The sequence below is a fragment of the Anomaloglossus baeobatrachus genome, chromosome 3 (genome assembly GCF_048569485.1).
Source record: "Anomaloglossus baeobatrachus isolate aAnoBae1 chromosome 3, aAnoBae1.hap1, whole genome shotgun sequence".
Classification (NCBI taxonomy): domain Eukaryota; kingdom Metazoa; phylum Chordata; class Amphibia; order Anura; family Aromobatidae; genus Anomaloglossus; species Anomaloglossus baeobatrachus.
This window is the reverse complement of record NC_134355.1, coordinates 45,067,682-45,644,397: the sequence shown is the minus strand read 5'-3', so window position 1 is coordinate 45,644,397 and position 576,716 is coordinate 45,067,682. Positions and strand designations below refer to the sequence as shown.

The following is a 576,716-nucleotide window of genomic DNA, read 5'->3' as shown; positions in this document are numbered from 1 at the left end:
CCAGGGCTGTGAACTCCTCGGTGGGCGGAGCCAACCGCCTGGCCCGCCCCCTGGTGTGGACATCAGCCCCTGGAGGAAGGCAACAAGGATTTTTGTGTAGCTTTGGTGTACCTATCCGGGGTGTAGGGTGTGGTGGTGTCATGACCTGTGACCCCTGGCTTGCCCAGGGCGTCACATATATCATTGATCCCACCCCAAACATGATCGGTAGTTGGCACAATACACTTGTTTCACTATGTACAGACCAAGAAAGCGTCTCATCATTCATTTTACAATCTACCCAGTATATTATTATATAGAAGGATAGGTAAATTCGTGAATGTAAGCTCCATCGTACTCCATCTGTAGAGGGATAATTTCCATATATGCCTCCCAATACGGTTGCAATAATCCTGGAGAGGGATTCATTTGCAGTGTATGAAGCACTCCATCAGAAAATTTTGACTACAACCTTGCCTCTTTTTCTGTATCCGTGTCCTTCCAAACTTCTGGGAAGTTTCAAGCCTGTTCGGAGCAGGTCGGGAAATTTACAGACTCTCCACAGGAATCCATGTGACTGCTCCTTTATCTGGGAGCTTCTCAGTTGTTTCAGAATTGTTGGCAAATATTTTGAAAGATAATGCCCAGATGCCTTCATAGTAAGAAGCCATATTGTCTCCATGCACTTTATACAGGCTCCTTGCCCATGAGCATGAATCCTTACTGAGTTCATTAAACAATTCTAAGTATTTGTCCTATATAATTACACATGCCTATAGGCGCTGCAGACTTGGGCAGGATTAGGTTCAGTAAGGACATTTTTTGTTTCTCCTGAGGCCACCGGGTATCTCCATAGTAACAAGCCATATTGTCTCCATGCACTTTATACACGCTCCTTACCCAAGCACATGAATCCTTACTGAGTTCATTAAACAATTTTCCTAAGCATTTATCCTATGTAATGACACCTGACTATTTGCTCTGCAGATTTGGACAGGATTAGGTTTCAGTAGGGTCATTTTTTGTTTCTCCTGAGGCCACCGGGTGCCTACATAGTAAGAAGCCATATTGTCTACATGCATGTTATACAGTCTCCTTGCCCATGCGCATGAATCCTTACTGAATTAATTAAACAATTTTCCTAAGCATTTGTCCTATGTAATCACACCTGACTATTTGCTTGGCAGACATGGACAGTGTTAGGTTTCAGTAGGGACATTTTTTGTTTCTTCTGAGGCCACTGGGTGTCTCCATAGTAAGAAGCCATATTGTCTCCATGCACTTTGTACAAGCCCCTTGCCCATGCGCATGAATCCTTACTGAATTAATTTAACAATTCTCCGAAGCATTTGTCCTATGTAACCACACATGCCTATTTGCTCGGCAGACTTGGGCAGAATTAGGTTTCAGTAGAGACATTTGGATCTCCCGTCTAAACACAATGAGCTGGGCCTAACTGTTCCCGTTTAGAGAGTGCACAGATTTTCTGATACTGACAGCAAGCCGTGAAGACACTCCGAATATACCTTATCAAATGTATTTGAATTCAAAAGATTAATTGCAATCATTAATCCTCTTTTGTAATTTTTCACTCCATTTAACTGATCTGCAGTACATTAAATAAGCATTAACAAAGCAATTAGGCATTCTGCAATCTGGAAAAAAAAACTACCAGCCAGAATTATTTTCTTCTGTATTTTTTTTTCTTTCCTTTTCTTTTTTTTTTTTTTTTTTTGCTCAGCAGGTGCTTAATTTAAAAGGGTTTCTTTTTCAATTATTCATCCAAAAGTGATTCAGATATAATTTAAATAGAAATCAGAACACTATGAGAGATTTGGAACAAAAGCTAGAACAAATTGATTTAGAAAAGTCATGTTGGGCTAGAAAGCTACCATGGTAGGAGAACTGAAATAAACAATCCAGATGACTGTGCAGTCACCCAAACACAATATGTTTCCCATGGATCTGTTCCTTGTCATTAAAGGGAGTCTGTCAAAATGACTGTTCATGCCAAGGTTAGGCGCTCAGTGTACCCTTGGTGTAGCCAAGAAGCTATGACTATTCCTGCCAAGGTTAGGAGTTCAATGCACTCTTGGTGTAGGCAAGCAGCTATGACTGTTCTTATCAAGGTTAGGCGCTCGGTACACCCTTGGTGTAGCCAAGCAGCTATGACTGTTCTTGCCAAGGTTAGGCGCTCGGTGCACCCTTGGTGTAGCCAACTAGCTATGACTGTTAATGGCAAGAGTAGGAGCTCGGTGCACCCTTGGTGTAGCCAAACAGCTATGACTGTTCTTACCAAGGTTAAGAGCTTGGTGCACCCTTGGTGTAGCCAAGCAGCTATGACTGTTCTTGCCATGGTTAGACGCTCGATGCACCCTTAGTGTAGCCAAACAGTTATGACTGTTCTTATCAAGGTTAGGAGCTCGGTGCAACCTTGGTGCAGCCAAGCAGCTATGACTGTTCTTGCCATGGTTAGGCGCTCGGTGCACCCAAGCAGGTATGACTGTTCTTGCCAAGGCTAGGCGCTCGATGCACCATTGGTGTAACAAGCAGCCGCTGGCCCGTGGGATCTCTCTGCCTGTGCGGTGACTTTCTATCCCCCTCGTTGAGCTGTTGTCTTCAGTCAGGACTTTGGGTGGGAAAGGACCTATAGTCCAGACCGCAATCAGTTAATTAACTTGGTCCAGTGGCTTCTGGACCTGGTTTCAGGGTCTGAGTACCCCCCTTTGTGCTCCGGTTTCTGAGTCGGTTCCCCGGGTCGGTACCGGCGGGCCACTACCCTGTCCCGGTCTACCACGGTTCCACCGAGCCGTCTTCCCGGCTCCTGCAGGCTGAGGCCACCGCTTGCCTCCTAGTCAAAGGTGCCCGGGCTCCAACCCTGGCACCTGTCAGATTTCTGCAGACCTGGCCACAGGCCTGCTTCTACTCACCTTCACTCCTGTCAACTCCTCTGCCACTAGAAAACTTTCCGACTACTTTTCCCACCTCAGGCTCTCTGGACTCCTCGGTGGGCATGGCCAACCACCTGGCTCCGCCCCCTGGTGTGAACATCAAGCCCTGAGAGGGGTGACTAGGTTTCACTGATTGGCTGGTGACACCTTATTAGGGGACAGGTGTTGTGCGGGGCGCTATCTGTGACTACCTGGCTAGTCCAGGGCGTCACATATTCGTCGTAAATAAAATTTGGGGGTAAAACAAGAGGTAGACAGGAGAGTGGCGAGGGACACCTGCAGACGTTCAAAGGAAGGTAAGTATTTTAACTCTACTATGGACCCAATTGAGTGGACATCTCTTAATGGACTTTTTTTTCTGTCTTTTTTTTCCTTGTAGCCCAATTTCCCACCAGAATTGTTAATTTATGGATTTTCCGTCACGTTAATGCCTTCACAATTTGACCTTTTTAAGAAAAACGTTCAGTGACCAGTATAATATTCCCAATGCTTAAACTCAACATCCTGAGCCTGGTTGCTGTACAAGAACCTTAGGTAAGAGTATTTGTGCTGTTTTTGTGTTTGTTCCGGCTCTTAACAATCCCTTTTGATTCTCGGAGCCTCTATTAAACAGCTTATTATAAAACACAATGACTTTCCATGATGATAGGACATTGCAGACACCGGAGCACATTGAAACATTGTGCGAAGAGATGTTTTGACCTGCATTTTGTCTGTAACCACTGAGGTCACATATTTCCTTTCTTTTTCTCCCCCGAAATTTCTTTCAAATGTGCTCCCAGTGGAAAACACACGTCCACCGTACAACAAGTACAATACCATACAATAAACCTTCTATAAAACCCCAGCTGAACTCCTGAGCATTGACTTAGGTGAATTATTCTTACAAAGGAATACCAATCTATTATATTTTTTTTTCCTGGACTTGTTAAGATCTGCAATAGAAACTATTGGGATTGCACAGAATGAAACCATATCTACAGGTTGTTTGTGGTTTTTAATGCTTCATATCAAAAGATCCGAGCTGTCATACCAGACACAATCCATGGACAAGGACGGTGATGTTTTTTGTAAGAAAAAAAAGTAGCCATGTTTTTTTCGTAGTGGAGAAGCCTTTTGGTAGGACTTACTGTAATTGTGACATTGCCAAAGGAAGGTGTAGGCGCCAGGCCACACTTCTTCGCTAAGGAGACTTTGGGTGGTTCATAGGACTTGGGGTTGTCACAATTCCTCTGTGCAGAGTATCTTGCACACTAGGAGATGCTCTGCTGTTTTTCCTGAACTACTGGCTGGCAGGTTGATGACAGTGCAGGCTTTCATGCTGGTTATTGGAGGTGCTGATTGCTCAGGTGTTCCCTCTTCTGGGTAATTGCTCTGCTTGTTCGTTGAGCATGCTCTCCCAAAACCTTGCCAGTCGTACATTCTGGTTCTGTTGTTTTGCTGTTGGCCTGTGTTCCTGCCTGTGCTCTGATCTTTGTTTCCTGACCCCGGACTGTTTGACTCCTCTCTGCCCGCTCCCTGTTCCTGTCGTGACATCCTGGCTTTTGACCTTGGACCGTTACCTGATCACGTCTCAGTTTTCTCCCTGAATCCATTACGTACCTTCCCGGAATTCTGACCCTCAGATTGTGACCTGACTACGCCTTTGTGTACTCCCTGTGTCAATACGTATCCTCCTGTTACCAGACCCTGGCTTTTCTGACTACTCTACCATTTGTACTACCCGTAAGTAGAGACTAGCATCACAGGGGTGGGGTGCACAACACTTACAGGTTTCTTCAGGCCGGTATCCATCAGCCCGCTGGCGGTCCTCCTCATAGACAGTCAGTAACACACTTGACACTAGAGCTCTCTTAGCCAACCGGAAAGTTTACTTTATTCTTCACACTGTTATTACATATATAGCCTTCATTTCGCTTCCTTCCTCTCAGGGTGGGCTACCGCCTCTCAACCCGTCCCCCTCCGCTATCTTGGATCTCGTCCTAAAGCTCCAGGGTCTGTGTCTCACCCTGACTCTTTTCACCTTCATCCGATTCTGGGCCTTGATGGGTCTCTAGTCAGACGACTCTCTAAACCTGCCAGGATGAGCCGTAGGCTCCAGACCTCTCAAGGTTACTTCAGGGTTTCCTGACTGGCACTAGCACTGAGGCCACGTCTTCTCACACTTGAACCTTATTCTGGACTAGCTCCTCCCAAGACCTCCCATTCAACATCTTTTCCACATCTGTCACAACCCGTTTAACACTTTCTCTTCCACCCTGCTGCTAGGTGGTGCCTATGGTAATAGTCCCGCTCTACTGTATCTGGAACCTGCGCCCAGCTAGCAGCATAACATATCAACATACATATTTAGTAATAGGCATAACACGTTGCAAGATACATAACCATATACTTTACATTGCAGGGCTCGACCACTTCCTACATTGTAAATGACTGGGCATTAATGGATAAGGCAAACAGTGCAAAATATGAATTAGCTGATTGCTGATGGTTACATAAACGAATCACTATTCAATCAGTTGGTAGAACCTGCGGCAAATGTCCAGAGCTACTGCAGCGCCATCACAGGAGGAATAAAGTATTACAAAATGTTTCATGACATTTATGGGTCATCTGTGTAATGCACCGATACGTTGGATCATCCAAACACATAGAGAGGCTCATCAGAGCAATTCTTTACAATGGCTGATTGATGGACAGTCCGTTAATCAAGAACACCCTATTTTGATATTAGAAACCATAACCTGCCAATCCCCATCTGTACAGAACTGCAAATTGTGCTACATAAAAAGATTTCACAAAAAAGGACAAAAATTTGAAAACCATCATAGAAAAAAGGGCAGCCTTATTTACAGACATTAGATCACAATAAGAAAGCACTACAAGATGCCCTCACCTTTACCATGGGGGCTGCAGGCGGGGATCCACACGCATGTCAGCTGATCTATACAGCTAACATGTGTGCCTCGCAGGTACGAGTGAAATCGTTATCCACCCATACCTGTTAACCACTTAAATGGTGCTGTCAAGATGTGAGAGCCCCATATTAATGGCACTCGCGGTAGACGTTTACTCACCGCCCGATACCGGAAGTCACGCGATGTGATCACGTGGATCCGGTGGTTGTCATGGTAGCACAGGGTCATGTGATGAGTCTTATAGCTCATGACTGTAAGAAACAGCCGAGTACTGCAGCTTCCAAGAGATGATCATTTCTCCCGGTCTGAGCTGTGCTGCTCTGATCGGGAGAAGTGCGGCCAGACAGCTGATCCTTATAGTCCCCTAGGTGGACTAGTAAAATAAAAAAATAAAAAAAAAAGTTTTGAAAATTTAAAAAAAAATAAAAAAACCTAAAAGTTAAAATCAATTAATCTAATTGGTAAATGGCATAGCAGCAAAAAAATTACAAACGGCAAAATTACTTTTTTTGGTCGCCGCAGTTTTTGCGCAAAATGCAATAACAGGCGATCAAAACAAAGCATCGGCGGAAAAATTGTACTATTAAAAATGTCAGCCTGAGGTGCAAAAAATAAGCCATCACTGAGCCAAAGATCCTGAAAAATGAGAATGCTACGGGTCACGGAAAATAGCGCCAAACGTACTCCACTTTTTTTGGACAAACTTCTGATTTTTTTCTACGAACTCGCACCAACCTGAGGCATCAGACCAATACATCAGTTTTACCATATAGTGAACACAGTGAATAAAATATCTCAAAAACAATAGTGCAATCGCACTTTTATTTTGCAATTTTTCCGCATTTTTTTCTGTTTTTCAGGACACTATATGGCAAAACTCAGGGTTTCATTTAAAAGTACAGCTTGTTCCACAAACAACGAGCCCTCACATGACCAGATTGACTGAAAAATAAAAAAGTTACGTCTCTTGGAAGAAGAATGGCGAAAAAAACAGAAAGCGCAAAATCGGACAGTCACAAAGAGGTTAATCTAATAGCCAACCATTCTCCTGGCACCTGCGTTCCATTAGGCCCCTCATTCTCCCGTGTGAAGTCTTGCTAGGACGAACTGATTTAAATAGTCTTTTTAGTCTTTTTAGGCCAGGACCAATACCTACCATACTCCTGAGGGCACAACAGACCTTCGATCTCACAGGAGATTTCATTGTGTTTTCAATCCAGGAGAAACTGGATGCCTCCCCGAACGACCGGACTATATGATCCTCTACATGCAGGATCCCGCATGTCCGCAATCATAGGGGTGACCCTTAGGGTCGATAATTAAGGTATCTGGTTTTGGGCTTCTTCTCTGTAGTTCCTACTGGGATCGCTCCTACCCTTCCTCCCTCATACTGTCCTTTTTATATGCTACCCTCCTCCTCTTATTTAACTCCCAAACTGCCTACCCAGGTGCCTAAGCCAAATGGCGGCCATTTAAACAATGCACATTTACATTAGAATATATTAAATATAACCCTTCAGTGTGCTGGCTACTTCTGCAGGGGTGGGTGTAGCCCTGACCCCCCTACACAGGTAAAATATGATAACCACGATTAACCTGCATTCTGCACATTGAAGATGTGATGAGACAATGACTGACCCCTCTCATTTTTTACATCATATGACCTCTTATTTTTGGGAATCTGGAAGTAAAGTTGGCTGAACGTACCATTCTCAGCCTAAAACAATACCATCTGTTATCTGGTGATATTAGATTTTATAATATTGGTCAGACTCCAAGGTGAAATACATCAAGTGATGAATATATAGCTGTATCCTGTTTGCTTTTCAGCACATTTTTTGGGTCATTAGGATCATGGTTGGTATGCCAAATAATATATAATGGACCATCCATGCCACTGAAAAGCCCATTAACAGGACATTGTTCTATAACCTTCAGGCAAAGTAATGAAATACCGTTAAATTGTACATAACATCAACTCTGGTCTAAACATTTCTTTTCCTTTAGGACTGAACGGAGCCACAATAAAGAACTCTCAGACTTTGATGTGACGTTACTGTATTTCCATATAACTCCGATATTTCATGGAGTTTTTTTTAGCTGTTGGATTCCATATAGATTCAACAGAAAAAAAGCCTATAATTGCTCCATCAGATTTTTCCAGGTTAAAATATCCCCATACTACTACACCAGATAGAGCGTCCCCTAGAGGCATGCACTAGTGCATGTCTGTGGCTCCATGGAGCAGAACTGGAAGGACTTCATGTACATCCATACTACTTCCTTCATAAAGCTCTTCCATCTTTAGAAGGCCCAATACAGACGCTACTTGCTGCCACCACCAATCATTTAAACAAGCAGATTGGACACCTGTTACAGGTAGCGAATGGCTCAAGGGATGCGGATTATAGAGCAAGAGGGACAAAGCTATTCAAATTTATAGATTTAATCCAAAAAGTAGGCAGTGTATATAAATATATACAAAAAATGTTACAAAGGAGACAAAAAATACAGTGTATACAGTTACATAAAAATGGATAACAAAAGAAAAGTAATAGACCCGATGCCATGGAAATGGCGGAGATCTATGGAGGGAAGAACTCCAATGAAATATGGAACAGTTCTACAAAGACATGTATCTCCCTGCATTAAACAAGGCGTCAACTCCCACTTCTGTATTTATTAAAAAGCAGTCAGTCCATAATACCTCTATTTACTGACCGCAGATGGGCCTGGTTATGGGATGAGGCTGCAATGCCTAGAAAATTATGTCATCCCCAATGGAGGTCCCACATGGAAGATATCGTGGTCACGTATCCTATCAGAATTTTACCTTTCTATAGATAGGAAATATGATGGTTATATAGAAAAAAGACCTAGCTCCATCAACTGCAAGTCATTCAGCCCTTTTTTAAAAGCTGTTATAGTGTCTACCATTACTACCTCTTGTGGTCGGCATTCCACAGTCTGACTGCTCTAACTGTAAAGAACCCTTTCCTAATTAGCTGCTGGAATCCCCTTTCTTCCACTCACAATGAGGGCCCCCTGATCCTTAGTATTGTCTTTTGAAGGAATAACTCATGTGCCAGTTCTTTCTTATTGACCACACATGTATTTATATACATAAATATATATCTACTAGAAGGTGGCCCGATTCTACGCATCGGGTATTCTAGAATTTACGTATTGTGTAGTTAATGTATGATTTGTGTTATATATATATAGATGTTGTTGTGTGTAGTTGCCAGTATTTGTGTAGGGCGCTGTACATGTTCTGGGTGTTGTCTGGGTGTGGGGGGTGTGAGAGCGGTGTTGTATGTGTGTTGCGTTGTTTGAGGAGCGCTGTGTGTCTGCAGCGTTCTGTGTGTGGTGCTGTGTGTGTTGCGCGGTTTGTGTGGGTGTGGAGTGCGTATGTGTGTTTTGGGGGAGGTATGTTTTGTGCAGTGTGTGTTGCGCGCTATGTGCGTATATTTATGTATGCCGCGGTATTTGTGTGTTGGGTGTTGTGTGTGTGTGCGGCGTTGTCTGTGTGTGTGGGTGTCTGTGTAGAGCGGTGTTTGTGGTTCCCAGTGTGTGGTGTGTTGTGCGGTGCGTGTGTGGCGGTGTGTGTGTGTGTTTTGGGGGGAGGTGTGCAGCCCCATCGTGCTCCATCCCCCATGCTGCGCACCCCCCATCGTACACCTTCCCCCATGCTGCGCACCCCTCATCAGCCTACCTCTCCCAGCCTCCCTCCTCCCAGCCTCCCTCAGCATCAGCCTCCCTCTCCCAGCCTCCCCAAGCATCAGCCTCCACCAGCATCAGCCTCTCTCCTTCCAGCCTCCCCCAGCATCAGCCTCCGCCAGCATCAGCCTCTCTCCTTCCAGCCTCCTCCAGCATCAGCCTCCGTCTCCCAGCCTTCCCCAGGATCAGCCTCTCTCCTCCCAGCCTCCGTCCTCCCAGCCTTCCCCAGCATCAGCTTTCCCCTCCCAGCCTCCCTCAGCATCAGCCTTCCCCAGCATCAGCCTCTCTCCTCCCAGCCTCAGCCTCTCTCCTTCCAGCCTCCCCCAGCATCAGCCTCTCTCCTTCCAGCCTCCCTCAGCATCAGCCTCCCCTTCCCAGCCTTCCCCAGGATCAGCCTCTCTCCTCCCAGCCTCCTTCCTCCCAGCCTCCCCCTCCCAGCCTCCCTCAGCATCAGCCTTCCGCTCCCAGTCTCCCCCAGCATCAGCCTCCCCAAGCATCAGCCTCCACCAGCATCAGCCTCTCTCCTTCCAGCCTCCCCCAGCATCAGCCTCTCTCCTTCCAGCCTCCCTCAGCATCAGCCTCCCGTTCCCAGCCTTCCCCAGGATCAGCCTCTCTCCTCCCAGCCTCCTTCCTCCCAGCCTCCCCCTCCCAGCCTCCCTCAGCATCAGCCTTCCCCTCCCAGTCTCCCCCAGCATCAGCCTCCCCAAGCATCAGCCTCCACCAGCATCAGCCTCTCTCCTTCCAGCCTCCCCCAGCATCAGCCTCCCCAAGCATCAGCCTCCACCAGCATCAGCCTCCCTCGTCCCAGCCTCCCCCAGCATCAGCCTCCCCCTCCCAGCCTCCCCCAGCATCAGCCTCTCTCCTCCCAGCATCAGCCTCTCTCATCCCAGCATCAGCCTCTCTCCTCCCAGCATCAGCCTCTCTCCTCCCAGCATCAGCCTCTCCTCTCTGTCCCCAGCATCAGCCTCTCTCCTCCCAGCCTTCCCCAGCATCAGCCTCTCTCCTCCCAGCCTCCCCCAGCATCAGCCTCCCTCTCCCAGCCTTCCCCAGGATCAGCCTCTCTCCTCCCAGCCTCCGTCCTCCCAGCCTTCCCCAGCATCAGCTTTCCCCTCCCAGCCTCCCTCAGCATCAGCCTTCCCCAGCATCAGCCTCTCTCCTCCCAGCCTCAGCCTCTCTCCTTTCAGCCTCCCCCAGCATCAGCCTCTCTCCTTCCAGCCTCCCTCAGCATCAGCCTCCCCTTCCCAGCCTTCCCCAGGATCAGCCTCTCTCCTCCCAGCCTCCTTCCTCCCAGCCTCCCCCTCCCAGCCTCCTTCAGCATCAGCCTTCCCCTCCTAGTCTCCCCCAGCATCAGCCTCCCCCTCCCAGCCTTCCCCATGATCAGCCTCTCTGCTCCCAGCCTCCTCCAGCACGCCGTGCTCCTCTGCCGACACTCACACACCCGATCGCATCCACTCACACACACCCGATCGCATCCACTCACACACACCCGATCGCATCCACTCACACACACCCGATCGCATCCACTCACACACACCCGATCGCATCCACTCACACACACCCGATCGCATACACTCACACACACCCGATCGCATACACTCACACACACAGACACTGACGATATCGCACATACGCGCTCACACTCACAACATCCGGAGATACCACATGCCTCTGGCCATGTGATCCTCCGTCAGGTCCTGGAAGGTCACAACAGCACAGTATCGAGGCCGAGAAGCAAGCGATATCGCCGGATGCTGTGAGTGTGTGGATGCGATGTGAGGTGTGTGTGAGGTGTGTGTGAGAGTGATCTGATGTGTGTGTATGTTTGTGTGTGTGCTGTTATGTGTGTGCGTGTGGATCTTCCGCAGGACCTTGATGCGCTTGTAACCATGCGAGCATGGTTACCAACGTATCCACACCACTCCCGTGCGAGCGGGTGCCGGGTGGGGGGGCGGGGGGGGATGGGGGTGGAGTACAGTACTCACCTCCGTGACAGCCGTGTCAGTTCGGGGAATGCACGGGGGAGGGAGGGGGCGGGGCTAGAGCTAGCGTGCATTGCGTGAGGGGGGCGGGGCGTGGCGTGGCCGAATTGCCAATGCCTGTAGGGTGCCGGGGCGAGAGGCCAATCTGTGGGGGGGGCGGAGCCTGGGCGAGCGGCTGGCCAATCCGTGTGGGGGCGCAGCCTGGGCGAGCGGCCAATCCGTGTGGGGGGGGCGGGGCCATGGCGAGCCCAGCGGCCAATCAGCTTTGTGTCACCGTAAGGACACAATTTTGGAGCATGACAGACAGACAGATAGACAGACAGACAGACAGACAGACAGACAGACAGAATAAGGCAATTATATATATATAGATATAAATGAGATCTCCTCTAAGAAGTCTTTTTTTCTAAGCAAAACAAATCCAACTTTTCCAACTTCTCATCATGTGGGAGGCCTTCCATCCCTTGTAGTAATCTAGTTGCCACTTTTGATCTTACTGTAATTTCTGAATATCCTGTTTAAAATGTGGAACCCCAAATTGGATCCCATATTCCAGATTTGGCCTTACAAGTGATTTATAGAGGGGAAACAATACATTGGGATCACGTGATTTAATCTCTCTTTTTATACACCCTAAAATCTTTTTTTTTGCAGCTGCTTGACATAAAGTGCTGCTGCTCAGCTTACTTGTAACCAAAATACCCTAGTCTTTCTCCTGTTCTGCAGTCCCACGGATAATTCCATTTAATGTATACGCAGCAAGAGGATTACTCCGTCCTAGGTGCATTACTCTACATTTATCATCATTAAATCTCTTTGCCAAGTGTCTGCCCATTCATATATTTTATCCAGATCATTTTGTAATATTGTACTATCAAGGTCAGTTTTTAATATCCTACATAGTTTGGTGTCATCAGCAAAGTCTAACAGAATACTCTCAATCCGATCCACAAAGTTATTATATGATGGTATGTGTATTGTGCGCCATCTACCCGATATTAATTTGGAGCTCACGCTCAGGTCACACAATTAAACAACATGCATTGTATTCCCCTTGGCATCACAATACCTAAAATATGTTTACCATAACTGTAGGATCTACGCTTTCCACAAAAAAAAAAAAAACATTCATAGCTAAAAAACTGATGCCTGTCAGTCTACTGCATTTCTTTGAAGAGGGAAAAGAGCTCTCCACCAAGGGGTGAATTTTCTCACCTAACGGCCTTATCCACAGACTTTGCTTTGGCTTACCAGCAGATAACCAGTTCAATTACCTGTTCACACCAGGTGTCCTAGCTCAATGAAGGCTGAGCAGGGCTCAGATGTTAGTTTGCAAACTCTTGTTTTACTTCCAAATTATGATGAAGCCATTTTTTAATAAACCGATCCTCTCCTACCATTAAATCATGACAATGGGTATAACCAGAAAGCTGTCTAAGACCTTTGCAACCTTATTGTTGCAAAACATACTGATGCCATTGGTTACAGATGAATTTCTAAACAACTGAAAGTTCCAGAGAGCAGTATTGGTGCCATAATCCAGAAGTGAAAAGAACATAATTTCACCATAAACCAGCCATGACCAGGTGGTCCCAGGAAAATTTCAGACAGTGGAGGGAAAATAATTATCAGAAGAGCCAAGGACCATAGCTACAGAAAGACCTGAAATCATCAGATAGAAATGTTTAATACACTTAACCTACATGGCCTTCAAGCACACTCACAACACAAAACTTTTTTGCTGAACAAAAAGCAGGTTCAAGTGAGTTTAAAAAATGCTCAACAACAGTTAGACAAGCCTGTGAAATATTTAGAGAATATATTCTGGTCAGATGAGACCAAAATTGAACTCTTTAGATGCCATAACACACTGTTTGGAGGCCAAATGGCAAATCACCCCAAAACACCAACAACAGTGAAGTTTGAATATGAGAACATCATGGTGTGGGGCTGTTTTTCAGCATAGGGCACTGGCAATCCTCATGTGATTTAAAGGAAGGATGAATGGACAAATGTACTGAGACATTCTTGATAAAAAAATATACCATCATCTACCAGGATGATGAGGATGATACGAGGGGGGACATTTAAGCAAGACAATGATCCCAAACACACAGCCAAGGGAACTGCCAAGTGGTTTCAGAGTGTCTCGGGTGTCTTTTGTGAACCCAGGGAAGCCTATTCTGGCCCTAAGGCTAGGGCCTCTGTGCTCACCCTAAGGCTATGTGCACACTAGAAAAAGGATTTTTCTTGAGAAATTTCTTAAGAAAATGTCTTGAGAGTGAAGGATTAGCGCACCTGCGTTAAAAAACGCACCAAAAACGCACCTGCGTTTTTACCGCGATTTGGTGCGTTTTTGGTGCTTTTTCGGTGCGTTTTTGGTGCGTTTTTACCGATGGTTGCTCCCTGCGTTATTGTGCCATTATCTATGGTAACTAACGCAGTTAGCTGCAGAAAAGAAGGGACATGCTCATTCTTTTTCTTAAGAAAATCTACAGAAAGAATTTTCTTAAGAAAAAAACGCAGTGTGCGCACAGCTAATTTTTTTTCCCATAGGTTTTGCTGGGGAATGTCTGCAGAAAGGTTACAAGAATTTCTCAAGAAACTTCTGCAGCAAAAACGCACCAAAAACACAGGTAAAAAACGCAGTGTGTGAACACAGCCTAACACCCGGAGGTACCCTTAATGGTAAGGAGGTCCAAGCCTCAACCTGGGCCCTATCTCCTGTCCTTGTCCCTGATGTTATGACCCCCTCCACAACCCAGCATCTGGGGGGAATGATCACAAACAGGAGACTACCTCTACCAACAAAAACAGACAAACAGGGGTAACAACTACTACAATAACTCGTACACACGGCACTCATACACAATTGAGCCACTAAAAGTGCACGAGGGAAAAACAACATAAAAGGGGAAAAAAACAGCCTAAAGGGTTACTTCCAAACCAAAACAAACACACCTGAAAATGCTGCAGCAAAACCCAATGCTGCAACCAAAAGCACAACTGAGGGAGAGTAACAACAGCTCCTTCCACCTCCTGGCTCAAGTTCCAAATGATCGGAAATAACCGGTACACTCTGGTGGAAGATGAGGGTATTTATAGGACCTGGGAATGGTCCAAATGGAAACATCTGATCAGGAGTCAGGAGCTGTTGGAAGGAAACCTGTTATTAACGCTCTCTTCCCCAAAGGAAAGGGAATCCATTTAACCTCCAATACCAAAACCTGCAACAAAGGAAAGTCTGTGACACAGAGAAAGAAAATAAAGCTGCCCAGCAGGTCACCTGGCCTGAACCCAATAGAAAATTTATTGAAGGAACTAAAGCTCAGAGTTCAAAGAATAAGCCCACAAGTCTTCAGGATTTGAAGAGTGTTTATCTGGAAGAATTGGCCAAAATCACACCTGAGCAATTCATGTGTACCGCCCCCATGCCAGCAGCCGGCGCTGCTCGAATCCGGATCCGCAATGTGGCTCGAGGGATTCTACCGGGCCCGGGGGTCGCGCGGATACTTCAACTAAAAGGGGACGTATTTGTACGGGATTTGTTGTAAACTGTCTGTGACACCACCCACGGTGTGTGGTGAAGTGTGGCACCACCGCTGCTGCTGTGGGTCTCCCAAAGGGTGATGGGATGGCAGCTGGATATTAACCCCTCTGTGGGTAGGGATGGATGTCCCGGGGACCAGTGTCTCTGTGCTGGGGATGGTGACTGCAGGGGCCGGCGCGTCCGTTCGGACTGGGGGAGGTCAGGTTACTCACGGTTGAAGAAATCACACAAGTCAAGTGGTAAACTAAGAGGATGGTGGCCAGCCGCCGCGGTCGGGTGTATCTGGTCCCATACCCGGGCTGATGATCCGTATCACTTCCCTCTGCACTCAGTGTGTAGTGTGTTGGACCTCCGGCGTAAAACACGAGAGTCCGCTCCCTGTTCTTTCTGTTGGGAGCCTTGCCCACTGACGCTGACCCTACGGGATTTACCGGGCCCTGGTGGATGCCTTATCCCTTTTAGTGGGTGGTTGTCTGCTTTTGCGACTTTGGTTGGGACAGGACCTATAATTCTGCCCACAATTGGCTAATTAGCCAGGCCGTTGGTTCCAGTCCTGGCTTCAGGGTCCAAGTACTCCCGCTGTGCACAGTTTGCGGGTTGGTTCTCGGGTGTCGGTACCGGCGGGCTCCAACCCTGTCCCGGTCCAACTTGGATCTCCGACAGCTGTCTTCCTGTCTTCTGCAGACACGGATCACCGTCTGCCACCTAGCCAAGAACTCCGGGGCTCCGACCCCGACGCCTTTCCTTTTTCAATCGGCACTTTCCTGGAGCTATTCTGCTCCCCTCCTGAACTTCACTCCTCCACTCTCTCCCAACTCCTCTCAACTCAACTCCACTCAACTAACAACTGACTGCTTTTCCTCCCGCCAGTTCTCTAGACCCCTAGGTGGGCGTTTCTCATCTGCCTGGTCCGGCCCACTGGTGTGTCTGTCCTACTCTAGGGGGGGTGACTAGGGTTTCAGGTCGGCTATGTGTAACCCTGTGTGGGAAGGTGTCTGACACCTGGTTTTGCCAGGGCGTCACACATGCAACTGTTATGCCTGAGCCCTACTACTTACACATGGATGAACAAACCAGCCTGAACATGGAGATTGGCACCCTAAGATTAAAAACTAATATTCACACTCAATTTCAACTGACTCTGAGTACCCTTAACTGCACCCTCAACTATAAACAAAGTGTTACACTAAACAATAATTAACATAAAAGAAGTGCACACATACAGAGGGGGAGACACAGGGCTAAAAACGTATCCAGGAATATAGCCAGCAGTGAATACATGTGTATAGTGATAGGGAAACAAACAAAGAAGTGAACATATGTGACGCCCTGGGCAAGCCAGGGGTCACAGGTAATGACATCACCACACCCTACACCCCCGATAGGTACACCAAAGCTAAACCTTAAATCCTTGTTGCCTTCCTCCAGGGCCTGATGTCCACACCAGGGGGTGGGCCAGGCGGTTGGCTCCGCCCACCGAGGAGTTCACAGTCCTGGAGGCGGGAAACGAGGCAGATGAAGTTTGGAGTTCAAAGTGAGAGGAGAGGAAAGGAGTACAGGGAGAGTAGTGACAGTTGGAAAGCCTGAAGTTGGTCCGGGTGTGTGCCCCGGACTGAGACAGCAAGGTTAGCAGACGGCGGTGACCGTCTGCAGTGGAGGCTGATCAGAGTTGCCGAAAGGACTGCGGACGGGTAGTGGCCCGGCGGTACCGGACCGGTACACAAGGAGAAGCCAGCACCAGTGGCAGGGGCCTTTCGGATCCCGGCAAGGCTAGGAGTCGCCGTGAATTTGCCAAATCCGTCAGTGAAGGGGACCTCCTGGGTCTCCAAACAACTAAGTCCCGATTGAAGGCAACAGTCCAACCGTATGCGAGAGACACCGCCACCGCCAAGGCACCAGTTTCTCAGGGCCATCGCCTGCGGGTAAAGAGGGGCTCCTCCGGCCCATATCCAAGTCGGGGAGCGGGTAACCGGTGGTAATCCATCGCTACCAACAGTGAACTTAGGTGCAGGAAAAGTGACAGTCACCGTTAACTACCGGGGAAAAGCAACAGCAGCCGTCCGTGGGAACCGTCTTTCCAGCCGTGTGTTTTACCGAGAACTGTGTCATCGTCTCAGGCTGAGTGAGTTCCACCGTGCCGTGAGGCACAGCGCTGCCCCCACGTCCCTGCACCTCACCAAGCTCTGCACCGGCCCTGCCATCCCTCATCCTACACCTCATCACTGGGCCCCGGGACAACCAACCCCTACCCACGGAGGGGAGAAATAACAACAAAGCTGCTCCCTGTCACCGCTCCCGGGATCCCCATACAGAACAGCGGTGGTGTCCACACAATCACCACAACCGTGGGTGGCGTCACAGACAATAAACAATCCCAAAAACCAATCCCCTTTCACTCACGGGCGAGGAGCGCCACTCGAGTCCCCGGGCTCCGGCCCATCGCTCGAGCCACCGAGCAGCAGCAGGCCGCTGCGGCAGCGGCGGCCGGACCCGAGCAGAAGGGAGAGCGCTGCGTCCCCTCCTCCGCCCGCGACACACACCTGCATAGAAATAAAAAGAAAAGGAAAGACAATAGGACCATCAGCAATAGGATAGAGTCAAAACAGGCTGTGGTCCACCCGAGGTCACTGGATTGAGCCATGGAATTAAGCCATGACAGCGACTAGATTCTCCATACAGGAGGTGTCTTGAAGCTGTCATCACCAGCAAAGACTTTTGTACAAAGTATTAAATTAATTTTAGTAAACGTGTTCAATAGTTTTTTATGAACATCTGTGGTTTGATTGCTTGTGCAGATTGAATAGGAACTTGTTACCAATATTTGGTGAGAAATTCATGTCAACAACACCTTTAAAAATATATTTACTTGAATAAGGCAAGAAAGGGAATAAAACAGGAAAGGGAGATGGTCAATTGCCTAAAGGCCGCTTCACACGCTACGACATCGCTAAAGCGATGTCGTTGGGGTCACGGAATTTGTGACCCCACATCCGGCCGCGTTAGCGATGGCATTGTGTGTGACACCTATGAACGATATTGAATAGTTGCAAAAACGTTCAAAATCGCTAATGACTGAGGTTACCCGCGGCCACCGCTGCATCCACCGCTGGATCCAGTGAAAGCGGGTAACCTCAGTGACAGATCAGCTGATCGCGCGGCTGTCTTCATTAGCTGTGTGGAGGTGACCGGAGCGGCTGTGTCTGCTGCAGCTCCAGTCACCTCCATGCAGCAGCGCTGGAAGCGACGCTGGAGCATCCTGGCTTCCGCCGGACATGGAGGGCTTTTTGGGGCTGATTAAAGTGGTTAACCAGGGTATATGTTTGTGTTTTTTATTCCTAATAAATGATTTTTTCGGGTGTGTGTGTTTATTTACTGTAATTTACAGATTAATCATGGAAGGTGTCTCATAGACGCTTAACATGATTAATCTAGGAATTATTGGCAGCTATGGGCTGCCAATAACTCCTTATTACCCCGATTTGCCAACGCACCAGGGCAAATCGGGAAGAGCCGGGTACAGTCCCAGAACTGTCGCATCTAATGCATGCGGCAATTCTGGGCGGCTGTTGGCTGATAATGTTAGGCTGGGGGGCTCCCCATAACGTGGAGCTCCCCATCCTGAGAATACCAGCCTTCAGCCGTATGGCTTTATGTGGCTGGTTTTAAAATTGGGGGGGACCGCACGCCGTTTTTTTTAATTATTTAATTATTTATTTCACTACACAGTATAGACACGCCCACCGGCTGCTGTGATTGGGTGCAGTGTGACACCTGTCACTCAGCGTGGGGGGCGTGTCTCACTGTAACCAATCATAGGCGCCGGTGGGCGGGGTAAGCAGGGAATACGAGATTGTTTAATGGGCGGCCGGCTTTTTCAAAACAGTAAAATCTGCCGGAGCAGTGTGAATGCCGTGCAGCGCCGGAGATCGGGGATCGGTGAGTATATGAGAGAGGGCTGCTCAATTCAGTTACTCAGGAGTTTAGCGGTCACCGGTGAGTCCTTCACAGGTGACCGCTAATCAGGACGCGACACAGACAGAGCCGCAGCATGACCATGAAGTCGGGTGAGGTTCACCCGAGTTCATTCTGATCGTGCGGCTCTTTCTGTGTCTGCTGTCATCTGCCATTCAGCTCTGCTACATGGCTGTCTATGTCTGCTGTCAGCGGCCATGTAGCAGAGCTGAATGGCAATGACATAGTAAAAACGCATCCCTACACATTACACACGCTTGGCAAGTCAATAAAAAAAAAAAAAAAAAGGTGCCCAATGCATACGTCACAGAACACATGATCTAAAGGATCGCACACAAAATTGATCAATTTAACATAGACTACTAACGCTCGTGTGTCAGCAAATGAACGACCTACGTGCAATCTCATTAGATCGCATATGCGACCTGGGCGTGTCACATCGCATACGAGATCGCATACCTAATTGTAAGGTGTAAAGCTGGCTTAAGGTAATCTTTTCTGATGAGTCTAATTTTCAGCTTTGCCCAACACCTGGTCGTCTAATGGTTAGACGGAGACTAAAGGGGGCTTTACACGGTAGCGATATCACTAGCAATTTGTAGCGATAGCAAGCGTGTAAGTACCCGCCCCCGTCGCGCATGCGATTGTTTGTGATCGCTGCCGTAGCGAACATTATCGCTACAGCAGCGTCACACATACTTACCTGGTCGTCGTCGTCGCTGTGACTGCCGAACAATCCCTCCTTCAAGGGGGAGGGACGTCCGGCATCACAGCGACGTCACCGCAACGTCACTAAGCGGCCGGCCAATCAAAGCGGAGGGGCGGAGATGAGCAGGACGTAACATCCCGCCCACCTCCTTCCTTCCGCATTGTGGCCGGCGGCAGGTAAGGAGACGTTCCCCGCTCATGCGGTGTCACACATAGCAATGTGTGCTGCCGCATGAGCGATGAACCACCTGGATAAACAACCCTTACCGATTTTTGCGTTTGGGACAACCTTTCCATGGTGAACGATTTTCACCATTTTTGAGGTCGCTTAAGGTCGCTGGTCAGTGTCACACGCTGCGATATCGTTAATGACGCCGGATGTGCGTCACTAACAACTTGACCCCGACGACAAAACATTAACGATATCGTAGCGTGTAAAGCCCCCTTTAGAGAGTTGTTCTTGCACCCACAGTGAAATTTGGTGGAGGATCGGTGATGATCTGGGGATGCTTCAGCAAGGCAGGAATTGGGCAGATTAAACTTTGCGAAGGCCGTATGAATCAAGCCGCATACAAGGATATCCTGGAAAAAACAGTTGCTACCTTCTGCTCAGGCAATGTTCCCCAACTATGAGGACTGTTTTTTCCAGCAGGACAGGGGAATCAATGTGTGGATGAAGGACCACCACATCAAAACCCTGCCATGGCCAGCCCAATCTCAAGATCTGAATCCCATTGAAAACCTCTGGAATATAATCAAGAGGAAGATGGATAGTCACAAGCCATCAGACTGAGAGTCCATTGTTTTGGGATAGTGATATATCCAAACCTAAATATTTGTAGTTAGTTCCATTTTGGGGGGCTCATTTTATGCATGAGCATGTGCTGATGCTTTATCCGCGCATGCGCAGTAGCACAAAAAACTTGAAACAATTTATGACATGTTGGTATACTATAAATTCTGGATCCCCAGGAAAGAGCAATATATCACATATTCTGGGATTTTATTGAGAGCCATGAAGGAAAATCTCCCTCACTTGGAAAGAAGGGTGCACAAAGTGGGGACATCTACTGCCTGTATCCATTCTGTATCATGATCAAACGCAAGGTGGGCAAAACTCCAGTTTCATACTGACTTAAGAAGTTTAAATGCTCATGAAATTTACACACAAAGGGTTGTTTTTTTTCGTTTTCTAGTGCAAATCGGTTTAGGAAGTTTTGGTGGAGTTTTTTCTTTTCTTAAAAGGTTTTGCAGATTTTTATTTTACAAGAGTTTCTTTTCTGAAGATTTTTTTGCAATCTTTTCATAAAGGGGGCTTTACACGCTACGACATCGCTAATGCGAACTCGTTGGGGTCACGGAATTGGTGACGCACATCCGGCCGCATTAGCGATGCCGTTGCGTGTGACACCGATGAGCGATTTTGCATCGTTGCAAAAACGTGCAAAATTGCTCATCGGTGACATGGGGGTCCATTCTCAAAAATCGTTACTGCAACAGTAACGAGGTTGTTCCTCATTCCTGCGGCAGCACACATCACTCCGTGTGACACCGCAGGAACGAGGAAGCTCTCCTTACCTGCCTCCCGGCCGCTATGCGGAAGGAAGGAGGTGGGCGGGATGTTACGTCCCGCTCATCTCCACCCCTCCGCTGCTATTGGGCGGCCGCTCAGTGACGTCGCTGTGACGCCGCACGGACCGCCCCCTTAGAAAGGAGGCGGTTCGCCGGTCACAGCGACGTCACCAGGCAGGTAAGTATGTGTGACGGGCCTGGGCGATGTTGTGCGGCACGAGCAGCGATTTGCCCGTGTCGCGCAACAGATGGGGGCGGGGACCCACGCTAGCGATATCGGGACCGATATCGCAGTGTGTAAAACCCGCTTTATACACAACCTAGTTTGGAGCGGATTTCTTCAGTAGACAAATCAAAGTAGTGACATGCACTTTTATTTCTCCAATCAGGCGTTTCTGAAAACTTAATGCAGAAGAGAAAGACTGAACATATGTCCAGAAAGTCATATTATAAAAGAAATGAAAAAGAAGTTTTTAACCACTTTTTGATTAAATTTTTAGGTGGACCCACACCGAAAGGCTCATAAAAAACCCCCTCAGCATACACATTTCCAGCGGACACAGGTAGAAGAAGGCCCTGTGCAAGAAGCTCATATGGTCCCTTTGCAGACCAATACATCATCATAAGGCAAAATTTTACTGCCACGAATGTGACGGGGCAATATGGCACACAACACAACACAAGACAAGTGGTAAACCGGGGACACTTTAACAATGGTGGGCCCTAGCGCTAGTGAGGGGGAAGATGGACACCTCCTCCACTTATCCATTTACCTGCTACTGTAAACTTCACTCCTAGGCAGTCCCTATACAGGTTCCTCACCTGTCGCCGAGCAGGAACCTGAAGTCGTGACTGACCCTACAATAGTCCTGGCTAGTGAGTGGACAGGTAAGAGATGCAAGACCCACCGCTGCACTAAAACAACACACAAGTGAAAGATAAATAGGGGGAAACACACCAACAGACTGCTGCAGTCACCTCCAATACTACAGCCTACACAGCAACTTCAAGAGAGGGTTCCAACAGATCCTTACACCTCCAGGCCAAGCATCCAAATGAGTGTGAAAAGCTGACACCCTCTACTGGGAGCAGAAGGTATATCTAGGGACTGCAAGTGGTCCCTATATATATGGTAATGAGAATTATTGCTGGCAAGGGATACTGACATTAACCCTCACCTCCCCAAAGGAGAGGGAATACATTTAATTAGAGGGGTGAGCATAGCAATGGCTTTCAAGCTCTGAATCTGTCACAAGTCCCAAATGCAAAGATACAGCCGCGACATTCACCTGATTTGAGATAGAAATGTACCCCCTTATTTCTTGGGCCCATGGTGCACCAATGATATATCCACCCCTCTCTTATTTTATTACCATTACACAACAAAGTCCCTTCCTGATGATCGGTGTAAAAAAAGTTGCATTTGAGCCACTTCGATGGTTGAATGAATGGATGGAATGCCTTTCCCACATAGAGCACAAGGGTGTATTCTGTAGACAGTACATCTAGTGTCAATTATAAACCTATTAGTAGTTCAGACTATACCCAGGCATGCGGCCAACGATCACATTTATGCTACATTTCTGATTGATTTTACACAGAGAGGTCTTCAGATTTATCGTCTTAGCTTGCGCGATTTTACAATCAACTCCTAAAACCCACTTGACCACTTCCTCTAGTGAAAGGCCCATAGCATTACCTCAACCATAAACATGCCCGTACCGAGTAGGACACAGTCTGGCTTTGTAACGGGGTGTCTTTGAGACATGTTATGCCTCATTGACAGTTTTAAAACTGCTTTCATGGGCTGTTTGTTGAATCTGGCTTATGCAACGGAAGACTTACCCTGATGACAGAAGTCCGCAACATGAAAGCCGGTTTCACCGGTGAAGCCGAATTGTTAATTCAACTGCAGTTGGTGAGGACAAGTAATAAGGACCAATGTGTTCACTACTATCAAACAGGGTCTGTACATTCAGATAGGGGATTGTCCACACATAGCTTTATTGATCTCCTTAGGGGCTACTGTGTACATTTTATTTTTTCCTTTTATTTATGTAATTGTATGTTTTTTAATCTTTTTTTCTCACATTCTGAAACCCCTTCACTCCATGGCCGTTTTCCATTTTTTCCTTTTCGTTTTTTCCTCCCCTTATTCCAAGAGTCATAACTTTTATTATTTTTCCGTCAATATAGACATATGAGGGCTTATTTTTTGAAGGACGAGTTGTACTTTTGAATGACACCATTCATTTTACCAAAATGGGAAGAAAATTCAAGTGCAGTAAAATTGCAAAAAAAGTTCAATTACACAATTGTTTTTTGAGGTTTTTTTACTTACCATATTTACTATATAGTAAAAGTGACCTGGCATTATAATTTTCCAGGTCAGTACAAGTTTGTAGATACCAAACAAGTATAGTTTTTTTTATTTAAGAGGTGAAAAAAAATCAGAAATTTATAAGATTTTTTTCTTTTGTCACCATGTTCTGTGACCTATAACATTTTTATTTTCTGGGGCTGTATGATGGCTTATTTTTTTGTGCACCGAGCTGATATTGTTATTAAAACAATTTGGGGGTAGATATTCTATTTTGAGCTGATGATGTCTTATTGCAATATTGTGGTGGCCCTCAAAAATAATAACTTTGGATTTTAGATTTTTTTTCATTTCGCTGTTTATAAATTGGATTAATTTATTATATACAGTGTGTCCACCGCCATTAACTTGAGAATGGCGTCAGCTATAGGCATAGAAGTGGTGTCTAGGTATAGTAAAGTAGCCATGCGCTACGCAATGAAACCACCTCTAGCGCCACTTGGAAGGTCTCCATGAGGTATCGCTTCACGTCCCCAGCTTTGTGAGTTTTACACGTTCTAATCATAGCAGTTCTGTATGCAAGGTGTCGATTCGTATTGAATTGATGATGCCCTACAACTTTGTAATTCCCTTTTTTTCTCTATCTAGTTCCGTTTTTGAGATAAAAATGCTAACTCCGTTGTTTTCCACCAGGTGGTGCAATAAGTGGTTTCATTGTGTAACGCATGGCTACTTTACTATACCTAGACAGTGACACCACTTCTATGCCTATACCTGCCGCCATTCTCAAGTTAATGGCGGTAGACAGGATATGGGTGGACACACTGTATATTTTGATAGGTTTTAATACCAATTTTTTTTATTTGTTTCTTTTGTTTTCAATGGGGTGATTTCAACTTGTGTTTTTTTTATTTTTTCATATTTTTAATTTTTTTAAAAATTTTTTTCTTGTATTTAATATCCCCTTAGGGAACTTGAAGCTGCGATTGTCCGATCACTTTTGCTAGAGCATGGCAGAAATAATTTCCTATAAATGGTGGTTCGCAGCTGATGTTGACAGGAGGATCACGATCTTAGACACAGGGGTCATCAGCAGACTCCCAGCTGTCATGACAGGCCATTGGCGCTACGCTATCATGTCATGGGTGCGCCGATAGGAGCTTGGAATGGCACACTCCCTGGCGGTGCATGTTACAGCCTGCTGTCAGAGATTGATAGCGGGATCTGACTGGTTAACACCCTTGGGCAGATCTCCGATCTACCTGCGGCTGTTAGAGGCGCATGATGGCTGATTAGCTGCTTAAATCAACTATCATGTGCAGGGAATGATGAAGGCTTGGCGTGCGAGCCCGCATCAAAGCAAATAACATAACATAGGATGTACCAGCGGGATCTGACTGGTTAACATACTTGAGCAGATCTCCGATCTACCTGCGGCTGTTAGAGGCGCATGATGGCTGATTAGCTGCTTAAATCAACTATCATGTGCAGGGAATGATGTAGGCTCGGCGTGCGAGCCCGCATCAAAGCAAATGACACAACGTATGATCATATGTCATAACGGCGTTTAAGGAGTTATCCAGGTAATAACAATATTTTTTTTAAAAAAAGTCTTAATTACCGTAGATATATATCAATATACAGTGCTCAGCATAAATTAGTACACCCCCTTTGAAAAGTAAGATTTTATTCAATATCTCACTGAATACAAGAACAATTTCCAAAATTGTGACGAGACTAAAGGGGGCTTTACATGCTACGATATCGTTAATGTTTTGTCGTCGGGGTCAAGTTGTTAGTGACGCACATCCGGCGTCATTAACGATATCGCAGCGTGTAATACTTACCAGCGACCTTAGGCGACCTCAAAAATGGTGAAAATCGTTCACCATGGAGAGGTCGTCCCAAACTCAAAAATCGGTAAGGGTTGTTTAGCGTTGTGGTTCATCGCTCATGCGGCAGCACACATCGCTATGTGTGACACCGCATGAGCGAGGACCGTCTCCTTACCTGCCGCCGGCCGCAATGCAGAAGGAAGAGGTGGGCAGGATGTTTACATCATGCTCAGCTCCGCCCCTCCGCTTTCATTGGCCGGCCGCTTAGTGACGTTGCGGTGACGTCGCTGTGATGCCGAACGTCCCTCCCCCTTGAAGGAGGGATTGTTCGGCAGTCACAGCGACGCCGTCGACAAGGTAAGTATGTGTGATGCTGCGTAGCGATCATGTTCGCTACAGCAGCGATCACAAACAATTGCATGCGCGACGGGGGCAGGTACTTACACGCTCGCTATCGCTAGAAATTGCTAGCGATATCGCTAATGTGTAAAGCCCCCTTAAGTTTCATAGAACATTTTATTAACCCACAACATAAAAGTAGGGTTAGTAATATAGCTTTCAAAACAAAATCTTAAGTTTTACTGAAATTAGTTGATCCAAACATGAATACACCCCACATCAAAAACTGCTATATCTAGAATTTTGTATGATCTCCATGATTTTTTAGGACACCACCAAATCTCCTAGACCTGGAATGAACAAGTTGGTGACATATGGCAACATCCAAATTTTTCAATTCTTTGAGAATGACCTCTTTTAGAGCCTGGATGCTGGATAAACAGTGAGGCCAGCTCGTCTCTTCGGAATCTCCCATAGGTGTTCAGTTGGGTTCAGAGCAGGAGACACTTGGTGACTGAATAACTTTCACCCTGTTCTTCAGAAGTGCAACAGTGGAATTAGATGTGTGATTTGGATAATTGCCATGTTGGAAAAGTGCAAGGGCTCAAGATAAGGGACATTATACCAAGAAGGGTCCCAGGATGGAGGACATTATGCCAGGAAAGAGACATTATACCAGGAAGGGGCCCAGTATGGAGGAATTATACCAGGAAAGGGAAACATTATACTCATAAGGGGCCCAGGATGGAGGACATTATACCTGGAAAGGGAGACATTTTACCAGGAAGGGACCCAGGATGGAGACAGTGCACCAAGAAAAGGCCCATGATGCAGGATATTATACGTGGAAGGAGACAAAAGTGGGGGATATTATTACAGGAAGTGGCAAGGATGGAGGACAGTATTATAGGTAAGGACCCAGTATGGAGGAAATTATACCAGGAAAGGGATACATTATACCAGAAACGGGCCCAGGATGGATGACATTAAACCAAGAAAAGACCGAGAAAATATGCAGGATGGTTGACATTATCCCTGGATTGGGCACAGGATGGAAGACATTATACCTGGAAGGGGACAACGATGGAAGACATTATTTCAGGAAGGGACCAGGATAAAGGACAGTATTACAGGTAAGGACCCAGTATGGATTAAATTATATCAGGAAAGGGAGACATTATACAAGGAATGGGCCTAGGCTGGATAATATTATGCCAGGAAGTGACCCAGAAAATGCCCAGGATGGAGGACATTAAACCTGGAAAGGGCCTAGGACGGAGGACAGTATTACAGGAAGAGGCCAGGATGAGAACATTATTACAGGAAAGAGGCACAGGATGGGTTACATTATTTCTGGAAGCTGCAAGGATTGGGAACATTATTACAGGATTGGGGACACTGTTACATGAGAGGGCAAACATATACAGTTAGGTCCAGAAATATTTGGACAGTGACACAATTTTCGTGAGTTGGGCTCTGCATGCCACCACATTGGATTTGAAATGAAACCTCTACAACAGAATTCAAGTGCAGATTGTAACGTTTAATTTGAAGGTTTGAACAAAAATATCTGATAGAAATTGTAGGAATTGTACACATTTCTTTACAAACACTCCACATTTTAGGAGGTCAAAAGTAATTGGACAAATAAACCAAACCCAAACAAAATATTTTTATTTTCAATATTTTGTTGCGAATCCTTTGGAGGCAATCACTGCCTTAAGTCTGGAACCCATGGACATCACCAAACGCTGGGTTTCCTCCTTCTTAATGCTTTGCCAGGCCTTTACAGCCGCAGCCTTCAGGTCTTGCTTGTTTGTGGGTCTTTCCGTCTTAAGTCTGGATTTGAGCAAGTGAAATGCATGCTCAATTGGATTAAGATCTGGTGATTGACTTGGCCATTGCAGAATGTTCCACTTTTATGCACTCATGAACTCCTGGGTAGCTTTGGCTGTATGCTTGGGGTCATTGTCCATCTGTACTATGAAGCGCCGTCCGATCAACTTTGCGGCATTTGGCTGAATCTGGGCTGAAAGTATATCCCGGTACACTTCAGAATTCATCCGGCTACTCTTGTCTGCTGTTATGTCATCAATAAACACAAGTGACCCAGTGCCATTGAAAGCCATGCATGCCCATGCCATCACGTTGCCTCCACCATGTTTTACAGAGGATGTGGTGTGCCTTGGATCATGTGCCGTTCCCTTTCTTCTCCAAACTTTTTTCTTCCCATCATTCTGGTACAGGTTGATCTTTGTCTCATCTGTCCATAGAATACTTTTCCAGAACTGAGCTGGCTTCATGAGGTGTTTTTCAGCAAATTTAACTCTGGCCTGTCTATTTTTGGAATTGATGAATGGTTTGCATCTAGATGTGAACCCTTTGTATTTACTTTCATGGAGTCTTCTCTTTACTGTTGACTTAGAGACAGATACACCTACTTCACTGAGAGTGTTCTGGACTTCAGTTGATGTTGTGAACGGGTTCTTCTTCACCAAAGAAAGTATGCGGCGATCATCCACCACTGTTGTCATCCGTGGACGCCCAGGCCTTTTTGAGTTCCCAAGCTCACCAGTCAATTCCTTTTTTCTCAGAATGTACCCGACTGTTGATTTTGCTACTCCAAGCATGTCTGCTATCTCTCTGATGGATTTTTTCTTTTTTTTCAGCCTCAGGATGTTCTGCTTCACCTCAATTGAGAGTTCCTTAGACCGCATGTTGTCTGGTCTCAGCAACAGCTTCCAAATGCAAAACCACACACCTGTAATCAACCCCAGACCTTTTAACTACTTCATTGATTACAGGTTAACGAGGGAGACGCCTTCAGAGTTAATTGCAGCCCTTAAGAGTCCCTTGTCCAATTACTTTTGGTCCCTTGAAAAAGAGGAGGCTATGCATTACAGAGCTATGATTCCTAAACCCTTTCTCCGATTTGGATGTGAAAACTCTCATATTGCAGCTGGGAGTGTGCACTTTCAGCCCATATTATATATCTAATTGTATTTCTGAACATGTTTTTGTAAACAGCTAAAATAACAAAACTTGTGTCACTGTTCAAATATTTCTGGACCTAACTGTATGTCTTCACAGGATCTGGAATGCTACCAGTGCCCATACATCTTACAAACATGGAGGTGGAGGCTCAGGTCCAAATTTGCACAAGGGCCATCTAGTTATGCCAGTGACCATAGCTATTACATCTGGATAGTGTTAAAGACAAAGGCACCTAAAGCAAAGCAAAATTCTGGAGTAGGGCCCCCTCTTAACATTTATTATATTAATGTTTAGTAAACCCGGGTGCTGTTGCTATCTCTGCACCCTTTCTTATAACTACACTCCTGGAAATGAGGATCTGGTACAACATAAACAAATTAAAGAATAACCGCTGTATTAATTTTAAAGGGAACCTGTCATCTTTTTTTTGAACTTTAAGCTGCGGCCACCACCACCGGGCTCTTATATACAGAATTCTAACATGCTGTATATAAGAGCCCAGGCCGCTGTGACAACATAAAAATCACTTTATAATACTTACCTAACGGTTGCTCTGCGGTGAAATAGGGCCTAATGGGCGTTTCCGTTGTCCGATACGGGCGCCTCCCCTTTCGGCCATCTTCGTCCTCTTTCTGAAGCCTGTGTGCATGACGCGCCCTACATCATACACACTCGCCGGTCCTGCGCAGGCGCACTACAATACTTTTATCTGCCCTGCTCAGGGCAGATCAAAGTGCGCCTGCTCAGGACCTGCATGCCGGCGAATGTGGATGACGTCGGACCTGTCATGCACCGCGGCTAGAGAAGAAGGAGAACAAAGATGGCCGAAAAAGGCGGCTCCGGCACCGGACAACGGAGACACCCATTAGGCCCTAATCCACCGCAGCACGACCGTTAGTTGAGGATTATAAGGTGTTTTTTATGTTGTCACAGCGGCCTGGGCTCTTATATACAACATGTTAGAATGCTGTATATAAGACCCAGATACGTTCTGTAGGTGGCGTCTGTGTATATATGCGTGTATATGGCGTCTGTGTGAGTATATGTGTGTATATGGCTGTACGCTGTTTGTAGGTGGCGTCTGTGTATATGTGTGTGTATTCTCTCTCAGTCTCTCTTCCCCTTCCCCCGGAGAAAATGTGTCTTTATTCACCTCTCTCCAGCGATGCTGTCTCCGGCTCTGCTGTCACCCGCTCCTGACTGACGCTCATTATACTAACTGAATATCCAGTCCACAGAGGAGCTGGAAGATGGAGCAGCGCTGGGGACTTTAGTGTCGGGGACCGCATCACTGGGGACAGGTGAGTATCCAGTGTGTGTGTGCGCGCGTGTGTATGCCCTCAATGTATCGTGCCCGGAAGCTACGGCAACGTGTATGTCACTGCTATTGGTGGGGTGGGGGTTGGAGGCATACAGATCTGGTGGTGGGGGGGACTGGGGGCATACAGATCTGGTGGGGGGCCATACAGATCTGGTGGGGTGGGGGCTGGGGCATACAGATCTGGTGAGAGGGGCTGGGGGCATACAGATCTGGTGGGGGGGCATCCAGATCTGATGGGGGGGCATACTGATCTGGTGGAGGGGCATACAGATCTGGTGGTAGGGGGGCTGGGGCATACAGATGTGGTGGGGGGCTGGGGGCATACAGATCGGGTGGGGGGCATACAGCTCTGGGTACGGGCGGGCCCACGTACAGCGCTAGACCCTTGATACTGCGGCTCCTCTCCCTCCAGTCTCTTCATCTGTGGGATAGGAGCTCAGCATGTAACACGATAGCTCCGCCCACAGATGAACTTCCGTACAGAAGCAGCTGAGTGGTCAGCAGTGCACGCTGGGCTGCAGGTGCCGGGTTTAAAGCGCAGGCAGCCAGGGAAGTGCGGCTGCCGCCGACCCATACGTTAGCAGCAGTACAGAGTCAGAGCCGTTTGAAGTAGCGCACTCGGCTCTGCTCTGCTCACGTGGATAGGAGGAAGAGGTTGAGAAAGCGAGATGGGAAGATTGACTCACTGCCATGACAACGGAACACAGACTGCAGCTTCCGCTACTTGCGCACAGGCAGTTCATGCCCCGATATGCGGTAAAGTGTATGTTCGAATTGCGCCTGCGTAACTGAGTGCCGGGGTGCATGATGGAATAGGAGAACAGACAAAACTGGTGATTATGTATGTAGATATGGAGAAGGGAGGCGGAGGGAAGAAGAGGGAGGAGCTAGAGATAGAGAATTATTCCGCGGCCGGTTCTCCTCAAATGACAGTTACAGTTTAAATTTGAATCAAAGTTTCAAATTCTGAAATGATAAATCAGTAACTGTCGCTGTGCGTCAGATTATTGTGTTACTATGGAAACACATCCTTCTACTTGTCACAAGACCACATGACATGAGACAATGCGAACACAGAATATTTTTTTTTAATGCATCATTCATTGTCATTCATCCATCCATGAACTCTCATTTGTATTGACTAATGGCCCTGGCAATACCATACAAATAAGAATAAATAGGTTATATATAAAAACAACTAGTGAAAACAAAAGCAACTAAAGAATCATTACCTTTTATAATGCTAAATAGAATTCTAATTATAAAACAGAAACCGGAATTTATTTGTTATTATTATTAAAATTGTAGAAATATTTCCATTTTCTTGATTTTTGACATGTTGGACAATCACTTTTTGTTAGAAGGGTCCTGATACGATCCGCTGATCATTGGATCCGTTTGAATCTGTAGTAAGAGTTAAATTTCCCTGCTGCACCACTACAGGCGAAATAAGGCATTACATGAGGTCCAGTAAAAACATTGCGCAGTCTCTGTTTAGCAGGATACAGCAGGTTTTCCGGTGAGACATGCTCTTTGTAGGGGCTCTTTACTCTAAAATGTGAAGGTCCTAAATTTGGGACTACTAATTTATCCGAATTCACAACAAATAATATACCGTAGTATATATCAGACAATCTCTTTAAATCCAACCTTGCTCTTCACTCATGGGCAAAAGTGTTGGCACCCTTGAAATTGATCTTTCTTCCAACAGCAATTTTAAGATTTCTCCACATGTGATCAATGGGATTTAGATCCGGACTCATTGCTGCTGTGGCGCCCCAGCGGTCTGGTTGCCACATTAGTGTTCTCCCACAAAGGTCAATACTAAGCCTGGAAGCAAGAGGGAGTCCCTTGGCCAGTAATTACCTACAAACAATGCAGTTCCTACTCAGGTCAGCAGGGGGAGCTCTGACATGGTGGAGGAGTAGTGAGGTAGTGAGGAGAACTGGTTAGAACCAGCCAGGTCTGGTCTGAGTGAGTTTTCTAGTCAGAGAGTGACAGTTGACAGGAGTTCAGTCCAGTCAGGAGTTGAGAGCAGATTGCTGAGATGAGAGGAGCTTGAGTGAGGAACTGGAGTAGTGCAGATATGTGACCTGGGGTCTGGGGCTAAGATAGCTCAGCCCAGAAAAGCAAGATCTGCAGAGAGGCACAGGAGGAATATTCTGGGGAGAGCGGAGCTGAACTGGCTCACCTCACAAGAAAACGCTAAAAACCGGACATCGGAGTCCGTAGTTGCCAGGGTGCTTAAGTCCCGGTAACCGAATCTGAAGGGCAGGAGGACTGCAGGTCTCCTGGCCCCAAAACAACCAGAAGGTACAGCCGCACTTTAGGGGCCCGGTGTTGTCTCCAGCATAGTGGCATCAGTGAAGGCCCGAGGAGCCTACCATACGGGAACGGGAAGTACCACAAGTCCCAGCAGAGAGGACCTTCATCGAACTAATGCAGCGGGGTCCTGTAGAAGAGAAGAAAGCGTACGGAGAAGGCCTTAATACTCACCTGGCCAGGGAGATACTCCCAACTATTTCCAGGCCAACCGGACCCATACCACCATCTGTACCGGTCTCACGGGACTTCACCAGTTGTTGCAGAGTAAAAGGAAGGAGGTAAAGAAACTGCTGTGTTGGTCTGTTATTATCCATATCCCGGCCCCGCACCCTGAAGTCCACCAGGCTTCCAAAATAGACTTTGTAACCATGCCCCGGGGTATTGCTCCACCTGTGGGGAGCTCGATCACATCACCTGCACCATCACCAACTGCCCCAGGGAACCCGCAGCGCAGCAGCGGCCCACATAGCTGCAAAAACCACAGGTGGCGTCATGAATTTTACCTAATATTGACTATAACGCCCATCATCATCATCTCCCCTTATTAAAAGACACCGCCAGGGTCACGAAGTCGGGCCCCGCCATCGCTAACTACCCCGGACTAGTCCGGCCTGACACCAAATCCCAATCACACCTCACATCATGACCTGTCAGACACACCAGTGGGTTGGATAAGTGGAATAAGGCCACCCACCTAGGGGTCAGGCAGACTGGTGGGAGGGAGGAAGCGAGGAGTTGAGTGAGAGCCCTCAAAGAGTGAGGAGCTGGAGTAGTAGCTCCTGGGGAGCTAGACCAAGGTTGGTTCGCAGATGGTGGTCCGGGACCAGAGGAGTCGGGGACCAGTGGCAGTGACATTGGAAGGGTGCGACGGACATAGTCTAGGAGGACTGTCGGCATCCGAAACACAAAAGAACTGACCAGTACCGAACACGACGGGGTATAGGACCCTAGGTCAGGAGTAGGTTCATCCGTCCTGATAATTAACCTGGGAGGGAGAGTCTCTTTATGAACTTCCCTAGGAGCTCAGAGATTGAAGGCAACAGCTTTCCAGCAACGCGGCCCACTAAAATCCCAAGTGCCAGCCATCAAGAGCACAGCTACATTACAAATATAGTTAGCGGGGCCCCAACAGCTTCACGCCAAGAGGCCACAACAGAGAACTAACTTGTGCACGGAGTCGGCTCCGGATTACCCAGAGACACCGGTGGGAGCGGATACCTGGACGGGCTCCCCTGTAGAGACTGATGCATAGAGTCTTTGGTTTATCTTCAGTGTGAGTGTCTGCTTTATAATCCTCATCCTGCACCACGACTACCCGCAGTGAGTACCCTGGTTCCCCTGCACCCTGCGCTCCCAAACCTCTCACCAAATACCCCAGAGGCCAGGGCCTTCCCTACATGTGGAGGGACTGACACCTTGAGCTCCACACCATCTGCCCCGGTACTCCTTCCAGCAGCAGCAGTACTCTCATTACCGCAACCCGCAGGTGGCGTCACGAACTTCTCCCCTGTAAATAATCCCCCTTTCAAGGATCGGAGTGAGTGCCGAGCCCGGGTCTGGACCCCTCGAGCCATGAGCATCCCGAGTCCGAGCACCCCGGTCTGCGCCGGGGCGGCACACTTCGATGTCACGTCTGTACCGAGGAGAAAGCAAGCCAAAGTCAAAGAAGAAAGCCAATGTTAGATACCGGGAAACCATGTAAGCACAGGGGAGGGAGTGGAGGACATGGAACAGGACCGAAGTCCAGAGGACAGGGACGACCGGAGGTAAAGTCGGGAAGGAGAAACAGAGGTCAGGACAGGCAGGAGGGACGGAAGTCAGGACAGGTCGGGGAAACGGAGGTCAGATTAGGTCGGGCAGGAGAGACGGAGGTCAGGACAAACAGTTCCCGGTAGCAGAACTTCTCTCAGAAACCGTGCACGCAGTAGAGCCGGAAATATTACCGGCGGCATCTCGGAAGTAGCCACACCAAGATATGATAGAGCGATCCCTGGACTACTATATTGCTGGGCCCCGATATATGGATGAACAGTTCTGTATTATATTCTGTGATGCTACATTTCTGCTCTACCAGTGCCTCACTTCAGCCTTTAACTTTCTAATATACTCATCTCTGTCGCAATGTTATGCCCCCTCTGCTATTCCACTTTCCCATCTCTGTTCAATCACACCCCATGATTCCTGTTTGCTCCTGTCGCCTTACATTGTTCTAGCTGGATCATCCTGCTGCACCATCGTTAACTGTCCGTGCTGCACAAAAACTCCTCATCCGGAGTAAGTGCTATGAGGATCCACATCACCATGTGAAATATTACAAGCTGCAGGTGAAGCTTTGCTGTTCATGTCATGAAATGGCTTTAGTCAGGGGCTGTTAATAACAGAAGGGATTTTGGTAATGCCTCATTCACAGGAACTGCATGATCCACTTTGGCCTTCTGTGTGTATGTATGTGTCATGCATGGGTCATCCATGTGCAATCCGTGTTTTTCCGGTACGGTTAAAGGAGAAATTAAATTACAAAAGTTCTCTCATATTTTTCACCACCCACATATCACAAGGATGTCATCCATGTGCTGTATGTGTTTTTCACGGACCCTTTAGCTTGTAGGGGTCCGTGTGTCCGAGCTACCGGTTAAAAGCAGACATTTCTCACATGGACACTCGGTGGTTCACACAGACTCTCGGTCCATGCACAAACACAAAAGTGTGAAGATCACCATTGATTTTCATTACTATGCATGTGTAAGTCTCTCCGGTACATGTGAAAATAACTGTCACACATACCAGAAACAGAGACATCTGAAGAAGGCCTTTTTTACAGAAACACTTCAATTTAAGGTATCGGTGGTTAGCCTAGCTGCTTGCACTTCAATCCAGTGGCGTAGAGCCTATGGCGGAAGACCACAATGCCGTTATGGGGTCCATGAGTTAGGGGGACCTGGTACCAGCCCTAACACTGGGCCCACCCCCCGCATTATAGTAAATGGAGGACTGTGTGTGGGTCACATTTATTGCCAAGGTAGTTGAAGGTATTTAACTCAAAAATATTTCCCGGATTCGTACATTCCTTTCCCAAGAAGATGTAAAAACCCTAGTACATGCCCTTATTATTTCCCGCCTGGATTATTGCAACCTCTTGCTTTCTGGCCTCCCTTCTAACAGTCTCACACCCCTGCAATCTATTCTAAACTATGCTGCCCGGCTAATCCACCTGTCCCCCCACTACTCCCCGACCTCTCCTCTCTGCCAAACCCTTCACTGGCTTCCCATTGCCCAAAGACTCCAGTTCAAAACACTAACCATGACATAAAAAGCCATCCACAACCTGTCTCCTCCCTACATACGTGACCTAGTCTCCCTGTACGTAACCTTCGATCCTCACAAGATCTCCTTCTCTACTCCCCTCTCATCTCCTCTTCCCACAATCGCATCCAAGATTTCTCCCGTGCCTTCCCCATACTCTGGAATGTTCTGCCACAACATATCAGACTCTCACCTACCTTGACAAGCTTCAAAAGGAACCTGAAGACCCACTTCTTCCGACAAGCCTACAACCTGCAGTAACCCTCAGTCTGATATAGCGCTGCACGACCAGTTCTACCCCATCTACTGTATCCTCACCTATCCCTTGTAAACTGTGAGCTCTCGCGGGCAGGGACCTCTATCCTTCTGTACCTGTCTGTGCCTTGTATTGTCTATGATTATTGTACTTGTCCCTATTATGTATACCCTTTCACATGTAAAGCGCCATGGAATAGATGGCGCTATAATAATAAATTATAATATTTACTGTGGGGTATCATACAGTGTTTGTGGGGCACTTTTGTTGTCATCTTACTTTATGGCTGTAATGAAAGCGGAATCCAAGGGCTTCAATAGGGGGTAAATTACTTTGTAAGGGCTGCAAAGTTGTGAAGTTATCACACCATCAGCGCTCACATCCCGGGAGTGCCGACATCACCTCCCGCTTGCTGCTGCAGTCCCTATGCCTCCTTCCCGGCCCCACAATTTCCAAGTATCCACTGCACTCCTGTTGGCACCGCTGCGGTCCCCCGCGCTGAAGAGCTGATGGCCTGTTTCATCCTCCTCCTCCGTGCTTCCTGCTCTGGCATCTGGATCCCGAGGTCCACGCATGTGCACTAGGGCGTGGCCGAACTCCCCCCCTTTTTCTTAAAGTGCCAGCTTGCAGGTACTTGGTACTTAAGGCATCTTCCCCCACTGGGAGGTGCCTGTTCAAGGTGTCCCCGTAGCCTAGTCTCCCATGCTAGTTGTCAGGTCCACCATGTTATCCCGCACTACGTATTTGTTGTGACTTGGTCTCTGCTGCCGTCCTGTAGTGCCGTCTTCCCACTCGTGTTTGTCTGTCTACCTCCCGTTCCTGCAAACACCTACTGCCTGCCTGTTACCACTAGTGCAAGCCATTCCCGGATCACACCAGACTCTGCCTCATCTGTCCCAGGGTTCCAGGTCTTCGTCCTGTAGAGCAAGCTGCTAAGTTAGCGGAAACCCCCAGGGCTGCCTCCGGGGGGACACTTACCAGGGTGTGTACCTGCTGTCATCTTTGGTGGTAGTAGTGAAGATTCGGTGGCCGCCCAGGTCCGCTCCTCCAGGTCAGTGAACGGTACCTTGCTCCAGTGGACCCACTTCCACCAAGGGCGTGACAGAAATATGCTCTTCTGTGACCCAGCCGGATATTTTTTTGGGGGGGAGGGGGCACTTAGAGATTCTGCTACGGGCCTCATGATTTCTAAGTACGCTTCTGCTTCAATTGTTATAAAAAAAAAAAGTCAAGAGATGGTTAACAATTTTTAAAAAGTTTTTCCTTTTACTATCGTAGGTAGGAGGTTCTGCTAAACAGTTTAACGTTGATTGCCAGGACATGTGTTGAGAGGACAGGAAAATAAGTTACGGTACATGGTAGAAGTGGATTTTAAGTGCGGTGTTCCAAAAAGACATTTACTCAGAAAACCCTAAGTGTTCCAGTTAATAGATCCCACGCCTGTACGTGTCGCAGCTGACCCATCCCTATCAAGTGGACACCAAATACGGTGCAAAAATACCCCAAACAATCCCAGCAGGCGGCCGGTCGGCACCAACGTAGACTATAACTGTCCAAACACAATTCCTAATTTGCCTTCTTGATTATGGCGCACATCTTACAGCCTCCCGAGAGGTAAAAGACTCCTCGGACCATGCAGAGAGTTGAACATAAGTTCTATCCAGGCTCATAAAACGTAATCATAGGCTGCTCCGGCTTACACCATTGACCTACATAATTGCAAACAACTTCTATAAATGGAAAAGCTGTTAGTTAAAGTATCTAGACAGGAACGTTTTTTTTTTTCCTCTTCATAACATCTGCGTCCAGAGGGAAAGAAAAGCTATGTTTGGCCTGGCCTTTTTCCATTTTGCAAAAAAAAAAAAATCTGTCTAAGGCGAAGCGAGTTACAAGTTACATAAACATTTTTTCTCTTTTCATAAATTGGCTGCAGTCTCCGAACAATAAGGTTACTGTGGAGGGAAAACCGCAGACACGTCCCACATCTGCTGGACAAGAAGCAAATCTCAACTGTGGAATCATTCTTTGAAAATGCCAGAAAGGAAGTCCAGGGTCTTAAGGCGAGACCTTTCTGTGTTATAGTTGGAGGAGTTCCCCGCTTCGCTTTCTGTGTAGCTGGTTATAATATTAGCAACCTTTATGGAGCAGAATATCCCCGGGATGCTGATGCAAGAGAAGGAGACTTCTCAATGCTTCCTTATCTGGAAATTTTCTGTACTGGAAATTCCATGGATTTTATAGTAACTTTTTTTGTTTTATATTTTTGCATATGTTAGTTTTAGAGTTTAGACTTTATTCTGTGGCCGTCGGACGGTGGACCTGAGAACCATCTCCTATCTCTCGGCATCATTTTTATCCTTTTTAGCGTGACTTCATTGTTGCATCTAAGGGGAAAACTTATTCACCTTAGAGCCCACTACAGCTTCTCATACTGCCAGATCAGATCCCATACTTTGCACTGACGAGGGGCAATCATCCCGAAACACCGTGTCTACAAATTGGGGTTCTGATCTGGTATAAATCTTTAGTCATATGAAAAGGCTTGTTAAAGGGCCACTATTGACTCTTAAGATTGCTACTTCCAATAGGTGGCACTAGAGTTCATCTCTTTCCTCTCTGGAGAAACAATTTCATTGTTGCATGTGACGTCGTGCTAAGCCAGCAAATCAATAGAGGATGCCATCATTTAAGAGGTGGTTCCAGGGTTCAGCGGCCTCAGGTTACTCACTTGGTCGATGTACCTGGTCAGTGTCGTAACTAGAGTTTGATGGGCCCTGGTGAAAAATTTGGACCTGGGCCCCCCCCCTTATGTTGGTCAGATGTATGTATATGTATGTATACATTTAGCATTCTAAATCCTATAAAGACATATGAGTTGCCCCCCACTATGTAGTAATGTCCCCCATCCTGGCCTCCTTCCTAGTAAATATGTCCCCCATCCTGGTAAGTATGTCCCCAATCCTGGCATATATGTCCCCCATCCTAGTATATATGTTCCCCATTCTAGCCCACATCCTGGTGTGTATATATGTCCCCATTCTGGTATATATGTCCCCATCCTGGGCCCCTCCTGTTATATACTGTCCACCTCCTGGTGCCCTCCTGGTATATACTGTCCCCCTCTTAGTATCTATGTCCCCCTCTTAGTATCTATTGGCCCTCTCCTAGGGCCCTCCTGGTGTATACTGTCCCCATGCTAGGCCCCTCCTGGTATATACTGTCCCCATCCTGGTATATACATTATGCCCCCATCCTGGTAAATATGTCTGTGTTGTGTCTAATACAAAAAACAACAGCATTGTCCAGATCGTCTCTGGCTCCCACAGCACACAGCATCCTCTTGTGTAGCCAGCACACAGTTGCCGGCAGCTTTCATCGGTGTCGATGCTATTGCAACACATTACATTATTGCCATGCACTGCCCCCAGTCACTGGGACACACATGAAAGCTGCCGGCTTCTGTTTGGCCAGCAGCGTGTATTGCACTAGAGGTACCGACGGGTCTCTGCATCGCAATGCATTTTAGCTTGACGTGCAGTCTTGTACACACATCCAGCTGAAGTAGGGGCTGGGGCCAGTGGGCGGTCGTTCCGCTCCTGGACCTGGTCCTACCAAGCAATTTGCACCAACTCTAATTAATTTAAAGAGTTCATCTTTTCCCTTATCCGTTGGATAGAGGATAACTTGCTGATCACTGGGGGTCTGACCTTAAGGATCTCCAGTGATCCAGAAATCAGGATTGCCCTGTCTTGAGTGGAGTGACTGTAGACGCGCATGCTCAGCCTCTGCTCCATTTATTGTCTATGGGGCTGACGTAAAAAGCCAAGCACAGCACTCAGCAGCCCTCTAGACAATGAATGGAGTGGAGGCCAAGCATGCGCACCTTTGCTCCATTCATGCAGTGAGGCCTCCAATAGGTTGATTCATGGGCCAACATATGTTTGGTGCAACCAGGGGCCCAAGAGGTAAGGGCCCCCATTTCTACTTCCAAAACAGGTGGAATTGGATATTATGATGAGATATTGGACTGCAAAGAGCCCGTATACTGTTCTTATACAGGGGTCCTCTTGTGTCTGTGTCCATCAATGGGTTGACTAGATAAGGGGATAACTTGATTTATGTGGGGAACAACCCTTTAAAGTCTGATGTTCTGTAAAACTTCATATAGACATGTCAAAACGTTTGATATGTGAATGAAGGAGTTGAATGGCTTGGCTGAACACTGCTCTACTTCTAGGCAAAGATGGTCTCCGTAGACTTTCTATTCAGCGTATCTTCAGTTTAGTGCAACAAATGGGTGGAAGCTAGTGCTCCTTTGTTTTATCAATCAGTGGGGGTCACCGTACAGGAACCGCTGTCAGATGGCGCTCCATCCTTTATTGAGAGAAGTCACATCTACCATGGTGCCACTATCACCATCCTCACCATACTGCCTCTCCTTTGTGTCTCTGATATGAACGTCTGAGAAAGTGGTTGTAAATGTAAATGTTTTTGTTGCTTTGGGTTGATTGAACATAAAGAATACATTAATTTGACCATTCAGAGTGCCAAGATCTATCTTTATTAATAAGGTTAGGATAGGTCATCAACATGGGAGACTGACGATCGGCTGTTTACTGAGGACACAAAAGTCGTTGAACGTTACGACCTCTTCATTGATTGAATTAGTCCTTACGAAAATACTTAATAGTATTTGCCCAAAATGTTATAACTTTTCAGCTTTCATTCATTGATTGGAACAAAGCGGCAATAGCAATTAGAACGGGTACAAAATATTTCCCGCAATATAGACTATAAAAAGGCTGGAGCGCTTTAAACAGCTGGTTGGAGGGATTGTCGAGCGTTGGACTCACAATGATCTAATACTAAGCAAAGGTCAACATTTTTATTGAATGGGAACACCCCTTTAACCAGGTCTTGAAGGTCTTGAGACTTGGTGCAAATATTATGCCTTGGTCCCTTCTTTAAGACTTTACATTCACCGTACAGTGAGGTACATCTATGATATAGTTATATAACAGTGAGCCATGTTAACACACAATTATGCTGATGGCACACTATCCTGCCGGTAGCACACTATCCTGCCGGGAGCACACAATCCTGCCGGTAGCACACTATCCTGCCAGTAGCACACTATCCTGCCGGGAGCACACTATCCTGCCGGGAGCACACTATCCTGCCGGAAGCACACAATCCTGCCTGTAGTACACAATCCTGCAAATAGTAGTACACAATCCTGCTAATAGCACACAATCCTGCTGGTAGCACACAATCCTGCCTGTAGTACACAATCCTGCCAATAGCACATAATCCTTCCGGGGGAACACAATCCTGCTGTGAGTACACAATCCTGCCAATAGCACACAATCCTGCCAGTAGCACACAATCCTGCCTATAGAAGTACACAATCCTGCCAATAGCATACAATCCTGCCGCTAGCACACAATCCTGTCGGTAGCACACAATCCTGTCAGTAGCACACAATACTGCCAGTAGCACACAATACTGCCGGTAGCACCCAATCCTGCCTGTAATATACCATCCTGCCTGTAGCACACAATCCTGCCGGTAGCACACAATCCTGCTGGGGTACCACACAATCCTGCCAGTAGCACACAATCCTGCCGGTAGCACACAATTTTACCGGTAGCACACAATCCTGCCGGTAGCACACAATCCTGCTGGTAGCACACAATCCTGCCAGTAGCACACTTTGTCAGCACAACTCTACTCGCCAACATACTTACCTATAATGCCACTTTGTGTCAGCCTAACTAATGGACCTCAGGGTCTGATCTATCTCTCGCTATGCCAGGTAGCTTGATGCATTTTCATAATTTTTCCTTTCTCCCACACGCTCTTGTAGGTGATTATTTGCAGAGGAGAATTCTGCAGTCATTATGTCATGAGGTAACATAGGGACTGTGATGGATTTACACATGGTTTCACTTACTTGGAACAAAAATTTGCAAACCCAGGATGCATACAACGCATACAAGTATAGATATATAATATATTACTGTGCAACCTGAGATGTCGTGCCTTCTGATATCACAATGGTTTATATAATCGGACACGTGTATGAAACTGCTGCAAAATGGTAATGTGAAGAGGCAAAAGTGAAGGTTGGTAGGGGCATTTACCCAACATCTGGAACCTCAGCCTCACTAAGTTCCCTATTGCAGCCTTGATACTTTATTCAGAGGCACGATTGAACTTTGAGGGAAGTGTGACCTGAGTATAGACTTTTTATCACTCAAATGCCATCGAAAGGTGCTCACAAGGATGCAGTCTTCCAGAAGACTTCTCCAAGAAGAATAGGAATCGCAACCTTTTTCCAAGTTTCTAAGCCAAAAAGTCATGCAAGTCAAGGAGCAGCGGTCTCCTTTCACCTATCTATGCATTTACACAAATCATTCTGAAGTTCTGTGTCTTGGTTTGGCTTCTCTAGAAGAAGGAACCAGGTTTCAAGGAAGTCAAGACCCTGAGGGTCATTCACATCCCTGCCTAAACCCTCAATAAGAACCCCCTATGAAGACAATGAACTCTGAAATGTTTTTGTGACAAATAGCCAAGTATACACACAAGGTGAATAGTAATGTCATGTGGTGTTCTGCTCTGCACTCGCTAGGTGTCATGGCAGCGTCAAACTCTATTCACACTGATATTTCTTAGCTGTTCGGCTGGAGTCGGCTGTTTCAAGTTCACTGCTCATCAGTCCAGCAGGAGTTAATCTCTGTTGGCTTGTGAACTTCTGCTAGGAGCTCAGGTTGCTAATGATCACTCACAACCGCCTCCACCGTTTATAAGGTGCTGGATTCAGTTCCTCATTGCCGGTTATAGCTTCAGCATTGCTCCAGCGATTCCAGTCTTGTGCATGTGATCCAGTTTCTAGTGATCTGTTGTTTGATCCTGTGTGGTTGGAAATATCACTGTTGTCAGTTTATTTCCTCCCTGTATCTTATTTCTTCCTGTGCACGTATTGTCTCTCCCCTGTGTCTAATTGCAGTGTGTATGTGTTTTAGTTCTCCCCTGTCTGCATAATTTGTGGGGTTTGTCACTTCGGTCCTCCCAAGGATGGAGGAGAGAGGTTGTTAGACCGGGGTTCAAACAGGAGTTAGGGTCATGCTGGTGGTCCAGACTTTGCTACCATTGAGCGTACCTCTGGGATAAGGGACAGCACAGGGTCCCCAGTCTGAGGGCCTGTCTAGGTGCTCCTGCTTCAGTTATCCCTTCATTCCTGTGACAAATATTTAGTAAGCAGGCAAGTAATATCATAAGAGACGATGTAAGAAGAGGTAAGTGCAATCAAAGAGTGAAAGTGAAGTGAGTGCAAAATGTCCTCAATGGGATCCCATCCACAGTGGCTCCAGGCACACCAAGGTCAATATTTCTGAGACATTTTTGCACCTCTTTCTGGTTTCTGGGTTCAATTGAGCACTGATAAGAACACACATTTTACTTTATCTTAGCCAAAAGGGTACGGAGCTCCACCTCAGGAGCAAGAATAAGAAATCTTGGCACAAGATATTAGAAGATTCTGATTCTTCTTGTGGTGATCCAATCGGGTAGAGCGTCTTTAGGGCAATGCTACCGAGGAAAAAAGTGTGCGAATTAGCTCTCCTCCAGAAGGAAGTAAGCTGTCGAGTGCCAGTTGGCCAATCTGTAAGTAAAAGTCTGACTTTCGAAATATGACAAGGGTTCAGAGGATCCCCCATCATATCATATCTTATTCCCTAATCCATAAGAAAAAAAACAAACAATAAATCAGAAATTTGGACTCTCAGAAAGAAGGAACACTTTGTCCAGACCATTGGGTTACATCCAATAGAAAAAAAAATAAAGCTAACCGATCCTTTAAGTATCTGCAAAGGTTAAATTAGGTTTCAATCATTTTTGCTGCCAGATTTCATGCCTGCCCACTCTTTAGTCCAACTTTCCGACCTCTGAGTCACTGTCTGAAATCAAAACAAGCAGCTGGACCTCATAGAAGTTAGCGCTGTGAGAAAGTACGGCTCAAAATGGCTCCCATTGTTCAGGCGTAATTTTATACTGCGTGCTTAATATCCTCAACAATTCACCGAATTCTCAGAATTGTGCTGCTCTGTCAACCCTGGGAAACACAAAACCCAATGTACATTGGAAGAGAAAGTGTTACAAAGGAAAACATGAATTAGCCATTGTCTACCCTCAGCCACCAAATGGGGCGGATAGCAGACGTATATTTATAGTATACAATGGTTCAATAAACCTCAAGGTGACCCGACACGTGATGTCCATTCTTCACTGAAGAGAATACTGCTCTTACTATCTACAAATCAGCTAAGCCACTGGCGGACACAGACAGAAAGGGGCCCCTGGGCAAGAACAGTATATGGGACCTTCGCAGCCCCAGAGCTCATAAAAATGCAAAATTTCACCTGTTTTGGAGGTAGAAATGAGCCTCTTACCTTTGGGCCTCTGTACGGCCACACAGGTTGGATCAACGATACATATGTCTACCACTAAGCTAAGCCCAAGGGACAGACAAGGGTGACACAGAATAGGCAACTGCCTAGGGCACCTCGGAGAATAGCGGCACATTTTTTGGATTAAAAAGAGTTCTGAAAAAAAAGTTTTTGATCTTGTTTCTGGGTTTTTCTTTAGTCATGCTTGTTGGATATTTTGTCCCAAAAGTTTTTGATTTTTTTTCTGGGTCTTGGGTCATGCTTGTTGGATATTTTGTCCCAAAAGTTTTTGATTTTTTTTCTGGGTTTTTCTTGGGTCATGCTTGTTGGATATTTTGTCCCAAAAGTTTTTGATCTTTTTTCTGGGTTTTTCTTTGGTCATGCTTGTTGGATATTTTGGCCCAAAAGTTTTTGATTTTTTTTCTGGGTTTTTCTTGGGTCATGCTTTTTGGATATTTTGTTCCAAAAGTTTTTGATTTTTCTGGGTTTTTCTTTGGTCATGCTTATTAGATATTTTGTCCCAAAAGCTTTTGATTTTTTTTTTCTGGGTTTTTCTTGGGTCATGCTTGTTGGATATTTTGTCCCAAAAGTTTTTGATTTTTTATGGGTTTTTCTGGGTCATACTTGCTGGATATTTTGTCCCAAAAGTTTTTGATTTTTTTTCTGAGTTTTTCTTGGGTCATACTTGCTGGATATTTTGTCCCAAAAGTTTTTGATTTTTTTATGGGTTTTTCTTGGGTCATACTTGTTGGATATTCTGTCCCGAGTAAAAATAAAGGGGGCCAAAGGTGCCCAAATGGTCACTTACCTTCCTTAGTGATTGGTCATGTAGAAAAGGGAGGTGAGGGATAGAGCTAAAAAAAAAAAAAGCTGTAGGTGAATTCTACTACAGAAATGCAGGAGAGTGGAAACCTGGAAATATGAAAAGAGATACGTCTGGTGCAAAATTTAAATAAAAGGTTTGTGTAATCAGAATATAACCTATTGTTTAAATCCCGTTTTTGTTTATTTTTTCTAAATGTTTTTGTTTTTTTCTATATCATAAACTGGAATAAAAAACAACCCAAAACGATAAAATACAGTTAGGTCCAGAAATATTTGGACAGTGACACAATTTTCGCGAGTTGGACTCTGCATGCCACCACATTGGATTTGAAATGAAACCTCTACAACAGAATTCAAGCGCAGATTGTAACGTTTAATTTGAAGGTTTGAACAAAAATATCTGATAGAAATTGTAGGAATTGTACACATTTCTTTACAAACACTCCACATTTTAGGAGGTCAAAAGTAATTGGACAAATAAACCAAACCCAAACAAAATATTTTTATTTTCAATATTTTGTTGCGAATCCTTTGGAGGCAATCACTGCCTTAAGTCTGGAACCCATGGACATCACCAAACGCTGGGTTTCCTCCTTCTTAATGCTTTGCCAGGCCTTTACAGCCGCAGCCTTCAGGTCTTGCTTGTTTGTGGGTCTTTCCGTCTTAAGTCTGGATTTGAGCAAGTGAAATGCATGCTCAATTGGGTTAAGATCTGGTGATTGACTTGGCCATTGCAGAATGTTCCACTTTTTTGCACTCATGAACTCCTGGGTAGCTTTGGCTGTATGCTTGGGGTCATTGTCCATCTGTACTATGAAGCGCCGTCCGATCAACTTTGCGGCATTTGGCTGAATCTGAGCTGAAAGTATATCCCGGTACACTTCAGAATTCATCCGGCTACTCTTGTCTGCTGTTATGTCATCAATAAACACAAGTGACCCAGTGCCATTGAAAGCCATGCATGCCCATGCCATCACGTTGCCTCCACCATGTTTTACAGAGGATGTGGTGTGCCTTGGATCATGTGCCGTTCCCTTTCTTCTCCAAACTTTTTTCTTCCCATCATTCTGGTACAGGTTGATCTTTGTCTCATCTGTCCATACAATACTTTTCCAGAACTGAGCTGGCTTCATGAGGTGTTTTTCAGCAAATTTAACTCTGGCCTGTCTATTTTTGGAATTGATGAATGGTTTGCATCTAGATGTGAACCCTTTGTATTTACTTTCATGGAGTCTTCTCTTTACTGTTGACTTAGAGACAGATACACCTACTTCACTGAGAGTGTTCTGGACTTCAGTTGATGTTGTGAACGGGTTCTTCTTCACCAAAGAAAGTATGCGGCGATCATTCACCACTGTTGTCAGCCGTGGACGCCCAGGCCTTTTTGAGTTCCCAAGCTCACCAGTCAATTCCTTTTTTCTCAGAATGTACCCGACTGTTGATTTTGCTACTTCAAGCATGTCTGCTATCTCTCTGATGGATTTTTTCTTTTTTTTCAGCCTCAGGATGTTCTGCTTCACCTCAATTGAGAGTTCCTTAGACCGCATGTTGTCTGGTCACAGCAACAGCTTCCAAATGCAAAACCACACACCTGTAATCAACCCCAGACCTTTTAACTACTTCATTGATTACAGGTTAACGAGGGAGACGCCTTCAGCGTTAATTGTAGCCCTTAGAGTCCCTTGTCCAATTACTTTTGGTCCCTTGAAAAAGAGGAGGCTATGCATTGCAGAGCTATGATTCCTAAACCCTTTCTCCGATTTGGATGTGAAAACTCTCATATTGCAGCTGGGAGTGTGCACTTTCAGCCCATATTATATATATAATTGTATTTCTGAACATGTTTTTGTAAACAGCTAAAATAACAAAACTTGTGTCACTGTCCAAATATTTCTGGACCTAACTGTATAGCAATCATGCAATTCTCACATTGGCCACTAGGGCTTTTTAGACTCATAATTACTGTTGTTTCATCAAACTCACATGCCCATTAGCTGCAATTGTAGCACCTACGGGGCAAGATGTTAAGTTACTCGTCACCGGGCCGGTGATGTCGGGTCTGGGATGTCACGGGTGGCCCTGCCCAACTTCGTGGTCCCGAGGCGTACAATAAGAGGAGGATGAATGAATGGGATGTTTGTCTCGTGACCCCACCTTTTGGTACGCGGCCAGGGATTAGCCGCCACTGCGGGTGACATCTTCTAGGGCTGATGGTGTTGCAGCCAAGATGGTTCTGCTCCCCACAGGTGGCGCGGGCCCTGGGGAGGATGATGAGGAGGTCTAACGGCCGCTGCCGCCGAAGTGCCGGCAATAAGAGGCAGAGTCAGCTGCTGAGGTTCCAGGTCTTTTTACTCACTGTCCTTTGGTTACCCAAGGGTACCGGTCTCTGCCATGATGGGCTTCAGCCGATCCCGAATAAGTTAGAGGTAGCCACCAGTATTTAAAAGTGTCCTCTCCCAAGGGATGTCCCTCCAGAAGTGAGGAACCCGGGCTGAGCTTAACGCTCCAAGCCTCAGGCTCCGTGAAGAAAAGAAGAAAAAGAGTGGTGTCGTTCTGACAGACTGAAGAAATAAAAAGCCAAAATAAAAAGAATTGCAATAAATTTTGAGTGCCGGAGTTTTTTACTTTATTATTATCAGATTTTTCTCCTGAGCACCCTAAAGCTTTGCTCACCGTAAGTTGCTCCTACTTCTACCCCAAGTGGTGCCTGCCCCCAGGTAGTTGTCTTAAAGATTAGGAAAGTCCCATGCATTCTGATGGCCACCCCCCAGCCGGAGGGAGGGTACCTAAGCTGTATGTAAGGTGAAATTTGGAAACACCGGTGATTAACCCCCTCCTTACCCGAGATGAATATTACATAGTTACTTAGGTTGAAAAAAAGACCTAGGTCCATCTAGTTCAACCTTCCTTAAGTGAGGTGCAGTACCCTGTAGCGACTGAAGCCTCAGGGGCGCCACACAATGAACAGACTCTGACTTCATATTTTGTATTGAGGCATCTAATGAGTGTGTGCAAAGGTCATTGTGAAGGGAGGGGGAGGAGGTCAGCTGTGACATTGACCATTGTGATTGTAATCCTGCCTCTGATGACACAGAAACGGCTGTAAAATCTTTCATAAAGCTCTAAAATAGTCCTAGTGGCCATTGTGAATATTGCAAAATTACTTATTTACATTGATGATTTATTTTCTTTAAATACATGTAAAACAAAAACTTATTTTCTGAAGATGTCACATTCCCTTTAAATCAATCAATGACCATCTGACAACTAGCTTGCCTAACTTCAGGGACCAAGGGTGATGCGGCATATTCCGACATTTATTCAGTGAGCTTAGTGGAAGCAGATGGTCACCCAAATGAATTACAGGGTCCCATTTTAGCAATTTACTATTAGTACTGTTCTGTTACCAGTTAGGAGACTAGTGTCTATGGCTCACAGGAAAACTAGACCTAGGGCAATAACTACTTTACGTTTTCATGCACAAACTCACACGTTTTAGCAGGAATGATTGTCCCAACTCTCCACTTTCTGGATAGAAGTATTGGGCATATTTAATTTCAATATGCCTGTTCCTTTGCTCTCTCGTGAAATAAGCCATGTCTAGAGGTGTCTGCCAGCTATTTACTCCTCTCTCCCCATTGATAACAAACCTGCGCAACCTAATTGAGCATAAATATATAAGAGAGGAGGGAATCTTTGATTGATTTATCTATCTAAGGCCCCTTTACACATGGGCATAAAAAGTGTACGGGAAAAAACGGTATTAGTGTCATCAGTGCTTTCCATCAGTGTGTCATCTGTGTGTAATCAGTGTATTATCAGTGTGCCATCAGTGTGTCATCCACATGTCAGTGTGCCATCAGTGTCAACCGTGTGTTATCAGTGTGCCATCAGTGTTTTACATCAGTGTGCCATCAGTCTGTCATCCGTGTGCGATCAATGTGTCATAAGTGTGTTATCAGTGTCTCCTCCATGAGTCAGTGTGCCATCAGTGTCAATCGGGTGTTAGTAGTGTGCAATTGTATCGCGCCGTACTCGGCAGCCGAGCCGCTCGGATCCGGACCTTCAGTGGGTGGCTCGAGGGTCTCCGGACTCGGGGGTCTCGCGGTCACTTCAACTAAAAGGGGGGTTTGTGGTTTGGGGACGTAAGTATACGGCCGGAGCCGTGTTAAGTTCGTGACGCCACCCACGGGGTGTGGTGAAGGTGGACACCACCGCTGCAGTGACGGGGCACCTGGGGGAGATGTTTGGCAGCAAGTTGTTAACCCCTCCGTGGGCAGGGATGGTGGCCCCAGGCCCGTTGGGGGAGTGCTTGGCGGTGCAGGGAGATGGGCGGCCGGAGAGCACTGATGTACTCACTATTAGTATACACACGAGTCTCTGATAAACCAAGGTGATGGTGGTCGGTGCTCGCAGCCGGCTGCAGTCTGGTCCCCCACCCGGCTGGTGGTCTCTGTCTTTCTCCCGCACCTGTTTGGGATGGTGGACTACCTGCACTTGCAACTTCAGGAGTCCGCTCCCGGCTTGTGGTTGCCTTAGGAGCCCTTTGCCCGCAGACGCTGGCCCGTGGAATCTCTGAGCCGTGGCGGTGGCTTTCTATCCCCCTCATTGGGCTGTTGCCTTTAGTCGGGACTTTGGGTGGGACAGGACCTCTAGTTCTGGCCGCAATCAGTTAATTAGTTAGCCCCCAGTAGCTTCTGGACCTAGCTTCAGGGTCTGAGCACCCCCGTTTGTGCTCCGGTTTTTGTGTCGGTTCCCCGGGTCGGTACCGGCGGGCCACTACCCTGTCCCGGTCCACCTCGGTTCCACCGAGCCGTCTTCCCGGCTCCTGCAGACAGAGGCCTCCATGCCTGAGGTACCAGGGCTCCTACCCTGGCACCTGCTTAAATTGGGTTTTCTCTCCTCTGCTGGAGCTGCACACAGCTCCAGCCCACACACCTCTCCAACTTGAACTCTAGACTGAACTGCTACTTTCCCGCCCCAGGCTGTCTGAACTCCTCGATGGGCGTCTTCCAACCACCTGGTTCCGCCCCCTGGTGTGTCCATCCAGCCCTGAGGGGGGTGACAAGGGTTTATATGTTTGGCTGTATGTTACCTATGAGGGACAGGTGTAATACGGGGCCCTTATCTGTGACTACCTGGCTGGCCAGGGCGTCACACAATCAGTGTGTCAATGTGTGTTATCTGTGTGTCATCAGTGTGTCATGCGTATGTCAGTGTGTCATCATCAGTCTCAATCGTGTATTATCACTGTGTCATCATCAGTGTCAATTGTGTGTTATCACTGTGTCATCAGTCTATGTTATGTGTGTTATCAGTGTGTCAATCATCAGTGTCAACCAAGTGTTATCAGTGTCAATAGTGTGTTATCAGTATGCCATCAGTGTGTCATCCATGTTATCTGTGTTATCAATGTGCCATCAGTGTGTCATCCATGTGTTATCAGTGTACTATCTATGTGTCATCCGTGTATTATCCATGTTATCAATGTGCCATCTGTGTGTTATCAGTGTGCCATTTGATTGTCATCCGTGTGTTATCAGTGTATCATTCATGTGTTATCCGTGTTATCAGTGTGCCATCCGTGTGCCATTCGTCTGCCATCAGTCCTATTCCATTTACGATAAAGAAAGAATTACCATAAATTACAAAGCTTCTGCTATGTTAAACACGTACAAGACATGGACTTTACGTGTGCTGTACATGTTTTTCACAGACACATAGACTCGTATTAGCCCTTGTTATCCGTGCTGCTGGAAAAATACTGACATGTCTCCATGTGGTTCACACAGACACACAGTCCATGTAAAAAAACACATACAAGTGAGCAGCACTATAGATTATAATGGGTACACATGGTATCTGTGGAAAAAATGGATGCCACACGTACCGGAAACATGTACACAGGGCCGGATTATAGGCGGGGCAGGCGGGGCTTCAGCCCCGGGGCCCCCACCAAAAGAGCTTCTAAGGGGGCCCCCACCACCAGGGCCATACTTGCCACCCGTCAGCAATTTTTTTTCTTTTTTTCACACCCGCTCCCCCTCCGTAAAGACAGTCTAAATCAGCTGTGTTTTCGGGGGGGGGGGGGGAGCACCTACATTTATTTGTATCTGCGTCTCTAAGGCTAAGTTCACACATCCTGTGTTTTCAATCCGTCAGGTCCGTCAGCAACGGATCAGTCATTTTCAAGATGTCAACTGATGCAACTAATGTGTTTTTCACAGGATTCCTTTCACAGGAATCCTGTGAAAAAACGGATCAGTTGCGTCCGTTACATCCGCTGTGCGTCCGTTTTTTGACGGATCAGTCATGATCCGTCTGTGTTTGGGACAGCCCAGTGGGCGTGCCAAGCATGCTGGGCATGCTCAGTAGAGCATGACGGAATCCTGCGCTGGATTCCGTTGTAAGACGGATTACGACGGAATCCAGCACCATAGACATGCATTACAAGCTTGACGGATGGCGACGGATTCCTGCGCGGCGCGTTAATTTTGACGGCCCGAAAAACGTTACATTCTGCGTTGCTCCCCGCTCGGCGGTCAGTCAAAAACGACGGACCGCGACGCAGCGGATGCAACGCAGGGTCATCAGTCGCAATCCGTCACTAATAGAAGTCTATGGGGAAATACAGGATTCCTGCAAAATATTTTGCAGGATTCCGTAATTCCTCAAGGCTACGGATTGTGACTGATGCAAAACACAGGATGTGTGAACTTAGCCTAAGACGCAAAAACAGACTGCGGGCGCAGGACGCTGATTGACCTCGGAAGTACCATCGCCTGTACTTCCGGGGTCAGAGGTGTGCCTGCTCCCTGCTCTGCTGCGGCGTCCAGTGCTGCGGACGTCACAGCAGGACGCCGCGGACGTCACAGCAGGACGCCGCGGAGGAGAAGACCCACGCTCGCGGCCGCGGAGGAGAAGACCCACGCTCGCGGCCGCGGAGGAGAAGACCCACGCTCGCGGCCGCGGAGGAGAAGACCCACGCTCGCGGCCGCGGAGGAGAAGACCCACGCGCGCGGCCGTGGAGGAGAAGACCCACGCGCGCGGCCGCGGAGGAGAAGACCCACGCGCGCGGCCGCGGAGGAGAAGACCCACGCGCGCGGCCGCGGAGGAAAAGACCCACGCGCGCTGCCGCGGAGGAGAAGACCCACGCCACGGCCAGGAGAGGAGACTAACCGGAGCAGGAGGATGGCCGCGGCACCGGAACAGCAGCAGGAGGATGGCGGCCTATACCGGAGCAGCAGGAGGATGGCATCAGAGCAGGTAGGGGCAGAGCTGAAGAAAGATCTGTGGTGTGATGCAGAGCTGTGTGGGTGAAGCAGAGCTGTGTGGGTGAAGCAGAGCTGAAGAAAGATGTGTGGTGTGAAGCAGAGCTGTGTTTGTGTGTGTGAAGCAGAGCTGTGTGTGTGTGTATGTGAGTGCGTGTGAAGCAGAGCTGTGAGTGCGTGTGAAGCAGAGCTGTGTGTGTGTGTGAAGCAGAGCTGAAGAAAGATGCGTGGTGTGAAGCAGAGCTGTGTGTGTGTGTGAAGCAGAGCTGTGTGTGTGAAGCAGAGCTGTGTGTGTGTGAAGCAGAGCTGTGTGTGTGTTTGAAGCAGAGCCGTGTGTGTGTGTGTGTGTGTGTGTGAAGCAGAGCTGTGTGTGTGTGTGTGTGTGTGAAGCAGAGCCGTGTGTGTGTGTGTGTGAAGCAGAGCCGTGTGTGTGTGTGTGTGTGTGTGGGAAGCAGAGCTGTGTGTGTGTGTGTGAAGCAGAGCCGTGTGTGTGTGTGTGTGTGTGAGTGCGTGTGAAGCAGAGCTGTGTGTGTGTGTGTGAAGCAGAGCTGTGTGTGTGTGAAGCAGAGCTGAAGAAAGATGCGTGGTGTGAAGCAGAGCTGTGTGTGTGTGTGTGCGTGTGTGAAGCAGAGCTGTGTGTGTGTGCGTGTGTGAAGCAGAGCTGTGTGTGTGTGCGTGTGTGAAGCAGAGCTGTGTGTGTGTGTGTGCGTGTGTGAAGCAGAGCTGTGTGTGTGTGTGTGTGTGTGTGAAGCAGAGCTGTGTGTGTGTGTGTGTGAAGCAGAGCTGTGTGTGTGTGTGTGAAGCAGAGCTGTGTGTGTGAAGCAGAGCTGAAGAAAGATGTGTGGTGTGAAGCAGAGCTGTGTGTGTGTGTGTGAAGCAGAGCTGTGTGTGTGTGTGTGTGTGTGTGTGAAGCAGAGCTGAAGAGAGATGTGTGGTGTGAAGCAGAGCTGTGTGTGTGTGTGAAGCAGAGCTGTGTGTGTGTGTGTGAAGCAGAGCTGTGTGTGTGTGTGTGTGTGTGTGTGTGAAGCAGAGCTGAAGAAAGATGTGTGGTGTGAAGCAGAGCTGTGTGTGTGAGAAGCAGAGCTGTGTGTGTGAAGCAGAGCTGAAGAAAGATGTGTGGTGTGAAGCAGAGGTGTGTGTGTGTGAGTGTGTGTGAAGCAGAGATGTGTGTGTGTGTGAAGCAGAGCTGTGTGTGTGTGAAGCAGAGCTGAAGAAAGATGTGTGGTGTGAAGCAGAGCTGTGTGTGTGTGTGTGTGAAGCAGAGCTGTGTGTGTGTGTGTGTGTGTGTGTGTGTGTGTGTGTGTGTGTGTGTGTGTGTGAAGCAGAGCTGTGTGTGTGTATGAAGCAGAGCTGTGTGTGTGTATATATGAATCAGAGCAGTCTATGCGGCACCCCAGAACTATATGGGTCCCCCAGAGCGCTAAGCCACCCATCCCAGTAATGTGTACGCCACCAGAGCTGTTTGCCTCTCCAGTAACGTCTATGCCCCCCCCCCAGTAATGTCTATGCCCCCTGCCCCTCCTGTAATGTATATATTGTAGGCCCCAGCCCCTCCTGTGATGTATATACAGCAGTGCTGTGTCAGTGTGCATGGTGTGTAGTCATGTCAGTTAGTGATGGCCATCATGCAACACAGCCATATGTCCTGGAGGAGCTGGAAACAAGCGGGAGAGGTGAGTGAGGCTGCTTGTGACTTCTCCATATTAACACCTGTAATGCGTCTGTGTCTGCATGTGTGTCAGTGTATATGACTGTGCATATATTTGTCTGTTTAAATGTATTTTTGTGAATTTGTCTTCAAATATGTATATGTACGTATATGCCTGTATGTGTATGTGCGTGTCTGTGTGTGGATGGGGCCCCCTGAGACTCAACCGGGGACCACAAAAACCTGGAGCCGTCCCTGGCTGCCTTAACATTGGGATCAATTAAAAATATGTGAGTAACTCTACTTTCTGTGTATAAGTGACGGCTGTGAGTGATCCTGGACTGTGTCTGTATTGTACTGTGTATAAGTGACGGCTGTGAGTGATCCTGGACTGTATCTGTATTGTACTGTGTGTATATGTGACGGCTGTGAGTGATCCTGGACTGTATCTGTATTGTACTGTGTGTATAAGTGACGGCTGTGAGTGATCCTGGACTGTATCTGTATTGTACTGTGTGTATATGTGACGGCTGTGAGTGATCCTGGACTGTATCTGTATTGTACTGTGTGTATAAGTGACGGCTGTGAGTGATCCTGGACTGTGTCTGTATTGTACTGTGTATAAGTGACGGCTGTGAGTGATCCTGGACTGTGTCTGTATTGTACTGTGTGTATAAGTGACGGCTGTGAGTGATCCTGGACTGTATCTGTATTGTACTGTGTGTATAAGGCCCGTTTCACACGTCAGTGAAAAACACTGAAGTTTTTCACTGGCGTGTAAAACACGCACATGTCCCTGCGTGTGCCGAAAATCACGGCACACGTGGGCTGTCTAAGTGCAATCCGTCTCCGTTCTCCGTGGCCCGTGATTGCACTTAGAGATTCACTCACCTGTGCCCGCTCCCGCTGTCCATGGTGCTGATCGCTCCCGCGGTGCAGCATCCGGTCGGCGGTGACCCCTGCAGGAGCTGCTTCCGGGTCGGCTGTGTCGCGCATAATGAATATGCGCGACAGTAATCAGCCGGCACAGAAGGAGCAGGGAGAACAGGCTGCAGAGGACATCGCTGGACGCCGGGTGAGTTAAAATGTTTATTATTTTAAAAGCACGTTTTTTTCTGGCACGTGTTTCACGGACCACACCACTGCGTGGTCCGTGGGACATCAGTGATGCCAGAAAAAAATGGACATGTCTCCGTGCAGCAATCACGCACACGCGGGTACGCCGCACGGAGACACGTGCAGTGACAAATCACTGACGTGTGAGCAGACCCATTCAGTATAATGGGTCTGCGTATGTCAGTGATTCTGGTACGTTTAAAAAAAAGCACAAACGTACCAGAATCACTGACGTGTGAAAGGGGCCTAAGTGACGGCTGTGAGTGATCCTGGACTGTATCTGTATTGTAGTACTGTAAATCTGAATATGGCAGAACAGGGTAAGATACATGTTCATTGGATTTATATCTAAATGCTACAGTTTGTGCTCTACTGTTATGGCTAAAAATGTTAACGTTTATGGGGCCCCCACCAGATTCTCTGCCCAGGGGCCCCCACCAACCTTAATCCGGCCCTGCATGTACATGTGAAGGAGGCCTAGGTGTATGGCTACCTTTATGATTGTCCCCTGATGAAGCAATGGTGAAACGCGCGTCAAGTGTTTGGTGGTGAGCATTTCATACGAAGTGACTATGTTTGATTGATTATGTATTGTGAGTCACGCAGTCTTTTACTACTGACTATTCATATATACGGACTGTCTCATTCGCCGTGGCTATGTGTTCCATCCTTCTTATGCAATACTTTTTGTTGTCTTAAAAGGGAACCTGTCACCTCTTTTTCGGCCTATAAACTGCGGCCACCACCACCGGGCTCTTATATACAGCATTCTAACATGCTGTATATAAGAGCCCAGGCCGGGGGTATAACATAAAAAACACTTTATAATACTTACCTAATGGTCGCGCGGTGAGCCTTATGGGTGTCTCCGTTGTCCGGTGCCGGTGCCTCCTCTTTTGGCCATATTTGTTCTCCTTCTCTAGCCGCGGTGCATGACGGGTCCGACGTCAACCACACTCGCCGACATTCAGGTCCTGAGAAGGGCAGATCAAAGTATTGTAGTGCGCCTACGCAGGACCGGTGAGTGTGTATGACGTAGCCGCGTCATGCACACAGGCTTCAGAAAGAGGACGAAGATGGCCAAAAGGGGAGGCGCCCACACTGGACAACGGAGACGCCCATAAGGCCCACCGCGCAACCGTTAGGTAAGTATTATAAAGTGTTTTTTATGTTATACCCCCGGCCTGGGCTCTTATACACAGCATGTTAGAATGCTTTATATAAGAGCCTGGTGGTGAGGCCAAAAAAGTGGTGACAGGTTCCCTTTAAGGGTACCTTTACCTGCGCACCCACAACTTGCTTTCCCATGCCTGTTCTACTGTAATTTATTATATTTAAATCAATGTTAGATATTGTTCTCAATAAAGTGTAATAGTTTTACTGATCATTTGTCTTCCTTATTTTCCCTGGCATATGTGTTTTGTTGGTTATACTTTACATGACTGTCCCAAAATGTAAAGCTATGCCGTACCGATGAGTGGCTCATTCCTGGATAGAGAAAACCTCCTAAAATTAATGAGACTCTGTTCACACTGGTATTAGGTTGGAGTTTTGGGTTCCAGCTGCCACATGTGATGAATGATCAGACATACGATGAGAGAATCGTGTGGTCATTGGTCCAGTTTTAGCTGCAATATGCTTTGACCTTCTCCCCATCAAGGTGATGGGACCTAAACTATGTGGACCCTAATTCAGTGGGGTCATCGTAATACTTTTCATCCTCAAAGTTAAAAAAAAAAAGGCTATAAATCCATCATAATAAATACGGGATGATTTTAAGTCTGCAGTACTGAAGAGGTTAAGTTCGCTAAATGAAACCAAATCCTATGCTGGACTTGATGCTCTAAGACCCACGATGAGCTTGTTCCATCTGGCCCAGTGCAGCAGGGTGTGGTGGAACATTCCTGTGGTCTATGAGCAAATTATTCTGTCCTCCTGGATTGTGCAAACTTTTTTTTTCTTAGAATTAACCAGTCACTTTATGACATTAAATCAACATTGCAGTTGTGACAGTGAGAGATATCCCCAATATTACGCCGACCATGTAGTTAAGGTAGGCAGGTGCCTGGCTAGCAGTCACGGTCATGGGACTGATGAATTTAGGTGGTGTCCTCTTGGTGAGACACCAGTCATTATTACTTTCGGTGTCCCACTCTTACACCCCCTATCTGTCGATATCCCCCAAGGTTCAGTTCTACGATCCCTGCTGCTCTCCATCTACACCTTCAGCCTGAGACGGCTCATAGAGTCCCACGGCTTTCAGTGTCATCTTTATGCTGAGGATACGCAGATTTACTTCTCTGGCCCCGATATCAGCTGCTTGTTAGCCAAAATCCCACAAGTCTGTCTGCTATTTCATCCTTCTTTTCTGCTTGATTTCTAAAACTAAACATGGAAACAACAGAATTCATCGTCTTTCCCCCACCTCACTCTACCACTCCACCAGACCTATTCATCATAGTCAAGGGCTGCTCTCTCTCCCCAGTCCTGCGTGCTGCCTGCCTGGGGGTAACCTTTGACTCTGTTCTCTCCTTCAAGCCACATGTCCAAGCCCTTTCCACTATCTGCCAACTCAAAAATATATCCCGGACCCGTACATTCCTTAACCAAGAATCTGCAAAACACTAGTGCATGCCCTCATCATCTCCCGCCTGGACTACTGTAACCTCCTGCTCTGTGGTCTCCCTTCTAACACCTTTGCTTCCATCCGACCTGCTCTACCCTCATTTACTGAATCCTCACCCATTCCCTGTAGACTGTGAGCCCTCATGGACAGGGACCTCACTTCTCCTGTACACTGTGAGCCCTTGCAGGCATAGTCCTCTCTCCTCCTGTAGACTGTGAGCCCTCACGGGCAGGGTCCTCTCTTCTCTTGTAGACTGTGAGCCCTCGCTGGCAGGGTCCTCTCTCCTCCTGTAGACTGTGAGCCCTCACGGGCAGGGTCCTCTCTCCTCCTGTAGACTGTGAACCATCACGGTCAGGGTCCTCTCTTCTCCTGTAGACTGTGAGCCCTCACGGGCAGGGTCCTCTCTCCTCCTGTAGACTGTGAGCCCTCACGGGCAGGGTCTTCTCTTTTCCTGTAGACTGTGAGCCCTCACGGGCAGGGTCCTCTCTCCTCCTGTAGACTGTGAGCCCTCACGGGCAGGGTCTTCTCTTTTCCTGTAGACTGTGAGCCCTCGCTGGCAGGGTCCTCTCTCCTCCTGTACCAGTCTGTAGCTTGAAATGTTCACGATTATTGTACTTGTCAATGTATGCCCCTTTTTCACATGTAAAGCGCCATGGAATAAATGGCGCTATAATAATAAATAATAAAAATAACAATAATAATGCCTACAGAGGACAAGAAATATGACCCCCTAGCATATACTAATATAGACAAGCGTGATTTTTTTTCTTGAGGAGTGAGTTGAGTGCTCCTGGATAGTGACCACTGGTGCAATGTAATACTAGGCTAAGATGAGTATGCATTCTGTCATTTTCCAACAGATAACACAACAATAGTAATACTAAATTGTTAAAATGGGACTCTATTCTCTTTGGCCAACCAGCTGCTTCCACCAAGTTTGCATGCTGTGCTTTTTTTTCCATTCTAAAACCTGACACCAAGCGGAAACCAGACACATCCCATAATAATCAATGGCGCCCCTCTGCTTCCATTTTTTTTCTTTGGTTAGTCAAAGGATCTGTTTTAATCATGAATTTCAATTGTTCCTAAAAACAGACGTGAATTTCCGAAATATCCTGGACTCCAGACTGACACATTGTTACAAACTAGTAGAGATGATTTTGTGCAGCTGCTGCTGATGTGTTGAGCATTGTCTGTCTACACTGGATACAATTGTGTCCACTTCTCAGCTGAGAGCTAAAATGTAAAAAAGTGCAAAGAAATATTTGTCCCAACCTGCGTTCTCCAAGTGAATTTGTGGGCTCAGCATTGAACAGTGAAGTAGTTCTGTGACCCTCCAGCTGGAACCATAGTTCCTAGGCTGAAATCTTGTTGAATATCCAAAGTGAAGCAGTTCTATGATCTTCCAGCTGGAACCATAGCTCCTAGGCTGAGGTCATGTAGAATATCCAAAGTGAAGCAGTTCTGTGATCTTCCAGTTGGAACCATAAATCCTTTGCTTAGGTCATGTAGAACATCCAAAGTGAAGCATTTTGTCATCTTCCAGCTGGAACCATAGATTCTAAGCTGAGGTAATGTAGAATATCCAAAGTGAAGCAGTTCTGTGATCTTCAAGCTAGAACCTTATCTCCTAGGCTGAGATTATGTAAAATCTCCAAAGTGAAGCAGTTTTGTGACCCTCCAGCTGTAACCATAGATCCTAAGTTGAAGTCATGTAGAATATCCAAAGTGAAGCAGTCATGTGATCTTCCACCTGAAACCAGCTCTTAGGCTGAGATTATGTAAAATATCTCTCTGGTGAGAGAAGCAAAACCCTTTTTTACCACTCAGTTCTTAATTCAGGGTATTGAGTCTTACAGGAATGGTTGGAGATGGCTGCTCTCTCATTGGTCGCTAATTCAATTGACTTCATCATTTTCCTCTGAATTATCTATTCAAAGGGGCTGAAGCAATACATATTTAACAGACAATCCGCATATAACAGACAGTAGGGCTCCAATTAGTCTGACATGAGACAATGGCTAACTCTTCTTGATGTAACAAAGAAACCATATGTCTGGCCTAATTAAGAACAGTTCACCAACCACACAAATGGCCAGACGCTGAGTCGTCACATAAAACACAAAGCATGTTCTGTCCTGTTCACATCTGCATTGGGCAAATTCGTTCCAAGAAACCCCATTAACTATAATGGGGTCAGTCAGCTTTCCCTTATGGTGTCTAGGGTTTAGTAATATAGACCTCCATGCCAGTGACTGGTAATGCCCTAAAATTGCACTTGGCCTGGATAATCATAGATTTCAGACATGTTTTATAGGCTTATTTTGTGTTAGAAACCATGAAAAATGAATTATGATATTTCTATGCAGCTACTGTGGTCCCATGAACTCGAGAACGAGAAATAGATTCAATAGTTTCAGTAATAGACCTGATGTTTCATTATGTTCGGTCTGTGGGATTAGACTAACAACTGCTTTGCATTCAGGAAAGACAATGGAATAACTGAAAACCATTTATAAATCTGATTATTTTTTGCTTTGCTTTTCCTTCGCTTCCTGCAGCTGCTGGACGGTCACGCTCCGGGATTGACATATCTCACATGTTCATATTCAGTCTGGGCTATTGGCAAAGAATACATTTGCCAAACTGTTCTGCCAACAAGTACTTACATTTAAGGGGACATCAACATGGAAAATCTATATGAGGCTTTATGCACACAACGTCTTTCTCAGGACATTGCTGTGGACATGTGTAGCGCCCCTGAGTACATCAGGGTGCTACAGGGAACTGCATCCTTTTTCCCCAGGGTGCAGGACCTACCCCCTATGGTTCCAAGTTCCCAGAATACGGTGTCACCTCCATCAGCACCACCAACACCTCACACCATGACCTGTCAGACACACCAGTGGGTTGGTCTAGCTGGAACAGGGCCACGCACCTAGGTGTCAGGCAGATGAGTGGGAGGGACCAAGAGAGTCGAGGGACAGCTCTCAAAGTGAGAGGAGCTGGAGTGTTAGCTACCGGAGAGCTAGGTAGACAACAGTTGGGTCACAGACAGTGGTCCAGGAACAGAGGAGTCGGTGACCGGGTTCAGGGACATCGGTCTGGGGTGCGACAGACGCGGTCTAAGAGGGACCAACAGAGCTGACAGGTACTGAGCACGACGGTATACAGGATCCTAGGTCAGGAGCTGATTCAACGTCCTGGCAATTAACCTGCAGAGGAAGGGGGCCTTCAGGGACCTTCCTAAAGCTCAGAGACTGAGGGCATCAGCACAACGAGGGGGACAGGGTTTTCCAAATAAAGCAACCCACTGAGGTCCCAAGTGTCAGCCCTTAGGAGCAAGACTTCACCCAAGACTGAAAAACTGGCCCTTACTGCTTCAAGCTATAGGGACCCACACAGACACAAACAGTGCAAGAAGGCATGTTCTGGACTACTAGTGACACCGGTGATACCGGGGACCTGGACGTGCTCCAGGCAGCGGCAGCTGTGCACAGAGACTTGTTCAAGAACAGTGTGTGTCTCAATTCATCTCACCTATCCAACACCTCAACCACCACAGTGAGTACGCCTGCACGTGCACCCTGCCCTTCCATCTCTCATCATCACTCGAGCTCCGGGGCCTTCCCTACCTGCGGAGGGACTGTCACCTTGCTACAGCCCACCATCTGCCCTGGTCCTCATTGCAGCAGCGGCGGTACTCTCATTACCGCACCCTGCAGGTGGCGTGACAAACACTTCCCCTGTAAATAATACCCTTTTCCAGTTTGAGTGTCCGCCGAGCCCAGGTCCAGACCCCTCGAGCCACAACCACCTCGGATCCAAGCACCCCGGTCATCACCGGGGCGGCACACATGTTCAATCTATGTCACTCATTTTAACCGCTTTGGGGTTCAGAAACCCTGAAGTGATTAAAAGAAGTTAGATGCCGATTCTTCGGGAGGCTGCCCCTTGGAAGCCGCCTGCTCCCCATTATTCCTGACCAATTTTCTAACTCTATTTGTTGAAATACAGCCCCGAAATTACCCCTCCACCTGTCACGCTCCCCGGGTCCTCGGCTCCCCTCCCCGGGTCCTCAGCTCCGCTCCCCGGCTCACCTGCCACGCTCCCCTCGTCCCAGCCTCCGGTGCCCGTCCTCCATAGGTCCTCTGGTCGCCGATCCCGGCGTCCGACATCTTCCCAGGCCCTGGCCGGCTCTCCTGCGTCCTCCTCGCAGCCTCCTTCCCTGGCTTCTGGCACCCGGGCCGCGCGCATGCGCATTAGGGCACGCGCGCGGTCACTGACCCTTTCTTAAAGGGCCAGTGTCCGGTAACAGGAAATGAGGTTAGTCAGGTTCAGGGTATAAAGGGGGTTCTTGTCCAAGGGGGCGGGGCCTGATCTTCGTGTTCCCTGAGCTAGGAGTCAGGTCTCCTGGTGTTTATGTGCCTGTACTCACCTATCTCTCTTTGTAGAGCCGTACCTGCCTCGCCATCCAGTCTGCCGTATCCCGAACCCCGCACGCTGTCCGTCTGCCATCCGACAGCACCTGCCATCTCGGATCCCTGCGGTGACCCGTCATCTTGCTCCAGAGGTTCCGGACTCCGCCTGATATCATCTCGGCCTCCGAACCTGAGCTACGTCACCAAGACTACCTTCTGTGACTCCGTGGTCCCAGGGACTCCTCCGCTGTCTTCACTTGCACGGACTATCCTGCTGCCCTTCAGTGCTTCAGCTGCCGGACTCCCTACCTCCATCTTAGAGTTCGGTCCAGTGGATCCACCTCCTGGGTCTGCCCGACCGCCCGGCCGTGACAGTAAGATCAGGCCATGGATCCCGCTGCTGCACTAATGGCCCTGCAAGAGGAACTCCAACGCCAGCGTGAAGTCCAGACCCGCATGCTGCAATTCATGACCTCCGTGGACACCCGCCTGTACACATTACAAGCATCAATGACGCCTGCGGCACCCAGGTCCCCCGCCAGGCAAGCCATGGCTCCCGTACCAGTGGCAGCCTCTTCAGATGCTTCCCGACTCCGTTTGGCGTCACCTCCTCGGTATGCTGGAGATCCCAAGACCTGCAGGGGCTTCATAAACCAATGTTCCCTTCACTTCACGCAGCTGCCACATCTGTTCGCCTCCGACCAAGCCAAGGTCGCCTTTATAATGTCCCACCTAGAGGGCGAGGCGCTGGCGTGGATGAACCCCTTGTGGGAGAAGGAGGACCCCATGACCAAGGATCTTCAACAGTTCCTACAGGCCTTCCGCAGTACCTTTGACGAGCCAGGACGCGCCTCTGCCTCTGCTTCATCACTCCTCCGCCTACGTCAAGGGACACTGACGGTGGGTCAATACGCCATCCGTTTCCGCACTTTGGCTTCAGAACTCGGGTGGAATAATGAGGCCCTAACAGCCGCCTTCTGGGAAGGACTCTCGAGTCGCATCAAGGATGAGTTGGCGGGTCGGGACGTGCCCTCCACCCTAGATGCACTGATCGCCCTAGCAACTCGTGTGGACATACGTTTTCAGGAGCGCTCCAAAGAGCTATCTCGGGAGAGACGCCCGGTACGGCATTCTCCTCCTCCGCAGAAGTCCTCCGTTCCTCAGTCATCAACAGCTGGGATTCCCGTCCACGAGCCCATGCAGATCGACCGAGTGCGGCAGTCTGAACGACGTCGAGCAGAGCGGCTCGCCCAGGGCCTCTGCTTTTACTGTGGTGAGGACACCCACCTGCTACGCTCCTGTCCAGAGAGGCCGGGAAACTCCAAAGCCTAGGGTTGGTAGGAGAGGCCACCCTAGGTGCTGGGACCCTCTCTGACCCAGTTACATGGACAGTGCAAGTGACCACGGGAGAGACGCGGTTCACGGCTGATGCCTACCTCGATTCCGGGGCAGCAGGCAATTTCATCCAGCAGGCCACGGTGGACAAGTACCGGGTGCCTGTCATGCCACTCGACAAACCCCTAGTGATTGCCTCGGTGGATGGGAGGCCTCTCTCTGATACCATCTCCTTGATCACCAGGCCTGTCGAACTACGCATCGGTGCTCTTCACACCGAGAACATCGCTCTCTACGTTCTCCCACACATGTCCCACCAGATCCTGTTGGGACTCCCATGGTTGCGGACACATGAACCATCGGTTAGCTGGGGTACTGGCGAAGTCACCCGTTGGGGCTCTTCGTGTCATGAGAGGTGCCTAAAGTCCATACCACCCCTCCGACGCCCTCCGGTTCCTGAGACCCTAACGGGGCTGCCTTCGGCCTATTGGTCCTTTGCCGATGTCTTTGACAAAAAGGAATCCGAGGTACTGCCGCCACATCGTCCATACGATTGTGCCATTGACCTGCTTCCAGGGACAACCCCACCTAGAGGACGGATATATCCTTTATCTCCAGCCGAAACCAGGGCCATGTCAGATTACATCTCAGAGAGCCTAGCAAGAGGGTTCATTCGGAGATCCTCCTCTCCTGCTGGAGCAGGTTTCTTCTTTGTCAAGAAGAAAGAGGGAGACTTACGCCCATGTATAGACTACCGGGGTCTCAACCAAATCACCGTGAAAAACAAATACCCCCTGCCGCTCATTCCCGAATTATTTGACCGGCTTAGAGGAGCTCGTGTGTTCACCAAGCTGGATCTTCGGGGTGCTTACAATCTGGTACGCATCCGCTCTGGTGACGAATGGAAAACCGCGTTTAATACGCGCGATGGACATTATGAGTACTGCGTGATGCCCTTCGGTCTGTGTAACGCTCCTGCCGTCTTCCAAGAACTGGTGAACGACGTGTTTCGGGACCTTCTCTACATCTGTGTGGTTGTTTATCTAGATGACATCCTTGTCTTCTCTCCGGACCTCCAAACCCACAGAGAAAACGTACAGCTGGTCTTACAAAGACTGAGAGAGAATCGCCTGTACGCAAAGTATGAGAAGTGTGTCTTTGAGCAGTCTTCCCTCCCCTTTCTGGGGTACATCATCTCTGATACTGGACTGCAGATGGACCCCAAGAAGGTCTCCGCCATCATCAACTGGCCTCCGCCTTCTGGACTGAAGGCAATCCAACGCTTCCTGGGATTCGCCAACTACTACCGCCAGTTTATCCCGCACTTCTCTGCCTTGACCGCTCCTCTCTCCGCTTTGACCAAAAAGGAGGCTAATCCTAAGGACTGGTCACCTGCGGCAGACGCCGCATTTTGTTCTTTGAAGCGAGCATTCGCCTCCGCCCCTGTACTCCACCGACCGGAGTTAAACCGCCAGTTCACCTTGGAGGTGGATGCCTCCTCCTCAGGAGCCGGAGCAGTGCTCATGCAAAAATCCTCCTCCGGGAAGATGGTGACCTGCGGTTTCTTCTCTAAGAGCTTCTCAGCACCCGAACGTAATTACACCATCGGTGACCGAGAACTACTGGCGGTCAAACTGGCTCTGGAGGAGTGGCGCTACCTCCTGGAAGGAGCAGTGTACCCCGTGATTATCTACACGGACCACAAAAACCTGGAATACCTGCGGTCCGCTCAGCGACTGAACCCACGGCAAGCCAGGTGGTCCTTATTCTTTGCCAGGTTTGACTTCCAGCTCCACTTCCGACCAGCGGACAAGAATGTACGCGCTGATGCCTTGTCTAGGTCTCTCATGCCCATGGAACAGGAGGAAGAGACTATCCAGCCTATCATCTCTCCTAGCAAGATTGTTCCGGTGGCTCCTGTCACTCTGGCCCAGATACCACCTGGGAAGACCTATGTCTCGGAGACCGACAGGCTAACGGTCTTACACTGGGGTCATACCTCAAAAACAGCCGGCCATGCAGGCCAGAAGAGAACATGGGGTGCGATTGTACGCCATTACTGGTGGCCATCTCTTCGCACGGACGTCGCCGCCTTTGTCTCTGCCTGCTCCTCTTGTGCCAGAAACAAGACGCCCAAACACCTCCCACATGGCCGCCTTCTGCCTCTGCCGATACCTTCGATTCCGTGGCAACACATAGCAATGGACTTTATTACGGACTTGCCATTGTCATCCGGGCACACAGTCATATGGGTCGTGGTGGACCGGTTCTCAAAAATGGCCCATTTCGTTCCTATGGCTGGACTGCCCTCTGCTCAGGAACTCGCGGACGCTTTTATACAACACATCTTCCGCTTGCATGGCTTTCCATTACACATCGTATCAGACAGAGGAACTCAGTTCACCTCCCGCTTCTGGAGGGCTCTCTGTAACCATCTGGGAGTGACTCTGGACTTTTCATCTGCATACCATCCTCAGTCTAATGGCCAAGTAGAGAGGGTCAATCAAATCTTGACCTCATTTCTACGTCACTATGTTAACGCCCATCACGACGACTGGTCCGCTCTTCTACCTTGGGCTGAATTCTCCCACAACCACCACATCAGTGAGTCGTCCTCCAGCTCTCCCTTCCATGTTGTTTACGGACTTCAGCCTTCCATCCCATTGCCTGTATCCCCCTCTTCGGATGTCCCTGCTGCAGATACAGTAGCCCGTGACTTTGCCACCATTTGGGACTCTGTCAAGGTGTCTCTAGGACGTGCTTCCCTGCGGATGAAGAGACACGCAGACAAGAAACGCCTGGATCCTCCGTGTTTCTCTCCTGGAGACCTCGTCTGGCTTTCTTCCCAGTACGTCCGCCTGAAGATACCTTCATACAAGCTGGGTCCTCGCTACATTGGGCCGTTTAAAGTCCTCACCAGGATCAATGAGGTCTCCTACAAGCTGCAGCTCCCGGCCACGATGAGGATACCCAACTCGTTCCACGTCTCCCTGCTCAAGCCGGTGGTCCTTGGTCCCTTCTCCGCTGCTGCCAGTCCAGCTCCTCCACCTATTGCCGATGATGACATCTATGCGGTAAGGGATATCGTGGCCATGAAGACCGTACGAGGTCGGCAGTTCTTCCTGGTGGACTGGGCAGGGTATGGTCCTGAGGATAGGTCCTGGGAGCCCAGGGAGAACGTAGGCACTCCTCTTATCCGTGCCTTCATGTCCCGGTTGCGGGGAGGGGGGCGTGGGGGGGGGGGTACTGTCACGCTCCCCGGGTCCTCGGCTCCCCTCCCCGGGTCCTCAGCTCCGCTCCCCGGCTCACCTGCCACGCTCCCCTCGTCCCAGCCTCCGGTGCCCGTCCTCCATAGGTCCTCTGGTCGCCGATCCCGGCGTCCGACATCTTCCCAGGCCCTGGCCGGCTCTCCTGCGTCCTCCTCGCAGCCTCCTTCCCTGGCTTCTGGCACCCGGGCCGCGCGCATGCGCATTAGGGCACGCGCGCGGTCACTGACCCTTTCTTAAAGGGCCAGTGTCCGGTAACAGGAAATGAGGTTAGTCAGGTTCAGGGTATAAAGGGGGTTCTTGTCCAAGGGGGCGGGGCCTGATCTTCGTGTTCCCTGAGCTAGGAGTCAGGTCTCCTGGTGTTTATGTGCCTGTACTCACCTATCTCTCTTTGTAGAGCCGTACCTGCCTCGCCATCCAGTCTGCCGTATCCCGAACCCCGCACGCTGTCCGTCTGCCATCCGACAGCACCTGCCATCTCGGATCCCTGCGGTGACCCGTCATCTTGCTCCAGAGGTTCCGGACTCCGCCTGATATCATCTCGGCCTCCGAACCTGAGCTACGTCACCAAGACTACCTTCTGTGACTCCGTGGTCCCAGGGACTCCTCCGCTGTCTTCACTTGCACGGACTATCCTGCTGCCCTTCAGTGCTTCAGCTGCCGGACTCCCTACCTCCATCTTAGAGTTCGGTCCAGTGGATCCACCTCCTGGGTCTGCCCGACCGCCCGGCCGTGACACCACCTTCCTCCACTGTTCCTACATACCCTCATTATTGCGCTCCTCTCCAGCCCTTCAATGAACAAACTTCCTTCTGTTACAGCTAAATATTTCACATTTTCACCATCAGCCCAGAGCACCATCTGCCATTTTTCTGCACCCCAGCTCCTATGTTTTTGTGTGTAGCTGCGCCACTTGGTTTTGTGTCAGACGGAGATTTTTACAAACTTTGTCGACTGTCATGTCTAGAGATGAGCGAGCCTCTAGAGGCTCGAGTTCGGTTCGGTTCGTTGAACGGAGGCCGCGTTCGAGTTCGGTTCGACGAACCGTTCGACGAACCTCTCGAGCCCCATTGAAACCAATGGCAGGCAAGCACAAACACATAAAAACACATTATAAATGTACACATACAGTTAATAAACATTGCCATAACACTTACAGGTCCCCGCAACGCGTCCTGCACTCTGTCTCCCGCCGCTTTTCCTTCCGATAATCGCTGTGTCCTCCTGGTAACCAGCACTGATGATAGGACCTTTCGTGACATCAAAAAAAGCATGTGACCAGTCACGTGTCTATTATCTCATTGGCTACAGACTGGTCACATGGCTAGACGTCATTGCAAGGTCCTGTCAGTGCATCTCTCCGGTACGCGGTGCTTGTTTGTGCATCCCCGTGTACCGGCGAGATGCTCTGGCACATGGTCGGCTCCCCGTTCTGCTTCCCCGTTCCGTTATTCACCCACTGGCACAGCCGGTTAATTACGGAGATCACCGTTGCTATAGCAACGCACCTGTCAGGGGTGACGTCACCGCTTACAACCTCCAGCCTCTACTAGTCACTGAGTGATATAGACTGCACGGGAAGCAGCAGCGTCTTCCTCCCATGCAGCGCTGTCTGATGTAGTAGAGCTGCATGGGTTGAAGGAGAAAGAAGACAGAAGAGCATGGATGGTGGAGGGATGCGAGGGAGTAATGAACATGGAGTCTCTAAGTGTGTCTGTGTATTTATTTCTATTAAAGCATTTTTTCTCTGTGTGGTGTCTTTCTTTTTAACCCTTTATTGGAGATTCTTAATGGCCGGGTCCAACTTGCCTGACATTAAGAATCTCTGACTTAATACTAGCTAGTAAAACAAAGCTAGTATTAACTCATTATTACCCAGAAAGCCACCCGTCACCAGGGCAGCTGAAAGAGTTGGATACAGCGCCAGATGATGGTGCTTCTATGAAAGCGCCATTTTCTGGGGCGGCTGCGGACTGCAATTTGCAGCAGAGGGGCCCACAAAGCTCAGGCCAACCTGTGCTGCGGATTCCAATCCCCAGCTGCCTAGTTGTACCTGGCTGGACACAAAAATGGAGCGAAGCTCATGTCGATTTTTTTGGAATTATTTCATGAAATTCATGAAATAATTAAAAAAAGGGCTTCCCTATTTTTTTTGTTCCCAGACGGGTACAAATAGGCAGCTGGGGCTTGGAGGCAGCCGTACCTGCCTGCTGTACCTGGCTAGCATAGAAAAATATGGCGAAGCCCACGTCATTTTTTTGGTGGGCAAAAATCTCCTGCATACAGTCCTGGATGGAGTATGCTGAGCCTTGTAGTTCTGCAGCTGCTGTCTGCTCTCCTGCATACAGTAGTGAATGGAGCAGGCTGTGCCTTGTCATTCTGCAGCTGCTGTCTGCTCTCTTCCATACAGACAGCAGCTGCAGAACTACAAGGCTCAGCACACTCCATCCAGGACTGCATGCAGGAGTTTTTTGCCCCCCCCCCAAAAAAAATTATGTGGGCTTCATCATATTTTTGTATGCTAGCCAGGTACAGCAGGCAGCTACGGGCTGCCCCCAACACCCAGCTGCCTATTTGTACCTGGCTGGGAACCAAAAATATAGGGAAGCCCTTTTTTATTTAATTATTTCATGAATTTCATGAAATAATTTAAAAAAAAAATTATGTGGGCTTCACCCAATTTTGGTGTCCAGCCAGGTACAACTAGGCAGCTGGGGATTGGAATCCACAGCTCAGGGTGCCCAAGCTTTCTGGGCACCCATGCTGTGTATTGCAGTCCACAGCCGCCCCAGGAAATGGCGCTTTCATAGAAGCGCCATCTTATAGCGCTGTATCCAACTCTTCCAGCTGCCCTGGTGACGGGTGGCTCACTGCGTAATAATGGGGCTAGGGCTAGCTGTATATTATCCACTGGAGCTAAGCCCGAAATTCATGGCGTCACGCCAATATTAGACATGGCCACCATGAATTTCTAGTACAGATTAAAAAAAACACAACACACAGAAACATATTTTTAATAAAAATACAACACAACACAATTAGTGACTCCATCTTTATTGAAATAAAGAACCCTCCTCCGCAGTAATCCTGGGTCAAGGGTCAGGCCGGCCAGGTGGTAAAAAGCCGACCACACCGCTCGACTTATAGTGTCAGCTGATGCCGTCAGGTGACCGCATCAGCTGATCATCGCCAGGTCTGAGAAAGAGAGAGAGGGAAAGAAGAGAGAGAGAAGATAGAGAAAAGAGAGGAGAGAGAGGGAGAGAAGAGAGAGAAGAAAGAGGAGAGAGAAAGAGAGAGAGAGGAGAGAAGAGAGAGAAAAGAGAGAGGGAAAGGAGAGGAGAGAAAGAAGAGAGAGGAGAGAGCGAGAAGAGAGAGGAGAGAGTGAGAAGAGAGAGAAGAGAGAGAGAAGAGAGAGGAGAGAGAGCGAGAGAGAGAGGGAAAAAGAAAAAGAGAGACAGAGAAAAAGAGAGAGAGAGGGAGGGAGAGAGAGGGAGAAGAGAGAGAGGAGAGAAGAGAGAGGAGAGAGAGCGAGAGAGAGGGAAAAAGAGAAAAGGAGAGACTGAGAAAAAGAGAGAGAGAAAAAGACAGAGAGAGGAGAGAGGGAGAGAGAGAAAGAGAAAGACAGAGAAAAAGAGAGAGAGGAGTGAGAGAGGGATAGAGAGAGAGAAAGAGAGAGAGAGGAGAGAGAGGAGAGAGGGAGAGAGAGAGAGAGAAAGAGAAAAAGAGAGAGAAAGAGAGAGAGAAAAAAAGAGAGAGACAGAGGAAGAGAGAGAGAGAGGAGAGAGCAATGCAGCCTCATTCCGTGAACAGCTCCAATTTTAGATGTGTGTCCCGCGGCTCACAGCTGATGTCCGGCTCCTCCCCTCTGTTCATAAATAAATTATAAATATATAATAATTATAATTTAGAATTAAAAATAAAAAAAAAAAAATTCTTTACTGGGACGAGAACTCATGAAGTTATGCTTTTTAGGCAAGTGCGCTATCCACTGAGCTACTGCCTCTAATGATAAAGATGGGCAGATTTGGTAATCTTGAAGTCTGCATTGCTGAAGTGAAGTCTCTGCTGACCGCGCGATTCACTTCATTGCTATGTGGAGCTGATACAGAGCACTCGTGTTCTGTAGCAGAGCTGGACCTGGAGGGGTATTTGGGGATATTAATAAAATGGTGAAACGGTGTTTTTTGTCTTTTATTCCAAATAAAGGATTTTTCGCTGTGTGTATTTCTTTACTTTCACTTTCAGTTTAATCATGGAATGTATCTCGGGGAGATGCCTGGCATGATTAAACTCATTATTACCCCGATTGCCACTGCACCAGGGCAATTCGGGATGAGCTGGGTAGAGTCCCGGGACTGTCGCATCTAATGGATGCGGCAATTCCGGGTGGCTGCTGGGTGATATTTTTAGGGTGGTGGGCTCCCCATAATGTGGCGCTCCCCATCCTGACAATACCAGCCTCCAGCCGTGTGGCTTTATCCTGGCTGGTATCAAATAAGGGGGGAACCGTATTTTTTTTTTTTATTATTTTTTATTTTTTTTTTTTGCTGCACAATTTAGACCCACCCGCCGCTGTGATTGGTTGCAGTGAGACAGCTGTCACTCATCGTGGGGGGCGTGTCTGACTGCAACCAATCATGGGCGCCGGTGTACGGGGAAAGCACGGAATACCTGATTGAATAATGAAGCAGCAGCCATTTTCTAAAGAGGAAAAGACACCGCAGATTTCTGACAGCTGTGCAGCGAGACGCCCATGATCGGTGAGTAGGAAAGAGAGAGGGATTGTGCTGGGGACGCAGGACGCATGCAGATAACAACGTGTACAGGATACAGCCAGGCCCCTTTTTGTTGGGCCTTGCTATCAGAGTCTCTGTCCCTATGTAGCGCGCAGTGGGGATACGGCTTGGCAGCCCGCCTGATCTAATAGTATGGGCGTCACCTAATAGGCTGCGAGTTTGTGACTGTGCGTCTGCTAGTGTGAACAGTGCTCTATGCAAGCCACTAGTGTGCAGTTTTACCATCCAGCAATCCCCTCCTCCATATTTGGAAGTGAGTGTGATTTGCTCCTCCTGCACCTGTGATGACTCCATTTAGTGGGGGTTTAGCTGTATCCTGCTGGAGTAGTAGTAGTCTTTTGGCCTGAGCAATAAACAGCTGCAATTTCATCTTGCTGTAAGTAACTCCCTCCAGAAAACACATCCATTTCTCCAGAGTCTAGTGGTGGGGTGCTTGGACAATGTGACTCAACTTCAGTGCCCAAGAACCCAACACAAGCTCTTTTTTATTCATTGCCCATGATAGAGATTGACCACAAATTTGGGCATCGGACATGGTATGTATTGTGTGGACCTAGGATAGAGTCAAGATCGACATCTGAGGCTCCTGTAAAGGTTTTAGGTTGACCACATTTCTCGATTACTGTAAAGATCCATACACAGCCTCAGATCCATTGAATTTTGATATACACTGACTTCTTAATTAACTTCATTTATGTTGTCCACATACAGTATGTTTAGAGACCTCTGAGAGCTTGTGGAAAATGAGTTTTGTATTACCATTCACCAGGTGTTGGTGCTGTCTGTCGGCCAGTGTGGCTGTGGTTTTGTTCCCATGGGACGATAGGGTCTGGAGTCCTGGGGACTCAGACTTTCAGCTTGGGTGTTGAGAGGCACCAGGTCACCCACCCTGCCGGTGCACTGTCATTGTGAGGGTGGTTGGCACATTGTGCTGCCCATTTAAGGCTATTTGAAGTTAGGGACCCAATGAGAGGTTTGCCGTGACATGGCAGTGGGCTTCATACAGTCTGATAAGAATCTTAAACTAAGAACTTCATATTTTGCTTTATAAATATTGCCTAGTGGCACTAGATCACTGATGATTTTTGGATGTGTGGTCCATGTCTCTTACTATGGTTCTGGCACTCTGACAGTAACTGTTCAATTTGCCTGCAGCACACCCAGAGGACAAATGAAGTATTGCACAATGCACACTCAAATCAATGACATGATAGGTCATTCAGAGGTGGAGGTGCTCTTTGTAACCGCTCTCCACTCCGGCCAAGAGATGGAGATGCCACACATACAGCATAATCACAAAAGTGAGTACACCCCTCCCATTTTGGAAAATATTTTATTATATCTTTTCATGGGACTACACTGAAGTTCTGACCATGTGATACAATGTCAAGTAGTCATTGCGCAGCTTGTGCAACAGTGTAAATTTAGTGAGCCCTTTAAGTAACTAAACACACAGCCATTAATGTCAAAACCGCTGGCAACAAAAGACTACACCCCTAAGTTAAAGTGGCAAAATTATGCCTAGTTAGCCATTTTCCCTCCCCGGTGTCATGTGACTCATTAGTGTTACAAGGTCTCCGGTGTGAATGGGGAGTCGGTGTGTTACATTTGGTGTTATCTCTCACACACTCTCTCATACTGGCTGCTGGAAGTTCAACATGGCTCCTCACGGCAAAGAATTCTCTGAGGATGTAAAAAAAAAAAAAGTATCACTGCTCTAAATAAAGATGGCCGAGGCTATAAGAAGGTTGCCACAGCCTAAAACTGAGATGCAGCACTGTGGCTAAGACCACACAGTGGTTTAACAGGACAGGTCTCACTCAGAACAGACCTTGCCATGATCAATCAATGAAGTTGAGTGCACGTGCTCAGCATCATACCCAGAGGTTGTCTTTTAAAAATAGCCGTATGAGTGCTGCCAGCATTGCTGCAGAGGTTACAGGGATGGGGGTCCGTTTGTCAGTGCTCAGACCATACGCCGCACACTGCATCACATTGATCTACATGGCTGTTGTCCCAAAAGGAAGCCTCTTCTAAAGATGATGCACAAGAAAGCCTGCAAACAGTTTGCTGAAGATGAGCAGACTAAGGACATGGATTACTATAACTATGTCCTGTGGTCTGATGAGACCAAGATAAACTTAGTTCATATGGTGTCAAGCGTTTGTGGCGACAACTAGGTTAGCAATACAAAGACAAGTGTATCCCGCCTACAATCAGGCATGGTGGTGGAAGTGTCATTGTTTAGGTCTGAATGAGTACTGCCGGCTGTGGGGAGCTACAGTTCATTGAGGGTACCCTGAATGCCAACATGTACTGAGACATACTGAAGCACGGCATGATCTCCTCCCTTCATATTTCAACATGATAATGACCACAAACACCTCCAAGATGACCACTGCCTCACTAAAGAAACTGAGGGCAAAGATGCTGGACTGCCCAAGCGTCTCCAGATGTAAACCCTATTGAGCATTTGTGGGGCCTCCTGAAACTAAAGGTGGAGGACTGCAAGATCTCTAACATCCACCAGCTCTGTGATGTTGTTATGGAGGATAGAAGAGGATCCAGCGGCTCCTGTGAAGCTCTAGTGACCTCCATGCCCAAGAGAGTTAAGGCAGTGCTTGAAAATAATGGTGGCCACACAAAATATTGACATTTTGGGCACAATTTATCCATTTTCACTTAGGGGTGTACTCACTTTTGTTGCCAGTGATTTAGACATTAATGGCTGTGTGTTGTTATTGAGAGGGCACCAAATGTACACTGTTATACAAGCTGCACACTGACACTGTACATTGTATCACAGGGTCATATCTCCATTGTTGTCCCATTAAACAATATTTTAAAATATTTTCAAAAATGTGATATACTGTATATATTTTTAACCTATATTTTTAAAGGAATTCATTACCCCCCCCTTTTATAACCCCAATTGAAGAGGTATAATTAGAACCAGATCACCTATAGGAGTCTAACAAGCTACCTTGGAAAGTGGTAATAGAATTAGCTTTTATCCTTTTCCAAGGGCATACATACCGCATTTCCTGTCACCACTCTACACAACTAATACAAAACACGTGTTCGAATGAAGACAGGCTCTAATGCTTCCCAAAATCTTGCATCTGGATTACATTGTGTAATCTGAGGACATAAATGAGAAAAAGATGCAGCAACACGCCTAGAAAACCCTTTCAGGACCAGAGCCGATGTGAACTCTAATGAGCGGCTATGATGGTCCCCAACCTGCGACTCTCCAACTGTTCCAAAAATTACAACTCCCAGCATGTGGCTGTCAGAGATGGCTGCGAGTTATGGTTTTGTAACAGCTGGAGAACCAGAAGTTGGAGACAATAGGTTTAGATACCTTTTTATACGTTCCTGGAGTGGAAAATGTAGCATCTCTGAAGATCTTAACTACTGATAGGCGGACAACCGATAATCGGGATTGGCGAGTCTAACCGGATTAAAAAAATCTTTTAAAGTCTGGCTAGAAATTGAACCCAGATATCTGGCCCGATGATGGTCCCCATAAAAGTCTATGGGGGACAGAATCTTAAAGATGATGGAAGGAGGGATAGGGGGATTGGAGCAAGCGCGCTATACTTACCGAGTCTCTTAAACAGCTGGAACTTACTTTTCTTCCGGGGCCAGGAAGAGCTGGGTAAAGTTCCGGGATTGTTAGATCTAATGGATGTGACAATCCTGGACAGCTGCAGGCTGCTATTTTTAGGCTGGGGGGCCCAATAAACATAGGTCTCCCGAAACTGAAAATACCAGCCCACAGCTGTCGGCTTTATTATGGCTGGGTATCAAAATTGGAGGGGAGACTCGGTAAGTATAGCGCACTTGATTTATTCATATTTTCTTTATTTTTTCTTTGTCTTTTTTTATTTCCCGAGTTGCTGGATCAGGATCATTAGCTGGAGTTCCCTGAGAACTCAGGGCCCAGCACCTGGATACCTTTGAAAACGCATGGCTCCGGCCTTTTATAGTCTAGGTCCGCCCATTACTAGTCTTAACATGATCAAAGGAGGTTTTTTGACTCTTCTTAGTTTTCGACTTACAGTTCAATCTATAATTGAATGGGTTTAAAGGAAGCTGTTATCATAAAAAGACCTGTTGCTAAAATCAGATTTTTGTTGTTTTTTACATACCTCAATCTGTATTAAAAATAAAAAGTTGAAATGTTGCAATTCTCACACTGACCACTGGGCTTATTTTAGACTCTAACTTCCGTTTGTTTCAGGAAACAACATATATACATTAGTCACAATGGTAAGACTTGAGCCTATATTTGGTTTTAGACTACAATCTATGATTAAATGGTTAAAATCAGATTTTTGTTGTTTTTTACATATCTCAATTTGTATTAAAAATAAAAAGTAGAAATCTTGCAATTTTCAAACTGACCACTGGGGCTATATTAGACTCTAACTTCCTGTTGTTTCAGGAAACAACACATGTACATTAGTCACAATGGTAACACCTGACCTTATAGTTTGTTTTAGAGTACAATCTATCCTTGAATGGATTAAAAGGAAGCTTTTAACAGAAAAAGGCCTGTTGTTAAAATAAGATTTTTGTGTTGCATATTTTTTTATTTAATTTTTGGTAATGTTTGTTTTTTTTACATATCACAATCTATATTAAAATTTAAAAAAAGAAAACTTGCAATTCTTCCACTGACCACTCAAGCTATTTTAGACTCTAACTTCCGGTTGTTGCAGGAAACAACACATGTACATTAGTCACAATGGTAAGATCTGACCCTTTTGCATTGAAGCATATGATAAGTGTGTGAACACATCATTGTCAAGGGAGGTGGTGAGCTGTGACTTCACTGTGGGCTACTTTAGACTCTATCTTCACGTTGTTTCAGGAAACAACACATGTACATTAGTCACAATGGTAAGACCTGACCCTATAGTTTGTTTTAGAATACAATCTAATCTTGCAATTCTCACTCTGACCACTGGAGCTATTTTAGACTCTAACTTCCTGTTGCTTCAGGAAACAACACCTGTACATTAGTCACAATGGTAAAACCTGATCCCATATTTTATATTGAAGCATCTGATAATGGGGCACACGTCATTGTGAAGGGAGGAGGTGAGCTGTGACATCACCTATTGTGATTGGTGGATCCTGTGTATAGAGGTTTTACCTGTCAATATAATACTTCCTCTGCTGATAAGGAGCCTGCTGAAAATGCTTTCTAAAAAGATAAGAAGTGTGATTCTAAAAAGGCTGCATTTGCCCTGTGAAAACTGCAAGATTACTATTTTTTTTAATACCGATAATATGAAAAAGTCAACATATACCTGATATCAAGAATAGGTAATTTTCTGATGATGGTTTCTCTTTAAGGAGCATGGATCTGCCTAAAACTTCATTGCCCTGTATATAAATCACCACCCACCAGATGCACATGGAACTTGGTCTTTTATATTTTTCCAATGAAGTTGAACATTATAATATAAGCCAGGAATGACAAGACCCAGAGCAAGGAGCAACGTTTTCTCCGCAGGTCACCTATGAAGTGTTTGTTGAAAAGTTGCACGCCTTTGTTATTTTTTGGATCGGCCTTTACCTTAATTTGCCAAATGGGACTTGATGTCTACTATTCTAACATTGACTTCATTATAGGCAATAACTCAGTTATTATTTGTACGGAAAATTCATTTTTATTTTTTTTAAGCTAAATTGGACCATCATTCTGCACTGAATAAGTTCTTAAAGAAGAAGCAATCAGTAAAAATAGTTGTTCCTCTAAATTCTCTTATATATGTATGTGATTTAATGCAAGTGTCTTAAAATATTTACTTGACCTGAAAGTAGCCTCATCCTCAGAAGTCTATGAAGCATCGTTTTGTTTCCCATAGACTTACATGGGAACAGAAGCATCACCCCACACAATGTGACCCGCCAAGGGTAAAGAGCAGTCACAAGGGACAGAAAAGGACCAGAGCAGCACTGGTGTGAGGCCCGTACTGGAGTCCCAGCTCTGTCCTGTCCCCCTCCTCTGGCGGAGACGCTGCCGGAACTCTCACCTACCCAGCCACCTAGCAGTCACTATTCCATCCTCGGTCCCTGCTGCCGTTCCTTGGCGCCTGTGCACAAGCCTCCCGGGAATGTGTCCACATTTAAAAGGCCAATACGCCCTAACCCGGAAGTGCCTCTCAGCCTATGGCTGAATGGCATCAGGTATTTAAAGCACCCTCCCCTTAAGGGAGGTGCCTGGGCAACGAGTTCTATATACGTTGCTAGTTCTCAGGTCCCTTTGTGCTGCCGCTGCTGTTACTGTGCTCTGTGCTATTGCTGATTCCTGTCTGTGTTTCAGTGCATATCAAGTCTGCTGTTACTGCAACTACCCACACAGGTCACTACTATGATATCTCCTGTTACTACTGGAACTATCCACATCAGCCGCTCCTACGATATATGCTGCTCCTACCGCAACTAATCACACTGGCACAATTATGGTATCCTCTGCTGCAGCTACCTACACCGCATGCTCCTACGATGTTCTCTGCTGCCACAACTATCCACACCGCCTACTCTTATGACATCCTCTGCTGCTGCTGCAACTACCCACACCGGCTGCTCCTACAATATCTGCTGCTGCTGTAACTACTCACACCGGCTGCTCCTACAATATCCGCTGCTGCTGTAACTACCCACACTGGCTGCTCCTACGATGTTCTCTACTGCTGCCGCAACTATCCACACTGCCTTCTCCTACGATTTTCTCTGCTGCTGCCACAACTATCTACACCGCCTGCTCCTATGACATCCTCTGCTGCTGCAACTACCCAAACCGGCTGCTTCAACAATATCCGCTGCTGCTGTAACTACCCACACGGGCTGCTCCTTTGATATCTGATGCTGCTGCAACTTTTCACATTGGCTGCTGCTATGATAGCCGCTACTGCTACCGCAACTACCCACACTGGCTGCTCCCACGATATCCGCTGATGACACAATTATCCGTACCGGTTGCTACTACGAGATCCGCTGCTTCTACAACCAAATACTGTTCATGTCCGTGGCACCCCCTGGAGTGGTTCTCTGTTGAGTATCTACCAGCCTGTGTGTCCTATTGCCACCTTCTGTGGCTGTAGTGAAGTCTTGGCAGCTGTTCTAGTTCTCTCCTCCAGCCCAGTGATCGATACCTTAGATCCAGTGGATTCACTAACCCTTTGCTCACCCCGCGAGCATTATAACAGGAAACCAGTGAAGATGGTGATCTGTAAGTATTTTAAGACACGTTATTAATAATAATAAATATTGAGACTTTAATACATCTAGACATACTGTATAGATAAATTCTAAAATTTTAAGTAATGGAGCTTCCACTAGGGGGAGCTGAGAAGCCAACTGAATATTATACATTGACCTTAAAGGGAACTCATTATGGTGGTTTTAGTATAGAAACTAGTGATAACAGTGTATTATTATTATCATTATTATTATTATTATTATTATTATTATTATTAATATTAATAATAATAATAATAATAATAATTATATACTTTTTTCGAGCAATCCAAATTGCCTGCCCTGAGAAATCGAACTGATGCTAGTTGTAATTACACTGCTGACCTCAACTCTATAACCTATTAGAACCCATTGCCACTCACCAGGACAATCAGAAGAGCCAAAGTGAAACGCCAGAATTGGTGCATCTAATGTGATGCGCTATTTGTGGGGCAGCTGCGGGTTGCTATTTTTAGGCTGAGAAGGCCCCAAAACCATGGGCCTTCCCAGCCTGATAATACCGGCCTTCAGCTGTCTACTTTATCTTTGCTGGTTATCAAAAATAGGGGGACCCCTAGTCATGTTTGTCAATGATTTATTTGGTTAATAGCTGTAAAATCTATCTATCTATTGCCTAACCATCTATCTTTTGTATTTTTATTCTGATTACAATTTCCTTTTCTACTGGAATCTACTTTCCAGACTCCTCTTCTTCCTCCTTTTCTGTTAAATGATTTTTTTTTTATATATATATAAAGCCATTAGTTGGGTGATTTCTAGCCAAGACATTACAGGCCCGGAATGATTTTCCAGATGCCTAATGGTAATTCACTACTTTATGTGTTTTACTGGAAAAACGACCGATCTGCAGTTTACAAACAGAGCGATAAACACCATGTTTGGAAATGATGTGCGAGGAGAAAGTAAGAGACAGTCAATAATGAAAAGCCATTACAGGGTGGAGGGGATTAATGTGATCCGAGAGCAGTTCTCTTGCACAATAATCATGAACTTTTCCGCCATAAAGAGCTGTCACCTCACTTAATAGGAAGGAGAAGGAATTGTTCCGGAGCCCTAAGGACAAAACTCCAAATGGGAAAAAACTGTTAATTAGTCTTTGTTTGCTCTAAAAAGATTTGGGCCCAGGCAATTTTGTTTGGAAACTTCATGTGCCAATACCCCCATGAAGAAGATGATTGTATTTTTGGCTTATACCTATTTCTGAATTCAGGGCCATGTGTAGGAGGGCTCTCCGATGGGAACTGTCAGCACTGGACTACCTCACTCTATGTAATGTATTCTTGATCTGTGGACCACCTGGAAGTATCTGGTGGACTTTACCTTATGTCATGTGGTGCAATATGATTTTATGCCTGTGGAGTTAAACAGCTGTTTAACTCCATTTTATTGTACCTTTAATTTGCAACTTTAGTTTTTTCCATGTACTGTGCCTTTAAGACTATGATAAATGCATATGTCGCGGGCGGGGAGGAGGGTGTCAGCACACTACGCTCACCCCCTTCTGCTCGGGTCCGGCGGCCGCTGCTCAGTGGTGGCTCGAGCTGTAGGCCGGATCCCGGGGGCTTCTCGAGCGGCACTCCTCGCCCGTGAGTGAAAGGGGTTTGTTGGGTGTGGGGATTGTTTATTGTCCGTGACGCCACCCACGGTTGTGGTGATTTCACCACCGCTGCTCAATACGGGGATCCCGGGGATGGTGATGCGGAGCAGCCAGGTGTTGTGTTGCCCCTCCGTGGGTAGGGGTTGGTGATCCCGGGGCCCGGTGATGGCTTGGGGGGTGCAGGGCCTGGTGGGCGCAGGGACGCGGGGGCAGCGCTGTGCCTTGCGGCACTGTGGTACTCACTCAGCCTGAGACGTTGACACAGTTTTTACGGTAAACCAAACGGCTGGTAAGACGGTCCCACGGACGGCTGTACTTGCTCTCCCGGTAGGTGACGGTGATGTCCCTTTTCCTAGCACCTTGGTGTACTTGTTGGTTGCGATGGGTCCCCACCGGTAACCCGCTCCCCGGCTTCAAGCTGGACCGGAGGAGCTCTACTCTTTGCCCGCAGGCGCTGGCCCTAAGAAACTGGTGCCTTGGCGGTGGCGGTGTCTCTCTTACAATGTCTGGGCTGTTGCCTTCAATCGGGACTTGGTTGTTGGGGGATCTACGTCCCCTTCACTGACGGATTCGGCAAATTACGGCGACTCCAAGCCTTGCCGGGGTCCGAGAGGCCCCTGCCCTGGTGCTGACTGTCCTTCGGAACGCTGCTCCAGACCACCGGGCACACAGCCTACGGGGTCCTTCCAGGAACTTCCAAACGGTCCCCCTTCAGACAGTCACCGCCGTTGCTGACCTTGCTGACCTGTCCTGCACACAGCTGGACTACCTCAGGCTTTTGCACACTCCTTCTGTTCTGTCACCACTCTTGCTTTCCTCCTTTACTACTTTTCTTCCTTCACTTTCACTTAGCTGTTTACTTTAGCCCTGTCTGGGCTACTCCTCCACTCCTTCCACTTCCTCCTCCCTGACTAGACTCTGTTCTTTACTCAAGCTCGTCCCTGAGCTGACTGCCTGGTTTCTCCCGCCTCCAGAACTGTGATCTCCTCGGTGGGCGGAGCCAACCGCCTGGCCCACCCCCTGGTGTGAATCATCAGCCTCTGGAGGAAGGCAACAAGGATTTTTGGTTAGCTTAGATGTTCCTACCTGGGATGTAGGGTGTGGTGGTGTGTGATCTGTGTCCCCTGGCTTGCCCAGGGCGACACACATAGTGGGGGAAGGCAGGTTGGCTGGATGAGAGGTCAGATGCTTGGATAAAGGATCTCTGTTCTAGGTAAGGTCTAGTTATACAGTATATGGAGCAGCTTAGTGCATCTCATGGTCAGACCCACAAACAGAGATACAACGAGTGAGTGTATGAGGCAGAGTGGGGCAAAGTCAAGGCATACCTGGCCAGAATTGCTAGTACTCATGAGGATCTGTAGCGCCCCTGAGACCTCAGGGTGCTACAAGGTTCTGCATCCTCACAAGGATGCAGAACCTACTCCCTTAGGGACCCAGAACCCCAGTGCCGGTACCAAAAACCCAGGCAATCCCAGTTATCCCAAACAATCCCACATACAATGGTACTTAGCTAGGGAGGGACCAATGGAGGGCCGCCTAGATATGGGGCCACTCCAGTCCACTAGTTGACCAGGTGGGAGGGGCAGACTGTGGAGAGTAGTCAGTCTAGAGTTGACAGTGGAGGTGTAAGGGTGTGACTGAGCAACATCCTGACTCGGGTTGACGGTGACCTGGTACCCAGGAGAGGTGGTTGCCGGTGGAGTACGGTGGAGTACTCCCGGAACTACGCACCAACGGGGTACAGGACCCTAGGACAGGAAAGAGCTTCAAGCCGACCTGTTAACACCTGCACAGCAAAGGGGACCATCAAGGACCTTGCTGATCCTAAAGAATCAGAAGACTCAGTAGCAAAGGGAGAACCGGGGACAGGACCAGAGACTCCAACCTCACAGGGTTCACGCTACCATCAGGCGGACAGAAGTGGACAAACCACAGAAAGGGGACCCCAGTGTTCTATACCACGGGGACCCACTTACCAGAGACAAGTGCAGGGGAAAAAGGTACCAGAGAACCAGACTGGCACTGAGACAAAGGGGACCTGGAGGTGAAACCAGCTGGGCTTAGGCAAACAGTTAACATCCAAAGTGAGTAAACCAGTGGCACTGAATACCTGTCTGGACTCCTTCTTCTGATACCCACCGCACCATACACCCGCTGGGGCAATACCCTACTTGCGGAGAGACTACCATACTAGCTGCAATACCATCAGCCCCAGAAGAGACATTCTGCAGCGGCGGCTCCCTACACTTAGTCGCAACACCGCAAGTGGCGTCACAAATAAACTTTATTCACCAATTCCCTGTAAATATGCCCATTACAAAAAGGGCCCAGGGCACGGAACCGGGAAACGGCCACCATTGTGACATCCCTAAGACGTACACTGCCTGGAAACTTCATGCAGCATTTGCTTGGACCTGTCCCGCCCACAGCCATGACTCAGTCATGGGTACGGGATTGAAATAGACCAGGTGAGTGCTGCTGAGAGCAGTTCTACTATTCATATGTGAGGCCGTATGGCACATTTTATAAAAATATTTTAGTGTAGGACTGCCTCAAATGAGATTTGCCGTGACGTGGCGAGGTAGCTCAAGACATTGCAATTTTTTGCCAAAATCTCAAAATTTTATAATAAGTACAGTTTGGAATTTTTAGTGCTGGAGTGCACATTTGGTGCTGGCTTTTTGTTTTTTCTTCATTGAATTGGTCGGTGGCTGACCCCCACCATGCTATGCACCCCAATTTGGGATGTATTCCACCTGTCTAGATTTTGGCGGTTGGTGACTGTACATATTCAGTCATCAGGCCTTGTCCACAGGCTTTTTTACTTCATGCAGCATTTGCTTGGACCTGTCCCGCCCACAGCCATGACTCAGTCATGGGTACGGGATTGAAATAGACCAGGTGAGTGCTGCTAAGAGCAGTTCTACTATTCATATGTGAGGCCGTATGGCACATTTTATAAAAATATTTTAGTGTAGGACTGCATCAAATGAGATTTGCTGTGACGTGGCGAGGTAGCTCAAGAAATTGCAATTTTTTGCCAAAAATCAGTACAGTTTGGAATTTTTAGTGCTGGAGTGCACATTTGGTGCTGGCTTTTTGTTTTTTCTTCATTGAATTGGTCGGTGGCTGACCCCCACCATGCTATGCACCCCAATTTGGGATGTATTCCACCTGTCTAGATTTTGGCGGTTGGTGACTGTACACATTCAGTCATCAGGCCTTGTCCACAGGCTTTTTTACTTCATGCAGCATTTGCTTGTGTGGCGCCCTGGACAAGCCAGGGGCCACAGAGCACAACACCCACACACCCCACACTCCCAGCAGGCACACCAAAGCCAGAACACAAAACCCTTGTTGCCTTCCTCCAGGGGCTGATGATCACACCAGGGGGTGGGCCAGGCGGTTGGCCCCGCCCACCGAGGAGTTCACAGTCCTGGAGGCGGGAAAACCAGGCAGCTTAGCTCAGGCAGAGCTTGAGTGCAGAGCAGAGTCTAGTTTTGACAGCAAAAGTGGAAGGAGGAAAAGTGTTGAGAGAGGAGAAAAGTGACAGCTAAGCAGCCTGAAGTTGGTCCGGGTGTGTGGCCCAGACAGATCAGCAAGGTTGGCAGACGGTGGTGACCGTCTGCAGGAGTGGCCAATTGGAGTCTACCGTGAGGACCATGGACGGGCGGTGGCCCGGCGGTACCGGACCGGTACACAAAGAGAAGCCGGCACCATCTGGTAGGGACTTTTCGGACCCCGGCAAGGCTAGGAGTCGCCGTGAATTTGCCGAATCCGTTAGTGAAGGGGACCTCCTGGGTTTCCAAACAGTCATGTCCCGACAGAAGGCAACAGTCCAACCGAGTGAGAGAGACACCGCCACCGCCAAGGCAACCGTTTCTCAGGGCCAGCGCCTGCGGGCAAAAGGGGCTCCACCGGCCAATATCCAAGCCGGGGAGCGGGTTACCGGTGGGAACCCATTGGAACCGTACAGACATCTTAGGTGCAGGGAAAGGCAGTTGCCACCAACCTGCTGGGAGCAACAACACCGCAGCCGTCTGTGGGACCCGTCCATCCAGCCGTGTGTTTTACCGAGAACTGTGTCTTCATCATTGGGCTGAGTGAGTACCACCGTGCCGTGCGGCACAGTGCTGTCCCCGCGACCCTGCACCTCCCCAGGCCCCGTAACCTGCCTGCCATCCATCCCTACCCCATCACCGGGCCCCGGGACAACCAAACCCCCTACCCACGGAGGGGAGAACTAACAACAAAGCTGCTCCCAGTCACCGCTCCCGGGATCCCCGTCTAGAGCAGCGGTGGTGTCACCAAAATCACCACAACCGTGGCTGGCGTCACGGACAATATCCATAATCAAAACCCCCACAACCAATCACCCCCCTTTTCACTCACGAGCGAGGAGCACCGCTCGAGTCCCCGGGATCCGGCACACCGCTCGAGCCACCACCGAGCAGCAGCAGCAGCCGCAGCAGCAGCGGCAGCCGGACCCGAGCAGTGGGAGAGCGCAGCGTCCCCTCCTCCGCCCGCGACAACTTGGCGTCACGAACAGGATCCTACCGTTCTACTGATTGGTGGAAGTGCGCCTTGTTACCGCCGAAGGTGTCCGGCCGAAAATTTGCAGAAGCCGCCATTTTGGGCGCGAAGAGTTCCAGCTCGAGCGTCTCCTCGAGTAGTGGAGGCGGGAAGGCCTAAACCCCGCCCCGATAGAGGAGGAGCCGGAAAGAGGCTAAGGGGGACGGAAACAAGATGTCTGCGCCCGACGCAGACGCAGGAGGAGCGGCGGACGCAGCCGCGGAAGCACCCGTAAATGGAAATGGGCCTGCCCAGGTCCCGGCCGCGGTGGCGGGGGGCGCCGCGGCCCCAGCTCTCGCTCAGGTGATGCCGTTCTCTTTGCCCTATGTCCCCGGAGCTGCCTGGCTACCGCAATACGATGGGAAACCTGATGCCTTGCAGGTTTTCCGGAAAAAACTTAGTCCGCTGCTAGAATTGTACCCCCTGACTGATAAGCAACGTGCAGCGCTAGTGCTGGGGCAGCTAACCGGCGCGGCTGAGCAAGAGGCGGAGACCTGGGCAGAGGGGGACCGGTCCTCTGTAGGCACCATCTTTGAAAAGCTGCAGACTGCATTTGAGACCCGTACCGAGGCAGAGTTGCGGATGCAGTTCTATCAATGCCTACAACGGCCCGCAGATAGCATCCAGGACTATGCTCTGCGCCTGCAAACCGCACTCCGCACACTGAAGCGGGTGGACACCATCGGCAGTGTGGACAGTAACAAGATGTTGAGTGAGCAGTTTGTGAAGGGGATGAGGTCCTCCAAAGACCGTAAGCAGCTTCGGCTGTGGGCCCTAGAACACCCTGACATGGACTTTGCCGTATTAAAGGAACGAGCCATCAAAGCTCTGCAACCCCCCGCATTGGAAGCTCCTGAGTCAACCCTGTGGCCAGTTGAGACTGCTCCTGTTGTGGTGGCTCCTACCATACCGGCACCTCCAGTGCCTGCAGCCCCAAGCGGGGCGATGGAAGAGCTCGCTGCTCGAGTTCGCCGCATGGATGGGGACCTTGCTAAGATTCTCGCTGCACTCCAGCCTCCAACCAGATCCCAGGCACCGGTGGAGATGCAGCTCGCCGACAGCCCGGAGGACGTCCCCTGGATGCAGCGGAGAAGGGCCAATGGCTCACGGAACGGGCCCCCAATCTGTTACAGATGCAGCAAACCTGGTCACTACGCCTGACGGTGTCCGTTAAACGAGCAACCCCTGGGGCCACGTGCCAATCCTCAGGAGTAGAACCCCATGGCCCCCCAGACTGGCTGGACCGGTACATCGGGGCCCGGCCTATCATCCCCGTGGCTGTGGACGGCATACCGGTGATGGCTCTCCTGGACACTGGATCACAGGTAACCACTATACCATACACACTGTATCAACGGTATTGGGGAAAAGACGAGCTGGCTCCCCCAGATGCCAGCATAACACTGATTGCTGCTGATGGACTCCCATTGACTCAAGTGGGGTACAAGCAAGTGGCCATGACCGTGGGACGAGCTGAACTGCAACACCAGGGTATGATTGTGATAATGAATGAACCTAGTGATCATAACCCGAAGATAGTGCTAGGAACAAATGTGATGGAGCACTGTATGAGTGATGTGCTGACCCTATTGCAGCAGCTGGCTGCCTTGGCGGCGGGGAGCCGACAGAGAGCTGTGCAGCATGAGATCCGAGCCTTGATGTACCGCCAGCATGTGAACTCGACGGGAGGAGAGATTGGTGGGGTGAGAGTGATGGATGTTGCCCCGTTGATTGTGCCCCCTAGGAGTGAGATGATGATTTGGTGTAGGCCAGCAGTAGGGCCTCAGGGGCGTGACTACCCTGCCATGATAGAGCCCATGCCCTCCGAGCACTGGCCCACAGTAATGGCCGCCCGAGGGGTGGTAGATGTAAAGAAGGGGAGAGTGCCCATGAGGGTGCTGAACTGTGGGGAGGAAGAAGTCAGGCTTCCCCGGTATGCTACACTTGCCAAGTTGCTCACTCTGGATCCCCACACCATCCGCGAGGCAGTTTCCCCAACCTCACCACTGACTGCCAGCACTCACCCGCCCCAAGGGGAGTCAGATGAGTGGCACCGACAGTTACACGTAGGCACTGACGATACCCCTACACATCACAAAGAATGAAATACCGGGTGGTACGGGAGTATGAGCAAGTTTTTAGCAAACATCCCCTAGACTTTGGACAGATCAAAGGGGTCCAACACCATATCCCCACCGGTGAACACCCCCCTATCAAAGAGAGGTACAGGCCTATTCCCTCTGCACACTACCAATGTGCCAAGGACATGTTGAAGAACATGAGGGAGGCAGGGGTTATCAGGGACAGCTGTAGTCCCTGGGCCGCCCCGTTGGTACTGGTTAAGAAGAAGGACGGCACCATGCGGATGTGTGTGGATTACCGGAAGATTAACCAGATAACGTATAAAGATGCTTACCCACTGCCCCGTATTGAAGAGTCCTTGGCCGCACTGAGAACCGCGAACTACTTCTCTACCCTTGACCTTACCAGCGGGTACTGGCAAGTGGCTGTGGCACCCGAGGACCGGGAGAAAACTGCCTTCACCACCCCAATGGGGCTCTGTGAATTCAATAGTATGCTGTTCGGGCTGTGCAACGCCCCTGGAACCTTCCAACGGCTGATGGAATGCTGTCTGGGGCATCTAAATTTCGAGACCGTCCTGTTATACCTGGATGATGTGATTGTGTACTCCCAGACATATGAAGCCCACCTGGAGCACCTGGCCGAGGTGTTTGCGTCCCTTGCCAATTACGGGATGAAGTTGAAGCCCTCCAACTGTCACCTGCTGAAACCAGAGTGCAGTACTTGGGGCATGTGGTGGGTGCAGAAGGTGTCGCCCCAGACCCCGAGAAGATCACTGCCATCCAAGACTGGCCGAGGCCAACCACAGTGAGGGAAGTAAGGCAGTTTCTGGGTCTGGTGGGGTACTACCGTCGCTTCATCAAGGGGTACACGAAGATGGCTGCCCCCATGCAAGACCTCCTCGTGGGACAGACCAAAGGTGGTAGACCCCTCGGAGCCCCACTGGTGTGGGAAGAGAGGCATGAGGGATCCTTCCGCCAGCTGAAAGCGGCCTTGACCGGAGAGGAGATCCTAGCGTATCCCGATTACAGCCACCCGTTCATCCTCTACACCGATGCCAGCAATGTGGGCTTGGGGGCAGTCTTATCCCAGGTCCAAGACAGGAAAGAAAAAGTGATTGCTTATGCTAGCTGAAAACTCCGACCGACTGAAAGGAATCCTGAGAACTACAGCTCTTTCAAGCTCGAGCTCCTGGCGCTGGTGTGGGCTATCACCGAGCGGTTTCGCCATTACCTGGCCGCAGCAAAGTTCACCGCTTTCACGGATAACAATCCGCTGACCCACCTGGACACGGCCAAGTTGGGCGCGTTGGAACAGCAGTGGGTGGCCAGGCTAGCCAACTACGATTTCACCATCAAATACAGGGCCGGTCGTGCCAACGTTAATGCTGATGCACTCTTTCGGATGCCCCACCTGTCGGAAGAAGGGTGCGAGGATAACGACCTCGAAGAGATCGAGTTGCCTGCATTTCACCAGCCACCAGCTGAGAAGGTGCATGTCTACCAACAACGGGTGAATCTGGACCCGCTGCCCAGTCAGGAGTGGCAGGAAGCTCAAAACCAGGCGCCCGCTGTCCGCCTAGTCAAGATCCTGGTGGAGCAAGGTGCTGCTGGAATAGACCCTGCTGCCCCAGCTGAGGCCCAACACCTGTGGCGAGAACGGACCCGGTTGTATCTACACCAGGGGAAGTTGTACCGTGAGCTGATTAACCCGAAGACTCATGAGAAAATCCGCCAGTTGGTGATTCCCCAAGCTAATGTACCCACTGTTCTACAAGCGTACCATGATGGTGCCGGACACTTTGGATGGAAGAAGCTGGAAATGCTGTTGAGAGAGCGGTTCTATTGGAGCGGGATGCGGGAGTCTGTAGAGGCCTGGTGCCGAGAATGCGGCCCTTGCACGCTGACAAGGAAGGACGAGGCCAGCCAGAAGGCGCCTCTACACCCGATCGTTACACATCAACCGCTGGAGCTGGTCGCCCTGGACCATGTAAAGCTCACCCCCAGCCGAAGTGGGTACACCTACGCTCTAACCATAGTAGACCACTATTCAAGGTTCATGGTGGTTGTCCCAGTCAAAGACCTAACTGGCCGTACCGCCGCTAGAGCGTTCCAGCCTTATTTCTGAGCACCTGAGAAGGTGCTTACTGACCAAGGCCCGGCCTTTGAAGCGGAGGTGTTCCATAAGTTTTGTCAGTTGTACGGCTGCAAGAAGATCCGGACCACGCCTTACCATGCCCAGACCAACGGCATGTGTGAGAAGATGAATCACTCGGTCCTGGGCCTCCTCAAGACGTTGCCGCTAGAAGAGCGGAACCTGTGGCCGGAGAAGCTACCTGACTTGGTCGATATGTATAATAATATTCCTTCCAGCTCGACGAAGTGCACCCCAGCATACCTGATGAGGGCTCGCCCCGGTCGGCTACCGGTGGATCTGGACATGGGATTGGAAGCCCCAGAGCACTCCCTTCAACAGCTGAATGGGAAACTCGATGGAGGGTGCAATACCGACAGATTCAGGAATATGTTGAGAAGAACTTGAGTCGAAGTCGGGAACAGCAGGAGCAGCGCTTCAACCAGAGGGCGACTGCTGCCCCTTTCCAGCCTGGAGATGTAGTGCTGAAGCGGAAAAGGAGGACCCACAAGCTGGATGATCAATGGGAACGAACCCCATACGTCATACAGCCCACAGGCTGGGAAGATGGGAAGGCCTACCAGATCAGTCGTGACCAAGGGGGCACCTTGGCCACGGTTTCCCGGGACCATCTAAAGAAGTGCCCACCAGCATTGAGAGCAGCGGCTGAAGTTCCGGTTCCTCCACCAGCGGAGAAGGCAAAAGAGGTAATCCACACAGTGATGGGTGACTTCCCAGCGGACTGGCCTACACAGAACGACGCGGTGATTCTTCCAGTAATACTGTTCCCACAACCCGTGGATGAAGAAGTGATTGAGGCGGTCAACCGTGAGCCAGTGCCAGTGCCCAGGGATGAACCTGTGCCCAACTCCCCTATGCCTCCGCCTGGCCCTCACGATAGCAGGGAAGAGGGACTGATTGTTCCCTCTGCCCCACTGCCTATCCCCACTGACACTGGACCCCGGAGGTCCACTCGTCCCAACCTAGGTAGACCCCCACTTAGGTACAGGGAAACTACTCTTTAAAGGGGAGAGATTATATGTGTGTGTTTTAAAGTTTGAAAATGATAAGTGAATGAAACAGAAGAAAGTTACCTGATTGTCAACTGTGATTTGGAACCGGTCGTAGCCGGCAGCTGGTCCCCGTTGGGACCCCCTTCACCATTTTTACATAAGAAACTACTTATGAACAGGCCCGAGAACTTGCAGGGCAACCACAAACTAGTGGCATGTAAATAAAAAATGTTAGTTGTGGCTTCTACCGTTACCGCCTCCGGAGAGGCAGATTGGAGGAAGGGCCCGCAGTGGAGTAGGCTGGGGCCCAGCCACCACCGGAACCGGTGGCAATCCTCTGAGAGTTTCAGGGGTTCCCCATGGACGTGGGTCCACTGAAAAGGACAGAACACGCTCGGGCAACTTGTGCAGGACTGGGGTCAAGGGGTGCTGCCTGGTTGCTTAGGGGCAGCATCAGGGCCAGGTTGCTTGGGTGGGAGAGAGCGGAAGCCGTAACCGTTTGCAACTGTTAGTAACGTTTAAGTAAGAGTACCTCCCGATGTGGGAAGATGTTATTATAATTGTATGTCTGTTACCGTTTTCTATCTTTTTCAGTTGGTGAAAATAAAACCGGTGATGGACGGGCAGCCCGCGGACGGTCTGCATTTAACTAAGGGGGAATGTGGCGCCCTGGACAAGCCAGGGGCCACAGAGCACAACACCCACACACCCCACACTCCCAGCAGGCACACCAAAGCCAGAACACAAAACCCTTGTTGCCTTCCTCCAGGGGCTGATGATCACACCAGCGGGTGGGCCAGGCGGTTGGCCCCGCCCACCGAGGAGTTCACAGTCCTGGAGGCGGGAAAACCAGGCAGTTTAGCTCAGGCAGAGCTTGAGTGCAGAGCAGAGTCTAGTTTTGACAGCAAAAGTGGAAGGAGGAAAAGTGTTGAGAGAGGAGAAAAGTGACAGCTAAGCAGCCTGAAGTTGGTCCGGGTGTGTGGCCCGGACAGAGCAGCAAGGTTGGCAGACGGTGGTGAGGTGGTGCAGGAGTGGCTGATTGGAGTCTACCGTGAGGACCGTGGACGGGCGGTGGCCCGGCGGTACCGGACCGGTACACAAAGAGAAGCCGGCACCATCTGGCAGGGGCTTTTCGGACCCCGGCAAGGCTAGGAGTCGCCGTGAATTTGCCGAATCCGTTAGTGAAGGGGACCTCCTGGGTTTCCAAACAGTCAAGTCCCGACAGAAGGCAACAGTCCAACCGAGTGAGAGAGACACCGCCACCGCCAAGGCAACCGTTTCTCAGGGCCAGCGCCTGCGGGCAAAAGGGGCTCCACCGGCCAATATCCAAGCCGGGGAGCGGGTTACCGGTGGGAACCCATTGGAACCGTACAGACATCTTAGGTGCAGGGAAAGGCAGTTGCCACCAACCTGCTGGGAGCAACAACACCGCAGCCGTCTGTGGGACCCGTCCATCCAGCCGTGTGTTTTACCGAAAACTGTGTCTTCATCATTGGGCTGAGTGAGTACCACCGTGCCATGCGGCACAGCGCTGCCCCCGCGACCCTGCACCTCCCCAGGCCCCGTAACTTGCCTGCCATCCATCCCTACCCCATCACCGGGCCCCGGGACAACCAAACCCCCTACCCACGGAGGGGAGAACTAACAACAAAGCTGCTCCCAGTCACCGCTCCCGGGATCCCCGTCTAGAGCAGCGGTGGTGTCACCAAAATCACCACAACCGTGGGTGGCGTCACGGACAATATCCATAATCAAAACCCCCACAACCAATCACCCCCCTTTTCACTCACGGGCGAGGAGCGCCACTCGAGTCCCCGGGATCCGGCCCACCGCTCGAGCCACCACCGAGCAGCAGCAGCGGCTGCAGCAGCAGCGGCAGCCGGACCCGAGCAGTGGGAGAGCGCAGCGTCCCCTCCTCCGCCCGCGACACTTGGACCTGTCCCGCCCACAGCCATGACTCAGTCATGGGTACGGGATTGAAATAGACCAGGTGAGTGCTGCTAAGAGCAGTTCTACTATTCATATGTGAGGCCGTATGGCACATTTTTAAAAATATTTTAGTGTAGGACTGCCTCAAATGAGATTTGCCGTGACGTGGCGAGGTAGCTCAAGAAATTGCAATTTTTTGCCAAAAATCTCAAAATTTTATAATAAGTACAGTTTGGAATTTTTAGTGCTGGAGTGCACATTTGGTGCTGGCTTTTTGTTTTTTCTCCATTACAAAAAGGGCCCAGGGCACGGAACCGGGAAACGGCCACCATTGTGACATCCCCATGACGTACACTGCCTGGAACCGAGTACCCCATATCTCTGGGTGCTACAGATCCACGGTGGAATATGGACCTGGTGAAAGCAGTCGTGGTCCTGAGATTTACTATGGTGCCTGCTACAGTCAGTGCTCTATGAATAGAGGCAGTTCTGAGTGTTTCAAGTGGTTGCTGATCACGTCCAGTCTGTAGACTCTATTGTAGGTAGGTTGAAGCACTTGTTAAGGCAGTGACCAGTCTAGTCTAGACTAGAAGACATCTGGCGAATGACGTAACACAGAGAGAATACCAGGGTAACAATACAATGGAAGGCTCTGGCGTTAGGGAGATGGAAGCGGGGTCACCTCGTACCACTCAACTTAGGCTGATCACTGCACTCCCTAACAACCTCAGATGGGTCCTTCTCCCATACTCCGATCACATGCCTAGGCCCTTGCTGGCCCTGAACTCACCCTGACTAGTGAAGACCAGCGAAAAACTAGTCTCCCCCCTGCAATAAGACAACACAAAGAAGGTAAGACAAACAGGTGGAGAAAGATACAACAGATAAGACTGCAGCAGAAACTTCTCAGCTGCAGATGAAGTGACACCTCAGCTTTCTCCAGAGACTGGCTCCTTCCGAGTGGACAGCATAGGTATGAGCTATAGCCGAAATAAGGAGTAAAGAATATACTTAGAGCATAAGGGAGTGGCTGTAGCTGAGGTTACAACCACATGTTAGATCACTGCAGGATAGAAATGGACCTTAAACTCTTCCTTATCGCTCCAACTCAGAGAAAACGACGAGCGGGAACTAAAGTGGATCTACGATCAACAACACGATGTGAACTTCTAATTAAGCTGTGACACTCTGCTCCTTACAAGAGAGGAGCGCATTCTGGGAACTGTATCCCCATATCAGTTACTCTCCATTGTTAGGATCTCTGCTTGCTGTCACTGAATGGAAACATTTATTGCTTATTTCTAGAGAATCTGTCCTGATGTGCTGATGGACCAAATACCGGGCTCATTATCATAAAACTAAGACAGATTCCTATCCTTTAATTTCAATTTTATTGTTTACATTCTACGACAGCAAGCAGAAATCTTAAATATGGCACGGCAGAGAGTCTATTATAATATGGTGTATGTTTTACAGACTGCTTTATATACACTGCTGCAGTGAAGAGGTTTGTGTCTATGGGATTTGAGTTAGACACATGATAACAATTTGCGACCGATTATGACCTAATCTTGGACAAATATACATAAATATACAAATTAAAAGTGGCACATATATAAGGACGTATATAAAAAAAGTAAATGCCCCCCTAAGGAGAATTAGTGTGAGTGTAAAGCATCCATCAGCCACCCAAGGAGCCGCTGCCTCCAGCTGGGGGCAAATCACAGAAATCAGATCTGGACCGGCATTCTGGGCGCCCGCCAGCGCTGCGCTGCTTCCCTGGTCCCCACAGAGAGAATAAAAGCCAGACCACAGGGATATAATGGGAAAAGGAGTCAGATTCTGCTCGAAAAATGCACTTACATAACCTCCACATCTTGAGAATCTGAAACCGCACCAGGATTTTCCACTTCTCTCATATGTTTACTTTCTTTGCAATTTTTTTTTTTCCTGGACAATTTCTTTTTTTGCCCATTAACCGTCTCGGCTCCTGAAAGACAACACAATGGAACGGACGGCAAAGCGGATTTTGCTTTCTTTCCGTTGCATCGTAAAGGTTTACTGTTCACACGTTGCATTGTTGCTGCATTTTTTTCTGCAGCCAAAACCAGTTCCGTTGGCGGTAAAAAAGCTACCATATTTTCCGTATTGTAAGACACAGTTTCCCCCCCCCCAAAACTGGGGGTAAAAAAAGGGTGTGTTTTACAATGCGAATATGGCTTACCGGGGCGGCGGTGGTGGGGAGGGGTCATAGGAGGCAGGGTCGGCGATACTGAGGGGTCACGGCGTTGGGCGCCTGATCTAACTGCGGGTTCTATTGAATTGCCTGCGGTTGACGCGATGAACTTCAAGAAAATGGTTGCGGAGCTGGCGCGTGTGCAGATTGACGCAATGGACTTTAAGAAAATGGCCGCGGACACCTTTCCGTGCATGCTCCACCTCCACGGCTATTTTCCCGAAGTCCATGGCATCAACCGCGGGCGATTCAATGGAGTCCACAGTCAGATCAAGTGCCCGTGGCCACAGCGATACCCCAACACCCAGTCCTGTGACCCTCCTCTATTGATGCACTGCAGAGACACCCACGCAGCATGCCGGCAGATCAATGGCACCTGCCGCCATGACACCCCTGAGGCCACACTATTGCCGATCCTCTGTCTTCTGACCCTCCTGCGACGAAACACCCCCTCCTCTGAGCCCACAGCATCGCCGACCCTGCCTCCTGTGACCTTCCTGAGCCGCTCCTCCACCACCGCACCCCCTGGTGAGCATTGGGCTTAAGACATACTAGGATTATAAGACGGACGCTCATTTTAACAGTAAAAATTATTTTTTTCCTATTTTCCTCCTCTAAATTTGGGATGAGTCTTATAATCCACAGTGTGCTATAAACCGAGTAATTATGGTACTTACAAAAAGCAGGTATTGCAGATTTTTTGCAGTGTTTTTGTTGTAGATTATGGCAATGTTCACATATTGCATTTTTGCTGCAGCATTTTTTGGCCATGTTCACACAGGGCATTTTTGCTCAGATTTTTTTCCTGAAGCAAAACCTCATGTTTTGCCAGGAAATAACCTGCGGTTTTGACACATTATTTTTGCTGTGATTTTGCACTTCCTCATTGATTTGTATGGGTGAAAAAATGGGGTAAAATCGCTGCAAAAACCAAGGCAAAAACTGTGAAAAGAATTTACATGTTTATTCTTTCAAAAAACGGAGCAAAAACCAAGGTGGTTGACAAAACAATCAGGAAAAAAAAACCGCAGATTTCAGGAATCTTATAGGCTTTGCTGGAATTGTGAAAGCAGAGTTTCATCAGCATGAATTTGTATAAAACAAGGCAAAAACCATGCTAAAAAATGCGCTAAAAAATGCACCAAAAACACCCTGTGTGAACAAAGCCTTAATGAGTTTTATGCAAATTAAAAGTGGCTTTTTACAGTACCAGCAAAAGCTATGAGATTCCAGAAATATAAAAACATACTTGCTTTTTTTCCCGATTGAAATGGAAAACTGCTGCGGTTTTTAAAAAAAGCAGCATAGCAATTGTTTCACTGTTTTTGCAGCATTTTCTGGTGAATAAAACTAACTTTATTAAAGCATACTGAGGACAAATGACACAAAAAAATGTAGAAAACAAAATGCATCAAAAAAAGCCCCAGCAAAAACGCATCAAAAAAGCAGCAAAACTGCTTTTCGGAAGCAACTTTTTTACTGCCAAAAGAGCAGAAAAAAAAGTATTAAAAATGCAACATATGAACATAGTCTATATGTGTCATTCGTCTGTAGTACATGTTTAAATTAGTTCGTTTAATTTACTAAAAAAAAGCAGCAAAAACGCAGCAGTTGGGTTTTTGCACTTTCTCATTGCTTTTTATGGTGAAAAAACTGTTCGAAGAACGCTGAAAAAAATTGCCATGCTGCTTCTTTCATAAAAATGAAAAAACTGTGGACAAAAAGTGCAATAGGGTCTTACCCCAATATATATGGGGTATGAAATGAGCAGTATTACTTACCAAATGAAGTTGTGAAAGTCACAACTCCTATAAACGCATGCAACTCCAGGTCACGGCAGCAGTCCCCAAGGTGGCTGATAACAGAGGGTAGTAGAGATGGGTTTTCACACCGCGCCAATGACCAATGATGAAAGTTTAAGATTAATGTTACTTTTATTTCATGCTCAGGTCAACGCGTTTCAGGAGCCCCAGCTCCCTTCTTCAGGACAGACAGGCAAAAGAACATCAAATCTACTCCAGCATAGACCATACAAGACATATATACCATTGTGTTGACGTCATGACTAGAGTTGAGCGGATCGGCTATAATCCGGTTCCGACGGATCCGGATCGGGTTGCTGCCGAAGTCCGGATCCGATCTGGATCCGCGGCTATGTAAATGAATGGATCCGGAGGGAGATGGAGAGGGAGAGGGAGAGGGAGAGGGAGAGGGAGAGGGAGAGGAAGAGGGAGAGGGAGAGGGAGAGGGAGAGGGAGAGGAAACCAAACGGATCCAGATCGTGCACCCCGGATACTGGTCAGACTGGGATCGGAACCTCGAACCGTGCGGATCCGGAGTTTTCAGATCTGGGTCCGCTCAACACTAGTCATGACCCCACCTCCTTTGCAAAACAATCGGCGGGAATCTATACATTTAAAAATAAACATGACGTAGTACATTGACATTATTGAATTATAGAACATGTCTCCCTTCGGCTGCTTTCACACTACGTTTTTTTAACATCCGTCATGAACATTTTTTTAACGCAAAAACAGATCCAGTGCAAATGCGTTTTCATTTCAATGCATTTGCAATGGACTCGCGTCAACATGCATTCACCTGCGTTTGCGTGCGTTATAGTGAGGATCCAGCGACTTGCAGTTTTTTAACTTTTTTCAAAAACGCTACTTGTAGCGTTTTTGAGCTGCGTCCAAATACTGCAAATCGCTGGATCCTGACTATACTGCATGCAAATGCATGTGAACGATAGACAGGATCCTGCTTGCTCTACTGAGCATGCCCAGAAACCAGCCTCGCGTGATCAGTCTCATTCTCCCCCTCCCTCTCTCTCCTCACTCCCCCGCCTGAGAGAGGAGGACGCTCGTAACCGAGGTAAACATCGGGTAACCGCGGTCTTAATTACCCAATGTTTATCTTGGTTACGTGTGCAGGGAGCAGGCAGCCCTGCTCCTAGCAGCTGCAGATGCTCGTAACCAATGTAAATATCGGGTATCCAAGCAAGTTACCCGATGTTTACCTTGGTTACGTGTGCAGGGAACCGGCTCCTAGCAGCTGCAGACGCTCGTAACCAATGTAAATATTGGGTATCCAAGCAAGTTACCCGATGTTTACCTTGGTTACGAGCCTCCACAGCTGTCAGATGTCGGCTCCCAGTCTTTCACGTTCAGTTCCCCTCACTCCGGATCACATGACTCCAATGCCCGCCCATAAACTTAAAGTGACAGGATCCTGCAAAATAACACATGCGTTTTTCTTTGCAAAAACAGGATCCACTTTTGCAGCAAAAAAACGTTCATGAGGCATGCTAAAAAAACGTAGTGTGAAAGCAGCCTAAGATGTCTTTCCCTAAAACTCAGAAAAAAATAAAAATGTAATAAAATTTGTATTGAGGAAAAAAAATTGTGTGTATTTATTGTGTCAAAAAGCTAAAAAAAATGTGTAAATATAAGTATATACAGAAATGTGTCAGAGTCAGTCTAGAACTCTATTTTTAGTGTCAGTACTAATTACTGTTTAGAATGAGAACCTTGTGTATAGGAAGTGCAGACCACTCCACCATCCATGTGTGCGGGTTTGTATATTGGAAAATTAATGTGAAAAGACATTCTCATCCCTAAAAAGGACAAGAAGGGGAAAGATGGTGAAGATTTATCATAGATCAAAAAGTGAAAAAGGAAGCGGGTGCCAGATCTCGGCTCACAGACGCTAATTCAACGGGTTCATAAGGGGTACTTTGCACACTACGACATCACAAGCCGATGGTAGCGATGCCGAGCGCAATAGTCCCCGCCCCCGTCGCAGCTGCGATATCTTGTGATAGCTGCCGTAGCGAACATTATCGCTACGGCGGCTTCACATGCACTCACCTGCCCTGCGACGTCGCTCTGGCCGGCGACCCGCCTCCTTCCTAAGGGGGCGGGTCGTGCGGCGTCACAGTGACGTCACACGGCAGGCGGCCAATAGAAGCGGAGGGGCGGAGATGAGTGGGACGTAAACATCCCGCCCACCTCCTTCCTTCCTCATTGCAGCAGGGACGCAGGTAAGGAGATGTTCCTCGCTCCTGCGACTTCCCACACAGCGATATGTGCTGCCGCAGGAATGAGGAACAACATCGTACCATCGGTCCTTCCGAAATGATGGAAATGCCCGACACTACACCGATGATACGATTTCGACGCTTTTGCGCTCGTTAAATCATATCAAAAATGATTTACACACTCCGATGTTGACAGCGACGCCGGATGTGCGTCACTTTCGATTTGACCCCACCGACATCGCAGCTGCGATGTCGTAGTGTGCAAAGTACCCCTTAGACCCGCAACACACATCAGTTTTTTTGTACGTGTGTGGTACGTATTTGCACGTACGGGAGACACGTACACACGGAGACCCATGTTATTCAATGGTAGATGGCACACACACGTAAAATCACACGGAACGTGTGTCCGTGTGATAAGTACGTGTGTGCGCTTTTCTACACGGATGACATGTCCGTTTTTGGCCAGCAGCACGCAGGCACGGACCCGCTTTAGTCTATGGGTCCGTGCCTGCACGTACCGCACACGGAGTATGTCCGTGTTCAGCACGTTTCGTGCGTGTGCGTTTTTACACTAGCGATCTTATTTTTATTTTTTTTTAAATTAAATTCAGTATACTTACCATTTTTTCTGCTGTTCTCAGTCATACTTACATTGGTGCTCGGTTTTTTTCTTCCCCCGGCTCATACTGTTCCCCGATCACCAGCGCGGCGAGGAACAGCTGTGCAGAGAATACGCGGCAACAATTACTTCGAATATGGCGGCTGCTCATTAATCAATCTCGTATTCCCTTCTTTCCCCACCCACAGACGCCTGTGATTGCTTGCAGTCAGACACGCCCCCCACGCTGAGTGACAGGTGTCTCACTGCACCCAATCACAGCAGCCGGTGGGCGTGTCTATACTGTGCAGTAAAATAAATAAATAAATAATTAAAAAAAACGGCCAATTTTAATACCAGCCAGATAAACCCATACGGCTGCAGGCTGGTATTCTCAGGATGGGTAGCCCCACGTTATGGGGAGCCCCCCAGCCTAACAATATCAGTCAGCAGCCGCCCACAATTGCCGCATACATTATATGCGACAGTTCTGGGACTGTACCTGGCTCTTCCCGATTTGCCCTGGTGCATTGGCATTCGGGATAATAAGGAGTTTTTGGCAGCCCATAGCTGCCAATAAGTCCTAGATTAATCATGTCAGGCGTCTCCCCGAGATACCTTCTATGATTAATCTGTAAATTACAGTAAATAAACACACACACACCCGAACAATCCTTTATTAGAAAAAAAAACACTAACAAATTGCCTTGTTCACCAATTTTATAAGCGCGAAAAAGCCCTCCTTGTCCGGCGTCATCCAGGATGGTCCAGCGTCGCATCCATCTGTGCTGCATGAAGGTGACCGGAGCTGCAGAAGACACCGCCGCTCCTGTCAGCTCCACGCAGCTAATGAAGAGAATAGCGCGATCAGCTGTATTCAGCGTTGGCCGTGAGTAACCTCAGTGACAGCTCAGCTGATCGCGCTATTCCCTTTATTAGCTGCGTGGAGCTGACAGGAGCGGCGGTGTCTTCTGCAGCTCCGGTCACCTTCATGCAGCAGAGCTGGAAGCGACGCTGGACCATCCTGGATTACGCCGGACATGGAGGGCTTTTTCGGGCTTATAAAATTGGTGAACAAGGCAATTTGTTAGTGGTTTTTTTTCTAATAAAGGATTGTTCGGGTGTGTGTGTTTATTTACTGTAATTTACAGATTAATCATGGAAGGTATCTCGGGGAGACGCCTGACATGATTGATCTAGCACTTATTGGCAGCTATGGGCTGCCAAAAACTCCTTATTACCCCGAATGCCAATGCACCAGGGCAAATCGGGAAGAGCCGGGTACAGTCCCAGAACTGTCGCATATAATGTATGTGTCGCGGGCGGGGAGGAGGGTGTCAGCACACTACGCTCACCCCTTCTGCTCGGGTCCAGCGGCTGCTGCTCAGTGGTGGCTCAAGCGGTGTGCCGGATCCCGGGGGTTTCTCGAGCGGCGCTCCTCGCCCGTGAGTGAAAGGGGGTTGTTGGGTGTGGGGATTGTTTATTGTCCGTGACGCCACCCACGGTTGTGGTGATTTCACCACCGCTGCTCAATACGGGGATCCCGGGGATGGTGATGTGGAGCAGCCAGGTGTTGTGTTGCCCCTCCGTGGGTAGGGGTTGGTGATCCCGGGGCCCGGTGATGGCTTGGGAGGTGCAGGGCCTGGTGGGCGCAGGGACGCGGGGGCAGCGCTGTGCCTTGCAGCACTGTGGTACTCACTCAGCCTGAGACGTTGACACAGTTTTTACGGTAAACCAAACGGCTGGTAAGACGGTCCCACGGACGGCTGCTCTTCCTCTCCCAGTAGGTGACGGTGATGTCCCTTTTCCTTGCACCTTTGTTTACTTGTTGGTTGCGATGGGTCCCCACCGGTAACCCGCTCTCCGGCTTCAAGCTGGACCGGGGGAGCTCTACTCTTTGCCCGCAGGCGCTGGCCCTGAGAAACTGGTGCCTTGGCGGTGGCGGTGCCTCTCTTACACTGGTTGGGCTGTTGCCTTCAATCGGGACTTGGTTGTTGGGGGATCTACGTCCCCTTCACTGACGGATTTGGCAAATTTGGCGACTCCTAGCCTTGCCGGGGTCCGAGAGGCCCCTGCCCTGGTGCTGACTGTCCTTCGGAACACTGCTCCAGACCGCCGGGCACACAGCCTCCGGGGTCCTTCCAGGAACTTCCAAACGGTCCCCCTCCAGACAGTCACCACCGTTGCTGACCTTGCTGACCTGTCCTGCACACAGCTGGACTACTTCAGGCTTTTCTCTCTGTCACCACTCTTGCTTTCCTCCTTTACCACTTTATTTCCTTCTACTTTCACTTCCTTAACTCCTCTTAGCTGTTTACTCAAGCTCTCCCTGAGCTCATCTGCCTGGTTTCTTCCCGCCTCCAGAGCTGTGAACTCCTCGGTGGGCGGAGCCAACCGCCTGGCCCACCCCCTGGTGTGAATCATCAGCCTCTGGAGGAAGGCAACAAGGATTTTTGGTTAGCTTTGGTGTTCCTAACTGGGATGTGGGGTGTGGTGGTGTGTGACCTGTGTCCCCTGGCTTGCCCAGGGCGACACATTCCCCCTTAGCAAAATGCAGACCGTCCGCGGGCTGCCGTCCAACACCGGTTTTATTTTTCTGTAAAAAATAACATGGTAAATCAAACAAAAATACATTTTTAATAACTCTTCCCTTAACGGGAGGCACATTTTACTTTAACGTTGCATAACGGTTTACGGTTACGGTTTCCGCTCTCTCCCACCCAAGTAACCTGGCCCTGATGCTGCCCCTAAAGCCCAGGCAGCACCCCTTGACCCACAGTCCAGCACACGGTACCCGAGCGGGATCTGTCCTTCCCTCCAGAGGGTAGCCACCGGTTCCTTTGGTGGCTGGGCCCTAGCCTGCTCTGCTCAGGGCCCTCCCTCCAACCTGCCTCTCCGGAGGCGGCCTGCGGAAAACGGTAACGGTAAACAACATATTTACAAGCCACTAACGTCTGTGGTTGCCCTGCAAGTTCACGGGCTTGTCCATGGATAGTTCCCATGCAAAACTTTGTAAACGGTCCCCACGGGGACAACGGTGCCGGCTCCAGCCGGTTCAATCACAAAGCAATCAGGTGAAACTTCGGTAATCATTTCTTCTTATCATTCTTTAAACTTTTAAACTTTTCAAACAAACAAGCACTCTTTACATTCCCTGACCCCTTTTACTCACAGAACGGTCTCCCGGTACCTAAGTGGAGGTCTACCTAGGTTGGAACGGGTGGACCTTCGGGGCCCGGTGTCAGTGGTGCTAGACAGTGGGGCAGAGGGAACAATCAGTTCCTCTTCCCGGCTATAGTGTGGCGCAGGCGGAGGCGTAGGGGAGCTGGGTACAGGTTCATCCCTGGGCACTGGCACTGGTTCTGGCTCACGGTTAACCGCTTCCACTACTTCTTCATCCACGGGTTGTGGGAACAGTATCACTGGAAGAATCACCGCGCCGTTCTGTGTAGGCCAGTTTGCTGGGAAGTCACCCATTACAGTGTGGATTACCTCTGCTGCTTTCTCTGCTGGTGAAGGAACCGGTACTTCAGCCTCTGCCTCCAACGCTGGGGGGCATCTTTTTAGATGGTCCAGGGAGACTGTGGCCAGGGTGCCCCCTTGGTCACGACTGATCTGGTAGGCCTTCCCATCTTCCCATTCTGCGGGTTGTATGACGTAAGGGACTTGCTCCCACTGATCATCCAGCTTGTGGGTCTTCCTCTTCCGCTTTAGTACCACATCTCCTGGCTGGAAAGGACCCGCAGACGCCTTCTGGTTGAACCGGTGCTCCTGCTGTTCACGGCTTCGACTGAGGTTTTTCTCCACGTACTCCTGAATTTGCCGGTATTGTGCTCTCCGCCGACTTTCCCACTTCACCGTCGAAGGGAGTGCTTCTGGGGCCTCCAACCCCATCTCCAGATCCACCGGCAGGCGACCAGGCCGAGCCCTCATCAGATACGCTGGGGTGCACTTCGTTGAGCTGGAGGGGATGTTATTGTACATGTCGACCAGGTCGGGTAACTTTTCCGGCCACAGGTTCCGCTCCTCCAGCGGTAACGTCTTGAGGAGTCCCAGGACCAAGTGATTCATCTTTTCACACATGCCGTTAGTCTGGGCATGGTAAGGGGTGGTCCGGATCTTCTTACAGCCGTACAACTGGCAGAACTCGTGGAACACCTCCGCTTCAAAAGCTGGGCCTTGGTCAGTAAGATTTTCTGGATATCCATGTGGTCGGCAGAAATAAGCCTGGAATGCTCGAGCAGCAGTTCGACCAGTTAGGTCCTTGACGGGGACAACCACCATGAATCTTGAATAGTGGTCGACGATGGTCAACGCGTAGGTGTACCCACTTCGGCTGGGGGTGAGCTTGACATGGTCTAGGGCGACCAGTTCCAGCGGCTGATGTGTGATGATTGGATGTAGAGGCGCCCTCTGGCTGGTCTCGTCCTTCCTCCTCAGCGTGAAAGGACCACACTCCCGGCACCAGGCCTCTACCGACTCCCGCATCCCACTCCAGTAGAACCGCTCTCTCAGCATCATCTCCAGCTTCTTCCACCCGAAGTGGCCAGCACCATCATGGTATGCTCGTAGGACAGTAGCGACGTCAGCTTGAGGAATGACCAACTGGCATATTTTCTCATGGGTCTTCGGGTTGACCAGCTCACGGTACAGCCTCCCTTGGTGTAGGTAAAGCCGTTTCCGTTCCTTCCACAAGCGTTGGGCTTCGGCTGGAGCGGCAGGGTCTATTCCCGTAGCACCTTGTTCCACCAGAGTCTTGACAAGGCGAACAGCCGGCGCTTGGTCCTGGGCTTCCTGCCACTCTTGACTGGGCCGTGGATCCAGATCCACTCGTTGCTGATGTACCTGTACCCTCGTAGTAGGCGGCTGGTGAAACGCAGGCAACTCGATCTCCTCGAGGTCGTCGTCCTCGCACCCCTCTTCTGACAAATGGGGCATTCGGGAGAGTGCATCCGCATTGATGTTGACGCGACCGGCCCGGTACTTTATGGTGAAATCATAATTGGCTAGCCGGGCTACCCACCGCTGCTCCAGCGCGCCCAACTTGGCCGTGTTCAGGTGAGTCAGCGGATTGTTGTCCGTAAACGCGGTGAATGTTGCTAACCAAGTAGTGGCGGAACCGCTCTGTGATAGCCCACACCAACGCCAATAGCTCGAGCTTGAAGGAGCTGTAGTTCTCAGGGTTCCTTTCGGTCGGCCGGAGTTTTCGGCTAGCATAGGCGATCACCTTCTCCTTTCCATCCTGGACCTGGGATAGGACCGCTCCTAGCCCCATGTTACTGGCGTCCGTGTGGAGGATGAACGGGCGCCCATAATCAGGGTACGCCAGGACCTCTTCTCCGGTCAAGGCCGCCTTCAGCTGGCAAAAGGACTCCTCATGCTTGTCCTCCCATGACAGTGGGGCTCCAACGGGTCTACCACCTTTGGTCTGTCCCACGAGGAGGTCTTGCATGGGGGCCGCCATCTTCGTGTATCCCTTGATAAAGCGCCGGTAGTACCCCACCAGGCCCAGGAACTGCCTTACTTCCCTCACCGTGGTTGGCCTCGGCCAGCTCTGGATGGCAGTAATCTTCTCAGGGTCAGGGGCAACACCATCTGCACTCACCACGTGCCCCAGGTACTGCACTCTGGGTTTCAGCAGGTGACACTTAGAGGGCTTCAATTTCATCCCATACTTGGCAAGGGACGCGAACACCTCGGCCAGGTGCTCCAGATGGGCTTCGTACGTCTGGGAATAAACAATCACATCATCCAAGTACAACAGGACGGTCTCGAAGTTTAGATGTCCCAGACAGCACTCCATCAGCCGTTGGAAGGTTCCTGGGGCGTTGCACAGCCCGAACGGCATACTATTGAATTCGCAGAGCCCCATCGGGGTGGTGAAGGCGGTTTTCTCCCGATCTTCTGGGGCCACGGCCACTTGCCAGTATCCGCTGGTGAGGTCAAGGGTCGAGAAGTAGTTTGCAGTTCTCAGCGCAGCCAAAGACTCTTCAATCCGAGGTAATGGATAGGCATCTTTATGGGTTATCTGGTTGATCTTCCGGTAGTCCACACACATCCGCATGGTACCATCCTTCTTCTTGACCAGTACCAACGGAGCGGCCCAGGGACTACAGCTGTCCCGAATAACCCCTGCCTCCTTCATATTCCTCAACATATCCTTGGCACACTGGTAATGTGCAGGGGGAATAGGTCTATACCTCTCTTTGATAGGGGGATGTTCACCGGTGGGGATGTGGTGTTGGACCCCCTTAATCTGCCCAAAGTCTAAGGGGTGCTTACTAAAAACCTGTTCATACTCCTGCACCACCCTGTATACCCCTGCCCTGTGATGTGTAGGGGTGTCATCAGTGCCTACATGTAGCTGTTGATGCCACTCCTTTGTCTCCCCCTGGGGTGGGGAAGTGCTGGTGGTAGGTGGGAGTGTGGATGGACTGGCTTCATGGATAGTGTGAGGGTCCAGGGTGAGCAGCTTGGCAATGGTGGCATACCGGGGAAGCCTGACTTCTTCCTCTCCACAGTTCAGCACTCTCACAGGCACTCTCCCTTTCTTCACATCCACCACCCCTCGGGCGGCCATTACAGTGGGCCAGTGCTCGGAAGGCATGGGCTCCATCATCGCAGGGTAGTCACGCCCCTGAGACCCTACTGCTGCCCTACACCAGATCATCATCTCACTCCTAGAGGGCACAGTCAATGGAGCAACATCCATCACTCTCACTCCACCAATCTCCCCTCCTGTTGAGCTTACATGCTGGCGGTACATCAGGGCTCGGATCTCACGCTGCACAGCCCTCTGCCGGCTCCCTGACGCTGTGGCGGCCAGCTGTTGTAATAGGGTTAACACATCATCCATGCAGTGCTCCATCACATTGGTTCCCAGCACTATTTTCGGGTTATGATCACTGGGTTCATTCATGATCACAATCATACCCTGGAGTTGCAGTTCGGCTTGCCCCACTGTCATAGCCACTTGTTTATACCCCACCTGGGTCAATGGAAGTCCATTAGCGGCAATCAACGTTATACTATTGTCTGGGGGCGCCAGCTCGTCTACGGCCCAATACCGCTGGTACAACGTATACGGTATGGTAGTTACCTGTGATCCAGTGTCCAAGAGAGCCATCACTGGTATGCCGTCCACAGCCACGGGGATGATAGGGCGGGCCCCGATATATCGGTCCCGCCAGTCTGGGGGGCCACGATGTTCTACTCCTGAGGATTGGCCCGGGGCCCCAGGGGTTGCTCGTTTAACGGGCACTGTCGGAAGTAATGACCCGGCTTACGGCACTTGTAGCAGATTGGGGGTCTGCTCCGCGGGTTGTTAGCACTTTTCCGCTGCATCCAGGGAACATCCTCGGGACTGTCAGCAAGCTGTATCTGTGCTGGAGGCTGAGGTCTGGTCAGAGGTTGTAGCGCAGCCAGGATTTTGGCAAGGTCTCCGTCCATGCGACGGACCCGGGCTGCCAGTTCTTCCACTGTGCTGCTCGGGGCTGCAGGTGTTGGAGAGGTTGGTTTGGCTGAGGCCGCCACAACGGGAACCGTCTCGACGGGCCACGGGGCGGGTTCCAGAACTTCGGTTGCTGGGGGCTGTAGTGCTTTAATGGCCCGCTCCTTTAACACAGCAAAGTCCACATCAGGGTGTTCCAGGGCCCACAGCCGGAGTTGTTTACGATCCTCAGGGGACCTCATCCCCTGCGCAAATTGCTCCACTAACATCTTGTTGCTATCCGCCTCATTAATAGGGTTCGCCCGCTTCAGCGTGCCGAGGGCGGTCTGCAGACGTAGAGCATAGCCCCGAATGCTATCCCCAGCTCGTTGCCGGCACTGGTAAAACTGCATCCTCAGCTCAGCTTCAGTCTGGGTCTCGAAGGCAGTCTGTAGCTTCTCAAAGATGGTGGCTACAGAGAGCCGGTCCCCCTCGGCCCAGGTCTCCGCTTCCTGCTCCGCCGCACCGGTTAGCTGGCCTAGCACTATCGCTGCTTATCAGTCAGGGGGTACAGCTCTAGCAACGGGTTAAGCTTTTTCCGGAAGGCCTGTAGAGCATCCGGTTTCCCGTCATACTGCGGTAGCCAGGCAGCTCCGGGCGCATAGGGCAAGGAGAACGGCATGACCTGAGCGAGCGCGGGGGCCGCGGCACCTCCCGCCGGTACGGCCGGGACCTGGGCAGGCCCATTCCCATCCGCGGGTGCCGCTGCGGCTGCGACCACCGCTCCTCCAGCGGCTCCGTCGGGCGCAGACATCTTGTTTCCGTCCCCCTTAGCTCTTTCCGGCCCCTCCTCTCTCGGGGCGGGGTTTTGGCCTTCGCGCCTCTACTACTCGAGAAGACGCTCGAGCGGGAACTTTTCGCGCCAAAGATGGCGGCTTCTGAAATTTTCCTGCCGGATACCTCCGGCGGTAACAAGGCGCACCTCTACCTGACGGCAGAGCGGTAGGATCCTGTTCGTGACGCCAAGTTGTCGCGGGCGGGGAGGAGGGTGTCAGCACACTACGCTCACCCCTTCTGCTCGGATCCGGCGGCTGCTGCTCAGTGGTGGCTCGAGCGGTGTGCCGGATCCCGGGGGTTTCTCGAGCGGCGCTCCTCGCCCGTGAGTGAAAGGGGGTTGTTGGGTGTCAGGATTGTTTATTGTCCGTGACGCCACCCACGGTTGTGGTGATTTCACCACCGCTGCTCAATACGGGGATCCCGGGGATGGTGATGCGGAGCAGCCAGGTGTTGTGTTGCCCCTCCGTGGGTAGGGGTTGGTGATCCCGGGGCCCGGTGATGGCTTGGGAGGTGCAGGGCCTGGTGGGCGCAGGGACGCGGGGGCAGCGCTGTGCCTTGCGGCACTGTGGTACTCACTCAGCCTGAGACGTTGACACAGTTTTTACGGTAAACCAAACGGCTGGTAAGACGGTCCCACGGACGGCTGCACTTGCTCTCCCAGTAGGTGACGGTGATGTCCCTTTTCCTTGCACCTTTGTTTACTTGTTGGTTGCGATGGGTCCCCACCGGTAACCCGCTCCCCGGCTTCAAGCTGGACCGGGGGAGCTCTACTCTTTGCCCGCAGGCGCTGGCCCTGAGAAACTGGTGCCTTGGCGGTGGCGGTGCCTCTCTTACACTGGTTGGGCTGTTGCCTTCAATCGGGACTTGGTTGTTGGGGGATCTACGTCCCCTTCACTGACGGATTTGGCAAATTTGGCGACTCCTAGCCTTGCCGGGGTCCGAGAGGCCCCTGCCCTGGTGCTGACTGTCCTTCGGAACACTGCTCCAGACCGCTGGGCACACAGCCTCCGGGGTCCTTCCAGGAACTTCCAAACGGTCCCCCTCCAGACAGTCACCGCCGTTGCTGACCTTGCTGACCTGTCCTGCACACAGCTGGACTACTTAAGGCTTTTCTCTCTGTCACCACTCTTGCTTTCCTCCTTTACCACTTTACTTCCTTCTACTTTCTACTTTCCTCTTAGCTGTTTACACAAGCTCTCCCTGAGCTCATCTGCCTGGTTTCTTCCCGCCTCCAGAGCTGTGAACTCCTCGGTGGGCGGAGCCAACCGCCTGGCCCACCCCCAGGTGTGAATCATCAGCCTCTGGAGGAAGGCAACAAGGATTTTTGGTTAGCTTTGGTGTTCCTAAATGGGATGTGGGGTGTGGTGGTGTGTGACCTGTGTCCCCTGGCTTGCCCAGGGCGACACATATGCGGCAATTGTGGGCGGCTGCTGACTGATATTGATAGGCTGGGGGGCTCCCCATAACGTGGGGCTACCCATCCTGAGAATAACAGCCTTCAGCCGTGTGACCTTACCCTGGCTGGTATTAAAATTGGGGGGGACCGCACGCCGTTTTTTTTAATTATTTATTTATTTATTTTACTGCACAGTATAGACACGCCCACCGGCTGCTGTGATTGGGTGCAGTGAGACACCTGTCACTCAGCGTGGGGGGCGTGTCTGACTGCAACCAATCATAGGCGTCTGTGGGCGGGGAAAGCAGGGAATACGAGATTGATTAATGAGCGGCCGGCATATTCAGAGTAATTGTTGCCGCGTATTCTCTGCACAGCTGTTCCTCGCCGCGCTGGTGATCGGGGAGCGGTAAGTATGAGAGAGGGCTGCTCACTTCAGTCACTCGGGGGATTAGCGGTCACTGGTGAATCCTTCACAGGTGACCGCTAATCAGTACGCGGCACACAGACAGAGCTGCGGCATGACAATGAAGTTGGGTGAAGTTCACCCGAGTTCATTCTCATCGCGCAACTCTGTCTGCTGTCAGCCGACATGTATCACCGACATTGTGCAACACACAAACGGACATTCCACACGGACATTCCACGTACACATACACGGGCATTTTACACACAAACACGGACATTTTACACGTACACACGGCTCGCATACGCCATCACACGGATGCCATACGTACCGGAGAAACGCCCCAAAAAAACGGAACACGGACCCGAAAAACGGACCGTGTCACACGGACGTTTTTTATGCGGAAGTGTGTTTTAGGCCTTAGAGTATATCGCAGGTAAGCAGGAGACGGGGTGAACCAAGTTCATGAGCGGGGGAAAAAAGTATAGTGCGCATGCGATACACTCTTATGAACCTGTTGAATTAGCATCTGTGATCCAAGATCTGGCACCCGCTTCCTTTTTCACTTTTTGATCTATGATAAATCTTCACCATCTTTCCCCTTCTTGTCCTTTTTAGGGATGAGAATGTCTTTTCACATTAATTTTCCAATATACAAACCCACACACATGGATGGTGGAGTGGTCTGCACTTCCTATACACAAGGTTCTCATTCTAAACAGTAATTAGTACTGACACTAAAAATGGAGTTCTAGACTGACTCTGACACATTTCTGTATATACTTATATATGCACATTTTTTTTAGCTTTTTGACACAATAAATACACACAATTATTTTTCCTCAATACAAATTTTATTACATTTTTATTTTTTTTTGTGTTTTAGAGAAAGACATCTAAGGGAGACATGTTCTATAATTCAATAATGTCAATGTACTACGTCATGTTTATTTTTAAATGTATAGATTCCCGCCGATTTTTTTTGCAAAGGAGGTGGGGTCATGACGTCAACACAATGGTATATATGTCTTGTATGGTCTATGTTGCAGTAGATTTGATGTTCTTTTGCCTGTCTGTCCTGAAGAAGGGAGCTGGGGCTCCTAAAAACGCGTTGAACTGAGCATGAAATAAAAGTAATATTAATCTTAAACTTTTATCATTGGTCATTGGCGCGGCGTGAAAACTCATATCTACTACCCTCTGTTATCAGCTTCTTTCATAAAAGCAGCAGTTTTCAATTTCATACAGGAAAAAAAAAGCAAGTGTGTGCATAAGAGTTCTGAAATCCTGAAGGTTTTGCTGCTTCAGTAGAGTACAAGTGACGCGCCCGCGGGGTCTTGGGGGTTACTCGTCACCGGGCGAGCGTGGAGGGGGTGGGGATGTCACAGTCGCCTAGCCCGATTCCGTGACCCCGACGGTGTCAATAAAATTGGGGGATTGGGGATGTGGAGTATGTCTTCGTGACGCCACCTGTGGTGTGCGGCTATGATGGGATCCTCTGCTGCGGGGTGTCTTCTCTCTGGGGCAGCTGATAACGCAGCTCAGATGGTATAGCTCTCCATAGGCAGAGCTCAGGCCCCAGGGAGGATATTGGGAGTAGTAGTCCACTCTAATAAGGGAGCGCGGGGCGCAGGAAGGATTAGACGACACAGCGGTTGCAGTTTAAGTTGTTTACTCAGAGTTGCTTCCGCCTTTGGACTGCCGGTCTCCGCTGTGATGGGCTCCAGCCGATCACGGATAATTTAGAGGTTAGAACCGGTGTTTCTTTCAGTGAGTCCTTCCTCCCTGGGCTGTGTTTTTCGAGTCCCTGTGGCTTTAAGCTACGGGGAGATCCGAGTCCTGGCAATGGTTCTTTTCGCATCCCGTATAGCAGGCAGCGCGAGTCCATTACTGGTGCCGCCCGTGAGTTATGTCTCCTAGTTCTATATGCTGCTTTGCCCCGAGATCTATGTGTGGGTCAGAAGACTTGAAATGCTCTGCCCGGCGGATTCTGCTGGCGGGATTTGAAGTGCCCACCAGCCTAGGGCTCCACACCCTGAGGTGTGTGTGACGCCCTGGCCTATCAGGTCGTCACAGGGTATTGTGCAATCTGCCCTTCTGTGCAATATCCACCTCCTCCTTGGTTACGGGTCCCTAACCATTGGTGTTGCCAAAACCAGCTAATCAAAATCCTAGGAACACTCTGCACCACACCCACCAGACACACCAGTGGACGGCCTGAGTGGAATAGGGTCGCCCACTTGGGGGGTTGGTTAAGGGGAGGTCAGGAGTGTCACGAATCAGTCAGAGAAAGAGAGAGTGTAGTGTTGGAGGTGAAAGTGAGAGGAGGTCAGGAGCTGGGCTCCTTGGAACTACTAGGTAGCAGACGTTGGTCTGGGCCTGGTAGGAGCTGGACCCCCGGTCACAGGGGATCGTGACAAGGGGCACGGCATTGTCGTGGAGGACAGCAGGCCTTGTACCATCACCGGGCTGGGACCAGGGCACGACGGGGTACGTTCTCGCCCAACGAGAACAGAGCTTTCAAGATTCGCTCTCCACCCGCTCCAAAATCGGGGTACTGGCGCAACTAGAGGGATAGGACTTTCCACAAATACGGTCCAAGAAATCCCAAGCGTGAACCCTGAGAGCAAGCTCCCTCAGTTAGCCATACTGGTGAGCTGGACCTGACTAGTTTCAAGCTACAGGGACCAACTAGAAGGAAACAAGGTGCCAAGGGAAAGGTCACAGATCAACAGGCAACACCAGCTGAAACGGGACCCAAACATGCTCCCCCCTCAGCGGCAGCGGTGTCCAAAACTTTGGTTTACTAAAGTTGTCGGTGTCAGCGTTATTGGACTGAGTACGCAAGTGACCCTTACCTCCCCAATGGTACCTCCCTGTCACCATCACCGAGTCCCGGGGCATTCCCCCCTACCCGTGGAGAGGTTAAACACCTGGCTGCCCACTCCATCGCCACCGGGTACTCCAAGCCGCAGCGGTGGTACTCCACCTTACCACACACCACGGGTGGTGTCACGAACTCTCAATATTCCACCCCCCTTTAAATACACCCCTTCATTCGAGTGGCCGCGAGACCCCCGGTTCCGGACACCCCTCGAGCCACCACGGATCCGGATCCGATCAGCTCGGCTGCTGACACGGGGGCGGCATATGTGCACCGGTCCTGAGGGAACTATTAGCTCTCTCCTCAGTGATCATGTTCTCCTACGTCTCACTTGGTTCCCAATGGTTTCTCAACTGTCTGAATGTGGGTGTGTCACCTTGCTCCCCGATCAGTCGCTCCACCCCCCGGGTTCCTTAGCTAGTGGGTGGGAGGCCCCAGACGATGTGGTGACCATTCTAAATGACCCTACCCTAACCCAGTCCCAGTGAGAGGGCAACTAGCTATGTGGGTTGGTGGATTGTGGTTTACCAGCAATGACCTCCTCCTTACCCGGGATGAATACTGCACCTCTGGTGAGGTGCAGTACCCTGTGGCGACTGAAGGCTCAGGGGCACCACACAAGCAAAATGGATGGATTTCTAGAAATTCCCGTGCCCACTGTGCTTGTTGTTTCCATAGCAAACACTGACCTGTGTTGCGTCTTTTCAGACCGCAGCATGTCAGTTGTTTGCTGTGGATTCATATTCGTCCTCCGTAGGGAGAACATAGCGAGAGACCGCAGCGCACCTAACCCTGACCATGGGTACAAGCAGCTGCGATCTCCTGCGGTGGAGACTCGCTTCCCGCAGGTCTGGACCCGCTGCGTCCAAGACGGAGTAAGTCCTGATCGTGGGCACATACCCGTACAGCATGATTTCTACATTGCAGCAATTAGTGGCTGTTGTCTCCATAGCACAGAAAAGATAAAGCCATCAATAGAGTGCCAGTTTAGTTCCTCTCTTATTCTTCCTGGAAATGTATGAATACATTGACTAGTGCTTGTTACCTCATGTACTTGACACGCCTACCGGGGCCTGGGGGCACTCGTTACTATGACGCGATTCTGCTCGTGAGGATCACGGCAGGAGGGCCCGGTTCCGTGACCCTGACGGTGTACTTTTAAGATGTTGAGTGGGGGATTTATTTACATGGGATATGTCCACCTGTAGTACTCGGCCACTTATAGCCGACACTGCAGGATGGGACCACTGGGGCAGATGGTGACGCAGCTGAGTTGGTATCGCTCTCCACAGGTAGAGCTGGGCCCCAGGGTTGTTGGGAGAAATGAAGGAGGGACTAAGGCTCTGTGCGCACTAGAAAAGTGATTTTTCTCAAGAAAATTTCTTGAGAAACTTCTGGGAGTTGAAGATTTCCGCACCTGCGGAAAAATCCGCGGGAAAAACGCATGCGGATTTGCCGCGGATTTACCGCAGGTTGGTCCCTGCGGTTTTGCAATAAATAATATAGATAATCGATAGACAGATAATGGATAGAGTGAAAGATGGATAGATGAATAGATAGATAGATAATAGATGAGAAAGACCTATATAATGTCCCACCTCCCTGCATTTTCTAAGCTGGCACCCTTTAGTGACTTTCATGTGGCACTAAAGGGTGCTTAGCCTTGTATTTAGCCATAAAATAAATAAATAATTAAAAAAAAAATGGTGAGGTCCCCCCATCTTTTGTAGCCAGCTAGGGTAAAGCAGACGGCTGCAGCCTGCAAACCACAGCTGGCAGCTTCACCTTGGCTGGTAATCCAAAATAGAGGGCACCCCACGCTGTTATTTTACATTAAATAAATAATTTAAAACAAAAAACGTGGGGTCCCCCCCAAATTGGATCACCAGCCAATGTAAAGCGGACAGCTGTGGTCTGGTATTCTCTGACTAGGGAGGTCCACTGTTATTGGACACTCTCCAGCCTAAAAATAGCAGGCCGCAGCCGCCCCAGAAGTGGCGCATCCATTAGACGTGCCAATCCTGGCGCTTCGCCCCAACTCATCCCGTTGCCCTCGTGCGTTGGCAAACGAGGTAATATATGGGGTTGATGCCAGATGTGTAATGTCACCTGGCATCAAGCCCTGGGGTTGGTGAGGTCAGGCATCTATCAGATACCCGACATCACCAACCCAGTCAGTAAGAAATAAAAAATAGACAACAAAAAAAGTTTTATTTGAAAAAACACTCCTCAAAACATTCCCTCTTTAACCAATTTATTGAAAAGAACAATCAATTCCACGTCTGGCGTAATCCAATAAGGGGGGGGGGCACGGCGATCCATACCATAGTCGCTGTCCCAGTCAATGAAGAACAGAATGTTCCCCATTGGCTGGGAGAGCAATGCAGTGACCTGAGCTAACATCAATAGCCCAGGTCACTGCAGGGGATGCCGAGCGCTGCCATCAGGAGCATAGATGAGATCATTACCTGCTGTGATGATCTCCTGTACTGCTGACGTCAGCGCTGTCACTGACTTCTATGCCCGCCGCGTTGTCAGAAGTATCGCGAGAGCCCGTGACGTCACCGCTAGTGACAGTCTCGGGCCGCTCGCGAGACGGGCATAGACAGCAGTGACAGCGGTGACGTCAGGAGGCAGGAGATCGTCACAGCAGGTAATGATCTCACCTCCTGACAGCAGCGCTCGGCATCCCCGCGGCTGCCAGCACTGCAGGGTGTCAGTGTCTGCCTGCGCTGCCGCGTGACAGGCTGCTGACACTGCGGGCAGACACTGACACACTGCAGTGCAGTGTCAGTGTCTGCCTGTGTCAGTGTCTGCCTGCGCTGCAGCATGACAAGCTGCCGATACTGCGGGCACACACTGACACTGCAGGGTGACAAGCTGCTGACACTGCGGGCAGACACTGACACACTGCAGTGCAGGCAGCCGCGAGGCTGGAGCGGGACACAGACTGCACGGGCACCTGGAGGTCGCACGGAAGCGCTTCTGTGCGGCGTCCAGGGAGTGTGACGTCTGTGTTTACTCTGCTCCGCTTCCTCTTCCTGGCATAATGACATCACTTTCTGCAAAACCGCAGGCAGCGATGAGCATTACCGCAGGTAAATCGCGGCTATACCGGGGGTATACCGCACATCATTTGCTATCTGCAGTATACCCCCGGAATTTCGCGATTATATTACAGTGAATGGAGTGAAATTCCGGGGGTATTCCGCAGGTACCTGCGGAAATAATGGACATGCTCATTTTCTCAAGAAAGTTTCTCGAGAAAATTTTCTCAAGGAAATTTCTTGAGAAAAATCCGCACAGTGCGCACAGCTATTTTTTTTTTTCTCATAGGATTTGCTGGGAAATGTCTGCACAAAGATTGCAGACATTTCTCAAGAAATTTCCGCAGCAAATCCGCGAGTAAATCCGCGGGCAAAACGGCCTAGTGCGCACAGAGCCTTAATGTTGGGGAGCAGGACCGAGGATACTGGTAATAACTGGACAACACAGGGGCTGTAGTTTCCTTTACCTTTTACTGGGTAGAAAATAATACAGGCCCGGGAGACTGGTCCAGCTGGTAACGGAGGTCCGATCAGCTTGGAAGTAATTGAGGGGATCCACCTAGCCGGGTGGGTTCAGAGGCCTTCCTTCTTGTGCTGTAATGTGTGGGTTCCTGCGGCTTGAAGCTACACTGAGTCTCTCTTCCTTATGTTGGTTCTGGTTCTCATCCGTATGGCAGGCAGCACGAGCCTTTTACTGGTGCCGCTACTCCGGTCACGGCTACTGGCTCTACTATGCTGATGTGCTCTGGGCGCTCTATGGCCCAGAAGACCTGCAGTCTCCTGCCCTCCGGATTCAGCTGATGGGACTTTAATACCCACAAAGCCTAGGACCCCGATGTCCTGTCCTCTGCGCTCTGCTCTGGGGGAGCTCTGTCACAGCTTCGCTCCCCAGGCTCTCTCCCAGAGTCTGTCTCCTCGATCTTGCTCTGTTCCTTTCAGTTTCACTTCTGTGTCTGTTACTAACCCCTCCCCAGGCCAGAATGCATAGGGAAGCTCCCCTTAAACCAGGTTCTTGAGCTCCCCCTTCTGGTCTGGAGTCAGGAAAGTGTTGACTGCTACTGCTACCTATCGTGGTGGACCCCCCTTCTTGCTTCCAGGCATAGCATCATCCACTGTGAGGAGGGCAACGCTACTGTGGCAACCAGACCACTGGGGTGCCACATACTTGCCATTACAATACGGTTTCTACATTGTAGCAGTTATTGACTGCAGTTTCCAAGATGAATTAACATACTTCACTTTCTTTTCGTTCCTCTGTTATTCCTCCTGGAAAACCAAAGGACAACTCAGTGTTACCATTGTCCGTACACTATCTGTATTTGCCAATTACAATATGGTTTCTATATTGTAGCAAGTAGTATTTGTTTTCTCCATCACACAGCCAGGATAAAGTGACAGACATTTTATCCCTTGAGTTCCTTCTATTCCTCCTGGAAATATATGAATACATTCATTATTGTGTGTTCCTGTAATGGCAACCAATGGCAGTTGTCTCCACGATACAGTAACATTTACTGTACAGTATTTCTTTTAGTCACTCTATTATTTATCTCAGAAATTCCTGTTATTCCTCCTGGAAATGACTAACTATATAATTGGATCAGGGGCGGACATATCATTGGTGCAGAAATTTAAATTCCATCAGAAAGACAAACAAAAAAAGTCAATATGGGGGACCCACAATTGGATAGCAGCAGCTCATCAATACATGAACAAGAAAAAGAGGCTTGAGCAAATTGCTGAATTATAATCAATATTTATTTAGAAAGTTCTAAGGTGCATAGTGCAAAATTTAAACACAGTTAAAAACATAAGGTAGTGATGAAGCAGGAAAAAGAGGACACAGTAAGATTAATATCGGGTACAGACAATGGTAATGCCCAACTGGAAGACACTCATATGTAAAGCCTTTCTAGGATTGCATATTAAATGCTAGGTAAATCGTTCGGGATCCCAAAAATAATGCTATTTGGCAGAAGGTTGCCCAGGGATATAAGAGATCATATAGCATACATGTTGCTCATGTGAAGTGATCAGGAAGATGTACCCAAAATAAGAACAAAGATTTCAGGCATGAGTGTAACATAAAGTGCATAGTGCAAGGAGCATTACAAGAGTCCAGTGGTAGAGAAGAGCCCGACGTACGCTTCGCGGCGTTTAGTGAATCGCTAGCCGCTTCATCATGGAGGAACATAGAAGGTAGTCTAGATATCATTGGTGCAGCCTGAGCAGCCGCACAGGGCCTAAGAGGTTGGGGGGCCCATTTCTAACTACAAAGCTGGTGGAATTGTGCATTATGATGAGCTCTTGGGCTGCAAAGGGCCCATATTTTGTTCTTGCACAGGAGCCCTTTTCTGTCTGTGTCCGCCAGTGAATTGGGTGATCCTCTATTTACTGCTACAGTTTGGTTTCTACATTGTAGCACCCAGTGACCGCTGTTTCCTCACAATGTACATACAGATGGCATATACTTTACTTCTTTTGTTTCTTTAATTCTGTTATTCCTCCTGGAAATAAATAAATACATTTTTAACTTGATGTTACTTTTTCCATGTGAAAAGAATGTTTTGTGACAATGGCTGGAACTGTCAGCACTGATTGGACCGAGAAGATACAGTATAAGAAAAAGGAGCCCATAGATCACTATGGAATCTGTGGCATTGCCATGACTCTCACTTATACATTGCTAACAATTATTGGTCCAAATAACTTTTATATTTAACTATGCTAATGTGGGAATAGATCGTGAGGTGATGACAATGCCAGATGATTGCACCTCACTAGTACAAGAACACTGATGGCAGCCGCATATATCTACAATTATCTGCTATTGCTGTAAAGTCTTACAGATGGATTTATAGAAGCCAACAGAGAAAAATACTTGGATATCTTCCAAATTACCAGAATAAATATATACATTGCTCATTTTATTTCTGGGAGGTGGGTGAATGGTGGGGTAAAACAAAACAAAAAAAAAAAGCAGGGAGGATAAAAGAGAACCTTTAAGGAGACTAAACACTTGTGTCACTTACTTTCTTGCAACTGTTTAGGAGCATAAAATTATCTATTAGATGGATTGATGGAAGCCCAAAAAAAAAATACTTGGAAATCTTGCAAATTACCAGAGTAAATACATACATTGCACTTTTATTTCTGGGAGGTGAATGGCGGGGTAAAACAAAAAAAAAAACAAAAAACAAAAAAAGCAGGGAGGATAAAAGAGAACCTGTCAGGAGACTAAACACTTGTGCCCCTTGCTTTCTTGCAACTGTTTTAGAGCAAAAAATGATCTGCTATTACCATAAAATCCTATAGACGGATTGATGGAAACTCAAAAAAAAAATTCTTGCAAATTACCAGAATAAATATAAATATATATATATATATATATATATATATATATATATATATATATATATATATATATACAGTAAATATAAAAGGATTATTCTTGTCATTGCTGACCCTATTGTGCTATCTCTCAACGGCTCCTTCACTTCTGACTGCTTCCACTATCGCAGCTCCCCAGTCTTCGATACTACCATTGCTCCATTCTTGTACGCAGACCTTTGGCCTCATGCATACATTTGGGGATGGCACATGAGGATTGGTCTCTGCACTAGAATGGAAAATTAAAATATAAGAGACAGGAGGGACTGCGTCTGCGGATGCAGAGTAAGAACAGGTGAGGAAAGGTTAGTATAAAGGGCTTGATTAATTATTTCATATGCACCATTTTTTTTACTACTTTTGGTGTTTTTTGACTGTTTATCATTTGCAACTTATTCTTTTAATTGTCGCCTCCTTTAGAAATCAATTTTATGTGTTCGCCTTTTTTGATGTTTGCCATTCTGCTCTGTATTTGGTGGATTTTCCAGATGTTGATTCATCAGTTGCAACTTTTTTGAAAGTTGCACAATTTTGGCACAAATTTTCTCCAGTCCCCCTTGGAATGACTTTACGTGCTCCAGATAGTTTTCTGCAATTCTGTGACATTTTAGGAGAACATGCAGCTTTTTGCACTAACTGGATTCTGCAAAATCTAAATTTTGGGGTAAATTCGTAGCGAATTCGACGAGATATGAATCAATTTGTTCATTTTTACCCCAGATGCAAATCAGTGGCCAAGAGTCCAGTGGGTGTTTATCTACCAGCAAAGTGTCCTAGTGGAAACTAACAAAACCTTTTACCCTCTGTAGACTGACATCGCTTCCAGTTTCCAGCATCACAGGTCAACTCAAAATCTTGTGTGTGTGCTGTGCAGCAGAACGCAACGCCTGCGCAGTGCCTTGGCTTCAATGACGTAATGTGCTTTCATCAGTCTCGTGCAAGGGTTTTGGTGATTGTTTGATCCTTATATATTTGCCACATCACAGAATTATTATGCAAATTCCGGCAGAGAAGGTGGGCAGAGTATAATACGAGTTCTTCCATTACATCTAGAAATAAAAGATGGCACAAGCAGATGATGCAACGTATCTTTATTGTGTGTGAATTATACGTAGATACAAAGGCATATATGAGCTGGGAATGAATAATCCCTTTCACAATATTACAAAGCCAACCCCCTCCCCCTCCTGCCATAGAGATATCATTCGCACATTCACTAAGCGGTGAACCAAGATCTTAGGCTTGACTTGAGTCCATTGAAATTCAAGATGCTGTTGAGTGAATCAATACAATTATGCGCAGAGCCCACAATCAGCGGCGGGAGAACTCACACAAGCTCCTCAGACGACTTTGGCAAATATTCCAAATCAACGAGGATTACAAAAATTGACAACATGAATGTGAAAAGATGAGATCAATGTACAGTATATGGATTTTTTCAAAGGTTTATAGGACAGGAGCAGTCTTTTGTGCTTTGGATGCGTCACGGGCTTTTCTGCAGTTCCAAAAATTGCGGTAGTGTATTTGCAACAATCTTGGAAAATTATGGCATTGACGCACCAAAACTGCAATGTGTTAACAATTAGTACTGTAGTGCCTGGAGATAACCATGAGCTGGACTCGGCTATCTCTGTCAGTCCCGTAAGGACTGGAGTATCCAAGTGCATTCAGTTCTGGGATGCCTGTGGGCCGGAAGGGAGAAAAGTTTGCAAAAATTCAGGCCACAGGTGGTCATAAGTGGGGATGAAATGTCCCTAAATTGCTAACAGCCTTGTCGGTAACTTTTGGAGATAAGCAAATCTCCCAAAATTTATATTGGGCACATTTGCTGAAATTGGTTGGCAGATTCAATTTGTTTAGAAATATAAAAACTTGGTCAGAATCGAATGTGCTCCAAAAAGACATTTGTTATTCTCTAAAGTTTCTGCAGATCTCCAAAGCATGGGTTAAAAAATTTAAAAAAAAAAAGATTATAGTCACCTGATATAGGTGTAGGAATGAGCCGGCCCCGAAGTACATGACACTTACTTGCTGCTTTGGGCCGGTGTTCATCATCACCCCTTCTGCCAGTCGTCAATGCCATCAGGTAGAAAGACACGCAACACCAGAGTTAATTTGGCCAACTAGTCTTGTTTACTTTTCTTCTTCACTCCACTATGACAGATATGGCCTTCCTTTCTCTCTCTGTGGGGTGTTACTCTGTTATCTTGGACCTCGTCCTAAATAATCCAGGGTCTGCACCTCCTTCCCTTCAAACCGCTCTTCTATGTCCACATCTTGGCACCGACGGCTTCTCTAGCTGGAAGACTCTCTAAGTCCGCTGGGGTGAGCCGTAGGCTCCGGACCTAAAGACGTTACCTCAGGGTACCCTGACTGACCCAAGCAGCGGGGCCATGTCCACTCACTTTGAACCCACTTCTTGACTGACCCTCCTCTGGAGCTCCCTTGTGTAGCTGTCCATCCTGCCACCTGTCACTCTTCCCTTTCAATACTTTAAGCCTACCTTATCTAACATCTCTTCTAAAACTCGCTCTACCGCTGGCTAACCGGATGGCAGCATTTGGTAACTCTACTACATCGGGAACCTGCTCCTCTCTAAAAACACCTACACATCAACACATGCATTTATAATATTCAAAAGTAACACATAAGACATAACACATTTACATCATGGGACACTGTCCACCTATTACATAGGCTCACCCTCATCTGCCCTGCCAACGCAACTCCCCACCCTATCCTCTGCTCACTTCAGATTGGTTTTCTCTTTGGTCTTCAGTTTCCCCTCCTATTTCTTAACTCTTTAGCCTTCACCCTTCAGTCTGAATGTTTTGGTGCAGATTAGACCTTACACAGTCGAATGGGGTGTGGTGAACGTCACTGACAACGTGAGGCCTATTCAGCATCGGAAGATCTGGACTGAAGAGAAGAGACCAAAGAGAAGTCTGATCTGAAGCCAACGGAAGATCAGACAGTGAACAGTCGGGGCAGGAAAGTTGGAGGGCAGGCCAGGCGCAGGATAGTAAGTGTAATCCTGGAACTAGAAAGGATCCAGGAAAATGGTGGCTTGGTCGATTCATACAAATGGAATTCTGAAAAATTAATATTTTGATTAATCTGAGTTTTTCAGGAAATTTGTGATTTGTTACAAATACCAACAAGAGACAAAAAAAACATTGCATTAAAAAAGCATGGTAAAAAAACGTACCCAATGCAATAAAATATGCAACATCAAAAACTCAACAAAAGCTCAGCCTGGGATTGTAGCTCAGAAGTTACATTAGGAATGAACCACAGAGACTTTTTGTAGTGTGATTAATTTTAACTGCAGCAGTTAAACAGCTAGTAGCCACATGATTTCTCTCTGTAGAAAAAGTCTTAAGGCCACTTTACACGCAGCGACATCGCTAGCGATGTCGCTATCGATCGCACCCGCCCCTGACGTTTGCGCGTCACGGGCAAATCGCTGCCCGTGGCGCACAATATCGCTATTAGGAGTCACACGGACTTACCTGCGTAACGACGTCGCTGTGGCCGGCGAACCGCCTCTTTTCTAAGGGGGCGGTTCATGCGGCGTCACAGCGACGTCACACGGCAGGCGTCCAATTGAAGCGGAGGGGCGGAGAGCAGCCGCAGGAAAGTCACGCTCACCTCGTTGTCGGAGGATGCAGGTACGCTGTTGTTTGTCGTTCCTGGGGTGTCACACGTAGCGATGTGTGCTGCCTCAGGAACGACGAACAACCTGCATCCAGCACCATCAACGATATTTGGGATTTGAATGACATGTCAACGATCAGCGATTAGGTGAGTATTTTTGATCGTTAGTGGTCGCTAGTACGTGTCACACGCAACGACGTCGCTAATGAGGCCGGATGTGCGTCACGAATTCTGTGACCCCAACGACATCTCGTTAGCGATGTCGTTGCGTGTAAAGCCCCCTTTAGAGTCACCGGTCTCTATCTCTAGCCCTGACTACCCAGCTTCATCTGTAGGACATTACCAATGGTTTTTGCGCCGTCTGAAGCTTTCCCCGTGGAGGCATCGAAGGTAATTGCCACCTTGATTGCAAAGCGTTAATTATTTCCAGTGTGATTGTGTCTAATCATATCTATAGCACGGAAATAAAGGGATTGAAGTAATGCTGCCTACTGAGCGCAAGTGAAAAAGTTCTGGATATAACCGCCAGCATGACACCAAAGATGATAATTACCGATTCGTTTCCAGAGAAAACCTAAAAAAAGGAAAAAAAGATCCTCCAGGTGCTGCTATCACCTGTTTTCATAAGACAATAGGTATCCTGTGCATAAAGTGGCTGAATGAAATTAGATAATAATGCCTGCTTCTTTCCAGGAACAGCGCCACTCCTGTCTATGGGTTGTGTCAGTATTACAGCTTAAAACCATTCAGCGTATTGAAGACTCAATGTTTCTGGGTACTTGCAGGTGTCTATAGATCTGTGGAGGTCGATCACGGTAGACTGTAATGGATGTTATTATCTGTTGCATACATGGTACACATCCAGACACCAACGTCTGATAGCATTCCTGAGGAGTCTTAGTCCATTCCTTATGGGTATGACCTCCAGGTCACTAATATTCTTGGGTTTGCGTCCTGCACCGGCTTCTTTAAATCCCACCAAATATTTTCAATGCAGTTCAAGTCAGGCAACTGACAGCCAGACCTTGAAGGAGCCTAAGGTTTCTTAGTTAATTATCTTGTTAGAAGGTTCAATAACTTCCAAGTTTCAGCTTCCTCACAGAAGATATGACATTTTCTCCTAAGATTTTGCAGTATTTGATGGAAACCACCTTGCCCAGTGCTAGAGGAAGCTAAGCAACCCTAGAGCACTACCGAGCTACCTCCATGCTTCACTATAGACATCACTGAGCCACCACCATGCCTCTCTGTAGGCATCACCGAGCCACCAAAATGCTTTACTATAAGCATCACTGAGCAAATGCCATGCTTCACTGTAGGAATCATCAAATCACTGCCATGCTTCACTGTAGGCATCATCAAACCATCACTATGCTTCACTGTAGCCACCACCTTGTTTCATTGTAGGCAACACTGAGCCACCTCCATGATTCACTATAGACATCACTGAGCAACCACCATGCTTCACTGTAAGCATCACCGAGCCACCAAAATCCTTTACTATAAGCATCACTGAGCAAATTCCATGCTTCACTGCAGGTATCATCAAATCACTGCCATGCTTCACTGTAGACATCATCAAATCATCACTATGCTTCACTGTAACCACCACATTTCATTGAAGGCAACACTGAGCCACCTCCATGATTCACTATAGACATCACTGAGCCACCGCCATGCTTCACCGTAAGCATCACAGAGCCACCAAAATGCTTTACTATAAGCATCACTGAGCAAATGCCATGCTTCACTGTAGGTATCATCAAACCAATGTCATGCTTCACTGTAGGCATCATCAAACCATCACTATGCTTCACTGTAGCCATCACCATGTTTTATTGTAGGCAATTCCAGAGCCACCTCCAAAATTCACTATAGACATCACTGAGCCTCCACCATGCTTCACTGTAGGCATCATTGAGCCATCAAAATGCTTTACTGTAAGCATCACTGAGCAAATGCCATGCTTTACTGTAGGTATCAGAAAACCACTGCCATGCTTCACTGTAGGCATCGCCAAACCATCACTATGCTTCACTGTAGCCACCACTATGTTTCATTATAGGCAACACTGAGCCACCTCCATGCTTCACTGTTGATATCACTGAGCCACCTCCGTGCTTCAATTAGCTATCACCTTGGCCTATGAGAGAATCTATTCAGGACCCTGAAAAATTCTGAGCAGTAATCAGTATAAGTGGCATATGGTTGTGAATGTGGAGAAACCACTTGTTATATTACTTGTGTTCAGTTATTCAAAAATGTCTTGTTTCATGGGTTTATAAAAAACGTAAAGTTTTGCTGATAAAATTCATTTGCAATGAGGGGTGAAGATTTTTGACTGCAACTGTACGTAGATAACAATAATGGAAGATAATGATGAGGTCAATGGTCTCCAGAGAGCTGGTGAATCACCCCCCTCCTGACGTTACGAAGAAGGGAGCTTATGGTCACCGTGCAAAGGATTAGGCTTCAGTTATGCTTCGTCTTGCAGTCCGGCTGGATTTCTGCACCTCCACATTCATATACTGGATACGCAACATGGCCTTAGATACATGAGATTATATAAACCTTATTGTGTCCATTTACATCGGAACACTACAAACCCAGGGATCGATCATGACAAGAGTTACATATGAAGCGTCTCTGCTATCACACCATTTTATCACATTCTAGCTGCTAATTTCCCAGCATTATGGATGGAGAGTAATCATTTCTTCCCAGATTCACATTACCATACAAGGTGGCAATTAGAGATGAGCGCAACTCACAAAATTCCTTTTTGGGCAGATTTGAATTGATCCGAATTAAATTGTTCCAAATTAAAAGCGCCCCGAATGTCGTGAGAAAAAAAAAGTTTAATGCGCTCTGAGGTCTCTCCAAACCCTAAGGTTAAAGGGAACCTGTCACCAGATTTGGTAACTATTACCTGCGGTCACCACCAGTGGGCTCTTATATACAGTATTCTGGAATGATGTATATAAGAGCCCAGGCCGCTGTGTAGAACGTAAAAATCACTTAATACTCACCTAAAGGGTGGTGCGATGCAGACTGGTCGGAAGGGTGTCTCCGCCTCCTCTTTTGGCCATCTTTGTCCTCCTTCTTCTGAAGCCTGGGTGCATGATGCCTCCTATATCATCCACACTAGTCAGCATCGAGGTCCTGAGCAGCGTACTTTGATCTGTCCTGCTCAAGTGTTGTAGTGCACCTGCGCAGGACCTCAATGTCGGCCTGTGAGAATGAAATAGGATGTGTCATGCACGCGGCTTCAGCAGAAGGAGGACAAAGATGGCCGAAAGAGGAGGCGCCGCACCCAGAGAACGGAGACACCCATCCGACCAGCCTGCACCGCACCGCCCTTTATGTGAGTATGAGTATTAGGCTGGTGTCCCACTTGCGATTACCGCGCGTATATCTCGCGCGAGTTTCACGATGCATCACCCGTCACGGACTCACACACTGCGCACAGGAGCGGGTCGGTTGCATGCATCTCTATGCAACCGACCCGCTCCTGTGAGCAACGTGTGAGTCCATGAAGGATGATGCACCGTGAGACTCACGCGAGATATGCGCGCGGCAATCGCAAGTGGGACACCGGCCTTATAAACAGATTTTTACATTCTACACAGCAGCCTGGGCTCTTATATACAGCATGTTAGAATGCTGTATATAGGAGCTCACTGGTGGTGGCCTCAGCTTATAACCACCAAATCTGGTGACAGGTTCCTTTTAAGTTCCCACAAAAAAGCTTTTGGTGTGTTTTTACCTCAGTATCTGTAGTCAAAACCAGGAGTGGAAAAATTAGAGGAAAAGTATAATAGAAACACGGGCACCACTTCTGTATTTTTCACCCACTCCTGGTTTTGGCTACAAATACAGAGGTAAAAAACTCTCCAAATACTGAAGGTGTGCACGTGGCCTTACAGATACTGAGGTAAATAACTCCTCAAATACTCAATGTGTGCACGTGGCCTTTCTCATTGTGGTAACATAGCTTAAAGCACTATATGTGGACTCCGCAGCTCCCTCGTCCTCTCCATGGGTCTTTGGTTCCTCCAGTGCACACAGGGCCGAATTATAGGCGGGGCAGACGGGGCTCCAGCCCAGGGGCCCCCACCAAAAGAGCTTCTAAGGGGGCCCCCACCATACTTGGCACCTGTCAGCATTTTTTTTTCTTCACACCCTCTCCCCCTCCGTAAAAACAGTCTAATAAATCAGCTGTGTTTTCGGGGGGGGGGGGTGGCGCGGGGTGTTGAAGCACCGCTATTTATTTGTATCTGCGTCTTTAAGACGCAAAAACAAACTGCGGGCACAGGACGCTGATTGACACCGGAAGTACCAGCGGCCACTTGTACTTCCGGGGTCAGGTGTGCTAATGCTCCCTGCTATGTGCTGCGGCCGTACCCAGCGAGGGGCGGGCAGCTGCCCCCCCTCCCCTCCCCCTCCCCCTCCCTAGAAGCAGGGGCACGGTGTAGTGCGCCGCTGTATCTGCTGTCCCCGCTGCGCTCCTCTACACTGTGTGCATGCCAGGCACACTAGCAGGAGGCAGCGCGCTGTGCTCTGTCGGCTCTGCTGTGTGCTGTGCTCGGCATGCACCCAGTGTAGAGGAGCGCAGCAGAGCCGATGACCGAAGCTTCCTCTTTCCGTTCCTATTCAAATGTATTTGCATCTTTCAGACGTAAATACATTTGAACAGCGCGCCGGGACCCGGCCCCGCCCCCGACGTGCAGCAACGTGATGAGATCAGCACCTTGCTGACGTCATCACAGTGCTGCAGGCGCCACACAGGGGACAAGAGGAAGCGAGCGCTCCATGAAGGAGCTGAAGAGACAGGTGTAATTAATGGGGATGAGTGAGGAGGGGCTGAGGACACAACGGTGAACATTTGTGAAGGAACACAGCTCTGTGACAGGCAGAGGAGGAGTACTGTATTCCGAGGGAGGGAGGAGTGTGTAGTGATGGGGCAGTGTAATTTGTGTGTGTAGGGGGTGATGAGCGTTGTATTGTGTGTGGGGGGAGGGGTAATGGAGGGTGCATTGTATCGTGTGTGTGGGGAAGGGTAATGGAGGGTGCATTGTATTCTGTGTGGGGAAGGGTAATGAGGGGTGCATTGTATTGTGTGGGGGGGAGGGTTAATGGGGGGGTGCATTGTATTGTATGTGGGGGGAGGGGTAATGGGGGGTGCATTGTATTCTGTGTGTGTGTGTGTTTGTGAGGTGATGTGGGGTGCATTGTGTGTGTGTGTGTGTGTGTGTGTGTGAGGTGATGTGGGGTGCATTGTGTGTGTGAGGTGATGTGGGGTGCATTGTGTGTGTGTGTGTGTGTGAGGTGATGTGGGGTGCATTGTGTGTGTGTGTGTGTGTGTGAGGTGATGTGGGGTGCATTGTGTGTGTGTGTGTGTGTGAGGTGATGTGGGGTGCATTGTGTGTGTGTGTGTGTGTGAGGTGATGTGGGGTGCATTGTGTGTGTGTGTGTGTGTGAGGTGATGTGGGGTGCATTGTGTGTGTGAGGTGATGTGGGGTGCATTGTGTGTGTGTGTGTGTGTGTGAGGTGATGTGGGGTGCATTGTGTGTGTGAGGTGATGTGGGGTGCATTTTGTGTGTGTGTGTGTGTGTGGTGATGTGGGGTGCATTGTGTGTGTGTGTGAGGTGATGTGGGGTGCATTTTGTGTGTGTGTGTGTGAGGTGATGTGGGGTGCATTTTGTGTGTGTGTGTGTGTGAGGTGATGTGGGGTGCATTTTGTGTGTGTGAGGTGATGTGGGGTGCATTTTGTGTGTGTGTGTGTGTGTGTGTGAGGTGATGTGGGGTGCATTTTGTGTGTGTGTGTGAGGTGATGTGGGGTGCATTGTGTGTGTGTAGGAGGTGATGTGGGGTGCAGTGTGTGTGTGTGTGTGGGGGGGATGCATTGTAGTGTGTGGTGATGTGGGGTGCATTGTGTGTGTGTAGGAGGTGATGTGGGGTGCATTGTGTGTGTGTGTGTGTAGGGGGTGCATTGTAGTGTGTGTGTGTGTGTCAGAGCTGTGTGTGTAAGAAGCAGTACTGTGTGTGTATATATGAATTAGAGCAGTCTGTGCGGCCCCCCCCCCAGAACTATATGGGTCCCCCAGAGCGCTATGTCACCCATCGCAGTAATGAGTACACCACCAAAGCTGTTTGCCACTCCAGTAACGTCTATGCCCCCTGCCCCTCCTGTAATGTATATATTGTAGCCCCCAGCCCCTCCTGTGATGTATATACAGCAGTGCTGTCAGTGTGCAGTCATGTCTGTTAGTGTCAGCCATCGTGAAACACAGCCACATGTCCTGAAGGAGCTGGACGGAAACAAGCGGGAGAGGTGAGTGAGGCTGCTGGCGACTTCCCAATATTGATACCTGTAAAGGCTCATGCACACGTAACTGCTGAATATTCTGCAGTGATTTGACAGCACATGTGCGCGTCAAATCGCTGCAGAAACACTGCATAATGGATGCAGTTTTTCTGTACAGAAAATCCGATTTCATGCGCTATGGCTGCTTCCCCCACCATAGACAGAGTGGGAGCTGCATCCATAGCGCACGGAATAATTGACATGCTCATTTTATGAACGCACGGATTTGGGTCAACATTTTAGCACCCAAATCACTGCGTTCATAAAAGCTACGTGCGCACGTATCATGCACAATCTACATAGATTGTATAGGGGACGCAGGACGCATGCATTTACACTGCAGTGCTATACGCAGCGTAAATGCATGTAATTACGCAACGTGCGCACGACCCCTAATGCGTCTGTGTCTGCATATATGTCAGTGTATATGACTGTGCATATATTTGTCTGTTTATATGTATTTTTCTGAATTTGTCTTCAAATATGTATATGTATGCCTGTATGTGTATGTGCGTGTCTGTGTGTGGATGGGGTCCACTGAGACTCTTTCACCCGGAGGCCACAAAAACCTGGAGCCGGCCCTGGCTGCCTTAACATTGGGATCAATAAAAAATGTGAGTAAAGTTTTACACGCTACAATATATATAACGATGTGTCACGTCGTAAGTGACGCACATCCGGCATCGTTAGGGATATTGTAGTGTGTGACAGCTACGTGCGACCCTGATTGTGCGTTAAAACGTTGATCGCTGACACGTCGTTCATTTTCTAAAAATTGAACGTCTGGTTGTTCATCGTTCTTGAGGCAGCACACATCGCTCCGTGTGACACCCCGGGAACGATGAACTGCAGCTTACCTGCATACTGCCGGCAATGCGGAAGGAAGGAGGTGGGCGGGATGTTTACGCCCCGCTCATCTCCGCCCCTCCGCTTCTATTGGCCGGCCGCTGTGTGGCGTTGCTGTGACGCCGAACGTCCCTCCCACTCCAGGAAGTGGATGTTCGCTGCCCACAGCGAGGTCGTTTGGAAGGTACGTGTGATGGGGGTAATCGTTTGTGCGACACGGGCAACAAATTGCCTGTTCCGCACATACGATGGGGGCGTGTGTGATCGCATACGAGATCGAAATGTGTAAAGCAGCCTTAACTCTACTTTCCGTGTATAAGTGACGGCTGTGAGTGATCCTGGACTGTGTCTGTATTGTAGTACTGTAAATCTGAATGTGGCAGAACAGGATAAATGTTCATTGGATTTCTATCTAAATGCTACAGTTCGCGCTCTACTGTTATGGCTAAAAATGTTAACGTTATGGGGCCCCCACCAGATTTTCTGCCCAGGGGCCCCCACCAACCTTAATCCGGCCCTGAGTGCACAGCATTGACATGAACATTGTACATGGCTCCCCCCCCTCCCCGCCAGCGACCACATGGGCCTCAGTGCTGAAGGAACCGAAGACCCACAGAGGACGAAGGAACTGAGATGGCGACTAAAAGGACAGGTGATTATGTTCTTTTTTTATCATTTTAACCCCTTCCGCAGCCATCAAGAGACTACAACAAAATGGCAGAAAACGTGATTCATGCTAAATTGAATTTAAAAAATTTCAGATGTGAAATTTTGGGGGAATTCTTAATGAATTTAATTAGTCACAGATCAATTCGCTCATGTCTAGAGGCGACGGTCCAGAATATTTCATTATAATGACCGTATTTTTTATTTCCTCTATACTGTGACCATAAATGATATTCTGTGTGAGTCAGACCAATTTCAGATCACTATATATTGGCTATTATTATAATGGGGACAACTATAGGGCATCAGCCACAGGGACCCCATAACAGTATCAGTCACAGTGCCCTGTACAGTGTCAGAGTGCGCCGTCAGCCATATTAACCCTTTCATGGCGCCACCTATGACAGCACCAGTCAGAAGGACAGTGTCACAATCAATTTAATGCACACACATACAGTATATAATATATATATATATATATATATATATACATATACATGCAGTATATATATACATGCAGTGTGTATATATATATATATATATATATATATATATATATATACACATATACATATATATATATATATACAGTTAGGTCCAGAAATCTTTGGACAGTGACACAATTTTGGCGAGTTGGGCTCTGCATGCCACCACATTGGATTTGAAATGAAACCTCTACAACAGAATTCAAGTGCAGATTGTAACGTTTAATTTGAAGGTTTGAACAAAAATATCTGATAGAAATTGTAGGAATTGTACACATTTCTTTACAAACACTCCACATTTTAGGAGGTCAAAAGTAATTGGACAAATAAACCAAACCCAAACAAAATATTTTTATTTTCAATATTTTGTTGCGAATCCTTTGGAGGCAATCACTGCCTTAAGTCTGGAACCCATGGACATCACCAAACGCTGGGTTTCCTCCTTCTTAATGCTTTGCCAGGCCTTTACAGCCGCAGGTCTTGCTTGTTTGTGGGTCTTTCCGTCTTAAGTCTGGATTTGAGCAAGTGAAATGCATGCTCAATTGGGTTAAGATCTGGTGATTGACTTGGCCATTGCAGAATGTTCCACTTTTTTGCACTCATGAACTCCTGGGTAGCTTTGGCTGTATGCTTGGGGTCATTGTCCATCTGTACTATGAAGCGCCGTCCGATCAACTTTGCGGCATTTGGCTGAATCTGGGCTGAAAGTATATCCCGGTACACTTCAGAATTCATCCGGCTACTCTTGTCTGCTGTTATGTCATCAATAAACACAAGTGACCCAGTGCCATTGAAAGCCATGCATGCCCATGCCATCACGTTGCCTCCACCATGTTTTACAGTGGATGTGGTGTGCCTTGGATCATGTGCCGTTCCCTTTCTTCTCCAAACTTTTTTCTTCCCATCATTCTGGTACAGGTTGATCTTGGTCTCATCTGTCCATAGAATACTTTTCCAGATCTGAGCTGGCTTCATGAGGTGTTTTTCAGCAAATTTAACTCTGGCCTGTCTATTTTTGAATTGATGAATGGTTTGCATCTAGATGTGAACCCTTTGTATTTACTTTCATGGAGTCTTCTCTTTACTGTTGACTTAGAGACAGATACACCTACTTCACTGAGAGTGTTCTGGACTTAAGTTGATGTTGTGAACGGGTTCTTCTTCACCAAAGAAAGTATGCGGCGATCATCCACCACTGTTGTCATCCGTGGACGCCCAGGCCTTTTTGAGTTCCCAAGCTCTGCAGTCAATTCCTTTTTTCTCAGAATGTACCCGACTGTTGATTTTGCTACTCCAAGCATGTCTGCTATCTCTCTGATGGATTTTTTCTTTTTTTTCAGCCTCAGGATGTTCTGCTTCACCTCAATTGAGAGTTCCTTAGACTGCATGTTGTCTGATCACAGCAACAGCTTCCAAATGCAAAACCACACACCTGTAATCAACCCCAGACCTTTTAACTACTTCATTGATTACAGGTTAACGAGGGAGACGCCTTCAGAGTTAATTGCAGCCCTTAGAGTCCCTTGTCCAATTACTTTTGGTCCCTTTAAAAAGAGGAGGCTATGCATTACAGAGCTATGATTCCTAAACCCTTTCTCCGATTTGGATGTGAAAACTCTCATATTGCAGCTGGGAGTGTGCACTTTCAGCCCATATTATATATATAATTGTATTTCTGAACATGTTTTTGTAAACAGCTAAAATAACAAAACTTGTGTCACTGTCCAAATATTTCTGGACCTAACTGTATATATACACACACACACACACACACACACACACACACACACACACACACACACACACACACATATATATATGTAGTATCTATTTTTCAATGATGGAATATTTTTTCAATATTGGATCATTGTCACAGTCTCTGCTGCCATCTAGTGTATATTTAGTAGAATGCATCTAATGACTGGTAATGTCCAAAACTTTAGGGAACTGAGTGGTATAAGATATCATTTATAGAATTAATTTTTATTATGTGAAGAATAGTAAAAAATTGCAGTAAATAGCATTACACAAACTGCCATACTATAGAGATTAACAAAAATAATACATATTATACAATGAAAACATCCATTACCTATATTATATTGTACTACATCATCTTTACATCACTCATGATATTCTCATTATTCCTAACCTAAGACATATTATACTGTAAAGTGTTCTTTGATTTCCTTCAGACAATAATCAAAGTTCTTGCCACCATCTTGATTAACCCCATTGTGCCTCGACGGTTTTCCATTATTATGATTTTATTTTTTTTGCTTATTTGTTTTATTCCTTACTTCCTTCCCTTGAACCAAACCACAACTTTTTTTTTTCTCGAGCCATAGAAGAGATTATTTTTTTACAGTAACAAATGTATTTTTTAAGGATACCATTAACTAACTTTACAATATAATGGACTGAAAAATAGAAAAAAAATCTAAGTTGGGTCAAATTGTAAAAAAAAAAATAAAAAATGAAATCCGCTATTAGTTTTCAAATTTTCTCATTTTACGGACTAGTACAATTATGTAACAAATTAATATTTTTTTTTTTTACTATTACAGAAGTTAAAAAAATCAAAACATAAAAAAAACCCCACGTTTACATTTTGTTGCCCTTTTTGGGACCCATAACTTTATTTTTCCATCGATAGAGCTGTGTGGAGACTTGTGCTTTTGCACGCCGAGCTGATGTTTTTGATGATACCATTTTGGGGCCATAAACACCTGTTTGATCACTTTCATTGCATTTGTCGCGGGCGGAGGAGGGGACGCCGTGCTCTCCCACTGCTGCTCGGGTCCGGCCGCCGCGGCTGCTGCGGCCTGCTGCTGCTCGGTGGCTCGAGCGGTGGGCCGGATCCCGGGGACTCTAGCGGCGCTCCTCGCCCGTGAGTGAAAGGGGGTTGTTTTTGGGTGTGGGGGTTATTTATTGTCCATGACGCCACCCACGGTTGTGGTGATTTGTAGCACCACCGCTGCTCAATATGGGGATCCCGGGAGTGGTGATGCGGAGCAGCCAGGTGTTGTGTTGCCCCTCCGTGGGTAGGGGTTGGTGATCCCGGGGCCCAGTGATGGTGAGGGAGGTGCAAGGGTGCAGGGCCTGGTGGGCGCAGGGACGCGGGGGCAGCGCTGTGCCTTGCGGCACTGTGGTACTCACTCAGCCTGAGACGTTGACACAGTTTTACGGTAAACCACACGGCTGGAAAGACGGTTCCCACCGACGGCTGCACTTGCTCTCCCAGCAGGTAACGGTGATGTCCCTCTGACCTGCACCTGATGTTTCTAAGTTGGTAGCGATGGGTTCCCACCGGTAACCCGCTCCCCGGCTTGGATATGGGCCGGAGGAGCCCTACTTTGCCCGCAGACACTGGCCCTGAGGAGCTGGTGCCCTGGCGGTGGCGGTGTTCCTCACTAATGGTTGGACGGTTGTCTTCAATCGGGACTTGGTTGTTGGGGGAATCGACGTCCCCTTCACTGACGGATTCGGCAAATTATGGCGACTCCTAGCCTTGCCGGGGTCCGAGAGGCCCCTGCCCTGGTGCTGACTGTCCTTCGTATACTGCTCCAGACCGCCGGGCCACTACTCGACCGCGGTCCTTCCAGCAACCTCCGAGCAGTCCCCCTCCAGACGATCACCGCTGTTGCTGACCTTGCTGACCTGTCCTGCACTTAGCTGGACTCACTTCAGGCCTTTCTACGTACACTTTTGCTCCTTTTCTTCCTTGCTCCACTACCACTTCACTTTCACTTAGCTGTTTACTCCTTCACTTAGCTCCTCACTCAAGCTCCCCCTGAGCTAATCTCTGTACTTTCCACTTCCTCCTCCTTTCTCTATCTGCCTGGTTCTTCCCGCCTCCATGGCTGTGTACTCCTCGGTGGGCGGAGCCAACCGCCTGGCCCACCCCCTGGTGTGATCATCAGCCCCTGGAGGAAGGCAACAAGGATTTTGGTAGCTTTGGTGTTCCTAACTGGGATGTAGGGTGTGGTGGTGTGATGACCTGTGACTCCTGGCTTGCCCAGGGCATCACATTCCCCCTTAGCAAAATGCAGACCGTCCGCGGGCTGCCCGTCCAACACCGGTTTTATTTTCTGTAAATGTATAAAAAGGTAAACATATAAAGCATAACATCTTCCCACAACGGGAGGCACATTTCTTAAACGTTACTAAACGGTTTTACGGGTACGGTTTCCGCTCTCTCCCACCCAAGCAACCTGGCCCTGATGCTGCCCCTAAAGCCCAGGCAGCACCCCTTGACCCACAGTCCAGCACAAGTCACCCGAGCGGGATATGTCCTTCCCCTCCAGAGGGTAGCCACCGGTTCCTGTGGTGGCTGGGCCCCAGCCTGCTCTGCTGAGGGCCCTCCCTCCAACCTGCCTCTCCGGAGGCGGCATTTGCGGAAAACGGTACTGTAAAACAACATATTTACAAGCCACTAACGTTTGTGGTTGCCCTGCAAGTTCACGGGCTTGTCCATGAATAGTTCCCATGCTAACTTTTTTAAACGGTCCCCACGGGGACAACGGTGCCAGCTCCGGCCGGTTCAATCACAAAGATAATCTGGTGAAGTACTCGGTATCATCATTTTTGCAAACTTAAACTTTTTCAACTTTCAAACTCAGTGGTGGTCCCAACGGGGACTGGACAACGGTTCTCCGCTGCCCTACTCTAGGCCTTCAACTTCATCCGAGGGAGGGGGTGCAGGACTCACTCTGCTCTCCTGGCTGCCCCGCAGTTTCACATCTAGGGCAAACCACCCCCTCTCCCCGCAGTGTCGGGTGTACTGAACAATGTCTCCCGGCATTAGGTTGCGGCCGGGATGCTCCTCAGGCAGGTGGGCATTCACATCCCGCCGGGCTACAAACACTTCGGCCTCCAGGCCCGGTTCATAGATAAACCCGTAGCCCCGGCGGACATCAAACCGCCTCACCTGCCCCTCGTACAGCGGACCCCGGACACGGAACGTGGCCTGGTGGAGGTTCTCCTTTTCCCGGATAGCTCGGGCCACCAGCTCGGCCTTCTTCCTCTCCCTCTCTCCGATCTCCAGGCCCAGCGGTACCGGCTCCCTGTCCCAATACGGCACTGCTGCGAGCTCCAGCGCACGGGTCGGGCCCCGCGGGACATCCTGGACGTTGCCCACTGTCAGGAATCTGGGCGGCGTGTCCCGCGGTGTCTTGGCCTTGGGCGCTGCCTTGCAGCAACAACCCGGCGCTACCTCAGCCGAAGTGTGGGGGATGGGCACAGGGGCTTTCCGCGGCTTGGCCTTCGGCTCGGAGCGGGTCATCGGCTCTGACTCGGGGAACTTCTCAGGGGCTGCCTCCGGTGCAGACTTCGGGACCTTCCACGGCAACACCTCCGGCTTGCTACGGGCTCCGGCTACAGGTCGGCCCGCCGGGGCGGGCATGCTGGGTATCGCTACCGGTTGCGGTGGCAGCGGGCCTAGTGGCGGGGTCACGGCCTCCGAGACGGGTGGCGAAGAAGGCAGCGGAGGGAGAGGGCTTGGACCGGGTCCCTCAGCCGCAGCGACCGGTCCCTCGGGGACATAGGGGCGTGGGTCACTCACCCTCCCTTCCTCCACCTCCTCCTCGCGTCTCCGCACGGTGGCTATAACGTCCGCCATGTCGGTCTCCCACTCCTCCAAGAGGAGCTGCATCTTGACCTGCAGCCTTAGGTGGAGCTGTGCGGTCCGGATTTCCACCCACGCTGCGGTTCCTGGCGCGGGGGCCACGGTGTTTCGGGACGGCATCCACATAGCGACTTCTTCTTCCAGGAATGGAGTGACTGCAGAGTCCTGGCGTCCCTGCTTTTATAGCTGCGGTTACATGCAGCCAGCCGCCATCGCGTCCCCCCTTAGCTTCTTTCCGGCCACTCCTCTATTGGGGCAGAGTTTTGGCCTTCGCGCCTCTGCTACTCGAGAAGACGCTCGAGCGGGAACTTTTCGCGCCAAAGATGGCGACTTCTGGAAATTTTCAGCCGGATACCTCCGGCGGTCACAAGGCGCACCTCTACCCAACGGCAGAGCGGTAAGATCTTGTTCGTGACGCCAAGTTGTCGCGGGCGGAGGAGGGGACGCCGCGCTCTCCCACTGCTGCTCGGGTCCGGCCGCCGCGGCCTGCTGCTGCTCGGTGGCTCGAGCGGTGGGCCAGATCCTGGGGACTCTAGCGGCGCTCCTCGCCCGTGAGTGAAAGGGGGTTGTTTTTGGGTGTGGGGGTTGTTTATTGTCCGTGACGCCACCCACGGTTGTGGTGATTTGTAGCACCACCGCTGCTCAATATGGGGATCCCGGGAGTGGTGATGCGGAGCAGCCAGGTGTTGTGTTGCCCCTCCGTGGGTAGGGGTTGGTGATCCCGGGGCCCAGTGATGGTGAGGGAGGTGCAAGGGTGCAGGGCCTGGTGGGCGCAGGGACGCGGGGGCAGCGCTGTGCCTTGCGGCACTGTGGTACTCACTCAGCCTGAGACGTTGACACAGTTTTACGGTAAACCACACGGCTGGAAAGACGGTTCCCACGGACGGCTGCACTTGCTCTCCCAGCAGGTAATGGTGATGTCCCTCTGACCTGCACCTGATGTTTCTAAGTTGGTAGCGATGGGTTCCCACCGGTAACCCGCTCCCCGGCTTGGATATGGGCCGGAGGAGCCCTACTTTGCCCGCAGACGCTGGCCCTGAGGAGCTGGTGCCCTGGCGGTGGCAGTGTTCCTCACTAATGGTTGGACGGTTGTCTTCAATCGGGACTTGGTTGTTGGGGGATCGACGTCCCCTTCACTGACGGATTCGGCAAATTATGGCGACTCCTAGCCTTGCCGGGGTCCGAGAGGCCCCTGCCCTGGTGCTGACTGTCCTTCGTATACTGCTCCAGACCGCCGGGCCACTACTCGTCCGCGGTCCTTCCAGCAACCTCTGAGCAGTCCCCCTCCAGACGATCACTGCTGTTGCTGACCTTGCTGACCTGTCCTGCACTTAGCTGGACTCACTTCAGGCCTTTCTACGTACACTTTTGCTCCTTTTCTTCCTTGCTCCACTACCACTTCACTTTCACTTAGCTGTTTACTCCTTCACTTAGCTCCTCACTCAAGCTCCCCCTGAGCTAATCTCTGTACTTTCCACTTCCTCCTCCTTTCTCTATCTGCCTGGTTCTTCCCGCCTCCAGGGCTGTGTACTCCTCGGTGGGCGGAGCCAACCGCCTGGCCCACCCCCTGGTGTGAACATCAGCCCCTGGAGGAAGGCAACAAGGATTTTGGTAGCTTTGGTGTTCCTAACTGGGATGTAGGGTGTGGTGGTGTGATGACCTGTGACCCCTGGCTTGCCCAGGGCGTCACACATTTTTGTGGGAAAGTGCAACAAATGGGAAACCACAAATCTTCTGTTTCGATTTTCTTTTTGCCTTGTTCCATATTGGTTAAGTTAGTTTATGTTTTGCTAGAAGGGACTATTACAGACACTGCGATACTAAGGGGTATTTTGCACGTTGCGACATCGCTACTGCGATATCGTCGGGGTCAAATCGAAAGTGACGCACATCTGGCGCCGGTAATGACGTCACAACGTGTAAAGCCTAGATGCGCCGATAAACGATCGCAAAAGCGTCACTGCGTCCAATGCGGTTGGACTTACACCGCGCGTGCGCCGTGTAAGTCCAACCGCATTGGACGCAGTGACAATCATGTGATCGTCACTATGGATATAAAAAGGTCCTGCCGACACACCTGAGCACGCCTACCCATGAATAAGCGACCATAATTCATTGCGAAACGTACATTGGGTCCTCCAAGCGGAGCTCCTTCTCCGCCGGCAAGCTGCTGTCACTGGCGCCTTAGGTATATATCCTGTTACACTAACCCTTTCCCCGATACTGTGATACTGATAATTAGCTTATCCAGGGACTATTGTGATATAGGTTGTGCCAGGATAGGGGTGTATATCCAGTCACTTAAGCTTACCCACCCACCGTACTTCCATAATTGTATATTTAACTCTTTACATATCTATTTAAGTCATGTCATGTGCCAATGTTATTTATATGTAATTTTTTAATATTTTGTCATAATAAAATTGTATTTTAATTTTTATACCTTAAAACTCCGTTGTTTCTCCTTGCTTAAATACTTTGATCTTCCCTGAGCAGAGCAGCATAAAGTGCGCCTGCACAGAACCTCAATGCCGGCGAGTGTGGATGATGTAGGACGCATCATGCACCCCGGTTTCAGAAGAAGGAGGACAAAGATGGCCGAAAGAGGAGGCATCGGTACCGCAGAACGCAGACACCCATCCGACCAGTCTGCTCTGCACCGCCCTTTAGGTGAGTATTATAAAGTGATTTTTACATTCTACACAGCGGCCTGGGCTCTTATATACAGCATGTTAGAATGTGTATATTAGAGCCCCCTTGTGGTTGCTGCCATCTGAGCGCAGCTAAAAGGCTTATGCAGACTTCCATTTTTCATTACGTGCTTTGTGTTTTTCATGGCGCTGTTCACATGTCCATGTTTTTTCACAGACTATGTGTCTACAAAAAAAAATTACAAAATTACAGAGACATCCATTTTTGATCCAAGCCATTCATCAAAATTACTCAAAACTATAGGTCTGTGTGCAATCCATGCATTGGCCATGATTAACATTGTTATGAGTAGGAGAAGCATAGCAATTTTTTTTATTTTTTCATATGCCAATATCACTGATGATGGAAACAACTAGCAAACAACTGACCAAAAACTGATGAAACTTGGAACCTTATTTACATATGAGATAAACACTGATGTCTAAATGAGTCCTCAAAGGCAGCAGCAAGAAATGGGGTGTACACACATCTTCCCATTGTGGAGAGGTGAGAAAGAATGTGAGAGAAGGCAGAGAATATAGGCTGAGATGAAAGAACGTGGAGAGGAATTAAGTGCAGTATAGAAGCTGTGCTGATATGATCTAAAGAAGATGGCAGCACCCTGGATCCACACAGATTACTCCAGTCGTAAAGGGATGGTCCACTACTAGGGCAACCCCTTCCGATTCCACACTTTTCCACCAGGTAAAGAAATAAAGCCTATACTCACCTCCCGTACTGGCACTCGTCCAGCAAAGTCAAGGCTCGCGATGCTCGGGCTCATGTGGGGTTGTGACGTCACGCGAGCCCTGCGTCCAATCAGAGCTGGCTTGCTTCTCACAAAAATAGTGCTGGAGATCGCATGTGTACACTCTGACACCATTTTAATGAACACGGAACTACCGTGTCAATGTGCAACAGAAATGGCAGCGCAATATTCAAATAAATAAAAAGGGGCAAGTCATAGAGGACGCTAGAGGAGGACTTTACATCAGGGAACCGACCCACAAAGGCCCGCCCCCGTTGCACCCGTCAGTCAAAGTGCAGTGCATTTCTTCAACCAAGCATCAGACCTTTCTACAACAGGTATGCCTGGATTCACCATCTCAGTGCCAGTATGACACTGCATTTAGTTAATATTGCAAAATCCTGGTGGTTGGTCCTCTTTAACCCCTACAGCACAAAAAGAAATTAAATCCACCCCACTCATGTTCGTCTCTTAAGCAAACTCCAACGAGTGCATGTGTGGCGCCCTGGACAAGCCAGGACGTCACAAGCACTACACCAACACACCCCACACTCCCGGTCAGGCACACCAAAGTCAGACAAAAACCCTTGTTGCCTTCCTCCAGGGGCTGGTGTCCACACCAGGGGGTGGGCCAGGCGGTTGGTCCCGCCCACCGAGGAGTTCACAGTCCTGGAGGCGGGAAAAGCAGACAGTTTAGTTGTGGAGTTTGAAGTGGAAGGAGGGAAGTAGCAGTGGAGAAGCCTGAAGTTGGTCCGGGTGTGTGGCCCTGACGGATCAGCAAGGTTGGCAGACGGTGGTGACCGTCTGCAGGAGTGGCCTATTGGAGCTAGCCGTAAGGACCGTGGACGGGCGGTGGCCCGGTGGTACCAGACCGGTACGCAAAGAGAAGCCAGCACCATCCGGTAGGGGCTTACGGACCCCGACAAGGCTAGGAGTCGCCGTGAATTTGTCAAATCCGTTAGCGAAGGGAACCTCCTGGGTTACCCAGCAGCCAAGTCCCGACACAAGGCAACAGTCCAACCGAGAGAGGGAAACACAGTCACCGCCAAGGCTAAAGTTCCCAGGGCCAGAGCCTGCGGGCAAAAGGGGCTCCTTCAGCATCCATCCAAGCTGGGGAGCGGGTTACCGGTGGGAACCCATTGGAACCGTACACACTACACAGGTGCAGGGAAAGGCAGTCACCATCAACCTGCCAGGAGGAGAAACACCGCAGCCGTCTGTGGGACCCGTCCATCCAGCCGTTTGTTTTACCGGAGACTCTGTGTACATCATTGGCTGAGTGAGTACCACCGTGCCGTGCGGCACAGTGCTGCCCCCGCGACCCTGCACCTCGCCAGGCCCCGTAACCCGCCTGCAATCCATCCCTACTCCATCACCGGGCCCCGGGACAACCAACCCCCTACCCACGGAGGGGAGAACTAACATCCAGGCTGCTCCCTGTCATCGCTCCCGGGATCACCGTCCAGAGCAGCGGTGGTGTCACCAATCTCACCACAACCGTGGGTGGCGTCATGGACAATATCAAATCTCCACAATCAATTCCCCCCTTTTCACTCACGGGCGAGGAATGCCGCTCGAGTCCCTGGGATCCGGCCCACCGCTCGAGCCACCACCGTGCAGCAGCCAGAGCCGCAGCCGGACCCGAGCAGTGGGAGAGCGCAGCGTCCCCTCCTCCGCCCGCGACAACGTGGCGTCACGGACAGGATCTTACTGCTCTGCTGTCTGGTAGAGGTGCGCCTTGTGACCGCCGGAGGTGTCCGGCCGAAAATTTGGAGAAGCCGCCATCTTGGGCGCGAAAATTCCCCGCTCGAGCATCTCCTCGAGCACTGGAGGCGCGAAGGCCAAAACCCCGTCCCTGTAGAGGAGGAGCCGGAAAGAGACTAAGGGGGACGCGGATGGAAGAATGGCAGTGTCCTCGAATTGGAGCGCGGGAGTACCCGCTACCGGAGCGTCTAAGCTCTGGGGGAACTGAGGAGGAGTAGCCTTTGAAGACTGCGGCCCAGGTGAGCTCCCCGCCGGGACCACTGCGTAGCTGGAGCGGGAGCTGGGCCGGTTCTGCTTGAAGGTGAGGGCGCAGAGCCTGCAGCAGCTGCTGGACTGGAAGTCGGAGATGCGCAGGATGGTTGCCGTAGTGGGGGCCCGTGAGAAAGGGGCCGCTGCGGCCGTGCCGCATCACGACCAGTCCACCCAAACCCCAGAACCAGCCCTGATTGCATGGGAGCCGGGGGCCGGCAACGCAGCCGGAGGTCCAGAGAGAACGTCGCTGATGGAGGAGGGGGTTCCGACCACGCTGCCCCCGCCACCGTTCTTAACGACCGTCAGTGGTTCTGGACTGAACTGCCTGTGGAAAGAGAACCAGATGTACCGACCGGTCCCCGAGTGGGCCGACCCCCTGCGGTGGTAGCCGCTCCAAAGTCAGCAGAGCTCCGCTGCAAGTTGTCCCCGTTGGGACCACCACCAAAGTACCGTTGTAAAAGTTTTAAAGAATGATAAGTGAATGATTACCGAAGAAGTTACCTGATTGAAACCTGATTTGAACCGGTCGTTGCCGGCAACTGGTCCCCGTTGGGACCCCTTACAACCACTGCGTAGGAACTACTACGGACAGGCCCGAGAACTGGCAGGGCAACCACGAACTTGTGGTCTGTAAATAAAAATGTTTTTATGGCTAAACCGTTACCGCCTCCGGAGAGGCTGATTTGGAGGATGGGCCTGGAGGGAAGTGATGGCCCAGGCCCGCCACTACCGCAACCGGTGGCGATCCTCCGGGGGTTTCAGGGGTTCCCCATGGACGTGGGTCCCCTGAAAAGGACAGAACCCGCTCGGGTAACTTGTGCTGGACTGGGGTCAAGGGGTGCTGCCCATTTGCTTAGGGGCAGCATCAGGGCCAGGTTACTTGGGTGGGAGAGAGCAGAAGCCGTTACCGTTAGCAACGTTTAAGTAAATATGCCTCCCGATGTGGGAAGAAGTTAATATGCTTGTAATCCGTGTTTACCGTTTATCTTTTCCAGTTGTGAAAATAAAACCGGTGATGGACGGGCAGCCCGCAGACGGTCTGCATTTTACTAAGGGGGAATGTGGCGCCCTGGACAAGCCAGGACGTCACAAGCACTACACCAACCCACCCCACACTCCCGGTCAGGCACACCAAAGTCAGACAAAAACCCTTGTTGCCTTCCTCCAGGGGCTGGTGTCCACACCAGGGGGTGGGTCAGGCGGTTGGTCCTGCCCACCGAGTTCACAGTCCTGGAGGCGGGAAAAGCAGACAGTTTAGTTGTGGAGTTTGAAGTGGAAGGAGGGAAGTAGCAGTGGAGAAGCCTGAAGTTGGTCCGGGTGTGTGGCCCGGACGGATCAGCAAGGTTGGCAGACGGTGGTGACCATCTGCAGGAGTGGCATATTGGAGCTAGCCGTAAGGACCGTGGACGGGCGGTGGCCCGGCGGTACCGGACCGGTACGCAAAGATAAGCCAGCACCATCCAGCAGGTGCTTACGGACCCCGACAAGGCTAGGAGTCGCCGTGAATTTGTCAAATCCGTTAGCGAAGGGAACCTCCTGGGTTTCCCAGCAGCCAAGTCCCGACAGAAGGCAACAGTCCAACCGAGAGAGGGAAACACAGTCACCGCCAAGGCTAAAGTTCCCAGGGCCAGAGCCTGCGGGCAAAAGGGGCTCCTTCAGCACCCATCCAAGCTGGGGAGCGGGTTACCGGTGGGAACCCATTGGAACCGTACACACTACACAGGTGCAGGGAAAGGCAGTCACCATCAACCTGCCGGGAGGAGAAACACCGCAGCCGTCTGTGGGACCCGTCCATCCAGCCGTTTGTTTTACCGGAGACTCTGTGTACATCATTGGCTGAGTGAGTACCATCGTGCCGTGCGGCACAGCGCTGCCCCCGCGACCCTGCACCTCGCCAGGCCCCGTAACCCGCCTGCAATCCATCCCTACTCCATCACCGGGCCCCGGGACAACCAACACCCTACCCACGGAGGGGAGAACTAACATCCAGGCTGCTCCCTGTCATTGCTCCCGGGATCCCCGTCCAGAGCAGCGGTGGTGTCACCAATCTCACCACAACCGTGGGTGGCGTCATGGACAATATCAAATCCCCACAATCAATTCCCCCTTTTCACTCACGGGCGAGGAACGCCGCTCGAGTCCCCGGGATCCGGCCCACCGCTCGAGCCACCACTGAGCAGCAGCCGCAGCCAGACCCGAGTAGTGGGAGAGCGCAGCGTCCCCTCCTCCGCCCGCGACACATGCAATCTACTAATTGCTGTTAATCTTCTGATCCCAAATACCACAAAAGGTCCAAGCCGGATGCAACACACCGAGGACACCATAATTCACTGGGGGGGGATGGTAATACTTTGGTGGTGAGCAGTGTTGGCTTTGCGCCAAACATACAGTTGAAACAAGAAGTTTCCATACATACACAGGTTTTTCTCACTATCTGACATGAAATCAGAATAAACCTTTCTCATTTTAGGTTAATTAGGAACCAAAATAATTTATATTTGCCAAATGCCAGAATAATGAGAGAGAGAATGTTTTAAGGCATTTTTATTACTTTTTGCAAAGTCAAAAGTTTACATACATTTCATTAGTATTTGGTGCCATTGCCCTTACACTGTATGACTTGGATGAAACATTTTGGATCTTCTTCCACAAGCTTCTCACAATAGTTGGTAGAAATTAGGGCCCATTCCTCCTGACAGAACTGGTGTAACTAAGTCATGTTTGTAGGTCGCTGCTCGCACTGACCTTTTCAGCTTTGCCCATAAATTTTCAATAGGATTGAGAGCAGGGATTTGTGATGGCCACTCCAAAACATTGTCTTTGTTCTCCTTAAGCCACTTTGTAACCAGTTTGGCAGTACACTTCGGATCATTGTCCATTTGGAAGACCCGTTTCCGCCCAAGCTTTAAGTTCCTGGCTGGTGTCTTGAGATGCAGCTTCAGTATTGCCACATAATCTTCTTTCCTCAGGATACCTTCTATTTTGTGAAGTGCACCAGTCTCTCCTGAAAAACAACCCCATAACATGATGCTGCCACCCCCGTGTTTCACAGTCGGGATGCTGCTCTTAGGCGTCAAACCTTTTCCCTTTTTCCTCCAACCAGAATGATGGTCATTATGGCCAAACAGTTCAATTTTAGTTTTATCAGACCACAGGACGTCTCCAAAAGTTAAGGTCTTTGTTCCTGTGTGCATTTGCAAACATTAATCTGCCTTTTTTATTTTTCTTTTGATGTAATGGCTTCTTCCTGGCAGAGGGGCCTTTCAGCTCATGTTGATACAGGATTTGTTTCCCTGTGGATAATGACACAATCTTACCAGCTTCCGTCAGCATCTTCACAAGGTCTTTTGCTTTTGTTCTTGGGTTGATATGCACATGTCTGACCAAAGCACGTTCATCTCTGGTACACAGAACCCGTCTCCTTCCTGAGCGGTATGATGACTGGACATTCCCATCTATATTGTACTTGTGTATAATTGTTTCTACAGATGAACGAGGCATCTTCAGGTATCTGGAAATTGCACCCAAGGATGAACCAGACTTGTGAAAGTCCACAATTCTCTTCCTGAGATCTTGGCTGATTTCTTTTGACTTTCCCATAATGCTACTAAAGAAGCAGTGTGTTTCAGATGTGTATTACAATACATCCACAGGTGAGTCTCTAACTCAGATGTTAGAACAAAAAAGCTCTGGGTGCACAGCCAAATGTGTGAATATTTAGACAATGGGATGCTGCGTCCTGCATGAAAAATAAAGACCAACTGGGGAGAGGAAAGGTCATGCATAAAGGACGCGCAAACCGAAAGATACAGCCATATCACAGTGATCCTCAATATAATTAATAATCCATTTTATTAAACAATCAAGATTACACACGAAACATGATTAAAATCATTTAAAATACATATCAAAATGTACAAAAAAACCCACATCTCTCATGATGGAAATGAGGGGTACTACCCTGTGCAAGAATACAATAATGTATGAATAAATCCAATCACTGAGGGACAGATAACCTGCTAACGTAGTTCCTAAATTGCATATGCTAGAGCAAATGAACAGTTTATCAGGATAAATCCTGTGCAAGGAACAGCACCTGTAAGCTGTGCTGGTAACTGAAAATTACAGCTGCAAATGGCCCTGAATGGAGCCAACCAAACCTGCTGGGATAGCAGATAACAAAACGATGACATGCAGAATCACACAGCGCACATAGTACATTAGGCATAAGCCGGTTACCACATCTTGATACACACCACCTATGGTATGTTTAACTATGAAAATATTTGACAATTAACTAAACTGTGATCCTCTATAAATACTTATCTTAATGCAATCTCGGACACACCTTCCCCTGACGAAGCTGTCCGCAGCGATACGCGTCCCTTTTGTGGGTACTACCTCGTGCTTTCAGCTCCCTCCACAGGTTGGGAGCATGATATATGGTACATGTTTTTATTTAGGCACCTGATTGATAGCTATCTGTGGGATTGTTTGACATAGGTTTTTGTTAACCCTTATGCCTAATGTACTATGTGCGCTGTGTGATTCTGCATGTCATCGTTTTGTTATCTGCTATCCCAGCAGGTTTGGTTGGCTCCATTCAGGGCCATTTGCAGCTGTAATTTTCAGTTACCAGCACAGCTTACAGGTGCTGTTCCTTGCACAGGATTTATCCTGATAAACTGTTCATTTGCTCTAGCATATGCAATTTAGGAACTACGTTAGCAGGTTATCTGTCCCTCAGTGATTGGATTTATTCATACATTATTGTATTCTTGCACAGGGTGGTACCCCTCATTTCCATCATGAGAGATGTGGGGGGTTTTTGTACATTTTGTTTTTTTTTAACTTCGGTTAAGGCCCGTTTCACACGTCAGTGAAAAACACTGACGTTTTTCACTGGCGTGTAAAACACGCACATGTCCCTGCGTGTGCCGTGAATCACGGCACACATGGGTTGTCTAAGTGCAATCCGGGCTCCGTTCTCCGTGGCCCGTGATTGCACTTAGTAATCAACTCACCTGTGCGCGCTCCCGCTGTCCTTGGTGCAGATCGCTCCCGCGGTGCAGCATCCGGCCGGCGCTGACCCCTGCAGCAGCTGCTTCCGGGTCGGCTGTGTCGCGCATCATGAATATGCGCGACAATAATGAGCCGGCTCAGAAGCAGCAGGCTGCACGGGCTGAAGAGGACATCGCTGGACGCCGGGTGAGTTAAAATGTTTTTTATTTTAAAAGCACGTTTTTTTCTGGCACGTGTTTCACGGACCACACCACTGCGTGGTCCGTGGGACATCAGTGATGCCAGAAAAAAATGGACATGTCTCCGTGCGGCAATCACGCAAACGCGGCTACGCCGCACGGAGACACGTGCAGTGAAAAATCACAGACGTGTGAGCAGACCCATTCATTATAATGGGTCTGCGTATGTCAGTGATTCTGGTACGTTTAAAAAAAAGCACAAACGTACCAGAATCACTGACGTGTGAAAGGGGCCTTATTAACAATGTCAAACATGGTACAACTGACATTTGCCATATAAAGATAGCTCAGTATATAGATAGTAATATTTAAATATAACAATAAATAGTCATATAAAGTCCATAATATCTTTAGCAGTTAAGATAGAACAATGTTATTATCCATACTTATCGTTTGCATATATATCTAATTTTATATTGAGCATAAGAACAGCTGTAACTATCAGCATGACCATATTTTGAAAACAAGATAGAAAGAGGAATAGAAAAAGGAAGAAAGAAAGAACAACAGCCGCCACATTGCATTATTATATCTCAATATACCATTGGACAGTGTTTCATATCCCAACATCTAGCGGGAACCACCATTATCCGCATAATCTCCCTCAAACCTCCGCAAGTGTGTCTGGAGAAGAATTCCACAAACCCCAGATTTTGTTAAATTTTCCCAGGCACCCCCTATTATAATATACCACCCGCTCATAGACCATGGTTGCATTGACTAGTTTAACCCAGGACCGCACAGTTGGATTCGAATCTCCCATCCACCTCAGACCTATTAATTTCCTACCAGAAACCATGCCTCTCTGAGGAATATTGTCATGTAATGATCCCAGGAATCTTCCAGGCATATCAAAGGGTCACACAAAACAGGAATCGACACAATCGATGTCAGCAGAGATGTCACTCCCCGCCAGTACGAAGATATATTGGGACAGCTCCAAATCATATGTATGAAATTTGCCCCTGAGAGATGACACCTCGGGTTTTTTGTACATTTTGATATGTATTTTAAATGATTTTAATCATGTTTCGTGTGTAATATCGATTGTTTAATAAAATGGATTATTAATTATATTGAGGATCACTGTGATATGGCTTTATCTTTCGGTTTGCGCGTCCTTTATGCATGAGCTTTCCTCTCCCCAGTTGGTCTAACTCAGATGTTGTCAATAAACCTATCAGAAGCTTCTAAAGACATGACATCATCATATGGGCTGTCCCATATTGTTTAAAGGCATAGTACTCTTAGGTATGTGATTTTTTTGACTTTGCAGAAAATAATAAAAATGCCTTAAAGGGAACCTGTCAGCAGAAATTTCGGCCCAAAACCTAAAAGATTCCCCCTCTGCAGCTCCTGGGCTGCATTCTAGAAAGGTCCCTGTTATTATTGTGCCCCATGTGAGACCAAAATAAAGACTTTATAAAGTGGTACCTTTTTGTATTCAGATACTGTAAATGTGACACGGGGGCGGGCTGCCTGATGGCCGTTATTCTGCCCCCTGGTCCTGTATGCCGCCCCTTATCGCTCCTTTCCATATCTGATGCACCGCCCACTGCTCCAGCCATCCCCGCGCATGCCCAGTGCCAGTCTCATGGGACTCAGCAGTGTGACCGCTGGTGACGTGTGCGCAGGCAAGTGATTATGGGCGGGGCTGGGATTGTTATCAGCAAGTACCCGCCCATAATCTCGTGAGCGCGCAAACCTCACCAGCGTCACACTGTGCTCAGGGTACATGCTAGACTGTATGGGCTGCTTCCAGGGATGACGTCCTTTTTGTCACGTGATAGGGGCGTGTTCAAAATACTGTCACGTGACAAAAGGGACGTCATCCCTGGAAGCAGCCCATACAGTCTAGCACCACCCTGAGCACAGTGACCGCTGGTGAGGTTTGCGCGCTCACGAGATTATTGGCGGGTACTTACTGATAACAATCACAGCCCCGCCCATAATCACTTGCCTGCGCACACGTCACCAGCGGTCACACTGCTGAGTCCCGTGAGACTGGCACTGGGCATGCGCGGGGATGGCTGGAGCAGTGAGCGGTGCATCAGCTATGGAAAGGAGCGATAAGGGGCGGCATACAGGACCAGGGGGCAGAATAACGGACGCCAGAAAGCCCGCCCCCGTGTCACATTTACAGTATCTGAATACAAAAAGGTACCACTTTATAAAGTCTTTATTTTGGTCTCACATGGGGCACAATAATAACAGGGACCTTTCTAGAATGCAGCACAGGAGGAGCTGCAGAGGGGGAATCTTTTAGGTTTTGGGCGAAATTTCTGCTGACAGGTTCCCTTTAACACATTCTCTCTTATTATTCTGGCATTTGGCAAATATAAATAATTTTGGTTCCTAGTTGACCTAAAACGGGAGAGGTTTATTCTGATTTCATGTTGGATAGTGAGAAAAACCTGCAGATGGGTCTGTATAGAGAGCAGAGGGAAAAACCTGCAGATGTGTCTGTATAGAGAGCAGAGGGAAAAACCTGCAGATGTGTCTGTATAGAGAGCAGAGGGAAAAACCTGCAGATGTGTCTGTATAGAGAGCAGAGGGAAAAACCTGCAGATGTGTCTGTATAGAGAGCAGAGGGAAAAACCTGCAGATGTGTCTGTATAGAGAGCAGAGGGAAAAATCTGCAGATGTGTCTGTATAGAGATTGGAGGGGAAAAGCTCTGAGACAACTTTTTGTATCCTTCCCCTGAACAACTATGTTGAATAATCTTTGTTTTCAGATCATTTGAGAGTTGTTTTGAGGAGCCCATGATGCCACTCTTCATAGGAGATTCAAATAGGAGTGGCCACCTTAAATACCTTTTCTCATGATTGGATACACCTGCCTATGAAGTTCAAAGCTCAATGAGGTTGCAAAACCAATTTAGTGCTTTAGTAAGTCAGTAAAAAGTAGTTAGGAGTGTTCAAATCAAGAAATTGATAAGGGTGCCCATACTTTTGCATCGGTCAAATAATGTTTAAATGCAGATTGCACATTTTCTGTTAGTACAATAAACCTCATTTCAATCCAGTAAGAGTTTTTGCAAAGTCAACGGTAAGAAATGGACGAATTCTAGAGATGATTTTGAGGTGGAATTGACATGAATGAGCAAGTGAACGAATGTGGGCGAATGTGGGGAGTGAAGGAAAGATCGGAGTCAAATATAACCCCAAGACAGCGGGCATGCTGCTGGGGCGTAATGGTAGAGCCACACACAGAAATGGTAATATTGGGGTTCGGAAGGTTGGAGGAGGAAGGAAACATAAGGAGCTCAGTTTTTGACAGGTTCAGTTTTAGATAAAGGAAGGACATGATGTTGGAGACAGCGGACAAACAATCAGTAGTATTTTGTAATAGTGCAGGGGTGACGTCAGGAGAAGATGTGTACAGTTGGGTGTCATCAGCATAGAGATGGTACTGGAAACCAAATCTGCTGATCATTTATCCGATAGGGGCCGTGTATGGAGAGAAAAGGAGGGGGCCTAGGACTGAACCCTGAGGAACCCCGACTGTAAGGGGAAGAGGAGAGGAAGAGGAGCCGGCAAAGGATACAGTGAATGAGCGGTCAGAGAGGTAAGAGGAGAACCAAGAAAGAACAGTGTCCTTCAGCCCGATAGAGCGGAGCATAGTGAGGAGGAGCTGGTGATCCACAGTATCGAATGCAGCAGAGAGATCCAGGAGGATCAGCAGGGAGTAGTGACCATTAGATTTAGCTGTTAGTAGATCCTTAGAGACTTTAGTAAGAGCAGTTTCAGTAGAATGTAAGCAGCGGAAACCGGATTGTAGAGGGTCAAGGAGAGAATTATCTGACAGATAGCGGATCAAACGGGAGTGGAATAGGCGTTCCAGGAGATTGGAGATGAAGGGGAGATATGAGACTGGTCTGTAGTTAGCAGCACAATTTTGGTCCAGGGATGGGTTTTTAGTAATGGGTATATGCTGGCATGTGTGAAGGAGGAGGGAAAGACACCAGAGCAGAGAGAGAGATTGAATATTTTAGTTAGGTAAGTGGTGACAGCCGGGGTGACAGATTTAAGGAGATGTGAGGGAATAGGGTCACTGGTGCAGGTAATAGGGCGAGTGGATGCAAGGAGCCTAGTATACACACAGCTCTGCTGCCTGCATGTCCCTATATACACAGCTCTGCTGCCTGCATGTCCCATATACACAGCTCTGCTGCCTGCATGTCCCTATATACAAAGCTCTGCTGCCTGCATGTCCCTATATACACAGCTCTGCTGCCTGCATGTCCCTATATACACAGCTCTGCTGCCTGCATGTCCCATATAAACAGCTCTACTGCCTGCATGTCCCATATAAACAGCTCTGCTGCCTTCTTGTCCCATATATACAGCTCTGCTGCCTTCTTGTCCCATATACACAGCTCTGCTGCCTGCATGTCCCATATACACAGCTCTGCTGCCTGCATGTCCCATATACACAGCTCTGCTGCCTCCTTGTCTCATATACACAGCTGTGCTGCCTGCATGTCCCATATACACAGCTCTGCTGCCTGCATGTCCCATATACACAGCTCTGCTGCCTTCTTGTCCCATATACACAGCTGTGCTGCCTTCTTGTCCCATATACACAGCTCTGCCGCCTGCATGTCCCATATACACAGCTCTGCTGCCTGCATGTCCCATATACACAGCTCTGCTGCCTGCATGCCCCATATACACAGCTCTGCTGCCTGCATGCCCCATATACACAGCTCTGCTGCCTGCATGTCCCATATACACAGCTCTGCTGCCTTCTTGTCCCATATACACAGCTCTGCTGCCTGCATGTCCCTATATACAAAGCTCTGCTGCCTGCATGTCCCATATAAACAGCTCTGCTGCCTTCTTGTCCCATATATACAGCTCTGCTGCCTTCTTGTCCCATATACACAGCTCTGCTGCCTGCATGTCCCATATACACAGCTCTGCTGCCTGCATGTCCCATATACACAGCTCTGCTGCCTCCTTGTCTCATATACACAGCTCTGCTGCCTTCTTGTCCCATATACACAGCTGTGCTGCCTGCATGTCCCATATACACAGCTTTGCTGCCTTCTTGTCCCATATACACAGCTCTGCCGCCTGCATGTCCCATATACACAGCTCTGCTGCCTGCATGTCCCATATAAACAGCTCTGCTGCCTGCATGTCCCATATACACAGCTCTGCTGCCTGCATGTCCCATATACACAGCTCTGCTGCCTGCATGTCCCATATACACAGCTCTGCTGCCTGCATGTCCCATATACACAGCTCTGCTGCCTGCATGTCCCATATACACAGCTCTGCTGCCTGCATGTCCCATATACACAGCTCTGCTGCCTTCTTGTCCCATATACACAGCTCTGCTGCCTGCATGTCCCTATATACACAGCTCTGCTGCCTGCATGTCCCTATATACACAGCTCTGCTGCCTGCATGTCCCATATACACAGCTCTGCTGCCTGCATGTCCCTATATACAAAGCTCTGCTGCCTGCATGTCCCTATATACACAGCTCTGCTGCCTGCATGTCCCTATATACACAGCTCTGCTGCCTGCATGTCCCATATAAACAGCTCTACTGCCTGCATGTCCCATATAAACAGCTCTGCTGCCTTCTTGTCCCATATATACAGCTCTGCTGCCTTCTTGTCCCATATACACAGCTCTGCTGCCTGCATGTCCCATATACACAGCTGTGCTGCCTGCATGTCCCATATACACAGCTGTGCTGCCTGCATGTCCCATATACACAGCTCTGCTGCCTGCATGTCCCATATACACAGCTCTGCTGCCTGCATGTCCCATATACACAGCTCTGCTGCCTGCATGTCCCATATACACAGCTCTGCTGCCTCCTTGTCTCATATACACAGCTCTGCTGCCTTCTTGTCCCATATACACAGCTGTGCTGCCTGCATGTCCCATATACACAGCTGTGCTGCCTTCTTGTCCCATATAAACAGCTCTGCTGCCATGTCCCTATATACACAGCTCTGCTGCCTGCATGTCCCATATACACAGCTTTGCTGCCTTCTTGTCCCATATACACAGCTCTGCCGCCTGCATGTCCCATATACACAGCTCTGCTGCCTGCATGTCCCTATATACACAGCTCTGCTGCCTGCATGTCCCATATACACAGCTCTGCTGCCTGCATGTCCCATATACACAGCTCTGCTGCCTGCATGTCCCATATACACAGCTCTGCTGCCTGCATGTCCCATATACACAGCTCTGCTGCCTGCATGTCCCATATACACAGCTCTGCTGCCTCTTTGTCCCATATACACAGCTCTGCTGCCTGCATGTCCCATATACACAGCTCTGCTGCCTGCATGTCCCTATATACACAGCTCTGCTGCCTGCATGTCCCATATACACAGCTCTGCTGCCTTCTTGTCCCATATACACAGCTCTGCTGCCTGCATGTCCCTATATACACAGCTCTGCTGCCTGCATGTCCCTATATACACAGCTCTGCTGCCTTCTTGTCCCATATACACAGCTCTGCTGCCTGCATGTCCCTATATACACAGCTCTGCTGCCTGCATGTCCCTATATACACAGCTCTGCTGCCTTCTTGTCCCATATACACAGCTCTGCTGCCTGCATGTCCCTATATACACAGCTCTGCTGCCTGCATGTCCCTATATACACAGCTCTGCTGCCTGCATGCCCCATATACACAGCTCTGCTGCCTTCTTGTCCCATATACACAGCTCTGCTGCCTGCATGTCCCTATATACACAGCTCTGCTGCCTGCACGTCCCATAAAGCTCCGTATCTTCCACAAAGACTGAGCCCTAGTACGACTAGCCCCGCCCATGTACGTGCTGGCCACATGACCATGACGTCACGGAAGGTCCTATCGCCACCTCCTGGTTTTTTGTAGGAATGTGATTTTTTTTCCCACTAATCTTCGAATGTCGGGAGAAGGGGCGGCTGCAGGTACCGGGGTCGGGGGGATGTCACCGGTGTTAGCTGAGAGCTTGTGCCTGTCAGACTGCAAAAGGGACTACACGTCCCAGCAGGCTTTGCTAAGCTGAGCTCTGCAGTCACGTGACCTGATGTGCTTTTTCAGCCTTTGCTCTGCAGAGTGCGGGCAATTCCTCAAGTAGCAGCTCCGCAAAGTAATGGCGTCACCAGACAGGATGATTCTGGAGGTGCTGATTGTGTTTCTTTCTTGCTTTTCTTACCAGAGGCAAGCCATCACTTTCTTATTTATTTGGATGAGAGCATTTAATGTGTGAGAAGCTGATGATTTTATTGATATCATTATTGGGGATGTGCAACGTTTTGTTCTTGGTTTTATTGCATTTTTTTCTTTAGGAATAGTGACCCCCAAAAAAAAACAACACATTGCTGGCGACTTTATTGTTTCACATTACCGCATTTTTTGATGGGGTCTTCTCAGCCCAAGCCCCCAGCTTACATTAATCCCTCTGTAAACATACATTATCCTCTATTGCTCTGCAGAGTTTAGTATCATCTGCAAATATTGATTTTGTACTCTGTAAGCCCAATATAAGGTCATTAATAAATATGTTAAAAGAAGAGGGCCTAATACTGACCCATGTGATACCCTCACTGTTAACTGTGACCCAATCCGAGTGATTTTGAAGCAGCACCGTACTTCCTACTGGGTTAAAGAGAATCTGTCAGCAGGTTTTTGCCACCTAATCAGAGAGCAGCATAATGTAGGGGTAGAGATCCTGATATATATATATATATATATATATATATATATATATATATATATATTCATTTATATAGTGCTGTTATTTCCACAGCACTTTACATACAGTGGCAACCCTGTCCCCATTGGGGCTCACAATCTAAAGTCCCTATGAGTATGTTTTGGAGTGTGGGTGGGAGGAAACCCATGCAAACACAGGGAGAACATACAAACTCCTTGCAGGTGGTGTCCTTGGTGGGATTTGAACCCAGGACCGCAGCACTGCAAGACTGCAGTGCTAACTACTGAGCCACCGTGCCCTGATTGCAGCAATGTGTCACTTACTAGGCTGCTTGGTGTAGCTTTGATAAAATCACTGTTTAATCAGCAGGATATCATCATTACAGGACTACTTGGCATGCTGCAGGTAGTCCAGCATATTCATGAGCTCTTTATAACTGGTAGATCTGCAGCAGAGAGACATTGATTTTATCAAAATGACAGTAAGCAGCTCAGTAAGTGACACATCACTGGAATCAGGATCTCTGCCTCTACATTATGCTGCTCTCAGATGGGGGAGAAAACACTTGGCGACAGATTCACTTTACCCCGAGCCCATTTTCACCTTCATGACTGGGACATTTTTATATTTCTGACCAGTTTCACTTTGACAGATTGTACTTGGAATGCTTCAACGGATCTCTGTGATTCTGAGACGTTTTTTTCTTGACATATTGGATTTCATGTCAGTGTTAAATTTAGGACGATATTTTTTATGTTTATTTGTGAAAAAAAAACAAATTTGAAACTTTCGGAATTTTTTAACTTTGAATTTTTATGCCCTTGAACCAGAGTTATATTACATAAAATAGTTACAAAATAATGTTTCCCACATGTCTACTTTACATCAGCGCAATTTAAAAAAAAAAAAAAAAAAATGTTAGGAAGTTAGAAGGGTTCAAAGTTTATTTTCAACAAAATTTACAAAATCATTTTTTAGGGACCACATCACATTTGAAGTGACTTTGAGAGGCCTAGGGGAAAGAAAATACCCAAAAAGTAACCCCATTCCAAAAACTGCGCCCCTGAAAGCACTCAAAAACACATTCAAAAAGTTTATTAACCCTTCAGATGCTCCACAGGAACGAAAGCAATAAGGAATGAAAAAAAAAAATGAACATTTTACTTTTTCCAACAAAAATGATACTTTAGCCTCAAATAGTGAATTTTCACAAGGGCAACAGGAGAAAATGTGTTGTGCAATTTATCTCGAGTACATCAATACCCCATATGTGGGAGAAAACCAGTCTTTGGGCACTCGGCAGGGCTTGGAAAGGAAGGATTGCGATTTCCCGTTTTGAACGGAAAATTGGCTGGAATTGTTAGCGACTCCATGTTGCGTTTGGAGAGCCCCTGAGGTGCCTGAACAGTGGAACCCCCCCACAAGTGACCCTATTTTGGAAACTAGACCCCCCCCCCTTCCCAAGGAATCTGTTCACTCCAGATGTGTAGTCAGCACTTTGAACCCCCAGGTGCTCCAAATTTTTTTATTTTTTTCCCACAAAAATGTTGTTTTAGCAACAAACATTTTCATTTTCACAAGGATAGCAGGAGAAATTGGACCCCAATATTTGGCTCCTGCGTATGCTGATATGCCATATGTGGTAGAAAACCACTGTTTGGGTGCACGGCAGAGCTCGGAAGGGAAGGAGCATTGTTTTGGCACACAGATTTTGATGGAATAGTCTGCGGTTGTCATGTCATATTTGGAGAGCCCTTGATGTGCCTAAACAGTAGAAACCCCCCACAAGTGACCCTATATTGGAATTGATGTAGTGTTTTTCTGGTATGTGAATTTTTGATTATGTGGTGTATGTGAGTTTTGTAGATTACATCAGACTGGCATATGTAGGGTTTTTGACAGTTATTAGCCCACATCTTTGGCTGAGGCCACACGGGGATTAGGCTATGTGCGCACGTGTGCGTATTGCATGCAGTTAAGCTGCGTTCTGCACCGCAGCGTAACTGCATGCGTCCTGCGTCCCCAGCACAATATATGAAGATTGTGCATGAGACGTGCGCACGTGGCGTATTAGAACGCAGCGATTCGGCTGCTGCCCGAAGCGTTCATTCTAAGAAGTGACATGTCACTTCTTTCATGCGCTTTGCATGCTGTCTATAGGGAGCGGCAGCATGCAGAGCGCACGAATCTGCCGGCACCAGGCTCTTCAGAACGGAGCTTTTCAGCTGCGCTCTGAAGCGGACCTTTTGTGTGCGGTGCAGAGTGCACACATAGCCTTACTGCGAGTCCTTGCATGACACTCGGCTCATGCTCGCGGCACAGCAGAGCCAAGTGTCACGCGACTGTGGTCCGAACGTGCACTCAGACCACTGCACCTGCGGTACACCGGTGTAACGAGAAAGCAATGTGATGTCTCATTTACCCCCATAGAGCTGAATGGGTGCGAGTGAAACCGGATCGCATTGCACCCGCAGCATGCTGCTACTGTGTTCTTGGTCCGATTAGGGCTGAGAAAATAATCGCTCATGGGTGGTAGCTGGCCCATAGAGTAATATTGGTCCGAGTGGAATGCGATTTTTTTTTTTATCGCATTCCACTCGCTCCATATTATTTGCCGTGTGTGCTGACACTTTCCCTGCAGATAATAGCTGACATATTGAGCCATCATCTGCCTCTAACAGCTGCGGGTGGAGCTGTTAACATGTAAATTGCAGCTGTCGATCTCTGACAGTGGCATTAACGCACAAAGGCAGGGAGTGTGTCATTCAACGTGCCCATTGGTGCGATTGTGGGGCGCCAATGTGTTACGATGACAGCAGGGAGTTTGGTGTTGACACACCATTCCTGTCATTACAGTACTCCTGTGATTGCCAGCCCCTAGCTGGCGTTCATAGGAGATCGTGATTTTCACTATACATAGTAGGGCTGATACACTGCTATGTATTATACCAGCGAGCAGACAAGCGCAACTTCAAGTCACCTTGGCGGACTAACAAATATAGTAACAAGTGAACAAAAAATGTTTTTAAAGATTTTAAAAAATAAAGACAATAAAAGTTAAAATCACCCTCCTTTCCCCCCAAACGTAAAATAAGGCAATTTAAAAAAAAAAAATACACATTTGTTATCACTGCGTCCGTAAAAGTCAGATCTATCAAAAATATTAAATAAATTAATCCAATCGGTTAGCGGCGTGATTTTTGTCCACTGCAACATCGCAATAAAAAGGTGATTAAAATTCCTATCAGTAAAAAAATCAGCTCAGAGACGCAATAAAAAAATCCCTCACAGCCCCAGAGCTTGAAAATGTTAAAGGTTACTGGTCTTGGAAAATGGCGAGACAAGTACAACTTTTTTTTTTTTTTCTACAAATGTCTGAATCTTTTTCATTACCTAATTAAAAAAAATAAAAATAAATAAATGAAAAAAATAAAATAAATACACACACACGTTTGATATCTGCGTAAAGCTGCTTTCACACTACGTCTTTTTAACATGCGTTATGAAAGTTTTTTAAACGCATAAACGGATCCAGTGCAAATGCGTTTTCATTTCAATGCATTTGCAATGGACTCGCGTCTACATGCGTTTGCGTGCGTTATAGTGAGGATCCAGCGACTTGCAGTTTTTTAACTTTTTTCAAAAGCGCTACTTGTAGTGTTTTTGAGCTGCGTCCAAATACTGCAAATTGCTGGATCCTGATTATACTGCATGGAAACGCATGAGAACGCTGGCATGCTGATAGACAGGATCCTGCTTGCTCTACTGAGTATGCCCAGAAACCAGCCTCGCGTGATCAGTCTCTCTCTCCCCCTCCTGAGAGCGGAGGACGCTCGTAACCAAGGTAAATATCGGGTAACTGCGGGCTTAGTTACCCAATGTTTACCTTGGTTACGTGTGCAGGGAGCAGGCAGCCATGCTCCTAGCAGCTGCAGACGCTTGTAACCAAGGTAAATATCGGGCATCCAAGCAAGTTACCCAATATTTACCTTGGTTACGAGCCTCCGCAGCTGTCAGATGTCGGCTCCCAGTCTTTCACCTTCAGTTCCCCTCACTCCCGATCCCATGACTCCAATGCCCGCCCATAAACTTAAAGTGACAGGATCCTGCAAAATAACACATGCGTTTTTCTTTGCAAAAACAGGATCCGCTTTTGCAGCAAAAAAACGTTCATGACGCATGCTAAAAAAACGTAGTGTGAAAGCAGCCTGATTGTACTGACTTGATGACCCTAATTGGGACATATTTTCCGAATTACATTGGTTACACCACATCATGACTCGCACGCTCTTAAATCAATCCCTTCATTATCAAATTTCGTATTAATTGAGTAATAAAAGAGTGACCATATCTTGGATATTTCTGCTATTTCCACAGATTAGCGCACGTGCGGCCACCTCCATTCACAGCAGCCACCAGATGAGGTACGTAACCCTCTAGCAGACATTGTGTCTCCTATAGATTTGGCCATAAATGTATATCATAAGAGAATTCTTTTTAGCTTTTTCTAGTCCAAATTACCATCTCACTGAACAATCAGATTACATTAACCTATTATAGTCTAAAGGGCGGTGCAGAGAAAGAGTGAGAGGCAGATAGAAGGAGCTACTGTTTTCTAGGAAGTGTTATTTCACTACAGAGCTGGATTCGCAGCCACACTGCTCAGTATTTCGGTATAATGTCCTCCATACTGCTCCTTATGAACGTGCTACATGGAGACATGGGACAAGAGAGGGGAGCCAGCACTATCTGAGAGTGGCATGCATCAATTAAAAGTGTAAATTCGCGGATATCTTCCAACTGTACTAAAATAAAAATGAGATTTTTAGCAAACAATTGATCAATTTTTTTGAGCCACCCCAGCCACGTCACGGCAAATCTCAATAGGGGGGTCCTACTCTATATTTTATATTTCATTGTGCCATGCGGCCTCCTAATTACATTAAAAGCAGAACCATATTATAGAAACACATACCTGTGACCTTTAACGGGAACCTGTCACCACTTTTTTGGCCTATAAGCTGCGGCCACCACCACCAGGCTCTTATATACAGCAGTCTAACATGTTGTATATAAGGGGCCGGGAGTATAACATAAAAAAAAAATTCTAATACTTACCTAAAAGTCGCGCGGTGGGCCTGATGGGCGTCTCCGTTCTCCGGTGCGGGCGCGTTTTTTCTTTCGGCCATCTTCGTCCTCTTTCTGAAGCCTGGGTGCATGACGCGGCTACGTCATACACACTCGCCGCTCCCGCGCAGGCGCACTACAATGCTTTGATCTGCATTGCTAAGGACAGATCAAAGTGCGCCTGCTCAGGACCTGAATGCCGGTGAGTGTGGATGATGTCGGACCCATCACGCACCGCGGCTAGAGAAGGAGATCAAAGATGGCCAAAAGATGCGGCGCCGGAAACCGGACAATGGAGACGCCCATTAGGCCGACCGCGCAACCGTTAGATGAGTATTATAAAGTGTTTTTTATGTTATACTCCCGGCCTGAGCTCTTATATACAGCATGTTAGAATGCTGTATATAAGAGCCCGGTGGTGGTGGCCGCAGCTTATAGGCCAAAAAAGTGGTGACAGGTTCCCTTTAATAACCGCTTCCATGTCACAAAAGAGGCAACTGGGGATAGAGGCAGCCCAGGTCCCAGCATGTGGAGCAGACGCCACACACACCGGGACAATGTCAGAAGTGACCTTCACAGTGCCAGACCAGCAACCATAAATGAAGGCGGACCAGACCCATGTATGGTGCTTAATTAACAAAGCTTGTGGACAAGGATGAGGTGGCTGAATGTGAACAGCCACCAACACCAGGCGTGCATGGCATGGTGGGGATCAGCCACCGGACCATTGTGGCATAACTACACATATTTTTGAAACAAGAGAGGGGAACCAGCACTATCTGAGAGTGGCTTGCACCAAATAAGAGTGTAAATTCACGGATATATTCCAACTGTACTAAAATAAAAATAGACACATGGGAGCAGGAACCCTCATGTCTGTGTATGGGAGATCTGATAGCAGCTTTTCTCCATCCACTAGCTCAGAGACAGCTAAAAATGAGAGATGGAGCCTGGCGAGATGTAAAATACAGGAATGTCAACTGATTATATAATTGCATCAGCCCCCTGCAGTGTATGTCATCTAGAAAAAAATTGTAGTCGCAAACAATGAGGAAGCCACCATGATTGTCTTCCCCTAATTCTGTGGGACACAATGCCCTGAAATGGGAGCTGAGGGATATAAAAAGGGGCCTGCTCCTGTCTAGTGATTCTACAGGACTTCAGCCTAGCGACCATGGTTCTAGCTGGTGGATTACAGAACTGCTCCACTACCCAATACTGAAGGGGGCTTTACACAGTAGCGATATCGCTAGCAATTTGTAGCGATAGTGAGCGTGTAAGCACCCGCCCCCGTCGCGCATGCGATTGTTTGTGATCGCTGCCGTAGCGAACATTATCGCTACGGCAGCGTCACACATACTTACCTGGTCGTCGTCGTCGCTGTGACTGCCGAACAATCCCTCCTTCAAGGGGGAGGGACGTTCGGCATCACAGCGACGTCACCGCAACGTCACTAAGCGGCCGGCCAATCAAAGCGGAGGAGCGGAGATGAGCAGGACGTAACATTCCGCCCACCTCCTTCCTTCCGCATTGTGGCCGGCGGCAGGTAAGGAGACGTTCCTCGCTCCTGCGGTGTCACACACAGCGATGTGTGCTGCCGGATGAGCGATGAACCACCTGAATAAACAACCCTTACCGATTTTTGAGTTTGGGACGACCTCTCCATGGTGAACGATTTTCACCATTTTTGAGGTCGCTTAAGGTCGCTGGTCAGTGTCACACGCTGCGATATCGTTAATGACGCCGGATGTGCGTCACTAACAACTTGACTCCGACGACCAAACATTAACAATATCGTAGCGTGTAAAGCCCCCTTGAGTCTACAAATTGGTTTGGAGATCCCAAATTGGGACTCCTGGTATGCCACTGTTACAGGGTTGACGGCTTAGGAGGAGGATGATTTATACAATCCTAAACGCAACCCGGGGTCCACCGTGCTATGGATGGAATATAGCTGCTAAGAGCCCGAGAGCTGGACGGACGACTACAGATTTCAGTATACTGAGGTTCAAATTAATAAGGCGCAAATGGTCAGTGTGAATTCCCACAGACACTATCAAGAACAGTCGTGGGGACGAGGCGACCACATCACGGTTGTAATAGAATCGCCTATAAAAACTCAGGAATAAAGAAGCAGCAGTGGCACCTTTAATTAGCACAGAAATACCAAGCCTCTTGTCCGGTGTCAACGGATGGGGGAAGCCCCCAGTTGTGCCCCGCTACAATCCATGTCAGTAGAAAGATATCCTGCTCCTTGGATTGATTTTAGAATAGAGAGGCTTTTTTTTTTTTTTTTGTGCCCCACCCCTCTCCCCAGGACTACTAAACCATGCACTCTATTTTACATACAATGTTTATCTGGATTTCTTTGTTGCTCCATTGGGAGACCCAGACAATTGGGTGTACAGCTTCTGCCTCCGGAGGCCACACAAAGTATTACACTTTAAAAAGTGTAACCCCTCCCCTCTGCCTATACACCCTCCCGTGCATCACGGGCTCCTCAGTTTTATGCTTTGTGTGGAAGGAGGCACACATCCACTCATGCATTCTCATACATAGTTATGTCGGTTGGAAGAAAAGAGGGCCCCCACGGGGCCCCCGGCATGTTCCCTTCTCACCCCACTACGTCGGCGGTGTTGTTAAGGTTGAGGTACCCATTGCAGGTACAAAGGCCGGAGCCTCATGCCGTCTCCTTCACCATCCCTTAGCGGCTCTGGGAGAAGTGGGATCCTGAGCGGTCATCCATTTACTGGGACCATGCTCCCTCCGCAGCCCCTGTGGGAATCTGCCGGACCGGAGTCTATTCAACCTCCGGGACCGGGCCCTGCAACTCAAAGGTACTCTGTGTCCCCATTGGGGACTGTGCAGGGAGCGCACCTTCTTCCCGGACGCTGCGGCAGCTGCTGAATTGAGAAGGCCGGCGGACTTCCGCGCAGACCGTGCCTGCTTGTCGGGCGCGGTCTCAAATTTAGTCCCCGGCTTCATCGCGGCCTAGTCGCAAAAATCCCGCCCCCGGGCCTGCCTTTCAGGGGTAAGGGCGGGATTGCCGACCTGACGTCGGATGTGAGGGCTGGAGCATCCTGCATGTTTCCTTCCCCCTCACTGATCACTGTGGGGACCCCAGATTCCTGCACTTTCCTGGCGCCGCCCACGGCTCCACTCCTCCCCTGAGAGCTCCGGCAGCCATTTTTTGGCATTCTGCCGGTGGAGGATTCTCAGTGAACAGTTCTGCAGCTCCGGGGGACCTAAGGCAGGGAATCTGGAGGACACACACTCCGCTTGTTAGCGGTCGGTAAGCCGCACCGGTCACCCGGTGCTGGTCCCCCTAGGGTGCCGGAATAGATACGTATTTATATATATATATTTCTGTTCGGTCGGGCTGTATACCCTTTTTTGCCCATATACCCTCAGTGATCATTCTCCTAGGAGACAACAGCATGTCGTCCACAAGGAGCAAAGCTGTTAAGGCACAGGGTTTTTTTGTGGCCTGTACCTCTTGTGGGGCTATGTTACCTGCGGATTCCACCTACCCTCAGTGTGAGCAATGCTCGACCCCTGTTTCGCTTGCTCAGCCGGAGCCTCGGTCACTAGTGGGCCCCTCGGCTCATGTAGACCCCCCTGCTCCCCCTGTCCAGGCGGCAGGGACAGAGTTCGCCTCTTTTGCTGAGAAACTCTGAGTCACTTTCACAATCCATGGCTCAGTCTATGGACAAATGGTCTGCCAAGCTGCTAGAAGCTTTGCAGTCCAGACCGGTCCTTACACAGGCCCCGGCCCCTGTTGGATCGTCGCCTCCAGGCCCCTCTCGGTCCGCGCCGCAGCGCGCTCCCAGGTTGGGCCCTAGGTCTCACGTGGAGGACTCCTGCCCGGACCACAGTCCTAGACAGGCTAAGCGGGCTCGCTGGGAATCTTCCCCGACTTCTTCACGCTGCTCGGGTTCCCAGCTTGAGGACTCTCTGGAGGACGAGGCGGACGTCGCAGCTCAGGGCTCTGACCCTGACGTCGCCCTTAACCTTGATACACCTGAAGGGGACGCCTTAGTGAATGATCTTATCTCGTCCATCAACCAGGTGTTGGATCTCTCTCCTCCGCCTCCTACTGTAGAGGAGTCAGCGTCTCAGCAGGAGAAACACCAGTTTCGGTTCCCCAAACGTACACGTAGTGCGTTTTTCGATCACTCTAACTTCAGAGACGCTGTCCAGAAGTCCAGAGCGGTTCCGGACAAGCGCTTTACTAAGCGCCTCACTGACACGCGTTACCCCTTCCCCTCTGAAGTCGTTAAGGGTTGGGCTCAATGTCCCAAGGTGGATCCTCCAGTCTCTAGATTGGCGGCTAGATCTGTGGTATCGGTTGCAGATGGCTCATCGCTAAAGGATGCCACTGACAGGCAGATAGAGCTCCTGGTGAAGTCCATCTATGAGGCCACGGGCGCGTCTTTTGCCCCGGCCTTTGCAGCCGTGTGGGCACTCCAAGCTATCTCCGCTTGTCTGGCTGAGATTAATGCTGTCACACGTAATTCTGCTCCGCAAGTTGCGTCTTTGACTTCTCAAGCGTCAGCTTTTTCTTCCTACGCCATGAACGCAGTCCTAGACTCTGCTAGCCGTACAGCTGTGGCATCCGCTAACTCTGTGGCAGTCCGCAGGGCCATGTGGCTGCGCGAATGGAAGGCAGACTCGGCCTCCAAGAGGTTCTTAACCGGTTTGCCGTTTTCTGGCGACCGCTTGTTTGGCGAACGATTGGATGAGATTATTAAGGAATCCAAGGGAAAGGACTCCTTACCCCAGTCCAAACCTAAGAGACCTCAGCAACGGAAAATACAATCGAGGTTTCGGTCCTTTCGTCCCTCCGCCAAGCCCCAATCCTCTTCGTCCAGCAGGCCGGAGAAAGGCCAGAGGAACTCCTATGCGTGGCGGTCCAAGTCACGCCCCCAAAAGGCCGCAGGAGGCACTGCCTCCAAGGCGGCCTCCTCATGACTCTCGGCATCCCCGAGCCGCATCCTTGGTCGGTGGCAGGCTCTCCCGCTTTGGCGACGCCTGGTGGCCATATGTTCAAGACCGATGGGTGAGAGACATTCTGTCTCACGGTTACAGGATAGAGTTCAGTTCTTGTCCTGCGGCTCGTTTCTTCAGAACCTCTCCGCCCCCCGCTCAGGCCGACGCACTTTTTCAGACAGTGGACGCTCTGAAGACAGAAGGAGTTGTGATCCCCGTTCCCCTTCAGGAACGTGGTCGCGGCTTTTACTCCAACTTGTTCGTGGTGCCAAAAAAGGACGGATCATTCCGTCCCGTTCTGGACCTCAAGCTACTCAACAGACATGTGAGAACCAGACGGTTTCGGATGGAATCTCTCCGCTCGGTCATCGCCTCGATGTCACAAGGAGACTTCCTAGCATCGATCGACATCACGGATGCTTATATCCACGTGCCGATCGCACCCGAACATCAACGCTTCTTGCGTTTCGCCATCGGGGACGAACACCTTCAGTTCGTGGCATTGCCTTTCGGCCTGACGACAGCCCCACGGGTTTTCACCAAAGTCATGGCATCAGTTGTGGCGGTCCTACACTCTCAGGGCCACTCGGTGATTCCCTACTTAGACGATCTCCTAGTCAGGGCCCCTTCTCGGGTGGCGTGTCAACACAGCCTTACCGTCGCTCTGGCGACTCTCCAGCAGTTCGGGTGGATCATCAACTTCCCGAAATCCAAGTTGACACCGACCCAATCACTGGCTTACCTCGGGATGGAGTTTCATACACAGTCAGCGGTAGTCAAGCTACCGCAGGACAAACAGCTTTCTCTGCAGGCATGGGTGCAATCACTTCTTCGGAGTCAGTCACACCCCTTAAGGCGCCTCATGCACTTCCTGGGGAAGATGGTGGCAGCGATGGAGGCAGTGCCGTTCGCGCAATTCCATCTGCGGCCACTCCAATGGGACATTCTCCGCAAATGGGACAGGAGGTCGGCTTCCCTCGACAGGAACGTCTCTCTTTCCCTTGCAACCAAGACGTCACTTCAGTGGTGGCTCCTTCCCAATTCTCTATCGCAGGGAAAATCCTTCCTACCCCCAACCTGGGCTCTGGTCACCACGGACGCGAGCCTGTCAGGGTGGAGAGCGGTTTTTCTCCACCACAGGGCTCACGGAACCTGGACTCCGATAGAGTCTTCCCTTCAGATCAATGTTCTGGAGATAAGGGCAGTGTATCTAGCCCTATTGGCTTTCCATCGATGGCTGGAGGGCAGGCAGATCCGTATCCAGTCGGACAACGCCACTGCCGTCGCATACATAAACCACCAAGGCGGCACTCGCAGTCGTCAAGCCTTCCAGGAAGTCCGGCGGATTCTGCAGTGGGTGGAAGCCACAGCCTCCACCATCTCCGCAGTTCACATCCCGGGCGTAGAAAACTGGGAAACAGATTTTCTCAGTCGTCAGGGCATGGATGCGGGGGAATGGTCTCTGCACCCAGAAGTGTTTCGAGAGATCTGTCGCCGCTGGGGAACGCCGGACGTCGATCTCATGGCGTCACGGCACAACAACAAAGTCCCGGCATTCATGGCACGGTCTCAAGATCACAGAGCTCTGGCGGCGGACGCATTAGTTCAGGATTGGTCACAGTTTCGACTGCCTTATGTGTTTCCTCCTCTGGCGATGCTGCCCAGAGTGTTACGCAAGATCAGGTCCGACTGCCGTCGCGCCATTCTCGTCGCTCCAGACTGGCCGAGGCGGTCGTGGTACCCGGATCTGTGGCATCTCACGGTGGGTCAACCGTGGGCGCTTCCAGACCGCCCAGACTTGCTGTCACAAGGCCCGTTTTTCCATCTGAATTCTATGGCCCTCAACCTGACTGTGTGGCCATTGAGTCCTGGCTCCTAGCGTCTTCAGGGTTATCTCAGGATGTCATTGCCACCATGAGACAGGCCAGGAAGCCAACGTCCGCCAAGATCTATTACAGGTCTTGGCAAATCTTCTTATCCTGGTGCTCTGATAACGGTTTTCCTCCATGGCCGTTTGCCTTACCCACTTTTCTTTCATTCTTTCAATCCGGAATGGACAAGGGTTTGTCACTCGGCTCTCTCAAGGGCCAAGTATCGGCGCTCTCGGAATTTTTTCAAAAGCGCCTAGCCAGGCTTCCGCAGGTCCGCACGTTCCTGCAGGGAGTTTGCCACATAGTCCCACCTTACAAGCGTCCGCTGGAACCCTGGGATCTTAACAGGGTGCTAACGGCTCTTCAGAAACCACCTTTTGAGCCGCTGCGGGATGTCTCTTTATCACGTCTTTCGCAGAAGGTGGCCTTTCTAGTGGCAGTCACATCACTTCGGAGAGTGTCTGAGCTAGCAGCATTGTCATGCAAATCCCCTTTCCTGGTGTTTCACCAGGATAAGGTGGTTCTGCGTCCGGTCCCGGATTTTCTCCCTAAGGTGGTATCTCCCTTTCATCTCAATCAGGATATCTCCTTGCCTTCATTTTGCCCTAATCCAATTCACCAATGTGAAAAGGATTTGCACTCTTTGGATCTGGTGAGAGCACTCCGACTCTACGTGTCTCGCACGGCGCCCCTGCGTCGTTCAGATGCGCTCTTTGTCCTTGTCGCTGGCCAGCGTAAGGGTTCGCAGGCTTCCAAGTCAACCTTGGCTCGGTGGATCAAGGAACCGATTCTCGAAGCCTACCGTTCTTCTGGGCTTCCGCTTCCTTCAGGGCTGAAAGCCCATTCTACCAGAGCCGTGGGTGCTTCCTGGGCATTGCGGCACCGGGCTACGGCTCAGCAGGTGTGTCACGCAGCTACGTGGTCTAGTCTGCACACTTTCACGAAACACTATCAAGTGCATACCTATGCTTCGGCAGACGCCAGTCTAGGTAGGCGAGTCCTTCAGGCGGCGGTTGCCCACCTGTAAGAGGGGGCCGTTTCGGCTCTTTTTATTGAGGTATTCTTTTACCCACCCAGGGACTGCTCTTGGACGTCCCAATTGTCTGGGTCTTCCAATGGAGCGACAAAGAAGAAGGGAATTTTGTTTACTTACCGTAAATTCCTTTTCTTCTAGCTCCTATTGGGAGACCCAGAACCCGCCCCTGTTCCCTTCGGGCTGGTTGTTCTTTTGTGTACACATGTTGTTCATGTTGAATTGTTCTTTTGGTTCATGGTTTTCAGTTCTCCGAACATCCTTCGGATTGAATTTACCCTAGACCAATTTATAAGTTTTCTCCTTCCTGCTTTTGCACCAAAACTGAGGAGCCCGTGATCCACGGGAGGGTGTATAGGCAGAGGGGAGGGGTTACACTTTTTAAAGTGTAATACTTTGTGTGGCCTCCGGAGGCAGAAGCTATACACCCAATTGTCTGGGTCTCCCAATAGGAGCTAGAAGAAAAGGAATTTACGGTAAGTAAACAAAATTCCCTTCTTTATTATTCGTCTTTTACAAATAAAGCTTCTTTGTTTTAAAATCAATCCAAGGAGCTGGACATCTTTCTACTCTTTTGGATCATCATGCCAAGCTGGGCGGTTTTCTCCGTGCTGATTTCATGGGACTTAAGGCGGCTTTACACGCAACGATATCGCTAACGATATGTCGTCGGGGTCACGGAATGTGTCACGCACATCCGGCAACAGCTTACCTGTGTCCTCCAGCAACGAGGTGGGCGTGTCATTAATGCGGCTGGTCTCCGTCCCTCCGCTTCTATTGGTCGGCCGCTGTGTGACGGCGCTGTGATGGTGCACGAACCTCCCCCTTAACAAAGAGGTTATTCGCCGCCCACAGCGACGTCGCTAGGAAGGTAAGTATGTGTGACGTGTGTTAACAATATTGTGCGCCACGGGCAGCGATTTGCCCATGGCGCACAAACGACGGGGGCGGGTATGCTCGCTAGCGATATCGTAGCGTGTAAACCAGCCTTTAATCAAGTGAGAGCTAGGTTTTTTTTGTGTTTTTCTTCATACAATCCATGCACTTGATAGGTGACTTGTTCCAGAGGGTTGCCATCGATTTAATAATTCCCATACCCATCCCCATCCCCAGCTGAAAAAGGTTCATCCTCATCCTGATCTGGACGACTTTGCCACATGCTGTTATGCACGGAGTAGGAGATGTCTGTATATAATGCGTGACAGACGCAATCAGACCGACGGGCGTCTGACGCACTGCAAAAACACCACAAACAAAATGGGGAACACTTGGGTCAAGATACAACGGAGGTCCCTGCTGCTAGGGAGAGGGGTGAGGAGGGGGAACCTCTCGAACTCGCCTAAAGCTGACCCCTGAGCACCCTAGCGTCCCTATACAGTTTCTTTCAACCTGTCGGCGAGCAAGATACCTGGGTCCCTCAGCTGGCCCTAAATTCACCCTGCCTAGTGAGTAGGCCAACCAGTACACTATATTTGCCACTCAACTAATAAACACGGAGGGAAAGGAGAGACAGACTGGGGCATAAGCAGAAGGATACAAACGCCAAACCTCAAAGCAGAAGACAGGCTGTAAAGTAGCAGATGGCTGGGCACAGAAGAATTCCTCAGCAGTTCCTTCCACCAGGCTGGCCTGAGTAGAAATTAATTAGCGGCAGGGTCTGCTGGTTAAGCTCCAGTATTTAAACCTAAATGGGCGTGGGCTCACAGCAGCTACAGCTGACCTGCACTGCTCAGAGCTGCTGGCAACTAAACTAAAATTAACTCATGAGATGCCAAAGGAAAGGAAACTTTAAGACCCACAACACACATCCATTTTTTTTTTGTACGTGTGCGGTACGTATTTGCACGTACCGGAGACACGGAGACCCATGTTATTCAATGGTAGATGGCACACACACGTAAAATCACACGGAACGTGTGTCCGTGTGGTAAGTACGTGTGTGCGCTTGTCTACACGGACGACATGTCCTTTTTTTGCCGGCAACACGCAGGCACGGACCCGCTTTAGTCTATGGGTCCGTGTCTGCATGGACCGCACACGGAGTATGTCCGTATTCAGCACGTATCGTCCGTGTCCGTTTTTAATCACAAAATCTGAAACACTTGTTACCAATCTATCAGGTCAATTGATGGCAAACAAAAACACCAGGATCTCATGATGAATGATTAACAACGTTAATTGGGTAAGAATGCAGCACACGTACGTATTTTATGTCAATACGGACATTCCACACGCACACACGGCTCGCATACGCCATCACACGGATGCCATACGTACCGGAGAAACGCCCCTAAAAAAACGGAACACGGACCGTGAGACACGTACGTTTTTTTTGCGGAAGTGTGTTTTAGGCCTAAATGAGCAGTCTACATGGAGATGGGAGGCCCCAGTCCTAAGGGTATGTGCGCACGTTGCTTTTTACCTGCTTTTTACCTGCTTTTTTGCTGCTTTTTCTTCTGCGCTGTTTAATGCCAAAATGGATGTGTTCTTCTATTCAAGCAAAGTCTATGGGAATTTGGGTTTCTTGTTCACACTATGTTGCTCAAAATGCTGCCTTTTTGTGGCAGAACTTTGGTCAAAAACTCAGCTTTTCAGTGCAAAACCCAAATGGCAAAAACAATTGACATGTTGCTTCTTTGAAAAGCTGAGTTTTTGACCAAAGTTCTGCCTCAAAAAGGCAGCATTTTGAACAACATAGTGTGAACAAGAAACCCAAATTCCCATAGACTTTGCTTGAATAGAAGAACACATCCATTTTGGCATTAAACAGCGCAGAAGAAAAAGCAGCAAAAAAGCAGGTAAAAAGCAACGTGCGCACATACCCTAAGGCTGTCACTAGTCTCAAAACAGCAGAGAGACGACCGTGACACATGCTACCTGGAGGCCGTTGCCCTGTCATCCATAGATGCAGAGCACATGGTCCATGCTCTTAATGGACATCTTTAGTCGAGTAGGGTTCCCATGGGAGGTGTTGTCCAACCAAGGGCCCTAGTTCCATAGCAAGCTGATTAGGGCCCTCTGGGAGAAACATGGAGTCCGCCCAATGTGCACCACACCCCACCACCCTGAAACTAGCAGGTTGTGTTAGCACACTAACAGAACGCTCAAGCAGCTTATTATCCGGTATGTGAAGTCCGAGGGGAGAGGCTGGAGGGGAACCTGCAGCAGCTCCTCACCTGCTGGGAGGTGTTGCAGGATTCTACCTGGTTTTCCTCCTTTGAATTCTATGGCTGAAAAGTGCAAGGGCTTTTAGAGCTGGTACAAAAAAGTTGGCAGTGCACCTCCCCCACAAAGAGCTTCCCATTCTGGAAAGTTTAGGGAAACGATAAGGCCCCACTCACACTTGCGCTATTTTGACGCAAACGGAATCCGTCAGTAATGTAGTACAGTTCATTTATTTACAGTGGAAGCGCGACACCATGTGGACACAAGCGGGTACTGCATGACACACTCACGCGGCATATTAACGCTCTTCCAATGTAAATAAATGAACTGTACTACATTACTGACGGATTCCGTTTGCGTCAAAATAGCGCAAGTGTGAAACTAGCCTAAGGTATCTCATGGCCTTAGCTCAGGGAAATGTTATCTATATACATTTTGTTCCTTTGAGATGTGTGCGAGAAATATATCGGATGGTGTACAAATGGTCTGTGTGCCGTCTGTTTTTTTTTTTTTTCCTTGCATCCATTGACTTGCATTAGGGCGTCTCGACCAATATATGTTGCCATACGCTGCATGCTGCAATTTCTTGTTCAGCCCAATTAGATGAACTCTGCCCCATTGAATAACATTGATGTGAGCACAACGCAATTTTTTTTTTTCTCACATTGCACTTTCCGGATTTATACGCAGATGTGAGCAAAGCCTTTAGACTCTGTTATATTGTGTGTTGTATTAGTGAACCTTCAAATCCCTACAAAAAAAGAATTCGTAGCTCAGGCTGAAAAAAAGATGAGCTACGTAATGCAAAATGACCACTAGATGGTGCCAGAGAGGTGTGCAGCATGTACGATGGCTAAAAGCGCAGAGCGGAGCGGCTTTAGACGAGTGCAGTATGGGCGCGTTTTATGTCTTATCCCGGCCAGCATTGTACTGTACGTTGTGAGGCGAAGATCTAATTTGATTTCTGATTTAGGGCTCATTCACACTTCAGATTTTCACACAGGAGTGCTATCTGTGTTTATCACAGGTCTGAATGCATCCCTTGAAAGTCTATGGCTCCATTCATTTGTCTGGGATTTTCCGTGGACTGAAAGATCCGCCTAAGGCTATGTGCGCACAGTGCGTTTTTCACGGCGTTTTTGCGCGTTTTTCCGGTGCGTTTTTGGCCTCAAAACTGCATGACTTTGCTTCCCCAGCAAAGTCTATGAGTTTTCATTTTTGCTGTCCACACACAACTGTTTTTTTAGGCTATGTGCGCACGCTGCATTTTTTTGACGCTGCGTTTTTGTGCGTTTTTGTACCAGCGGCCGATAATGTTCGCTACGGCAGCGATCACCACATATTGGCCGTACGATGGGGGCGGGTGCAATCGTGCCCGACATCGCTAGCATCGGCTAGCGATGTCGCAGCGTGTAAAGCCCGCTTAAACCTGGCCTCATCGGCGGTGACAACGGACACAGGTGGGCATGCTAAAAGGATGGACTAGTCAGGGAACTAACGCCCTTGCAACTAGTCCCTTTGCTCATTAGCATTTCATAAAGGATCTTTAGCAATACTTTTTCTAAAGATCCCTTTATCTATGCTACTATATACAGGGTCAGTTAGGCAGAGATTAGTAATATGTACCCTAAAGTGCTCTTGGATCTGTGTGCATAGGGAACTTGACATGTTCCCTTTTAAAGGGTAATAAAACAGTGTGCTTTGGTATTTTCAAAGCACTTTATTTGCCTGCATATTGGTCCCGGTCCTGAAGCCCCCGATGACTGATCATTGCAGGTCTACGGACCTATCTAAAAGCAACTAAAATGCCTGCAAAATCTAGAAAAATCACTGCAATAGTTTAGTTACTCATTAAACTCTCAACACAGTCCCCTCAGTTATAAGCCTGCAGCTGTTGTATACGTGAACAACTTATTTAACACTTATGTCTTCCACTAACACCATGGTTGTGTCGTAAAATGTCCTACTGATCACTTTACACTTTCCTCTACTATACAATGATGGCCAAAACCTAACTATTGATTGCTGCATCTCCTAGTTTTGACTTGTTGCCTAACTTGCCAGTTGGAGCTTTCGGAAAGCTTGTGGACTACCGATAAGATGCCTATTATTTATCTTTAGAGCACTATTGATTTCTTGGTGCTGTTCATGTGTATGTAGGTTTTCATGTAAAATAAGTATATAAATTACAATGAACAAACGAAGGTTGACAGAGGGGACAGGAGTCTACAGAATAATGGGGAAGGTGGAGACGGTAGGTTGGGGGATTGTGGTAGCTCTGGTGGGGGGAGGAGGCAACGGGGTCATTACAGGCTGTAATTTTCTTGAAGAAATGGGTTTTCACGTTCCGTCTGAAAGTTCCGAATGTGACGGATAATAATCGAATGTTTGGGGCAAAGGATGGAAGATACTCGGGAGAAGTCTTAGAGGTGATTGGGTGAGGAACGTACGAGTGTGGAAGAGAAGAAGGTCTTGTGAGGACCAGAGATTACATGTGGGAAGATATCATCCAGCTTTCCTAGAAAACCGGTAAAGAAGCCTTAAACTACACCACCGCCATAATATAAATAGCATCTGGATAATCCCGTGTGTGCACTGAGACTTCTCCCTGCGTAGAATGACACGGCAGGAGATCCGGAGAGATTGTGTCACTTTGCAGAGCCGCCTGGATTATCTCCTTGTCAATAGCGCTGTTTATTCTCAATATCACCTGCTGCATTGTGTTCCCTGCCTGTCCGCCCCCCGCAGCGCCGTCCCACTCACTCTTCCATTCTCTCTCACACCTACACACTTTTCCACTTACCCCCCCTTTCAGCTCCTTCCACCTTTTTTCATTTTTCCATCTTACCGGCTTCATGTAACAATACTCCCATCTCATCGTCCTATTTAACACCTCAGGGTCACAGAGCTGGTGATCACAACCTGGCGTAGATTCAATATAAATTACGACTCGGGGGCCGGCAGACACGTACAAGTATAACCCCATAGGGCTCAATTAGATGCCCCTCAGCTGCACGGTCAGCATGGCGATAAGGAACGTCTATGGTGGATATATGTGCACCATATTTGTGCTACTTTTCTGCTATCACACTTTAAGGCTCTGTGCGCACTAGACCGTTTTACCCGCGTATTTACCCGCGGAAATTTCTTGAGAAAAGTCTGCAATCTTTGTGCAGACATTTCCCAGCAAATTCTATGAAAAAAAAAAATAGCTGTGCGCACTTGTGCGGATTTTTCTCAAGAAATTTCCTTGAGAAGAATTTCTCGAGAAAATTTCTTGAGAAAATGAGCATGTCCATTATTTCCGCAGGTACCCTGCAGATTTCGGCAGTACAGCCTGCAAAATCCGCAGGGAACCACCCGCGGGAAAATCGCGGTAAATCCGCGGCAAATCCGTATGCGGATTTGGTGCGGAATTTTTCCGGAGGTCCGGAAATCTTTCACTCCCAGAAGTTTCTCAAGAAATTTTCTTGAGAAACTTCACATTTAGTGCGCACATAGCCTTAGGTTTTCTTTTTAATAATGTATAAAAACATATCATATGTTCCAAAAGTTTGTTTGGGTGCTCGGTACTCGTAACTAGTGATGAGCGGGCACTACCATCCTCAGGTGCTCAGTACTCGTAACTAGTGATGAGCGGGCACTACCATGCTCGGGTGCTCTGTACTCGTAACTAGTGATGAGCGGGCACTACCATGCTCAGGTGCTCAGTACTCGTAACTAGTGATGAGCGGGCACTACCAAGCTCGGGTGCTCGGTACTCGTACCTAGTGATGAGCGAGCACTACCATCCTCAGGTGCTCAGTACTCATAACTAGTGATGAGCGGGCACTACCAAGCTCGGGTGCTCGGTACTCGTACCTAGTGATGAGCGAGCACTACCATGCTCGGGTGCTCTGTACTCGTAACTAGTGATGAGCGGGCACTACCATGCTCAGGTGCTCAGTACTCGTAACTAGTGATGAGCGGGCACTACCATGCTCGGGTGATCGGTACTTGTAACTAGTGATGAGTGGGCACTACCATGCTCAGGTGATTGGTACTCGTAACTAGTGATGAGCGGGCACTACCATGCTCGGGTACTTGGTACTCGTAACTAGTGATGAGCGGGCACTACCATGCTCGGGTGCTCATTACTCGTAACTAGTGATGAGCGGGCACTGCCATGCTCGGGTGCTCATTACTCGTAACTAGTGATGAGCGGGCACTACCATGCTCGGGTGCTCATTACTCGTAACTAGTGATGAGCGGACACTACCATGCTCGGGTGCTCATTACTCGTAACTAGTGATGAGCAAGCACTACCATGCTCGGGTGCTCAGTACTCGTAACTAGTGATGAGCGGGCACTACCAAGCTCGGGTGCTCGGTACTCGTACCTAGTGATGAGTGGGCACTAGCATGCTCGGGTGCTCTGTACTCATAACTAGTGATGAGCGGGCACTACCATGCTCGGGTGCTCGGTACTCGTACCTAGTGATGAGCGAGCACTACCATCCTCAGGTGCTCAGTACTCATAACTAGTGATGAGCGGGCACTACCAAGCTCGGGTGCTCGGTACTCGTACCTAGTGATGAGCGAGCACTACCATCCTCAGGTGCTCAGTACTCATAACTAGTGATGAGCGGGCACTACCAAGCTCGGGTGCTCGGTACTCGTACCTAGTGATGAGCGAGCACTACCATGCTCGTGTGCTCTGTACTCGTAACTAGTGATGAGCGGGCACTACCATGCTCAGGTGCTCAGTACTCGTAACTAGTGATGAGCGGGCACTACCATGCTCGGGTGATCGGTACTCGTAACTAGTGATGAGTGGGCACTACCATGCTCGGGTACTTGGTACTCGTAACTAGTGATGAGCGGGCACTACCATGCTCGGGTGCTCATTACTCGTAACTAGTGATGAGCGGGCACTACCATGCTCGGGTGCTCGGTACTCGTACCTAGTGATGAGCGAGCACTACCATCCTCAGGTGCTCAGTACTCATAACTAGTGATGAGCGGGCACTACCAAGCTCGGGTGCTCGGTACTCGTACCTAGTGATGAGCGAGCACTACCATGCTCGGGTGCTCTGTACTCGTAACTAGTGATGAGCGGGCACTACCATGCTCAGGTGCTCAGTACTCGTAACTAGTGATGAGCGGGCACTACCATGCTCGGGTGATCGGTACTCGTAACTAGTGATGAGTGGGCACTACCATGCTCAGGTGATTGGTACTCGTAACTAGTGATGAGTGGGCACTACCATGCTCGGGTGATCGGTACTCGTAACTAGTGATGAGCGGGCACTACCATGCTCGGGTGATCGGTACTCGTAACTAGTGATGAGCGGGCACTACCATGCTCGGGTACTTGGTACTCGTAACTAGTGATGAGCGGGCACTACCATGCTCGGGTGCTCATTACTCGTAACTAGTGATGAGCGGGCACTACCATGCTCGGGTACTTGGTACTCGTAACTAGTGATGAGCGGGCACTACCATGCTCGGGTGCTCTGTACTCGTAACTAGTGATGAGCGGGCACTACCATGCTCGGGTGCTCATTACTCGTAACTAGTGATGAGCAAGCACTACCATGCTCGGGTGCTCAGTACTCGTAACTACGGTAGTGATGAGCAGGCACTACCATGCTGGGTGCTTAGTACTCGTAACTAGTGATGAGGAGCACTACCATACTCAGATGCTCAGTACTTGTAGCCAGGTCCACCATCAGGGCATTACAATCATGACTGGTGAGTTTATTGCTATGTTAATTATGAGGAGCTGAGGTCTGCTACACTTTACCATGTGTGAAGAGGTGCTGCACTCTCTGCTGTTAAGGGCTAGGGGCATATTACCCTGTGTATAGTGTGTTGTGCTGTATACTGGGAGCATATTACCTAGTGTACTGTGTGTCGCGCTGTATACTGGGAGCATATTACCCTGTATACTGTGTGTTGCACTGTATACTGGGAAACATATTACCCTGTGTACTGTGTGTTGCGCTGTATACTGGGAGCATATTGCACTGTGTACTGTGTTGCGCTGTATACTGGGAGCATATTACCCTGTAGACTGTGTTGCGCTGTATACTGGGGGACATTTTACCCTATGTACTGTGTGCTGCACTATATACTAGGGACATATTGCCCTGTGTACTGTGTGCTGCTCTGTATAAAGGAGACATATTGCCCTGTGTACTGTGTGTTGCGCTGTATACTGGGGGACATATTACCCTGTGTACTGTGTGTTGCGCTGTATACTGGGGGACATATTACCCTGTGTACTGTGTGCTGCGCTGTATACTGGGGACATATTACCCTGTGTACTGTGTGCTGCGCTGTATACTGGGGACATATTACCCTGTGTACTGTGTGCTGCGCTGTATACTGGGGACATATTACCCTGTGTACTGTGTGCTGCGCTGTATACTGGGGACATATTACCCTGTGTACTGTGTGCTGCTCTGTATAAAGGAGACATATTGCCCTGTGTACTGTGTGTTGCGCTGTATACTGGGGGACATATTACCCTGTGTACTGTGTGTTGCGCTGTATACTGTAGACATATTTCACTGTGTGCTGCGCTGTATACTGTGGACATATTGCCCTGTGTTCTGTGTGCTGTGCTGTATACTGGAGACATATTACCCTGTGTACTGTGTGCTGCGCTGTATACTGGAGACATATTACCCTGTGTACTGTGTGCTGCGCTGTATACATTGGGGTCCATATATAAACACATATGTGTGGTTCACTCTGTTTTGACTGTTTATTTTTATCACCCATTCTTGTGTACATTATTAAAACTGTGTGCTATCAGTGTGCCATCTGTGTATTTTCAGTATGAATATATAGAAAATGAAATTACAGAGTTTCTCCTATACTTTGCAATGTTAAACACGTGCAGCACACGGACTGTACACTGCTGTCATCCATGTGCTGTTTGTGTTTTTCATGGATCCATAAACTTGTATCAGTCTTTGTCATTAGTTCTGCCGGAAAAACACGGACTTGTGGGCAGCACCATTGGTTAAAATAGGTACATGCGGCATCTCTGTAGTAAGCTCGGATCTGATCTCGTATCTCTGTAGTAGTCTCAGTTCTGATCTTGTATCTCTGTAGTAAGCTCGGATCTGATCTTGTATCTCTGTAGTAATCTCGGTTCTGATCTCGTATCTCTGTAGTAATCTCGGTTCTGATCTCGTATCTCCTTAGTAAGGTCAGTACAGAGGAGCAGTGTGTGGGGGGATATAATACAAAGGAGCAGTGTGTGTGGGAGAGATATTATACAGAGGAGCAGCGTGTGTGAGGATATTATGCACAGGGGCATTGAGTGGGGGGATATTATATATGGGGCAGTGTTGGAGAGATATTATGGAGAGGGGCGGTGTTGAGGTTGTATTATGAAGAGGGGCAGTGTAGGGGTGTATTATTAATTTTCTGAGGGAAATACTTCATTTTCTGGAACAAGTTCAAGGATGCTAACAATTTTGACTGTGTGTGTATGTATATGTGTATATATACTGTATATATACACAAACACCCACACATTTTTCCAAGATTGGCGGTGAGGTTGTGGAAGGTTAGCGAGGTGGAGGCGGAGCTGGGGTGGATCCTAGGTGGAGTCTCAAGGGGGCCCTAAATTTTGCCAGTATGGGGCCCTGAAATTTCTACTGGCGGCCCTGTTCATGGACAAAGTGTTACGTCACCGCCGGAGTCTGCTCCAGCGACTTCTGCTCCGATCGCCAGGCGACGCCGTGTTCCTGCCGTGGATGGTGCTGGTGATGGGAGAGACGTCGATGCCAGCGGCACCAGTGGGCGCAGGCTCCAATCATCCACTGGGCTGGGTTAGCTTGGGATCTGCAGTACCGCTGGCTGACTGTGGGTGGCATGTATCTTCCAGCTGAAGTTGCCAGCGTTCAGCTACAACCAATGGGAAGACACCACACCCTTCTTATTTCCCCTCCTGTCACATGATCACTGCCAGATATAGTTCTGATTTTCCTGGCTCCTGTTACGTCCTATTCTGTGGGTGATTCCTGTGTTGACTTCTGCGTGTTTTTGACTACCCTCCTGCCTACTGTTTTTGTACCTTGCTGCCCGACCCGGATCTGACCTCTGCTATGTTTGCTGACTACGTCACTGTCTGCCGATTCTGTCCCTGTTCCGCAATTCCTGGTTTGACCCTGCCTGACTACTACTCTCATCGGACTGCAGCCTTCCACAGGTAGTGATCTCCAGGGTCCTGTGTAATTCCAAATCCCTGTATAGGGGTTAAAGGGTTTCAGGGTTCTGGGGGTCCTACTTGGTGAGTGGCTTCCCTCTAGTCTCCCCTTTACAGCCCATCTGAGTCTGTGGATCCAGGCAGGCATTACACAAACCGTGAGATGACAAATGTGCTTTTATAGTTGTGTGTCTGCCTTTTGGTCTTCTGTGACCAGAAGATTGGCCATTTGATTAACAAAAATACTTTGGTACAAGCCTGTGTGCTAAAGCAACATCACCTACACCATCTGATGAGAGCGCCTGTTCTAAACCAATGACACTGGGCAGGATGCCTCCATACATTCTATGATACACACTAATTACTGACTGGCTCATCAAGATAGGCTAAGTTCACATTTCCGCTAAAATGTATCAGTCACAATCCGCCGCTCTGGTAAACAACGCTATCTGTTTAGCGGATTCCGTTGTGTCCCATAGACTTGCATTAGTGGCGGATTGCGACTGATGACCCTGCGTTGCGTCCGCTGCGTCGCGGTCCATCGTTTTTTGACTGACCGCTGGGCGGGGAGCAACGCAGAATGTAACGTTTTTCTGGCCGTCAAAATTGACGCACCCGCAGGAATCCGCCGCAGTCCGTCACGCTTGTAATGTATGTTTATAGTGCTGGATTCTGTCGTAATCCGTCTTATTCCTTACTCCTGGATTCCATCATGCTCTACTGAGCATGCCCAGCAGGTTTGGCACAACCACTGGGCTGTTCCAAACACAAACGGATCATGACTGATCCGTCAAAAAACGGACGCACAGCGGATGCAACGGATCAGTTTTTTCACAGGATTCCTGTGAGAGGAATCCTGTGAAAGGCTAAGTTCACATTTCCGTTGTTTTGCATCAGTCACATGCGTTGCTTGACACATGTGACTGATGCGTTGTACAACGGATGACAACGGTGACAAAGAAAAGAATTTCTTTGTCGGACTCCGTTGTGTGCGGGGGCGGAGTTCGAGGGGCGGAGCTGAGGATGTCAGTGCCGCGGTCTGCATGGCTGGGGACAGGTGAGTGTGTGTGTGTGTGTGTGTGTGTCTACATGCGTGTGTACATGCGGGGTGCGGGAGGGGGCGGAGCGCGAGGGGGCGGAGCCGAGCGGGGCCGTGGAGCTGAGGACGTCAGTGCCGCGGGGACTGCAGGGCTGGGGACAAGTGAGTGTGAGTGTGTGTCTGAGTGTACACATGTGGAGTGCGGGAGGGGGCGGAGCCGAGTGGTGAAGTGTCGGCGTCCTTGCACACTGTATCCAGGGTAAATATCGGGTATAAGCAAAGCACTTTTTGCTTGGTTACCCGATATTTATCCTGGATACCAGCTTAGCGCGGGCTCCCTGCACCCGTAACCACTGTAAATATCGGGTAACTAACCAAAGCGCATTGCTTGGTTACCCGATGTTTATCCTGGTTACGGGGGCGGGGAGCCAGAGAGCGCATGCGCAGCGAAATCTTACGGATCGCGCTGCTCAAAAAACGTTACATGCTGGGTTGCTCCCGTCTGGCGGTCAGTTAAAAAACAACTGACCGCGACGCAGCGGATGCAACGCAGCATCATCAGTCACAATCTGTCACTAATAGAAGCCTATGGGGAAAAACAGGATTCCTGCAAAATATTTTGCAGGATACCGTAATTCCTCAAGGCTACGGATTGTGACTGATACAAAACAACGGAAGTGTGAACTTAGCCAAAAACACATCCGTTGCATCAGTTGACAACTTAAAAACGACTGATCCGTTGCTGATGGACCTGACGGATTTAAAACAACGGAAGTGTGAACCTAGCCATACTGAGGTTCCTTCAACAAGGTTATAGTATATCTTTACATTGCCGGTCGGCAAAAAAACCACCTGATGGTCTGAAGCAGAACCCTGGTTGCGTAGTGTGTTGGTGACATACTGTACATGCGTGTACGTACGCAGCTTTGTGTAGTCAGTAAAGGATTATGGCAGTGGCCTTGTGGTGACCAAAACTCATGGGGAACGGGTGAAATGGTAAACAAGTGGTTGTTGGATGTTTCCACAGGTATCACATTTATGAAAAGTCCTGCAAAAGGCACAAATCACTCCAGCTCAGCAAAAGATGCATGAAGCAAGTGCACCAGTTACAGCCGCCATTGCTGGGTGAGGACTCATACCCTCCTTCCAGGTTTTGTCCTGGGGTCCCATACCTATTTGTTGTATACCCATGAACAACACCTCTGTAGTGTGCTTTTACTTTCACACCAGACCATTCTGCCTCCGGTATTCTGTGGCTCTGGTTCCCGGTCTTCAGTCTACTTTCAGGTAGTATGTTGTGTAGGACATATACAATGTTAGCCCCCCATAATACCTGTAAGGATGCTTGGGACAGGAGCTGACATTATCACATAACAATCGGTCATGGAGCCCCCTATAATTCCCATTTCTGCAATACTGAAAGTTGTAGTGATAACTCCCATCATTGCTACGGTGTAAGGAGAAATCCAGACATAAAAAACACACATCACAATATATACTGTACAGATCTTTTTTTATTGGCATAGCAATATTACCGGCTCTTTTAGAAATTAAAGAATGGTCATGGTGACTCTCAGGGCCGGTGAAGACCACAGAACTAGCTATGGTCATTTGTGGGCAGCCTGAGGGCCACCGGACCCAAAGATCCAGAGGAAGGCAAACAAACCCCCCGGAGAGTTCTACCTCAGGGGGGGAAAAAATTCCTTCCTGACCCCAGGTTTGGCGATCGGATATTTCCCTGGATCTCGTCTGTCCTGCTGCATATTGCTGTATATCATCTGTACGTAATAATCAGCTCAGGAGAGAGGACCCTGTAAAGAAAAAAATATATATATTAATCTGGTCCTAATATAGAATACTGTATACCCACTGCTGATGAGAGCTTACAATCTAATATACAATATACCCACTGCTGCTGAGAGCTTACAAACTAATATGCACCGTGCTCCTAGGAGCTTACAATCTAATATACAATATACCCACTTCTCCTGAGAGCTTACAGACTAATATACACCCTGCTCCTAGGAGCTTACAATCTAATATACAATATAACCACTGCTCCTGAGAGCTTACAGACTAATATACACCCTGCTCCTAGGAGCTTACAATCTAATGTATATGTATGAACCCTAGGATTACTTACCTGGACTTACTTACCTTACCTCCTCAAACTGTCGGGCTCTAGTGATACAAAATGGTTCCAGATTAGAACTTTGTACATTCCATATCGGTTGTGATATCACGTGTTGTCTGTGATGTCATGTGACCTGTGAAGTCATTTGATGTCTATGCACACTGTGATGTCATCATCACGGCCCCTTCTGTTTTCCGTATCAAGCTTATAACATTGAGTAAGCAAGCTATATACAAGCTATAGATAACTCCCACCATTATTTTTAATTTGTAACAATCATTTAAATGAACCTTTTTATTTTGAAGGGTTTCGCCAAGTTTTACAAGTTGTCAGCTGCCCATAGGATAGGTGATATTTTTCTGAAGGTGAGAGCCTGACTGATGGAGCCTCAACCCATCCTGAGATGAGGGCTCTGCATTTCTCCATCTATATGGAGCTGTGGCAAAACATGGCACATATGCACCCCCGATCCATTAATGTGCTATGGGAGATATACAGCACTGAGTACAGCATTGGGCCAGCCCTCCATTCAGATGTGGTTCTCAGGTCCAACTGCTGAGACCCCATGAATATTCACTAATGCCTAAGACACACGGCATGAAAATCAGAGCGAGTGGAATACGATGAAACATATTACTCTATGTGCCAGCACCCATGAGCGATTATTTTCTCAGCCCTAATCAGACCGAGAAAACAATCGGAGCATGCTGCGAGTGTAATGCGTTCCTTGTTTCTCTTGCACCCATTCAAGTCTATGGGGGGAGAGAAAAATCGCACTGCACATGCAGAACACCGGTGTACCACGAGTGCAGGGCGAGATTGGCAATAGCCGGCAACGGAGAGGAGAGGGAGATGAATCCCTCCCAGCGCCGACCTGCCCCTGCTCAGAGCCGGCCCTGCCCTCCTCAGGGCTGGCTCGCCCCAACTCGTGCCGGCTTACACCTCCTCAGCGCTGGCCTGGCCCTCCTCCGAGCCAGCCCGCCCCCCGCAGCTGTCGTCCGATCTCATGATCGGTCCTCAGTCGCAGTGACACTCGCATGACACTCAGCTCCCGCTGTGCTGCCAGAGCGAGCGAAGTGTCATGTGAAGATCGCAGTAGTCCCCCGTGTGGCCCCCGCCTAACTCGAAAGATTGGAACAACCCGTTAATCCACATGCATTGCTCTATCAACTAAAGGAAAATACTGGGCTCCATACTGCATTCCTGAGTGCAATAAACTGCAAGTAACAAGTCACCGAGTCCTGATCCAACAGGACCCAGCGAACTGACAATAGAGAATTATAGCATTCTATAATGGGATATGTTACAAAAAGGGCATATTTTGTCCAGACTAATGGCAAAACTACTCCGAAATGGAGCCACATGGAGTTGTCCCAACTGAACCATCCCATTAGAGCATATAGATGTCATAGGGGGGCAAACACAGCTGATTGCTGAGGGTTTCGGCTTCCAGATCAGTGATCAGCTGATCGCCAGCAAGTCATCAGTTAAGCAATAGGTTGTCCAGATGTAAGCCTGGGATCACACATGGCACATTGTCGCCCAGATGGGCTAGAAACATGTGAAGGTACCTAAGAAATATCTTTCCATTACAGAACATCATGACTATCACAGCCAGGGCAGCTTTCTGCTGGTAATTTTGAGGTGTTACTGGTACAGTTCTGAATTCCACTACACCCCCCCCCCGCCCCCGATGCATCATGTGGGATGGAGACCCTGTATAATGAGAGCGGTCTACCTGGACTTGTCCTCTTCAAGCTGTCAGACTGTAATGACACAAGATGGCTCAGCTGTAGCACGTTGTACATTCTATACCAGTTGTGATGTCATGTGATACCTGTGATGTCATGTGCTTTGTGATGTCATCATAGCTGCCACTGCTGCTTAATAGATCACATTTACAGGCATAAGAAATAGATGAATTATTATAAAAACGTATATATAAAAATGGGCTTTAATGCAGTCTGGGATTAATTTATACACCGTTATATACAGGGTGGTCCAAAAGTAGGTTGACAGTGTGTGTAATAGGGTTATCAAACATGGTATAAAGTGAAACTGACTCAGTTGCCCTTAGCAACCAATCAGATTCCACCTTTCATTTTCCAGAGTCTGCGAAGAATGAAAAGTGGAATCTGATTGGTTGCTAAGGGCAACTGAGTCAGTTTCACTTTACACCATGTTTGATAACCCTATTACACATACTGTCCACCTACTTTTGGACCACCCTGTGTATTACTGTTTCTAGGCGTTAGTCATGTCATACTCCACCTCCTACCCTGCACATTATATGTATATGATCAGAAGCTTTAACAAACAGTAGTTTATTAGATTAACCCCTTCACAACATTCGCCGTACATTTACGATGCATGTCGGAAGTAGTAGGTGTATAGAGCACGCATCACGGGGTCAAACTCTGACAGCGGGATTTATCATGTGCCAGCATTTGTGCGAGTCATTCAAAGCACGCAAAGCTCCTGTGGTGTGATCGCGGGTCACAGATGGCTTGCTATGACAGCAGGGGGACTACTGAAGACCTCCATACTTGTCATTGCAGAGCTCCTTTGAAACCTGCCTGTGGCCTGAGCTTCAAAGGAGACAGTGATGTCTTCTACAAACTGCAATGGTGGGGCATTACTGTATACAGCACAAGTGATCAGATGATCGCAGGTTATAGCCCCCTAAGGCGACTATTTAAAAAGAGGTGAAAAATAAAAAACAGTTTTAAAAAAGATGAAAAAACCCTTAAAAATTCAAGTCTGCCTCCTTTTGCTCCATACAAAAATACTAATTAAAAAAAAAAATACACATGTGGTATCGATGGGTTCAGAAAGTACGACCTATCAAAATATAAAATGAATTAACTGGATTGGTAAATACTGTAATAAAAAAAAATTAAGAATGCCAAAATTGCGTTTTTTTTACCATTCGTTATGACAGCACCACCGTGAGAGAGAGGTTCCGCCCATCCTGAATAGGAAACCCACTTGAAACTAAAAGGGGGCGGTACCTCTCCCCAGCTCCAGTTTTGGGTTTCCTGTTCAGAAGAGGAGACCTTGAAAATGGAGATCCCCCTGTGTACTGTGTGTTGCGCTGTATACTGGGGGACATATTACCCTGTGTACTGTGTGCTGCGCTGTATACTGGGGACATATTGCCCTGTGTACTGTGTGCTGCGCTGTATACTGGGGACATATTGCCCTGTGTACTGTGTGCTGCGCTGTATACTGGGGACATATTACCCTGTGTACTGTGTGCTGCGCTGTATACTGGGGACATATTACCCTGTGTACTGTGTGCTGCGCTGTATACTGGGGACTTATTGCCCTGTGTACTGTGTGCTGCGCTGTATACATTGGGGTCCATATATAAACACATATGTGTGGTTCACTCTGTTTTGACTGTTTATTTTTATCACCCATTCTTGTGTACATTATTAAAACTGTGTGCTATCAGTGTGCCATCTGTGTTTTTTCGGTATGAATATCTAGAAAATGAAATTACAGAGTTTCTCCTATACTTTGCAATGTTAAACACGTGCAGCACACAGACTGTACACTGCTGTCATCCATGTGCTGTTTGTGTTTTTCATGGATCCATAAACTTGTATCAGCCTTTGTCATTTAGTTCTGCCGGAAAAACACGGACTTGTGGGCAGCACCATTGGTTAAAATAGGTACATGCGGCATCTCTGTAGTAAGCTCGGTTCTGCTCCCGTATCTCTGTAGTAATCTCGGTTCTGATCTCGTATCTCTCTAGCAAGCTCAGTTCTGATGTTGTATCTCTGTAGTAAGCTCAGTTCTGATCTCGTATTTCTGTAGTAATCTCGGTTCTGATCTCGTATCTCTCTAGCAAGCTCAGTTCTGATGTTGTATCTCTGTAGTAAGCTCAGTTCTGATCTCGTATCTCTGTAGTAAGCTCAGTTCTGATCTTGTATCTTTGTATTAATCTCGGTTCTGATCTTGTATCTTCGTGGTAAGCTCAGTACAGATGAGCAGTGTGTAGGGGGATATAATACAAAGGAGCAGTGTGTGTGGGAGAGATATTATACAGAGGAGCAGCGTGTGTGAGGATATTATACACAGGGGCATTGTGTGGGGGGATATTATATATGGGGCAGTGTTGGAGAGATATTATGGAGAGGGGCGGTGTAGCGGTGTGTTATGGAGAGGGGCGGTGTTGAGGGTGTATTATGAAGAGGGGCAGTGTAGGGGTGTATTATTAATTTTCTGAGGGAAATACTTCATTTTCTGGAACAAGTTCTAGGGTGCTAACAATTAACAATTTTGACACTGTGTGTGTGTGTGTGTGTGTGTGTGTGTAATATATATATATATATATATATATATATAAATTATATGTATGTATGTATGAGGCTGTGGAAGGTTTGCGGGGTGGAGGCGGAGCTGGGGTGGATCCTGGGTAGAGTCTCAAGGGGGCCCCAAAATTTTGCCAGTATGGGGCCCTGAAATTCCTAGTGGCGGCCCTATTCATGGATGAAGTGTAAGATGACAAATGTGCTTTTATAGTTGTGTGTCTGTCTTCTGGTCTTCTGTGACCAGAAGATTGGCCATTTGATTAACAAAAATACTTTGGTACAAGCCTGTGTGCTAAAGCAACATCACCTACACCATCTGATGAGAGCGCCTGTTCTAAACCAATGACACTGGGCAGGATGCCTCCATATATTCGATGATACACACTAATTACTGACTGGCACATCAAGATACTGAGGATACTTTAGGTGATCCTGCTAACTATAGTCTTAAGGCCCCCATAACAGTTGACAATGCTTCAGTCAATTGTTCGGCCAACAACCATCAGCCGTCTCTTCCATTCGGCCGAGTGCTCCTGTATTCTCTTAGAAAGCCCTTGATGGACATCTCTACCGGGGGTTTATCATTTGGACATGCCTGATCAACATCTCACCCGACAATAAGTTGGCCGGGGCCCCTAAACACATTAGACTACTATTAATAAACTGAAATAACACTCATGTTTGTTCTAACTTTCACCTATTCACTCATTGCCTATGTTACTTTTTTCCTGTGAATGAAATGAGACACTCAGTGTGTTATACTCACATTTCCTCCCCTTGATATCTCCATCCTGGTGGCTGATGGCTTTATGGTGCCCTCAGGGTATGGGTTATACTACCTGCATTATACAAGGTCAATTCCCTAGATTTCATCTAATATATAAAGCTGAATGTATGTATGTGTGTGTGTGTGTGTGTGTGTGTGTGTGTGTGTGTGTGTGTGTGGGATTGGCATCTGCACCGTCGCAGCTACAGCCACAAAAGTTTGCACACTCACACTTCTGGACCCCGAGAGCGTAATAGGCTATGTTTTGAGGGGAAATTTTAACCCCACGCTTTACAGTTATTCACCAAAAAACCTGCCTCCATTAAAGTGAGTGGAGCTGGGAGGCACAGTGCAGCCAGAACTTCAGAAGAATGCTCAGCCACGCCCTTAAATGGAATGTTGGCGTGTCACAATGCAGCCAGGGAAAGAGACAGACACAGACAGGGAAAGAGGCAGACACAAAGAGACAGAGAAAGAGACAGACCGACAGGGAAAGAGACAGACAGGGAAAGATAGGGAAAGAGAGAGACAGGTTAAGAGACAGACACAGACAGGTAAAGAGACAGACACAGGGAAACAGACAGACAGGGAAAGAGAGCGAAAGAGACAGACAGGGTAAGAGACAGACAAAGACAGGTAAAGAGACAGACAAAGAGACACACAGGGAAAGAGACAGACAGGGAAAGAGAGGGAAAGAGACAGACAAGGAAAGAGACAGACAGGGAAAGTGACAGAGATAGACAGACCTGGAAAGAGAGAGATAGACAGGGAAATAGATTGAGACAGACAGAGAAAGAGACAGAGACAGTCAGAGACAGACAGGGAAAGAGACAGACAGACAGGGAATGAGACAGACAGGGAAAGATAGGGAAAGAGAGAGACAGGTAAAGAGACAGACACAGGGAAACAGACAGACAGGGAAAGAGAGCGAAAGAGACAGACAGGGTAAGAGACAGACAAAGACAGGTAACGAGACAGACAAAGAGACACACAGGGAAAGAGACAGACAGGGAAAGAGAGGGAAAGACAGACAAGGAAAGAGACAGACAGGGAAAGTGACAGAGATAGACAGACCTGGAAAGAGAGAGATAGACAGGGAAATAGATTGAGACAGACAGAGAAAGAGACAGAGACAGTCAGAGACAGACAGGGAAAGAGACAGACAGACAAAGAGAGAGAGAGTCAGAGAGATATATACAGAGGGGTAGACAGACAGAATGCGAGAGAAACAGAGAGACAGTTACTATCCCGGACAGCGCCGGGTGCTACAGCTATCTAATATATAAAGCTGAATGTGTGTATGTATGTGTGATTGTACGTGTGTGTGTGTATGTCTGGGATTGGCATCTGCACCGTCGCATTTACAATCACAAAATTTTGCACACTCACACGTCTGGACCCCGAGAGCATCATAGGCTATGTTGTGAGAGGAAATTTTAACCCGGCACATTCCAATTTACCAATCAATTTTGCCCCTATCTACATAATGGGGAAAAAGTGAAACGAAAAGTGTATCCACACCGTCACATTTACAATCACAAAATTTTGCACAGACACCTCATGTGATCCAGGGAACGTCGTAGACTATGTTTTGACAGGAAAATGTAACCACGCGCTTTACAGTTACTCTCCAAAAAACATGCCTTTATTAAAGTAAATGGAGCCTGGAACTACAGGTTATTAGTAGGAGCTGTGAGTGGTTGCTATAGGAACAAAAGACATTCATAGTATAAGAAGCTTATATGTGAGGTAATAAGATGTCGGTGGGGAGACGGATAGAGAGAGACAGGGAGAGAGACAGACAGAGACAGACGGTGAAAAAGACAGACAGAGACAGACCTGGAAAGAGACAGACCTGGAAAGAGACAGACCTGGAAAGAGACAGACCTGGAAAGAGACAGACCTGGAAAGAGACAGACCTGGAAAGAGACAGATGGGGATAGAGAGAAATAGAGACAGACAAAGACATGCAGACAGGGACAGGCAGACAGGGAAGGAGGAGACAGCCAGAGAGACAGACAAAGATAGATGGGGAAAGACACAGACCTTGATAGAGACAGATGGGGAAAGAGACAGAGAAATAGAGACAGACAAAGACAGGCAGACAGGGAAAGAGACAGACAGGAAAAGACACTGACAAAGAGACAGGGAGACAAACCTGGGAAAGAGACAGAACTGGAAAGAGACAGATGGGGAAAGAAACAGAGAGATAGAGACAGACAAAGAAAAAGACAGAGACAGGCAGACGGGGAAAGAGGCAGACGGGGAAAGAGGCAGACGGGGAAAGAGGCAGACGGGGAAAGAGGCAGACGGGGAAAGAGGCAGACGGGGAAAGAGGCAGACGGGGAAAGAGGCAGACGGGGAAAGAGGCAGACGGGGAAAGAGGCAGACGGGGAAAGAGGCAGACGGGGAAAGAGGCAGACGGGGAAAGAGGCAGACGGGGATAGAGGCAGACGGGGACAGACGGGGATAGAGGCAGACGGGGACAGACGGGGATAGAGGCAGACGGGGATAGAGGCAGACGGGGACAGACGGGGATAGAGGCAGACGGGGACAGACGGGGATAGAGGCAGACGGGGACAGACGGGGATAGAGGCAGACGGGGACAGACGGGGATAGAGGCAGACGGGGACAGACGGGGAAAGAGGCAGACGGGGACAGACGGGGAAAGAGGCAGACGGGGACAGACGGGGAAAGAGGCAGACGGGGACAGACGGGGAAAGAGGCAGACGGGGACAGACGGGGAAAGAGGCAGACGGGGACAGACGGGGAAAGAGGCAGACGGGGACAGACGGGGAAAGAGGCAGACGGGGACAGACGGGGAAAGAGGCAGACGGGGACAGACTGGGAAAGAGGCAGACGGGGACAGACTGGGAAAGAGGCAGACGGGGACAGACTGGGAAAGAGGCAGACGGGGACAGACTGGGAAAGAGGCAGACGGGGACAGACTGGGAAAGAGGCAGACGGGGACAGACGGGGAAAGAGGCAGACGGGGACAGACGGGGAAAGAGGCAGACGGGGACAGACGGGGAAAGAGGCAGACGGGGACAGACTGGGAAAGAGGCAGACGGGGACAGACTGGGAAAGAGGCAGACGGGGACAGACGGGGAAAGAGGCAGACGGGGACAGACGGGGAAAGAGGCAGACGGGGACAGACGGGGAAAGAGGCAGACGGGGAAAGAGGCAGACGGGGACAGACGGGGAAAGAGGCAGACGGGGACAGACGGGGAAAGAGGCAGACGGGGACAGACGGGGAAAGAGGCAGACGGGGACAGACCTGGAAAGAGACAGACGGGGACAGACCTGGAAAGAGACAGACAGAGACAGACAGACAGACGGGGAAAGAGACAGACGGGGAAAGAGACAGATCTGGAAAGAGACAGATCTGGAAAGAGACAGATCTGGAAAGAGACAGATCTGGAAAGAGACAGATCTGGAAAGAGACAGATCTGGAAAGAGACAGATCTGGAAAGAGACAGACGGAGCACATTACTTGGCCAATTTAGTTAAATCTGTGTGGAATATCTGTGGTGTTCAAATATATGTTGTGAAATGCTTCTATTAGCTTAGTTTTTGCCTTTTAATAATTACATTTATATCTATTTGTTTTGTGTTTTTTGTGTGCAGAATACATTTTTGTTAATACATTCTATTTTGTTAACAGCAGTTACTAACCCGGGCGAAGCCGGGTAGCACAGCTAGTTCATTATAAATTCACACATTTAGTTTTACACGTTGTTTTTAACACTTTTAAGAATTAAAAATGTTTTATCGATAAAGTTACACGATTATTTAATTTTAATTTTATTATATTATACAAGATCATATATGTGCCATCAAAATCTCATTTTTTTCTCAATCCTATCATCTCTGAGTCTCTGGTATACACGTTGACAGCAGTGAGGAAACAGTCACAATCTTCCTTCCATCCTAAGGCCAACACCTACAATAGTTCGAGGTCAGCTGAACCCACTGATATTGGCGACATCGGCTGACAGTCTAATGTGTATGTGGAACTTTCGTCCAATGATGGTGTCAGGGGGAGAGGAGGATCCGGCCTGTTGAGTTTCAGCAGTCGATCCTTTTGTTCGTTTAGCCAACAGCTTTTCTCCCTCTCTCCTTCGCAGCCGGCTATTGCCATTCTCGCCCTGCACTCACAGTACACCGGTGTACTGCGAGTGCAGTGCGATTTTTCTCTCGCCCCATAAACTTGAATGGGTGCGAGAGAAACCTGGATCACATTACAGTCGCAGCATGCCCATACATATGCCTCATATGCATGCCCATCCTCCCGCCGATCATCTCTCAGCGCTGAAGTCGGCGCTGACAGGTGTGCGAGATGATGGGCAGGGGGGTGCATGCTTAATAATCAGCCTGCCCGCATGATCACCCCTGGCAACTACAGCCTGGAGTGATCATGTGCGGCTGTATTCACTGCCCCCCACGCATCATCATCAGCGCGGGGGGCAGTGAATAAGTATGGTATACTCACCGGCCACTGATCCCCTTCAGCACCGCGATGTCCTCCTTTCTGTGTCAGCAGCAGCGCCACTGACCTGTATGGAGCCGTTCCCCTGCAGCATCGCGATGTCCTCCTGTCTGCCAGCTCGCTGATGTGTGTAGAGAACGGTCAGCACAGCGATGACGTCATCCCTGTGTGCACTGCTAGTCTCCACACACATCAGTGAGCCGGCAGACAGGATGACATTGCGATGCTGCAGGGGAACGGCTCCACACAGGTCAGTGGCGCTGCTGCTGACACAGACAGGAGGACGAGCGATGCTGCAGGGAGTGAGGAAAGGTGAGTATAAACGTTTATTTTTTTCTGTGCCACAGGATACAGGTGTCTCATAGATGACTGCCATTACTAATCTAGGGCTTAGTAGCAGCTGTGAGCTGTCATTAACCCCTGATGTTACCCTGATTGCCACTGCACCAGGGCAATCGGAATGAGCCAGGTAAAGTGCCTGCATTGTCAGAAGCTGTCAGCTTTATCATGGCTGAGTATCAAAATAGGGGGGACCGCATGACTTTTTTTTTTCTAATTATTTAAATATTTTTTTAAAAAGCCCCATACAGTTCTCTATATTTTGATACACAGCCAAAATAAGCTCAGGGCAGGGGGCTGCAGCCTGTAGCTATATGCTTTATCTGTGCTGGGTATCACAATATGGGGGAACCCTACACCAATTTTTTTAAATGTATTTATTTTTACACTACTATGCATACACAGCGGCTGTGATTTCAAACAGTCAGACACGTCGTCACACAGGGTGGGGGCGCAGTATGACTGCAACCAATCACAGACACCTGGACTGCCAGTGGGCGGGTGCAGCAGTGCATATGCATGAGGTTAATGAGCGACCCTGGAAGTAGCATTACAGCCACGTGGAGACTGGTATGTACAACGCGCCAGCTCTAATCCCCCAATCCCTTTCTATCACCATTTTTTTACAGCTCATGATTCAAGTCCATATTGACTTATATGGGGATCAGCGTCCAGGCAAATATTCAAGCTCAATTCTGGGCCAGAACTGGATTTATTTATTTAAATCCGGTTGGACCTGACAATTCCGGATATCTGCGGGTTTACCCATCACTTGTGGCAAAACAACTTGGAAGTTGCTGTCTACAGAATGGGCAAAAATTTCAGCCTCTGGATGTGCAAAACTGGTAGAGACACCCCCAAGAGACTTACAGCAGTAATTGCAGCAAAAGGTGGTGCTACAAAGTATTGACTCAGGGGGGCTGAATACAAATGAAGTCGCAATTTCATATTTATTTTTTTATAATATTTAGAAAACCAGGTATAATTTCCTTTACACTTCACAAATACTTGCTACTTTGTGTGTGTTGGTAAATCAGATAAAATACCAATAAATTACATTTAGGCTTGTGAGTGCAATATGAAAAAAATGTGGAAAATGCACTGCAAATTTGTGCCGATTTACACTACAGTTCAAAACTTTAGTGTCACTTGTACTTTTCTTTCAAAAATAAAGAAATATCTATTTTTTTTCAATGAAGCTAACATTAAATTAAACAGAAATACACTCTATACATTGTTAATGTGGTAAATGACTATTCTCGCTGCAAACATCTGGTTTGTAATGCCATATGGCCCATTTCCAACAACCACCACTCCAATGTTCTAATGGTACATTGTGTTTGCCGTGTTAGACGGCTAATGGATGTTTATAATTCCCTTGAAATCCCTTGTGCAAGTATGTTAGCACAGCTGAAAACATTTTTCCTGATTAGAGAAGCTATAAAACTGACCTTTCTTGAGCTAGTTAAGAATCTGGAGCATTACATTTGTTGGTTCCATTAAACTCTCAAAATTGCCAGAAAAAGAGAACTTTCATGTGAAACTCGACAGTCTATTCTTGTTCTTAGAAATGAAGGATATTCCATGCGAGAGACTGCTAAGAAGCTGAAGGTTTCCTACAACGTTCTGTACTACTCCCTTCAGAGGAGAACACAAGCAGGCTCTAACCAGAGTAGAAAGAGAAGTGGGAGGCCGCGCTGCACAACTGAGCAACAAGACAAGTACATTAGAGTCTCTAGTTTGAGAAATCGACGCCTCACAGGTCCTCAACTGGCAGCTTCTTTAAATATTACCCGCAAACGCCAGTGTCTGCGTTTACAGTGAAGAGGGGACTCAGGGATGCTGGCCTTCAGGGCAGAGTGGCAAAGAAAAAGCCATATCTGAGACTGGCTAATAAAAGGAAAAGATTAATATGGGCAAAAAAACACAGACATTGGACAAAGGAGGATTGGAAAAAAGTGTTATGGACAGACGAATCGAAGTTTGAGGTGTTTTGGATCACACAGAAGAACATTTGTGAGACGCAGAACAACTGAACAGATGCTGGAAGAGTGCCTAACGCCATCTGTCAAGCATGGTGGAGGTAATGTGATGGTCTGGGGTTGCTTTGGTGCTGGTAAAGGGGGAGATTTGTACAAGGTAAAAGGGATTTTGAATAAGGAAGGCTATCACTCCATTTTGCAACGCCATGCCATACCCTGTGGACAGCGCTTAATTGGAGCCAATTGCATCCTACAACAAGACAATGACCCAAAGCACACCTCCAAATTATGCATGAGCTATTTAGGGAAGAAGCCGGCAGCTGGTATTCTATCTGTAATAGAGTGGCCAGCACAGTCACCAGACCTCAACCCTATAGAGCTGTTGTGGGAGCAGCTTGACCGTATGGTACGTAAAAAGTGCCCAAAATTATTATTTCAAGTAAAATTCATTATTTCTAACCTCGTCAATGTCTGGACTATATTTTCTATTCATTATGCAGCTCATTTGATAATTAAAAGTATGATTTTTCATGGAAAAGGCAAAATTGTCTGGTGACCCCAAACATTTGAACTGTAGTGTACCTATTTCAGAATTTATCATTCATAGAGAATTTTATAATGAATCTCCAAAAACCCTCGTAGGGACACACAGTTCTGGTGGCTTCCTAAATTTACCGCATGCTGGGAAGTTACTTCTGTGCACTTCTGCCACTCTGCTCCTTCTCTTCCCCCTCCATGGTGTTTTACTGACACTGTAGCTGGATTCCCCTACTATCAGTTTTCCATGGACTTTGTTATCGTGGTATCACAGAATTCAGGGAATTCATCAAGAATGCTGTCTTCCACAACTTGATCCAGAATCTGGCCACATTCACCATTTGGCAAAACTGGCATAAAAACACCAAAGGTCTAAAAAAAGGAAATTCTACAAAAATGTGCAACTTTTTAACGCCCAGTTAGGACCGTACAAGGACATGGTCTGATCATATGACATCTCCTGGGCCGTGGGGGAATCAAAAGTGTATACAAACATTAAAGCATGGCATTACAAATATTTTTTTTTTTTTTAGGTAAAATACATATTTATTTAAAGGCAGAGAAAGGTTTTACCTCCCAAAAAGAATCAGCTGTGATCCAGTGCTGTATCGTCTGTATATTCTCTCTTGCTTCTTCCCCAGCCCAAGGAATGCGGTATTATCAGACCATGTCCCTGTATGGTCAAACACGGCCATTACACAGTACATAGCAGGCATAATTATCGGATCGTCTGAGGTAGTGCATTCCAGAAAACTGGTGCAGCGCTAGAGAAGTCCTGGAGACGGAAGTAGGAGGTTTGGATTCTGGAGGAAGTTAGTCTTAGGCTACTTTCACATTTCCGTCTTTTTTCCTCAGTCACAATCCATTTTGTGACTGTTGTGACTGATGCATCGCAGATAGTGATAAAAATGATACGACGGATCGAGTGAGAGAGAGAGAGAGAGAGAGAGAGAGAGAAAAAACGGAAGTGTGAAAGCAGCCTTAGATAACCTGCAGAACAGAGAGGATGGAGGAGATGTGCAGAACTGTGGAAAGCTTTGTGGGTGAGAGGGAGAACTTTATATTTATCTTAAAATGTCCAGAAAAAAAACTTGACCTCCATACTTACAGCTCATGTTCCTCTTTTAGGATCCCTCTTTCAACACCATGAAACATGACCCACTGCCAAAATCCGAATACTACCTGTACCTGGTGCTGTCACTGGGAATTCACCTCTATTCATTTTATGAGGTCTACGTGTCGTCCAAAGGTAAAAAAATATTTAGAGTTTATGAGGCAGAGGTCAACCTGATCAATAAAATTTGAACTAGTGTAAAATGTGTGCAAATATAATGGGGTTTTCCTACTAAAAAGAATTATCACCTGTGACTTACCCATAAGAGAGGTAATAAATGTAGGAATAGCTGAATGCTGCAATGCCAACTGGTCTTGAGAATAGGATTCTGTGTTCACTATGTTACTGAACAGGGGTGTGCATTGGGGATCTCTAAAATATTATGTTACTGGAACAGGGGTGTGCATTGGGGATCTCTACTATATTTATGGTCTCTGGGTGCAGAGTTTAAACTGCTCCATCTACACGGGATAGGAATCCCCTCATTCATTCAGTAATTTTGACACTCAGTGATTATACATTTATTCCCTATGCTGTAGATAGTTATATATTTTTGGCGTGTAACCTCTTTATGTGATCAGAAGCCTTAAGCTTTGTTCACACTGCATTCTAAGCCATCTTGGCAGTTTTCTAGTATTTCACAGCAGCAATAGCAAATCATTTAGTTCTATTCTTGCTGTCAAATCGATGGACACCTCAACCAACCCCAGTGTAAATCGATAGAGTTCACTGGGTGCCATTAGGATGGGTAATATAGCAGATCGGATGTGGTGTTGTGGCTTTTGTTATAAATGCTGCAGTGATGAGCTCTTCACTACACATCTGTATATTGGATAGTTTCACTTTTCTGTGATCCCATTGTTGATATTTACAGCAGTATTTTGATGGACCACTCAATACATATGGAAACACAGAGTCTGTTTCGACTCGCAACCAAAGACTGGTCTTCAGACATTCAGGGGGTCTTACATGATAGATGTATCCATTAGAGATGAGCAAACCCATGAAAGTTTGGATCCGTGGGTGCAGATGAACCGTAGCGCCATGGGTTCGGACTTGGCCCAATGGAAGTCCTTGATTGGCAATTCGGCTCTCCGCCCACATACAGCCATAAGCAGAACACTTCGGGGAGAAGGTGGGCGGACTTTTTCCATTTTTCAGGAGGGGGTTGCAGACTACATCCAAACACACTGTTGTTACCCCTTGTACGAGCCATACAAACACTACAAGTGGCTCGCACTAGGCTGAGCACCAAGCTTACCTGAGTACAGCGATGCTCTAGTGTACCTGAACTACAAACCTGAAATCTGTTTGTTTTTATAAAAAAAAAGTTGGTGTTTGGCCCAAAAACCAAGCACTAAATCTCGGATTCGCTCATCTCTAGTGTCCATTTAAACCACCATGTTAGATGTCAGCTCCTCTACAATACAAATCATCCAAAGAAATAATCTTGCCGTTCTATTTATAGAGTGATTAAAACAGTGATTTAAAATATTTTAAAAGTCCATAGAACAGCATGCTCCATGTATTTTGTCCGACAAAGGGTTTCGCCTTTCTGGTGTTGTCAAGGGCACACCCCTGGACTAAGCCAGAATGGTGAAACCCTGCGTCAGGCAAGATAAATGAGACGTGCTGTTTTATGGTTTTATGGAGTTTTAAATTAACCTAAAGTAGCATTGTAGGATTATTTGTATTGGGGAGGATTTGACACTGATCCATGGGGGTTGAAATGGAGACATCTATCTTATGAGACTCCTGATCATACTATAAGAACACCTGACTCTGGTCGTGAGTTGATACTGAATCTGTATTGCCGGGTGTTTTTAGTTGTCTGACATTAAATTTATTGTGACTTTTCTTCAAGGGCTATTAAGTGTATATAGATTTATCGCCAGTGCACTTACTTTCTTATATTTACAGCAGTTTCTCTGTTGTGCAGATCATGAAGAGATCATCGAGGAAGAAGTTGGACTGGAAAGAAATATTTATTTTGAGGGTTTAAAAAAGGTACCGATCCTTGTCTTATTCTGTTTTAGATTATGATGGCATCCTCTGTGGAGTTTTTCTGTTTCAGAAGCCTTGTAAAACTTTGTATAACACCAAAACATAAGGAATTTTTTTAAAAAAAAAAAAAAAGAGGGGTAGGAAGAAAGGGCAACTTTCCAGACATCGCACTATGAGAAAATGGCGTACACTTGTGGTGGAGGGCACGGGGCAGGCAGTGGTAGTAGTGGTGCATACAGGGAAAACAGCAGGTCACAGCACAGCTTGTCATTAACCCCTCGCCTCCCCAGTGCCGCACCACACACAGGAGGACTCGTAACAGTTTCAGGCGATGCCACATTCACATTCTCAGGAAATAAAGTCCAGTCAAACTTTCTTTTCTCAAAACAAGCCAACTTTATTTTCCGTTATCTTCACATCATCTCGGTCCGCACTTTGCCGGCACCGGTACTCTTCCCATAGGGGTTCCTGACATCTTTTCCTCTCATGCATAATTTAGCAGCAGTCCATATCTCTGGCACCTGGGTACTTTCTGTCACCTCTAGGCCTCTCCTTCCATCACTACACTTCACACTGGCACGAAATGGGTAATGAAGTCCATTGGGTCACTTCACCCCACCCACAGGGGATGCTCGCACATGAGAAGCACCGCTACAGACAGGGCTCTCCCATCCGTGCCCAGGCCATCCAGCCATACCCTTCTACCTGAGGGCGCACTTACCTTTCTGTGAGTGAGGAATTCGCTAAGTATTAACAGCCAGATGAAACGGACGCCAGACCCCCGACCGTTGGATTAAATCCCTCTCCTTGGGGGACGTGGTTGACCAATCCCGACCGGATCCCGCGTGTCACGGCCGCAGGAGTGACCCATAGGATCAGAACCTTCATGGTGGGGTTATTACTCTTACATCTTCCTAGGGACTCCCCTGCTGTCAACTTCCTATATCACCCTTTTATACATGCTGCTCTCCTCCTCTTCCTTAACTCTTTCCCTGCTCACGCAGGTGCCAGGACAGCCGTGCTACAACAATGCCACCTGGAGGCTTTTTATACAATTCACATGAACATTATACATTACACTTACATTTTACACATTATACATAGACCATCAGTGTGCCGGCTATTTCTGCAGGGGTGGGCATAACCCTGACCCACCTACACACTCACTAAAATAGTTGAGCAGAGTATAATTCCATACAGACAATCATAGTCTTTAGAATAAGAGGCCTCATTGAGACATCAGGGTTTTTGGTTTTGGGGTTTGTTTTGTGATCCATTTGTCATCAGTGTCCTGGATGCAGTTTTCATCTCTATTTAGATGCCATTTTTACCGTCCCTGTTGCATTTTGGTTTTCTTGTACGCACAAAAAAAATTGAAGCTTTTCCTACACATTAAACAGTAAAGACAGCACTTGGATGACACATGCTGTTAGTTTTTTTTCATGGACTGATTTCCATGATTTTCGGGGCGGGGCAGGAGGAGGAGAAGGGGGAAGGAGGCTGGGGGGGCGGAGTTAGTGAGGGGGCAGACCAATTGACAGCAAAACAAAAAAAAGGGAGAATTACATTTTTCGATTTGACTGGCAGATCAAACTTGTGGATTCGGTTGGTAGCAAGCTATATTTCCTTTTTGTAACCTTCCAAGAGGCTCCTATATTGGTTCCTATAGGTCAATAATTAGGGAAAAAAAAACCTTTGAAAGATTCATGGACGTGAAGAGAAGAATAAAAGTAATGGCCGATCAGGATTGTAAACTGTACAACATGTTTTGGCCATTGATTGGGGCCTTAATCAGGTATATAAAACATCTCAAACAGCAAATATTTGTTATCCATGTGAGCAAAATCACATTATCACTAGTGATGGGCGGACCCAGACTGGAAAAGTCCAGATCCACGTGGGTTCAAAAGAACACGAAAACTGACCCCGGGCCTAGATTTCTCAGGGAACTTCGGGTAACAATCCACGTCCGGCTTCCTGGGTAATGATAAAAAAAAATCAAAGAAAATGATAATAAAGCAAGTGCTTTATACTTACCAGCGCGGCATTAACTCTACTTCCGGGGCCGCTCATTATCCTTCACACATATTCACTGCTTCTCCCGCCCACGACAGTCCCGGCGTCTCTGATTAGTTACAGTCAGACAGCGCCCAAGGCTGTGTGACGGCGTGTCTGACTGCATCCAATGAAAGGTGCTGTGTCTGCGTATAAATAAATAAAATAAAAATTGGCATTACCTCCCCCCCCCCGTATTATGATATCCAGCACAGATAAAGCATACAGATACAGGCTGCAGCCCCCAGCCATGCGCTTATCTTAGCTGTGTATCAAAATGAAAGGAACCGCATGCGGCTTTTTAAAAAAAGTAAATAAAATAAATAAATTTAAAAAACGGCGTACTGACCCCCCAATTTTGAAACCCAGCCATGATAAGGTCAACAGCAGAGAGCTGGTATTCTCAGGCTGCAGAGGCCTATGGTTATTAGGGCCCCCAGCCTAAAAATAGCAGCCTGCAGCCTCCCAGGATTGTCATGTCAATTCGATGTGACAATCCCAGAACTTTACCTGGTCATCCCGATTGCCCTCGTGTGGTGGCAATCGGGGTAATAAGGGGTTAATTACAGCTCACAGCTGCCACTAAGCCCTAGATTAGTAATAGGAGTCATCTATGAACCCCTCCATTACTAATCTGTAAGTGAAAAAAATAACCACAAACACTGAAAAAATAATTAACCCCCAAAACACCCAGGGCCGACGTAATCCACATGAGGTCCTACAACAACTCCGACTCTGCTACATCTGAAGTGACAGCACACGGCCATTGAACATGACCACCCACTGTCAGCTTCAGGCAGAGACTGAGCCGCACGACGAGCAATGATGTCACAATACACTTAAGGCCCCCTTTACTCACACATTAGTGCCTCCAGTACACTGGTGTCTGTTCACACGCATACTCATTAAAATGTGTTGTTTTTTACATGGACTGTGTGAACCACACTTAGAGACGTCCGGTTTTTAGTGTCAGCACGGATTACAAGGGCTATTAGAAGTCTGTGGGTCTGTGAAAAACACAACAGCACACAGATGACATCCGTGTGCCATCCATGTGACACAGACCAAAATGAAATGCATCCAATAAATTAAAGATATTGTGTTAAAGATGTGCAAAGATCTTCAATACATGTCTTGAGTACTTATTGAATGTTTGCTGGGTGTATGGGATGGGAGTTTTGGGGTTTGGTAATCCCGTATTTGTGTGTTAATTATATTTTGAAATTTTCAATAAAAATATTTTGTTAAAAAAAAAAAGATGTGCAAAGATGAGAGAGAACTTGAAAGATAGATAGGTAATGGATTTTACAGCTGTTAGCCTAATAAATAATTTAAAAAAAACTGAAGTGGGGTCTCCCTATTTTTGATAAGCAGACAAGTGTCAGAATTGGCAAATCCACTTCTTGGGCAGCTGCGGACTGCTATTTTTAGGCTGGGAAGGGCCTAATAACCATGGACATTCCCAGCCTGATAATACCAGCCCTCAGCTGTCTGCATTACCTTTGCTGGTTATCAAAAATAGGGGGAACCCGAAGGCATTTTTTTCAATTTATTTATTTGGTTAATAGCTGTAAAATCTTTATCTATCTATCTTTGCACGTCTTTAACACATACAAAAAACATTTCATTATCGTGTGTTTTATTTTCATGTCACATGGATCTCTCGCGGATGACACATGGATGGTCAAAATGGAACATGCCACACGTGTGTTTTTTGTACGGACATGTGAAGGAGTCCTAAGAGATAATTATTTTTATAATAGAGTGAAAATAAAATGTAACATTTTAATTCCTATTTCTTTTTCCTTTATTCTTCGTTCCCTCGTCACCATATTTTTTTTTGCTTGTCTCTATTCTATTTAAGTGGTGTACTCTGATTTCACGTTTGAAGTTCAATAACACCTCATTGATGATTAATCTCTAAAGGCGCTGTGAGGCTGTGCTCACTGAAAGTCCTGGGGGATACTCACTTGGCTGCTACCGTAGATTAAACAAAACCAATCACCAGGATTTTCGTATATAAGCTAAAGCCAGTCCTATACTGGCACTATCAGGCTGATTCTCTACATACCTGTAGTGGTCAGCTCGGATGTTTAGGTTTTGAAATCCAAGAAAGTAAAGTTTATAAAATCGGCAGCTGCTTGAGTGACAGCAGCTGAGGATCAGATAATATCTGGGGGGTGTCCAGAGTTATCCCCTCCCCCTGTTAGAATTAGCATAAGTATTATACAATCGATGTAAATTTTTACTTTCAGGACCTGTGGTGCGGACAGACCCACGTGACCAAAAGGGGCGGGGCCTCAGATAACAAAGCTGATACCACAAATAAACATTTTCCTATTGGTTGAGGCCCCATTCCTTCTGGTCACATGAGTATGACCTCAGCACAGGTCCTGAAAGTGAAAAGTTACATCGATTGTATAATACTTATGCTAATTCTAACTGGGGGAGGGGATGACTATGAATGCCCCTAGATACTATCTGATCCTCAGCTGCTGTCACTCAAGAAGCTGATGATTTTATAAACTTTTCTTTCTTGGATTTCAAAACCTAAACATCCGAGCTGACCCCTACAGGTATGTATAGAATCAGCCTGATAGTGCTAGTACAGCAGTGGCTTTAGGTTATATACGAAAATCCTGGTGATTGGTTCCCTTTAAGGCACACAGGAATGTTTTTCTATTTAAACAGTTCAGTTGGTTTAGTCACACACATAAACCAGCACTCTAGCAATATAACCAAGGACTTCATGCAGCTTCAAAGCAACAAACACAAGGAACCCATGTGCTCAGACAAACAGTCTCATTATAACACCTGAGACAAAACATGGGTGTAGCTATGTGAATAGCCAGATCCGCCCATACTTCTGGCTGTTCTTAAACCTGGCCCAACACACTAACAACCTTTTGTAGACCTACAAGTCACAGCGTAAACATTCCAGTTTTACATTGCAGAGGACCTTCGCCTTTGTGATACATATCGACCATTCACTATTTAGCCAGTTGCTACATCACAGCGCCTTTACTCCATGGATGACTACCGGCAAAGTGCTCATTCCCTACCATCCCCCCCCCCCCCCCCCCCATTCACATGTATTTTAAATGGGGAACAGTGGAATCAGCCACTGCCAGACAGCTTGGATTGACTCTTATCTCTAGGGAAAATAGTAGTACCAGGTTTTTTAATTTGTAGTACCCAATCATTTTCTTTCACAAGTTAGGCAACCCCCCAAAAATGAGGGGTACTATTGACTTTATTCGATTTTGTTAAATGGGTTGTCCACTAGTTTGACATGATGGTCTATCCTTAGGATAGGTCACCAATGTCTGATCGGCCAGGGTCCTACACCCGGCACCCCACCAATCAGCTGTTCTCGGTTCTTGTGGGAGCAGCAGGAAATGCTCAGTTCCGGCGCTGCTCCGTCCTCTGATAGCGGCCGCATACTGCACACCTGCCTCCAATTCTCATCAATAGGAGGTGTATGTGCTGCGACCACTATCAGAAGAAGAAGCAGCGCCGGAACTGAGCATTTCTGGCCACATGCTGCCGCCGCCGGGACCGTAACCAACTGGTCGGTGGGGGTTATAGCATGTCGGACCCCAGCTGATCAGACATTGATGACCTATCATAATGATAGTCCATCAATGTCAAAATAGTGGACAACCCATATAAAGCATCGTGCGCACAGAGCACAAACCCAGGAGGAATTGCATATGCGCTGCTGATCACACGATGTCGGTACATTATAGATATATTCATCCGCTGAATGCAACCTTCTGAGATGCTAAAGTTTTGCCTTCACCTTGGAGGTGTGCAGAGTTATTTTAGGAGACTCATGCTGCTGTGATAATGCCTCCAGTATGTACAGACTCCGCAAGAGAAGCCTCTGCTATCCTGCTATCCAAACTGACAGATACATTGTGGAGAAACTGAGGCATTGGGTCAAAGTTCCCAGATTCCGAACAGAAGCAGATTTTTTTTTTCTATCCAGCTAGAAAGAAAAAAAAATGATAGGAATGAAATAAATCTGCTCTGCTACCTCCGTGAGTAGCGGGGAAAACTGTCCGGGATGTCATCATAAAGCAGCTCATTAGCCAGTACTCTCCGAATTCGCCTTGTTTTTGTTGCCTTGCCCTCGCCGCTGTTTACCTGGTACTGGCAGCTTTGGTAATCGCTGCCAATGTATTACGTGAAAGTGAAATGAGTGCGGACAGTGTAACCCTCCCGCGCTGCTCTCTGCATATGACTGGATGTCACGCACGACCCGGCCTTTCCCGTGAAGGTGGCAGGTTACTAAGTTTCATTGGTTTAGCTAATGAAATTAAAGTGCCGGAACCGTCTGGAGGAGCTCATTACGCAGGTTAAGTGTCAGCATCGCTGCGCTAAGTAATAAGCTTTCAGGCTGAAAACGGAGGAATCAGCTTTATTCATGGGAGGCTGGAAATCAAAGAAAAGAAAAGCTAAAAAGTTCTGCGCTGCCCAAAGCTGTCAACCCCAAAGCACAGCTTAATACACCCGATGTCAACCCCAAAGCACAGCCAATACGCCCGATGTCAACCCCAAAGCACAGCCAATACGCCCGATGTCAACCCCAAAGCACAGCCAATACGCCCGATGTCAACCCCAAAGCACAGCCAATACGCCCGATGTCAACCCCAAAGCACAGCCAATACGCCCGATGTCAACCCCAAAGCACAGCCAATACGCCCGATGTCAACCCCAAAGCACAGCCAATACGCCCGATGTCAACCCCAAAGCACAGCCAATACACCCGATACCAACTTATTCTACTTTCAGGAAGAATTTGTAGAATTTCTCCATTAACGAGTCCTGATTGACTATATGACAAGTCGTTTAGCACTTGTTTACTGGACTGTTACCATGTTTCCTCAAAAATAAGACAGGGGTCTTATTTTTTGCTCCAAAAGATCCACTAGGGCTTATTTTCAGGGGATGTCTTATATTATCCCATGAACAACCATCCACATTTATTCTTTACCAAAAAAAAAAAAAAACAACATTTATTCATATATAATTTTGGAACATTAGCATTTTGTGTTACTCCTATTACTGGATTAGATGCACATTTTCTTATCTGATCTGCTATTCTCATGGGGCAGAACCCATCCTATAGCGGTGGGTACAGACCATATTTACAAAGGTTTAAATTACCAGCTTAAATGTATTATTCTCTATGTACTACCAAGTTTACCCCCAAAAGAAAGCAGACACCCCCTAAAAGAATCGCACTTACCAGACCCCAAACAATTAAAGTGAGCAAGTGAATGGGCTCTCACATACAAATCTGCATCGCTGTCAGGTCCTGCTACGTTCTATAGCAGTTGGCTCCCCCTGGTGATTGGAAGCAGTATTATTATTATTCATTATTATAGCGCCATTAATTCCATGGCGCTTTGCAAGTGAGAAAGGGTATACATAAAAACTAGTACAACAATCATTAATAGTGCAACACAGACTGGTATAGGAGGAGAGAGGACCCTGCCCACGAGGAGGAGATAGGACCCCGCCCGCAAGGGCTCAGTCTACAAGGAATGGGTGAGGGTACAATAGGTGAGGATAGAGCTGGTTGTACTGGACTGAGGGTTATTGTAGGTTGTAGGCTTGTTGGAAGAGGTGGGTCTTCAGGTTCCTCTTGAAACTTTTCACGGTAGAAGAGAGTCTGATATGCTGGGGTAGAGCATTCCAGAATATGGGGGAGGCACGGGAGCAATTTTTCATGCGATTGTGGGATGAAGAGATGAGAGGAGTAGAGAAGGAGATCTTGTGAGCATCTGAGGTTGCGTGCAGGTAGGTACCGGGAGACTAGGTCACAGATGTATGGAGGAGACAGGTTGTGGATGGCTTTGTAGGTCACAGTTAGTGTTTTCAAATGGAGTCTTTCGGCAATGGGAAGCCAGTTAAGGGATTGGCAGAGTGGTGAGGCTAGGGAATAGCAAGGGGAGAGGTGGATTAAGCGGGCCGAGGAGTGATACTGGTACCTTATCTGTTTGTGAGAGATGCAGTGCAATTGAGCTGGAATGGTGAGGGACCCGACAACGACACAGAAATGTGAGAGTCCATCCACCATTGGCACTTACCAACTGTAAGGGTATGTGCCCTCGATCAGAACTCACTGAATCCTGGACGCAGCGGGTCCTGACATGTGAAGCCGCGATTCTCCTCTGCAGGAGAACGCGGGAGATTGCAGCTGCTCGTACCCACGATCAGGGTTCAGTGTGCTGCAGTCTTTCGCTTGTGTTTTCCCTATGGATGACGCATGCGAATCCGCAACAAACAATTGACATGCTGCGGCTTGGAAAGCCGCACCGCAGGTCAGTGGTTGCTGCAGAAAAAAATAAGCACAGTGAGCACGGGATTTCTAGAAATCCCTCTATTGTGCTTGTACTGTACAATGCAGTGTTTTTGATGCAGCGAAAACACGCTACATCCAAAACACTGCAAACACTGATCATGGGCACGTACCCTTAAGGGGGCTTTACACACTACGACATCGCTAATGCGTTGTCATTGGGGTCACGGAATTTGTGACGCACATCCGGCCGCATTAGCGATGCCGTTGCGTGTGACACCTATGAGCGATTTCGCATCGTCGCAAAAACGTGCAAAATCACTCATCAGTGACATGGGGGTCCATTCTCTAATATCGTTACTGCAGCAGTAACGAAGTTGTTCCTCGTTCCTGCGGCAGCACACATCGCTCCGTGTGACACCGCAGGAACGAGGAACCTCTCCTTACCTGCCTCCCGGCCGCTATGCAGAAGTAAGGAGGTGGGCGGGATGTTACGTCCCGCTCATCTCCGCCCCTCCGCTTCTATTGGGCAGCGGTTCAGTGACGCTGCTGTGACGTCGCTGTGACGCTGAACGAACCGCCCCCTTAGAAAGGAGGCGGTTCGCCGGTCACAGCGACGTCGCTAGGCAGGTAAGTATGTGTGACGGCTCTGGGCGATGTTGTGCGCCACGGGCAGCGATTTTGCCCGTGTCGCACAATAGATGGGGGCGGGTACCCACACTAGCGATATCGGTACCGATATCCCAGTGTGTAAAGCGGCCTTTATTGTTCGGCGTCTGATGATTGCAATTTTTTTTTTTTTAACTTTTTTAAAAACTTTAGTTTTTGTTTTTGGAATGGGTGGTCTTATTTCTTTTGGGGGATGTTGGCTTTCTTTGTTTGCAGAGTCCTGCTGCATTCTTTAACTTTTTAGCGGCTTGGACATTTCCTTATGGAACCGCAAGTAGAGCTTATTTTTGGAGTAGGGCTTATATTTTTTACCAATTAATTTTTTATTAATTTTCATTGAAACATCAGTAATGTATTCAACATACATCTTGAAAACATAGGACTTGTATTTTAAACTTACTTTAAAAAGCCCAAAACATCCTGCTAGGGCTTATTTTAGGGGTAGGTTTTAGGGAAACTATCATCAGCAAAATATGATGCTGAGCGATTATTTTTTTTTTTCTACCAACATAAATGATCCAATCACATGATTTAAAAAAACAAGAAAAAAAAATGTTTTGTTTTTTAGGTGACTTCCAAATAATTGGGAGCGAGAATTCCTAAAAACACTCTGTCGCCTGATTGCCTAATTTACCATTGTCTATTCCTTTTTTACCATGATCATTTGGGTATGTGCAGACCTCGTGTTTTTGCTGCAATAGCCATAGCATTTTTCTGTCTCATACACGTTTCTTAATTTTTCCTCACATTCTGAAGCAAGTGAAATTTTTGTGTTTTTCACCCATTCTAATAACTGGGAAAAAATGCATTCAAAAATGTATTTTCTATGCAGTATTTTTCTTGCCAACAGACACATTTTTGTTGCAGAAATGTCTGTAGAAAATACTTAAAGGGAATCTGTTCAGCAGGTTTTTGCTACCTCATGTGAGAGCAGCATGATGTAGACAAAGAGATCGTGAATCCAATGATGAATCCCTTAGATTACTGGGTGCAGCCGTTCTCACACAATCAGAGGTTTTAAATTTAGTAATGGGGCAGAGCTGGGAGAGCTGCCCCCACCTACACCAGGCTCTTTATGTACAAAGATTAAAGACAGTGTTGCTGCTTATCCAAGGAAGGGGAGTACAGCTAACTTCTAGCTGACCTAGTCTGGCAATGATAATTTGTTAAAGATAAAACAAACATTGCAGGAAAACAGCAGCCCACAGTGTGATAAAGGAGACATCACTGAAATCTGATTTTAACCCGTATAGCATGCTGTCTTCAGATTATATAACAAAAACCTGCTAACATATTCCCTTTGGCAATGATAATCTGTTGAAGATAAAAGAAACATTACAGTTAAACAACAGCACTCAGTGTGATAAGAGAGTCATCACTGAAATCTGTGTGTTAACCTCTACAGCATGCTGTCTTCAGATTATATAGCAAAAACTTGCCAACTGATTCCTTTAAACATGTGCACATACCCTTAATGTTACTAATTGCTGTCTCCACTTTTCCATAAAGGACGTCACGGACTTTGAGTGGAGTTTCTGGATGGAATGGGCTCGATTGAAACTTTTTTGGCTTATTCTGGGACATGCGCTGCTGTCACAATTTGCCAGACTTTTTTTCAGGAAGGTAGGTAATTTAACATTCTATTTATATAGGAGGCACATATGTACAGTGACTTGCAAAAGTATTCATACCCCTTGACCTTTTCCACATTTTATCATGTTACACTCACAAATTTACATGTTCTTCTTTGGGATTTTATGTGATATACAGTGGCATGGAAATGTTTGGGCACCCCTGGTCAAAATTGCTGTTACTGTGAACATTTAAGCAAGTTGAAGATGAAAAGATCTCTAAAAGACATAAAGTTAACCTCTTCATGATCTTGGATGTATATATACATCCTAGAAAGGGAGTAGTTCCCGACCTAGGACGTATATGTGCATCCTGGCGATCAGCTGCTTTGAATCACACATGCTGTCTCCGTTTCTATATTGGTGTAAAAATAAATAGATAAATTTGCATAGGGTCACCCATATTATGATATCGAATACAGATAAATCATACAGCTACAGGCTGCAGCCCGCAGCTGTGTGCTTATCTTGGCTGTGTATAAAAATAAGAGGGACCCCATGTAGCTTTTTTTTTTATTATTATTATTTAAATAAATTAATTAAATTGACGTGCGATCCCTCCCAATTTTGATACCCAGGCATGATAAAGATGACAGCTGGAGGCTCTTGTTCTCAGGCGGGGAGGCCCATGGTTATTGGGCCACTCGAGCCTGAAAATAGCAGTCTGCAGCCACTCAGAATTCAGAATTTTTGCATCCATTAGATGTGACAATCCTGTAACTTTACCCAGCTCATCCCGATTGCCCTGGTGCTGTGGCAATCGGGGTAATAAGGGGTTAATGACAGCTCACAGCTGCCACTAAGCCCTAGATTAGTAATGGTAGATGTCTTTTAGACCCCCAATTACTAATCTGTAAGTGAAAAGAAATAAAATACAAAACACAGACAAAATCCTTTATTTGAAATAAAATATGAAAAAAACCCACCTTCTTTCACCCCTTTATTAACCCCAAACACTCAGGTCCGACATAATCCACATAAGGTCCTACGACAATTCAAGCTCTGCTACATACATACTGACGTCACAGTGCGCGGGCATAGAACATGTCCGCATGCTGTGGGCTTGAGGCAGAAAATGACAGCCACAGAGATGAGCGGTTACATCATTCAGTTTATTTGCAGTCATAGCTGAATAGTCCCGCGGTACCCCACCTGTGACCGCAGGTAACTTGACCTTAGGTGAACTCATTAAACTCAATAACTTGTGAGGTCACTGAGTTCATAGACCTGCATCTCTAAGCAGAAAATGCATTTTTTTGACAAGAGATGCATATTTAGGGCTGAAAGTTATACAGCATACTCCTGCACCTAATATGCGTCTCCTGGCTAAAAAAAAACCCTCAAAACTAAATTATAACGCATTCAGTTTTGATGCAATTTTTTACCGAAGATACATATTTGGTGTAGGAATATGGTTTATAAACGTCAGCACCAAATCTGCATCTCTTGGCAAAAAAAACCACTCAAAAACGGTTTTGACGCTTTTTCAGTGGGGTTTTCTGCCAGGAGCTGCTAATTTCTTGCAGAAATCTAGTGCAGACATCTCAGCACCAAATTTGCTTCTCCTGGCAGAAAACTGTACCAAAACAGCTTCAAAACAGTTTTGTGCATTTTTTGGCCAAGAGATGCAGATTTTGTGCTGACATTTATACACCATATTCATGCACCAAAACTGCATTTCCTGGCAAAATCGCATCACTATTGCATCCGCATCGTGTTTTGAATGTTTGGGTTTTTCACCAGAAGATGCAGATTAGGTGCAGAAATATGGTATATAAATTTCAGCACCAAATCTGAATCTCTTGGCAAAAAAAATATAGTTTTCTGTGAACTCATTGATCTCACCTGAGGTGAGGTCACTAAGTTTAATGGGTCACCTGAGGTCAGTTTACCTGCCTTCAAAGCTGGGATATCGTGGGAACCTCCAGCTGTGACCACAAATAAACTGAAGTTACTGCTCATCGCTGCAGATCAGTCTCTACATGAAGCCACAGAGTGAGGACATGTTCTGTGCCCACGCACTGTGACTTCAGTACGTATGTAGCAGAGCCGGAATCGTCCTGGGATCTTGCGTGGATTACGTTGAACTTTTTGCTTGGGGTTAAAAAGGGGTGTAAGAGGGTTTTTTGAATTTTATTTTAAATGAAAGATTTTTTCGGTGTTTGTGTTGATCTCTTTTCACTTATAGATTAGCAATGTAGAGCTTAGTGGCAGCTGTGAACTGTCATTAATCCTTTCTCATACCGATTGCCACAACACCAGGGCAATTGGGATGAGCCGGGTAAAATTCCGGGATTGTCAAATCTAAAGGATGCAACAATTTTGGCCGGCTGCAAGCTGCTATTTTTAACCATGGGCCTCCCCAGCCTCAGAATACTAGCCTCCAGTTGTCGGCTTTATCATGGCTGGGTATCAAAATTGGGGAGGACTTTACGCTGTTTTTTTAAATAATAAAATAACCGCATGCGGTTCCTCTTATTTTGATACACGGCTAATATAAGTGCACGGCTGGGGGCTGCAGCCTTTAGCCGTATTTTTTTATCTGTGCTGGGTTTCATAATATGGGGGGACCCTATTCCAATTTTTTTACTTATTTATTTTTACACCATGATAGGGACACACACAGAGTGTGCGATTCCAAGCAAACATGCTGTCACACAGCGTGGAGGCGCAGTTTGACTGAAACGAATCATAGACTCTGCGACTGCCGGTGGGCGGGGGAAGCAGTGCATATGCATGAGGTTAATGAGCAGCCCCAGAAGTAGTGTTACAGCCTTGCGGGAGACTGGTAAGTATAATGCGCCTGCTCTAATCCCCCTATCCCTTCTACCACCATTTTAAAGCGCATGATTTGGGTCCTCAAAGACTTATATGGGGACTGGCATCTGGCTAGGTATCCAGGATTAATTGCGGGTACGAACCGCAATTTTTTTTATACTCGGTTGGACCCGGTGATACCGGGTATCTGCGGGTTCAGCCCATCATTGTACATGAAGAGGAGGTGAGCTGTGATGTCTCGTATTATGACATGTGGAATCTGTGTTATCCGTTGTGTATAGTGGTGTTTCATTTCTGTATAGTTCTGTCTGTGATGATAATGAGACTGCTGCTTAGTCTGCTCAAAACATAAATCGTGCATCTAGTATAAAGCCTAGTTACTATTATGATTTTTGTACATTTACACATTTAACATAAAATCTTGATTCAAAGAGTAATTTATTTTTCAGAAATCAATAGTACAAATGAGAATGAGAAACTTTGTTATACACTACAGTTAAAAAGTTTAGGGTCACTTAGATATTTCCTTATTTTAAAAGAAAAGCACTTTTTTTTTTTTTCTTTTTTTTTTTCAATGAAGCTACCATTAAATTAAACAGAAATACGCTCTATACATTGTTAATGTGGTAAATGACTATTCTAACTGCAAATTACTGGTTTTGAATGCAATATCTACATAGGTGTATAGAGGCCCATTTGCAACAACCACCACTCCAGTGGTCTAATGGTACATTGTTAATGAAAGGTTAAAGGGAATAACAAATGGGGTTCCCATCAAGTAAAAACGGCCACTCAGTATGACATAATGAATAAAGAAGAGAAGAAAACTGAGTTTCATGAGGCCTTGCATAATCAAAGACAGATGCGTCAATATTAATCATAAGTTATTTATTAGAAAACACAAAATAAGGGCACTGTCATGTAAAAATACATATAAAATACAGACAATGTTTGGAAAGGGAACGGGAAAATCCCATACTAGGACCTCAACAACATCCTATTGTGTTAGAAAGTATTGGCTCCAGTTTTACTATATAATGGTGTCCCAACCAATCAATATGCAAGAAAGAGCCCAGCAGGGCACACATAGTAAGGGAACCATAAAACCTTATACATTACTAGAGCAGTGCTTACCCATATATATTGTCAATATGGATGTCGTGTCAGTGGTCCAGGTGATGGTGGGGGAAGCCCCGACGCGTTTCGCAGACCAGCTTCCCCCGAGGAAGCTGGTCTGCGAAACGCGTCGGGGCTTCCCCCACCATCACCTGGACCACTGACACGACATCCATATTGACAATATATATGGGTAAGCACTGCTCTAGTAATGTATAAGGTTTTATGGTTCCCTTACTATGTGTGCCCTGCTGGGCTCTTTCTTGCATATTGATTGGTTGGGACACCATTATATAGTAAAACTGGAGCCAATACTTTCTAACACAATAGGATGTTGTTGAGGTCCTAGTATGGGATTTTCCCGTTCCCTTTCCAAACATTGTCTGTATTTTATATGTATTTTTACATGACAGTGCCCTTATTTTGTGTTTTCTAATAAATAACTTATGATTAATATTGACGCATCTGTCTTTGATTATGCAAGGCCTCATGAAACTTAATGGTACATTGTGTTTGCTAACTGTGTTAGAAGGCTAATGGATGTTTAGAAATCCTTTGAAAACCCTTGTGTAAGTATGTTAGCACAGCTGAAAACAGTTTTGCTGATTTAGAGAAGCTATAAAACTGACCTTCCTTTGAGCTAGTTGAGAGTCTGGAGCATTACATTTGTTGGTTCCATTAAACTCTCAAAATGGCCAGAAAAAGTGAACTTTCACATGAAATTCAACAGCCTATTCTTGTTCTTAAAAATGAAGGCTATTCCATGCAAGAAATTGCTAAGAATCTGAAGATTTCCTACAATGGTGTGTACTACTCCCTTCAGAGGAGAGCACAGACAGGCTTTAACCAGAGTAGAAAGAGCAGTGGGAGGCCGCGCTGCACAACTGAGCAACAAGACAAGTACATTAGAGTCTCTAGTGTGAGAAATCTACGCCTCACAGGTCCTCAACTGGCAGCTTCATTAAATAGTACCCGCAAACTGCCAGTGTCAGCTTCTACAGTGAAGAGGCGACTCCGGGATGCCGGCCTTCAGGGCAGAGTGGCAAAGAAGAAGCCATATCTGAGACTGGCTAATAAAAGGAAAAGATTAATATCGGCAAAAAAACACAGACAGAGGAAGATTGGAAAAAAGTGTTATGGACAGACGAATCGAAGTTTGAGGTGTTTGGATCACACAGAAGAACATTTGTGAGACACAGAATCACTGAAAAGATGCTGGAAGAGTGCCTGATGCCATCTGTCAAGCATGGTGGAGGTAATGTGATGGTCTGGGGTTGCTTTGGTGCTGGTAAAGTAGATTTGTATAAGATAAAGGGATTTTGAATAAGGAAGGCTATCACTCCATTTTGCAACGCCATGCCATACCCTGTGGACAGCGCTTGATTGGAGACAATTTCATCCTACAACAGGACAATTACCTGAGCACACCTCCAAATTATGCATGATCTATTTAGGGAAGAAGCCGGCAGCTGGTATTCTATCTGTAATGGAGTGGCCAGCCCAGTCACCAGATCTCAACCCTATTGAGCTCTTGTGGGAGCAGCTTGACCGTATAATGCAAAAAGTGCCCATCAAGCCAATCCAACTTGTGGGGAGGAGGAAGCATGGGGGGTGAAATATCTCCAGATTACCTCCGCAAATTAACAGTGAGAATACCAAAGGCCTGCAAAGCTGGAATTGCTCCAAAGGAGCATTCTGTGCCAAAAGCAAAGTGTGAAGAGAAAATTATTATTTCAAGTAAAATTCATTATTTCTAACCTCGTCACTGTCTGGACTATATTTTCTATTCATTATGCAACTCACCTGATAAATAAAAGTATGATTTTTCATGGAAAAGACAAAATTGTCTGGGTGACCCCAAACTTTTGAACTGTATTGTATGTCTTATGAGATAAATCTGCTTCTTTCTACGACTGTCTTAAAATTCTCAATTTAAGGGTTCTAAAGGGTAAAGTGACAATATTGAGTCATGCAAGTGCACTGGGGGCATCAAGAAAAAGTCCAAGTGTAGTGACACACCCCCACTGCACTTCCAGCCTGATTTGCATATAGCTTCCATGTTATATTTCTCATAACTGGCACATCGGATTTGAACAAAAAAGGTATAATTTTTATTGGGGGACAAGTGTCTAGACAGCCATACCACTACTGCCATGTGTGAAAATGTCTGGAGAGATTCTCTTTAAATACCTCTAATCTGTGACCAACTACCACTAGGTGTCACCAGAAGCACTTAGTGACGGGGAAGTTCAACAAACCAGAGGTCAGAAGCCAGGAAGTCACGTAAGGTACACTGAGGAAAAGTGGAGCCGAGGTCAGGGTATAAGCCGGAGATCAGGAGCCGGGGAACAACGTCAGAGTCAGGGACATTGAAGGAGAAGGAAAACAACAGGTCCGGGGTAGGAGGACAAGATCAAAGCACAAACGGGAGCCAGAGGACTTACTGCATGCAGGAACTACGACTGGCGGCGCTCCGGGTGAAGTTGCTCTCTAATGAAGCAAAGCAATCACCTGGAATGAAGTGCTTGTAAAGAGGCCCCTCCCAACACCAGCGCAGGTACCGAGGATAGGAAACCACCCGTCAACCGGCTCAAAATACAAAACAGGACATCGACTCTGCTAGACAGCAGAGCACCACGGATCAGAACCATGACAAAGCATTGTGTATATATCATACTGATATTATGGAATAATCTGCACTTCACAGTTACTAACTTCTCAGTGTCGTCTTTTCATATACTCTAAGAATTTCCCACTTCTGCATTAAACAGATTTCGGATAAGCGTATAAATAGTCTTATCAATAAAACACCGCATAGTAAAAGCATTTTTACAGCCAGTAGCGTTTTACTGCAGATGAGCACTTATACAATTCCCACTTTCTCGGCTTTTATTCGGTCATATGAGTGTCAGTGACTTCCTTGCAGTATTTTTTATTAAAGTGGAAGCGGATAAGACATTGATCTGGAATTGGCAGTCTGTGCTGAAGGGAAACTTATATCCTAGCATCACTTACCAGGAGCGTCCGACAGTTCTGAATATCTACAGAACAGCACAATTCCAGTTACAATGGTATAGAATAATGGTAATACGAAGGCAGAACAAGACTGAGAAAAAGCAAAAAAATTGTTTACTTCTTACTATGCAAAACTTTCTAACCTACTGAAGCAGACTATGGTGCAGAATTCAGGGGGCAATCTTTGGCTGGACCCCCAAAATCTTTAGCTCCAGACTGGATGAGAGGACACAAACAAAAGGATACAGCAGCACTCTGTTCCCCCTTGACATATGAAATCAGAATGTATGGAATTTAAACTACATTAATGCTACATAGAATATACCTGGAAAAATGAAGGTTCTTTGCGCAAAGATTGGTCAATTCTTGTGTGCCCATCAACCACGGCAAGGTGACCTTTCTTTGATGGGGCCCTATACTAGTGGCATGCCTCTCCTGGGCTAAAAGTCTACAAATATGGGCTCTTTTCCACTTGCAATTTCTATGTGCGAGTGCAATCCGATAAAACATTGGATTGCACTTGCACCACCAGTGTAAGGGGTACTTTGCACGCTGCGACATCGCTAGCCGATTGTAGTGATGCCGAACGCGATATCTTGTGATAGCTGCCGTAGCGAACATTATCGCTACGGCAGCTTCACACGCACTTACCTGCCCTGCGACGTCGCTCTGGTCGGCGACCCACCTCCTTCCTAAGGGGGCGAGTCGTGCGGCGTCACAGCGACGTCACACGGCAGGCGGCCAATAGAAGCGGAGGGATGCAGATGAGCGGGACGTAAACATCCTGCCCACCTCCTTCCTTCCTCATTGCAGGCAGGACGCAGGTAAGGATATGTTCCTCGCTCCTGCGGCTTCATACACAGCGATGTGTGCTGCCGCAGGAACGAGGAACAACATCGTACCTGTCGCTGCAGCGAAATTATGGAAATGACCGACACTACACAGATCACCGATTTAGGACGTTTTTGCGATCGTTTATCGGTGCATCTAGGCTTTACACGTTGCGACGTCGTTACTGGCGCTGGATGTGCGTCACTTTCGATTTGACCCCGACGACATCGCAGTAGCAATGTCGCAACGTGAAAAGTACCCCTTAATCAATAAGGCAGTGTGCTCTTGCTTACTTTTCTTTGTCACGATTCGTGCTCTCGGTGCAATCACAGCATGCTGCGTTTTGCACCGAGACTCAGCTCAGCCACGTCCATACAAACCTATGGGAGCGTGTGAAACATCGCACTGCATTCGCATGTTATACGACTGCAGTGCAATATATGCAGAGACAGTCAGCGTAGGAGATAGGAGAAAGCTCCCTCCCTCTTCTCAGAGTCTGTGATACGATCGCAGCAGAGGCTCACTAGCATATCACTTTTGATACTCTCGCATCTGAAGCGGTACGCAAGTGGAAAAGACCTCTATATTGGCAGGTATTATCTAACACTAATTAAAATAACCCTGTGACTGATGGGTGGAGAGCACAGTCAGACTAAGAGGCAGTCTACAGCTTCAATATATACTGCAAAAACAAAAAACTGCATCTCCAAATAAAACATGGCAAGTGTGAACAGGTGCAAACTGCTATTACTACACGAAGCACACACAAAAGAATACAGCAGCACTCTATAAGCGCCAAGACATATGCAAATATAGAATATATGAAATTTAAACCTCATTAATGTTATATGAAATATACTTAGAAAAATGAAGGTTCTTTGCTCAAAAATTGGAGAATTTCTGTGTGGTTATCAACTGCAGCAAGGTGACCTTTCATTCATATCACCCTATCCTAGTGTCATACTTCACCTGGGCTAGGATCTGAGACTAATTTAAAACCTCCCTGTGGATGATGGGTGGAGTCGTCTACACCTCCAATATATACTGCAGAAACTAAGAAACTGTATCTCCAAATAAAACATGGCAAGTGTGAACAGGTGCAAATTGCTATAACTACACGAAGCACAAACAAAAGAATACAGCAGCACTCTGTAAGCGCCACGATATAAGCAGACATAGAATAAATTAAATTTAAACCTCATTAATATTATATTAATTAGGTTTAAATATACTTAGAAAAATTAAGGTTCTTTGCTCAAAAATTGGCCAATTGCTGTGTGCCCATCAACCACTGTAAGGTGACCTTTCATTGATGAGACCCTATCCTAGTGTCATGCCTCTCCTGGACTAAAAGTCTACAAATATATGGGCAGAGAGGATCTGACACTAATTACAACCACCCTGTGGATGATGGGTGGCGAGCACAGTTAGAGTAGTAGGCTGGCTACACCTCCAATATATACTGCAGAAACCAAAAAACTATCTCCAAATAAAACGCAGCAAGTGTGAACAGGTGCCAACTGTTTTAACTACATGAAATACATACAAAAGAATACAGCAGCACTCTGTAAGCGCCAACACATATGCAAACATAGAATATATGAAATTTAAACTGCATTAATGCTATAAAGAATATACTTACAAAAATGTTTTGTTTTGGAGATGCAGTATATATTGGAGGTGTAGACCGCCTCCTATTCAGACTGTGCTCTCTGTCAATCATCCATAGGGTAGTTTTAATTAGTGCCAGATCCTATCTGGCCATACTGTATATTTGTAGACTTTTAGTCCAGGACATGCATGACACTAGGATAGGATTTCATCAAAGAAAGTCACCTTGTCACGGTTGTTGGTCACACAAGAATTGGCCAATTTTTGAGCAAAGAACCTCTTTTTTTCTAACTAAGTATATTCTATATAACATTAATGCAGTTTAAATTTCATATCTGTTTGCATATTTCTTGGCGCTTACAAAGTGCTGTTGTATTCTTTTTGTTTGTTTTGTGTAGTTATAGCAATTGGCAGCTGTTCACACTAGCTGTGTTTTAATTGGAGATGTAGCTTTTTGGTTTCTGGATGGGAGGACAGAAGACATCACTATATAAGTGACAGGTAAGGCAGTGGAGACCTAACCTATGTGTATAGTCATGCAGGCTGCATGAGAAAGGAACTCAAAGGGGTGGCCTCCACTCTTTTAAGAGGACCTATCACTTGCTCCAAAAATTGAGTTAAATATATTGTAAAAAATCCCTGAGCTCCCCAGTCTCTTACACGGTTTCCGTTTTCTGTTTCTTCATGCTATTGCAGAGATATTGAGATTTGTTACTTTTGGAGCACAATATGTGAAATCTCTGCTTGCAGACCAACAGGGTGTTTCTACAGTTTTCTCTAGGGGTGTGCGTTTTCTTCCCTCCCAGACAAAGCTAATCAAAGCTTGACAGCGTCTTAGACTGTTAGATCAGCTGTCGAGTTGGGATTGGCAGCGTCTGCTAGAGGGGGAAGGGAGCGCACACCCCCATAGAAGACTTTGAAGAAATGCCCAGTTGGACTGCAACCAGATATTCCAAATATTGCGCTCCAGAATCAACAAATGTGAATGTCTTGATGGAGCACAAAATGGAAAACGACAGCAGAATTTTTATATCTTTGGTGATTTTTGCAAGGTATTTAAATGCATTTTTTGGTGCAAATGATAGGTCCTTTTCAAATAGTTAAAATGTATACTCTACCACTTATTCCCTAAGAGACTGTAGAGGTGGTCAGTATATCAGCGGTGAGCAGTCTCCTAGGCAAGGAGCTCACACTTGCTTGCTGTTTGCTATAGAGCTGGCCAGCGCTTTTTTGAAGCTGGGTGGATCACTGAATCCTCTTATCCTCAATGCCCCTACACGTCTTCAATATTTTAAAGGCAAGATTACCTTTTCTAGCCTCATCAGACAGCACATGATTCAGAACAGCAGCGCAACCATGCTGCTGGTCTGACCTGTCAATCTTAGGAGTACTCCCCATCCCAACTACCAGCATCAAGTTAGGAAGGCGAGGAGCAATGCACTGCTGAAGAAAGAAGAGGAGTTAACCCCTTTAAGTAATGAAAGTGTCCAGGGGAGGTCCCTTTAACTACAATGTTTTAAGTTCTTGGTACTGAACTCTGCCCAAGTCCTCTGAGTGACAGCAATAGTGTCCAATTAGGTGAATGCTACATCCTCTAAGTAGGAAAGTTGGAGCGGTTGTGAAGTATTCATTGGAGAGTGCCCTGGACACTGCATCTAGAAGGATCATCTCCTGGACACTGCACCTAGAAGGACCACCTCCGGGACACTGCACCTAGAAGGACCACCTCCTGGACACTGCAGCTAGAAGGACCACCTCCTGGACACTGTACCTAGAAGGATCACCTCCTGGACACTGCACCTAGAAGGACCACCTCTTGGACACTGCACCTAGAGGGACCACCTCCTGGACACTGCACCTAGAAGGATCACCTCCTTGACACTGCACCTAGAAGAACCACCTGCTGGACACTGCACCTAGAAAGACCACGTCCTGGACACTGCACCTAGAAGGACCACCTCTTGGACACTGCACCTAGAAGGACCACCTCTTGGACACTGCACCTAGAAGGACCACCTCCTAGACACTACACCTAGAAGGACCACCTCCTGGACACTTGCAGCATCAAGGGGATTAAAACAGTGATGTAACTAGTATGGGTACACAGGTAGATATTTTTCTGCTCAGCCAGTTACCTATATGAAGGGTAAAAGCTGCTGACACCCTCTCCTGTATGTTGTGTTGATCGCTTGGTTCTCCTCCTTTTTCAGATGGAGCAGCCTAATCTTTGCCATTTCAGATGGATCAGCAGTGAAGAGCGGAGAGGGAAGGGATGATAAAATGCATGGCTCCTGGGATGTATATATTGTAGATTTGTGTTTTCATTTCTCCTCTTTTGGATTTCAAGACACAATCAGAATGAAGAAAACGTCAAAGCATTAATAAGAATTTTGATTTGCTTAATACCCAACAGAAACATGTAGGATTAGATATTGCCCATTTGCATTATGTACTTACGCCCACAACACCACAGACAACCGTCACTCATATTGTGGCATTTTTATGACACAGTATATCCGCCAACACCCACCAAGTACACAGTATACTGGCCAAGGACACCACAAATGGTCAGCCGTGCCCCCTACAGTGCCGACTTTACTTTTTTCATGGTCTGCTTTGTCCTTTGTAAAACAAACCATATAGTACAAGGGTCATGAAACGGTTCACACCACCTATCTTGATCAGCCTCCCAAAGAGCACACTGTTTAGAATACACCACTCAGCGTCTGTCGTGTAGCTGCCCATTGGAGATTTAGGCAGCCATTCAGTTATGGGGAGATTGCGTTCATTAGATAACTTAACATTAGATTTATAAATTCATCTTTCATTGCAGTGTTTCTTTGAATTTGTTCTCTTCGTCTCCTCTCTTGAGTATAGAAATTGTAGTCTTATACTGCCTTGGCACAGATTATCTGGATATTCTGTGTAGGGATGACAGGTTTATGTGTCTACCTGTCGTCATCCAGTGGTTGTGAAGTAAATTGCAACCTATCAAGGTGTTACTCACCAGTTCTGGTTCCAGCTATGGATGCGTCCTCCTCCTGCCTGGACGGGCTCCTTCTGCCTTTTTGTCCATTCTGTTATCATCCTGGCCTCGTAGGCTATCTCCGGTGGTGGAGCAAAGCCTTAGTATTAAGATATTTGATGTCCATGCCACTGTTTTGTTCTTGGATCCCTGGAACTATTTTATCAATCCAGTATCATGGTACAGTGATGTAGGGAAGAGAGGGACGTAGACAAACTGTTCTCAGAATCACGCTTACCCTGAGAGGGACGTGAGCAAGTGCCTACTCAGTCCTCACCAGAACCTTTGATGGTGAGGTTGGACTTGTCTGATGATAGTCACCAGATACCACTCAAGGGCAGCTCCTGATTGTCGCGCTCCATCAAGGGGGCTGGTTTTCACAAAGCGAGACGGGAGAAGGGATACACTGCAAAAGAAAGAAACAGACAATCCCCGATACTTACCCTAAGCAACCCTGAGCTCTCTGACGTCCCTAGACGGGTGCCATGTAGCAATCACATTCCTATTGCTGTCGTACCCTGAACACAGCCCTGTCTAGTGCGATGGGCAGCAGGAACACTAGTCCTGCTCTAGGTTAAAGGCACAGAGGGGATAAGACAGACAGGGGTAAAAGAAACTGTATTCGTATCAGGCACACAAAACTACAGTAAGGAGTAAAAGGAATGGATAAGTTAGGCAAACCGAAATGGGATTATAAGGAATGGAAAATACACAACTTCCAATCAGCAATCTCCGGCTATGGCTACCGAAACTACTATTTAGTTCATGGCTCACAAGTGTACTCCCGAGTGAAGAGGGGGTTAATGCCACGCATCAGCCAAAATGAAGATGTAGCACGTTGATGTTATAAACGTATTCTTTTATTCCATTGGTCTACGCGTTTCGAGCATATACCTCTTCTTCAGGACCAGTGCATCAACATAGTAACTACTATGTTGATGCACTGGTCCTGAAGAAGAGGTATATCCTCGAAACGCGTAGACCGATGGAATAAAAGAATACGTTTATAACATCAACGTGCTACATCTTCATTTTGGCTGATGCGCGGCATTAACCCCCTCTTCACTCTGATTTGTATGCACATCCACGTGGGGCTGCAGCAGACGCCATCATCCTATGCTCTATCAGTGGTTGTGACTATCACAACCTTTTCAGGTGAGTGTATTTTTTCCTGATCTACCTCACTGATCTGTTGGTATTACACTATCAGCGCTCCTTATTTTTCAGTTTATAAGTCTACTCCCGAGGCTTGCAAAGCTATCACTGGAAACTCCCTGAGAGTAGACTATTTATACCAGAGGTGAATGGCAAACTCAGAACAGCCGAGACTCTGCTTTTCATCCTGAATTAGGAGACCAGATGAACTGCTTAACCCTTGCAGCACAGATCAAGGAGAATCTGCAAGGCCAGCAGTTTTAGCATGTGCAACTGTGTGTATAGCTATTTCCTGACACCTGAACTAGAGGGGACCACTCTCCGTCTTGGTACTCTTGTTTCATCCAGCTCTGCTACATTGCTGGTTACTTTGCCACACTGCTGGCCAGATCTACTTTGAGCCTTGTATCAAATCCAGCCTTGCTACATGGTCAGTTCCATCTTGGATTCTGTAACAAACGCCACTCTGCTCTATGACTGAGTCTACTCTACTGTACCATTGTTAACATAGCATTGGGCTCTGTGAAAAGCTCAGCTCTGCTACATTGCAGAATCATACCAAAAGGAGCCAAGACAAATGATATGTGCACACACAGAATGTGGTGAGCCTTCCTCATAAAGATGGCTGCAGCCAAGGTGCAAGATGCTGATGTCACAGCCACTCAACCTCCACACTAAGGGGGAGGGGCAGCTGCTTAGCATAAGACATGCACACTAATAAGGCTTGCACTGGGAGCCCATCATATAATGAGTGAAATGCACAGTGTCTGAACTGTAACCTATAAATGACGCCAGAAACCCAGGTCAGGCGGGCTAAACAGCACTATATAGGTGCATCTCACACGGATACACGAGACGCACAGTGTCTGAATAATGGCCTATAAATGACGCACAACACCAGGTCCAGGCGGGTCAGTTAGCACTATATGAGTACATAACACATGACAGGCTCACCATTTAACCACCTGAATTCAAAAGGTCCACACACATCCTGCAAAAAATGGATAAAATGTGCCATACCTCAAATAGTGAGATATTAGTTTATATTTTGGCCCAAAATATGTAAGCTCGCATCCGTTCGTCAAGGATTCTCACACTTGCGAGTCCCTACACTAAATTAGTTAGAAAAACCACATAGAACTATATAAAAAAACTCACCAAAAGGAGCTAAGACATGTGTTATGTACTCATATAGTGCTAACTGACCCGCCTGGACCTGGTGTTGTGCGTCATTTATAGGCCATTATTCAGACACTGTGCGTCTCGTGTATCCGTGTGAGATGCACCTATATAGTGCTGTTTAGCCCGCCTGACCTGGGTTTCTGGCGTCATTTATAGGTCACAGTTCAGACACTGTGCATTTCACTCATTATATGATGGGCTCCCAGTGCAAGCCTTATTAGTGTGCATGTCTTATGCTAAGCAGCCGCCCCTCCCCTCTAGTGTGGAGGTTGAGTGGCTGTGACATCAGCATCTTGCACCTCGGCTGCAGCCATCTTTATGAGGAAGGCTCACCACATTCTGTGTGTGCACATATCATTTGTCTTGGCTCCTTTTGGTGAGTTTTTTTGATATAGTTCTATGTGGTTTTTCTAACATTGCAGAATCATCCCTGCCATAATGTTGTGCAACTTGGCTTTGGTCCATCGCTGAGACTACTCTGTTTGTTTAGGGATGACAACTCTGTCTTGCCCGTTGCCATTTTCTCAAGTCTGCTGCAACAGATCCAGTGATTCCATTTGCTCCTCTTACTGATGTTAACTTACCACAACTTCCATTGGATAGGTGAGAACTTATTGATTAGTGGAGGTCTTATAGGTTGGATAGGTGAAAACTTATTGATTAGTGGAGGTCTTATAGGTTGGATAGGTGAGAACTTATTGATTAGTGGAGGTCTTATAGGTTGCATAGGTGAAAACTTATTGATTAGTGGAGGTCTTATAAGTTGGATAGGTGAGAACGTATTGATTGGTGGAGGTCTGATAGGTTGGATAGGGGAAAACTTATTGATTGGTGGAGGTCTGATAGGTTGGATAGGTGAGAACTTATTGATTGGTGGAGGTCTGATAGGTTGGATAGGTGAGAACTTATTGATTGGTGGAGGTCTGATAGGTCGGATAAGTGAGAACTTATTGATTAGTGGAGGTCTTATAGGTCGGATAGGTGAGAACTTATTGATTGGTGGAGATCTGATAGGTTTGATAGGTGAGAAGTTCTTGATTGGTGGAGGGCACTTTTATCCCTTCTAGAAAGGAACGGCTGATAAAAGTTCCCTGTTCTTCCGATCGGTGTAGCAGTCGGACCCCCACCGATCAATAAGTTATTACCTATCATGTGCTGCTTTATTTTAACCAGATAACCCCTTTAATCATTTTCCAGCAGTGAAAATATTGCTGACACAGCACAAATTACATACCACAATGCTCCTGATAAATTCACGAGTAGGGTTTACACTTGACAGACCATCACCTGCCAGATCTTGTTGTTCTAGAAATCTTAGAGCTGGGTCCCTACTGATCGCCAGAATGAAAGCGTGTCTCATGTTCTTCCAAGCTTCAATGCCCTTCATCTATTAGATCAGAGATCTTTGGATCTTCAAGCCCAATGTTGACAGTTCTGCCACAGACCCCACCAAGGCAATCTTCTGATTGCTCCTTATGGCGCATCAAAGGATAGATAACTCCGATGGTGACTTTAATGTAAAAAACCCTTAAAACTAAAAAGTTTTGATAAGCGATTTCAGAGGCAAGAATGTAAAGTATCCATTGCGTCCCTGAGGACATGCACAATACCATGATAAGCGTCCTAATGATTGTTATTAGCGTACGTACAAAGGATTGCCATCGCAAATCAAGCTCTCATTTCCATTTTGCTGATTTACCCATGCGTTGACCCAACATCTCGACGTATACAATTCTCGTTAAGAATTTAGGAGGTGATTTCTGTATCATTTATGAAGCCGCGTGTTGAGCCCAACAGCTGAAATTACATAAATGGTAAAACCCAAGCACGGAACGGAAAGTAAAGGTTAATTGAAAATAAGAAAACCAATTTCCAAAGCCGAACAAGTAGAAGACAGAATAATTATTACAGGGGACGTTATTAGGAGCAAAAAGAGAAAACATGTTAGCACGCCCCGGAGTCATCTCCGCGTACATAATTTCTGAACTAATCATCTGTAGGACCGCAACGTTTCAGCACTCGTGGATAAAACAATGGCATTACTACCTGGCGAATGATGGTTCATGAGCTGTGTTATTAAGTCTTTCACTTTCATCCACCATTAGACCAAGACGGGTGCTGGGAGCACCTGATGTTCCTATATCCCCTGGGGAAGTTCTCCTCCGCTGATGATTCTCACCTCTCTTCCTTTTCCCTCCTGAGGAGAAGGACAACCGGGCATCCGTCTTGTGAATTACAACATTGCATAGATTAGGTTTTATGTAGTTCTATTAATGAAGGGCATTATATCTACCGCAGAGCTGCCGGAGGGGACAGCGGCGCCCTCCGATCACAGTAACGTGCTGCCAAGCTTCCAGTCAGCAGATCTTCCCTTGTGAAATCCATTACCGTAGGTTTATGTTACCCATCTGAAGCTTGTGTTTTCCAGAATACCTTTTAGATGTGAAGAAATGCTTCTCCGCTGGTAGCAATTTATCATGGTAGTCACCCTTGGAGAGTAATGATAGGCTCAGGTTCGGAGTCTCTGTTATACCATCTGAGACTATACACATGAAATGTATTTTTTACTTTTGGCATACACAGGGTTAATGTGAGTTTTCCTTGCCAGCAGCAAGCTCATTACCCCCTGCTCAGGTGTTTCCGCTTACAACCAGCCCCAACCTGGAAAAAATCCCTCTTATCCCAACAGAGGGCGCCGGTTATTCAGACTTCATTCTGGAGCATGGTCTGGAGGGGGAAGAAGGTGTTTGCTGCTGTTGTCTTCTGTTGTTTGGTGTGGATGTTACCCTGTTGTTTAGTTACCTCATTTACCTTCTGTGCACCCTCTTATAGCCCCCTTGGTGTTTGTGTTTGGTTTGCTTGAGTTTTGTTGTCCCCCCGTCTGTGTTTGTCAGTGGTATTTTGTGACTACTGTCACAGCCTTAGGTGGTGGGTGTGGAGGGTGTTACATCAGGGCCCTGGACAGGAGATAGGGACACGTTGGTGGCTCAGACCTCACTACCATCAAGTGTATCTTTGGGTTGAGGTTCAGCTCAGGGCGCTACCTAGTCTGAGGGCCAGCTTAAGGGCCCCTCTACAGTCATATCCATCTTGGGATATGTTTCTTAGCATAAGCAACATGGGACATATTTCCTGCGGTGGTGGTGGTGGGTTACCAATAGCCTAATTTTACAGGTTGCTGATATCGAATCTTGAGCTGCACTTATTCACAGCGTGTGGATGAGATTACATAAAAACTCATAATATAATGTATAGTTGACAATTCAGTACATGTATGTCCCATGTGAACATGCCTTTGCTTTGAAAAGGTTAGCCATCGACCTCCAGAGCTGCTCACTTCTGCTTTGGTAGTGAGTGGTTATAATGACCTGAGAAGAAGTGAGTGGTGCCAATGACGTTATGACACATACTTGCCAAGACAAGTTGGTGAATGACAGATATTGTGCCTGTGTCCTAATAATTACCCTCAGCCAAACTCCTCTGGAGATGGATTTATTAACCTTGAGAACCAATAATCAGGCATAGACAAATCGAATATGCCCAGTCCTTTTATTCTGATAGCATCCATTGTTGGAGGCAAGTTGCGTCAAATGAGCTGACAGTTTCACTCTGCAGTAACAGCAGGGGCCGACAAATAGTGAACTGCTGTGATCTTCATTTCAAAAGCAAAGGGTTTATATAATCCAATCACTCACCTGGACAGCTGAAAAGTGTAATTTGCAGAAAAAATGGTGACAGGGCTGTACTGGCCATCTGGCAATTGCCAGATGGACTGGCACCTACCCTTGGCTGCCCTGACACTTCGTATCTCCCAATATCTTCAACAGCACAGGGTGGAGAAGGAAGGGGGAGAGCTAAATTCTGGAAAACAGGCTGCAGCAGTGCATGATGGACTTTGTAGTATTAGCACACAGTAAGCCTGGGGAGGGGCAATAATTGATGTAAACATCAGAGCTGCTGCTGCTGAGAGACACCAAGTGATGGTTTCTGCATGATAAAAAGTTTATATTTCTAAAATAAGAGTTTGGATGCATCTAGTGGCACATAATAGCATGATTGATGAATAAAAAAATGAAATTAGTTAGGGTAGTGGATAACTTCTTTAATGTTCAAGTGTAGAAGATGAATGTATGATAGTGTGCAAAAGTTTTAGGCAGAAGTAAAACAAATGTCAGAAAGCTTCTAAAAATAGAAGTGTTAATCATTCATCTTTAGCAATTAGCATAATGCAAAGGGAATGAGCAAAAAAGAAACCTATATCACATCAATGTTTTATCTGGCCAATCCTTAAGCGGACTTTACATGCAACGACATCGCTAATGAGATGTCGTTGGGGTCACGGAATTCGTGACGCACATCCGGCCTCATTAGCGACGTCATTGTGTGTGAAACGCAGGAACAAACATTAACTATCAAAATTACTTACCAAATCGTTCACCGTTGACCAGTCGTTCCTATCCCGATTATTGTTGCTGTTCCAGAACGCAGGTTGTTCGTCGTTCCTGTGGCAGCACACATCGCTATGTGTGACACCGCAGGATTGAGGAACATCACCGTACCTGCGGCCGCCCGCAATGAGGAAGGGAGGAGGTGGGCTGGATGTTCGGCCCGCTCATCTCCGCCCCTCCGCTTCTTTTGGGCGGCCGCTTAGTGACGCCGCACGAACCGCCCCCTTAGAAAGTCGCTAGGCAGGTAAGTAGGTGTGACTGTTCCTAGCGATGTTGTGCACCACGGGCATCGATTTGCCCGTGACGCACAACCGACTGGAGCGGGTGATTTCACCAGCGACATCGCTATCAATGTCGCTGTGTGTAAAGCCCGCTTTACTTTCAAAACAGCATCAAGTCTCCTAGCTACACTTGCACACAGTTTTTGAAGGAACTCAGCGGAGAGGTCGTCTGTAAATAAGGCTTGTGTCTCTTCATGGAATCCCAGACAGCTTCGGTGATGATCAGGGCTCTGTGGTGTCGGATCATCACTTCCAGGACCCCTTGTTCTTCTTTACTCTGAAAATAGTTAACACGGACATTGGCTGTGTAGTTTGGGACGTTGTCCTGCTGCAGAATAAATTAAGAGCCAATTAGATGCCTCCCCGATGGTATTGCATGATGGATAAGAATCTGTCTGTATTTCTCACCATTAATCTTGACCAAGTCCACAACTCCATTTCCTGAAATGCAGCCCCAAACCTACAAGGACCCTCCACCGTGCTCCACTATTTCTGGAAACACTCATTGATCCCTGTTTCAGCCCTTCAAGGAACAATCTGCTTTCTGTTACAAATGTTTCATATTTTGACTCATCAGATCAAAGCTGCCATTTTGTGCACCGTTGTTACTATTTTTTATGCACTTCTGAGTTGCTTATCCTTGTTTCCGTGTGAAAGATCTGTTTTTTTGCCCATATTTCTTCTATGATGACCATTTCTGGCCAGACTTCTCTGAACAGTAGATGGGAGTAGCTTGGTCCTACTGGTTACTGCTAGTTCTGGGCTGATGACACTGCTGGACATCCTTCAGTTTCACATCACAACTTGATGATGTGTCTTTCATCTGCTTCACTAAGATTTTTCGGCCAACAATTGCATCTACGAACCTCAACGTTGTCCATTTCGTTAAGCTTTTTCATAAGAGTTTGAACAGCACATCTTGACACCTCAGTCTGCTTCGACATCTTTGCCCCAGAAAGATCTTTGCTGATGGAGTATCACTACCTTGTGTCTTGCTGCTGTGATTAGAGTTTTCTTGTTCCTCACCCAGTTTTAAGCCTCCTACACAGCTGTTTATTTTAGTTAATGACTGTGCTTCAACCAACATATGAAAATCCTGATAATTATCATCTGGTTGGTTTTATTGGTTACTCATTGTAACGCCTGCCTGGATCCACAGACTCAGATGGGCTGTAAAGGGGAGGCTAGAGGGAAGCCACTCACCAAGCAGGAGCCCCCAGAACCCTGAAACCCTTTAACCCCTCTACAGGGATTTGGAATTACACAGGGCCCTGGAGATCACTACCTGTGGAAGGCTGCAGTCCGATGAGAGTAGTAGTCAGGCAGAGTCAAACCAAGAATTGCAGAACAGGGACAGAATCGGCAGGCAATGACGTAGTCAGCAGACGTAGCTGAGGTCAAATCCGGATCGGGCAGCGAGGTACAAAAACAGTAGGCAGGAGGGTAGTCAGAAAACACGCAGAAGTCAACACACAGGAATCATCAAACAGAATAGGACGTAACAGGAGCCAGGAAAATCAGAACTATCTCTGGCAGTGGTCATGTGACAGGAGGGGGAATAAGAAGGGTGTGGTGTCTTCCCATTGGCTGTAACTGAATGATGGCAACTTCAGCTGGAAGACACATGCCACCCACAGTCAGCCAGCGGTACTGCAGATCCCAAGCTAACCCAGCCCAGTGGATGATCGTAGCCTGCGCCCACCACTGGCATCGACTCCTCTCCCATCACCAGCACCATCCACGGCAGGAACACGGCGTCGCCTGGCGATCGGAGCAGAAGTCGCTGGAGCAAACTCCGGCGGTGACGTAACACTCATGTACCTGACTCTAATCCTACAAAGACCCTGACTTGGTACAAGTGTACTTAGACAAACTGATGCTGTTTTGAATGCAAAAGGTAGTCACACTAAATAATCATTTAATTTTAAATGTATATACATGGGGTGAAATAAGTATTGAACACATCACCAATTTTTAAAGTAAAGATATTTGTAAAGGTGCTATTGACATACATATCTCACCAGATGTCAGTAAGAACCCATCCAGTCCACACAGGCAAATAAATCAAACCTTAGATGTCCATAGATTAAGTTATGTGTAATTATGAGAAATGACACAGGGAAAAAGTATTGAACACATGAGGAAAGAGAGCTGCAAAAGCCATGAAAAGTCATGACACCAGCTGAAATCTGCCAGTAATTAGAAAGCAATTCTTTCACTTAGTGAAAAATAATATCAGCCTATAAAAAGGTGTCTCATTACCAAAGTGCCACACAACAAACATCAAATGTTGGGTAAAACCAGTGAGCTACCTCAAGACCTCTGCAACCGTATTGTTATAAATCATACTGATGGCCTATAAAAAGGTGTGCAGAGGCTATTGTACAGTAGCAGTGCTTGAACCACAGTATAGAACAATTACACAAGAGATAACTAAGACGGGGCCGGACTTCCTGAATACTCAGACGGTATACTGCCACAGGAGCAAGGCCAAATGGCTCGGAAAGATGACATCACAGGAGTATTTCATGTAGTCCAAAGTATAGACAGACCCGTCCACCAGATGTGGGGTGAATCGGAGCTTGGCACTGGGGACAGGATAGGTGAGTAAATGTATATATGTATTGAGTTTTCTATTGTTTTTCATAGCGCTATGGAACAAAGGATAAAGTTCTTAGTCAGAGGCCTCTATGGGATTCTGGTGTGGGAAGCTAATCTAGTAATTTAGTTGCTGGCCACGCTAGGGAGCCATTCCAGAGTGAGTGGACTTTCTTGTTTCACTAGCAATGTAGGCCACAGAGCCTACAATTTACTGCATTGGACCTCAACAATGTTTAGTCAAAGCAGCAGGTGTCGCTTTTGATGTCCCAATTTTTCAGTGTTGTTAAGCAGGCGGGCCAGCAGGTAGATTGGCAGGTGAATCAGACCACAAGGTGGAGGTAGGCTGTAGGAAGAGAGAGCTGCAAGTAAGGTCATGGAAGGAGTCTCAGACGTCTCTGATAAATCTATTCTGCTCTATGATGATAGTCACAGCTGGTCTAGAAATAGAGATCAACCTGATGTCACCTACCTGGACTCTATTGTGGGAGTGCACACATGCAGAATGGGCGCCACATGCAGCCTGACATGCCATTCTGGAGTGGCATGTCAGACAGAAAAGAAAGACACACTCCTCAGGAGAAGGAATGGGTTTTCTGTAGCCTCCTGGAAAAAGTGTAGACCACACTGAAGAGTCTTCAGATATCATGGGCCTTAATATATGCACCAAAACCTTGTGATGCCATTGATTCTGGAAGTGTTTTTTTGTGCCCACCATCTCTGAAAGTTAGACATCAAGGAATGGAGGGGTAAGGAGTGGGAAAGAATGGACATGGTCTCAAAATAAAGGTCTAGGTTACACCCCGTTTTGTTTTTAATGATTTCCATTATGACGACCATCCAAAGTTGACGTAGACCTAATGGTGAACTGTAAGGGTGTAAGTAGCTGTACCACTGTTCTTCACCCACAGGACCACAAAAATTGTGCTGAACATTCACAGATGACAAATTGCTTGACCCTCTCATATACCCATTAGGTTTTCTGGGCCAACCTTATCTACATTTTTAAGGAGGTTTCCGCCAATGAGACCTAATGTACACTAATGACCTAGTGGCACTGAGCGCACTGTCAACATTCTCCACTGTGTGGAGAGTTCTGCGAGACACAAATGAGGGCACAGCCTTTACTTTTCCTTCTTTTCCCACCAGACGGATGAATTTGTTTTGAATGCCGTCTATGGCCGGGAGGCATGATTATAGAAATACGAATCACTATGGTCATAAACGGTGGGATTTGTGTCCCTGTCTTTGTACTGTGTCTGTGGAGATCGGAATAAATAGAGATCTCCATACAGAGGATCTGTGACTGGACAGAAGGTGAACTCGGGATCTGAGAAATCCTCTGATTATCCTATTTATTGATTTTGCTGAAATTCCATGTGTAAAGGAGATAAAATGTCCGTTGTACAATTGTTACTGTTGAAGTAACTCTTACGCCTATTAAAAGTTTCTAGGATTCATTCTGTAATTATTTCCACAGAATTATAAGAAACAATTTTTCTTTTTTTCAATAGAAGTTGCCTATGTACCATTATATCTTCTCCAATTCTGGCCATCCACAGTTCCATATGCTTTATCCCTGTTTTCCGTGGTACCTGAGCTTTATTCATCCTGAACCTCCTGGTTCATGTGCAAAACCTGAAGTCAAGACTGACACTTAAGGCCCCGTTACTCGCAACGACATCGCTAACGAGATGACGTTGGGGTCACGGAATTCGTGACGCACATCCAGCCTCGTTAGCGACGTCGTTGCGTGTGACACTTATGAGCGACCGCTAACGATGCAAAATACTCACCTTATCATTGATTGTTGACACGTCGTTCATTTCCATAAAATCGTTGCTGGTTCAGGACGCAGGTTGTTCGTCGTTCCTGAGGCAGCACACATCGCTACGTGTGACACCCCTGGAACGACGAACAGCAACGTACCTGCGTGTTGCCGGCAACGAGGTGGGCGTGACTTTCATGCGGCTGCTCTCCGCCCCTCCGCTTCTAATGGACGCCTGCCGTGTTACGTCGCTATGACGCCGCACGAACTGCCCCCTTAGAAAGGAGGCTGTTCGCTGCGCACAGCGACGTCGCTAGGAAGGCAAGTAATGTGACGGGTACTAGCGATATTGTGCAGCACGGGCAGCGATTCGCCCGTGATGCACAAACGTCGGGGGCGGGTGCTTTCACGAGCGACATCGCTAGCAATGTCGCTGCGTGTAAAGCCCCCTTTACACAGCATCTTACTGTGAGAGGGGGAGCAGAGGAGGAATGTAACTTCACATTGTTATGGTCGCCAAAGAGCGGCGAGTGTCCAGGAGTGGACCCACTGGGCCATAGACTGGACTACCCTGGAGGAGCTAACCTCGCTCTAACCCCTATACAGGGACTATCAGGCGCAGCCCGTGGGGGCCTAAATGCAGAGACTGCCAGGACCAGTGGACAGGAGAGTCTCTGAAGTCCAGTACGGATGTGCTGGAATGTAATGGCACAGAGGTGGTAACTCAGACGTGACCGCACGGAAGTGGTAACTTAGACGTTGCGGAGGTGGTAACTCAGATATGACAGCACGGAGGAGGTTACTCAGACATGACAGCACAGAGATGGTGGTAGCAGCAGGCTTTAGGAAGAGACACAGATTAATGGGTACAGGTAATTGGTACTAGGCCACGTGACATAGGAAGTACAAGACCGGAGAACCAGCAGCGCACTATGGATAGGCAACATTGCTCAGGCACCTCCCCTAAGGGGAGAGTGCTTTAAATACCTTCAAGGTGATTGCTGACCTCAAGGGTCACTTCCGGGTAATAGGACGCTGGTGCTTTAATAAAGGGGGCTTAGCAGCGTGCGCACCCTTTGGACACTCCCAGAAGGACTGCGTGTGGCCTGGAAGCAGGAGGGGGCTGAGGCGGGCCCAGGGGCAGGAACGAGGCGCATGGGCCCGCCGGGCAGGTGATGAGAACAGTGCCCCCCCAAGGCATGAGAGTTTTTTGGTTTTATTAAATTGGTGAACGAGGGTGTTTTGTTTGTTTTAATTATTCTAAATAAAGGAGTTTTTGAATGTGTGTGTTTATTTACTTTTAATAACAGGTTAAACATGGAAGTTATCTTGGGGAGACGGCTGCCATGATTAACCTAGGACTTGGTGGCAGCTATGGGCTGCTGCCATTAACTCCTTATAACCCCAATTGCCACCGCACCAGGGCAATTCGGGAAGAGTCGGGTAGAGTCCCGGAACGGTCGCATCTAATGGATGCGGCTTTTCCGGGCGGCTGCTGGCTGATATTGTAAGGGTGGTGGGCTCCTCATAACGTGGAGCTCATCATCCTGAGAATGCCAGCCTTCAGCCGTGTGACTTTACCATGGCTGGTATCAAAAATGGGGGGGAATGTACGCCATTTTTTAAAATGATTTATTTACTTATTTTACTGCACAATATAGACACGCCCACCGGCTGCTGTGATTGGTTGCAGTGAGACAGCTGTCACTCAGTGTGGGGGTGTGTCTGACTGCAACCAATCATAGGCGCCTGTGGGCGGGGGAAGCAGAGAATAGTAGCTTGAATAATGAGCGGCCGGCATTTTCAAAATAGTTAAAGCCGCCGTAGCTTTTGCACAGCAGTTCATCGCCGCACTGGTGATCGGGGATCGGTAAGTATGAGACAGGGGGAGATACTGACTGGCCGACAAAGGGATATTGACTGACAACACAGAAAAAAAGGGAGATTGACTGACAACCACATAAAAAATAGATTGACAGACATCACTCACTAAAAAACGCACACGGACGGTACGTGTAGCACACGGACATGCTACGTGTGCCGTCCATACAGGAACGGACCCATTGACTTTAGCCGGTCCGTGCCTGCGTGATGCCGGCAAAAAACTGACATGTCAAGTGTGTTGGAAAACGCACACACGTACAAACGACACAGACACACGTTCCGTGTGGTTTTACATGTGTGTGCCTGCTACCATAGGGTAGCATTGCTGTACGTGTCTCCGTGCCGCCGGTACGTGCAAAAACGTACCAAATATGTACCGGCGGCACGGATGTGTGTCGGAGGCCTTACACAGCACACACTGATATGGGTGATTATTGCTCTCTATGTATCACTTTTCCAGAGGTGGCAGCAGTATGGAGGACATTTTACAGCAGTACAGAGGGGTGTAGCTGTGAATCCAGCTCTGAGGTCGCAGCTCATTCTGCCTGTTTTTGACTGGTCTCACTGTGCTGAGTGATTTTTCTTCATCCTGGAGTATAACAGGTGTAACCTGATAGTGATGGCCATCTGTCTTACTTTGACCAATACAGATCTGAGCTGTTTTTCCAAAGTGAGTAATGAATTCAGGAAGCAGGAAGGAGAGAAAGAAGTGGCTCATAAGTGGAGAAAAAAAAAATCTGAATTTTGTAATAAGATATATTCCAATTTACAAAATTTATTCTTTTCGCCTGTACTATCAATATACACAAAATTTATTGAATGGACAGTCCCATTTACTTGCTTTGCTATACACGTGGTAACAAAAATCTGCATCTTTATTACTCAGAGACATTTCAATTAATACCAGTTTTCTTTTCCAGTATCACCCCTGGCTCCTGATGGTATATGGCATGCTGGCATGCTGGCTTGTACTGGGGACTAAAGGCTTGGCTGCTATTTTACTGAATACCGCCATATTCTACGTGACGGCGCAATTGAGGATCCCGATTATTACATGGATCAGCTCTGTGTTAATGCTCCTGTTAGTGCACAATGAGTCGGTGCAGGATATCCAGGTAAGAAAGTACACAGAATAGTCCTGGGTATTGCTATAAGAGAATTGTGTATATATAGTAATAAGTATATATATATATATATATATATATATATATATATATATATAATGTATATATGTGTGTGTGTGTATATATACAGTTAGGTCCAGAAATATTTGGACAGTGACACAATTTTCGCGAGTTGGGCTCTGCATGCCACCACATTGGATTTGAAATGAAACCTCTACAACAGAATTCAAGTGCAGATTGTAACGTTTAATTTGAAGGTTTGAACAAAAATATCTGATAGAAATTGTAGGAATTGTCACATTTCTTTACAAACACTCCACATTTTAGGAGGTCAAAAGTAATTGGACAAATAAACCAAACCCAAAAAAAAAATTTTTATTTTCAATATTTTGTTGCGAATCCTTTGGAGGCAATCACTGCCTTAAGTCTGGAACCCATGAACATCACCAAACGCTGGGTTTCCTCCTTCTTAATGCTTTTCCAGGCCTTTACAGCCGCAGCCTTCAGGTCTTGCTTGTTTGTGGGTCTTTCCGTCTTAAGTCTGGATTTGAGCAAGTGAAATGCATGCTCAATTGGGTTAAGATCTAGTGATTGACTTGGCCATTGCAGAATGTTCCACTATTTTGCACTCATGAACTCCTGGGTAGCTTTGGCTGTATGCTTGGGGTCATTGTCCATCTGTACTATGAAGCGCCGTCCGATCAACTTTGCGGCATTTGGCTGAATCTGGGCTGAAAGTATATCCCGGTACACTTCAGAATTCATCCGGCTACTCTTGTCTGCTGTTATGTCATCAATAAACACAAGTGACCCAGTGCCATTGAAAGCCATGCATGCCCATGCCATCACGTTGCCTCCACCATGTTTTACAGAGGATGTGGTGTGCCTTGGATCATGTGCCGTTCCCTTTCTTCTCCAAACTCTTTTCTTCCCATCATTCTGGTACAGGTTGATCTTGGTCTCATCTGTCCATAGAATACTTTTCCAGAACTGAGCTGGCTTCATGAGGTGTTTTTCAGCAAATTTAACTCTGGCCTGTCTATTTTTGGAATTGATGAATGGTTTGCATCTAGATGTGAACCCTTTGTATTTACTTTCATAGAGTCTTCTCTTTATTGTTGACTTAGAGACAGATACACCTACTTCACTGAGAGTGTTCTGGACTTCAGTTGATGTTGTGAACGGGTTCTTCTTCACCACAGAAAGTATGCGGCGATCATCCACCACTGTTGTCATCCGTGGACGCCCAGGCCTTTTTGAGTTCCCAAGCTCACCAGTCAATTCCTTTTTTCTCAGAATGTACCCGACTGTTGATTTTGCTACTCCAAGCATGTCTGCTATCTCTCTGATGAATTTTTTCTTTTTTTTCAGCCTCAGGATGTTCTGCTTCACCTCAATTGAGAGTTCCTTAGACCGCATGTTGTCTGGTCACAGCAACAGCTTCCAAATGCAAAACCACACACCTGTAATCAACCCCAGACCTTTTAACTACTTCATTGATTACAGGTTAATGAGGGAGATGCCTTCAGAGTTAATTGCAGCCCTTAGAGTCCCTTGTCCAATTACTTTTGGTCCCTTGAAAAAGAGGAGGCTATGCATTACAGAGCTATGATTCCTAAACCCTTTCTCCGATTTGGATGTGAAAACTCTCATATTGCAGCTGGGAGTGTGCACTTTCAGCCTATATTATATATATAATTGTATTTCTGAACATGTTTTTGTAAACAGCTAAAATAACAAAACTTGTGTCACTGTCCAAATATTTCTGGACCTAACTGTATATATATATATATATATATATATATATATATATATATATATATATATATATATATATATATATATATATGTATATATATAAAAGTATGTCTATATATATATATATACAGTTTAAATCAGCAACAAAATAGGTGTGATCCAGCACCACCGCATATCACCTTGCAGTAACGCACATGTGCTCATGGAGGGCTGTAAATTACCATATCCTGGGTGGGGGTGCTCGTCCAGAGAAACAAAGTCAAAGTGTCGATGAACTGAAGAAAAGAATGAAGGACCGCACTCCATCCACTGTGCAGGAATAGGATTTATTTAAACGTGCAGGGTAAAAAGCCGGGGACGCACTGTGAGCTGGCTCCCAAGCAACGGACGACGGCCGTTTCGCCTAATCAGGCTTCCACGGGTCCATGTGTGGAGCTACACCACCGTCCCTTATAAAGGAGAGCTCACAGGTGCGTCGCTAGCCACATAAAAACAATCATGGAGAATGTAATACAATTTAAATGCATGGAACATACCATGCAACAGTGTAACATGATAAACATCAACAGTACAAAGTATTTTTATCCAAATCAAAAAATACATACACATATACAAATAAAAATGAAAATGAAACTGAGAGTTTTGGGAGTTAAAACCTTAGAATATCGCATTCAAACCCTGGCTGAGAAGGAGGTGCGACTCTTCTGGACTATTCAGTCATTACAATCTTATGTTGATTGTGACCGTGTTCCACGTGGATTACGGATTATCAAGACACTGTCACACTTCCAGGATGACCCCGCATTTACCCAGCAATGGGAGAATATACAGTTGGAATGCTCGAGAAAGTTATTACATCTTGTCTTGGAAAAAAATAAGGAGGACTATACTGTTCTAAATACAGAACTGGATTCATTAAAACAGGATACACGGTTGAGAATGTCAAATGATGATTGGACTGCATTTTGTTTAAAACTTGATAAAAGGTTGGTGTTTGTTCAGACTGATATTAAAAATAAAAAAAGAGAAAAAATTCTCAGAGATAAAAGGGATTATGAAAGTAAGCAGATTTTCTGTTGGGCTAAGGATAGTACTAAAAATTACAGGCAGAGGCCATATGTTAAGAGGAAGGGCTCTTTTGGTACCAATACGGGGTACTGGACCACTGATTCGGAGTCCAGTGGCTCCGAGGATGTGGTCTCAGGCCCATCTGGTGGTAATGTCGGTGTGGTTAGAGCCACTGCCCCTTTAGAAAACGCACCCGCCGGGGGAGCAGGAAGAGGCATAAGAGGCCGGGTGCGCAAGAGGAAGTCTGTGTCCTGGAGAAATTAAGTAGCCCCTCTGTTTCGCATTCTGGTGTGGATACAATTATCAACCTTTCTTCTCATGTTTTATCTCCTGACATGGTGTCTGCACTCTCTAAGGGGTTAAAGTTTTGTGTCCCAGAACCGTTTAAATTTGCTGAATTCAAGGTTGATCTGTTCAAAGCTATTCGAAAGATTCATTTGTATAAACATTTTCAATCTGCACCTGGTAGTTCGGGTTTTATTCCTGAGGGACATGACCTATGCACCGTGAGTAACGACCGTTTTGATATCACAGGTGCTTTTGACCCTGATGTGGTTCGGGATGCTGAGCTTTTGCTGAGCTTGAACGAACCCCACCAAGGGTCTAGCCCTGTTGGAATCACTACCGATTTACAAACGGGTAGGTTCACTAAGGATGTTAAATCTGATTTTTATCCTCCCACGGTGCCAGGGAATTTGGTTGATTTGTATCCGGACACTGTCTTAACCCCTTAACGACTGCCGATACGCCTTTTAACGGCGACAAATTAAGGTACTTCTTCCGATCTGCCGCTTTTTAACGGCGGTCGGAAAAAAGGGTCTAGCGCCCCCCAGAGTCAGAAAATCTCCGGGGTCTCAGCTGCCGGGGGTAGCTTAGACCCTGGAGATCATGATTCGGGCCGGTTTTTCCGGTCCCCAGTCACGTGATGACCGGTATACACCGTATACCGATCATCAAGTTATAGTAAATGACCGCGCCGGTAAAAAATGATTTATCTCCCATCTGGCATGATCAAACATGCCAGATGGGAGATAAATCTTTTTCCCGGTTCCCTCCGGTCCCCTCGGTATCCCCAAAGTGCCCCCCCCGACCCCCAACCCCCTCCCGAAAATCCAAGATGGCCGCGCGCACCGGCGAGCACAGCAGCGCGCCGGCCGCATTTACACTGTTCCTATGGTTTCTGTCGTATGTGCCATAACACATACGACAGAAACCTGCTTCCCAGGCCCTGCCGGGTCCCCCCCTACCCCCCCTGGTGTTCCCCGGTGTCCCCCGGTGTCATACATACCTGTCAGAGCGCTGATCCCCCGCGGCCCCCTCCTCCGGCTCCTTCTCAACAGACGCCGGTCACACGTGCAGAGCAGCTGACAGCTTCCTGTGTTCAGGACGCTGGCTGCTGCTCGGCACACTGCAGCTGTGACCCAGGGAGGGTGGGTGCAGATTCTTTGCACCCACTCTCCTCAAATGGAGGGTCTGCCCTACTAGAAAATGGGGGATACGTTCCCTGAACGTGTCCCCCATATTCTAGAAGGTCCAGAGTCGACGTGGGACGTCCAAATGGATTATAGTGGATTTTTTTTTTTCTTTTCAATAAATTGGTCAATCAGGGAATGTTTTGGGGAGTGTTTTTTCAAATAATTTTTTTTTTGTTGTCAATTTTTTTTTTATTACTGTCAATTAGTTATGTCGGGTATCTGATAGACGCCGTGACATAACTAATTGCTGGGCTTGATGCCAGGTGACATTACACACCTGGTATCAACCCCATTCATTACCCCGTTAGCCAACGCACCAGGGCGCGGGATGAGCTGGGGCGAAGCGCCAGAATTGGCGCATCTAATGGATGCGCCACTTCTGGGGCGGCTGCGGCCTGCTATTTTTAGGCTGGGAAGAGTCCAATAACCATGGCTCTTCCCATCCTGAGAATACCAGACCCCAGCTGTCAGCTTCACCTTGGCTGGTGATCTAATTTGGGGGGACCCCACGTTTGTTTGTTTTTTTTTAATTATTTATTTATAAATAATTAAAAAAAAAAAACAGCTTGGGGAGCCCTCCAAATTGATCACCAGACAAGATGAAGCTGTCAGCTGTGGTTTGCAGGCTACAGCTGTCTGCTTTACCCTAGCTGGCTATCAAAAATAGGGGGGACCCCACGTCATTTATTTTAATTTTTTTTTTTTTTTGGGCTAAATACAAGGCTAGGCATCCTTTAGTGTCACATGAAAGGCACTAAAGGGCGCCAGCTTAGAATATGAAGGGGGGTGGGACGTTATATATGTTTGACATCTATCCATTCATCCATTGTAGCATTTTACGCTGTGTGCCCACAATCAGGGTTTGCAACGTTTTGGGCGCAGAGTGTTTTCCCTGCGTCCATAACGCTGCGTTGTGCAGTAGAAGCACAGTGGCAGGATTTTTAGAAATCCCGTGCCCACTGTGTTTCTTTTCTCCGCAGCATAAATCGACCTGTGGCGCAGCTTCCCGAGCCTCAGCATGTCAATTTATGCTGCGGAGATGAGTGTTCTTTGCAGGTAGAATAGAACTAAAGTCCACAGCAGCCTGAACCCAAATCGTGGGCATGGGCAGCTGCGTTCTCCCGTGGACAACACTCACATTTCTGCAGGAGGCTGACACTGGGTACTAGACGCCGTGTCGCTGGATCATGGCCACATAGCCTAAAGGCTACTTTACACGCTGCGATATCGGTCCCGATATCGCTAGCGTGGGTACCCGCCCCCATCTGTTGTGCGACACGGGCAAATCGCTGCCCGTGCCGCACAACATCGCGCAGACGCGTCACACATACTTACCTGCCCGGCGACGTCGCTGTGACCGGCGAACCGCCTCCTTTCTAAGGGGGCGGTCCGTGTGGCGTCACAGTGACGTCACTGAGCGGCCGCCCAATAGAAGCGGAGGGGCGGAGATGAGTGGCCGGAACATCCCGCCCACCTCCTTCCTTCCTCATAGCGGCCGGGAGGCAGGTAAGGAGAGGTTCCTCGTTCCTGCGGCGTCACACATAGCGATGTGTGCTGCCGCAGGAGCGACGAACTACATCGTTACTGCTGCAGTAACGATAATCGAGAATGGACCCCCATGTCACCGATGAGCGATTTTGCACGTTTTTGCAACGATGCAAAATCGCTCATCGGTGTCACACGCAACGGCATCGCTAATGCAGCCGGATGTGCGTCACCAATTCCGTGACCCTAACGACTCCGCATTAGCGATGTCGCAGCGTGTAAAGCCCCCTTAACAGTGAGAAATTTGTTGCTACAGCAACATTTTTGTGAAGTACCTGTGGATTCAAAATGCTTACTATACTCCTGAATAAAATCCTTGAGGGGTCCAGTTTCCAAAATGAGGTCACTTGTGGGGGGTTTCTGATGTATAGGTGCCCAAGGGGCCCTGCTAATGTGACATGGTGCGCGCAATTTACTTCAACTTTTCCAAAATTCAAATAGTGCTCCTTCCATTCCAAGCCCTCCCATTTATCCAAACAAAGGTTTTTGGCCACATGTGGGGTATCCCTGCGCTCACAAGAAATTAGATAACAACCTGTGGGGTACACGTTTTGTTGTTGCCTCTTGAAAAAGTGAAAAATGTGTCGCTAAATCAACATTTTTGTGAAAAAAATGAAAATTTCAATATGGCAACCTAAGCTTATCAAATTCTGTGAAGTATTCGTGGATTCAAAATGCTCAATATACACCTAGATTAAAGCCTTGAGGGGTCTTATTTACAGAATGGGGTCACTTGTGGTGGACCTCCACTGCTTAGGCACCTCAGGGGCTCTCCTAATGCAACATGGCGTCCGCTATTGATTCCAGCCAATTTTGCAGTCAAATTGCACTCCTTCTCTTCTGAGCCCTGTAGTGTGCCCAAACAGTTGATTTCTACCACATACAAGATATCAACAAACTCAGGAGAAATTGCGCAATAAATTTCATGGTGATTTTTTTCCTGTTACCCTTGTGAAAAAAAAAGCTACCTGGTTGAAGTAACAATTTTGTGGTAAAATTTTATTTTTTTATTTTCATGGCTCAACGTTATAAACTTCTGTAAAGCACCTGGGGGTTCAGGGTACTCACCAAACATCAAGATAAATTCCTTGAGGGGCCTAGTTTCCAATATGGGGTCACTTGTGGTGTTTTTTGCTGTTTACGTACCTTAGGGGTCCTCCAAATGCGACATGGTGCCCGCAATCTTTTTCAGCCAAATTTCCTTTCCAAAATTCAAATATTGCTCCTTCCGTTCCAAGCCCTCCCATTTCTCCAAACAAAGGTTTCAGACCACAAGTGAGGTATCACCGCGCTCATAAAAAAGTGGGTAACAAACATTGGGGTCAAATTTTTGGAATTACCTCTTGAAAAAGTGAAAAAATTGATGCTAAAGCAACATTTTTGAGAAAAAAATGAAAATTTTCAATGTGACAACGTAACGTTATCAAAATCTGTGAAGTACCTGTGGATCCAAAATGCTCACTATACCCCTAGATAGAAGCCTTAAGGGGTCTAGTTTCCAAAATGGTGTCACTTGTGAGGGGTTTCTGCTTTTTAGGTACCTTAGCGTACATGTAAATGCAACATGGTGCCCGCAATCTATTTCAGCCAAATTTGCTTTCCAAAATTCAAATATTGCTCCTTCTGTTCCGAGCCCTCCCATTTGTCCAAACAAAGGTTTCTGACCACATGTGGGGTATTGGCGCGTTCATAAGAAAGTGGGTAACAAGTTTTGGGGTTTATTTTGTTGTGTTATTTCTTCTAAAAGTGAATAAATTTGGGGTAGAGCAACATTTTAGGTAAAATTTTATTTTTTGCTTTTTTTCATTCCACTTTTTTTTAGTTCCTGTGAAGCACCTGAAGGGTTAATAAACTTCTTGGATGTGGTTTTGAGTACTTTGAGGGGTGCTGTTTTGAGAATGGTGTCACTTTTAGGTATTTTCTGTCACTTAGGCCTCTCAAAGTCACTTCAAATGTGATGTGGTCCCTAAAAAAATGGTTTTGTGAATTTTGTTGAAAAAATGGGAAATTGCAGATGAACTTTGACCCCTTCTAACTTCCTAACCCCAAAACATTTTGTTTCAGAAATTGCGCTAATGTAAAGTAGACATGTGGGAAATGTTATTTATTAACTGTTTTGTGTGACATAACTCTCTGGGTTAAGGGCATAAAAATTAAAAGTTTGAAAATTGCAAAATTTTCAAAATTTTCATCAAATTTCCGATTTTTTCACAAATAAAAGCAAAAAATATCGTTCTAAATTTATAACTATCATGAAGTACAATATGTCACGAAAAAACAATGTCAGAATCACCGGGATCCGTTGAAGCGTTCCAGAGTTATGACCTCATAAAGTGACACTGGTCAGAATTGCAAAAAATGGCCTGGGCATTAAGTACAAAACTGGCTTCGTCCTTAAGGGGTTAAAAGATATTGAGGCTTTGGTTTACGATACCCCCACTCAGAATCTGAGTCAGGGGGAATTGGCTGCTGTTCGTACTATGCAGGGTTGGGAGGACACGGTGTTCCGTGAGGCGGACAATTTGGGCAACGTGGTCCTCCTGACCCGGCAGCAGTACGTGCAGGAGTGCCTTAGCCAGTTGTCTGATAGAGCTACCTATACCCCCTTACCTAGTAATCCTATCCATGATTTCAAGAAATCTTTGGTGCGGCTTTTGGGCAAGTATGTAGGCCTGGGTTTCCTCACACAGGCACAGGTGGAGAAGTTAATTATTCCCCCCTACCCCACGAAGCCGTGCTGGTATTGTATACCCAAGATTCATAAGTGCAGGACTGACCCCCCCGGCCGCCCGATAGTGGCTGGTATTGGCTCCTTAACGGAGCCTTTATCGCACTATCTAGATTGGCTGCTGAGACCTTTGCTCAGTCACATTCCCTCATATGTTCGGGATAGTGGGGATTTCCTTGCGCTATTGAAGGGTATAACGTGGCAGCAGGGCTTTCAATTGACATCAATTGATGTGGAGAGCCTGTATACCCGTATCCCTCAGGACTTGGGTGTCCATGCCGTGAGGGAGATGGTGGCGCAGAGTGGGAAGGATGCCTGTTATTGCAATTTTGTGGAGGAGGCCCTAGATTTTGTTCTTGCTAAGAACGCTTTTACTTTCTTGGACCGATGGTACTTGCAGTGCTGGGGTACCGCCATGGGTACCCCTGTCTCATGTGCCATGGCCAATATATTCTTGGGCTCCTTCGAAAGCAAGTACGTGTTTTCGGACACCAATCCCTTTTTGAGATATATTTGCCACTGTTTGAGGTATGTGGACGACATATTCATTGTGTGGGATGGCACGGAGGATTTATTCTCGGATTTTGTGTCACATCTTAACAACTTCAACACAATGAATATGTCTTTCACTTCCTCTTTTGGTGGCGACAACCTCAATTTTTTGGATTTTGAGGTTTCCATCAGGGATGGTACTATTCACACTCAATTGTTCAGGAAACCTACGGCATCCAACTCACTCTTGCATTTTCAGAGCGCACATCCTCTCCATACCAAAATGGCTTTACCTTATGGTCAATTTTTACGGGTACGTAGGGCTAATAGTTCTGAGGGGACTTTTCTCCGGCAGTCATGTGAGTTAAAGGAGAGGCTGCAGCAGAGGGGGTATCCGAATAAATTGATTGATTCTGCTTTTGAGAAGGTGAGATCTGGTGCTTGTTCCCCTGATCTTGAAAGTCCCTCTGTGAAGAGGGTTAGTGATTTGAACAGGTTTGTCTTCAGTTTTCGTTTTGGACCATTGGAACATGTCATACGGAGAACTTTATGTAGGCATTGGCACATCCTGGAGAGGGATCCTACCTTGTGTGAAATGACCAAAGCTAATCCTTTGGTAACTTTCAGGCGATGTAGCAACCTGCAGGATAAACTGGTAAAGAATAGACTTACTAGCCCTGGGATGTGGCTTGATAGATGTTGCCCCCCGGGCAATTACCGATGTGGTAGTTGCAGGTTTTGTAACGTACACCTCACGGGCCAATCCTTGCAAGTTGGCCCGTATTTTCATTTTGTGCGCCAGTTTATCTCTTGCAAGACTAAATTCATTGTCTATGTGATTCTCTGCCCGTGTGGCAGGTTTTACATAGGCAAGACGATTAGGTGTCTATACATCACCTTCAGCAACTTTTGTTACAGGTAGAGGCTAGGTTTATTATTGATTATGGAGCGCAAGGTCCCATGGGGTTAAATGATCGCGTTGATATGTCAGTGTTTTTGTAGATTTCCCTTTTATTTATACCTCTGTGTCTTTCAGTTTCATTTTCATTTTTATTTGTATATGTGTATGTATTTTTTGATTTGGATAAAAATACTTTGTACTGTTGATGTTTATCATGTTACACTGTTGCATGGTATGTTCCATGCATTTAAATTGTATTACATTCTCCATGATTGTTTTTATGTGGCTAGCGACGCACCTGTGAGCTCTCCTTTATAAGGGACGGTGGTGTAGCTCCACACATGGACCCGTGGAAGCCTAATTAGGCGAAACGGCCGTCGTCCGTTGCTTGGGAGCCAGCTCACAGTGCGTCCCCGGCTTTTTACCCTGCACGTTTAAATAAATCCTATTCCTGCACAGTGGATGGAGTGCGGTCCTTCATTCTTTTCTTCAGTTCATCGATACTGTTTAAATCAATTCCAAACAACATATGCTGGAAACCACTATACCAATATTAAACCAGAGGAAAAAAGTGGTATAACTCCATTATAATAAAAACAGTAAATTTTTATTTCAAAAAATTTTTTTTAAAAACATAAACACAAAAATACATAAATTCACAGCAAAAATTCTCAGTAGTGGGTGAGCTGGTACCATGCCGCAATGTATATATGGTTAAGTTCGTACAATAGCAGGTCAGTAATATTGCCGATTGTGTTTTTTTTATGTTTTTAAAAAAAATATTTTTAAATAAAAATGTACTGTTATTATAATGGAGCTATACCACTTTTTTTCTCTGGTTTAGTATATATACTGTGTGTGTGTGTGTGTATATATATACATATATACATATATATATATATATATAATATGTATGTTATATTATATATATATATATATATATATATATATATATATATATATATATATATATATATATATATATAATATGTATGTTATATTATATATATAGATAGATATATATATATATAGATATATATATATATATAATATGTATGTTATATTATATATAGACACACTTATACTCTTTGTGCTTGAAGTCATATCATTAGCCCTGAAACAGCATCTATGTATGAGTAGAGCATTTTTGATAAGGTTTACTTACCGTAACTCATCCAACAAAATATTTCTCTTTTAACACCATACTGATAATTTTTGGAAAGTACCCATATGGAAGCATAAATTAGAAAATTCTTGTCTGCCTGCATCCAACACTAGAGGGAACTTGGGAGCTCACTGTATACTCATGTATACGGGAAGCTCCCCCTAGTGGACGCTTTAGGCGGCCACAATTATATCATTCATTACAGATGTTTTGGAGAACTGAGCTTCTATGTTTATGCTGAGCTATTAAGAATTTTCAGATATTTTTTTACCTATTTGGAAAAGTTTAGGTTTGTGTAAATGTATCCACTTGAAGGAGCATGCCACATAAAATAAAACACTTTCTCAAGCAGTCAGCCATGCACACATCTAATAAAAAAGACAAAGTAGTGACTTTTGTGTTTTTAAAGCACTACTAACTTATCACGTCTAATGATGAGGACTTGCAGATAACCGGGACTAGCGGGTCCATGTTATCTGGTGTTTAAAATTCAGTTCAGGGCCGGATTCCGGTTCCCATATAAGTCTATGGAGACCAGAATCCGGTGAATAAAAATGTTGGTAGAAGGGATAGTGGGATGGGAGCAAGCGCGCTGTATTTACTGAGGCTCCGGGTCGGCTGTACACTGTTCCTGCAGTGACTCTTTCACTTCTGGAGCTGATAACATAGCTTCATTGCATATGTACTGCTTTCCCTGCCCATCGGCCTCTGTGATTGGTTGCAGTCAGACGCGCCCCCACGCTGAGTGATAGCCTGTCTGACGATTACAATCACAGACCCTGTCTGTGGATCTATATCGCACAGTAAAAATAACTAAATATAATATATGGCGTAGTCGTATTATGACAATGGGGACCCGGCTGGCAGCAGTGACATCACTCAGTTCACCGAAGGTCATACCTGGTGTGACGGGGTATGCGGCAGAGCAGTAAGGGACGCCAGGCCAAGGAACAATCCAAAGGGCTTTATTGGAACCACAAAGATAAAGCACCAAACAAATATAAATCCTTAAAGTCTGCAAGGAGTCCACAACAAAACAAAAGATCCAGGGCACCTCCCGGTATTCCAACGCCAGGGAAAATATGGCAATGGTCCTTATATGCATTCCTTGAGTCCAACAGGGTAAACAACAAAACACAATCCCACGTGGCCACTAATCTGCAGTCTGTGACAGTCCATATACAGGCACTAGGATCCAGCCTCAGCTACAGATCCTAGTCCTTCTCCAGCCGAGATCCAACTAACTGACCTAATATGGGTCTCATTGTTCTTCTCTCCTGGATCAGCCCCTTAGGTGGGCAGAAGAGTCCAACTCCGCCTGGACACTTGATACATGAATGGACTTTAGAAGTCCTGGCTCTTTCTTGTTTACCAAGTTGTGGATTGGAGAAGTCCCATGCTGAGAAGATCAAACAATCCCCCACCAGTAGTACATACAGGACAGTCAAGGAGAGACAGACTATTACACCATGAGCAAAGGCGGGGGAGGGACACACTGTTACGCCTGAGTACCTGAGTACCGCACTCTGGTTTAAAGTGCCCGGCACTTTAAGCCAGAGTGCTTCAGGTCACCAGAGTCATACCAGGGGGAACCCAGGTATGACCTTCAGTGAATTGAGTGACGTCACTGCTGCCAGCCGGGTCCACCTTGTCAGTGTTTCCCGCAGCCTGGAGACATCAAACATGTTTTCGGTTTCTCCCGGTTCAGATATAGCAGAGCCAGGACCGTCGTGGGACGTTGTGTCGATTACGGCGGAACTTCAAGGGTCTTTTTGGGGTTAATAACAACGGGGAAGAGAGTGCTGTATTTTATTTCAAATAAAGGATTTTTCTCTGTGTTTGTGTTTATTTTTACTTATACGATTTTGTGATGGGCTTGATGACAGTTGTGCACTGTCATTAACCCCTATTACCCCAATTGCCACCGTACCAGGGCAATCAGGAAAAGCTGGATAAAGCTCCAGAATTGTCACATCTAATGGATGTGATAATTCCAGGGCGGCTGTATCTTAGCCTCGGGGGTCCCAATAACCAAGGGACTCTCCAGGCTGAGAATACCAGCCCCCAGCTGTTGGGCTTTGTCATGGCTGGGTATCAGAATTGGGGGGGACCGCACGCCAGTTTTTAAAATTTATTTATTTAATTTAAAAAAAAAAAATAAACAGCCGCATGCAGTTCCTCTTATTTTGATACACAGCCAAGATAGGCGCATGCCTAGGGACTGCAGCCTGTAGCCGTATGCTTTAACTGTGCTGGGTATCATAATATGGGGGTTTCTATGCAAAATATTTTATTTATTTTTAAACGGCGATACTGACCCGCAGACAGTGCCTGTGATTACCTGCACTCAGACGTTGTCACACAGGCAGGGGGCGCGTCTGACTGCATCCTATCACAGACGCCAGGATGGCCGGTGGATGGGGAAAGCAGCGCATATGGATGAGCAACAATGAGCGGCCTAGGAAGTGAAGGAGAGGCCGCGGGAGTAGTTACAGCCGCGCCGGAGCCTCGGTAAGTATTTTCTTTCTTTTTCCTTTTATTTTTTATTTTTTTACTTTCCTGAGTGCTGGATCCGGATCAATATCTGGAATCCCGGGTCCGGAATTCGGGTACCTTTTAAAACCGTCCGGATCCAGACTTTTATAGTCCGGGTTCGCCCATCACTAATCACGTCCTCTAATAGCTGATAACAGGGAACAATAAATTACAAATGCAGAATAAATGAGGATAAGACAAATTCTATATTTAGCATCCCTTTAACTGATGGGCTAAAGCTAAAATGAATACAGATTAGTATGTGTCAGGACCACACAGCGTTCCTTGTTCTTACCCAGACGCCGGCTCCTCAGACGTAGATAATGTCTTTGGGTTTTACACACATTTCTTGCTGTGTCTCTTCACAACGTCCAATTTTCATGTTCATGTCACAAAATAGCTGGCAGGCCATAAATATCTAGCGGGGAAAGGCGATGTCTATTGCTCACACTACACTGTGATTTCAGAACATCTACAATTCGGAAGCGAGTTCATCAGTGGATCGTAACCGGCAAGGTGCATGGCTCCCAAGTCCCTGTAGATCAGGACATGCATTTCCCAAGGTGACATAGTGTGTTCCCACTAAGTGGCTCCTTCCAGTGCCCGGTTCCCCCTTTTGTAGGATAGTTTGTATTTTCGTGAATCCAATGTATTATAGCTGTACAGGGACAAAATACTTGAATTCACCAACAACATTTTGGTTCTTCCAGACCTTTGTCTCACTGGTATGTACAAGAGATGAAAAAAATGATAAACCGGTGTGTGCAGGGCTTAGGAGTGTAGACAGGAAAGAGGCAAGCATTATGTCACTGTACATCTATAATAACACATAGTTTGTATTTTCATGAATCCAATGTATTATTATAGTTGTACAATGACATAATACTTGAATTCACCAAAAACATTTTAGTTCTCCCAGACCTTTATCTGATTGGTATGTGCAAGAGATAGAAAAAAAAAAAAGATAAACCGGCATGTCCAGGGCTTAGGAGTGTAGACAGGAAAGAGGAAAGCGTTATGTCATTGTACATCTATAATAACACATACAGTACAGACCAAAGGTTTGGACACACCTTCTCATTCAAAGAGTTTTCTTTATTTTCATGACTCTAAAAATTGTAGATTCACATTGAAGGCATCAAAACTATGAATTAAAACATGTGGAATTAAATACTTAAAGTGTGAAACAACTGAAAATATGTCTTATATTCTAGGTTCGTCAAAGTAGCCACCTTTTGCTTTGATTACTACTTTGCACACTCTTGGCATTCTCTTGATGAGCTTCAAGAGGTAGTGACTGGAAATGGTTTTCCAACAGTCTTGAAGGAGTTCCCAGAGATGCTTAGCACTTGTTGGCCCTTTTGCCTTCACTCTGCGGTCCAGCTCACCCCAAACCATCTCGATTGGGTTCAGGTCTGGTGACTGTGGAGACCAGATCATCTGGCGTAGCACCCCATCACTCTCCTTCTTAGTCAAATAGCCCTTACACAGCCTGGAGGTGTGTTTGGGGTCATTGCCCTGTTGAAAAATAAATGATTGTCCAACTAAACGCAAACCGGATGGAATAGCACGCCGCTGCAAGATGCTGTGGAAGCCATGCTGGTTCTGTATGCCTTCAATTTTGAATAAATCCCCAACAGTGTCACTAGCAAAGCCCCCCCACACCATCACACCTCCTCCTCCATGCTTCATGGTGCGAACCAGGCATGTAGAGTCCATCCGTTCACCTTTTCTACAAAGACACGGTGGTTGGATCCAAAGATCTCAAATTTGGACTCATCAGACCAAAGCACAGATTTCCACTGGTCTAATGTCCATTCCTTGTGTTCTTTAGCCCAAAAAAGTCTCTTCTGCTTGTTGCCTGTCCTTAGCAGTGGTTTCCTTGCAGCTATTTTACCATGAAGGCTGCTGCACAAAGTCTCCTCTTAACAGTTGTTCTAGAGATGAGAAGGTGTGTCCAAACCTTTGGTCTGTACTGTCGTTTGTATTTTCATGAATCCAATGCATTATTTTAGCTGTACAGTGCTAGAATACTTGAATTCACCAACAACACTTTGGTCCTCCTCTGGGACCTTTACCTTTTTTGGTGTGTGCAAGAGGTGAAAAAAAGATAAATTGGAGTGTCCAGGGCTTAGGAGTGTGGACAGGAAAGAGGCAACTGTAGATCTATAATAATACATAAGATTAATGATGAAGCTCAATAGATTGCTTGTATTATCAGTGCCGTGGTTTAGTCAAAAAGCTTGTGAGTTGGGAATTCCTCCCTTTCCCATCTGTACTTGCCTATCATTTGCGTTATGAGCCAACCATAATTTAATAGATATGTCTTATTGATATGCCATCACTTTGAGTTGAGAGTTTGGAAAATCCTCTTAAATCTGCCTGGCTTTTCATTTTCTTATTATACTGATTTCTAATGCACACATCTATATTCTCTTTAAAGAGTACCTGACATGAGGTGAAAAGTGGCCAGTTTTTGCTCATTTTATTCCCGCTGCTCCCCTGAATATTCTCTCCTTTGTTTTTTGTAAATCCGCCTTACGACTACAGAGATACATGCCTTTTCCTTTTATGGTCTTTACTAAGGGGCGTGGCTTTTGGGGCAATAATGCTGAGCAGCCTAAAGACACGCCCCCGAGGATCCTATGAGCCAGATCCCCTCAGTAAAGGCTATAAAAATCAGCACTAAATAAAAAAAGACCATATTTCTAGTACAGTATGGTAGTTTTACAGAAAAACAAAAACCGGAATACTAAGTGGGAATAATTATAATATAGCAAAAATGGGACACTTTTCTCCTAGTGATTAGTCCTTATTAAAATAAATTTTTAATTAAAATGTTGTTAGTGATATCACATATGATATTCCTATCATTGGGGTTCGTCCTCGGAGATGAATACCGATCCTGTGAATGAAAGGTTGCATCACTGATTGCGCTGTAAATCCTTCTCTGTTTTTCATACTCTGTGCGACCATATTTCCAATGAAACGGGGCTCTCCTGAGCCTGTTCTTGGAATCAGTTGGGGCCCAGCAGTGGTCCCGACTATGAATAACCAGCCATCTCTTGTACTCCGTACAAATAGGGTGTGGCCCCCTTCTCAGTGAGCTGGGCATTTCATCTGCAGTGCTTCCCATGGCTTGGAGTCCATATTCAGGACCCAGTCACTCTCTGCCCATATTCAGATCGACGTCTGTTCTGACCCATGGTAAGGTTTTGATATTCAAGAGTATAGGTACCGTTCCAATTTAGGTACACCTTGTTGCAGTGGGATGGCTTTACGCTTTTTTGATCAAAAATAGTGTTTAATAAGTACCCTATGTTAATTTATATGCACTATTGCATTTTACTTATTAACAGCAGGGCCAGGGTATATCTCCATATTATTATTAATTAGAGTTTTGTTTCGTCTTGTCTCTGCATGCTTTCATTTCCAGCTTTTTTATTTATTTTCTATCGTCTTACTTCCTTTTTATTCTTCCTTCCTTCCCTCCTTCTTTCCTTCCTTCCCTTCCTCCTTTCCCTCCCTTTTCTATCGTCTCACTTCCTTTTTATTCTTCCTTTCTTTCTTTCTTTCTTTCTTTCCTTCCTTCCTTCCATCCTTCCTTCCATCCTTCCTTCCCTCCCTTCCTTCCTTCCCTCCCTTCCTTCCTTCCCTCCCTTCCTTCCTTCCCTCCCTTCCTTCCCTCCCTTCCTTCCCTCCCTTCCTTCCTTCTCACCTTCCTTTCCTTCCTTCCTTCCTTCCTTTCCTTCCTTCCTTCCTTTCTTCCTTCCTTCCTTCCTTCCTTTCTTCCTTCCTTTCTTCCTTCCTTCCTTTCCTTCCTTTCCTTCCTTTCCTTCCTTTCCTTCCTTTCCTTCCTTTCCTTTCTTTCCTTTCTTTCCTTCCTTTCCTTCCTTTCCTTCCTTTCCTTCCTTTCCTTCCTTTCCTTCCTTTCCTTCCTTTCCTTCCTTTCCTTCCTTTCCTTCCTTTCCTTCCTTTCCTTCCTTCCTTCCTTCCTTTCCTTCCTTTCCTTCCTTTCCTTCCTTCCTTTCCTCCTTCCTTTCCTCCTTCCTTCCTTTCCTTCCTTTCCTTCCTTCCCCTCCTTCCTTCCCCTCCTTCCTTCCTTCCTTCCTTCCTTACTTCCTTCCCTTTCTTTCCTTTCCTTTTGTTTTCCATTTCATACCTATCCTTTCTCCAGTCCTAGTCTGGTTTATTCCTTCTCTTCTTTTCCCTGTGTTGTGTGCCCCATTAATCTTTTTTGTTCCGTACTTTCTCCCTTCCTTTCTTCCTTTTTTCCCTCCCTCCCTTCCTTCCTTCCTTTCTTCCCTCCCTCCATCTCTTCCTTCCTTTCCTCCCTTCCTTTCCTCCATCCCTTCCTTCCCTTCCTTTCCTTTCCATTTCATACCTTTCCTTTTTCCAGTCCTAGTCTGATTTATTCCTTCTCTTCTTTTCCCTGTATTGTGAGCCCCATTAATCTTTTTTGTTCCGTACTTTCTCCCTTCCTTTCTTCCTTATTTTTTTATTTTTTTTCTCCCTTTCCTTTGCTTTCTTTCTCTCTTTCTTTACATCATTTGTTACTTCCCCTATTTCCTTTCTTTCGTTTTGATTTACTTTTATGTTTCTTCATTTTCTATTGTCTTCCTATCCTAACTTTTTCTTTCTTCCTTCTCCTTCCTCTATTTTATGATCTTTTCCTTTTATTTTTCCTTATTCTTCCATTTTCTTTCCTTTCTATTAACTTTGCTTCACTTCATTCCTCCTCTTTATTTCTTAACTAACTTTAATTTCCTTTCTTCTTTCCTTCTTTTTTCACTTTTTTTCATTTCCTACTCTTTCAGATGGCTCCTCCTGTGGGTTTTTTTTTACGCTAATTACTTCATTTAGTATCTGGAACGGCTTAATGTAATGTTACCTGTTTTATGCATAAATTTGAGAAACAATGAGAACTTAACAAATAGTAATAATATTTCATTTTATTTCATCTTCATTTATTCAGCACTAAATGGAAAAGGCAACAGGTCTATCTCCTTGTGATTTAGCACCATAGAACAAAAGTGGTTCTTCATAATTGAAAAAAAAAAAAAAAATGTGGTTGTCTTCTTCCAAAAACAGAGCCAACTCGTTTTCTTGTTGTATGGGGATATTGCCAGACAAGGCCATTCATTATCTGTCTCCTTGATATTCAGTTTCCAGCCTGATTCATGATTTAGATTTGTTTTTTGTGAGTGTCTCTCCTTGTAATATAGGCTGGATGTGATGTCTGTGTATATCCAGGGTGCAGCTGCGTTCATTAGTTCATATACATCAACATAGCTTCTATCCTGCAATTATTTCCTCTCCTTGTAATATAGGCTGTGTGTGTCTCTCCATGTAATATAGGCTGGATGTGAGGTCTGTGTATATCCAGGGTGCTGCTGCGTTCATTAGTTCATATGCATCAGCACAGTTTCTATCCTGCACTTATTTCCTCTCCCTGTAATATAGGCTATCTGTGTGTCTCTCCCTGTAATATAGGATGGATGTGATGTCTCTGTATATCCATCGTGCAGCTGTGTTCATTAGTTCATATGCATCAACACAGCTTCTATCCTGCACTTATTTCCTCTCCCTGTAATATAGGCTATCTGTGTGTCTCTCCCTGTAATATAGGATGGATGTGATGTCTCTGTATATCCATCGTGCAGCTGTGTTCATTAGTTCATATGCATCAACACAGCTTCTATCCTGCACTTATTTCCTCTCCATGTAATATAGGCTGTGTGTGTCTCTCCCTGTAATATAGGCTGGATGTGATATCTGTGTATATCCAGGGTACTGCTGCGTTTATTAGTTCATATGCATCAGCACAGCTTCTATCCTGCACTTATTTCCTCTCCCTGTACTTTCTTCTTTCTCTATTGGCTCTGCCCTCTTTCAAATCCTTTCTTCCCTCTCCATGCTGTGGATATCTGTATATCACCTTCTCCTCCTGCCTCTATCTCTAACACTGAGAGAAGGGAGGGTAGAGCAGAGAGAACTGTCAGGTATAATGACTCTGGCTTGAATTATTTGGGATGTCACTCAGCTTGATAAAGGACTTCCAGAAACTGTGCAGAAGGAAAATGGTTGAAATGTTTTAATGAAGGCAAGTTGTTAGTTTTTAGGAAGCAAATGAGCAATAAAACCTGTCCATGTGACCGTGTACATTGCCTTTAAACGTGTTTGTGGTCTGATTTCCTCGTCTTCTTCCTTCCAGCGGGCTTGGTATGGCAGTGAGAATGAGTTCTACCTCCTGCAGTTCACACTCACCGTGCGCTCCTTGTTTTATATAAGTTACTGCCTGGAATACAGCAATCTCCAATCAAGTGACAAATCCGCCTTCTCTTTACCCTCATTGCTGCTGTACGTTTTTTATTACCCCCTCTTCCACAACGGTCCCATTATCACCTACGATGACTTCACTAAACAGGTACGTGCCTGAATATAAAAGCCATCACTTTACCATTGTACTAATGAACTCCTTCACTAGGCAACTGGATCAGAACCGGGAATGGGAAAGTGCACCGGATCATTAAATTGGGAAAACCCATATACTTATCCCAGTACTTTACAGTGTAGATGGAACATGTTGGATTTTTTACCTTCCTAATACTTTTTTTTCAGATTTTTTTTTTATTTATGCAAACTTCCCAAACTAATAAATCAGCCATAATATTAATGCTGGGGCTTCATGGTGACTTTAGCAGTTACTCACATCATTCTGGTAGCATAATGTTAATAAATGGGACTGCGCTGCACAATCAGAACTTGTGGATCATAACGCTGCTCCAGTCACTAATGTTATGCTGTGATGTAGTAGCAGCATCACACAATATTTTGGCCTCTCGTTATGTTGCCATCTAGCCCCAGTCTAAAACTACTGACAAGGAAAGCGAATGACATTGATTTCTTGACAATGGCCCCTGAGAAGGAGTGGAACATATAAGGCAACAAGTGACCGGTTAGTTCTTACAGAGGACCTGTCACTTGCTCTAAAAATCTCTGATTCTGCCACTCTTTTCTGGTTTTGTTCTGTGTTGCTCCGTTACACACATATTCACATTTGTTTCTTTTGGAGCCCAGTATGTGAAATCTCTGCTTTGCAGACCAACTGCAAATTTATTCAGTCTTCTCCTTCCGAGTCTTGTCTTTCCGAGTATTCTCTTTCCGAGTATTCTCTTTCCGTGTCTTCTCTTTCCGTGTCTTCTCTTTCCGTGTCTTCTCTTTCCGTGTCTTCTCTTTCCGTGTCTTCTCTTTCCGTGTCTTCTCTTTCCGTGTCTTCTCTTTCCGTGTCTTCTCTTGCCGTGTCTTCTCTTGCCGTCTCTTCTCTTGCCGTGTCTTCTCTTTCCGTGTCTTCTCTTTCCGAGTTTTCTCTTTCCGAGTTTTCTCTTTCCGTGTCTTCTCTTTCCGTGTCTTCTCTTTCCGTGTCTTCTCTTTCCGTGTCTTCTCTTTCCGTGTCTTCTCTTTCCGAGTCTTGTCTTTCCGAGTTTTCTCTTTCCGTGTCTTCTCTTTCCGTGTCTTCTCTTTCCGTGTCTTCTCTTTCCGTGTCTTCTCTTTCCGTGTCTTCTCTTTCCGTGTCTTCTCTTGCCGTGTCTTCTCTTGCCGTGTCTTCTCTTTCCGAGTCTTGTCTTTCCGAGTCTTGTCTTTCCGAGTCTTGTCTTTCCGAGTCTTGTCTTTCCGAGTCTTGTCTTTCCGAGTCTTCTCTTTCCGTGTCTTCTCTTTCCGTGTCTTCTCTTTCCGTGTCTTCTCTTGCCGTGTCTTCTCTTTCCGTGTCTTCTCTTTCCGTGTCTTCTCTTTCCGAGTTTTCTCTTTCCGACTTTTCTCTTTCCGAGCCTTCTCTTTCCGAGCCTTCTCTTTCCGAGCCTTCTCTTTCCGAGCCTTCTCTTTCCGAGCCTTCTCTTTCCGAGCCTTCTCTTTCCGAGCCTTCTCTTTCCGAGCCTTCTCTGCCCGAGCCTTTTCTGTCCGAGCCTTTTCTGTCCGAGCCTTCTCTGTCCGAGCCTTCTCTGTCCGAGCCTTCTCTGTCCGAGCCTTTTCTTTCCGAGCCTTCTCTGTCCGAGCCTTCTCTGTCCGAGCCTTCTCTGTCCGAACCTTCTCTGCCCGAGCCTTCTCTGCCCGAACCTTCTCTGCCCGAGCCTTCTCTGCCCGAGCCTTCTCTGTCCGAGCCTTCTCTGTCCGAGCCTTCTCTGTCCGAGCCTTCTCTGTCCGAGCCTTCTCTGCCCGAGCCTTCTCTGTCCGAGCCTTCTCTTTCTGAGTCTTCTCGTCTGAGTTTTCTTTTTCTGAGTCCTCTTTGAGAGCATGTGTGCTTTCACCCTTCCTTCCCAGATACTGCCAATCACAGTTCAGGATCTGCTTTGGCAAGTCTAGTACTATCAGATGCTGCTGAGCTGTGATTGGCAGCATCTGGGAGAAACAAGCTAAAACAAACGCCCCTAGAGAAGACTTGCTGAAGCTGAGACGCATACACCCGGCTTCTGAGGCACACTGACGCTGTTGAACTGAGCCGCTCGCATGCGCTACATTTACAGGAACTGACGGTGACACCAGCTCGTGGAAATCATGTTAACATGCCCACAGGGGTGTGATAATACGGAAAGAGGGCTGACGACTAGTCTGAAGAAACAAAACCCCATCAACTAGTCAAGGCCCTAATTTGCATACCGAAAACAGATGTAATAAATGTTCTTTTTACACACTGATTTTAGAGAATGATGTTATATACAGCTGGTTAAGTAAATAATTTTGACATGCATATGTAAATGCTGCTGGCTTGGAGGGCATAAGGGACCTCTTTAAAGTTGATGTATTAGAAATAGGAAAAATGGAAAATGGGAATGAAACTCACAAAGGGACAAATAGTGATGACTAGGCGACTATGTCAGGACATCTCCAAAAACAATAGGCCAAAAGTGGTGTAAGGGAGGATGTCACACTAGGTACAGGGAAGTACCAAGTGCATGGTGAAAGGGAAGGGAAACCCTGTGTCTAGGAAAGGGGAAGATGGTGACACCTGAACGATCCTACTGCTGCTCCCTGGGGTCCCTCACCACCCTAGATAGGTTCCTATGTGCCGAGCCGGATACCTCACCCTAGGTTTCCCTAGTGCTGGGCCCTAAATAGGGAACGAGTGGGATTAGCTCTTTGTTAACCACACTAAACACTAGAGAAAACACAAGGAGGACACACTGGGTGAAAAGCATGAGCTACTTCTTTTTAGATGACTCAGGTAGGAGTTAAGCAGAGTTTTCAGCAACGATACGACAGAGGAGTACAAACCAGCTGCTTGCAACCTAGGCTTGAAGAAACTGAAAATATCAACAGCACCAGTCCAAAGCAAGGAAGGGGTATATAAACACTGAGGGAATACTGATGATCAGGAGCTGGGTGGAAGCTGAGCTCCTGCTGGGTCCAAAATAGAGAGAGATGAATCCAGCAGGAAAGCTACCTATTACAATGAATACTGACAGCAGGAACAATGGAAGGTCAGGAAGTATTCTGCGCAGCCAAAAACTGTGACCTTCTGTGGCCAGAAACCACATGACTGTCTGTCACACACTGTGACAGCGGACAGCCGGATCATGGGTGCCAAAGGGCCATTGATGCCCATCTCGTCCCATTCTACAGGAGAGGTACTGTAGCACAGATTGGTGAAAAGATACTTCCGACTCTGATAGAAAAGTGTCTTGGCTTGTTGTGGATGAGTCTTTCTAGCGTCATAGTGCAGAATATTAGGCGGGCTGATCGGTGTATACTAATATAATATAGTCTACACTGTGTGCAGAATTATTAGGCAAATGTGTATTTTGATCACAGGATACTTTTTATACATGTTGTCCTACTCCAAGCTGTATAGGCTGAGATCCAACTATCAATTAAGTAACTCAGGTGATGTGCATCTCTGTAATGAGGAGGGGTGCGGTGTAATGACATCAACACCCTATATAAGGGGTGCTTAATTATTAGGCAACTTCCTTTCCTTTGGCAAAATGGGTCAGAAGAGAAATTTGTCGGGCTCTGAAAAGTCCAAAATTGTGAGATGTCTTGCAGAGGGATGCAGCAGTCTTGAAATTGCCAAACGTTTGAAGCGTGATCACCGAACAATCAAGCGTTTCATGGCAAATAGCCAACAGGGTCGCAAGAAGCGTGTTGGGCAAAAAAGGCACAAAATAACTGCCCATGAGTTGAGGAAAATCAAGCGTGAAGCTGCCAAGATGCCTTTTGCCACCAGTGTGGCCATATTTTAGAGCTGCAACGTTACTGGAGTATCAAAAAGCACAAGGTGTGCCATACTCAGGGACATGGCCAAGGTGAGGAAGGCTGAAAAACCACCACCTCTGAACAAGAAACATAAGAAAAAACGTCAAGACTGGGCCAAGAAATATCTTTAGGCTGATTTTTCCAAGGTTTTATGGACTGATGAAATGAGAGTGACTCTTGATGGGCCAGATGGATGGGCCAGAGGCTGGATCAGTAAAGGGCAGAGAGCTCCACTCCGGCTCAGACGGCAGCAAGGTGGAGGTGGGCACTGGTATGGGCTGGTATCATCAAAGATGAACTTGTGGGACCTTTTTGGGTTGAGGATGGAGTAAAGCTCAACTCCCAGACCTACTGCCAGTTTCTGGAAGACAACTTCTTCAAGCGGTGGTACAGGAAGAACTCGGTATCATTCAAGAAAAACATGATTTTCATGCAGGACAATGCTCCATCACATGCATCCAACTACTCCACAACGTGGCTGGCCTGTAAAGGTCTAAAAGATGAAAAAATAATGACATGGCCCCCTTGTTTACCTGATCTGAACCCCATAGAGAACCTGTGGTCCCTCATAAAATGTGAGAACTACAGGGAGGGAAAACAGTCCACCTCTGGGAACAGTGTCTGGAGGCTGTGGTGGCTGCTGCACGCAATGTTGACCGTAAACAGATCAAGCAACTGACAGAATCTATGGATGGAGGCTGCTGAGTGTCATCATAAAGAAAGGTGGCTATATTGGGCACTAATTTTTTGGGGTTTTGTTTTTGCATGTCAGAAATGTTTATTTCTAAAGTTTGTGCCGTTATATTGGTTTACCTGGTGAAAATAAACAAGTGAGATGGGAATAGATTTGATTTTTTTTATTTAGTTGCCTAATAATTCTGCACAGTAATAGTTACCTGCACAAACAGATATCCTCCTAAGATAGCCAAATCTAAAAATCACCACTCCAACTTCCAAAATATTAAGCTTTGATATTTGAGTCTTTTGGGTTGATTGAGAACATAGTTGTTGATCAATAATAAAAAAAATCCTCTAAAATACAACTTGCCCAATAATTCTGCACACGGTGTATATACATTACACATGATATTTTGGGAACCATGCTGGTACTTACAGGCCCCAATCCGCCCCAATGACTCCATGTAAGAGCGTATATCTTATATCAGTATTCGGTGCCACTGATGCCGGTGGCTCGATCTGCCGCCATGTCACAAGCCTTTCACATTGGCGCCGCTCCCGGCTGCACGTAACTAATACTTTCTGCTCTTTTTCTAGACGTGTTGCTATGGCAAATAATTTCATATACATTTCTAATGTGACACAAGTAAGTGTGGGTGTAAGTAATGTATCCAGCGTGAGAGAACGTTCCGTTGTATCACTTCACATCGTGCAGAATGACATACCGCCGGGGTGCACGCTCCCTCCGCGGGAGCTGCCTGTGTAATGCGGTATAATTACACTCTGCATTTATTAAAGGAAGAAAAAAAGCTTCATGTTATTTTTAAGAAATCCACACTCCAGAGGACGTAGTAACACCTCCGCTGGTGTTATGGCCTCACGTGATAGGTTTTGTGCTCTTACAAGTTGGTCTCAGTTGTATCTTTATGCCCGAGGCTGAGCGCACGAACAGAAGGAAAGTCGCAACGCTGGGGACTTGGCTTCTTGTGGTTGTCAGTTTCACAAATGGCAAAAAAAGGAGCAAAAAGTTAGGGCTATGTTCATAAACAGTTTTTCCACTTAGATTTTTTTTTTTGCTGAAAAAATCCACTTTAAAAAAATCTATCTTTTATTGGAGCGGCGTCTGGTGTTTCTGATGCATATTTTGGATAGAGCATTTTTTTTTGTTGTTTCCATTTATTCAGTACTTAAATTTGGAGCAATTTCTTGTTTTCTTTTTCCAAGAGGAAAAACTTCCAGATTTGATATGTTGCTGCTTATTTCTTATTGAAGCGACTAGGGAATGTTCTGACTTCTGCCTCTGTCGCTATATGGCGCTGCATTTAACATTAGTGTGGCTGGGACTTGTGGTGCCTCCCAGACAGCGGATCCATGTTTTTCTGCAGAGTGCTGATTATTAGTTGGAACCATCTCTCCGCTGTGATACTTGGGTGGATTAAACCCATAGTAGTCTTCTATAAGCTATAATTTGTTGGATTCCTGTTTTGTTTAGCGCTGTATCTTGATTTTCTCTTAGGGGTACTTTGCACGTTGCGACATCACTAGCATCGGCTAGTGATGCCGAGCGCGATAGTCCCCGCCACCGTCGCACATGCGATATCTTGTGATAGCTGCCGTAGTGAATATTATCGCTACGGCAGCTTCACATGCACTTACCTGCCCTGCGACATCGCTCTGTCCGGTGACCCGCCTCCTTCCTAAGGGGGCGGGTCGTGTGGCGTCACAGCGATATCACACGGCAGGCGGCCAATAGAAGCGGAGGGGCGGAGATGAGCGGGATGTAAACATCCCGCCCACTTCCTTCCGCATAGCCGGTGGACGCAGGTAAGGAGATGTTCCTCGCTCCTGCGGCTTCACACACAGCGATGTGTGCTGCCTGCAGGAACGAGGAACAACATCGTATCTCCTATTGGTGCGACATTATGAAAATGACCGACGCTACACAGATCACCGATTTACAATGCTTTTGTGATCGTTTATTGGCGCATCTAGGCTTTACACGTTGCAACGTCGTTACCGGCGCCGGATGTGCGTCACTTTCGATTTGACCCCGACAATATCGCAGTAGCGATGTCGCAGCGTGCAAAGTACCCCTTAGCGTCTGATTTTGGCTTGTATTTTTGACTACCCAACTGTCTCACAATTCTTTTCCTGACCTTCACTTCCTGGTTTTGACTCTGCATCACAACTTTTCTCTGCCAACGTATTCTACTGACCGGCAGCTACTCCATGGACACAACCTCAAGAGGCTCTACTTAAAGGGACTCTGTCAGCAGGTTTCTGCAGTGTAATCTGAAAACAGCATGCTGCAAGAGTTAACACTTAACTCTGCCCTGTGTGTCTTATCTCAGTCTTTTTTTGTTTATCTGCAATGTTAGTTTAAGCTTTTTATCTTTATCATTAGTGGGTCTCAGCAGCATGTGATCTCTAGTCTGACTCTGCCCCCTTCTTTGATTAGCAGCTTCTGTCTATGGAAATATGTACTGAAAGCCTGGTGTGGGTCTCTCTGTGCAGCTCTCCCAGCACTGCTACATACAAAATCTAAAATCTTTATCATTAGTGGGTCTCAGTAGCACATAATTTGTTACTCACCTTGGTCTCCTGCTTTGTTTAGCCTTGTATCTTTATTTTCTCTTAGCGTCTGATTTTGGCTTGTTTTGTTTTGACTACCCAATGTCTCACATTTGTTTCCCTGACTTTCACTTCCTGGATTTGACTCTGCATCACAACATTTCTCTGCCAACTCACTCCACTGGCCAGTAGCTACTCCATGGGCACAACGCAAGGGATGTGTCCATTGCAGTTTTCTGCAATGTAAGCTGAAGACCGCATGCTGCAAAAGTTAAAACAGAGAATTCATCCCTGCATGTCTTATCTCAGTCTTTTTTCGTTTACCCACAATGTTAGTTTAAGCCTCTTATCTTTATCATTAGTGGGTCTCAGCAGCATGTGAGCTCTAGTCTGACTCTACCCCCTTCTTTGATTAGCAGCTTCTATCTATGGAAATATGCATTGAAAGCCTGGTGTGGGCGGGGGCAGCTCTCCCAGCAGTGCTACATACAAAATCTAAAATATTTCATTGTGTCAGAACGGCTGTAAACAATAATCTAAGTGATACATTGTTGAACTCAGGGCCTCTTTGCCTAAATTATGCTGCTCTTAGATGAGGGAGCAAAAACCTGCTGATAGATTCCCTTTAAGAGTACATGCCCACGATCAGGACCCTCTGTATCCTGGATGCGGCCGTTCCTGACCCGCAGGGCCGCGAGTCTCCACCGCAGGAGGCTGCAGCTGCTCGTGCCCACGATCCGGGCTCAGGCTGTTGCGGTCTCTCTCTTCTGTTTTCCCTGCGAAGAACGCTTGTGTCTCCACTGCAAATAATTGACATGCGGCGGCTCAGAAAGCAGCACCGCAGGTCATTGTTTGCTGCAGAAAAACAAGCACAGTGGGCATGGGATTTCTAGAAATCCCATCCATTGTGCTTGTACTGTACAACGCAGCATTTTGGACGCAGCTGAAGCGTGAAAAGTGATCATGGGCACACACCCTAAGTCCTCCCTGTACAAGGGTTAAAGAGCAATGGCCATTATCTTCATTTGTACCTGCTAAGTGAAGTGGTTTGTGCTAAACATGTGCACAGAAGCCCTTTTCAGAGCTGTTAGGCTACTTTCACACATCCGGTTTTAGCAGTGCGGCTCAATCCGGCTGTGAAACCAATGCAACGGATGCGGTGAAAACACCGCAGCCTTTGCATAAGTTTTTACATGCGGCCCGTCCGTTTTTTTCCGGTTGCGGCACGCTACTGAGCATGCACAGTGGAAAAAAACGCATGCGGCGACCGGATGCGTTTTTTTCCACATCGCGCCACATCCGGCGTCCATAGGCATGCATTGAAAAGTGTGCCGCAGCGGCTGGATGCGGCGCGATGCGGGTTTTTTTGCCGGAGCAAAAAACGTTGCAGGGAACGTTCTATCCGGCCGCGGCATCGGCTAAATCTGCCGCATGCGGCAAAAACCGGACCGAACGCAAGCCCCTGCGGCACAATACGGCACTAATGTAAGTCTATGCAAAGAAAACCGCAACCGGCGTAAAAAAAAACGGTTGCGGTTTTTCTGCAGAATACCGTATTGTGCCACAGAGCAAAAACCGGATGTGTGAAAGTAGCCTTAGGGTACATACACACAATTTGGGTTTGCAGTGTTTTGGATGCAGCACCCAGTTTATCTAGCAGAAGATACACAGCACTGTGGCTCCGTCATTCTCGGGGGATAGAATATTCTACACAGATGCCAATGCTTTATCAGACAGAAAATACTTCTTTAACTCTGTTTATTCGGGTGGTTTTGAAGGGTATAAAGGTATATGAAAAGGAACATCAGCGTTCTTCAGCCTCCGTCGTGGGGCACTGCCCCGGCTATTCGAGGTAATAGATTACCTGTCAGTTTATTACTCCTAGGCAGTTTTGCTGTACAGGAGTAAATGGATCATATTGGGAATTTTCCTACTGAGACTTAAATGGTAAAAGTTTAATAAAGAGTATCTGCAGTGTCAGAAGTTTTTTAATATGAAGAAGCGGCCCTGGTCCTGAGACATCCAGTAACAGCTCAAATATAATCACTAAGGTCCGCATGAGAATATGTACAGCGTGGTGTAAGGGTCCATGTTAAAATTATTACAGGACGTAGAATAACTTTATACTGAGCAGTAAACATCATTAACAAAAAAAAAAAACAAACCCCACAAAATCAAATTGTTCCTCACAAACTTAATAAAAGTTGCGCAATAATTTCATGGAAAACTAAAAACCAAAAAGGCAAAAATTCTGCAGCCTTTAGGGTCCTGTTACACGTAGCGACGCACCAGCGATCTGACCAGCACTCCAACCTGGCAGTGATCGCTGGAGCGTCGCTACATGGTCGCTGGTGAGCTGTCAATCAGGCAGATCTCCACAGCGATCAGAGATCAGCCACCAACGACCTGTGTAACGACGGATCCCTGTTTACTCAGAACGGGCACTCGTTGGTCTCCCGACGTCAAACCTGTCGATGCGTGCTGCACAGCGGGAGACCAATGAGTAAAAAATGGTCCTGATCGTTTTGTCACGATCAGCGACCTCGCAGCAGGGGCTCGCTCGCTGCTGCTTTTCATACACAGCGGTATCGCTAGCGAGTTCGCTGATATGTTACAAAACCTGTGTGTGACGGGGGCTTTAACGGCAAAATCGAATCTAAAGGGATTATTATGTTAGCTATTAGGATGAAGTACTGTATTTTACATACTTTTCTGTGGAAACATTGCCTCGTATACTCCCTACTAGAGGTGAGTGGATGTTCGGGTTTGCCAAGTTTGGCTGTACTTTAGTTAAAAGTTAGCTTCGGGATCCAGACTTGACCTGATCTTGTTCCCGGACCCTGAATCCCATAAGTCAATTGGGACCTGAATTAACGGTCTCAACTAGTGTAACGAGTCTAATGGAAGTCAATAATTGAGCAGTTCAGCTCTCCGCCCACATACTGCCAGCCATAAACACAGCATTTCTGGGGGAAGGAGGGCAGGGTTTTGTTATTTTGGACAGACCGCATCCGAAAACATTGTTTTTACTCCAATGAGAGCCATTCAGAGACTGCAAGTGGCCCTCACTGGGCCGAGTACCAATGGTCAATCAAGTAGTTAGCCGACATACTGCACCCAAACTCAGACTCAGACTTTTTTTTCAAAGATAGGGTTCGGTACAAACCCTAACCTTAAGGCTATGTGTCCACGGTAGAATGTACCTGCGGATTTTTCTGCCTGAAAATCCGCGACTTTCGCGGCAAATCCGCACCCGCGGATTTGCCGCGGATTTTGATGCAGATTTTTTTTTTTTTTTTTTTTTTTTCCCCATTCAAAACCAAAAATCCGCACCAAATCTGCACCAAACAATTGACATGCTGCAGATTTTTCTGGATCAAAATCCGCGGCAAATCCGCAGCGGAAAAATCCGCAGCATGGACACAGCATTTCCAAAATGCCATTGAAATGGCTTGGAAGTGCCGCTGCTGCAGATTTTCGGGAAATCCGCGGCAAAATCTGCGCAAAATCCGCAGCGTGGGCACATAGCCCACGCTGCGGATTAGGGTATATGCACACAATCAGGACCCATTGTGTCCTGGACGAGGCAGGTCCTGACCTGTGGGGCCCGAGTCTCCTCCGCAGGAGACTGCAGCTGCTCATGGCCACGATCCAGGTTCAGGGTGCTGTGGTCTCTGTCTGTGTTCTCCTTGTGGAGAACGCTTGCAACTCCGCAGCAAAGTATTCACATGCTTGCAGCTCGGGAAGCCGCACTGCAGCTCACTTTTCGCTGCGGACTGTACATGCACAGTGGGCAGGAGATTTCTATAGATCCCTTCCACTGTGCTTGTACTGTACAACGCAGCGTTTTGGACACATCTGAAACACTCTGTGTCCAAACACTGTGAACTCTGATTGTGTGCACATACCCTTACAGGTCAGGTTCACTCATCTTTACTCCCTAATTTTTTCTGGATCTCCCTTAGAGGTACAATACTTTCTTGGCATGTTAGAGCAGGGGTCTCAAACTCGGCTGGGTATATGGGCGCCGCACAGAGGAAAAAAAATTTGGGGAGCCGCATTCTTTGCAGGACAAAGTGATATTTTTATTGGTACCATATATAATATATATATATATATATATATATATATATATATACACATACATACATACATACATATACATATATATATATATATATATATATATATATATATATATATATATATATATATATATATATATATATGTATGTATGTATGTGTATATATATATATATATATATATATATATATATATATATATATATATATATATATATATATATATATATGTATGTATGTGTATATATATATATATATATATATATATATATATATATATATGTATGTATATGTATATAATATATATATATACAGTTAGGTCCAGAAATACTTGGACAGTGACACAATTTTCGCGAGTTGGCCTCTGCATGCCACCACATTGGATTTGAAATAAAACCTCTACAACAGAATTCAAGTGCAGATTGTAACGTTTAATTTGAAGGTTTGAACAAAAATATCTGATAGAAATTGTAGGAATTGTACACATTTCTTTACAAACACTCCACATTTTAGGAGGTCAAAAGTAATTGGACAAATAAATCAAACCCAAACAAAATATTTTTATTTTCAATATTTTGTTGCGAATCCTTTGGAGGCAATCACTGCCTTAAGTCTGGAACCCATGGACATCACCAAACGCTGGGTTTCCTCCTTCTTAATGCTTTGCCAGGCCTTTACAGCCGCAGCCTTCAGGTCTTGCTTGTTTGTGGGTCTTTCCGTCTTAAGTCTGGATTTGAGCAAGTGAAATGCATGCTCAATTGGGTTAAGATCTGGTGATTGACTTGGCCATTGCGGAATGTTCCACTTTTTTGCACTCATGAACTCCTGGGTAGCTTTGGCTGTATGCTTGGGGTCATTGTCCATCTGTACTATGAAGCGCCGTCCGATCAACTTTGCGGCATTTGGCTGAATCTGGGCTGAAAGTATATCCCGGTACACTTCAGAATTCATCCGGCTACTCTTGTCTGCTGTTATGTCATCAATAAACACAAGTGACCCAGTGCCATTGAAAGCCATGCATGCCCATGCCATCACGTTGCCTCCACCATGTTTTACAGAGGATGTGGTGTGCCTTGGATCATGTGCCGTTCCCTTTCTTCTCCAAACTTTTTTCTTCCCATCATTCTGGTACAGGTTGATCTTGGTCTCATCTGTCCATAGAATACTTTTCCAGAACTGAGCTGGCTTCATGAGGTGTTTTTAAGCAAATTTAACTCTGGCCTGTCTATTTTTGGAATTGATGAATGGTTTGCATCTAGATGTGAACCCTTTGTATTTACTTTCATGGAGTCTTCTCTTTACTGTTGACTTAGAGACAGATACACCTACTTCACTGAGAGTGTTCTGGACTTCAGTTGATGTTGTGAACGGGTTCTTCTTCCCCAAAGAAAGTATGCGGCGATCATCCACCACTGTTGTCATCCGTGGATGCCCAGGCATTTTTGAGTTCCCAAGCTCACCAGTCAATTCCTTTTTTCTCAGAATGTACCCGACTGTGGATTTTGCTACTCCAAGCATGTCTGCTATCTCTCTGATGGATTTTTTCTTTTTTTTCAGCCTCAGGATGTTCTGCTTCACCTCAATTGAGAGTTCCTTAGACCGCATGTTGTCTGGTCACAGCAACAGCTTCCAAATACAAAACCACACACCTGTAGTCAACCCCAGACCTTTTAACTACTTCATTGATTACAGGTTAACGAGGGAGACACCTTCAGAGTTAATTGCAGCCCTTAGAGTCCCTTGTCCAATTACTTTTGGTCCCTTGAAAAAGAGGAGGCTATGCATTACAGAGCTATGATTCCTAAACCCTTTCTCTGATTTGGATGTGAAAACTCTCATATTGCAGCTGGGAGTGTGAACTTTCAGCCCATATTATATATATAATTGTATTTCTGAACATGTTTTTGTAAACAGCTAAAATAACAAAACTTGTGTCACTGTCCAAATATTTCTGGACCTAACTGTATATATATTATTATTTTTTTTTTTTCACAAATAAACGCAAAAAAATATTGTCTTAAATTTACCACTAACATGAAGCCCACTATGTCACGAAGAAACAGTCTCAGAATCACTGGGATCCATTGAAGCGTTCCAGAGTTATAATCTCATAAAGTGCCACTGGTCAGAATCGCAAAAAATGTCCGGGCCATCAAGGTTAAAACAGGCTCAGGGCTGAAGGGGGACCAGTATGGGACATAACTACAAGCAAATGACCAGGAAAGGGCACATTACTACAAGAAGAGGATCTGCATGGGCAGATTAGTCAAAGTGGACAGTGATGGGACACATTACTACAGGATGGGCACATTGGAGGAGCGGCGGTGGATGGGAGGGCGCAGTGGATGGAGGGGCGGCGGATGAGAGAGGGCGCAGCAGATGGAGAATCAGCGGAGAATGGGCAGGAGGGGAGATTGGGGATAGCTACCTTACACGATGGATCTAGGCAGCAGGATCACAGCAGATGGAAGCTCACAGCAGATGGAGGCTCACAGCAGATGGAGGAGGGGAAGGAGGCAGCAGATGAAGAGGATGGGGGAGAGGGGCAGTGGCTGATGGGGGAGAGCGGTGGCGTTAGAGGGGAGGCAGCAGATGGATGTAGTGGCGGTGGATCGGCTGCAGCGGTGGCTGAAAGGGGGCAGTGGCGGCGGATCAGATGCAGTGGCTGCCGCAGCGGCGGCTGAAGGGGGGGGGGTCAGGGGCGCTATAACTTACCGATCACTCTCCTCAGCTTCCACAGACGCTGGAGTGAAGCTGAGGGGAGCGGTCACCAGCCCCAGATCCACAGTGATTGTAGAGATCGGTCACAAGGCCGGTCTCTCCAATTAGAGCTGGGGGCAGGTGAAACAGAGGTCACCCAGCTCCAGCCAATGATCAGTGCTATAGCTGCACTGATCATGGCTGGATTTCAATGTTTCAGCCATTTTTAATGGCTGAAACATTACAGTGGCTGTGATTGGCTGAGCAGCGTTTGTCAGCCAATCACAGCCTCCATAGGTCTGGGGAGGAGACACCACCCCTCCTGAGGTCAGGCAGAGGTCCCCTCCTCCCCGAATCTAAGGTATTTGCAAAGCGATTGCAGCCACCGGGGCCGTGATTTCGCCATGACGTACTGGGTGCGTCATGTGTCCTTAAGTACCAGAGCGCCATGACGTACCCAGTATGTCATAGGTCGTTAAGGGGTTAATGTGCCGTCTTTCATATACACACATAAAAAAAAAAACCCATTCTTCTCACCTGTCCTATGTTCCCTCGGCTGCCTCATCTCTGCTTCTTGCTGTCTGCAGGCCCGTGCCCCCGTTGACTTTCCCGGCTGGTGCAGGGGCAGTAACCACTGGCAGCGCTTTATGTCAGATGATTGTTTTGCCGGCGCTGCGCGTGCAGAGTCAGGCTCTCTGTGCTCAATGTTTCCAACGCAGCCGTAGCCGTCCGCCAATCAGGGGTAAGCAGCTGAGGTCAGGCAGTTTCCATTGGAGGAATAGTTGTGCACAGAGAGCTTGACTTTGAGCGCGCAGCGCCAGCAAAACATTCATCTGACATAAAGCGCAGACAGTGGCTGTGGCCCCTGCACCGACCGCGATAGTCAACATTGGCACGGGCCTGGGGGCCGCACGAAGCAGCCTGAGGGGCTGCATGCAGCCTGCGGGCCGCGTGTTTGAGACCTCTGTTATAGAGCAAGTCAAAAGCATAATATTTAAGAGGTGCCCTCAATGTTTTGTTTTAGTCGTTCAGATATTTTCTTCATAATCTAATGTAATGTATTTGGTGACAGGCCAACTATCCACTGATAGCTGCTATAGGGGAAATGAGCAACTAACCATGTTGGATTTCAGTATTCCTGGTCCTAGAGATAAGCCAGTGTCAAAGGTTTGATGCAGTCTCTTCATTTCTTTCTCCAATAATAATCTTTATGGACCACCATTTGTTGTTCAGTGTCATCAATGGTGCAATTAGCTAACATGAGAGAGTCCTTTAGTTGCTTACAGTTTACCTTGGGTTCCTTAAGCGGGGTTTACACGCTACGATATCGTTAATGAATTATCGTCGGGGTCACGTTGTTTGCGACGCACATCCGGCGTCATTAACGATATCGCAGTGTGTGACACTTATGAGCGACCTTAAACGATCGCAAAAGAGGTCAAAATCATTTGCCGCGGAGAGGTCGTCCTGAAACAAAAAATCGTTTTCTGCTTATTAGCGATGTTGTTCGTCGTTCCTGCGGCAGCACACATCGCTGTGTGTGACACCGCAGGAGCGAAGAACATCTCCTTAACTGCCCCACCGGCATTGAGGAAGGAAGGAGGTGGGCGGGATGTTGCGTCCCGCTCATCTCCGCTCCTCCGCTTCTATTGGACGCCTGCTGATTGACGTCACTGCGACGCCGCACGAACCGCCCCCTTAGAAAGGAGGCGGTTTGCCGGCCAGAGCGACGTCGCAGAGAAGGTATGTGCGTGTGACGCTGCCGTAGCGATGATGTTCGCTACGGCAGCGATCACACAATACCGCACGTACGACGGGGGCGGGTGCTATCGCGCTCGACATCGCTAGCCGATGCTAGCGATGTCGCAGCGTGTAAACCCCACTTTAGTGGTTTAGATGTTACTTTGGGTTCCTTTAGTTGTTTAGAGATTACATTGTGTTCCTTTAGTTGCTTAGAGGTTACCTTGGGTGCCTTTAGTTGCTTAGAGGTTACTTTGGGTTCCTTTAGTTGCTTAGAGGTTTCCTTGGGTTCCTTTGTAAACTCAGTAGATTATTATTTTCCTTGCTCTTGGGCTGATCTGTTTTGTTCAACAACTCCTTGAGGAGTAATAATGGTCTTGAGTTTCCTCCTTTTGTACACAATCTGTCTGTGGGTTGGTAGAGTATACATTTTTCTAGATATAGTTTTGTAACCTTCTCCAACCTGATGAGCATCGACAACTCTTCTTTTGTGCCATGATGCACTTCCTCAAACGTGCTGTCAAGCATTGATAGACCCCCGTTTTTTAAACAAAACAGGTCGCCCACTCACACACGATTTTCATCCCATCGATTGAAAATGCCTTCAAATTATCTTCTCATCCTAAAGGTTCACAAATGTTTGCCACTCAAAGATGTGATATTGGATCATTTTCCCCCCAAAAAAATGATAGTCTAATATTTTTTACTCATTTCTTTGATTTCCTTCTCTTTATCTACTTTTACGACTTGTTTGAAAATATGATATAGTTTTAGTTATTGCAGAAATATGAAAACTTCTGAAGGGTTCACAAACTTTCAAGCATCACTGTATGTACATGGGGATGTTGGAAGAGGTGTATGGGTAGTGTAATATTTAATAGATATTGACTTAATTTATTTTTTTGCTAGATGTTTGCACAGGAGACAAGATGGCCGAATTTTAGTTTTTCTGGATTGTTGGTAGACGTTTGCCGCCTTGCCCTATGGTGGTTTCTGGCAGAGATGATGCTTCACCTCATGTATATGCATGCCATGTACAGCAGCCATGACATCCTGGAACACGTCTCATACTGGACCCTCAGTGAGTATTAAATAATTACAAAATGCATGCCTATTTATTATATTGTTGCTTATTTGACAATTGGGTGTGGCTAGGAATAAAAAAGAGGGCGTCATACGTATAAAACCATTGCTTAAAGTTAGAGCAAAATTAGGTGGTCCAAAATTAGACAAAAATGTCTAAAGATGCGCCAAATATTTTATTTGCACTGTCTCCATGTGTCCACCCTAAATTATTATTATTTATTATTATAGCGCCATTTATTCCATGGCGCTTTACAAGTGAAAGAGGGTATATGTACAACAATCATTAACAGCACAAGACAGACTGGTATAGGAGGAGAGAGGACCCTGCCCGCGAGGGCTCACAGTCTACAGGGAATGGGTGATGGTACAATAGGTGAGGACAGAGCTGGTTGTGCAGTGGTCTACTGGACTGAGGGCTATTGTAGGTTGTAGGCTTGTTGGAAGAGGTGGGTCTTGAGGTTCCTCTTGAAGCTTTCCATGGTAGTGGAGAGTCTGATGTGCTGAGGTAGAGCGTTCCAGAGTATGGGGGATGCGCGGGAGAAATCTTGTACACGATTGTGGGAAGAGGAGATAAGAGAGGAGCAGAGAAGGAGATCTTGTGAGGATCTAAGGTTGCGTGCAGGTAGGTACCGGGAGACTAGGTCACAGATGTAGGGAGGAGACAGGTTGTGCATGGCTTTGTATGTCATGGTTAATGTTTTGAACTGGAGTCGTTGGGCGATGGGAAGCCAGTGAAGGGATTGGCAGAGTGGCAAGGCTGGGGAGTAGCGAGGGGAGAGGTGGATTAAGCAGGCTGCAGAGTTTAGGATAGATTGGAGGGGTGCAAGAGTGTTGGAAGGTAGGCCAGAGAGCAGGAGGTTGCAGTAGTCGAGGCGGGAGATGATGAGGGCATGCACTAATGTTTTTGCAGATTCTTGGTTAAGGAAAGCACGGATCCGGGAGATATTTTTGAGTTGTAATCGGCATGAGTTGAAGAGGGCTTGGATGTGTGGCTTGAAGTATAGAGCAGAGTCGAGGGTCACTCCAAGGCAACGAGCTTGTGAGACTGGGGTGAGTGAGCAACCATCGAGTTTGATGGAAAGGCTTGTTGGAGGAGATGACTGAGGAGGAGGAAAGACAATAAACTCTGTTTTGTCCATGTTAAGTTTTAGGAATCGTGCAGAGAAGAAGGATGAAATAGCAGACAGACATTGTGGTATTACACAGCATATTGCACTGAGAGGTGCAGTTATTACTTCAATTCACATTTGTTAGGTGCATATTGTATACTAAGGTTTTATATTTTTCTGTGTGTATTGATACTTATTTGGATGCGATTTCTAGAAGTGTTGATCACTTGGTAGATAATATATATTTCTTTACATGTTATAGTTCTTATGCACCTGAAGGTCACCAATTAAACAACATTTATTTTTTATATTTATTCCTAAAACTCATCGAATGTCATGGCAGCATTAATCGCTGTTCACAATATAGATTCTGACACGCTCGAGTTTTTCTGAATTACAAAGGCAGGCTCGGGCATCGACCAGTTGTGTGCTCATTAATGGTCAGGCTATCAAGAGTTAACCTCTGCTAGCCTGTTGATTACCTCTGGGATTAAAAGTTGTTGGAAACCTATCACATTTGCTCATCACCTTTTTAAGATGGTGGAATCTGTTTTCCCATGCCAACTATAGTTTATTGCTGTGTTGGTCTGTGTGCTGGTGTGTCCCAGTCCTGCTAGTGATTATATTGCATGTTGCTTGGAGTTATAGTGGAGTTCTCCTGTTGTCCTGTTGTTTCCTTCCTGCTTTTATTTTCTTCCTTACCTCTTATTATCTTATACCTTTGTGTGGGCGTGCTGTGAGATAGAATTTTTGTTTCCCCTGTTTGTCTGTCTCTGTTAGTTTAACCACACTCTTGTCCTGGCCCCCCCTGGGAGTATAAGATCAGAGCTGGTCAGGAGCTGGGCCAGGAAGACTGCTCAGACAGCCTCACCGTCAGAGGTAACTCTGATATGTGGGATAACTAGGGAGACAAGTTTGGGATCTCAGTCTCACATTGCTTTGTAAGACTCTGGGCTTTAAACATATTTGATTTCTTTTGTTGCTGCAAGAGTTAATGACTCTTTCCTTGCTTGTAGTGCCTTGTAAGTTCAATCTCAGATGCAGCCAGTTTGAGATCACTTCCCTTTAAATAGTCACAGGTTCCATCACCTGAGGCCGGCTATAGAATCTCATCATTCTGAACTGATCACCATGTAGGGAGGAAGTCTCCTGAAGTTGCTGAAGCTGAGTTTCTTGCAGCCTTTGTATTTGGCTGCAATAGTTGGTGCATACCCTTTTGTCTATGTCCCCCTCTCTTTCTTCCTTCCCCTCTGTCTTATTACTGTAGTGGTGAAGTCTAGTACACTCACCTGCCTTGGCACCATACAGGGTGAGTAGAAGGACAGCTAGGGACTAGGCTCGTGATGGCGATGAGGGGAAAGACTCGTATACTGATGTTTTGGGAGCTCAGGGTTCAGACACAGATTAGTGTCCGGAGGTGACCTATTCTCTGTTCCCTATCGTTAAGGCCTTTTTCTTCCTTTCCATCCCCTTTGTAACATCTGTGTTGCACTGGGCGTTCCCTTGCCCGAGCGTGACAGCATCTCCGTATATGTTGAGCCAAGAGTAGTGTTGAGCGAACTCGTAGATCCCGGCAATCTGGTTTTTAAAATCTGTTTCCGACCCGGATTCCGGTCCCCATATAAGTATGGAGACCAGAATCTGGTGATTAAAAATGGTGATGGAAGGGATAGGGGGATGGTAGCAAGCACGCTGTCCTTAACGAGTCTCCGGCACAGCTGTACACTGCTCCCGCAGCCTCTCCTTCACTTCCTGGGCCGCTCATTATTGCTCACCCATATTGACTGCTTTCCCCGCCCACAGACCATCCTGGCGTCTGTGATTGGTTGCAGTGAGATGCTTCCCCCAGCCTGTGTGACAGCGTCTGACTGCAACCAATCACAGGCGCGGTCTGTGGATCAGTATTGTTATATAAATAAACTAGCTGTGCTACCCGGCTTCGCCCGGGTTAATAACTGCTGTTAACAAAATAGAATGTATTAACAAAAATGTATTCTGCACACAAAAACCACAAAACAAATAGATATAAATGTAATTATTAAATTGTTGCCTATTTTAACCAATCAGAGCTCAGATTAATTAACTGTACCAAAATAGAAGCGAAGCTGTGATTGGTTGCTATTGGCAACCTGATAAATCTCCAGGCAACAGAAAGCCCTCCCCCCTGACAGTATATATTAGCTCACACATACACATAATAGACAGGTCATGTGACTGACAGCTCCGTATTTCCTATGTGGTACATTTGTTGTTCTTGTAGTTTGGCTGCTTATTAATCAGATTTTTATTTTTGAAGGATAATCCCAGACTTGTGTGTGTTTTAGGGCGATTATGTGGCGAGGTTGGTGTATGTGTGGTGAGATGTGTGCTGAGGGTGGTATATATGTGTTCAAGCACGTGGTAGTGTGTGGTGCATTTTGTGTGTGTTTTCATATCCCCGACTGTGGTGAGTATCCCATGTCGGGGCCCCACCTTAGCAACTGTACGGTATATACTCTTTGGCGCAATCGCTCTCATTCTTTAAGTCCCCCTTTTTTCACATCTGGCAGCTGTCAATTTGCCCCCAACACTTTTCGTTTCACTTTTTCCCCATTATGTAGATAGGGGAAATATTGATTGGTAAATTGGAACGCGCGGGGTTAACATTTCGCCTCACAACATAGCACCCGGCGCTGCCCGGGATAGTAACTCTCTCTGTTTCTCTCCCATTCTCTGTCTGTCTCCACCCCTCTGCATATATCTCTCTGTCTCTCTATCTCTGTGTCTGTCTGTCTCTTTCCCTGTCTGTCTCTGACTGTCTCTTTCTCCGTCTGTCTCAATCTCTTTCCCTGTCTGTCTATCTATCTCTTTCCCTGTCTGTCTATCTATCTCTTTCCCTGTCTGTCTATCTGTCTCTGTCTCTCTCCCTGTCTGTCTCTTTCCCTCACTTTCCCTGTCTGTCTCTTTCCCTGTGTCTGTCTTTTTGTCTGTCTCTTTCCCTGTCTGTCTCTTTCCCTGTCAGTCTGTCTTTGTCTGTGTCTGTCTCTTTGTGTCTGTCTCTTACCCTGTCTATGTCTGTTTCTTACTCTGTCTGTGTCTGCCTCTTTCCCTGTCTGTGTTTGTCTCTTTCCCTGGCTGCATTGTGACACGCCAACATTCCATATAAGGGCGTGGCTGCGCATTCTTCTGAAGTTCTGGCTGCACTGTGGCTTCCAGCTCCATTCGCTTTAACGGAGGCAGGTTTTTTGGTGAATAACTGTTAAGAGCAGGGTTAAAATTGTCCCTCAAAACATAGCCTATGACGCTCTCGGGGTCCAGAAGTGTGAGTGTGCAATATTTTGTGGCTGTAGCTGCGACGGTGCAGATGCCAATCCCAGACATACATACACACATACATACACACACATACACACATTCAGCTTTATATATCAGATATAAATAAAACATTTGGCGTAGGGTCCCCCCATATTATGATACCCAGCACAGATAAAGCATACAGCTACAGGCTACAGCCACCAGCCGTGCATTTATCTTGGCTGTGTATCAAAATATTTTTTTGTGGCTCAGTTTATGCCAAAAACACTTATTATTGTGAATGTGGGAATTTGTGCTGCGATACATTTGTAGATGGTGTTTTCTGTTTTGTTTTTTTTGCCCTTGAAGTTTTATACATATGACAATTAGGGCCTAATGAGATAATTGGATCTTTCCCTATAAGTGTAGAAAAGAGTGTCTCTTGCTCTGGAGGACCACGCTGATTCAATAAAATCAGTGGGTGCCATATAATTCCTCAATCCGCAGGAATAAGTAGCACTCAGCAGGTAGATCCCTCGCCCATCAGAGAACCTCGTATTCGGGGCCCCATTCACACAACCCCTTGAATTACTTTCAAAACATGGCTGACTCTGATAGGTGCAGATTACAAAATCCCACGATTTGAGAATATGATGGGTGCAATTGTTTGCACGGCAAGACTGTTCATTTTCTATGCAAACTCCTCTAAACTTAATAACAAAAAAGCCTCCGATTATTTCATCTTGGGAAAGTAATATGTCTGTACCGATGAGTTACACGAGAACTCAATCAAGAGCCATTGGCTGAAGAGCGAGAAGAACCAGGCTGACATTTCTAGCAAAAATCTGCAGCATTGATTAATGTGGTGAATTACACAAGTAAAACGCTGGCGAGGAGATGAATCGCTGGCATTTCATGTCCCAGTAATTAATGTTTTAGCCTTTCTGGGTGAAATTGGATTAAATTAAGGAATTCCTTAGGGTTTGGCTCTTTAAGAAAGTTGTAAACTCTGTAAAAAAAAAAAAGTTCGAGTTCTCTCTTAATACAGAATGTCAAAATGTGACTGTAGGAAAGCGAGGGACAGGGGCTCCTATGCTGTCCCTCACGCTAGGGGACCCTAGGCTATCACTAACCTCAGGGCTACCCCTAATGGTGGAGATCTCTGAATCCCGTGCCTGGCTATGCTCCTGACCAGAACTAATTTGATTCCCCCCCTACCCACCAGGAAAGGATGGAGCAGGATAAAGACAGACAGGGAAAACCAAGACTCTGACACAAAGGAACAAACAATGAGAGAGAAAAGTAAGAGCAGTAAGGCAGCAACAAAAAGACAGCAAGGGTTAACTCCACAAGCGCACACAGCAACAAGTACTACAACCATCATTAAGTCTAGATCACAGCACCTCACCAGAGAAGCTAAAATAAGCTATAGCTGGCATAGGTGAAAGGATCTAGCCAGCATATATGAGGGGAGCTGATGTGATTGGCTGCCACCCACAACATGTGATCAAAGCAGACTCACAAGCAGACCAGCAGAGATTAACTCTTACTATCCTGCCTGTGAACTATAAATCTGTTAGTCAATGCCTGAGTCAGCCTGCGCTGATTACAGACCTCAGAGCAGTTATCAGCCATAGTGCCAGAATCTATAGTATGAACAGATCCTGTTGCCGCCGAGACAGTCGGCGATGTTTGTAAAAACCTCTGACTCAGAACATCAGTGTTTCCTTGCTATATCATAAAAATAGGAAAATAACGCTTATTCTAGTGCCCCCTATTGGAGGTTGCAATCCTGGAAGTCAATTTTGATTCTTTAAAGAGTTTTGCCATAAAATCAGAACCTTCTCCGAAAGGAAAACAACTTTATATTCAGATGGAAATTCCAAGGTATTGTAGTGCGCATGCGCAGGACCTCAATGCCGGCTAGTGTGGATGACGTAGGACGCGTCATGCACCCTGGCTTCAGAAGAAGGAGGACAAAGATGGCCAAAAGAGGAGGTGCCGGTATCGGAGAACGGAGACACCCATCCGACCAGTCTGCACCGCACCGACCCTTAGGTGAGTATTATGAAGTCATTTTTACGTTCTACACAGCAGCCTGAGCTCTTATATACAGCATGTTAGAATGCCATATATAAGAGCCCACTGGTGGTGGCCGCAGCTTATAGGCCCCAAATCTGCTGACAGGTTCCCTTTAAAATGTAACTGTCACAGGAGAACTTGCAGCAGAATGTGTCTGTCTGCAGCTTCTCCTCCTTTCCCTTCCCTCTCCATAGAATCTGATAGGCGCTAGAGGCCGACACAGATATTCTGCTGCAAATTGTCCTGAAACGATATTTAGGCCCTGTGCGCACACTGCGTTTTTTACCCGCGTTTTTTTGCCTTTTTGCTGCAGAAATTTCCTGAGAAAATGGTTGTACCTTTCTGCAGACATTCCCCAGAAAAACCTATGTAAAAAAAAATAGCTGTGCGCACACTGTTTTTTTACTCAAGAACATTCTTTCTGAAGAATTTCTTGAGAAAAAGAATGTGCATGTCACTTCTTTTCTGCAGGTGCCTGCGTTTTTTGTCATAGATAACGGTAAAAAAATGCAGGGACCAACCTGCGGAAAAAATTCATCAAAAACGCGGTAAAAACACATACGGTTTTTGGTGCGTTATTGGTGCGTTTTTTGACCGCAAGTGCGCTAATCTTTCAGACTCAAGAAATTTCTTGAGAAAAATCCTTTTTCTAATGAGAGCAGAGCCTTAGGGATTCCGTGATGCACATCCGGCATCGTTAGAGATATCGTAGCGTGTGACACCTCCGAACGACTGTGAACGAGCAAAAATACTCACCTTTTTGTTGCTCGTTGACACGTCGTTCATTTTCATAAACTCGTTCCTCCTTCTGCATGCCGGTTGTTCATCGCTCCCGAGGCAGCACACATCGCTACGTGTAACACCTCGGGAACGACGAACTGCAGCTTACCTGCGGCCGCCAGCAATGCGGAAGGAAGTAGGTGGGTGGGATGTTTACGTCCCGCTCATCTCTGCCCCTCCGCTTCTATTGGGCGGCCGCTGTGTGACGTCGCTGTGACGCCGAACGTCCCTGCCCCTTCAGGAAGAGGATGTTCGCCGCCCACAGCGAGGTCGTTCGGGAGGTAAGTGCGTGTGACGGGGGTAAACGACTTTGTGCGCCACAGGCAACAAATTGCCCATGACGCACAAACGACGGGGGCGGGTGCGATTGCTCATACGATCGCACGATATATCGTCCCGTGTGACGCCGGCCTTACAGTTCTTCATAGACGTTTATAAGCACCAACTGTCCTCTCCCATCTCAGTAATGGTGAAATCTGTACTCACGGAAGATATATTTTACCCATGAATTTGGAGTTTTTAGAATGAAAGATCAGTCCAGGAGAAGAAAGAAGCAGATTTCTCGAATAAGATATATTATAAAGTTTCTTATATTCACACGTACTATTGATTTATAAAAAAAAAAACAAAAAAAAAAACTTAAAAAACAATGGTGATTCTGTAACGCGACATTTTGTATACTTTGATATCTTCTGAAGGAAAAGGAAAATAATGGAGATTTTTGTTTTTCCGTTGGAGAATCTATCTCTGCGCTCCGCTTTGCATTTCGCGCTCATCCATGAGGTGGCAGCAGCCGGTTATGTAAACCCCATTGTATAGTTCCGCTTCGGTGGATTTATTGTATTGGTCAGTTCTATATTTCCAGAGCGTAAAGAATGAGCAGCGGATGGAGCCGGGATATTTCTTCTGTGATCCAAGTCTGTGCAAGAAAAGATTTACTTCTTCGTGGCGGCCGCCTGAAAGCCTTCACTTCCAGGGAAAATTAGAAGTGTTGCGTTGTCAGAATGGCTTTTGCTTGTATACAGTAAACGGCGCCTGTGATTGATACTTTTCCTTTTTTTTATTTCAGCCACAAAATCCTGTTTCTTACCATAAATATGTAATTTTTATTACCTTGCATACATGCTGCTGTTTCCCTGAATCCGGTGCTGTTTTTCTTGTGTTTCTGTGCTTCTCCATTCCTGAGAAATGGCTACATCTTACTTATATATAAATCTAGTCTTTTTATCCAAGTGGGTGTAGTCCTCATGGTAACGCCCACTTGGCTAGAAAGACTATAGAGTTCTATAAAAGGAAGTAGAGGCCATATCTCCGGAACGGAAAGTCGTAAAAACAAAAGATAAACAACGCCGGATTCAGGAGAACAGCAGCATTTACACTATGTAAACAGCTACTCATTTATGGTAAGCGACTGATCCACTGTAAAAGGGGTGTCTCATTACAAGCAGCTATTTTAAAGGGGTTGTCCGTAAGCACACAATATATTATATATATTAACATATATAACTTATTAAAATATGTTTTTTGATCAAATGTTCCGTGAATGTGCCAATTTCAATGTCCCTCCCCCGGATTCGGAAGGTTAACTTCAGTGTTATAAAGTAAGAAGGTAGCTGCCTCCATAATACTATCGCGTAGCCTCATCAGACTTGTCACTGGGAACAAGGATCACCAAGCTACGACTTGCCTACTTTGGACACATCATACAATGAGATCAATCACTGGAGAAGGAGATGATGCTTGGAAGAATAGAAGGAACATGAAGAGAGGAAGACAAGCAACCCGATGACTTGATACTATCAAGATAAAGGCGGAGAAGATCCTGGTGGACCTATCTAGGTGGAGAAGACCCTGTTGGACCTATCTAGGCAGAGAAGACCCTGGTAGACCTATCTAGTCAGAAAAACCCCTGGTGGACGTATCTAGGCAGAGAAGACCTTGGTGTACCTATCTAGGTGGAAAAGTCCCTGCTAGACCTTTCTAGGTGGAGAAGACCCTGTTGGACCTATCTAGGCAGAGAAGACCCTGGTGGACCTATCTAGGAAGAGAAGACCCTGTTGGACCTATGTAGGCGGAGAAGACCCTGTTGGACCTATGTAGGCGGAGAAGACCCTGGTGGACCTATGTAGGCGGAGAAGGCCCTGGTGGACCTATCTAGGCAGAGAAGACCCTAGTGGACGTATCTAGGCGGTAAAGACCCTGGTGGACGTATCTAGGCAGATAAGACCCTGGTGGACGTATCTAGGCAGATAAGACCCTGGTGGACCTATCTAGGCGGAAAAGATGCTGATGGACCTATCTAGGGGGAGAAGATCCTGGTAGACCTATCTAGGCGGAGAAAACCCTGGTGGACTTATCTAGTCAGAGAAGACCCTGATAAACCTATCTAGGTAGAGAAGACCCTGGTGGACCTATCTAGGCTTTCCTGAGATCGATCTTCCTACAGAGCATTAATTCATCACGGCGCAATGGCTCGAGATTGAGCTGAAGACAGTTAAAAAAACAAAAAAAAAACAAGACCTCCATCTTCTTATATGGTAAAGGGGCCATTGTGACCTCTCAAACACTAGTGCTCAAATTTGACTGGAGAGTCCGCAATGTCTGCACAGTTTGTGTGTCCAGGTGCGCCCTCCTCTGGTATTTCAGTGTTCACACCTTGATTTTGGCTACATAACAGGTATATAGTAGGATTATTCCCCAACGTGGCCATAGTAACTCATGCACCCACCGTGCCCTTTTGGCACACGCTAGGCCAGAATATGTTGGCATATCATGCTATATAGCAATGCGTCATTTACGACAGTTTCTTATACAAAGGGGCATAGTAAAAAAAAGCATGCTAATGCTATGTATGTACATGGATGTGTATATGTAAAGGATATATTTCCCTTATGCTTTAATATCAGCGGCAGCCTCCTCCGAAATAGTGCCGAAATAGTGAAAATTTTTCCGGTTTCCGTTTTTATCTCCACTGCCAGACAGACCATTAAGCCCCATAAAAATCCAACTTCATACAATGGAAATAGACAACATTAAAATGTAAAATAATAATCCTCGCTGCAGGATGACCTGTGGCCACAACGCTGGAAATAAAATTCTATTAAATTTGCAAATTCCTCTAAACTTGTGTGAGCGCCATGTATTTTATCAGCCGCCTCAAAGAGCAGAACGGTGGTGAAGTGGGAGGACGTTAGGGGAGATTAAGGCGAGTAACAGAAGGGGCAGCAGGTCTGCTCGGTGCTCCGTCTCCGGTGCTCTGTCTGCTCGGTGCTCCGTCTTCAGCTGGTGGATGGCGTAAAGGGTTATTCCCATCTTTTAAGATGAAGTTTTGCAAAGTGCTGGTAAAAACAAGCAACTTTGCAACATGTTATTAATAAAATCTTAATTGGTTCACAAAAATCTTTTAATTTTTTATTTGTATTGTACATTGCCGCTCCTGCTGCAGTTGGGGCAGAGAGGGGAGGCTCCTGCTGCAGTTGGGGCAGAGAGGGGAGGCTCCTGCTGCAGATAGGGCAGAGGGGGGAGGCTCCTGCTGCAGTTGGGGCAGAAAGGGGAGGCTCCTGCTGCAGTTGGGCAGAGAGGGGAGGCTCATGCTGCAGATAGGGCAGAGAGGGGAGGCTCCTGCTGCAGATAGGGCAGAGGGGAGGCTCATGCTTCAGATAGGGCAGAGAGGGGAGGCTCATGCTTTAAATAGGGCAGAGAGGGGAGGCTCATGCTGCAGATAGGGCAAAGAGGGAAGGCTCCTGCTGCAGATAAGGCAGAGAGGGAAGGCTCCTGCTGCAGATAGGTCAGAGAGGGGAGGCTCATGCTGCAGATAGGGCAGAGAGGGGAGGCTCCTGCTGCGGATAGGGCAGAGAGGGGAGGCTCCTGCTGCGGATAGGGCAGAGAGGGGAGGCTCCTGCTGCGGATAGGGCAGAGAGGGGAGGCTCCTGCTGCGGATAGGGCAGAGAGGGGAGGCTCCTGCTGCGGATAGGGCAGAGAGGGGAGGCTCCTGCTGCGGATAGGGCAGAGAGGGGAGGCTCCTGCTGCGGATAGGGCAGAGAGGGGAGGCTCCTGCTGCAGATAGGGCAGAGAGGGGAGGCTCCTGCTGCAGTTGGGGCAGAGAGGGGAGGCTCCTGCTGCAGTTGGGGCAGAGAGGGGAGGCTCCTGCTGCAGATAGGGCAGAGGGGGGAGGCTCCTGCTGCAGTTGGGGCAGAGAGGGGAGGCTCCTGCTGCAGTTGGGCAGAGAGGGGAGGCTCATGCTGCAGATAGGGCAGAGAGGGGAGGCTCCTGCTGCAGATAGGGCAGAGGGGGAGGCTCATGCTTCAGATAGGGCAGAGAGGGGAGGCTCATGCTTTAAATAGGGCAGAGAGGGGAGGCTCTTGCTGCAGATAGGGCAGAGAGGGAAGGCTCCTGCTGCAGATAGGGCAGAGAGGGAAGGCTCCTGCTGCAGATAGGGCAGAGAGGGAAGGCTCCTGCTGCAGATAGGGCAGAGAGGGAAGGCTCCTGCTGCAGATAGGGCAGAGAGGGGAGGTTCCTGCTGCAGATAGGGCAGAGAGGGGAGGCTCCTGCTGCAGATAGGGCAGAGAGGGGAGGCTCATGCTGCAGAGAGGGGAGGCTCATGCTGCAGATAGGGCAGAGAGGGGAGGCTCATGGTGCAGATAGGGCAGAGAGGGGAGGCTCATGCTGCAGATAGGGCAAAGAGGGGAGGCTCATGCTGCAGATAGGGCAGAGAGGGGAGGCTCATGGTGCAGATAGGGCAGAGAGGGAAGGCTCCTGCTGCAGATAGGGCAGAGAGGGAAGGCTCCTGCTGCAGATAGGGCAGAGAGGGAAGGCTCCTGCTGCAGATAGGGCAGAGAGGGAAGGCTCCTGCTGCAGATAGGGCAGAGAGGGAAGGCTCCTGCTGCAGATAGGGCAGAGAGGGGAGGTTCCTGCTGCAGATAGGGCAGAGAGGGGAGGCTCCTGCTGCAGATAGGGCAGAGAGGGGAGGCTCATGCTGCAGAGAGGGGAGGCTCATGCTGCAGATAGGGCAGAGAGGGGAGGCTCATGCTGCAGATAGGGCAAAGAGGGGAGGCTCATGCTGCAGATAGGGCAGAGAGGGGAGGCTCATGCTGCAGATAGGGCAGAGAGGGGAGGCTCATGCTGCAGATAGGGCAGAGAGGGGAGGCTCCTGCTGCAGAGAGGGCAGAGGAGGAGGCTCCTGCTGCAGATAGGGCAGAGAGGGGAGGCTCATGCTGCAGATAGGGCAGAGGGGGAGGCTCATGCTGCAGATAGGGCAGAGGGGGGAGGCTCCTGCTGCAGATAGGGCAGAGAGGGGAGGCTCCTGCTGCAGATAGGGCTGAGGGGGAGGCTCATGCTGTAGCCTATTGTCTTACAATCAAATCCAAGACATTTAAAAAGATGCGGGACATTGCAGGGCTCTTGAGTAATTACTACAATATTTTTACCTGCTGCAATATTTGTAGTTTTGTGAAATTGTGTTTATTACTAGTTTACAAGGAAAGGTAGTAAATAGTTTTTTTTTTAAGTTTTCCAGTAATGTAATATCCTCTTATCCGAACCTCTTATATTGATAATCTATCCTTGGAATACGTCGTCGGTATCAGATCGGTAGTGATCAGAGATCCTGCACCTCAACCGATCTGTTATTTGCTCTGGCAGTGGCCGGATGTATACAGCTCCGTTCAATGAGTAGCAGCCGAGAAGTGCACGTCGGCTCCAATTCTCTTGATGTAATGATGGAAATGGCTGTGCAACTTTGTGCCTTATCCCATGACTTGTATTCATTGGAATTAAGCACCACATTTTTTTTTCACCGCTGGAGTGATGCTTCTAAACTAAGTCCCCAGCCCAAAGTAATAATCATCTTCCATTTTTTTTTGTCATTTTCCAGCATCTCTCCGATCTGTTTCCTGTTATTTGTGACCTACCTCCAGTGTGTCATGCCGGAGATCACAACTCAATACAGGTCTATGAGAGCTTTGTTCTGGCTCTCATAACCTTGGATTGCGAGCATAATTCGTTCCGGGAGGGGGCTCTTAAACCAAGTTACTCTTATATCAAAGCGAATTTTCCCATAGGAAATAATTGAAATGCAGACAATTCGTTCCACAACCCAAAAATATTTACAGTATTTATACAAACTTATTACAGTAATACAAAATAATGTCCTGTATTCATATAAAATTATTAAAGTACACAAATACTAAATACTGTGCAGTAAAAGCATATAAAACAAATTAAACTGCACTTTAGCTTACAATAGAATTGTTGGTATGTGAGAGGTACAGTATAAGCAATATACGGCACTGGTTAGCAGAAAGAAAGTACAGTACTGTATCCACAAATGCAAATTGATAGACATGCAATATAGTATATACTGCACTGTACAATGGTATACTGTATACAGTACATATGTATAGAAAGTTACCTCCAGAGCGGGTCAGAGCGCGGTGAAAGGACGGAACCGGAAGTGTGCACGGTGAGGATTTGCTCTTATTGCAAATCATTGCTCTTAAACCAAGTTACAAATTTGTAGAAAGCTTTGCTTATCTTGCAAAACGCTCTCAAACCAAGTTACTATTCATCCAAGGTTCCACTGTACACGTTGCTGATAGGGGAGGAACATGCCGTTTTTCCCTAATAATCATAATATGCAAAGTTTTGCAGCTAGAAGTATTATGTCCGCATAGTTGCCGAAATTGCTGATGGGAACTACTGTAAGAAGCCATTTTTGCGGTATGAACATGTATCCTGACTATCGATCTAAATGGTAATGACAAACAGTCGTCTATTTGTATTTTTTTTTTTTCTCCCGATCCCGCCTCATTATGATGAGAAAATAATAAAATGTTCGGCACATGATACGCTGCGAGAGGCACAAATCAGCCAACCTAATGGCATTTTACAGGGAGCTCCGCGCAGATCGTGGCTGCCGAAGACAAATATTAGCTGGGAAGGTGGATGATTGCTTCCATAATGCAGCGTTAGCGGCTCGCCCGGCAGTCACAGTCTCGCGGTTTATTATTGGTGTTTGTAAAGTCATGGCTGCTTAGAATGTGAATTCCATCCATTGAAATGAGCCTCATTGTGGCACGTGCATGGATGGGAAAGTGCAATTTCCCTAGAGAAAGAACCATCGACACCTATTGTCATTCTGCATGTGTGGCGACCATGTGGGTTTTATGTACAGTCATATGAAAAAGTTTGGGCACCCCTATTAATGTTAACCTTTTTTCTTTATAACAATTTGGGTTTTTGCTATTTCAGTTTCATATATCTAATAACTGATGGACTGAGTAATATTTCTGGATTGAAATGAGGTTTATTGTACTAACAGAAAATGTGCAATCCGCATTTAAACAAAATTTGACCGGTGCAAAAGTATGAGCACCTCAACATAAAAGTGACATTAATATTTTGTAGATCCTCCTTTTGCAAAAATCACAGCCTCTAGTCGCTTCCTGTAGCTTTTAATGAGTTCCTGGATCCTGGATGAAGGTATATTTGACCATTCCTGTTTACAAAACAATTCCAGTTCAGTTAAGTTTGATGGTCGCCGAGCATGGACAGCACGCTTCAAATCATCCCACAGATGTTCAATGATATTCAGGTCTGGGGACTGGGATGGCCATTCCAGAACATTGTAATTGTTCCTCTCATGAATGCCTGAGTAGATTTGGAGCGGTGTTTTGGATCATTGTCTTGCTGAAATATCCATCCCCTGCGTAACTTCAACTTCGTCACTGATTCTTGCACATTATTGTCAAGAATCTGCTGATACTGAGTTGAATCCATGCGACCCTCAACTTTAACAAGATTCCCGGTGCCGGCATTGGCCACATAGCCCCAAAGCAAATTTTACTGTGGGTAGCAAGTGCTTTTCTTGGAATGCCGTGTTTTTTTGCCTCCATGCATAACGCCTTTTTGTATGACCAAACAACTCAATCTTTGTTTCATCAGTCCACAGGACCTTCTTCCAAAATGTAACTGGCTTGTCCAAATGTGCTTTTGCATACCTCAGGCGACTGTTTGTGGCGTGCTTGCAGAAACGGCTTCTTTCGCATCACTCTCCCATGCAGCTTCTCCTTGTGCAACGTGCGCTGTATTGTTGACCGATGTACATTGACACCATCTGCAGCAAGATGATGTTGCAGGTCTTTGGGGGTGGTCTGTGGATTGTCCTTGACTGTTCTCAGCATTCTTCTTCTCTGCCTTTCTGATATTTTTCTTGGCCTGCCACTTCTGGGCTTAACAAGAACTGTACCTGTATTCTTCCATTTCCTTGCTATGTTCCTCACAGTGGAAACTGACAGTTTAAATCTCTGAGACAACTTTTTGTATCCTTCCCCTGAACAGCTATGTTGAATAATCTTTGTTTTCAGATCATTTGAGAGTTGTTTTGAGGAGCCCATGATGCCACTCTTCATAGGAGATTCAAATAGGAGAACAACTTGCAAGTGGCCACCTTAAATACCTTTTCTCATGATTGGATACACCTGCCTATGAAGTTCAAAGCTCAATGAGGTTACAAAACCAATTTAGTGCTTTAGTAAGTCAGTAAAAAGTAGTTAGGAGCATTCAAATCAAGAAATTGATAAGGGTGCCCATACTTTTGCATCGGTCAAATTTTGTTTAAATGCGGATTGCACATTTTCTGTTAGTACAATAAACCTCATTTCAATCCAGAAATATTACTCAGTCCATCAGTTATTAGATATATGAAACTCAAATAGCTGTTGCAAAAACCCAAATTGTTATAAAGAAAAAGGTTAACATTAATAGGGGTGCCCAAACTTTTTCATAGGACTGTATAAAGTAATCGGAACATAGATCCGTTCCGGTATCCAAGTCAAACTCCTTTCTTCCTTTTTTTTTTTTTTTTTGAACAGTTGTGATCTTAGAATCTTTTGGAATAAATTTAAAGATGTTCTCAACCTGAGCGTCCTTGGGTTTATATACCAGATTGATTAATAAATATATTTGTGGCTCAGTGTGCACGTCTCTTAATAAATGGAGTATTGTGGGCAGTTTCTAATCAGTTCCTTCACCCCCGGCCGATTTTTCCATTTTTCGTTTTTTCCTCCCCTTCTTCCAAGAACCATAACTTTTTTTTATTTTTCCGTCAATATAGCTGTTCGATTTTTTTTGTGTGGGATGAGTTGTACTTTTGAACGACAACATTCATACTGCCCCATATTGTCCTGGAAAACTGGGTGCGGTGAAATTGCAAAAAAAAAAAAAAAAAAAAAAAGCGCAGTTGCACAATTATTTTTTTAATTTTTTTTATTTACCATGTTCACTATATGGTAAAACTGATATGGCAGTATGATTCCCCAGATCAGTACAAGTTCGTAGATACTAAACATGTATAGGTTTACTTTTCTATACTGTAAGTGATGAAAAAAAAAAATCAGAAGTTTGTTTAAAAAAAAAAAAAGTTTGCACTTTTGTCGCTATTTTCTGAGACTCGTAGAGTTCTCATTTTTCAGGATCTGAGCTCGGTGACAGCTTATTTTTTGAGTCTTGAACTGATGTTTTTAATTATATTATTTTGGGTAGATACAATGTTTTGATCACCGTATGTTTCAATGTTGTGACAACCATAAAAAGTCATTTTGGCACTTGTTTTTTTTCTTGCTACGGCATGTACCGATCAGGTTAATTGATGTTATATTTTGTTAGATTAGACATTTCTAAATGTGGCTATACCAAATGTGTATATTTTTTATTGTTTTATTTTCATTCGGACAAATGGGGGGTGATTTTAACTTTTTTAGGCTTTTGTGGTTTTTTTTTTCCATATTTATTAAAAAACTAGCTGTAGTCCCCGGGCATTGCCCGGGATAGTAACTGTCTATCTCTCTCCCAGTCTCTGTCTGTGTGTCTCTTTCCTTGTCTGTCTGTGTCTATGTCTCTGTCTGTCTGTTTCTATCTCTCTGTCTGTATTTGTATGAGTCTATCTGTCTATCACTGTGTCTGTCGCTATGTGTGTGTCTGTCTCTCTTTCCCCGGTCTGTCTCTTTCCCGGTCTGTCTCTTTCCCGGTCTGTCTCTTTCCCGGTCTGCCTCTTTCCTCGTCTGTATTTGTCTGTCTCTCTGTCTGTCTCTTTTCCTGCCTGTCTCTTTCCCTGTCTGCCTGTCTGTGTCTGTCTCTATCTCTGTGTCTCTTTCCAGGTATGTCTCTTTCCAGGTCTGTCTCTTTCCCTGTCTGTCTTTCTCTGTCTTTCTCTTTTCCTTTCTATCTGTCTCTGTCTGTCTCTTTCCCCGACTGTCTCTTTCCCCGACTGTCTCTTTCCCCGACTGTCTCTTTCCCCGACTGTCTCTTTCCCCGACTGTCTCTTTCCCCGACTGTCTCTTTCCCCGACTGTCTCTTTCCCCGACTGTCTCTTTCCCCGACTGTCTCTTTCCCCGACTGTCTCTTTCTCTGTCTGTCTGTTTCCCCGACTGTCTCTTTCCCCATCTGTCTCTGTCTGTTTGTCTGTCTCTGTACCTGTCTCTTTCCCGGTCTGTATCTGTCTGCCTCTGTCTCTTTGTCTGTCTGTCTCTATCCGTCTCCCCACCGATATCATATTACCTCACACATAAGCTTCTTATACTATGAATGTCTTTCGTTCCTCTAGCAACCAATCAGAGCTGCTAATAATAACCTGTGGCTTCCGGCTCCATTGACTCTAATAGAGGCATGATTTTTGGAAAGTAACTGTAAAGCGCAGAGTTAAACTTTCCGGTCAAAACATAGTTCCCTGAGTCACATGAGGCATCTGTGCAAAATTTCGTGATTGTATATGCGACGGTGTGAATTCCTTTTGCGGACATATATATACACACACACTATGTTTATATATATATATATATATATATATATATATATATATATATATATATATATATATATATATATATATAGATAGATCGATCGATATACACGCTTCATATATTGGATTTTTTTTATTGATTTTCCCAGTCCTTTTAGGGGACTTTATGCCTACACAGTCCAATCGTTCCTCCTGATCAGTGCGATGCTTCAGCATCGTACTGATCAGGAGAAATGCAGATTTCCTGTGAGCATCAGGGCTCTGTCAGCATTCACAGGAAACACGTCATGACAGCAGCAGAAGTGATCAGCTGACCCCCTGCTGTCATGATAACCCATTGGCACCCCGTGATAGCTTCACGGGGCCACTGATGGTTGCATGGAACAGTGCGATCCCCGCCACTGCGTTAGATTTCCCTATCAGTCTAAGCAATCTAAGGGGTTAATAGGCTCGGGTGGATCTCAGATCCACCCGCTCCCGTTAGCTGCATGTTTGCTGCTCAGATCAGCAGACATGTGCGGGTATGAATGGAAAGACCGCATTAAAGAAACAGACACGTCCAAGCACGTATATTTACGTCCTTGGTCAAGAAGGGGTTATTTAACTGTCCCCCTGTCCCGTCTCACTTTTTCTATTTTGAGTCAAAATGCAGTGTCTTACAATTTCAGCAAAGTAGATGGGATTTATAGAAATCGCATACTCACTGTACTTTTTTATACTCTTTTCTCCTTTTGGAAATTGCCAAGCCGGCGTAAAAAGACTTAGCACAAAACATAAAGCTTCATATAACGACAAAATATAAAATTCTGAGTGCTCTATTCAGACCAGAATTCTGAGATTGAAAGACTTGAGACCTGCCACATACAACTTTCTATGCCTTTATAATATTTGTGCGTTTTTTTTTCCTTCAAGGTGGTCTCGCCTTGGCACAAGTTCTGTTCTTCTATGTGAAGTATTTGGTCCTGTACGGCTTTCCGGCGCTTATTGTACAGTTGGACGGCTTGAGCGCTCCGGCATTACCGCGCTGTGTCAGCACCATGCACAGCTTCACGGCCATTTGGAGGTCAGTGTCTTTTGTCATTCTCTTTTTCTTCTTCGTTGTAACCGAGTATTATATAATCTTCATACAGGATGGGAAATAATAGCCTCGTCTGCTGAGCCGGCAATCTTATTGTCGCATTGGGGCAATTGGAGCAGGCGCAGCACTTCTTAATATCAGCATCTGCAGAAAGTATTACAAAATCTCAAAAAGTTTTTTTGATTTCTGATCAAATTGTTGGGGAATTTATTACATTGTTTAAGTGAAATTGTGAAAAGTTGAAATTTGCTTCATTGTCATTTCCTTAACTTTAACGTATTTTTCAGACGATAAGATGCACCTAGGTTTTAGAGGCTGTTATGGAGGGATCTGCTGCTGACACTGTTATGGGGGTAATGTCCTCCAATTCTGTACTAATAACCCTTATTCCGGGATACTTAGGGGTCTCCCATCCTGGTATATATGATCCCCATCCTGGGGCCATTCTGGTACATATGATCCCTATCATGGACCCATCCTAGTATATATGTTACCCATCCTGGTATATATGTCCTGCATTCTGGTATATATGACCCCATTCTTGGATATGTGTTCCCCCATCCTGGTATACATGTCCCTAATTCTGGTGTAAATATATATCCCCATCATTGGCCCATCCTGGTGTATATATATGTCCCCCACCCGGTATATGTGTTCCCAATCCTGATATATATGATCCCCAACCTGGTTCTATTCTGGTATATATGTCCCTAATTCTGGTATATATATCCCCATTATAGGGCCATCCTGGTATGTATGATTCCCATCCTGGTATGTATGTCACCATCCTAGGCCTCATCCTTGTATATGTGTTTCCCATTCTGGGCCCATCTTTGTATATATGTTGCCCATCCTGGTCTACACGTCCCCCGTCCTGGTCTATATGTCCCCCGTCTTGGTCTACATGCCCCCCGTCTTGGTCTACATGCCCCCCATCCTGGTCTACATGCCCCTCATCCTGGTCTACATGCCCCTCATCCTGGTCTACATGTCCCCCATCCTGGTCTACATGTCCCCCATCCTGGTCTACATGTCCCCCATCCTGGTCTACATGTCCCCCATCCTGGTCTACATGTCCCCCATCCTGGTCTACATGTCCCCCATCCTGGTCTACATGTCCCCCATCCTGGTCTACATGTCCCCCATCCTGGTCTACATGTCCCCCATCCTGGTCTACATGTCCCCCATCCTGGTCTACATGTCCCCCATCCTAATATACAGTATATGTCACGCATCCTGGTATATATTTCACCCATCTTGGTATATATGTCCATCATCCTGGGCCCATCCTGGTATATATGTTCTCCCTCCTGGGTTCATCCTGGCATATATGTTCCCAATCCTGGTATATACTGTATGTCCCCCATCCAATCAAACTTAATATTTATTGCTCCAGACGTCCGGAATTGTGGGAGTGGGAAGCACTGAATATTCATTTTCTTTAATAGCAGACACACGTGATTGCCCCAGTCGCTGCAGTATGCCGATGGCTGGGGCGATCACTTTTGTTTGCTATTAAAAAAAAAAAAAAAAAAATTCACTGTTCCCCATACTCATAATCCGGCCCACCTCTCTGTACCGGATTCAGTGCCGCGAGATTGGTATGGCCGATTCATTTATCAGATGGGTCTTTTCTTATAATCTTGGCTCAATATATTCCGAGCCAAATGCTTTGAAAAAAATGATCACCATCATCTGTCTGGAAGACATTTATGCTATATGTGTCTCCTTGTGGACAGCCATTAGTTGTAATGTGAAATGCAGTGTTTGTATTGAGGGAAATAGGGTGTTCGTAACCAAATGTAAGGATGGGACCTCTGTAGAACTTTTTAAAAAAAAAATCACTATGATCATGTTCTCCTAATCCCCACATCTTTTATATATTTGGTATCAAAATCCTTTTACTTCTGCAGAAATTAGCAGCATGGCTGTTTAGATTGTAGTACAACAATACCAGTCTTGTGGTAATCCAATTTACCAGCACTGAGAAATCAAGCTTTTAACCCACATGCAAATTAGCCTGGAAGTACATTGGGGGTGTGTCTGTATATTTAGTCTACACAGACACGCCCCCAGTGTAGTTCCAGACTAATTTGCAGGTGGCTACGAGACTTGATTTCTCAGTGCCGCCACATTGGACTACTACAAAACAGGTGTCATTTTTAGGGTGCGCTCACACGAACGTATGACTCGCACAATTATCGGATCGCATCACCCGGCGCGGTCGCACACTCTCCTGACAGGAGTGGGTCGGCTACATGTATTTTTATGCAGCTGACACGCTCCAGTCCAGAGAGTGTGCGGCTGCACCAGGTGATGCGATCTAATAATCGTGCGAGTCATACGTTCGTGTGAGCGCACCCTTAAAGATATACTGGGCGCTATACAGCTATACTGCTAATAACTAGTGATGAGCGGATTCACAGATAACCGGGACCAGTGGGTCCATGTTATCTGGTTCTTAAAATCCGGTTCCAGGCTGGATTCCGGTCCCCATATAAGTTTATTGGGACCACAATCCGGCAATTAAAAATGTTGGTAGAAGGGATAGGAGGATAGGAGCAAGTGTGCTCTGCTTACCGAGGCTCCGGGTCAGCTGTACACTGTTCCCACAGCGGCGAATTCACTTCCGGGGCCGATAACTTACCTTCATTGCATATGCACTGCTTTTACCAACCACCGGTGCCTGTAATTGGTTGCAGTCAGACACACCCCACGCTGAGTGACAGTGTGTCAGCTGACTGCTTCCAATCATAGGCGATGTCTGCGGGTCAGTATCATACAGTAAAAATAAATAAAATAATTTGTGGAGGGTCCCCCCATATTATGATACCAGCACAGATAAAGCCCATGGCTATAGGCCGCAGCCCCCATCTGTGTGCCTGTTTTGGTTGCGCATCAAAAAGAGTAATCACATGCGGCTTTTTAAAAAAAAAATAAAAAAAAAATTAAATACATAATTTAAAAAAGCGGCACGTGGTCCCCCCCAATTTTGATACCCAGCCACGATAAGGCCCAACAGGTGGGGGCTGGTATTCTCAGCCTGGGGAGTCCCATGGTTATTGGGACCCCCCAGTCTAAGAATAGCAGCCTACAGCCGCCATGGAATTGTCTCATTCATTAGATGCGACAATCCCGCCGCTTTATCTGGCTCTTCCGATTGCCCTGGTGCAGTGGCAATCTGGGTAATAGGGGCTAATGATAGTTGTGCACTATCATCAACCCCAGAGTTTGTCGGTATGACCTCTGGTAACCTGAAACACTCTGGCTTAAAGTGCGGAGTCGTGCCCCGCACCCCTGCCATTTCTATCCCGCAATACAGACATTGTTACACAGGCTGGTGGTGTGTCCGACAGCAACCAATCATCGATGCCAGGGTGGGTGGAGAAAGCAGTGCTTATGGATGAGCGGCCCAGGAAGTGAAGGAGAGGCCACGGGAGCCATGCTCAGCCGCGCCGGAGCCTTCGTAAGAATAATGCACTTGCTTCATTCTTATTTTTTTTAACTTTTCCTTTATTTTTTTCAATTTCCTGAGTTTCGGATTCGGATCAATATCTGGAATCCCTGGCCCGGGTCTGGCACCCGGGCACCTTTGAAACCGTGCGGATCCAGACTTTTCCAGTCCGAGTCTGCCCATCACTACTCGTAACATCATCCTGAAAGATCCCTTTAAATGCAATGATCCCAGCAAGCTTACTTTTCCTTTATTTTTTTCAATTTCCTGAGTTTCGGATTCAGATCAATAACTGGAATCCCGGGCCTGGGTCTGGCACCTGGACACCTTTAAAACCGTGCAGATCCGGACTTTTCCAGTCCGAGTCTGCCCATCACTACTGGTAACATCATCCTGAAAGATCCCTTTAAAATGCAATGATCCCAGCAGGCTTACTTTGACCTTTCCTGAGCGTTCTCGGCAGTTCCTTGGACATTATTGATTAAAAATTGTAGCTGACACGTTATTTTGCTCACCATGACCCGGCCCGCCTTTCAGTAGGTTTTGTCTTTCATCCATGGAAATGAAATCCAGAGAGTCCAGAGAGGAAATCCAGGAGCGTGCACGGATGGATGTGACTTCTGATATCTCACCCAGGATATTTACAAGTACATTTGCAATATTAGAATTCAAAGTCACTTTGATTACGAGAACTCATTAGTCTCCAAACTCTCCAGCTGCTTTGTACTAATAGATGGAGACGGTTGCTGCTTCCTGACCTTCATTGACATTGGGTCCTTAAATCACAGGCTTCCAATTAAGTACATGGCGCAACATGGCGTGCTTCCTATGGGGAGACGAGGGGTGATGTTCGGGTGAGAGGGTTGTGCCTTGTTGGTAAAGACATTGACAGATAACATGTTGTGCATGTTCTCAGTCCTTGTTGTCTTTCATGGGATATCACGAGCATGCATAGTAATCCTGTACGCTGCACGATCTGCATACATAATAGCACCGTCATATAGCTGCAACACGGATTGCAAGGCAGTAAAAGAAGCAGTCAGCGCCAGGAGATCTGTATTTGTTTCATCATATGTTGCTTCGATAACTAGCTAGAGACAATTTTCTGATTATTTCTTATCATTTATACAAGACCGGTCCTATTTGTTTCCTGACACAGAGCTCCCAATACCCAGCAGCGACCACCAGGAGGCGCCTACTTCATATTGTGGAACTATGCATAATCAGTATGCAGTAAAGCTCAGTAGCTCCATCTAGTTGTGACCACATTTTAATATTTAAAGGGAATGGCAGAAGATTTTTACTCATTAATCAGAGATCATGATTACAGTAATGTGTCACTTACTGGGCTATGTTTTTGTTTCAATAAAATCAGTGTTTTGTCAGCTAGAGATTATCACTAGATGACTAGGTGTCTTGTACCTCCTGGTCCAACTTTGCCCCAGCACGGATTATGTCACGAGACAGTCATGTGGTGTTTGGCAATAGAAGGTCACAGTGTTTGGCTGAGCAAACTGCTCCCTGACCTTCTATTGCTCCTGCTTAATGTATTTGGAATTCTATGTGTGGAGACATGGGGGTCTGTGAGTGCTCTCGTCCGCCTAACCGACCGCCTTTAGAAAAACAGCGTAGCTCAAGGCTCATCCCAACTGAACGCACAACTTCCTTAACCGTGGTTGGAACACTACTCAGACAACACAGGGTGAGGGAATCACAATATTAAGACTTTATTGGATCCCCAAAATATTAACGGCACATAACACATAACCAGCAAAACACAAATGTAACAGGCAACAGAGTCTCACCCTTCCGCTGGCTCACCAGGGATTAGAATGTCCATGCCTCAGAGCTTCCAGGACTACTTACTCCAATCCAGCAGCACCCCGCTTTTGGCGGGCACCCACCGAGAAAGGAATAGCGCCAGATTTAGGAAGCTGTGTGAGGTCTGCAAAGTCTGTAGCCAGGTGACCAAATTGTCCCAACCTGGGTTTCTTCCTTAAGTAGTCTCTGGTATGATGATATAATCCTGGCAGCCGGAGTCGAAATTCCTAAACTGTGGTTATGGTCTCCAACCGGAATCGGAGTCCCTAGGTTGAAGCCATGTAGCCAAGTGATCCTCTAGTCGGAGCCAAAGTCCCTAGACCGATGTCCACAAGGTATCCTGGTTCTGATCCTCTAGTCAGCTCCTAAGAGCTTAGACTGGATCATGCACATCCATCAACCACCTGGTGACTCCAAGAAGACACCTTTTATAGCTATAGCCTTCCCTTAGTATATACTGTGCCCTTATCGGATTGGTTGTACAAGGTTGCTTCTCTTATTGGATGAATTTCAAGCTGCATGGATAATGTTCATTTAAATGGTGTGGATAGAAAGACTGAGGATATCTGCAAGTCACAGACTAGACAATGGCTACTAAGGTAATTTACATTAGATTAGCAATACACAACTATATTACAATGAATGCTCAGAGGGGCCTGGCAGACACAATAGTTTAGCAAACATGAATTACACACAGAAGAACAATACGTCTGGCTAATGTAAGAAATTTTAACCCACGACACACATTGAAAAAGTCTGTGTCGTCACACTATGTATCTCCTTTGCTTTGTTTCCATCACTTTCCCTTTAGGACCCTGTGGACTTCCTCACCATTTCAGCTGCTTTTCATCAGCACTTCCTTGGTGTCTATATATACCCTCATTTTCCCATACTCAGTGATGGTGATAAGTCCTCTACCCTTATCAAGTCTTCAGTGCAAGCAGTCGGCTCGCATCCTTCTGGTCTAACCTGGTTGTTGTTTGCAGTTCTTCTTCCTGAAGCATTTGGAGAGAAGTTGTTGTTTCTTCCATTGTTTGTTATCCCTGTGTGTACTTTAGCGCTCAGTGGAGTTGATGAAGAGGTCATTCCATCCGCTGCCTACCTAGGGCCCACATACAGGGCCATCCTAGGGTCAGGTATCCTGCTCAGCGCATAGGTACGGAACCTGTCTAGGGTGGTGAAGGAACCCAGGGTTCAGCGGTAGGTTTAGTCAGGAATCACCATCTCCCTCTTCCCTAGACACAGGGTTTCCCTTACCTTTTACCATATGCTGGCTACTTCCCTGTACCTTGCGTGACAGATTAGCAACTTACCGTCAATATACAGTGTACACAGAAAGCTGCAAATCAGCATTGTGGGTGAGCTTATACAAGGGGTCAGCAAGAATCCAAAAAATTCTAAGGCACTAAGAAGCTCCTCTCCGTGTATAAATCTATATTTGCTCCAGCATACAAAATGAAAAAGTGCAAATAAACCCCCAATGTTTCGGCCGATTTAAAGGGCCTTTTTCAAGCCATAAAAATTACATACAAGGGCTTGGCATTCTGAGCTCTGCTCGATCTGCAGCAGATATATCCGTGTGTCTATCACAACAGCTGCACCCAGGAAACTAAGTGACACATCACTGGAATCAGGGTATCTGCCCCTACATCACACATAAACCGCAGGGAAAAGCAAAAGCGATTACTCGGCAAGATTATCTTAAACTGAGGAGCTGTGACTCCAAGCATCCATTTAACTTCAAATATAGTGGGCGCTGAAGGCAAGTGCATTGTGAGTATAAACAGCCCCTCCAAAGATGTGATAGGGCAAACAAAACAAGGCAGTCAACACACCAGAGTAGAAATAAAATAAAGGAAAGACAAGAGAACTAGCAGCAGTTGGACCTTGCTTTGTCCTTCCTTAACTTCCACAGTCATCGTCATTTGTGTACTATCAATGCTGCAATACTTGGCACATCTACAGCTATTTGTTATGATCAGCAGGGATGCCGAGAGTCGCACCCTGTCACGGCTGTCTGTCTGCATTATGAGACTACTGACCGATTAAGGACTTGAGAGTCATTTTCCATTCTTGACTCTCAATATTAATTATATATAATATTAATCGTATTTTCATTTCCTTTGGCAGTAGTAGGGTTAATGTCAGTATTCCTTGCCAGCTAGCAGACTAATTACCAGATCAGGTGTTTCCGGTTTGGGACTACTCCCAGTCCCTTTATATACCCTCTGCTACCAGCATAGGGTACCGGTTATACTCTTTGCCATTTGAATGCTGAGCCTGGAGGTGGAAGGAGCTGTTGAAACCCTTTGTTGAAGTTACAGTCTTGGTGCTGACTGCAGCCGTTTGTTGTGGTGTTTTCCCCCTGTCTGTCTTCCTTCCCCGGTGTGGTATTCTAGTGCAGCGGTGGGGCTAGCGTCCTTCACCTGCCCACTCCCTAGCCAGGGACTATTGTAGGGCCTTTTCAGGGCTTCAGGTTCCTGTTCAGTGACAGGTGAGGAACCGAAATAGGAACTGGCTCGGAGTGCAGGGTACAGTGCCAGGTAAGTGGAGGAGGTCTCCATCTTCTCTCTCACTAATCCTAGGGCCCTCCTTTGTTGAAGTGTCCCCTGTGTACCTCTTGTTTGTCATGGTGTGACCCTTGTTGTTGTGTGTTTTGGCTCACACCGGACCAGTTCTAGTCCCTTTTATATACCCTCTGCTACCAGCAAAGGGTACCGGTTAGTCTCGTGCCATTTGAATGCTGAGCCTGGAGGTGGAAGGAGCTGCTAAAACCCTCTAGTTGCTGTGGTGGCTGCAGTCGTGGTGCTGACTGCAGCAGTATGTTGTAGTATTTTCCCCCTGTCTGTCTTTCTTCCCCTGTGTGTTGTGCTAGCATCCCTCACCTGCCCACTCCCTAGCCAGGAACTATTGTAGGGTCTTTTCAGGGCTTCAGGTTCCTACTCGGTGACAAGTGAGGAACCTAAATAGGAACTGGCTAGGTAAGTGTAGGAGAGGTGTCCATCTTCCCTCTCACTAGTCCTAGGGCCTTCCTTTGTTAAAATATCCTCTGTGTACCTCTTGTTTGTCATGGTGTGACCCTTGCGTGTTTTGGCTCACACCAGACCAGTTCCAGTCCCTTTATATACCCTCTGCTACCAGCAAAGGGTACCGGTTATTCTCTTGCTATTTGAATGCTGAGCCTGGAGGTGGAAAGAGCTGCTGAAACCCTCTAGTTGCTGTGGTGGCTGCAGTCTTAATGCTAACTGCAACAGTCTGTTGTTGTATTTTCCCCCTGTCTGTCTTCCTTCCCCTGTGTGTTGTACTAGCATCCCTCACCCGCCCACTCCCTAGCCAGGGTCTTTTCAGGGCTTCAGGTTCCTGCTCGGCGACAAGTGAGGAACCTAAATAGGAACTGGCTAGGGGTGTTGAGTACAGTGCCAGGTAAGTGGAGGAGGTGTCCATCTTCCCTCTCACTAGTCCTAGGGCCCACCATTGTTAAAGTATCCCCTGTGTACCCCTTGTTTGTCACGGTGTAACCCCTGTTGTGTGTTTTGGCTCATTCCCATGACCATTCCCAATCCGCGCCGTGACAGACCCCCACTGATCAAATATTGATGGCTAAGGCTACTTTCACACATCCGGTTTTTGCTCTGCGGCACAATACGGCGCTCTGCAGAAAAACCGCAACCGTTTTTTTTTGCCGCCGTTGCGGTTTTCTTTGCATAGACTTGCATTAGTGCCGTATTGTGCCGCATGGGCTTGCGTTCGGTCCGGTTTTTGCCGCATGCGGCAGATTTAGCCGATGCTGCGGCCAGATGGAACGTTCCCTGGCACGTTTTTTTCTCCGGGAAAAAAAATGCACCGTGCTGCATCCGGCCGCTGCGGCGCATTTTTCAATGCATGCCTATGGACGCCGGATGCGGCGTGATGCGGAAAAAAACGCATCCGGCCGCGGCATGCGGTTTCTTTCACTGCGCATGCTCAGTAGCGTGCCGCAACCGGAAAAAAACGGACAGGCCGCATGTAAAAACTTATGCAAAGGATGCGGTGTTTCGCCGCATCCGTTGCATAGGTTTCACAGCCGGATTGAGCCGCACGGCTCAAACCGGATGTGTGAAAGTAGCCTAAGTTGTAGTTTTTAAAAAACTTCTGTCTTGAGCACTCTCCGTTACCCCTTAGCTTTATACAATTAGACAGAACGTCTTCTCCTCGGCCTCTCCTTCCTTGGTAGGTTCTAGCCGGGATGTGCTATTCCGCCGGCTTTGGTTCTCTGCCCACACTGCTATGTTATGAATAGGCTTTATGAATGCTTCAGTAAACACGAGGTGAATGCGGCATTTGTTTAGAAGGACTGCACTTTTCGAAAAGCCTCTAAATTGTAAGTGGCTTTCTCCAGCTGTGCTAGATAAGAATCTAAAATTTTCATGGGACTGACTCAACGGAGCATCCGCCCCCACACAAAAAACGGCAGAGAAGCCGAGAATGAAAGCGTGATAATGAATGCGGGAGCTGCTGCGGTATACATTGTGTCTCCGAAGAACTTCAGAAAATATAGAAATGCATATTATTACTCACCAACTGTTCCAAATTAAACGTTTACTACCGTAATAGGTCAGCTCAGGGGAAATGCCTCTTAATTTCTCATGAAATGTGTGCAAAATAAGTTCTCCTCCCGGGACTGATCCTTGTAGCTTTACCACCACCTATTGGAGGTAGAGACTTTTTAAAGAGTCATTCCTGTCATTTATATTTATCACCTATCTAAAACTTAGATGATAACTTATGGGTGGGTGGGATTTGACCACTTGAACCCCTACTAATGTCATGGGTGACAGAAAGTCATGTGGTTTCTGGCAGTAGAAGGTCACAGCGTTTGACTGCCCAAAACACTCCCTGACTTTCTGTTGTTCTTACTGTTACTATTCATTGGTATAGGTAGCTTTCCTGCTTGGTTTTCATCTATTCCCCTTTAGGACCCAGGGGACCTTAACATCTGTTCAGCTGATGATTATCAGTATTCCCCTAGTGGGTAAATACTCCCATCTTCCCTGGACTGGTCCTGGTGATATTATTCAGTTCATATAAGCTCTGGTTGCAAGCAGGTGGCTTGCTCTCATCAATGGTATTGTTGCTGAAGCTTTGCTGAACTGCTGCTTGAGCCATCTGTGGATAAGTAGTTCATGCATTTTCCCGTTTGTCCTCCTTGGGTCTTCTATAGTGTTTAGCGGGGTTGACCAAGAGCTAATCCCACTCGTTCCCTATTTAGGGACCAGCACTAGGGATACCTAGGGTAAGGTATCCGGCTCGGCGCATAGGTGCAGAACCTATCTAGGGTGGTGAGGGACCCCAGGGACCAGCATTAGGATTGATCAGGGGTCACCATCTCCCACTTCTTTAGATGCAGGAGTCCCCTTCCCTTCACTGGAATAGTAGTCAATTGTAAACAGACCTGCACATGTTAACTAGTGAGGTGAGGTGAAATCACCTAAGGCTATGTTCACACTAGAAAAATGATTTTTCTTAAGAAATTTCTTAAGAGTGCACCTGTGTTAAAAAACGCCCCAAAAACGCACCTGCGTTTTTGCCGCGTTTTTGGTGCGTTTTTGGTGCGTTTTCGGTGCGTTTTTGGTGCGTTTTTACCGCTGGTTGCTCCCTGCGTTATTGTGCCAATTATATATGGCAAAAAACGCAGTTAGCTGCAGAAAAGAAGTGACATGCTCATTCTTTTTCTTAAGAAAATCTACTGAAAGAATTTTCTTAAGAAAAAAACGCAGTGTGCGCACAGCTAATTTTTTTTTGCCATAGGTTTTGCTGGGGAATGTCTGCAGAAAGGTTACAAGAATTTCTCAAGAAATTTCTGCAGCAAAAACGGACCAAAAACGCAGGTAAAAAACGCAGTGTGTGAACATAGCCTAAGGCTGCTTTCACACATCCGGTTTTAGCAGTGCGGCTAAATCCGGCTCTAAAACCTATGCAACGGATGCGGCGAAAAAACCCGCATCCTTTGCATAAGTTTTTACATGCGGGCCGTCCGGTTTTTGCCGGTTGCGGCACGCTACTGAGCATGCGCAGTGCAAAAAAACGCATGCGGCGTACGGATGCGTTTTTTGCCGCATCGCGCCGCATCTGGCATCCATAGGCATGCATTGGAAAAAGTGCCGCATTGGCCGGATGGGGCGCGATGCGTTTTTTTTGCCGGACAAAAAAACGTGCCAAGCAACATTCCATCCGGCTGCCGCATGGGCTAAATATGCCGCATCCGGCAAAAAACGGACCAAACGCAAGGCCATGCGGCACAATCCGGCGCTAATGAAAGTCTATGCGGAAAAAATGCAACCGGCGGCAAAAAAAAAAGGGTTGCTTTTTTTCTGCAAAGAGCCGGATTGTGCCGCATTGCAAAAACCGGATGTGTGAAAGCAGCCTAAGCCACAGGTTGTAGTGAAACACACTTTGAACAGCGAGGATCAGGTCATCAGGCAGATAAGAAAAGTAGGAAATGCCAGAAGATATAGAACCAGGAGTGACACGTACAGGAATTAAACATGTACAGGTAGTTTAGGACTTGCAGCAACGTTTTTAGTGTGAAAAAGTCCAGAGAAGAGTTTTTTTATGCTTACAGCAGACAAATGTTTAAACAAGCAATAAAGCAGATTAATAGCTGCTGGTACCAGTGATGGAGCTGGTAAGCTTGTTTGCAGAGAATATACACACTGATGCAGCAGCAACTGTAGTGTTAATAAGTCCAGAGAAGAGTTTTTGCTTACAGCAGACAAATGTTTAATCAAACAATCGAGCAAAGTAATTGCCGCTGGCACCAGTGATAGAGTTTGCAAACTTGTTTGTAGAGAATATACAGTATTTTTCGCTTAATAAGACGCACCGGATTGTAAGACGCACCCCAAATTTAGAGGCGGAAAATAGGAAAAAATAATTTTTAATGTTAAAATGAGGGTCCGTCTTATAGTCCTAGTGTGTCTTATAATATCTCACCGGGGTCAGCGGTGGTGGTGGAGTGGCTCAGGAAGGTCGGAGGAGTCGGTGTCACAGCTCAGAAGGGTCAGTGGATGGAGGGTCAGCAATACTGTAGGCTCGGGGGTGCCGCTATGGCAGGTGCCATTGATCTGCTGGCGGACTGTGGGCTCCATTGAATTGCCCGTGGTTGATGAGATTGACTTCAAGAAAATGGCCGCAGAGGTGTCACGTGCACAGATTGGACTCCACGGCCATTTTCTTAAAGTTCATCCAGTTAACCGCGGGTGATTCAATGAAGCCTGCAGCCTGCTGTCAGATCAATCGCGCCCGCCGCATCGCTGACCTTCCGTCCTGTGACCCTCCTGAGCCGCTCCACTGTAGTGACACCCTCTCCTCCGAGCCCTAAAGGGGGCTTTACACGGTAGCGATATCGCTAGCAATTTGTAGCGATAGCGAGCATGTAAGTACCCGCCCCCGTCGCGCATGCGATTGTTTGTAATCGCTGCCGTAGCGAACATTATCGCTACGGCAGCGTCACACATACTTACCTGGTCAGCGGCGTCGCTGTGACTGCCGAACAATCCCTCCCTCAAGGGGGAGGGATGTTCGGCATCACAGCGACGTCACCACAACGTCACTAAGCAGCCGGCCAATCAAAGCGGAGGGGCGGAGATGAGCAGGACGTAACATCCCGCCCACCTCCTTCCTTCCACATTGGGGCTGGCGGCAGGTAAGGAGACGTTCCTCGCTCCTGCGGTGTCACACATAGCGATGTGTGCTGCCGCATGAGCGATGAACCACAACGCTAAACAACCCTTACCGGTTTTTGAGTTTGGGACGACCTCTCCATGGTGAATGATTTTCACCATTTTTGAGGTCGCTTAAGGTCGCTGGTCAGTGGCACACGCTGCGATATCGTTAATGACGCCGGATGTGCGTCACTAACAACTTGACCCCGACGACAAAACATTAACGATATCGTAGCGTGTAAAGCCCCCTTAAGTATCGCCGACACTGCCTCCTGTGACCCCTCTCCGGTTAGCCATATACAGATTATAAGATGCACCCACATGTTAAAATAGTGTGTCTTATAATCCAGAACATATATGGTACACTCTGATGCAGCAGCATTTGTAGTGTGAATAATTCCAGAGAAGAATTATGCTTACAGCAGATGAAGATTGTGTTGCCGGTCTGAACTTTTAGCTTTAAATAAATTAACAAAAGGGGTGTTAATTACTCTACCACTTCTCCAGCAGCCAAAATCTGCAAGCAAGGTCATCCCAGAACCCAAATTGTGAGATTATGACTAAAACTAATTTGTATACTGTGCATTACCAGTGTATGTAAGGCAAAATATCTTCTATTTTTGCTTCTCTCTCCAGATTTGTGTTCAATTGTTCCAATAGATGAAATGGGTCTCATAGATGTGGCATTGTTTTTCTCGTAAAGATTAATGTTGGTCACCTTTCACCTAATCTACCCAATCAATAAATGGATCAATTCGGCCAGATTGACCGAGAATCAGTCATTTTTCTTTGTCACTGCCCCATGCTTTCATTAATCCTCACCAGACATTGATATTCATTCACATATTCATTCAAGTAGTTAGGCTATTGTAACAATGACACTGCATTGTATTTCACTACCATTATTAAAGTAAATGAACATATATATATATATATATATATATATATATATATATATATATATATATATATATATATATATATATATATATATATATATATATATATATATATATATATATATAAAATCACACACACACATATACGGTGTGTGTGTGTGTGTGTGTGTGTGTGTATGTATGTATGTATATATACACAGTACAGACCAAAAGTTTGGACATACCTCATTCAAAGAGTTTTCTTTATTTTCATGACTGAAAATTGTAGATTCACATTGCAGGCATCAAAACTATGAATTAACACATGTGGAATGAAATACTTAACAAAAGAGTGTGAAACAACTGAAAATATGTCTTTTATTCTAGGTTCTTCAAAGTAACCACCTTTTGCTTTGATTACTGCTTTGCACACTCTTGGCATTCTCTTGATGAGCTTCAAGAGGTAGTCACCGGAAATGGTCTTCCAACAGTCTTGAAGGAGTTCCCGGAGATGCTTAGCACTTGTTGGCCCTTTAGCCTTCACTCTGCGAACCAGCCAACCCCAAACCATCTCGATTGGGTTCAGGTCTGGTGACTGTAGAGGCCAGGTCATCTGGCGTAGCACCCCATCACTCTCCTTCTTAGTCAAATAGCCCTTACACAGCCTGGAGGTGTGTTTGGGGTCATTGTCCTGTTGAAAAATAAATGATGGTCCAACTAAACACAAACCGAATGGAATAGCACGCCGCTGCAAGATGCTGTGGTAGCCATGCTGGTTCTGTATGCCTTCAGTTTTGAATAAATTCCCGACAGTGTCACCAGCAAAGCACCCCCCCACCATCACACCTCCTCCTCCATGCTTCATGGTGGGAACCAGCCATGTAGAGTCCATCCGTTCACCTTTTCTACAAAGACACAGTGGTTGGATCCAAAGATCTCAAATTTGGACTCATCAGACTAAAGCACAGATTTCCACTGGTCTAATGTCCATTCCTTGTGTTCTTTAGCCCAAACAAGTCTCTTCTGCTTGTTGCCTGTCCTTAGTAGTGGTTTCCTAGCAGCTATGTTACCATGAAGGCCTGCTGCATAAAGTCTCCTCTTAATGGTTGTTCTAGAGATAAGAAGGTGTGTCCAAACTTTTGGTCTGTACTGTATATATGTATATATATATATATATATATATATATATATATATATATATATATATATATATTTGTACTGCGTAGAAGTTAATTGCTGCTAATCAATTTCCTTTTATTAAAGGGGTGGTTCACCCATATTTTTTATTGTCTAGTTCGATATTATATTGAGAAACGATGTTTCTCTCAAATACCTTGTGTTGGCAGTAGTGCCTGTGAGAGGCGCTATTGCAGACCGCTGTTCCCTGTCCAGTGACGTCACTGTCAAATGCTGCACACGTCACATCCGTGCAGCCAGCTACATTCCAGACTCTGAGCTGTGAGCGGTGTTTCACTGCTGTCACAGCCCATCTGCTCCCCCCTCCCTCTCTCTCTCCCCCCTCCATCTCTCTCTCCCTCCTCCCCCCTTCCTCTCCCTCCTTCCCCCCTCCCTCTCCCTCCTCCCCCCTCCCTCTCCCTCTCCCTCCTCCCCCCCTCCCTCTCCCTCCTCCTCCCCCCTCCCTCTCCCTCCCCCTCCTCCCCCCTCCCTCTCTCTCCTCCCCCCTCCCTCTCCCTCCTCCCCCCCCTCCCTCTCCCTCCTCCCCCCTCCCTCTCCCTCCTCCCGCCTCTCAGAATACTGCAAGCAAGAGACGTGCTGTGCTGTGAGGGAAGAGGGAGGAGGAGCAGGGAGCAGATGGGCTCAGAATGTAGCCGGCTGCACGGATGTGACGTGTGCAGCACTTGACGGGGACGTCACTGGACTGGGAACAGCGGTCTGCAATAGCGCCTCTCACAGGCAGGTATTTGAGAGAATCATTGTTTCTCAATATACAGTTAGGTCCAGAAATATTTGGACAGTGACACAATTTTGGCGAGTTGGGCTCTGCATGCCACCACATTGGATTTGAAATGAAATCTCTACAACAGAATTCAAGTGCAGATTGTAACGTTTAATTTGAAGGTTTGAACAAAAATATCTGATAGAAATTGTAGGAATTGTACACATTTCTTTACAAACACTCCACATTTTAGGAGGTCAAAAGTAATTGGACAAATAAACCAAACCCAAACAAACTATTTTTATTTTCAATATTTTGTTGCGAATCCTTTGGAGGCAATCACTGCCTTAAGTCTGGAACCCATGGACATCACCAAACGCTGGGTTTCCTCCTTCTTAATGCTTTGCCAGGCCTTTACAGCCGCAGCCTTCAGGTCTTGCTTGTTTGTGGGTCTTTCCGTCTTAAGTCTGGATTTGAGCAAGTGAAATGCATGCTCAATTGGGTTAAGATCTGGTGATTGACTTGGCCATTGCAGAAGGTTCCACTTTTTTGCACTCATGAACTCCTGGTTAGCTTTGGCTGTATGCTTGGGGTCATTGTCCATCTGTACTATGAAGCGCCGTCCGATCAACTTTGCGGCATTTGGCTGAATCTGGGCTGAAAGTATATCCCGGTACACTTCAGAATTCATCCGGCTACTCTTGTCTGCTCTTATGTCATCAATAAACACAAGTGACCCAGTGCCATTGAAAGCCATGCATGCCCATGCCATCACGTTGCCTCCACCATGTTTTACAGAGGATGTGGTGTGCCTTGGATCATGTGCCGTTCCCTTTCTTCTCCAAACTTTTTTCTTCCCATCATTCTGGTACAGGTTGATCTTGGTCTCACCTGTCCATAGAATACTTTTCCAGAACTGAGCTGGCTTCATGAGGTGTTTTTCAGCAAATTTAACTCTGGCCTGTCTATTTTTGGAATTGATGAATGGTTTGCATCTAGATGTGAACCCTTTGTATTTACTTTCATGGAGTCTTCTCTTTACTGTTGACTTAGAGACAGATACACCTACTTCACTGAGAGTGTTCTGGACTTCAGTTGATGTTGTGAACGGGTTCTTCTTCACCAAAGAAAGTATAAAAAAAGAAAAACAAAAAGCCAGCACTAAATGTGCACTCCAGCACTAAACATTCCAAACTGTACTTATTATAAAAAATGTTGAGATTTTTGGCAAAAAATTGCAATTTCTTGAGCTGCTTCGCCACGTCACGGCAAATCTCATTTGAGGCAGTCCTACAGTAAAATATTTTTATAAAATGTGCCATACGGCCTCACATATGAATAGTAGAACTGCTCTTAGCAGCACTCACCTGGTCTATTTCAATCCCGTACCCATGACTGAGTCATGGCTGTGGGCGGGACAGGTCCAAGCAAATGCTGCATGAAGTAAATAGCCTGTGGACAAGGCCTGATAACAATGTGAACAGTCACCAAACGCCAAAATCTAGACAGATGGAATACATCCCAAATTTGGGTGCATAGCAGGTGGAGGTCAGCCACCGACCAATTCAATGAAAAAAAAACAAAAAGCCAGCACTAAATGTGCACTTCAGCACTAAAAATTCCAAACTGTACTTATTATAAAAATTTTTGAGATTTTTGGCAAAAAATTGCAATTTCTTGAGCTGCCTCGCCACGTCACGGCAAAACTGAATGTTTAGTGCTGAAGTGCACATTTGGTGCTGGCTTTTTGTTTTTTCTTCATTGAATTGGTCGGTGGTTGACCTCCACCTTTCTATGCACCCCAATTTGGGATGTATTCCATCTGTCTAGATTTTACCGACACTGCAACCAAAACGCACAAAAGAAGTGACATGTTGCATTTTAGAACGCAGCATTTTGGCAGCAGCCGAAACGCTGCATTCTAAAACGCAACGTGTGGATGGAATTTGCACAATCTTCATAGATTGTGCTAGGGACGCAGGACCCATGCAGCTACGCTGCAGTGCTAAACGCAGTGTAACTGCATGCAAATACGCAACGTGGGCACATAGCCTGAGACTTGTGCGAGTCTCTCGCAAGTGTGGCTCGAGCCAGAGAGTTACAAAACCATTCGAATTCATCCTTCTACAGTTTATTCACAAGTGAAAATCATTTCGGACAATCAACAACTTTCTGTCTCATGTTGTTGTTCATGTCTTGGAGTAGGCTTCAGTTAACATGTGGCTAATTTAGTTTTTACTTCCTCTATGTATAACTGTACATAGCAGCATTTTTTGTACTTCTTAAAGGGAACCTGTCATCAGAAATTTGGCTTTCAACCTAAATGTTTCCCCCTCTGCAGCTCGTGGGCTGCATTCTAGGAAGGTTTCTGTACTTTTTGTGCCCCCTTTTAAACCAAAATAAATACTTTATAAACTTGTACCTTTCTGTTTGAAAATCTTGTAAATCATCCATGGGGGCGGGCAGTGTGGCGTCCGTTGCTGTATCTTACGCCGTCCCCCATGTTCCAAATCATCCCTCATAACGCCGCCCACTGCGCCCGAGGTCCCGTGCACGCCGGGACACATAGTGACGTGGTCGCACGCACGAGAGTATGGGCGGCGCTGTGATAGCATCGCAAGTGCGCGCCCATACTCTCGTGGGCGCGCTCTCCCCTCTGTACGTCGCTCAGATCCTCTGCTTCTCCTGTGCTGTGCTCCTCCCATCTATTTCCTGCTGCAGGGTACGATGGGAAGGAGGTGACGTCGGGCCGGCACAGAACGCTGGAGGCAGTGGGGGAAAGGGCGGGCACGAGAGTATGGGCGGGCACTTGCGATGCAATCACAGCGCCGCCCATACTCTCGTGCCTGCGACCACGTCACTAGGTGTCCCGGCGTGCACGGGACCTCGGGCGCAGTGGGCGGCGTTATGAGGGATGATTTGGAACATGGGGGACAGCGTAAGATACAGCAACGGACGCCACACGGCCCGCCCCCATGGATAATTTACAAGATTTTCAAACAGAAAGGTACAAGTTTATAAAGTATTTATTTTGGTTTAAAAGGGGGCACAAAAAATACAGAAACCTTACTAGAATGCAGCCCAGGAGCTGTAGAGGGGGAAACATTTAGGTTGAAAGCCAAATTCCTGATGACAGGTTCCCTTTAAAGTTCATCTATAACCAAAGTTTAATTGTTGAGTTAAAAGAACTCAGGAAGAGAGAAGTCACAGTTAGACCCTGCCATTAGCCAAGCTCACTGAATGATTCACTGTTAACTCACCTTCATGCAGCAGAGCTGGAAGCGACGCTGGACCATCCTGGATTACGCCGGACATGGAGGGCTTTTTCGGGCTTATAAAATTGGTGAACAAGGCAATTTGTTAGTGTTTTTTTTTCTAATAAAGGATTGTTCGGGTGTGTGTGTTTATTTACTGTAATTTACAGATTAATCATGGAAGGTGTCTCATAGACGCCTGACATGATTAATCTAGGACTTATTGGCAGCTACAGTTAGGTCCAGAAATATTTGGACAGTGACACAAGTTATGTTATTTTAGCTGTTTATAAAAACATGTTCAGAAATACAATTATATATATAATATGGGCTGAAAGTGCACACTCCCAGCTGCAATATGAGAGTTTTCACATCCAAATCGGAGAAAGGGTTTAGGAATCATAGCTCTGTAATGCATAGCGTCCTCTTTTTCAAGGGACCAAAAGTAGTTGGACAAGGGACTCTAAGGGCTGCAATTAACTCTGAAGGCGTCTCCCTCGTTAACCTGTAATCAATGAAGTATATAAAAGGTCTGGGGTTGATTACAGGTGTGTGGTTTTGCATTTGGAAGTTGTTGCTGTGACCAGACAACATGCGGTCTAAGGAACTCTCAATTGAGGTGAAGCAGAACATCCTGAGGCTGAAAAAAAAGAAAAAATCCATCAGAGAGATAGCAGACATGCTTGGAGTAGCAAAATCAACAGTCGGGTACATTCTGAGAAAAAAATTGACTGGTGAGCTTGGGAACTCAAAAAGGCCTGGGCGTCCACGGATGACAACAGTGGTGGATGATCGCCGCATACTTTCTTTGGTGAAGAAGAACCCGTTCACAACATCAACTGAAGTCCAGAACACTCTCAGTGAAGTAGGTGTATCTGTCTCTAAGTCAACAGTAAAGAGAAGACTCCATGAAAGTAAATACAAAGGGTTCACATCTAGATGCAAACCATTCATCAGTTCCAAAAATAGACAGGCCAGAGTTAAATTTGCTGAAAAACCCCTCATGAAGCCAGCTCAGTTCTGGAAAAGTATTCTATGGACAGATGAGACAAAGATCAACCTGTACCAGAATGATGGGAAGAAAAAAGTTTGGAGAAGAAAGGGAACGGCACATGATCCAAGGCACACCACATCCTCTGTAAAACATGGTGGAGGCAACGTGATGGCATGGGCATGCATGGCTTTCAATGGCACTGGGTCACTTGTGTTTATTGATGACATAACAGCAGACAAGAGTAGCCGGATGAATTCTGAAGTGTACCGGGATATACTTTCAGCCCAGATTCAGCCAAATGCCGCAAAGTTGAGCGGACGGCGCTTCATAGTACAGATGGACAATGACCCCAAGCATACAGCCAAAGCTACTCAGGAGTTCATGAGTGCAAAAAAGTGGAACCTTCTGCAATGGCCAAGTCAATCACCAGATCTTAACCCAATTGAGCATGCATTTCACTTGCTCAAATCCAGACTTAAGACGGAAAGACCCACAAACAAGCAAGACCTGAAGGCTTCGGCTGTAAAGGCCTGGCAAAGCATTAAGAAGGAGGAAACCCAGCGTTTGGTGATGTCCATGGGTTCCAGACTTAAGGCAGTGATTGCCTCCAAAGGATTCGCAACAAAATATTGAAAATAAAAATATTTTGTTTGGATTTGGTTTATTTGTCCAATTACTTTTGACCTCCTAAAATGTGGAGTGTTTGTAAAGAAATGTGACAATTCCTACAATTTCTATCAGATATTTTTGTTCAAACCTTCAAATTAAACGTTACAATCTGCACTTGAATTCTGTTGTAGAGATTTCATTTCAAATCCAATGTGGTGGCATGCAGAGCCCAACTCGCGAAAATTGTGTCACTGTCCAAATATTTCTGGACCTAACTGTATGGGCTGCCAATAACTCCTTATTACCCCGATTTGCCAACGCACCAGGGCAAATCGGGAAGAGCCGGGTACAGTCCCAGAACTGTCGCATATAATGTATGCGGCAATTCTGGGCGGCTGCTGACTGATATTGTTAGGCTGGGGGGCTCCCCATAACGTGGGGCTCCCCATCTTGAGAATACCAGCCTTCTGGCTTTATCTGGCTGGTATTAAAATTAACCACAATTATAATTAACCACACGCCGTTTTTTTTAATTATTTATTTATTTATTTTACTGCACAGTATAGACCCGCCCACCGGCTGCTGTGATTGGGTGCAGTGAGACAGCTGTCACTCAGCGTGGGGGGCGTGTCTGACTGTAACCAATCACAGGCGCCTGTGGGTGGGGAAAGCAGGGAATACGAGATTGATTAATGAGCGGCCGGCATATTCAAAGTAGTTGTTGACGCGTATTCTCTGCACAGCTGTTCCTCGCCGCGCTGGTGATCGGGGAGCGGTATGAGCCGGGGGAAGAAAAAAAACGAGCGCCAATATAAGTATGACTGAGAACAGCAGAAAAAAAGGTAAGTATACTGACTTTAATTTAAAAAAAAATAAAAATAAGATCGCTAGGGTAAAAACGCACACGCATGAAACGTGTTGAACACGGACATACTCCGTGTGCGGTACGTGCAGGCACGGACCCATAGACTAAAGCAGGTCCGTGCCTGCGTGATGCCGGCCAAAAACGGACATGTTGTCCGTGTCGAAAAGCGCACACACGTACTTACCACACGGACACACGTTCCGTGTGATTTTACATGTGAGTGCCATCTACCATTGAATAACATGGGTCTCCGTGTGTACGTGTCTCCTGTACGTGCAAATACGTACCGCACACGTACAAACTAAACGGATGTGTGTTGCGGGTCATACATAGAGGCTGTGGAAGAAAAACTGTCCAAGATTATTAATGAAACCCTTCTGCAGCAATGATTTTTTTTTGTTGTTGTTCCTCCCCCCAAAAAAAAAAACAAAACAACAACAACAATTCATCCTGCAGCTGGCTATGAACGATGATGCATAGAGGCTGTGGAAGAAAAATAAAACAGTCCAACATTGTTAATATTTTGCAACAATGATTTTTTTGTTTCCCCTCCCTGCTCCCCGAAAAGAAAACAAAAACCACAACTCCTCCTAGCCAGGCTCGCTGACTGATTGTCTGTTAACTCATCCTGCAGCTAGCTATGGACGATGATACATAGAGGCTGTGGAAGAAAAACAAAACAGTCCAATATTATTAATGAAACCTTTTTGCAACAAAGATTTTTTTTCTTCCACCCCCCCCCCAAAAGAAAACAACTTCTCCTAGCCAGGCTCGCTGACTGACTCACTGTTAGCTCATTCTGCAGATGGCTATGGTCCATGATACATAGAGTCTGTGGAAGAAAAACAAAACAGCCCAATATTATTAATGAAACTGTTTTGCAATAATGATTTTTGTTTTCCCACCCAGAAAAAAACAACAACAACTCCTCCTCCTAGCCAAGCTCGCTGACTGATTCACTGTTAGTCCATACTCAGCTGCAGAATGAGCTATGATATATAGAGGCTGTGGAAGACAAGCAAAACAGTCTGACATTATTACTGAAACCCTTTTGCAACAAATATTTTTTTGTTCCCTCCTTCTCCTAGCCAAGCTCGCTGACTGATTCTCTGTTAACTCATCCTGCAGCTAGCTATGGACGATGATACATAGAGGCTGTGGAAGAAAAACAAAACAGTCCAATATTATTAATGAAACCTTTTGCAACAAAGATTTTTTTTGTTCCAACCCCCCCCCCCCCCCCCCAAAGAAAACAACTTCTCCTCCTAGCCAGGCTCGCTGACTGATTCACTGTTAGTTCATCCTGCAGCTAACTATGTGCTTTGATACATTAAGGCTTTGGATGACTGAGGCTACTTTCACACATCCGGTTTGAGCAGTGCGGCTCAATCCGGCTGTGAAACCTATGCAATGGATGCGGCGAAAACACCGCATCCTTTGCATAAGTTTTTACATGCGGCCAGTCCATTTTTTTCCGGTTGTGGCATGCTACTGAGCATGCGCAGTGGAAGAAACCGCATGCGGCGGCCAGATGCGGTTATTTCCGCATCGCGCCGCATCCGGCGTCCATAGGCATGCATTGAAAAATGCGCCGCAGCGGACGGATGCGGCGCGATGCTGTTTTTTTGCCGGAGCAAAAAACGTTGCAGGGAACGTTCTATCCGGCCGCGGCATCGGCTAAATCTGCCGCATGCGGCAAAAACCGGACCGAACCCAAGCCCATGCGGCACAATACGGCACTAATGTAAGTCTACGCAAAAAAAAACCGCAACCGGCGGCAAAAAAACGGTTGCGGTTTTTTTTGTTCCCCCCCCAAAAAAAAAAACAACAACCCCAGCAACTCATCCTATTAGCAAGGCTTGCTGACTGATTCACTGTTAACTCATTCTGCAACTAACTATGTACTATGATACATAGAGGCTGTGGAATTAAAACAGTCCAGCATTATTAATGTAACCTTTTTGCAATAATTATGTTTTGCCTCCCCCCTTCCACTGAAGTGTACACATCCTGTAAAACATAAAATTCTGACCACCTGCAATCGCCACTAGAGGGCGGTTATGAGCCTGCTGAATACTGCTTATATTTTGACAGTCTGTAGTTATCTCACATGCTCCCTCTAGTGGTGGCTGCAAGAAGCAGAATGTTGTGATTTCGTAGGATTAGGAAATCTTTGTCAAAAAAAATTGAGCTCCTGCCACCCTTTAAAAGCTTGAAAAATAATTAATCAGTAGAAACTTTGGGATTTAAAACGACATTAAGTTACAAGGTGGAAATTCACTTTTTGGTAGGCAACTTTAGCAGTGTAAATTGGGTTATAACTTTTAATGCACTCACGCATTTTGGGATTTAAAGAGAAAAAAAAACCTATTGTAATTACAGCAAAGAAAAATCCACTTTTGGACTCGAATATCTTTCCTTCCGCTTATCGGAGACTACATTTTATACGTGGGTTTAATTTAAAATTGATGCCGCGCGGAGCTTTGACAAGCGTTTTAATAATATACACATGCCTGATAAATGCTCAAAGCTTTGCAAATGTTAAATATTTTAGCAGGCAGCTTGTGCAGTCAGTGAGCGCTCCACTCCTGCCGGCGTCCTGGGCCGACATCGTGCGTCCTATCTGAAAGTAGACAATTGTGAATGACATCGATATCACTTACAAGATTGATTTTTGATCTATGTGATATATTGCAATATTTTCTTTGCTTTAAGAAAACCTAAAATAATGATGAGATAATAGCCAGAGTGCTCAGTGAGGGGAGTGTTGGGGTCTTCCGCTTTCCATTCAAAGCCAAAATCCCCCTTTAAAGGGAACATGTCACCAGATTTGGGGCCTAATCTGTGGCCACCACAGTGGGCTCTTATATACGGCATTCTAACATGCTGTATATAAGAGCCCAGGCCGCTGTGTAGAATGTAAAAATCACTTTATAATACCTAAGGGACTCTGCGGTGCAGACTGGTCAGATGGGTGTCTTTGTTCTCCGATACCAGTGCCTCCTCTTTCGGCCATCTTTGTCCTCTTTCTTCTGAAGCTTGGGTGCATGACCCGTCCTACGTCATCCACAGGCATTGAGGTCCTGCACAGGCGCACTTTGATCTGCCCTGAGCAGGGCAGATCGAAGTATTGTAGTGCGGCTGCACACAACCTCAATGCCGGCTAGTGTGGATGACGTAGGACGGGTCATGCACCCAGGCTTCAGAAGAAGGAGGACAAAGATGGCCGAAAGAGGAGTCACAGGTGTCTCCGTCCTCCGGGTGCGGCGACTCCTCTTTCGGCCATCTTTGTCCTCCTTCTTCTGAAGCCTGGGTGCATGACGCGTCCTACATCATCCACACAGGCTGGCATTGAGGTTATGTGCAGGTGCGTGTGGATGATGTAGGACGGGTCATGCACCCAGGCTTCAGAAGAAGGAGGACAAAGATGGCCGAAAGAGGAGTCACAGGTGTCTCCGTCCTCCGGGTGCGGCGACTCCTCTTTCGGCCATCTTTGTCCTCCTTCTTCTGAAGCCTGGGTGCATGACGCGTCCTACATCATCCACACAGGCTGGCATTGAGGTTATGCGCAGGTGCGTGTGGATGATGTAGGACGGGGTCATGCACCCAGGCTTCAGAAGAAGGAGGACAAAGATGGCCGAAAGAGGAGTCGCCGCACCCGGAGAACGGAGACACCCATCCAACCAGTCTGCTCCGCACCGCCCCTTAGGTGAGTATTATAAAGTGATTTTTACGTTTTACGCAGCGGTCTGAGCTCTTATATACAGCATGTTAGAATGTTGTATATAAGAGCCTAGTGGTGGTGGCCACAGTTTATAGTCGCCAAATCTGGTGACAGGTTCCCTTTAAAAAAAAAATGTAAAATTTAAACCACCCCTCTTTTCCCACATTTAAAAATTAAGAAAAAAAAAATGCGGTACTCACATTTGTTATAAGTCCAATCTATCAAAATATAAAATAATAAGCCTGATCCATAAATGGCGTAACTAGAAAAAAAAATCAAAATGTCAAAAAAATACTTTTTTTTTTTTAAATAAAACAGGGCAACAGGTCCATTCTTTTTATCATCTTGGTGCTTTTTACGGCAATATGCGCTCCCCAAAAAGAGGAGAAAGATGATGGGAATGTACCCTAAGACTGCCCGTACCCGTACTGCTCAGAAAGGAACTTTTAAAAATAAAGAAAAATGCCTATAAATGCAGAGAAAAATAAATAAAAATATTTGTAAGTGTAATATCTTAGAAACTTTGGTTCAAAGTATTGGATGAAAGGACATTTTAAAACATTTTCCGAGATTAGACGTTCCCTTACTTTTCGGTAGAGATGCGGGGGATGGGGTCAGGCCATCTATTCAGGTTGATTGACCCTTGGGTGGCAGACATTGAATCCTGACTACAAGGATCAATGCAGTCATTTGCGGTTTTCTAATGGTAGAATGTACCTAATTTCATTACCATCCAAATGAGCAGCTCGTGAGATAATGTACAGAGTCAGCAGAAATGCGCTGGCGTGTTGTGTGACACCATTCGGCGATCTTCACCCAGTACACCAGACTGTGGACTGGTGAGCTATATGTGTGGCCAAGCTGGATACATATCATAAGTGTTCTCTACACAGGATCAAAAGAAATCTATCATTTCTGTTCCCTGTTCCGTGATACTTGAATGTTCGCTGGCAGAGCATAAGAGGGCGAGGAGGTAATGTAAAGCACCACACCAGTGTTTTGGGTTTTTTTTTTCCCATCGCCGGAGTGGTGCTTTTAATCTAAGGGGCACTTTGCACACTACGACATCGCAGCTGCGATGTCTGTGGGGTCAAATCGAAATCCGGCGTCGCAGTCGATATCGTAGTGTGTAAATCCTTTATGATACGATTTAAGGAGCGCAAAAACGTCCAAATCGTATCATCGGTGCAGCGTCGGTCATTTCCATAATTTCGGAAGGACCGATGTTACGATGTTGTTCCTCGTTCCTGCGGCAGCACACATCGCTGTGTGTGAAGCCGCAGGAGCGAGGAACATCACCTTACCTGCGTCCTGCGGCTCACGCCGGCTATGCGGAAGGACGGAGGTGGGCGGGATGTTTACGTCCCGCTCAGCTCCGCCCCTCCGCTTTTATTGGCCGCCTGCCATGTGATGTCGCTATGACGCCGCATGACCCGCCCCCTTAATAAGGAGGCGGTTCGCCGGCCAGAACGACGTCACAGGGCAGGTAAGTGCATGTGAAGCTACGCCAACTATCACCATGATATTGCAGCTGCGACGGGGGCGGGGACTATCGCGCTCAGCATCGCAAGCATCGGCTTGCAATGTCATAATGTGCAAAGTGTCCCTAAGTCCCCTGGCCCCGGTCTCATACTCACGCTTCCACGTTTTAACCTTTTATCAGCACCACTTTGAACCCGTGGCGCCATCTTATAACTTCTGACTGGCTGGAGCTAGAAGTTATGTGAAAAGGTCTCGAAACAAGTCTATGAGAGCCAGAACGAGGCTGTCATAGAGTTGCACACTTATGTTTTAAGCTATGACTGCAGCAGGGCAAAGCAAAGTGAGCCAGCTCTGTGTCTGCGCAGACGCAATATTTTCCATGTCTATATGGATGATGCAGGAGGCATCATCCATGTCAGACAGAGAAAAAAGACGTCAATCAGCGGCACAGAGGAGGGTTAGATGCTGCAGCAAAAATGCCCATCAGACCGAACCGCCAGGATTTATATCTAGTGCGGTAGAGTATAAAAAGGTTTTTGGTGGACTTACAGGGGGAGTTAGGGGTCAAAAAAAAACTTTATGAAAAGCAGTACAGGCGCTGCTGAAGGTGGTAGTCTTAGTTCACACATTAAAAAATCTTGTTACAGGATCCCTTTAATAACACTTTGTACAAAAGGTTTTGTTGGTGATGAAGCTTCAAGACACCTCCTGTATGGAGAAATTAGTGGCATGCATTGCTCAGGTGGGAATTTGACCCATTTATCCACACACTCTTCACATCCTGAAGGTCTCGTGGTCTCTTTCTATGAACTCTGAGCTTTAGTTCCTTTCAGAAATTTTCTATAGGATTCAGCTCCGGAGATCGGCTCGGCCATTCTAGCAGCTTTATTTTCTTTCTCTGAAACCCATTGAGAGTTTCCTTGGCTGTGTGTTTTGGATTATTTGGGTTTCTAATCTACCAGGATTCATCATCCTGGTAGATGGCAGCAGATTTTTATCAGGAATGACTCATTACATTTGTCCATTTATCTTTCCTTCAATTATATGAAGTTTGATAGTGCCGGATACTGAAAAATAGCCCCACCCCATGATGTTCCCATCTTCAAACTTCACTTTTGGTATGTTTTTTTGAGGGTGATTTGCCTTTTGGTCTCCAAACATGGTGTGTATTATGGCATCCAAAGAATTCAATTTTGGTCTCAGCTCACCCAACCATATTCTTCCAGCCTTGTCTAAATGTTGTTGAGCAAACTTTAAGCTTTAACCTGCTTTTTGTTCAGCATTGCATGGTGAGTGTGCATACAGGAGCGTGCATACAGGACAGGGAGACTGATTTCTTTTAAACAATTGTACCTGCTGATTCTAGGTCTTTCTATAGCTCTCCACAGGTGGTTATTACTTCTTGGACAGTTCTTCCGATAATTGTTTTCACTCCTCTGCCTGAAATCTTGCGGACAGCACCTGGTCATGGACTATTTATGGTGAAATAATGTTCTTTCCACTTGAGGGTTATGGCCTCATCAGTGCTCACTGGAACCTTCAATAGTTTAGAAATTCTTCTGTAACCAATGCTATCAATATGTGTGGCAACAATAATGTTACAAAGGTCATGGGACAGCTCACTGGTTTTACCCATCATGAGATGTTTCTTGTGTGGCACCTTGGTAATCAGAAACTTTTTTTTCATAGGCCATTAGTTGAAGCAGCTGATATTGTTTGTCACCAAGTGGCAGAATTGTTTTCTAATTATCGAAAGATTTCAGCTGCATGACTTTCCATGACTTTTCACACTTCTCTTTCTTCATATGTTCAGTACTTTTATCCCTGTGTGATTTCTCATTATTTCACATAATTTATGGACATCTATAATTTGATTTCTTTGCCTGTGTGGATTGGATGGGTTGTTATTGACATTTTGTGAAAAATCTTGTCAATAGGACCTTTGGAAATATATTTTACTTAGAAAATTGGTGATGTGTTCCATACTTACTTCACCCGAGGACTTGTTACGGTGTGTCAAGATGGAAAGCTCAAACATGGGTTTCCTACACAATACAAAGAAGACAAAGATATTGATTACTGTCAGGTATGACCGGGACACATCTGAAATGGACAGCGATGAACTGAAAGTTGTAAAGGACTTCAACCTGCTTGGATCAAAGATCACTCAAGATGCAGCGATGACACCAGAAATCAATTGGAGAATAGCTATGGGAAAATTAAATATGAAGTCACTGGACATGGTTCTCAAATCAAGGAACATTTTACTGGTGATGAAGACACGGATTGTACATAGTCTGGTCTTTTTTGTACTCACATATAGATGCAAAACCTGGACGATAAAGAAACAAGACAGAGAAGGATCAATGTTTTTGAAATTTGCTGGAGAACAATGTTATCAATATCATGGATGGCAAAAATATAAACAAATCGATTTTGGCACAAATCAAGCCAGACATGTCACTCGAAGCAAGGATCACCAAGCTACGACTTGCCTACTTTGGACAGATTCTATGAAGAGACCAATTACTGGTGAAGGACATCATGGTCAGAAACGTAAAAGGAACAAGGCAAAGAGGAAGGCCAGCAACCAGATATCTTGATTCTATCAAGATAACGATGGAGAAGACCTATCTAGGCTTACACCAGATCGATCTTCCTACATCAAACGTTCATCCATCAAGTCATCATGGCTCGAAATTGAGCAAAAGGCTGTTAAAAGAAAAAGTAGCAGGATCGTTTTCAAGGTGATAATTTTGTATAGTCCAAAAATGATGCTATAAATATCCACATGGCCCTTGGCAGAAAAAAATAAATCTTTACCTCTGTTTTAGCGTAGCCTCTTTGGGTCAAACTATGAATTTGTGTGTTGTGTTTTTGGGTTTTTTTTGTTCTTTTCGCCAAACTAATTCATCTGAGCAGTTTTTCTTATCCTGGAAAATTCACCTATTCTGTGATGGAGTAAAGACAGGAGGGAGCACGAAACTGATAATTTCCACCCACTATTTTCTCTGTGAAGACGGTGGCTCGCCACATATCCGGATGTATCGGTGTAACGAGCTGTGGCTGCTTACAGGAGGTGTTGATGACAGAGGAACCTACCCCGAATTGTGTGTCTGTTGCCGACTCCTTCAGATAGCACCAGCACCTCCCAAGGAGGCAACATCAATCAGAATGAGGAAACGGCTCATAATGTAAATTGCGGGGGCTGACTACTTCAGACAGCACCAGCTCCTCGCAAGGAGGCAACATCAATCAGAATGGGGGACCTGCAATTGAGGGAATGTAATGGTGCACTAAGCCAATAGCTATTCTTTGGGTGCAATGAAGCCCCTGCGTTTGCATATGGAATAAAAGAAATGTTTTTAAAGTGACCACTATAATTAAATATGTAGAGAATGTATATATTTATGAGGCTCAAAGTCCTCTTTCTAACTGTTTAAAGGGAACCTGGCTTCTCCCAGGAGGAATAAGGTTTATTGTCTCCTAGTAGCAATGATTTCATGAATGTGTCCAGACAGCATTGTAACATTATTAATCTGAAGAATAACCCTATATCTGTACTTTAATAGCATTTGGGAACAGGCCAGGTTACCTATAATTAGTTAAATATTCATTTTGGGGGTAATGAGATTTTCCATGACTGAGATATTGATGACCTTTCCTTAGTGAGGGTCCTAACTATCAGATCGGTGGCTAGTGTTGAGCGAGTTGTTGACTATTCGTACTCGCCATGCTGTTAGCGAGTACTGTCCGCTACTCGCATATTTGTTATGAGTATTGGGCGCAATGTAAGTCAATGGGAAATACTCGCTAAGTAGCGAGTAACCTGAAAGCCATACTTTTTGTGTGAGTAGCAAATAGTACGGCTTTCGAGTTTCTCGCTACTTGGCGAGTATTTTCCATTGACTTACATTGCGCCCAATACTCGTAACAAATATGCGAGTAGCAGACAGTACTCGCTAACAGCATAGCGAGTACGAATAGTCAACTACTTGCTCAACACTAATCGGTGGACTTTGAATACCTTGCACCCCCAAAGATCAGCTGATATGTGGTGCCACAACCACCAGACAATGTACAAGTCACAGAGAATCTGGGTGACAGAAGATGGACCTCTAAGCTGACCCTCAAACTAAGGACCCTAAGCTGTCCCTTATCCCAGAGGTAAGCTTGATGGTAGCTAGGTCTGGGCCTCCAGCGTGTCCCTAACTCCTGTTTAAGTACTGATCTTACACCCCCTCTCCCCCTCACCCCAGAAGAGGGCGGCGTGAAACAGAGTTCGACATCACCATGACAGCTAGAGAGTGCAAAGCCGAACACCGCATGACAGTACAGATCCGGAACACCACCGCTCTGTAAGTTTGTAGTGTCTATTCTCAGGTATTGCATATAGTTGTATTTTTTGGAGCGCACCACCAATCACAATAGTAAAAGCGGGTGCACCCTGATGCGGTGTGCAAAGCTAGGAAAATTGGAGAGAGAAAGAACACTGCATATACATCAGGGGCACACCAGACACAATATAAGTCGTAATATACAAAAGCTTTATTCAACACACTGGATAAAAACACTTAAAAAGACATGAAGAACATCACACTCAGAGCTGAGCTAAACCCAGATGTAACCATGGCCATGGTGAACAATGAACAAGACTACAATTATCCTGTTAAACATATATGCTAATACATACATGGAATGAAAACCTGTGTAAAACCACAATATGTAGCTCTAGGTTGCAAAAAATGACCAGAAGGAATGTGTATATTATACAGTAGCTGGTACATACACAAAAATATAACTATACGGTACAATAAGGATGCAACATCAAATGAGGGGCGGCGCTTGCGTGGAGGATACAATGGTATATAAGCAATGGCGTAAATATATTGGTACACCTGGGGTAAAGCAGAAGAGGATTGTATGTATCTATAAATAGATAATAAGTGGTAACCTGCCTACAAGCGACTATGCACTATGACATGCACCATAAAGATGCCCAGGCAGGGTACTAGGCCCCAACAACACAGAGTGTGGTGGTCAGAGGGGGAGAAAAGGGGGGGGGGGGGCACTTGGCAAAAATGGTCAAGGAGCAATACCCGTAGACCTTGGTTGAGAGGTCATAGGGCAAAGATGGTATAATGCCCAAGTAGGCCAGTGACGGCAATGTATGGGGAAAAGAGAGGTATATACAGTATTAGGCCCGTTTCACACGTCAGTGAAAAACAGTGACGTTTTTCACTGGCGTGTAAAACACGCACATGTCCCTGCGTGTGCCGTGATTCACGGCACACGTGGGTTGTCTAAGTGCAATCCGGGCTCCGTTCTCCGTGGCCCGTGATTGCACTTAGAAAACTACACACCTGTGCGCGCTCCCGCTGTCCATGGTGCTGATCGCTCCCGCGGTGCAGCATCCGGCCGGCTGTGACCCCCGCAGCAGCTGCTTCCGGGTCGGCTGTGTCGTGCATCATGAATATGCGCGACAGTAATCAGCCGGCTCAGAAGCAGCCGGCAGAACGGGCTGCAGAGGACATCGCTGGACGCCGGGTGAGTTAAAATGTTTTTTATTTTAAAAGCACATTTTTTTCTGGCACGTGTTTCACGGACCACACCACTGCGTGGTCTGTGGAACATCAGTGATGCCAGAAAAAAATGGACATGTCTCCGTGCAGCAATCACGGACACGCGGGTACGCTGCACGGAGACACGTGCAGTGAAAAATCACTGACGTGTGAGCAGACCCATTCATTATAATGGGTCTGCGTATGTCAGTGATTCTGGTACGTTTAAAAAAAAGCACAAACGTCCCAGAATCACTGACGTGTGAAAGGGGCCTTACACAAAGAGAGACTAGCAAGTCCCTGGCGCAGAGTGATCGTTACACCCTCATGTATGCCGTGACGAGTTCCCAGACAAGAACCCCTATGAATGGAAGGGGCACAGAGCCAGATTGCAGATTAACAAGTGCCCATAACACCCTCAAAAACATAGATACCAGAAATTGTCCACCCGGATAGCCATAGCAAGAACCAGCCCTAGAGCATGAGCGGGTGTAAGTAGAAAGAGCACAGGGTCCAGAAAGCACCATGGGCCAGGTGGGTAGACAAGTACAGCTCAGAGTGGGTGGCCCATGGGTGGGTGGGTCATAGTGCATAGTCGCTTGTAGGCAGGTTACCACTTATTATCTATTTATAGATACATACAATCCTCTTCTGCTTTACCCCAGGTGTACCAATATATTTACGCCATTGCTTATATACCATTGTATCCTCCACGCAAGCGCCGCCCCTCATTTGATGTTGCATCCTTATTGTACCGTATAGTTATAATTTTGTGTATGTACCAGCTACTGTATAATATACGCATTCCTTCTGGTCATTTTTTGCAACCTAGAGCTACATATTGTGGTTTTACACAGGTTTTCATTCCATGTATGTATTAGCATATATGTTTAACAGGATAATTGTAGTCTTGTTCATTGTTCACCATGGCCATGGTTACATCTGGGTTTAGCTCAGCTCTGAGTGTGATGTTCTTCATGTCTTTTTAAGTGTTTTTATCCAGTGTGTTGAATAAAGCTTTTGTATATTACGACTTATATTGTGTCTGGTGTGCCCCTGATGTATATGCGGTGTTCTTTCTCTCTCCAATTTTCCCAGGTATTGCATATAAGCTCCACTGATGGTGAATGTGGTTGGAGCTGCAGAACTCAAGAACAAGTTTGCATTTAGACAGTTTTACTAAATCTTCCACAATGGGTTACCTGTTGCATGTCCACTTACAATAGGAAACGTGTAATAACAGCTCTTGAATACACAATAAAAAGTCTAGAATGTCAGACTTTCATTATTATGTTCATGTGATGCACAAGATGGAACACTAAAGCTTTTTTCATAGGTGGCGGTATTATTACGTATGTCATTAGCACTCCCCTTCTGTGCATATTAAGACCCTATCCAGGCTTCAGTTGACGAACCTAAAGGTATTACACTTATTAATTTCTATACAGGTGGGAAGAATTGTTCTCTTTTTGTGGAATGATATCATGTATCTGAATTGGCTTTTTACTTCAAGATCCATTGAAGTTCTAGAAATCCCCCATGGCAAGAAGAGAATGATGGGTCAATTTCAATTATGGTGAAATACTTGCACATCTTCAGCCCCCCGCGCCTTCTGAATTATGATCGCCTTCTGCTTTAGATTTAAACTCGTGAATCACCTCTACCTCAGGGGGCTTTGGTCTCTGATTTCAGCTTTGTCATCCGTTGGAAAAACAATTGAGTAAAAGGATGAAAGTTTATCTTTAAAGAAAGGTCTAGAAGTGCAAGGAGAGAAAGTCACACAGGCAACTATTGTTCCATTGTTACCTAAGTGAATATTCGCTCTTTATTTAAACAAAATACGTTAAAAATTCCACACTGACTTATTTCATATTATATCTTTATTGCAGTTGGAGCTCTGTTGTACTGATACAGAGCTCCAAATCCCCTGCTGAGTTATAGATCTAAACTTTACACTGTCTTCTGCTGAAGGCACCTGAAATGGGCATATGAGTATCAGAAGTGGATCATGGACAAATTAAAGAAAGTGGCTGTCACGGGGTATGTAATGACGGTACAGGGGCCCCTACACTGGCACTCAGACTCGAGACCCTGCATTGTCCCTTATCTCAGGGTAGGCTTGATGGTAGCCAAGTCCGAGCTCCCAGCATGACCCTAACACCTGTCTGAGCTCTGATCTTACTCCACCTCTCCCCCAACCTTGGGGCGTGCCAGAAAAACACTATAACAAAACCCCACAGAAATGACACGGACAAGGGTGAACGAAAACTCGTACACACTGCACTCAAACACAAAGGAGAGACAATATGTGTACAGGGGAATAAAGAAAAGGGAAGGAAGTAAACAAACAAAAGGGGAACTTCCACACCACTCAAAATTGCACCACAGATCACCATAAACAGGATCATCACTAAGACTGGAATCGCTGGAGCTATGCTGAAGCTATTATCGGCACATACAGGAAGAAATCCTTAAATAGGAAGGAGACAGCTGCTTGTTGTAATTAGCAACCTGAGCTTCTAGTTACTGCTCACCAGTCTGCAGGAATTAACTCCTGCAGGGTTGAAGACCAGTGAACCTGAATCAGCCAATAGCCCAGCTCTGCCTGAACAATTATGAAGCCTGAGGTTGCTTGTAGTATGGACAGAGTCTGATGCCACCATGCCACCAAGTGCGTGCAGAACCAAACATCGAATTACAGTGGCCTGGTATGATTTCATTTTTATTCCCAACATGTGGACAAATGGTTGCATGTGCATCACTTTTCTGGATAAGAGATGGCTCTGTGGATGAAGACAAACTAGTAGCGGCAATGTGATGCTCAATGGGAACCTTGAGTCTTGATATCATGAAGATGTCATATGTACCACCTACCTAAACATTGTACAGACCAAGTACCTCCATTCCTGTCAGCCATGTTCCCTAATGGCAATGCTCCCTTTCATCTGGATAGTGCCCCATGTTTCCATGTAAGAAAAAAATTGAATGGTTTGAGGAACATAAAATAGATCAAGATGATGACTTGTCTCCACTTTCTGCACATCTCAATCCGATCGATCATTTCTGGGATGTGATGGACAATGGTGTCTATGAAGTCCCCTTCGTGCAGCACATGAAGGATCTTTTACAAACCTCTTAGTACTGGATACCACAGGACACCTTCAAAGGTCTTATGTGGTCCATATCTCGAAAGGTCAGAGCTATTTTGGTGGCAAGAGAAGAACCTCCATAATGTTAAGTGGGTGGTTTTAACGTTGTGCCTGATTGATATACTGTATATTATAATACTACTAATATAGACACACTTTATACCAAATTTATCAATCCTCCTGAAAAAAAAGAGACCTGGTCTCCCGAAGTAGCTGTAAATCTTAAAGATGCCATCTAAACCCCCTGAAACTAGCATGTTTGGAAGATTTTCTGTGCCTGAGATCATTACTCCTAATTTTCATTTGTGCTTTCAATGGGGCATGGAACAGGGCAAGGCTCCAAAATGGGGTAATGATCAACGGTGAACAATTTGAGCACACTCAACCCCTTGTTAGAAGGACAAACCAAAAAGTTGGCAAATATTCCTATATTATACCGGCTAATATACCGGCTAACATTTTGTTAGTTGTACCTACAACTTAAAAACACTTTGCTATCTTCTTATAGCCTCCTCTCACTTTGTGGACCTCCACCATTTTTATTTTCAGAGTGCTAGGCAGCTGATGTTTTTTGGTGCTAGGTTAGCGGAGGCTAGGTTTTTTTTTTTTTTAAAGCTGTGAAATTTGCATCACTTGGACTTTCCGAATGATGATAGTGAACAAGCCATAACCCTAACAGGCTAATCAACGTCTGAAACGGTCAAAGTTAATGAATACAAAAATCTCAAAGGGTGCCAAAACTTTTGCATCAGCCAAGTTTCCTTTTTTTAAATTTTAAATTGTAAAAGATTAAATGTTTTGGTTTTTTTTTTTGCCTAAAATACAAAAGAAATGTCATCATCAATTTTATTCTTTTTAGAGATTATCTCATTTTTAACTTGCTTAACTGTTCACAATAACAGTAATCTTGACCAGAGGTGCTCAAACTTTTGCATGGCACTGTACCCTATAGTCTAATGATTAATATTCCCAAAAAGTTTCTTTTAGACCAGGGAACAAGTAGCGTTCGCAAGCTATAAGATATTTTTCTCCTTTTATATTCTAAAAAGTAATTAAAAGTACAAATCATTAAAAAAAATTAAGAAATTTAATATTTTTGAAATTTTTCTCTCATTGGCCTGAAGTTGAAACCGGACATCTGTAAACAAAGCCTATCTCTCTCTTGTTTGGACAAGTTTTCACTATTCGGGTTTTTGTTTTGATGTTACTCGGCTGACAAAACTGTCAAGGGACTGTGGACAGCTCATCTAGACCAAGGCATCATTGTCACCAAACATGCAATGCAAAGTAGTGTATCCCAGAGGAGTCCATTTAGCTGTCAGTCCTGGCGTCTCTCCGGGGATCGTCACAACACCGCGCTTTCTATTTGATTACACTGTGTACCAGTTTTACATGTCGACACGGGATGTGCAGCCTGTATGATAGTACAAAACAAAAATAATAATAAAAAAAAGAAAACATATCTACATTAAAAAATTAATCCACTCCAACCCCCTCAAATATTTTTGTAAATTTTTACAATAATTTTTTTTAATAAAATCATATTGAAAGACGCTATATACTGTATCTATGTGATTGCGCACCCTAGAGGAGATTGAGTGCCCCTCCAACTACGCACATGGAGAAAATACCACGAAGGTCTGATTTTTATCACTAGGATGTTTTTCACTGTTCATGACCAAACACCCTTCCTTTTTTAATCCATACGTGGGTTTCCTTTTTTTATTTTTTTTTTAACCCCTACCCACCAAATCCTGTTTTTACCTTCCTGACTAGGCCAAATTTTTCAATTGGGACCAGTGTTACCTTACAAAGTAATAACTCTGGAACGCTTCAAGTTATCCCACTGATTCTGAGATTGTTTTATTTGTGAAAAGTTGTATTTCATGACAGTAGTACATTTTGGTCGATATGATTTGTATTTAGCCATAAAAAATACCTAAAACCTGTAAAAAAAAAAAAAATCATAATTTTTCTGTAGCACTGGCTTCCCTGCGTTCCCGCTCTCCTCGCAGGGATGCGCGCTTACTCACCACTGCGGCCAGCTCTCACCATGTGTCTCTGCATCTCCTCGCTCTTCAGCATAACATATGCGCTCCCTGCTTCCTCCTCCCGGGGCCTGTGCACGTGGCACAAGTCTTTCGGTAGTGTTCTTTAGGAACGCGCGCGTCGCTGCCCTTTTTCTTAAAGGGCCAGCGTGTCACTCCCAGGAAGTGCCTATCTCTGAGAGATACTGGGAACATAAAGCACTCTCCCACTAGGGGAGGTGCCTGATCAACATGTTTAGTTATTTAGTGGTTCGGCACCCTAGCCAGCTAGTTGTCAGGTCCCCTTGTCCGCTGTGCTTCTGTTACAGTGTACTACATCCCTGCCTGTCCAACCCATCCGTGCCTACAGCTCAGCTACCCCGATAGTCCTTGCTATACCAGACTGTGCCTGTCCATCCAGGCCATGCCTCCAGCCTCAGCTACCCCAGTAATCCTTGTTGCAATAGCGACTGTGCCTGTCCAACCCGACCAAGCCTCCAACCTCAGCTACCCTGGTAGTCCTTGCTATACCAGAGACTGTGCCTGTCCACATTGGCCGTGCCTACAGCCTCAGCATGTCTGCTCCTGTGTCCGCCCTTGCCCTGGGGGTCAGCTGCCACAGTCATGGTCTCTGCCCTGGGATTGGAACCTGGCATCCGCCTCGTGGTGGGAGCTTAGTCAAGCCCTTCCCACTAAAGGGTAAGCACGGGGTCTTCCTGTGGTCATACTGTATAAAATACTTAATAAATAATATTTTAATAATATTAATAATATTATAATATAATATAATAAATACATTTAGAATAATATTAAAAAAATAAATAATATTTTAAGAATATATTTTTCGTTGTTAGACTGGTTAAAATTTTAGCATTCATTTTGCATTTTTCTAGTGAAATGTACAAATCCTATTTTTTTTTAGAGACCACTTCACTTTTGAAGAGACTTGAAGACACAATTTTACAGCACATGGATGGGTAGGGAGCTGCTATTAGGGCAAATATGCGTCTGCTAATATGTCAAGATCGCATATTCTAGGTGACAGGTTTTCCCTTTAAACATTTATATAGGGGGCTCAACCCCAATAACATTCGTACCCGGCTTATATCTTAATGTTATAAGTAATAATGCGGAACCTATAAATATCCCCCTTATTTGTACGTCGTTAATATTGATGTCAAGGTCATCCACCTCCACATTAGATCGCAATCTCCAGTGTGTGATCAAATTGTGATGATTCACCGCTGGGAAATTGGCATTAAATTCTGGAGGGAATGAAGAACGGACTGTAATCTTTCAATCTGTAATTATTTTCTATATAAACGGCTAATAGATATTACAATTACTCCCAACTAAGTGTATTTTTTTATTTTTTTTTTGCAAAAATCTGATTAACATGACGGTAAGAAGTGAATAAGATGTCATTATAAAAAGTCCAAATCCTATAGAAGCAAAAATGACAATGCTAAAGCCTTGTAATATCGTGTGTATGATTCGACCAAATGATCCAGTATTCTGCATTACTGGGTGTTCAGGGTCTCAGGTTTAAAGAGGTATTCCCATCTCCAAAATCCTATCCCAATATGTATTAGGTATAATAATAATATTAGTAAATACCTCAAATTAGAAATGTAGTATAGTTCTCCTGATATACAGTTAGGTCCAGAAATATTTGGTCAGTGACACAATTTTCGCGAGTTGGGCTCTGCATGCCACCACATTGGATTTGAAATGAAATCTCTACAACAGAATTCAAGTGCAGATTGTAACGTTTAATTTGAAGGTTTGAACAAAAATATCTGATAGAAATTGTAGGAATTGTACACATTTCTTTACAAACACTCCACATTTTAGGAGGTCAAAAGTAATTGGACAAATAAACCAAACCCAAACAAAATATTTTTATTTTCAATATTTTGTTGCGAATCCTTTGGAGGCAATCACTGCCTTAAGTCTGGAACCCATGGACATCACCAAACGCTGGGTTTCCTCCTTCTTAATGCTTTGCCAGGCCTTTACAGCCGCAGCCTTCAGGTCTTGCTTGTTTGTGGGTCTTTCCGTCTTAAGTCTGGATTTGAGCAAGTGAAATGCATGCTCAATTGGGTTAAGATCTGGTGATTGACTTGGCCATTGCAGAATGTTCCACTTTTTTGCACTCATGAACTCCTGGGTAGCTTTGGCTGTATGCTTGGGGTCATTGTCCATCTGTACTATGAAGCGCCGTCCGATCAACTTTGCGGCATTTGGCTGAATCTGGGCTGAAAGTATATCCCGGTACACTTCAGAATTCATCCGGCTACTCTTGTCTGCTGTTATGTCATCAATAAACACAAGTGACCCAGTGCCATTGAAAGCCATGCATGCCCATGCCATCACGTTGCCTCCACCATGTTTTACAGAGGATGTGGTGTGCCTTGGATCATGTGCCGTTCCCTTTCTTCTCCAAACTTTTTTCTCCCCATCATTCTGGTACAGGTTGATCTTTGTCTCATCTGTCCATAGAATACTTTTCCAGAACTGAGCTGGCTTCATGAGGTGTTTTTCAGGAAATGTAACTCTGGCCTGTCTATTTTTGGAATTGATGAATGGTTTGCATCTAGATGTGAACCCTTTGTATTTACTTTCATGGAGTCTTCTCTTTACTGTTGACTTAGAGACAGATACACCTACTTCACTGAGAGTGTTCTGGACTTCAGTTGATGTTGTGAACGGGTTCTTCTTCACCAAAGAAAGTATGCGGCGATCATCCACCACTGTTGTCATCCGTGGACGCCCAGGCCTTTTTGAGTTCCCAAGCTCACCAGTCAATTCCTTTTTTCTCAGAATGTACCCGACTGTTGATTTTGCTACTCCAACCATGTTTAAATGTTCAAACTAACAAAAGAGGACGATGGGGCGATGCAAAAGTTTGGCCACCTGCATGGTTTGTACCTAACAGCACCCACTTTGGCAAGTATCACAGCTTGTAAATGCTTTTTGTAGCCAACCAAGAGTCTTTCAATTCTTGTTTAAGGGATTTTCATCCATTCTACCTTGGAAACATCTTCCAGTTCTGTGAGATTCCTGGCTCATCTTCCAGTTCTGTGAGATTCCTGGCTAGTCTTCCAGTTCTGTGAGATTCCTGGCTCGTCTTCCAGTTCTGTGAGATTCTTGGCCACGTCTTCCAGTTCTGTGAGATTCCTGGCCACGTCTTCCAGTTCTGTGAGATTCCTGGCTCGTCTTCCAGTTCTATGAGATTCCTGGCTCGTCTTCCAGTTCTGTGAGATTCCTGGCTCGTCTTCCAGTTCTGTGACATTCCTGGCTCGTCTTCCAGTTCTGTGACATTCCTGGCTCGTCTTTCAGCTCTGTGACATTCCTGTCTCGTCTTCCAGTTCTGTGAGATTCCTGGCTCATCTTCCAGCTCTGTGAGATTCCTGGCTCGTCTTGCATGCACTGCTCTTTTGAGGTCTAGCCACAGATTTTCAATGATGTTCATATCAGGGGACTGTGAGGGCCATTGTAAAACCTTCCGTTTGCGCCTTCTGCGGTCATCTGTTATGGATTTTGACATGTGTTTAGGATTATTATCCATTTGTAGAAGCGATCCTCTTTTCTCCTCTTTTCAACTTCAGCTTTTTTTTACAGATGGTGTTATGTTTGCATCAAGAATTTGTTGAAATTTCATTGAATCCATTCTTCCCTCTACCCGGGAAATATTCCCTGTGTCATCGGCTGCAACACAACCCCAAAGCATAATTGATCCACCCCCATTCTTAACCCCTTCAGCCCCGGGCGATTTTCCATTTTTCAATTTTGTTTTTTCCTCCCCTTATTCCAAGAGTCATAACTTTTTTATTTTTCCATCAGTATTGCCATATGAGGGCTTGTTTTTTGCGAGATGAGCTGTACTTCTGAATGATAACATTCATTCTGCCCAATATTGTACTAGAAAATGGGAAAAAAATTACAAGTGTGGTGAAATTGCAAAAAAAAGGATAATTCCACTATTGTTTTGTTTTATTTTATTTACCATGGTCACTATTTGGTAAAACTGACCTGGCATTATGATTCATCAGGTCAGTACTGAATTGTCAATCCTGCCTCTTTGGGTGTGATCCCTCTGGATTCTGGTTGACTGTTTCCGGATGGGGTCTAACCAAGAATTGCAAACTTCTTAATTATATTGCACACTGTGGACAAAAGAACATCAAGATCTTGACTTGAGAACCAAAGCTGTCGAAAAATATCAACAATCTCAGGGTTGCAAGTTTTCAGACAGTTCTCCTCTATTCTTTCTGATCCCCTTGCATAGTGTAAGATGAAGAGACGAAGAAAGGGGCAAAGGCCGCGCTGCTGTGCATAAAGCCAATCCAGGTATAACCAGATAGTGATTTATTGTGAACGGATTTTTGGAGATTCCATCTCCTTCATCACACGCAGACACACAATGCAAAGATTGAGTCAACTTCTCCCCTTTTTATCTGGTTTTAGGTGTGATTTTCATATTGCCCACAGCTGTTATTTGCCACTCGTGAGTTTGAACGAGCATCACATGCTTGAAACAAAGTTGTTTGCCCATAATTTTGGAAAGGTGCCAACAATTTTGTCCAACCCATTTTTAGCGTTTTGTGTGAAATTATGTCCAATTTGCCTTTTTTTCTGTTTTATTTTTATGTTGTTCCAATACGCACAAAGGAAATAAACACGTGTATAACAAAACCTGTGTAATTGCAATAATTTTCTGCGAAAAATACTTAATTTCAAGGGTTTCCACACTTTCAGCCACGACTGCATTGATCAGACGTAAGAGAAAACACAACCTGTCATAATTCTACTTAATTAACTTGTTTGTAGGAGTTTTACGCTTCATCATCTTCACACTTCCTAATTTACCAAATTATCGCTGGTAGCCTGGGAAGAAATGATGACAGCCAATTAAAACGGATGTAATAACTCTCTACTGCTGGACTCTGAGAATCATTTTATTTGGAAGAACTTTGCCATCTGTCATAGTAACAAAGTATTGAAGAAATAAATAAATGCAATTTTAATAGCATAGTGCCTTATACAATGCATTGCGAAAGTATTCGGCCCCTTTGAATTTTTCAACCTTTGCCCACATTTCAGGCTTCAAACATAAAGATAAAAATTTTAATGTTCGGGTGAAGAATCAACAACAAGTGGGACACAATTGTGAAGTTGAACGAAATTTATTGCTTATTTTAAACTTTTATGAAAAATAAATAACTGAAAAGTTGGGCGTGCAATATTATTCATCCCCTTTAAGTTAATACTTTGTAGCGCCACCTTTTGCTGCGATTACAGCTGCAGTCGCTTGGGGTATGTCTCTATCAGTTTTGCACATGGAGGACTGCAATTCTTGCCCATTCTTCCTTTGCAAACAGCTGGAGCTGAGTGCGGTTGGATGGAGAGCGTTTGTGAACAGCAGGTTTCAGCTCTTTCCACAGATTCTCGATTGGGTTCAGGTCTGGACTGTGACTTGGCCATTCTAACACCTGGATACGTTTATTTGTGAACCATTCCATTGTAGATTTTGTTTTATGTTTGGGATCATTGTCTTGTTGGAAGACAAATCTCCGTCCCAGTCTCAGGTCTTTTGCAGACTCCAACAGGTTTTCTTCAAGATTGGTCCTGTATCTGGCTCCATCCATTTTCCTATCAATTTTAACCATCTTCCTTGTCCCTGCTGAAGAAAAGCAGTCTCAAACCATGATACTTGCCACCACCATGTTTGACAGTGGGGATGGTGTGTTCAGGGTGATGAGCTGTGTTACTTTTATGCCAAACATATTGTTTGGCATTGTGCGCAAAATGTTCGATTTTGGTTTAATCTGACCAGAGCACCTTCTTCCACATGTTTGGTGTCTCCCAAGTGGCTTGTGGCAAACTTTAAACAACACTTTTTATGGATATCTTTGAGAAATGGCTTTCTTCTTGCCACTCTTCCATAAAGGCCAGATTTGTGCAGTGTACGACTGATTGTTGTCCTATGGACAGACTCTCCCACCTCAGCTGTAGATCTCTGCAGTTCATCCAGAGTGATCATGGGCCTCTTGGCTGCATCTCTGATCAGTCTTCTCCTTGTTTGAGATGAAATTTTTGAGGGACGGCCGGGTCTTGGTAGATTTGCAGTGGTATGATACTCCTTCCATTCTCGATTGGCTTCAGGTCTGGACTGTGACTTGGCCATTCTAACACCTGGATACGTTTATTTGTGAACCATTCCATTGTAGATTTTGCTTTATGTTTGGGATCAGTGTCGTGTTGGAAGACAAATCTCTGTCCCAGTCTCAGGTCTTTTGCAGACACAAACAGGTTTTCTTCAAGAATGGTCCTGTATTTGGCTCCATCCATCTTCCCATCAATTTTAACCATCTTCCCTGTCCCTGTCCTATATACAACTGTATATAAAGTAGTTTGACTGGTCCCAAGGGCTAGACCCCATCCAGAAACAGTCAACCAGAATCCAGAGTGATCACACCCAAAGAGGCAGGATTGACATTTCTGCATATTTCTGACCTCCCCGATTTCATCCCCACCACAGCACTTGCAATGTGGTTCATCTACACCCGTTGTCTCCTCCAGCATTTTTCTGACTTTTTTTTTTTTGCTAAACCCAGCGGGTGCACTAGCGTCTAAAAAGTGCCTTGTGCCCATAACCTGTGGGTTTGTGCATACAATGTCTTTTTTCAGGTGGATTCTGCCTAGTGCCCACCTGAAAAAGCACTGGAGAAACGCTACAAACAGTGGACATAACACACAGCAGTGTAAAAATGACATTGCTGTGCACATGTTCTGTCTTTTGTCACTTCTGTTAACTGCTTAAAACACCACGCCAGCTGTTTTTTTGTTGTTGTTGTTATGCTTTAAATCTAAGGTCCCTGACCCTAGTCTTGTGCTTACCTGGTGCTGTATTCATCCTCTATCACCACCGCTCCCATTGCCATTGATATTCTGCAGGTTGTGACCTGCCGGCTGCTCCAGTGTTGCCGAAGGCCACAACTCAATATAAGTCTATGAGAGCCTTGTTCTGGCTTCATTCTGGCTCTCAAAGACTTGCACTAAGAGCTTTTTTTGTAACTTCTGACTTCCAGCCAGTCTGTAGCCATCTTTATCCTCTATCACCGCTGCTCCCGTTGCCATTGATCTTCCGCAGGTTGTGACCTGCCGGCTGCTCCAGTGTTGCATAGAGCACGCCAGAGGTCACAACTCAATACAAGTCTATAAGAGCCTCATCCTGGCTTTGTTCTTGCTCTCATAGACTTGAATTAAGAGCTTGGGATGTAACTTCTGACTTCCAGCCAGTCTGAAGTTGCGGTTATAAGATGGCGTCATGGGACTTGAGCTGTGTCGGTAAAAGGTGAAAATGCCTTAGATTAAAGATCCACTCTAGCAGGGAAAAAAGCTCAAAATGATGGAGTTTCACTTTAAGGGTTCAAAAATCGTGATGCGGTTTAAAAAAGAATACTTTCCATTCTTAGGGACGGCTTAGAAGTTGCCTCTATTTTAAAGGGAACCTGTCACCAGATTTGGCAACTATAAGCTATGGCCACCACCAGTGAGCTCTTATATACAGCATTCTAGAATACTGTATATAAGAGCCCAGGCCACTCTGTATAATGTAAAAACCACATTTCTAATATTCACTTAAGGGTAGATCCAGTCCGAAGGGTGTCGTTGCTCTTTGATTCGGTGCCTCCTCTCTCCGGTCTGGCGCCTCCTCTCTGCAGAGATCGCCGTCCTTCTTCCTCTGAGGCCCGTGTGCATGATGCGTCCTACGTCATGCACAGTTACCGGCATTGCAGTCCTGCGCAGACGCACTTTGATCTGCCCTGTTGAGGGCAGACCAAAGTATTGTAGTGCGCATGCGCAGGTGGTCTTTAGCTTGTCCTTGCTTCTGCCCATTGCAATACTTTGATCAGCACTTTCTGCAGGGCAGACCAAAGTGCGCCTGTGCAGGACTGCAATGCCGGTTACTGTGCATGACGTAGGACGCGTCATGCACACAGGCCTCCGAGGAAGGATAGAGATCACTGGAGAGAGGAGGTGCCACACTGAGAGCAGTGACACCAATCGCACCGGATTGCCCCCTAGGTGAGTATTATAAAGTGATTTTTATGTTCTACACACCAGACTGGGCTCTTATATACAGTATTCTAGAATGTGTATATAAGAGCTCACTGGTGGTGGCCACAGCTTATAGGCCCCAAATCTGCTGACAGGTTCCCTTTAAAGATAAATCACCAAAAACTACAACGGCGACCACCGCAAAATAGCATAAAACATACTACCGAAGATTAAGCCAAAAAAGGAAATAGAACTCCATTGCTAATGAGACATAAATATAGCAACACTCACCATATCAAAACTATTAACCGATATATAGAGTCTGCATGGGGATGAATAAACATCAAAAAACCTCTATGGTTAAAAATTTATAATTTTTATTTTATCATATAAATATTACAAAAAAATTACAAAAAAATATTGGTGCTGGTACCCACAAATAAAAAGAACCCTACCCCATAAAACCATGCAAAAGACAAACTGGTGCAGTATGGTCAATATGAATATTGAAAAAAACTGATTATTACCAAAATGTGAACTCCTGGGTTGAGAAAAATATATAGAATTCTATCCAGAGAAATAATTAATAAATCTCACTAGCTAGCCATAAGTGGGGAATTTATAGAGTGCAGGTGCAGCATACATAGGGAGCTGACATATATGTGAAATTCTAATCAGAGAATTACCAGTATAAAACTGTATAGATAATGACTCAAAAACCATAGTGTAATAAACATAGAGATGTACACATCAGATGACAGCATATATGGCATATATAAATAACCCGCACCACTCGATATATTGAATAGAGTCAATATGCATGCATACAGTATAACAAATCAAACGTTTATGGCAGCCCCCGTGAGGCCAGGAGAAAGACCAGGAGTCAGACCACACTGCCCAGCACCTCGACGCGCATTTCGCACTCGCTTCGTCAGGAGGTCTTTTGCATGGTTTTATGGAGTAGGGTTCTTTTTATTTGTGGGTACCAGCACCAATAATTTTTTGTAATTTTTTTGTAATATTTATATGATGAATTAAAAATTATACATTTTTAACCATAGAGGTTTTTTGATGTTTATTCATCCCCATGCAGACTCTATTTATTGGTTAATACTGCTGAAGATGCTTTAGAAAATCACCGCCAGATTTCATATTCTCCTTGAAGAACTCGGCGGGTATGACTGAACCTAAAACGCGTTGTGTGCACATTCCCTGTTAGGACACACGGGCCAAGCTCGTCTTTATGGAAAATCCCTTTTAGTTTTACTCTTGGTTCGAGTCGTCCAGATATAATTGTCTATTGGATGTTACATTCCAAACTTTAAAGAAGTTCACGACTGTTTCTTGTTTTTTGCAAAAAGAGATAAAGAAGCGACAAATTGTCATTATCACCGAGAACTCGTCTTCATGTATCTTATTTCCTTTTTTCCAATTAAAATCAGCAGGTATTGTCTGCCTCCGTGGCTGCCATAAAACCCACCAATCTTCCTTTCCTATACGATTGTCCTCAATTTAGGAGTAAATCTCCCCCCTCTGCGATACATTCAGCAGCCGCACATAAGCCCGTGTTTTATTAATGCAGCGGGTGACAGATGCACTTGTATCTTTATTTATAATGTGACACAGTTTGTGCATGCAGGAATAAATCACGCTGTAAAATGCAACGCTCACGAGTAATTAACAAAAAAAAGCTGCATGAGCGAAAATGAAGTTTAGCTGGATGGCAAAAGTTTAGTAAACAAGAAAAATGCTATTTGAACATTTGGGATAACGGTGGTTTTGCAATGTCCCGACTGATTGGAACGATGATCCTGCATACACAGCACCACTCACTGTCTACAGCAGTCCAATGCTCGGGTATCACCAACAGTCCCATAGACAGGGAATGGAACGGAGGTGCACATGCAGGAACATCGCTCCATTTACAGCCTCATTCTTGGGATCGGTGCATGCCCCAGTGGTGGGAACGTCAGCAGTCACCAAGTTTCCTCCAATCTTATGGATAAGTACTAACTTACATTCATGGTGCAACCCCTTTAAGGTGCCCATTCATCATCAGTGAAACTATTGCTAAGGTCTCCCATGCACAGGCATGCTCACTTCAGCCAAGTGTGCATGTGTTGAAATACAGAGAAGGAAGCAAACAGCTTCTAGATACCTTGTCTGTTAAATACTGTATATAGAGGTGTTACCTGACATTGTACAGGAGGAGGTGAGCTGTGACATCACCTAATGTGAATAGTGGATACTGTGTTATCTGCTATACATAGTGGTGTTATCAGTCATTGTACAGGAGGGAGGGGAGCTGTGACCACCTATTGTGAATGGTGGATACTGTGTTATCAACTGTATATAGACATCTTGTCTGACATTGCACAAGAGGAGGAGTTGAGCTGTGATCACCTGTTTTGAATGGTGGATACTGTGTTATCTACTGTATATAGAGGTGTTATCTGACATTGTAAAGGATGGGGAGGAGGTGAGCTGTGACATAACAGTATCCACCATTCACAATAGGTTATCTACTGTATATAGAGGTGTTATTAATCATTGTACAGGAGGAGGAGGTGAGCTGTGACCACCCATTGTGAATGGTGAATACTGTGTTATCTACTATATATAGGGGTGTTATCTGACATTGTACAGGAGAAGGAGGTGGACTGTGACATCAGCTATTGTGGATGGTGGATCCTATGTTATCTACTGTGTAGAGAGGTGTTATCAGTCATTGTACAGGATAGGGGGGAGGCGAGCTGTGACATCACCAGTTGTGAGTGGTGGATCCTGTCATATCTATTGTAAATAGAGGTGTTATCAGTCATTGTACAGGATAGGGGGGAGGCGAGCTGTGACATCACCAGTTGTGAGTGGTGGATCCTGTCATATCTATTGTAAATAGAGGTGTTATCAGTCATTGTACAGGATGGGGAGGAGGCGAGCAGTGACATCACTTATTCTGAATGGTCAAACCTGTGTTATATACTATATAGAGAGTATATATATATATATATATATATATATATATATACATTCAATTATAATGTTGCCTGTGATGATAATGTGACTGCTTAAAACCTCTGTACAGAACAGGAAGTATGATTCACTTATAAGGCCTAGAGACAAATATGAAAATTGCAAGGCTTTTTGTTTTATTTTTTTTATAAATGTGTTCTGAAAAACTGCAAAAAGATTAAAAAAGTTTAAAATATACAGTACATTTAACATAAAAAAAATTAGAATTAGGCAAATAATTTTCTGAAGACACATACAAAGAAAAAAAGAAGGGGAAAAAAAAGATTTTTTTATTTAATATCACCCTGGCCAGTTTATTTCCGGTCAGCTATACATTTCCAATGGTATGTGTAAGTACAGGCATGTGAGCGCCCTTGGAACTACTTACTAGGGTAAGGAAGCACAGAGGAGGGCGCCTTCTGATGGATAAAGCGCAGTCAGTTTTAAGAGTCCAAGCAGCCAAGAGTAGCCTCCTTATCTAGAAAGTGTGATGCTTGCCCAGAACCACAGTGCCAAGATTGCTGATACGGACAGGCTACAGGAAAGCCATTTGCTAAGCAAGTTCCTGAGAACCCTAAAACCCTTTAACCCCTATACAGGGATTTGGAACTACACAGGGCACTGGAGATCACTACCTGTGGAAGGCAGCAGTCCGATGAGAGTAGTAGTCTGGCAGGGTCAAACCAGGAGATGCAGAACAGGGACAAAATCGGCAGACAAGGGCGTAGTCAGGAAACCAGGCAGAGGTCAAAACCGAAGATGGCAACGAGGTACAAATACGGCAGGCAGGAGAGTAGTCAGAGAGCAGGCAGGGGTCAAAACAGGAATCAATATCCGGAGCAGGGAGAACCAGAGTCTAGCAGGAATATAAACTATATCTGACAGTGATCAGCAGACAGGAGGGGGAATAAGAAGGGTGCGGTGTCTTCCCGTTGGTTGTAGCTGAATGGTGGTAACTTTAGCTGGAAGACACACGCCACCTACAGTCAGCCAGTGGTACTGCAGATCCCAGGGAAACCCAGCTTAGTAGATGAGCGAAGCCTGCGCCCACCAGAGCCGCTGTCACCGACTCCTCTCCTATCACCAGCACAGTCCATGGCAGGAACACGGCCTCACCTGGTGATCAAAGCAGAAGTCACAGGAGCAGACTCCGGCGAGGACATGACAGAAATACATATCTGCACCACAAACTAAAAACAAATCTTTTGACTATACTTCTTGTATCTCAATGTCCTGAATGATGCTGTACTAAGGATACCCTGGTTGCCTTCTAAGGCTGGTTTCACACTACGTTTATTTAACATCCGTCCATAACGTTTTTTTAGCGGAAAAACGGATCCAGTGCAAATGCGTTTTCACTTCAATGTATTTGCAATGGACTCGCGTCCACCTGCGTTCGCATGCGTTTGCGTGCGTTAGACACAGGATCCGTACTTTTGCGTTATTTTAACATGTTTCAAAAACGCTACTTGTAGCGTTTTTTACCTTTGTCAAAATAACGCATCTCACAGGATCCTTCACATTGCGCCGCGAGCTGCAATGCATTTCAATGAGCGCTGGATCCTGCCTAGTAGAATGCGTTGAGTTGCGTTGTAACAGGATCCTGCTTTTGTACTGAGCATGCCCAGAAAGTACTGAGCATGCCCAGAACCGTGATCTGTCTCTCTCTCCTCCCTCCCTCACCCTCTCTATCTCTGTCTTTCCCCCTTCCTCTCCTCCCTCTCCCCCGCCTGAGAGCTGCAGACACTCGTAACCAAGATAAATATTGGGTATCCAAGCCCGATGTTTACCTTGGTTACGAGCGTCTGCAGCTGTCAGAAGCCGGCTCCCAGTCTGGCACGTTTAGTTCCCCTCACTCCCGATCACATGACTCCAATGCCCGCCCCTAAACATCCAGTGACAGGATCCTGCAAAGTAACACATGCATTTACATGCGTTTTTTGCTGTAAAAGCAGGATCCGCTTTTGCAGCAAAAAAACGTTCAGGACGCATGTTAAATAAACGTAGTGTGAAAGCAGCCTAAGCCATGATCGGCTGTAATGGTAAAGAAAGGGAGGAGCGCATCACAAATAAATGGCAGTACAATGTAAGGGGGTGCTAGAAGGTACAATTAAGGAGAAACTAGCAAAAAAAGAGAAAAAGATGTTTGTTGCACATGAATCAAGCACAACCCAATAGAAAAATAATAAGGATAATCTTTATTGAACATCACTAAAAACAGTTAAAATACAGAACTGCATGCCCAGTGACCCCTAATCTCAAATAGCCCCATGTCATGATGTGTTCATGATGAAAACAACAATTTGTAATAAATCACAGAAAAATCAAACCCCTATGTACCAACAACATCAAATGCAAAACCCTGCAGAAATGCAACAATACAATCGCAATACAAATACAGAAATAACAGTATAATCACAATGCAGATAACAGAAGTGATATCAAGTGATTCCCTTTCCAATGATAACTTGCTGTTTTAGGAATAACCCTTTAAGAAAAGGTAGTGGTCGTGGTCTTTCAGAGAGAAGGCAATTAATCTGTCCCAGCAATGACAAAGAGATTAAATTCCATAATGAATAGATTTTCCGTTTTATGTGAACCACCCCTGTTGTGGGTCGAATGTAGATGCGGATTTTCCAACTTTCGCACTTAACCCCGCTCAGTGTCTTTTGGGACCATTGAGGATATATTTGGACTCCGGGAAATGATCAGGTCATCTAAGGGTAGCCTTTGATATGTGACGACTACAGGCAATAGATGTAGACAGATGGGAACGGAAGTCAAACCAACAGAAGACTCAAAAGTGAGCCAGAGCTACGCAGCAACCACATAGGTAAAATAGGAACAAGTAATTTAGGAAAGTCCGAAAAATTGGCTGTTGAGTGATGTAGTACCTTCTAGAGGCCGGACAGAATGGCCAAACTTACAACAAAAACATCTTGGCCAATTTATTCAGAAGTCCTGATGACTTCATCAGTAACAAACTATGTCAAAGAAACCCCTTTGCTCATTTTGGGGTGAAAGATTGGAAGAATTGACCTTATGTTGCCCCTTCTGAGCCCGTACGTCCACAGAGATCAATATCGGCACGGTAATTATCATGGTGTGCCAAAATTTTCCATGTCCTACTTTTCTCAAAGTGAGACCTGACTTCCCATTAAGTGTTGTCCGATTAAGTCTTTAAGTAATTGTCATAAAGTCCTGACGGATAAATCCAACTGCGAAAACACTTGTGAATAAATTATAGACCTTAATAATTTAGAATTAAAATCTATCTGCCCTGATAAAACTTCAGCCTAAATTATTAAGAGTTATATTTTATTAATGCTCTGTGGATAGTGCTCATCCGAGGCGTCCTGCGCTGACCATACACTTTTCCTGTATTCTGTTTGCCGTTAAAATACTAATTGGTGCTGAAACCAAAAGTGTTGCATTAAATTTTACTGACGTTTTTAACTGTAAAGAATTGTCTACTTCACCATACCCTTCCTGAGTTAATAGAGGGGTGGTCCCTTGTTGGGGATCCTTCTCTCATGGACAAAGCTGCAAACTAGGACCGAGATCGTCTCTTTCTCTAGGGAACCTGTCCTGCATTCGTAGACAGTCTATTGATTCAAATGGACTAGATGTAATGCTTATCTTTTGCTTGTTGTGGTGCTATTGAGATATTGAACAGTAAATCATATTTAGATAATTTTTGTGGGGCACAAGCCTAGGAGTGCTAAGGCTATGTGTCCACGGTAGAATGTACCTGCGGATTTTTCTGCATGAAAATCCGCGACGTTCTCGGCAAATCTGCACCTTATTTTTGCCATTAACAACCTCATGTCCTAATGGTTAACTTCTGGCACTCCAAAATGACATAATTTGTACACATTTATTGGGCATCAATGGATGACCAAATCAAAGGAGTGACGCCATTTTCCAATAAAAAACAATCTTTATTTAAACATATATTTTAAAATATTTTAGCATAAAGGTACCGTATAAAAGAGAGACACTAGCAGGAAAAGTAATTAGATCCCTATAATAGTAACTGGGATATTCACACCAAAAACCAGGTGAGTATCTATATTTTTGCAGCCAAATATCATATATTAAATGGACCAAATGCAGACTCTGCGATTCCAACTGTGTTATTATCAATAATGCAAAAATTTTTCAATGCAAGGTTCCCCCATAAATGATTTATACTCATGAGAATAAATAAATAAATAAAAGAGTATATAGGGTCCCCAGTGCAGAGAAGCAATTCAAAAAAATGCAGTGTAGGTTACAAATAAACGCCCATAGCAGTAACCACAGAGCCCACATACGTCCATAAACACATAAGAGCCATTAAAGTTCAAAAGTGCAGTATAAGTTTACAAATAAACACCCGTAGCAGTAACCACAGAGCCCACATATGTCCATAGACAGAGACAGACCATTAAAGATAGGCTAACATCAAGCATATTAGTATCGCAAAATTACATCACCTGGATGGAAGTGTCCTGCCGTGACCCTCACGGAGTTTTTTTGGCGAATAACTGTAAAGCGCGGGGTTAAATTTTCCCGTCAAAACATAAGCTATGACGTTCCCTGAGTCACATGAGGTGTCTGTGCAAAATGTCGTGATTGTAAATGCGACGGTGTGGATTCCTTTAGCGGACGCACGCACGCACACACACACACACACACTCAGCTTTATATATTACATATATATCATGATGTGACTGCACCTGTCATGCCAGGTCCGCAAATACACCCAGCGAGCGGCGTAACACAGAGGGAACACCAGGGCTACAATACAACTGAGGGCTCTGGCGCTAGGAAAAGGGGAGCAGGCTCACCTCCTAACACTCACCTGAGGCTGCTCACTGCACTCCCTAATGTACCTAGATGGGTCCTTCCCCCCCGTATGCCAATCAAGTGCCTAGGCCCTCGCTGGCCTTGAACTCACCCTGACTAGTGAGGGCCAGCAAGACGCTAGACTCATCACTATAATAAGACAACATGAGGTAGGAAAGACACAACAAATAACTCTCCAACAGGAACTTCTCAACTGCAACGGAAGCGACACTGCAGCTTTCTTCAGAGACTGGCTCCTTCCAATTGGACAGCATAGGTATGAGCTATAGCCGGCACAAGGAGGAGTGAGGAGCGGGTATTTATAGCAGAAGGGAGTGGCTGCAGCTGAGGTTACAGCTAACTATTAGATCACCGCACGGTAGAAATTAACCTTAACCCCTTCAGTACCAGAAGGAATTAAGTATGCTCCAACTCTGTGTAAATGACGAGCATGCCTTTTGATGTTTAGTATATTTTCTACTCCCCACTGATCTCTTCAAGCATTTTTGATTGTTTTTCTAGCATTGTCCATCTCTCGATTAGAATGTGATTCCTATTGTCTCACGTTGGACAGTATAATTGAATTATATTTTGGTTGTGTAAGTGGCACAGGGGTAATCATTCTCCCGCACCATCTGCTGCTGCCGTCCACTGCCAGACTTGCAGAGCGGCACAGATGCCTGGCTACAAAATGTTCATTCATGTTCCTCTGCTGGATCTCCACACCATCAGTCTATTCTCTTCTCTATAAATGGGAAATATTAATAAACGGTGCGTCCGTCCTTTACAAAAAGAAAATACAATTCAGATCTGGATAAGGAACACGAGAGATGAGGATGATTGTATAGAGGAAAGGCTTCAACTCCACCGTTTTACCTCTTACCATATGTTGTATCACGTCTCCACCAACAGATGAAGAATCCCAAACCTTTTAATTGATCGTTATTACCCTAATGAGATCCAGAGCTGGAAGGTTTATACAGTGATTGATTACATCGCTCGTATGACAGATTATCATGATGAACCTTCTTTCTGTTTCTGCCAAATAATAAGCACAATCTTGGATTCATGTACAGTACAGACCAAAAGTTTGGACACACCTTCTCATCTGTAGAACAACTGTTAAGAGGAGACTTTGTGCAGCAGGCCTTCATGGTGAAATAGCTGCTAGGAAACCACTGCTAAGGACAGGCAACAAGCAGAAGAGACTTGTTTGGGCTAAAGAACACAAGGAATGGACATTAGACCAGTGGAAATCTGTGCTTTGGTCTGATGTGTCCAAATTTGAGATCTTTGGATCCAGCCACCGTGTCTTTGTAGAAAAGGTGAATGGATGGACTCTACATGGCTGGTTCCCACCGTGAAGCATGGAGGAGGAGGTGTGATGGTGTGGGGGTGATTTGCTGGTGACACTGTTGGGGAATTATTCAAAATTGAAGGCATACAGAACCAGCATGGCCACCACAGCATCTTGCAGCGGCGTGCTATTCCATCCGGTTTGCGTTTAATTGGACCATCATTTATTTTTCAAAAGGACAATGACCCCAAACACACCTCCAGGCTGTGTAAGGGCTATTTGACTAAGAAAGAGAGTGATGGGGTGCTACGCCAGATGACCTGGCCTCCACAGTCACCAGACCTGAACCCAATCGAGATGGTTTGGGGTGAGCTTGACCGCAGAGTGAAGGCAGAAGGGCCAACAAGTGCTAAGCATCTCTGGGAACTATTGGAAGACCATTTCCGGTGACTACCTCTTGAAGCTCATCAAAAGAATGCCAAGAGGGTGCAAACAGTAATGAAAGCAAAAGGTGGCTACTTTGAAGAACCTAGAATATAAGACATATTTTCAGTTGTTTCACACTTTTTTAAGTATTTCATTCCACATGTGTTAATTCATAGTTTTGATGCCTTCAATGTGAATCTACAATTTTCAGAGTCATGAAATTAAAGAAAACTCTTTGAATGAGAAGGTGTGTCCAAACTTTTGGTCTGTACTGTATGTACAATAACAAGTTTTTTTTACTTACGATCTTAGGCAGACAGACGTTTATGTACCTCTGTATGGGCTGTAAATTTTAGGTTGTGGTACTTATTTAAAGGGGATGTACCAAAAAATGAAAAGAAACGCTGAGGGTTCCAACTCGTGTTCCCCACTGATTATTAGATCAATGTGGAAACTCCCTGTTGAAATGAAACAATTATCCGCCAAATGGAGCGGAGTGCAGCTATCTCCACCAGACCCATAGGGGGCACATGGAGGACTCCCAGTTATCAAAATCTTATCATTTTAGGTCCAACACCTTTAAGTGACAAAAATTGAGTCTGTCACATCCAAAATGCTAACTGGACCACTTATACTGGCATGTAGGGGACTTGGCACCTATAAAAATCATACCTGTGGTATTGATTTTAATGGTTTAATTGGCATAAAAAAAACCCTGATTTATTTAATATGCAAATGAGCGGGCATTCAGTGCACCCATGTTGTGACCAATGGCTCAGTGAGTGCACGGTTATATACCTTCAATTCACTGTCATATCTTGATTGTCATCTTTTATAGTGGCATTGTGGGCTTTAGTTGCTGACTTCTGTCTGCAGTACAGTACCGAGCAGCGGCCGGCCGCAGAAAAGAGCCAGAGACAAGAGCTGGCATTGACAGTATGTGAGCGCGGCTGCAGTGTCAGTGCAGAGGGGCAGAGCCGCTGATTGTCATGCAGCAGCACTCCTATAGTGTCACCACCAGCTCTGATCTTTGGCTCCTGTCTGTGGCTGATGCTTGGTACTATACTGTAGACAGGAGTCTGAGATCAGAGCTGGCGGTGACACTATGTGAGCTCCGCTGCAGTGTCAGTGCAGAGCTGCTGATTGTCATGTCTCTGCACAGACACTCCTATAGTGTCACCACCAGCTTTTATCTTTGGCTCCTGTCTGTGGCTGCTGGTCCTTACTGAACTGTAGACAGGAGCCAGAGAGCAGAGCTGGCCGTGACACTATGTGAGCATGCCTTCAGTGTGAGTACAGAGGTACAGAACTGCTGATCGTCATGCCTTTGCACAGACATTGCAGCAGCGCTTATATATTGTCACTGTCGGCTCTGATCTGTGGCTCCTGTCTGCGGCCACTGCTCGGTTCTGTACTGTAGACAGGAGCCAGAGATCAGAGCTGGCAGCGACACGATATGAGCGCGACTGCAGTGTCTGTGCAGAGGCGTAAGAATCATCAGCTCTGCACCACTGACACTGCAGCAGCGCTCACATAATGTCCCTGCCAGCTCTGATCTTTGGCTCCTGTCTGTGGCCACTGCTCGATACTGTACTGTAGAAAGGAGCCATAGATCAGAGCTGGCGGTGATAGTATACGAGCGCGGCTGCAGCGTCAGTGTTGATGCATGACAATCGGTGACTCTGCACCTCTGCAGCAGCGCTCACATAGTGTCCCTGCCAGCTCTGATCTCTGGCTCCTGTCTGCGGTCGCTGCTCGGTACTGTACTGTAGACAGGAGCCAGAGATCAGAGCTGGCAGTGACAGTATGTGAGCGTGGCTGTAGTGTCAGTGCAGGGGGGCAGAGCTGCTAATTGTCATGCCTCTGCACAGACACTGCAGCAGCGCTCACATAGTGTCCCTGCCAGTTCTGATCTTTGGCTCCTGTCTGTGGCCGCTGCTCGGTACCGTAATATTGACAGGTGCCTGCTATGACAATGTGTGAACAATGTAAGCTTGCATTATGCAGTCAAACATCTGGCCCCTGCCATATTCTATTGAGCTAGTCTGTGGGCCAATTATTGTGTCATAGAGTGGACTCTCTAGTTCGCTGGTAGGCCAGCTCAACCCTTATATATACCAAAAAAGGATTGAATATTGCTTGGATATGCCATCATTTTATTATGGGGAAGATCTGACCCGTAAAACCCTTATTGGTCCTTAGATGGAATGACACAGCGCTCCCAGCTGCACCGCTGCACTCCTGGACCCTAATCCTGTTCACTTGAATGGGTCCACGCTGCAGTTCCCTGCACAGCCGGTTGGCCTTGGCCCGTTGTTTAGGCTAAATGTCCATGCAGGACTACAACGTCTACAGTCTCAGGTCAAGAAGTGTGAATTAGACTCCCTTTCGTGCCCATGTTTTGTATTCTACCCATGAAGCGGCTATACCCTACAGCGCAGCGTTACAGGACCATCCTGACGAGGGCTCGCCGGACACAACGCATAGATCCGCTCCTCCGCTTAGACTTGGAGTCATTTTCTGCCGTTGGCTGAAGACGTTCTGTAAGCGATAAAGCAAATCTGTACAAAGAACTGCGCGCTCGTCTTACGGGGGGAATTCAGAGACGTTATTGAATCGATGAAAAGCAATAGAATTTTCAATAAAAGTTTTCTAGTCTCCAAAAAAAGGCTGATATGTATCAGGGTTAAGAAGCCGCTGATAACAAGATGACTGATTTCCCTGGATGAAATATTTATGCAGCGGGTCTTTGCAAATGAAAGGAAAATCTTTCAATGATGTGCATCGTGCGGAAAATCAATTGACTTGGATTCGACTGATAAATAATATTTACTGAGATGACTTTTATTGCTTCCACCGCGAAGGATGAAAACACATTGTCAGTGTACGCGGAGTGTTCGGTTTATTCTGCGCTGTTCAGACAGGGACATCTCTGCTGGTAAAACACAAGATACATAAAGGATCGCCCCATTAGGCTGGTACGGGATTAGAAAAACTTGGCTACCTTCTTCCTAAAACAGCGCCTCTCTTGTTTATAGGTTGTATGTGGAATGGCGGCTTTGAGCTATTTACTACAGTCATGGCCAAAAGTTTTGAGAATGACACCAAAATTATTTTTTCACATGATCTGTTGCCCTCTGGTTTTTAATTGTTTGTCTTTGTTTACATACAGAAATATATTTGCAATCATATTATGAGACCAGAAGGTTATATTGACAGTTAGAATGAGTTAATGCAGCAAGTCAATATTTGCAGTGTTGACCCTTCTTCAGGACCTCTGCAATTCTCCCGGGCATGTTCTCAATCAACTTCTGGACCAAATCCTGACTGATAGCTGTCCATTCTTGCATAAGCAATGCTTGCATTTTGCCAGAATTTGTTGGTTTTTGTTTGTCCACCCGTCTCTTGATGATTGCCCACAAGTTCTCAATGGGATTAAGATCTGGGGAGTTTCCAGGCCATGGACCCAAAATCTCTGTTTTGTTCCATGAGCCATTTAGTGATCACCTTTGCTTTATGGCAAGGTGCTCCATCATGCTGGAAAAGGCATTGTTGGGCGCCAAACTGCTCTTGGACGGTTAGGAGAAGTTGCTCTTGGAGGACATTCTGGTACCATTCTTTATCCATGGCTGTCTTTTTAGGCAAGACTGTGAGTGGTGCGATTCCCTTGGCTGAGAAGCAACCCCACACATGAATGGTTTCAGGATGCTTAACAGTTGGCATGAGACAAGACTGGTGGTAGCGCTCACCTCTTCTTCTCCTAATAAGCTGTTTTCCAGATGTCCCAAACAATCGAAAAGGGGATTCATCTGAGAAAATGACTTTACCCCAGTCCTCAGCAGTCCACTCCCTGTACCTTTTGCAGAATATCAGTTGGTCCCTGATGTTTTTTCTGGAGAGAAGTGGCTTCTTTGCTGCCCTCCTTGAAACCAGGCCTTGCTCAAGCAGTCTCCGCCTCACAGTGCGTGCAGAAGCACTCACACCAGCCTGCTGCCATTGCTGAGCTAGCTCGGCACTGCTGGTAGTCCCATCCCGCAGCTGAAACAGTTTTAAGATACGGTCCTGGCGTTTGATGGTCCTTCTTGGGCGCCCTGGAGCCTTTTTGGCAACAATGGAAGCTCTCTCCTTGAAGTTCTTGATGATGCGATAGATTGGTGACTGAGGTGCAATCTTTGTAGCTGCGATACTCTTCCCTGTTAGGCCATTTTTGTGCAGAGCAATGATGGCTGCACGTGTTTCTTTAGAGATAACCATGGTTAACTGAAGAGAAACAATGATACCAAGCACCAGCCTCCTTTTAAAGTGTCCAGTTGTGTCATTCTTACTTAATCATGACTGATTGATCGCCAGCCCTGTCCTCATGAACACCCACACCTGTGTTAATGGAACAATCACTAAAACAATGTTAGCTGCTCCTTTTAAGGCAGGAATGCAATGATGTGGAAATGTGTTTTGGGGGTTAAAGTTCATTTTCTTAGCCAATATTGACTTTGCAAGTAATTGCTGTTAAGCTGATCACTCTTTATGACATTCTGGAGTATATGCAAATTGCCATTAGAAAAACTTAAGCAGTAGACTTTGTAAAAATTAATATTTGTAGCATTCTCAAAACTTTTGGCCATGACTGTATGTGGAATGGCGGCTTTGAGCTATTTACTCCAATGTAGCTGATCTTCAGTATTAGACAGTTTAACAGGGTGGGTTGTTGTGTTCGGAAGAAGGTAGTCATGTTTTTGGTAATCTTGAGCAATCTCATATTTGAGGCTTGTAAACCTTATAAATCTTATTTGTTAATATCGCTATGACTTGGCCATTATGTATCACTTTTTTTAGTGGATCACTTGGCTCTTCAATGTAGCTGAGCTTCAGTCAGACTCAATATACTGTATAAACAGGGGAGTGCTGTTTTTGGAAGAAGGCAGTAGTATGTTTGTAACCTTGGACCACCCCTTTACGTGGGCACCTAAGGCTTGTGAACACTTTACATCTTTTATAATCTTCAATAACCCCACTGCCTCACCACCACCACACTACTGCCCCACCACCACGCGGAGCTGCTTCCGCCTCACCACCACCACACTACTGCCCCACCACCATGAGTAGCTGCTGCCGCCTCACCACCACCACAGCTACTGCCCCACCACCATGAGTAGCTGCTGCCGCCTCACCACCACCACAGCTACTGCCCCACCACCATGCGGAGCTGCTGCCGCCTCACCACCACCACACTACTGCCCCACCACCGTGCGGAGCTGCTTCCGCCTCACCACCACCACAGCTACTGCCCCACCACCATGAGTAGCTGCTGCCGCCTCACCACCACCACAGCTACTGCCCCACCACCATGCGGAGCTGCTGCCGCCTCACCACCACCACAGCTACTGCCCCACCACCGTGCGGAGCTGCTGCCGCCTCACCACCACCACCACAGCTACTGCCCCACCATCCTGCGGAGCTGCTGCCGCCTCACCACCACCACCACAGCTACTGCCCCACCACCGTGCGGAGCTGCTGCCACCTCACCACCAACACAGCTACTGCCCCACCACCGTGCGGAGCTGCTGCAGCCTCACCACCACCACCACAGCTACTGCCCCACCACCGTGCGGAGCTGCTGCCGCCTCACCACCACCACAGCTACTGCCCCACCACCGTGCGGAGCTGCTGCCGCCTCACCACCACCACAGCTACTGCTCCACCACCGTGCGGAGCTGCTGCCGCATCACCACCACCACAGCTACTGCCCCACAACCATGCAGAGCTGCTGCTGCCTCATGACTGTGCGGAACTGCCGCCGCTGCCTCACCACCGTGTGGAACCACCGCCCGACCAGCACCCCGCCTACTGTCTCCTCCCGAAAATCCTATAGAATGTAAGCCCGCAAGGGCAGGGCCCTCTTCCCTCTGTACTAGTCTGTCTATTGTAACTTGTATATGTATTCTGTGTGTAACCCCTTCTCATATACAGCACCATGGAATCAATGGTGTTTTATAAATAAATATTTAATTAATATTTTTTTAATTTACATATTACTGGCATTAGATTGTGTATATAATTTTTTTTATCACTGCATTAGTTAGAGGGGTTGGTCCAAAACAAAATTTTATTTTACTCCTAAATGTCTATTTATTGAGTGTCATAAACTAATCTTTTTTTCTAATATACTTTAATTAATATTTTCCTATCCTTACCTCATAGTCTAACTACTATTGTATTTTTCCCTACTTCCTGTGTGATGACGCTTCGTTTAAAAAATACCAGTGCATGCTGGGATACTCAAATGAGTAACTGCCACAGCCTCTGCCCCCTCCCTGAAACTAAGCGTCATCAGGGGAGCTACTGAGCATGTGTCAGTTGACAATTCTGATTGGTGCACAGTAGAATCTTCTTATTGTGCCCAGTTCTCAGGACACAGTGACAGTGCACTCTCACACAGGCTCCAATCAGAAGTGACGAGCCAGCAATTCAGTGCACTGTAATTACACATTGTAAGTAAAGAATGAAGAAGCAGAGACCAGCTGTAATGTATAGCGGCATAGAGATTTTCAATACCTGCACCGCAGTACACTCTGCCAGCCAATCAAAGGCCAGCAGCTGACGTTGGTGTGCCAATCACAGGCGACACATAGCAGTGACGTCATGTGTCGGTAATGGAAGGCAAGCCCAAGTCAGCTGCCAGCATCTGCCCCGGCTACAGAAGACACCGCATGTCGTGTGAGTAGGGGGAAGGTCAGAAGAATGTTTGTTTTTTAATGTGTTAGAGAACAGCTGAGCATTATTGCAGGATGGACCCAGGAGGTGGGACATTATACCAGAAAGGGGCTCAGGATGGGGGACATATATTGGTAGATATAGAATAGGGACATTATACCAGGATGGGGGACGTTATATCAGAAAGGGGTCCAAGATAAATGGGCATTAAACCAGGAAAGGGCCCATATGTTACTGGAAGCGGCCATGATGGGGACATTTCACAAGGATGAGGGACATTATTACCGGAAGGGGCCAGTATATGCGGCATTAAATGAGGAAGGGGGTTATACATTACAGGAAAGGGCCATAATGGGGACATTTTTCCAGGATGGGGGACATATCAGGAAGGGGTCCAGGATATGAGACCTGAAACCAGGAAGGAGGGGTCATATATTATTGAAGGGGTCATGATGGGGACACTTCACCAGGATGGGGGACATTATTACCGGAAGGGGCCCAGGTTGGAGAACATTAGTACAGGATGGGGACATTATTACATTATAGGAGGGGGTGAAAAGGCATGCCTTTACAGAATTTACTATGCTATAAGGTCCCATACATATGTCCAACATGCAGAGGTGGGAGGGAGGGCGGAACAGATCTAAATTGTGCATCAGGGACCATCAGACTCTAGTTACACCACTGCTTAGGACATTATGGTGGCTCAGTGGTTAGCACTGTTGGTTTTCAGAACTGAAGTCCTGGGTTCAAATCCCACCAATCAGAGCATCTGCAAGGAGTTTGTATGTTCTGCCCCTGTTTGTGTCATTTCCTCCAGGTTACTTGTTCAGCTTTGTACTTTGTTCTTGTTTGATTAGTCTGTAGCAAACAGCAGAAAGTTTGTACATTTTGCTAATAAGCCACATTTGCAATCAGTGGTGACGAATTTTGATTTTAACTGTAACAGGGAGTACGAGCGTTTTGCCCGAAAAGTGCTTTCCTATAGATCATTTAACTATTTGAAGGGAATTTGTCAGCTGATTTTTGCTATGGAATCCAGATGCTGGATGATGTAGGTGCAGAGACACCGATTCCAGCGATGTATCACTTACTAGACTCCTTGCTGTCGTTTTGATACAATCCCTGTTTTCTGTGCTGTACATGTAGCAGTCGCCAGAATGCTGAGCTCTGTATAACCCCGCCCACACCACTGATTGGCAGGAATCAACCAATCATTGATTTACACAGCTTAGCCTGACTGTCTTGCACAAGGCACCTAGTCCTGCAATGATAATTTCCTGCTGATAAAACACTGATTGTATTGAAACTACAGCAAGCTGCTGAGCAAGTGCCACATCCCTGAAATCAGCACACTGCCCCCTATTCCTTTTAAAGCAAATAGCATTTAGAGTAATATAACTCTGTGACTAGACGTTCTCCATTATTCTTGAAGCCCTCCACAGAAATATATAGACGTTTTGGGTTTTTTTTAAAGAAGAAATTATGTTTTACAAATGCCCTAAAATATTTTACCAATCATTTATACTTAAGTTTCAATAATGGCTTCTTACCATAGAAATCTTTCTATTCTTGGCGGGATTCTCTTATATTTTAATGATGTGTTATTCACACGGCGTTTTATATCCATGGATGAAGTATGTGAATGTGATCTGAAGGTGCGCAATTATTTCACTCCACTTTCCGAGGTCTCCTTGTTTCCCACATCCTATTTCACCCTCCACTAGCCTCCACCTCTCCGTTATTCCTCTGGTGGTCTTAGGCAATCGGCGGGTTTAGATTTCTTTTATGTTGAAGCTTTCATCCCAAGGGAGTGAGAATGAAGAGATAACACTCATATTACTTTAAAGTGTGATTGGAAATTTATTTTTATAAGGTAATTATGAAAGGGGAGATACTTAAAGGGACAGTACATGTATTTAAAATGTACCGTAATTACATTTATGGGTTAATTTTTTTTATTTGAATGTATATATTTTAAGTTAAAAATTTTTACAATTGGGTTTCATTGAAAATATATTTACAATTTGCCTTCTGTAGCATTCATGGTGCAATGTTTACAGCTGGTTGCAGAATGAGTTAACTGAGAATCTGTCAGTGAGTTCATTTTAACAGTCTTATGGGAAAGTTTGAAGATCTTTAGCGTTTTTTTTGCTTTTTTTGGGGGGGAGAGGGGGCTTCTCTTAGCTGATTCACGATCATACCACTAGTGATGGGCGGACTCGCAGATACCCGGGATCGGCGGGTCCAACCAAGTTTTAAAAAATGATTAAGGGCCTATAATTTATTCACAAGTATTTTCGCAGTTGGATTTATCCATCAGGACTTTATGACAATTACTTACCGACTTAATCGGACAACACTTTGTGGAACGTTAATGGAATGTCAGGTCTCACTTTGAGAAAAGTAGGACACTGAAAATTGTGGAACAACAAAATTCATAAAAAAAAATCCGGTTCGGGCCCAGAATTCATCCCGGATATCTGGCCAGACGCTGGTCCCCATATAAGTCTATAGGGACCCAAATCAGGAGTTTAAAAGTGGTGGTAGAAAGGATAGGGGGTTTAGAGCAGGCGCATTATACTTACCGAGTCTCCGGTGCAGCTGTAACGCTACTTCCGGGGCCGCTCATTAAGCTCATACATATGCACTGCTTCCCCCACGTCTCTGGTTGTAGTCAGATGCGCCCACCCTGTGTGACAGCATGCTTTCAACCACAGACACTGTCTATGTGCGTCTCCATTCCTGTAAAAATATATAAGTAAAATATTTGTCGTATGGTCACCCATATTATGATACCCAGCACAGATAAAGCATACGGCTATAGGCTGCAGCCCCCAGCCGTGCGCTTATCTTGGCTATGTATCAAAATAAAAGGAACTGCATGAGGGTTTTTTAAATTATTTAAATAATTTTTAAAAAAAATGGCTTGCAGTCCCCCCCAATTTTGATAGCCAGCCATCATAAAGCCCGACAGCTGGGAGCTGGTAATCTCAGGCTGGGGAGACCCATGGTTATTGGGCTGCCCCCAGCCTGAAAATAGCAGCCTGCAGCCTCCTGGAATTATTGCATCCATTAGATGCAACAATCCCGGCACTTTACTCGGCTCTTCCTGATTGCCCTGGTGCAGGGGAAATAAAGGGTTAATAACAGCTCACTGCTGCCACTAAGCCCTAGATTAGTAATGGGAGGAGTCTATTAGTGCTGACATTTCGTACTCTACAAGCCTACCCTCTGATTACACAGTATACTGAGGGTTACAGAACAAATAGCCACGACCGGCTCTAGAATAACATATAACGTGTTTTTCTCTAATGGATTTTTTTATTTCTATGCTCCATTAAAAATGTAAATGATGATGTATGTGTCATCACAGAGCAATTTCTCATTCCCGCTCATCATTTGTTACCGCTCATAACGTGCTGTCATAATGTAATGTGGCTTATAAACTTCATATACTCATTTATCACAGATCAAACCCATCAGTGTATGGACGTGCAGGGGGGCTTCACAAGGAGGGGAACAGAGAATGAGGCCAAACGTGAAAACTGGACTTTTATATTAGACTTTGGGGGGGAGGGGGGGTTGCCTTGATATGCCTCCTTGTTAGCTGGAGGGTTGTTCAGAACTATGATATCGGACAGAAAACCTCTGCATGTGAACATTGACTGCGGTCATTTTTCATTTAGTAAAAATCATATTTCATATGGTATTGCAGTTTTATTAACTAAAGGTAAGCAATGATTTCAGTTACAATCTGCATTCATTTTCAGAACCCCCACCACCTCCTTCCTGATGTGTAATTTGGAGCCTAATCCAAGTCTCAGTTTTTCTTTTGGGAGTGTCTCTCCCAGTAATACAGGTTGGATGTGATTTCCATGTGTATAGAGTTCTGCTTCCATTACTTTCATATATCAGGACAGCTCCCAGTAATTTACTTTCTGCTCCATGTGCTTTCCTCCTTATTAATAGCTTTTTTTCAGTGCTCTATGAGATGCTTTCTCCCCTCTCCACTGCAGATCTTTGTACACCCACTTTTCCAACATACGCACAAAAAATGCAAGTGTGACACATTCCATTTTGTCCATCCATGTGACAATTTGTCTGTACATGTGTGCCATTCATGTGACATTCATGTTTCCTCTACATACCGGAAAAAAAACTCATGACCATAAAATTAGTGGTTTGGATGTGTAAAAGGTGTGCAAAGATAGATGGATAAATAGATAGATACTGTAGATTATACAACTATTTAGCCACATAAATAATTAAATTAAAAAAAAACTTCATGGGGTCCCCCCGATTTTTGATAACCAGCCAAGGTAAAGCAGACAGCTGGGGGCTGGTATTATCAGGCTGGGAAGGTCCAATGTTATTGTTCCCCTTCCCAGCCTAAAAATACCAGGCCGAAGCCTCCCCAGAAGTGATGCGTCCATTAGATGCTCTAATTCTAGCGCTTTGCTCCGCTCTTCCCAATTGTGCTGGTGCGGTGACAATAAGGGTAATGGTAGCTGGGGTTGATGTTAGGTGTGTAATGTCAGCTGGCATCAAGCCCTCGTGTTAGTAAAGGAGAAGTGTCTATAAGTCACCCTCATTACTAACCCAGTAAGTAAAGAGCGAAAAACACACACCCAAAAATAGTTTATTTGAAAAAACACTCCCTCGAAAGACTTAAAATGAGAGAAATAAAAGCAAAACACTCGTTCCCAGGTCTGTCTTAGTGCAGCGGTTCCCACAACGTTCCTCGACTACATGGATCAAAGGCTATGGAGCCTCAGAACGAGGCTCTATAGAGTTTGAATAGCAGCCGGTCACTGCTGTGCTCTGTGAGACTCGGCGACTGTGATGAGCGGTGACATCAGGAACATCATCGCTCATCACTCTGAAACCTGACAACTGATCACAGTCACCAGGTATCAGAGTGATGATGTTACTGATGTCACTGCTCATCAGTCACCGAGTCTTATGGAGCATAGCATGCATCAGAAGTGGCTGTTCTCAAAGTCTATGGAGCCCCGTTCTGAGGCTCCATAGCCTTTGATTTACGTAATTGAGGAACTTCATGGGAACGAGTGACAGTGTTTTGTTTTTGATTCTCTCGTTTTATGACTTTCAGGTTTCCATTTGAGGACTATTTTGCATTCACTGGACTATGTCTGACCTGCATGGCACTTTTTTTTAATAAATTGGTGAAGCAGGGAAAGAGTTGGAGAGTGTTTTTTTTCCAAATAAACTATTTATGCCTGTGTTGTTTTTTTTTTTTTTTGTTCTTACTGGGTTAATAATGGTGGTATCGGATAGACACTTCTCCATTACTGTCCCCAGGGTTTGATGCCAGCTGACACTTCACAGCTGACATCAACCACAACTACCATAACCCTGATAGCCAATGCATCTGGACAATAGGGAAAAGCCAGAATTAACACCGCTAATGTGATGTGCCACTTCTGAGGCGTCCGTTGGCTGCTAATTTTAGGCTGGGAAGGGCCTAATAAACATGGGCCTTCCCAGCCTGATAATACCAGCCCAAATCATTTTTTTAAATTATTTATTTGTTTAAGCAAGTCTAAACCCCCTTTAGTGCCTTTCATGTGGCAAGTTTATATGTAGGGGAGCTGATAGATTTGTAACATTTTTGCAGACAGCTCCGCTATATAAAAGATTTATAGTTGGAACATTTTTAATGAAGATTGATTAGAAAGTAACTTCACTTTCCACTTAGGAAGCAAATGAGCGGTAGAAAAGGTTTCTGTGTGATTATATAAATAGCCAGAAAGATATTTACTTTGAGCAAACCCCATAAGGCGACATTTACACAGGATGAAAAAAAACATTGCCACAATCCTCCTGTGCGACCTACTGATTTTGTTGCTGCTGATTTGTCCCTTCTGCAATGAAAGGGGTTAAATCTGCATTAAAAAAAATACAATATATATTGACATATTCCGCACCACAGGTAAATTAACGTTGTGAAATTTTTGGCATCACGTGGATGAGATTTATCCGCTGCAGATTTTCCATGCACCATTCCTATATTCTTCTGTAAAAAGTATTACCATATTTATGCATTTTTCTGACCATTGGATGATTTTTCCAGTATATTTCCGTCCACGTCTCTGTTGTTTGTTTTTTTTTTTATTATTTGGTTTTTTTTTATACTTGGTTTAGTTGCTCATTTTTTTGCTCTGTTTATTTACAGGTGTTTTGATGTCGGCCTCCATCGCTTCCTCATAAGGTGAGCCTGTGTGCAAATGCTCATAAGCGGTACATTGTTTGCATTATGTTATGAATCTTAGAGTTATAATTCTTTATTTGCATACGTGAAAAACTGAGATTTTCATAATTTGTCCGGTTTTACCTTTTAGTTTCAACAGTTTTGCAAAAAAATCCTTACAGAAGTTTTCTCAAAATTTACAGTGAAGGAAATAAGTATTGGATCCCTTGCTGATTTTGTAAGTTTGCCCACTGACAAAGACATGAAAAGTCTATAATGTTAAGGGTAGGTTAATTTTAACAGTGAGAGATAGAGTATCCAAAATAAAATCCAGAAAATCACATTGTATAGATTATATAAATTTATTTGCAAGTATTTGATCCCCTACCAACCATTAAGTGTTCTGGTTCCTACAGACCAGTTAGACGCGCCTATTCAACTCGCTACCTGCTTATAGACAGCTCTTACATTGTTCCCTGTATAAAAGACTCCTGTCCACAGACTCAATTAATCAGTCAGACACTAACCTCTACAACATGGGCAAGACCAAAGAGCTTTCCAAGGATGTCAGGGACCAGATCATAGACCTGCACAAGGCTGGAATGGGCTACAAAACCATAAGCAAGATGCAATCGACATCGATCTTGGGCTCCATGCAAAGTCTCACGTCGTGGGGTATCCAGGATCATGAGGAAGGTTAGAGATCAGCCTAAAACTACACGGGGGTATTTGTTAATGATCTCAAGGCAGCTGGGAGCACTGTCACCAAGAAAACCATTGGTAACATATTGCGCCGTAATGGTATAAAATCCTGCAGTACTCGCAAAGTCCCACTGCTGAAGAAGGCCCATGTGCAGCCAGCCCATCTGAAGAAGGCCCATGTGCAGCCGCCTGTTTGAAGTTTGCCAATGAACACCTGGAGTATTCCGAGAGTGATTGGGAGAAGGTGCTGTGGTCAGATGAGACAAAAATTTAGCTCTTTGGCCTTAACTCAACTCGCCGTGTTTGGAGGAAGAGAAATGCTGCTTAGGACCAAAAGAACACCATCCCCACAGTCAAGCATTGCGGTGTAAATATTATGTTTTGGGGTGTTTCTCTGATAAGGGCACAGGACTATTTCACTGCATCAGTGGGACAATGGATGGAGCCATGTACCGTAAAATCCTGAGTGACAACTTCCTTCCCTCCACCAGGACATTAAAAATGGATCGTGGCTGGGTCTTCCAGCATGACAATGACCCAAAACATACAGCCAAGGCAACAAAGGAGTGGCTCAAAAAGAAGCACATTAAGGTCATGGAGTGCAGTAGTAGTAAGAAGGATTTGCGGGGCACTACTTTCACTGAGGACTGTCCACATTAAACAATCAGCAGCTAGTTGTGAAAAGCACACACGGTGCTATTGATCTCTGCTGCGACCAGAGGAGACTTCCAGGTCGGACTATACTGAATACAGCTGCGGGGTGCTTGTTCCAAAAGCATCAGAGCATAGAACATTAAGCAAAGGAAGAAAAAAGGAACGGCACTCACCGGTAATTGCTGTGAAGTGTTCAGATTTATTTCATGGTCAGAGGATACATGCTTCGGCGTTACAGGGAGGGAATGAGGATTGTTAGCACAAAAAGACTACGGCCGTTTCGCCCCTGTAGGTGGGGCTTCAACAGGTCTTACAGATTAGTGACCTCACTATGCAGGTTTATAAAAAAGCAGCAAGCTCCAATCATGTGTGCAGGTGAGTTAAAAAAAAACACATATAAAAACAAGTAAGCCCAAAATGGGCTAATATCACTAAATGAATCGCAATGACGGACACACTATTATAATTTCATATGATGATATAGTAAATTGTGCTTTTTCAACCCAAAAATACGACTAAGTCGTTTTTTTCATTAAAGCCTAGCGGGCCCATAGCATTATATTTGATAATGTACTCAGCTTCCTTTTGTAAAAGGACCTTATGAGTATCACCACCTCTAGGTGACGGTTCAACCAATTCTAATCCAGCAAACGTTAATACGTTGCAATTTGCTTCATGAAAATTTTTCACATGTTGGATCATCTTGGTTGCGCCGACTCTCATGGGCAGGTGAGATCTTTAGGAAACCCATAGCAGTGAATAATTTATTACATCATAAAAGTGCCCACCCAAGACATGTCCTCAAATCCATCCCATACAGCCAGTTTCTGCGGGTTTACAGAGTTACAAATGATATTGAGAAATTAAACGAACAAATTCAGGATCTTCAGAAAAGGTTTTTAGAACGCGGTTACCCAAGAGCCGAGGTATTTGCAGCGCAGGAACGAGCTAATAAAAAAGTAACAAAAGAAAAAATAAAAAATAAAAAATTGTCCAGAAAAACAGGTTCCAGTTCAGACCAGCAAAATAATTCACAAAAACGTTTGATTTTTAATTTTAAGTATAGTCCAATGGACAATATCATTAGGACTATAATAAATAAAAACTGGCACCTAATAGAAAAAGACAGAGATTTAGCAGATACAGCTAAAAATAGACCACTAATTACATACAGACGGTCAAAAAACATCGGAGACATACTAGTAAAAAAATGCTACACACCAACCTCAACTTGGCTGCATAACCTTGGTCCTCTGGGTAACCATAAATGTGGTAATTGTTCATTCTGTCAGTACCATCTTACTGGTAAATCTCTAAAAGTGGGCAATGCCTGGCACAGGACCAAACATCTGATTACTTGTAGAACCAAAATGGTAATTTATATCGTCTTCTGTCCCTGTGGATTATACTACATAGGGAAGACGATCAGACCACTCTTTGTGCGGTTCCGTGAACATAGGAATTCCATAACCACAGGAGTCGGCGCAACCAAGATGATCCAACATGTGAAAAATTTTCATGAAGCAAATTGCAACGTATTAACGTTTGCTGGATTAGAATTGGTTGAACCGTCACCTAGAGGTGGTGATACTCATAAGGTCCTTTTACAAAAGGAAGCTGAGTACATTATCAAATATAATGCTATGGGCCCGCTAGGCTTTAATGAAAAAAACGACTTAGTCGTATTTTTGGGTTGAAAAAGCACAATTTACTATATCATCATATGAAATTATAATAGTGTGTCCGTCATTGCGATTCATTTAGTGATATTAGCCCATTTTGGGCTTACTTGTTTTTATATGTGTTTTTTTTTAACTCACCTGCACACATGATTGGAGCTTGCTGCTTTTTTATAAACCTGCATAGTGAGGTCACTAATCTGTAAGACCTGTTGAAGCCCCACCTACAGGGGCGAAACTGCCGTAGTCTTTTTGTGCGAACAATCCTCATTCCCTCCCTGTAACGCCGAAGCATGTATCCTCTGACCATGAAATAAATCTGAACACTTCACAGCAATTACCGGTGAGTGCCGTTCCTTTTTTCTTCCTTTGCTTAAGGTCATGGAGTGGCCTAGCCAATCTCCAGACCTTAATCGCATAGAAAAATATGGAGGAGCCGAAGCTCCAAGTTGCCAAGCGACAGCCTTAAAGTTTTAATGATTTAGAGATGATCTGCAAAGAGGAGGGGACCAAAATTCCTCCTGACAAGTGCGCAAACCTCATCATCAACTGCAAAGAACGTCTGACTGCTGTGCTAGGTATTCAGTCTTGTTTGCCAGAGGGATCAAATACTTATTTCTCTCTGCAAAATGCAAATACATTTATATAATTTATACAATAGGATTTTCTGGATTTTATTTTGGATATTCTATTTCTCACTGTTAACGTACCCTTAAAATTATAGACAGTTCATATCTTTGTCAGTGGGCAAACTTACAAAATCAACAAGCGATCAAATAATTATTTCCTTTACTGTAATGGCCGCCTGCTGTGTGTGTAAAATGTGGATAGACCCTGTAGGTGAAACACAGTCCTCTAAATGAGGTCTTAAAGGGAACCTGTCACTGGATGTTTATAATACTCACGTAACGGTCGGTGCAGAGCAGACTGGTCGGATAGCCATCTCCGTTCTCCGGGTCCGTCATTCCTTTTTCTGCCATCTTTGTCCTCCTTCTGAAGCTAGTGTGGGTGACCTGTACTATGTCATACACACTAGCCGGCATTGAGGTCCTACGCAGGCGCACTTTGATGTGCCCTGAGTTGGGCAGATCAAAGTATTGTAGTGCGCCTGGTACGGGAGCTCAATGCCGGCTAGTGTAGATAACGAAGAACGCGTCATCTACACTAGCTTCAGAAGGTGGACAAAGATGGCCAAAAGAGGAGGCGCAGACCCAGATAACAGACGCCTATCAGACCAGTCTGCTCCGCACCAACCGTTAGGTGAGTATTATTACCATCTGGTGACAGGTTCCCTTTAAAGGGCTTTGTCCTGTGAAAACAAGTTAGGACTTATCTATTTGAAACATGATAAAGCCGTGTAAGATCAGTTCGGTGGGTGCAGTTGAACCGAACTTTCACGGGTTCAGACTTGACCTGAACTCCAATGGAAGTCATTAAAAATTGGCAGTTCGGGTCTCTGCCCACATGCAGCCAACCATAAACAGGTCACTTCCGAGAGAGGGTGGGCGGCGTTTTTCCATTTTTTTCTTTTTTTTGGTGCACACTACATCCGATCCCGCTGTTGTTACCCCCAGAACGAGCCGTTCAAACACTGCAAGTGGCTCACACTGGACCAAGCGTACCCGAGCACAAAGATACTCAACAAACGTAAAATCTGTGTTTGGCCCGAAAATCAAACATTGGGTTCACTTAACTCTAGTGATAAGTCCCTGACCGATGAATTTCTGACTACTGGTCTCCTCAGCAGAAAGGAGCACTTTTATTCCTGCTAAAAGGCAAGATAGTGTGCTGGCTCGACCACCACTCAGTTCATTCCTTATGGGTCTGCCAATCGCTGAGCTCAGCCTCATAGAGAAGGAACGGCGCCCGGATGAGCATCGGAACTACCTCCCCATTTTATAACTGGAATAAAAGAGCCTACAAATTCCTTGTTCTGCCAAACGGTGTTGGTCCCGTTGGTCTGACCCCCATCGATCAGCCGGTTATCACCCCTGTGTTGGTCCCGGTGGTCAGACCCCCTCAATCAGCCGGTTATCACCCCTGTGTTGGTCCCGGTGGTCAGACCCCCTCAATCAGCCGGTTATCATCCCTGTGTTGGTCCCGCTGGTCAGACCCCCTCAATCAGCCGGTTATCACCCCTGTGTTGGTCCCGGTGGTCAGACCCCCTCAATCAGCCGGTTATCACCCCTGTGTTGGTCCCGGTGGTCTGACCCCCATCTATAAGCCGGTTATCACCCCTGTGTTGGTCCCGGTGGTCAGACCCCCTCAATCAGCCGGTTATCACCCCTGTGTTGGTCCCGGTGGTCAGACCCCCTCTATCAGCCGGTTATCACCCCTGTGTTGGTCCCGGTGGTCAGACCCCCTCAATCAGCCGGTTATCACCCCTGTGTTGGTCCCGGTGGTCAGACCCCCTCAATCAGCCGGTTATCACCCCTGTGTTGGTCCCGGTGGTCAGACCCCCATCGATCAGCCGGTTATCACCCCTTCTGTGGTAGTTGCTAGCTAGCTTTCATATTAAAAGAAAGAAGTTGAAGGAAAAAGGACAAAACACAAGAACTCATTTTTGATTTTTTTAGATTTTTAGGGTCGAAGCCGTTTTTCGATGCTCGGTGCATGATAAAAGCTCCACGTCTGCGCCGGTGTTTGGATACAGTGTAACAGATAATCTCTTTAATGTATCATTTTCCATACAACAGTCACAGTTTGATGCCAAACCCCTTAGTAAAATTGTATCACAGACGGATCACTGTCTAATTGTCATCACACACCTCGACAACAAAGCCGCTGCGCCGAGATAACACATGAATATGGAGCAGCTCTCTTTGTCTAGTCAGGAATTGGCGCACGCTACGATTCACACCACTAAACTGATCCATTTTTATGAAGCTACTTCATAGATTCCCTCAGTAGATACTTTACATATCTGCGGCCAGCAGCTGCCGCATCTATATCTCCAGGATGGATACATAATACATAAAATGACATTGTATCAGCATCTCTGTCCCAAATAATTCCTGGTTTCCCTGATTTCTAGTCTTTTGCTTGGGTTTTCTGAGCACAGATATCGATGTCACAGAGTAAGGGCGCATCATTAAAGGGGTTGTACATGATTAAAAAGACACGGCTGCTTTCTTACAGAAACAAGCGCCCCATCTGTGTACAGGCTTGTAGGGGTGTTATACAGCTCTGCCAAAAATTGAGAGACCACTGCAAAATTGTCAGTTTTTCTGATTTTTTTTCTCTTTATATTTTTGAGTAAAATGTAAATTGTTCTTTTATTCTATGAACTACTGACAACGTCTCCGAATTTCCAAGCAATAAATTTTGTATTTATTTTCTGAAAACGAGAAATGGTCAAAATAACAAAACAATGCATTGCTTTCACACCTCAAATAATGCAAAGAAAACAAGTTCATCATCATTTAGAAACAACAATACTAATTATTTAACTTGGAAAGAGTTCAGAAACCAATATTTTGTGGAATAACCATGATTGTTAATCACAGCTTTCATGTGTCTTGGCTGATTTCCACCAGTCTTTCACACTGCTTTTGGGTGACCTTATGCCACTCCTGGCTCAAAAATGTAAGAATTTCTTCTTTGTTTTATGGCTTGTGACTATCCATCTTCCTCTTGATTACATTCCAGAGGTTTTCAATGGGGTTCAGGTCTGGAGATTGGGCTGGCCATGACAGGGATTTAATGTGGTAGTCCTTCAGCCACACATTGACTGACCTAGATGTGTGGCATGGTGCATTGTCCTGCTGGAAAAACCAGTCCTCAGAGGTGGGGAACATTGCCTGAGCAGAAGGAAGCAACTGTTTTTCCAGGATAACCTTGTATGCGGCTGGATTCATACGTCATTTGCAAAGTTTAATCTGCCCAATTGGACCATAAAGGACTAGAGTAAGGTGATCTTCCCTGATGAGTCTTATTTTCAGCTTTGCCCAACACCTGGTCATCTAATGGTTAGACATAGACCTGGAGAGGCGTACAAGCCACAGTGTCTTGCACCCACTGTGAAATTTAGTGGAGGACCGGTGATGATCTGGGGATGCTTCAGCAAGGCTAGAATTGGACAATAGTCTCTTAATTTTTGCCAGAGCTGTATCTCCTTATAAGTAAAGAAGGTTGTACTGTAATACTACACAGAATGGGTGGTCAGGGGCGGGACTATTTAGGAAGAAAGCAGCAACGATTTTCTATTTTTGGGCAACCCCTTTAACTCCTTCCAGACATGTGATGTACATGTTAGTCATGTGTTGCACTAAAAATATTGAGATAATATAAATATACCTAAGCTACTGCAATGCCCTGCACATGAGGTAAGAGACATGACTATATCAGCAGAACTATACTACATTTCTAATTGGAGGTATTTGCTAATATTATTATTACACCTACTACATATCGGGATAGGATCTTGGAGATGGAAATACCCCTTTAAGGTATTGGAACCTGCGATCTTTCAATTTCTTGTAATTTATATTGCAATACTTTAATATTACAGTACACAGGATATGTCATTGTCTCCTAAGAAGCCCAGCCTGTTAAAGCTGAAGTCTGAGTTGGTACATTACTACCAACTCCCCCGATAACTATGTCTGAAATCACATCCATGGTTTTTCCATCTACCTTTGGAAATGGGCCAAAAATACCCCAAAATCATAAGTTCCCACCATGTGTTCTTGATGCTACGTAGATGCTGAAAATCCACATGAAAAAAACACGTACATGTTTTTAGTGCATTTCTGCTGCAGAAACACAGTAAAAAAAAAAAAGCAAATAATCTGCATAAGGCTGTAAATAACTTTATCAATAACATTTTGTCAAAGACAAATACCAGGAAGTATCAAATACTAGGAAGTATCAAAAACAAAACAGCTTTATTTAAAACATAACACCACAATAAGAGACAAATAAAGCAGCATCAAAAATGCAAGCAACAAATTTAGCATTTGTATGGAAGCTCTGAAAATTGATGAGGCCACTTTATTTGGATATTCTGTAGACTGTGAGTTCTCGTGGGCAGGGTCCTCTCTTCTCCTGTACCAGTTGGTGCCTTGTATTGTTCATAAATAGTGCTGGACTAATAATAATAATAATATACAACCAACCATTACTCTGTTACTGGACAGCAAGTGAATGTCACGCTGTAGAGCATCAGAATGGGGACACCTAGACTAACCCTCAGGGACACTGCGTTGTCACTTAGCTCAGAGGTACGCTTGGTGGTAGCGAGGTTTGAGTTGCCAGCGTGACCCTAATTTCTGTCCAAGCACTGGTATATCTCCCCTCCCCCCACCCAAGGGGTGAGCCAAGACCGTAGTCACAAACCTCACAACAAAATACGGACAGGGGAGGAACCAAAACTCGTAAACACGGCAAGCAAACACAAAGGAGCAACAATATGTGCACAAGGGAAAATAACATAAATAGGGGAAGTAAACTAACAACTGGGAAACTTCCACACCGCACAATAAATACACCACAGATTACCAAATAGGAACAGCACAATTAGTCCAAAATCGTCACAAACTGGAGCTATATTCGGTGCAGACTGAAAGAACCAAGTATCTTAAATAGGAAGTACACAGCTGTTTTGTGGCAATTAGCAGCCTGAGCTCCTATTTCCTGCTTACCAGTCTGCAGGAATTATATCCTGCAGGGCAGAAGACCAGTGAACCTAAATCAGCCAACGCCCGGCTCTAGCTGAACAACTCTAAAGCATCAGGTTGCTTTTCAGACATTGTAGTGTGAACAGAGTCCGATGACGCTGTGAGGGTAGGCCTGGGCTATAGGCCGTTTGTCCAGATGTAATAAGATGATCTGTGTGTGTATATAATTAAAGCATAGATGTTGTTGCATAATTATCTGTGTGTCTATATGACAATCGCGTAGAAGCTTCATAATATGATTCTTAGATGTGTGTTCAGCAATGTGTTAATGTGGCGCCCTGGACAAGCCAGGATGTCACAGGTACTGCAACAACACACCCCACACCCCGGTTAGGAACATCAAAGTCAGACACAAATCCTTGTTGCCTCCCTCTGATGTCCACACCAGGTGGGGCGGAGCCAGGCGGTTGGCTCCTCCCACCGAGGAGTTCACAGTCCTGGAGGCGGGAAAAGGAGAGGGAGTGTAGTGGAGTTGAGGAGAGTAGTATGTAGAGTGTGAGAGGGAAGTAGTAGTGGAGGAACTGACTGGCCGTGGCGTGTCCCGGGCACAGAAACAGCAAGGTTGGCAGACTGTGGTGACCGTCTGCAGGAGAGGCCGATTGACGCACAACCGTAAGGACCGGGGACGGGCGGTGGCCCGCCGGTACCGGATCGGGGAGCGAAGAGAAGCCAGCACCATCCGGCAGGGCCTACGAACCCCGACCAGGCTAGGAGTCGCCGCTAAACCGGTCAAATCCGTCAGGGACGGGAACCTCCGGGGTTTCCCAGCAATAAAGACCCGACTGAAGGCAACCGCTCAACCGTGAAGGGAAATACAGCTACCACCACAGCTAGAGTTCCCAGGGCCAGCGCCTGCAGGCAAAAGGGGCTCCTCCGGCAAACATACCGCTGGGGAGCGTGTTACCGGTGGGAAGCCATCGGGGCCGAGAACATAACACCGGTGCAGGGAGAGACAGTTATCGCCAACCTACCGGGAGTGACCGTCGCAGCCGTCTGTGGGACTCGTCCATCCAGCCGTTTGTTTTACCAGAGACTCCGTGTGCGTTACTGGCTGAGTAAGTACCACCGTGCCGTCTGGCACTGCGCTGCCCCGCGACCCTGCACCTGGCCAAGCCCCGCAATCCATCAAACAGACAACTCCGGGCCCCGGGACTACCAAAATCCCCCTACCCACGGACGGGAGGAAAACATCCCAGCTGCTCCCTGTCACCGTTCCCGGGATCCCCGTACAGACCAGCGGTGGTGCCCCAACCTCACCACACACCGTGGGTGGCGTCACAAACCGACATCCCAAACACCAACAAAACACCCCTTTCACTCACGGGCGAGGAGCGCCGCTCAAGTCTCCGGATCCGCCCCGCCGCCCGCGACAACTTGGCGTCACAAACAGGATCCTACCGTTCTACTGCCTGGTGGAAGTGCACCTTGTGTCCCGCCGGAGGTGCCCGGCCGAAAATTTTCGGAAGCCGTGATATTGGGCGCGAAAAGTCCCCGCTCGAGCATCTTCCCGAGCAGTGGAGGCGCGAAAGTCGAAGCTCCGCCCCTGAAGAGGAGGTGCCAAAGAGACACCAAGGGGGCACGGATGGCGTCTGGCCGCATGTAGACCGCGGCTATAAAAGCAGGGACGCCAGGACCCTGTGGCCATCTTTTGGTTCCTGGAGGAGGCTGCCGCAGCGATGCACCGTCCGACGAGCAACAACGTAACCCCCGCGCCCGGCACCGCGGCGTGGGTGGAGGTCCGGACCGCTCAGCTGCATAGCCGACTGCAGATCCGAGTGCAGCTCCTCTTGGAGGAGTGGGAGGCCGACATGGCGGATGTGGTGGCGGCCATACGGAGACGTGAGGTGGAGGAAGTTTCGAAGAGCGGGTAAGCGACCCACGCCCCTGTAGCCCTATAGGGTCGGCCATCGTGGCTGAGGAGCCCGGTCTGCGCCCGCTCGCCCTGCTGCCTCCCCCGCTGCCCGTATTGGCTGCCGCTGCCCCGCCACTAGGCCCGCTACCACCGCAACCGGTAGCGGTACCCTGCCAATCCGCCCAGGCGGACCGACCTGCAGCCAAGGCCCGTGACCGTCCGGCACCGCTCCCTTGGAAGATACCAAAATCCGAGCCCGTTAGCGGAGATGCCCCGGAGGCACACACAGTGACCGTGCCTAGGCCCGAACCGACTCTGGCAGCCTGCCCCGTGCAGGAGGAGACTGAGGTCAAGCGGGAGCAGCTCCCTGTACCCATCCCCCATGCCTCGGCTGAGGCTGCGCCGGGTCGTTGCTGCGAGGCAGTACCCCAGGCCATGACACCGCGGGACCTCCCTCCCCGAACGCCAGTAATAGGCAGCGTAAAGGAGGTCTCGAGGGGCACGACCCGTGCTCAGGGGCCCGCAATAGCCCCTTACTGGGACAGGGAGCCGACACCATTGGGCCAAGAAATCGCGGAGAGAGAGAAGAGGAAGGCGGAGCTGGTAGCCCGCACGATAAGAGAGAAGGAGAACCTCCGCAGGGCCACTTTCCGAGTGCGGGGCCCGAGGTATGAGGGGCAAGTGAGGAGGTTCGACGTCCGTAGGGGCTACGGCTTTATTTTTGAACCGGGCCTGGAGGCTGAAGTTTTTATAGCCCGGAGGGACGTAAATGACCACCTGCCGGAGGATCACCCAAGCCGCAACCTGCTCCCCGGCGACCTTGTCACCTATACCCGGCACTGCGGGGAGAGGGGCTGGTTTGCCCTGGATGCTAGGCTGAGAGGAGGCCAAGAGCCTCAAGCGCCCACCCAGCTCCCTCCCCCGCCAGGTGTAGTGGATTTAAAGTGATGGTAGCGGTCCTCCACCGCAAGTGTCCCCGTTGGGACCACAAGCACCGTGTGATGTTCTTGATGTTGTTGAATGTAACCGAATGATAAGAAGAAGTAATCAACCGAACTGTGACCAGATTAGCACCGAGATTAAACCGGCCATTTCCGGCAACTAGTCCCCGTTGGAACCCCTTGCACTGTGCGTAAGGAACTGCTTACGGACAAGCCCGAGAACTTGCAGGGCAACCACAAACTAGTGGCATGTAAATAAAAATGTTGGCTTGTTACCGTGGCCGCCTCCGGAGAGCCTGATTTGGGAGGATGGGCCTGGAGGAAAGGGATGGCCCAGGCCCGCCACTACTGTAACCGGTGGCAATCCTCCGGGGGTCAGGGGTCCCCCATGGACGTGGGTCCCCTGAAAGAGACCATACCCGCTCGGGCAATTTGGTTCTGGACTGGGGCAAGGGGTGCTGCCCACTTCTTAGGGGCAGCATCAGGGCCAGGTTGTTTGGGCGGGGGGAGAGCGGAAGCCGTACCGTTAATAAAATGTTGGTAACGTTAAAGCACTGTGCCTCCCGTTATGGGAAGTTTATAAAATGTTTGTGATTTTACATGTTTTACCGTTTTTCTACCTTTTTTCAGTTGTGAAAAGAAAACCGGTGATGGACGAGCAGCCCGCGGACGGTCTGCATTTAACCAAGGGGGAATGTGGCGCCCTGGACAAGCCAGGACGTCACAGGTACTGCAACAACACACCCCACACCCCGGTTAGGAACATCAAAGTCAGACACAAATCCTTGTTGCCTCCCTCCAGGGGCTGATGTCCACACCAGGTGGGGCGAAGCCAGGTGGTTGGCTCCTCCCACCGAGGAGTTCACAGTCCTGGAGGCGGGAAAAGGAGAGGGAGTGTAGTGGAGTTGAGGAGAGTAGTGTGTAGAGTGTGAGAGGGAAGTGGTAGTGGAGGAACTGACTGGCCGTGTCCGGGTACATGGCCCGGGCACAGAAACAGCAAGGTTGGCAGACGGTGGTGACCGTCTGCAGGAGAGGCCGATTGACGCACAACCGTAAGGGCCGGGGACGGGCGGTGGCCCGCCGGTACCGGATCGGGGAGCGAAGAGAAGCCAGCACCATCCAGCAGGGCCTACGGACCCCGACCAGGCTAGGAGTCGCCGCTAAACCGGTCAAATCCGTCAGCGACGGGAACCTCCGGGGTTTCCCAGCAATAAAGACCCGACTGAAGGCAACCGCTCAACCGTGAAGGGAAATACAGCTACCGCCACAGCTAGAGTTCCCAGGGCCAGCGCCTGCGGGCAAAAGGGGCTCCTCCGGCAAACATACCGCTGGGGAGCGGGTTACCGGTGGGAAGCCATTGGGGCCGAGAACATAACACCGGTGCAGGGAGAGACAGTTACCGCCAACCTACCGAGAGTGACCGCCGCAGCCGTCTGTGGGACTCGTCCATCCAGCCGGTTTTTTTACCAGAGACTCCGTGTGCGTTACTGGCTGAGTAAGTACCACTGTGCCATCTGGCACTGCGCTGCCCCGCGACCCTGCACCTGGCCAAGCCCCGCAATCCAAACAGACAACAACTCCGGGCCCCGGGACTACCAAAATCCCCCTACCCACGGAGGGGAGGAAAACATCCCAGCTGCTCCCTGTCACCGCTCCCGGGATCCCCGTACAGAGCAGCGGTGGTGCCCCAACCTCACCACACACCGTGGGTGGCGTCACAAACCGACATCCCAAACACCAACAAAACACCCCTTTCACTCACGGGCGAGGAGCGCCGCTCGAGTCCCCGGATCCGGCCCACCGCTCGAGCCACCGAGCAGCAGCGCCGGACCCGAGCGTGGTGAGCGCAGCGCCCCGCCGCCCGCGACATTAACAAAGACGATGAAGCTAGAATGTACAATAAACAAAGAAGTATTCATAACATACTGATTGTATCCATAACATGTTGGTTCTCACCACCTGGGATGTAAAACTGGGGCTTTATCTTTACTCCTTGTTCCCGTTTCAAGGTCAAATGTTGGACTGTATAATCATGAGATTCTTAATACATGAGCCAGAAGCTAGCTTCTGCTCAAGCAGTGAATATGTCTTGGCGTGATCATTGTTATCAGAATTAATTATATCTGCGCAGATCGATTTTTAAATCCATCTCTGTGACCCTGAGAAACCCCATTTGTGGTCTCCCCAAAATTCCCAACCTTGACAACGCCATTCCACCAAGTGCATGACAGTGACAGCCCCATTTTTGAGACAATCTTTGGCATGCCCCTTCAATCTTATTAACATGCATCCATCTAGTGACACATTTCTGTCCCGACAATTTTCAGAGTCTTTTTTTTTCTTCCACTACTAAAAACTGAATGGATACCGAAGGAAATAGTGTCACATATTAAAGGTACAATTTTTGCAGCTTGATGGCTATAAATTTGGAACTTAACAAAGTAGCATATCATCAGGCGCTTACAGGTTTACTGTGTTCTCCCTCCATTCCCCGGTCGTCATCGTGTTTGTCGCACCAGCACCGTACTTTGAAAGATGAGACTGCTGTTTTAATGTCCATATCAGCTGGATGTCTGCGAAATGTCTTTCCTGCGCCGATATCAGCAGGTCTGCAATTTCCTGTAATGGAATCGTGAAATTGGTGCCAATTACTATATTTCATACTAGTGTCGTTTAAGGCCTTTGAAGTGTAGCGAAAAAGTCTGTATTATTATTGTTTTTTTATCACATTTTTGCAATTAAGTTCTGACACACTGATTGTGACCGGAACACAGAGGTTTATTCTCATTCAAGATCTTAACAAATAAACAATATGAAAGGAAACTGTTATTGGGAAAAGGAAAATCGAATTTCTACATTTGTAGCTTAGGGGAAGCTCGGTTCCCCTCTCTTATCTCCATGTAACAGCCCACTTGAGCATTTGGTTAGCCAGTGATTTAGTAGTTCCATTGTGTATTGTAATCCCTTTAACAGGGCTTCTTCCCTGCCTCACCTAAAGCCCCCGTCACACATAGCGATGTCGTTAGCGAGATCGCTGAAACGTCACAGGTTTTCTGACGCAACAGCGAGCTCGCTAGCGATCTCGCTACGTGTGACACATAGCAGCGGCCGGCCCCTCGCTGCGATATCGCCGATCGTACCTGAACATCCTGGTTCATGTATCGATCGTTAGTGTCCCGCTGGGCAGCATGCATCGCTGTGTTTGACGCCATAACAACGAGGAGCGACCTCGTTGGCGACTCAGAACTCAGCGTTCTATCAAGGTCTGAGTCGTCAGAATAGCTCCTGTGTGACATGGTCCCAACGACCGCCGAGGTCATTATACGGATTGCCGTATCGTTGCAGCGTCGCTAATTAGATCTACCTGTTTGACAGCTCACTAGCGACCATGTAGCGACGTACCAGCGATCCTGACCAGGTTGCATCATTGTCGGGATCGCTGGAACGTCACTACGTGTAACGGGACCCTAAAGCGGGCTAGCTAGCGAGATCGCAAGCGATGGTACCCGCCCCCATCGGTTGAGCGACACTGTGTGCCACAGGCAGCAATATGCCAATCTCGCTTACCCCGTCACACTACTTACCTTGTCAGGATGCTATAAGGTCATCCCCAGAGGAGTGGTCAGGATGCTATAAGATTGTCACCAGAAAAGTAGTCAGGGTGCTATAAGGTTGTCACCAAGATGAAGTCTCTCATTTTTTTTTGTTTTATTTCTAATAAAAAATGTTTTTTATGTGTTGTGTTTTTTTTTATACTGCTTACTAGAAATTCATGGTGGCCATGTCTAATTAGGTGTGACACCATGAATTCTGGGCTTTGTACCAGCTGAGAATACAAAACTAGTATTAACCCCTTTTATTACCCAGCTTGCCACCGCCATCAAGGCCATTGGACGAGCCAGAAAAAGCGCCTGGAAATTGCGATAAGAAACATTGCGCCATTTCCAGGTGTGACTGCGGACTTCGGAGAATCCCAGCCCCCAGCTGCCTGGTTTTACCTGACTGGCGATCAAAATACGGCGGGACCCCACGCATTTATTTTTAAATAATTTTTTTAAAGAATTAAAAAAAAAATTAATGGGCTTCCCTGTATTTTGATTGCCAGTCAAGGTAAATCAGACAGATGGGGGTGGCAGCCCACAGCCGTCTGCTTTTTCTGCGCTGAGAATCAAAAATACTGAGGAGCGCTACGTCATTTTTTTAAATGATTCATTTATTTTACAGTACTGTGATGTCAGGCAATCAAAGACCCGGCACATGGGTGTCTGCGATTGCCAAACGCCACATCACATGACAAGTGACATCATACTGTCAGAAGCCTGTACATTCTAGCAACTATCTAAGCTTTATGGCTGTGTGCAGCTCCTGCCACATACGAATGTATGAGCTGCATTCAGGTTTCTCCAACAGGCAATCACAGACGCCCACACAGCATCATAGACAACATTTTTTTATTAGAAATAAAACAAAAAAAAAACATTTAGAGACTCCATCTTTATTATAAAAAAACCCTTAGTCCAACGTAGTCCACAGGCACAGCAATGTCAGCTCTGCTTCATTGCTCTGTACAGACAAATGTCTATGAGAAACCAAGGAAAAAAAAATTGTGAAAACATACCCTGCTGTAACTAAATAAAAGCATAGTGCATATAACATAGGGTACTTAGTAAACACTGTTTTTGATCAAAAAAGCATAAAGCTATCCCACCAAACGTCAAGGTGTACCCAGTTGGGATAGTACCTACACTCTCTAATATTAAAACCTTACCATGGGTCTAAAATAGGCCTCAATGTGGCTAAGGGCTGAGAGCGACCGGGTCCCAACAGGACACACACAGTCAGGGGGATTCACAGAATGAAATGTCCAGCTCGCTGAGAAGGGGGCCACTCCCTGTTTGTACTGAATACAAAAAAACTACATAAAAACAAAAAAGTGAGCCGGAGTATGAGATGGTATACATGGAACTTGTGAGACCATGTTCACACTGGCCATGAGACTAAGAGAAACCAAGGAAAAAAAATTGTGAAAACATACCCTGCTGTAACTAAATAAAAGCATAGTGCATATAAACATAGGGTACTTAGTAAACACTGTTTGTGATCAAAAAAGCATAAAGTTATCCCACCAAACGTCAAGGTGTACCCAGTTGGGATAGTACCTACACTCTATAATATTAAAACATAGTACCCTATGTTTATATGCACTATGCTTTTATTTAGTTACAGCAGGGTATGTTTTCACAATTTTTTTTCCTTGGTTTCTCTTAGTCTCATGGCCAGTGTGAACATGGTCTCACAAGTTCCATGTATACCATCTCATACTCCGGCTCACTTTTTTGTTTTTATGTAGTTTTTTTGTATTCAGTACAAACAGGGAGTGGCCCCCTTCTCAGCGAGCTGGACATTTCATTCTGTGAATCCCCCTGACTGTGTGTGTCCTGTTGGGACCCGGTCGCTCTCAGCCCTTAGCCACATTGAGGCCTATTTTAGACCCATGGTAATGTGTCGCCCTGGGCAAGCCAGGGGCCACAGGTCACACACCACCACACCCCACATCCCAGGTAGGCACACCTAAGCTGAACCAGAAATCCTTGTTGCCTTCCTCCAGAGCACACCCCACATCCCAGGTAGGCACACCTAAGCTGAACCAGAAATCCTTGTTGCCTTCCTCCAGAGGCTGATGATTCACACCAGGGGGTGGGCCAGGCGGTTGGCTCCGCCCACCAAGGAGATCACAGCTCTGGAGGCAGGAAGTACCAGGCAGATTAGCCCAGGGAGGGCAAGTGTAAACAACAAAGTGGAAAAGGAGGAAAGCAAGAAGTGGTGACAGAGCAGAGAGTGTGCAAGCCTGAGAGCCCAGCTTTGTGTAGGGCCAGAACAGCAAGGTCAGCGACGGCGGTGACTGTCTGGAGGGGGACCGTTTGGAAGATCCTGGAAGGACCCCGTTGGCTGTGTGCCCGGTGGTCTGGAGCAGTGTTCCGAAAGACAGTCAGCACCAGGGCAGGGGCCTCTCGGACCCCGGCAAGGCTAGGAGTCGCCAAATTTGCCGAATCCGTCAGTGAAGGGGACGTAGATTCCCCCAACAACCAAGTCCCGATTGAAGGCAACAGCCCAACCCGTACAACAGAGGCACCGCCACCGCCAGGGCACCAGTCTCTGAGGGCCAGCGCCTGCGGGCAAAGTGTAGTGCTCCTCCGGCCCAGCTTGAAGCCGGGGAGCGGGTTACCGGTGGGGACCCATCGCAACCATCCGTACATACAGGTGCAAGGAAGAGGGACATCACCGTCACCTACTGGGGAAGCAAAGCAGCCATCTGTGGGACCGTCCTACCAGCCGTTTGGTTTACCGTACAAACTGTGTCCAAGTCTCAGGCTGAGTGAGTACCACAGTGCCGCAAGGCACAGCGCTGCCCCCGCGTCCCTGCGCCCACCAAGCCCTGCACCTCCCAAGCCATCACCGGGCCCCGGGATCACCAACCCCTACCCACGGAGGGGCAACACAACACCTGGCTGCTCCCCATCACCATCCCCGGGATCCCCGCATTGAGCAGCGGTGGTGCTACACATCACCACAACCGTGGGTGGCGTCACGAACTATAACAATCCCCCACAGCCAACAACAAACCCCCTTTCACTCACGGGCGAGGAGTGCCGCTCGAGAACCCCCGGGATCCGGCCTACAGCTCGAGCCACCACTGAGCAGCGGCCGCCGGACCCGAGCAGAAGGGGTGAGCGCAGTGTGCCGACACCCTCCTCCCCGCCCGCGACAGTAAGGTTTTAATATTAGAGAGTGTAGGTACTATCCCAACTGGGTACACCTTGACGTTTGGTGGGATAGCTTTATGCTTTTTTGATCAAAAACAGTGTTTACTAAGTACCCTATTTTTATATGCACTATGCTTTTATTTAGTTACAGCAGGGTATGTTTTCACAATTTTTTTTTTCCTTGGTTTCTCTTAGTCTCATGGCCAGTGTGAACATGGTCTCACAAGTTCCATGTATACCATCTCATACTCCGGCTCACTTTTTTGTTTTTAGACAAATGTCTATACAGAGCAAAAAGCAGAGAGAGCAGTGTCAGCTCTGCTTCATTACTCTGTACAGACAAGTGTCTCTACAGCCCAAGAAGCAGGCTGACAGTGAGAGTATGATTCCACTTGCGTATGACTTGTGGGAGTCTCGCATTGGTATCACCCGGAACAGCGCACACTCTCCTGACAGGCGCGTCTCAGCTGCATGGAAATACATGCAGCTGACCCGCTCCTGTCAGGAGAGTGTGCGCCGTGCCGGGTGATACCGATGTGAGACTCGCACAGTGACAGTCAAAGTTCAATCGAGTCCATGGTTCATGGACTCGGGTGAACCCTGACGTCACCGTAAACATGGCCGAAGACTGCCGAGTGAGGAGCAGTGCAGTGAATACCACCAGAAGTTAATGATCAGACCTGGAAGCAGAAGCGGCCGGGAGACAGCGTCTGAACGGGTCTGCAGGACGCGTCGTGGGAGTGGTAAGTATAATGACCATGTTTATTATGTACTATATTCTTTATTTTTCAGGCCCCCCCCCGCCCAATCCCATGACTGTGAAGTCTAAATTTGGGGTTCGGACGCATGGTTGCGTTATCTCAGAACCGGATCTCGAACATTATAAAAAGATCCGGCGAGTCTCCCGAACACGAACATCGGGGGGTTCGCCCATCACTATACATATCCCCATGGTCCTGTGCTCAGTAGGAGTGAAAGACAATTTCCCGGCACAGTGTGGACATCACACCCTCGATAAATTGAAGCTCGTTAAGTGGACCTTAAAAAAAGAGACATTCTGTAGTATATTTCTTTAAAATTGTTGTCTTTTTGTGTGTGTACGTCAACCATGTTCCTCCTTGTGAACTATGAGCCTGAACAATTTCATAAGAACTGCTATTACAAAGCTTTTTTTTTTTTGTTATATCATTTTAACAATCCCAACTTCTTCAGAGATCATCACACAGAAGATGGATGACCCAGAGTTGCCGGCATAAATGTTTATTTTGCTACAAATAATTCCCGGCTTACGTAAGGAACCGCGAGCATTATTTAATGTCTAAAAATAGAAATCTTATAAAACCCAGCGGAGGCTAATTCAATTTCCTACACAAAGTATTGTAATTAGAGCACTGTTTGTGGAAATCATGAAGGTGCAAACTAGAAGATAATCCGACCGCGCCAAGAAAAAGAACTTGTTTATAATGAACTAAGTCTTGAAGGCTTCCTCATGCATTTGTGGCTTTGTACTTTATTTTGGGAAGAATATTTTGTATCCTTAGGTTTGCTAATTAAACTCAATATATGGTGATTGCAAAGGAGCAGGTAGTTGTCAAGCTACCACTAGGGGGCGCTGGGAGGTAGAGAAAGACTCCAGAGTGCAGTTATACAGAGGCTCCCTAAGAAGTTGATACCAAATGCAGGGATAGTCGATCAGCCAAGGTCTATGCTGGGATGTCACGTCTGTACAGAAGAGTAATGAAGCCAAATAACAGAGCCGAGGTCAAATGCCGGGAGGACAAGTAAGCACTGAAGAGAGTAAAGGAGACGACACTGTACAGGACCAGAGACAGGAGGACAGGGAAGTACTGAGGTCAAGTCAGGCAGGAAAGAAGAAGATCAGGTCGGGCAGGGGGGAAGGAGGTCAGGTCGGGCAGGAGGGAAGGAGGTCAGGTCAGACAGGAGGGAAGGAGGTCAGGTCGGACAGGAGGGAAGGAGGTCAGGTCGGACAGGAGGGAAGGAGGTCAGGTCGGGCGGGAGGGAAGGAGGTCGGGCGGGAGGGAAGGAGGTCAGGTCAGGCAGGAGGGAAGGAGGTCAGGTTGGGCAGGAGAAATGGAGGTCAGGACAGGGAGGGGGGAAGGAGGAACGGTACCGGGTAGCAGGACTAGAACAGAGAACTCTCACAGGAAGAGTTGCACGCAGCAGAGCCGGAAATATTACTGGTGGCGTTCCAAAATCAAGCGGTGTGAGTGCAGGAACGAGGCACCACCGAGCCAGCCCCTCCAACAAGACTTAACCCCATTGAAGTCCCGCTATAGTCATGACAGTAGTTGTTCATAATAGTCTAGCTGCGCCAGGAAAAAGCAGGTGTGCACAGTGCCTGATGACGTATATCGTGTATGTACCGGGGGCTACAGACATGCCCATCCTTATCTTTCTTTTTGGCTCAAGTTGTTTTGGAGGGAGTGGCACAAGATTACCAGCTTTGAAAAGAAGAAACATGATTTTACTGTATTTTGTTGGGAGATGTTCGTGCCATATGTCTCTTTAAGGCCACTGAGTGGATTGCAATCTTTCGTCATGTCATGGTAATATATTGAATTGGTTATTGAATGGGGGTCAAAACTTGCTGATGTTAGTGAAAGGTATCTACCAACAGGTGATATGAGCAAGGTATCGGTCTCAGTGGTGCTAATGACTTGGGTAGAAGAATGATGGTTTAGCGTGATGAGGCACATGATGATGACTGTACAGGCATGGTAGGGATAGTTAGCTGAGAGTCTTTCACTTGCCTTCCTCCTCCCTTGTCTTTGTTTTCTTTTTGTTTTTTCCTCCTCTGTCCTCTTTTTGTTTTCTTTCTTTTTCTCCAGTTGGACCGGAGTCCTATTTACTTTTCACTTTCTTTCCTTCTGCCATCACGAAGTTTTCAGTATGGCCGCTTTCACACTGCGTTCTGACTTCCGTTCACTGGTCCCGTCGGAGCTTCCTTCTGAATCTCCCGTTAAACGGGTTTCGGACGCATGTGCCGACGGGGTCATTGACTATAATAGTGCAGACTGAGTCACCGTGTGCACCATTTTCAGGAGTATACGCTTTCTGGAGGCAGACACCCGGATGTAGTAGACTGCATCTGGGTGTCCGTCTCTAATAAGCGTATACTCCCGAAAATGGTGCACATGGTTACTGAGTCTACATCATTATAGTCAATGGCCCCGTCGGCACATGCGTCCGAAACCCAGTTCCTGGGAATCCTGGCAAAGTCAGTGCGTCTCAGAAGCCGGGTGTTCTCTTTCCGGATTCATTAGGCGCACCGTGCATGATTGGAAGAACAACTTCTGCACTTCCGATCATTCTCAGTATGCCTCTATAAAGCCGGGACAAGTACACCTGACTTCTGAGGCCAACTGATGCTGCCGAAATGAACTGTGCGCATGTGCAACATTTCTAGGAGGAAAGATGTCTGGGGAACTAACTCCCCATCGACTAGTCAGGTATAATTTGCATACAAAAAACAGAGGTCATAAATGCTTTTTTTCTTACACATTGATCTTAGGGGCACTTTGCACACTACGATATCGCAGGTGCGATGTCGGTGGGGTCAAATTGAAAGTGACGCACATCCGGCGTCACAGGTGATATCGTAGTGTGTAAAGCCTTTTTGATATGATTAACGAGCACAAAATTGTCGTAATCGTATCATCGGTGTAGCGTCGGTCATTTCCATAATTTGGAAATGACCGATGTTACGATGTTGTTCCTCGTTCCAGCGGCATCACACATCGCTGTGTGTAAAGCCGCAGGAGAGAGGAACATTTCCTACCTGCGTCCTGCGGCTCACGCCAGCTATGCAGAAGGAAGGAGGTGGGCGGGATGTTTACGTCCCGCTCATCTCCGCCCCTCCGCTTCTATTGGCCGCCTGCCGTGTGACGTCGCACGACCCGCCCCCTTAATAAGGAGGCGGGTCGCCGGCCAGAGCGACGTCGCAGGGCAGGTCAGTTTATGTGAAGCTGCCATAGCGATAATGTTCGCTACGCCAACTATCACCATGATATCGCAGCTGCGACGGGGGCGGGGACTATCGCGCTCGGCATCGCAAGCATCGGCTTGCGATGTCGTAGTGTGCAAAGTGCCCCTTAGAGAATGATGTTATAGAGGCCTGGCTAGGAAGGGAATTTTGACGTGCAAATGTGAATGCTGCTGCAGTACCTGGCCCAGCGATATCGAAGCAGATTGTGACTGTGCCTCCTCTGCAAGCGAAGTACCTGGCACATAACATGGATGTCACTAATATGGTGCTCCAACCTCTACTGCTGGCCCTCCAATCTGTTGGATTGTAGGGGCCTAAGCAATACAGTGGTTAGCACTGAAGAGTGGGCAGCACTGTGGCTCAGTGTTTAGCACTGTATAGTTTGCAGCATAGTGGCTCAGTGGTTAGCACTGTTGCTCTGCAGCACTGGGGATCTGGGTTCAAATCCCATCAAGGACAAAATCTGTGTGGAGTTTGTATGTTCTCCCCGTGTTTGTGTCGTTTCCTTCGGTTTCCTCCACACTCCATTCTGATAGGGAATTTAGATTATGAGCCCCAATGGGGACGGTGATGATGTCTGTAAAGTGCTGAAGATGATGGTGCTATGTAAGCAAAATAAATAAATATCCTAGAGAACCTATTTCACAGTACAGGTGAGCCATTATATTGCAGGTTGTAGTTCCACTTTGCAGGCCGCTGTTTTGATCTTATTATATTGGATAATCTCTCTATCACAACGGGCCATTCTGACACCGTGACCGACGCATTTCACGTCCTCAGATTCTCTCTTTTCAAACCGAGGTTTTAGAAAATGCTGCAGTATCAGTATCAAATTAGTCCCTGTTCGGTAAAGAAAAATCTCCTCTCCGCTTCTCCCTGTCTGACGCCGATAAACAAGATAAAACGCGGGGCTCTAATTAGCGTGACACTTGTGTCTATGTCGCCTGAATGCGCTCTGATCAGATAACACACATGACATCTGCTTCTCCTGTCCGGATCTTCTCACATAGATGAGACATTACCCCCTTTGTTTTCTCAGCCTTGTAGAGATTAAAGTGTGAATTTCTTCAAAATGTGCGTGTGTATATGTGTATGTGTATATATATATATATATATATATATATATATATATATATATATATATATATATATAATGTGCGTGTATATATACAGTACAGAACAAAAGTTTGGACACACCTTCTCATCTCTAGAACAACTGTTAAGAGGAGACTTTGTGCCGCAGGCCTTCATGGTAAAATAGCTGCTAGGAAACCACTGCTAAGCACAGGCAACAAGCAGAAGAGACTTGTTTGGGCTAAAGAACACAAGGAATGGACATTAGACCAGTGGAAATCTGTGCTTTGGTCTGATGAGTCCAAATTTGAGATCTTTGGATCCAACCACCGTGTCTTTGTAGAAAAGGTGAACGGATGGACTCTACATGCCTGGTTCCCACCGTGAAGCATGGAGGAGGAGGTGTGATGGTGTGGGGGTGCTTTGCTGGTGACACTGTTGGGGATTTATTCAAAATTGAAGGCATACTGAACCAGCATGGCTACCACAGCATCTTGCAGCGGCGTGCTATTCCATCCGGTTTGCGTTTAGTTGGACCATCATTTATTTTTCAACACGACAATGACCCCAAACACACCTCCAGGCTGTGTAAGGGCTATTTGACTAAGAAGGAGAGTGATGGGACGCTACGCCAGATGACCTGGCCTCCACAGTCACCAGACCTGAACCCAATCGAGATGGTTTGGGGTGAGCTGGACCGCAGAGTGAAGGCAAAAGGGCCAACAAGTGCTAAGCATCTCTGGGAACTCCTTCAAGACTGTTGGAAGACCATTTTCGGTGACTACCTCTTGAAGCTCATCAAGAAAATGCCAAGAGTGTGCAAAGCAAAAGGTGGCTTTGCCAGTCAGCATTAAACATGGCTTTTAGATCGTTTCTCTTTCCAGAGGTGTCTTCCGGAGGTTTAGCAAACCTCCATACACTGACCACGGTCAGCATACACACCTCTGCATGAGATTTCTTCTTGCAGGCATAGCAGCCTTCACACACTGACCACATGCCAAATGGTCTTCATCTTAACAGGTGAGACACAACCATGGGGCAGAGGTATGTAGATTGCCAGACCCTACTGTCTCTCCAGCTATCTATACAAACTGGCCCAGATACGCCCTAGCAAAAGTCGTGGCACTACAAGTACCAGGACAGACATCCAGGTTTACACATTATATATATTCATTTTCTGTATGATACCACACAATACTATATTGTTAATAGCAGCATACCACCTGGCTGCAATGGGATCCATGTGCTGGTGGGCTGGTGCCTAATTCCACACACTACAGTATAGCGCAGCACATTGGCAGGGCAGAGCTTGATGAGTAGTTCTTATTTTGTAATGTTGGGGTGGGGGGTCTTTATGTGGGATATCACTGAGATCAGTCATACTGTGCAGAGCAATTTTTGGGGCATAATACTGCTTTACAGGTTATGAAAAGGCTATTTTAGAGGGTGAGAACACTGAGTGGCACAATTGCTGTGTTCGTGTCATAATACATGGGAGGTCTTTTGCTATAGGGCCTAATGATTTCTATGTGCACCGCTAATACCATAACATACCATACCCATGTTTTGTAGTTAATGCTGAACACATGGGAATCTTGTTCTCTACATTTACTATTCACAGTCTATTGCAGCACGGTGGCTCAGTGGTTAGCAAGGAGTTGGTATATTCTCCCCGTGTGTCACTCTATAAGATGTGGCGAGAGCGTTCAGAACAACAGATGTCTGATGAACGAAAAAAATACAACAAAACAATACAAGTAAGGGAAACTCTGGGGACACAATAACAGTGGACCCTTGCATTCGTGAAAGGGTACATGGGCACCTCTTATCCTCACCTGTAACTGACCCTACACTCCTAGCCAGGCCCTATACAGTCTCCTAAACTCGCCGAGCAGGATCCTGAGACTCTGAAAACACAACTCTGTAGTAGCCCTGGCTATTGCATTGCCAGGTGCTAGACACTAGCCCCACCACTGCACTAAGATGACACAAGGAAACGTGAGACAAACAGGGAAGATGGGAACAAAAGGATAAAGTCTGGCTTCTGGAACACTCCTTCACAGCTCCTTCCACCAAGAGGGCCAGAATACAAATTAATTTGTATAATCAGCAAAGATTGCTGGGAAATCTAGCTACTTAAACACAAAGTGGAGTGGCCACAGAGCAGCTGCTACTGACTTGCACTGCCGGAAAGCTGCTAGCAGAAAAACTGTTAACTGTTTCAGAACCAAATGAAACTAAACCACATTTAAATGTGGAGAGGAGAGGCTCCAATCCAAAAGCTGTCACTAGTCTCTAAAAACAGGGATATGACCGTGATACCGTGTTTCTGTGGATTTATTCCGGGTTCTTCGGTTGCCTCGCACACTCTAAAGATATACTGATAGGGAATTTAGCTTGTGAGCCCCAATGGGGACTGTGATGATCAGGTTTATGAAGTGCTGTGGAATTAATAGCGCTATATATGTGAGTAAAAGAAATAAATAAATATTGTAGGGGAATGCTTGCTAGAATAGTGTGTACCTCTCACCATGGTGGGGTACAGATCCTCCAATGCCAGGCCTTACCTCATCCCATTTGATGCGTCACTGTATAAGGAGATCAGAGGCCTGAAATCTTCCCTGTTGTCAATGCAAATTATCCATGCAGCCGCCACAAGTTGAGATGTTTTTTTTTTTAGCCAATTGCGTAATAAGTAAGTAACCGTAAAAAAAAAATGTTCGTGACCAAAAATGACAATTATTCACATAGACATAAGAGTAGAAGTGGCAGAAGCTGCACAAAATTTCAGTAGGTTTATAACAGGATTTATTCTAGAGCTTCCAAAAATTACCCAAAATATAAATACACATTGAATATGGATTAATCAGTCTATGCCTGGCTGTGACGCCAAACAATACTGCAAGCTGCAGCCAGATCCAGTATCAGAGGATGGAGGAATTTCTATAATAATCAGTCCTCAGAAGGCACAAACAAAAACCACTTACCCCCTAAAGGCTCAAAGTATAGAAGAGCGCACCGATAGCAGCACGAAACCCAAAATTGCAGATTCACTACTAACCTCATGTGCATGGCAGAGCTGAGTTTGCGGGGATTATATAGAGTCTCTTTATTGAAGGGCCGTAAGTATGCCAATGTGCCGCACAACCAGGGGCGCACATATAATTGGTGCCGCCTGTGCAGTCGCACAGGGGCCCAAAAGATTAGGGGCCCATTTTTACCTCCAAAGTAGGAGGAATTGTGCTTTTTGATAAGCTTTGAGGCTGCAAAGGGTCCATATATTGTTCTTGCACAGGGTCCTTTTATGTCTATGTCCACCAGCTCACACAACCGGGGTGCAATACAGTCCTGCGACTTCTATTATGGGTGCCACATTACAGCATGTGTAGAGAATAAAACCAAAGCCGCAGCTGATTGCACAAAAGGAACCAATTTGTTTAGGACCAGAAGAAAAAATTCCCCTAAAAAATAACCTTTCATTAAACATTTAAAAGGTATAAGATTTACCAAAAAAGTGTAACTCACCCTAGTAGTGCAAAGGCAAAAAGACTGGTAGATACCAGAATTAATTTTTGAAAAGGGGAGGGAGGTGGGGGGGGGGGGCTGTCCCTAATTTACCCCGAATTTTTATCCCTACCTGGCAATGACGCCCTAGGGTTGTGGCGCCCCCATTCACCGACGGGAGAGCCTAAAGTCACCCTAAAATGCCCTACAATACGCTAATATGTGCACCAAACGTGAAAATTAAACATTAAAATGCAAACTCATAATGACATAGTTTGCCAACATAGTACAATGACTTATCCTCATCAAACGTCGTCCCGAAGAGTTTCTCCCTATTTGCTTCACAGGGTTTGTTAGGGGACAGCTACAAACGAACTCCAGGACTGAAGATGTTGCATCCCGGTAGCAGCCAGAGTCTAGGTGCTGTGTGGAGAATCCCATGTGTAGAGAATACTTGCCAACTGTGGCTCCGGTGTCTCTACAGAGATGCTGACTTACCGCCGCAACCGGGTTGCGTCCTCCCCCTCACTTCCTCGGCCATCCTCATGTGCTGCTTCCTCCTTCCCCTCCCGGGCCCTGTACATGCCGCACCTAAGAGGTGCACACCCTGCTCTTAAAGGGCGTGTTATTTCCAGGAAATGCCTCTCAGCCTATGGCTGAGAGGCATGGTGTATTTAAGGCATTCTCCTATTAGGGGAGGTGCCTGTTCAATTCTTCTAGTTAGTCAGTGTTCCAGTCTTTATCTAGTTAGTTCTCAGGTCCTGAGCTTCCTGTCCTGATAACCCTGTGTCCATCTCCAGTACCTGCCATCCCATACCTGTCTGCCCCTGCCATGCCCACCATTCCTGTCCGTACCCGCCTGTCCAGCTTGTCTGTTACCCCGCCTGTGCCTGAGTCCCTCACCTGTCTTGGGAGTCAGCTGCCACAGTCCCGGTCACTGCCCTGGAAGTGGTACCTAGCGTCTGCCTCGCAATGGGCATTTAGTTAAGCCTCTACCACTAAAGAGTAAGCCCGGGTCCCCTCTGGTCCAGTAGGTCCACTAATCCCGCTTGATGCCACTACTGTGGCCGCGAGCGTTACACCAACTATCCCAAAAAGTTCTCAGAAGGCTCCCGGAAAAAAAGATAGCCCTCCGGGATTCCCAGAACAGTCGGCAGATTTCCCATTCGCCAGTTTGCAGAAGGTTTCTCCCGCTTGACACCGGGATGCTTTATCATTAGTGCTGTGGTGTCCAAACGCTCTTGTAGGCCAGCAGGGTCCCATCAGCGATGATTCTAATTAGTGATTGATTAGCGACTGAGCCCAAGTGTCATTTACTTTGATCCAATTCTCTTGCATGTGAAAATCAGAGCACAGGTTAGGAGAAGATGGAGAACTTAAGCGGGCTTTACACACAGCGACAGCGACATGCCGCTTGTGAAAGCACCCGTCCCCGTCGGTTGTGCGTCACAGGCAAATCGCTGCCCGTGGCGCACAACACCGCTAGGCCGCGTCACACATAATTACCTGCCTAGCGACGTCGCTGTGGCCGGCGAAACACCTGCTTTCTAAGGGAGCGGTTCGTTCGGCATCACAGCGGCGTCACTAAGCGGCCGCCCAATAGAAGCGGAGGGGCGGAGATGAGCGGGCTGAACATCCCGCTCACCTCCTTCCTTCCTTCCTCATTGCGGGCGGCCGCCTGTATGGTGATGTTCCTTGTTCCTGCGGTATCACACGTAGCGATGTGTGCTGCCGCAGGAACGATGAACAACCTGCATCCTGCAACAGCAACGATATTCGGGAAAGGAACGACGTGTCAGCGATCAACGATTAGGTAAGTAATTTTGATCGTTAACAGTCGTTCCTGAGTTTCACACGCAACGACGTCGCTAACGACGCTGGATGTGCGTCACAAATTCCGTGACCCAAGCGACAACTCGTTAGCGATGTCGTTGCGTGTAAAGCCCGCTGTAGTTTCTCCATCTTCTCCATTGTCTGTCTCGGCAGACTGCACTCGGATGACATCAGTGCAGTCCGATGTTTTGCACGCACCTGTTGACTTCTATGGATGCATGCCGTCCAATATACGCTGGCAATCGCACCTTGTAGTGATTTTTGAGATAAAGTGCAGTTGGGCACTGCCAAAAAAAACACACCAAAAACACAATTCAATGCATCACCAAAAAACCACACCGCTCAACGGCATCTTTAAACAGACCTTGGGCCGGATTTTTTGTGAAATTGCATCCACTTTTCTTGACCTATTAAATGTAGTAGATTTTTTGCAAAAAAAATTCGGAAACAAACCCAGCATTTATGCCAGGAGTGAACGTGGCCCAAAGGGAAAAAAAATTACTCGCATTGCTGAAAAATGCGAATGAATGGAGATGATATAACAATGTTCGTAGGAAATCATCTGTTACTGAATTACTGTTTATAAAATATAGAAAAATCTGGCACAGCATTAAACCGCGGCTCCCGCCGTTCTGCGCTCTCCCGGCTCATCCTGCTGTATTTCCCCAGACTCGTTAATATGCCTCGCACTCTTCTGTTTCTCATATTTGGACGCAGATTAATGTAGCATAATTGTCTAAGAAATAGAAATTGTGGCAATGCGAATTCTGTTTGGAGCCGTGACAAAACTAATTACTTGTGTTGTCTGCTTCATTAGGCCGCTCGTCTCTGTGCGTCTGCGCCGACGCCCGGCTGCCCCACAATAGACTAAAGCGTATTATTGAAGCACAGTGAAGGAACGCGCAGCAGCTGAGGCTGATTAGTATTGATTGGTATTTTTCCTTCTTAATTATTTTCCATTACGACTCTCAAAGCTCCTGCAAGCATTTTGATAGGATTATCCTTTTTACATCATGGCGAGCGATGAGAGGATTTCCATACTAGAAAGACCACTAGGGTTAAGAGCAAGCAGTCGCTAATGCTGTTCACTTCACTGGAGTGCGAGTATTGTTCGCGGTAATGGCTGGATCCAGCTGTTGGAAGAAGTTGCTGAGGTTGAGATGTGCGTGGTGCATACAATAACCACAACACCCAGCAGGTTGGAAGATATCCTTATGGTCCTGACAATCATGCACCATAAGGGTAAAAATGTGTTTTCAAGGGAGCGTCACACCGGTCCTACTCCCCCAGTTATGGTGGCATAATATATAGTGGCCGGACCTCTCCAGTCTTCATTCCAGACAGCTCGTCATTACATTGATTTGGTTGTAGAACCAGTAGTGCGAGTGTGATGCCCTGGCAAAACCAGGTTGTCACAGAGACTGTACAAGTCTCCAGGTGCAGGACTCCATCCTCCTTGGCATACCAACACAAACCCACACCCAGGTGCACAACACCAGCCATTAAAGCCTAGTCACCCTCCATGACAATAGGGACACACCAGTGGGCGGGACCAGGCGGATGGAAGCGCCCACTTAGGGGTCCTGAGGTGTTCTGGGAGGGATCAAGACAGTTGAAGTTGAAGTCTGAAGAGGGAGTTGAGTACTGACAGTTGAAGGGAGAGGAGTGTGGAGTGACAGCGGAGTCAGGGATTGGGGCCCCTGGACTACCGGACTACTGACTAGGTGGCAGACAGTGCCACGTGTGACGGAGATCTGGTCGCGGGAGACCCAAAGTGGACCGGGGCAGGGTTGTAATCCGCTGGTGCCAACAGCGGGAATTCAGTCCGGAGGCTGCAGTCGGGGTACCTGGACCCCAGGGCGAGGAAGGTTTCAAGCCCCTTGTCAATTAGCCAGCCGGGGACAAGATTCCACGTTTTGTCCCACCAGCAAGCCCAGAGAGCGAAACGGAAGCCCAACGCGGGAGAAAGGGTGTCCGCCAGATCCCACAGAGATCCCACAGGTCAGATTTCGTGAGCCACAGCTCCCAACATACAAAGTTACCGAGAGTGGACTTCTTCGTTTCAAGCGGAGTTGTTCTGTAGAAGACACGAACACTGAGTGCAGGAGGAAGGGACCCTGTTTGCTACACCAGGGTGTGGGACCCGAGTACACCCGCCGGAGGCTACCGGTCACTGGCAATTTGGTTTACCACTGGACTTTGTGTGCAATCCTTTGGAACTGGGAGTACACCATTCTGGCCCGGTCCGTCCTTGCCCCGGAACAACACCTCCCCTACCCGTGGAGGTGCCCCACTCCATCAGCCCCGGGCGTCCCATATACAGGCAGCGGCGGTGCTACAAACTCTCACCGCAACCCACGGGTGGCGTCACTGACAAACTTTCCCCCTGTAAATACACCCCCCTTATTGACTTGTGAGGACGTACGGCTGCACGAGCTCGTGTCCGGCTGTCACTTGAGCCACAGCGACGATCCCGGATCCGAGCGTCCCGAGCAGCCCCTGTCGTGGTCTATCCCCCGTCCGAAACATGAGCATTTCTCCAAAGTGTCCCAGGAGCCACGTTTCTATACCACAATGACAGGCCACTTGTTTGTTCTACTGTGAGCAGCCTGCGAAACCTAAACATGCTCCCATGGCTGCAGCCTCTCCGGACTTGTCTCCATCGAGCACATCTGGAACGTCATTAGTCGGTGATTACACAGAAGTTGCCAGCAGAGGATCTTGATGATTTACTCAAGTGCATTCAGCAGCAGAACCTTCATCAGACGACCATTAATGATCTCAGTGATAGCAGCAGAGACTGTAAGTGCCAGGATTTCTACAATTGGTGCTTATATTCCATGCTGAATAAATCGAGATGTTTTGAAAATATAGTTTCCATTTTTTCTTCAGTAACATGTCTATCCATCCTGTGTTTTTTCATTATTCCAAGACTTTTACTTCTTGCTGCTGCGACTTATGTTTTTATTCACTTATGTAGTGCTGACACATTCCGCGGCGCCGTACAGAGATTGCTCACACTGGTCACTGTCCACATTGGGACTCAAAATCTTAATGTCAAAATTAACCTTTCATTATGTTTGTGGTGTGGGAGATAACTGGAAAACCAAAGGAAACACATTCCAATATGGGGAACACAAAAATCCATCACTGGAACCCCCCCTTCCCCAAAACCCAGTATTAACCACTGTTCCGGTTATTTTCAATCCTATAGCCATTTAGGGGTTAAGTAAACATTTACCTCTTTCGGGCTACAGCTTTGAATCCAAAATGTCATAGCACTAGGATATGCTGTTGCTTAAAGGTGTCGTCCACTACTAGGACAACCCCTTTTTATTCCACATGTCTCCCCCAGGTAAAATATTAAAGCCTATATTCAGCTGCTGTACCGGCGCCCATCCAGTGGTGTCCGGGCTCGTGGTGACGGGGCTCCCTTGGAATTGTGACGTCACGTGAGCCCTGCGTCCAATCCATGCCGGCTTTATTCTCCCTGTCTTCACACACATCAGTGATTTCTCACGGACAGTGTTTCCGTGCGGCAGACACGCGTGCCCTTGTTTGCGCACGGAGACAAGTCCATTTTTTTTCTGATGCCACACGGATAAGTTACTGATGTCACACGGACCACATTATGGTGGGATCAGTGTGAAATGTACCAGAGAAAACATGTATCTTTGAAATAAAATGATTTTTATACTCACCTGTCTCCAGCGCTGCTGTCTCCGACCGCTGCTGTCTGCTGCTTCCAGGCTGGCTAATTATGCTCATGAATATTCACTGCACCGCGACCTGAAATTAACAGCAGCGGGGAGACCGCAGCGGCCGGAGGCAGCAGAGTCGGAGACATCAGCACCACACAGAGCAGTGCTGGGCACAGGTGAGTATAGAAGTGCCTGAACTCCATGTGCTATAACAGATAGCACACGGAGAACACACGTGTGCCAAACTGAAGGGCCATATGCATCTTTTACACATTAGGGAAAAATGTCGGTGTTTTTGACTGATGTGGGAAAGAGGCCTTACACAGATTTTGACAAACTTGTGATCAATATTTGAGAGGAAAAGGCCTTTTGTACATCGAAAAAACAAAAGATTTGTGTTTATATTTTTGTTCAGTATATGATAAAACCAGAAAATGTGTCTGGTCAGGAAAAAGGAAAATAAATTAATAAATATTGATATGGAAAATCAAGTTTTGCTGTTTTTTTTGCATTTTTTTATCTTTTTTTGCTGTATTCTTGGTTAATAAAAATAATTCTCTATTAAACATATACTATAGGAAAATGACAAATATTCCACACCTAAACAAACACTGCAAAAACGCAAACAAAAAAAAAGGAGCAAAGCCTGTAGAAAAAAAGGTGCAAAAACACTGCGTGTGAACATTGCTTTCACACTACTTTTTTTAACATGCGTCATGAATGTTTTTTTTAATGCAAAAACGGATCCAGTGCAAATGCGTTTTCATTTCAATGCATTTGCAATGGACTCGCGTCTACATGCGTTCACCTGCGTTCACATGCGTTATAGTGAGGATCCAGCGACTTGCAGTTTTTTAACATTTTTCAAAAACGCTACTTGTAGTGTTTTTGAGCTGCGTCCAAATACTGCAAATTGCTGGATCCTGACTATACTGCACGCAAACATATATTTATTTAGTTACAGCAGGGTATTTTTTCACAATTTTTTCCTTGGTTTCTCTTTGTCTTATGGCCAGTGTGAACATGAGCTCACAAGCTCCATGTATACCATCTCATACTCCGGCTCACTTTTTTGTTTTTATGTAGTTTTTTTGTATTCAGTACAAACAGGGAGTGGCCCCCTTCTCAGTGAGCTGGGCATTTCATTCTGTGAATCCCCCTGACTGTGTGTCCTGTTGGGACCCGGTCACTCTCAGCCCTTAGCCACATTGAGGCCTATTTTAGACCCATGGTAAGGTTTTAATATTAGAGAGTGTAGGTACTATCCCAACTGGGTACACCTTGACGTTTGGTGGGATAGCTTTATGCTTTTTTTTGATCAAAAACAGTGTTTACTTAGTACCCTATGTTTATATGCACTATGCTTTTATTTAGTTACAGCAGGGTATTTTTTCACAATTTTTTCCTTGGTTTCTCTTTGCACGCAAACATATGTGAACGCTGGCATGCTGATAGACAGGATCCTGCTTGCTCTACTGAGCATGCCCAGAAACCAGCCTCAGGTGATCAGTCTCTCTCTCTGCCTCCCTCTCGCCCCCTCCCTCTCGCCCCCTCCCTCTCTCCCCCTCCCTCTCTCCCCCTCCCTCTCTCCGCCTCCCTCTCGCCCCCTCCCTCTCTGTCTCTCTCCCCCTCCCTCTCTCCCCCTCCCTCTCTCCGCCTCCCTCTCGCCCCCTCCCTCTCGCCCCCTCCCTCTCGCCCCCTCCCTCTCTGTCTCTCTTCCCCTCCCTCTCTCCGCCTCCCTCTCGCCCCCTCCCTCTCTGTCTCTCTCCCCCTCCCTCTCTCCGCCTCCCTCTCGCCCCCTCCCTCTCGCCCCCTCCCTCTCTGTCTCTCTCCCCCTCCCTCTCTGCCTCTCTCACCCTCTCCCTCTCCCCCGCCTGAGAGCTGCAGACACTTGTAACCAAGATAAATATCGGGTAACCAAGCAAAGCGCTTCTCTTAGTTACCCGATGTTTACGTTGGTTACGTGTGCAGGGAGCAGGCAGCCGGCTCCTAGCACCTGCGGATGCTCGTAACTAATGTAAATATCGGGTATCCAAGCAAGTTACCCGATGTTTACCTTGGTTACGAGCCTCTGCAGCTGTCAGAAGCCGGCTCCCAGTCTATCACCTTCAGTTCCCCTCACTCCCGATCACATGACTCCAATGCCCGCCCATAAACTTAAAGTGACCGGATCCTGCAAAATAACACATGCGTTTGCATGCGTTTTTTTGCTGTAAAAACAGGATCCGCTTTTACAGCAGAAAAACGTTTATGACGCATGTTAAAACAACGTAGTGTGAACATTGCCTAATTTTTAAGATGAAGCGAGATAGAGACGTTCATCAGAAGATAAGGGATTTTTTTTGTAAGAATTAGGTTGGATGCATTTAATTAGCAAACATCGAATACCTGGGGGATTCCAGATTTTATTTGCGTGGGAAACACAGATGCAGTCCACAAACTGCGGAATATTGAATGGAGACGAGAAGAGCAAATAATATACAGTTGCGGAATACTTGATTTCCCCGAACGTCTCGTTGTCTGCGCTCGGCGGTGTACTGTGTTATTAAAATCTAATCACACTAAATCTGCTCTGTCTACTGGTCAGGTTTCTTGGGAAAGTTAATCAAGCAATTAATAAGAAACGCTCCTCAGTTTTTAAATTTCAACTCTTTTTTTTCCCTCCTTGTTTTGTCACAGAAGTGTGTTCAGCCAGATCTGACTCGAAGTTTTACATAAGTGACCTGACGTGTGATTATTGTAATAGTCTTCCTCTGCTGCCTCCGGTCCAGAATTATAAGGGAAAGTCTACAAATAATGACTCGTGCCAGCAGCAGAGAGGCGTTAGAGCGTGTTTAATCAGAAATAGTGTTACTGTATGGCACTATTATATGTGTATTGTAATCTGGGGCAGATTAAGAGTAAGCAGGACCCCCCCGCCCCCCCCCCCAAGCCGATATATAATGTGAGATGTCACATAATCCTCTTTTAAAGGAAACCTGTCACCAGTTTTTTGGACTATAAGCTGCGGCCACCACAACCAGGCTCTTATATACAGCATACTAACATGCTGTATATACAGTCATATGAAAAAGTTTGGGCACCCCTATTAACCCCTTCACGACCATGGACGGATATATCCGTCATGGAGCGTGTCCCGTTAAGCCTCGCCCCCTGCCGCGGGCAGGCGTCGGCGGTCGGCACACATATCAGCTGTTTTCAACAGCTGACATGTGTACCTGCTAGCCGCGGGTGGAATCGCTTCCACCCGCGGCCATTAACCCCTTAAATCTTGCTGCCAAAGTCTGGCAGCAAGATCTATATGCGCGCGGCCATGTTTTTTACTTACCGCCGCCCCCACCAGAAGTCACGTGCGTGATCACGTGACTATCGGTGGTTGAAATCGTAGCACAGGATCATGTGATGATGCCTGCAGCTATGAAGTTTCACTTTCGTTTTCCCTCGGCCGCGAGCAGAGAGAAACAGAAAGTGACTGAATCTGCTGTTTACAGCTGTATAGCTTTGATCAGCAGATAGATAAGAGCGATCGGATTGCTGATCGCTATAGCCCCCTAGGGGGATTAGTAAAATAAAAAAAAAAGTAAAAAAAAAAAAGTTTTAAAAAATAAAAAACAAAAAACCTAAAAGTTCAAATCACCCCCATTGAAAATTAAAGGGTTAAAAAATAAATAAATATACACATATTTGGTATTGCCGCATTCAGAAATGCCCGATCTATCAAAATATAAAATCAATTTATCTGATTGGTAAACGGTGTAGTGGCAAAAAAATTCCAAACGCCAAAATTACGTTTTTTGGTCGCCGCAAGTTTTACGCAAAATGCAATAACAGGCGATCAAAACGTAGCATCTGCGCAAAAATGGTACCATTATAAACGTCAGCTCGAGACGCAAATAATAAGCCATCACTAAGCCATAGATCCCAAAAAATAAGAACGATACGTGTTTCGGAAAATGTCGCAAAACGTGCGCCACTTTTATTGGACAAACTTGTGAATTTTTTTTAACCCCTTAGATACAAGTAAGCCTATACATGTTTGGTGTCTACAAACTCGCACCGACCTCAGGCATCATACCCACACATCAGTTTTACCATATAGTGAATACCGTGAATAAAACATCCCAAAAACTATTGTGCCATCCCACTTTTTTTGCAATTTTTCCACATTTGGAATTTTTTTGCTGTTTTCCAGTACACCATATGGTAAAACTTATGTTTTCATTTAAAAGTACAACTTGTCCCGCAAAAAACAAGTCCTCATATGGCAAGATTGCCGGAAAAATAAAAAAGTTACGGCTCTCGGAAGAAGGGGAGCAAAAAACAAAAACGCAAAAACGGAAAGTGCCCCGGGGCTGAAGGGGTTAATGTTACCCTTTTTTCTTTATAACAATTTGTATTTTTGCAACAGCTATTTCAGTTTCATATATCTAATAACTGATGGACTGAGTAATATTTCTGGATTGAAATGAGGTTTATTGTACTAACAGAAAATGTGCAATCCGCATTTCAACAAAATTTGACCGGTGCAAAAGTATGGGCACCTCAACATAAAAGTGACATTAATATTTTGTAGATCCTCCTTTTGCAAAAATCACAGCCTCTAGTCGCTTCCTGTAGCTTTTAATGAGTTCCTGGATCCTGGATGAAGGTAGATTTGACCATTCCTGTTTACAAAACAATTCCAGTTCAGTTAAGTTTGATGGTCGCCGAGCATGGACAGCCGCTTCAAATCATCCCACAGATTTTCAATGATATTCAGGTCTGGGGACTGGGATGGCCATTCCAGAACATTGTAATTGTTCCTCTGCATGAATGCCTGAGTAGATATGGAGCGGTGTTTTGGATCATTGTCTTGCTGAAATATCCATCCCCTGCGTAACTTCAACTTCATCACTGATTCTTGCACATTATTGTCACTGCACTCCTCACACACACATCAGGCTCTGCACCGCACACACACATAGGGCTCTGCACCGCCCACCACATCGGGCTATGCACTCCCCACACACGCATAGGGCTCTGCACCCCACAGCACATAGGGCTCTGCACCGCACACACACACATAGGGCTCTGCACCACACACACACATAGGGCTCTGCACCCCACACACACATAGGGCTCTGCACCCCACACACACATTGGGCTCTGCACCCCACACACACATTGGGCTCTACAACCCACACACACATCGGGCTCTGCAACCCTCCCCCCCCCCCCCACACACACACACACACATGGCGCTCTTTATTGACCCCCCACCCCCACCCCGATAGAGACCACATGTAGGGAATACATACTTACCCCTCCTCGGTCCCCGCCGCTCCTGCAAGGTCGTCCTCTGTCTGGTCTGGACATATCAGCACAGTAGTGACGTCACCGCTGTCCTAAACTGTCAGACACAGACAGCGGGACAGTGATGAGAAGCAGCGCTGCGCACCCTCTCATCAGCGCTTTCAAATGTATCGGCATCTGTGATGTGTGATGCCGGTACATTTGAATGTGCAATCCTGATCAGGGGACCGGTGCTGGCGGTGACTCCACAGCAGCCGCAGGCAGGCCCCTCCCCTCAGCTCACGGGTCCAACAGCAGTGCCGGGGAAGGTTGCGGGTAGAGTACAGGGTGCGGGGGAATGCGTGGGAGGGTGCAGGGAAGGGGGCGGGGACTCCACGCACTGTACCGGCCCAGTAGGGCGGCAACAAGCTGTTCCCAGATTTGCATGTCAACATGGTCCTGCCCATGTTGACATGAAATGACCGGAAGCAGCAAAATCGTGGCAGGAGCGGTCACATGGCCGCTCTGAGCCGGGGGAGAGGGGCTGAAAGCAGGGCAGGTAAGTGCTTTCTATCTACTTACCTGCCCCAATGTAGCCCAATAGGGAAATAATAAAAAAAAGTCAAAATAAGCCGGATAACCCTTTAAGAAATTGATGATGTGTATACATTTTTCTGAGTAGAGTTTTGGGCTTAAAGTGAAGTTGAATTAGGAATTTCATAATGTTCTTAATGTGGAGAATCATCACTGTAGGATCTGCTGCACTGATCTCTGGAACAAAGCGAGTTCCTTTGACCCCAATATATGACCTTGGAGGGCCGATTTGACATCATCCAATGATAGTACATAATGTCTTTCTGCAGGTACGTTTACATCCCGATGGGCGGCTCACACTCGGGGCTGGGAGGAATGCTGCTATCCACTGCGTCTACCTTTATCTTTGTGAGTTACTGGCACGGAGGCCATGAATATCTCTGGTACTGGGCAGCACTCAACTGGATCGGCATCATAGTGGAATATGGATTCAAAAGACTCCTCTCTCTTCCATTTATTGAGGACAAAATTGTAAGTACTAAAGACTCTTGTAATGAAAGAATTGTTTGAATCTAGAGATGAGGTATGGTATGATCAGACCATGTCCCTGTACGGTCAGACACGGCCATTACACAGTACACAGCAGGGACACATATATAAGATTATCTCAGCACAGGGACATTTTTTTAATCACATCCAATTGTGGAAATAATTATTATTCCAAGATCTATTGATTAAAATAGATTTTGCTCTTGGGAAAACCCCTTTAATCCCTTCACCACCAGGCGTTTTTTCATTTTCCAGTTTTTCTTCCCTTTCTTCAAAGAGGCTTTACCTTTGTATTTTTCCATCAATATAGCCATATCAGGGCTTGTTTTTAGCAGGACGAGTTGTACAGGAAGGGAAATGTTGTACAGGAAGGGTAATGCTGTATATGAAGGGTAATGTTGTACAAGAGGGGTAATGTTATACAGGAAGGGAAATGTTAGGCTGTGTGCACACGTTATCAAAAACAGGAGGACAAAGTGGCTAATATGCAAAGAATTACAAATATTTATTCAATAGTATACAAAACATTACAAAAATATCGTGGAGAAGAAGAGCAAGACATGACAAAAAACTGGCATCATGGATGGTAAAGCAGTTAATACAAAGGGCTGCACTGAAGGCTGAAATGGTACAATGCCATATAGTCACAGTATAAGTATATAATCAATCACAAAAACATACCCAGTGCAGCCGAAATAAGAGGTAATAAAGTGCCAGTAGTGCAGAGGACAGAGGTCTGGATACCCCCTAGGAAGGGTAACGCGCGTTTCGCGTGAAAAGAGTAACTTCCTAGGGGGGTATCCAGACCTCTGTCCTCTGCACTACTGGCACTTTATTACCTCTTATTTCGGCTGCACTGGGTATGTTTTTGTGATTGATTATATACTTATACTGTGACTATATGGCATTGTACCATTTCAGCCTTCAGTGCAGCCCTTTGTATTAACTGCTTTACCATCCATGATGCCAGTTTTTTGTCATGTCTTGCTCTTCTTCTCCACGATATTTTTGTAATGTTTTGTATACTATTGAATAAATATTTGTAATTCTTTGCATATTAGGCTAAGTTCACATTTCCGCTAAAATCTATCAGTCACAATCCGCTGCTCTTGTAAACAGCGGAATCCGTTTAGCGGATTCCGCTGCTCCCATAGACTTGTATGAGCAGCGGATTGTGACTGATGATGCTGCGTTGCACCCTCCGCCCGACTGATCAGTCGTGGAACGACTGACCGCCGGGCGGGAGGAACGCAGCATGTAACGTTTTTTGAGCAGCGAGATCCGTCGGATTTCGCTGCGCATGCTCTCTGGCTCCCTGCACACGTCACCAGCTTTGGTTGGTTACCCGATATTTACCCTGGTTACGGTGCAAGGAGCCAGCGCTAAGCGGTGTAGGCCCGTAACCAAGGTAAATATCGGGTAACCAAGGTAAACATCGGGTGCTTTGCTGTTACCCGATATTTAGGCTGGTTACGTGTGCAGGGAGGCCGACACTTCCCCGCTCGGCCCCGCCCCCTCCCGCACTCCGCACATGTATGTACACACACACACACACCTGTCCCCAGCCATGCAGACAAGCACTGACACCCTCGTCTGGCCCCGCCCCCTGCTCGGCTCCGCCCCCTCCCGCACTTTGCATGTGCACACACACACATACATACATACATACATGCACATACACACATTCACTCACACACTCACCTGTCCCCAGCCATGCAGACCGCAGCACTTCTACTGACATCCTCAGCGCCTGGCCCCGCCCCCCGCTCGGCTCCGCCCCCTCCCGCACTTTGCATGTGCACACACATACATACATACATACATACATACATACATACATACATACATGCACATACACACACTCACTCACTCACAGATACACTCACCTGTCCCCAGCCATGCAGACCGCAGCACTTCCACTGACATCCTCAGCGCCTGGCCCCGCCCCCCGCTCGGCTCTGCCCCAGAACTCCGCCCCCCGCACACAACGGAATCCGACAAAGAATTCTGTTCTTTGTCATCCGTTGTACAGCGTTGAACAGCGCATCAGTCACATGCGTCAAGCGACGCATGTGACTGATACAAATCAACGGAAATGTGAACTTAGCCTTAGCCACTTTGTCCTCCTGTTTTTGATTGCTGCCTGTGGTGTGCACACCTCTCCACGGTTTAAACCCTTTTGCTTTTTCCGTGGTTCTTTCATAATTGAGATTATGTTTAATGCCTAATGGATTATTATGGTATTTTAATTTTGTGTGCACACGTTGCGTTTTTTACCGCAGAAACGCTGCGTTTAGAACCGCAGCGTTTCAGTGGCAAATTGCATGCGTTCAGCTTTCCCAGCAAAGTGTATGAGAAAGCCGAAAAATCAGTGCACACGCTGCGTTTCTAAACGCAGCGTTTTGGATGCCAAAAATCGGTGCGGAAAGAAAAGCAGCATGTCACTTCTTTTGTGCGGTGTGGCTGCGTTCTCTCCCCCATTGAAATCAATGATGCGGGTCAGAACGCAGCTACACCGCAGTGAGCTGCTTTTTTGTTGCGGTCCGCGGGCTTTGTCGGCACGCCAGAACGCAGGCATTTACCTGGAAGTGAGGTCAAGAGGTTTCCTGTTGACCTCACTTCCTTGCAAAGTCCTGGAAAGCCCCCGGTGTCACCAGAGTGCCCGCCCGACCCCCGACCACCCTCCCGAAAATCCAACATGGCCGCGCTCACAGTAGCGCACCGGCCGCAACCTACTCCTATGATTTCTGTCGCATGTGCCTTGAGACATGCGACAGAAAAATGCCCCCCAGGCCCTGCCAGGTCACCCCCTGTTCCCCCGGTATTCCCCCTTACCTGTCCGGTCGCAGCGCTGATCCCCCGCGGCCCCCTCCTCCTTCATAGCAGACGCCGGTCAGTGCGGTCACATGAGCAGAGCAGCTGACAGCTCAGCACTGTGTTCAGAGAGCTGTGCTGGCTGCTCGCACTCTGCAGCTGTGACCCGGGGAGAGTGGGTGCAGATTTTTGGCACCCACTCTCCTCAAATGGAGGGTCTGCCCTCCTAGAAAATGGGGGATACGTTCCCTGAACGTGCCCCCATATTCTAGAAGGTCCAGAGCTGACGTGGGACGTCCAAATGGATTTCTGCTGACCCATTTTTTTCAAATTTTTTGATTAAATTGGAGAACAAGGGAATGATTTGGGGAGTGTTTTTTCTAATAAAAAAATTTTTGTCATTTTTTTTTTTGCTTTTGTTTACTGTCAATTAGTTATGTCTGGTATCTGATAGACACCGTGACATCACTAATTGCTGGGCTTGATGCCAGGTGACATTACACATCTGGTATCAACCCCATTTATTACCCTGTTTGCCAACGCACCAGGGCGCGGGATGAGTTGGGGCGAAGCGCCAGGATTGGCGCATCTAATGGATGTGCCACTTCTGGGGCGGCTGCGGCCTGCTATTTTTAGGTTTGGAAGAGTCCAATAACCATGGCTCTTCCCACCCTGAGAATACCAGACCCCAGCTGTCAGCTTCACCTTGGCTGGTGATCTAATTTGGGGGGACCCCATGTTATTTTTTTTTAATTCTTTATTTATAAATAAAAAAAAAAAGCCTGGGGAGCCCTCCAAATTGATCACCAGACAAGATGAAGCTGCCAGCTGTGGTTTGCAGGCTACAGCTGTCTGCTTTACCCTGACTGGCTATCAAAAATAGGGGGGACCCCACGCCATTTTTTCATTGGTTTTTTTTTGGGATAAATACTAAGCTAGGCACCCTTTAGTGCCACATGAAAGGTACTAAAGGTGCCAGCTTAGAATATGCAGGCGGGGTTAGGACGTTATATATATTTGACATCCATTCATCCATTGACGCTTTTTTGGCTGTGTGCCCACAATCAGGTTTTGCAGTGGTTTGGGCGCTGAGTGTTTTCCCTGCGTCCATAGCGCTGCGTTGTGCAGTAGAAGCACAGTGGAAGGATTTTTGGAGATCCCGTGCCCAATGTGCTTCTTTTCTCCGCAGCATAAACTGACCGGTGGGGTGGCTTCCCGAGCCTCAGCATGTCAATTTATGCTGTGGAGACGAGAGTGCTCTCTGCAGGTAGAATAGAGCTGAAGTCCACAGCAGCCTGAACCCAAATCGTGGGCATGGGCAGCTGCGGTCTCCCATGGACAACACTCACATCTCTGCAGGAAGGCTGACACTGTGTACTAGACGCCGTGTCGCTGGATCACGGCCACATAGCCTAAAAGTGAGAATATTGTTGCTACAGCAACATTTTGGGTGAAGTAGCTGTGGATTCAAAATGCTTAATATACTCCTGAATAAAATCCTTGAGGGGTGCAGATTCCAAAATGGGGTCACTTGTGGGGGTTTTCTGACGTATAGGTGCCCAAGGGGCCCTGCTAATGTGACATGGTGCGCGAAGTTTATTTCAACTTTTCCAAAATTCAAATGGTGCTCCTTCCATTCCAAGCCCTCCCATTTATCCAAACAGAATGTGGAGAAGGAAATGACATCACAGGGTTTTTTTTTCCAAAGTTCTGTGTTCAACCAACTTTATTAACACTGACAAGTCTTAAAAAACACACCTAAAAAAACGCATGAAAAACACATTCAAAAACGCTTGCTTGCATGCGTTTTCGATGCGTTTTTCTCAAAAAGCATTGTTTACAATTCTCTCCTCTCCCCTCAACTCTTTTTTTTCCCTCCTTGTTTTGTCACAGAAGTGTGTTCAGCCAGATCAGAAATGTTGTACAGGAAGGGAAATGTTGTACAGAAAGGGAAATGTTGTACAGGAAGGGAAATGTTGTACAGGAAGGTTAATGTTGTACAGGAAGGGAAATGTTGTACAGGAAGGGAAATGTTGTACAGGAAGGTTAATGTTGTAAAGGAAGGGTAATGTTGTACAGGATGTGAAATGTACAGGAAGGGAAATGTTGTACAGGAAGTGAAATGTACAGGAAGTTTAATGTTGTACAGGAAGGATAATGTTGTACAGGAAGGTTAATGTTGTACAGGAAGGGAAATATTGTACAGGAAGTGAAATGTTGTACGGGAAGGGAAATGTTGTACAGGAAGGGCAATGTTGTACAGGAAGGGAAATGTACAGGAAGGTTAATGTTGTACAGGAAGGTTAATGTTGTACAGGAAGGTTAATGTTGTACAGGAAGGGAAATGTACAGGAAGGTGAACGTACAGGAAGGGAAATGTTGTACTGGAAAGGAAATGTTTTACCTCACAGAAAGAATCAGCTGTGCTGTAATGCCTGTATACTCCTTTGCTTCCTCCCCGACTCAGAAGATGTGGTATGATCAGACCATGTTCCTGTACGGTCAGACACAGGACGAGAAGGAGGTTCAGGTTCGTAGAGCTCAGGTCCAGTGGCCTCAGGGCTCGGAGGAAGGGATGGGGGTGGGTGAGGGTTGCAAATTTTTTTGCTCAACTCAAAGTAAAACTATCTATACCTCTGCTTAGCTTCTCCTCCTCTATAACCGCTGCCGGCAGATCAGGCGCGGCGCTCAACTTTTTCGTTATTTAGCTTCTGTATCAAATGGTTCTAATGTTCATTAACTAAAAAGTGTAAATGTCCTATAAAAGCACAATAATAATAATAATGGGAGCCGGTGTATATCCATAGTCTTCTTTACGTCGCTGCTAAAGTTCTTAAGGGAGATGTTGAAATGGAAATGATGCGTTTAATGGAAAATTTCTAGTAGACAAAGCTCAAGAAATGTAAAGCACTTGGTGCAAATAAGATGAAACGAAATTGAGGCGGCATATTGTATTTGCATTACAAAAATCAAGGTTTTAGAACATTTATATTTCCATCTGATTGTCACGTCTGTCTCTTTGCATGATGAGACTAGTGACAGATTCAGGACTTGAGTCATTTTCCATTCTGGACTCTCAATATTAAATGTGTTTCCTTTCCTTTAGGAGTTGAAGGGTTAATATTATTATTACTTGCCAGCAAGCAGACTAATTACTAGCTCAGATGTTTCCCAGTCCCTTTATATACCCTCTGCTACCAGCAGAGGGGGCTGGTTATTCTCTTTGCCATTTGGATGCTGGGCCAAGAGGTGGAAGGAGCTGCAGAAATCCTCTCTTGCTGTGGAGGCTGTAGTCTGTTGTATTGTTTTCCCCCATCTATCTTCCTTCCCTGGTGTGTTGTTCTAGTGCAGCGGTGGGGCTAACGTCCCTCACCTGCCCACTCTCTAGCCAGGACTATTGTAGGGTGTTTTTCAGGTCTTCAGGTTCCTGCTCAGTGACAGGTGAGGAACCAGTATAGGGACTGGCGAGGAGTGCAAGATACAGTGGCAGGTAAGCGAAGGAGGTGTCCATCTTCCCTCTCACTAGTCCTAGGGCCCTGCGTTGTTAAAGTTTCCCCAGTGTACCTTTTGTTTGTCCTGGTTTAACCCTTGTTCTTGTGTTTTTTGGCTCTCGTCGGTCCTTCCCCAGTCCGCGCCATGATACTGATGCGATGTACTGCGCCCATCAAGTAGTATACTAGTATACATGTAAGGTTTCATTCACACGTCCGTGCGTATAGGAAGCACAGACTGCCCACAGGTCTCCGGTCTCCCCACCCGAACTCGGCAGTCTCAAAGGCATATACAGTAGATATAATCCGGAGACCTGTGACCGGTCCATGCGGTCCTTGATCGGGCGGATGTGCACTGACTTCTGAATTTCTAAACCATTCAGTTTTGGGGGTTTTTACATCCAAACTTTAATCTGATTCCTTTCTTTAAAATTACCAGCATAGAATGAATCTGATCTCGTGATCAGTACCGAAATCACACACATTAAAGCACAACTCCAGAGCTTTGGGCGTTTTTTAATGCTAGAGTGGTCCTTTAAACCCCAGTCCCTTGCCCCAGGTATTGTACTCACCCTCTGGCATTTTGATCTTTTTTTGGCATCTCTCCATTTCCACAGTGCCATCTTGTGCCCTTAACTTGTGAATGGCCAGAAGTCAGAAGTTACATCGAAATCTCTCACTATAAGTCTATGAGAGCCAGAATGAGAGTCTCAAGGACTTGTATTGAGTTGTGACCTGCACTGCGCTCCATGAAGCATCTTTTTTGGTATCTCTCTGGTTGCACAGTGCCATCTGGTGCCCTTAATGTCCAACTGGCCAAGAGTTACATCACAATCTCTCAATATAAGTCTACGAGAGCCAGAATGAGGCTCTCATAGACTGTTATCGAGTTGTGATCTTCGGTGCGCTCCATGAAACATTTTTTTTGGCATTTCTCCGGTCCCCAATGCCATCTTGTGCCCTTAACTTCTGACTAGTCAGAAGTTACATCGCAATCTCTCACTATAAAGCCTGCTTTATACCTTATGATTAAGCATACGATATCGTATGCGATCGTACCCACCCCCATCGTATGTGCGGCACGTTCAATTTGTTGAACGTGTTGCATAAACGATTATTTGCCGTCACATGTACTTACCCGTCCATACGACCTTGATGTGGGCGGCGAACGTCCACTTCCTGGAGTGGGAGGGACGTTCGGCGTCACATCGACGTCACGCGGCAGCCGGCCAATAGAAGCGGAGGGGCGGAGATGAGCGGGACGTACACATCCCGCCCACCTCCTTCCTTCCGCATTGCCGGCGGGAGCCGCGGGACGCAGGTAAGATCTGTTCATCGTTCTCGCGGTGTCACACACAGCGATGTGCGCTACCTCGGCAACACTGAACAACCTCACGGTCAATTTTTAGCAACTGAACGACGTGCGTGTGATGAGCGTTTTAACGTTCAATCGCAATCGCACGTAGGTTTCACACGCTACAATATAACTTACAATGCCGGATGTGCGTCACTTACGACGTGACCCCGCTGACACATCGTAAGATATATTGTAGTGTGTAAAGCCCGCTTAAGTCTAAGAGAGCCAAAACGAGGCTCTCATAGACTTGTATTGAGTTGTGACATCCAGCGCACTCCATGAAACACTGCAGCTGCCGGCAGGTCACAAAGTGAAAACAGATGAAAATGCCAGAAGGTGAGTATAGACCAAGGGCAGGGGGCTTAGATTTAAAGCAACACTCCATCGGTGAAATAAAAAAACATGTTCATCAGTGGATATACATTTCCTGATCCTAGTACAAGAAGTTCCTTATGATTTGTCCGTCTTTGTACCCCGCATGTTCTTGTTCTGGGTTCAGAGAGCCATTTGATGTATGTTGTTTGTAGCTGTAGAACATTTGCTTGCAGACGACAGATGAAGGATATTGAATTGTTTTCTGTAGCAGCGGAGTGACATATACAAGCAGCGGGGAATGTGACTCCACAAATGGACTCCGTAAGGTGAAAATTGGGGATCAAACATTTCATATTGATTTAGGGCCTCGAAAAGTGTTCTGTATGGTGATAGACATTATTGTCAGAGTCGGATCACATCTCTCTCTACGTTTTCTTGGCATCATCTGCTCCATATTCTGAGAAGGGGAGAAACTATACTGTTATAATGCAGCCCCAATAATGGTGCCGTGCTTAGACTTTAGAAAGTCTACAATTCGGACTTTCACTCTGTCTTAGGTGAACACCGCTGTCCATATACTTAGTCTGGAATTGCAGCTCAGATCCTTTTGAAATGGACTGAACTGCAATACCAGACACAGCCTGTGGACAAAGGTGGCGCTGTTTCTGCAAAAAAAGCCAGACCCTTTTTTCTTATGCATGATACCCAATTCAATTAGTAATATAAATTGGTTATATACAGTATATTATGATCAGTGTTCTGTATGATTTTTATACAGTAATCTTATACTGACGCGTTTTGACTCTTGCCAACCTAATACATTTAGATAGTGTCACGGCTCTGTCTTGCGGTATGGCTCCTGCGCTGGGGCCTTCTGCTAGGTTCTTCTGTGTACAGTCACATGTTATTCTCTGCGCTATGTTGGGCCGTTGTTTGCTAGTTGTGAGAGGGGCTTACTCACACGCACCGCTTCCGGACAGTTGCTCTCCTTTACCTGGGGGAGTTCATGCCCGGAGTGGTGCCAGTCGTATTCTCTGGCTACGTTGCGATAAGCGCCTGTCTCCTGGTCATAATGACTGATTTTGGTACTCGACCCTGGACTGGCCTCTGTCTACTCCCCTCTGACTTTTCTGTTCCCGTCTGGCTCCTGACCCCGGCCTTCTCTCCTGACTACTGTTCTGCTTGCCCCTTGTGTTTATACTTACTCTCCTGGTACCTGATCTCCGGCTTGTTTGACGACCGCTCTCTTGTCTGCTCTCTTCCTGCCCTCTTGGTCTGCCTGACTTCCCTCAGCCTCTAGATATCCCCAGTGCCACCTAGTGTTCTGCCTGAGTCCTGCATCTCTCACTCCTCTGTGAGAGGAACGTTATAGGTAGACTCTTCAAAAAAGGAGAGAATAGGGTCTGTAGCGTCACCCGTTAGAGGTAACATTCCTAGTAGTTAATGAACACCATTTTTAGAGCCTTGCTAAATGCAGCTGTTTCAGTGCACATTACGGGATTATTTCCATAGTTGAGAAGATGGGGGTCTAGGGGGGTAAAGTTTGTGTTCTGCTTTGCACTAATGAAGAGTCAGAACTACGACACCACAGCTGTCTACAAATGAAACTTCTGGATTTACAGTGGAACCTCGCTTAACGAGTAACCCGATTTGCGAGTAATTCGCTTATCGAGCCAAGCTTGCTGTAATTTTGTAACTCGCTTTATGAGCATGCTTTGCCGTACGAGCAAAATACTCACCGCACACACTTCCGGGTCCGTACATCCATCGCACTCTACCCGCTCTTGCAGTCCACACAAACACACACAAGCACACACAAACACACACAAACACATATTATGCTCACCTTACCTTCCGTTCCGTCGCCGGCCACCCGGTTCTTGTAGTTCGCCGGTACAGGATGTGTATCGAGTAACCATCGAGACGATGGAGGAACTTCCGCTGTCAGCCGCTACTCAAAGGCAGCGCGCTGACCAATCAGAGGCAAGCGGCTCCTGCCTTTGATGTCAGCGCTCTGGCAGAGGGTGTTCCTCCCTCGTCATGATGCTTACCCGATACACATCCTGTAGTGGCGAACTACAAGAGCCAAGAGGCCGGCGATGGAACGGAAGGTAAGGTGAGCATAATATCTGTGTGTTTGTGTGTGTTTGTGTGTAATGACACAATAGGGGACCAGAATGGGACATTTAACAAGTTGTGGAACGAATTGTCTACATTGCAATGATTCCCTATGGGAAATCTTGCTTTGCTGAACGAGTAACTTGGTTTACAAGCACACTCCCAGAACGGATTGTTCTCGTTAACCAAGGTTCCACTGTATATCTTAAGTCAAGAGGTAACACTCTTCAAATGGTTGGCTTTGAGTTTTAGAATTGCTTCTAGAGTTGGGTGGATTGATTCTGGAATATCTGCTCCATCAGCCAGGCCCGTGCTCTGTGACCGCTGGATGGGAGCTCTGTGAATCTCTTAGATTTCGGGCCCCCAGTGCAGCTTGTGATCAGCTGTACTGACTTGATGTCATTTGTTCGTTATGCCGGTATCATGGTGCCACGCCACCCTAGCTTATAAAAGTCGAGCCGAGGATCCTGAAAGGTAAGAGATTCGCAGAGCTGCCATCCAGCGGTCACAATGCACTGACATGGCTGATAGATTCATGGGACTCTGGTCTATCTGCTCAACTGTAATTGCTACCTCCAGTAGGTGGCATTATTGATATATTTGTAGTGCATTTCTTTCTGACTGAGCACTCTGCCCTATAACCAGGCTGTGTCCACTCTCATTTATAGCTGGATCCTTCCTGCCCAGACATGTAGGTTTTTAACCCAGATAGAGGCATTTAAGTTAGGGTCTCGGTATATTGAGATCACCTTGCCGTTGGTACCGGGCTCACATGCATTGGCCAATACATAAGCTAAGTTTTTGAGGGTTTTCCTTCAAATATTCCTACAGCATTAATGCAATACCAGAGTTCCCTTATTCATTGTTAGCATTCTAGAGTGCAGCTGTATGTATTTTTGTACCTGTATTTATGTAATTAGCTTCTTGTATTTATGTAGTAAACTTTTGTTATGGTACTGTATTTATGTAGTTAGCTCGGTTCTGTTCCTGCATCTATGTAGTTAGCTTGGTTCTATTCTTGTATCTACGTAGTAAGCTCTGTTTTGGTACTGTATGTAGTTCCTGTATTTATGTAGTAAGCTTTGTTCTGGTACTGTATTTATATAGTTATCTCGGTTCTGTTCCTGTATCTATGTAGTTATCTTAGTTCTGTTCTTATATCTATGTAGTAAGCTTGGTTCTGTTCTTGTATCTATGTAGTAAGCTTGGTTCTGGTACTGTATTTATGTAGTAAGCTTGGTTCTGTTCCTGTATCTTTGTAGTTAGCTCGGTTCTGTCTTGACTCTATGTAGTAATCTCAATCCTGTTCCTGTATTTATGCAGTAAGCTCAATTCTGTTCTTGTATTAATCTAGTAAGCTCAGTTCTGTTCCTGTATTTATGTAGTAAGCTTGGTTCTGGTACTGTATTTGTGTAGTAAACTCGGTTCTGTTTTTGTATGTAATTAGATGGGTTCTGTTCCTGTATTTATGTAATTAGCTGGGTTCTGTTTCTGTATCTATGTAGTAAGTTTGGTTATGTTCCTATATTGATGTACAAGCCACCGTTATTTTGAAAGCTTTTTCCTCTACTGCTGTAATGTAACAGCCAGAGATAAGCAGTCTAAAGATGGGTTACTGCATCTCAAGGGCCACTGCTTTGTGACTGCCCCAGGCTAAAGTTTGTCAGCCAGCCCCTGGCTAACTTTACACCTCTTATCATTGCATTGGGTGAAAAGAAAATGTCCAAACAAGAGCCCCATTTGCAGACAGCGGATTCGTAGTTTTTGCCTTTCATCAGTGTAAAGTAAGAGACTCCATAAGAAGAATCTTTACCCCTTAGACTTAGAGCTTATTCTAAACCGTCTCACTACTACTTTATACTGACGAGGAGCAGGATCCCCGATACAGCTGCCTATAAAAGGAGTTCTGGTTTGGTTTTATGCTTCAACTTTGTAGACCCTGAACCCAGTGGTTTCTAAGAAATGTGACATTTTGCAGGAGGCAACTTTTCCCGACGTGACTAATTAATAGGAAACGATGGAAACCCAAGATAAGTAAAGAATAATATTTGCACACTTGCTCAACCATGAACGTAGGGTTAATATAGGGGTGTTGTTCGAAAGCCGAATTATCTTGTGGCCCAGCAGCAGTATCTACCTGGGGCTGTTTGTTCCTGGCACATGTCATATCTGTATTAACCGTGACAATAAATGTCTCTTATTCACTCCTGGATGTAAAGTACAAAAGAAACAAGTCAGATGTGTGTAATGTAATAATGACAGCTCAGATAAGACCCGAGGACGGTATACAAGTAGTGCAGAGGCGCTGTGTACATTGAGGTCATCGAGGTGAAGATAATATTGATGCACCGTTACATGTTGCACGCTACCGGCTTTGTAGCCTGGCTACTACAGTCATGGCCAAAAGTTTTGAGAATGACACCAAAATTATATTTTCACATGATCTGTTGCCCTCTAGTTTTTAATTGTGTTTGTCTGATGTTTACATCACATACAGAAATATAATTGCAATCATATTATGAGACCAGAAGGTTCTATTGACATTAGAATGAGTTAATGCAGCAAGTCAATATTTGCAGTGTTGACCCTTCTTCTTCAGGACCTCTGCAATTCTCCCTGGCATGCTCTCAATCAACTTCTGGACCAAATCCTGACTGATCGCTGTCCATTCTTGCATAAGCAATGCTTGCATTTTGCCAGAATTTGTTGGTTTTTGTTTGTCCACCCGTCTCTTGATGATGGCCCACAAGTTCTCAATGGGATTAAGATCTGGGGAGTTTCCAGGCCATGGACCCAAAATCTCTAAGTTTTGTTCCATGAGCCATTTAGTGATCACCTTTGCTTTATGGCAAGGTGCTCCATCATGCTGGAAAAGGCATTGTTGGGCGCCAAACTGCTCTTGGACAGTTGGGAGAAGTTGCTCTTGGAGGACATTCTGGCACCATTCTTTATTCATGGCTGTGTTTTTAGGTAAGACTGTGAGTGGTGCGATTCCCTTGGCTGAGAAGCAACCCCACACATGAATGGTTTCCGGATGCTTAACAGTTGGCATGAGACAAGACTGGTGGTAGCGCTCACCTCTTCTTCTCCTAATAAGCTGTTTTCCAGATGTCCCAAACAATCGAAAAGGGGATTTATCTGAGAAAATGACTTTACCCCAGTCCTCAGCAGTCCACTCCCTGTACCTTTTGCAGAATATCAGTCGGTCCCTGATGTTTTTTCTGGAGAGAAGTGGCTTCTTTGCTGCCCTCCTTGAAACCAGGCCTTGCTCAAGCAGTCTCCGCCTCACAGTGCATGCAGAAGCACTCACACCAGCCTGCTGCCATTGCTGAGCTAGCTCGGCACTGCTGGTAGTCCCATCCCGCAGCTGAAACAGTTTTAAGATACGGTCCTGGCGTTTGCTGGTCCTTCTTGGGTGCCCTGGAGCCTTTTTGGCAACAATAGAAGCTCTCTCCTTGAAGTTCTTGATGATGCGATAGATTGTTGACTGAGGTGCAATCTTTGTAGCTGCGATACTCTTCCCTGTTAGGCCATTTTTGTGCAGAGCAATGATGGCTGCACGTGTTTCTTTAGAGATAACCATGGTTAACTGAAGAGAAACAATGATACCAAGCACCAGCCTCCTTTTAAAGTGTCTAGTGGTGTCATTCTTACTTAATCATGACTGATTGATCGCCAGCCCTGTCCTCATCAACACCCACACCTGTGTTAATGGAACAATCACTAAAACAATGTTAGCTGCTCCTTTTAAGGCAGGAATGCAATGATGTTGAAATGTGTTTTGGGGGTTGAAGTTCATTTTCTTAGCCAATATTGACTTTGCAAGTAATTGCTGTTAAGCTGATCACTCTTTATGACATTCTGGAGTATATGCAAATTGCCATTAGAAAAACTTAAGCAGTAGACTTTGTAAAAAATAATATTTGTAGCATTCTCAAAACTTTTGGCCATGACTGTATGTAACAACAGGGGTAAACTCCATAACAGCTCCAAGCAATAGGCATAACGTTCACCACAGAGTCTGGGACACTACACCTCACAGACCAACATAGAATAAACTATAGCTGGCATGGGTAGAAGGATTCCACCAGCATAAATACTAGAGGAGCAGATGTGATAGGCCTCCCCACAATATGTGACCAAAGGAGCAAGCAAATTTAGCAGAGGTTAAAGGGTTATTTACACGCTGCGACATTGCTACCGATATATCGTCGGGGGTCACGTCGTTAGTGACGCACATCCGGCGCCGGTAGCGACATCGCAGCGTGTGACACCAAGGAACGATGATCAACGATCGCAAAATTTTTCAAAAACGGTGATCATTGACACGTCGCTCCTTTCCTTAATATCGCTGCTGCCACAGGTACGATGTTGTTCATCGTTCCTGCGGCATCACACATCACTATGTGTGACACCGCAGGAGCGACGAACATGTCCTTACCTGCATCCACCGGCAATGCGGAAGGAGGTGGGCGGGATGTTACGTCCCGCTCATCTCTGCCCCTCCGCTTCTATTGGGCGGCCGCTTAGTGACGTCACTATGACACTGAACAAACCGCTCCGTTAGAAAGGAGACTGTTCGCCAGTCACAGCGACGTCACTAAGCAGGTAAGTCCGTGTGACGGGTCCGAGCGATTTTGTGCACCATGGTCAGCGATTTGCCTGTGACGCACAACCGATGGGGGCGGGTACACACGCTAGCGATATCTCAGCGTGTAAAGCGGCCTTAACTCTTGCTAGCCTGCCTATGAATCAGCACACAGCAGGTCGACGACTGAGTCTGCCTGTGTCAATCCCAGACACCAGAGAAACCATCGGGCGGAGTGTCAATTATGAAATTGCTTCTCTGTCTCATTAGATGGGTGCCGCTTCCACAAATCTTCATAGAACGAAAAAATACGATTCAAGGAGTCAATTAGAGATTCTGGCAGAAAAAATGCCCAAAGCCAAATATATGAAGAACCAACACTAAAGAAATAAATATATAATGTCATGTAAACAAGATCATGGTTTACCTTACGGAGAATGATCCCTGTCTAATGGTTTCTTAAAATTATTAACGTGAAACACTGGAAAAAAATATTAATAATTGGACAAATGAATCTATAAGGATCATAACATAGCAGGGCTGTACATTGTTCACTTTAATCCCCCAAAAATGCAAATTTCCAGAGTGCAGGAATGACTATAATTTATTTTCTTACCACTTTTCTTTTTTATTTATTTTTTTCAATTTTAACTTTTTATTTATTTTCAAAAGAGAAATACAAATCCCACTATCACAGCGGGCCCAACAATATGGCACACACCATGCCAATACAAAATTACATACTTTACATTTTTCAGGCAACTTTGTAGTAGAGAACAAGAACATGTAACGCCTGCCTGGATCAACAGACTCAGGTGGGATGTAATGGACCGGCTAGAGGGAAGCCACTCGCCAAGCAGGACCCCCAGAACCCTGAAACCCTTTAACCCCTATACAGGGATTTGGAATTACACAGGGCCCTGGAGATCACTACCTGTGGAAGGCTGCAGTCCGATGAGAGTAGTCGTCAGGCAGGGTCAAACCAGGAATAGCAGAACAGGGACAGAATCGGCAGACAAGGATGTATTCAGAAAACGTTGCAGAGGTCAAATCCGGATCGGGCAGCGAGGTACAAAAACAGCAGGCAGGAGGGTAGTCAGAAAACACGCAGAAGTCAGCACACAGGAATCACAAAACAGAATAGGGCGGACCAGGAGCCAGGAAATCAGAACTATCTCTGGCAGAGGTGAGCAGACAGGAGGGGAGCTAAGACGGGTGTAGTGTCTTCCTATTGGCTGTAGCTGAACACTGGCAACTTCATCTGGAAGACACACACCACCCACAGTCAGCCAGTGGTACTGCAGATCCCAAGATAACCCAGCCCAGTGGATGATCGGAGCCTGCGCCCACCGGTGCCGCTGGCATCGACTCCTCTCCCATCACCAGCACCATCCACGGCAGGAACACTGCGTCGCCTGGCGATCGGAGCAGAAGTCGCTGGAGCAGACTCCGGCGGTGACGTAACAGAACAATAGAAGAAAGGGAGAGATGAAGAATAGAGAGGGGAAGGGGAACCACTTTTCTTTTTTGACTTTTTGTCACACGCGGTTTCCGAATTTTCTGCAATGCCAAAATCATCTTTATTTTTGTTATATTTTTAGCTGGAAAAAAAGTCACACATTTCACTAAATGTCTCAAAATAAAATAATAAAAAAATGAAATGAAAAATAAAGAAAATAAGAATAAAGCAAGTGCGTTATGCTTAGCGAGTCTCCAGCGCGGCTGCAACTCCTTCTAGGTCTCTCATTTTTCTTCCGGGTCTGCTCATTATTTCTCATCCGTATGCACTTATTTCTCCGCCCACCGCCCCTCCTGTTAGGAGGAATGGGCTCAAATTCCTACCAACTATTGTGAGAAGCTTGTGGAAGGAGATCCAAAATGTTTCACCCAAGTCACACAGTGTAAGGGCAATGCCACCAAATACTAAGGAAATGGAGGAAAACTTTTGACTTTGCAGAAAGTAAAACAAAATGCCTTAAAACATTCTCTCTCTCTCATTATTCTGGCATTTCGGAAATATAAATAACTTTGGTCCCTAATTGACCTAAAACAGGAAAGGTTTATTCTGATTTCATGTCAGATAGTGAGAAAAACCTCCAGATGTGTCTTTATAGAGAGCAGAGGGAAAAACCTGCAGATGTGTCTGTATAGAGAGCGGAGGGAAAAACCTGCAGATGTGTCTTAATAGAGAGCAGAGGCAAAAAATTGCAGATGTGTCTTTATAGAGAGCGGAGGGAAAAACCTACAGATGTGTCTTTATAGAGAGCGGAGGGAAAAACCTACAGATGTGTCTTTATAGAGAGCGGAGGGAAAAACCTGCAGATGTGTGTTTATAGAGAGCGGAGGGAAAAACCTGTAGATGTGTCTTTATAGAGAGCGGAGGGAAAAACCTGCAGATGTGTCTTTATAGAGAGCGGAGGGAAAAACCTGCAGATGTATCTTTATAGAGAGCGGAGGGAAAAACCTGCAAATGGGTCTGTATAGAGAGTGGAGGGAAAAACCTGCAGATGTCTGTATAGAGAGTGGAGGGAAAACTTCTGGTTTCAACTGTGTGTGTGTATGTGTGTGTGTGTGTGTGTGTATGTGTGTGTGTGTATGTGTGTGTGTGTGTGTATGTGTGTGTGTGTATGTGTGTGTGTGTGTGTGTATGTGTGTGTGTGTGTGTGTGTGTATGTGTGTGTGTGTATGTGTATATATACAAACTGTATATATATAAAATCATTTATTGATTTCTTTTTTTATATAGGTTTTGATTATGTATAACAAATTTCCAACATATTTGGAAAATACGTTTAACATTATATAACCTGATTTAAATAGTAAGTCATTTTCTGATGATATCATCCCTTTAATTCTTTGTGTTTGCTCCATCCATGCAAATTGCAACTGATTAATATATATACTAATCAATAAGCCAACACAGAATTTGGGACCTAAAGTAACTTGGTGTTAAAGGTGGAGGTTTATCCCTCCATGTTATTTCGGACTCCAACCAAATGACACTCCTCCTTATTCCCAAACCTCTCGCCAATTCCTCAGTTCTTCCCTGCTTTCTCCTGCCGTACCGCACAGGCCCATCACATCTATATACCATCCAGACATATAATCTGGAGCTGCAGTTACCGTCTGATTCTACAACATCCTTTTTATGTGTTAACAGGATCGGTGTTTGTCACCAAAGACGCACCGCCGGCTTCACGCTGCTCTGGCATCTGTTTCCATTGCTCTGCTGATTCTTACCAATCTGGTGTTCCTTGGAGGGGAGCAGGTCGGCAGGATATACTGGGAGCGAATGTTTCTACAGGGTGAGTGGCACATAAATTTAATTTTTTAATTGTGTATATATTATGAAGCTTTTCTCTGTGCAATCATTTTTTTTTTTTCCTGCAGGAAATTAAAATCTCATATAATACAAAAAAATAATGCTGACTAATCAGTTCCATTAATGGCGCCACACACCATTTTATGAGCAATGACTTTGTTATGTTGTTAAAATATAAAGACTAACATGAATGACAGCGTGAGAGATTTCCAATATATCAGCTGGAATTTGCGTTGTGCTGAAACCACTTTTTATATTTTCTTACCTGGATAAATGACAGAAGTGTCACACGGAGTTTTGTGGAAACTTCACCTTCTGTCATGGCGGAATTGGGCTCCGTTCAGATTGCAGATTCTGACACGCCGCCCAATGGTTAAATATTTAATTATCTAAAATTACCGATGTTTAATTTTTTTTCTGCTAATTTTATCACAGATTTTTGAGGCATCAGTCCCAAGTCAAAATATTTCATTTTTTGGAAATTGGGGGTTGTCACTTGTCCCCCACAGGAGATAATGAGGTAAAGACTAGTGTACCGCCCCGCGGCCTCGGTTGCGACCGCCGAGACGCTCGGGACCGGGCTCGCGTGTGTCGGTGGCTCGAGCGCCTCCGGACCCGGGGGTCACGTCGTTCTGGAAGGGTGTTGTGGCGGTGCACGCAGGGGTTGTGGGGGGTGGTTGTTTTTGGGAAAGTTCGTGACGCCACCTACGGCTTGTGGTGATGGTGGACGCCACCGCTGCGGTAAAGGTACGGGGACTCCCGGGAGCGGTGTAGTGGCGCAGCCAGGTGTTGACCCCTCCGTGGGTAGGGGATGTTGGTCCCGGGGCCCGGTGGTGAAGGCCGGGGTGCAGGGGCAGGGTTGCGGTGCAGTGCAGTGCCTGATGGCACTGGTGTACTCACGATTAAACCACACAGAGTCACTGGTAAACCAAACAGGGTGACAAACGGGGCCCGCAGCCGGCTGCAGTTTCTCCAGATAGTTTGGTAATGTCCGCCTTTCTCCTGCACCTTAAGGCTTTGTGCGCACGTTGCGTACTAGCCCTGCAGAAATTTCTGCAGCGATCTGAAGAACACTCGTGCGCTTCAAATCGCTGCAGAAAATGTCCGTAGAGAAAAAAAAAAAAGCCGATTCCATGCGCTCTGCCTGCAGCTCCTGCCATAGACAGAGCAGGGACTGCCGGCAAAGCGCATGGAAGAAGTGACAAGTCACTTCTTAGAACGCAGCGCTTTGGGCAGCAGCCGAAGCGCTGCGCTCTAAGACGCCATGTGCGCACGGCCCCTGCACAATCTCCATAGATTATGCAGGGGACGCAGGACGCATGCAGTTACGCTGCGCTACAAAGCGCAGCGTAACTGCATGTATTTTCGCAACGTGCGCACATAGCCTTATGTGATTTTGGCTACCGTGCCTGGGCACTGGTAGCCCGCTCCCCGGTGTGTATGTGTCGTAGGAGTCCGTTTGCCCGCAGACGCTGGCCCTTGGATCTCTGGCCTCTGGCGGTGGCTACTATCTGGACAGGTTGGGCTGTTGCCTTCAATCGGGACTTAGGTGGGAATGAACCTCTGAGGTCCAGACCGCAATCAGTTAATTTGACTATGGTGCTGGCATATAGCCTAGTCGGGGTCTGAGTACCCTGCCTGGTGCTCCGGTATCCTTTTAGCTCTCCGGTTCGGTTCCGGCGGACCACTACCCTGTCCCGGTCCCTTACAGTTCCGCTGGTCGTATTCCCGGTCTCCTGCAGGCGGCCACTACAGTCTGCCTGCCTGACTGATCTGGGGTCCTAGGCTCCAGCCCAGGCCCCACACGGAACTGAGCTCCTCTCTCCTCAAACTCTAAACTTGAACTCCCTAGTGTTTTCCTGCCTCAGGCCAGCAGACTCCTCGGAGGGCGTGTCTTTCCGCCTGACTCCGCCCACCTGGCGTGCCTGTCTGACGCTGAGGGAGGCAATCAGGTCTTTTGGTTGACTGGTGGTACTTTACTGGGGTGGGGGTGTATGTGGTGAGTGTAGTGACCTGTGACCCCTGGGTGTCCAGGCGTCACATTAGTAATATAATTTGTAAGGTTAGCCTTGTATTTGGAAATAAGTATCGGCATGTTGGATTCTTACTACCCCCCATCGCCGCTCGCCCTCTCCCCCGATCCTTTTGTCTCCTCTCTGGTGATTCTCCAATGCCGGAGGTGTTGAGCAGTGCCGTGTCTCACGTTAATTGATTAAATATTCATATATGGCCGAACCAATTGTGCATTTTATTAGTCGATTGTGAACTGTGCCAAACGAGCATTATGTGTACGGTAAGCCTTAGCAGCTTAGTATGACAGATTATACATTTTATCACCCCCACCATATTGCTTTATTTATATATGAATGTTAATCTCATCCATTTAGAGAATACTGTATGCAGGAGGCGGCACAGACAGATGAGGGCCCTGTGCAAGAACAATATACGGGCCCCGTGCAGCCCATTAGCTCCTCATCATGCACAATTCCACCATACCCCCTCACCTCTTGGGCCTTTTGCACAGATTACACTAATGGTTAGAGTTGAGTGGATCGGAAATGCGGGTTGTCAATGAATGAATGAATGAATGAATGAGAGAAAGAGAGAGAGACCGGAATCCCGCGGCCGGGTCGGATCCGGATCCAACACAGAAACCGCGCAGATCCGGATTTTTGAAGTCCGGATTCGCTCAACACTACTAATGGTATGTCTCCTCTGCTGTATAGAAATACTCTCTAGGCAAAGTGCACACGTGGTGGGTTCTTTTGCTTTTTTTTATACGTTTTTCCTTGCTTGTTTTAATCAATAAAAGCCTCCCAGCAAAGTCTATGCGAATCGCACTGCCTACGTCTTCAGGATGGCCCCTGCCTCTCCGCACGCCGCCCCTGCTCCACAGCAGCAGCGCACCGCCCGCAGCACACAGCCCGCAGCATCGCCCCTGTCTCCTGTAACCATTCTCCACCACCCCGGTAAGCTACATTCAGATTATAAGATGTACTCCTCATTTTCCTCCCAAATTTTTGGAAGGAAAAGTGCATTTTATAATCCGAAATATATAGTATGTCATTGATGGAGCGCTCTGCCAGCTGCCCGTGTCACGTTGAGGATATTCTTCTTTTCTGGTACCAATCATGACTATGTTGATATCGTGGGGTGAGGGGTAGGATAGTAACCGCTAAAACAAATTATACAGTTCCCTATACAGTTTCTCTACAAAACTTTTTTGGGAGCAATCAAAAATCCCCGCAGTACAGTAAATAAATCGTCCTAATCCCACGGACTGCGGGCTCAGGTGGATTTTCTCTACCTCTTCCACCTGACTTCTTTTCCCGCTGCGATTTAATACCGGCTTTAATAATGCACTCGATTCTTCAGGTGTCATTTTAAAGCAAAAATCAGCTTCCCTTGTGTAGTAAAGCATGACTCAATTACTGGGGGTTTATGTTAAAAGGCGTTTTCTGTACATATATATATTTAGTGAGTGACGTACGTGACGCCAATTAAAGTATAAAATATTCACAACGTCTAAGCTCCTTATTCGCATTCTGTTTTTTATCCTTAAGCTTCGCTCACCAAGTTGTTAAAGGTTAGAACAAGTCTATTTCACCGAACCCAATAAAGAACAGAGAGTAAAACAGAAATTGCCGTAATATTAATTCTTCATAGTCCATTGATTTTTCACGCTAAGAAATCAGAGGATATTCTGGGTAATATTGAGGTGTAATATTCAAGTTGTCTATTTTAGCTCTCCAAGATGATCAGTCATGGAACATTGGAAGGTGGTCAAGAAATGGGCATCGCGGGCTGGAATTAGTGTGGCGGAAAATGATTTTATGGCCAATTTTATTATAGAAAGTTGTTCTTTATAAATATTTTTTTTCCTTGATGTTAGGCAAGAAGAGTCAGATACGCTATATGATCAACAGTATTGGGACACCTCCGCTTTACACTTGTTATGATATCCGATTCTAAATCCGTAGACATTAAAGGGGTTGTCCACGACAAATGTAGCACCCACGGGGCAGGGGTTGAAATACTCGTCGCCGGGCCGGTGATGTCAGGTCTGGGATGTCACGGGTGGCCCTGGCCAGCTTCGTGGCCCCGAAGTGCACACAAAAAGGGGAATGCAGGATAGATGGGGATGATGATGATATCGGGAGTAGTAGTTGTCTCATGATGCCACCTGCGGTATGCGGCCAGGGATTAGCCGCCGCTGCGGTCGCTGTCCTCTGGGGCGGATGGTGTCACAGCTAGGATAGTTCAGCTTCCCACAGGTGAAGCTAGGCCCCCAGGGAGGATAATGGAGGTAGTAGTGGCCGTTGGCACCAAAGCGCGGGGCGACAGTGACGGCAATGAAGGGTTGACACAGTAGTTGCAGTTCTAGGTCTTTTCTCACTGTACATGGGCTGCCCAGAGTTGCCGGTCTCCGCTGTGATGGGTTTCAGTCGATCCCGGATTAGGTAGAGGTAGCTACCGCTGTTTGAAAGTGTCCTTTCGCAAGTGATGCCCCTTCAGAAGTGAGGATCCTGGGCAGAGCTTCCTGCTCCAAGCCTCGGGCCCCGTGAAGAAAGAAGGAAGAAAGTGGTGTCGTGTCGCCAGAACTGAAGTCCCGACTTGACTGAAGATTGTGTCAAGGTTGCTTCTACTTCTACCCCAAGTGGTGCCCGCCCCCCAGGTGGTTATCCTAGTGACCGGGAAAGTCCCATGCCTCGTGATGGCCACCCTCCAGCCTACCCTAGTCCAGTCCCCAGTGAGAAGTTACCTAAGCTGTATTTAAGGTGAAATGTGGAAACACCGGTGATTAACCCCCTCCTTACCCGAGATGAATACTGCACCTTAAGTGAGGTGCAGTACCCTATGGCGACTGAAGCCTCAGGGGCGCCACACTAGGACAAGCACTTCTGATTCCACTTGTTTCCCCCAGGTAAAATAAAAACCCTGTACTCCCCTCCGGTTCTGGCATCATTCCAGCTCTGTCGGTAATCATGGTTTGGGGCTCAAGTGACATCACACGACTTCCCATCTAATCACCGCCGACTTCTCTCTCCCCGTTTTGGATCACATGAGTTAATCAACAGGAAGTGACACTGTGGCTACCACTCACTTCCTGTTGATTGCTCATTTGGCCCAAAGCCATGGCGAGAGAAGCCAGTGTGTAATTGGACTCAATGTCATGTGAGCCCCATGGATACTAATAGCGCTGGACCAGAATGGGAGGTGAGTACAGGGTCTTTTATTTTAACTGGGGGAAACAATAGTGGACAAACCCTTTAATATGGAGCGGCCTCCCCATTTGCAGCTATAATAATTTCCCACCCTTCTGGAAAGGATTTCTACAAGATATTGGAGATGGTCTTTAGGAATTTTTCATCCATGAAAAGAATTTAATTTCCCTTTAATGGAACTAAGTGGCCTAAACGAACCCTGAAAAACATCCCAAAAGCGTTACCTCTCCTCCAAAAACTGTACAGCCTGCACAATGCAGTCAGGCAGGTAATGTTCACCTGTACATCGCCAACCCCAGACTTGTCTATAAGACATTACATAGAGCACTATGATCCGTCACTGCACAGAACACCTTCCCTCCAAAGTCCAATGTTGGCGGCTTTACACTACTTCATCCGATACTCTATATTGTGCTTGGTGATATATGGCTTGGCATTGTGCTTGGTGATGTATGGCTTGGCATTGTGCTTGGTGATGTATGGCTTGGCATTGTGCTTGGTGATGTATGGCTCGGCATTGCGCTTGGTGATGTATGGCTCACCATTTTGCTTGGCGATGTACGTCTCAGCATTGTCCTTGATGATGTACGTCTCAGCATTGCGCTTGATGATGTATGGTCGGCATTGCGCTTGGTGATGTTTGCCTCGCAGTGTTCTTGGTGATGTTCGGCTCGGCATTGTGCTTGATGATGTACGTCTCAGCATTATGCTCGGCGATGTATGGCTTAGCATTGTGCTTGGTGATGTATAGCTCGGCATTGTGCTTGGTGATGTACGGCTCGGCATTGTGCTTGGTGATGTATGGCTCGGCATTGTGCTTGGTGATGTATGGCTCACCATTTTGCTTGGCGATGTACGTCTCAGCATTGTCCTTGATGATGTACGTCTCATCATTGTGCTCGGCGATGTATGGCTCGGCATTGTGCTTGGTGATGTATGGCTCGGCATTGTGCTTGGTGATGTATGGCTCGCCATTGTGCTTGGCGATGTACGTCTCAGCATTGTCCTTGATGATGTACGTCTCATCATTGTGCTCGGCGATGTATGGCTCGGCATTGTGCTTGGTGATGTATGGCTCGGCATTGTGCTTGGTGATGTATGGCTCGGCATTGTGCTTGGTGATGTACGGTTCGGCATTGTGCTTGGTGATGTATGGCTCGGCATTGTGCTTGGTGATGTACGGCTCGGCATTGTGCTTGGTGATGTATGGCTCGGCATTGTGCTTGGTGATGTACGGTTCGGCATTGTGCTTGGTGATGTACTGCTCGGCATTGTGCTTGGTGATGTATGGTTCGGCATTGTGCTTGGTGATGTACGGCTCAGCATTGTGCTTGATGTTGTATGGCTCGGCATTGTGCTTGGTGATGTATGGCTCGGCATTGTGCTTGGTGATGTACGGTTCGGCATTGTGCTTGGTGATGTACTGCTCGGCATTGTGCTTGGTGATGTATGGTTCGGCATTGTGCTTGGTGATGTATGGCTCGGCATTGTGCTTGGTGATGTACGGCTCGGCATTGTGCTTGGTGATGTATGGCTCGGCATTGTGCTTGGTGATGTACGGTTCGGCATTGTGCTTGGTGATGTACTGCTCGGCATTGTGCTTGGTGATGTATGGCTCGGCATTGTGCTTGATGTTGTATGGCTCAGCATTGTGCTTGGTGATGTATGGCTCGACATTGTGCTTGGTGATCTATGGCTCGGCATAGTGCTTAGTAATGTATGGCTCGGCATTGTGCTTGGTGATGTATGGTTCGGCATTGTGCTTGGTGATGTATGGCTCGGCATTGTGCTTGATGTTGTATGGCTCAGCATTGTGCTTGGTGATGTATGGCTCAGCATTGTGCTTGGTGATGTATGGCTCGGCATTGTGCCTGGTGATCTATGGCTCGGCATAGTGCTTAGTAATGTATGGCTTCTGTAGCTGATTGGCCATGAAGCTCCCAGCAGGTGCAGTGTTTGTGCTAATGTTACCAGAGGAGGTCTGGACTCTGCAGTTATGAGGTCATCAAAGCATTGGTGACTTTTCTGCCCTCTGCTCCTCAGCACCCCCCCCTCCGCTTTGTAATGTTTCGGGGTCTCCACTTCATGGCTGAGTTGCTGCCATTCTTTCCACTTCCCAATAATATCACTCACAGGTATTGTGAGTCACATGGTTGTAAAGGCAGACAGCACAGCTACAGTTGTTTAGGCACCTTAGGGACCTTGCAAATGCAACATGGTGCCAGCTTTTTCCCAAATTCAAATGGTGCTCCTTCCCTTCAAAGCCTTCCTATTTGCCCAAACAGATGTGGGGTATCAGCACACTCAGAAGAATGTAGGTAACAAATTGTGGGGTCCATTTTGCCGTGGTATCCCTTTTAAAAGTTAAAAAATTGAGGCTAAAGCAACATTTTAGAGGAGAAATACATATTTTTTCATTCCACTTTGCATTAATTCCCGTGTACCAGCTGAAAGTTAAAACATTTCTTGACCGCAGTTTGCAAGTATTTGAGGAGTGCGGGTTTTAAAATGATGTAACTTTTGGGGCTTTTCCAGTATATAGGCCCCTCAAAGCCCATATAAATCATAATAAGTCCCTAAAACAACAAGTCTTGTAAATTTATTGAAAAAATAGAAATTGCTGCTAAGGTTTTAACCCTTCTAACATCCTACCAAAATAAAATTGTTTGAAAAAATTATGTTATTTTAAAGCAGAAATATGGGAAATGTTATTTAATAATTATTTTGTACGACACGACTAACTGGTTTAAAGGGAACCTGTCAGGTGCAGTATGCACCCAGAATCACGAGCAGTTCTGGGTGCATAGTCCTAATTCCTGCCTAACCGTCCCTGTATCTAGTAGCATACATAAAAAGATCTTTAAAAAAAGTATTTCTAAAGATCTTTTATCATATGCTAATGAGCGCAGGGACTAGTCCCATGGGCATTAGTTCCCTTGGCTAGTCGGCCCTATTAGCATATTAGCACACCCCTGTGGGCATGCTATCATGCTAATGAATGCGCTGCGTCAGAGGATGATCTCTCACCTCTCCACCGCCATCGTCGCCCGATGCTGGATTTTGGCTCAGTGTGCATGACCCCGGACATCGGTCATGCGCACTATGAAGCCAGGTGTACGCGTCCTGGCTTCAAACTGAAGTAGTGCGCATGACCGAAACTTCGGGGTCATGCGCACTGAGCCGAAATCCAACATCGGGCGGCAATGGCAGCGGAGAGGTGAGTGATATCATCCTCTGACGCTGCGCATTCATTAGCATGTTAGCACGCCCATAGGGTTGTGTTAACATGCTAATGTCCCGACTAGCCAAGGGAACTAATGCCCAGGGGACTAGTCCCCGCGCACATTAGCATATGATAAAAGATCTTTAGAAATACTTTTTCTAAAGATCTCTTTATCTTTGCTAGTGTATACAGGGACAGTTAGGCAGGGATTAGCAATATACACCCAGAACTGCTCTTGGTGCATATTGGACTTGACTGGTTCCCTTTAAGGATCTTAAAATGTCAAAGTGTGGAAATTGTGAAATTTTAAGATCCCAAAATTATGATATTTTCACAAATAAAAGCAAAAAATATCAAGCTAAATTTACTAATAACGTAAAGTACAATGTGTCAGGAAAAAGTCTCAGAATCACTGGGAATCGCTGAAACATTCTAGAGTTAATATCACATAAAAGGTCACTGGTCAGATTTGTAAAATTTGGCCTTGTCATTAATGTCAAAATAGGCTCAGTCACTAAAGGATTAAAGCCCTGTGAACAGTAAATTGAATTTGTCCAAGCCCACCCATTTTAGAGGTACGTGCCTGCCATCTGATGTGTATGGCGGCCGCCTTCATAAGACATGATGTTAGGAAGGAGGGTGATTGAACTCAAATACTTTGGGTGAGTGAAATATTCCTGTGTATAGGGGATTCAGGAGAAATACCTGATGACTGAACTATCATTTGGCCAAGAGTTATATAAGGTGTGCACCTTTTAAGCTAATCCTTTGAACCCCAACATACACATACACTGACAAGCAAAAGGGTAACAATGTTTTGAATCTTTGACTTTCAGGCTCCATATCTCACCATCCACTACAGGTTTGCGCGTGAGACAATCATCTTGGCTATCTCATACATAAATTTCACTTACAACTATTTAACATATAATTGTTATACAGATTCTTGTCATGTCACTGCATTGTTACTGTTTTGCTCCTAAAAAGCTACATTTTTATTATTTTGTTAGTATCATGTAAACCCACCTTTGCCTTTCAACACTGTTTGAATCCTGCTGGGCTCTCAATCAGATTCCAGCATGTCTCCACCGAAATCTGATCCCAGGTCTCTTACTGGTCGGCTCACTTGGGAATGTGTACAGCTTTTTGTTCGATTGGGTTGAGGTCTGGGGACTATGGGGACCCATCCAGCACTTCCACTTCATTGTCATTCAACCATTTCTCCTCCAATCTTGATGTATGCTTTGGGTCGTTGTCCTGCTAAAACAATATGTCATCCTTCTTAAACCCCTAGTACTTGTGTATATGAAGTAACTCGTCTTGTAGGATATCCATATATAGCTCAGCATTGAAACTGCCATCGATCCTGGTTAAGTATCCACCACTTTTGACTGAGAAACGCCCCCATATCTTCAGGCTTCCTCCACCAAACTTGATAGTTCTTTCAATTTCTCAAACTGTTAGCCCTTTTTTCCCTTGTTACTTCCAGACCCATTTGCTCCCATCAGAGGCATCTATTGACTTTTGTCTCATCGCTCCAAATCACCCGTTTCCAATCTTCTATTCTCCACTTTTTGTACTGTTTTGCAAACTTGAGCAGATCGTTTATATTATAATATTCAAGTTGAGGCTTCTTCACCTTTTTTCGGGCCACCATTCCAGATTTGTGTAATGTGTGTCACACATGGATGTGCATGGACGTCTGTGATCTCACTATTATGAAGCATACGAGCCGCCTCCACTGCCGTATTTGTCTCTCCAGAAATGATAGACCTTGTGATGAGACGACTTTTTGACTCCGATATTTTGCCTGGACGTCCACCTCTTGGCTTTTGAATAGATGGACAGACTTCATTTCGTATTCTCCATCTGGCATGGCCTCACATGATTCAGTTTGGCAATTTTCTTGGCTAAGAGACCAGTGTCGATGAGCTGGATGATGCTGTTTCTCTTTTCTTGGGAAATCTTCATGGCGGCGCCTCAATGCGACTCCTCAATTCGAACCAGTGACCTTTCACTTGAGAATCAGCCTAATAACACACTGAGCTATTAGGAAATGTGAGAACAGGTTGTAATTTATAGTATACAGGAAGAAAAAGATTTTCCACAAACAGGAGCAAAATGGTAACAATACAGTGACATGACAAGAATCTGCATAACTCATCATATAATAAATAGCTGCAAGTCATATTTATGTATGAGATGATTGTCTATAAAATTAAGGTTGTCTCACGCTCATAGTTGTAGTGGATGGTGAGATATGGAGCCTGAAAGCCAAAAGTTCAAAACATTGTTACCCTTTCGCTCTTCACTGTATATGCTCAGGCGACTGAGCATACATGTTTCCTCAATTGGCAAAGGCGAGTAAGCCGCAATGATAGAACATTAAATCTGAACTTGCCGGACCCTGATTTCCCTGAGAATCATTAGTCGGGAAAATATCATAAGCTTTCGAAACATATAAAATAGTTATATTGTCCTGACATTTTGTTTTAAAAATTTGGACAGTTTCCCTAGAGGCAGCGGATTGTAGGAGCTGTGAAGAGCACGTAACTTTGGGGAAGCAAAGCTTGGCGGGTTGTACTCTTTCCATGCAGCTCTCAGAACCTTAGGAAACATCTCAAGTTTGAATGTTCTTCCCGTGTTTTTGTGGTTCTTCTATTTCTCCCTCACACTAAAAACACTGATAGGTCGAATGGTTTCTCAAGAATTGTCCCTAATGGGACAGTAGGAAATTACCATAGACTTGTGGTATCTATGGTTAAGTGGGTAATGTGGCCGTGTCAACCATTTTCTTAAAAAAATAAAAATAAATTGGTTGTTACAAATGTTGATCCTGTTTTTCTGGTAAATGTTAGATGACTTCTGAATTTAAGGATCTAGAGATCATCTAAGAACAACATTGGATGGAATTATCCTTTAAGGTTACCAAAGATTGAGTTAATTACTCATTGTATAACCAATATTTCATCTCTAGACTACAGTGGCGCAGATATTTACACACCGTAATATCTAAGACATTTCTCATCTGCTGCTGGATGGATCCAAAATCCCGACATTTTCATATAAACAAACAAGTACAAAGCCAAATCCGGGAGACATCTGCCAATGTTTTTGTAACAAGTGTCATCAGCCAAAATTCTCTTATTACCTTCTTGTGATTATTTTTCATCCACTACTTAGGGGCTAAACACAGGTTGTCACTAGTTAACCTCCAGATTTAAAGGGAACCTGTCACCAGATTTGGTGACTATAAGTTGCGGCCACCACCAGTGGGCTCTTATATACAGAATTCTAACATGCTGTATATAAGAGCCCAGGCCGCTGTGTAGAACATAAAAATCACTTTATAATACTCACCTAAGGGGCGGTGTGGTGCAAACTGGTCGGATGGGTGTCTCCGTTCTCCAGTACCGGCGCCTTCTCTATTGGCCATCTTTTTCCTTCTTCTTCTGAAGCCGGGGTGCATGACACATCCTACATCATGCAGACAGGTCGGCATTGAGGTCCTGCACAGGCGCACTTTGATCTGCCCTGAGCAGGGCAGATCAAAGTATTGTAGTGCGCATGAGCATGTCCGATGTGGGAAAGAGAACAGTTAGGAGATCTCGAGAGGAGCCAGTATAGAATAGGGTGCAAGTGTGACAAGAAGTGGCCTCTGTTCTAGGGCCTGAGGTAACCTTGAAAGGTTCGAAGCCTACGGCGCACCCCGGCGAGAGTAATCTGGATAGAGAGCCGTCAAGGCCCAGAATAGGATGAAGGTGAATTGAGTCATGGGGAAGGAGACACAGACCCCAAAGCTTGAGGATGAGATCCATGATAGCGTAGGAGAACAGGTAGAAGTGGAGCACCCCAAACTGAGAGGAAGGAAGGAAAGGAATGCCATGTCTGTCATACCGGTATGAAGAATATAGGTGAACGTTTCTGGTTGGCTTAGCTCTGGTGTTGCGTGTGTTACTGTCTAAGACTACTGTTGACGGGGTGATGGCCACCGGCCTGAAGAAACCAGTAAGTGACCTGAAGTCACATTCGCACACAAAGTCCCCTTTGCGAAGGAGTGCGGCGCCCTGGGTACAGCACCTTCCTTCACCAGATGAAAAGCGCAACTGACAGAGGCTAGACTTGTCCACAAGGTTACTAGTGAATCCTTTAGCGGCCCAGATTCAGACACATTAAACGATCCAAAGATCCAGCAGAAGACAGCCTGATAGAGTAGGGATTTTAGAGGCAATAACTTACCAGTAGGTTTTATTTGTTATATGGTGATTTACAAATAACCTGGTAGACCTTACTGATGATATAATGATGGCAACGAAGATTTTGATGTAATAACTGCCCTCAAGATCACATCATCTGGTGGGTCCAAGGAACCCAATTCGGATGGAGCAATGGTACGTTTTGCGATTACAATGTGCTCTTTTTCAGCCGGTTCAACTGTTAAAGATTAAAGTTTCTTTTTTTCTCAAAAAGTTTTAGTATCATAAATCCTCTTCAGGCTAAACAATATTGAAAGTGGTTGGCCTCGCGGGCTGATATTCTCAACTGGTTCTCAAAAGCTTCTTGAAACATAAGTGGTTCATGGACAGTTTATGGTTCATGTCCTCGGTTCTAGGGCCTGAGGTAACCTTGAAAGGTCCGGAGCCTACAGCTCACCCCGGCAGACTTAGAAAGTAATCTCACCAGAGAGCCGCCAGTGCCCAGAATTGGACGAAGGTGAAAGGAATCAGGGGGAAGGAGACAGAGACTCCAAAGCTTGAGGACGAGATCCATGAACAGGTTGAGGTGGAGTATCCCAAACTGAGAGGAAGGAAGGAAGGAAAGGAATGCCATGTCTGTCATACCGGTATGAAGAATATAGGTGAACGTTTCTGGTTGGCTTGGCTCTGGTGTTGCGTGTGTTACTGTCTAAAGCGGGCTTTACACACTGCGATATCGCCCGAATTTTGTCGTTGGGGTCACGGTTTTGGTGACGCACTTCCGCAATCGTTAGCGATATAGCTTTGTGTAACAGCGTTCAGCGATGTAAAATCGTCGCAAAAGCGTGATTTATCGCTAATCGGCTACACGGGTCCTAATTCCCAAAAATCGTTACTTCAGCAGTAACGAGGTTGTTCCTCGTTCCTGCGGCATCACACATCGCTGCGTGTGACGCCGCAGGAGCGAGGAACGTCTCCCTACCTGCCTCCCGGCCGCTATGCGGAAGGAAGGAGGTGGGCGGGATGTTACGTCCCGCTCATCTCCGCCCCTTCGCTGCGATTGGGCGGCGGTTCAGTGACGTCGCTGTGACGCCGCACGGACCGCCCCCTTAGAAAGGAGGCGGTTCGCCGGTCACAGCGACGTCGCCGGACAGGTAAGTATGTGTGACGGCTCTGGGCGATGTTGTGCGGCACGGGCAGCGATATGCCCATGTCGCGCAACAGATGGGGGCGGGTACGCACACTAGCGATATCGGGACCGATATCGCAGTGTGTAAAGTAGCCTTAAGACTACTGTTGGCGGGGTGATGGCCACCGGCCTGAAGAAACCAGTAAGTGACCTGAAGTCACATTCGCACACAAAGTCCCCTTGGCGAAGGAGTGCGGCGCCCTGGGTACGGCACCTTCCTTCACCAGATGAAAAGCGCAACTGACAGAGGCTAGACTTGTCCACAAGGGTACTAGTGAATCCTTTAGCGGCCCAGATTCAGACACATTAAACGATCCAAAGATCCAGCAGAAGACAGCCTGATAGAGTAGGGATTTTAGAGGCAATAACTTACCAGTAGGTTTTATTTGTTATATGGTGATTTACAAATAACCTGGTAGACCTTACTGATGATATAATGATGGCAACGAAGATTTTGATGTAATAACTGCCCTCAAGATCACATCATCTGGTGGGTCCAAGGAACCCAATTCGGATGGTGCAATGATACGTTTTGCGATTACAATGTGCTCTTTTTCAGCCGGTTCAACTGTTAAAGATTAAAGTTTCTTTTTTTTCTCAAAAAGTTTTAGTATCATAAATCCTCTTCAGGCTAAACAATATTGATAGTGGTTGGCCTCGCGGGCTGATATTCTCAACTGGTTCTCAAAAGCTTCTTGAAACGTAAGTAGTTCATGGACAGTTAATTCATCATAGGAGTAGCCCAGGTAAACAATGCTATTATATCTCATTGTCTGGGTTATACTGTTCCTTATCACTCTGCACGCTTTACCTTTTTTCACTTTGTTCCTGCCGGTTTCCACTGGAGCGGAGGCAGTCGTCAGCTCCTGGCAGGTGCAGTCTTGGCAAGCGTCTGAGCTACTTTGCAAAATCAGGACTCAGCAAGTGCTAACCGTTGTTCCAGCGGATTGTGCCAGCTCCACTCTTTTTGTTTATTTGGACTCTCTTTGTGGTCTTTTTCCCCGATGGATGGCTGCCAGCGCTGCTCAAGCTGTAATTTAGCAATTGTTAACACTTTTGCCACCTTAATGTGAGCTCAACATCATAATTGCGGCTCTTCAAAAGCTAAGTTTCCTTAGTTTGACAGTTGTGTTTCTTTACGTTCAACTTTGACAATTTATATTTCTGTTTGTTGTTTTTGATCTTTTTTTTTTTGAGTCAGGAGGTTGGGGAGAGAAAATGAGAAAATTATTTTACAGCTGGAAGCTAAAAAATTGCTGCAAATGTAATGCAATGGCTGAATAACTTGCAAATGTTAAAGGGAATGTTCAGCCACCGTACCCTAATGGGTGCAGATTTCTGCTCTGATTAATTTCATAATATATCTTTATAGCAATCAGACCTCGGTTTTCACCTCATGCGTGGCTCGGCTTCAACTCTGTTTCATAGGAATAGTGTCTAATGCTAAATTTCCTTCCTGGCTGCAGTCACCAATGGGGCGGGTTTTTCAGCTAGGTACGTACAATTTATGAGAAAAAAGGGGAATGGAACCAGCACCAATTCCAAAGATGGAAAATCAAAAAATTTTATTCAATTACATCTTTAAAAATTAGGTAAGAAAGCTCCATAACGCATGATAGTGAGCATAGAAATGTTGCGGGCGGGGAAACAAACCACGGCAGGGGGGCTGCCGAGACGCTCGGATCCGGGATCGTGGCTGGGCCTCGAGTGGCAGCCGGACCTGGGCTCGTTCAGCAGTCCGTCGCCCACAACTGAATAAAAAGGGGGGTTTATTTACAGGGGAGAGTTTGTCAGTGATGCCACCCGTGAGTTGCGGTGATAGTTGGTAACACCGCCGCTGCCTAGGTTTGGCACGCCCGGGACTGATGGAGCGGGGCAGCAGGATGGTATCCCCTCCACGGGTAGGGGAGGTGTAGTCCCGGGGCCCAGGTGTAGGTGGAGTGGAGTGCTGGGACGCAGCCTGCAGGGCAGGACCGGATGATACCGGTGTACTCACTGTTCTTGAATAAATCACACACCGAGTCCAGATAGTAAACCAAGTGCCGGATACCGGTAGCCTTCGGAGGGGTGTGCTCGGGTCCCGCACACTGGTAGACAGGACAGGGGCCCGTCCTCCTGCACTTTAGTTTGGTGTCTCGTGTGTTGACTAGTCCGCATGAAACGGGGAAAGTCCACTCCCTGTGACTTTTCTGTGGGAGCTGTGGCCCACAAGATCTGACCCTTGGGATTTTAACAGGCACTTGCAGACGCCCTATCCCCCACGTTGGGCTTCCATCTCGCTCTATCTGGGCTACTAGTGGGACAAAACTTGGAATCTTGTCCCCTGCTGGTTAATTGGAAAGGTGCTTGCAGCGGTCCTCGCCCTGGGGTCCAGGTACCCCGACTGTGCACGGCCTCCGGACTGGATACCCGCTGTCAGCACCGGCGGGCTACAACCCTGCCCCGGTCCACTTTAGGTCTTCCGTGACTGGATCTCCATTGCCTGTGGCCCTGCTCTGCCGTCTGCCACCTATTCAGCTCAGGTAGTCCGGGAGCTACAACCCCCGACTACCACTTCACTCCCCTCACTTCCACTGTCAGCACTAGACTAACTCTTCTGCTTGACTGTTGTTCCCTCCCCTTGACACCTCAGAACCCCTAGGTGGGCGTAACCATCTGCCTGGCTTTGCCCACTGGTGTGTCCCTATTGTCCTGGGGGGGGGTGACTAGGCTTTTGTGGCTGGTGTATGCACCTTTGTGGGGTTGTGTTGGTAGAACAAGGAGGAGGGAATCCTTCATCTGGAAGATGGATGCAGTCTTCTGTGGCAACCTAATTTTGTCAGGGCATCACAGAAACACTTGACGCGTTTAATCATAAGGACTTTGTTTTTAATATGTAGAGTCCGAAACGTGTCGAGTGTTTCTATGCTCACTATCATGCGTTATGGAGCTTTCTTACCTAATTTTTAAAGATTTGATTGAAGAAAATGTTTTGATTTTACATCTTTGGAATTGGTGCTGGATCCATTCCCCTTTTTTCTCTGCTATTCCCATACCTGACAGGCCGGTTGGGTGGATTGCGTGCACCTTCGCAAGTCCTGGAGTACACTGAATCAGGTGAGCTGAAACCCTTTTTCTGTTTCCACATACAATTTATGCATTGAGCTCAGTAGTAACATAATTGTCACGATGTGACTACAGGTGTCATTTGAGGTACGAGAGGATTCCCGGCAAGCAGTGCAACTCAGAGGGGACCACCAGAGTAGCAGCACCATGGAAGGACCTGGCGCTAGGGAGAGGGGAACATGGTCACCTCCTAGCACTCACCTGAGGATGAACCCTGCACTCCCTAACATCTCTAGACGAGTCCTTTCCCCGTGCACCATCATGTGCCTAGGCCCTCACTGGCAATGAACTCGCCCTAACTAGTGAAGGCCAGCGAGACGCTAGTTTCGTCACTACGATAAGACAACACGAAGAAGGTAAAATAAATGGGTGGGAAAAGACACAACAAAAGTATTCCGAGATTTTCTTCAGTAGCTGCAACAGAAACAACACTACAGTTGCAACTCCTTCCACGTGGACAGCATAGGTGTGAGCTATAGCCAATATAGGGAGGAGTGAGATATTAATAGCAGAAGGGAGTGGCTACAGCTGAGGTTACAACTACCTGTTAGATCACTGCAGGATAGAAATGGCCCTTAACCCCTTCAGTACCGAATGTAATTGAATATTCTCTAACTCGGGGTAAACGATGAGTGGGCACTAAAGCATATCTGCGATCAAGACCTGTCGATCAACAACTGTTACGCATAGACCTGAAGAAATTCGGTACATGGCAAAACACACAACAAACAAGGGGTACGCCAGGGACACTTTAACAACGGTGGGCCCTGCAGCTAGAGAGAGATGTGAGGGGACACCACCTGAACTCACCTCAAGCTGTTTCCTGAGCTCCCTAGTGTCGCTATACGGAGTGTTTAAACCTGTCGCTGAGCCGGATACCTCATCCCTCACTAGCCATGCAAACACCCTGGCTACTAAGATGGCCAACGAGAGATGCTAGTCCCACCACTGCACTAATCAGTATGAAAGGAAAGGAAAGACAGATGGGGGAATCAACAAAAGGATAAGCCCCAACTTCATGGCTGCAGTCTGACTCCACATCTACAGCCTGCACCGCTTCGAACAAGAGCTTCAGCAGCTCCTTTCACCTCCAGACCTAGCTGCAGAATGGATTCAGAATAATCGGCGCCCTCTACTGGGAGGTAGGACCATATATAGGGGATGGGAGTGGTCACAAACTGGATGCCCATGAGGAGAGGTAATGAGAAGCTGCTGGCAAGGAAAACTGACATTAACCCTTGATGCACCAAAAGAAAGGAAACACGATTAATATAGAGAGTCTCGGAGCACTGTGAGACTCCGGGCCTGAAACTGTCACAAGTCTCTTAATGAAGAGAGACCACCGTGTCAACAGCACTCTGTGATCTTCTGATCCCAGATCCCCCAAGATCACATCAGGCCATTGCACTCTCAAAACAATCATACGCAGTGAGCTCTTGCACTCCCTTTGGTGGTGGCTGTAGGCAGATGGAAGTTTATCATTAAAAGGGATTGTCTTATAAAAACAGAAAACATTGGCAAAAAAATTATTTTGCCTAGAGAATCCACCACGAGCCAAGTATTTCTTCTGAGACTACAGGGGAGGTTTAGAATTACATGGTTGTCATTTTTACGTTATGACTTTCAAATCTGGTTCATAAAGGAAATTTCCAAGTTGAAAACCCCACCTATGACATCTTTTTACCCTACGGGGTCAGAGGAACAGAATTTAAATCTTTATATCAAACAGTTAATGGGAATCTGTCTGCAGGTTTTTGCTATGTAATCATGTAGTCAGCAGAATGATGCAGAGCCTGAGACACTGATTCCAGCGATGTAATAGTTTACTGGGTGCAACAGTTGTCATGGAATCATAGTTTTTTTCTGAAAGAGATGAAGCAAAGTTTAGAATGCTGAGCCCTGTTTACCCTACCCACAACACTGATTTCCATGTACATGATGCATTGACAGCTGCTAATCAGTGGTGGAGGCGGTGTTGGACCAGGAAGCATGAGACACCTAGTCCTGTAGTGATAATCTCCTGCTGATAAAACAGTGATTGTACTAAAATAGCAAATTACAGTAAGTGACACATTGCTGAAATCAGAGACTCTGCCCCTACATCAAAAAGGTGACAAGTTGATTCCCTTTAAAGGGAACCTGTCACCAGATTTGGCGACTATAAACTGCGGCCACCACCAGTGGGCTCTTATATACAGTATTCTAACATGCTGTATATAAGAGCCCAGGCCGCTGTGTAGAACATATAAAAATCACTTTATAATACTCACCTAAGGGGCGGTGCGGTGCAGACCCGTCGGATGGGTATCTCCGTTCTCCAGTACTGGTGCCTCCTCTTTCAGCCATCTTTGTCCTCCTTTTTCTGAAGCCAGGGTGCATGACGCTTCCAATGTCATCTACACTAGCCGGCATTGAGGGCCTGCGCAGGCACACTAGAATACTTTGATCTGCCCTGCTCAGGACACATCAGAGTACGCCTGCTCAGGACTTCAATTCTGGCTAGTGTAGAGGACATTGGACGCGTCATGCACCCCGGCTTCAGAAGAAGGAGGACAAAGATGGCCGAAAGAGGAGGCGCCGGCACTGGAGAACGGAGACACCCATCCGACCAGTTTGCACTGCACCGCCCCTTAGGTGAGTATTATAAAGTGATTTTTACGTTCTACACAGCGGCCTGGGCTCTTATATACAGCGTGTTAGAATGTTGTATATAAGAGCCTGGTGGTGGTGGCTGCAGTTTATAGGCCCCAAATCTGGTGACAGGTTCCCTTTAAGTTCTAATTGCTATAAAACTATGTTACAAGGCTAACCTTTCAAAATTTGGTGAAATTTTCCATTCCTCCGACTCCCTCCCCCACCACCTTCTTCCAAGAGAAATAACTATTTTTTTTTCTGTTGACATACAGTTGAAACTTTACATCCACTCTCTATAAAGACACATCTGCAGGTTTTTCCCTCCGCTCTCTATAAAGACACATCTGCAGGGTTTTCCCTCCGCTCTCTATAAAGACACATCTGCAGGTTTTTCTCACTATCTGACATGAAATCAGAATAAACCTTTCACGTTTTAGATCAATTAGGATCCAAAATTAGTACTGTCTACGGAATCCATGTCAGGAAGTTGTTAATTTTATTTGTTGTTTAGTTATGTTTTGCAAAAAGTTAATTCATAAGAAATTGATTTGACCAACAAAATATACTGCTTGATGTATCACCAACAACACTAACAAACTGGGGGGGTCAAACTACAGTCATATGAAAAAGTTTGGGCACCCCTATTAATGTTAACCTTTTTTCTTTATAACAATTTGGGTTTTTGCAGCAGCTATTTCAGTTTCATATATCTAATAACTGATGGACTGAGTAATATTTCTGGATTGAAATGAGGTTTATTGTACTAACAGAAAATGTGCAATCCGCATTTAAACACAATTTGACTGGTGCATAAGTATGGGCACCTCAACATAAAAGTGACATCAATATTTTGTAGATCCTCCTTTTGCAAAAATCACAGCCTCTAGTCGCTTCCTGTAGCTTTTAATGAGTTCCTGGATCCTGGATGAAGGTATCTTTGATCATTCCTGTTTACAAAACAATTCCAGTTCAGGTAAGTTTGATGGTCGCCGAGCATGGACAGCCGCTTCAAATCATCCCACAGATTTTCAATGATATTCAGGTCTGGGGACTGGGATGGCCATTCCAGAACATTGTAATTGTTCCTCTGCATGAATGCATGAGTAGATTTGGAGCGGTGTTTTGGATCATTGTCTTGCTGAAATATCCATCCCCTGCGTAACTTCAACTTCGTCACTGATTCTTGCACATTATTGTCAAGAATCTGCTGATACTGAGTTGAATCCATGCGACCCTCAATTTTAACAAGATTCCCGGTGCCGGCATTGGCCACACAGCCCCAAAGCATGATGGAACCTCCACCAAATTTTACTGTGGGTAGCAAGTGCTTTTCTTGGAATGCCGTGGTTTTTTTTGCCTCCATGCATAACGCCTTTTAGTATGACCAAACAACTCAATCTTTGTTTCATCAGTCCACAGGACCTTCTTCCAAAATGTAACTGGCTTGTCCAAATGTGCTTTTGCATACCTCAGGCGACTCTGTTTGTGGCGTGCTTGCAGAAACAGCTTCTTTCGCATCACTCTCCCATACAGCTTCTCCTTGTGCAACGTGCGCTGTATTGTTGACCGATGCACATTGACACCATCTGCAGCAAGATGAAGCTGCAGGTCTTTGGAGGTGGTCTGTGGATTGTCCTTGACTGTTCCCACCATTCTTCTTCTCTGCCTTTCTGATATTTTTCTTGGCCTGCCACTTCTGGGCTTAACAAGAACTGTACCTGTGTTCTTCCATTTCCTTACTATGTTCCTGACAGTGGAAACTGACAGTTTAAATCTCTGAGACAACTTTTTGTATCCTTCCCCTGAACAACTATGTTGAATAATCTTTGTTTTCAGATCATTTGAGAGTTGTTTTGAGGAGCCCATGATGCCACTCTTCATAGGAGATTCAAATAGGAGAGCAACTTGCAAGTTGCTACAATATATTTAACGATATGTCGTCAGGGTCACGTCGTTAGTGATGCACATCCGGCATCGTTTGACATATCGTAGCATGTGACGGCTACGAGCGACTGTGAACGAGCAAAAATACTCACCTTATCGTTGCTCGTTAACACGTCGTTCATTTTCAAAATATTGGTCACATTCCTGGATGCAGGTTGTTCGTCGTTCCTGAGGCAGCACACATCGCTCCGTGTGACACCCCGGGGGCGACGAACACAGCTTACCTGTGTCCCGCCGACAATGTTGAATGAAGGAGGTGGGCGGGATGTTACGTCCCGCTCATCTCCGCCCCTCCACTTCTATTGGGCGGCCGCTGTGTGACATCGCTGTGACCCCTTCAGGAAGTGGATGTTCGCCGCCCACAGCGAGGTCGTTCGGGAGGTAAGTACGTGTGACGGGGGTTATTGACTTTGTGCGCCACGGGCAACAAATTGCCCGTGACGCACAAACGATGGCAGGTGCGATCCCACAATAAATCGACGCATGTAAAGCAGCCTTTAGAACTAAGGGTGGATTCCATGAGAATACAGAGGGTGTGATTTGTGACACTTCAGCCTAGTGAGTCTGAGCATCAAAGCCTGAATAGATGGTCCCTTGTGGCCAGGCTTAACATTTTCTATTCACTATAGGAAGAGGGGTGTTAGGAAGAAACAGGGCATTTAATATGCATGGTGATAACCCCTAAATTAGCCCATGGACCAGTCATAGACCTGAGATTGCAATATTAAAATCTAGGCCGTCCTGGAAACATGAGCCGAGGTCAAACAGTTGTTGAAAGTTGTTCACGTGTGGGGGTCGGCCTATGCTGATGTGATCCATAGTTTATTTCTTCTTCCTTAAGGAAACAGAAGATAACTTTAGACTGGAATATTGAAGTATTTCTTTTATTTCTCCCTTTTTTGTTTTATAACTTTATTTTTGTTTTAAATACTGTACATTCTTATATTGTAACCACTGTACTTTTTTATATTAAGGCTTAAAACCTTAAAGGGAACCTGTCACCAGATTCGGGGCCTTTAGGCTGCAGCCACCACCACCGAGCTGTTATATGCAGCATTCTAACATGCTGTATATAAGAGCCCAGGCCGCTGTGTAGAACGTAAAAATCACTTTCTAATACTCACCTAGAAGGTCGCACTTTGATCTGCTTGCGCAGGACCTCAATGCCGGCTAGTGTGGATGATATAGGATATGTCATACACGCCGGCTTCAGAAGAAGGAGGACAAACATGGCCGAATGAGGAGGCATCGGTCCCAGAGAACGGAGACACCCATCCGACCAGCCTGCACCGGAGCAACCTTCTAGGTGAGTATTATAAAGTGTTTACGTTCTACACAGCGGCCTGAGCTCTTATATACAGCATGTTAGAATGCCGTATATAAAAGCCCGGTGGTGGTGGCCGCAGCTTATAGGGCCCAAATCTGGTGACAGGTTCCCTTTAATAAGCTTGATCCGTGTGTGCTCTGAATAATCTATAGCTTTTAGAGAGTATGTGACCCTTTTGATTGTCAGGCAGCAGTATATTTCTGGGACTCATTACCCAGAAATGAGTGGTTGGATGAGTGGTGGCAGCTTGCTGTGTGGCGGGGGGTGATTTATGCTCATTTAATAGTCTATAGCAAAGGTTAAGTGCTGGACTGAGTGAGAAGCGATAAATTAACCCTTGCAGGTGCACCCTATGTCACATGCCGGGAAGCCTGTACGTGACGGTCTGTATCTGGTATTGCAGTATGGTTAATTTCCTGAATATGGCTGCACTAATCTTTGATTGCCTTTACAAGAAGCAAGAGAAAGATATGGTGGCACCAATATAATTGCAAATATTACTTATAAATAAAATGGTAATCCTATCTTAGTACTGGATGGCATATTGCTTGGAATTGTTATCACCAGGAGCGGAGCTATTGTGGGTGCAGGGGATAGAGTGGCACAAGGGCCCTGGAGCTTAATGGGGCTGAAATGGTCCCTTTAGCCCAAATGAGAAGATCAGTCCTAGATGATAGATTTTGGATATGTTGGAGATGTTTTGCACTAATGCCAAAAGGTTTTCGATTACGCTACTGGCCATCTTTTAATGATTAGTGTCCTAACTTTGGGACGGCAGCAGCTCTTATCCAGCATCGTAAGCACTTTAGAGTTTTTCCGGCCCTTCAGCCACCATTCAATTGAATAATGCCAATTTGCAGTGGGTTGCTGAGAACCCCTAGTATAGAGAAAACTGAACAGGACATAGGTCATTCCTAGGATCACTGGGGATCTAAAGCCCGCTTTACACGCTGCAATGTATCTTACGATGTGTCGGCGGGGTCACGTCGTAAGTGACGCACATCTGGCATCGTAAGGTACAATGCAGTGTGTGACAGGTACGTGCGATTGCGGTTGAACGTTAAAACGTTCATCACATACACATCGTACCTTTCTCTAGAATTGCACGTCAGATTGTTCATCGTACCCGGGGTAGCACACATCGCAGTGTGTGACACCCCGGGAACGATGAACAGATCTTACCTACGACCTGCGGCTCCCGGCCCACAATGCGGAAGGAAGGAGGTGGGCGGGATGTTTACGTCTCACTTAGCTCCGCCCCTCCGCTTCTATTGGCCGGCTGCCGTGTGACGTCGCTGTGACGCCGAACGTCCCTCCCACTCCAGGATGTGGACGTTCGCCGCCCACATCGAGGTCGTATGGACGGGTAAGTACATGTGACGGGGGTTACTCGTATGTGCGGCACGTTCAACAAATTGAACGTGCCACACATACGATGGGGGCGTTGCAAATCGCATATGAAATCGCATGCGAAATTGCAACGTGTAAAGCAGGCTTTAGTGGTGCTATGTTTAGGCAAAAAGTGACAATTCTATTTTTTCTAATATTATACAGCTTTTTTGAGTCCAAAACTACTCATTAGAACTGTCACAAACTTTGCCCATTGTCATGGCGGCTTCGTGTTCTGTTCAGACTACTGCTTCTAACACTTCAACTAATAACTTCACTGAGGTCTGTAATCAGCCCAGACTTTAGGGGGCTTTACACGCAGCGACATAGCTAGTGATGTCGCTGGTGAAAGCACCCGCCCCTGTCGTTTGTGAGTCACGGGCAAATCGCTGCCCGTGGCGCACAATATCGCTAGTACCCGTCACACAGACTTACCTTCCTAGCGACGTCGCTGTGGCCGGTGAACAGCCTCCTTTCTAAGGGGGCAGTTCGTGCGGTGTCACAGCGACGTCACACGGCAGCCGTCCATTAGAATCGGAGGGGCGGAGAGCAGCCGCAGAAAGACACGCCCACCTCGTTGCCGGCAGGACGCAGGTACGGTGTTGTTCGTCGTTCCCGGGGTGTCACACGTAGCGATGTGTGCTGCACGAGTAACGACATTTGGAAAATGGACGACGTGTCAACAATCAATGATTTGGTGAGTATTTTACATCGTTTATCGGTCGCTCGTACGTGTCACACGCAGCGAAGTCGCTAACGAGGCCGGATGTGCGTCACAAATTTCGTGACCCCAACGACATCTCGTTAGCGATGTCGTTTCGTGTAACGGGGCCTTTACTCAGGCGTCAACCAACAGATTGGTAGTTCATAGACAGGTTAGCAAGAGTTAATCTCTGCTGGTCTGCTTGATCACATTTTATGGGAGAGCCAATCACATCTGCTCCCCTCCTATATATGTTGGCTGGACACTTCCATTAGTGCCAGCTATAGCTTCTCTTAGTTGGTCTGGGGAGGGTGTGGTGATCCAGACTATCTGATGTGATACCTGTTGGTATGCGCGGTTGTGGAGTTTACCCTTGGCTTTTTGTTACTACCCTCCTGCTCTTGTTTTTCTCCTTAATCTCTTTGTCTATTCCTGTGTGTGTGCAGTGTCAGAGTTTTGGTTTTTGTCTGTACTTATCTGTTTATCAACTCGCTCCTGCCCCATCCCTTCCTGTGGAGAGGGAGCATTAGAGTAGTATTTCTCAGGAGTATAGAAAGGCACGGGACTCCGGCGTCTCCACCATTAGGAGTAATCTGGAGGTGAGGTATAGCCTAGAGTCCCTTAGTGTAAGGGACAGCATAGGAGCACCCTGTCCGAAGCAAGATAGTGACAGGAACCTCCAAGGTAGCAACATCATTTGTAGTGGACGATTAAAGTGGCGAGTTTGTTCATTTTGGGAGGTGAGTTGCCTAACAGTCATGCTGCCGCATTATGACATACGAGACATTGGCAGCTATGAGTTTTCATGCATTAACATTGCAGTCTGTATATTTTAATAATCTGCGCTAACCTCCCCTCCCCCAATAACAAACAACAAGTTGATACTGATAAATTCAGCAAGATAAATGAATGCCGAAGTTGAAATGTTTTGTGATAGGGAACATAAGTCAGTGTTAGACAGACGGGGACTTATCACCGGAACACAGACCTCGCCGCTCGCCATCACTTGTTTTATGTAATTCTCAGAAGATGAGGACAGCTGGATTGTTTGAGGATCTTAGACGTGTTTGTGTTGGGAAGAAGAAAAGAAAACACATTTCCTGCCATGCTGCTCATTTTCTATAATTGCGGATCAGTATTGGAAACAAACACAAAAATAAATGAAAGGGCATCAGTGCTGGTTCAGCGGCGGGAACCGAGACATGAATCACTTTTGTTTCCAGAGGTTTTGCCCTCGATAAGCGATACTCATTATCGGACATTGGCAGTAGAAGCATTTCCATCTTTTCTATTTACACCGGAAAATTTGCAAACTTTTGTAAAAACAATATTTTAGTTTATGTTGGTAAAAAAAAGTTCCAGACTTATTGTTTTCTTTTTTAATATCAATGCATATGTGCTGCATAGTCATTAAAGGGAACCTGTCACCAGGTTTTGGCCTTCAAAATTAAACTTGCACCTTAAGCAGCGCCTGTGCTGCATTATATAAAGGTGCACGTTACCCCCTGACCCCCCCTGTAGACCCCACAAGTACCTTCATAAAATCTCCCGCCATGTACAGTACACACCTCCTCATTCAAAGAGTTTTCTTTATTTTCTTGACTCTAAAAATTGTAGATTCACATTGAAGGCATCAACACTATGAATTAACACGTGGAATGAAATACTTAAAGTGTGAAACAACTGAAAATATGTCTTATATTCTAGGTTCTTCAAAGTAGCCACCTTTTGCTTTGATTACTGCTTTGCACACTCTTGGCATTCTCTTGATGAGCTTCAAGAGGTAGTCACCGGAAATGGTTTTCCAACAGTCTTGAAGGAGTTCCCAGAGATGCTTAGCACTTGTTGGCCCTTTTGCCTTCACTCTGCAGTCCAGCTCACCCCAAACCATCTCAATTGGGTTCAGGTCTGGTGACTGTGGAGGCCAGGTCATCTGGCGTAGCACCCCATCACTTTCCTTCTTAGTCAAATTGCCCTTACACAGCCTGGAGGTGTGTTTGGGGTCATTGTCCTGTTGAAAAATAAATTATGGTCCAACTAAACGCAAACCGGATGGAATAGCATGCCGCTGCAAGATGCTGTGGTAGCCATGCTGGTTCAGTATGCCTTCAATTTTGAATAAATCCCCAACAGTGTCACCAGCAAAGCTTCCCCCCCACACCATCACACCTCCTCCACCATGCTTCACGGTGGGAACCAGCCATGTAGAGTCCATCCGTTCACCTTTTCTACAAAGACACGGTGGTTGGATCCAAAGATGTCAAATTTGGACTCATCAGACCAAAGCACAGATTTCCACTGGTCTAATGTCCATTCCTTGTGTTCTTTAGCCCAAACAAGTCTCTTCTGCTTGTTGCCTGTCCTTAGCAGTGGTTTCCTAGCAGCTATTTTACCATGAAGGCCTGCTGCACAAAGTCTCCTCTTAATAGTTGTTCTACAGATGAGAAGGTGTGTCCAAACTTTTGGTCTGTACTGTATGTAAATTGTCTGGTCTGATGGGAGTCTTAATCTGTGCCTCCTGTCCTTCCTTTCGCCCTCCTCTCGTGCTGATTGACGCCTCGGGCACCATCCACCAAAATCTTGTGCATGCGCAGACATATTCCCGACTCGCCCAGGTGCACTTTGCTCTGCCCTACTGCGAGGAGAGCCAAAAACATGGGTGCACCTGCACGAACCGGCAAGTTCTCAGCGCAGGCACAAGATTTTGCACGGCGACGTGGATGAAGCTAGTGATGTCATCCACATCACCGGGCAAGCCAAAGAACGCCATCCCAACCATGAAGCATGGGGGTGGCAACATGATGATGTGGAAGTTGTTTGCAACAGGAGGGATTCGCACTTCACAAAATAAATCGAATTATGAGAACGGAGATATTGAAGGAACAAGACATCAGAAAATTAAAGCTTGGGTGCAAATGAATCTTCCCAATGGACAGTGACCTGAGCATCCTTCCAAAGTTGTGGCAAGGTAGATCCAGGACAATAAAGTGTAAGTAATTAAGTGGACATCACACAACCATGACCTCAATTCCATAGAAATTGTAGGGTCAGAAATAAACAATTGTGTACAAGCAAGGAGGCAGATAAGCCTTACTTAAGGGTACTTTACACACAACGATATCGCTAACGATATATCGTCGGGGTCATGGTGTTCATGACGCACATCCGGCGCCGTTAGCGATATCGTTGTGTGTGACTAAAAGGAGCGACGATCAACGGTCGCAAAAACGTCAAAAATCGTTGATCGTTGACACGTCGCTCCTTTTCATAATATCGTTGGTGGTGTTCGTCGTTCCTGCGGCGTAACACATCGCTATGTGTTACACCGCAGGAACGGCGAACATCTCCTTACCTGCGTCCACCGGCAATGAGGAAGGAAGGTGGTGGGCGGCATGTTCGGGCCGCTTATCTCCGCCCCTCCTCTGCTATTGGGCGGCTGCTTAGTGACGTCGCAGTGATCCCCAACGAACCGCCCCCTTAAAGGAGAGATTGTTCGGTGTCTCCAGCGACGTTGCTAAGCAGGTATGTGCGTGTGACGCTGCTGTAGCGATATTGTTCGCTACAGCAGCGATCACCCCCATGACTAAACAGCGACGTGGGCGGGTGCTATCGCGCACGACATCACTAGCTATCGTAAGCGATGTCACAGCGTGTAAAGCACCCTTTAATGTCATGGGTGTGTCATGGATGACAGACAGTCATGTGGTTTCTGGGAATAGAAGGTCGCAGTGTTTGGCTGTAATAATTATAATGGATAACTCAGGAATCTATTTGCGGGGAGCAAAGACACAACTGAACCTGGTTTATAGGTGATAAAGTTTGTATTGTAACACACGGTGATTAGCAAACAAGTGCAGAGGAAAACAATCAAGACCATAAACACACAGTGAAAATATCAAATGAAGCCTTTAAGGAAAGTCTCCTGAAAATCTCACAGGATAATGTGATTTAGCAATGCAGTCTTTGAAGCTCCGTAAGGAAGTCTCTAAAAGTCCTAAGTGAGATGCAGAGCAGTATACAATGTTCAGAAAACAAACGCAGAGCAGTTTCTAGTGTCCAGAACAGTCCTGTGCTCTGCTACTGCATCAATTCAATGGTGGAAGCAACAAAGCAGTATACAATGGTCAGAAAACGAATGCAGAGCAGTTAATTAAGTAAGCCAGCTTACGTGACAGCAAGGCAGGTCAGGCTAGAACCACAGCAGGGGCTAGGCATCAGCAGCAGGTGAGCAGAACCTCTGAAGAGCAGCAACAGAAGCTTCACACAGGATTTGTTGAAGTAACATGAGATGACACTAGGAGTAGGAAACCAGGCAGACTACTCAAGCAGAGGACTGGAGGCTGGACTGGAATTAAAAAGGATAAGAACACATGGAGAAGAATGAAGCAGGGAACACCATCATGGAAAAGGGCAAAAAGCCCAAAAAGGATAAACAGAAAAACCAGAGTCCTGACATTGGCTGTGCAGAATGCTCCCTGACTTTCTATTGCTATAGTATTCATAGGTAGCTTTCTTGCTGCATTTTCATCTCTCCCCTTTAGGACCCCGCAGGAGCACGCCTTCCACCCAGCGGCTGATTATCTGTATTTTCTTTGTGCTTATATACTCCCATCTTCCCTGGACTGGTGCTGGTGATATTATTCAGTTCATTCAGCCCTGGTTGCAAGCAGGTGCCTTGTACTCATCTGTGGTATTGTTGCTATTACTTTGCTGAACCTTTTGTTGAGTCATCTGTGGAGAAGTAGTTAATTCATTTTCCCCATGTGTCCTCCTTGTGTCTTCTATAGTGTTTAGTGGGGTTAAAGAAGAGCTCATCTAATCTGAGCCCTATTTAGGGCCCAGCAGTAGGGATACCTAGGGCTAGGAAATCGGCTCAACGCATAGGTACGGAAGCCAGGGTGGTGAAGGACCAGCGGTTTGGTCAGGGGTCACCATCTTCCTCTTCCCTAGACACAGGGTTTCCCTTCCCTTTCGCTGTTTGCTTGGTACTTCCCCGTAATTAGCGTGACACTTCCACCACTTCTGTCAGGAGGGATAGGCAACAATTCCGGCAATTTATCTTGAGAAGCTCGAAGAAGGCTGTCCAAAAACATCGAAGAAGGCTGTCCAAAAACATCGAAGAAGGCTGTCCAAAAACATAGAAGAAGACTGTCCAAAAACATCGAAGAAGGCTGCCCAAAAACATCGAAGAAGGCTGCACAAAAACATCAAAAAAGGCTGGCCAAAAACATCGAAGAAGACTGCCCAAAAACATCGAAGAAGGCTGCCTAAAAACATCGAAGAAGGCTACCCAAAAACATCGAAGAAGGCTGCCCAAAAACATCGAAGAAGGCTGCCCAAAAACATCGAAGAAGGCTACCCAAAAACATCGAAGAAGGCTGCCCAAAAACATCGAAGAAGGCTGTCCAAAAACATCGAAGAAGGCTGTCCAAAAACATCGAAGAAGACTGTCCAAAAACATCGAAGAAGGCTGCCCAAAAACATCGAAGAAGGCTGCACAAAAACATCAAAAAAGGCTGGCCAAAAACATCGAAGAAGACTGCCCAAAAACATCGAAGAAGGCTGCCTAAAAACATCGAAGAAGGCTACCCAAAAACATCGAAGAAGGCTGCCCAAAAACATCGAAGAAGGCTGCCCAAAAACATCGAAGAAGGCTACCCAAAAACATCGAAGAAGGCTGCCCAAAAACATCGAAGAAGGCTGTCCAAAAACATCGAAGAAGGCTGTCCAAAAACATCGAAGAAGGCTGTCCAAAAACATCGAAAAAGACTGTCCAAAAACATCGAAGAAGGCTGTCCAAAAACATCGAAAAAGACTGTCCAAAAACATCGAAGAAGGCTGCCCAAAAACATTGAAGAAGACTGGCCAAAAACATCGAAGAAGGCTGGCCAAAAACATCGAAGAAGGCTAGCCAAAAACAACGAAGAAGGCTGGCCAAAAGCATCGAAGAAGGATGGCCAAAAACATCAAAGAAGGCTGACCAAAAACATCGAAGAAGGCTGCCCAAAAACATCGAAGAAGGCTGCCCAAAAATATCGAAGAAGGCTGCCCAAAAACATCGAAGAAGGCTGCCCAAAAACATCAAAAAAGCTGCCCAAAAACATCGAAGAAGGCTGCCCAAAAACATCGAAGAAGGCTGCCCAAAAACATGTCACCCAAGTTAGGCAATTTTACAGCAATGCTAACGTAGACTTGACACGTGTATGTAATCTGCGCTACTGGGAATGTGATGAAAGAAATACAAGCTGAAATAAATAATCCTCTCTAGTATTCCTCTGACATTTCACTTCCCATTTCACATTGAGATGTAGTAGTGTTCCCAACTGATCCCAGAGAGCGAGCGTGTACTATTAAATGTCTTAAATGTCAGGAATTGTGAAAGACGAAGATTTAATCAATCTGGCTAAGGCGACTTCTACTGTATATCAATGGAATAATTATTTGTGGCACCGGCCAAGTCTAATTTTTACACTACACACAGACCTTTTCATCTGATTTTCAGTCTCTGAGTTCCCTGTATTCTTGACTGGAGGTTTGTTTTCTACAAATTTACCTGCATTGCTCAAACCACAGCAGGAGTCGGTGCCGGTTTTAGCTGTGATATCTAATGGCTGCCTTCAGAGGAATCCCAGCAATTGGAGATACTTCACACAGACTTGTGTGCTTTTCTGTTAATTTCATGCATTGGAATATTGCGATTTATGACACTTTTAAAAAAGCCGAGCGATGAGTGCAGATGTTTTTTTCTATTAAAGTTTTGTGGCTTAAGGGTTGGCAGCATTGACTTGAAGTGGATACTTTATGTGTTGCTGGAGGCCGGGATGTTTATCGCTCAGCACCATTAGATTAGAGACATGACACAGCTCTTACGTGGAGGCTTTACGGCTAAGAATATGATAACCTTAGAAAACAAAATATATTGTGCACCAACTGGTGGGGGCCTCACGGTCAAGGTCCAGGTGGCTAGTACCTTTCCGGACATACTTGCTCAGTGCTGCTTTTTGTTTTTGCATTTTGTACTTATGTGGATATACAGTATCATCCAGATATATCATTATGGTTTTAAGCCTTCAAGGGAACCTGTCACCGGATGTTTATCATACTCACCTAACGGTCGGTGCGGAGCAGACTGGTCGAATAAGCACCTCAGTTCTCCGGGTCTCGCGCCTCATCTTTCAGCCATCTTTGTCCTCCTTCTGAAGCTAGTGGGGATGACTCTTTCTACGTCATCTACATTAGCCAACAGTGAGGTCCTGCGCAGGCGCACTACAATACTTTGATCTGCCCTGCTCAGGAAATGCCCCAAAGGACTTGGGATGACTTAAGGCCCCGTTACACTCAACGACATCGCTAACGAGATATCGTTGGGGTCACGGAATTCGTGACGCACATCCGACCTCGTTAGCGTCGTCGTTGCGTGTGACACCTACGAGCGACCGCTAACAACCAAAAATACTCAATCGTTGATCGTTGACGCGTCGTTCATTTCCCAAATATCGTTGCTGGTGCTGGACGCAGGTTGTTTGTCGTTCCTGAGGCAGCACACATCGCTACGTGTGACACCCTGGGAACGACGAACAACAAAGTACCTGCGTCCTGCCGGCAACGAGGTGGGCGTGTCATTAATGTGGCTGGTCTCCGCCCCTCCGCTTCTATTGGCGGGCCGCTGTGTGATGTCACTGTGACGGTGCACAAACCTCCCCCTTCAAAAACAGGTTGTTCGCCGCCCACAGCGACATCGCTACGAAGGTAAGTATGTGTGACACGTCCTAGTGATATTGTGAGCCACGGGCAGCGATATCGCTGCGTGTAAAGCAGCCTTTAGTCTCTGTCCACACTAGAAAAAGGATTTTTCGCAAGAAATTTCTTGAGTCTGAAAGATTAGTGCACTTACAGTCAAAAAACGCACCAATAAGCCACTGAAAACTTCATGCATTTTTACCGCATTTTTGTGCGTTTTTGATGAGTTTTTGGTGCGTTTTTTGTGTGTTTTTTCCGCAGGTGACATACACATTCTATCTCTCAAGAAATTCTGCAGAAAAAATGTTCTTGAGAAAAAAAACGCAGGGTGCGCACAGCTATTTTTTTTCCATAGGTTTTGCTGGGGAACGTCTCCAGAAAAGTTACAACCATTTACTCAAGACATTTCTGCAGCAAAAACGCAAAAAAAAGCGGGTAAAAACGCAGTGTGTGAACAGGGCCTAAAGACGATCATACTGTGACACAAGTGACACCGAAAGTATGGTGCATGACACAACATACTACAACGAAAAGGGAACACCGGGGTCACTTTAACAATGGTAGGCTCTTGCGCTAGTGAGGTTATAGATGGGACACCTCCTTCACTCACCTGTAACTGTTCCCTACACTCCTATCCGGTCCCTATACAGGCTCCACATCTGTCGCCGAACAGGGTACCTCATTCCCTGCCAGGTCCTGTATTAACTCCAAAATACATACAGCTGCACTCTAGAATGCTAAAAATGAATAAGGGAACTCTGCTATTGCATTACTGCTATAGGAATATTTGAAAAAAGAGATACTATAACACCTATAACATTATAACCCTATAACCAGGCTGTGTCCATCCTCCTTTATACCTGGATACTTCCTGCCCAGACTTGTAGGTTTGTAACCCAAATAGAGGAATTTACGTTAGGGTCCCAGTATATTGAGATCACCTTGCCGCTGGTTACCAGGCTTACATGCATTGACTAATACATAAGCTAAGTATCTCTTTTTTTCAAATATTCAGTAGCAGTAATGCAATACCAGAGTTCCCTTATTCATTTTTAGCATTCTATAGTGCAGCTGTATGTATTTTTTAGTTATTATTCTGTTTTCAGCTAGCACCTGTTCACATCTGTCGCATGTGTGGGTCAGTCTTTTTAATATATTTTGTAGGCCCTTTATTAACCGTAGTTAGTGACTTGGCAGGTCAGGGAAACTAACCCCACTGCTGCACCAAGGGAAGGAAAGACAGACAGGGGGAAACACGACAACAGACTACTGTAGTCAGCACCAGAACTGCAGCCTACACAGCAAAATGTAGAGAGGGCTCCACCAGCTCCTTCCACCTCCAGGCCAAGCATCCAGATGAGATTAGAGAATAACCAGCACCCTCTGCTAGGAGCTGAGGGTATATATAAGGACTGGGAATGGTCCAAACCTGAAACACATGAGATAGTGAAGAGAATGCTAGCTGGCAAGGAATACAGACATTAACCCACTCCACCCCAAATGAAAGGGAGTATATTTAAACTGCAGAGTCTCAAGGCAAAGAGAACCTGTCACTAGGCTCTACAACAGAGAGACGACCATGACATATACACATCAATGTAAGATTTCAACCATTAGGATGAATTGGTCCAAAGTTGCTCGTCTAGTCTAGATGTTCCCTTGAAAGAACGTTCTCAGAATCCCAGAAAGATTAAGGCCCATTTCACACATCCGGCATTTCGCCAGATTCCGGATCCGGCACGCATGCAGTACAGTACATTAATTTACAGTGGAAGTGCGACACCGTGCGTTTGTGTGCTTCATGCACAACCGCATTTGTCCGCATGGTGTCGCGCTTCCACTGTAAATGAATGTAATTGTACTGCATGCGTGCCAGATCTGGAATCCGGCGAAATGCCGGATGTGTGAAATGGGCCTTACTTCACCCGGTAGACAGGTAAAAATCTTTATAGCTTTATCAGTAAAAAAAATTCACCGGACAATCTTTTTACTTCGTTCAACTTTTTATGGTATTTTCACATATTGGGGCGGTTTTCCTAATTTTTTCGCACTGTCAGGATTTGAAGTGAGAACATTTCAAAGAACAATTCCCAAAATATAAAAGTTTATTTCTGGGGCTGTCTCCGATTCTGAGGAATGTTGGCGTGAAAGGGAAATTAAAAGATTATTTTTGTCTCACCCTAGGCAATGCAGACTGCCCTAGTTTCCTCTTGTTCCACGCTACAGAAGCCAATGGGCACTTTGGTACTGGGTTTTTCCAAGTATTTAATTAAAAACTGTAACATGTTGGTAGTTTAGAAATATGAGATAATTATACTAATAAGTTAGATCTTCCCGGCGGTATCACTAGTTACATCATTACTCGTCTTGCTTCTTATGGAGCTTTTTTTTTCTTTTTGCGTTTATACTTATTTGCAAATTAGTCATCATTACAGAGAATCTGTCAGATCTGCTATCTGAGCATAAAATTGTTGGGGGATGCAGAGCTTAGAAATATTTAATTTGATCTGATTTGTTTTTTTATTTTATGTTAAAAGTTGTTTAAAGCACCACTCCAGCATATTTTTATTGCCCCCTCTACATCGGTCTCTGGGTATTTGTGATCTGCCGGCAGCTCCAGTGTTTCGTAGAGCGCACCGTAGGTCATAACTCAATACAAGTCTATGAGAGCCTCATTCTGGCTTTTGTAGAGATGCACTGGGAGCTTGTGACGTAACTTCTGACTTTCATCCAGTCACATGACGGCGTTGCGTGATGTCGATAAAAGGTGAAGCCGTCAAAAGGTGAATATATGATAGAGGGAAGGGAATTTACATTTATATCGCCACTCACTGGAGTGATGCTTTAAAAAAGGCTTCTAACAACCCCCTAAAGAACATATGACTACTGCTTCTCCCCATCCACTCATAGGTAAAGTCTATGAGACGATTCCTCATAGAGAAAGCCTGTGAGTCCTGCTCCCTGTCCCACTCATAGAAAAAGCGTGTGAGTCCTGCTTTCCCCACTCACTTATAGTGTGTGTGAGTTTGGCATCCCCCACCCATTCATAAAGAAAGCCTGTAAGTCCAGCTTCATTCACCCACTCATAGAGAAAGCCTATGAGACCTGCCTCTCCCCTCCCACTCATAGAGAGAGCTTATGAGTCCTGCTTCTCCCTCCCTTTCATAGAGCCTGAGTCCTGCATCTCACCTCCCACACATAGAGCCTGTGAGTCCTGCTTCCCCACTCCCACTCATAGATAGAGTCTGTGATTTCTGGTTCTCCAAGCCTACTCATAAGAAAGCTTGTGAATCCTGCTTCTCCACTTCCACTCATAGAGAAAGCCTGTGAACCCTGCCTCTGTACTCTCACTCATAGAGGAAAGCCTGTGAGTCCTGCTTCTCCCCTACCTACTCACAAAGAAAGCCTGTGAGTCCTTCTTCTTCACCCAGTCATAGAGAAACCCTGTCAATTCTGCTTCTCCATTTCCACTCATAGATCCCTCTCTCACTCATAGAGAAAGCCTGTGAGTCCTGCTTCCCCCTCTTACCCACTCATACAAAAAGCCTGTGAATCCTGCTTCTCCACTTCCACTCATAAAGAAAGACTGTGACTCCTGCTTCCCCCCTCCTACTCATAGAGAAAACCTGTGAGTCCTGCTTCCCTCCTACCACTCATAGAAAAAACCTGTGAGTCCTGCTTCTCCACTTCAACTCATAAAGAAAGACTGTGACTTCAGCTTCCCCCCTCCCACTCATAGAGAAAACCTGAGTCCTGCTTCCCCTACCCCTTTATAGAAAAAGCCTGAGAGTCCTGCTTCCTCCTCCCACTCAGAGAAAGCCTGTGAGTCCTGCTTCTCCCCTCCCACTCATAGAGAAAGCCTGTGAGTCCTGCTTCCCCCTCCCACTCATAGAGAAAGCCTGTGAGTCCTGCTTCCTCCACCACTCATAGAGAAAGCCTGTGAGTCCTGCTTCCCCCTCCCACTCATAGAGAGAGCCTATGAGTCCTGCTTTCCCCACCCATTCATAGAGAAAGCCTGTGAGTCCTGCTTCCTCCACCACTCATAGAGAAATCCTGTCAGTTCTCCCTCATATGGGACCTATAGAAAATAAACAATTTTTTAGTTTTTTTCATTGTGCTGTAGGATCATTGGAAAGAAGACGAACAGGGGGATTTCGCTAGGGTGTATATATATATGTGTGTGTGTGTGTGTGTGTGTGTGTGTGTGTGTGTGTGTGTGTGTGTGTGTGTGTGTGTGTGTGTGTGTGTATTTTCTCAGATTAGTATTCCTTTAAATACATTCAGCTCTCACATTAGTCAGTTGCTCACAGCGTGTAGTGAAATCCAGCAGGAATTGTTGAGTATCCCTGCAGCGCCTCCACAGGAGAACTGAGGCACTGCACTGGTCTCATTTAAATCAAAGACTGTCTTTGTAGCTGCCTCTCTCCTCTTGTTTATTGACGAGGGTCCTGAATTAGCGAGACCCCTATTTGAGTATGTGTTAATGACTTTCCTAAACCAGTAAACAGTTATTACAGAATATGAATCACTTCTCTATTTATCATTTATGTGTTTCTCATCGAAAACTAATTAAAACTTTAAAGTAATTTCTCTCAGGGAAAATTATTAAATCCCGTCACAACTCCGATCAGACGTAATAATGTGACAAAAGGACATCTAAAGCTGTTTTTGCGACATGGGTGTCAGCCCGCCGTTACTCACAGCTCAGCATACGGCGCGGGATTGGCAAACACAGGACACCAGATTTGTATGTTTCATCTTAGTACTTAGGCTTTTATGAGAATCTTAGGAAGCGCATCTTCTTTTTACGTTTCTCTCGAATGTTTATTTTCAGACAGAAAGCCCATTATGTGATAGCAGGCAAGGATTAAACGCTTGGTTTATTGCACACATTGTTTTGCTTATTTGCATTTGGTTGAAAGTTAAAATTTATGGGATTTTTTTTAGGGAATTGTGAGCTGCAGTTTAGAAAGGTACATGCATGCCCACGTCTTGCCCACATCTTTGAGATTGGCACAGAATTGCATGAAACCCAAAGGACATTTAGGAAAGTAGAGAAGATATTCAAACTATCTATTGTGGAGGTGGCCTGAGCTATAGCTTGTTTGTTCTAACGTAATAAGATTATCTGTGTATGTAAAAAATCAAAATATAGATGTAGTTGCATAATTATCTGTGTGTCTATATAGCAATCGCACAGACCCATAATATGATTCTAAGCTGTATAGACATGAAGGGGTTACCAAGAATAAGTGAACAGATGTACAAACAATGAAAGTCTTCATAATGATGAGCAAAAGTCTTATCAGTAGTTTCACATAGAATGTATAACGAACAGAGATGTATTTTATAGTATACTGGGAAAAATTAGGGAGTTGAATGCTCCCTGTTCTAGTCCCAAGGTCAATGATGCATTCTGTATAATTGAACCTATCCAATACACGAGTTCAGTTGGTGACGCTGGCTCAAAGAGAATACGTCTTGTGTGATCATTGTCTGATTTATTAACATCAGCTCTGATATATAGCTAATATGGCACCGGCCTCTGAATATCCTAAACGAAGATACCATTAGCCATCTTCAACTAAATTTCTCCCTTGACACTATTATAATATAAACCCTCCATATAATATGGGAACCTGATTTTGACTGTTATAGGGGTTATCCAGTACTTTTATATTGATGTCCTATCCTTGAGATAGGTCATAAATATCAGAAAAGTGGGGGTGCCACAACGGGAATCCCCGCTGATTAGCTGTTTCCAGTGCTAACGGTGGCCGGATGTGATCAGATGCAGAGCTGCACAGCACAACTCCATCAGCTGTATAGGGGCCGAGTACGGCATATCCCGCCATATTAAAATGATTAGCGATGGATCTGCATTACTCAGTTGCAGCCACTATACAGTTGGCCGAGCATCCGCCCTGCACCGGTAACAGTTCATCAAGTTACAGGGGGTTCCGGGTGTTGAACCCCCATGTATCTGATATTAACGTATTAATAGACTTATCCTAAGGATCAGCCATCTATATCAAAGTAATGGACAAACCCTTTAAATGAAGCGCTATTCCTATTGTCACATGGTGACTGTTACTATAGCGGGCAACAGGGGTTCCTATGCTGTCCCTCATGCTAGGGGACCCTAGGCTATCCCTAACCTCAGGATTAATCCTGATGGTGGAGATGCCTGAGTCCCGTTCCTGGCTATGCGCCTGACCAGTACTACTCTGATACCCCCACCCACCAGTGAAGGATGAGCAGGAGTGTGATGGAAAACAGATCAAGGTAGACAAGGGAAAACCAAAACTCTGACACACTGTGCACACCCACAGGAATAGACAATGACAGAGTAAAGCAAGAGCAGGAAGGTAACAAAAAAGCAACGAGGGTTAACTGCACAACCACACTCAGCAACAAGTATAACAACCACCAGATAGTCTCTATCACAACACCTCACCAGACCAGCTAAGATAAACTATAGCTGGCATAACTGGAAAGATGGAAAGATCTAGCCAGCATATATAGGAGGGAAGCAGATGTGATTGGCTTCCCCACAACATGTGATCAAAGGAGGCTAACAAGCAGACTAGCAGAAACTAACTCTTGCTAGAGTGCCTATGAATTACCTCTCTGCAGGTTGATACCCAAGTCTGCCTGCATTGTTCAGAGATACCATAGACGTTATCAGGCGAAGTGTCAGAATCTGTAGTCTGAACAGAACCTTCCACCGCCATGACTATTACAGGGTGAGGAGGGAGGAAGGAAGGACGGGGGGGGGGAAAGGAGGCAGATAGGGGTGGGAATAACTAGCAAAACCCGACCCACGTCTTATATATTCTGTAGCTGCTATCAATCAAATAACAGAGCATTTCACAAACTTTACTTGCCTGTATTTCAGAAACTATACATCCGATCTCACAAATAAAGGTATGTATAGAATCAGCATAATAGCGCCAGTATAGCACTGACTTTAGTTTATCTATGAAAATCCTGGTGGTTGGTCCTCTTTAGTCAATATTCGACCTAGGCATTTTTCCCCAGATAGGAATCGAACTAGTGAGCTTGGATATTTTTTTTCAGTGCCGTAGCCTTTAAATGGATCAACAAAGCCTATGTTTTATCCTAGTTCATCCATCCATCTTGCTCTTGCATGATTAGGTGATATCTGCTTTAGACTGGAATGCCCAATTAAGCATAGACCATGCATTTTTTTTTATAGTTTTTTTAGACCCTTTAAAAGGAATGTGTCACCAGGTTTTTGCTGTTTTATTTGAGAGCAGCATAATGTAGGAAAAGAGACCCTGATTCCAGCAATGTGTCACCTAGTTTGCTGGTTGCATCAGTTGTGATACAAGCAGAGTTTTCTCTATTGTATATGTAACCGTTTTCAGAAATCTTTCAATATGTATTGTATTTTGACAGTAATCAGTGTTGGGGGTGTGACTGGACTAGGAAACACTGTTTAGCATGTCCAGGAGTGATAATATCCTGCTGATAAAAGACTGATTTTTTTTTTTAAACCACACCACACAGCCTATTAAGTGACACCATTGAAATCAGTGTCTCAGCCCCTACCTCATGCTGCCTACAGGTTACATAGTAAAAACCTGCTGACAGATTCCTTTTAAGGTATGTTTGCCTTAAACACCAAATAACACAATCAAATAATGGGGAGATTTATCCAACTAAATATAAACCACCAACAACATACGCATTTGCATTTAACAATGGAATTTTATTGAATAAAAAATATTTTTAAATCACAAACATAACTGGATGTCAAATTACCAACACAAGTATGTTCCTGGAAGAATCACCGTAAGTGCGAAACGTGCGTCGGGTGTGTGGGATGCCATTATGCTTTGTCTACCTCTTTATAGGTATATGATATGTGACCATGGGATACGTAATGTTTACCTGTTATTCTTATTACTTTAAACAACACACTTGTGTTGATAATTTGTATACTTTGTCTGATTTTTATATCAGGTATTATTATATTGTTCTCATTATTACCTTAGGTTGTTATTTTCAACACTATAGGGGGGTTGTTTGACTTGGTGTTCCCAACATAATTTTACATGCACCCTTTTGTGGGGGTCTGTTCTTTGGAGGCATCCCGTTGTGTTTTTGAAATATTTTTTATTCAATAAAATTCCATTGTTATATGCAAATGCATATGTTGTTGGTTTATGTTTACCTTAATCAAAAAAACCCTATCCCTAATGATTTGTTTAACTCTCTTTAATACTACCATTTAAAAGAAAGAAGATGCGTCATAAAGTAATGATGATTTACCAGCTAAACAGAGTCCAATTTTCATGTTTTAATATAATTCTAATTGCCAATGAAGTCGAGCAATTATCTTTTTTGCCTCCAGTTGCCCAAACTGTCAAGCAAATTAGATTTTTTTTTTGGAACATAAATAGAACAGAATGTGCTGCGGCTCAGAGGAGAAAAGGAGAACATTTCAGCTCCTTCTTTCCTCCATTATAGTGATTACTATTGATAAAGGACGCTTAATTCCGCGCATAATGCAAACCTATTTTTAAAAGCAGGTCACTTGAAAGAAAAAGAGTTATTTGATTGAGTTTCTGGAGAATAAAGTGCTCTTTTTGTGTCAGAGATTTACCTCTTAAATTGTTCTTTTTCACAAAAGTACAAAAAAAAAGCCTTTAGAACCAACAAAATAATAGGTCAACGCCGTCCCGAAAGGCAACGATTGTGCCCGAGGCAACGGCGAAAAATTCTAAACAATTCAACTTCAATACGAACCTACTTTATCATGTAAATGCTAGTGCATATAATTGTTATAATCCGACATTGAAATATCAAGGTTTGTCTAGTGACACCGGCTCCAACATTAACAATTACCTGTCCCAGTGACCTGCGGAACCATCAGCGCCGAGACGCAGAGGTGCAATTATGTTGGCATGCTGGCCTAATAACCACAGGTGATAATGGGTGTATATACAGGGGCTATCCAGCTAAAAGAAATTCTAGTTAAATGTTTTTAAATTAGTTATGTAACTTAGAAATATACCAATGTCGGTATGGTGTTCCGGCCCCGCGTCCAACAGATCCTCATCCAATGTGTCTCCACACCGGAACACATTTCTTGGGTGGGCAAATGACCATAGCTGTGTGCGAAGGAGGCTCATTGACTGCTCATTTTATAACCCAACCCTTTCTCTATTTGTGTTATAAATAACCAAAAGTGCCAAAGCAATAAGGGTTAAGTACTTATTAGATGTTAAATATAAAGAAACCCAAAAGCAGGATAATTATAGTGGCGGAAAATAAATCCAACCAGGCTAATTTGCATTAAATTCAAATTGAAATAACCAAAGAAGACCAAAAGCAAATAGCAAAAATGAAAGGTAATTTTATTAAATAGTTAATTAAAATGAAAAGACCAGGTACAGAAAGTAGAGTGAAAAAATTCCAGCATCCACTTCCAGCAGTAGCCATAAAACGAATTCTTTATTATTGAAAGATTAAAATATACATCCTTCCATAGTTATAATAACCGTCTCATGGCAAGGATAGTGGTAGTGCGGTACGCGTTTCGGAGGGTTACCTCCTTACTCTGAGACCCTCCGAAACGCGTACCACTATCCTTGCCATGAGGTGGTTTTTATAACTATGGAAGGATGTATATTTTAATCTTTGAATAATAAAGAATTCGTTTTATGGCTACTGCTGGAAGTGGATGCTGGAATTTTTTCATTCTACCATGAATACAGCTGGGCTCTGCTGAACTCTTCCATGCTCCGTTCTGGCCATTATTGGATCTCCAGGTGGGTGAGCTGTTTTTTTCCTATTTCTCCAGGTACAGAAAGTGTATGACAAGCACAACACAAAGCAAAGGATGAGAAAGGAATTGCAACCATACACAGACTAAAAATAGCGAAATATCACCAAACACCAGGGAATAAGGTAAGTCAATGGTATTTTGGATCATTCAACTCTGATTCTGAATAGCCAGATGGCGAAATAAGGTGCAGTATTACAATAATACTCTATTATAAACAAGTGTCAATCAAAGTTGCAATGGAATATTGAACATACCAAGTGGCATCTCCTCCTGACAGTGCTGGTGCCAGGTTTCCCGACACGTGTTTTGTCCCCTGATGAAGGTTTTTTAACCGAAACATGTGTCGGGAACCTGGCACCAGCACTGGCAAGAGGAGATGCCACTTGGTATGTTCAATAATCCATTGCAACTTTGATTGACACTTGTTTATAATAGAGTATTATTGTAATACTGCACCTTATTTCGCCATTTGGCTATTCAGAATCAGAGTTGAATGATCCAAAATACCATTGACTTACCTTATTCCCTGGTGTTTGGTGATATTTGGCTATTTTTAGTCTGTGTATGGTTGCAATTCCTTTCTCCTCCTTTGCTTTGTGTTGTGATTGTCATACACTATTTCTGTACCTGGTCTTTTCATTAACTATTTAATAAAATTGGGCCTTATCACACAGAAACCCAGAGGGGGCTTGATTACAGACCCACACCTGGTTTTCACCAGAGCCTCTAATGGTGAGGGTGTTACGCTGCAGTTGTGAGTCCGGGTGCCACTCAGGAAGACTGATGGTGCAACGACTGGCCCCAGGGGTATGGGAGAGACAGTCTATGGTAGAAACAGCAGCTCCAGCAGGCAGAGTAGAGGATCCAATCAGGATGGATGGGAGTGGCAGCAGCGGCCGGCGTGGATACTTGTGGTAGCTTGTATCGTAGTAGACAGCCGGTGTAGATGGTCACAGCAGCAGATAAGGGCACACTGTAACAGAGGTACAGGTCAGCAACAGCAATAGTACTATATCAGTAACAGCGGCTCAGCACTGAGGACCTGAGAACTAGCAACATGTTAAACTTGTTGCCCAGGCACTTTCTAAAGGGAGAAAGTGCCTTAAATAGTTGTAGCCTCTCAACTGACCTAAGAGGCACTTCCGGGGCATGGCCACACATGCACCCTTTGGGCAGAGGCTGGAAGCCTGCAAGGTGCACTGACGCTCAGGAAGACAGCAGCATGGGGCGGGGATGGGACAGCTGTTGCAGGACGCTCTGACAGGTGAGGAAACCAACGTCCCTCCGGGGAGAGGAGCAGGATAGTGCGGGGATGCTGGTATGGACGTTACAATTTGTACATCAGTTGTATTTGAGAAGGGGGCTGGCTTTGCTACTGACATGATCAGGAAGCCAGTCCATCTTGTACATCCTGAAACTCCTGAAAGGGGACCTAATAGCACCCAAGACTAGAGCTTATTACAAAAGATAGGGCACCTTTCAGACCTCAAATCTTTATATAAATTACTAATTTAAAGAGGATCTGTCTCTTCCCATAAATTTGTACTTTTTTACTTGGTGTAAATGCCACTGTTCTCCTGAGTTTGGCACTGTTTTCCTTATGATCCTGTGCCTCTAGGTTTCTGAGATATAGCCACTATTTCCTGTTATATAAATTTAGCCTCTTTAGCCAACTGGGCGTGGTTCTTTTGAAGATATCTATAGAAAGCAGTTGAAGACCACACCCACTTGTACTTTTATACAAAGAACAGGGGCTCATATTTCAGGAATGAAGATGCACAAGAAAATAAAAACATTTCCAGATTCGATTGTAATAATCTAGTTACTGCCTTTGAATGCACTATAACGTCTGAATATTCTTTTTAAACTATGGAGCCCAAAACTGGATCCCAAATGCTAGATGTGGCCTTACAAGTGATTTATAGAGGGGTAACAATACGTTGGGATCACGGATTTAATCTCTCTTTTTATACAGCCTAAAATCTTTTTTGCTTTTGCAGCTGCTGCTTGACATTGAGAGCTGCTGCTCAGCTTACTTGTAACCAAAATCCCCAAGTCCTTCTCCTCTTCTGTAGTCCCGAGTTTACTTCCGTTTAATGTATATACAGCAATAGGATTACTCTGTCCTAGGTGGATTACTTTACATTTATCAACATAAAGTCTCATTTGCCAAGTGTCAGCCCATTCCGACATCTTATCCAGATCGTTTTGTAATATTGTACTATCAAGGTCTGTTTTTAATATCGTACATAGTTTGGTGTCGTCAGCAAAGACTGACACTTTACTCTCAATCCTCTCAATGACCATCTTCCTTGGAAAAAGGCAGCTCGCCGAAACGCGCGTCGGGAGTGGGGGCACAGCATTGCATCAGGTATATATTACCTTCTGGAATATTGTTTACCTAGGTTAAATATGTTCCATTATGATCAGTGGAAGTTCCCTAATAGGTATCATATGAATTGCTTCACAGCTCTCCTCATACAATCTAGAACATTATTTGGGTTCTTCCACATACCTTATATGTACGTTAATACTCTGACCCCCATTATTATTATTATTATTATTATTATTATTATTTTATGACTTTGATCTATTATAAATTTTTGCACAAGGTCAGAGTATGTGTTATATGAATGGTTGCAATATTTTTGGTTTTCTTCATATGGACATAAATACTTTTTGTACATTTAAGTACTAGGTGTTATTATTTAATATATGACTCACATCTATTATACACGAAATGCCATGTGAATGTTAGTTACAGATGCTTTTTCTCTATTTACAGAGATTAATTACCTTTTAGTTAATTAATTGTAGCCCATACATACTATTTAATGTTTTGGTATTTTATGTAATGAAAATACTTACCTGTCATGCTGCGCTGTGCAATCTTCTTTTCTATTCTCCGCTGTACGCTTGTCCATCAATTTTAATTGAATTTTTGTATCAACAATAAAGATTTCTTTTGAATTTTAATTTGTCTCTTAGCGTATCTTTTTATATGATCTAGAAATAGTTTGGTGTCATCAGCAACTCTCAATCCCATCCACAAGGTCATTAATAAAGAGATTAAAAAGAATCAGTCCCCCGTTGGTACAGGTGCCCGATTACTCTACACGCAATATTTCCCGGGGTCTCGGATAGCTGCTGGAGGTGCGACGGGGAAAGGCGACAATGCTGCATATCTGGTGGGACTGCCCATTGATACAGCTTTTCTGGAGGTCCATGTTCAAAGCATACGCTGTGATTTGCGGAGAGCAGTTGGTGGGTTCCCCTCAGATGGCGCTGCAGGATCGCTTAAATCACAGAAAGCGGACCTTCTGAGATACTGTCTTACGGCGGCACGCATGGTGATCCCGAGATACTGGAGATCGACTGGGGTGCCATCTGTGAGGGAGTGGTATGCGGAGATGGCCATCATCCACAGGATGGAGTCCCTAACGGCAGAAACCAATGACTCAGTGGATACATTTCTTAGGATCTGGACCCCCTGGACCTTGGCTCTTGATTCTCTACTATTTCAGAACCTTATTGGTAACGCATGACATGTGTTACGTTAGTCCAATGTAGCGGCCCGAGTACTGGGGAAGTAACCTCTACCATGCCTTCCCTCCCTCTCTTTCTGTTGCTCTTCTCTCCCCCTTTTCCTTCTCTTCTTTTTCCTTATCTTTCCCCCTTGCTACTTTCCTTTCTCTCTGGTTCTCATTAAATCTTCAAATTTTTTCCTTTTCTTTTTTGTTTTTGGCAGTAGCCTCACTTTGTTTGAGGTGTAGTTCTCCTTTGGAAGGAGATTGTCTGTATTATAAAAGGTGGTTACATGTCATATGCGTGCCTTATGATAGTAACAGAAGGGGTGTTAGTTAGGATGTGGCTTATACTCTTCTCTGTAAGGCGGCTTTCACACTACGTTATTTTAACATCCGTCATGAACGTTTTTTTAACCCAAAAACGGATCCAGTGCAAATGCGTTTTCATTTCAATGCATTTGCAATGGACTCGCGTCAACATGCGTTCACCTGCGTTTGCGTGCGTTATAGTGAGGATCTAGCGACTTGCAGTTTTTTAACTTTTTTCAAAAACGCTACTTGTAGTGTTTTTGAGCTGCGTCCCAATACTGCAAATTGCTGGATCCTGACTATACTGCATGCAAACGCATGTGAACGCTGGCATGCTGATAAGACAGGATCCTGCTTGCTCTACTGAGCATGCCCAGAAACCAGCCTGGCGTGATCAGTCTCTCTCTCCCCCTCCCTCTCTCCCCCGCCTGAGAGCGGAGGATGCTCGTAACCAAGGTAAATATCGGGTAACCGCGGTCTTAGTTACCCGATGTTTACCTTGGTTACGTGTGCAGGGAGTCCGGCTCCTAGCAGCTGCAGATGCTCGTAACCAATGTAAATATCGGGTATCCAAGCAAGTTACCCGATGTTTACCGTGGTTACGAGCCTCCACAGCTGTTAGATGTCGGCTCACAGTCTTTCACGTTCAGTTCCCCTCACTCCCGATCACATGACTCCAATGCCCGCCCATAAACTTAAAGTGACAGGATCCTGCAAAATAACACATGCGTTTTTCTTTGCAAAAACAGGATCCGCTTTTGCAGCAAAAAAAGTTCATGACGCATGTTAAAAAAGCGTAGTTTGGATGCAGCCTAAAGGGGGCTTTACACGCTACGACATCGCTAATGCGAACTCGTTGGGGTCACGGAATTGGTGACGCACATCCGGCCGCATTAGCGATGCCGTTGCGTGTGACACCGATGAGCGATTTTGCATCGTTGCAAAAACGTGCAAAATCGCTCATCGGTGACATGGGGGTCCATTCTCAAAAATCGTTACTGCAGCAGTAACGAGGTTGTTCCTCGTTCCTGCGGCAGCACACATCGCTCCGTGTGACACCACAGGAACGAGGAAGCTCTCCTTACCTGCCTCCCGGCCGCTATGCGGAAGGAAGGAGGTGGGCGGGATGTTACATCCCGCTCAGCTCTGCCCCTCTGCTGCTATTGAGCGGCGCTCTGTGACGTCGCGGTGACACCGCACGGACCGCCCCCTTAGAAAGGAGGCGGTTCGCCGGTCACAGCGACGTCGCTGGGCAGGTAAGTATGTGGGTCTGGGCGATGTTGTGCGGCACGGGCAGCGATTTGCCCGTGTCGCGCAACAGATGGGGGCGGGTACCCACACTAGCGATATCGGGACCGATATCGCAGTGCGTAAAGCCCGCTTTAGTTAACATGAAGTAATCACGTATTTGAATCTTCTTTTTTTTCTTCCTGTAAATTCTCTTGTTTACTTTAATAAAGAAAGATTAAACATAAAAAGAATCGGTCCTAGCACAGATCCCTGCGGTCCCCACTGCTGACTATAGCCCATTTAGAGAATGTTCCATTTATGACGACCCTTTGCTTCCTAAATTTTAGCCAATTCTTTACCCATCAGCTTATAGTTTCCCCTTGTCCTTGCTCCTGGAATTTCATTACAAGACTGTTATTTGGTAGAGTATCAAACTCCTTTGCAAAGTCCAAATAAATCACATCAGCTGCATTACCAATATCCAGGATTGCACTTACCCCCTCATAGAACCCCAACATGTTGGCTAGACACGACTTATCTTTCATGAATCCATGCTGGCTATCATCCTCATTTCCAGATCTTAGCACAGAGCTGTCTTTTTCTGGAGTCTCTGGATTTGGGACTCCTGAGTATTAATTGTCTCTTTTCCCCTAATGAACCGTGGTGTACTAGAAACTAGGGAGAAACGCGTCAGGACATTTTTTGGATATGAAAATTTAGGTAAGTAATCTTACCTTTGGTGATAGGTGTGTCAGTGTGGACAGGGTCACTGTAGGGTTGGCCTAGGCCCTAGGGCTTCCCGACGGTGAATGGGGGCGTCCAAAACAGTATGGTATCACACCATCCATTGCTAGGTAGGGATTTCTAGGGCTCATTATCGTCATTTGCCTTGTGAATACCCCTTGATTGAAAGTGGTTACTCCCTGTTTTCTCTTCCTAGCACGTCAGTATTAGGCACTGTATCTTTGATATTTTATGTGACTGTCACTGCCCCCTGACCTATTATGGTACCTCGTTCAATTTTTAACTAAATGTGTGTCCTCTTTGGGCCTTTTTAACTTCTCTATTAAAAGTTAATTTTTAACAGGGTTTTTCTTTTGAGGTTTTTCTGTGCTATATATACCCTGTGGCTATCCCTTGCTGTGGCTTTGGTTTTTGAGTTCTCCAATCAGCAAGATTTACAGACTCCCTTTAATTACTATGCATATACAGCGCCAGTGGCTTAACTAGAGTTGGATGGGCCCCGGTGCAAAGTTCAGACCTGGGCCCCCCCCTCCACATACACCGACACTTGGGGTAGGGGATAATGACACTGACACTCGGGGTACAGGATAATGACACTGACACTTGGCTCATACCCACAGCACCCAGGTTTCCCATGATCTGAAATCCCTCTATCAGCACCCAGGTTTCCTATGTTCTGATATTTTTCTTGTCCTCGGCACCCAGCTTTCCCATAGCAGAGCATGGGAAAGCTGGGTGCTGAGAGAAGATGTATATCAGAGCATGGGAAAGCTGGTTGCTGAGACATGATGTATAGCAGAACATAGGAAAGCTGGGTGCTGAGAGAAGATGTATATCAGAGCATGGGAAAGCTGGGTGCTGAGGAGAGGATGTATAGCAGAGCATGGGAAAGCTGGGTGCTGAGACATGATGTATAGCAGAACATGGGAAAGCTGGGTGCTGAGAGAAGATGTATATCAGAGCATGGGAAAGCTGGGTGCTGAGACATGATGTATAGCAGAGCATGGGAAAGCTGGGTGCTGAGAGAAGATGTATATCAGAGCATGGGAAAGCTGGGTGCTGAGGGAAAGAGCCTTTTTCCCTCAGCACAAAACGTTCCCATCCCATGCTTGTATCTTTGTCCCCTGTTGTATATAGTTCTCCAAATACTATAATGCCCCCCACATAGCCTTCCAAATAGTATAAAGGGTCCCACATAACCCTTCATATTAGAATGCAGCTCCATAGTCCATGTATTATAATGCATTTCCCATATTTCTCCATGTATTATAATTCACCCCATAGTCCTCCATATATTATACTGCACCACATAGTCCTCCATATATTATAATGCACCCCCATAATCCTCCATGTATAAAGTAGCCCTTCAATTATAAAGAATTTGTCATAGCTCTCCATGTATTATAATTCACCCCATAATACATGGAGAGCTCCGTATATTATACTGCACCACATAGTCCTCCATGTTTTATAATGCACCCCATAGCCAATGTATAAGGTAGACTCCATAGTCCTCCATATATTATAATGTAGCCCCCATAGTCCTATATGTATTATAACGCAACCCCATAAAACTTCACATTGTATTATGCAGCCCCATACTCCTCCATGTATAATGCACCCCTTTATTCCATGTAAAAGGTGTCCTTCATTTTGTATTATGCAGCCCCATACTCCTCCATGTATAATGGAGCCCTATAGACCTCCAGTATAATGCAGTCCCATAGACCTCTATGTATAATACACCCCTATAGTCCATGTATATGGTGTCCTTCATGTTTATTATGCAGCCCCTCAGGCCTCCATATATAATAATGCAGCCAGCCTCTCCAGGCCTCCATGTATAATAATGCAGCCGGCCTCCATGTATAATAATGCAGCCAGCCTCTCCAGGCCTCCATGTATAATATAGCAGCCAGCCTCTCCAGGCCTCCATGTATAATAATGCAGCCAGCCTCCCCAGTCTTCCATGTATAATAATGCACCTAGCCTCTCCAGGCCTCCATGTATAATATAGCAGCCAGCCTCTCCAGGCCTCCATGTATAATAATGCAGCCGGCCTCCATGTATAATAATGCAGCCAGCCTCTCCAGGCCTCCAGGTATAATATAGCAGCCAGCCTCTCCAGGCCTCCATGTATAATAATGCAGCCAGCCTCCCCAGTCTTCCATGTATAATATAGCAGCCAGCCCCCCCAGTCCTCCATGTAAAATATAGCAGCCAGCCTCTCCAGGCCTCCATGTATATTAATGCAGCCAGCCTCTCCAGGCCTCCATGTATACTAATGCAGCCAGCCTCTCCAGGCCACCATGTATACTAATGCAGCCAGCCTCTCCAGGCCTCCATGTATACTAATGCAGCCAGCCTCTCCAGGCCTCCATGTATACTAATGCAGCCAGCCTCTCCAGGCCTCCATGTATACTAATGCAGCCAGTCTCCCCAGGCCTCCATGTATAATGCAGCCTCCCCAGGCCTCTGGCCACCGTGTACTCACTAATTTATATAAAAAAAAAACAAAACAAGTACTCACCCTCTCTCTTCCTTCCACTGTTGCTCTGTCTTCACGTCTCCTCATTCCACTGCTGCTGTCCTCACTGCTCTCCTCATTCCCCAGCCGCTGCTCTGTCCTCACTGCTCTCCTCTACCACCACCGCTGCTCGTCCTCCCCTCTCCTCGTTCTCTGGTCGGCGTCCTCTCGTCCTGCGCTCTGTGCACTCTGAGCACAGCAGTCGCGCAGGAGTGATGTCACCGCGCAGGCACGGGGGGGGGGTAGAATGATGATGCATAGAGTGCCACCGGCAGCTCTATGCTTAAACATTACTGTGCGCAGTGACGGGGGAGGGGGCCCCGGTGCCGGCGCTGACACCAGGCAGGGGGGCCCGGTGTCCGCGGCGGCAGTGGGTCATATAGCGGCCGCGTGGTCTGTGACAGATCAGCGCAGCTCCTCTCTCGCTGACATGAGCTGGCTTCTGTTATGCCGGGCAGCCACCAGGCCCCTAACCTCCCGGGCCCGGTCGCAATGGCGACCGCGGTAGTTACGGTTCTGTACAGCGCAGTGCCAAAAATATGTCTGGTCCGTTAACCCCTGTTGGCTACCAGTTGACGTTGACTTGACATAATACTAAGGAGCCATAGATTACTGTAATGCAAACTGAGCTTGGTCTGGCTGATAATAAGAGAGACCCCGGCATTCCTCCACTATCCTTGTGGTATCTGCCGATCGTTCCTTCACCAATCCTCCCACACAATGAGAAATGCCATCTCATCCTTCCATCTAGTTTCCGTACTTAGTGCACTCTCATCTATTTCTCTCCTGGGCTGATGTTTCCCCGTTATTTGCCATAACTCCTTTCTACAGGTACACGTTCTTTCCTGTGGCTCTCCAGGAGGGAGCGCACATTGCATGGCTCAGACCTGGCTTACACACTGGCAGTCCTCCATTACCACGCCAGCAGGGAATTATCAGAGAAATATGGATGTGACTGGATTCCTGAGAGGTTTTCTTATCCATGCACTTAAACATAAAGTAATGACGCCTCGCTCCTCATATATTTATCTGCAGCAATACCTGCTTGTAAAACCTCTCGTGTGTCCACTTTATCACTGCTAGTTGCACCGAAAATGTTAGAATACATAAAATTGACTCATTTACCTGTCCTAGGGTTAGTATTTCTATATTTCCTATTAAAGGGTTTTCTGAGATTTGCTCTGGAGTAGGAAATGATCTGATGTAAAGTAATAAACATTATTACCCCTTAAATACCGTATGTTTCCAAAAATAAGACACTGTCTTATAATTTTTTTTGCCCCGAAAAAATACCTAGGACTTATTTTCAGGTAGGTCTTATTCTTGCGAAACACGGTTGAGGACAGTTTACAAAAAAGCAGAATCCCTTCCTAGGAGACTCATACCTACCAGACCCCGGATGTCTACGTAGCTCCTAGGTCCTCCTGCGATCTTCGGCGGGCGCTCCCAGCAGATAAGCTCCATCCTGCATCCCCTGCTTTTGTCCGACACACTCACACACATCAGATTACACACACACACACATCAGAAGCAATCCGTATCGCCACATGTGGTTTGTGTGTGTGTGTGTTTGTGTGCGCGATCTGATGTGTGTGTGTGCGATCTGATGTGTGTGTGTGTGCGATCTGATGTGTGTTTGTGTGATCTGATTGTGTGTGTGTGCGATCTGATGTGTGTGTGCGATCTGGTGTGTGTGTGATCTGATGTGTGTGTGTGTGTGTGTGTGTGATCTGATGTGTGTGCGATCTGGTGTGTGTGTGTGTGTGATCTGATGTGTGTGTGTGTGTTGTGTGTGTGTGTGATCTAATGTGTGTGTGTGATCTGATGTGTGTGTGCGCGCGATCTGGTGTGTGTGCGTGCGATCTGGTGTGTGTGCGCGCGATCTGATGTGTGTGTGTGATCTGATGTGTGTGATCTGATGTGTGTGTGTGCGATCTGATGTGTGTGTGTGCGATCTGATGTGTGTGTGTGATCTGATGTGTGTGTGTGTGATCTGATGTGTGTGTGATCTGATGTGTGTGGGTGTGCGACCTGATGTGTGTATGTGTGTGTGTGTGCGATCTGATGTGTGTGTGATCTGATGTGTGTGGGTGTGCGACCTGATGTGTGTATGTGTGTGTGTGCAATCTGATGTGTGTGTGTGTGTGCGCAATCTGATGTGTATGGGTGTATTTTCCACAGCGTCCTGTTTGGCGTCTGGTGAGTATGATTGTGGGGTTTTCTGTGTTCTTTGTTTTGGGGGTGTCTGCTTTCTATAATGAAGTGTCCTGCAGTATCTTTAACTTTTTTTAGTAATAACACTTCATTATTGAACCACGTCTAGAGTTTATTTTCAGGTGAGGGTTTATATTTAATCCATGCTCTGAAAAAGCTGAAAATTCCTGCTAGGGCTTTTTTTGGGGGAGGGCTTATTTTTGGAAAAATACGGTAGAAGTCAGAAGTGATGTCATCCCATCCAACACTCACCGTAATGCTGCAGCCAAATCACTGCCCTCTTTGGTAATGTTTGCATGTACAATATGTGAGTACTTACATCCACTGCGATTGGTTTCAGCGGTCAAGTGACTGATGGACAGGTTGTCATCACTTCCAGATATGGTGAAGATTTCTGGAGCAGCAGGTGATTCAAAGTATTTGATATAATATGCTACTCATAGGAAAATTTCAAGAAATCCCACAAAACCACATTAGGTTAGATTTCATCATCACTGATTTTACTTATAGACCATACATACAAAGCCAAATTCAACATTTGGTTTACATTGTCTAATATTATATTTAGGCCTTACACCGAAAATGCTGAAAATTCTTACTAGGGCTTATTTTTAGAAAAACAGAGTAGATCTTAAGGCATTCTGAAAAACTAGACCTTGGGTGCAACTCTGGTTCCTCTGCCTCCCTTATAACTACAGTCCTATGTATCATTAGTAATGTTTAAGAGGTAACGTCTCCATCAACCCATAAGACCATTGTGGCAACCTCCAAGAGTCACCTCCACCTTGGGTTGCCTTCTGCTGGACACTTAGGTTTTTTACCATTTCAGAACAACAAGAATGGGAAGTTGGACCTTCCTCCAGCACCTTTATCTACAGAGGAGGTTCTCTGCTTAGACCCATAGTAAGGTTCACCTCCAGCATTGGTAGACTCTTAGGGCGGCTTTGCACGTTGCGACATTGCAAGCCGATGCTGCGATGTCGCACGCGATAGTCCCCGCCCCCGTCGCAGGTACGGTATTGTGTGATAGCTGGCGTAGCGAAAATTATTGCTACGCCAGCTTCACATGCACTCACCTGCCCTGCGACCGTCGCTCTGGCCGGCGACCCGCCTCTTTCCTAAGGGGGCGGGTCGTGCGGCGTCATAGCGACGTCACACAGCAGGCGGCCAATAACGGCGGAGGGGCGGAGATGAGCGGGATGTAAACATCCCGCCCACCTCCTTCCTTCCGCATATCCTACGGAAGCCGCAGTGACGCCGGTAGGAGATGTTCCTCGCTCCTGCGGCTTCACACACAGCGATGTGTGCTGCCGCAGGAGCGAGGAACAACATCGGACCATCGCGTCAGCGTAATTATGGATTACGCCGACGCTGCACCGATGATACGATTACGACGATTTTGCGCTCGTTAATCGTATCATCTAGGCTTTACACACTACGATGTCGCATGCGATGCCGGATGTGTGTCACTTTCAATTTGACCCCACCGACATCGCACCTGCGATGTCGTAGTGTGCAAAGCCCACCTTACATGATAAAATCATGTAAAGCCATTTTAGTAAGACACGGTGAGAAAAACGGTGCGAGTGGAGTGCAATAAAACATTGCATTCCACTCCGACCAATATAAGCCTGTGTGTCAGCGCACATAAGCGATTATTTTCTCAGCCCTAATCGGACCGAGAAAACAATCTTAGCATGCTGCGGGTGCAATGCGAGACTCTTTCTCTCGCACCCATTCAAGTGTATGGGGCGAGAGAAACATCGCACTGCACTCACAGAACACCGGTGTACTGCGAGTGCATAGCGAGAATGGCAATAGCCGGCTACGGAGGAGAGAGGGAGATAGATCCCTCCCTCCCCTCCTCAGTGCCGGCCCGTCCCCCGCAGCTGAGGTCTGCTCGCATGATCAAACCTCAGTCGCAGGGACACTCGCATGACGCTCTGCTCTGCTGTACTCCCAGCGTGAGCCGAGTGTCATGCGAGGGGATCGCAGTAATCCCCGTGTGGCCCCAAGTAGGCCTCACGTCCATACATCCCCCAGCACAATCCATAACAATGTTTTCTACCTCTGGCTAGAAAATAAAATGGAGCGAATAAACCTATGAGGTATGACAAGTCAGGCCGCTCACTAGCTGATGTGCCAGACGCTGCATTGTCTGTATACGTCACTGGCACCATGAATTTTATAGGTTCCATAAAGAATGTGTTTGCTTGCGGAGACAGTGGACTACGTGCCGCGCCATCACCCTCTTCCCATATGTAGAAAAGGAAGAGAAGAATTAGGATGAACAGCATGCGGGGAACACATCTGGCTACGAATGTTGTTCTAAATGGTGAAGGGAAGAAAATCTCCCTAAAAAAGTGAAGTATAGATCCAAGAAATGATTCGACGTAGTTGCCAGAGCCTTGTATAGGTCAAACCTAAAAAGTGTGTAGAGCAGACATGCGGCTAACAGAGATCCACTTGGGCCAGCTAACCACTTAGCCACAGCGGGGAAGGCAGACATTTTCTTTTCAAAAGCTGGGCAACCCCTTAAAGCAAATACAGTATGCTTCGTTATTAACTATCCACCCTTATAAGCCTAAAGGGTGCTTTACACTCTGCGACATCGCTACCGATATATCGTCGGGGTCACGTCATTAGTGACGCACATCCGGCGCCGGTAGCGACATCGCAGCGTGTAACACTAATGAGCAACGATCAACGATCGCAAAATTGTTCCAAAAGGGTGATCGTTGACACGTCGCTCATTTCCTTAATATCGCTGCTGCCACCGGTACGATGTTGTTCGTCGTTCCTGCGGCAGCACACATCGCTATGTGTGACACCGCAGGAGCGACGAACATCTCCTTACCTGCGTCCACTGGCAATGCAGAAGGAAGGAGATGGACGGGATGTTACGTCCCACTCATCTCCGCCCCTCCGCTTCTATTGGCCGGCCGCTTAGTGACGCCGCAGTGATGTCGCTATGAAGCCGAACGCACCTCCCCCTTGAGGGAGGGATTGTTCGGCGGTCACAGTGACGTCGCTGACAAGGTATGTGCGTGTGACGCTGCCGTAGCGATTAATGTTCGCTACAGCAGCGAGCACCAAATGTCGCACCAATGTCAGGGGCGGGTGCTATCGTGCTCGACATCGCTAGCGATGTCGCAGCGTGTAAAATACCCTTAAGAGACTGCCATAAGTAGCAGTCGGCACTTTGGCCATAGCTGCCGGACAACGTGATAATTTCTGCTCCAGACTGTTAGGTAAAAGCTGACATTTTACTTGCTGCTACAAGTGTAAGGGTCGTCTTTCCATATCAAATCCTAAAATCATTTTTTTTCCATTTTTCCTACTTTTTTCCTACATACAATGAAATCTATCGGGTTTTCTACATAGCCGGGTAAGAGCCGAGTCTTTATCTGTCATCTTATTAGATGACAGATAAATCCGGCTGTGACAGAAGGCATCTGTTCAGAGATAAAACTAATTAGAAATGAAGCCGATTACAAGATGAAAACTGATGTTAATGTAGATTTTTGTTTGAGCCGCGCTGACAGAGACCTGAAACTGTACAATTACTCCACTTTTCTCAATCTATTATAAAATCTATTAGGAAAGTTCTAACTGAATATCAGAGGGAAGTGGTGACATCACAGGATTAGATTACACTGCTGCTTCCGCAGAGATCTGATTGGCTACTCAGAGTTCTATTCCGGCCCATGAGGGGTGAAGTTACTGCCTCCCACGAGGAACAAAGGGATAGGGAAACATTCTCAAATCACGTCTAACCTTCAGTTTAATGTGTATTAAAGGTGTTATCTGTCGAACCTGCTGATATTGGTGGGACTGGCCAACAATCTAATGTGTATGGGGACCCTCCCAACTGTTCCCCGACAGATGATATCGGGACAGAGAAGAATTCGAGCTTGTTGGATTTACAACTTTGGGTATTTGGGAAATAAGCCGCTGTTATGGCCGCTTTACACACTACAATATATCTTACGATGTGTCGGCGGGGTCACGTCGTAAGTGACGCACATCCGGCATCATAAGGTACATTGTAGCGTGTAACAGATACGTGCAATTGCGATTGAACGGTAAAACGTTCATCGCATGCACGTCGTTCAATTCCTAAAAATTGAACGTCAGGTTGTTCATCGTACCCGGGGTAGCACACATCGCAGTGTGTGACACCCCGGGAACGATGAACAGATATTACCTGCGTCCTGCGGCTCCCGGCAAGCAATGCGGAAGGAAGGAGGTGGGCGGGATGTTTACGTCCCGCTCATCTCTGCCCCTCCGCTTCTATTGTCCGGCTGCCGCGTGACGTCGATGTGACGCCAAACGGTCCCTCCCACTCCAGGAAGTGGACGTTCGCCGCCCACATCGAGGTCATATGGAAGGGTAAGTACGTGTGACGGGGGTTAATCGTTTGTGCGGCACATTCAACAAATTGAACGTGCCGCACATACGATGGGGGTGGGTACGATCGCATACGATATCGTATGCTGGATCGTAGGGTGTAAAGCAGGCTTTAGAGCAGCCTGGCATTGGATCTCTAATAGAGAACAAAGGAGCACTTGGTTCATGGGGGAGAAAGGAGTATGGAAAATCCTTCAGCCAACAGTAATTTGTCCTTTAAGGAAATTGTCTATTCTTTAAATCTGATTTTTGTATTAAAAATTGTTTTATTATTTATTTCTTTATATATTTTTTCTTTTTTTTTAAATATTGGCAATGGTTTGTTTTTTTCCATTTCGTAATCTGTATTAAAAAAAAAATAGAAATCTTTAAATTTTTACACTGGCCACTCAGACTTGTTTAGACTCTTAACTTACAGGAAACAATATATTAGCCACCGTGAACACACTCTTTTGTATTGATGCATCTAATAAGCGCTTGGGAGGGTCTTTGCGGGGAGGAGGAGCGGGGTCTGAATTGACATTGTCTGTTGTGATTGGTGGATTTTGTGTTTTCAGCTGTGTATAGAGGTGTCAATTGAAAACTGCCTCTGATGATAAGGAACCTGCTGAAAACTTTTTCCTGAAAGGACTAAAAATGAGCGAGCACTGCCATGCTCGGGTGCTCGGTACTTGGAATGAGCAGTTGGTTGCTCATATGGGCGCAACTCGTGTACCGAATATAATTGAAGTCAATGGGGAACTCGAGCATTTTTCCGGAAGATCTTCAAGAAAATTCTTGAGTTCCCCATTGATTTCCATTACACTCAGTACACAAGTCGCAGCTGTCCAAGCGTCCAGCTGCTCGTTACAAGTACCGAGCACCCGAGCATGGTAGTGACCGCTCATCACAAGTTACGAGTTCTGAGCACCCAAGCATGGTAGTGCCCGCTCATCACTAGTTACCAGTACCGAGCACCTGTACATGGTAGTGCTCGTTCATCACTAGTTACCAGCACTGAGCACCTGTACATGGTAGTACTCGTTCATCACTAGTTCCGAGTACCGAGCACCCGAGCATGGTAGTGATCGCTCATCACTAGTTACGAGTACCGAGCATGGTAGTGCTCACTCATCACTAGTTACGAGTACCGAGTATCCGAGCATGGTAGTGCTCACTCATCACTAGTTACAAGTACCGAGCACCCGAGCATGCTAGTGCCCGCTCATCACTAGTTACAAGTACTGAGCACCTGAGCATGGTAGTGCTCGCTCATCACTAGTTACAAGTACCGAGCACCCGAGCATGGTAGTGCCCGCTCATCACTAGTTACGAGTACTGAGCACCTGACCATGGTAGTGCCCACTCATTACTAGAAAGGACAAGAAATCAGAATCTAAACAAAGCCTTAGTGGCCAGTAGGAAAATTGCAATGGAAAAAAAAAACAAGCAAAAAAAATATTCTAATTTGTTTTTAAAAATATATGTAAGACAAACGCGTGATTTACACAAACGGTTATTTTTGAACCTACAAAAATTATACTGAAACACATGATATAATCACAATAATTTTTATTATTGAAAAGGGTTTTTTTAAAAATTAAAATTACAAGAAGGAAAGAACTAGAGAAAAATACACCGTGAAAATTATAGCCCTGAATGATAGTTGAAAGTATAAGTTGTTTCCCTTGAAAAAGATGGCGAAACGCGCGTTGGGGAGTTTTCCTGCAGTCCCTGGTATGTAGTTGCACAATATATGTTATAGTATATTCATATACTCCATAGGTGTTTGCTACATAATCATCCTGTGGACGTTCATGATGTGTGGTCATTCTGACAATCAGATTTTATATGTTCAGTGCATTGTACTTTCACTGCTTTATTTTGTTCAATATTTACATGTGATATACATCTAGCATATCAATTATAAGCACAGTGCACGGAGCACTTTAAAGTTTGTATTTATTATATATCATTTATTTATTATTAAACTATAGAATTTACACCGAACATATTGTCTACCTCTTGACCACCCTAGTTTTCTATTTTTGCAAGGATTTTAACCATTTAATAACAACTGTGTATGGAGATATTTTGTATGGAATGGTTCAGGTTTATTGTTATATTTAACATATTCGGTATTTATTTATTTAATTAGAACTTGGCACTTTATATACAGTACAGACCAAAAGTTTGGACACACCTCTTTCAAAGAGTTTTCTTTATTTTCATGACTCTAAAAATTGTAGATTCACGTTGGAGGCATCAAAACTATAAATTAAAACATGTGCAATGAAATACTTAAAGTGTGAAACAACTGAAAATATGTCTTCTATTCTAGGTTCTTCAAAGTAACCACCTTTTGCTTTGATTACTGCTTTGCACACTCTTGGCATTCTCTTGATGAGCTTCAAGAGGTAGTCACCGGAAATGGTTTTCCAACAGTCTTGAAGGAGTTCCCAGAGATGCTTAGCACTTGTTGGCCCTTTTGCCTTCACTCTGCGGTCCAGCTCACCCCAAACCATCTCGATTGGGTTCAGGTCTGGTGACTGTGGAGACCAGGTCATCTGGCGTAGCACCCCATCACTCTCCTTCTTAGTCAAATAGCCCTTACACAGCCTGGAGGTGTGTTTAGGGTCATTGTCCTGTTGAAAAATAAATGATGGTCCAACTAAACGCAAACCGGTTGGAATAGCACGCCACTGCAAGATGCTGTGGTAGCCATGCTGGTTCAGTATGCCTTCAGTTTTGACTAAATCCCCAACAGTGTCACCAGCAAAGCACCGCACACCATCACACCTCCTCCACCATGCTTCACGGTGGGAACCAGCCATGTAGAGTCCATCCGTTCACCTTTTCTACAAAGACACGGTGGTTGGATCCAAAGATCTCAAATTTGGACTCATCAGACCAAAGCACAGATTTCCACTGGTCTAATGTCCATTCCTTGTGCTCTTTAGCCCAAACAAGTCTCTTCTGCTTGTTGCCTGTCCATAGCAGTGGTTTCCTAGCAGCTATTTTACCATGAAGGCTGCTGCACAAAGTCTCCTCTTAACAGTTGTTCTAGAGATGAGAAGGTGTGTCCAAACTTTTGGTCTGTACTGTATGTAAATTTATTTAGACTGAATTAATTTCCTGGTGATTCCATGCCCAGTTCCCTATACTATTTCCCCATCAATACCCTTGATATCATTTCATGAATTGATTATTTGTTTATCATATACTCGCAACTATCCCACAGGTGACCTATTCAGGGCTATAACTTTCACGGTGTATTTTTCTCCAGTTCTTTCCTTCTTGTAATTTTAATTTTTAAAAAAACCTTTTCAATAATAAAAATTATTGTGATTATATCATGTGTTTCAGTATAATTTTTGTAGGTTCAAATGAATATATGTACTGGAACCACTAATATGGCTTTCTGTATATTGACAAAAGGTTCTTTGCTTTCCTTTAAGCTGGCCATATACATTGGATAAAAAAAGTTTGATTGTTGAATGGATGCTCAACATTATTCAACAATCATCCTCTTTCCCCTCTTCATAGAACTTTATGAGCACCAACTGTCATCTACTATTTTAGTAATGGTAAAATCTGTCTTCACTGAATATGGCTTTTACCCCTGAATTAGGAGTGAATGAACAGTCCTCATAGAGACAGAAGCAGATTTCTTTTATTAGGTACAGAACAGACCAAAAGTTTGGACACACCTTCTCATCTCTAGAACAACTATTAAGGGGAGACTTTGTGCAGCAGCCTTCATGGTAAAATAGCTGCTAGGAAACCACTGCTAAGGACAGGCAACAAGCAGAAGAGTCTTGTTTGGGCTAAAGAACACAAGGAATGGACATTAGACCAGTGGAAATCTGTGCTTTGGTCTGATGAGTTCAAGTTTGAGATCTTTTGATCCAACCACCGTGACTTTGTAGAAAACGTGAACAGTTGGACTCTACATCCCTAGTTCCCACCGTGAAGCATGGAGGAGGAGGTGTGATGGTGTGAGGGTGCTTTGCTGGTGACACTGTTGGGGATTTATTAAAAATTGAAGGCATACAGAACCAGCATGCCTACCACAGCATCTTGCAGCGGCATGCTATTCCATCTGGTTTGCGTTTAGTTGAACCATCATTTATTTTTCAACAGGACAATGACCCCAAACACACCTCCAGGCTGTGTAAGGGCTATTTGACTAAGAAGGAGAGTGATGTGGTGCTACGCCAGATGACCTGGCCTCCACAGTCACCAGACCTGAACCCAATCGAGATGGTTTGGGGGTGAGCTGGACCACAGAGTGAAGGCAAAATGGCCAACAAGTGCTAAGCATCTCTGGGAACTCCTTCAAGACTGTTAGAAAACCATTTCCGGTGACTACCTCTTGAAGCTCATCAAGACAATGCCAAGAGTGTGCAAAGCAGTAATGAAAGCAAAAGGTGGCTACTTTGAAGAACTTAGAATATAAGACATATTTTCAGTTGTTTCACACTTTTTTATGTATTTCATTCCACATGTGTTAATTCATAGTTTTGATGTCTTCAATGTGAATCCACAATTTTTAGAGTCATGAAAATAAAGAAAATTCTTTGAATGAGGTGTGTCCAAACTTTTGGTCTGTACTGTATATTATAAAGTTGCGATTAAACTTTAAGTATTTGCCCTGAAAACTTTCCCCATTGTCTGTGATTCTGAGGTTCCCAAAATATCCACCATTTTATCTGTTTACAAGCGAAAGAGTCTTTGTAATAGTTTTTTTTCTTGTTCCAGAATTAAATTGTGAAATTTCATCAAGAGTCTTGGAGGCTTTGATTCAAAGACATTAGGTTGATTTTTTCCATTATCTCTCCTCCGGCTTGGGAACGACGCTCTTTCTTGTTTTAGTCTCGTCGGTTCTCACTTTTCGAGGGCATTAAATCATGCGTTTCGGGAGATAGGTAGCTTTCCTTCTCTTTGAGTTGCTCGTTGTCATAAAATGCTTGGTTAGTTTGGAACATTTTGAGCACAACTTATTTCAGAAAACAGATTGAAAGATGCTTCACACTGAGAAGTACATAGATGTAAAAGTAAGAAACTGCGTAGGTGAAGCGTCTAGATACAAGTTCACAAAACTCAAATCAGACAATGCCTTCCTAATGCCCTTGACATTATCTTCTTTCGTCAATAGCCATTTTGTCCTTAGAAGAAATCAAGGTCATAGCGTTCACAGCGGATAGCACATAGCTAAATAGAAAACACCCAGCATTTCATAATCATTCTGTCTGTGTAATCACTCCCTCCTCCGCAGTCTGAGATCAGCTTTGGATGTTTCGGAGACTGAGAATTGTGCACAGAGCTGGTGGTAATGCTGCCAATTACCCGACGTGGTCAACTGGAAATTACAAAAGTAGGGACATCTCAGCCGGCATCACCCAAACAACGCGAATATTAAACTTTTCCTTTAGATATATTCGAACAACACTTTTTTGAATACCGTATTAGTTTACAGTCTTCACCTACTCGAACGTCTTATAAGTTCAGGTATGCAAAATTATATGTACCTGACACTAGTTCCGAGATCCCCTCAACATCTTCAAAAATCTGGCTTCCAACTGGCAGAGGACAACCTCAAGTGGAAAAAAAATTTGAAGACCATATCCTTTTCATGAAGGTCTATATCTTTTGAATGCATTTACACTGGCTTACTGTCGTGAACGAGCATCGCTTGGAACACTTGATTCCTGATAATCTGTGTCCAAAAGTCTGCCATGCACCCGCTCGTTCGTTGAGTGAAATAATATTTAAGGCTGCTTAAAAATCATCGTACTTGATAGTACATCATCTTGTGTGAACAGAACATGTGCTGCTGAGAACATTGATAGTCTATGCAAACAGAATGACCTGTTAGTGATAGTTTTGTGTGGGCGGCCTGTCTAAACAGGCTCCTAAATGGCCACGGATAGGCAAAGATGTAGCCTATTGGAAGTAGTTTTCAGCTGCAGGTCAGTGTCACACGGAGTTCTGCACAAACTTCACCGACTGTCATGGCAGCATTTGGCTCTATTCAGATTGCAAATTCTGACCCTTTTCCCCATTGGTTTCTCTGGTGTCTCGGATCAACACAGGCAGACTCGGGCGTCAACCTGCTGTGTGCTGATTCATAGGCAGGCTAGCAAGAGTTATTCTTTGCTAGTCAGCTCGCTCATTTATCGCATATTGTGAGACCTATCACATTTGCTCTCTTTTTATTTATGCTGGTGGAATCCTTCTACCCATGCCAACTATAGTTTATTCTATTTTGGTTTGTGCGTGTGATGTCCCAGACTCTCTCTGGTTAAAGTCGTGCTTTTTGCTTGGAGTAGTTTTGGAATTTACTCCTGTTGTTTTGTAGCTTCCTTCCTGCTGTTGTTTTTCTTCCTGAATCTGTTATTGTGTTTACCTTTTGTGTGTGTGTGTGTGTGTGTGTGTGTGTGTGTGTGTGTGTGTGTGTGTGTGTGTGTGTGTGTGTGTGTGTGCGTGTGCTGTGTGACAGAGTTTTGGTTTTCCTTTGTCTGTCTTTATCTGTGGGTTTCTACACACTCCTATCCTGTCCCTCCCTGGGGGGAGGAGAAATCAGATCAGGACTGGTCAGGAGCAGGGCCAGGAAGGAGACTCGGGCATCTCCACCATTAGAGGTATCCCAGAGATTAGATATAGCATAGAGTCCCCTAGATTGAGGAACAGCTTAGGGGCCCTAGTTCTCCGCTATCCCAAAGTCATTGTGATAGTCGCATAGCGTAAACCCAACTTTAGCCTGTGTTCGTTCATTGCTGCTGCAGGTAATGCTGTATTATGTGCCCGAGAACCATAAAGCAGAACTGTTTACCTAGTCCTGTGATTTTATGGCAAATACAATCCAAGCATCGAAAAAAATCACAGACTTCTTGCCTTAAACTGAATTTGGTGAATACTAGCCCACACGCATAAGTGATTTAGACTCCACCCTTTTGCCTATTTCTTCACGGCTATCAGTGACATATAACAAGTATGCTCCTCACGGTGCTGGTACTGTGTTTGTGTCATCAGTAGCCGGCAATAGTTATTATACCCAGGTACAGCCTCGCTTTACTGGCGGAAGCCAGAAAGATATTTTATCACCACTAAACTTTGAATGCTACGATCAACACTGTGCCCACTCCTTTGATGACATCACAAGGGGATCCTTGTCCATAATTTTCTTGGGGGTAGATGGCTCAGGGTCCATAGACTGTCTGAATGTTTCCTTTTGTAAGGACATTCTCCCCCTTGCCTTACCAACTGCCCAAAGGATCATGTACATAGATAGATGCCAATAAATTATAATTAAAAATAAAAATCCACCTATTGGATGGAAAAAAAATGTAATCATGTTTTAAAGGTCCCTGAAAGATCATGTGATAATATCACTTTATAAAAAAAAAAAAAAGTTTTATTGCTTGGAAATGACTCCAAAGTGCCATCCACTGCCTGTTATCAGGTGCAATCCGTCTCTATCAGTAGAGATGCCAAGTGGAATTACAGTAATCGGGGGAGGGTCTTCATCTCTCTACAGGAGGAGGATGCAGGGCTCTTGACAGGAAGGGGTGTTGTGTCTTTATATAAAGGGGGATTGTTCCTGGTCTTTCTGCGCCTCATCTTTTATCTGTCAATGTTACACACCGGTCCCGGGCCTCTGCTCTTTTCATCCCAGTCCGCTAAACTTTATTGTGCTCCACATCAAACACTGCAAGTAGCCCAGCGTGCTCCCATATGATGAACTTACTAGACCTATTTTAGGGCTTCCAAGACACACATCTGGGTCTTGGTACTAGGACTTTTAGTTTTGTCTGTGCATTCAACTTGTCTGCGGTCTTCAGGACATCTCTTTGGTTAGTTTACAACCTGTCTATGACTTTCAGTTCTACAGTTACGTATCTGCCTGCGGTTTCCATTATTGCACAACCTGCCTGCTGTTTATAAGACGTCTTCCTGGCTGTCTGCAACGTCCAGTTCCTCAGTCACTTACCTGCCAGCGGTTTCCAGTATCGATACCTACTTGCCTGCGGTTTCCAGTATTGCACAATCTGCCTGCGGTTTCCAGGATGTTTTCCTGGCTGGCTGCATCTTGCAGTTCCTCAGTCACCTACCTGCCAGCGGTTTCCAGTATCGATACCTACTTGCCTATGGTTTCCAGTATTGTACAATCTTGCCTGTGGTTTCCAGGGCATCTTCCTGGCTGTCTGCAACTTCTTTGAATTCAGACATTCTAGTTTCTCCGGAGTTCTGTCTGCTACTTGTCCCCCGTCTTCTAGGACCTGTTCTACATAGTTGCCTGGGTTTTCAGGATGTCTTCCTGGATTCCATGGTATTAAAACTTTCTAATTACTCCGGAATTTTATCTGATACCTGTCTGCGGTTTCCAGGACTTCTTCCTAGTTATTTGTGGCTTCCAGTTTCAATTACCTATCTGCCTGCGGTTTCCAGTATCACACCACCTGCCTGCTGTTTTGTAGTAACGCACTACCTACCTGTGGTTTACAGTATCAACTGTCTGCCTGCGATTTCCAGTAATGCACTACCTACCTGCGATTTCCAGTAATGCACTACCTACCTGCGATTTCCAGTAACGCACTACCTACCGGCAATTTCCAGTAACGCACTACCTACCTCCAATTTCCAGTAACGCACTATCTACCTGCGATTTCCAGTAACGTACTACCTACCTGTGATTTCCTTTAACGTACTACCTACCGGCGATTTCCAGTAACGCACTACCTACCAGCAGTTTCCAGTAACGCACCACCTACCGGCGATTTCCAGTAACGCACCACCTACCTGCGGTTTCCAGTAACGCACAACCTACCTGCGATTTCCAGTAACGCACTACGTACCGGCGATTTCCAGTAACGCACCACCTACCGGCGATTTCCAGTAACGCACTACCTACCGGCGATTTCCAGTAACGCACAACCTACCTGCGATTTCCAGTAACTCACTACCTACCGGCGATTTCCAGTAACGCACCACCTACCTGCGGTTTCCAGTAACGCACCACCTATCTGCGGTTTCCAGTAACGCACAACCTACCTGCAATTTCCAGTAACTCACTACCTACCGGCGATTTCCAGTAACGCACCACCTACCTGCGGTTTCCAGTAACGCACCACCTATCTGCGGTTTCCAGTAACGCACAACCTACCTGCAATTTCCAGTAAATCACCACCTACCTGCGATTTCCAACAACGCACCACCTACCTGCGATTTCCAGTAACACACCACCTACCTGCGATTTCCAGTAACGCACCACCTACCTGCGATTTCCAGTAACGCACTACCTACCTGCGATTTCCAGTAACGCACTACCTACCTGCGATTTCCAGTAACGCACTACCTACCTGCGATTTCCAGTAATGCACCACCTACCTGCGATTTCCAGTAACGCACTACCTACCATCGATTTCCAGTAACGCACAACCTACCTGCGATTTCCAGTAACGCACTACCTACCGGCAATTTCCAGTAACGCACTACCTACCGGCAATTTCCAGTAACGCACAACCTACCTGCGATTTCCAGTAACGCACAACCTACCTGCGATTTCCAGTAACGCACAACCTACCGGCGATTTCCAGTAACGCACAACCTACCTGCGGTTTCCAGTAACGCACCACCTATCTGCGGTTTCCAGTAACGCACAACCTACCTGCGGTTTCCAGTAACGCACAACCTACCTGCGATTTCCAGTAACGCACCACCTACCTGCGGTTTCCAGTAACGCACCACCTACCTGCGGTTTCCAGTAACGCACCACCTACCTGCGGTTTCCAGTAACGCACAACCTACCTGCGGTTTCCAGTAACGCACTACCTGCCTGCAGTTTACAGCATCAACTGTCTGTCTGCGGTTTCCAGTATCACACTATCTGTCTGCAGTTACAGCATTAACTGCCTGTAGCCTTCAGTCCTTCTGCTGTCTGTGACCTACATGTTCAACTTCCTACTGCACCGACGCCTGTGTGCCCACCTGGATCTTTTCCTTGGAGGACCCACCTCGCCTAGTCACCGCCCTACCAGTTAAAGTGAGGCAGGCTTTCAATTCAGGGCAGGTCATTTATACATTGTGCGGACTACCTACCGGCGATTTCCAGTAACGTACTACCTACCTGTGATTTCCTTTAACGCACCACCTACCGGCGATTTCCAGTAACGCACTACCTACCGGCGATTTCCAGTAACGCACAACCTACCTGCGATTTCCAGTAACGCACTACGTACCGGCGATTTCCAGTAACGCACCACCTACCGGCGATTTCCAGTAACGCACTACCTACCGGCGATTTCCAGTAACGCACCACCTACCTGCGGTTTCCAGTAACGCACCACCTATCTGCGGTTTCCAGTAACGCACAACCTACCTGCAATTTCCAGTAAATCACCACCTACCTGCGATTTCCAACAACGCACCACCTACCTGCGATTTCCAGTAACACACCACCTACCTGCGATTTCCAGTAACGTACTACCTACCTGTGATTTCCTTTAACGTACTACCTACCGGCGATTTCCAGTAACGCACTACCTACCAGCAATTTCCAGTAACGCACTACCTACCGGCGATTTCCAGTAACGTACTACCTACCTGTGATTTCCTTTAACGCACCACCTACCTGCGATTTCCAGTAACGCACTACGTACCGGCGATTTCCAGTAACGCACCACCTACCGGCGATTTCCAGTAACGCACTACCTACCGGCGATTTCCAGTAACGCACAACCTACCTGCGATTTCCAGTAACTCACAACCTACCTGCGGTTTCCAGTAACGCACTACCTGCCTGCAGTTTACAGCATCAACTGTCTGTCTGCGGTTTCCAGTATCACACTATCTGTCTGCAGTTACAGCATTAACTGCCTGTAGCCTTCAGTCCTTCTGCTGTCTGTGACCTACATGTTCAACTTCCTACTGCACCGACGCCTGTGTGCCCACCTGGATCTTTTCCTTGGAGGACCCACCTCGCCTAGTCACCGCCCTACCAGTTAAAGTGAGGCAGGCTTTCAATTCAGGGCAGGTCATTTATACATTGTGCGGACTACCTACCGGCGATTTCCAGTAACGTACTACCTACCTGTGATTTCCTTTAACGCACCACCTACCGGCGATTTCCAGTAACGCACTACCTACCGGCGATTTCCAGTAACGCACAACCTACCTGCGATTTCCAGTAACGCACTACGTACCGGCGATTTCCAGTAACGCACCACCTACCGGCGATTTCCAGTAACGCACTACCTACCGGCGATTTCCAGTAACGCACCACCTACCTGCGGTTTCCAGTAACGCACCACCTATCTGCGGTTTCCAGTAACGCACAACCTACCTGCAATTTCCAGTAAATCACCACCTACCTGCGATTTCCAACAACGCACCACCTACCTGCGATTTCCAGTAACACACCACCTACCTGCGATTTCCAGTAACGTACTACCTACCTGTGATTTCCTTTAACGTACTACCTACCGGCGATTTCCAGTAACGCACTACCTACCAGCAATTTCCAGTAACGCACTACCTACCGGCGATTTCCAGTAACGTACTACCTACCTGTGATTTCCTTTAACGCACCACCTACCTGCGATTTCCAGTAACGCACTACGTACCGGCGATTTCCAGTAACGCACCACCTACCGGCGATTTCCAGTAACGCACTACCTACCGGCGATTTCCAGTAACGCACAACCTACCTGCGATTTCCAGTAACTCACTACCTACCGGCGATTTCCAGTAACGCACCACCTACCTGCGGTTTCCAGTAACGCACCACCTATCTGCGGTTTCCAGTAACGCACAACCTACCTGCAATTTCCAGTAAATCACCACCTACCTGCGATTTCCAACAACGCACCACCTACCTGCGATTTCCAGTAACACACCACCTACCTGCGATTTCCAGTAACGCACCACCTACCTGCGATTTCTAGTAACGCACTACCTACCTGCGATTTCCAGTAACGCACTACCTACCTGCGATTTCCAGTAACGCACTACCTACCTGCGATTTCCAGTAACGCACTACCTACCTGCGATTTCCAGTAATGCACCACCTACCTGCGATTTCCAGTAACGCACTACCTACCATCGATTTCCAGTAACGCACAACCTACCTGCGATTTCCAGTAACGCATTACCTACCGGCGATTTCCAGTAACGCACTACCTACCGGCAATTTCCAGTAACGCACAACCTACCTGCGATTTCCAGTAACGCACAACCTATCTGCGGTTTCCAGTAACGCACAACCTACCTGCGGTTTCCAGTAACGCACAACCTACCTGCGATTTCCAGTAACGCACCACCTACCTGCGGTTTCCAGTAACGCACCACCTACCTGCGGTTTCCAGTAACGCACTACCTGCCTGCAGTTTACAGCATCAACTGTCTTTCTGCGGTTTCCAGTATCACACTACCTGTCTGCAGTTACAGCATTAACTGCCTGTAGCCTTCAGTCCTTCTGCTGTCTGTGACCTACATGTTCAACTTCCTACTGCACCGACGCCTGTGTGCCCACCTGGATCTTTTCCTTGGAGGACCCACCTCGCCTAGTCAGCGCCCTACCAGTTAAAGTGAGGCAGGCTTTCAATTCAGGGCAGGTCATTTATACATTGTGCGGACTACCTACCGGCGATTTCCAGTAACGTACTACCTACCGGCGATTTCCAGTAATGCACAACCTACCTGCGATTTCCAGTAACGCACTACGTACCGGCGATTTCCAGTAACGCACCACCTACCGGCGATTTCCAGTAACGCACTACCTACCGGCGATTTCCAGTAACGCACAACCTACCTGCGATTTCCAGTAACTCACTACCTACCGGCAATTTCCAGTAACGCACCACCTATCTGCGATTTCCAGTAACGCACTACCTACCGGCGATTTCCAGTAACGCACCACCTACCTGCGGTTTCCAGTAACGCACCACCTATCTGCGGTTTCCAGTAACGCACAACCTACCTGCAATTTCCAGTAAATCACCACCTACCTGCGATTTCCAACAACGCACCACCTACCTGCGATTTCCAGTAACACACCACCTACCTGCGATTTCCAGTAACGCACTACCTACCTGCGATTTCTAGTAACGCACTACCTACCTGCGATTTCCAGTAACGCACTACCTACCTGCGATTTCCAGTAATGCACTACCGACCTGCAATTTCCAGTAATGCACCACCTACCTGCGATTTCCAGTAACGCACTACCTACCATCGATTTCCAGTAACGCACAACCTACCTGCGATTTCCAGTAACGCACTACCTACCGGCGATTTCCAGTAACGCACAACCTACCTGCGATTTCCAGTAACGCATAACCTACCTGCGATTTCCAGTAACTCACTACCTACCGGCGATTTCCAGTAACGCGCAACCTACCTGCGGTTTCCAGTAACGCACCACCTATCTGCGGTTTCCAGTAATGCACAACCTACCTGCGATTTCCAGTAACGCACCACCTACCTGCGGTTTCCAGTAACGCACCACCTACCTGCGGTTTCCAGTAACGCACCACCTACCTGCGGTTTCCAGTAACGCACTACCTGCCTGCAGTTTCCAGTAACGCACTACCTGCCTGCAGTTTACAGCATCAACTGTCTGTCTGCGGTTTCCAGTATCACACTACCTGTCTGCAGTTACAGCATTAACTGCCTGTAGCCTTCAGTCCTTCTGCTGTCTGTGACCTACATGTTCACCTGCCTACTGCACCGACGCCTGTGTGCCCACCTGGATCTTTTGCTTGGAGGACCCACCTCGCCTAGTCAGCGCCCTACCAGTTAAAGTGAGGCAGGCTTTCAATTCAGGGCAGGTCATTTATACATTGTGCGGAATGAAGTAATAGAAGTTCCAGTACCTATAGTGCTGGCAGAAGGTTTTTGAAGAGAAAACTCCCTCTCAAAAATAGTAAATAGCAAGTTACAGATATTGGTAGCCTGGACAGTTTCTGAATATTTTGGACCGGTATGTTCACCGAAATGCAGTTTTGACTTGTGGGGGATAAATATGTTTTTTTTTTCTAAAGGTTGTGTGTGAAATTAAAGTCTGCTTTGTATCTACGTATGTATATTAACAAATATTTTGGCATTTTTGTCAGCTCATTAAGCCTCTTTAGAAAAAAAAAAGGGTTTGAGGGAATTTGCGGAAAGCCTGTGAGTTTTCTAAACATCGGCGTGACACAACCGTACAAGGTTTTGTGTCGGCGGAAAAGTTTAATGGTTCGTAACCATAGAAACCCGGCTACCTCTGATCCTTCTGAACTAACGCATCAAGTGCAAACCGCCAAAAGGCAAAGGGCGCGTGATTTAGTGAAATATAGTCCAAATGTAATTGTCTCCCCTTTTTTTGTTCCAGCAGTTTTCAGACTTTGTCTAGTGGCGGTGTCACGGCTCGCAGTTTCAGCTGTCATCTAATTATCCGTTTTTCTGCTTTCTCTCACTTTTTTTTGTTTGCTCCACATTAAAATTAGCCGCACATAAATCACTGCCATATGTGATTCGGTGAGGAGCGCGCGGGGACGGGCGTCCGAACACTCGCTCACTTCACAGGAGTGTGCCGGATGCCGCCGCGCCCCCCTTTGTCTTCAGTGACTCGGCAGTAATTTATTTAATTATTCAGCTTGTTTCTCCTGTTTAAAGGTCTTCATGTGAAACCATCCTCCGCTCTGCTTTTTCAGATGCGCTCGGTCGGAGCGGCGGGGGCACATGTGCATTTTGCCCTATTTAAAGCGTAAATTATCATTTATCAAGGTGACACAGGTGAGCGGTCCTTTAGATGTGTCAGCTGGCAGCTGCTTCTACATTATGCATCAGCTCCCGAGGACTGGGATGGCAGGATTTACTAATGCCAAACTAAGGGAAAACTTGTTCTGCTGTCTTCTGAGGTTTTACGGGACAGCCCATCCTTAAGGCTGCTTTACACAGTACGACCGATTGTGCAATTTCACAATCGATCGTACCCGCCCCCGTCCTTTTTGCATCACGGGCAAATCGCTGCCCTTGGCGCACAAAGTCGGTAACCCCCGTCACACATACTTACCTCTCGTGCAACCACGCTGTGGGCGGCGAACGTCCTCTTCCTGGAGTGGGAGGGACGTTCGGCGTCACAGTGACGTCACACGGCCGCCGGCCAATAGAAGCGGAGGGGCGGAGATGAGCAGGATGTAAACATCCCACCCACCTCCTTCCTTCCACATAGAGCCGGCGGCTGACACGGGAGGCAGGTACTCGATGTTCATCGTTCCCGTGGTGTCACACGGAGCGACGTGTGATGCCACGGGAACGATGAACACCCGGCGCCCGATTTCAGAACCAATATTATGGAACCTAGTGACCAGTACACGACTCACGATTTGTGAGCAATACTGCGTCGCTAGGAGGTGTCACACAGGCCGGCATCGCCAGCGATGCCGGATGTGTGTCACAAAAACCGTGACCCCGACGATCTATCGCACGATAAATTGTCTGGTGTAAAGCAGTCTTTAGTCCTCATTCAGACATGCTTTTCTCATGGGCACAGCACATACCCCAGGGGCGGACACAGAAGAGGCCCCTGGGCAGGTACAAAATTTGGAGTCTGTGCAGTTCAATGTAAAGAAAATAGAATTGTTACGGTAGCAGAAGGGCAGCTAGTGTCCGAGAGTGGATCCACTGGGCCGTACACCAGACACCCTTGAAGGAGCTAACCAGTAGCGAACCCCTATACAAGAACTGTCAGGAGCAGCAATAGGGGCCTAAATGCATGACTGCCAGGAACCAGTGGTGGATGGTTCTTACGGACTTGGTAGAGTCTCTTAATATCTGGTGCTGGTGTGCTCGGATCTGGCAGCACGAAGGCCGTAACTTGGACTTGGCAGCATGGAGGTGGTAGCTCAGACATGGCAGCACAGAGGCGATAGCTCAGATGTGGCAGCTCGGAAGACATGGCTAAGACGTGGCGGCACGGCAGTGGTAGCTATGACATGGCAGCACGGAGGTGGTGGCTCAAACATGGCAGCATGGAGCAGCAGGCTCAGACGTGGCAGCACAGAGATGGCTCAGGCGTGGCAGCATGGAGGTGGTTGCTCAGACATAGCAGCGCAGAGGTGATGGCTCAGACGTGGCAGCACAGAGGTGGTAGGTCAGACGTGGCAGCACGGAGGTGATGGCTCAGATGTGGCAGCATGGAGGTGGTAGCTCAGACGTGGCAGCACAGAGGTGATGGCTCAGACATGGCAGAACGGAGGTGGTGGCTCAGATGTGGCAGCACGGAGGTGATGGTAGAGCGCAGGCTCTAGGATGAGACACAAGTTAGGAACACGAGACTGGTTCTAGGACACAATTAGTAGAACTAAACACGGTATCATAATGGGACCTGAGAACTAGCAACGCCCTAACTGATAGGCAACTTTGCTCAGGTGCCTCCTGTAAGGAGTCGCTTCCAGGTAATGGGACGCCTGCCCTTTAAGAAAGGGGGTATGGCCTCGCACACACCTACGGGCACGCACAGAAGGGCTGCGCGTGGCCTGGAAGCAGGAGGATCCGCGATAGACCCTGGGGCAGGGGAGGAGCGGGTGGACCCGTCAGGCACGTCAATGGGAGGGCGCCCCCGTCAGAGCCTGGGAGCAGGAGCGTGCGGGGATACTGTGCTGGCAACGGGCAGATGAGAGGGAGGGCGCCCCTGACAGAGCCTGGGAGCGGGGACGTGCGACGATGCCGCGCTGGGACCGGGTCCATGCACTACAAAAATTTAGTCAGCTCACCGCATTGCCGTCTCTGAAATTCTGGTTGTGGTAGGAGAAGTCACAGTACACAGGAAATTCCCCCAAAGATTAAATCCAGCATAGTCCTTGGGATTCCAGATGAGATAAAACTTAACTTTTATTGGGATTAAAAGCATATATACAGAGACAGCGGTTGGCACTGTTGGAAGGATATTTTAGGTACAGACCTACGCGTTTCGGCACACCCCCTTAGTCATGATCTCTGTGTATATATACGTTTAATCCCAATAAAATTTAGTTTTATCTGCTTTGGAATCCCAAGGACTGCCCTGGATTTAACCCATGTTTTTTTTTCCTTTGCAGTTCAATATCTCATCATAATTGTCACAATGATTTTAGGATAGCCGGGAACTGTGGCTCCTAAGTCCTATGCGATCCCTATTCTCAGGGATACTCCTAATGGTGGAGGCGAATGAGTCTCCTTCCTGGCTCTGCTCCTCTGCTCCTGACCAGTTCTGATCTACTTCCCCCTCTAACTTCTCCAGGGCGGATGGGACAGGAGTGTGTTGAAACCACAGAAAAAGACAGACAAAGGAAAGACCAAAACTCAGCACACACACACACACACAAATTAAAGGCCACTTTACACGCTGCGATATCGTGACAGATATCGCTAGCGTGGGTACCCGCCCCCATCGGTTGTGCGATATGGGCAAATCGCTGCTCGTGGCGCACAACATCGCCCAGACCCCTCACACTACTTACCTGCCCTGCGATGTCGCTGTGACCGGCGAACTGCCTCCTTTCTAAGGGGGCGGTTCGTTCAGCGTCACAGCGACGTCACAGCTTCGTCACTGAACCACCGCCCAATAGAAGCGGACGGGCAGAGATGAGCGGGACGAACAATCCCGCCCACCTCCTTCCTTCCGCATTGCGGGCGGGAGGCAGGTAAGGAGAGGTTCCTCGTTCCTGCGGTGTCACACGGAGCGATGTTGTGTGCCACGGGCAGCGATTTGCCCGTGACGCACAAACGACGGGGGCGGGTACGCACGCTAACGATCTCGCTAGCGAGATTGCAGCGTGTAAAGCGGCCTTTAGAGAGGAAAGATGGAAACCAAAGTACTTGTAAAAGCAAACATCTTTATAATTTACTTTTTATTAAAAATCCTCTCTACTCTCAAGAATGGAAGTATTTTTAAGTCTATAGTTTACTGCTCAGGTTACCGACCACCTATGCATTCTTATCAGAAGTCGCCAGTCACCTAGGCAGCGAGTGTTGTGCTTCCAAGCATGACTGTCACATCTCCACCAGAGTCTGCTCCTGTGACTTCTGTCCCAGACACCACTAGCCGCTGTATTCCCACTGCAGGTGGTGCTGGTGATAGGGGAGGAGTTGGTACCAATAGCTCTGGCTGGCACAGACGCCGCCTATCCACTAAACTTGATCTGGCTGGGATTTGTAGTACCACTGGCTGAATATATGGGTGTGTGCCTTCCAGCTGAAGTTATCAACTCCCACTCCAACCAATGGGAAGGCACCACACCCTTTTTATATCTTCAGTGGTCTGCTGTTCTTTGCCAGATATAGCCCTGTGTTTCGCTAGAGCTACACCCTTTACTGGTACTGTGCACACACCCCTATTTGTCCTTGGCCTGTTTTTCTGACGTTCCTGCTGCCTGCTGATTCTGTACCTTGCCTGACATCTTGGTTTTGACCTCAGCCTGTTTTCTGGATATTCCTCCTGCCTTTCTGATTTTGTACCCTACTGACTTCCTGGTTTTGCCTGGCGACTGTCCCCGTCTCTTGACTGCAGCCTTTCCATAGTCAGCGAACTCCTGGACCTTGCAGTAAATACAGATCCCTATATTGGGGTTAAAGGGTTTCAGGGTACCTTGGGATCCTGCTTAGGGTCAGTTTGCCCTAGTCGGTTTGGGTTAACCATTTTGTGTCTGTGGTCCCGGTCTGTTGTTACAATGACGTATTGTTTAAAGAAGGCAGTTTAAGTGAGTGGGAGGCAGGAGAGCTATGCGCTCCTTTAGACGCTGTCAAACGGCCATATAAGAGGAACGACAATCGCATCACAGTACTCTGACTGGTCGGCAGCTCTCCTGATCTGAGCGTGGCAGCATGTATTTCTATGCAGCTCCCTCGCTCCAGTCAGGTGAGCCGCTGACCAATCCGACCTTTGTTATTCGATTGTCATTCCTATTATACCACTGTCTAAATTCGCACTAAACTTAATATTGAGAAAATCCCTTTAAGACCAAGGGCCGATAGACTGACACTCACCGAGTAGAGTTAGCATTTGTAGGAAAAGCCCTTAATGTTGTTATATTGGCCTGTCATCAGAAAAAAACACGAAAAATACGAGACGTTAAGCAAAGATGTACTTCTTTCTTATGCTATGCGATCTATATATATATATATATATATATATATATATATATATATATATATATATATATATTTGAGGAATTTGTACCGTATTTCTTACCTGCAGACGCTGAGCCCGTGCTGAGGAGTCTAAATACCACACACACAAATAGGATTCTTGTAAACTGTTTATTTAGCTCTTATCACTTGTGTCATCTTAATTAACATTAGCAAGGAGGCAAAGTAGATTAGTGTAAGCTGGTATCTAAATACGAGTAAGTACACCGGATAAATAAAGACGCTTTATTTAAAGTGGCTCATAGGTGCCATTCCTCAGAGCTGTAATCAGGCTTAAAAGAAGCAGTGAATTACACTACATACACTTTAGATGAATGTTACCCAAACTCAACGATTTTGGTGGGATCATCTGATATGTACGGGGTTTACTGACTTTGCCAACAGATGACATCGGAAAGAGAAGGATCTGGCAATCGGAAATTTCATCCCCCGAGACAATACTCTGTAGGACCACCTTTTGCTGCAATTACTGCTGCAAGTCTCATGTCTCTACCAGCTTTGCCCATTCTTTTTGAAATTTTTGCCCATTTTTCTTTGCACATGAGTTCTCTCTCAATGACATTGGATGGAGATGTCTGTGAACAGCAATTTTCAAGTCTTGTCACTGATTCTCAATAGGATTTCGGTCTGGATTGTGACTGGGCCGTTCACACACATGAATTTACTCTGAATGATTGTGGCTCTGGCAGGATTTTTAGGGTCGTTGTCCTACTAGAAGGTAAAGCTATACCCCAATCTAAAGTCTTTTACAGCCCCAGTGTCATGGCTGTGATCCGCGGTGCTCTGTTTTTTTCTTTTGCATGTTGCGGTGGACGGGTTGTTTACGTCCTCAGGTCCTGCGTTGGTTTTGGGAGGGGCTTTTCCTCAGTCGCCTCGTTGAGGGTGAGTGCTCTGCTTCATTAGGGAGCAACCTCACCCGGAACGCCACCAATCGTAGTTACTGCTCTGCAGTGAGTGCCCTGGTTCCTGTAAGTGCTTGCTCTGATCTTGTCTCCTTACTCCGGATCTGCGTTACCCTTCTCCGCCTGTTCCTCTGAATCTGACGTTAACCCTCCGGTTTCTGACCTCTTACTTGTTCTCCAACTTTGACTCTGCTTCTCCCCTGTGTTCCATATGAGACCTCCTGGCACCAGACTTCTGCTTGATTGTCTTCCCCTCCACTAGCTGCATCTACGGTAGTGACACCTAGTGGTAGATCGTCACACCCAGCAGGTTTTCCTCTAGGATTACCCTGTATTTAGCTTCATCCATCTTCCCATCAACTCATATCAGCTTCCCTGCCCCTGCAGAAGTAAAGCCTCCCCACAGCATGATGCTGCCACCACCATGTGTGACAGTGGGGATGGTGTATTCAGGGTGATGTGAAGTCTTAGTTTTCCACCACACATAGCATTTTGCATTTAGCCCAAAAAATTCTGCTTTGGTCTCATCTGACCAGGCATCTTCTTCCACATACTTGCTGTGGTCACTACATGGCTTTTTTCAAACTACAAACAGGGCTTCTTATGACTTTGAAAAATGTTTTTCTTCTTGCTACTCTTCCATAAAGGCCAGATTTGTGGAGTAGACGACTAATAACCATCCTGTGGACAGATTCAACCACCTGAGCTGTGGATCTCTGCCAAAACTTAAATAATTTTGAGTGTAATATGAAAAAATTCTGGCATAAAGTGGTCTTCATGAAAGATTTGCAACCAATAACAATACCTTCCATGTAGAAACTAGACCAGGTGACTCAACTATGCATGAAAACATAGAAACTGGGGTGCATAAAATGGCAGCGGGTGCTTCTGTTATAGAAGACAGTTGGTTTGCTGATGGGCTAGAAAGCAGTATAATAACAAGTGTTTACAGAAATAGTAAAGCACGATGGAGGGTCCTTGCAAGTTTGTGACTGCATTTCAGCACATGGAGTTGGGATTTTGGTAAAGATTAATAGAGTCCTCAGTGTTAAGAAATTGAGGCAGATTCTTATACATCATGCAATGCCATCAGGTAGGTAGCTGATGGCTCCTAAATTTATTCTGCATCCGGACAACAACCCTAAACATACTGTCAGTGTTGCTAATAACGATCTTCAGTGAACGAGGAGTCCTGAAAAAAATGACACGGCCCCATAGGGTCCTGGTCTCAACCTCATAGAGTCTGTCTTGGATTATACGAAGAGACGTAACAATTTGTACTTTTCTTGGCTGACTGCAGCCTGCATGAAGAGACAGAGGGATTTGCACAAGCCGACATCCACAGAAGGTCTGTGGTTAGTTCTACAAGATATTTGGAACAATCCCTCTGACAAGTTGTTTCAAACATTATGTGGAAGTGTACCTAATATTGATTTGATTTCGACTTTTCCTTCATTCGTTCATTTTGTTAATGTCACAATATGACGGCAGAATAGCGAGGGACAGGGGGCTCCTATACTGTTCCTCACGCTAGGGGACCCTAGGCTATCTCTAACCTCCGGAATACCCCTGATGGTGGAGGTGCCGGAGTCCCATGCCGTACTACGCTCCTGACCAGAACTAAACTGTTCCCTCCTCCCAGGGAAGGAAGGGGCAGGAGTGTGATGGCAACACAGATAAAGACAGATATGGAAAAATCCAAAAGTCAGACACACTGCAAGCTCACAGGAACAAACAGTAAGAGACTACGGGCCGCTTTACACGCTGCGACATCGCTAGCAATGTCGAGCAAGATAGCACCTGCCCCCGTCGTACGGCCGATATATGATTATCGCTACGGCAGCGTCACACGCACATACCTGTTCAGCGACGTCGCTGTGACTGCCGAACAATCCCTCCCTCAAAAGGGAGGTGTGTTCGGCGTCACTGCGACGTCACTAAGCGGCCAGCCAATAGAAGCGGAGGGGCGGAGATGAGCGGGACGTAACATCCCGCCCACCTCCTTCCTTCCTCATTGCCGGCGGACGCAGGTAAGGTGAGGTTCCTCGTTCCTGCGATGTCACACGTAGCGATGTGTGCTGCCGCAGGAACGACAAACAACATCGTACCTGCAGCTGCAACGATAATTGGGAATGGACCCCCATGTCACCAATGAGCGATTTTGAATGTTTTTGCAACGATTCAAAATCGCGCATAGGAGTCACACGCAACGACATCGCTAACGGAGCCGGATGTGCGTCACAAATTCCGTGACCCCCAACGACATCGCTTTAGCGATGTCGTAGCATGTAAAGCGGCCCTAAGGAGAAAAGCAAGAGAAGGAAGACAGCAACAAAAGGACAACAAAGGTTAGCACCACAACCATTTACAGCAACAAAGTACTACAACCACCAGTAACTTTGGATCACAATAACTCACCAGACTAGTATAAAGAAGCTATAGTTGGCATTAAAGGAAGTGTCCAGCCAGCATATATAGGAGGGCAGCATATGTGACTAGTTGCCTCACAGCATGTGATCAGAGACAAGCAAACAGCCTAGCAGAGATTAATTCTTGCTAGCCTGCCTAAGAACTATGTCTGTGGGTCAACACCCGAGTCTTCCTGAGCTGATCACAGATATGAGAATACTTAGTAGGCAGAGTGCCAGAATGTGGAGTCTCCACAGATCCTGACAAGGCCATGACAGTTGGCGATGTTTGTATAAACCTCCTTGTGACAGTTCATTGTTAAAACTATTAACACTTGTATTTTTGGAAGCATTCTTGCTTTGCAGAACTGTTTCCACACCTGCCTAAAACTATTGCTTCATACTGTAAAAATATATATATCGGAAGGTGTCCTCTGTTATGCTCGCTGGGTGACCAGGGGATATAGCTGACCCACTGGACCACAGCACACAAAATACCCAGAGGGGCTTTACTATGGACCCAAAAGGGAGGGAAGACCTTGCTTCACCATATAGGTGCTCAGGAGAAAATACGTAGACTAAAAAGGGGGGAGAGCTCCGGCACACTACCTCAATGTAGTCAGACACAAAAGAGTTTCTTTTTATACTTATTTTTATTTTGAAAAAAAGAATTCATGCATATGATGTCCACAATTTTAACGTTTCGACCATATTTTGGTCTTCATCAAAGGGACCATCTATCCCTTTGTCCCTTTGATGAAGACCAAAATATGGTCGAAACGTTAAAATTGTGGACATCATATGCATGAATTCTTTTTTTCAAAATAAAAATAAGTATAAAAAGAAACTCTTTTGTGTCTGACTACATTGAGGTAGTGTGCCGGAGCTCTCCCCCCTTTTTACTATGGACCCACACCTGGTTTTCATCAGAACCTCTAATGTTAAGGGTGTTACACTACACGTGTGAGTCCGGTTGCCACTCAGGAAGACTGGTGCTGTGACAGCTGGCCCCAGGGGTACGGGAGAGAAGGTCTCTCATAGAATCAACAGCACCAGCAGGCAGGGTAGTGGATTCGTCCTGGATGGATGGATGTGGCAGCAGTGACCGGTGTGGATACTTGCGGCAGCTTGTATTGTAGTAGACAGCCGACGTAGATGATCACAGCAGCAACAGCAGATAGGGGCACACTGTAACAGAGGTGCAAGTCAGCAAGAGCAATAGCACAATATCAGGAACAGCAGCAGCAGCACTGAGGACCTGAGAACTAGCCACTAAACTAACACATTGCCCAGGCATTTCCTAAAGGCAGGAAGTGCCTTAAATACCCACAGCCTCTCAGCTGACCTGAGAGGCACTTCCGGGTGAAGGGTTGCTGGTCCTTTAAGAAAAGGGGTATGGCCACGCGTGCACCCTTTGGGCAGAGGCCAGAAGCCTGCAAGGTGCAAGTTCCAAGGGACAGCAGCTTGGGATAGAGACGCAACAGCCGCCGCTTGACACCCGGACAGGTGAGAGGTGAGGAAACAGACGTCCCCAACCTGGGGCTGCCGGTATGGGCGTTACATCCTCTTTCTTATTTTTCAGCATCCTGCAATTCGAAAGCCCTGCTTATTAATATATTTCCCAGTTTAAACCATGGAATGGAATAACATGAGGAGGGGGTGCGGTAGCATTTCGCCCCCAGTGGATATGTCAGACTGCATTTTGTAAGAGGGGAAGAAAAGGTTTCGGAGTGACAGTTCTCATGGTGTATCTATTTATCATATGATAACAATGGCGGCAACTTTGGAAGTCAATCATTTACGAATATTGCAACTTATAAAGCGCCTAAGTTGATTTTTGTTTGGAATGTTCAAAAATCCTCAGACAAATGGTATCAGATTGCCACAATACTCGCCATTCCTGGATTCTGTGTTTCACTTACTCCACTTTGCTTCCCTTTTTTTGTCAGTCCTTCTGGGTAATTGTGTATCACTATCATAAAAATTGCTTCTTATAACAGTATCTCGGTGAATCAATGATGACAGGCATGAAAACCTCCGTGTATATGGATCCGTGTATTGCATTGTATTCATTTTGAGAGAATTCATGTGTAGGAGAACCGATGAGAATCTGATTGTTTCTCTTCCAGAGATGCTCAGTGTGGAACGCTGATCTCCGCTGCTTTTAAGACTTTCCGAAAACAGCTCACAGCTTTATCTAAGAATAAGAAATTGCCTGCAGAGTAGCATGCTAAATTTACCCTGCAAACAGAGACTCGCTGCTGCAACATTGATCAGGAAATGAATGCAAATCACCTCCCATGGCCTCCATGCTACAACACAAGAAGCGGCTCCTTCACATTGATCTGAGCCTTAGGTTTGTACATCTTAAAACTCACCCAAATCTTAGTGAGGAGGATGCTGAAATATAAGAGGTTCTTATTACAGTACATGCTGGATGGTGAGAATACACAGCTATAAAAAGCCAAAGGGGTGAATACTTTTGCAAAACCCTGTATGTTGCGTATAAAATTATTCACTCTCCCTCCCCTCTATTGCAAATTAGGCTTATGACCTTCTACATATGAGATATCTTGTTGGCAAGCAGCTTCTGGAAACGTTTCTGAAGACTCTTAAGGGGGCTTTACACGCTACGATATCGTTAATGTTTGGTCGTCGGGGTCAAGTTGTTAGTGACGCACATCCGGCGTCATTAACGATATCGCAGCGTGTGCCACTGACCAGCGACCTTAAGCGACCTCAAAAATGGTAAATCGTTCACCATGGAGAGGTCGTCCCAAACTCAAAAATCGGTAAGGGTTGTTTATCCAGGTGGTTCATCGCTCATGCGGCAGCACACATCGCTATGTGTGACACCACATGAGCGAGGAACGTCTCCTTACCTGCCGCCGGCCACAATGCGGAAGGAAGGAGGTGGGCGGGATGTTACGTCCTGCTCATCTCCGCCCCTCCGCTTTTATTGGCCGGCCGCTTAGTGACGTTGCGGTGACGTCGCTGTGATGCCGAACGTCCCTCCCTCTTGAAGGAGGGATTGTTCGCCAGTCACAGCAACGCCTCCGACCAGGTAAGTATGTGTGACGCTGCCGTAGCGGTAATGTTCTCTACGGCAGCGATCATAAACAATTGCATGCGCGACGGGGGCGGGTACTTACACGCTCGCTATCGCTACAAATTGCTAGCGATATCGCTACCGTGTAAAACCCCCTTTAGCCCATTCTTCATGAGTATTGGCCACCAGTTCAGTGAACCAAAAAGTTAGGAGATCATTCATTGCACAAACAATGTAATATATGCAAGGAAATACTTTTAGAGAACATCTTTAAATGGGTCCACATAGGCTTAATGTAGGCCAAAAGAGTTTTTTCTAGTATAGGCGAGAACTTACTGAACACTGTGACTATCCGAGATCCTGAGGATGGAGCGGAGGTTGAACATGTGCACCTCTCCTCCATTTATTGCTGCTGCCAGAGATAGTGGGGTACGGCACTCCGCTTTTTCTTATAGTACCATAAACCACGAATAGAGCAGAGGTGCACTTGCTGGACATCCACTTTACTCACATGGGGCTCTACAGAGCTCTGTTGTCAGGAGCGCTGGGGGCCTAATCCCCAATAAAGTTTGCCTTTCCCAAAGGATACAGGATAACTTTCAGTCTTGGAAAAACCTGTAATGCTCATGGTGCACGAGCAGGGAGTGGACCACCGGGGCCGCAGCACACCGTACACTTGAGGGTCATGACTTTGGACACACCCGGTATTCACCAGAGCCTCTGATGGTGAGGATGGATTTGGCTGCTGGTAACAATTAGGTGCCACACGGGGAGGCATGGTGCTGCAACAGCTGGCTCCAGGGGTATAGATACTGACAGTCTCTCTTAAGTCAGGCACGGCCGATATGTAGTGATGCAGAAGCGGGTATGGCAGGTACAGCAGGTTCGGCTGGTATGGAACGATGTAGCAGGAGCAGCCGGTACATCATTTTTGGCCAATATGGAATGATGCAACAGGAGAGGCCAACACAATGAAACAGATAGGTATAAGTAACACAACAGCAGCGCATAGCTAAGGAACCTGAACAGCTAGCAATGTTTCTCTAAGATTAGACCACGTTGCCCAGGCACCTCCCATAAATAGAGGGTGCTTAAATACCTAGTACCTCTCAGAGATAGAATGAGAGGCATTTCCGGGTTAGGGCGCGCTGGCTCTTTAAGAATAGTTGAGCACGTCCTAAGTGTCCTCCCAGGAGGCCGATGCGGCGTGCGCAGGCTCTGGGAGCTTGCAGCAGGAACGAAGCAGTCTCCGCAGAGTGTGCGGAAAGGTTTGTGAGCTGGCGTCCCAACTGGGGAGGGGGGCAGGACAGTGCAGGAACTCTGGTGACAGGGTTACAAACCCAATGGAAGCACTTACTTGCAACTGTATCGATATTCGTTTGCAATCTCCCCATCAGCATCCCTATCCGATGGAGCAAACCTATTTCTCTGAACTATTCCTCCAAGGATGGAGCGTCCGCCTTTTTCCAGTGACGAGGGATCACAGTTTTGGCAGCTTGGAGGAATACCATGGTTTAATTCTTCGAAACTTCATGTAGTTGCTCTGTACTTTGAGCTGCATTTTAAGATGAGATTTACTCAATAGTCATTACCCTGTCCTTCTCCACCTATCATGCCTAAAAAAAAAAAGAAAAGACACGCCTACGGACATTAATGTCCCTGGAAGGACCAGTCATCAGAAAACAACTGCAAAACTATGATAATTTAGCAATTTCTAAATCAGAAAAGGTTGATTGCCTTATTACAGGTCTAACATCACCTATCACATCTACAACTGCGCTCAATTAATCTCGGATTATATCACATAACTTCCAATGTCATGGAGCAGAACTGCTGAGCGCAATCACGGCCTCTTTGAAGGACAAGATCCGCCGGTCGTGGCCATCAGTGATGTCTGGCTTGGAATTTGTATTTTTGTGGCCTCAGGATCTGTATTATTTCCAGCACACTCTGCAACATATAATTACATTTGTATTTAAGCCATTACGAGAACATATCATTTACATTTTCTGGACTAAGTGGGGATGACAGACTAGGACTGTCTGACCCTGGCGTGCCGCATGTGCTGCGAAACTCAGTATTTATTACAACCATCATTTTAGTGCAGTCATTTCTAAAATGTTTCACTGAAAATATCATCACGATAGAAAACATATCAAGGTTACATCCAAGTCGGCAATCAAATTTCCTTTTGCTTCTGTGCGTCTAAACATCAGCTTTTGCCGGATTTATTTCACATAAGCTGTATGCATGAAACTTTTTGCCTAGTTTGTAATTTTTTTTTATTCTTGGAATAGCGGAAGACTTTCCGAACTTAAGGCTGCTTTACACGGTACGACCGATTTTGCAATTTCACAATCGATCGTACCCGCCCCCGTCCTTTTTGCGTCACGGGCAAATCGCTGCCCGTGGCGCACAAAGTCGGTAACCCCCCGTCACACGTACTTACCTCTCATCCGACCTCGCTGTGGGCGGCGAACGTCCACTTCCTGGAGTGGGAGGGACGTTCGGCGTCACAGCGACGTCACACGGCCGCCAGCCAATAGAAGCGGAGGGGCGGAGATGAGCGGGACATAAACATCCCGCCCACCTCCTTCCTTCCACATAGCCGGCGAGAGCTGCGGGTCGCGGGTGAGCTGCTGTTCATCGTTCCTGGGGTGTCACACGGAGCGGCGTGTGCTACCCCGGGAACGATGAACAATTAAATTAAACGATATTATGGAACCTAGCGAGCAGTACACGACTCACGATTTGTGAGCGATACTGCGTCGCTAGGAGGTGTCACACAGGCTGGCATCAAAAGCGATGCCGGATGTGCGTCACAAAAACCGTGACCCCGACGATCTATCGCACGATAGATCTTCTGGTGTAAAGCAGCCTTTACAGAAGAGTTGCCAAATCTATATGCCAAATGCAAGGCTTCGTTAAGGTTTCCTGTGTGGATATCCGATTTGTTTTGTTTTTTTTAAATGGAGCCTCTACACATTAAATGGAACCTGTCAGGTCCAATATACACACAGAGCCACGAGCAGTTCTTGGTTCATATTGCTAATCCCTGCCTAACAGTCCCTGTATATAGTAGGACACATAAAGAGATCATTAGAAAAAGTATTTCTAAAGATCCTTTATGATATGCTAATGAGCGCAGTGATTAGTCACAAGGGCGTTAGTTCCTGCGCTCAATTCATCCTCTTAGCATGTTAGCACGCCCACAGAGGTGTGCTAACATGTTATTCAAAGCCATTGCCCAGCGTCTTCAACGGTGACACGTGTACTTGTGTCCGTTGTCACTGCTTCAAAACGCCGGCTTTAGAGTCAGTACGCATAATCAAAATGCCCAGCATTACAGTCATGCCGGGATGTGTACACCCAGCTTCATAGTGCGCATGATCGGAAGAGCTGGGACTTTTGATCATGCACACTGACCCTAAACCCGGTGTTTTGAAGCAGTGACAACGGACATAAGTACACGTGTCACCGTTGATCACGCTGGGTAATGGCATTGAATAGCATGTTGACACGTCACTGTGGGCGTGCTAATATGCTAAGAGGGTGGAATGAGCTCAGGAACTAACGCCTTTCGACTAGTCCCTGGCCTCATTAGCATATCATAAAGGACTTTTAGAAATACTTTTTCTAAAGATCCCTTTATCTATGCTAGTGTATACAGGGACGGTTAGGCAGGGATGAGCAATATACACCCAGAACTGCTCGTGGTTCTGGGTGCATACTGCACCTGACAGGTTCCCTTCAAGGGTGCATGAATGGGATGTAGCTGGTAAACGTGCAAGTGATTATGTACAGAATTCCTTTTGCTCTGAGTCGCTAAATCTTCAGTGCAATCACTTCCAAAAATCGTCAAGTACATTTTGGATGCATTGGAACAAAAAGCTGTAAAGGTGGACGGCTCCTAACCCCTTAAAAATGAGGACAATTTGGGTGTGTTATTTGAGTTACATTTTTTACCGCAAGTGTTTTTTTTTTTTTTTTAAATCCTCTTTCCAGCATGTTTGGAGGCTTCTCTTACATTGGCGTTTTCAAGATGATTTTTTAAACTCCATTCAACAATGAAGAAACCGCAAGAATCACTCAAAGATGCCCAGGTATCTTCTGGGCGTCTTTTTATATTTCCTATTGACTTATATTGTAAGAATCTGTTACAGGACACTCAAAGGGCTGAAAGTATGAGTAGCAAGTCATTTTTACATAGAATTGCCTATGTTCAATCTTTTAAGCTTTTTCAAAGTACGTTTTCAAAGTGAACCCACCTGAAATAGCCATCGGGTTACTATACTCTTAGAATTGCACCTCAGGTACATGGGCAGACATATCATTGGTGCAACTAGTGTAGCCGCACAGGGGCCCAAGAGTTCAGGGGGCCCATTTCTACTTCCAAATCAGGTGGACTTGTGAATTTTGTTGAGTTATCGGACTGAGAAGGGCCCAGATACTGTTCTTGCACAGGGGCCCTTTTCTGTCTGTGTGTTCGGGTAAGCCCTAATGACTATTAACTTAGGACGCTCCTCTGGGCTTTTGGTAGTTGTAGACCTTTCTCTTAAAATCCTCAACACTATTGATCACAATCAATGGGGCTAAAAATCTAAAGGCAAAGAAGGCCATCCTCTCTGGTTTATCTTTAAATCTTTGTGCCATTCTCCGCTCCCTTAAAGAAAACCAACCAGCAGAATTTTCATGTCTAAAGTAAAGCCAGGGCTATACTGGCGCTAGGATGCTGAATGTAAGCATACCTTCACTTCTGAAATTGGATGTTTTATTACAATAAAATTTGCAAGGAAAGTTACAGCAATGCACAGCTATTTGATTGACAGGTGCAACAGTGGCAGGAATATGGGAGTCGGGTCTATCTTCCTGCCTGGCTTTCCCCCCCCTGCTGCCGTCATAGATTTTAATACTGGCGCCTGCTCCTTAGCATTTATCACTCTTCACTAAGATGGCTTAGAGTTCGGCGCCTGCGCATAGCGCTATCTGCGGCTCCAGCTTTGTGAAGACCCTCTCTTCCTTCATTGGACTGTTGGATGCGTGATGCGAGGGTGGTGCATGCACCCCCGCATCCTCAGCTTTTGTTGTGACTGCGGGAGTGCGTTAGGTCACATCAGAAATGGAGACCGCCCGCCCCCAAGATCAGATCCCCGCACGTGACCGTAGACCGCACCCAAGAGAGGACCTGCACGCTTCAGAGGAGACCGGTGAATTGTTTTTTGGAGTGGTCTCGACTTCTGTTGTGACTGTGCGCGCTCCTGCGGTCACAACGAGAGCTGAGGATGTGAGGGCGCATGCGCCGCCCTTGCATTACGCATCCATCAGTCCAATGAAGGAAGAGAGAGTCTTCACGAAGATGGCGCTATGCGCAGGCGCTGATTCCAAGACATCTTAGTGAAGAGAATGCTAACGAGCAGGTGCTGGAATTAGGGGTTTTAAATTCGCCCCCTCTTCTGTCCGAAACATGTCAAGCCGCAAGGCGTTTTTTTCTGGATGACCTGTGATCATTTTAACTACAGAAATAAAGTTTCCAAGTTTTATCATACAGTATTGGTGCTGAGTCCCATCCCTTCATCTTTTTTGCTGCTGTCTTGGACTATGGAGCTGCCTGTCCGGGGGACTTCGGGCATCCATTCCAGCCTGGAGGATATCACACGGGTGAGCTGAAATCTACATTTTTTGCTGCAATTAGAGTATATGATGGTTGCAGGGTGAGGAAGGCCAGACAGGCAGACAGGGGCGGGAATAGATAGCAAGACCTGACCCCCATATCCCCTCCCCTGTTGCACCTGTCAATCAAATAGCAGTGCATTTCCGTAACTTTACTTGCACATATTACTGTAATAAAACATCCAATCTCAGAACTGAAGGTATGTATGGATTCAGCATCCTAGCGCCAGTATAGCACTGTCTTTATTTTAGACATGAAAATCCTGCTGGTTGGTTCCCTTTAAGCCCAGAGCATTTTTTTTTAAATGGGATCTATTTGGCCAGTCACAGACCAACATAATAGAATCTCGAGTTTTGATGTGATTGGCTGAGAAGCTACACATTCCCCCATGCATTTTATGCGGTAGCCATAGGGTTAGAAGAAGCAACAGGCGCCTACACACCCTTCCTCTACTTTATAAGTTGTGCTTTATTGCTTAAGGGCCCAGCTACAGATTTTGTCTTGGGACCCCAGAGCTTAATGTTACATGTCTGCCTGCAAATCACTCACTTATGACAGCAATGAACAGATTTTGGGTCCCCAATAATAGTACAGGTGACCATTAGCACTGATCGGAGGACCAACATGCTTTGTAGGGATATATGATGACGAGTTCTCTTTACAGGGAACCCTCAATGTGCATCTTATCTACTAATAATCTTTACTGCGGCCCCCTGGAGGACCAGTCATCGGGATTAGTAATATCTTTGTCAACCTGTTAGGAGTTATTGCAATTAATCGCTGCATGAAGAAAGCTTTACAGCGGGGAAACTCTGTGCATGTTAAGTACTGGTGTGTGATCCAGATAACAATCAAATCCCATATGATATCTATTCCGCGTTTTCATCTCTGTCTCTCGACAAAGGCAAAGGATAACCTTCAATGCACGCAACGACTTGTCATTCTTGCCACATCTCTGATAAGCGGCTTCTGTCTGCATCATATAAAGAATTAGCTAATTATGTCCTTTATCCACATTGTCTAAATCAGCATGACCGAGGGAATGTAATTGTGCCAAGTCTGCACACAAACACCGTCCATGTATCAGAGAGCATGGGAAATTGCTCCTCTCGCCATCAGAGATGGTTTTATCCAAATATACGACATAAGGTGGCCATACACATTCAATAGCCGTCAGCCAAATAACTATTCTACTGTGTCCCGACCGCACCGTATACGCTCACGTTGGCTAATCGAGCATGTGATCTGAATGCGGAATGAGCTGCAGCCAAACACCTCTGGCGGGAAATGTTTTGAAAAAAAGGATTGGGCGTGTTGAATGTCAACATGCCTGATCTTTTTTTTTTTTTCCTCAAAATAGACCATACGAATATTGAACAAACATCATATACATATTAAATAGTGGTCTGGTCCCAACAAAATCATCAGGATCAACCAACCTTAGCCATATATACTTAAAGTTAAATTAGTTGTTATCTATTTTGCCCTTCATATACAGCCATGACTATCGACAAGGCTCGATAAATTACCATGAATGAACAGAAAGTCTGGTAATTCCATAAAACATAGAGTATTTTATTCCAAATTAATTAAAATAGAGTCTTCAATATGCATAGGCAGCTCATGTTGAAGCGTTTCGACCGATACGCTGTGGCCGACGGGCTTTCCGGACAATCCAAAAGCCTTGTAAGCGGTGGTGGAGACATCGATGTGGAGAGTTTTCTGGAACAAGGCTTGATGAACTTTCCACATGTGACCTACATGGTCCTATTTTGACCCTTCAGAACCTTGTCCTAATATTAAGTCGACATTCTTGAAGCAAAGAATGGAAGTGGAAATGCTTAGTAAATACCAGCATTCACCATTGTTTTTGTACACGAGCAGTGGATTGTACTTTGTAACTCAAGATAAAGCTTTAACCACTGTCAGCCATTCTAAACTGATGGCGATGAAGTGTCACAGGTGTGTCACGGGTGACAGACAGTTCTGTGGTGTCCGGCTATAGAAGGTCACAGCATTTGGCTGCACAAACTGCTCCCTAACCTTCTATCATTCCTGTTTGGTTTTCATCCATTTACCGTTAGAGCTCTGGGGCGTAGTTCAGCCTGTCAGCTGCTGTTCATCAGAACGTTTCTGGTCTATATATACCTTCACTTCCTATTACTCGGTGCTGGTGATGTTTTATACATTTTTAGCAAGCCTTCAGTGCAAGCAGGTGGCTTGCATACATCAGAAGAATCTTGGTGGTTGTTGCAGCTTTTCTCCCCGAGACAGCTAGAGTTAAGTTGTTTTCCTTGTTTGTTATCCCTGTGTGTCCTTTAGTGCCTAGTGGGGTTTACTAAGAGCTCATCCCATTTGCTCCCTACCTAGGGCCCACATCAGGGTCAGCCTAGGGTCAGGTATCCAGCTCAACACATAGGGTGGTGAGGGAAACCAGGGCTCAGCGGTAGATTTGGTCAGGGGTCATCATCTCCCCCTTCCCTAGACACAGGGTTTACCTTTCCTTTTGTCGTTCACTTGGTACTTCCCCCGTATCTAGCGTGACATGGGGCTTCTGGTCACCCGGTCACCCAACTGAATACTGGTGTTACAAGACATGTCCCTGCATGTGTTTCTTTCCCCTTCTCCCTCTCCACATTCAATAAATGTGGTTACTCCGCATGCTTGGAAGGGTACTCGTGCAATTCGCTTATGAATGGTTTTTATATCTCTTCAGAGGTCGGAACAGTCTTTTTAGCCATTGCAATCATACTCTGCATGTATCTGGTTTCTTGAGGACCCCCATGCTCATACGCCTGCTATACTATGTCTTGTCTAGATGATGACAGCAGAACACATGAAATATTCAGCGTCAGCTCTTCTTTCATGTTTCCGTTAATGCTACATTACTTTTGCTTGTCAGTTCTCCCGATTCTTGCATTAATGGTGACATCCCTCGTCCTAAGTGCCGTCACCTCTCTGCCTCTTCCCCTTGAATTATTGAATACTAGTAATTTGTTTCTGTTTAAGGTCCTGACCTATAATATATGGTGTAATTAATGGATAACTGCACCATTAACTAGTAGTGCAGGGGTTTTGAAATCCCCATGCTGTCGGATCAAAGAGGTCAGAGGGTCAACTGAGCCAAAAAAGTCCTGTTTAATTAAGTGATGTTACTCTCTGCTTAATGCCATTGAAATCAAGAGAATGTAAGATAACCAGATGTGGCAGATTAGAGAACTATAATAAAGGGCATCACATATGTCCGCACTAACGGCATAGGCATTGCCACGGTCTTGAACGCCAAGCTCCATAGAAGTCACGTGAGGCCTCTAAGCATTTCTAAAACCCCATAAGGGATCACTGAGAGACATTTATTGCCTCCCTAATTCGTGACTATTACCATAGAGACCATTTAGATGGTGCAGTTGGATGTGACATACCCCTCCAAACTGAAAGGTGACCTGTCCTAAAAACGTGTAAATTAACGGGGTATTCCCGTTTCTTAAGGTGATCATTTAAGGGTAGTATATGTCTTTATTTTATAATTGGCGGGTGATCAGTCTCTGGGACCCCCACTTTTCCTAACAATGGCATATTTTCTCTACACAGTAGTACTCCTGGCACCTGACTATGTCGGGGACTGTAGTAAATCCCATTTACTTGAATGGAGCTCTGTGGCATTTCTCATGCACCTCGGGTGGACAGATTGCCCACTGTAGGATGAGCTGTTCCATGACCCATCTTGGCTGAATGTATTATATTGTTCATTATGTTTCCTAAATCAGGCTTAAAAACAAATATGGTTTTCATGACACCCCTGTACAGTCGCTCCTAGACAGTGGACCCAAAAGGTCCCTTTGTCCGATGAGAAGACCCTAGATCAGTGTTTCTCAACTCCAGTCCACAAGGCCCACCAGATAACTCCATCACCTGTGCAATACTAAGGAAACCCTGAAAACCTGATCTATTTGTGGACCTTGAGGTCTAGAGTGGAGGAACACTGCCCTAGATAGTTGGGTGCCTTGTTGGAAAATTTCCAACGAGGTACACAAACTTCAACTTACACCAATGCTCTTCAAAATTTGTGTTTCCACTTATATTAGGAAAGATGGCTGACAACACATTTGGCAACTGTAACAAAATTTGGGGATGTCACCCAGATTTATCAGACTTAAATGGCCAAATTCTTATTAGTTCACACCCAACTCTGGAACAGAGAAGCGGTTGAACACATTTTGTTCCAATTCAGAAAAGAAGACATCACAATGACCATTTATCATTATCATTATTTTTTTTGTATATTAGGTGAACATACCTTTACATTTTGTCACGGGGAAGTACGGATGGTACAGGGGCTCCTAGGCTGACTCTAAGGCTATGTGCCAACGGGACTCTGTACCCTTGGATTTTGCCGCTGAAAACCTGCAGATTTATCTAGATTTTCTAGATAAATACGCAAGTTTTAGCAATTACAGACACTCCCCATGTTAGCCTATGGGACATGGGGAGTGTCTGTGTCCATGCTGCGGTATGTGCGGCTGTGGAATATGCTGCGGATGTCCCGCAGCCGCACATAACTGCATGTCAATTATTCCTGCGAAATATCTGTGGAATTCCTGGCCCTTCACTATGGAGGTAAGTTGCAGGCATGTCCGCAGGTTTTAGGCAAGCTATGTCACTGGAATCCCGCAGCTATGTATAGCTGCGGATTCCGGGGAGCTGCTGCGGGAAACCTGCGGACGTACCTGCGGATATATCCGCAGGTACAAGCTCCCGTGGGCACATAGCCTAAGACTGGGGACCCTGTCCTGTCCTTTATCTCGATGGTAGACTTGAAGATAGTCAGGGTCGAGCCTCCAGCATGGCTCTGTCTTCTGTCGGGCCCTGACCTAATACCTCCGCACCCCCAAGCCAGGGCTGGGCAGGACACAAAGTAATACACCTCCCACAAGACAAAGACAAAGGGGTAAAACTAAAACTCACTCACACTGCAAATATCCACAGAGGAAAGACAAAAAGACACCAGAGAGAATAAACCAAAGGGGAAGGAGAAAGTCATACAGCGCAGACACAAATCCCTGGTCACCAAGTGGAGAATCATCACGGACACCAGGATATCATAACTGCAAGCAGAAACTATCTTCGGCGGTCTCCTACTACACTCCACAGCCTTAAATTGAAGGAGACCAACTGTGGATGGTAATCAGCAACCTTGCTCTCAGAAGAGTAGCACACTGCTCCAAAAAGGATTAACTCCTGCACAGCTGGAAGCAGTGAAACAACTCAGCCGACGCCCAGCCGAGCTGTGAGCTTAAGAGCGACCAAGTTGCTTGTCAGACACTGCAATGTGAACAGAGTCTGACACTGTAGAAGTAATCCATGTGTGACTATCTGGACAGCGCATGACACTTTTTTTCCAGAGTCACTCAGGAATTTGGATTCAAGGGTTGTAGAAAAATAAATTCCAATCACATTTGCCACATTTACTCCCATGTTATATTCTTAATTAGTCCAGTAAAAACTACAAATGAGACATCACTGTGCACGCAGCCTCGCCGTCCCGTCCTCCCTCACTATAATCTACATTGACTTGTTTTGGTTCATGATTAATTAATTGCTTTCACCTTAATTAATCTCCCCTGTTCTGGTCTCATTCAGTTAGCGATCGGCCACCCGGTCGAGTTGATATAGGCCGACGTTAATTGACCTATTAATCACGTCATCCTAGATGTCGTCTATAATAGGAGACACATAAACAGGGCAACCCCCTCAGATATAGAAATCTATAGACGCAAGGCTTTATGGGTATTCCGGCGGCAATCTCCTCATTGGTTTCAATTGAGGCTGCGGGTCAAGGTTTGTTAACTCATTTTATGGCTTCACTTGTCAGTTATTCCATTTCTCATCTCTCAAGAGTAGATTAGCAGCTGAATAGTCATGAAAAGGCTTATCGGGCTGATTGCACCGTATTTTCTGGATTCTTCAGAGAGGGCTATGACACACAGCCTAGACGGAGGGATAAAGAGGGCTCAAAATACGTTATCGATGTTTGCTTCATACATTCATACACTATTGGTATTATATGAATACAGAAAGAAGTGAGCATGGTAAAAGTTATTTTTTCTAGCAAAAGCAACGAAGATATTTTTCCAGTCTTAAACGCTATATTCACATTATTAATTTTTTTTATTACTACAAATGAATTCTAAATAAAAAATGAAGCAATTTTGCAAAATGTCCTAATTAAAAAATCTCCTACTGTTTTGACTACACAGCTTCTATTTATATCTGTGTGTCTCCATGGTTACAGACTACAAACAAACTCCCTGTAGTCTGGTCATGCATTTATATTCCATGAATTAAGGCTGTTTGTTTTTTGTCTGTTACCTTGCAGACAAATACGTCTAGATAGGGAATTTAGGCACTATATATTGGAACAATGAGAAATTGTTAAAAAAAATGTACGTTTCCTTTAAATATTGTCGAAGAGCTTTAATAAAACTCCTCTTTAAATACTTGTGAACCGCCTAAATCAGTTTGTGCGGTCCATATTTTACTCTGCAATGACGTTCTAAAGTGGATACATGCATATAGATTAGAAAGCTTCCTCCTCATTTGATTACTGGGTGTTGCTTCCTGACATGACATACCAGAAAATAGTTTTTTCTTCCAAATATATGACTAAACCTTTTTTGTTTTATCTGTACTCTGCTCACTGGGATGAAACCTCGCCCCTTCCTGCTCCTCATTTTTTTCTTCTTTATTTCCTTCTTTCCCTTTTTCACCCAATGATGATGCTACTCACTTGAGGAGGTAGAGACAGGAGCCATAAATTAAAAAGTCCGGTTAGTTTATTCAGTTTTCATATACCGCTTCACAGAAAAAGCAAATATAAAGCCTTTCTCCAGCATAAAGGTACAAAGAGTAATAACAGTCCACCCGATCAGGATAAGACACAGTTACCTTCACAAGGTGTCCCACTGGAGGTGTAAGACCTCCACACACAGACCATGTGTCAACAAACAGTCTCCATTTTAAGACATGTACCACTCCCATGGGTGATAATATGTAAGCAGCCAGACCTGCCCAAATCTCTACCTTCTTGTAAAACCCGGCTCTGACGTGCTCTGAAAATTCTGGTAGTATTAAATATACTAGACTATGAAGAAAAAGACATGGATCGCACATCCCAAAAATACAATGATCTAAAGCCGCTAGGCAAAAAATTAAATAGAACATGAGGTTCTTTTGTTACCATTCTGATCAGATTGTATTAAGCCCACTGCCACGTCACGGCAAACCTCTTGAGTGGGTCCCTAACCTGACCTTTTTGTGCGGCACTGTGCACTGACCACCGCCGCAGCGACAAAACGCCAGCAGGGCGGGCGACCTGGTGCCTCACAGCACCCATGCTGCAAGGCAAAGCCCCCAAGGCTCCAGGCCGCGCCGCCCCACTGACACCACACCACCACAACAGCAGCCACCACACAGTACCAGCACACAGTGAGAGGAGCTGTACACTCACCCCCCACTGGCTCCCATATGTGGACTGGGAGCAAAAAGAAGGCTGACCCCTCTTGCAGTCTCCTGCTGATTAAAATCACCTGTGCCAAATGGGGAAAGTGCAGATCCAAGCAAAAAAAAAGAGGGGGATAGAATGATATATACGATACTATGAAGAAAAAGTCTTTTTGCTCCCAGTCCACATATGGGAGCCAGTGGGAGGTGAGTGTACAGCTCCTCTCACTGTGTGCTGGTACTGTGTGGTGGCTGCTGTTGTGGTGGTGTGGTGTCAGTGGGGCGGCGCGGCCTGGAGCCTTGGGGGCTTTGCCTTGCAGCATGGGTGCTGTGAGGCACCAGGTCGCCCGCCCTGCAGGCGCTTTGTCGCTGCGGCGGTGGACAGTGCACAGTGCTGCACAAAAAGGTCAGGTTAGGGACCCACTCAAGAGGTTTGCCGTGACGTGGCAGTGGGCTTAATACAATCTGATCAGAATGGTAACAAAAGAACCTCATGTTCTATTTAATTTTTTGCCTAGCGGCTTTAGATCATTGCATTTTTGGGATGTGCGATCCATGTCTTTTTCTTCATAGTATGTTAAATATACTAGAGCTTGCATCTCTGGCTTACATCACAGAGGATAACCACCTCTGTAACACATACCTCCCATCGACTACATGTCCGGCAGCCATCTTCCAATTCATTACATCTCCTTATATTTGACTCAACCCCGTGCTTGCAGAGACCATTCATAAACCCAACTCCACCCTATTTTTTTTATAAAATCATTAATAAGCGTGGAATCGAAAAGCCGGATGGGGACTGTGCGTCTTCGATGACTAGTCCAAAAGGCAGGTCCCTAGTGGCTCCTCCTGGCTCCGACTTCCCACGTTGTCAATTGGCAAGTGTTGCGAAGTGTAGCTGCTTGTTATCTTAATGTGGCTGTATAGGATTAACAAAAAGGACCTGCTTTCTAGAAACAGCACCACGCTTGAACTGGTATTGCACTTACATTGTTAGGGCGGAGTTGCAATACCAGACACAGCCCATGGATGAAAGTGGCACTGTTTATGGAAAAAAACACTCTTACTCAACCCTTGAACGCATGCGTCATCCCTTTCCTTAATATTACTGAAAGCTGAGACTTTTACAGCCACATTGATAGTTTATAGAATTTCGGATGGGGTCTTTTGATCAATGAAGACACTTTCACATCCTGTTGAAGTCTATATTCAGCTCTCTCTGTTTGATTCTTCCATGTTTTATGACTTGCTCTTGATCTACCTCTACTTTGCAGTTTCTATAACAACATTTTGCTTTTCCATATTTCTAACATTGAAATTGTATATATTCACTAAACCTACCAATCGCGCGCATGCAAATCAAGAACTTGATAAACAGAATATGTTTTGCAAATATTCTTATCTTCTGCAGAACATCTGCTTCTCTTCAGAATGTTTAATACATGTCATCTCACTATCCCACATTTAACTTTTTGCTTATTTTACGTTTTACAACTAAATGTCTTACATTTTATACCTCCTAAACCCATAATAAATATGTCTGGTGACACCGGGGTGCAGAATGTGAACCTTTAGAATATCAGTAGTTTCATTTTTAATGTTAGATGTGTAAATGCCGATCATTCGATGTGTAGAAAAGAGGAAAAATCTATTTTTCATGGAAACTGTAGATATGCTGATGTATCATTTTTGTTCTGCACATTGCCTTTAAAGGGGTGGTTCACTACTCTGCAATAGTGGTCATATCTCTATAAAACAGAGAGGGGAGCCTTTTTCTAAATACCTTGTTCAGCCAATTCTGCATGTGAGCGGCGCTGTTGTGGTCCGCTCATCCCCATGAAGTGACCCCCGGGCTCCATGACCTCTGAGATCCGGTGATGTCACGTCAACTTCCAGTTGACCCGACATCAGCGAGCCCGGCCCCAGTCTCCCTGAGGGACTGGGCTATGGGCAGTGTTTCACCGCTCATCACAGCCCAGCGTCACAGCCCATCATCGCTCCTGCTTGCGGTGCTCTGCAGCGGAGAGCGCACACGACATGCTGTGCTGTGACAAGCAGTGAAAGTCCACCCACAGCTCAGTCATTCAGAAAGACCAGGGCCGAACTCGGGGATGTCTGGTCAACTGAAAGTTGACGTGACATCACCGGATCCCAGAGGTCACGGAGCCCAAGGGAAGGGTCACTTCATGGGGATGAGCGGACCACAATAGCGCCGCTCAGAGGCAGAATTGGCTGATTAAGGTATTTAAAAAAAGCCTTCCCTATCATTTTTATAGAGATGTGGACACTATTGCAGAGTAGTGAACCACCTCTTTAAGCTTGGGATTTCCAACCTTCATATATCGTATCCCCTCCTGTATCTGTGTACATTGAAACACCATTGTCCAGGATTATAAAATGCTGGCTTCTTAGTAGGCCGAGTGGGACATCATGCATGTATCACACACCACAATGATGACGTAGCGTTGATCCTACAAAACAGAAATGCTGGGGATTCTGGCAGATAGGAGGCAATTGATAGAAATCCAGTCCAGCAGCCGTGAACCACTGAGGTGGCCACTGGAAAAGATCCTGCGAAACGATTCTCTCATTTCCACTGGTAAGTCAGTAGAGGATCCTCAACTATACTCCTGTACTGTACTCAATGTACAAAGTCTTAACTTTCCTTGGACTCCTTCGTTGTTATTTTATGCAGGTTACATTACATTAGGATTAAGTAATCTACTTTAATGATTAAACAGAAACCAACTAATGTCTCACCCCCAAGGCCATTTTCACTCAACCTTTAAACACGGACCTTCTGACTTGAGCTACCTGCTTCATATATGCCTATAAGCAGCTATCGCAGGTCGGGATATCTGGCGGATGGGTTGGGTCTTCCAAGGTCAGAATGGTCTGTGTTTCACGGATGTGTGAAACCTGACTTAGGCTAATTACTAGGAGGGGGCATTTACACTGGACAATTATTGGGAACCAAAATCAGGCGTGCATAGCACGGTGGTGGTCAGCCACCAAAAAATTGTTGCATAACTACAGTCATAGCAAAGAAAAAAAGGGAGCCAGCACGATCTAAAATTGGCATGCATCATATAGAAGGTTCAAATTCACAGATTTATTCCAACTGTACTACAATAAAAAATGAGATTTTTAGCAAATAATTGATCAATTCTTTGAGCCACCCCTACCAACGTCACGGCAATTCTCAATAGGGGAGTCCTACACTATATTATGTATATCATGTGCCATGCGGCCTCCTAGATTAAGTTAAAAGCAGACCCATAATGGAGCACACATACCTGTAACCTGTATATAACCGCTTCTATGTTGCAAAAGAGGCAATTATGGATAGAGGCCAGCCCAGGTCCCAACTAAATGCATAATGTCTCACCCCCAAGGCTAATTTCACTCAACCTTTAAACACGGACTTTCTGACTTGAGCTACCTGCTTCATATATGCCTATAAGCAGCTATCGTAGGTCGGGATATCTGGCGGATGGATTGGGTCTTCCAAGGTCAGAATGGTCTGTGTTTCACGGATGTGTGAAACCTGACTTAAGCTAATTACTAGGGGGGGCATTTACACTGGACAATTATTGGGAACAAATTGGTTGTCATCCAGGAAAACTAATTCTTCAAGTGCGATGTTTTAAGTCTATATTCTTGGCAGCACATAGTGTTGTATTAACAAGACGTGCTGCAGAGAACAATAATACCCTATGTGCAAAGAACAATAGTTTAAGGCTGAGCACACTAATACAGAGTGAGTGGAATGCAATAAAAAATCGGATTCCACTCGGACCAATATTAGTCTATGGGGAACCTCCCATAGGTGATTTTTTTTTTCTCAGCGCTATTTGGACCGAGAAAACAATTGCAGCATGCTGCGGGTGAAATGCAGTCCTGTTTCATTCGCACCCATTCAAGTCTTTGGGGGCGAGAGAAACATCACATTGCACTCACATTACACCGGTGTAACGCGAGAGCGATGCGATTCTCGCATCAGCCGGCAATGGAGGAGTTAAATCCACCCCCTCTCGTCCGCAGTGCTGGCCTTCCCCTCCGCAGCTGTGGTCTGATCCCACGACCGGACCACAGTCGCATGACCCCGCTCCCGCTCACCGCTCCCGCTGTGCTGCGATCGTGAGCCGAGTGTCATGCGAGGACTCGAACTAATCCCCGTGTGGCCTCAGCCTAACATTCATTCTGTGCACACGGAAGTCTAAACCATTGCTGGATCCCTTGCTTCTTCCACGTTTCCCGCTGGCACTATCTAAATCCGCTGCAAAGGACTTCATTACTAACTGGTGAGCTGACTAATTTTCATTTCTGTTACCCACAGCCTCTAAAATGACTCAACAGTAGTGGAAGCATTGTAGTCCAGAAGGACACTCCTATTGCAGAATTTACTGGGCTGAGAGGACTTTTCACCAAATTCTTCACGTTGATCTGGACACACTATTTGATAGTGGTTTTCTAACATTTTATTTTCCAATTTTGCCTCTCCGTTGCGGAGATATTGGCAAGTAAAGTATATGGCACCTAATGAGTTAAGTCCAGGTGGTGCTATCATTGGGGGTGTGTACTTCTCCCCGTACGTATTTCTATCTGATAACAGCCACTTGGACTCTACAATACTTAACTCATTAGGTGCCAAATACTTTGATTGCTTATATCGCCGCAACGGAGACGCAAAATTAAGAACTAACGCAATCATGTTATTTTGCTCTGCAGCCACTATTTCTTTCTATGTTTGGTTCAATATGAAAAATTTTATGAAGATTCCTTTAAATGTGGATGAAACAAATAATTTAGACTGAGCATCAAATATCAATTTGCTCCGTCTGCAGTAGGAAGGCGTTTTATCCAAATCTGAGCGTGTATTTACTCCCTGGCATGCAGATGATTAGGTTGGCAAACATCTTCATTTCAATTAAAATCTAATGAGTTGCTTAGACATATTTTTAATTAGACAAGAAGTGCTTAATTGTGTTGATTAACACTATTATGAATGATAAGAGTCCACGCTGACAGGTTTGAAATGCGACATTAATGCTAAGAGTGACTGATGTACAATCCATCGTTGGGTTTACTATGGCAGTGATGATGGGGAACGTCCCTGTATTACATATTTGTCTTTCTTAGAAGAAGTTATGAATGTTTCTTAGTCATTCTTTGTATTTTTATGACTACTCAAAGAATATAACGTAAGAATTTGTCTTAAAGGCCATTGATTGTCCCATGGCTTGTGTCCAAGATAAATTCTGGGCATTGGCCTCAGCAACATAATTTAGGGCTGAATTAATAATGTGTGTCTAATTATCAAGTGGCTCAACACTATATTTTATTTTTTATTAAACAGAAATGTGTTTTGCACAAGATAATATTAAAGTCGACCTTCCAATCATCTTTGCAGTCAGGCGTCAAGTAAGGAGGGTCAACTGAGGATACATCCTTTGGATGGTTGCCCGTTTCTTTGAGCTGATCGATGGTAGTGCTCACTGGTTTGTTTCTTCTTGCCTGGGCATGGTGTATTGCTTGTGTTCTGCTATCTGCATAGTGCTGTTCTTTTTCCATCATTGCCCAAATGGTGAGTTTCTATACGGAAGCTGTAGTCACAAAAATATCTTCTTGGCCGTGCATATAGTAGAGTAGGACCACAAAGAGTCTGATGTGTGCCAGAGAAATGTGCTTGGTTATGCTAATGCCTCCTGGCTGTCACAAGAGGTTGCAGGGAGGAACAGTCAGCAAATAAATTGGAAGATTTTGCATCAGTAGCTGAGAGTGCAGATAGTCCTATGGAGTTGCAGTTGTCTATTGAGAAAGTTAGGTCTGAGACTTGTTAGGCCTGAGACTTGGGGGAGTTGCATTGTGCTTTGTTGAACTGCAAACCATGTCATATGAAGAACGGCTAAAAGAACTAGGGATGTTTAGTTTGCAAAAAAGAAGGCTGAGAGGAGACTTAATAGCGGTCTACAAATATCTGAAAGGTAGTCACAGTGTAGTGGGAACCGCCCTGTTTTCATTAGCACAAGGAAGAACAAGAAGCAATGGGATGAAACTTAAAGAAAGGAGATTCATATTAGACATTAGGAAAAACGTTCTGACAGTGAGTGCAACAGGCGACCACGGGAGGTAGTCAGCTCTCCGTCAATGGAAATCTTCAAGCGGAAACTGGATAAACATATAGCTGGGATGATTTAGGAAAGGCTGCACTCGCAGGAGGGTTGGACCTGATGGCCCTTGAGGTCCCTTCCAACTCCACCATTCTATGATTCTATGACATTGGATGCAAAGGTTGAGTGCAGTCTATGACTGGATGGGTTTTGTGGATTGATGATGGGCTGGAGACTGGGGAGATATGAGTCAGGCCTGAAGAGGGGTGGAAAGGGAAGAGGTTTGGTTGCTTCATATAGCAAAACCTGGTTGAAACGGAGCAGGTGGTGAGCAAAGTGCTATGACCATTTAGCCAAGCTAAAGGCTTTGAAAAACTAGCCTGGTCATGGATGAGGGGGGTTCGCAACTATTCTTTGCATTCTACCACTGAAGCAGGGTTGATGAGCATACTGTTTTAAGATGATGGATTCACAATCCCTCCTCGAAGACACCAGTGTTATTGTTGTAATGTGACTTGTGACATGTGTTATTGTGTTAAATGTATTTTTGCCTGACTGTAGCGAAAGACAGCGTTGATATCTGAGAGCCCAGAGTGTGAAGGAACAATGACTGTTTCCTGTCAGGAAGTCAGATAGGGCCCAGCGTGTAGAAGTGATGGACCTAAAGTCAGGCTAGTGAGCAGAACCGCATGATGTGGGTGTCTCTAGATTGAGCGGAGACTGAGATAGAGGATAGCGAGATCCTGAGGAGAGAGCAAGGGAGAATTGACAGAGATTCAGAGAGAATGGCTGGAGACTGGTTCCGGTCCGGGACAGGACGCCCAACAGTACGACCCCAAGTTTATAACTCATAAAGGTAATGCATTTTTAAACTGTTAGTAATTTTCTTGGTCTGTGACTGTCTTCTTTTATAAAAGGACAACTACTCGAAAGGGATATGTTTTAATTATTTCTCTATGGTGAAAAATGTTAGCTCTGTGTTAGAAATACAGAGCTCCAACCACTTAAAGAAATATAAAGAAATTCAGTTCAGAATTTTGGAACCAAAAATGTAATGATGAAATGTCGGTGATAGACTTCAAATTTCTTTACCATGTCAATAGCGTTGATTGAGTCTCATGAAGAATGTATGAGAATATCAATGATCCTCTGTACACTTTGAGGGTTTTTAGATATTGGGCGATTTTGGCCTTCACATATTTTTTTTATGGTCTACAAGCCCTGCTCACTAAGTGACAATGTATAGCAATGCATAGCTGTAAGTACAAAATACATCACAGCTTATAGCTTGTCTAATAGCTTAGGTCAGGTCATTGTATAGGGAGATAACTATTTCACAACAGGACAGGAGTAATGACACAGGACGACAACCGAGCGCTGGATTTTTCTACCTCATTGACTGATCATTGAGCTCCAATTGCCTGAGATCAAACACGCGGCCGCTGACAGCAAATAGCCAGGAGTATTTCTACTTTTCAGAGATTGATGCTCAATATACAAGTGTCTGTATACAAAGTTAGTCTTTTTTTTTTACTCCAGATAGGTACCAAATGCCGTACTTATTATTTTTTAGATTAATAATAATATAATAAAAAAATAATAATAGTTCATTTTGGTGAGATTACCGTAATCTACCATTTAGTGTTCAGTCACATCTGCGTATAAGAACTGCGAGTGCAATGTGATTAAAAAATTGTATTGCACTCGCACTAATGTTAATCAGTAGAGCAGAGCACATCTGCTAGTTTTCCCTCTGCAAAATTTGGCATGCGGGGCAAATTGCAGCATGCTGGGAGTGCCTGCGTACCTCGCCAATACAAGTCGATGGGTGCTAGAAACGTTCGGCGCACAGACATGCATTTTTAACTTGGAGTTTTACACACTGTCCAAAGCTAAATATAGATACAGTAGAGATATTTTCTGTACAGGGCTTATTTTGTAATAATTTTTCTTTCTTTTTGGATTTATTTTTTTAATACTAAAGGGTACTTTACACAACGATATCGCTAACGATATATCGTCGGGGTCACGGTGTTCGTGATGCACATCCGGCGCCGTTAGCGATATCGTTGTGTGTGACTAAAAGGAGCGACGATCAACGATCGCAAAAACGTCAAAAATCGTTGATCGTTGACACGTCGCTCCTTTTCATAATATCGTTGGTGGTGCATGCCGCTGGTGTGATACCGCAGGAACGACGAACATCTCCTTACCTGCATCCACCGGCAATGAGGAAGGAAGGAGGTGGGCGGCATGTTCCGGCCGCTTATCTCCGCTCCTCCTCTGGGCGGCCGCTTAGTGACGCCGAACGAACCACCCCCTTAAAGGAGAGATTGTTCAGTGTCTCCAGCGACGTCGCTGAACAGGTATGGGCGTGTGACGCTGCCGTAGCGATATTGTTCGGTATGGCAGCGATCACCCCCATGACTAAACAGCGACGTAGGCTGGTGCTATCGCGCACTACATCACTAGCTATCGATAGCGATGTCGCAGCTTGTAAAGCACCCTTAAGACTTTTTTAATTACATTTTCCCTTTTTGTATTTTAGTCCACCTAGTGGACTTAAACCTGTGATTATTTGATCGCTAGTACCTTATACTGCAATACTTCACTATTGCTTCATATAGTAAAAAGCTCAGTCTTATAAAGTCCAGCCCGTGACTGGTTGTCACAACTGCACTAATACGGCGGTCGTGATGGCCTTCAGTTGGCACTTGGTTACCATGGCAAACTCCAATCAAGTTGTGGCAGTGTCACAATAAGTACGGAGAAGTACCCAGCACACGGCGAATGGGAAAGGAAACAATGTGTCTAGGGAAAGGGAAGATGGTGACCCCCGAGCGAACCTACTGCTGGTCACTGGGGTCCCTCACCACCCTAGATAGGTTCTGCACCTATGTGCCAAGCTGGACACCTAACCCTAGATATCCCTAGTGCTGGGCCCTAAATAGGAAACGGATGGGATGAGCGCTTCGTCAACCCCGCTAAACAACTATAGAAGACACAAGGAGGACACACGGGGGGAAAGCATGAGCTACTTATCCACAGATGATACAGGTAGACGTTCAGTGGAGTTTTCAGCAACAATACCACAAAAGATATATTATTAACAAATTAAAGGCATCAATGGACCTCATTGCATTGTTTCAGGGCAACAACTACACTTGGCATGCAAACAGAAAACAAAAAAGTCTGTTTGCAATACCACAGAGGAATACAAACCTCCGGCTTGCAATCTAGGCTTGAAAGAACTGAAAAATATCACCAGCACCAGTCCCAGGAAAGAAGAGGTATTTAAGCACCAAGATAATGCTAATGACCAGTAATTGGCTGGAAAGCGAGCTCCTGCTGGGTCCAAAAGGGGAGAGATGAATCCAGCAGGAAAGCTACCTATACCAATGAATACTGACAGCAGGAACAATGGAAAGTCAGGGAATATTCTGCGCAGCCAAACGCTGTGACCTTCTATGACCAGAAACCACATAACTGCTCTGTCACCTATGACAGGCAGGGCCAATAGGTACCTGGTTCCTTTACTAGGATTGCCAATGTCAGAGACAGACAGCAGAATTTAAATAGTTAAAAAGTAACTGTCGTAACTGTTTCTGATTGCTACTGTTAGAGGCAGGTGATGGCTGTATAACACAGCTGGCATTTACCTAGTGTAGAGCGGGCCCAGCTTCAGAGCCCGCTTCATACAACCACATGGCATATAATATGTCACATGTCTTGGAACAGGAAAGTGTAAATAGCCATTATGCAATTGCGGTTTTGCTGCAAGAGAATGGAAGTGGAAGAACCTAAGTTCAACGTGTTTTAAAAGGACCCTTCAAACATATTATTATCAACAAATAATTGACGACCGGAGCTGCAGAGCTCTGCTATAACATAGGCACTCTCTCACAAGCGCCAAGTCAATCTGATTTACTGCAAATACTATTGTCCTAATTCACTGGTGACTGATATACTGAGCACAGATACGTTCTGCGAAAGCAGATTTGGTGTCAGTCCGTGTGATGGCCTGGTTTGTGTGCGCAGAGTGACATTTATAATGGGATAAATCTACTTACCGCTAGATGGGATTAGATCACAAAGTCTGTAGATATCGTAGAAAGATGATTTATTCTGACACCGAGTCACGGCCACGTTCTGACCTGGGGGAGCTCCGATGGACAAATCTGCACCTAATTACAGATCGCTCCCTGGTGATGGCGGAGACTGCGAGGAAAAAATGCTCCAAGCACCGGGGAATTATCAATGAGATACGTGGTGTGAAGTAGGATTTGAGCGGATTTACTGTAATGAAAGTTGAATGAGATCTGACGGAAGTCACGATGAGACATTGAGAAGAAGCAGAGAGTGAGGACACTGCATGGTTAATGTTGTTTTCTTTGCAATATTAAGGTCATTTAAAAAGCTATTTCTACCCAGACAAGGACAGTAGGCATGATCTAAAAAGGGACAACCACTTTGGTCACCTCTTGGTTAACCAGGAAGAGGTCACTAGTCACAGTCTGAACTCAAGATACAATATCATAGGCTGGACATGCACTTTAAAGGTATTGTCCTGGCTAAAATGATAAGTCTGCAGTCATTCTATGTGACTGCAGACTGGTGAATCCTCTGCGCTGCGAGGATTCACCGGTTTCTGAGCTCGGAACAGCAGTCATCCTGTGTTTTCTTTCCCCTTTGATCATTTGCTGAATGAGTCTATTTGGTCTGTCCTTTTGGGAGATGATATACAGCGTGTCTTGCCTAGTCCTGGGGTGAGGGTATGGGGAGTTTAGGTCAGGGTCTGTTAGGAGATAGGAATACGCTGGAGGCTCGGCCCTGACCACCATTAGGTCTACCGTCGGGATGAGGGACAGAGCACAGGGTCCCTAGTCATAGGGTCAGCACAGGAACCCCCCTGCATAATCTATACTCCAAGACACGCTAGAACATACTGTCACGTCCTCACCGGAGTCCGCTCCTGCGACTTCTGCTCCGATCGCCAGACGACGCCATGTTCCCACCATGGATAGTGCTGGTGATGGGAGAGGAGTCGTGCCCGAGGTTCTGCAGAGCACAGGCTCCGCTCAACCACTAGGCTGGGTTTCCCTGGAACCTGCAGTACCACTGGCTGACTGTAGGTGGCGTGTGTCTCCCGGCTGAAGTGGCCAACATTCACCTGCAGCCTATGGGAAGACACCACACCCTTCTTATTCCCCCTCCTGTCACATGACCACTGCCAGAGATAGTTCTGTTCTCCTGGCTCATGTGCTGTTTGTATTGTGATTCCTGTGCGCTGACCTTTGCTTGTTTTTTGACTACCCTCCTGCCTGTCGTTTTTGTACCTTGCTGCCAGTTCCGGATTTGACCCCTGCTTTGTCTCCTCACTACGTCCTTGCCTGCTGATTCGGTTCCTGTTTTGCATCTCCTGGATTTTGACCCTGCCTGACGACCACGGACTACAGCCTGCCACAGGTAGTGATCTCTGAGGATCTGTGTAATTCCAAATCCCTGTATAGGGGATAAAGGGTTGCAGAGTTCTTGGGGTCCTGCTTTGTGAGTGGCTTTTCTCTAGATTCCCCTTACAGCCAGTCTGAGTCTGTGGCTCCTATCCGGCATTACACATACTAGGACAAATGGATGGACTTGATGGAAAATGGGAAAAAGATTTTTGGCTATCCTCAAAAGGGGGGACTGTTATGGATGGCATTTAATACATATTGACTATAACCAAAAATGCTGTACTAATTTAAAATGGCGCTTGATTTTGTCTAACACACCCATTGTCTGGTTCGTCTCAGACAAAAGGGATTTTTTCTTGATCATGAGATTTACTTTTATTAATACATGCGGAGTTAGCTTAATATAACATTATGAAATGCATATATATATATTACTCAACGTAAGCTCTTTTTGCTACTTAACCAATAAGATTATAGTAGGCATCCCTGGAGGGCCAGGGGCTTCGTATATCCTTGTACTTCCTCAATAAATCATAACTCTTCATCAATCATGTTTGTTATACTTTGATTCGTGTTGATATCTATATATCACATGCAATAAAGGCCTTTAATTACTAATTCGGAGTGCAGGTGTCAAAGAGATAGATGCGTATCATGTGAATGGCATCACCCTACATTTCAAACCATATCAACGTGACTGCATTTATGTGCTATGCATATTCCCGGCCAGAACCCGACTAGTGGGCATGGCCTCACTCAATACAAGTGTATTGTGCAAGGCTGCGTCCACTAGACTGCTGCACCTACTAGTCTGACGTGCCCACTTCATACACTTGTATTGCGCGAGGCTGCGCCCACTAGTCGGGTTCTGGCCAGGAACATGCATGGCGCACCATTGCAATCACTTGATGTCATGGGTGTGTCACGGGTGACAGACAATCATCTGGTTTCTGGCAATAGAAGGTCACAGTGTTTGCGCAAAATGCTCCTTGACTTTCTATTATTCCTGCTGTTAGTATTGACTTTGTTAGGTAACTTTTCTGCTGAGCTTTCATCTCCCCCCTTTAGGACCCAGTAGAGCTCTCCTTCCATCCTGCTGCTGATTATCAGTATTCTCCATGTGCTTAAATGCTCCCATCTTTCCTGGACTTGTGCTGGTGATCTTATTCCATTCATTCAATCTCTGGATGCAAGCATGCAAGCAGGTGACTTGCTTTCCTCTGTAGTATTGTTGCTGAACTTCTACTCAGTTATCTGTAGATAATTAGTTCATGCATTTTCCCCCGTGTGTCCTCCTTGTGTCTTCCGTTAGCATTTAGGGGGGTTGACAAAGAGCTCATCCCAACCGTTCCCTATTTAGGGCCCAGCACTAGGGATACCTAAGGTCAGGTATCTGGCTCAGTGCATAGGTGAGGAACCTATCTGGTGGCGAGGGACCAGCAGTAGGCTTGGTAAGGGGTCACCATCTCCTCCTTCCCTAGACACAGGGTTTCCCTTCCCTTTTGCCGTTCTCATGGTACTTCCCCGTACCTAGCGTGACACTTGACCACCGTTCCTGGGTCAGAAACTGGCGAAATCTAGAAGCGCACAGTGAGTGCACAGGGAGGATCAGTGACTGCCGGCTTATCAATTTAGATTGGACAGACGACCTGTCACCAGGGAACAAGTCAATAATTTTTCCTCTTATTTTATTCCTTCTGCTCCCCTGAGCATAGTTTTTGTTTTTTTTGTTTTTTTTAATTCCTCCATACTGATCTGGAAGGGTAATTACACAGAGCATCCTAAAGTCACACCCCTGAGGATCCTGTGAGCCACACCCAATTGTTAAAGACCAGAAAACTTAGCACTGACTAAAAAAGACAATATCTCTGGAACTGTATGGAGGATTAAGAAAAAAACAACAAAAAATTGGCATACTCAGGGGAGCAGAGGGAACAAAAGAAGCAAAAACTGGCCACTTTTGACATGAAGACAGGTCCTCTTTAAATAGCTGTTAAGTCATTTGGCTCAGAGCTATTACTCTTCCCTTGTGTGCATGCATGATTGACTTGGCTGAGCATGCATGTGTACTCAATAGGGAGATACCGCTGGTAGCAGCGTATCTTCCCAGACAACAAGAGGATGGGGCAAGTAGAAATACAACAACTGAAGCCTTTTTATTTCCCAAGAATCAGGACAGTCCTGTACACATTAAAGGGAATCTGTCAGCAGGTTTTTACCTTGTAATCTGAGACCGGTGTGATGTTAGGGCTGAGACCCTGATTCTAGCGATGTATCTCTTTCAAGGCTGTTTTGCTGTTTCATTAAAATCAGTGTTTTATCAGCAGGAAATTATCACTGCAAGATTAGGTGTCTACTGCATCCTGGTGTCAGCTCTGATCGGTGTAACCCTGCCTCCACCACTGATTGACAGCTTTCTGTCAATATATAGATATTTTTTGCCAGGAGATGCAGATTTGCTGCAGGAAATTGGTGTATAAATTTCAGCACCAAGTCTTCATCTTTTGGCAAAAAAACGCTGTTTTTTTGCCAGAACATGCAGGTCTAAATGAACTCCGTTCACCTGAGTTGAGGTCACTGAGCTCAATCAGTTCACCTGAGGTGAGTTTACCTGCGAGCACAGGTGGGGTACTGTGGGAACCTCCAGCTGTGACCACAGATAAAAGTGACATCACCGCTCAGAGCTGCGGCTCAGTCTCTGCCTAAAGCTGCAGTGGGCGGTCATGTTCTGTAATGTGCCCGCTTACTGTGACTTCAGGATGTAGCAGAGCTGGGATCGTTGTGGGACCTTGTGTAGACTATGACAGACCTAGGTGTTTGTGGGGTTAATAAATTGGAGAAAAAGGGTGGTTTTTTATTTCAAATAAAGGATTTTTTGGTGTTTGCGTTTATATTTTTTCACTTACAGGATTAGAAATGGGGGGTATCTCAGACCCTACCCATTACTAATTTAGGGCTTAGTGGCAGCTGCAAGCTGTTTTAACCCCTTATATAACCCCAATTGCCACTGCACCCTGGCAGTCGGGGTAAGCCAGAATTGTCGCATCTATTGCATCTAGCAATTCTGGGCAGCTGCAGGCTGCTATTTTTAGGCTGCGGGGGCCCAATAACCATGGGTCTCCCCAGCCTGAGAATACCAGGCCCCAGCTGTCACCTTTATCTTGACTGGTTATCAATAGTGGGGAGGGACCACATGCTGTTTTTAAAAATTATTTATTTAAATAATAATAAAAAAAGCTGCTTAGGGTTCCTCTTATTTTTATACACAGCTAATATAAACATACGACTAGGGGCTGAAGCCTGAAGCCGTATGCTTTATCTGTGCTGGGTGTCACAATATGGGGGTCCCTAAGCCAATTTTATTTATTTACTTTTACACCACAGTAGGGACGGAGACAGGGTGTTTGATTACAACAGATTACAGACGCTGTAACACAGGGTGGGGTCCCGGTCTGACTGCAAGGAATCACATACATTGAGACTGACAGTGGGCTAGGGAAGCAGTGATTATGTATGAGGGTTAATGAGCGGACCCGGAAGCTGTGTGACAGCCACGGGGAAGGTCAGGAAGTATAACGGTCGTGCTTTAATCCCCCTTAACCCTTTCTATCACCATTTTACCGCACAAAGTTCGAGTCCCCACAGAGTTATATGGGGTTCGACATCCGGGTTCAAGTTTGTTCCCAATTTGTTTTTTTTGGGGGTTTTTTTTTAAGCCCTACTGGACTTGGCAAACACTAACATATGTGGGTTTGCCCATGTTTTATAAATACATGTAAAGAAAAGCAGAATGAACTTGCCATCATGCACTAGCATCACGTGTAATTGGCATTGCCTTTGAAACTTTGTGCATTTAATTGTTTGAGTGGCGGTGCAGCCTTGAGTCTTTTCTGTTTGTTCTCCCATCAAAAGCTAAAGGGAATGTTACAAAAATCATAAATTAACAGTATGATTCAGTCAAAAGCATTTATAGAGTGCAGCATGGTTTTTCATTCCCCAAAACATCTGCCTTTTACATAGGGGACCTTCAGCTCTGAAGACTGCAGAACAGTGAATGCAGCTCTGGAATTTAAAACAGGCTTCAATTTAGGATCAGTCGGTGCAAAATAAGTAATGGAATGTTTTCCAAAAATTACTCAACTTTTTGTACTATTTGTACCACATTTAGTAAGTGGCCACATTTACGGAGTGTATCATGATTTTAATTTTTTTTTTCCAACAACAGTCGATAGTATTTTTTTAGGTTATTTTGTAGGGGATTTTATTTAGCAAGTGATTTAGAAACTTTGGGTGACTCACATTATAAGATGATGGGGCTTAGAGGATAGCTTCATCAGAAATGCAGCATAGTGTTCTATTAAAGGAAATCGGACACCAGGTTTTTGCTACTTAATCTGGGAGAAACTTAATATAGTGAGCAGAGACCCTGATTCCAGTGACGTGTCATTTACTGGGCTGCTTGCTATAGCTTCTTTTTAAATCATTGTTTTATCAGCAGGAGATTATCACTACATTGCCTGCTGCCAGGTAGTCCAACCCCGCCCCCCACCACTGATTAGCAGTTTTCTGTGTACACTGTGCATAGGCAGAAAACTGCCAATCAGTAGTGTGGGTGGGGTAATATTGTCACGGAAGTGTCACGGTTGACAGACAGTCCACTATTCCAAGAGGATCCCTTAGTTGGACGTGCTTCTCCGGTTACTTTTAGTAACATTTTCACTATTGAAGGTTCTGTGAGTAATTTGTATCACTCTTATAGACAAGTCCTGTGGTGTCTGGCTGTAGAAGGTCACAGCTTTTAGCTACACAAACTGCTGCTTGACATTCTATGTTTCTTCTCTGCTTGGGCTTTATCCCTTTTCTTTTAGGACCCTGCGGATATCCTCACCTGCTGCTAATTATCATTTCCCCTTGTGTCCTTGAATACAAATACTCATACTTGCTCTGGATGTTTGCTGGTGATACAGTTATATTCCGATCCGACAAGAAAGAAGAAAAAAGGTGGCACTCACCAAATCTTCATTTATTGAGACAAAGGGGACATCAAAAAGCAGTAAGTCTGGACCCGACGAAGCGCCCATGAGCGCGAAAGGTCGCCGTCGTCTTTGATGCCCCCGCATTCCTCCCTGCTTTTTGTTGTCCCCTTTTTCTCAATAAATGAAGATTATTACCATTTGGTGAGTGCCACCTTTTTTCTTCTTTCTTGTTGAAGATCGTCTTATGGTTTTCTTTGGAGGTGATGAACCACTGTGTTTGGTCTGTCTTCTTACTGGCTTCCCTGCTGCACCGCATATTGCGGCATGTATAGTGGAGCTGTGCGTGTGGATATTGGTACCAGACATTCCCTGTTTGTTTTTGGACAGTTGTTTCTCTCCCTGAGTCTTCTTTGAGTTATTAATTCTCGCCCCCTGTTTGTGCTCCCTGTGTCTTCTTTAGAGCTTAGTGGGGTTGACTTAGCGTCCCGTTACACATAGCGACGTACCAGCGATCCGACCTGGCAGGGAACGCTGATACGTCGCTACATGGTCCCTGTTGAGCTGTCAATCAGACAGATCTCCACAGCGACCAGCAACCAGCCATCAGCAACCAGCCACCCATGTAACGACGGCTCCCTGCAGACTCAAAACTGGCGCTCGTTGGTCTCCCGCCGTCAAGCACGCCAATGCGTGACCAACGTGCAACAAATGGTCCTGATCGTTTTCTCACGATCAGTGACCTCGCAGCAGGGGCTCGCTCGCTGCTGCGTTGTCACAAAACCTGGGACATTTCAGCGATATCGCTATGTGTGACGGGGGCTTAAGCTCTCAAACCACCCATTCGTTATCTAGGGCCAGTTCAGGGTCAACCAGGGTCAGGTATCCTGCTCGGCGCATTGGGGTAGAACCTATCTAGGGTGGTCAGAGAAGTCAGGTGCCAACGTGAGGTTTGGACAGGGGTCACCATCTACTCCTTCCCTAAACACAGGGTCTCCCTTGCCTGTCGCTGTTTGCGTCGTACGTCCCCATATCAAGTGTGACAAATACAGAGCTCAGCATTCAGTGAACTGATAGATCTGCACCAGATACAACCGTTTTTAATCAATATGGCAACAACCGCTGTAGTCAGAGTCCCCCCCCCCTACAATTTATGACTCTCAGATGAGGGAGCAAAACCTGGTGACTAATTATTTTTAAAGGGAACCTGTCACCACATTTTTGACGTATAAGCTGCGACCACCACCACCGGGCTCTTATATACAGCATTCTAACATGCTGTATATAGGCCGCTGTGAGAACATAAAAAACACTTTATAATACTCACCTAACGGTCGTGTGGTGGGCCATGTGGGTGTCTCCGTTGTCCAGTGCCGGCGCCGCCTCTTTCGGCCATCTTCGTTTTCTTTCTTCTCCAGCCGCGCGGCATGACGCGTCCGACGTCATCCACACTCGCCGGCATTTAGGTCCTGAGCAGGGCAGATCAAAGTATTGTAGTGTGCCTGCTCAGGACAGGCCAGTGTGTATGATCTAGGATGCGTTATTCACACAGGAGTCAGAAGGAGGATGAAGATGGCCGAAAGAGGAGGCGCTGGCACCGGACAACAGAGACGCCCATATGGCCAACCGCGCGACCGTTAGGTAAGTATTATAAAGTGTTTATGTTCTACACAGCAGCCTGGGCTCTTATATACAGCATGTTAGAATGCTGTATATAAGAGCCCGGTGGTAGTGGCCGCAGCTTATACGCCAAAAAAGTGGTTCCCTTCAATAAAATGTTTGTTTATTCCCTTATTTTTTTTTAGCAGTCTATCTACATATTGTATAGGGGATATGTAGCTCTGAATACCGCAGAATTATGAATACAGCTCTGGAATATAAAGCAGGCAGTAATTTAGGATCAATACAAGATAATGGAATGCCTGTTGAAATGTCTTCACCTTTATGTATTTTCTGTGCTATATTGTATGTGCTTTTTAGTAAGTGGTTTAGATATTTTTGTGACTCGCGTTATATAGGAGGAGTAGAGTAACGGGAAGGAGGCGCGACCTCAGGCTTTTTAGATTCCAGTTGTAAAATTCTATTTTAATATTGTTGGTAAAATGAGAGAAATGATTTATAGATCGGGAAAGGATTCCTATAATTAAGCACTATGACATCAATTCTAATCTTGTAGGAGAAAGTCATTTATACCGAACATTACGGCTCTCAATGATAGAAGTCACCTTGAGACGACGCAGGAGCCGAGTCTCGTAACTTTCATCTGCCGAGGGAAGACGAAGTAATGAGCTTAACCAGCCTGGTAAATAATGTAACTTGCGCTGAGCTCCTCGTCCACCGCTGGAGAAGAATAGTTAATAAAAGTTGCTTAAAAGCAAACTCCTATATTTCAATTTAAGGATTAAGGTTTATTATTGGGCAAGTGCATTAAGGAAATGAGGTCATGCTCAATCCCCAGCCGGAGAGAAGCCGTGCCACATCGGTATGCAAGACGTGCTGCAAGCCTTGGGAATATATATACTAATTCAGCTTTAATTATTATACTGAATGTGAGCACGGCTGAACTTACCTGAGACTCTATATCAAATATTCATTAAAGTGTTTTATAGACACTTGCCTTAGGACTCGTACCACCGGGGAATTAAAGATGATGACTACTTTTATTTTTTAATGTTTAACTTAACACCTTAAAAAAAAACAAAAAAAACTCTGCTTTCTACAATAAACAGCACCACTTTTGTCCACAGGCTGTAGGTGGTACTGCAGCTCAGTTTGCATAATTGAGGTTCAAATGCAATACTAATCAACAACTGTATAAAGGAGTGGCTCACACTCTGTTTGATGTGGTCATATATCAGCAAAGGTTCTTAATGTTGTCACCTATCGGCAAGGTGCTTGATGTAGCCAAAGTGCTTCATGTGGTCATATATCAACAAAGTGCTTGATGTGGTCACATATCAGCAAGGTGTTTGATGTAGTCACATATTGGCAAGGAGTTGATGTGGTCACATATTGTCAAGGTGCTTGATGTGGTCACATTTCAGCAAGGTGTTTGATGTGGTCACCTATCGGCAAGGTGCTAGATGTAGTCACCTATCGGCAAGGTGTTTGATGTGGTCACCTATCGGCAACTTGTTTGATGTGATCACCTATCGGCAAGGTGCTTGATATAGTCACCGATCAACAAGGTGCTTGATGTGGTCAAATATCAGCTAGGTGTTTGATGTGGTCACCTATCAGCATGGTGCTTGATGTGGTTACATATCAGCAAGGTGCTTGATGGGGTCATATATTGGCAAGGTGCTTGATGTGGTTACATATCAGCAAGGTGCTTGATGGGGTCATATATTGGCAAGGTGCTTGATGTGGTTACATATTGGCAAGGTGCTTGATGTGGTCACCTATCGGCATGGTGTTTGATGTGGTCAAGTATCAGCAAGGTGTTTGATGTAGTCACAAATCGGCAAGATGTTTAATGTGGTCACATATTAGCAAGGTGCTTGATGTGGTTACATATTGGCAAGGTGCTTGATGTGGTCAAATATCAGCAAGGTGCTTGATGTAGTCACACATTGGCAAGGTGCTTGATGTGGTCATATATTGGCAAGATGCTTGATGTGGTTACATATCGGCAAGGTGCTTGATGGGGTCATATATTGGCAAGGTGCTTGATGTGGTTACATATTGGCAAGGTGCTTGATGTGGTCACCTATCGGCATGGTGTTTGATGTGGTCAAGTATCAGCAAGGTGTTTGATGTAGTCACAAATCGGCAAGATGTTTAATGTGGTCACATATTAGCAAGGTGCTTGATGTGGTTACATATTGGCAAGGTGCTTGATGTGGTCAAATATCAGCAAGGTGCTTGATGTAGTCACACATTGGCAAGGTGCTTGATGTGGTCATATATTGGCAAGATGCTTGATGCGGTTACATATCGGCAAGGTGCTTGATGTGGTCATATATTGGCAAGATGCTTGATGCGGTTACATATCGGCAAGGTGCTTGATGTGGTCATATATTGGCAAGGTGCTTGATGTGGTCATATATTGGCAAGGTGCTTGATGTGGTCAACTATCGGCAAGGTGCTTGATGTGGTCAACTATCGGCAAGGTGTTTGATGTGGTCACCTATCGGCAAGGTGTTTGATGTGGTCACAGATCGGCAAGGTGCTTGATGTGATCACCTATCAACAAGGTGCTTGATGTGGTCAAGTATCAGCAAGGTGTTTGATGTAGTCACAAATCGGCAAGATGTTTAATGTGGTCACATATTAGCAAGGTGCTTGATGTGGTTACATATTGGCAAGGTGCTTGATGTGGTTACATATCGGCAAGGTGCTTGATGTGGTTACATATCGGCAAGGTGCTTGATGTGGTTACATATCGGCAAGGTGCTTGATGTGGTTACATATCGGCAAGGTGCTTGATGTGGTTACATATCGGCAAGGTTGCTGGTGGCCAGTAACCTTGCCGATATGTGACCACATCAAGCACATATATATAATACACTGTAGCCCCTCATGATTGAAGCAGTGGTCCACGTTGAAAAATCACGTTATCTCTCTATGGCAGCTCGTTGGCTTATAATTTAATTATTTAGTGTGAGCCTTTCTTACAGATGAGCCACCTAGCAGTAACGTCAATACAATAATGCTCGGTAGATCCGTAGGGACGCCATATCCAATGTTTGCTGGATGAATAACCTTATTATAACTCTATATATTTAAGTTATAATTATTATCTACTGCCCTATGCCCTGAGGAGTTTTTTAGTCTGGATTCAATATTTATCAGAATTTTTAATTTGGTGTTTTTTTTCTCAGTTGTAATGGGATTACTATTACAAGTTATATTTCATTATCGCTCCAGTGAATTATTACGAGCGGATTCATTTGTAACTTATGGAATAAGTTATGAATTATTTTGCAATTGCACTCAGCTGGCCATTATTTTCCTTGATTCTAACTAAGAACCTGGAAGGGGCTTAAAAAAATATCTAAAACTCCTCTCTCCTTGGCTATTCCTTATATTTCTCCCAAGCACCATCACTCCTCAGATTGGATCCTCTGTCTTCTTTCTTCTGTTTTTAGGCCTCACGTGCTGCCGTTCTCTATGTTATAGACATGCGTGCCCCACATGGTGAAGAACAGCAGCTCTGGCGTCTCAGAAACAAAAGACGATACTAGATAGAGGAGTCAATTTGAGAACCATGGGGGGCAGGAAAGGTAACGAATAGAGTAGAGCTGAGGGGAGTATGAGTTTGGTTTTTTTTCAACTTCTTCCTGGCAGATACAATTTACACATAGTTAATAGTGATGAGCGGGCACTACCATGCTCGGGTGCTCGGTACTTGTAACTGGTGATGAGCAAGCACTACCATGCTCGGGTGCTCAGTACTTGTAACTGGTGATGAGCGGGCACTACCATGCTCGGGTGCTCAGTACTTGTAACTGGTGATGAGCGGGCACTACCATGCTCGGGTGCTCGGTACTCGTAACTAGTGATGAGCGGGCACTACCATGCTCGGGTGCTCAGTACTTGTAACTGGTGATGAGCGGGCACTACCATGCTCGGGTGCTCAGTACTTGTAACTGGTGATGAGCGGGCACTACCATGCTCGGGTGCTCAGTACTTGTAACTAGTGATGAGCGGGCACTACCATGCTCGGGTGCTCAGTACTTGTAACTGGTGATGAGCGGGCACTACCATGCTCGGGTGCTCAGTACTTGTAACTGGTGATGAGCGGGCACTACCATGCTCGGGTGCTCAGTACTTGTAACTGGTGATGAGCGGGCACTACCATGCTCGGGTGCTCAGTACTTGTAACTGGTGATGAGCAGGCACTACCATGCTCGGGTGCTTGGTACTAATAACTAGTGATGAGTGGGCACTACCATGCTCGGGTGCTCAGTACTGGTAACTGGTGATGAGCAGGCACTACCATGCTCGGGTGCTCAGTACTCGTAACTAGTGATATGCGGGCACTACCATGCTCGGGTGCTCTGTACTGGTAACTAGTGATGAGCGGGCACTACCATGCTCGGGTGCTCAGTACTCGTAACTAGTGATGAGCGAGCACTACCATGCTCGGGTGCTCAGTACTCGTAACTAGTGATATGCGGGCACTACCATGCTCGGGTGCTCTGTACTCATAACTAGTGATGAGCAGGTACTACCATGCTCGGGTGCTCTGTACTCGTAACTAGTGATGAGCAGGCACTACCCCATGCTCGGGTGCTTGGTACTAATAGCTAGTAATCAGTGAACACTACCATGCTCGGGTGCTCTGTACTCGTATCTAGTGATGAATGTTCATTACCATGCTCGGTACTCGTAACGAGCAGTTGGACGTTCGGATGGGCTTGACTTGAGTACCCGAGTATAATGGAAGTCAATGGGGAACTCAAGCATTTTTTTGTAAGATTTCCCAGACAAATGCTCAAGTTTCCCATTGACTTCTATTATATGGGTACTTGAGCGAGCACTACCATGTTTGTGTGCTCAGTACTCGTAACTAATGATGAGCGGGCACTACCATGCTCAGGTGCTCAGTACTCATAACTAGTCATGAGGAGCACTACCATGCTTGGGTTTTGGTACTCGTAACTAGTGATGAGTGGGCACTACCATGCTCGGGAGCTCTGTACTCGTAACTAGTGATTAGCGGGCACTACCATGCTCGGGTGCTCGGTATTCATAACTGGTGATGAGCGAGCACTACCATGCTCAAGTGCTTGGTACTCGTAATGAGCAGTTAGACGTTCGGATGGGCTTAACTCATGTACCCGAGTATAATGGAAGTCAATGGTAAACTCGAGCATTTTTTCGTAAGATTTCCCGGAAAAACATTCAAGTTTCTCATTGACTTCTATAATATGGGTACTCAAGTGTCACCTATCTGAGTGTCCAACTGTTCTTAACAAGTTCTGAGCACCTGATGGTGGTGCTCGCTCACCACTACCGTAGAACGTAATTAAATGTATATAGAATTTCTCAGCTGAATATGAGCTGAAATTTCTGGAGATTCGCCCATCATTACTGGTTTCGCTAAACTCCAGCCTTTTCTGTTCCTGTTCTCAGCAAAATCAGGAGTATTGGAGAGTATGAGAATAGAATAAAGAGTCTTCATTACCAAATATTCATGTTATGATTGAAAATGAAGACATCTAGTAAACAATTACCAGTAGAGCCACTGACTACGACGACTATCATTGTGTCATTTTGCAGGTTGGCCCTGGATCCCTCTCGCGGTGTTTTGCTGCCTGTACTGCTACGCTCAGGTGGGAATTGAATGGAGTCTGTTCCTGTACCCTAAATACAAATTCAAGTTTACGCTCTATTCCAGAAAAATGTCAGACAAGTGAAGACTTCACACCCAAAATTTCATGGAAATCACTACATCTTCAGGACAACGAGAGATGGACTCAAGAATCGGTGTTGTACCTTTTAATGATTTTTCTTATTTTTCATAATAAAATTATTTCCTTTTTTCCTATTCTTGTTTCTTCTATGTTTCTTCTAGGTTGGTCTATGATTTTTCTTTTATGATCCTAAATAAATTTAATTCCTTTCGGGAGCTATCGGCTTTCAGTCAAACAGGCGTGTCGGCGCAGCTACGGTCACCGCTCAACACCCTGGCATTTTGACCAATAGCTGTGAATGATGGGCGAGAGTGCTCGACACTGCTCAGTACTCGATCGAGTATTGGGGTGCTCGGGTACTAGCGGTGCTCGGCTATGTATCGCTGGTGCTCAGATGTGTCATTTGTGAAACATGAAACGCAAAGTGCCAACTACGTTCACTGGATGACGGGAGCCAGCACTCCAGTGTGAGCCACTTGCAGTCTATGAATGGCTCTCACTGAGCGTAAAAACAGTATTTTCAGATGTAGTGTGTACAGAAAATAAAAAATAAAAAAATGTGCCCTTCATCCCATGAAAATACTCTGTTTATGGCTGGCTGTATGTGGGCCGAGAGCCGAACTGCCCAATCATTGACTTCTATTATACCCATTACTCAAGTCTAGTCCATTCGAGTGTGTGACTTGCTCGACTTGAGTAAAGAGCACTCAAGCGTCTTAGTGTTCACTCATCGTTTCGAGCACCGAGCATTGTACTGCTTGCTCATCACTAATAGTCGTCTCTTCAGTGCTCCGTGGCTCATTGTGTACCACCAACACATCTCTATGACTGAAGCCAGCAGCTCCTGGGAGGAATTAAGTTAATTTTCTCTCAGAACCCACTCTGTCAGTAGAGTGTCTGGGCACATTTCTAATGCTATTAACATGCAGATTAATCACGTCTCTATTGTTTAGACTAAATTTAAACAGCCATCTGTGAGAAAATCAATTTTTCTCAGATGCCATCCTAGTTGCTTCCTTTTTTCTCCTCATCCATTATTTTTCACTGAAGTAGGGAGACTGAACCTTGTTTATCCATTAACTCATGACAATTTGGTAGTTAAAGGGAACCTGGTGTCAGGTGTAATATGGATCCAGACCCACGAGCAGTTCTGGGTGTATATTGCTAATCCTTGCCTAACCGTCCCTGTATACACTAGCATAGATAAAGAGATCTTTAGAAAAAGTATTTCTAAAGATCTTTTATTGTATGCTAATGAGCGAGGACACCAGTCCCCTGGGCGTTGCTTCCCTTGCTAGTCGGCCCCGTTAGTATGTTGGTACTCCCCTGTAGTCGTGCTAACATGCTAATGAAATACACAGTGTCAGAGAATGATCTCACTCACCTCTCCGACTGCCATCATGTCCGACGCTGGATTTTGGCTCAGTGCGCCTGACCTCGGAGTTCCAATCGTGCGCACTATGAAGCCGGGTGTACGCGTCCTGGCTTCAAACTGAAGTAGTGCGCATGACTAAAAGTCCAGGGTCATGCGCACTGAGCCGAAATCCAACATCGGATGCGATGGCAGCAGAGAGGTGAGTGAGATCATCCTCTGACGCTACACGTTCATTACCATGTTGGCACCCTAACAGGAAACGTACTAACATGCTAATGGGGCCGACTAGCCAGGGAACTAACGCCCAGGGGACTAGTCCCCTCGCTCATTAGCATACGATAAAAGATCTTTAGAAATACTTTTTCTAAAGATCTCTTTATCTATGCTAGTGTATATAGGGACGGTTAGACAGGGATTAGCAATATACACCCAGAACTGCTCGTGGTTCTGGGCTCATACTGGACCTGACAGGTTCCCTGTAAAAAAACAGATGAAACCAAGATGCAAAACTGCGGTAGAAAATTCTGATCGCCCACCTCCAACATCACCTCCACCGCTTCTTGTCTACCACCTCATAGCGATGTGTGTGCGTGAAGGGTTGTGGAGGACAAGTCAGGCTCCACCGCAATGGTCTCCGTTCCAGACGAGCCCGTAAGGTACCTTTACTTTCAAAGCGTCATGTCAAGGCTCGTCTACAGTTTGCTCATGATCACTTGGAGGACTCTGAGACAGACTGGTTCAAGGTTCTCTGGTCTGATGAGACCAAGATCGAGATCTTTGGTGCCAACCACACACGTGACGTTTGGAGACTGGATGGCACTGCATACGACCCCAAGAATACCATCCCTACAGTCAAGCATGGTGGTGGCAGCATCATGCTGTGGGGCTGTTTCTCAGCCAAGGGGCCTGGCCATCTGGTCCGCATCCATGGGAAGACGGATAGCACGGCCTACCTGGAGATTTTGGCCAAGAACCTCCGCTCCTCCATCAAGGATCTTAAGATGGGTCGTCATTTCATCTTCCAACAAGACAACGACCCAAAGCACACAGCCAAGAAAACCAAGGCCTGGTTCAAGAGGGAAAAAATCAAGGTGTTGCAGTGGCCTAGTCAGTCTCCTGACCTTAACCCAATTGAAAACTTGTGGAAGGAGCTCAAGATTAAAGTCCACATGAGACACCCAAAGAACCTAGATAACTTGGAGAAGATCTGCATGGAGGAGTGGGCCAAGATAACTCCAGAGACCTGTGCCGGCCTGATCAGGTCTTATAAAAGACGATTATTAGCTGTAATTGCAAACAAGGGTTATTCCACAAAATATTAAACCTAGGGGTTGAATAATAATTGACCCACACTTTTATGTTGAAAATTTATTAAAATTTAACTGAGCAACATAACTTGTTGGTTTGTAAGATTTATGCATCTGTTAATAAATCCTGCTCTTGTTTGAAGTTTGCAGGCTCTAACTTATTTGCATCTTATCAAACCTGCTAAATCTGCAGGGGGTTGAAGACTACTTGTAGGCACTGTATATTATATAGAGTCATTACACACAGAGTGACCTATTTCAAGTGTTTTTATATATTATATAGAGTCATGTGAGGCAAATCCCGGGATATGAAGATGAATTATGACTCCAGTCATAATCTCTCATCACTCCCTGGCAGTGCCCCCTCCCTTCTTGTTCTCAATGTCCAGCATCTGTGAAGGTGTTACACCTCCATGGCCATGTCCTGTGATATGGAAATGAGGTGGTGTGGGAACAATGGACACAGGATGACTCCCTGCCGTCACCCTGTAACAAGAGTTGTATCTCATTAGCAAGGCTATGGAACTAGCTAGACAGAACGACTCCAGTAAAAAATGGTTCATATCTCGCAAGCCATATTTCCGATAAATATGGCAACCATAAAAATGGTGTCTCCGCATGCGGACGATGCCGGCACACCCTTTTTATGGGAGCAGGACATTGGGAAATGCCCCAGGCGTGATATCAGCCAATGGGGAACTGGCAGACAGGTCATGAGTCCCCTCGTTCTGTAGCTAAATTCATAACTGTCACAATGAGAGCATTGGCGTCCGCCTACGACGCTCTCAGGCAAAGTTATGGCCATATTCCATGTTGTGGATATTGTCCATAACTCAAGCCAGGGGTGGAGCAGTGCTCCCTCTGAGGTCACTAAGGTAGGAGGGGACCTGGATCTGCCCAGGTTGATAACCCTACTTCGGCCATTTTCCAGTGTTCTTTCGCTGGGGGTCACGTGTGAGAAACATCTGTGGGAGTTCCTGGAAACCTGGTCTACAGCGCCCCCCTGTGGCCAGACGCACAAGGTAACTGATTGAATTGCATACCTGTTGTAAACCATGCTTTATCTGTAACTGTACTCTGACATATGTATATTCTGTAGATTCCCTATTGTATATATTGTAGTTTCTAGTGTGCTTTAGGCTGATTAAATTATATAATTAATCTTGGGCTGTTCTGTTATCTCGATCTTGAATCCCACGTCTGTGTGTTCGGCTAATAGTTACCGTGAAGCGGTTGGTGGCAGCGAGTTTGTGCCAAGGATTATTGTGGGGAGGCCAGTGAGATTCGGGGAGATTTTATATATTCCGCCCGCGGAGGTCGGGGGAATATATACCCTACTCTCACCGGGGACCCTTCAATAATCGGCATAAGTAGTATAGCGGCCTCCTTGCTTATTGTCGGGCAATTCCATAATTGGCCTGACTATAAGAGGGGCGCTAGAGAGCGCGTCACGTGCTCTGTCTGTCGGTCGGGAGGTATAAAGGAGGGGTGACCCCCACTTGTTACCCCCCGATTGTGACGTACTGGTAGCCAGCGCGGGGAATTTCTGAGTGACCCCCCGGTGGTTTGTGACATATTGGTGGCATAGCGGTGGGATCGAGATAATAGTGTGTGTGAGTGTGAGACCCATACTCCCAGACACTAAAGACTGCCTGCAGCAGCTGTGGCTGCTGGGGTCTTCAGACCAGCTCAACACTAGAGTGTCAGAGTGCAGATACTGTAAGGTGTGTGGAGGCATCAGGTGTCAGTTCTGTGTCAGTGACCAAAAGTCTGCAAGAATGGCTGATGGCACCAGGAGCAGAGCTATGCAACTGGCCAATGCTAAGGCAGGAGCCGAAGAGAGGGAGGACGGTGCTGTGGACAGTAATGAGGAGGTTGCCCACGAGTCCTCCAGGAGCTCGACGCCAGAAAACAGCTCTGCAGAGGACATTGCACAACCTAGCAATTATGGACAAGATGAGGAGCAGCTCACCCAAGGGTCCTCAACGAGCCAGATGCCAGCCCTCCGCTCTGCAGTGGACAGTGAAGCACCAGGCTCCGCAGCGGGCCGCAGATCACCACGTGCCATTCCACCGAGCCTGGGAGGCTCGGATAGCCTTCTTCAAATGGCTATGGCCCTTCTCCAGGCTGGAGACCAGAAGGGCTACAAGGAACTCCTGGCAGAGCGCAGGGCAGAGCGGCAGGCAGCGCGTGATGCTGGGGTCACCCCTCCTTTATACCTCCCGACCGACAGACAGAGCACGTGACGCGCTCTCTAGCGCCCCTCTTATAGTCAGGCCAATTATGGAATTGCCCGACAATAAGCAAGGAGGCCGCTATACTACTTATGCCGATTATTGAAGGGTCCCCGGTGAGAGTAGGGTATATATTCCCCCGACCTCCGCGGGCGGAATATATAAAATCTCCCCGAATCTCACTGGCCTCCCCACAATAATCCTTGGCACAAACTCGCTGCCACCAACCGCTTCACGGTAACTATTAGCCGAACACACAGACGTGGGATTCAAGATCGAGATAACAGAACAGCCCAAGATTAATTATATAATTTAATCAGCCTAAAGCACACTAGAAACTACAATATATACAATAGGGAATCTACAGAATATACATATGTCAGAGTACAGTTACAGATAAAGCATGGTTTACAACAGGTATGCAATTCAATCAGTTACCTTGTGCGTCTGGCCACAGGGGGGCGCTGTAGACCAGGTTTCCAGGAACTCCCACAGATGTTTCTCACACGTGACCCCCAGCGAAAGAACACTGGAAAATGGCCGAAGTAGGGTTATCAACCTGGGCAGATCCAGGTCCCCTCCTACCTTAGTGACCTCAGAGGGAGCACTGCTCCACCCCTGGCTTGAGTTATGGACAATATCCACAACATGGAATATGGCCATAACTTTGCCTGAGAGCGTCGTAGGCGGACGCCAATGCTCTCATTGTGACAGTTATGAATTTAGCTACAGAACGAGGGGACTCATGACCTGTCTGCCAGTTCCCCATTGGCTGATATCACGCCTGGGGCATTTCCCAATGTCCTGCTCCCATAAAAAGGGTGTGCCGGCATCGTCCGCATGCGGAGACACCATTTTTATGGTTGCCATATTTATCGGAAATATGGCTTGCGAGATATGAACCATTTTTTACTGGAGTCGTTCTGTCTAGCTAGTTCCATAGCCTTGCTAATGAGATACAACTCTTGTTACAGGGTGACGGCAGGGAGTCATCCTGTGTCCATTGTTCCCACACCACCTCATTTCCATATCACAGGACATGGCCATGGAGGTGTAACACCTTCACAGATGCTGGACATTGAGAACAAGAAGGGAGGGGGCACTGCCAGGGAGTGATGAGAGATTATGACTGGAGTCATAATTCATCTTCATATCCCGGGATTTGCCTCACAAGTCAATACACAAAGAGGGATCTATTCCTATATATTATATAGAGCTATTACACACAGAGGGATCTATTCCTATATATTATATAGAGTAATTACACACAGAGGGATCTATTCCTATATATTATATAGAGTCATTACACACAGAGGGATCTATTCCTATATATTATATAGAGTCATTACACACAGAGGGATCTATTCCTATATATTATATAGAGTCATTACACCCAGAGGGATCTATTCCTATATATTATATAGAGTCATTACACACAGAGGGATCTCTTTCAAGTGTTTATTTCTGTTAATGTTAATGTTGATGGCTTACAGCCATTGAAAACCCAAAAGTCATTGTCTCAGGAAATTAGAATAATTACCACAAAACAAACGCAAAGGCTTCCTAAGTGTTTAAAATGGTCCCATCGTCTGGTTCAGTAGGCTGCACAATCATGGGAAAGATTGCTGACTTTACAGATGTGCATAAGGCAGTCATTGACACACTCCACATGGAGGGTAAGCCACAAAAGGTCATTGCTAAAGAAGCTGGCTGTTCAGAGTGCTGATTCCAAGCATATTAATGCAAAGTTCAGTGGAAGGAAAAAATGTGGTAGAAAAAAGTGCACAAGCAACCGGGATAACCACAGCCTTGATAGGATTGTTAAGAAAAGGCCATTCAAAAGGGTTTAGCTCAAAACTCACCAAGTGTCAGGGCGGCATCTGACCCTGTTCACACAGCAGAGTCTGACACTATACACTAGGTCTCCTGTTAGGCTTCTGAGTTTCTCAGACAGGCTTGGGTGTCGACCAAGCTGTGTTCTCTTTTGTTCAGGCTTGCGGAAGTTAAGTTCTGCTAGAGTCATATGTTGTGAGACACCTATCACAGTCAATCCCTGCCCATTTTAAGATGGTGGATTTGATCCTCCCGTACCAACTATAACTTTTGCTATACTGGTTTTTGTGCTGTGGTGTTCCAGTTTCTGTGCGTTATTTGGTGTGTTGTGGAAATTCTCTTGGTGTCTGATTACCGTATTTCCTCCTTCTTTTAGTTTCCTCCTGATCACGTATTATCTATACCTCTGAGAGTGATTGCAGTGAGTTTAAGTTTTGGTGTTCCCCCCCATCCCATTTTTATTTGTATAGGATTAATCATTCCTGTCCCGGCCCTCTCCAGGGTGGAGGGAGGGGGGCCACTAGACCAATGTTATTCAGGAACTAGGGCAAAGAAGGCAGCCCAAACATCCCCACCTTCAAGCATATCTTTGGGATCAGGGTCAACTAGGGTTCCCCTAGCCGGAGAAATCAGTGAGGGGGAGTATGCCTTTTTTTGTACACCAGTTGGAGCTCTTTTTATATTTTGGTGGACAGGTGCCGATGTCTCTGGTAAGATAACATTCAGCTGCATTTGAAAAGTTCTTAGTTACAGAATTTTATATCAAATTTACCAATAGAACCTTTCAAACTATTACAAATATCACTAAAATGCCTCTTCTGTAAAATATTTTCCGGAAAAGCAATTCATCCATTATTAAAATTATCTAAAAACTGGTAACCAGCGCAAGAAACATTCACTTTGGTGATAAAAGACAATAATATAATGTTCGCAGCCCTGACATTTACATGCATTTACTCAATAAAAACAATTTATTTATTTAAAAGTAGACGCTCCATGAAGCAGCCGCCGGCGACCTTGTAATTAGCAGATAACGTTCTCCGGGAAGACGGCAAATCCAATGATAATACATAAAGGCTTATAATATAAATGTAGCTTTTATGTATCGAGAAGCAGAGGAGGGTTTTTTTTTTCACTCTAAACCTGAATTGACTTTTACGTACAATGTGTTTAGCTCTTCTTAGTTCGTTGATTCTAGATGAGTCACTTCTGCATAAGTTTTATAGAAAAATAAGGCGCCACACCTGTCTGGTATTAAAACTCAGCTCCATGCAAGTAAATAAGGCTCAGTTGCAATACCACTGAACACCTGTAGACAGATGTGGCGCTGTTTTTCTAATAAAATACAACACATTTTTTTACCTTATCGGGGATATGTCATCGGGGTCACGTCGTAAGTGACGCACATCTGGCATCGTTTGATATATCGTACCGTGTGACAGCTACGAGCAATGGTGAACGAGCAAAAATACCTTATCGTTGCTCGTTGACACGTCATTCATTTTCAAAAAGTCGTTTCTTCTTCTGTGCGCCGGTTGTTCATCGTTCCCGTGACAGCACACATCGCTCCGCGTGACACCCCGGGAATGATGAACACAGCTTACCTGCGTCCACCGGCAATCTGGAAGGAAGGAGATGAGTGGGATGTTTACGTCCCGCTTATCTCCGCCCCTCCGCTTTTATTGGCCGGCTGATGTGTGACATCGCTGTGACACCGAACGTCCCACCCCCATCAGGAAGAGGATGTTCGCCGCCCACAGCGAGGTCGTCCGGGAGGTAAGTATGTGTGACAGGGGGGTTAACGACTTTGTGCGCCACGGGCAACTAATTGGCCGTGACGCACAAACGATGGGGGCGGGTACAATCGCTAGTGCGATCGCACGATAGATCGTCCCGTGAGACGCCGGCATTAGACCCGTGGAAGCATCGGCAATCGATGCGAAACGGGCGTCGTCTGTGTGCAAGCTATCTCGGCACCCTCCCCCTATGCCTGAATAAACCAGCATCTTGATTTTTCTACAAACCGGTGAGTGCCTGTTCTCTTTGTTTTTGGACAATCCATTTTATATATTGCAGAACAAAACCAAGGCCTTTATATTCTGGCACCCAAAATGCACAGTTCACACAAGCGTATATAAAATCATCCGACTTTCATTCAGAAAAAAATGGAAGCTTTTTCATCTTTATTGTGTTCTATTTATATGTCAATTTTTTACCTCTGTATGACATCCGCTTTATATCAGGAGTAGGGCTGGGCGGACTGGGATTGCAAAGGTCAGCGCAGTTTCAAAGTTGCCCGGGTACCGGGCCCGGGATTCTGGGTGTTTGATCTGGATTCGGCACTGGAGAAATTAAAAAAAAAAGCAAGAATGAAGCGAGCGCTTCATACTTTCCAAGGCTCTGTGTCATGGCGGCATACTACTTCACTTCTTGCGCCGCGCATTATCCCATTGCATACACATGGCTTTCCCTGCCCACCAGCCGTCCTGTCGTTTGTGATTGGTTGAAGTCAGACGCGCCCCCAGCCTGTGTAACAGTGTCTGCCGGCAATCACTGACAGGCGCTGTACGTGAGTCAGTACCGAACGAGGTATATAAATAAATAAAATAATTGGTGCATGGCCCACCGGTATTCTGATACCAGCACAGATAAAACCCATGGTTACAGCCCTAGTCCTGTGCTTATCTTGGCTGTGTACCAAAAGAGGATGAACCGCATGCAGCTTTTTTGTTTTCTTTTTCAATTATTTAAACAAATATTTAAAAAAAACAACGTGTGGTCCCCCCAATTTTCATACCCGGCCAAGATAAAAAACAGCTGGGGACTGGTATTCTCAGGCTGGGAAGACTCAGCCTAAAAATATCAGCCTCCAGTTGCCCGAAATTATCGCATTCATTAAAGGTGACAAGCCCAGCACTTTACCGGCTCTTCCCGATTGCCCTGATGTGGTGGCAGTCTGGGTAATAAGGGGTTCACAGCTGCTACTAAACCCGAGATTAGTGATGGCAGGCGTCTATGACACCCCATCACTAATCTGTAAGGGAAAATAAAGAAACAGACACCGAACAAATCCTTTATTTGGAATAAAAGACAAAAAACACCCTCTTTCACCACTTTATTAACCCCTAAACACACCCTGCACTAATTGACAGTAGATGCTAGAGTGAAAGGGCTCCTTCCAGGAAGACATCATTTCAGCATGCCCCTATCACATGATAGGGGCGCGTTCAAAATGCCATCCGATGTTTCCAGCCGAAATAAACATTATTTTTCTAAGTCCACGTGGGCATGGAGTTCTTTATAATTGAAGCAGGGGTGTGGGAGTTAGACCCCCAGATAGGTGGGGTGCAGGGGGGCAAAGCCCCCCTTGCATGATTATGGTGGACAAAATGGAATGTGACGCCCACCAACCAGGCGAGTCACACCCAATAACCCGGAATCAGCCCGTACATTCCAGGCTAATGATGGATGCTAGAGTGTATGGGCTGCTTTAGTTACACTGCTTTCCCCACCCACCAGCCGTCCTGGCGCCTGTGATTGGATGCAGTCAACTGACATGCTGCCACTCAGGGTGGGGGCATGTCTGGCTGCATCCAATCACAGGCGCAAGTGGGCAGAGAAAAGCAGTGCATATGTGATGAACGTAATGCACGGCACCAGAAGTGAATGCTAGGCCGGAGCCTTTGAAAGTACAGCGTGTTTGCTCCCATTCCCCTATCCCTTCTACCACCATTTTTAATCTCCGGATTCTTATCCCCATAGACTTATATGGGGAACGGATTGCAGACCAATTCTAGATTATAAAAAAGAGAGAGCAGTGACCCACTGAGTCCGCCCAGCTCTAAAGGAGTTAAAGGGGTTCTTCCCTTTCTGTAAACGTTGATCTCCAACTGCAATTTTTTAGGAAGAAACACTTATAAATTACTCTTAAAGCAAAAAAAAAAATGCAATAAGCAAAACAAATACAATTGTATTAAATAAATATATAATTATATATAGTATAAATACACTGTGTGCAGAATTATTAGGCAAATGAGTATTTTGATCACATGATACTTGTTATACATGTTGTCCTACTCCAAGCTGTATAGGCTGAGATCCAACTGCCAATTAAGTAAATCAGGTGATGTGCATCTCTGTAATGAGGAGGGGTGCGGTGTAATGACATCAACACCCTATATAAGGGGTGCTTAATTATTAGGCAACGTCTTTTCCTTTGGAAAAATGGTTCAGAAGAGAGATTTGACGGGCTCTGAAAAGTCCTAAATTGTGAGAGTCTTGCAGAGGGACGCAGCAGTGTTGAAATTGCTAAACTTTTGAAGTGTGATCACCGAACAATCAAGTGTTTCATGGCAAATAGCCAACAGGGTCGCAAGAAGCGTGTTGGGCAAAGAAGGTGCAAAATAACTGCCCATGAATTGAGGAAAATCAAGCGTGAAGCTGCCAAGATGCCATTTGCCACCAGTTTGGCCATATTTCAGAGCTGCAACATTACTGGAGTATGAAAAAGCACAAGGTGTGCCATACTCAGGGACATGGCCAAGGTAAGGAAGGCTGAAAAACCACCACCTCTGAACAAAAAACATAAGATAAAACATCAAGACTGGGCCAAGAAATATCTTAAGACTGATTTTTCAAAGGTTTTATGGACTGATGAAATGAGAGTGACTCTTGATGGACCAGATGGATGGGCCAGAGGCTGGATCAGTAAAGGGCAGAGAGCTCCACTCCGACTCAGACGCCAGCAATGTGGAGGTGGGGTACTGGTATGGGCTGGTATCAATCATCAAAGATGAACATGTGGGACTTTTTCGGGTCTAGGATGGAGTGACGCTCAACTCCCAGACCTACTGCCAGTTTCTGGAAGACAACTTCTTCAAGCAGTGGTACAGGAAGAAGTCGGTATCATTCAAGAAAAACATGATTTTCATGCAGAACAATGCTCCATCACATGCATCCAACTACTCCACAGCGTGGCTGGCCTGTAAAGGTCTAAAAGATGAAAAAATAATAACATGGCCCCCTTGTTCACCTGATCTGAACCCCATAGAGAGCCTGTGGTCCCTCATAAAATGTGAGATCTACAGGGAGAGAAAACAGTCCACCTCTCAGAGCAGTGTCTGGAGGCTGCGGTGGCTGCTGCACACAATGTTGATCATAAACAGATCAAGCAACTGACAGAATCTATGGATGGTCGGCTGCTGAGTGTCATCAGAAAGAAAGGTGGCTATATTGGTGACTAATTTTTTGGGGTTTTGTTTTTACATGTCAGAAATGTTTATTTCTAAATTTTGTGCAGTTATATTGGTTTACCTGGTGAAAATAAACAAGTGAGATGGGAATAGATTTGGTTTTTATTAAGATGCCTAATAATTCTGCACAGTAATAGTTACCTGCAAAAACAGATAGCCAAATCTAAAAAAAAACACTCCAACTGCCAAAAATATTAAGCTTTGCTATTTATGAGTCTTTTGGGTTGATTGAGAACATAGTTGTTGATCAATAATAAAAAAATCTTCAAAAATACAACTTGCCTAATAATTCTGAACACGGTGTATGTATTTATGTATAAACTATATATAATATTTATTAAATATATAAATAAATATGTAATAGATATAATAAACAAAAATAGCACACAATTAAAAAAATCTTAAAACACCAAAAAAACTCCAAAAATATCAGCATAATCCATGGTAAGTCCCACAATGACATAATATATTATGTATACACTGCACCAATAAAGCAGTACTAAAGCTACAACTAAGAAACGCGTTGCTCTCTTTTTTTATGTGCTGACTTTTTTAATGGATTTTTTTCTAATAAAGGTGATTTTACTTATATGTTGATTTTCTCCACTAAGGAGTGTTGTATTTTTTCCTCCATTTTTCTTGCAATCCGATGATGCCCCACAGGAACCATACACCTATGCCTTGATGAGCTGCCTTTTCTTCTACGTCTTCAATAAAGCAGTAAAGGTACAATAGTATCGTTCTATTTTTAATAAACATGATACCAAAATTAATGTGGATAGATAAATGCCTCCAATCAACATACCAGAGAATAATCTCATATAGACACACTTGTATGAAACTATTCCAGGATAAAACAAGCCAATATGGAAACTACCATCATACCTAACATCAAAGAGGACGATTATTACAGTACCCACCACACGCCAATGTTAGTGGACCACATGACTCACACTGCCCAGCACTCTGATGCGCGTTTCACGTAAACCTTATTCAGGTGGTCGAAACAAAGACACAAACTGCACTGTACTCACCTTTCTTAGATCCACTGGTGAGTTCTTGCCGCTGCTCTATGTCTGGCATTGACTGTGGCACTGACATGACAGCCACGAATATTAGTTTTGATAGAAACAGAAGGAATGTGCAAACCAAACTAATATTGGTGGCTGTGCACACTCAGCCACCTCACCCTTTTCCACAGGCATTGTTAATTAAACACCATTTGCTTGGGCCTCCTCAGCCTTCATTCATGGTTGCTGGTCTGGCACTGTGAGGGCCAGTTGTGACATTGTGTGTGGCGTTCGCTGCACATGCTGGGCCTGGGCTGCCTTTATTCGCAGCTGCCTCTCCTTTCAACATGGAAGCGGTTTCTGAAATGTTACAGGTAAATGTGTTACTCTAATATGGTTCTGCTTTTAATGAATTTAGGATGCCGCATGGCAAAACGGAAATATGAAATATAGAGTAGGACCCCCCTATTGAGATTTGCAGTGACGTGGCAGGGGTGGCTCAAATTATTGATCAATTGTTTGCTAAACCTCTCATTTTGCATTATAGTACAGTTGGAATAAATCTGTGAATTTACACTTTTTACTTGTTCCATGCCACTCTCAAGCAGTGCTGGCTCCCCCTCTGTTTGTTAGAAGTGGACAACGATTTAAGGAAGAGGGTGAATGGAGACACAGGCCTGGTAGCTTGTGGACGAGATCCAAGATATCGAAGATAGGTCAAGAGAACCGTGAGGAGTGAGGCCACGTCTGTCATAGCAGTGTGAAGAATAAACTATACGAGTTTGGTTTGCCAAGAGAACTCTGGTGTCGCATGCTTTACTACTTCGTCTATGATGGGGACCGGTAGTGGGGTGACTGACACCGGTCTGAAGAAACCAGTAAGGGGTACTTTACACGTTGCGACATCGCTACTGAGATATCGTTGGGGTCACGTCGTTAGTGACGCACATCCGGCGATGAACGAGCGCAACACAGTCAAAAATCGCTGATCTGTGTCACATCGTTCATTTCCATAATGTCGCTCCAGCTGCAGGTACGATGTTGTTCCTCGTTCCTGCAGCATCACACATCACTGTGTGTGAAGCCGCAGGAGCGACAAACATCTCCTTACCTGCGTCCACCGGCAATGCGGAAGGAAGGAGGTGGGCGGGATGTTACGTCCCGCTCATCTCCGCCCCTCCGCTTCTATTGGACGGCCGCTTAGTGACGTCGCGGTGATGCCCATCGCACCTCCCCCTTGAAGGAGGGATTGTTCGGCGGTCACAGCGATGTTGACGACCAGGTAAGTACGTGTGAAGCTGCTGTAGCGATAATGCTCGCTACGGCAGCTATCACACAATATCGCATGTGCGACGGGGGCGGGTGCTATCGCGCTGGACATCGCTAGCCGATGCTAGCGATGTCGCAATGTGTAAAGTACCCCTAAGTGTCGCACCCCCCCACCCGCAGTCATACACGCACACTGGGACTCCTTGCCGAAGCCCGTACGGCTTAGCATCCATGCCTTCCTTCACGTACACAGCGCCATGGTGTTGTATATTAGCGCCATAGCGTAGCGTAGCGACATACATTTTGTCGGGAAATATCTAATTGCATAATATAATCTTCACAGCTGGAAATTCTACAATTTATCTGTGAAAATCCTGGTTGATTTCTTTAGGGAACCATTACTCACAATGAAAGTTCTTTTAGATGGAGCCTCCATATACTGTATGTTCCTATATTTTACGGTGTAAGAAGGCAATCCGTCGCCTGCTGATTAATGGGATGGTGCTGGGATTACACATTGTTCTATGGCAATATATACAGTAAGTTATACGGGTTATGAAGGATTAATCGCGGTTCTGACCTCGTTAAAGGATTTTCCATGAAATCTTTAGCAAACTGCTGACAATGAGAAAAAAAAGAAAAAAAGGTAAAAAGAAGTAATGCTCTCTTCACCGATCCCCTGCTGCTTTGTGCCCGCACTTCCCTGGTTTCTGTTTCCCTGGCTCCAGTAATGACATAGGGGGTCAATAGCTGAGCGCCGCAGCCGAACATTTAAGGTCTTTGGGTGTTAACGTGACCGGCGCATTTCCTAAATCTGAATCCAATTGTGCTCCTGATGGAGAAACAAGTCCAAACCATGGAGGTCGCACCTTACAACCTGCAGGAATTAAATGAAGTATATCATCAGAAATCAGGTTTTTATTTTGTATATTCGATTTTATAACTTTTGATGGTATTTAAAAGATAAAAAAAAAACAACAACAAAAAAAAGATCTAAATTAACCCCTTTATGATCAGGAATTTTTCCATCTTTGAACCTCCATTTTTACCTCCCCTTTTTCAAGTAACCATATATTTTTTTCTTTTTTTTTAATTATTTTATTTTTTTGTCAAAATAGCAATATAAGGGGTGGTTTTTTTGCAGGAGAGTTTACTTGCAATGTACTAAAAAAAAAAAAAAAGTGAAAAAAATTCGAAGTGCGAGGAGGTGAGCTATCCCATCACATACTGTGAATGGTGGATTCTATGTTACCTACTGTATATCAAAGGTGTTATCAGTCATTGTACAGGAGGTGATCTGTGATATCACCTATTGTGAATGGTGTATCCTGTGTTATCTATTGTATATAGAGGTGTTATCTGTCATTGTACAGGAGGAGAAGGTGAGCTGTGGCATCCCCTATTGTGAATGGTGGATCTTGTGTTATCCACTGTATATAGAGGTGTTATCAGACATTGTACAGGAGGAGAAGGTGAGCTGTGACATCCCATCCTGCATGAAAATTGCTGGCTGATTGACTGATGAATGTAAGTAAGGAACCACGTGATGAAGAAGGTTCTGATCCACACTTCCATTCACTCTGCCATGTAGCTTTGAGAGGTCCAACTCCTGCTGCAGAAAACATTCCCCAAATCATGACACTTCCTCCACCGCCTTTCACTGACTTCTTAACACACATTGGGTTTAGTCTTTCTCCATCAGACCCAAGCAAATTAAACTTGCTTTCATCACCAAAATGACCTGTGGAGCACTTCTCCTCTGTCCACACAACATGCTCCTCACGAAACGTGAGTCTAGCCTTTTGATTCTTTCTGCTAATGAGAGGTTTGGTCACTGCAGAGTGGGCTTTCAGTCCAAATGCTCTTAAACGTCGTGACACTGTATAACAAGACAGATCCTTACCCTGTTTCGTGCTGAAATGGTGAATAAATCCAGCTGCAGTGCTGAACCGATTACTCACGGAGATTCTCTGCATTATCGTGTCCTTTCTTGCATTTGTCTTTCGAGGGTGACCAGCCTTCTTGGGGGACTTGAAAAAGAGATTGTGATGTTGTAATCACACACTTTGAATGACCAAATTCTCTTGCTATGTCTGATAGGGTCACCCCTTTAGCTTTCATCTGGACAACCTGCTGCCGGAGGGTTTCAGTCACTTTGGAACGGCACACCATTTTTGCAAAGTCAGTGCAAACTGGAGAGTTACCTGCCAGTTACACAGGGTTTGTCAGATAATTAAAGAAATTAGCATCAGGTGCCAGATTAACACCAATGACTTGTGTCCTCTAATTTTGATCCGTGTTCTTTTTCATTTATCTCATTTACATTTTTATTATGTGCTTTACAATAAATTTAATTTATGAAATAAACTTACAATACTAGGCATTTCCTCATGTTATGAAATAATCACAGAGGACAAAACAATGACCTCAACATTTAGGAAATTGTGTGTTGTTCTCTAATTTTGTTCTCCAGTGTATATACAGTTAGGTCCAGAAATATTTGGACAGTGACACAAGTTTTGTTATTTTAGCTGTTTACAAAAACATGTTCAGAAATACAATTATATATATATAATATGGGCTGAAAGTGCACACTCCCAGCTGCAATATGAGAGTTTTCACATCCAAATCGGAGAAAGGGTTTAGGAATCATAGCTCTGTAATGCATAGCCTCCTCTTTTTCAAGGGACCAAAAGTAATTGGACATGGGACTCTAAGGGCTGCAGTTAACTCTGAAGGCGTCTCCCTCGTTAACCTGTAATCAATGAAGTAGTTAAAAGGTCTGGGGTTGATTACAGGTGTGTGGTTTTGCATTTGGAAGTTGTTGCTGTGACCAGACAACATGCGGTCTAAGGAACTCTCAATTGAGGTGAAGCAGAACATCCTGAGGCTGAAAAAAAAGAAAAAATCCATCAGAGAGATAGCAGACATGCTTGGAGTAGCAAAATCAACAGTCGGGTACATTCTGAGAAAAAAGGAATTGACTGGTGAGCTTGGGAACTCAAAAAGGCCTGGGCGTCCACGGATGACAACAGTGGTGGATGATCGCCGCATACTTTCTTTGGTGAAGAAGAACCCGTTCACAACATCAACTGAAGTCCAGAACACTCTCAGTGAAGTAGGTGTATCTGTCTCTAAGTCAACAGTAAAGGGAAGACTCCATGAAAGTAAATACAAAGGGTTCACATCTAGATGCAAACCATTCATCAATTCCAAAAATAGACAGGCCAGAGTTAAATTTGCTGAAAAACACCTCATGAAGCCAGCTCAGTTCTAGAAAAGTATTCTATGGACAGATGAGACAAAGATCAACCTGTACCAGAATGATGGGAAGAAAAAAGTTTGGAGAAGAAAGGGAACGGCACATGATTCAAGGCACACCACATCCTCTGTAAAACATGGTGGAGGCAACGTGATGGCATGGGCATGCATGGCTTTCAATGGTACTGGGTCACTTGTGTTTATTGATGACATAACAGCAGACAAGAGTAGCCGGATGAATTCTGAAGTGTACCGGGATATACTTTCAGCCCAGATTCAGCCAAATGCCGCAAAGTTGATCGGACGGCGCTTCATAGTACAGATGGACAATGACCCCAAGCATACAGCCAAAGCTACCCAGGAGTTCATGAGTGCAAAAAAGTGGAACATTCTGCAATGGCCAAGTCAATCACCAGATCTTAACCCAATTGAGCATGCATTTCACTTGCTCAAATCCAGACTTAAGACGGAAAGACCCACAAACAAGCAAGACCTGAAGGCTGCGGCTGTAAAGGCCTGGCAAAGCATTAAGAAGGAGGAAACCCAGCGTTTGGTGATGTCCATGGGTTCCAGACTTAAGGCAGTGATTGCCTCCAAAGGATTCGCAACAAAATATTGAAAATAAAAATATTTTGTTTGGGTTTGGTTTATTTGTCCAATTACTTTTGACCTCCTAAAATGTGGAGTGTTTGTAAAGAAATGTGTACAATTCCTACAATTTCTATCAGATATTTTTGTTCAAACCTTCAAATTAAACGTTACAATCTGCACTTGAATTCTGTTGTAGAGGTTTCATTTCAAATCCAATGTGGTGGCATGCAGAGCCCAACTCGCCAAAATTGTGTCACTGTCCAAATATTTCTGGACCTAACTGTAAGTACATTGTTCCTGGCACAGTGAATACCTCTCTCGCCAAAGCTCTGCTTTTCTACATACAGATGTTGTGATGACATGTTGAAATTGAATATCTAGATAATGTCACTTTTTATCGTATTACACTAAACTGCGTCCTTCAGATGTTTCGCTGTTGTCATGAACACGTAAATGAATCCCTCAAACTCTTGCGGATATATTTCTCTGCACAATACTCTCCGAGAGGTGCGGAGGTATCGGCTTCCGATGACACGGGGTTGTCTGAAATGGCGCGTGACGCAGAATGCTGATGAGACGGATGTATATTATTCTACATGTTATATTTACAAAATAAATCATATCCTAACGAGGTGTAAAATGTAATAAGGACTAGAATCCTCCTGAAGGTCAACTACATAATAGAACCATAAATCTGTCACTAGTCCCTTGTAGTTTCGCCAATTCCTGCTTCATTTCACCCCTATTGAAGGAAATTATCAAGATCTGAAAAAGCGAAAAACGTTTCAAAAAGTTACTTCTTTAGTTAAATTCCAGTGCAAAATGGAATTATTGGGGATTTTACTTATTTCAAAACAAATCTCAACTGATTTTATAAATTCGTAACATAAAATACAACGAGCACAAGAACCAAGATAATTGATTGCCCAACACTATGGAGCAGATACAGAGCTGATGTCTTACAGGTTATTTCCTGAACAACTCCAGACACAATGTTAATGGTGAAAGTATAGTGTGACTTGGCAGTGGGAAGCAGCGGCATTTCCACGCATAGATGTCGTCTAGAGATGAAGAGTCATTGTTGCACCATTAATCAACCCTAACTACAGTCCAAAAGGATCAATTACCATATGAGGATTTCCGAAAGATCTGATGTAGTAAAGGAAGGAAGAGCCAAGCAGTTTCATCAACTAAACCAAGAATTGGATTGCTTGGTGATGACACTCCGATCAAACTCTGATTAGAGTGTCAGCTTAGTGTGATCGGATTCTCTCGGATGTGAGAAATCAGAGCACACTGTCAGGAGAAGAGGGAGAACAAAATCTTCACCATCCTTTAAGTCCTAAGTGATCCGAGTGCAGTGCAATGTTTTCCACGCACCCATAGACTTAGGTGGGCTTTACACGTTGCGACATCGTTACCGATATATCGTCGGGGGCATGTCGTTGGTGACGCACATCTGGCACCGGTAACGACATCGTAACGTGTAAATCCTAGGTCCGACGATGAACGAGCGCAAAAGCGTAAAAAATCGCTGATCTGTGTCACGTCGTTTATTTCCATAATGTCGTTACTGCTGGTGGTACGATGTTGTTTGTCGTTCCTGCAGCAGCACACATCACTGTGTGTGAAGCCGCAGGAACAACAAACATCTCCTTACCTGCGTCCGCCAATGCGGAAGGAAGGAGGTGGGCAGAATGTTATATCCCGCTCATCTCCGCCCCTCCGCTTCCATTGGCTGGCCTCTTAGTGACGTCGCGGTGACGCCGAACGCACCTCCCCCTTGAAGGAGGGATTGTTCGGCAGTCACCGCGACGTCGCTGACAAGGTTTGTGCGTGTGAAGCTGCCGTAGCGATAATGTTCGCTACGGCAGCTATCAACAGATATCGTATGTACAACGGGGGCGGGTGCTATCGCGCTCGACATCGCTAGCCGATGCTAGTGATGTGGCAGAGTGTAAAGCCCGCCTTACATGGGTGAGTCTCATCCAATTTACAAAGCAAATTGCACCATGTTGCGTTTTTTTTTATTGGTCAGTAAAAATATTGGTCATCACCAGTACTGCCCTAACACTGGTCCGTAATACTATGAGAAAAAACAGGATAGGATTCATCTGATGACAGTACTCAAACGTCTATTCTGAAAAGACAACCTCTAGATATGGCGCTGAGCATGTTCACTCAACTTCCTTGGTCGACCATGGCGAGGCCCATTCTGAGTGAACCTGTCTTGTTATACTGTTATATGGTCTTGGCCACCATGCTGCAGCTCAGTGTCAGGGTGGTGTCAATCATCTTATAGCCTCGGCCATCTTTATGTAGAGCAACAAATTTTTTTTTCAGATCCTCAGAGAATTTTTAGCCATGAGGAGCCATGCTGAACTTCCAGTGAAAAGTATGAGAGTTTGTGAGCGATAACACCAAATGTAACACACCTGCTCCTTCAGTCACACTAGAGACCTTGTAACACTAATGAGTCACATGACACCAGGGAGGGAAAATGGCTATGTGGCCCAATGTGGCTATTTTCACTTAGGGGTGTACTCACTTTTGTTCTGTCATTAATGGCTGTGTGTTGAGTTATTTAGAGGGCACCAAATTTAAACAGTTATTCAAGCTGCACACTGACACTGTACATTGTATCACAGGGTCAGATCTTCAGTGCTGTCCCATGAAAAGATAGTAAAATATTTGCAAACATGTGTAACTTTTGTGTAAATATTGTATAAATAGTGTATGCAGTATAACTTTTGTGTTATACTGTATACACTTGTGTGAGTTTGCCCTAACAGTATAGCGTGAGCTGAGGGATAATTAGAGCATAAGGTGGTTAGAGATAGCCTGATCTATTACATGAACGAGAATGGACTTTCTACATAGGATCAGGTTTACACAAGGACACATTGAGGGGAGTTTTAAATGGAATCTGTCAGCAGGTTTTTGCTACTTCATGTCAGAGCAGCATGATGTAAGCAAAGAAATCCTGAATTCAACTATGTATCACTTAGATTAGTGGCTGCAGCCGTTCTGACATAGTGAAAGATTTGAGATTTTGCATGAAGCAGAGTTGTGAGAGATGCCCCCACCCACACCAGGGTTTCAGTGTACATTTCCCATAGACAGAAGCTGCTAATCACAGAGGGGGGTGGAGTCTGACTAAACTCATTGCTGCTGAGACCCACTAATGATAAAGATAAAAGGCTTAAACTAACATTGCAGGTCAACAAAAGCAGACATTGGCTGAATTTTCTGTTTTAACTCTTGCAGCCTGTTGTCTTCAGCTTAGGCTAGTTTCACACTTGCGTTGAACGGCATCCGTTGCATTGCATTGTGTGATGGATGCAACGGATGCGTTGCATATAATGGCAATGCAGCAGATCGTACAAAACAACGGAAAACTTTTTTTTTTTTTCTTTACAGTTTTACCGGCAGCAGACTATTGTGAACGATCAGCTAATCACCCGGCGGCCGGGCACTCAGCTGAGCGCTCTCACATGCCGGCGGCCGGGCGCTCAGCTGAGCGCTCTCACATGCCGGCGGCCGGGTGCTCAGCTGAGCGCTCTCACATGCCGGCGGCCGTGCGTTCAGCTGAGCGCTCTCACATGCCGGCGGCCGTGCGTTCAGCTGAGCGCTCTCACATGCCGGCGGCCGTGCGTTCGGCCGTGCGTTCAGCTGAGCACTCTCACATGCCGGCGGCCGGGCGCTCAGCTGAGCGCTCTCACATGCCGGCGGCCGTGCGTTCAGCTGAGCGCTCTCACATGCCGGCGGCCGTGCGTTCGGCCGTGCGTTCAGCTGAGCACTCTCACATGCCGGCGGCCGGGCGCTCAGCTGAGCGCTCTCACATGCCGGCGGCCGGGCGCTCAGCTGAGTGCTCTCACATGCCGGCGGCTGTGCGTTCAGCTGAGCGCTCTCACATGCCAGCGGCCGTGCGTTCAGCTGAGCGCTCTCACATGCCGGCGGCCGGGCGCTCAGCTGAGCGCGCTCACATGCCGGCGGCCGGGCGTTCAGCTGAGCGCTCTCACATGCCGGCGACCGGGCGTTCAGCTGAGCGCTCTCACATGCCGGCGGCCGTGCATTCAGCTGAGCGCTCTCACATGCCGGAGGCCGAGCACTCAGCTGAACGTTCGGCCACCGAGAAACAAAATAAAGTTTCTGTGATTTAAAAAAAAAAAAAAAAAATGAGCATGCGCAGTGAAAAATAAAGGTTTCCGCTGCTCAAAAAAAGTTACACGCTGCGTTCCTTCCGCCCGACGCAGCATCAAAATAACGACGCTGCGTCGTCCAGCGGAGCAACGCTGACACTTGCGTTACAGTGCGTCGTCCATACAAGTCTATGGAGAATAGCGCAGTGCGTTAACGGACTGCGCTATTCTCCATAGTGACGCACTGCGCTGAACGCAAGTGGGAAAGTAGCCTTACCTTGCAGAAACCTGCTGACAGACTCCCATTAAGTCTATGCGCACACAGCATTTTTTTAGGACGATTTTGAAGCAGTTCCGCTCCAAAATCCTCCATGAATAAAAACACTTAAGAAATGCTGTGAATGCTCTTTCTATTAATTTCAATGTCACATCCTATTTTCTGTTCATTTTTTATTCCTGATAAGTGTTTGAAAAACTCCTGGTATGAAGGTATTTTTGTGAAATCCCTAAAAAGGAGGCACTGTCAAATTACAAAGCTGTAAAAAAACACTTCGGAGGTTGTTTTTCTGGAGCGGCTTCACTGGCGACTGCTGCCATACAAAAATGCAACGAACAATTAAAGTAACCTAATTTACATCAATCAAAAAAGTAGAATGAATCTGCACCAAAGATCTGGCAGCCGCTACTGAACTTCCAAACTACCGGCTTTCCAATGGTGTAACAATCGTACCTTGTGTGGTCAACCCTCTATGCCGTGCATTTGGTAATCCATATGTAAAAGAAAAGAATGAGTGCACGGTGCACAGGGGATGCAGACGTTTTGCTCTTGATTGTGCTTCAACAGGTCCAACAGCCATTAGCCGAGCCCCTGAGGTGTCAGATCAGTGGAAACCCACAAAAGTGACCCCTTATTGGAAACTTCACTGCTTACTGAATTCATCTAGGGGTATAGAGAGTATTTTGAACCCACAGATGCCTGACAAAATTTTATAACTTTGGGGCATGGAAATATAACATACAGTATTAGTACATTTTAGAAGTAAAAATGTAATTTTTAGCTGCAAATTTGTCAGTTACAGAAGGGTTAAAATGCAAAACTGGACCCAGAAATTTATTGTGCAGTTTCTCCTGCATGCGGTGATGCCCTATCGGAAACGACTGCTTGGCCACAGGTCAGGGCTGAGAAAAAAGGAGGTCAATTTGGCTATTGGAGCATAGATTTTGCTGGAATAGTTTGACCCTAAGGTTCTAGAACAGCAGAAACCCCCCTAAGTGACCCCATTGTAGAAATTGCAGCTGTCAATTAATTCTTCTATGGCTGCAGTGACTAATATGTAACATTCACACCGTGATTTTTTTCTTCTAGAGAATTGCAAACACGGCAGCCTAGTGCCCATACATTGTGCCCAACTTCTGCTTCTGGCGGCATGCACCCCACAAATTGTCAAGTGCGCTCTCCCCACTACAATATTGCTACACAGGGGGTCGTTTACTGTGGTTTAGGTACAGTGGGGCTCAGTAGGAGGGGGGCATTTGGATTTGGGAGCGCAGATTTCACTGGCTTTTATTGAGGGGTGGGAGCTGTCACTTTTTCAGAGTCTTTGTTCCGTTAGTAACGTGGTACCCCTCAATAATTCCAATGACAGACTACAGACCAGAGTGGGGGTGTCACAGCTGATTCTTTGTATTTTGAGACCAGTGACAGGATCAGGACTAGAATCTCTCGTTGTCATCTGAGACTCTACATATTAAACCTGTTTTCTTTCTTTGGGTGTGGCAAGGGTTAATGTCAGTGTTCCTTTTCAGCAGCTTCTGATTCCTGGTCAGGTGTTTCGGGTTTGAGACCACTCCCAGTCCCTTTATATACCCTCTGCTTCCAGCAGAGGGTGCCGGTTATTTTCTCATCTCAGTTTGATTCTGGGCCTGGAGGTGGAAGGAGCTGTTGGAGCCCTTGCTGTTGGATGCGATGTAGGCTGCAGTACTGGTGCCTGACTGCAGCCTAGTTGTTGCAGTTAGCTTGTTGTTGGTTTCCCTATCTGTCTTACCTTCCTTTGCTGTTTTGGTGCAGCGGTGGGACTAGTGATGCTTACCTTCCCTCTCACTAGCCAGGGCTTACTGCAGGGTGTCTCAGGGCTTCAGGTTCCTGCTCGGCAACAGATGAGGAACCTGTATAGGGACTGGCTCGGAGTGCAGGGTACAGCGGCAGGTAAGGGGAGGAGGTGTCCATCTTCCCTCTCACTAGCCAGGGCTTACTGCATGGTGTCTCAGGGCTTCAGGTTCCTGCTCGGCAACAGATGAGGAACCTGTATAGGGACTGGCTCGGAGTGCAGGCTACAGCGGCAGGTAAGGGGAGGAGGTGTCCATCTTCCCTCTCACTAGCATCAGGGCCCATCAATGTTAATGTGTCCCCTTGTTTATCTTGCTAAAACCCCTGTCTGTTGTGTGTTTTACCTCACGCCGGACCCTCCCTAAGTCCGTGCCATGACAGGGGGTTGGCCTGACATTTTTTTTTTGTGTAAATCAGATTGGCCTGACATTTTTAACCCTAGAACGCGCAAGCAATTCAATCTACCATAGAAAACAAATGACCTAGCAGGCCTGCGAGGCCCCAGGTATGCGTTCTAGGGTTAATATTGGTGCTTTCACATGTAGCCTCCCGGAGTCAGGTGTGAACGCGGTCTATAGAATCTACCCGCTGTACTATGCGCCTTCATCCTAACACATCACAGCAGAAGTGAACTCTATACCGCTACCCCCGGCCCCCTCTTGTTTGAGCTTCCTATTACTTAGTCCTATTCTGTCTTTAAAGAGACAGAATTACATTCTCGCAGTTCTTATAGTACAGTAGCTTCTAGCATGATTATTACATGATATTTTGGTGACATGTCGCACTGCATCACTCCTGCCCTGAAAAATGCAATTTCACGGCCTAATGCACTTAATTCCGTTATGTGCAATATCAGTTACTTACACCTCTCCCAGGCACGGAGAAGCCCCATGAATATTCTAGATGGTACATATTGTCCGTGCTTATAGAATTAATGTATCAGGAATACATTGCAGAATACAGATGTTCTTGTTTGTCTTATTTTACTACATTGTGTTTATTGAATTTATTTTCTTCCATATTTCTTGTGCTATTTTTATAGGATTTTTTAACCAACTCAGGGGTACTTTGCACACTACGACATCGCAGGGGTCAACTCGAAAATGACGCACTTCCAGCGTCACTGTCGACATCGGAGTATGTGAATCCTTTTTACTACGATTAACAAGCGCAAAAGCGTCGAAATCGTATGATCGGTGTAGTGTCGGTCATTTCCATAATTTCGCTGCAGCGACAGATACAATGTTGTTCCTCGTTCCTGCGGCAGCACACATCGCTGTGTATGAAGCCGCAGGAGCGAGGAACATCTCCTTACCTGCGTCCCGGCTGCAATGAGGAAGGAAGGAGGTGGGCGGGATGTTTACATCCTGCTCATCTCCGCCCCTCCGCTGCTATTAGCCGCCTGCCGTGTGACATCGCTGTGACGCCGCACGACCCGCCCCCTTAGGAAGGAGGCGGGTCGCCGGCCAGAGCGACATCGCAGGACAGGTGAGTGCGTGTGAAGCTGCCGTAGCGATAATGTTTGCTACGGCAGCTATCACAAGATATCGCAGGTGCGACGGGGGCGGGACTATCGCGCTCGGCATCGCTACCATCGGCTTGCAATGTCATAGTGTGCAAAGTACCCCTTAGGCACTTAAAGAAAAAGTGTCACGTAGTCGAAATGTCTTAAGATAACTGGTACACGGTCAGCTCCTTATAAAACCCAATAGCAGGTATAGCTCCCTTCTACCGCCAAAAAATTACGCTCAGCTCAAGCCAAAATGGCCTCAAAAGAGCTTATTCCAAGCTTGCCAAATTCTATTATACTATTTCAGAAGCCCTTTTAACACATTGCCATCCCCCCCCCCCCCCCGACCCCCCTCTTTATATATAACGCGCATCCTCCATGCTTTGTTTCTTTGCCTTGCATGGGCAGCAGGAGACTGGGGATAAGTCTGATGCCTGGGAAATTTGTACATTAGATAAAATGCAATCCCCCATTCACAATAGGAGATTTCACAGCTCACCTCCTTCCCCTCATGTACAATACCTGATAACACCTCTATATACAGTATGTAGATAATATATAATCCAGCATTCACAATAGGTGATGTCACAGCTCACCTCCTCTTTCTGTACAATGACTGATAACACCTCTATACACTGTGTGCAGAATTATTAGGCAAATGAGTATTTTGGTCACATGATACTTGTTATACATGTTGTCCTACTCCAAGCTGTATAGGCTGAGAGCCAACTACCAATTAAGTAAATCAGGTGATGAGCATCTCTGTAATGAGGAGGGGTGCGGTGTAATGACATCAACACCCTATATAAGGGGTGCTTAATTATTAGGCAACTTCCTTTCTTTTGGCAAAATGGGTCAGAAGAGAGATTTGACGGGCTCTGAAAAGTCCAGAATTGTGAGATGTCTTGCAGAGGGATGCAGCAGTCTTGAAATTGTCAAACCTTTGAAGCGATCACCGAACAATCAAGCGTTTCATGGCAAATAGCCAACAGGATCGCAAGAAGCGTGTTGGGCAAAAAAGACGCAAAATAACTGCCCATGAATTGAGGAAAATCAAGCGTGAAACTGCCAAGATGCCATTTGCCACCAGTTTGGCCATATTTCAGAGCTGCAATGTTACTGGAGTATCAAAGGCACAAGGTGTGCCATACTCAGGGACATGGCCAAGGTAAGGAAGGCTGAAAAACGAACACCTCTGAACAAGAAACATAAAATAAAACGTCAAGACTGGGACAAGAAATATCTGAAGACTCATTTTTTAATGGTTTTATGGACTGATGAAATGAGAGTGACTCTTGATGGGCCAGATGGATGGGCCAGAGGCTGGATCAGTAAAGGGCAGAGAGCTCCACTCCGACTCAGACGCCAGCAAGGTGGAGGTGGGCACTGGTATGGGCTGATATCATCAAAGATGGACTTGTGGGACCTTTATGGGTTGAGGATGGAGTGAAGCTAAACTCCGAGACCTACTGCCAGTTTCTGGAAGACAACTTCTTCAAGCAGTGGTACAGGAAGAAGTCGGTATTGTTCAAGAAAAACATGATTTTCATGCAGGACAATGCTCCATCACATGCATCCAACTACTCCACAGCGTGGCGGGCCAGTAAAGGTCTAAAAGATGAAAAAATAATGACATGGCCCCTTGTTCACCTGATCTGAACCCCATAGAGAACCTGTGGTCCCTCATAAAATGTGAGATCTACAGGGAGGGAAAACAGTGCACCTCTTGGAGCAGTGTCTGGAGGCTGTGGTGGCTGCTGCACGCAATGTTGATCGTAAACAGATCAAGCAACTGACAGAAGCTATGGATGGTCGGCTGCTGAGTGTCATCATAAAGAAAGGGGGCTATATTGGGCACTCATTTTTGGGGTTTTGTTTTTGCATCTCAGAAATGTTTATTTCTAAATGTTGTGCAGTTATATTGGTTTACCTGGTAAAAATAAACAAGTGAGATGGGAATATATCTGTTTTTTTATTAAGTTGCCTAATAATTCTGCACAGTAATAGTTACCTGCACAAACAGATATCCTCTTAAGATAGCCAAATCTAAAAAAAAAAAAACACTCCAACTGCCAAAAATATTAAGCTTTGATATTTATGAGTCTTTTGGGTTGATTGAGAACATAGTTGTTGATCAATAATGAAAAAAATCCGCTAAAATACAACTTGCCTAATAATTTTGCACGCGGTGTGTACAGTATATAACACAGGATTACAGCTCACCTCTTCCTTCTGTACAATGACTGATAACACCTCTATATACAGTAAATAACACAGGATCCACCATTCACAATAAGTGATGTCACAGCTCACCTCCTCTTTCTGTACAATGACTGATCACCTGTATATACAGTAGATAACAAAAGTATACACCATTCACAATAGGTGATGTCACAGCTCACCTCTTCTCCCTCCTGGACAATGACTGATTACACCTCTATATATAGTAGATAACATAGGATCCACAATTGACAATAGGTGATGTCACAGCTCAATTCCTCTCCATTCTGCATAATGAAAGATAACACAGGATCCACCATTCACTCCCCCCTCCTTACTGATAATACCTTTATAAAAAGTAGATAACACAGGAGCCACCATTCATAACTGATATCACAGCTCACTTCCTCCCCCTCCTGTACAATAGATAGCACCTTTATATACAGTAGATAACACGGTATCCACCATTCACAATAGGTGATATCACAGCTCTCCTCCTCTTCCTCCTTCTGTACAATGACTGATAACACCTCTGTATACAGTAAATAACATAGGATCCACCATTCACAATAGGTGATGTCACAGCTCACTTCCTCTCCCTTCTGCATAATGAGCGATAACACCTCTATATAAAGTAGATAACACAGAATCCACCATTCACAATAGGTGATGTCACAGCTCACCTCCTCCTCCTGTACAATGACTGATAGCGTTAAGAAGGTCAGAATTTTTTTTTCCTCAACAATCTCTGTGTACTTTATTGTTCCTATCAGTAGGGTCTTGTAATAAATCTCCCCCCTATAATAATATAATATACATTGCAGTAAATGGTAATAGCATTCCCCCGGTGTCTGTAGGTAGCACAGATTCTGCAGCCGGCAGTTACCAGAAGTCGAAGCATCGGGGGGTTTTGTAGGATTAAATACTGACTAAAGGCTACTTTACACACTGCGATATCGGTCCCGATATCGCTAGTGTGCGTACCCGCCCCCATCTGTTGCGCGACACGGGCATATCGCTGCCCGTGGCGCACAACATCGCCCAGAGCCGTCACACATACTTACCTGTCCGGCGACGTCGCTGTGACCGGCGAACCGCCTCCTTTCTAAGGGGGCGGTCCGTGCGGCGTCACAGCGACGTCACTGAACCGCCGCCCAATCGCAGCGGAGGGGCGGAGATGAGCGGGACGTAACATCCCGCCCACCTCCTTCCTTCCGCATAGCGGCCGGGAGGCAGGTAGGGAGACGTTCCTCGCTCCTGCGGCGTCACACGCAGCGATGTGTGATGCCGCAGGAACGAGGAACAACCTCGTTACTGCTGAAGTAACGATAATTGGGAATGGACCCCCGTGTCGCCGATTAGCGATTTTTCACTGTTTTGCAACGATGCAAAATCGCTAATCGATGTCACACGCAACGGCATCGCTAATGCGGCCGGATGTGCGTCACGAATTCCGTGACCCCAACGACTCCGCATTAGCGATGTCGTAGCGTGTAAAGCCCGCTTTAGGCGGTGTAAAGCGGGCTTTACACGCTGCGACATCGCTAATGCGGAGTCGTTGGGGTCACGGAATTGGTGACGCACATCCGGCCGCATTAGCGATGTTGCTGCGTGTGACACCGATGAGCGATTTTGCATTGTCGCAAAAACGTGCAAAATCACTCATCGGTGACATGGGGGTCCATTCTCGATTATCGCTACTGCAGCAGTAACGAGGTTGTTCCTTGTTCCTGCAGCAGCACACATCGCTATGTGTGACACCGCAGGAACGAGGAACCTCTCCTTACCTGCCTCCCGGCCGCTATGAGGAAGGAAGGAGGTGGGCGGGATGTTCCGGCCACTCATCTCCACCCCTCCGCTTCTATTGGGCGGCCGCTCAGTGACGTCGCTGTGACGCCGCACGGACCGCCCCCTTAGAAAGGAGGCGGTTCGCTGGTCACAGCGACGTCGCTGGGCAGGTAAGTCTGTGTGACGGCTCTGGGCGATGTTGGGCGGCACAGGCAGCGATTTGCCCGTGTCACGCAACAGATGGGGGCGAGTACCCACACTAGCGATATCAGGACCGATATCGCAGTGTGTAAAGTAGCCTTTAGTAAAGAGCACGGCAGGGCGGTGTAATATTAAATGGGGGGGGCGACTGAAAATTAAAAACGTAAAAGATCTGATGATTGCAATACAAAAGCATAGAAAAATATTCACTTAGAATGGACCCTCAGGACATGTTCACACTTGAATTTTTAGCGTTTTTTTCTGCTAAATACTTTTTGGTCGTTGTGCAGAAAAATCTGCTGCACAGACCCTAAAACTGAGGCGTGCTCCGTCAGAGATATTTCCCCTCAAAACATTGGTCTTACGGGGTCCTTGCAGTCTGACACCTCCCGTTTCTTAACTCTTTATGGTCTGTGTAAAGCATATTGTTGCATTATACTGGTCCGACAGTCTGGACCTGCACCCATCACCTTTATCCTGTGGGTATGGCAGCATTATTGATTTTTCCATCTACCGTATCTTTATTTTTAATATAAAAATGATGGTCAGACGCTGTTTCTAGCCGCAGCTGACATTTTTAACCCCTTCCCTCACTGGCCAATTTTCTTTTTTTTTGTGCTATTTATCGTTCCTCCTACTTCCAAGAGCCGTAACTTTTTACTTTTTCATCTACATAGTTGAGGGCTTGGCTTAATGTTTTTCAAAATAAATTGTAGTTTTCAATGACACCATTTATTTTACTATTTAGTGTATTGTAAAAAAGGAAAAATTCCCAGTGGGGTGATATGATGGAGAAAAATACATGGCTAAGAATTTTTTTGGGTTTTGTTGTCATGCTAGGTATGGGGAAGTACCAAGAGAGCAGCGAAAGGTAAGGGAAGGGGACACCTGCGCCTAGGGAAGGGGAAAATGGTGACCTACTGCTGGTCTCTGGGTTCCCTCACCACCCTAGATAGGTTCCGCACCTAGGCACTGATCCGGATACCTGACCCTAAAGGGTACTTTACACGCTGCGACATCGCTAGCGATTGCTAGCGATGTCAAGCGCGATAGCACCCGCCCCCGTCCTCATGCGATATTTGGTGCTTGCTGCTGTAGTGAACATTATCGCTACGGCAGAGTCACACGCACATACCTTGTCAGCGACGTCACTGTGACCGCCAAACAATCCCTCCCTCAAGGGGGAGGTGCGTTCGGCGTCATAGCGATGTCACTGCAGTGTCACTAAGCGGGCAGCCAATAGAAGAGGAGGGGCGGAGATGAGCGGGACGTAACATACCGCCCACCTCCTTCCTTCCGCATTGCCAGTGCACGCAGGTAAGGAGATGTTCGTCGCTCCTGCGGTGTCACACATAGCGATGAGTGGTGCCGCAGGAACTACGAACAACATCGTACCTGTGGCAGCAGCGATATTAAGGAAATGAACAACGTGTCAACGATCACCGTTTTTGAACAATTTTGTGATCATTGATCATCACTCCTTAGTGTGACACGCTGCGATGTCGCTCTCTCTCTTCCACATTGATTAACATGGGTCGGATCCGGACTTCGGCGGCAACCCGATCCGGATCCGACGGACCCAGATTATGACCGATCCGCTCAACTCTAAATATCACACAATTACATGTGTATTGCCATCTGTATAACATGTATTGTAAGTATTAGTGAGGATTTGGTTTTCTTTGCTGCTCACAAAAGAACACACATTTACATTCACTCCTTTACTGGGGTTATTCTCTTGAGAGAAAACCAACTCTTGAGAGAGAGCCCGAGAAGGAGAAAGGGGAGGAGCTTAGTTCTGAGGTAAAATTTCAGTCTGAGCCTGTGTGAGTTGAAGTGAGGAGCGTACTGAGGAGAGGTCCTGTCCTGAGGTGATGTCAAAAAGTCCCTAGGTCATCGTTGCCTTCAAGGTTGGTGACAAAACTGAGAGGCTGCAGGCTTTTTATAAGGGGCAGTGAAACTCCTGGGAGCACGGTGGCACGTGTGAGTCTGGAAACTTCTAGAAGAAATAGTGAGTTTTCCTTCAGGATTCCAGTCACCTGCTCGCTAGAAGGGATTAAAAAAGTCCGGATTGTTTTTGTCTTGGATATCCAAGGATACCAAGATACCTACTCTTGTGCACATGTTTTATGTTTCCGCACCTTGGATCCTTGTCTATCTCTGCACACCTATTTTTATTTTTAGTTGTGGGTTTCTACCCTGTTTTCCCAAAAATAAAGCGCTGTGTTATATTATTTTTGGCCCCGAAAAATGCGCTAGGGCTAATTTTCAGGGCAGGGCTTTTTCTGGTAAAACGGGTTCAGGGTAAGTTTGCCCCCCAGAAAACAGAACCCCTTTCCCAGGAGAATCATACTTACCAGACCCCGGACATCTGCATTGCTCCCAGTTCCTCCTACGATCTTTGGCAGGAGATCCCAGATATGGTCTGCCATAGTCTACACCCGGTGTCTGGGTTGGAGCCCAGTCACCTCTGGCAAGGAGGCAGACGGTGGTGGCCGCCTGCAGGAGCTGGGATTACAGCCGGTGGAACCGTAGGGACCGTGGACGGGCGGTGGCCCGCTGGTACCAAACCGGGGAACCGATTGGAAACCGGAGAACCAGGAGGGGTACTCAGACCCAGTACAAGGCCCAGAAACAACCGGGCTAAGTCAAATCAACTGATTGAGGACTGGACTTAAGGACCTATCCCACCTAAGACCCGACTGAAGACAACAGCCCAACCATTAGGGTAATGTCGCGGGCGGAGGAGGGGACGCTGCGCTCACCCACTGCTCGGGTCCGGCTACTGCTGCTGCTGCTCGGTGGTGGCTCGAGCGGTGGGCCGGATCCCGGGGACTCGAGCGGCGTTCCTCGCCCGTGAGTGAAAGGGGGGGTTGTGTGGTTTAGGGATATTGTCCGTGACGCCACCCACGGTTGTGGTGAGATTGGTGACACCACCGCTGCTCTGGACGGGGATCCCGGGAGCGATGACAGGGAGCAGCTTGGATGTTGGTTCTCCCCTCCGTGGGTAGGGGGGTTGGTTGTCCCGGGGCCCGGTGAGGGGTAGGGATGGATGGCAGGCGGGTTACGGGGCCTGGTGAGGTGCAGGGTTGCGGGGGCAGCGCTGTGCCACACGGCACGGTGGTACTCTCTCAACCAGTAATTCACACGGAGTCTCTGGTCAAACAAACGGCTGGATGGTCGGGTCCCACAGACGGCTGCGGTTGTTCTCCTCCCGGTAGGTTGATGGTGACTGCCTTTCCCTGCACCTGTGTTGTGTGTACGGTTCCAATGGCTTCCCACCGGTAACCCGCTCCCCAGCTTAGATGGGTGCTGAAGGAGCCCCTTTTGCCCGCAGGCTCTGGCCCTGGGAACTGTAGCCTTGGCGGTGACTGTGTTTCCCTTTACGGTGTGAGCTGTTGCCTTCAGTCGGGTCTTGACTGCTGGGAAACCCCGGAGGTTCCCTTCGCTAACGGATTTGACCAATTTCACGGCGACTCCTAGCCTGGTCGGGGTCCGTAAGCCCTGCCGGATGGTGCTGGCTTTTCTTTGCTCTCCGGTCCGGTACCGTCGGGCCACCACCCGTCCACGGTCCGTACGGTTCGCTCCAATCGGCCTCTCCTGCAGACGGTCACCACCGTCTGCCAACCTTGCTGTATGTGCCCGGGCCACACACCCGGACACGATCAGTCTCCTCTGCTACCACTTCACTCCTCAAAACTCAAAACTTATCTGCTATCCTTTTCCCGCATCCAGGACTGTGAACTCCTCGGTGGGCGGGGCCAACCGCCTGGCCCACCCCCTGGTGTGGACATCAGCCCCTGGAGGGAGGCAACAAGGATTTGTGTTTGGCTTCGGTGTGCCTAACCGGGGTGTGGGGTGTGTTGGTGTAGTTCTGTGACGACCTGGCTTGTCCAGGGTGCCACAGTAACGCCACCGCCCAGGCATAGAGACCCGAGGGGCCAGCGTCTGCGGCCTCTCCTGGTGCTCCGGTTTCCAATCGGTTCCCCGGTTCGGTACTGGCGGGCCACCGCCCGTCCCCTGTCCCTACGGTTCCACCGGTTGTAATCCCAGCTCCTGCAGGCGGCCACCACCGTCTGCCTCCTTGCCAGAGGTGACTGGGCTCCAACCCAGACACCGGGTGTAGACTATGGCAGACCTAGGCACAGGTCTGCCCTTGAACTCCACTCCACTGTCAAAGCTAATCTACTGTTTTTCCCGCCTCCAGGCCTGTGAACTGCTCGGTGGGCGGAGCCAACCGCCAGGCTCCGCTCCCTGGTGTGAACATCAAACCCGGAGGGAGGTGACAAAGGTTTTGTAGTTTGGCTGCTGTCACCTTACTAAGGGGGGGGGGGGGGGGGCGTGGGTGTGTATGGAACTACCTGTGACAACCTGGCTAGTCCAGGGCGTCACATGATCACAGGGTCTTCTCTCCTCTTTCTTCTCTTTAGGAGGTGTCTCCTTTCTATAATGAAGTGTCCTGCAGTATTCTTTAACTTTTTTAGCTGCATGGACACTTCATTATCGCCTTTCACTGAGAAGGCTGAAAATTCCTGCTAGGGCTTATTTTCAAGGAAATGGTAGTGGTCCAGCTAGGGATATTCCAGTCTGTGCAAGAACCAGTAAGGTGCGGCTGCAGTGAGATGGGCTATATTACCTCTTTATTGGTGCTGGAATACTTATGTGCCTAATAACATAAAGAGGAGTCCAGCATAGATGGAAAACCTAAATAGAAATGAGGCTTGCAGGCCTCAGGAAGTCTCTGTGTTGTTATCACCGGTCTCTTTCTTATTTATTAGGCTCGGTGTGTCCTCCTTGGGACGCCGCTCACTAAGCCGCCTTACACACAATAGACAGAAGAAAATCAAAGCGTGTTATTACTGAACGCAACACGACAAAAACAAAGCTTTGAATGAGAACACTTCTTACCAACCTCCAGCATCTTCAAGAATACCTGGAAGAAAACATCACTTATTTGGCTCCACTTGAGAAAAAGTCTTCCATATGAAGAGACTTAATTAATTAATTGCCTGTGACGCACAATGTTGTTAACCCCCGTCACACTTACTTACCTTCCTAACGACGTCGCTGTGGGCGGCGAACATCCTCTTCCTCAAGGGGGAGGGACGTTCGGCGTCATAGCGACGTCATTAAGAGGCCGCCCAATAGAAGCGGAGGGGCGGAGATGAGCGTCCGGAATATCCCGCCCACCTCCTTCCTTCCTCATTGCCGGCGGGATGCAGGTAAGCTGTGTTCTTCATTCCTGGGGTGTCACACGTAGTGATGTGTCCTGCCTCGGGAACCACGAACAACCAGCGCGCAGAAGGAGGAATGACATTATGAAAATGAGCGACGTGTCAACGAGCAACAATAGGGTGAGTATTTTTGCTCGTTAACAGTCGTTCGGAGGTGTCACACGCTACGACATCTCTAACGATGCCGGATGTGCATCACAAATTCCGTGACCCCGACGACATATCGTTAGATATATCGTAGCGTGTGACGGGGCCTTAAGAATGTCACCCAATCAATACGGTTGACTATGGAAGGCAGTTCATGTTCTGGAGAAATATTTCTCAAAAGTAAGCTCTCAGCGAGTCCTTGGGTAGGCAAGGGATAACAACACATCTATAAAACCTCTATACACAGCTGATAACACAGGATCTACGAATCAGAATAGGCGATGTCACAGATGACCCCGATGTTCACCCTTCACAATGACTTATGCACACGCTCTTTAGATGCTTCAGAAGAAAATATAGGGACGGATTCATCAAGACCAGGGATTTTATGCCGGTCTTAATAAGGGAGTGTGTAGGAGCCAGAAGCTCCCGATTCAATTAAAATGCCTGTAGCTGGACTAAGGAAGACAACAGCTCGTCGTGAATTAGCTGAGCCATGATGTCCATATCTCCACTGCGCTGCACCTCAGCTGCACCCATTTTGGCGGAGCTGGGAGAAACTGGCATGAAAGTCCCAAAATTTTAATTTGTAGTTATTCCAAAAATTTCCAACTTTTCAAAGCTTTTACACCACTTTTTGGGAGGAAAATCTTTCATAAATTGGGACTATAGAGTCTGAGTCTGTTTATTGCTGCTCATGTACATGTAACTTTTCTAAAAGAAGTGTAAGGGGCACTTTGCACACTATGACATCGCAGGTGCGATGTCGGTGGGGTCAAATTGAAAGTGACGCACATCCGGCGTCGCAGGCGATATCGTAGTGTGTAAAGCCTTTTTGATACGATTAACGAGCGCAAAATCGTCGTAAACGTATCATCGGTGTAGCGTCGGTCATTTCCAATGACCGATGTTACAATGTTGTTCCTCATTCCAGCGGTATCACACATCGCTGTGTATGAAGCCGCAGGGGCGAGGAACATCTCCTACCTGCGGCTCACGCCAGCTATGCGGAAGGAAGGAGGTGGGCGGGATGTTTTCGTCCTGCTCATCTCCGCCCCTCCGCTTCTATTGGCCGCCTGCCGTGTGACGTCGCTGTGACGGCGCACGACCCACCCCCTTAATAAGGAGGCGGTTCGCCGGGCAGAGCGACGTTGCAGGGCAGGTGAGTGCATGTGAAGCTGGCGTAGCGATAATGTTCGCTACGCCAACTATCACCATGATATCGCAGCTGCGACGGGGGCGGGGACTATTGCGCTCGGCATCGCAAGCATCAGCTTGCGATGTAGTAGTGTGCAAAGTGCCCCTAAGTCTAGAATAGCCCCAGTGGCCAATATTAAAATTGCAAGATTTTATTTTTTTTCCTAAAGATTGTGATATGTAACAAAATAAAGTCATTGCCAAAATTGCTTTTAATATATATTTAACACATAAACCTGATTTAAATAATAGGTCATTTCCTGATGACACATTTCCTTTAAAGGGAACTTGTCACCAAGTTTTTCCCTTATGAGCTCCGGCCACCACCAGTGACCCCTTATATACAGCATTCTAGAATACTGTATATAGGAGCCCAGGCCGCTTTGTATAACGTAAAAAACACCTTTATTATACTCATCTAGGGGGCGGTCCGGTCCAATTGTTGTCGCTGCTCTCGGTTCGGTGGGTCCTTTATCCTGTGAAAGTCGTTATCCTCCTGCCCAGCCCTGTGTGCATAATGCATCCTACGAATACTGTATATAAGAGCCCAGGCCACTTTGTATAACGTAAAATGGTCCGATGAGTTTTGCTGCTCTCGCTCCGGTGCCTCCTCCATCTTGTGCGATTGTTGTCCTCCTGCCCAGCCCCCTGTGCATGACCCGTCCCACGTCATCCACACAGAGGCCTCCATTGTGCTCCTTCGGCCCTATGCCTATTACTTTTCTCTATGACCCCAATTCCTGTCCTTGCAAGGGCAGGCCACAGATGACCCTCCACTGGTTATACCCTCCTTGATCCCATAGACCTCCCTATTAAGCATGTATATAATGATTACTCCGGCATTTTCTGAGTTCGAGGCACCATTGATTCACTTCATTTTATCTTTATTTTTTTTGTATTTTTTTTGCAATTTTTATTGTTTTGGTAGAAATGGAAAATTGTATTCAGGATAAATTAGCAAGAATTCAAATAAAAAATTTTGATCATAGCTTGATGTGTTTTCATTAACCTTTTGTATAATCCCTGCACCGTTTTGTTAACCATAAAGGATCCTGAAAAGATTTGACACATCACTGGAGGATGTATTTATATTGTCTCATAACTGTCAAAACGATCTTGTTTATGTTCTTTGCTTCTTGTCCTGATGAAGGGGGCTGCAACCCCTGAAACGCATTTACCTGAGCATACAGAATAAAAGACATAAATTAGTAATACGTTCGATATTTTGATAGTGTGGCTGAATACCCGTTTCCTCTCTACAATCTTCTTTAGAATCTCTTAATAGTCTTGAGCTTTCATTGTACCTTTCACAGATTCAAGACACCCTGTGCCAGATGCAGCAAAGCAGCCCCAGAACATAACAGAGCCTCCTCCATGTTTCACAGTAGGGACAGTGCTCTTTTCTTGATATGCTAATTTTTTCGTCTATGCACATAGAGCTGATGTGCCTTGCCAAAAAGTTCAATTTTTGTCTCATCTGTCCATAGGACATTCTCCCAGAAGCTTTGTGGCTTATCAACATGTAGTTTGGCAAATTCCAGTCTGGCTTTTTTTATGATTTTTTTTTCAACAATGGTGTCCGCCTTGGTCGTCTCCCATGAAGTCCACTTTGGCTCAAACAACGACGGATGGTGCAGTCTGACAAAAATGTTCCTTGAGCTTGAAGTTCACCTTTAATCTCTTTTGAAGCTTTTCTGGGCTCTTTTGTTACCATTCGTATTATCCATCTGTTTGATTTGTCATCAATTTTCCTCCTGCAGCCACGTACAGGGAGGCTGTCTACAGTACCATGGATCTTAAATTTTTGAATAATATATGTGCAACTGTAGTCACATGAACATCAAGCTGCTTGGAGATGGTCTTATAACCTTTACCTTTAACATGCGTGTCTATAATTTTCTTTCTAATCTCCTGAGACAACTCTTTCCTTTGCTTCCTCTGGTCCTTGTTGAGTGTGGTACACACCATGTCACGAAACAGCACAGTGAGTATCTGTAGCCCTATATACAGGCCCACTGACTGATTACAGGATTGTACACACCAGTGATGCTAATTAGTGGACACATCCAATAGCAACAAGATAGAGGACTGGTGGGTAATAGTAAAACTTAACCTTTAATGATTATATTAAAATATGTATTTATATTGTCTCATTCCTGTCAAAACGATCTTGTTTATGTTCTTTGCTTGTTGTCCTGATGAAGGGGGCTGCAACCCCTGAAACACGTTGACCTGAGTATACAGAATAAAAGACATAAATTAATAATACGTTCGATGTGGTGATAGCGCGGCTCAATACCCGTTTCCTCTCTACAATCTTCATGGTCACCTCGGGCTGTAGCTGATTCACCCACATTCTTGCTTTTATAGGGTTGTGACTGGCACAACTGCCATAGGTGAGTTTCTCACTTCTTATATATCCAATTTTTACCTGGGAAGACTCTATTGCGCTTCTCCTCCACAGCTTTTTTTTCCTACAAGGGATTCTAGAGAGAAATGTGCTGCCCAGTGTCAGTGTCAGAAAGCTTGGTCTCAGTCGCAGGTCATGGGTCTTGTAACAGGATAATGACCCAAAACACACAGCTAAGAACACCAAAGAATGGCTAAGAGGAAAACATTGGACTATTCTGAAGTGGCTTCTATGAGCCCTGACCTAAATCCTATTGAGCATCTTTGGAAAGAGCTGAAATGTCTGGAAAAGGCAACTTTGAAACCCAAGACAATTGGAGCAGTTTGCTTTTGAAGAGTGGCCAAAATACCTGTCGAGAGGAGCAGAAGTCTCATTGACAGTTACAGGAATTGTGTGATTGCCTCAAAAGGGTGTGCAACAAAATATTAAGTTGAGGAGGAAGAGGAGGAGAAGGAAGAGGAGGAGGAGGAAGAGGAGGAGGAGAAAGAGGAAGAGGAGGAGAAGGAAGGAAGGAAGGAACCATCATTTCTGTCCAGGCCGATTTCATGAGTTTTATTTTTTTTTTTAAATTTTGCGGAAGCAGAAAAGCAGCAATGTCTGACCTTCATTTTCATAGATTTTTTATTTATTATTACTTTTGTCAGATTCAAGTTATTTCTGTGACGAATGTGGGTTTTTCTTTCATTATTCAAGGGGTACCAACAATTTTGACCATACGTGTATACAGTATTCGTAGGATGCATTATGCACACAGGGCTGGGCAGGAAGATAATGACTTTCACAGGATAAAGGACCCACCGAACCGAGAGCAGTGACACCCATTGGACCGGACCTCCCCCTAGTTGAGTATAATAATGGTGTTTTTTTACATTTTACAGAGCGGCCTGAGCTCCTATATACAGTATTCTAGAATGCTGTATATAAGAGCTTACTGGTGGTGGCCACAGCTTATAAGGGAAAATCCTGGTGACAAGTTCTCTTGAAACAAAGTGTCTGATCTACGACAGCAAATTATAGAGCAGGAGGATTACTATATAGTTTATAATTTATTCACTTAGCCCCTTTATGTTGAATTTCTTTTGTCATTTTTCAGCTTTCGTTTTTCCTCCCTTTTTTCTGCAATCTTATACCTTTTTACTTTTCCATTGACAGAGCCATAGGAAGGCTTGTTTTTTTGTGGCACGAGTATGGCAGCTGTGTGTTAAAGTAATTACTAACTTAAAAACACATAGCTGCTTTTTTCACACACACAGTGCCCCACCAATCTGCAGGTTGTGTATAATATTGCAACTCAGCCCCATTCACTCCAATGAAACTGAGCTGTAATACCAAGACACAACCTGCAGATAGAAAAAAGGTATTACTAGTCCTGTACAGTCCCTATAAAAGGGAATCTGTTATCATGTTTTAGCTACCTCATCTGAGAGCTGCATGATGTAGCAAGGAGATTCTGAATCCAATGATGTATCACTTATATTACTGGCTGCAGCCATTATGACAGAATCAGAATGTTTAGATTAAGTCATGTAGCAGAGCTGAGAGAGCTGTCCCCGCCCACACCATTGCCAGTGAGGAGGAGGAGTGCTGGACTGCTGTGCACATGAGTTTCTAGTCCTGTAATGATAAGGATCCTGCTGCTTAAACAAACATAGCAAATAAACAAAAGATTGGACT

General features: G+C 46.2%; 1 protein-coding gene and 1 long non-coding RNA gene across 8 annotated transcripts; one reads left to right on the top strand and one right to left on the bottom strand.

Annotated features, from left to right (window-relative positions):
* Positions 1-128,216: 128,216 nt before the first annotated feature.
* HHAT (hedgehog acyltransferase) lies at positions 128,217-536,054 on the top strand. 7 transcript variants are annotated; one of them, XM_075339168.1, is made up of 15 exons: positions 128,218-128,656; positions 130,109-130,187; positions 150,476-150,596; positions 159,085-159,131; positions 195,831-195,951; positions 197,756-197,823; positions 208,364-208,477; positions 235,098-235,292; positions 255,183-255,395; positions 271,901-272,072; positions 291,029-291,179; positions 359,158-359,193; positions 397,695-397,896; positions 415,758-415,902; positions 535,821-536,054. In XM_075339168.1, the coding sequence occupies exons 5-15, from the start codon at positions 195,849-195,851 to the stop codon at positions 535,955-535,957; spliced, it is 1,536 nt and encodes a 511-aa protein (XP_075195283.1). In that variant the 5' UTR covers positions 128,218-128,656; positions 130,109-130,187; positions 150,476-150,596; positions 159,085-159,131; positions 195,831-195,848; the 3' UTR covers positions 535,958-536,054. The 7 variants fall into 7 exon arrangements, with proteins under 7 accessions (XP_075195286.1, XP_075195283.1, XP_075195281.1 ...); XM_075339166.1 differs by having other exon boundaries at positions 130,014-130,187; XM_075339169.1 differs by lacking the exon at positions 130,109-130,187.
* LOC142294931 (uncharacterized) lies at positions 181,633-184,042 on the bottom strand. Its single transcript, XR_012751321.1, has 2 exons — positions 184,009-184,042; positions 181,633-182,317 (listed from the first exon to the last, which is right to left on the bottom strand). It is a non-coding gene; the product is annotated as an uncharacterized LOC142294931 (long non-coding RNA).
* Positions 536,055-576,716: the final 40,662 nt, after the last annotated feature.

Bases quoted from the DNA above. Each gene is read 5' to 3' on its own strand.
- HHAT (XM_075339171.1), top strand. From the start codon at position 195,849: ATGAAACATGACCCACTGCCAAAATCCGAATACTACCTGTACCTGGTG. The intron at 197,824-208,363 runs GTACCGATCCTT...TTTTCCATAAAG, and splicing joins ATTTTGAGGGTTTAAAAAAG to GACGTCACGGACTTTGAGTG. The intron at 255,396-271,900 runs GTACGTGCCTGA...TTTTTTTGCTAG, and splicing joins ACGATGACTTCACTAAACAG to ATGTTTGCACAGGAGACAAG.